The sequence below is a fragment of the Muntiacus reevesi genome, chromosome 18 (genome assembly GCF_963930625.1).
Source record: "Muntiacus reevesi chromosome 18, mMunRee1.1, whole genome shotgun sequence".
In the NCBI taxonomy this organism is placed as follows: Eukaryota; Metazoa; Chordata; class Mammalia; order Artiodactyla; family Cervidae; genus Muntiacus; species Muntiacus reevesi.
This window is the reverse complement of record NC_089266.1, coordinates 50,110,403-50,620,542: the sequence shown is the minus strand read 5'-3', so window position 1 is coordinate 50,620,542 and position 510,140 is coordinate 50,110,403. Positions and strand designations below refer to the sequence as shown.

The 510,140-nt window shown below is 37.3% G+C and overlaps 4 protein-coding genes, 3 non-coding genes and 2 pseudogenes across 9 annotated transcripts; 4 read left to right on the top strand and 5 right to left on the bottom strand.

Annotated features, from left to right (window-relative positions):
- The first annotated feature begins 80,856 nt into the window (after nucleotides 1–80,856).
- On the top strand, nucleotides 80,857–173,791 carry MED13 (mediator complex subunit 13). Its single transcript, XM_065911002.1, has 30 exons — nucleotides 80,857–81,008; nucleotides 82,832–83,066; nucleotides 90,911–91,079; nucleotides 108,165–108,310; nucleotides 109,167–109,364; nucleotides 110,808–111,002; nucleotides 111,568–111,730; nucleotides 111,916–112,026; nucleotides 120,927–121,610; nucleotides 133,326–133,539; nucleotides 134,801–134,882; nucleotides 136,551–136,672; nucleotides 138,641–138,731; nucleotides 138,866–139,080; nucleotides 139,303–139,499; nucleotides 140,249–141,165; nucleotides 148,361–148,522; nucleotides 152,650–152,873; nucleotides 154,453–154,642; nucleotides 155,476–155,917; nucleotides 157,085–157,304; nucleotides 157,957–158,148; nucleotides 158,328–158,551; nucleotides 160,382–160,524; nucleotides 161,011–161,169; nucleotides 161,287–161,472; nucleotides 163,557–163,705; nucleotides 165,575–165,748; nucleotides 169,346–169,446; nucleotides 169,786–173,791. Exons 1-30 carry the CDS (start codon nucleotides 80,943–80,945, stop codon nucleotides 169,916–169,918), a joined length of 6,504 nt encoding a protein of 2,167 aa, XP_065767074.1. The 5' UTR covers nucleotides 80,857–80,942; the 3' UTR covers nucleotides 169,919–173,791.
- LOC136150363 (U6 spliceosomal RNA) lies at nucleotides 115,187–115,293 on the bottom strand. The gene has a single exon (XR_010659797.1). It is a non-coding gene; the product is annotated as a U6 spliceosomal RNA (small nuclear RNA).
- A 17,833-nt stretch (nucleotides 173,792–191,624) lies between the features above and the next one.
- Nucleotides 191,625–244,108, top strand: INTS2 (integrator complex subunit 2). 3 transcript variants are annotated; one of them, XM_065909765.1, is made up of 25 exons: nucleotides 191,625–191,967; nucleotides 193,061–193,367; nucleotides 194,246–194,384; nucleotides 196,070–196,172; nucleotides 197,180–197,293; nucleotides 198,919–199,049; nucleotides 199,286–199,459; nucleotides 202,098–202,324; nucleotides 203,988–204,113; nucleotides 207,909–207,980; nucleotides 208,068–208,182; nucleotides 210,457–210,525; nucleotides 211,831–211,965; nucleotides 213,098–213,274; nucleotides 214,271–214,379; nucleotides 224,115–224,219; nucleotides 226,357–226,521; nucleotides 227,662–227,863; nucleotides 233,066–233,191; nucleotides 236,961–237,159; nucleotides 239,393–239,644; nucleotides 239,996–240,103; nucleotides 240,466–240,571; nucleotides 241,552–241,728; nucleotides 241,832–244,108. In XM_065909765.1, exons 2-25 carry the CDS (start codon nucleotides 193,075–193,077, stop codon nucleotides 241,999–242,001), a joined length of 3,594 nt encoding a protein of 1,197 aa, XP_065765837.1. In that variant the 5' UTR covers nucleotides 191,625–191,967; nucleotides 193,061–193,074; the 3' UTR covers nucleotides 242,002–244,108. The 3 variants fall into 3 exon arrangements, with proteins under 3 accessions (XP_065765837.1, XP_065765835.1, XP_065765838.1); XM_065909763.1 differs by having other exon boundaries at nucleotides 191,635–191,680; XM_065909766.1 differs by lacking the exon at nucleotides 191,625–191,967 and adding an exon at nucleotides 192,310–192,465.
- LOC136149847 (large ribosomal subunit protein eL39-like) lies at nucleotides 208,273–208,737 on the top strand. Its single transcript, XM_065910446.1, has one exon. It carries the CDS (start codon nucleotides 208,361–208,363, stop codon nucleotides 208,565–208,567), a length of 207 nt encoding a protein of 68 aa, XP_065766518.1. The 5' UTR covers nucleotides 208,273–208,360; the 3' UTR covers nucleotides 208,568–208,737.
- A 1,864-nt stretch (nucleotides 244,109–245,972) lies between the features above and the next one.
- On the top strand, nucleotides 245,973–437,415 carry BRIP1 (BRCA1 interacting helicase 1). The gene is made up of 20 exons (XM_065909282.1): nucleotides 245,973–246,028; nucleotides 248,052–248,165; nucleotides 250,233–250,344; nucleotides 252,155–252,328; nucleotides 258,706–258,833; nucleotides 260,989–261,108; nucleotides 296,516–296,803; nucleotides 302,308–302,529; nucleotides 304,701–304,900; nucleotides 308,300–308,432; nucleotides 329,851–330,005; nucleotides 335,709–335,874; nucleotides 335,988–336,128; nucleotides 341,188–341,349; nucleotides 376,385–376,544; nucleotides 377,535–377,656; nucleotides 411,615–411,727; nucleotides 429,940–430,022; nucleotides 433,556–433,783; nucleotides 435,338–437,415. The coding sequence occupies exons 2-20, from the start codon at nucleotides 248,076–248,078 to the stop codon at nucleotides 435,973–435,975; spliced, it is 3,435 nt and encodes a 1,144-aa protein (XP_065765354.1). The 5' UTR covers nucleotides 245,973–246,028; nucleotides 248,052–248,075; the 3' UTR covers nucleotides 435,976–437,415.
- LOC136149411 (LYR motif-containing protein 4 pseudogene) lies at nucleotides 283,093–283,368 on the bottom strand (annotated as a pseudogene).
- Nucleotides 310,602–311,154, bottom strand: LOC136149410 (small ribosomal subunit protein uS15-like; annotated as a pseudogene).
- Nucleotides 357,318–357,423, bottom strand: LOC136150368 (U6 spliceosomal RNA). The gene has a single exon (XR_010659802.1). It is a non-coding gene; the product is annotated as a U6 spliceosomal RNA (small nuclear RNA).
- A 35,938-nt stretch (nucleotides 437,416–473,353) lies between the features above and the next one.
- On the bottom strand, nucleotides 473,354–473,456 carry LOC136150388 (U6 spliceosomal RNA). Its single transcript, XR_010659821.1, has one exon. It is a non-coding gene; the product is annotated as a U6 spliceosomal RNA (small nuclear RNA).
- Nucleotides 473,457–510,140: the final 36,684 nt, after the last annotated feature.

Sequence of the window (510,140 nt, the reverse complement as noted above, 5' to 3'; positions counted from 1 at the left end):
CAGAGATTGAGGCCAGGTCACGGTGGTGAAGGCACCAGATCCTAGCCACTAGACCCAGTGGTCAGTGACAAGGATCCTGGCCCTTCAGTTCAGTTCAGTTGGTCAGTCGTGCCTGACTCTTTGAGAACCCATGGACTGCAGCATGCCAGGCCTCCCTGTCCATCACCAACTCCAGGAGTTTATTCAAACTCATGTCCATTGAGTTGGTGATGCCATCCAACCATGTCATCCTCTGTTGTCCCCTTCTCCTTCCACCTTCAATCTTTCCCGGCATCCGGGTCTTTTCAAATGAGTCAGTTCTTCGCATCAGGTGGCCAAAGTATTGAGAGTTTCAGCTTCAGCATCAGTCCTTCCAATGAATATTCAGGACTGATCTCCTTTAGGATGGACTGGTTGGATCTCCAAACACCACAGTTCAAAAGCATCAATTCTTTGGTGCTCAGCTTTTTTTATAGTCCAACTCTCACATCCATACATGACTACTCAAAAAACCATAGCTTTGACTAGACAGATCTTTGTTGGCAAAGTAATGTCTCAGCTTTCTAATATGCTGTCTAGGTTGGTCATAACTTTTCTTCCAAGGAGCAAGCATCTTTTAATTTCTTCAGTCACCATGGCTGCAATCACATGGCTGCAGTCACCATCTGAAAAAGCCCCTGGCCCTTTGGCTTTGCAGAAAAGAATTTCCACAAAGACGGAAAGTAGTAAAGCATGTAAAGTATTTATTAGAAGGAAAAAGAGTACAGTACTTGTGGATAGACACACAGGCAGCCTCTGAGTTGCTGAGTTGTGCTCTCATGGTAGCTTGAATTAGTTTTATGTGGTGTTTGTTCCAGGATTCCTTTGGCCATTCATTCTGATTTGCCTGGTTCACAATCTGTATTTGTTATATCTCAGGATCCTCTCATGTGTGCACACGCATCTCTTAGCCAAGATGGATCTTACTGAAAAGGCATCTGGACAGAGCATCCCTTGACATGACTCCCCTTTTGCCCCCAAGGAAACTTTTCTGCGCATGTATGGTCAGAGAGGTCTCCTGACTTTGGGAACCAGAAATATGTGGTCTGTGCAGGGTCCAGCCTCCTCCTTTAATTGTCCTGCTATTCCTGTCTTGGAGTTTTAGTCAATAGAGAATGAATCTCCAGTTGCTTTACCCTGGAGGATGGTCCATGTGCCTCCTGCCTCAGGTTCACTATTCAAGTTGACATTAATTTGTTCAGTTCAGCCGCTCAGTCGTGTCCGACTCTTTGTGACCCCATAAACCACAGTACGCCAGGCCTCCCTGTCCATCACCAACTCCCGGAGTTCACCCAAATCCATGTCCATTGAGTCGGTGATGCCATCCAATCATCTCATCCTCTGTCGTCCCCTTCTCCTCCTGCCCTCAATCTTTCCCAGCATCAGGGTCTTTTCAAAGGAGTCAGTTCTTCGCATCAAGTGGCCAACATTGGAGTTTCAGCTTCAGCATCAGTTCTTCCAATGAATATTCAGGACTGATTTCCTTTAAGATGGACTGGTTGGATCTCCTTGCAGTTCAAGGGACACTCAAGAGTCTTCTCCAACACCACAGTTCAAAAGCATCAATTCTTCGGCGCTCAGTTTTCTTTATAGTCCAACACTCATATCCATACAATGACCACTGGAAAAACCATAGCCTTGACTAGACAGACCTTTGTTGACAAAGTAATGTCTCTGCTTTTTAATATGCTGTCTAGGTTGGTCATAACTTTCCTTCCAAGGAGTAAGCATCTTTTAATTTCATGACTGCAATCATCATCTGCAGTGATACGGGAGCCCAGAAAAATAAAGTCAACCACTGTTTCCCCATCTGTTTGCCATGAAGTGATGGGACCAGATGCCATGATCTTAGTTTTCTGAATGTTGAGCTTTAAGCCAACTTTTTCACTGTCCTCTTTCACTTTCATCAAGAGGTTCTTTAGTTCTTCACTTTCTGCCATAAGGGTGGTGTCATCGGCATATTTGAGGATATTGATATTTCTCCCAGCAATCTTCATTCCAGCTTGTGCTTCCTCCAGCCCAGCATTTCTTATGAAGCACTCTGCATATAAGATAAATAAGGGTGACAATATACAGCCTTGACATACTCCTTTTCCTATTTGGACCCAGTCTGTTGTTCCATGTCCAGTTCTAACTGTTGCTTCCTGACCTGCGTACAGGTTTCTCAAGAGGCAGGTCAGGTGGTCTGGTATGCCTATCTCTTTCAGAATTTTCCACAGTTCATTGTGATCCACACAGTCAAAGGCTTTGGCGTAGTCAATAAAGCAGAAATAGATGTTTTTCTGGAACTCTCTTGCTTTTTCAATGATCCAGCGGATGTTGGCAATTTGATCTCTGGTCCCTCTGCCTTTTCTAAAACCAGCTAGTAATTCTCTATTTGTATATGTACAATAATGTGTAATAGTTAACAGTAACAGCTCTCCATAAATTATATTTTCAGGTTGAAAAACAACATTTGAAATTGACATTGTGTGTTTAGTCACTTCAGTCATGTCTGACTCTTTACAACCCTATGGACTGTGGCCCTCAGGCTCCTCCGTCCATAGGATTCTCCAGGCAAGAATACTGGAGGGGGTTGCTGTGGCTACTCCAGGGATCTTCTCTACCCAGGGATCAAACCCGAGTCTCCTGCATTGCAGGCAGATTCTTTACTGCTGAGCCACTAGGGAAGCCCCAAGATTGACATTAGTAACTTGTTATTGTTGTTCAGTTGCTCAGTCGTGTTGGACTCTTTGCAACCCCATGGACTGCAGCACATCAGGCTTCCCTGTCCTTCACTGTCTCCCGGAGCTTGCTCAAACTCATGTCCATTGAGTCAGTGATGCCATCTCACCATCTCATCCTCTGTTGCCTGCTTCTCTTCCTGCCCTCAATCTTTCCCAGCCTCAAAGTCTTTTCCAATGAGTCAGCTCTTCATATCAGGTTGCCAAAGTATTGGAGCTTCAGCTTCAGCATCAGTCCTTCCAATGAATATCCAGGAATGATTTCCTTTAGGATTGACTAGCTTGATCTCCTTGCTACCCAAGGGAATCTCAAGAGTCTTCTCCAGCACCAGAGTTCAAAAGCATTAATACTTTGGTGCTCAGACTTTTTTGGTAATTTGAAGAAGTAGTAATTCTTTTCTAACAATGACTTGACACTTTGAAGTTGAATAAGGTTTAGAGAAAGATTTTATTTCTATGTATCACTGCATTTTCTTGTTGACCTGATTTATTATATCTGTTCTGTTTACATAAGAACATATTTTAGAGTAAAACTCAATTTAATAAATAAACAAACATTATTTTTTTTCCATTTATTTTTATTAGAGGCTAATTACTTTACAATATTGTAGTGGTTTTTGCCATACATTGACATGAATCAGCCATGGATTTACATGTGTTCCCCATCCCGATCCCCCCTCCCACCTCCCTCCCCATCCCATCCCTCTGGGTCTTCCCAGTGCACCAGCCCCGAGCACTTGTCTCATGCATCCAACCTGGACTGGGGATCAGTTTCACACTTGACAGTATACTTGTTTCGATGCTGTTCTCTCAGATCATCCCACCCTCGCCTTCTCCCACAGAGTCCAAAAGTCTGTTCTATACATCTGTGTCTCTTTTTCTGTCTTGCATATAGGGTTATCATTACCATCTTTCTAAATTCTATATATATGCATTATTATACTGTATTGGTGTTTATCTTTCTGGCTTACTTCACTCTGTATAATGGGCTCCAGTTTTATCCATCTCATTAGAACTGATTCAAATGTATTCTTTTTAATGGCTGAGTAATAGTCCATTGTGTATATGTACCACAGGTTTCTAACAAACTTATTATGATGTAATTACCTTTGTAAGTTGCATGTTTTAAAAGTCAAAAATTAGAATGTGGGTTGCAAACTATTCTACTTGTAGCCTCGGGGAGGTTTGGCTTATAGTTCTGTAATTTTGTTTGGTTTAAAGCTAAACATGCATTAATATGGAGTGCAAGATTTACAATTGGAGTCATTTCATGTGAATAAAGCAAAGTTTTATTAAACAAAGTTTTGTTTAAGATGGGAAAAGGGGAAAGAAAAGCATCTCTAAGTGAAAGGAATTTCTGATTAGGCTTCATATTTCCCCACACATAAACATTATATATATTATTTATGGACATAAGGTGTGGATGTAAATATGGATAGTATGAATACAAGTAGAAATAGTACAGAAGTATGCATGGAAGTAATATAAATTAACTTTAGGATTGTGATTATCTCTGGAGAAATGGGAAAGACGAAGGGAGAATTTAGAGCTTTAGTTTTGGCTGTAGTATTTCACTTCTAAGAAGAGTGAGAAAGAGGGTGGGTTTCTCTTTTTATTTTCTTTGTTTGAAATATTTCACTAATTGAAAATTTGAAAATGAAAAAGAGAAAAGCTGCTTAATTCTGATTACTTTTCTAAAGGATCAAAGTGTTTACCTCCTGTTGATTTGAAAATATGGTTAAAAAAGGTTTAAAGGGTACCTCGGGGTTTGATTTTTATAATCTTAGTATATACTAAAAAACAACAGCTCCCATTGTTAAGCACATGCAGTGAGCCAGGCACTATGCAGGATGCTTTAAGTGGGCTCTCTACTGCTCTGACAGTAACTGTGTGAAGAAGCTATTTCTTTCATTCCCATTTAACAGATGGCAAGGTGAACTATAGTTCCAATCCATTACTGGTGATAAAATATGCTAAGTGAAAATTCAGACTCCCAAATGTCAAGTTAAATATCCCAAAGATCATATCTCATGTAATAATTTTATTTTTCCCAAGAGGTATCTCTGCATTTTAGCATGTTTACTTGAGAAAAACTTAAAAAAATATATGGACATGGAAAAAGAAGATAAAAATTGCCTGTAATTTCAGTATCACCTATAGAAAATTACTGCTAGATCTTGATAAATGCCCTTTCATGTGTTTTCCAGGAATAAATTTGTGTGAACTTTCAAATGTTTTGAGAAAGAACTGTATCAGAAATTTCTCTATTAGTATTGCTTCATGCCATATTACATAGAATAAAATTTTAAATTTCCTTTTATTCCATATATGTCTATATTTTTAAAAGCAGAGTTTAAAACTGAAAAAATTTATTTACAAAATTTACACAACATATATAAAAAGAAATTAGATAGGCTGCTTTTAGAAACAATCCTGGCATTTATTATAATGATATTTCTAATTCAAAGACAAAGCGGATGATTACTATATTATAAAAGGCCAGTAAATTGTGGGATCAATAATCAGGATGTTACCTATTGTGGATAACTTATTTCAAAGGACAGATGGCTCTTCATTTTAAGAAAAAAAGGAAAATGGTTATACAAAATATGAAAACCAATACTTCTAAATTTTAGATTTCTGTCATGCAGTTATAATCTAGAATGCTCAGAAAGGGAAGCAAAAGTTAAATTGAGAAAAGGTACAACTTATATATTGTTTCTAAATCCTTTTAGGTATTTTAGGTTTTCCCAAATTATTTGATTAATTCAAGAAATATAACATGAAGCTTATCGTGACATCTTTCTGCTCTTCATTCCTGGAGAATATTCTCATGGGAAATGAAAGTTTTATTCAGTTCAGTTCAGTCGCTCAGTTGTGTCCGACTCTTTGCAACCCCTATGGACTGCAGCACGCCAGGCTTCCCTGTCCTTCACCAACTCCTGGAACTTGCTCAAACTCATGTCCATCGAGTCAGTGATGCCATCCAACCATCTCATCCTCTGTCATCCCCTTCTCGTCCTGCCTTCAATCTTTCCCAGCATCAGGGTCGTTTCCAATGAGTCAGTTCTTCACATCAGGTGGCCAAAGTATTGGAGTTTCAGCTTCAACATCAGTCCTTCCAATGAATATTCAAGACTGATTTCCTTTAGGATGGACTGGTTGGATCCCCTTGTAATCCAGCGGACTCTGAAGAGTCTTCTTCAGCACCACTCAGACATTATTTGTGTTATGTTTCATGGAAGGAAACATTGATTTCTATTTTATTTCCCATTTTTTTTAATCATGGGAAAATAGATATAACAAAATTTACTATCATAACTGTTTTTAAGTGTATAGTGCTGAGGCATTAAATGCAGTGATATTGTTGTGTGGCCATCACCACCATCCATCTCCAGAACTCTTTCATCTCAAAGGCACAACTTCAACAATAGCTCTCCATGCCCTCCTCCCCTGCTGCCGCTGCTGCTAAGTCGCTTCAGTCGTGTCCGACTCTGTGCGACCCCATAGACAGCAGCCCACCAGGCTCCTCTGTCCCTGGGACTCTCCAGGTAAGAACACTGGAGTGGGTTGCCATTTCCTTCTCCAATGCATGAAAGTGAAAAATGAAAGTGAAGTCCCTCAGTCGTGTCTGAGTCTTAGTGACCCCGTGAACTGTAGCCCACCAGGCTCCTCCATCCATGGGATTCTCCAGGCAAGACCACCGGAGTGGGGTGCCATTGCCTTCTCCACCTCCTCCCCTGAGCCCCTAGTAACTGCCACTCTATTTTCCGACTGTATGAATTTGACTAGGCTAGGTATCTCACATAAGTGGAAGCATACAGATTACAGTATTTGTCTTTTGTGACTGGCATATTTTACTTAGCAAAATGTCGTCAAGGTTCACCCATGTTATAGCATATGTCAGAATTTCCTTCCTTTTAAAGGCTGAAGACATACCATATAGCACATTTTGCTCATCCACTCATCTGTTGATAGACACTTGGGTTGCTTTTATGTGTTAGCTATTGTGAATAATGCTGCTGCGAACATGGGTGTACAGATACCTCTTTAAGACCTTGCTTTCGATTCTTTCGGTTATATACTCTGAACTGGAATGGTAAGTCACGTGGTAATTCTATTTTCCTTTTTTTGAAGAACTTCCATACCATTTTCCATAGCGGCTATACCATTTAATATCCCCATCAACAATGCATGAATGTTCCAGTTTCCCCATATCCTCGCCAGCACTTTTTTTTTTTAATTGTAGTCACTCTAATAGGTAGGATCTTCCCTGTAACTTAGACGGTAAAGAATCTGCCTGCAACGCAGGAGACCTGGGTTCAACCCCTGGGTCTGGAAGATCCTCTGGAGAAGGGAATGGCAATCCACATGACTGAGCAAGTAACACTACGCTATTCTAATAGGTATGAGGTAACTCTCTGTAGTTTTGACCTATATCTCCTCAATGATTAGTAATTTTGAATATTTTTTCATGTCCCTATTAGCTATTTATATATCTTCTTTAGAGAAATATCCACTGAAATCCTTTGCCCATTTCTTGTTGTTAGTGATGACTTTTAGGAATTCTCTATATATTCTGGATATTCAGACATGATTTACAAATATTTTCTCTCATTCTTTGGGTTGATTTTGTACTGTCTTAATTGTATATTTTCAATTAAAAGATAAATGTAAAACACTTTTAATTTTTATGAAGTTGAATTTGTCTATTTTTCCTTTGTTCCCCATGCCTTTAGTGTCATATCTAAGAAACCACTGTCAAGTGTTGTGAAGATTTTATCCCATGTTTTCTTCTGTTTTACAGTTTTACTTCTTGCATTTAGGTCACATATCCATTTGAGGTTAGGTTTTTGTACATGGTGATGGATAAGGATCCAACTTTATTTTTACACGTGGATATCCAGTTGTTCTACCCATTATTAAGAGTGATATACTGAACTTCAACGATTATTGTAGAACTATCGATTTCGTCTTTCAATTCTGTCAGTCTTTGCTTCATATATTTTGATGGTCTGTTATTAGGTGCATGAATCTCTATAATTGTTATATATTCTTGTTATGTTAATATAATGTTCTTCTTTATCTCTTTTAAGTTTTTTGGTTTAAAATCTGTTTTATCTCATATAAGTATAGCCATTTTACTATTACATGAATTTTCTTTTCCATCTTGTCACTTTCAACCTGATTATGTCTTTGGACCTAAGGTGAGTCTTTTAGACAGCATATGGTTGGATCATGTGTTTTTATCCATTTTGCCAATCTGTCTTTTGACTGGAGAATTTAATCTATTTACATTTAAAGTAACTACTGATAAGGAGGGATTTACTTAGGTCATTTTGCTATTTGTAATTTTTATGTCTTATAGTTTTTTGCCCCTCATTTCTTACATTACTGTCTTCTTTTGTGTTTAGTTTGACTTTTTTGTGGTGAAATATTTAAATTTATTTATCATTTCCTTTTTTGTAAACTCTTTGTGGTTACCATGGGGATTACATTTAACATCCTTGAACTATAGTTATAGCACTCTAATTTGAATTTATACCAGCTTATCTTCAATAACATACAAAATTTCTTCTCCTTTAACAGCTCCATCATTACCTCATTCAGTATTGATGTCACAAAATCACACCTTTATATATTGTATGTCTAAAAAATAAGTTAATATTTAAATGTATCAGTCTCTTAAATTGTGTAGAAAACAAAAAGTGAAGTTACGCAATAATACCAACCTTCATAATTGCCCACGTGCTCACTCCCTTTACTGAGATCTTTATTTACATACTTAGTTTGGCTCCACTGCTGCCTGGGCTTTCTCTGGTTGCAGTGAGCGGGGGCTACCCTGTAGTTGTGGGGTGTGGCCTTCTCGTTGCGGTGGCTTCTGTTGGGGCAGATCAGGGACTCTAGGCACACAGGATTCAGTAGCTGTGGCATGTGGGCTGAGGTGCTCCACAACATGTGGAATCTCCTCGGAGCAGGGATCCAACCCATGTCCTATGCATTGGCAGGCAGATTCTTAGCCACTCAACCACCAAGAAGTTTGAGATCTTTATTTCTTCATACAGCTTTGAGTCACTGTCTAGTGTCTTTGTTTCAACCTGCAGGATACCTTTTATTATTTTTTGCAAGATGGTCTAATGGTCATAAATTCCCCCTAGTTTTTGCTTACTTAGAAACGTCTTCATTTTCCCCTCACTTTTGAAGGTCAGTTTTGCCAAATATAAGCTATTTGGTTGGCAGTTTCTTCTTCTAGCACTTTGAATATATCACCCCACTGCTTTCTGGCTTCCAAAATTTCTGATGAGAAATCTGCTAGTTATCTTACTGATCCCTGCTAGTTATCTTTCAAGAATCCCTTGTATGTGACAAGTTGCTTCCTCACTGCTTTCAGAATTCCCTCTTTGGCTTTGGACAGGTTGATTATAATATATCCTGGTGTTTGTCTCTCTGAGCTCATCTGGGGGTTCAGTGAGCTGCTTGGATGTTTATATTCATGTATCTCATGAAATTTGAGAAGGTTATATCCATTATTTTTTCAAATATTCTCTCTGCCTTTTAAATCTTTCTCTTCCCTTTTTGGACTCCCATGATGTGTTATGTCAGTCCCCTTGATGGTATCCCACAGTTCCCTTAGACTCTCTTCACTTCAACCTTTTTTCTTTCTGTTTCTCAGATTCAGTAATTTCCATTGTCCTTCTTAAAGTCTGCTGGTTCTTTCTTCTGCCTGCTCAAATCTACCTTTGAATCTTTGTAGTGAACTTTTAATTTCAATTATGGTACTTTCAGCTCCAGAATTTCTTTATGGTTTCTTTTGATGTTTCTAATATCTTTTCTGATGTTTATATTTTGTTTGTACATTGTTTTATTTTTTATTGAAGTATAATTAACATATAATATTATATTAGTTTCAGGAGCAGCATAATGATTTGATATTTGTATATACTGAGAGATGTTCCCGATGTTAAATCTAGGTACCGTTTAGTTACCATAGAAAATTACAAAAAATTTCTTTTTCTTGTGCTGTGAATTTTAAAATTCTGGCTTTTAGTTTTTGATTATTGTTGACTCTCTTTGTGCCAAATTGAGGTATAAACTTAAGGTCTTCTCAGGTCTCCTCTGAGCCTGGGCCTTCTCTTGGCCATGCAAGGTGACTTTCTAATTTTTCCTACTTATGTGGTTGCTTTTGAATATTCTAGTCTGGCCCTTTAGATCTCTTGAAAATCAATTCACTTCCGGTGTGGGGCTTACAACAAGGAATGCGGGGTATGCAACAACAATGGCTGCCGCTTCTTTATCTGCACCTATGTGACTCTTGCTCAGTCGCTCAGTTGTGTCTGACTCTTTGCATCCCCATGGACTGCAGGACACCAGTCCTGCCTGTCCACTCCCACCTCCTGGAGCCCAACCAAACCCATGTCCACCGAATTGATGATGCCATCCAACCAACTCATCCTCTGTTGCCCCCTTCTTCTCCTGCCCTCAATCTTTCCCAGCATCAGCTGATTGCATCCAGTGGGCAAAGTATTGGAGCTTCAGCATCAGTCCTTCCAATGAATATTCGGGGTTGATTTCTCTTAGGATTGGTTTAATCTCTTTGCTGTCCAAGAGACTCTCAAGAGTCTTCTCCTGCGCCACAGTTCGAAAGCATCGATTCTCAGCACTCACCCTTCTTTATGGCACAACTCTCACATCCATACGTAACTACTGGAAGAACCATAGCTTTGACTAGACAGACCTTTGTCGGCAAACTAATGTCTCTGCTTTTTAATATGCTGTCTAGAAGCAGCAATCAAGTGAGTAAAGCACAGATCCCTGGTATTTGGAAGTCAGGGTTCTTTTTGCCCACTCTAGCTTCTGCAAGCTATGTGCAGGCTGCTTCAGGAACACATGCATATTTGCCTACAGTGGGGCTGAGGTGTGAGGATGCTTAGCTACTACTGTGATAAGAGCTGAAATTGACTGAAATTAAGCACAATTTACCATTCAGCTTTCCTCTGGAAATTGTGAGCCTTTGATAGACTCCAGAGTTCCAAAATTACATCAGACTGGTTCTGCTAGTTATTATTGTTGTCTAGGTGGGGAGACAGATTTCTGGTGCTTTCTCTACTCTGCCATCTTCCCAGAATCCTTTTTCTTTATTTTTTAAAGCTACTGAGTGCTTACTATATATCAGGCACTGTTCTAAACATCTAGTAAGGGCTTCCTTGGTGGCTCAGTGGTAAAGAATCCATCTGCAGTGCAGGAGACATGGGTTTGATCCCTGGTTTAGGACAATCCCCTGGAGAAGGAAATGGCAACCCACTCCGGTATTATTGCCCGGAAAACTCCAAGGACAGAGGAGCCTGGTGTGCCACAGTCCATGGGGTTGCAAAAGTCGCACATGACTTAGCAACTAAACAGTAGTTTACTGTTGGAGCTTCCCTAGTGGCTCTGATGGTAAAGAATTGCCTGCAGTGCCAGAAGCTGCCTGCAGTACAGGAGATGTGGGTTAGATCCCTGGGTCAGGCAGATTCCCTAGAGAAGAAAATGGCAACTCACTCCAGTGTTCTTGCTGAGAAATCCCATGGACCGAGCAGTCTGGCAGGCTACCCACCATGGGGTTGCAAGAGTTGGACATAGCTCAGTGACTAAACCACCAACCAGTTTACTATAGCTTTTTTTCTCATTTGAATAAATATATTCTTTTACACCTAATTTTGTATTTGTAACTCTCCATTATTTTTCTTAAAGAGGATTCCCAAAATTTTATGGATTTCAGGATACACAAAGATTGAATCTTCCCCTTCTGTGGCATCAAGAAAATAACATGATTTAGGGCTTCCCTCGTGGCTCAGTGGTGAAGGATCTGCATGCCGATGCAGGAGACACAAGTTTGATTCCTGGTCAGGGAAGATTCTACATACTTCATAGCAACTCAGTCTGTGTTGCACCTAGAGGTGCACCCATGCACCCTAGAGCCTGTGCTCCACAAGAGAATGTACCACGATGAGAATCCAACACACTGCAGCTAGAAAGTAACCCCTGCTCACTGCAATCGGAGAAAAGCCCGCGCAGCAATTAAGTCCCAGCACAGCCAGAAATAAAAATAATTAAAAATTATTTTTTAAAAAAGAAAGTGACATGCTTTAATTCAAAATGATGCCTAAATTGTCTGATCTTCAATGTGGCCCCTGATTTTCATTTTTGTTTCTTGGACACATTATTATCCCTATCCCACCCTTTGCCAGTAGGAAAGTGTTACAACAAGATCTGGAAGGCAAGCTCACTGAAACACATCACCTTTTGCCTGCTTTATGCTTTGCTGAGTTACTTCAGTCGTGTCTGACTCTTTGCGACCCTACGGACTGTAGCCTGCGAGGCTCCTCTGTCCGTGGGATTCTCCAGGCAAGAATACTGGAGTGAGTTGCCATGCCTTTCTCCAGGGGATCTTCCTGACCCAGGGATCAAACCCACATCTCTTACATCTCCTGCACTGGAGGGCAGGTTTTTTTTTACCACTAGCACCACCTAGGAAACCCTAGAGTAAATCTCTAGGGTTGCCAGAAGTAACAAATAAAAATACAGAATTCCCAGTTAAATTTGAATTTCAGATAAATGTTACATGGGACATACTAAAAAAAAAAATGTTTATCTGAAAATTTGGTTTAAGTGTCAACCTTTATTTTATCTGGCAACTCTGAATGTCTCAAAAATAGTCCCTCCAGGACAAAAATTAAATTTTGTTCATCTTTTTGTAGAACAAGAAGAGTTTCTCAGATCAATGTTAGTGGTGTAGAATACTAACATCAGTGGCTTCTCTTAACCTTTTCTGGGAAAGAAAAATCTAGTGCAATTTGTGGATCCTCTTCCCAGAAAAATGCACAGGAACAAAACACTTTGCACACAATTTCAGAGCCCTGAGGCCCACCTTGTAAACTATCTCTGCCCTCCCTGCAACCCGACTCCTTATATAGAGCTCCTTGTTTGTCAATTTTATGATTTAGGAAGTACTTTTATCTTCACAACAGTCTTATAATAAAACTATCCCATTTTGTAGATGAAGAAACTGAGATGTGGGTTCAAAAACACTGCATGCCCAGTAATTATGATGAGTTCATGATTAAATGGACTTAGTGGACTTCAGTGCAATCTTTCCTATTTCAATTCATGGGCTCTTTGCACTGTGCTAACCTGCCTCACAAGTCTTCCTTCTTAAAATATTCTGATTTCTACCAGTATGTTGTTTTGTTTTTTGTTTTTGGCCGTGCCACACAGCTTGCAGGATATTAGTTCCCTGACGAGGGAATGAACCCGGGCCCACAGCAGTGAAAAGTGCTCTGGGTTCTAACCACTGAACCACCACGACATCCCCTCTCCCAGGGTTTTTGTGTGAGAGTCAGAGTGGAAGATTGAGAAGGGCATTTGGATGAGGAGTCCTAGGTACTAGCCTTAGTGCCTTCTCTAAGAAGCTGTTTGACTGGCTCTGGTTTCCAGGCAGCCCACTCTCATCCTTTCTAGGGAACGTACTTCCTTTTTGCTTAATAAAACTCTTGCTACTTAAAACTGCAGAAAAAACAAACAAAAAAAGAAGCCATAGAACTTTGACTAAACACTTTACCTTTCTGGGCCTTAGCTTATCTATCTGTACAATGAAGAATCTGGACAATATTCTCTGAAAAGCACTAGTATTCTGTGATTCTAAAGGGCCCTTCTAATTGTCCAAATTTTCCTAGTAGCCAAAATAAAAACTACTTTTTATTATTTTTTTATTTACTCCAACCCTCTAAGGTATAGGGATTACAGATGTAGGAATTTGAAGTTGAAAGTTTTAGGAGACATATGAACTTGCTCTACTTGGGTGGGGGGTGTTCCAGGAACTATGGTTTAAAGTATTCTGTCTCAAAAAAAAAAAAAAAAATAAAGTATTCTGTCTCAACCCAGTCAAGGCATGAAGGGAGTCTCTAGGCACGGAAGAATGAGATGAACCCCGTTGTGCAGATCCTGGGTTTGCAGGGGGAGAAGAGCATTGCTTGAAGTAAGTTCCAGGCTTTGCCTGAAGTAAGTATCATCACACTTTGGTTCAGCTTGAGGGAGAAACAGCCTAAGTGCTGGGAGACCCCACTCTGGTCATCAGCCCTGCCCAGCTGTCATCAGCTACTTTACATGGAGCAAAGGACTTGGAGCCACTTGTACTTGGAAGTACTTTCCCCACTTCTGGATTTAAAGGGAAGCTCTTTCTTTGAAGATCAAGGGAGGAGAGTCCTGGATTCTATTCCCTGGTACCTAAAAGAGCAACTAACTAAATTCCTGTGCCAATGGCTGTATTTTCTTCCCTTATATGGGTTCAACATGCCTGAGCCTAATAAACATTTGCTATCTCATGGGATCCTAACTAATGTGTGTGTGCTCAGTTGCACAGTCATACCCAATTCTTTGCAATCCCATGGACTAGAGCCTGCCAGGCTCCCCTGTCCATGGAATTTTCCAGGCAAGAATATCCCCTGGAGTGCCATTTCCTACTCCAGGGGATATTCCTGACCCAGGGATTGAACCCATGTCTCTTGCGTCTCCTGCACTGACAGGCGGATTCTTTACCACTGTGCCACCTGGGAAGCCTCCTAACTATTAATAATAACTTTATGTCAAAATAATGTGTCAGGGACGTTCCTAGTGGTCCAGTGGTTAAGATGCCATACTTCCACTGCAGGAGGTGAGAGTTCAATCCCTGGCTGGGGAAGTTTCACATGCTCTATGGTACGGCTAATAATAATAATAATATGTCAAGAAATATCTTGGCCGTTACCTTAGTGGGTTTTCCAATTTGGGAATACTTCTAAGAAATTCTTAAAAACCAAATTGCTTTGCCTCACCTTCATGATGGTGAAATTGTCAAAATCAGAAGATGCCATTCCAAAGAAAGAACACAGCATATGTAAGAAATCAGAAACCTTAGCAGGGTGAATCTAAGGGAAGAAGTAGCCTTCCTTTTTCTTCTCTTCCTCCTCCCAGACAAACTTCATCCCTGCAGGTACCCACAAGTCACCTCCTCTGTGATGCCTTACCCATTCCATTCCTATTTCAGGGAAAGTTTGAGACATAGAGTATTCCTGACAGACTAATATTAATAATTTGCTGCCTCTTCAAAACACTTCACTTAAAAATATTTATTCAATGTCTATTAGGTGGGGTTAGGGAGAAACCAATATTTTTTATTTTTATATTAAAAAAGAGGTTCTACTACTCCAACTGTGTGAAGTAGAGCCAACATTCTGGAAAAAAAGAAATCTCATTTTTCTGTGATTCTTGTTCTCATTTCTATTTTCTTTTGCAATTTACTGAATCAGACTACTTGGGAGACATACCAAAGAATTTAAAATTTAGGCTTTGTTCAACAATTTAAAATTCATTCCAGAAAAAACAGCTTGGTGCTATGCATGACTTGATTTCAGAATTTCAGTTGACTTCATCTGCAGCTGCTCATGGCAAAACTCATCAACAGACATAGGTCAGCTCTAGAGAGGAGATCTTTGGTTTTTAATTTCCATGTGAAAGTATTATCTTTGGTGGAAGCAAAACCAAATTATCTTTCACCAGGATGTTAAGGAGTTCTGCACAGAAACCTGAGTTAATTAGCACATTTCTGGTTTTTGTGGCATCCTGTACTGTGCCTAGTACCTGGATCTCTCATTCCTCCGTCCAGCCCTGTCCCTCAGCAGAATGGAACTATGTGCTCCCTCTGGCTTTCCACAGCCCTCTACCTTGCCTTGATTAGAGATAATGTTCATCACGTGATTTGTGATTGTTTTTGCATCTTTGTCCTCTGTTAGACTGTGAGCTTGCTTAGGTCAGAGACTGTGTCATCTTCATGACACCTTAGTGAGTCCTCAACAAATGAATGAGTAAATGCCATAACCAACTAAGATAGAAGAACAGGCACCAGGACTACGAGTGGGACATCGATGCAAGATCTGAAGTCTCACTGGGCAGAGCCTTCTGTATGATAGTCAGAAACCCTGAGCAGGCTTATGTTGCCAAACGTTCAAAGGTTTTAGTCACCCACTGGCTCTTTTGTGTGTGTTCAGAGTCCACCCTAAGCAGTCACCATCTCTAATTTGATACAAAACAAAATTGATTGTAATCCAGATACTGACTAATCCATACAGACTAATATCCAGACAGACAGATCTTTACACATATTTCTTATTAAATTATCATAACACCCCTATGAGATAGATGTTATTAGTCTCTAATTTATAGGTTAAATAACTAAATTCAGAAAGACTTGATAAGCTCATAATCTCCAAACCAGGAAGAGTTGTTACAGGCCTTTGAATCCACCTCTGCCTTCTGGTTCCACTATAACTCCTGTTACAGTTACACATTACATATCTCACTATGAATCTGAAAGGAACAAGGAACACTCAAGCATTACGTTAATTAGAATATCACAATATGATATTCAAGAAATCAGAGACCAATTGTTTCCAGCCTCAGCCCCGAAACTGAAATACAGTAATGCTAGACATAAAAATCTATTTTGATTTTCCTTCAAGGAATCTTCCTCTCTTATCCACATAGTGAGCATTAACAATTAATGGGAAGTGCTTTCCAAACCATCTAACATCATTCTTAATATTTATGATGCCCACGAAACACACAAACATCTGTTCTGTAGAGTGATAGCTATTGAAGGATACTTAAGTGCCAAGTACTCTCATTCATGTAGATGAGTCAAAGCTTTAAGCGGTTGCCCCTCTGGAGATATCTAAATAGCAAGGATTCCAAGAAGATGGGAAGAAGATTATTTTAGACTCCACTTATCTTAAGGAGTATTAGTTCATTTCATTATGGACAAAAACATACAGTAATTTTAAATGGAATAAAGTTATGCTTAAATGGTTGACATGATCTTTCATATTGAGGATGACCGAAATGCACTCTAAAGCTGAAGTAAAGATTTCTCTTTGAAAAATAAAATTAGAAGACTCAAAAAGTTCTTTTGATGGGTGCAATCATTCTTCAGCAGGAATGACGTATCTAAGAAATCCTCTGTTAAAGTAAGACTGAAGAGTTGGGCACACCCCAGATCCAACCAAGGTGGCTCAGAGAGCAGGGCTGGCCAAGTAATTACTAAGAAAGAAAGTCTTGTACTCTGCTTGTAAAGAGAAAATGTTTATGGAAGGCAGTGGTCAGCTTGGATTTCTGATAGCAGAATTGATCAGTGGAGCTCATACCTTCACAGGAACTTCCTATTTGACACTAAATAAATAACTATTTGTGATTTCATGTACATATATATATATGTGCATGTGTTAAGTCACTTCAGTTGTGGCTGACTCTTTGTGACCCCATGGACTGTAGCCCACCAGGCTCCTCTGTCTATGGGATTCTCCAGGCAAGAATACTGGAGGAGGTTGCCATGCCGTCCTCCAGGGGATCTTCCAGACTCAGGGATCGAACCTGCATCTCTTATGTCTCCTGCATTGGCAGGCGGGTTCTTTACCACTAGCACCACATGTATACAACACACACACACACACACACACACACACACACACACACACTTGTACAAACAAGTACTGCTACCTAGCCTTTCCCAGCTGACAATTCTTAAAATTGCAACAAACACAAGATTAACCTAGCAGCAACAACAATATTAGCAACCAACAATTGTTGAGTTAGTTATCAAATGTCAGGCATACCTCTAAAGCTCTACTTTTTGTCAAAAAGACAAGTTTATCTGAAAAGATTGTGGGCTGGGTGTGTGTGCACCCCTAAAATAGGTCTCCTGCAAAGGTCAATCTGATATTTCTTTTGTTTTGAAATGTAGACAGTTTTTAAAACCATCAAGGAGTATATTCTAAATTGCAAAGAAAATTTATAGTCATACATTGACTGTATTTTAATGGAATTTCTATGGGCTGCCGGCTGCCATTTTCCAGTTGCTCACATTTTCATTTTTGTTCTTTGAGTGCTTAAGAAACACAGATGTATTTTCTTTCTTGCCTTGCAATGAAAATGTTCTATTTTGATATGGTATGTGTTAGTCATAGTGTTTGCATTTTCTTTATGATATCAAGAAGTTAATCTGTTCCACTTTTTCTAGCTAGTGTAGTTAAGAGCTTTTGATGGTTGCTTGTGATAATTGCATTATGATTTTCACCCTCTTCTGTTTTTGACTACATAATTTCTGAAGCATTAAGAGAATTGCCTGAAATTTTACTCGTAGTTCTTGATTTAATACCCGTGCTGAAGAGCCCTAGATTGCCCTTAATTTACAAATGAATTCCAAAAGATCACTTCTAAGTCAGTTTGAAACTGAAACACATTCTCCTAGTGTTCCACAAGAGGTTACTTAACCTATAATATATTCACTCAGTTATTCATTCCCTTAGGAGTCACCATTTTCCTGGCACTGTGTTAAACAACCATGGGTGCAAAAGGAAAGAAACAGATATGGTCCCTGTCCCCATGAAGCTTATAATCTGTGGGAGGAGCACAAATTGACAGACAATTACACCAAGGCTAATAGTAACAGCTAACCCTGTTTGTCTGGTGTATAAGAGTTCTCCAAAAACATTCATGGATGTGTGATTCAATAGGTTAAAACTGACTAATTTATAGTCATCATATCATTTAATCATCACAATTCTCTGAAGACTTAACCTTTTGAAATCTCTAATCATAACTAAACTGGTTAGTAATTCCTACTCAAAAAGACAAATTTACAGTGGATATATTTTTCAACCTTTATTGATATAGAATATATATAGAGAGAAGTGTGTATATTGCAAATACAGCTCGGTGCATGTTCACAAACTGAACACACTGATCAAGAAAATGACTTTTTCAGCAAACCAGAACCTTCCTTGTGCCTCATTACAGCCACTACACCCTCAGAGATAAAGGATATTATTTAAAAATTAAAATAGTCATTTAATAATGCTGGTAGTCATTTAATAATGCATTTGAGAAGAAAGAAAAATTTAAGTAAATCCTAATTTGTCCATTTGGAGTTCAATAAAATGTGTTACTAAACTCATTTATCTTATTAGTTATGATTAGATTTATCTGTACAGATTAAAAATTCAAAATAACAATGGCTTAAGCAAGGCCATTCATTTATTTTTCATTTAAAAGAGGTTTAGAAGGAGATATTTAGGGCTAATTTGGCAGCCCAACAGTTTTCAGACCCCAGGTTTCTTCTTTTTTTAACATTGATTTTTATTTATTTATTTGGCTATGCCAGGTCTTCGCTCCTGAATGCAGGACCTTTTAGTTGCAGCATGCAGGTTCTTTAGTTGCAGGCATGTGAACTCTTAGTTGCAGCTTGTGAGATCTAGTTCCTTGACCAGAGATTGCTCTCAGGCCCTCTGCATTGGGAGCATGGAGTCTCAGCCCCTGGACCACCAGGGAAGTTCCAATGCCAGGTTTCTTCTATTTTACAGGTCAGCTATTCTACTACATAGCTAGTGATGGTCCAAGATGGCTATTGGAAATCTGACTATCATGTCTACAATCCAGACAGGAAAAGGAAGAAGGGCAAAAGGACTCTACCTCCCAGCTGATTAAGTTTGCCTTTAAGGAGTCTGTCCCTAAGTCCCACATCATATTTCTGCTTTTACCTAATTGTCCAGAATTTAGTCATGAGGTCACATGGTTTTAAGGGAAGTTGAGTTTTTAGCTGGGTAGATCGTACCTCCAACAATATAAGGGTTCTGTTAGTAAAGAAGGAGAGAGCATATTTGGGGTAGACAACCACTAGTGTCTCCTATAGTTATGTTAGTTTTCATTATAATTACTTATCATACATCAGATGGTCTAGCAAAAATTTTCCTCCTGGGAAGGAAAAAAATGGAAACTTAAGGGTCATGTTTAAGAAAATGAGAGATGAGAGTTCAAAGAAAGTTCATTTACTATATAACACGATCTTTTAGCCAGATTTAATTTCTTGCTGGAGGCTCTGGAAGCCTCTCTGGGCCTGAGTCTCACCGGTAGAATGTAGAGATATACCTTTCCTCTAATTACAGCACAGAGTCATGGTAAGAAAATTTCTCTAAAACACTGTGTATGTGTCTGTGTGTGTGTGGTGTGTGTGTGTGGTTTAGGCACTGGCTAGAAAAATTCAAACTGATAATTTTCAGTTCTCACAGGCATACTTTCTTTTTCAAGTTTAGTATTTGGAGATCAGGAAATTGATAAGTGTTACAGTAGAACCTGGCTTATTATATGGATTTGTAACTAGAACATGTTAGGTCTTGCTTCCCACAAGAAAAACTACTTACATAAAATTGCTAATGCACCATGATTAGAAGGCAGGTGCCACTCTCATCTCCCCCCCACCTTTTTTTTTACCATGTTATTTTATTTTTTACCATGTTATTAATGTTGGGCTCAGTTCCACGAAGAGTCCTCCCCAGGGCTGGGTGAGACTGAAAGCAAGTTGTACTTTGAGACTTTCTTGTGTATCAGTTTTATTTATTTATTGGCTGCATGTGCAGCATGCAAGATCTTAGTTCCCCGACCAGGGATCGAGCCTGTGCTTCCTGCATTGGGAGCTTGGTCTCTTAGCCACTGGACTACCAGGGACGTCCCCTTGTGTACCACTTTTGAACAAGTGAAATCTGGTTAGAGTAAGCCTCATGGGCACTCTGTGCTAGTAGAGTTAAGGATGTAAATAAGCATCAGGAGGATCAAGAGGTAGAAAGGGAAATGAGCAGCTGCCAAAAGAGCATGTCTCTAAAGAAATGTTGTCCGGGATTAACTAGGAGATGGCACCGGGAAGTGAGAGTGAGAGATGAGAATTTCTACAGAGAGAGAGAATGGAGAAGGGGAGGGGAGGGCTAGAGGGAGGTTCCCAAGTGGGCAAGAGAGTTGCAGTGAGCACATGCAGGGCCCCAAACTTCAGGAGATCGGCAGGGTACTGGAGCAAGGGCCAAGTGGCTGATTCAGTGGACATGATGGAGTACCTGCTGTATCAAAGACACCATACTAGGAGCCATGGGGGACACAGATCTATTTATTTTTCTTAATATATGTATATATATTGTACTGAAGTATAGTTGACTTAATGTTTTAGGTACACAGCAAGGTGACTCAGTTATACATATATACATATTTATTTTTGAAGGGGACACAGATTTAAATTAGACATGGATCCAGCTCAAAGAGTGCTGTTGGTCACCATCCTCTGTCAAGAGATATAAGGTATTTGCTTAAAGTATGCCACAAAGTTCAAGGTGATCAACACTATAAAAGAGGAGTAAATGATGTGTTCGAGAAGTTCAGAGGAGGGGGGTAACTGAAAGGATGACAAAGTGAAGTAGGGAAGGGAGAGGGGACTGTAGAGATTTGAGGAGACATGTCTCGAGTTGAATCTTGAAGGCTGAGCAAGAAGAATAGGGTTTTGTTTGTTTGTTTGTTTTTAGACAAAGCAGACAAAATCTATTTTGCAAGTTGCCATTACTGTTTTTTGGCATGTGGGATCTTTTTTTTTTTTTTTTAATTTAAAAATTTATTTATTTGGCTCTGCCAGGTCTTAGCTGCAACATGTGAACTGTTAGTTGCAGCATTTGGGATCTTAGTTCCCTGACCAGGAATCAAAGCTGCACACCCTGCATTGGAAGGGTAGAGTCTTATCTGTTGGACCACCAGGGAAGCCCTAGGGGGATAGGGTTCTTAAATGTAGGAAGAATAGAGTTCTTGGCAATGGGAAGATGGATCTAAGAGATACAGGGGAGCTGTGAAGAAGGTGGGGCTAAGAGGCTTGGCAAAATTCTCTTGTCCTACAGAGCATAGGTGGGCACCCAGGACCTTATAATGGAGAATCCATTCTGTGGAATAGTCTCTGATATGAGAGCAAGGAAAATACATGCTCTTTCCCTCAGTCTAGAGTTTCTAATTTTCTCCTCTTCCTGCCATACCTCAACTTAGCCTTCTGCGTCTGCTGCCATCATCACAAAGAGACTTAGGGACACTCTGTTCTTTGACCTTTCAACCTAGATGGAGTAGCTGCAGACACAGCTGGAGAAGGTGGAGCAAATTAGAGAGAGACATGGGTGAAAAGAAAGGGGGAGAAAAGAAAGGATGATGATTACAACAGTGGTTCCTTTATAATAAACTTGGTGGATTTTCTAGATTCTCTTGCTTTATACCTTTGAAACCCTTCCTGAGGAATAATTTCTTCTAAGGTGCAGCAGAAAATACATTCTTCTCAGTTCAGTTCAGTTCATTTCATTCCCTCAGTCGTGTCCGACCCTGCGACCCCATGGACTGTAGCTTGTCAGGCTTCCCTGTCCATCACCAACTCCCAGAGCTTACTCAAACTCATGTCCGTCGAGTCAGTGATGCCATTCTTCTCAAGTGCACATGAAACATTTTTCATCATATATTGGGCCACAAAACAGTCTTAATAAGTTTAAGAAGACTGAAATCATATTAAGTATATTATCTGTAATCACGCTATTATGGTATAAAACTAAAAATCAGTAACAGGAAAATTTACAAGTACGCGGAAATTAAACAGCATACTCCTGAACAACCAATGGGTCAAAGAAGAAATAAAGAGGGAAATAAATATTGAGACAAACAAAAATGAAAACACAATATATCAAAACTTATGGGATACAGCAAAAGCATTCTAGGGGGGGAGTTCATAGCAATAAGTGCCTACACTTTTTAAAAAACATCTCAAATAAACAACCTACCTTATCCCTCAGTAAACCAGAAAAAGAACAAGCTAATCTCAAAATTAGCAGAAGGAGGGGAAAAATAAAGATTAGAGTAAATATAAATGAAATAGATAGTTATGACCAACCTAGACAGCATGTTAAAAAGCAGAGACATTACTTTGCCAACAAAAGTCCATCTAGTCAAAGCTATGGTTTTTCCAGTGGTCATGTATGGATGTGAGTGTTGGACTATAAAGAAAGCTGAGTGCCAGAGAATTGATGCTTTTGAACTGTGGTGTTGGAGAAGACTCTTGAGAGTCCCTTGGACTGCAAGGAGATCCAACCAGTCCATCCTAAAGGAGATCAGTCCTTGGTGTTCATTGGAAGGACTAATGTTGAAGTTGAAACTCCAATACTTTGACCACCTGGTGCAAAGAGCTGACTCATTGGAAAAGACCCTGATGCTGGGAAAGATTGAGGGCAGGAGAAGGGGACGACAGAGGATGAGATGGCTGGATGGCATCACTGACTCGATGGACGTGGGTTTGGGTGGACTCCAGAAGCTGGTGATGGACAGGAAGGCCTGGCGTGCTGCAGTTCATGGGGTTGCAAGGAGTTGGAAACAACCGAGTGACTGAACTGAACTGACATGAAATAGAGACTATAAGGACAATAGAAAAGATCTATGAAACTGAGTTGGTTTTTGAAAAGATAAACAAAATTGACAAATCTTGGTTAGCCAGCCTAACCAAGATAAAAAAGAGGAATCAAATAGATAAAATTATAAATGAAAGGGGGAACTTTGAACTGATACCACAGAAATAAAAAGGATCATGGGACCCTACCAACAATTGCATGCTGACAAATTGGACAACTTTGAAGAAGTGGATAAATTCCTAGAAACATAAAACTGCCAAGATTGAGTCAGTTTAGAAAATCTGAACAGATCTTTAATGAGTAAGGAGATTGACGTGGTAATCAAAAATCTCTAACGAAAACCCGTGACCAGATGGCTTCACAGGTGAAATTCACCAGCCATTTAAAAAAGAAGTAATACCAATTCTTCTCAAACTCTTCCCCAAAATTGAAAACTCACTTGATGAGGCCAGCATTACCCTGATACCAAAGCCAGATAAGGGCACTTTTCTAAGTGAAAAGAAAATTACAGGCCAAAATCTCTGGTGAACATAGATGAAAATATCCTCAACAAAATACTTGGCAAAGCAAATTGAACAGTACATTAAAAGCATCATTCTCCAGGATCAAGTGGGACTTCTGAGGATCCAATTTTAAATTCTTCTCCATGTGATTATCTAGTGTCCCCGGTACCATTTATTATAGGAGAAATAAGCGAAGCAACAACTTTCACCAAACTCCTCTGTTAACAGCCTTGTCAGGGAGATTTGGAAGGTAGAAGGGAAGCAGAAGCTGTTATTGTTTCCTCCAGCATCAAAGGCTTGTGGGCTTTGGGACTTCCCTGGTGGTGCAGTGGTTAAGATTTGGCCTTCCAATGCAGGGGGTGTGTATTCAATCCCTGTTTGGGGACCTAAGATCCCATATCCTTGTGGTCCAAAATCCAAAACAGAAAATGAAAGTAATACTGTAGCCAATTCAATAAAGATTTTTAAAAATTTTGTTAAAGGCGCATGGATCTCAAGAGATAGCTAAATGAAGTTTTATAGTGGCCTCTGGGTGTCTACCTGAATTCCCTCTTCCTTGGCTATGCAGGCAGCTGAGATAACTTTTGAGAGTTCCTTATTTCCTCAGATTATTGGTGGTTTTTCCCTGAACTTTGTTCCCCCAACCCTTTCCAACAAGTTATAAGCCTTCTATTCCCCGCATTAAATCTCCTCCTACCTGAAACACCTACAGTGGTTTCTGTCTTCTCAGTATATCCCGATTGATACACCTAATGAAATGGAAACTTTCAGTAGAACCTAAGTATTTTAGGAAAAGAGATTTATATTCTCTGCACACCTGAATTTGTGGTCGAGATACATACACACATACTCACTTCACCACAAGCAGTTGAATGATGGATCTTTAATTAACAGCAATGCCTCCTCTTCTATCTCCCCACTCTTTTGATTCACTGACTAAATCCAATCAAATCCTGAAATCCAAAAGAACGGGGTTTAGGAAAAGTGCCATTTCTGAATCCTAGATATAACTGTATTTCAGGATGAGCAAAATTTTGTTTCATACTTGCTTTCATTTCTTTTTCATGTTTTCTTTATCCTAGGTCTTTACCCATTTGCTAAGTCTGTACCACATTCTTGCCATGTTTCATCTTTTCTCTTCTGGCCCAGCTCTCCATTTATTGCTACTAATCCAACTCTACAAATGACTAAACAACTCTCCAATCACCCCAGCATGCAGATGCTAGGAGTAAAAAATAGGAAAGACATAGTCTCTGTTCCAAGGAACTTACAGGGTATTTTGAAACATTATATGTGATTTCAATCCTGATGTTACTAGAATGTTATTAATAGCTACAAAATGTACACTCTTTAAAAGACTCTTTCAAAACATAGAATTAGATATGGCAAGGCTGTAATCCATAGATTTACAACTCCACTGAACTCTTGCACATCAGGTTAACTTAAAGCATGCCCACTTGGCTATTAAGGAGCAGTTCTTAATGGAAAGGAGTTGCATCAATTGATTTATTATACAGAGGGCAAGATCCAAGCTATCACTGCTTTGTATCTAAATTTGATTCCCAAAGGGTATCCAGGTGAAATAATCACTTTTCAGATGAAAGAGGACAATTTTAAAGAACACATCATGGAGTCATAAGTACTTATGTTAGCCTGAGGCAAGCAAAGTTTATGTACTACTCTTTTTGAATATTTATTCATTCTATGAGTGGTTTAAATTAGTACTTTCACTCAAAGCCCCAAAGGCATTATGTTTTCAGCAAAACTAATAATCACTTCCTGATAACACTAACTGACTTATGTATGTTTTTCTTCTTATCTTGCTGTTGAGAGAAGGAAGTCATAATGCTAAGCATCTGGTTTCAGTATTAGACTTCAAAGAAAGAGTTATAACCTATCTTGCAGAGAACTGGTATACTGAAATCCTTTTACTCTTTTAATTTACCTTCTAAATCTAGTTGCACAGTGTAACCTGTGGACCACCCAGATAAGAAGGGGCCGCCTTCAGTAATGGATGCTCTTTACTTGGTATGCTTATTGAGCCCCAAAATCTTGTTTTCAAAAGTCAGCCAGAATTCGGCTGGTTCAGGTACCATTTTTTAACAAAAAGATTCTTAACTTCTTGACATCAGTAACTTATCAGAAGGATTAGATAGATTTTGTTGTTGTTGTTTAGCCTCTCTCGTATCGGACTCTTTTTTGATCCCATGGATTGTAGTTTGCCAGGCTCCTCTGTCCATGAGCGTACTGGAGTGGGTTGCCATTTCATTCTCCAGGGGATCTTCCTGACCCAGGGATCGAACCCTCATCTCCTCGTCTCCTGCATTGCAGGCAGATTCTTCACCACTGAGTCACCTGGAAAGAACAGGTAGGTAGATAGGGAAGCATAAATATGTGTATTAGCACTCTTGATGAAGGTAACTGAAACCAACTTAAAGTAGCTTGATGCTGAAGAGGGAATTTATTATATTTGTTAAAGGTCATCTCAAGCTGGAAGACAGCCAGGTTTCAGGAAGCAAGTGGCATTGGACACAGGGGAATTGTTAAGATTCTGGCTCTCTTGTAATCTGCTCTCTGCACAATTTGATTTTTCTCTTCATAGATCAAATTTTATGCTATAGAGTTACTTTTGTTGTTGTTTTGTTTGATTGTTTTAAACTTGGGGAATCATAAAGGCCTCTGGACAGATGCCTTGCAAGTGTCAAAGTCTACTTTATGTTCACAAACATTTAAAAAATAAATTTATATTGTTTGTTTACCTATTTATTCTTGGCTGCACTGGGTCTTCATTTAGGGCTGTGAGCTCTGTGTGAGGATTGCTTTCTAGCTGTCCTGTGTGGGCTTCTCTTGTTGTGGAGCAGAGGGCGTGGGTGTGCAGGCTTCAGCAGTTGTGGTGCACAGGTGGAGTTGTCCCACTTACACGGCTTCATCCTGGACCAGGGATCGAACCCATGTCCCCTGCACCGGCAGGCAGATTCTTAAGCACTGGACCACCAGGGAAGTCCTCACAAACATTTAGACCAATGAATATCACTTTTAAAAACTTAAAAAAAAGTATAAGGAGTGCTTGAGACCTGGCATGTTAGTAAATACAGATTTCAATAGGGATGCATTTTAAGAGCTTATCTTAATTACGTATGGGAAAAATCCTTTTTACTTTTTCAGGAAATTATAGTATTAATTTCAGATTGTATTCCTAATCAAATGACTGAAAAATTATACAAAAATCTTTTAAATTATGCCTTCCAATTCATAACACATTAAACCTATTAAACCACTAAGCTGGCTTACCTATATTAAAGCAAATTAATCTTCATTTTTCATGAAAAAAAATTGCATGTGTTATGTGTACTAGAGCCTTTTCTGTACTGAGAGAGTGTGAGGTGTTAAGATTTTTTGGGTGCAATTCTTAAAGGTAGACCAAGTTTATGGACTTTGATTAGGGAAAGACAGTACAGTCCTTTATTGTTGCATTAAACACAAGTTTATGCAAAACAAGTAAAACAATGTTAGTGACAACTCAAAGATACTTCAATGATAATCATAAATTATTAAGATATGCAGGAAATATAGAGAATAGGAGAAATAATTTTAAAATTAATCTAGTGATTTTGAATTTATATAAGGGCTGAAAAATAAAACAATATCATGAATCATTTCAAAGAGTTCTTTCTCTTAAGATATAGTATGAAAATATCAATCAATTTTGATTTTGCTTTCTTATTGTTATTTAGTGTTTTTGACTTGGGCACTTTCCAAACATTCTGAAAAATGTTTAAATAGCAGCAAACATATTTGCATAAAGTTGGCTAAAAAAAACAATTAGAACTTGATTAATACGTAAATTTAGTCTCATATAAATACATCTATATCGAGTTTCTTGAGTAAATCTCTCTTGCTGCAATAGAAACCCAGGTGCATTTATTTACTTTAAAATTGAATCCTCCAACTAATAAAAAAAAAATTGAGCAAACCGATTCATAAAAATTTTGATCTGAGAAAGTGAATTTGCAATCCGACTACCGTAAAAAAGTTTTTCATTTGTTATTGACTTAATTCCATGACATCAAACACAAAATGAAACTACCTTCTTATGATACAGTTATCTTAAAAACATATTTTTCCCATGAGAAATCTTTCCTTACTATCTGGAATACAAAGTTAAAGATACCCATATAAATAATGTGAATAAAACACCTCTTATTAGAGCTGTGTGAAGAGACTGCTCCATTTGGAGAGAACACACAAGACCAGGAATTTAAAATCCCATACCAGGAATGACGTCCATCATTGTCTTCCACTAATTATGTAGGAAGCCTTTTTGAGATTCACTACAGAAATTTGGCAGTTAAACTCTAGAGGCTAATTATATTGCTCAACCATCAGTCAGAAGGATTAACCAGTGGCTTTCAAATCTACATTGTAAAAATCCAGTTAAAAATTAGTCCTTTGGCAATTTACTTTATTTTATTGATATTTTTAATATTATGTGACATTTGGTGCATACCAAAGAGTAGAAGTAATGGAAGCTGGATGTCAAAAAATCAGGGGGCCCACATGGTTAGCTTCCATGTCTGGTGAAAGCCTAATTCCCAGTTCATAATCAACCATCTCTTCACAGTAACCTCACATGGGGGAAGAGGCTAGGGAGCTCTGTCAGGCTTCTTTTGTTGTCGTTTAGTTGCTCAGTTGTGTCCAGTTCCTTGCACCCCCATGAACTGCAGATTGCCAGGCTTCCTTGTCCTTCACTGTCTCCTGGAATTTGCTCAAACTCACAATCATTGAGTCGATGACTCATGGCCATCCAACAGTCTCATCCTCTGTTGCCCCCTTCTCCTCCTGCCCTCAATATTTCCCTACATCGGGGTCTTTTCCAATGAATCGGCTCCTTGTGTCAGGTGGCCAAAGTACTGGAGCTTCAGCATCAGTCCTTCCAATGAATATTCAGGGTTGATTTCCTTTAGGATTGACTGGTTTGATCTTCTTACAGTCCAAGGGACTCTAAAGAGTCTTCTGCACCACAGTTAGAAAGCATCAATTCTTTGGTGCTCAGCCTTCTTTATGGTCCAACTTTCACATCCACACATGGCTACTGGAAAAACCATAGCTTCAACCATATGGACCTTTGTCGGCATAGTGATGTCTTTGCTTTTTAATACAATGTCTAGGTTTGTCATAGCTTTTCTTCCAAGGAGCAAGCATCTTTTAATTTCATGGCTGCAGTCACTGTCCGCAGTGATTTTGGAGCCCAAGAAAATGCAGTCTGTCACTGTTTTCATTTTCCCCTCATATATTTTCCATGAATTGATGGGACTAGATGCCATGATCTTCTTTTTTTGAATGTTGAGTTTCAAGCCAGCTTTTTCACTCTCCTCTTTCACCTTCATCAAGAGGCTCTTTAGTTCCTCTTCACTTTCTGTCATAGGGTAGTGTCATCTGCATATCTGAGGTTATTGATATTTCTTCTGGCAATCTTTATTCCCACTTGAGCTTCATCCAGCCCAACATTTCTCATGATGTACTCTGCAATAAGTTAACCTGCCAGGCTCCTCTGTCCATGGGGATTCTCCAGGCAGGAATACTGGAGTACGTTGCCAGTTCCTCCTCCAGGGAATCCTCCCAACCCAGGGATCGAACACGTCTCTCTTGTGTCTCCTGCACTGGCAAGTGGGTTCTTTACCACTAGGGCCCTTTACCACTGGCAGGCCCCTCTCACAATCTAGTCACCTTCCAAAGACCCCACCTCATGACACCATCATATTAGGCATTGGATTTTAACGTAGGAGTTGGGAGGTGGGCAAAAACATTCAGACTATAGCAATTACTCGCTTGCTTTTAATCATGTATATGTATTCCTAAGCAATGTATTACTTAGCTTTCTTTGTGAACCTTATAAAAGTGATATTCTGTATATAGCTTTCTGCCACCTGCTTTTTTTACCCAGTGTTATGTTTCTGATTCATCCTAAGATTATGTTCTAAGATTCATATGCTGTTGCATATGGCTGAAGCAGGGCTTTATGACCTACTTTTTCCACTCATTCTTGTGTTTCTAAGCTACATGCTTGTTGCTATGTATCTGAGTGACCTTGGGCTTTCTCCCTGAGCCAGAGTTTTATTACCTTAAAATATAAACAATAATAGTAACAACTACGCAGGGTCGTTGTGAGAACCAATAAATTATTGTTTTACCTCCTTCTAAAAACAAAGTCTTCTGATAGTTTACTGTTTTCTCCTTGTAGGAGCCCTGCCTTATTTTCCTCTGTGATTTTTAAGGTCTTCACTATCAGTATCACACCAGTTCATTATCCCAGTATGTCTAGGTGTGGATTTCTCTTTATTTTTTTCTAAAGCTTTATTTTCAGAAATATTTATTGATTTATTTGGTTGTGTTGGTCTTAGCTGCGTCATGGGGGTGTTTCCTTGCAAGGGCTCAATGGCTCAGTAGTTGCCATGTGTGGGCTCGGTTGCCCCAGGGCATGTGGAATCTTAGGTCCCCGACCAGGGTTCAAACCTGCGTCCTCTGATTTGAAAGGTGGATTCTTAACCACTGGACCACCAGGGAAGTCCCAGATTTATCTTTATTTATCATGCTTGATCTATGTTGTGATTTATCTACAGATTTGTTTTTAATCAGTTCAGGAAAATTCTTGGCCATTATCTTTTTCAATATTGGGCCTTTCTCCTAGTCTCTCTATTCTTTTCTTCTAGAACTTTGATTAGACATATATTGAACCTTGTTCTATCCTCTCTTTTAAGTCCTCTCATATCTTCTGTCTCCTCTGATCTCTGTGCTGTATTCTAAGTAGTTTACTCAGATATGGTTTCCAGGTTATTAATACTGTATTTAGCTGTTTTTGTTCTGTTTTTAACACATTCACCGAGTTGTTAATTTCTCCTATTGGCCAAAAAGTTCTGTTTTTTAACTAATCATTCTGGTCATTTTAATAGTCTCTTGTCTCTTAATCTGTTTAATTCCATATTTGATTTCTTTAAATGGCTCGTAAGCTTTATTTGTAAATGACAATTTCAGTTCCAGCTCTTCAGTTCTTATCAGTTTATTTTTTGTTGTTTTCTGTTGATCCTAACTCATGGTAGTTTATGCATTGGTGATTTTTTTTGACAACTCATATTTTATTGAACTTAATTTATGGAAACCCAAGGACCCAAATTGGGAGGGAATTTCCTCCAGAGAGTATTTGCATTTGATTCTGAGGGATGGTGTGGGAAGCAATTGATCAGGGATCTCTGAAGCTCCTCTTGCAGAACCAGGCTCAAAGGAGGAATCTCAGGTGTAATTCCGACACGTTGCAGTGTGCCCTCACGTGTCGTCTTCTCATCCTGGACTGCTGTCGGCATTTGACCATGGCAGCTCTGGCTCTTATGTTCGATTATCGCCTCCTGTTCTTATTTGAGCTCACTTTTGTTTTTCCCTCTTTGACCTCTTTCATGAACCCCAGAAAAACTTACTTTCAAATGCTTTGTAGTTTTGATTCAAATCAGGTTTAATTCTCTCATAACTAATGGCCCTTCAGCTTATTTAGCTTTCCCGGTTGCCAGAAATAGATGTCTATATACAACATTTCTAACTGAGTAACAATTCTTGGATGAAAGATGTGGAGGATTCTCCCATTAGTATAATATTAAGCCCCTCCTTTCACTAAAGTCCCTGTCACAGAACTGAAGTTCTGTGCAGAAGGAATACTCAGTTGAAAGACTTCCTTGGTGATCCAGTGGTTAAGAATTTGCCTTACCAATGCAGGGGACACGGGATCAGTCCCTGGTCCAGGACGATTCCGTATGCCGTGGGGCAAATAAGCCTATGAGCCACAAATACTGAGCCCGAGTGCTCTAGACCCCATGCAGTGCAAGAGACACCGTCACAATGAGAAGCCTGTGCACCCCAATTGGAGAGTAGCCCCCACCCGCCACCACTGGAGAAAGTCCATGAGCAGCAGTGAAGACCCAGTGCAGCCAAAAATAAAAACAAAGACAGCACACATGTGAATTATTGTCTGTGTTGAGAAAAATCACTTATCCTGGATGCATTATTTAACCCCTCTGTTTCCACTCGTTGTACTATCAAATGGGGACATACTAACTACCGTGTGTGTGTACTCATTTGTGTCCAGCTCTCTGCGATCCCGTGGACTGTAGCCCGCCAGGCTCCTCTGTCCTCGGGATTTCCTAGGCAAGAATACTGGAGTGGGCTGCCATTTCCTCCTCCAGGGCATCTTCCTGACCCAGGGATCGAACCCGTGTCTCTTGGGCCTCCTGCACTGGTAGACGGGTTCCTTACCCCTAGTGCCAGCTAGGAAGCCCCAAGAATGGGAATAGTATTTACCAGCGCATGGTCTGTTGGTCGCTCAGTCGTGTCTGACTCTTGGCAACCCCATGGACTGAGGCCCACCAGGGTCCTCAGCCCATGAAATTCAACAGGCAAGAATACTGGAGTGTGTTGCTGTTCCCTTCTCCAGGGGATTTTCCCGACCCAGGGATCAAACCCAGGTCTTCTGCATCGCAGGCAGATTTTTTACCATCTGAGCCATCAGGGAAGCCACTTGCCACCATATCTTCCCACAAGTGGTAAGGAGAAAATGAGAATCTGTGCTGAAAAACAAACAAGCAAACAAACAAACCTTGAAAAATAATGAAGTAAGAAACAAAATACAATGTTAATAATAGTAGCTACCATTTATTGAGCACTTCCTGTGTTTAGCAATTTGCTAAGCTCTTTATAACACTCATTGGCTCCTTACAGCAACCCAATAAAATAAATGCTAATATCCTGACATAAGAGTTGAGGACATTAAGACTCAGAAAAACTAGAGGTATATGATGATGGTACTGTTATTTAGGAGCTCCTTACTTTCATCATGAAATGATCCAGTTCAAAAAGAGAGCAGATAATTCCTCAAGGTAAATTAAGCACTGCCATATCTCAATTTTCTGGACTGTTTTCCTTTCACTTAATGAGAAGTATTTTGCAAGGATGTATGCCCATCGAGATGCCTGCAATGTTAAAACTTCCAGCCTGAAGAAGTGATGTATTTTTGATAAAAGCAACTTAAGCTATGAAGACTCCATTGCAATTTGTACAGCTGTGTAATCGACACTACTAAGAGGCAAGTTAATATATTATTCTACTCACAGAACAGCAGTTTGATTCCTATGACTTCTTGGCACATCTGTTTGGGATATAAATCCTAAGCAGACTGAGCAGTCACTTTCTAAATCTTCAAAATGCTTTACTAAGCAAAGTCTTTAGTGTGGTTAAGGGGAAAAAAAATTAATGGTCTCCCAAGTGAATGGAGTAGTCTCGCTCACAGCAGAGTGTTCAGGGTAGGTGCGGGCAGACTGGGAACTTGAAGAAGGTGCAGTCCGAGGTAGGGGATGGCACACAAGCCTAAAAGCACCAGAAGGTGAACTCTCTTGCCAGCTTGAGATAATTAATGGAAATGGGTTGCCCATGTTTGCAACATGTTTAATTTTTCTTATTGGCAAGAGTTCAAATTATATGTAAGTGGGCTTGATTAGAGATGCCAGTTATTACTGGCCTTCTCAGATCAGTTTCTAATAGAATCCCTACCCACTGCCCTTACCGAGTGGTCAGTGGACCACATGACCGTGACCATGGCTACTTGGGCACCTGACCAGAAACTATATCCAGTGACATATGCCTCATGTACTTTGGGTTAAAAGGAGAGAAAAAGTGAAATCCTCTCTCTCAGGAACCTACAATAAGAGGCACAGAGGAGAGCTGCAGTTTGGTATATCCTGGAACTGGAAGGCCATCAGAGTACGGAGCCTAGAGTGGCCACTTCTGTAGACAGGTACAAGACGAGTCAGTGAAGAAGGCTGGTCCAGGGAGACTGTGCTGATTCAGAGAGGTCAGAGAGCCCTGAGAGATGACGGAGTGTCCGTTGCTCACTGTAGTTATGCTGCACTTCCACTGTACAGGCCTCTTCCTGAGGCCTGGTGGTTCAATTTACTTAAATTTTAGTGCATATATATGTTTTTTCTATTGTTATTCAGTTGCTAAGTTGTATTTGACTCTTTCCAACCCTATGAACTGCAGCACGCCAGACTTCCCTGTTCTTCACTATTTCCTAGAGTTTGCTGAAACTCATGTCCATTGAGTAGGTGATGCCATCCAACCATCTCCTCTTCTGTCACCCCCTTATCCTTCTGCCCTCTATCTTCCCCAGCATCAGGGTCTTTTCCAGTGAGTCAGCTCTTTGCATCAGGTGACCAAAGTATTAGAGCTTCTATAATCCCTCCTTTCGACCTGTGTCTTAGTGATGACTAATTTATCTCTAGTAACTTGACTCAATCTCTGTTTCTTGTAACCAAACCAAGCCAGCGTGGATCAGACATCACTATTCTGTTTAATGCTACTCTGGGTGTTAATACCTAGACGATCTTCAAAAGTACACTACTTGTTTCCTGTTTAAATAAGACTCCTGCATTGCAAGTGGCAAAATGTCACATCAAACTGGGTGAAAAGGGGGGATTTTTATGGGAAGAACTGAAGTATCTGGTGAAACAACCTAAGTCTGGAGAAGAACAAGGATACTCCTGAGCCTCAGAGACAACAGGCACCGAGGACTCAATCCCTGTTGGAACTCTAGCTCTGCTTCTTATCTCTGCCTCTTGCCTTTTTAAAGTTCTTTCTCCTTGCTGCAGACTAAGGTCCCCTACATGAGAGAAAACATATCTCTGAGCATCCCAGTTGTGTACAGAGCTGTATGGTTTAGTGGTTAAGGAGCATGGGCCCCAAGTCAGGTGTGATCGTTTTGAATCCAAACTTAGCCATCAACTAGCAGGGAGTGTTTTTTTTTTTTTTTTTTTTTTAACTTTTATGGCTTTTTAAAGTTATTTATTTATTTATTTTGGCTGTGCTGGGTCTTCGTTGCAGCACATGGGCTTTCTCTAGGTGCAGTGAGCAGGGCTACTCTCTAGTTGTGGTGCTCAGACACCTCATTGCGGTGCTCAGACATCTCATTGCGGTGGCCCCTCTTGTTCCAGAGCACAGGCCCCGCACGCAGGCTCTGCAGTTTTGGCCCGTGGGCTCTAGAGCATGGGCTTGGTAGTTGTGGCTCACAGGCTTAGTTGCTCCACGGCATGTGGGATCTTAGTTCCTGGACTAAGGACTGAACCCATATTCCCCTCATTGACAGGTGGATTTTTCCACCAGGGAAGTCCCTAGCAGGGAGATCTTGACCTTTAAGCTTAACCTTGACTTCTGCATAACCTCTCTAAGCCTCTGTTTCCTCCTCTGTAAAATGGAGATTAAAAATAGTTACCCATCTCCCGGCATTGTTGTGAAGATTATGTCTGATAATGTATGTAAAGCATTTAGCTCAGCATCTGGCAGTCAATTAACTTAGTTCTTATTATTACTTCCCTGCCAAATGCAAAACCAGAAAAGGCTTTTCCTTTGAGAAGGTAGATCTTAGCATCTGATACAAAATACATTTACAGGAAAAAGAAAGGCAAGGTCTTTGGTAAATTTCTCCATCAGCAAGTTGGAGGACATTGAATTGCAAGGGACCAGTCAGAAGTAAGCTTTGCCAAGATCTGACTGTAGAGTCTAAAAGCAGCTCTTTTTAACTGTCACTGGGGGGCCCCAACAGGCCCGGGGATTCTCAAGTAGGACCTCGCTCTGAAACTCACCACCAGCCAAGGCGCAGTCATCCATGACCACCGGAGGGTGCCAGATCGTCAGGAGAGGGAGCGGGCCCCGGCAATTTGGCTGACCTCGGAGGCTGTTCTTGGAGAATAAACTGAGAGAAGGAAAGAGGGCCAATAAAGAAGTGTGTGCCTTACTGCCTTACTGGGGGCACCATGCCAGCTGGAGACTCTGGAAACCTGGGCCGGGAAAACCCAGAGCCTCAGGAAATCTCTGCACGAGCTTGGACTGAGTTGAAGGCTCACACAACCAAGTCTCAAAGAGAGCAGGCTGGAAACCCAGGGAACTGTTGAAACATCAAGACAAGAGGATTGTGAGAGATTTAAGAGTCAGATTTGAGTTTAAGCGCCTTCACAGAAGGCAAAGACCAAAATCAAGACCAAGATGGAGCCTGAAGATATGACCTAAGGCAAAGTCAGAGGAGGGCAGGAGTATTGAGGCTGCTGAGTGGGGTCTGCGGAAACTCTCAAACCAGTTCAGGGTAAACTGTCAGAGTGATTATTTCAGTCTTAATAAACGCTGCTAATTAGTTCAATCATGCTCCAAGATTATAAATATTAAAACACAGAGTTATTTAATATATAATTATCTAATATATGGGCTTCCCAGGTGGCACTAGTGGTAAGGAACTGATCTGCCAGTGCAGCAGTGGTAAGAGACAGGAGTTCAATCCCTGGGTCAAGAAGATCCCCTGGAGGAGGGCATGGGAACCCACTCCAGTATTCTTGACTGGAGGATCTGTGGACAAAGGAGCCTGGCAAGCTACAGTCCATAGGATCGCAAAGAGTTGGACATGACTGAAGCAACTTTGTGCTCCATGAGAAAATTCATTTTAGGATACAGCTAGAAAAAAAAAGTGCTGCTAGTCAGAAGTCCAGAGGCAATTTAAAAGACAACATTTACTGGGCTTCAAAAATATGATAAAGATAGAAAGTATAAGTAAAACAAAAGTGATTTGTACTCCCTCAATTTTAGTTGGTCTTTTAGTCTTATTTTAAATATATACTTTATGAGTATATTCATTTTGATATTCTGCCTTTTATACCTACCATCAGTTTACAAGTATCTTTCTGTGTAATAAAATTATTCTTAATGACTGCATATGGGAACCATGAATTTCATGTGGATGTACCATAAATTATTTTACACACTTTCACTCTTACTGAATATTTAGATTGTTTTGAATTATAAATTATGCTATGATAGATATCTTTTGTGCATAAAACTGTGTTCACATTTCTGATTATTTCCTGAGAAGCTATTCTGGAAAATAGAGTTATTGGTTCAAAGAGTCTGAGTGTTTTAACTCTCTTTAAGTCTGTTTAACAGACATTTTGGCCAAATCTACATTATCTCTACATTCTCACCATCACTGAGTGTTATTTACTTAAGTATTGATAATATGGTCTTTGATAAACAATACTGATAGAACTGTAAATTATAAAATATTTTTAGTCACTTGAATCAATATTACATCTGTCATGAATTATCTTTTATGTCTTATATTTATTCTTCTAAATTTGGAAGGACTTCCCTGGCAGTCCAGTGGTTAAGACTCCTCTTCCACAGCAGGGGGCTTGGACTTGATCCCTGAATGGGGAACTAAGATCCCACAAGCCACATGATGCAACTGAAAAGGAAAAGAGAAACAAAAAATATTTGGATCGCAGTGTTCTTCTTATGCATTTATTTAAATAAAACATAATAAAGATTTTAAGAGACCCCCCTGGTGGTCCAGTGGTTAAGAATCTGTGCTTCCAGTGCAGTGGGTGCAGGTTCTATCTTTGGTTGGGAAACTAGGATTCCACATTCCATGCAACAAAAAAGTTGGCATAAAGTAATTGTAAAACATAAAGGCAACAAATTTTAACTGTAGAAGCAAAATCTGTATTTAAAAAATACAAATAAATAAAAATTAAAAATAACTAAATAAATAAAACTTTAAAAAAACAAATACTTTAAAGTATGTTAAGCTTTTGTCCTATTAACAAATGGCATTTATTTTTATTGTGATACCTTGCTTTATTTCTTTTATGAAATTGAATTCATTTGTTAATTTGGCATTTCATCTACTGATTTAATGATTATAAAGTTTTTCCTTATCTAAGAGATGAGGTGAATATTCTCATCTTTTCACCTTATTGTATTTTCATTTAGTATTTTAAGATTTTATCTTATATTTAACACTTGAAATTAGCAGGATTTCCTTTTGAGAAGTGATGTAAGTTGAGAATCAGTGTACCTTGTGTGGTGTGTGTGTTATTCCGTCAGTCATGTCCGATTCTGTGCAACCCCATGGACTGTAACCCACCAGGTTCCTATGTCCATGGAATTCTCCAGGCAAGAATACTGAAGTGCACTGCTATTCCCTTCTCCAGGGGATCTTCCCCACCGAAAGACTGAACCCAGGCCTCCCGCATTGCAGGCAGATTCTTTACCATCTGACCTGATAGTAAAGCAAAGTACTTGTGACAGGGCTCTCCTCTTGTGAAACACAGCCACTGGTCCTGGTGAAGGAGCTTCATGGCATTCAGGGTCTCCCTGACTTATTCCATGACTTACTCCCTTAGTCCCATGAGCATCAGACACTGAATTGCTTCTGCTAGTTTTAGCCGCAGGAAGATTTCCAAAGTTTTCTCTGCTCCCTGGTACTTTGAAGTAGGGAACCCATTTGGCCGTTTCACTCCCTAGTTTAAAAGAGGTAGTAAAATCAGAATACTCAAAGAAAGGGGTTCATTTGGATCTGTCTCAGCTGCTCCAGGCTCCAGTGGTCCAAGCAATTTTCACAGGATACTGGATACCTGTATCCAGCTTGAAGCTTTCAAACCTCTGAGGTAGCAGTGACAATACATGATTCCCACTCTTTTTTTTAATTTATTTTTTATTTTTTATTTTCAGTGGGTTTTGTCATACATTGATATGAATCAGCCATAGAGGATTCCCACTCCTAAATCAGAGAGTTGATATGAACCAGGCCAGCTTCTTCCATATTTGTAGATTGTTGCCAGAGCCATGACTCTCTTCTATTTGGGAAATATGGCCCTCACGGCATTTTTTTTTAAAAATGTATTTATTTATTTAGTCTACGGTGGGTCTTTTGTTGCTCTTGGGCTTTCTCTAGGTGTGGCGAGTGGGGCTATTCTAGCTGCGGTGTGCGGGCTTATTGCTGTGGCTTCTCTCGTTGTGGAGCACGCGCTCGGGCGCATGTGCAGACTTTGGGAGCTGTGGTTTGCGGTCTCAGTAGATGCAGCTTGCGGCTCTAGGGCTTGGGCTCAGTTGTCACTGCACTTTCAAAGGCATTCGTTTCAATGGTGTAGAGCTGCTTGGATCATGGTAAATCAAAGTTGGGAAGGAGACAAGCAAGTCTTTAGCTGCTAGAATGCTTTCTCTAACTCTGGATCCAAAGGAAACTTTTTCTTCCTTTTAGGAAGGTTAATTTTGGTCCAGGAAAGGCAGAGGCCTGTGAGAATTCCAGGAATAACTCAATACTTTGGTGAACCCAGCTGAGTAGAAAGTACAAGGCCACCGCATGGACAACCAGGGGAGCTCTAACACAATTCTTGGAGTCGGCCTGGAGTTAGTCAGCCTGCTACTGCCAATGGTCAAAGAATCTGGTTTGCGGGCTTATGTCAGATTGGGGAAGTATCTCATGAGATTGTGCAGAAAGAGCATGACCTCCAGGAAGTCATACAAGTTGCTGTTTATGAATGACTAAGACAACGCATAGGCAACATAGCAATGCCACGCATTTAAGACTTAATCGTAGGCAGTCTTTCTTTCATTTTCCTTCCAGATCAAGGAGAAGTTGCAGGTTCCTTAAAAGTTTTTATTTTCTAAAGACCTATGCCGGATGTCAGAGATCAGTAGGAGCAGTTACTGATCTCAGATAGGCGATTTGTAGAAGTTGTGGTAATTCTACCGAGGCACAATTCCCTATTTATTACAAAAGACGCTGGGACTGGGATGAAGGAGGCAAAGAGACTGATGAAACTGTCACAAAAGGGAGGTGGCCAGTTACACCTGCTGACTGAAGGTCTCTGGCTGTAACTCTGAAGGACACTGGATCTGTTGAATGGTCCCACTTACGTTACAGTAAGAAAGTTCCTATATTTCTGTATCTAAAAACCACCTTCCTGGGACTTCCCTGATGATCCAGGGGCTGAGACTGTTCTTCCAATGTAGGAGGCCTGGGGCCAATACCTATTTAGGGAGCTAGATCCCACATACCACAACCAAGAGTTCACGTGCCTCAACTAAAAGATCCAGCCTGCAGCAACTACGACAGGGCGCAGCCAAATAAATACATAAGTACTTTTAAGAATTAATAAAAACAGTAAAGCCACTTCCGTGGAAGTCCCATGCTTATCCAGAATCCTGGAAACTGAGATCATGGGTGAGATCTGACTTGGCTGGGAGCTGATGTGATGGGAGGCACAGGCTATAATGATGGCAGAAATACGACCATGGAGAGAGGGAATGGGTTTTCTGGGACGTGGTAGGCTCATAGGCTTCCAGTCAGAGCCAGAAATCCAGGGACAACGTGTACGTTGAATGTCCCCAGTTCCTCCCCATGGTGCAGTGGACTTTATCAGGCAGGAGAGAGACCAGCTAGACCAGAGGAAGCTGTCTGACCCCCGTGAATCCACCGTTGTTTCTTCTTCTTCTTCTTTTTTAATGTGGCTGGTTTTGGCTATTGATATAAGTTTTATTTATTTATTGGCCATGCTGGGTCTTCATTGCCACACTTGGGTTTTCTCTAGTTGCGGTGAGCAGAGACTACTCTTCATTTCTGAGTGCGGGCTTGTCTTTGAAATGGCTTCTCTTGTTGCGGAGCACAGGTTCCAGGTGTGCCGGCCTCAGTAGTTGCAACTTGCAGGTTCTAGAGCGTGGGCTCAGTAACTGTGGCACACGAGCTCAGTTGCCCTGCGGCATGTGGAATCTTCCTGGACCAGGGGTTGAACCCACGTCCCCCGCATTGGCAGGTGGATTCTTAAGCACTGGACTACCACGGAAGGTCTCCATCTTTGTTTCAATCCGAAGACTGTAACCCACAAGCCTGTGTTCCACTGACATGTGAAAAATCCCTCTGTGAACCTAAAGACTAGGCTACGTGTAGACTGAGGTCCAGCAGACTTGTAGTGGGATGAATGGGACCTGTTTGAACCAGGCTCAATAGGTAAAGTAGCCTGCTCTGTTTTAGACAAGCCCAACCACCCAACCTGCTAGTCATGAAACAAATAGAAAATGTCAACTAGTTGAGTTGAAACATAGACCTCACTTTATTTGGCCAACTGTTTGGTTTAATTAACAGACACACTTCCAGACACATTTTGTCTCAGTTGTTATTTTTAATTTAACGATGAATCTTAATTCAGCCCTTTTAAAGGAATGGCACTGCAACTTGCCTGTTATCCTAAACATCTTTCTATTAACGTAAATAAATATATTTATTTCTATAAATAAATGAGCTAAAAGCCATGGTTACTACTGAATACCACTATTCTGATTATTATGTCACCATGATATATAGCGTAGTGGGAAGTTGGTAATTGGTAACCTGCTCCCAGGATGATGTTTTTTTGCTTTGTTTTGTTTGGGGGGGTTTGTTTATTTTTTAGTTGCACTGGTCTTTCACGCAGCACATGAGCTCTTCACTCCTGCATGCTGGGCTAGAGCACCCAGGCTTCAGGAGCCGTGGCGCTCGGGCTCAGCTGTCCCACAGCATGTGGGACCTTCGTTCCCGGAACAAGGATTGAACCCACGTCAGTCCATGGGGTTGCGAAGAGTCAGACACAACCGAGCGACTGTCACTCCCGCTCCACTCCAGCCTTGGTAGGCAGATCCTTAACCACTGAACCACCAGGGAGGTCCCGGGACAATGTTTATGTTAGCCGTCTCTTTATCCGCTCACCTCACCTTGGCCTTCCGAGGTAAAGTAGAGCCCATTACTTCTCAATGACACGAGGCATCATTTTTGTAGGCGGGATGACACCCACCTAAGCCCCGGCAGTTCCGTTGCTCTAGTCTTGAGTGCCCCAGCTTGCTCTCCATCGGTGGCTTCTGCAGCTCTCCAGGGTCAAATTTGAATCCTCAGCACTTCTGGTTGCCAGAACCACCATGGGACGTTGTCTTCCACCACTGAGGCTGGGAGTTTTTCTTTTTTGTGGTAGGCACTTTCTTTAACAATGTATGACCATGTGTAAGGTCTCACCCAGCTCTGCCACACAAGGGGACTCACAGATGAGCCTCTGTGTTGCAGAATTTTCTGGAGGTGGGGCAAGATGCCAAGATGGCCACCATCTAAAGACAGGTGGGAAGTCCCCACAGGCCTGGCTTAGCTGATGCTCAGCTGCATGGGCCCATCCAGAAGGCACGATCGGCCTGACACAAAGACCGAGGTGGTCCAGACGATGAGGCAGGTGGGTTCAACAGCGAGGCAGCCAGCAGAGGTGCAGGTATACTGTGTGCCTGCCTAGACATAATCCTTCCTAGTGCCTTTTATCAAACCCAGTTTGATTGAATAGCAATCCCTGCTTCTCTTCTGTGGGGCTGGAACTTGAGACGTAATAAAAAGGTTTCCTACAATTACAACTTTTATAGCCAACAAGCAAGATGTTTTGCCTACAGAGAAATGATAGCTCTGTTTTTAGACCCTCAAAATACCATACGGATCCTTCAGTTTTCCGGTCTCTAAGTGAGCTCCCCAAGTGAGACTATTTGCGTGCACTCCTCTGTAGCACACTCAGGAATCTCTCACACCACTTCTCTGATGAAATGATGACTTGGGGTATCTATCCAGGGATGTGCAAGTGAGGTCCCTAGTGTGACAGAGTTTAAGTGCTGGCTTGTAATATGGTATGCAAATATGTGTTAGTCGCTCAGTCATGTCTGACTCTTTGCAACCCCATGGTCTGTAGCCCGCCAGGCTCCTCTGTCCATGGGATTCTCCAGGCAAGAATATTGGAGTAGGTCGCCATTCCCTTCTCCAGGGGATCTTCCCAACCCAGGGATCGAACCCAGGTCTTCTGCATTGCAGGCAGATTCTTTACCAGCTGAGTCACAAGAAAAACGAGTACAAATATGAGGCTCCATATTGTGCTTGGGAGGCTTCCCTGGTCCATGGGGTTGCAAAGAGTAGGATATGACTGAGTGACTAAGCATAGTACAGCAGTGTGCAGGATACGTGGTGGGGGTTGGGACTATTTCAGTAGAGATGAATTACTTGGAATTTCAGTTTGATTCCTATAGTAATAGAAAGCGACTCATCTGCCCTCCACCACATATGGGGCCATTCTGATAAGATTCAGCACTGTGGGAATAAGGTCAAGAGCCCTGAGGACTCCCAGCGCTGAGGCATATGTTACTGGTACTAGAACTCTAAAAGCACTTTCACATAGAAGTACCATTATAAATATGGTCAGAGTCTTTAGCGTTATTAGTACAATATTTAGGTACATTAGGGTTCTGTAAGTTTTTGTGGACTGGCCTTGGGGCAGAGACACAATTTGCAATATTGTTTCTATAGGAAAACTTGTTCCCAGTTCCAGACAACAACCCAACAAATAAACTAATAAGGTGGGAATTGTGTATTTTAAGGCTTTTCACTGGTAAACACAGTAGATGCGTAAGGCTTTTGTGAACTTACAGCCTGCGGTCTCAGATATTTGCTCTGAGCCCAGAAGCCCTCCTCTGCCCCTCTGTCCTCTCTCTGCTGACCATTGTGATTGAATTCCTCATAGCCTAAAGAGTCCATCAGCCAGTGTTGTCCCTGTCTTCAGATCCACCTGCAGGCATTCCACTAAGGTCAAAGCTGAGTACAGTTGGCACCCATATTGACCAGTTCTGCCTCCGAGGATACAGAGGCCAACTATGGGACTCCAGCATTCATGGATTTTGATATTGGCAGAGGGGTTTGACACCAGTTCTCCCACAAATACTGAGGGCTGACTGTACCTTTAATTCTAAATTTTTTAATGAAAATATTTCAGAATTACAAAAAGGTAAGAAGAATAATGCACCCTAATGTACCCATCTTCAGAAACAAAGTATCACCTATAGCAGGGGTCCCACTTTCTGGGATCTAATGCCTGATGATCCGAGGTGGAGCTGATGTCATAATAATAAAGTACACAATAAATGTAAGGTGCTTGAGGGCTTCCCTGGTGGCTCAGTGGTAAGGAATCCACCTGCATCCCTGATCCTGGAAGATCCCACATGCCATGGAGTAACAAAGCCCATGCACCACAAATATTGAGCCGGTGCTCATAGAATCGCCAGGGAACCACAAATACAGAGCCCATGTGCTGTAACCACTGAAGCCTGTGTGCCCTAAAGCCTGTGCTCCACAACAAGAGAAGCCACCAAATGAGAAGCCCATTCACCTCAACTAGAGGGTAGCCCCGGCTTGCCACAAATAGAGAAAAGCCCATCAGCAACAAAGACCTAGCACAGCCAAAACTATATCAATAAATAAAATAAAAGTATAAAACAATGTAATGCACTTGAATCATCCCGAAATCACCCCCCTCTGCAACCCCCGAGGTCCATGGAAAAATCGTCTTCCATAAAACCGGTCCCTGGTGACAAAAAGTTTGGGGACTGCTGACCTATACAGTTGAAGCCCCTACAGCCTGTCCCTGGTCTCATCTTATCCTGGTCCCAATCCAAGGATTTGGAAATGGGGACCCAACCCCTGTTGTAAAGGTCTCAATTTTAGGAGGTGGAGAAAACAGTCAATATATGTGAGGCTCATGTGTCAGAAGGAGGCAGGGAAGGCAGTCCAGGAAGAATCAGTATAGGGTGTCACATGAGCTAGATTTGTGTAGCCCAGCAGATGGTCTATGTCTGGAATCAAGGCCAGGAAATCAGTAACCATAGAAAAGGGTGGTCAAGAATGAAAAAGGCTCATCAGAGAGGCCACCTCTCTGAGTTCAACATTTCTAAGCTCCAGGAGCAAGGCAATGTTAGATGAAAGTCCATTCACTCACTCAGTCATTCATTCAGTTATTCATCCAATAAATCAGTCCCTGTGTCTAGGTCACAAACATTAGAGGAGAGATATATAATCAAGAACAAAAAAAGTGGCCCTGTTGTGCAGAAACTTTGATTAAAAGAGAGGACAAGGACTGCTTGGTGGTCCAGTGGTTAAGGATCTGCCTTCCAGTGCAAGGCTTGCAGGTTCCATCCCTGGTCAAGGAACTAAGATCCCACGTGTGGTAGGGCAACTAAACCCCCTTGCTGCTGCAACCAGAGAGCCCAGATGCTGCAGTTATGCGCCTGCACGCTCTAGAACCCTTGCTCTGCAACCAGAGAAGCTCACCACAACTAGGGAAAGTCCGCACACAGCAATGAAGGCCCAGTGTAACCAAAATAAAAAAGAAAGAATCCAGAATGTAGCTTCTTAGGGAGGGAGCAGATGGTTTGGTGGCACAGTGAGGGTCTAAGAGATGTTCTGGGGGCAAAGGAAGGAGATGAGAACAGCGGAGGGCGGAAATTCAGATTCAGTGGGTGAGGATGAATCAGGTGCAGACAGAGGTCTGGAATGAAGGAGTTCAGACACTGGACCAACAGGACCTCTGTCCCCTTATGCTTACAGGTCCTCCACTCTAGATACCACCTGCCTGACAGATGGACCCCAGAAACCACACTCGAATGCCCACAGTCTGCTTCTGCTTCTCTTTAGCCCCCACCAGACATTTATTTGTGTCCTTAGGACTGCTGTCTACTGGTGAACAAATGCTCTTACTTCCTCAGCTTCTTTTGGAGGACCATTCCGGCTCACCAAGACCTTCGTCCCGCCTCTCCTCCCCCATCACGGTGACTCCTCCGGCCCCGCCCGCCCTGCTCACAGAGAGCTACAGTTCATTTCTGTTCCTGCAAGAGAGACCTCGCTGATCTCCCACCACCTTCTAGCCTGAACTGAAACCTGGCTTTCCCCTGAGGTTACCACTTCCCCTGCAGTCCTTTCAAGTCGAAGCTATTTATTCCTCCTTGCCCCACACAGAGAGGCGCTAGCAACATTCTTCTAGCTCCTGAAGCTAGAAATTGAGCAACTTCTCCTCTCTTCTAGTTTGAAAACCCTGCCCCACTGAGGTCCTGCCATTCAACTAGCCACCTTCTCTGCTGTCATCTACCAGCCTGGTTACACCCTCACGTTTTGTTAAATGCCCAGCTCATTTCTTCATCCTCTGGGGAGAGATTTTGCTGACTTTGTGAAACACCCACTCACTGGCCCAGCTTCTTCTTAACTTCTCGACCTTTCAGACTCAATGTCTTCACTTCCAGTCTACTTTTGTGCCTCCTGTGGCCACACCCTGAACTTTGTCACCACCGGTACAGTGCCACCATGGAAAATGCAAACTCTATCACTATGACTGCCCATCCAGCTCTCTCCTCTAACGCAGCCTGATGAATTCAGGCCTCTACAAATGTTCAGCTATGTTTTCAGCTTATTGGGTGAACCTTTCACTTGTTTCTCATTAGCTTTTCCTTTTGTATCCAGCAATTATTAGAAACCATCACTATTCTTCCCCAGCTCTTCACGATCAGGTGAAACTTTATTTACTAATTTGCTCATTAATACTATTAAACAAATATTTATTGCGTACCTACTATGTGCTGGGCACTGTGGCTACAGTGGCACAGCTTTACCAGTGAGGAGCTCAGAGTCAAGACGGAAGCCAATCCCATAATCACACATGTAATCACAAACCAGGATAAGACACTGGGGTGGGGGAGCAGAGCCAGGGTGTAGAACAGAGAATTTCAGGAAGGAGAAACAGAATGAGGAAATTCCCCGGTGGTCCAGTGGTTAAGACTCTGTGCTTCCCTTGTAGGAGACATGGGTTTGATCCCTGGTGGGGAAATTAAGATCCGACAAGCTTCATAGTGGAAAAAAAAAAAAAGAAAATTTATTGAAGTGAATAAAAATGAAAATATATCATATCAACTTTAAAGAATTATTTAAAAAAAAAAAGAAGTTTGCCAGTTTAAAAAGAAAAAAGAAAGAAACAGAATGAGTGAAACTCTGAGACAGAATGAAGTGTGGTTTGAGGAAATGAAACAAACAAACAAAAAAACCCTATATGGTTGGAGTCGGAAAATTAGAGAGTGGTGCAAGGTGAGGCTGAGTGAGCGCAGTGACAGGGTAAGATCTGTATTTTGAAAAGACCACTGTCAAGGAGTGAATAGGTGGAGCCCAGGGGCTTTTTAAGGCAGTGACACTGTTCTCCATGATACTGTAACGGTGGATATATGACAATATGCATTTGTCGAAACCCATTGAACTGTATCATACAGTGAATCCCAATGGCTTTAATTAATAATAGTGTTTTAACATTGGGAGGCTACCCACTCCAGTATTCTTGGGCTTCCCTTGTGGCTCAGCTGGTAAAGAATCTGCCTGCAATGCGGGAGACCTAGATTTGATCCCTGGGTTGGGAAGATCCCCTGGAGAAGGGGAAGGGTTCCCACTCCAGTATTTTGGCCCAGAGAATTCCATGGACTGTAGAGTCCATGGGGTCACAAAGAGTCAGACATGACTGAGCAACTTTCACTTTCATCAATGCTAGAAGTGTATCTCCCTGTATCTTAATAACAGGGAAAACTGAGGCTAGAGTACAGAGGGGTATAAGAGAACTCTCCGCACTATGTGCTCAGGTTTTACAAACTGAAAACTGCTCTAAGAGATAAGACCTACTAAATAACAAAAAATAAACATAGGGAAGGAGGAAGACCCCTGATGGCTATGAGGAAAGTAGACTGGAGACAGAGGAGATGTGGGCAAACCCTGAGAAAGATGTCTCAGAAGTCCAGGCAAGGCAAGACGATACCTCAGACCAGAGTGGTGATAGAGAAAAAGGAAAGAAAGGGAGGGTAGTGACAAGACTTGGTGTTGAATTGAATGTAGGTTGGGTGTCAAGGGCACCTGGGATTTCTGTCTTGCCCAACTTATTGGTTGAATGGTGTCACTTGATGATTAAATGAGACTCTAGGACTATTTTATCAACACTGTTACTATTGGCTAAGAAACCATTGAACACGTAGATTCTAAGTATGCTTGTAAATGTGATTGCTCACACAAAAGTCATTTCATTGCCTGCTTTTCAGCTCTGTGATCATTCCTTGCCAGACCTTGTTTAATAGGGAAGTCATCCCATGAGTCCTGTTCTTGTTTTAACTGTTGATTGAAGTAGACAAGGTTACTTGGCTTTTTCTGGGCCTTAATATGTACAGCAGTAACACAAGAAAGCTGAACCACGTGGCCTCTGAAGCTTGGTACAGAGCTGAGTGGGGCATACCAGTGGTCTCTCACCGTCAGATTTCTTCCAGATACTGACACGGTCTTCCTGCCTGTCTCTCCCCAACCCCTGTGGCTCCACAGTGAATGCTGATAAAGTCTATTTGTTGGTCATTGTTCTGCTCCTGGCAGAGTCGCAGGTACTGGATTCTTGATTCTCTTAATTCCAGGAGTGTGACTAGGTCTGCATGAACCACCGTAACCTCGAGCAACTATGGACCAACATCAAATACTTGTCTCTAAGTCAAGTTTGGGACGCAGTCCCAGATGGTCCCAGAAGAACTTTAGTCCTCTGTGTGTTTTCATTTCAAAATCAAGCCTATCTTCTGACAGCAGAACAAATGTGCCAACATCCTGTTCCAAAAACCAGAATACACAGACTCCAAGGAACCACCAGCCCTTTAGTCAATCTGCCTTCTAGAGAATGCTCTTACCATTCAATACCCCTGGGTTTACCTTCTCTTCAGCCACAGTAACAGAGCACAGCACCTCTAACTGACTGAGTCATGCAAACTTTGTCGCTAACCCGTAATCTGCAATGTAGGGGGCTGCCCCTCAGTCTAAATTCTCCATGTAAACTCCTATCTATGGGTTCCTGCAGGGGAACTCAAGATCATACACTATAGTTGTGGCCATGATGCCTTTGCATATCATGGCTTGTCTTTAAAAAAAGCAAAAGTCACTGAAGAAATTTACTGGCAGCCCAGTGGTTGGACTCTGCACTTCCAATGCAGGGGTATGGGTTCGATCCCTGGTTGGAGAACCAAGATCTCCAAGATAAGATAAAATAAAGTACTTCATTGAAAACTGCTTAAAGTAAACACAATGACATAAGTTTGGCATGAAAACCCAGCACTCTGTTGAAACCTTTGGCTTGCATGCTCAGTCACTTCAGTCGTGTCTGACTCTTTGCAACCCCGTGGACTGTAGCCTGCCAGGCTCCTCCATCCATGGGATTCCCCAAGCAAGAATCCTGGAGTGGGTTGCCATTCCCTTCACTTAGGCTCAGACTAAGGACTGTCTCAGAGGATCCAAAGACCTCGTGCTCCTGCCACTTCTTCCCAGCAGCCCTGAGAAGCACACCTTATGGAAACTATCACTGATGTATCCCTACCTTCCTGCAAGGAATGTGGCAGTTTCCCTGTGCCTCACTCTGGTCCTGATTTGAGTGATGAACCCTGCCCTGTGTTATGTTCAGATTACTCCTGCCCTCTGCCCTGTTTCTTCCTCAGAGTCCCTGAATGAAATAAGTGCCCTCTAACTTTCCATCTCATGAATGAGAAAGCTCCCTATGGATGAAATCCTTCCACATTTAGATTACTGCTCTGGCGTGTAAGCTTATCCCCCAGTGGTAAATATGTTAATTCTATATAATGTCTGCTACACTATAATTTCTTCCTTCTGTGGAAAGCTTATTAGTTTGAGTTAAACTGTAGGTTGCTGGCCAGGCACTGTATTAATTGTCCTTGGTCAAAAGCCAACCCTGTCAGCTCTGTCTGGGGGGAAGGGGAGCGACTTAGTGATAAACATAACAGCCTCTTGCTGCTCCTGAAGGCAGCCAGTTAGCCCACAGAGTTCCCAACAACCGATCCCAAGTCCTGGTTTGAACAAAGAAGCCGAGGCAATTTGAATAGACCTGAAGCACTTCTGTGATTATCTGATTAGTGTCTCTCTTTCTGACTAAATAATAAACTGCATGGGAGTGCATAGTATGTGGTTCACAGATATTTTTCAAATGAATGAATAAAGCTGAAAGGATCCAGAGAAGTTGGGGAAGTCAGGAGGAGACTTGAATGAGTCAGTGCTTTGACTATGTCAGGTTTTGAGTAACCTAAGTTATGAGTAAGCAGAACCTATAATGCAGAAGAGACGCACAGACTAGATGGTAAGAAAACCAGGCAGTAGTGAGTGGGGAGTGTGGCAGACACGCAGGGAGTAGCTGAGTCACTTAAAAGTAAAGGTTCACAAAATCTGCAGCTGAGGTCTTAGAACTGCCTTGAATCCATAGCCACCCTCCTATTCCTGTTCTTCCTGACCTTGATGGCTCATCCTTCCCTGCGTTTCCATAAATATCTGTGTTTATAATAAGCCATCTGTTAGTAAAGGTAACTTGAGTGAATTGCCCCTTGTTGGGAGTCCCAGCTTTAGAGAGCCTAAAGATAACACATGACAGCCGAGGAATCATTATTATTTTTCCCATGAAGCACTTTATCCCTTTCTGTGACCATCACACATGAAAGTGTCCTGACATACTTGAATTCAGAGTGGAGACAGTTGAAGTTTAGTGTACAACTCCTGCCATCCTTATTTTTTTACCCCACATTTTAAGAAAACACTCTTATCATACTTGACCTAGGATAGCCAGATTTGCTTGGCCACATCAGCATTTTAAGGTTGAAGATTAGAGGAATTCCAGTTGAGCTATTTCAAATCCTAGAAGATGATATTGTTAAAGTGCTGCACTCAATATGCCACCAAATTTGGAAAACTGAGCAGTGGCCACAGGACTGGAGAAGGTCAGTTTTCATTCCAATCCCAAAGAAAGGCAATGCCAAAGAATGTTCAAACTATCATACAGTGGTGCTTATTTCACATGCTAGCAAGATAATGCTCAAAATCCTTCAAGCAAGCTTCAATAGTAGGTGAACCAAGAACTTCCAGATATATAAGCTGGATTTAGAAAAGGCAGAGAAACCAGAGATCAAATTGCCAACATTTGTTGGATCATAGAAAGAGCAAGAGAATTCCAGAAAAACATCTACTTCTGCTTCAACTATGCTAAAGCCTTTGTGTGGATCACCACAAACTGGAAAATTCTTAAAGTGATAGGAATACCAGACGAGCTTACCTGCCTCTTGAGAAACCAGTGTGTAACTCAAGGAGCAACATTTAGAACCAGACATGGAACAATAGTTCAAAATTGGGAAAGGAGTACGATAAGGCTGTATATTGTCACTCTGCTTATTTAACTTATATGCAGAGTACATTATGTATAATACTAGGTTGGATGAATCACAAGCTGGAATCAAGATTGCCGGGAGAAATATGAACAACCTCAGATATGCAGATGATACCACTAATGGCAGAAAGCAAAACGGAACTATTAATAAAGAGCCTCTTAATGAGGGTGAAAGAGGAGAGTGAAAAAGCTGGCTTGAAACTCAACTTTCAAAAAACTAAGATCATGGCATCCGGTCCCATCACTTCATGGCAAATAGAAGGGGAAAAAGTGGAAACAGATTGTATTTTCTTGGGCTCCGAAATCACTGCAGATGGTGACTGCAGCCATGAAATTAAAAGACGCTTTCTCCTTGGAAGAAAAACCTAGACAACATATTAAAAAGCAGAGACGTTACTTGGCCGACAAAGGTCCACCTAGTCAAAGCTATAGTTTTTCCTGTAGTCCTGTACAGATGTTAGAGGTGGACCATAATGAAGGCTAAGCGCTGAAGAATTGATGCTTTTGAATTGTGGTGCTGGAGAAGACTCTTGAGTCCCTTGGGCTCTAAGGAGATCAAACAAGTCAGTCCTAAAGGAAATCAATATTCATTGGAAGGATGCTGAAGCTAAAGCTCCAATACTTTGGCCATGATGCGAAGACTCAACTCATTGAAAAAGACCCTGATGCTGGGAAATATTGAAGGCAAAAGAAGGGAGTGGCAGAGGATGAAATGGTTAGGTAGCACCACTGACTCAATAGACATGAATTTGAGCAAAGTCTGGGAGATAGTGGAGGACATAACAACCTGTCATGCTACAGTCCAGGGGGTTGCAAAGAGTCAGACACAACTTAGTGACTGCACAACAACAAAAACCTTGGTGTTCCTGTGGCTAGGACTCTACTCTTCCAACGCAGGGGACCCAGGTTTGATCCCTGGTCGGGGAACTAGATCCCACACACCACAACTAAGAGTTTGCACTGCAACCAAGACTTGGCATAGCCAAATAAATAAATGCATAAATATTTTAAAAAAGAGATCAGAAGGAAATAGTAAGTATTATTTTGGAATAATATTTATGTAGGAGTTGTGAAGATCATTTTTACTATATTATTGATAATTACTGCTTGATTATTATGAGTCACCAATTGGTTAATTGGACCACCATGCTGTCAATTATCCCCATGGTCCTGAGTTTTTTTAAAGAAAATATTTATTTATTTGCACTGGATCTTAGTTGTGGCACGCAGAATCTTTAGTTGTAGCATGCAGGATCTAGTTCCCTGACCAGGGATGGAACCCAAGTCTCCTGCATTGGAGGTATGGAGTCTTAGACACTGGACCAACAGGGAAGTCCTCTGAGCCATTTCTTCTGCCTGTATATATGGGTTTTTATTGCTGCTGTAACAATTTACCACACCTACAGTGGCTTTGTTATTGTTCAGTTGCTCAGTCATGTTTGGCTCTTTGTGACCCCAGGGACTACAGCACATCAGGCTTCCCTGTCCTTCACTATCTCTGGGAATTTGCTGAAACTCATGTCCACTGAGTCGATGACGCCATCCAACCATCTCATCCTCTGTTGCCCCCTTCTCCTCCTGCCCTCAATCTTTTCCACCATCAAGGTCTTTTCCAATAAGTGTTTAGTGGTTTAAACAACAGAAATTTATTGTCTTAACAGCTCTGGACATTAGAAGTTCAACACGTGCCCCTCTGGACTAACATCAAGATATCATCAGGGTTTCTTTCCTTTCTGGAGACCGTAGGGAAGAATCTGTTTCCTAGCTTTTTCCCAATTTATAGAATGCCTGTATTCCTTGGCTCATGGTACCCTTCTTCCATTTTCAAAGCCAGTAATGGTGAGTTGAGGCCTCTTTACATCACATCTCTCTTACCCTCCAAAGGCACATATCCCTCTGACTGACCTCATGTGGAAAAGGTTTGCAGCTTTTAAGTTCTCATGTGATTATCCTGAGCCCACCTAGATAGTCCAGAATAATCTTCCTTGGAATATAATAATAATCTCAAGATTGCTAACCTCAATCATATTGTTTACCAAGTGAGGTAACCCATTCAAGATATTCACATGTTACAGGGATTAGGACATGGCCATTTAAAAAAATACTTATTTTTGTTTATTTATTTCACAGCACCAGGTCTTAGCTGTGGCACAGAGAATCTTTAGCTGTGGCATGTGCATTCCAGTTCCCTGACCAGGGGTTAAACCCTTCATTGGGAGCACAGAGTCACAGTGATGACCTCCAGGGAAGTCCCAGGACACAGACATTTTTTGTTGTTGTTGTTCTGTTGATTCTTTTTTTTTCTTTATTTTAATTGGAGGCTAATTACTTTACAAAATTGTGATGGTTTTTGTCATACATTCACATGAATTAGCCGTGGGTGTACATGCGTGTTCCCCATCCTGATCCTCCCTCCCACCTCCCTCCCCATCCCATCTCTCAGGGTCAGCCCAGTGCACCAGCCCTGAGCACCCTGTCTCATGCATTGAACTTGGACTGGCAATCTATTTCACATATGATAATATAATAGTTTCAGTGCTATTCTCTCAAATCATCCCACCCTCGCCTTCTCCTGCAGAGTCCAAAAGTCTGTTCTTTACATCTGTGTCTCTTGCTGTCTCGCATATAGGGTCATTGTTACCATCTTCCTAAATTCCATTTATATGCATTAATATACTGTATTGGTGTTTTTCTTTCTGACTTACTTTGCTCTGTATAATAGGCTCCAGTTTCATCCACCTCATTAGAACTGATTCAAATGCATTCTTTTTAATAGCTGAGTACTATTCCATTGTGTAAATGTACCACAACTTTCTTATCGATGTCTGCTGATGGACAACTAGGTTGCTACAGTTATTCTGCAGTTACACACTGTAGTTACATATTCTTTTATGCTTTATTATCTCTATTTTATAGTTGGAGAAACAGAGTGGTTAAATAATTTGTGCAATGTCACATAGCTGTTAAGTGGTAAAGCTGAAATTCAAGCTAAATTTTTCAGACATGAAAACCCATGCACTTCCACTATATCACTTGGCCTTCCAAATTTTCTGTAGAACTTAGCTTATCCGTATAAAAATTGATACACCACCACCCTGATTCTTTCAGGGACTTTAAGACTGACTTTCCTGGACTCTTTAAAGATGTACTTGGTGGTGCACATCTTTAAAAAAATGTTTCTAGACAATACCTTCTCTATTTCTCTACCGAGGTGTAAAACCAGAAAAACTATTAAACACACTAAGTATTTCCCTCAGGAAGAGATCACGGATACTTCTGCCAATAAAACAGGAAGGTTGTGGACCTGAGGACTGCCCTTGGGGATTTACTGATCAGATTCATGGTTCAATCAAGTGCTCTCTCTCTCTTTCTTTTTTTTCTAAAATATTTATTTGGCAGCTTCAGGTCTTAATTTCAGCAGTAGGATCTTCAAACTTCGTTGTGGCATGCAGGATCTTTAGTTGCAGCATGTGGAATCTATTTCCCCGAGCAGGGATCGAACCCAGGCCCCCTGCATTAGGAGTGGGGAGTCTTAGCCACTGGACCACCAGGGAAATCCCTAAGTCCTCTCTTTCCATCAGTGACACTCAGATATACCTGCCTCCAAGAAGCCAGTGAAGGCAGCACTGAAATACTTTTCCAGAGAGCGATGTCAAGCCTCAACCTCACTCTTAACCATGCAGTCACTATCACCAGCAAGATTACAGACCAGGCTCACTACAGATGCTTCTCACCAAGGTGAGAGATCTATCATGGCTGCTGAGGCTAAGGGAGCGTGTGGTCCTTCTCTGTGGACCCACGTGTATTGAGAGTCCTTCTCTGCCGGGACTGGGTACTGTATGTTCTGTTTCCAGCTCTGCCTTTTCCACATTTCCCCTGACCCACTGTGACGCACCAGCTGTTTGACTGATCAACAGCCCTCCTCCCTGCAGAGTGTTTGCATGTACTTTGGTCATCATATCTTGTTCTGCCCTCTGATATATATTTACTCACTCTTGATTTCTGTCGATTAATTGGCCTTTGTCTTATTGCTCCTCAAACCCTTGGCATTTCTTGTTTGCTGCCTTGTTCTCTCATACCCTGGGCCTGCTGCCACATTCAACATGAGGACTGTGTCCTTCAGAATTCTCTGTGGGTAGACTGACCATAGGGGCTTAGGTGGTACAGAGGTAAAGAATCCCCCTGCCAAGCAGGAGACGCAGGTTCCATCCCTGGGTTTGGAAGATCCCCTGGAGTAGGAAATGGCCACCAACTCCAGTATTCTTCCCTGGAGAATCTTGCCTGGCTTGGAAAGGTCAAGTAACTTGTCCAAAGTCTCCTCACTAGTGGATGATAGGAAGATCCAGGATCTCAACTCCATTTTGTCAGTTTCCAAAATGTAGATTTCCACTACCCTTTATTGTGGTTGTCAGTTCATATCTTAGTTTGCAACATTTTAAGAAGTGCAGTTAGTCAGTTCACTTCAGTCACTCAGTCGTGTCCGACTCTTTGTGACCCGGTATACTGCAGCACGCCAGGCCTCCCTGTCCATCACCAACTCCTGGAGTCTACCCAAACTAATGTCCATTGGGTCGGTGATGCCATCCAATCATCTCATCCTCTGTCGTCCCCTTCTCCTCCCGCCTTCAACCTTTCCCAGCATCAGGGTCTTTTCAAATGAGTCAGTTTTTCGCATCAGGTGGCCAAAGTATTGGAGTTTCAGCTTCAGCATTAGTCCTTCCAATGAACACCCAGGACTGATCTCCTTTAGGATGGACTGGTTGGATCTCCTTGCAGTCCAACAGACCCTCAAGAGTCTTCTCCAACACCACAATTCAGAAGCATCAATTCTTTGGTGCTCAGCTTTCTTTATAGTCCAACTCTCCATACATGACTACTGAAAAAACCATAGCTTTGACTAAATGGACTTTTGTTGGCAAAGTAATGTCTCTGCTTTTTAATAAGCTATCTAGGTTGGTCATAGCTTTTCTTCCAAGAAGCAAGCATCTTTTAATTTCACGACTGCAGTCATCATCTGCAGTGATTTTGGACCCCCCAAAAATAAAGTCTGTCACTGTTTCCAATGTTTCCCCATCGATTTGCCATGATGTGATCGGACCGGATGCCATGATCTTAGTTTTCTGAATGCTGAGTGTTAAGCCAACTTTTTCACTCTCCTCTTTCACTTTCATTATGAGGTTCTTTAGTATTCTTTCTGCCATAAGGGTGGTATCGTCTGCATATCTGAGGTTATTGATATTTCTCCTGGCAATCTTGATTCCAGCTTGTGCTTCATCCGGTCCAGCATTTCTCATGATGTACTCTGCAAATAAGTTAAATAAGCAGGGTAACAATATACAGCCTTGACATACTCTTTCTCAATTTGGAATCAGTCTGTTGTTCCATGTCCAGTTCTAACTGTTGCTTCCTGACCTGCATACAGATTTCTCGGGAAGCAGGTCAGGTGGTCTTGTATTCACATCTCTTTCAGAATTTTCCACAGTTTGTTGTGGTCCACACAGTCAAAGGGTGTGGCATAGGCAATAAAGCAGAAGTAGATGTTTTTCTGGAACTCTCTTGCTTTTTTGATGATCCGACCGATGTTGGCAGTTTGATTTCTGGTCCCTCTGCCTTCTCTAAATCCAGCTTGAACATCTGGAAATTCATGGTTCACGTACGGTTGAAGCCTGGCTTGGAGAATTTTGAGCATTACTTTTAGGAAAGAGAATATCAACCAGGGACTTCCCCAATGGCTCAGGAGTAAAGAATTGGCCTACAATGCAGGAGATAAAGATTTTGATCCCTGGGTCAGGAAGATCCCCTGGAGAAGGGAATGGCTGGCTACTCACTCCAGTATTTTTGCCTGGAGAATTTCATGGACAGAGAAGCCTGGCAGGCTACAGTCCATGGGGTCGCAAAGAGATGGACACAACTGAGTATGCATGCACACAATATCAAATAGAGCAAGAAATACCATAGCGGAAAAAAAAAACAACAACGGGAATTTTCATTACCCTCTGCTGATAAGATAAAACGGAACAAAGGTGGCTGAGTAGGGTAGCATCCTAGGGAGACCCAGATAGAGTGCCTGGTCCCTTCACTGTTCTAGAGGAGTACCAAGGTATGGAATCAGTGTGGATAAGAAAACAAGGGGAGCCAATGAATAAGTAGAAGCAAAGGGGAAAGAAAGGCCGATAGCCTGGAGGAATTCCCAGCATGGAAGCAGATACCAGTGGACTTTGTTACAAGGCTCCCATGTCAGCTGGCATGGATTTGCCAAGTACAATAACACAGTCTGAAAGGGAACAAACTGGAACAGGGACAGCATATGGTGGCTCCAGCAGCAAAGAAATGATTTTGAGTTCTGAAGCAACTGGCTTGCTTGGTTCTTTCTATCAAGGTTCTCCCACCTCTTAGAAGGTGATGGTCACTGAAGGATTGGGGAATGGTTGATCTGGGACAGGTCAGGAGGTCGTTGACTATGTGTATAATTTCTCACCTAAGACAGTGGGAAATGCCCATATCATAGAAGTCAGCAGAACTGAGAAATAGTCAAGGAATCAAAATCCTGGAAGCTAGAAGGAGAGTCTGGATGGAAGATGCGAATAAGGGATGTCACCCAAAGAACCCCAGAAAGGGAGGCTGGGTAGAACAGTGGAAAGACTATAGCATTTTTGTGTAGAATAGCTAAGCCCTGTTCTTTTCTAGAACAGTTATTTCCTAATCCATTGAGACTGTAAAGGCCCTGTAAAGGCCTGTGGTAGTTCATCTCCATACTAATTTTCTACCAAACCCACTTGCCCTAATGGTCTCTATTTCTATCCCATTGAACTGTACCTAGCCTCTGCTGCTCAGCATGTTTCTTTGGCCAGGTACTTCATTAAGATAATCTTCTTGGTCCTCCATTCCAGTTTCAACCCTTGACCGTGTCCAGATTTGCTATGGCTCCATGTTCTGCAGCCTGTCTTATCCTGTCAACCTGGTTGATTCATCCCAGAACACCATGCTGAAGCCTTCTTAGAGCTGCGCCTGCAGTGATGTTCCTTCCTGGGACAGATGTTCCCAGATGTTCCACCTGGGAACCTGTAGAGTATTGCCATACCGCTGACCATGTCCTGCTAAATATTGAGATGTTCAGGGACTTCGCTGGTGATCCAGTGGCTAAGACTCCACACTCCCAATACAGGAGGCTCAGTTTTGAGCACAGTCAGGGAACTAGGTCCCATATGCTGCAGCTGAGAGTTTATATGCCATGACTGAAAAAAAAAAAAAAATCCCACATGCAGCAACAAAGATTCCATGTGCCACAGCTAAGACTGGTGTAGCCAAATAAATAAATAGATACTAAAAGAAAAGAATCATGATATTCAGTTGGGGGAAATATTTCCATTATGGCAAAGGAATCCATAGATTTTTTTTTTTTTAGGTTAATAGGAATAGCTAGGTTTTCCAAAATGACAAGTAATACAAGAAAACCCATTTACCCAACCACTAACCTTGAGTATCCTTTATACTTACATTTTCAGAACAAAACAAGGAAAAATTTTCTTTCTGTCATTCACTTTATTCACAGATACCATGTATAGGAAAATACATGAATCTTAAGTGTACAGCTGGATGGATTTTTGCAAAGTGAACACACTGGTTTAATCAGTCCCCAGATTAAGAAACAAAATGTTATCAGCATCCAGTCCTCTCATATCCCCACCTGATTACCCCTCCCCATATGGTAACCACTTTTCTGACTTCTAACAACACTGATCAGTTTTTTCAGCTTTAGAATTTCATATAAGTGGAATATATGTTATGTATTCTTTTGTATGTGACTTTTTTGAGTCAACATTGTATCTGGAAGATACATCCATGTTGTTATGCATAGCAGTAGTTTGTTCTTTTTCATTATTATATAGTGTATTATATGAATATACTATTCTTTGTTCATTCTACTGCTATTGGACATTTGGATTGTTTCCAGTTTTTAGCTATTATGAATCGTCCTGCTATGAGCATCTTTGTACATATTTTTTGATAAACATATGTATTTATGTCTGTTAGGAATATTATCAAGTAGTGGAACACAATATTGTACATGTGTTCGATTTTAGTAGATATTGCTAAACATTTGTTGGAACCAAGGATTTTTTTTTTTAATCCCTCATAAATCCTTGGGAGCCAGAAGGAAAGTGGTGCAGAAGCAAGCAGATAGAAATGGGGCTGGCAGGGACTTCTGTGGTCCAGGGGCTAAGACTCCAAGCTCCCAATGCAGGGGATCCAGGTTCGACCCCTGGTGAGGGAACTAGATCCCACAAACAGCAACTAAAGAACCCACATACCACAACAAGGATCGAAGATCCCACATGTGGCAATTACTAAGACCCGGTGCAGCCAAATAAATAAGATAAATACGTACATAAACATTATTAAAAAAAAAAAAGGAAAGAAAGACATTTGACTGCAGCGCCAGCAAGTGCAAGTTAAAAGCATCTCTTCCCTCTCCTTTGTCATTGCTTTTTTGGTCAGGTAGTTTTCTTTCCAAAGGCACAGAGCTTGGAAAATGGATGCCATCCAGGTGCAGTTGGCAGGTTGAATTCTGCAATACTAGAGCTTAGTATGAAGTGTCTCAGCTAAGCTAATATAGGATGCTAAGCCAGAGGAGTTAGAACAACTGAAAACTGGGCAAGAGGTCAAAGTCCAAGCAGCCTGAAGAAGAAAGTAGAGTCCCGTGAAGAAGGGTTGACACAATATGTTGGTGTGTAGGGTCAAGAATCCAGGATGAGCAGAGAAAGAACAGCAGGGGAAGAGTTGGTCATGTGCGTTCCATGACTGACTTTTCTTCACCAGCCTGGCATTGAATGAGAATGATCAGTTGAGTTTAAAGAAGTGAAAAAGACAAAACAAGACAAAGTAATCTCATCCTACTGAAAACCAAAGCTGAGTAAGCCTTGTCTGGAAATGTCTTGTGAGGATAATTGCAAACTTCTGGGAACTTGAATGGAGATTGTGGGGGTGGAACAAGTACAGAGTTTTCTGTCAGAGATGTAGTGTTTGTGTAACACACATCTCTCCAGGCCACTCCAGTTTGACGGTACAACTGGATAATATGGAGAGAAGCAGCCTCCACGGGGGGATTGCTGGAATCGCAAGTCCCCTCCGTATCTCTCAAGGATCTACGGGGGGAGGGGACATCTCACATGCATTTCTGAGTGGCCATTCACTGACTCATGTCACTAACCATGGCTGGCGTGTAGCCACCTCTCTGCTGAAGCAGAGAGAGATGCCTTCCTCCCACCTGGTTCCATAATTAGGCCACAAGAAAGGGTGATTGGGGGCCCTGTTTCCTTGGGTGCCTTTAACGGTACAGCACTTTCATTTGACTTTGTTTTTCACTTGAATGAAGAACTGAGATGGCGAAGTGAGTAACTTCACAATGTGCCCTACTCAGAAGTCATCTCTCCTCATTGACCTCCCCAACCCACTCCTATAATTCCTAATATTATATAATAATGCTGACATATGTGTAATAATCTTAATATATAAGAATTCCTAATAATACTTACTAGCTGTGTAACCTGAAGCAAGTTGCTCAACCTCTCTAATATTTAACTTTCTCGTGGGTAATATAGCAAGAAAAATACCTACCTTTCAGAGTTACTGTGAGAATTACATGAGATAATGTGCAAAGAGCCCAGGGAAGGGGACACTTCCACAACGTCTTTCTTATCACCCTTGGTGTTCCCCTGCCCCCACGAGAGGAGTGGCCAGTCTGGTGGGTTAGATTCCTAACCAGGCCGTTTTCCCCAGCAGTTAAGGTCATGCACGATGTGTTGGATCGTGCACGGGGTATGGTGCCCTCCGGGTTCTTCTCCCATTGCCCCCCTGGGACTGAGTGACACTCCAACCCAGGCGTGCTCTCAGGCTCAGAGAGAGAAGACAGCTAGTCTGCAGTAAAACTGTGCAGTCTGGCTCAGCCAGTGTCCATTTCGATTAGGCAGGATCCTAGCCGTCCTGGGGGTCACATAGTTTTAATTTTGCCTACGGAAAAGGCCCTGTAAGCACCCAGTTCTAGGCACGTGACCTCAGATTACCTTATCAGATTGTGCAAGCTTAGCTAAAATTCAGCTGTTGGTCTTCTTCTGCAACTGTCTCCTGTGAATAGTTCTCTCTCCAGATCAAAAGGGTAGGGGCAGGCATGGCTGCAGTCTAAGGTAAGATTTTGGCATTCTTAAGCCTCTTTAAGAACACCAGAACCCTACCTTGATTCTGGTGTTCTTAACCAATGGGACTCGAATCCGACCATAACCTTTAACAGTAATAATATTAGTAGTGTTTGGGTTATCTATGACTGCTTACTAAACCACTGCAAAGTGTGGTGGCTTAAAACAAGTCTTTTTTTATTTTTTAATTTCTCATGATTATGTGAGTTGACAGGTTGGGGCTCTGCTGGTCAGTTCTGCTGTTCTCATTTGGGTCTCTCACATGGCTGTAGTCAGTTGGTAGCTAGGGCTGAAACCTCCAGGATGGCTTCACTCCTGGGTCTGACACCTTGTCAGGGGTGTCTGGAAGGCCAGACCCAACAATGGATGTTGGCAAGGCAAGACCTCACTTTCTCACCATGTAAACCCAGGGCTTCTCTGTCTCCATGTGGACTTATCAAATGGTGCTCAGGGCTTCTGAAAGAAGGAAAGTAGAAGCTACCAGACATTCTTAAAGCTGAGAGCTGACTCATTGGGAAAGACCCTGATGCTGGGAAAGATTGAGGGCAGGAAGAGAAGGGAGAGACAGAGGATGAGATGGTTGGAAGGCATCAGCGACTCAATGGACATGAGTTTGAGCAAATTCCAGGAGACAGGGTAGGACAGGAAAGTCTGGCGTGCAGCAATCCATGGAATCACAAAGAGTCAGACACGACTTAGCGACTGAACAACAACAACGGCTTGAGAAAGACACAATGTCACTTCTGCCATTACTATTCTTTAAAACAGGTCACAGGGACTTCCCTGGTGTTCCAGTGGTTAAGACTTCGCTTTCCAATGCAGGGGGTGCAGGTTCAATCCCTGGTCAGGAAGCTGAGATTCCCACATGCCTGGAGGCCTCCCCCAAAAAAAAAAATATATATATATATATATATATATATATATATGTATATAAAACAGAAGCAATGCTATAACAACAAATTCAATAAAGACTTTAAATATGATCCACACATTAAAAAAAAAAAAAAGTCCCCTGATTCAAGGGGAAGGGCTAAATAAAGGTATAAACATTAGTAAGTATGGTTGATTGGGGGTCATCAATATAACTGACTTTCATAAGAAATATTAGTATCAATTCCATTTGCAGTCTCTGAATTCAGTAAATCTACTCTAGGATTTACCTCTCTTTTGATTCAGGATAAGTCTTTTCTTTGTGGTACGTTCTCCACAAAGTGTCTCCTGAGAGATGGAGGTATTAGTGTATGTATGCATACTAAGTCCTTCAGTTGTGTCCGACTCTTTCCAACCCTTTGGACTGTATCCCTCCAGGCTTCTCTATCCATGGGATTCTCCAGGCAAGAACACTGGAGTGGGTTGCCATGCCAGGCTCCAGGGGACTTCCTGACCCAGGGATCGATCCCACATCTGTTGCATTTCATGCACTGGCACGTGGGTTCTTTACCACTAACACCACCTGGGATGCCCTGTAGGACTGGTTATATACCCCAACATAGCCAGACACTATCCTTTGTACATGGTTTAATTTACAGTCATGCAAATAAAGCCTCTGTTGACACATCCTCTCAAATTTGACCTCATAGGGTTGTGTAGAGGATTAAATAATATCACTTATGTAAATTGCTTGGCACTGTGTGTCAGTGAGAACTCAATGATGATAATTATTATTTTATTACTACCAGGCTCCCTAGTGTATTAGGCTGGCCTTGGTGAAAAATGTAATGAGATGACTTTGAGAAGTCACAATTTACCAGGGCATCCAAGTGATGAATACCCAAGAAATCAGGTAAAATCGTTAACCTGAGAAAACGGGGACAGAACAGGTTATCAGCTGCCCACATGGAAGATGAAAAGAGATTCCACAAGTGCAGGAAGTGCCAGAAAAACAACAACAACAAGAAAAAATAGAAATAGTCTGAGGTCAGATGAATGGGAGGAAGCAATTTAGAGGAGAGATATCAGAACAAAAGGAAGAACCATATATAAACCACATTTATTTCTTAGTCAGCAATAGGCCCCTAACAGGCGATGAGAGTGAAAAGTGAAAGTCGCTCAGTCTTGTCTGACTCTTTGAGACCACATGGACTATGTCCATGGAATTCTCCAGGCCTGAATATTGGAGTGGGTAGCCTTTCCCTTCTGCAGGGGATCTTCCCAGCCCAGGAGTCAAACCAGGGTCTACCTGCACTGCAGACAGATTCTTTACCAACTGAGCTATCATAAGGACAAGCTAATAGAGATTGCCTGGAGAGGGGAATGAGATGAGGAGCTGCCAGGAGCCAGCTTGCAAGAAAGATAGAGCCAGGTACTGATTAGACCGAGAGACCAGTGGGACCCACGTTCCCTTTGGAGTGGTATCAAGTTTTCAACACAACCAATTATGGAGGACCCAGACAGTGAAAGGCAAAGGGGAAAAACAGTCCTTGGAAGGTAATAAATCAGTTCTGTCCAGAGTGAGGAACCTGAGCCAGTCAAAACAGCTTTGGTCTCATCGTGATTACATTGTTAGCATTTAGTCAGTTTATAACTCACTATCTAGAAATTTCCTTTTCCCACATCTGTTACTCTAGTTTTCCTCTTAGTTCTCCTAGAAAAACAAAAACAAGAGCTAATAATCCATTTGAGAACAAAGAGATTAAGTAAGATTTAAGTCAAGTCATAGGGGTAGAGAGCATTTTATAGACTTATAAGTACACTACAAATGTGAAATGCTATTATTTTTAAGGGAAGTAGATTCAAGTGTCACTCAGAGAGGGAGTGTATTAGAGCCCCATGACTGAGGTGAGCAGTTCTTAAGCTGAAGACAGTGGGGGGTTGTAAAAACCACAGAGAGACGGGAGTAAAACCTTTGCTAATTATAGACCTTCTGATCCCCACTCCAACACTCACCCCCCAAACTCACCTCTGTCCCTTCTCTCAACAGCTTTGAGAGAGAAAGTGCTTGGTATTATTTACATTCAACTAAGTTTGTGAACTGAAGTTGCAAGGAAAAAGACAGTGAGTACTTAACCACTGAATTAAGTTAATAGACAAATATCTAGACATAGGTAATTCAGAAAGAAGTGCTAAGAGTAAAGCGTAAATAATCATCGCTCCTAGTTTCATTTGTACCAGAGAAAGAAGAATTTCTGAACAGAAGGGTAGCAAAATTTATGGGGAAATACCCATATTTTCAGTATATTTTCATATATTCAGTAAGTGGGCTGAAAGGAGGGCAGTCATAGCGATGGTTAGATAGGAGGGTCTTGTTGGGGCTTTTGGTGCTAAGTTAGCCTGAAGCTGCAAAGCCACAGAAATATATCAGGAAAGATGTTTGACTTTGTCTATAAGATTCAATATAAATTTCACATATTCTTTAATTCAGCAAGTATTTGTTGAGTATTTATACAGATGGTACTATCTGTCCTCATGGAGGACAGATTATTATGGAGGGTGAGGCAGAAAATGAAATAAAACATAAACAAATATTTAAATAAATTTTCAGGGAATGATAAATTCTATGAAGATAATTAATCTGGGAAAGGGGATGGAGAATAATCGTGTACTCACAGCATATTTGTTTCCTCTACACTTAGCACAGGAAGGCACATTCTGCCTTCATACGCCCTCCCTTGTTTTCATGTGTGACTCACACCATTGCCTGATTTTATTTACTTACTTAACTTTGGCTGCACTGGGTCTTCCTTGCTTGGGCCTCTCGTTGAGGTGATTTCTCTCTTGCAGAGCATCAGGCTCTAGGGCGCTCAGGCTTCAGTAGTTGTAACACCAGGCTTAGAAGCTCTGCAGCATGTGATGTGGGATCTTCTCTGCCCAGGGGTCAAACCGTGCCCCCTTCATTGGCAGCTGAATTCTTAACCACTTGACCACCAGGGAAGTCCCATTGCCTGATTCAAAATGCTACTTTTATCTTGACACTTTTCTACTCCAAAACCTTCAGTGACTTCCTATTGCCTTTTTTAAGAAACAAAGTTTAAAATAGTGTATCTATCTATAGCTGAATCTTCTTTATTGATTAATATTATTTTTTCTCCTAGGCCTTACTAAAGACATGTGGTATCCTTTTAATGTTATTATTAACCTCAGCAACCTTACAGGAAAGAAGGTAGTAAATAGTAAACTACATTTATGACACTCCAAATCACCAAATGCCAGCAAATGAATGGCCTGGAAGTCAGTTGAGATCAACTCCTTCATTTCACAGGTGACAAAACAAGCAAATAAATTGCTCACACCTGGATGCCCAGCCACGTGAGGCCCTGTTAGAACTAAAACTCAGCCCTTCTTTTTATTTTATTTATTTCTTTTTGGCTGTGTCGGATCTTCGTTGCAGCATCCAGGCAACAAGCGATTGAACCCATGTCCCTTGCTTTAGAAGGCAGATTCTTAACCAGGAAAGTCCTGAACCCACCTCTTCTGATTCCCACTTTCCTTTCCATTACACTACATCATACATACAAACATACATTTCTACATGGTCTGATCAGAGCACATATGCTATATTGTGTCTCCTCTGTTTATATGGGCTTCCCTTGTGGCTCAGATGGTAAAGAATCTGCCTGCAATGTGGGAGACCTGGTTTTTACTCCGTGTCCACATTTTCATGTATGGTCATTAAGCTAGGTTCTTGTCATCTGGGAGAGCTACGTGGCGTTCTATCATATCCATATAGGCTATGGTCCTTGAAGAATCATTTTGAGTTGCCCCCCCAAAAGAAAATTAGCCTCTACTAATACTTTGTATAAATTGTTTTTAATAATATAATATCTGTAGCTTCTTCACAAATTAAGTTTTTAAAAATTCATGTATTCTTAATCTGATTTACTTTTTTTTTCTAAAAGTGGGAATGCTAATTTTGTGTTTTTTCTAAGTGCCATTTGTATTTAAGTTTTTTACAGTATATAAAAAGGTCAAAGTGTAAATATATACAAAGTACAAAATTGTTTTGCATTGAAAAGTATCAAACTTATTTACTAAGGATTCAAAATGTGTACATATTTATATTCCTGATTATTCTTTGTAATTCATCTCTTTGATCATGGCTATTCTGCCTTTGAATATACAAAAACGGATTTTAGAACATATTATCCTTCTGCACCTTCCATCTGGAAAAGAGAAGAAAAGAGTCTTACAAAGGTGAATACCTCCAAATTTCATTCAGTACTTCTCAAAATGTCTCCAGACTTATGTCTTTGGGAAAATTAAGCTGATTGATAAGCTAATGACCATTCTGTGGTGTTGCAGTATCCTATTTTTCTTGAAAGTCATTACTGTAAGAAAACACAAATTTTAAAAATTTCTAGTCCATATTTAAATTGGATATTGAATGGGCTGCTTTTCATCCAGAGAAAACTTTAAAGAGCAACACACTCATAAATTGAGCTTTTTAATTATTGTTGTTTTTACAGTTCTTTCATTTCAATATTTGAAAATCACTAGTCACAGATGCTGCATAGTTGGCCAAGACTGAGTGATTAACACTTTACATTCATAGATGCTATGGAGTAGGTAGCTAGGAGCAGGTAAGAGCTGAAGACTAGAAAGAACTCTTGGGTAGCATTGCTTGCCCAAATTGTCTTGTTGTTCTTTGGTTGTGTTTGTTTTTTTTAATATAATTTCTGGCTGCCCTGGGTCTTTCTTGAAGCATGCAGGCTTTCTCTAGTTGTAGTGCACAGGCTTCTCTATTTCCAGCATGTGGGCTTAGTTGCCCCGCATGTGAGGTCTTAGTTTCCCTGACCAGGAATCAAACCTGCATCCCCTGCATTGCAAGGCAGATTCTTAACCACTGGACCACCAGGGAAGTCCCCCGAATTGTTAATAATAACCATCATTCATTGAGCCCTTACTCTAATTGACATTGTGCTAAACATTATAACTACATTATATCAAAAGCTATGGTTTTTCCAGTGGTCATGTATGAATGTGAGAGTTGGACCATAAAGAAGGCTGAGTGCCAAAGAACTGATGCTTTCAAACTGTGGTGCTGGAGAAGATTCTTGGGAGTCCCTTGAACTGCAAGGAGATCAAACCAGTGAGTCCTAAAGGAAATTAGTCCTGAATATTCATTGGAAGGACTGATGCTGACACTGAAGCTCCAATACTTTGGCCACCTGATTTGAAACACCGCCTCTTTGGAAAAGACCCTGAGGATGGGAAAGATTGAAGGCAGGAAGAGAAGGGGATGATAGAGGAGGAGATGGATGGCATCACCAACTCTGTGGACATGAATTTGAGGAAACTCCCGAGATAGTGAAGGACAGGGAAGCCTGGCATGCTGCAGTCCATGGGGTTGCAAAGAGTCAGACAGGACTGAGCGACTGAATAGCAACATTCCTGTGTAACATATTATCCTGAAACTTAGCAGTTTAAAACTGCCACCAGGGCTTCCCTGGTGGTCCAGTGGTCAAGAGTCCATCTTGCAATGCTGGGGATACTGGTTCGGTCCCTGGACTGGGAAGATCCCACATGCCTCAAGGCAACTAAGCCTGTGCAGCGCAACTACTGAGCCGGTAATTAGGAAGAGAATAGGCATCTTTGCTGAAAAGCAATATTTAAATGGTAGTGTATTTAAGTTACCTATTTGGGCAAACCAAATTATCTTTAAACCAAAAACTTTAGGTAACTAATAGAGATGTTGCTACCTGAAAGTGAGATTCAGCCATAACAAAATCCTTAGATACATAAGTAACTTTGGAACAGACAATAAACTTTGGGGAGAGTGTTAGTGAAAGGCTATGGTACCTTGAAGAAACTGTTAATATAACCATCACAATTTTTGATATGCTGCAGGTGAAGACTTGCAAAAAATGAGGTAACTGTTATTGAAAACTGGAGGGAAGGCAATCCTTAATATATAGTGCAAAAAGTTAAGTTACACTGTTGCCTTGCAGTAACCAAAATGCAGAAAATGTGACTAATGAACTGGGTGGTCTAGCTAAGGAGATCTGCAAGCAAAGGTTTCCTTTTGTTGCTTATAGCAAATGTGAGAGCAGAGAGGTAAACTAAAGGACAAAGTGTTAACAGTTTAAACAAAAGGCAAACAGAATTTGATGTTTTTGAGAATTCTCAGCCTCTCTCAACAGTGTGTGTTCAGTCACTAAGTTGTGTCCGACTCTTTGCGACCCTATAAACTGCAGCACATCAGGCTTCCCTATCCTTCACTATCTCTCAGAGTTTGCTCAAACTCATGTCCATTGAGTTGGTGATGCTATCTAACCATCTCACCCTCTGCTGCCCCCTTCTCATTTTGCCTTCAATCTTTCCCAGAATCAGGGTATTTTCCAATGAGTTGGCTCTTCTCATCAAGTGGTCAAAGTACTGGAACTTCAGCTTCAGCATCAATCCTTCCAAGGAATATTCGGGACTGATTTCTTTTAGGATTGACTGATTTGATCTCTTTGCAGTCCAAAGGACTTTCAAGAGTTCTCTATCACCACAGTTTGAAAACATCAATGCTTCAGCACTTAGCCTTCTTTATGGCCCAACTCTCACATCCATACATGACTACTGGAAAAACCATAGCTTTGACTATATGGACCTTTGCCAGTAAAGTGATGTCTTTGCTTTTTAATATGCTGTCTAGGGTTGCCATAGTTTTCCTTCCAAGGAGCAAGCGTCTTTTAATTTTATATGGTAAACAATGCTAAAATTAAGATGTAACTTCTGAGCTACAAATCCAGGGCATTGTTAGTAAAACAAGGTCTTAAGACAAAGCAAAGAGTGTGACTGTAAAATCTTTTCCTAAACTCTCAGAAAGATTGAAGGCTGTGCATCAGAATACTGCTTGGTCCTCTAAGAAGATTAAAGGTGTCTCACACAGTCTCTTAGTAAAATGATTAAGGACCTAAGAAGTATAAGGGCATTGTCTGTCAGTCATCTCATCAGAAGCCCAAGGTAGAGAATAACTTATCTGAAAGATATTTGTAGGTGTGACTTTTATCTAATGGAGTGGGCCCTAATAACATTCATGTAAGACTCATAGCATTTAAAAAATAAATACTTATGCAGAAATATTGCCACCTTGGGCTGAAAGGGATATAGAAAGCAAAGTGAGAAGAACCCTTTGGACCCTCAAGGTTCCACTGGCAAGAAGTAGGCTGAGAAAACTTCTCAGCAGTAAACATGGGCTATCTTTCATTATAAAAGGGTGTGTCGGGGGATGACTCAGGGGTCAGAACCAAGACTCCAGAACATGGATCTGAGAGCCAGGGAGAATTACTCCCAGGTTTTGAGACTCAATTAAGGTTTGTTCAACATTTGTTCAGCTGGATTTCAGAACAATAATGGGCCAGTGACTCCTATGTGCCTGCCATCTTCCCTCACTTTGAATAGGAATGTCGGTGACGGTTACCCTGTTACACCTGACTCACCGCTGTGCGTTGGGTGTATGGAGGAGCACATAAGTTGTCATTTAGTTTCACAGGGGGAAAGGAACTATATTCAAGGAGCTATATTTAAGGAACTACACTCAAGGAGCCTCAAGGAGTGATGAGGAGATGTTGGATTTCAAGCTGACACTATGATGACATGAGACTTTTGATGACTTGGGGAGGAAGTGAGTGTATTTTGCATGTGGGAGGAACATGAATCACGGGACCGGAGGATGGACTGTGGTAGCCAGCCTCCAAGGTAGCTCTCAATTATCCTTGCCTCCTGGTATTCGCACCCATGTGTAGCCCCTCCCGCAAACACACACACACTGTATCACAGTTGGTCTATGTGAGCAACATCATGTGCCAGAAATGATGTATGTTAATTCTGAGATTAGGTTATTAAAAAGACTTCGGCTTCCATCCTGGTCTCTCTCTCTCTCCATCTCCATTTCTTGGATAACTCCCTATTGGAGAAGCAAGCTGCCACGTTGTATATAGCTCTAAGGAGATGGCCACCTGGAAGAATACTCAAGCCTCTGGCCAATGGCCAGCTAGAAGCTATGTTCTGCCAACAACCATGTGAGTCAACTAGGAAATCAATCCTCCAGCCGTACGCTAGCCTTGAGATGACTGCAGCTCCAGCCACTATCTTAACTGCAAGCTCATGAGAGACCATGAGCCAGAACCACCTGGTTAAGTCACTCTCAGATTATTAAACTTCAGGAACTGGGTAAGATAACGAAATGTTTGTTGTTTTAAGCTGTGAAGTTTCAAGGTAATTTATTATACAGCAGTGGATAACACACACCAGCCCAAGAGCCAGGACTTCCCAGCACAAGCTGAGACCACCAAGGGAGGGGCTGTCTATCTGCAGTTGGAGTCACAAAAAAAGATGCTGGAGACACTGCCTGAAGCACCAGGAGAAGGAAAGACCTACTCTCTCCACGGCCCCTACGTCTCACCTCTGCCTCCATTGGCCAAACCAAACCACAAGGAAATCGATAAGGGAGCCTGAAAAGTGTCATTTGCAAGCAGCAACCTCTTGCAATACAGAACAGGGCAGAGGGAGAAAAGGAAATTAATCTGAAAACAAATAGGCGAATTTCCAGCACAGCCAAGGACCTTTTTCACGTGGAATTCTCAATACACTCTTCAGAAACATGACCTCAAACTCCAGTTTGGGAAATAATGGCCTAAATGGGTCTTCCCCAAATCTCTGCAAGCTCAAATCTTAGACATCAATTATTATCCACTTTATTTGATTTACTTATTTATTTTTGGCTGCACTGGGTCTTCATTGCTGCGTGAGGGCTTTCTCTAGTTATGGCAAGCAGGGGTTGATCTCTGGTTGCAGTGGTTGGGGTTATTGCGGTGGTTGCGCAGGCTCTAGGGCGTGTAGGCTTAAGTGGTTGTGGCTTAGTTGGGGTTTAGTTTCTTCTTCACATGTGGAATCTTCCCGGACCAGGGATCAAACCTGTGTCCCCTGCCTTGGCAGGAGGATTCTTAACCATTGAACCACCAGGTTAGCCCTTATCCACCTGAATGCAGAGTCTTTCTCTGCTAACCTTTTGTTCCTTATTACCTGGGGTAGCTTCATCTGCTTTCAATTCTGCAACATTTAATCTATACCGATTTTAGGTATTTTCAAACACAACTTATGGATATTTAGTGCATGTCTTATTGTCTGAGATTAATAAGCTTCTTGAGGATCGGATCTGTTTCTAATATACTCTTGCATCTTGCCCCAACATCATAACACGTAGTACAGAAGAACCTTGCTCATAGTAAATATCAGTAGGTATTAAGTGAATGAATAAGTGAATGTCAAAGTCAGTGGTAGAAATGGTATAAAACTGTTACCTTCTTCTGTATTACTAGCAATATTAAATCCCTCTTGGTTCTTAGAACCAAGAGATTCTAGAATAAGCTTTCTATTTTCTTGGCTGGTTACATCCTTTGAACTCCTTTGAACCCTTTCTTGGGTGAAGAGAACAATAATATTGCAAACCGGTTTGTAACTTGCCAGGAATAATTATCCTGTGAGACCAAAGTCCTGCCTGGAACCTTTTAACAGGAGGAGCAGGTTCAGTAAACTGCACTTGTTTCCTCTCTCAACTTTGAGAGAAATCATCTGCTCAGTAAGAAGAGCGTGCTCAGCATTTTGCAAAAGTGATTTCCTCTACTTCCCTGTTTCCTTGCCGATGCCTTAATAGAGGGAATAAATGTGAAACAGAAAGCATGTTTTCAGATAAACTCCTTTTAATTAGTTCAGGCCTCTTCGCTTCCTGCCTGGATTACCACCACGCCCCCCCACAAGTCTCTTGGCATCTTCTTTCTAAAAACAAATCTAGCTCGGCACTCTCATGTTTAAAGTTTTCAATCATTACTAGTTCTCTTCTGGACTAAATCCAAACTCTTCATGATTTGGCCTTGGGGGTTCCTTTTTTAGCCAAATCTTTTCTTACCAACACCAGGCTTTCCAGTCTTCCCCTGCGCCTTCTGTCTCTCTCCATCCCCTCTCACCTGCATTTCTAGTTCAACCCACTCAGCCTTTAAGATTTACTTTCAACTGTCCCTGCTGGAGGTTCCTCCTGAGCCCCTCATGGTAGATTAGCATACGTTACAGACCTCTTTGGGTTTCCCAGGTGGCTCAGTGGTAAAGAATCCACCTGCCAAGCAGTAGACGCAGGTTCGATCCCTGGGTCAGGAAGATCTCTTGGAGCAGGAAATGGCAACCCACTCCAGTATTCTTGCCTGGAAAATTCCATGCACGGAGGAGCCTGCAGACTACAGTTCATGTAGGTCACAAAAGAGTTGGACCCAACTTAACGACTAAACAACACAGACCTCTTTGGCCTTAGGCAATTTGCTCTTTAAATCTCAGCATCACAATCTAGGGATCCCTGGAGCAGGAAATGGCAATCCACTCCAGTATCCTTGCCTGGAAAATCTCATGGACAGAGGCACCTGGTGGGCTGCAGTCCATGGGGCCGCAAAGAGTCGGGCATTACTGAGTGACTAACACTTATTTATCCCAACCTAGAAAACTGGAATAATATATCAGTAGTGTGTACTTACCTCAGAAGCTTGTGGCGAGGATTAAATAGATAATTAATGCAAAATTAATGTGACAAAATGACAAAATGTGGTCCACTGGAGATGGGAATGGGAAACCACTGCAGTATTCTTGCCTTGAGAACCCCATGAACACTATGAAAGGGAAAATGATAGGACCCTGAAAGATGAACTCCCCAGGTCGGTAGGTGCCCAATATGCTACTGGAGATCCATGGAGAAATAACTCTAGAAAGAATGAAAGACGGAGACAAACCAAAAACAACACCCAGTTGTGGATGTGACTGGTGATGGAAACAAAGTCCGATGCTGTAAAGAGAAATATTGCATAGGAACCTGGAGTGTCAGGTCCATGAATCAAGGCAAACTGGAAGTGGTCAAATAGGAGATGACAAGAGTGAACGTCGACATTTTAGGAATCAGCGAACTAAAATGGGCTGTAATGGGTGAATTTAACTTAGATGACCAGTATATCTACTACTGTGGGCAAGAATCCCTTAGAAGAAATGGAGTAGCCATCATAGTCAACAAAAGAGTCCGAAATGTAGTACTTGGATGCAATCTCAAAAACAACGGAATGATCTCTGTTCGTTTCCAAGGCAAATCATTCAATATCATGGTAATCCAAGTCTATGTCCTAACCAGTAATGCTAAAGAAGCTGAAGTTGAACAGTTCTATGAAGACCTACAAGACCTTCTAGAACTAACACCCAAAAAAGATGTCCTTTTCATTATAGGGGACTAGAATGCAAAAGTAGGAAGTCAAGAAACACCTGGAGTAACAGGCAAATTTGGCCTTGGAGGACAGAATGAAGCAGGGCAAAATGAATAGAGTTTTTATCAAGAGAACACACTGGTCATAGCAAACACCCTCTTCCAACAACACAAGAGAGGACTCTACACATGGACATCACCAGATGGTCAATGCTGAAATCAGATTGATTATATTCTTTGCAGCCAAAGATGGAAAAGCTCCATACAGGCAGCAAAAACAAGAACAGGAGTTGACTGTGGCTCAGATCATGAACTCCTTATTGCCAAATTCAGACTTAATTTGAAGAAAGTAGGGAAAACCACTAGACCATTCAGGTATGACCTAAATCAAATCCCTTATGACTATACAGTGGAAGTGAGAAATAGATTCAAGGGATTAGCTCTGATAGACAGAGTGCCTGATGAACTATGGATGGAAGTTTGTGACACTGTATAGGAGGCAGGGATCAATACCATTCCCAAGAAAAAGAAATGCGAAAAAGTAAAATGGCTGTCTGAGGAGGCCTTACAAACAGCTGTGAAAAGAAGGGAAGCAAAAAGCAAAGGAGAAAAGGAAGGATTTGAATGCAGAGTTCCAAAGGATAGCAAGGGGAGAAAAGAAAGCCTTCCTCAGTGATCAATACAAAAAAATAGAGGAAAACAATAGAATGGGGAAGACTAGAGATCTCTTCAAGAGAATTGGAGATACCAAGGGAGCATTTCATGCAAAAATGGGTTCAATAAAGGACAGAAACACTTTGGATCTAACAGAAGCAGAAGATATTAAGAGGTGGCAAGAATACACAGAAAAACTACACAAAAAAGATGTAAATGAGCCAGATAATCATGATGGTGTGATCACTCACCTAGAGCCAGACATCCTTGTATGCGAAATCAAGTGGGCCTTAGGCAGCATCAATATGAACAAAGCCTGTGGAGGTGATGGAATCCCAGTTGAGCTATTTCCAATCCTAAAAGATGATGCTGTGAAAGTGCTGCACTCAATATGTCAGCAAATTTGGAAAACTCAGCAGTGGCCACAGGACTGGAAAAGGTCATTTTCATTCCAACCCCAAAGAAAGGCAATGCCAAAGAACGCTCAAACTATCGCACAATTGCATTCATCTCACACACTAGTAAAGCAGTGCTCAAAATTCTCCAAGCCAGGCTTCAACAGTATGTGAACTGTGAACTTCCTGATGTTCAAGCTGGTTTTAGAAAAGGCAGAGGAACCAGAGATCAAATTACCAACATCCATTGGATCATATAAAAAGGAAGAGAGTTCCAGAAAAGCGTCTACTTCTGCTTTATTGACTATGCCAAAGCCTTTGACTGTGTGGATCACAACAAACTGTGGAAAATTCTTCAAGAGATGGGAATACCTGACCACCTGACCTGCCTCCTGAGAAATATGTATGCAGGTCAGGAAGCAACAGTTAGAACTGGACATGGAACAACAGACGTGTTCCAAATAGGGGAAGGAGTACGTCAAGGCCATATATTGTCACCCTGCTTATTTAACTTATATGCAGAGTACATCATGCAAAACGCTGGGCTGGATGAAGAACAAGCTGGAATGAAGACTGCTGGGAGAAATATCAATAACTTCAGATATGCAGATGACATCACCCTTATGGCAGAAAGTGAAAAAGAACTAAAGAGCCTCGTGATGAAAGTGAAAGAGGAGAATGAAAAAGTTGGCTTAAAACTCAACATTCAGAAAACTAAGATCATGGCATCTGGTGCCATCACTTCGTGCCAAATAGATGGGGAAACAGTGGAAACAGTGACAGACCTTATTTTTGTTTTGGGCTCCAAAATCACTGCAGATGGTGACTGCAGCCATGAAATTAAAAGACACTTGCTCCTTGGAAGAGAAGTTATGACCAACCTAGACAGCGTATTAAAAAGCAGAGACATTACTTTGCCAACAAAGGTCTGTCTAGTCAAGGCTTTGGTTTTTCCAGCAGTCATGTATGGATGTGAGAGTTGGACTATGAAGAAAGCTGACTGCTGAAGAATTGATGCTTTTGAACTGTGGTGTTAGAGAAGACTCTTGAGAGTCCCTTAGACTGCATGGAAATCCAACCAGTCCATCCTAAAGGAAATCAGTTCTGAATATTCATTGGAAGGAGTGATATTGAAGCTGTGACTCCAATACTTTGGCCACCTGATGCGAAGAACTGACTCATTGGAAAAGACCCTGATGCTGGGAAAGATTGAAGGTGGGAGGAGAAGGGGACGACAGAGGATGAGATGGTTGGATGGCATCACTGACTCAATGGACATGAATTTAAGTAAACTCCGGGAATTGGTGATGGACAGGGAGGCCTGGCAGGCTGAAGTCCATGGGGTCTCAGAGTCAGACACAACTGAGCGACTGAACTGAACTGAATGCAAAATACTTACCACAGTACCTGACATATATTAAGTATTGCATATTAGGTGATAAATCATACCAGTTATTTAATCTGATCTATTTCATGAGGTTTGAGGAAACAGACATCCAGAGGAGTCAAAGACTATCTCAAGTGGAATAAAGATCTGGGAGCGGCATATCTGATTTGCTTACGAAGGCTTACAAGTCTCATTTCAAAGTAGGGAAATCGGAGGGAACTGACTTCAAATTTAATATTAAAATAAAACATTTATCCAGAAATAGACGAGGTTGAGAGAATGTTCAGTTCAGTTCAGTTCAGTCACTCAGTCGTGTCTGACTCTTTGCAACCCCATGAACCACAGCACACCAGGCCTCCCTGTCCATCACCAACTCCCGGAGTCCACCCAAACCCGTGTCCATTGAGTCAGTGATGCCATCCAGCCATCTCATCCTCTGTCGTCCCCTTCAGGGCAACTTCAAAATAATTCAGGATATTTGAGACCTGGAACTAATAAGTGTTCTTATTGTCTCAACTTGCTAATTTACTATTGTTGTTTGGTTGCTCAGTCCTGTGGACTCTTTGTGACCCCATGGACAGCAGCACGCCAGGCTTCCCTGTCCTTCACTATCTCCTGGAGGTTGTGCAAACTCTTGTCCCTTGAGTCAGTGATGCCATCCAATTGTCTCATCCTCTGTTGCCCCCTTCTCCTCCTGCCCTCAATCTTTCCCAACATCAAGGTCTTTTCCCACGGGTTGGTTCTTCGCATCAGGTGACCTGAGTATTCGAGCTTCAGTTTCAGCATCAGTCCTTCCAATGTATATTCAGGGTTGATTTCTTTTAGGATTGTCTGGTTTGATCTTCTTGCAGTCCAAGGATATCTGTTTATTTCTATCTTCAACTAATTAGTGTCTGTGCATTCACTAAATAAAATAGTTTGTGATGCCTCAGCGTTTTGTTTTCTATTGAATTAAGTACAACCTTAAACCATTAACATGACCTTAAGAAAATCAATATTGTCCCCAGGCTGAAGACCGTTCATTCCACAGCTTAACTGGTCCTTAGCTTTAGCTTTTGACTGTAAACTTGTATTGTCCACCACACTAGCACTAGCTATATGTGGCTATAAGGCACTTGAAATGCAACTAGACTAAACTGAAATGTGCTATAAGTGAAAATATAATACATAAAGATTTTAATGTTTTGATTGAAAAACAATATCCCAATGATAAATTTTTATGTTGACTACATGTGAAATAATATTATTTATGTTATATTAGGGTAAATAGAGTGTGTGCATGTTAAGCCGCTTTAGTCGTGTCCTACTCCTTGCGACTCTATAGGCTGTAGCCCGCCAGGCTCCTCTGTCCATGGGATTCTCCACTGGAGAAGGTTGCCATGCTCTTCTCCAGGGGATCTTCCCAACCCAGGGACTGAACCTGCATCTCCTGTGACTGCTGCATTGAAGGCGAATTCTTTCCTGCTGAGCCGTTGGGGAAACACAAATATAGTACAAAAGTAAAATTAATTTCACTTATTTCGTTTTTTCTCTTTGTGGCTACGAAAAACATTTAATTACTTCTTTAGCTGTTAGTATTGCTACTGCTTGAGACCCTGGCTTTTTTCAGAACCAGGAGGGGAGCACTATCCTAAGGACAAACACTGCCCTTTCCTGGACTTTCTCAGCCTCAGGTGATGTGACTGTCACCCTTCCTGGAGGCTTGGCATCTCCATTTTCTCACTCAGGATGGAGCCCATAAAAGGATGAAGAAGTTAAAGAACAGTTTTAAATGTAGATCATTGAATTCACAATTCAGAGTAGAAGACAACCCAAGGCACCTCTAGATTCATCCTGAGATTTCTGGTTGGCTCTGCTCTTTTACTTGAATGACCTCTTGTCATCACAACAGTAAAATGTAGGTGCTATTATGACATAGTAAGACATTTTACAAATGAGTAAATAGAAGTCAGGGGACTAGCAAGCATTTTGTGGAGTTTTGATACTACTTTGTTCAACTGTCTAAATGCCGTATCTAGCAAGATTATGAATGAGTTCCTTGTATATCCTGTACCTTATCCTTTCATGACCTGACTGACATTCTAGATGCCAAGTATGTGTAGTAAAATGTATTATGGTATGACTTCAACCATGTAGGGAATGTATATATATATATATTCCCTATATATACACATTTGACAGTTAATTGTGAATGGTGATGTGCTCATGGCATTTACAGGGGGAGGAGGTAGCATTTGCATTTAAAATGTTTTCACCTTTACACTTTCCTGTGTCTTCCAAATTTTTGACAATGTACACATACTGTTTTTATTTCTTAGTCTTTACATCACACAAAATGCCATTTTAAGAGAACGTGGATGGCTATGATATATTGCTCTTTTATCTCCTCCCCAAGATCTCAAGATGTTTCCATTCCTCTCACTGTTGGTGTCTCTTTCTTCCACTTTGCTTCTCCTTTCTTTCTGTCTCAATTTTTCTTTACTTTTTCACCTCTTCCTTCCATTCTTGGCCACCCCCCCATCCCTGTCTTTAGGGGAAGATTGATACTCAAATGAAATGCCAGTCAATATGTGGGTTTCAGGCAGATCCTGTCTGCCTCTGGAGTCCTAAGGAGGGTGCTCAAGTTGGGGGCAGGACAGTGGAGGGCGAGACTTCTAAAAAGATTGGTTTTAGATAAAAGAAATGATGGGGGAGAACTTTTCAGAGTGACAAAAGCAGTAGGAGCAAGGGCCTGAGGATTCTCTCTGGGAAAGAGAGATGAGCAGAGGGTCTCTTACCTTGTTGGGTCTGGAGATTGCAGTCTCCCAGTGCAGGAACTTGGTTAGAAAGGATGTGAACTTTAGTTGATTTGAGCTCCTGGATTGAATTAGTCCTGGTTGCATAATTGACTTTGATATGTGGCCTTTGGATCTGAATTGGGTTTAATAAGATTTAACTGCTTCAAAGGGCTTTATAAGAATTCATTTTATCCTTCAAATCTGATTTCAAATGCTACCTACTTTGAGCCGCCTTCTCTGACTTTGGTGCTCCTCCAGCACTCCTATTGTGCCAGTTGATACATACCTTATTCAAGCAATTACCTACATTGTATTTTATCTTATCCTGTGGGAAATGGTTCCTTTGTTGCCTTGCTTCAGGAATCTTTCAGTTCAGTTCAGTCAGTTCAGTTGCTCAGTCCTGTCCAACTCTTTGCAACCCCATGGACTGCAGCATACCAGGCTTCCCTGTCCTCCCCCAACTCCCAGAGCTTGCTCGGTGATGCCATTCAACCATCTCATCCTCTGTCGTCCCCTTCTCCTCCTACCTTCAATCTTTCCCAGCATCAAGGTCTTTTCTAATGAGTCAGTTTGCATCAGGTGGCCAAAGTATTTAGGGTTATGCATATATCTTATTCATATTTGTATCCCAGGCCTAGCACAGACCAGGAACACATTCATACGAGTAGCAGGTGCTCAATAATGATTTTTTAAAGTATATTAATGTCTAAGATTTAGCAAGCACTGTGCAAACCCTATGTCTGCAATGTTTCATCCACCAGACACTTTAGGAGGAAAGTACTTTTATTATCCCTGTTTTACAATGAGGAAATTGAAAGCAGGAGAAATCAATTTGATCTAAAGTCAAATTTGATCCAAGATCAACTAGTAAGTGGCAGAACTTCTCCTGTAGGTTTTTGGCTTTAAGATCTGGGCTCTTCACTACCATATATGAATCAATACAGGAAGAAGGCTTTTCAATCTGTGGCTGAATAAGGAACAGAGAAGAATCCACCATCATTTTAGAGGCACCTAAGATGAAAAATTATGGTAAAGTCCTAACTCGATGAAGTCTCCAATTTTTTGAATCACCTTTACTTCTTCCTTCCTCCCTTCTTCCCTCTTTCCTTCTTTTCCCCTCACCCCTCTCTTTCCTTTCCCTCTCTCTCCCCTTATCTCCCTTCTAAAACTTAGGAAAAATGTCTTGAGTTCCTTCGTTGGAGTATGATCCAATCAAGAACTGAAAAGTTTTGTGGGAACGGGAACGAACGTTTAATTTGGCTCCCACTTCTTTCCATTCAGTCGCAAATTCACAAATATCAAGCACCTACTGTGTGCTAGGAACCCTTTTCAGACACTGGAGATACGGCAGTAAAGCAAAGTGCGTGCCGGTTCTCACGGAGATGACTGTCAGTGGGCATTTTACAAACACTGGGTCCCTTACTCCTCACAATAACCACATGAGGTAATGATGACAACAGTAACAGATAGTCTAAGCAGTGTTTATCTGTGCCGGGCACGGGGCTTACCTATGTGTTTTCTTTGTATTAACTCATTTACCACAACAACCGGTGAAGGAGACGGTATGCCCTCCTCATTTCACAGATGAGTAAACTGGGACGCAGGTAAGGGATCTGCTCCAAGTTCGAACCCAGGCAGTGTAACTCTAACTCCCCGGCTGTGAACCACAAGGCTATATGGTTTCCTGTATGTTTCTTTCTTAATATCCCGACTTTCGAGCGGCCGGGTCCGGTCTCAGAGGATCTGACGCCCGAGCCCGGGGGTTTGTACTGCACCCCAAAGGCCTCGAGGAATAAGTGAGAATGGCTTGGAATTTTTGCAGTACTTTTCTCTTCCAAAGAATTCAAACTGATTTCAACGTAATTCTCAGATCTGTGATGTGAACCCTCTGGTACTGTCAATTGCCCGGCAAGGAGAGAGAGAGAGAGAGAGGCCCGGGGCCCGGGTCACCGCACGCTGGCCGGGGCACCCAGCAGATGGCGCTGTCTCGGTGGCCACCAGCCGGCTGCCCCGTCCCCCGGGGCTGAGCGCCTCCGCTGAAAGCTTCCCGGCCCTCCCTCACTCCCTTCTCTCTCCCCCTCCCCACGGAGCCTGGGCCCACGTGACCTCCCGGCGGCCAATGGGCGAGCAGAGAGGGCGAGCTGGTCCCTGTGGCCGCCATTAAAGCGAAGGGAAAACCCGTGAATTCGGATTAAAGGGGGAAAAACACCGCCCGCTGGGCCCACAAAATGGGGGAGACTACGGCGTCCCGGCGGTGAGGCCGCAGGAGAGCGGGCGTTAGGCCGGTCTGGCTCAGGGACGACACGAAGACACAGCCAGAGAATGGTCTGAGCCCGTAGACGCCGCCACCAACCTCCGCCACTGAGGAGACTCTGGGCTTAAGGACATCGCCGCCGCCGGGCCGGGGGCCTGGGCTTCTCTCTCCGGGTTCTCCCCCTTCCCGCCCCTCTGCGGGCGCTTCTCCGCCCCGGGAGCACCCTCCGGGGCTCGGGCTCTGCCCTCTCGGACTCGGTTTTCATTATTTATTCTGTAATTTATTATTTTTTCTGGTGGCAGGGGCACACATCCCCTCCGTCCCCCGAAGAGGGACGAGCGTCCGCGGGCTCCGCGGCGGCCGCAGCCCGGCCGGCGGGGCGAGCGCGGCGCGGCCCTCCCGCCTCCGGCCCTCGGCCCCGGGCGGCTGGGTGCCGGCCGGGCGGCGGGGGCTGCTCGCGGCGGCGGGGGGGTGGGTGGGGAGGGCGGGCGGCCCGGCGGCCTCCTCTTCCACCGCCCCCCCAACCACCACCCCCCCGCCCTCCCCGGTGTCTGTTTCTCTCTCTGGTCGGAGGCGGCGGTAATGGCGGATGGTGGGTTGTGGCGCCGGCGGCGGCTGCTGTGAGGGACGATGAGTTCCTCCTTCGTGCCGAACGGGGCCAGCCTGGAAGATTGTCACTGTAACCTCTTCTGCCTGGTGAGTGCGGGCGGGGGCCGCGGCGGGCGGGCGGTGGGGGAGGGGCGCGAGGTGCGCCCTTGGGCCGTGGGGGAGGGGGTCCGGGTCGGATCCAGATGCCCGAGTCCCCGGGCGAGGCCCGGCCCGAGCCGGCGCCGCGGGAGCCCCGCACCGGCCCGGAGCTGCCGTCCTCGCCCGCCGTCCCGGGCTGCCCGAGGAGCGTCGGCCTTTTCTCCCGTTTCCGACACTTTTCTCACCCGCAGTCCTGTCTCCCAACTTGGGCTCCTTTCCTGGCAGGACAGCGGCATTTTCATCTTGTGTTGCTGGCTTAACTGTTGCTGGCCTCCTTACTGACCGTGTATCCCTTTTCTGCCACTTTCTATTATTGCCCATTCGCCCACTGCCTGGCTCTGCTCCTCTGTTTTCCCCAATAAACGGGACCCCGGAACTTAGCACTCCTTTAATTTTACGTGGTTTTTTTTTTTTTTTTTTTTTTAATCAAGATGAGTCAAACTGTAGGGGGCTCGTTTGTTCCTTGGGTGACTTCAGACTCTTAAAAAAAAAAAACAACAGTGAATGCCATTCCGTAGTTTTTCTTTTAAACTTTGAAAACAGTTTGCTGTTTTGACAGTCTCTAGCCGACCTGCTTTTATTAGAACATTGGGTTTGTGGGAGTGAAGCGAACTTATGAAAGAGATCCTATGGTTCTGGACTAAATATTTTTATACAGAAGGCTGCTCCTCCTCTTATTTAAAAGTAAGGGGAAACTGCCTCTACGGATGGCAGTTGTGTTGGTTGGCCCCGGTCTGGGAACATCTGAATAAAGACTTTGAAAAGTACCAACTGTTGCAAATATTCAGTCTGCAGTTGGATAGGAGCTTAGCGTCATCAATGATTTGAAGTTTCGGTAACTTTCTTTTTTTCATTTTCCCTGTCCTATGAGAAATATTAAGAGAGCGTGTGATAGGTAAGTGAATTGAGTGGGCGGAGCACAACTAGTTGGCAAGTGTAAACTGCCAGTCATGTATCAGCAGTTTCATTTTTGGCACCTTAAGCTTGCACTTTTAAGTTAGATTAAAGAATTACTGAATTCACGCTGATAATTTCTTTCATGATACTAAATTGAGATCTTTAATGCCCTTCCCCCTTATAAAATGTTTCTTGTACAATATCCATTAATCAGCATCTCTTTAGATATAGTAGACAAACAGCAGGTTTTACATTTCTGTCTTCTCCAACTCAGTCTATTTTTGGTACTTTTAGGATCAGGTTCTTTGAAGATAAGACTAGCAAATCTGACGGTTCTTTGTGAGCAGCTATTTGACTTTTCCTTAAAGGGATGTGTAAAGATTTAACAAGAATGTTTTCAATTGTAGTTGAGATTTCTTTTCGTTAGAGCTGTGACTTCTATAAACATGGAGTGATGAATCTTTAAAAGTTAATTTTGTAGCAAGTTTGACACCAAGAAACAAATGCAACCAATAAGAACAGAAGTTAAGACTGAGAATGAATTGTCTACTCTGTGCAGTATTAAAGTCTGTGTTTATATTTAACATTATTAAAGTTTTTTCATTTATCCTTGGGACACATTTATTGACTTGTATTCAGTGACATGTCAGTGTTAATTTTTTCATTGTCTTTATTCTTTTCCTTTAATTTTTGGTTGTTGAATTATCAGAATAAGCTTTTTTTCCCCCTTTCTTTTCTGGTCAGTCTGTTTTCAGTATCCGAAGGATATGTTGAAAAATTGTAATGTCTTAATGAAATAGGGGAATTTAATAGTGAGGACTTTTGATTTTGAGTGAATATGCAATAATAAAAATATCATCCTTTCTTTTCCTCAGGCTGACTTGACGGGAATTAAATGGAAACGATACGTGTGGCAAGGCCCGACTTCTGCCCCCATTCTGTTTCCGGTGACGGAGGAAGACCCCATTTTGAGCAGTTTTAGTCGCTGCCTTAAGGCAGATGTACTTGGTGTTTGGCGGCGTGATCAGAGACCTGGAAGAAGAGAATTGTGGATATTTTGGTGGGGTGAAGACCCCAATTTTGCTGACCTTATTCACCATGACTTATCAGGTGAAAGCAGCTTATCATTTCTAACTTAAAGATATAGCAGTGTTGTATACTTTCCCTAAAAACATTTATATTACAAATTAAGATTTTTTTGGTGGAACATTGTTTACTGTGGAACCAGACAAAAATTCAGCTTCATGTTGTATTTCACTGCGGTTATTTTATTTTACTGAAAATGATGCATTTTATGGCAGGTTTTTTGAGCCTCGAATAACTTTATCCTTTCACCTCCCAGTATTCTCATGAATTTCTGGCAGACAGAGCCCAAGGAAAGCATGTTAGTAAATTAATTAAAATTAAGAAAAATGGAATCAGGGACCATTTCCTAACAAAATCAAAAAATACTTTTGAAACCAAGTGTAACTCATGTTTGAGTCAGTTCTGCTATGCTCTCTTCTGTGTAAATATGCACACAGTTGTAGAAGTATCTGGAAACATTGTAACTTTCTCATTTTTTTTTCCCCACAGGCATATAGTTATTTCAGTATTTTTATTTGTGGTTGTTACATTATTAACAAATGAAAGCATATGTTAATTTTCTTATTCTTGGAATGTGATTCTTTTATTTTAGGTACTGTTGCATCAAAGACTGTCTTTGATATGAAACAGTGCCAACTTGTTTAGCTTTTATAGTGGGACATGTGTCATAATCTGAAAAGTTCAGGAAGTAATTTTATTATGAGCAAATTGATAAGATTACTTCTCTCTTATTTTCTTGATATTTAGGACCAAATGTTACTTTCAAAAGAGAAACTAACTTTTCATGTAATACTGAAGCTTGTGTTTAGAGTCCATGTTAACTGAATCTTTGATGATAGGAATGTAAATGATTAGTTGTTTGCTGCAATGTACCAAAGATTTCAGTAAGATGTAACATAATGATTCTTGAGGAGAAAATTTGGGATATTTGGATAACTGAAAAAGTTTCCTTATTGGAATCAGGTACTCTGGAGTTTCTATTATTGTCTATTTGATCTATAGAACTTATTTTATCTTTGGATGTATGTAATCCAGGTGACTATCTCAAACAAGCACTTAAGACCAGTGCTTGTGCAGGAATGTGTGTGTCACATTTTTTATCTTCAAATGAACAAACTCTTCAGTCTTAATATTTATTTTTGAGAGTGGTTGCAATTCTTTTATGATCAGTGCTTTCCAGCTTTTCTAATAAGATCCTGCTGGAGAGTCTAGCCCTTAGTTTTAAGTATGTAGTGTGGTTCTAAATATATTAAATGATGAGTTTGTATATATGTATGTGTATATGATGCATGCATATACGTCAGAGTATAATATTCTTTTACAGCATCAGCAAGGTGATGCTTTGTAATTGTCATGCCAAAAACTAAGCCTGCCAGCTTCCTTTTTCTTTCATTGGCTTTAGGTATGCTTGAGTTATTTTAATCTTGACGTGATTATAAAAGCCACCTTACTAAAATATTTGAAGACTGTTTTAACATTATTGATAATATAGATAAACTATTATGCTGACTTGAAAGTTTCAGACTTGTTAATAAAGTTAGAACATCTGAACAGACCATTTCCCTCTCCACACCCCCTCTCGCCCAGATTCCATGAAGTACATTTTGTGGACTCAAACATAATCTTAACAGTTACGTAGTATTAGCCTTAACATTAGTAGGACTAACATTTTGAAATTAAAAGTCTATTGAAGTTAATTGTGAACTGGCGTGATGTATATTAAAATACTGTGTGGGTACTTTTTTTTTCTATTTTAAATAGGTTTTCTCCTGAAACTTCACAGCTATTAAATTTTTTTCTCTAGTTTGCTTGTAAGCATAATTATTTAAAATAGTGCTGCCTATACTTTAAAATATTTATTTGAACATAATGAAAGTAATTTTGGAAGTTTAGGCTTTACTTATCAGATTTTGCTGAATGCCAATTAAGAATTTATCAGTGAAAGCAATTAAAATAGTAAAGCTAAATATATTAATGGTTATATGTAATCATACTTTCTGTTCCAAAGTCTGTCTGGTACTATTTTAAACAGTTTGTGTAGCCAATGGTATTTTTATAATGTTTTAGCTTTTTTTTTTAGCCTGTCATTTACTTGAAATGTTTTTACTTAAATCAAACATATCTTAAAGAATAATAAGGTCTTTTTAGATGGAGTATATTTGTCTCGCCCTTTTCTTTGCTCCAGGGACACCGTCTGCCTCCCTTTTGGGGTAATTAGTCTGCCGCTGTCTCTCGAGCTAACCCCTTTTTCATTTCTCCCCATCTGTGGCACTCCGTCCCTTCTTTGAAGCTCCCCTGAGAAGAGAGCAGCTGGGCAGTGGGGTGGCCTCAGCTGCTGGAGGCAGCGCCGAGTCCAAGTGGAGGTGTGGCAGCAAGGGGACGGGAACCGGAAGGGCCCAGGTGGCGACTGAGAGCTGCTTAATGCAGCTGGGCCTGCTGTTTGCGGGCAGTGTCTTTCTGTCTGCTTCAGCAGCTACCACATCTTGTTGCTGAAATATTTGTATTGTGGCAGTAACGTTGCCGTTCTTGGTGAAAGAAGGCAGGAGCCATTCCTTTTTGCAGATGAGAATTCTCAGTTTTTCATATTAAGTCAGTAATAAAAGTACAAAATTGCTTTTGCTTCACCCCCTTAATTTCATTTGTGTCATTCATAGTGTATTTTTTTAAAGTAACTTCTTGTTTTAAAATAGGTATAGATTTACATAAAATTTAACAGATAATATAGAGTTCCCTGAGTTACCCTCACCTAGTTTCTTTTATTGTTAATATCTTCCATCAAAATGGTACATTTTTCACAGCTAATGAAACAATATGATATGTTGGTATTACATAAAATCAATAGTTTCTTTGGTTATCCTTTATTTTTATTTAATGTCATTTTTAAATCCTATGATCTCATCAAGGATACCATATTACATTTAGTTGTCATGTTTCCTTTGACTGTTCTAGACTGTGACAGTTTCTCAGACTTGCTTTATTTTTAATGATCTTGATAGTTCTGAAGAGTCTGGTCAGGTTCCATAGTGCATTTTTAATTTCTGCCTGCCTCTTACATGTAGCACATGTTTGGGTCACCTTCCTTTCAAGTTTTGCTAATGTGTAGAAATAGAATGTAAACTAGTTTTACTGCTAATTGGTAAAAGTCTTTCACAGCAAGCCAGATCTGATTTGATATATACTTTAACCCTCAGTTTGAAGGTTATTGTCACTATTGGCTTTTAGTTTTTCCCTTGAAACAAGAATAAAAACAACTACCCCCTCTCTGAGGTTTGCGTCTTAAAAAAATTATAGTAGCTAGAATGTGATGAGACTCTGAGAAAACTGATACCCTGAGAATTGAAAACCCAGAATCAGTCAGGGCTAAAAATATTTCTTTTTCCTGGCTCCTGTGGTATTTATGCAGGATTTTAGTGACATATTCAAATACTTTTATTCTAACAATTTCATTGTAGATACTGTCAAATAGGTCATTGTTTAGTCTTAGAATTTAATTTTGGATGCTTTTACTGAAGGATATTAATTACAGTGGAATTTAACCTTAAGTGACAGCTTTAACAAGATTGACAAATTGATAAATAGCAGCCAAGTAAAGCAGTCTAGTGTTAGTCAACTAAAAATTATTTTATGCCCAGGTAGCCTGCAGAGAGTTAATTCATTTCTGTCTTCTGTTGCATAATTTACTTGTGATCCAATTTTTTATGTTTGCTAGGGACAACATTTATGTCTTCTAGGGACAACATTGCCATGCTTTTCTGTGTACTATCAAGCAAGAAAAGTATTTTTTTAAATCTTCAAATCAAAGATAAACATAAGAGGCTGCTTTTAAACCAATGTTTTTTAGGTTTTGCTGATCAATAATGCTGCTAATTTAAGGCTCTCGGCAATTTGTTGAAAGAACAGCTTATGAATGGGCAATTATTATTCAAGACAGGTGCTAAACTAGACACTTAAACACTTCTCTTTATTTTTTCAAGAAATACATAGTATTTTCAACGATGATCAATTTTGACCCATTTATTATTTTTTAGTATATGCTGCATTTTAGTAGCTTAGCAGACTTACTTAAGTAGATTCCTTTTTTACTGGCTTACCGCTATGAGGATATGTAAAGATGTTAGTTTTGAGAAAATTGAGTACAAATACTTAGGTATATCAAAAATCTTTTTGTTTTTATTTTTTCCCCCTACTCATAAAGAATTATTTTGATGAGCTGTCACATCCTTTTGTATCACTATAATCTGTATCCTCAAAAAATTATGGAAATCAAATTTAGCATTTGAACTTACTCATTGTTCAAGTATTTTGTAAAAATTTTTCAAGTGACAATAGCGGTTAAGAGTGCTAATGCTAAGGGTAACAGAAAAGTACTAGAAACACAGAATTGAAACTGTTTTCTCTGGGGATACAGATAGAAGAGGAGGGAAACATTTATTTAAATACATTAAGCAGACTTCTCCATTAGGCTGTGGTTAATTAAATTCAAAAGAGTAAAGATTTGCCTTGTGTTCCCCCTCCCACCCTTTTCTTTTATGCTGGTGTTGAGATACAAGGACTTATTTTAATTAATGTAAGGGGTGTATGCCACTATGTCTTTGGTGGCTTGGTTGTACCATTTTGTTTTTATATCTATGAATACAAGATGTGGAGAAGTACTTTTATTATGGTTACTATAATATCAAGATAGAAGCTTGGCTTAGTAGGCTTCTTTCTAAGTGACTCTCCCCCCGCCCCCCCCCAAAACCTTCCGACTTTTCACTGAATGTTATTAGGAATTATTTCCTCAGCAATGAAAAATCAAATTGTTATTTAGTGTAATGGTTGCTTAGTTACCTACCATATAGGTGAAGATGTGCTTAAGAGATTTGTTGGCCTTAGAAAATCCTCTAACAGGTGATCAGATAGATCGTTGTATTATGCATAACTCTCATTTAGTGTTAATGAGCATTGTGGGCATTTGAGGGTTTAATGTAAAATGAGGATTAAGTTCACCTGAGTTTTTCTAGACACAATTAGAGCAATGAGAGAGAAATGCTTGAATATTAATACTGATTAATTTTCTAAGCTATATTTAGTTTTCTTAAACTATTTAACTACATACATGTTTAACTGAAATAGATTTTTAAAAATAAAATCTTAATATGTGAAAATTTATAAAAATTATTGTATTACAGCTTTTACTATTTTAAAGATTTTTTAACTTTTGGGTAAGAAGGTGAATTCAGTCTCAAGTTTTTAGTGAAATAATTTTCTGATAGTTGAAGTTTATATTGACTGTAGATGTTTGAAATGAAATAGTATCTGTGTTTTGGTTCTTTGTTGCTTTAAAACTTAGAAGTAGTTTGAGAAAAGATTTTGGTAGGGGCTTCTTGTGTATGACTCCATTGCACTTCCTTAGAAGGAAAGGATTTTTGAGGTAAAAGGCTATAAAAAGTACACTAGTTTATAAAGAAGTGAAGAATTCCAGCATAATTCTTTTGAAATTAAGAATATGTGTACTTTTAGTAATCATAAATCACATAATTGTAGGTAAAACTTTTAATGTAACTTTCATTTTGAAATGATAGAAGCTGATTAAACTAAGCAGATTGAGAAAGGTTTGATTTCCCCCCCCCAACAACTCACAGATATGCTTGTGATCTAGACTTTTTAAATAAAGTGAAGCCACTGTGTGCCACTTCCCTTTTCTTCTAGCCTCCTGTTTTCTTTAATAAACTGAAATTTGTGAAATTTTGGCTTTAATTGGAAGTAAATAAGGATGTCTATAATAAATACAGCCAAGTATGAAGAACTTTCTCTGTTTATTATTAATAATTTAAAAATTATCTCAACTCTCAAATATGGTCATTTTATAAAGCTTTTCTCATTTTTAAAAAGCTTATCTTTTGGAAAAACCAGTTGATTTGAAAGACTGACTATAATTTAGGGAACATTTTAATGAGCAACATAAAATCGACATTAACTTTTGTAGTGGCACAAATTTCTAGTGAAGTTAAAGTCCACTGTTATTGTGCTTATTGTGCTTTTGAGTTAATGTCTATTCTACTCATTTGTTGTGTAAGTTATGAATGTTTGCCATCTGTCACTCTTAATATGTGTCTCTGCTTTTATTCTAAAGCATCATGGTTTATTATTTTTCTATTGGAATGGGATATGCATTTTTAGTGTTGAATTAAGAAAGATTTTATTTTTTTACTTAAATTGAAAGAAGGCCTATACTTAAGAAATGTTTTATAAAGTTAAATAAACTATAGGAGTATGCCACACTATTTTATATTTGAAATAGCAAATTAAAATATTCCAAAAGTTAAAATGTTGATGGCAGTAGCTCCTATTTATAGTAGGATTCCTTGGATGCTTTCTTATAGGTATAAATGGATAGAGAGTAAAAAGCTTTTTTTCTGAAGCACAAGTATATTTATCTCAAAATGACTATGTTATTATTATTATTATTTTGTAACTTCACTTGGAGTGGTTAATAGATTTGCTGGCAAATCTATAGGTTGCAAAAGCCAAGATCATGGCATCCGGTCCCATCACTTCATGCCAAATAGAAGGGGAAAAGTAGAAGCAGTGACAGGTCTTATTTTCTTGGGCTCCAGAATCACTGTGGATGGTAACTGCAGCCATGAAATTAAAAGACGCTTGCTCCTTGGAAGAAAAGATCTGGCAAACCTAGACAGCATATTAAAAAGCAAAGACACCACTTTGCCTACAAAGGTCTGTATGGTCAAAGCTACAGTTTTCCAGTAGTCATGTCCAGATGTGTGAGTTGGACCATAAGGAAGACTGAGCACCAAAGAAATAGTGTTTTTGAACTGTGGTGCTGGAGAAGACTCTTGAGAGTCCCTTGGACATCAAGGAGATCAAACCAGTCAATCCTAAAGGAAATCAACCCTGAATATTCATTGGAAGGACTGATGCTGAAGCTAGAGCTCTAAAACTTAGGTCACCTGATGCGAAGAGCCGACTCATTGGAGAATACCCTGATGCTGGGGAAGATTGAAGGCAAAAGGATACAGGGGCGGCAGAGGATAAGATGGGTTGGATGGCATCACTGACTCAATGGACATGAATTTGAGCAAACTCCAGGAGATTTTGAGAAGGACAGGGAAGCCTGGCGTGCTACAGTCCGTGAGGTCACAGAGAGTTGGACACGACTTGGCGACTAAACTACCAATATAACTTTCTATCAGAAGTGCCATTTAAAATTTGTCTTTAAATTTTCTAATTTCTCCCCCATGTAGAGAATCTTATACTAAATAGTAAGCATGGGAATCATTTGGTTGAAATGAGACCTAAGGTGGCTGATAATGCACTACTTCTTAGGCTCTGTGCCAGAAACTTCCTTTTTTTCCATCACTTATTTTTATAGTTGAGTCATGGATTAGAATGCTGATGGACATAAAATGTTTTGAGTTTAATTATTAACTGTCTAGTTTCTTTTTTTTTTTGGCAGGGTGAATGACTGGAAGAGTTAGGACAAAGTAACTAACAAGTGAGTCAACTTAGAAATTGGCACTTTAGGTATAGAGTGTGTGGTATTTCCCTTGGTTATACAAATGTCCTGTTCATTTATGCAGAAACCAAATCAGTATGTTTGTGATATATCATTGCCTTTTTATATGATGGGAAAATAATTTTCAGGTAATTTGATAGAGTACATGGCACTTTGGCCTTTTATTCTCTATGGATTAGCTTTGAAACCTGATGTTCTAGTGTCTAGAGAGATAGCAAAGTGGTCGTAGCTCAATATTCTGAGATGAAGTAGGGTTTATGAATTTAGGGATTAAACTGTAATACTTTCAGTTTAGCTCTGAGTAGATATAGTGCCTCTATGTTACTTTTTGTCTCTTTCATTTCTTTTATAGAAGAGGAAGATGGAGTGTGGGAGAATGGACTTTCCTATGAATGCCGAACTTTGCTTTTCAAAGCAGTTCACAATCTGTTGGAGCGGTGTTTAATGAACCGGAACTTTGTACGTATTGGCAAGTGGTTTGTAAAGCCTTATGAAAAAGATGAAAAACCTATAAATAAAAGGTAAGCTATTTTTAAACTCTTACTTGATATTTCTTTAGGCTTGTTAATGACCATAGAATGTGTGATAAAACTAATATCTCACAGACATTCAAAAGGTTAACTTTGGCAAAGTATTATAAGTATTCAGTTTTCTTTGACTCCTTCTTTCTCTGGTTTTACACATTTTAAGAATTTTCTTGTAGTACGGATAGGCTGTGTGTCAGTACAGTGGCTTAAGTTTTGATTTGGGATAATAGGAAAAATGTGAGATGAAAGCAGAGACTTACGCATTGAAGTATATATATTTTTTAGTACTAGTGGAAATACATTCATGGTACTCTGTTAAAATTAAGCAGTATTAATATCTGTTTTTAGATGGTGATCTATAGTCATGTTTGGGTTGAGGTGTCCTCATTGTCCGCATCTTTTTGCTTTAATTAAAGTTATTTAAATTTGTTTGCTTCTATGTAAGACATGTTTGCTTTTGGGGTGCTTATGATTTTCTTTAGCTTTGAATTGAGCAAATTCATGATGCTAATGTGTAGGATAGTTGCAGTTAGAGGCACAGAAGACTTTTAAGATGTATTCACATAAAAGCTTTAGGTTACTACAGTCCTCTGGTTTAAATAATATGAGGCATAATCTGTTAGAAGATATAGTCGCAAGCAGTTGTTGAATTAGTTAAGACTTCGAGAGAAATGAAACAATGGTATGTAAGATGGGATATGGGAAAAGAAAAAATGAAGGAAATTTATTAGTTTCCCTGAAAGATGGATGGTTGTAATCATTGTTGAGATGTCATTTTATGTCAGGTGCACATCTTTTTTCATGCACACACGAAATTTTTTGTAAACTTCCCTTTCTAGTTTCATTATAATTGATGAGTAGGTAAGACATATCAAGGCTTTCATTTTTTTCTCTCTGAAAATTAAAATAAACCTTTGTTGTCAAAAGAATAGTTGTACAAGGTAGGAGTGCATTCAATTGTCAATGACAAAAAAGTCCTAACTAGCTTATGTAGGAATTGATCTTAATAACAGTCTGGAGGAAGATACGTTCAATGATGTCATCAAAACTTAGGTTCCCTGGAGTTTTCTGCTCTTTTATCTCTAGTCTTTGGCTTTTATCGTCATGGTTCCAGTAAGTGTTGCATCTCCAGACTTCACTCACAGTGGATTCCAGGCAGGAAGAGGAAGGGAGGGAGGAGATGAGAAGGGGTGACTGTTGGATCAGAAATTAGATTCTTTTCTGGAAATTTTAGCTGATATATCATTGGCTATATTGAGGTAAATACTCTTTATATGGGAACATTGCCACTCTGAGCAAAATAAACCTTGGTTAGTAAGAAGAAATGGAGAATAGATAGTAGGTAGGCAGTTTTAAGAATTCAAGCTGATTACCAGGAATGAAAAAGAAAACCTGTAATCCTGAGCTCCAACTACTAGATGTGCTCCTCAGAGGCAATCCCTCTAAATTCTTCTAACTTAACTTTAATTTACCTGTTTAAAAACTTTCAAGCAAATACTAATTATTGAGTTTTTTTGTTACTTCAGTTATTCAGGATTTAATCTTCTATTAATAATTTAGCTATCTTACCATCCCCTCCACCCCAGCCATCTCCCAACTCCCATCCCTACCACCTGGAGATTGGCATACTGAGATACTCAATTTTCCTGTCCCTTCTTTTTTTTCCCTTATCTTACCAATATAGTTATGAGATTTGTTTAAAAAAAAAGTACCTGTTTCTATTATTATAATTTTATAAATATTTAGTGAGTCATATAGCATGTAGGATTACAATCCATTTCCTCTATATAATTTTGTTTTTCCCAGTGTTAATGTGATTACCTCTTTTTTCCCATAATTACCTATGTCAAGGGTTGGTAAACTACCTCCTCACAGGACAGATAGAGCCTGCCCCCTGTTTTTGTAAATTTCATTGTAACACAGCCTTGTTCCTTCATTTTTTAATTACTTTATGCCTGCTTTCATACTCCAGCAGAGTTGAATAGTTGTGATAAGAGACTGATGATCCCACAATGTCTAAAATATTTCTTTGGCTCTTTACAGATAAAGTTTGCTCATCCCCAACCTGTATACTTACTGGTAATTCACCCCTAGGCTATCTACAGGAAGTATAAGTCTCCCCTCTACCTTTAAGGAGTTTCTGTAATCTTTTAGTTTCTTCTTAACTCTCTCTCAGTATCCCTATTTGAGCCCTTCATTGTTCTGTTCTGGTTTGGACTTGTTCTTTTAGGCCTGTTTCACAGTAGTCATCTTGGGAATTTGCTTTGCCTTCTTGTCTGTGTTGGGTCGCATATTCCCTGGATCTCATGTTTTGTTTTTTTGTCTTACTATTTTGGTAATGCCCATCTACCTGTAGTTTCCTGAGAAGAGAGTACATAAGAAGTAATATTTCTGAGATCCTGGATGTCTGAATTATCTCCTTTTCTACTCTTTAAGACTTCTGGGCACTAAAATGCTGATTGGAAGTTCTGTATATGTAAATAGCTATGGAGCAAGCTGCAGGCTTTAGTAAGGTGATTGGACAGGACTTGGCCATTTTTATTTAGAACTGTGCTGTTGTTACAGTAGCCACCAATCAGTTGTAGCTATTTAAATTTCAGTGAATTGAAAAATAAAAATTGAGTTCCTCAGTTGTCTAAACCGCATTTCAAATACTCTTATGAGTGCTGGTTATTGTATTGCATAGTATAGATACAGAATATTTCTATCATTGTAGAAAGTTCTTTTGGATGATATTGCTTACACTAGAGCCTTTACACTTAAAATAATGCCTTAGCATCACTAAAGAAGTCAGTTAAGGTTTTTTGTGTTTTTGGGTTTTTTTGTGGGGTTGGGCAGTAACTGAAAGACTACTTTAAACTTCATTGGTAAAGCTTTGTTTTCTTTCATACCCCTGTGGCTTTTACACAGTCCCTTCAACTCCATCTTATTTAAATATAAGCACCACGAGATTTAAGGTGGCGTATTAGTAGCCATTTTATATAGCTGTGGGATATCCTTTGGTTGGGTTCCTTAATATCTTTGAAAATAACTTCTAGGGAAGCTATTATGTTTTCTAAGGACTCAATTCCTTTCTTCTTGTCTTCTAAGATGGCACTAATAGAAATATAGTATGAGTCACATTTGTATTTTAAAATCTTGCAGTAGGCACTTTAAAGAAAATTTTTTGAAAAGTGAAATTGATTTTCATATATTTAACCCAATATATCTAAAATATTTCAGTATGTAATTACATATGCAAATGATATGAATGAGGTAGTTTACTTCTTTTAAACTAGGTCTTTGAAATCTAATATGCATTCTGTACTTTAGAATACATCTCAACATGGTCTGGCCACATTTACAAGTGCTTGATAGTCATGTGTATATTGGTTTGCATCAACAGTGATGAACCCTCTTGGAATTGTATGCTAAACTGGGAGTGTACTTGAGACTCAAAAATAGGGAAACTTTCATCTTCTGTCAAGATGTCCATTATTTGCTAAGTTGGGCATGGTTACTGTCTTATATTTCCTCCTTTTAGCTTAGTCTATCATTAATGTCAATCATCAAGATTATTCTGAAGTCCTCAGTGATGATATTATAGTACTTACGACCTAATGAAATTTCTCTGTGATGTTTGAGTCATTAGGATTTCCATGGTCAGTTTTCCCCATTTTCATACTTTCTAGAAACATTTTTGAGAAAAATTGAGTGTGAGGAAAGACTTTTCTCTCTCTTTTTTTCCTTCCCATTAAGCTTTTCTTACTGTCATTTCTTACTGTGATTCTTAGAGATTCATACAAATCTGTCTTTTTGAACTGTTGATTTTAGATATGAATGATAATAGAGAAATTTTTTTTTTCCTGAAGGGGAGAAGGGAATGAGAAACCTTTTCATAAGCATAACTGACCAGGCCGTGTTTGAAATCAGGGTTTAATAAGTGTTAAATCAGTTTTCAAAACAGACTTGTTAGTCCATTTTACAGTTGTTAAATCTGAAGAATAGGGAGGTTAAGGAACTTCTTGGAATTCATACATCTTGCAGGTATTGGAGCTGGATTATAGGGCATGAAAAAATGAGACAGATTGTGCCCTGTAGATTGCTGTATCTCCTGTACCTACGTGTTATTTTATTTATTTTTTATTATTTTAAAAAATCTTTTGGCTGTGTCACACAGCATTGTGGGATCTTAGTTCCCTGACCAGAGATCGAACCCACATCATGTGATCTGCATTGGGCCACCAGGGAGGTCTCACCTACATCTTTTTAAAGTTATAGAAAATAGTAGAACAGAAGACTTAAAAATACTAGGGAGATGCTGTATTTGCTGAGCACTTGAAGTTGTAAACCAAAATAATGTCATTGCTTTCTGAGTATTCTTAACTATATATAATGTAAGTAATGTGTTCACTAAGGGAGCTGAAGTATATAAAGTTCACAGAGAAAGGTGTTATATTCTGGATTTTAATATACATCTTTTGTTCATTGAGATATGGTAAGGATATTTGATACTGAAATTGTACCTATAAATTTAAGGAATTTAAAGAATCACTCTGAGGGCTGCAGAAATATAGATTAATGCAGTGGTTCCCAAACTTGTCTGGATATGGAATCACCTTGAGAGATTTAAAAAATAATCTGTGTATTAACCTGGGAATGTGGTCTAGGCTTTGGAATTTTTAAAAGATCTCTGTGCGATTCTAATAAAAGATAGGCAGGTTTGAAAACTATTTAAATCAATGGAATAAAAATCTTGAATTAGGATGACTAGGATTCTTTTGTGTGTGTGTGGTATATTATAGACAACCCAATTTACCATTTTAGCCATTTTTTAAGTGTATGGTACAGTGACATTAATTACATTCATACTGTTGGGCAGCCATCACACTATCCAGAAATTTTGCATCTTTCCAGGCTGAAAATTTGCCCATTGAATAATGACTCCCTATTTTCTCCCCCTCACAGCCCCAGGTAACCACCATTCTACATTTTGTCTCTATGAATTTGACTCTTGTAGGTACCTTACATAAGTGAAATCAAAAGGTATTTGTCCTTTAGTGTCTGGCTTATTTCACTTAGCAGCATGTTCTCAAGGTTCTTATCCAAGTTGTAGCTTGCACTTTCATTTCTTTTTAGAAAAATATTTGCATATTTCTTTATTTGATTGTTCTGGGTCTTAGTCGCAGCATTCTGGATCTTTAGAGGCAGCCTGCGAACTCTTTAGTTGTGGCTTGTTGGATCTGGTTCCCCAACCAGGGATCGAACCTAGGCCCTGAATTGGGAGCATGGAGGCAGCCACTGGACCATCAGGGAAGTCCCCATTTCTTTTTCAGACTGAATGATAATCCACTGTACTTTTATACCACATCTTGTTTATCCGCTCATCTGTCAGTTAACATTTGGGGTGTTTCTACTTTTTGTCTATTGTGAATAATGCTGCTATAAATATTAGTATACAGATAACTATTCAAGTCCCTGCTTTCAGTTCTTTTGGGAACATACTAGAAGTAGATTGGCTAGGGCATACAGTAATTCTATTTTTATTTATTTTTTGAGGAATAGCTAAAGTCTTTTCCACTATGGCTGGCCCATTTTATATTCCTGTGAGCAGTGTAGGAGGATTGCAATTTCTACACATCCTCATCAACACTTCATTTTTTAAAAAATAGCAGCCATCCTTATGGATGGGAAGTAGTTATCTCATTGTCATTTTAATTTGCATTTTCTAAATGACTAGTGATGTTGAGCATCTTTTCACCTGTTGGGTGGCTGTGTATCTTCTTTAAATGTCTGTTCAAGTCCTTTGCCCATTTTTAATTGATTGTTAGGATGACTAGAACTTGTAAGTCAACACTCCCTTTATAAATAGGCTTATGATTTTAAGACAAGTCAGTTAACTTCTTTGTGCCTTGAATTTCCTACCAGCAATTGGGGTATCATCTTTCTGTGCCTGCCCAACAGAAGTGCTGATAATACAGCACTTCCTAAAGCAGTATACTTAACTGTTAGAGGATTAGAACAGCTGACTGTAATCTGTAAGCATATTTCCATTTTATGTCTTAGAAATAAAAAGAATCTTTTGTTTAATTTCAGTACTTAAGGAACATTTTCCTACAACAGATGATCTGTTCAGGTTTCATCTGTAAAATTATGCCTTATTCTTACCTTTTTGCTTTGCTTATTATAGTAAAAGCTCCTGGAGAGCAGTTTTAGTCTCTATAATACTTTATGGTAGCTTAACAGTACCTTGGATTCTTACTGTAGTTGCACATGTTTGTTTTAACCCCACTTTTCTAAGTGCTGAGTACTAAAAATAAAGTGGTGTTGTAAAATGATCTCTCTCCTCGAAAGACAAGCCATTGTGAATTTAGTATGGTGGTATTACCTAACCTTCACTTTGGCCTATAATATTTTCTGACTAGCTTACCTTTAGTATAGGTATACCTTGGAGATAATTGCTTCCCTGGTAGCTGGTAAAGAACCCGCCTGCAAAGCAGGAGACCCTGGTTCCATTCCTGGATTGGGAAGACGAAGATCCTCTGGAGAAGGGATAGGCTACCCACTCCACTATTCTTGGGCTTCCCTGGTGGCTCAGACGCTAAAGAATCGCCTGCAATGTGGGAGACCTGGGTTTGATCCCTGGGTTGGGCACATCCCCTGGAGGAGGGCATGGCAACCCACTCCAGTATTCTTGCCTGGAGAATCCCCATGGACAGAGGAGTCTGGTGGTCTACAGTCCATGGTGTCGCCAAGAGTCGGACACAACAAAGCTCAGCGCAGCACATAAACCTTAGAGTCATTTTGTCAGTATCTGCAAAATAACTGCTCAATTTTTATTGTGATGGTGTTGAATCTTATTATTCTGTAGCTCCACAGTAAAGCACACATCATAATAAATTGGGTCACAGGAAATTATTCGGTTTCCAGTGCATGTAAAAGTTAAGTTTACACTAACTGTAGTCTCTTAAGTGTGTAGTAGCAGTATTTCCAGAAAACAGTGTACATAACTTACTTTATTGCTAAAAAATGCTAGCCATTCTCTGAACCTTCAGCAAGTCATAATCTTTTTGCAGTAGTAACATCAAAGATCACTTACCATGGATCGCCATACCAAGTATAATAATTATGAAAAAGTTTGAAATGTGAAAATTGCCAAAATGTGACACACAGACACGATGTGAACATGTGCTGCTGAAAACATGGCGCCAGCAGGCTTTCTCAGTGCCGGGCTGTCACACACCTTCAGTCTGTAAAGCCCGCAGTGTCTGTGAGGCGCAGTAAAGCAGGCTGTGCTTGTGGAAGAATTTCAGGGAATTCATCCCATGTTGAGAATGTTTAGTTTTTTTTCCTCCTATACATGCACAAACTGGGTTTATTTTAAATCATTTTCTATTACAATTAAATCAGTCTGTATAGGAAACATGCTAGCAGTATATGTTGTGATGCTTTTCCTAAAATAGGCAACTGGAATTGAGAGCTTGCTGCTAAGTAGGGTAGTATAGAGAGTAGGAGCGGAGAGTTTCTTTTCTTTTATTTATTTATTTATTTTATTTTATTTTAATATTTTATGTATGAAATGAAACGGTTGAAAGCTGTAGTTTTAAGAACTATAGTTCATTGATTAAATATGAGGATATAAAATACAGGTCTCCAAGCCTCTTTGTCGTTCAAGATAAAGACTGTGAACTTCCCTGGTGGCCCACTGGTTAAGAACCTGCCTTGCAGTGCAGGGGACACAGGTTTGAACTCTGGTCTCAAAGATCCCACATGCCACGGGGCCGCTGAGCCTGGGCCCCACCGCTGCTGAGCCCCATGTGCCACGACCAAGGATCCCAGATGTCAGCAAAGATCCTGCGTGCTGCCACTGAGACCCAGGCAGCCAAATAAACATTAAAAATAAAGAACAATAGACTGTTTTAGGTTGTTGCTTAAACTTGCAGACGTTCTTGAAAGTGTTTGCAGTTTAGATTTTGGAATCTGCTGTTGAATTACTGATTAAGCACACAGCATTTGTGATGATCTGTATAGCATATTTACCTTAAACTTTATCAAACTGCAGTTTACCTATGTGTAGATTATTATTACTTGAGTCACTTCCTTAGTAAATGTTTCCCTTGACATAGAGTGTTTTTATTTATTTTTATTTTTTATTTTTTTGGCAATGATTAGCATTTATTTTTATTTTTTCATTTTTTCATTTATTTTTATTACTTGGAGGCTAATTACTTTACAATATTATAGTGGTACATAGAGTGTTTTTAGTTATTCCCCTTTAAATTCTTAGTTTTTTGTTGGCAAAATTTATCTTTTAATCTTTTCTGAAAAAATTTTAAAGAGTTACAATGTTAAAAATATATATATATTCATTCTAACTAGTTTAATATGAAATTTTCTTAATTTTTTTTTCACCTCGTGTTTTCTCTTATCCACTCTTTGGAGGAGATAGATGCTTTGAAAGTTGATTTCTGCTTGTTTTATGTCAGTACGTATAATTGGGGTCCCAGATCGCTCAGTGGTAAAGAATCCACTTGCCATTTAGGAGAGGCAGATTCGATCCCTGGGTTGGAAAGATCCCTTTGTGAAGGAGATGCAACCCAGTCCAGTATTCTTGCCTGGGAAATCCCACAGACAGAGGAGCCTGGAGGGCTACAGTCCACAGCATTGTAAGAGTCAGACACGGCTTAGTACCTAAACAACAAGCGATGGATAATGGGCATAACCCTCTCAGAACACTGTTGGCTTGCTAACATAAAAATACTATTTAAAAATGATGTTGTGTATATATACTTTCTGTACCTTAGCCTTAAAAGTTATAGAATAATTCTGTCAAAGAAGAGGTCACTCAAAAGAAAAGTGTAAATATGGCTTCATAAGCATTCCCACATCTAGTAATGAGATTGGTTGCATATATTTGTTTAGATACATTCTTTGAGGAAATTGTATGGCAGCTTGTGAGTAATTTTTAAAAAATCTTATGTTCCCTGGAAAAGGACATGGCTACCCACTCCAGTATTCTTGCCTGGAGAATCCCATGGACAGAGGAACCTGGTGGGCTACACTCCCTGAGGTCACAAAGGGTTGGACAGGACTAAAGCAAATGAGCAGGCACACATGCACAAGCGTATACCCCAGCTGTACAAGAATGGGCCTAATTCTTACTGAAACGCTTTTTGCTTTCACAACACCCGTTCTCCTCACTGTCTTCTTCTGACACTCAGGCTGTTCTTTCTTGGTCCCTTCTGTGAGTGTCTTCTATTGTACTAAAGCTGCAGTTTTTAGAGCTCCCTAGGGCCAGTTCCTTGGAGAAGGCAATGGCAACCCACTCCAGTATTCTTGCCTGGAAAATCCCATGGATGGAGGAGCCTGGTAGGCTGCAGTCCATGGGGTTCCGAAGAGTCGGACACAGCTGAACGACTTCACTTCCACTTTTCACTTTCATACATTGGAAAAGGAAATGGCAACCCACTCCAGTGTTCTTGCCTAAAGAATCCCAGGGACGACGGAGCATGGTGGGCTGCCGTCTATGGGGTCGCACAGAGTCGGACACAACTGAAGCGACGCAGCAGCAGCAGCAGGGCCAGTTCCTGGGCCCTGTTCAACATTCCCTTTCTAGATAATCACATTCATTCACAAAAATGTAAATACCATCCACACCCTGATAATCCCCAGATATATAATATAAACCCAAGCCTCCACCACATCATAAAATCTACTTTGTCCAAAAACTGATTTCTTTTTTTTTTTTCCATTTATTTTTATTAGTTGGAGGCTAATTACTTCACAACATTTCAGTAGGTTTTGTCATACATTGACATGAATCAGCCATGGAGTTACATGTATTCTCCATCCCAATCCCCCCTCCCACCTCCCTCTCCACCCGATTCCTCAGGGTCCTCCCAGTGCACCAGGCCCGAGCACTTGACTCATGCATCCCACCTGGGCTGTTGATCTGTTTCACTATAGATAATATACATGCTGTTCTTTCGAAACATCCCACCCTCTCCTTCTCCCACAGAGTCCAAAAATCTGTTCTGTACATCTATCTCTTTTTCTGAAAAACTGATTTCTTGATCTTTACCCCAAACCTGTTCCTTCTCTAGACTTCTGTATGCTCTACCCTGAGGCTCATGTTCATCAGATAATTGCTTTAATTCTAGGGACCTCCTGGTTCCCGTATATAATCTGTCACCAAATTCCCAAACACATTCCAGATGTTCTTTCCATTTCTACTGTCACTACCCTATTCCAGGTCACCACTGTCTCTCACCTGGGCCATTATTGCTGTAGGTCCTGGTGGTGCAGTGGTAAAGAATCCGCCTGCCAATGCAGGAGACACAAGAGAGACAGGTTCAGCCCCTGGGTTGGGAAGATCCCTTAGAGGAGGAAATGGCAACCCATTCCAGTTCTTGCTAGGAAAATTCTGTGGACAGAGGAGCCTCAAGGGCTACAGTACATGGCATTGCAAGGAGTTGGACTTAGTGACTGAGCATGTACGCATGCACACTTATCCTATGGATTCTCCTCTCTAATAATTAATGAGGTCTTCAAGTAAAAACAAAAAAAATCAGATATATCATTCCTCTGATTGAAAATCCTTCAATAATTTCCCCTTGCACTTTAGAACAAAATTCAGACTGCCTTGTTGTGTATATTCTGACCTGCTTGTTCCTCTCCATCTTAATCCCAGTTTTTTGCTTCTATCTGTACTCCAGTTGCTACTGGTCTTCCTTCAGTTCTTCCAATAAGCCAAAATCCTTCCTGCCCCAGGGCTTTTGCGCTGCTGGCTCCTCTACCTGGAATGCTTTCCTCTACTTCTTGCCCTGTAAACTGATGCATCTTTCAAATTTCAGCACAAACATCACTCTCCCTAAACTGCCTTCAATCCAAATTAAATTAATTCCCTCTAGTGAATTCTGTCTTAACATCCTTTTCTTTTGTATCATTCATTACAGTCTTTTAAGTAAATAAATATGTATGTGTATGAACACATGTATATGTATGTGTGTTTATGTATGTGCACATACATAACCTGCCTCTTCCACTAGGTTGTAGCATCCTTTTCTTTTGTATCATTCATTACAGTCTTTTAAGTAAATAAATATGTATGTGTATGAACACATGTATATGTATGTGTGTTTATGTATGTGCACATACAGAACCTGCCTCTTCCACTAGGTTGTAAAATTCCTGAAGACAGGGACTCTGTCTGTCTTGGTCACCTCTGCATAGCCAACACTTTGCATGGTGTCTGACACATAATGTGAGCTTTATAAATATTTACTGAATTAATTAATTAGTAAAAGTCTCCTTTTCCACCAATACTCTGTTCCAGAAAGCAACCCTTCTAAGAGTTTGTTTTTTATCTTTCCAGATATGAAAACATATGATTAAAGAGAAAAGAGTTCCAACATGATCTCATTTCAGTATGTTTTCCTAGTACAAATTTTTACATTTGAATTAAATCTAATAAAAATAGCTTTAGAAAGATAATTAAAGAGAAGTAGGGCATAGATAATAATTAAAAGATATTAAGAAAGAAAAAGTTGAGATTTGACTACAACAAAGTACATAGAAAGAAGCCATTACCATGTAGACCTTCAACACAGTAAGTTTTGCTGAGCATTTATTATCATACACCAGGTCATGTGGCTCGTGTCCTTAATGGTTTGCCAGCACCTTTTTATCACTTTTTTAAAAATTTTAAATTTATTTTCTTAATTGAAGGATAATTGCTTTACAAATATCACTGAGTTTTAAAAGGAAGGTGGTAAATATTTCTTCAATAAAACTGTTAAAGTGGTTAATTGTGTTACAAAGAAATATTTTATTTAGGAGTAGGAAAAATAATTTTGTTATTTCACAAAGGTGTTGAATTTTTAATAAGTTGATTTTAGTAGTCCCACTTTCAGAAGAAGAGATGCACATTTTGCTCAGTCCTTATATCAATGATAATTAACTAAAAAAGCCAAAATTATTTTTTAGCAAGCCAGTAGTTTCACATTTGTTTTAGCCTTGTCTCCATAGGCATAGTGGACCTGAACTGTCATTCTAATGTGTTTTTTTTAAATTGAAGTATATTCTAATTGTGTTTCAATTCATTGCATTAAAAAATCTGTTTAAAAAAAATCCTAATGTTTCAGCTGGTATTAAGAGTAATGTTTGGTATTACCAAGGGGATCTGAGGTTTTACACACTTTTTAAACTATGCTGGGCCTTCTTTGCGACACAAGGGCTTCTCTTGTGGCACAGGGACCCTCAAGTTGTGGTGCACAGGATTAGTGCCCTGTGGCACATGGGATTTATTTCCCCGACCAAGGATTGAACCCTCATTCCCTGTATTGGAAGACAGATTCTTAACCACTGAGATTCACACTCTTGATTTGGTATTTTTCTTGAGCTGTGCTATAATGTAGTCCACACTATTGCTTTGTTGAGAAACTTATTTTCCAGCCCTGCAGTGAGTTCACTTAGGCATGTTTTCTGCATTCCAGATTATTTCAGGCAAAGGTTCTATGAAGTATTTTTCTGTTATGTTAACATAGGTTACCATTTTCTTGACTGCTTTTCAGTGTTTGTATTCTTTGCTACCAATTCTGTGATCCCAAAACTGAATGCCACATGTTTAGGTTTTTGTTATGGTGGTGCCTCACCTTTGGTGCCAGTTTTTATATCAGATATGGCTGTGTAATAAACCACCCCAAAACATAGGGATTTAAAACAGTTACGTGTTCTCACTAATGTACCTACAGGTCAGCTAGGGATTAGTCAGTCTAGTCACTGTAAACCGTAGTGTGGGTAGAGGTGTATTTTGTATGATTCTCATCCCTCTTTAGGCCAGTGAACCAGTCAGGGCATATTCTTGTGATGACAGAAGTACCAGAGGGCAAGCTAAATTATATGTGAAATATATAAGTATTCTTCAACCTTCTGCTTGGCCAAAGCAAGTCACAAAGCGAGCCTGATTCAAGGGTTGGAGAAGTATATTTCACCTCTAATAGGAAGAACTACAAAGTCTGGATAAAGGGAAGAATGAGCAAAACATTACAGAGCTACAGTAATCAAAACAGTATGGTACTGGCATAAAGACAGACAGGTAAACCAATGGGAGAGAATAGAAAGTTCAGAGACAAATTCTTGTGAATATGTTCAGTTGACCTTTGACAAGTGTGCCAGGACCACTCAGTGGGGAAAGGACATTCTCTTCAAAAAATGGTGTTGGGAAAACAAGTATCCACATATAAAAGAATGAACTTGGACCCTTATCTTATACTGTATACAAAAAATAACTTAAAACAGATTAAAAACCTAAATGTAAGACCTAAAACTATAAAGCTCCAAGGAAAAAAATGTAGTGGAAAAGCTTCATGTCACTGGATTTGGCAGTGATTTTATGGTTATGGCGCAAAAACATAGGCAACAAAAGCAAAAATAGACAAATGGGACTATATCCAACCTAAATTTCTTTGTGCATTAAGGATTGGAAGAGAATATTTGCAATCATGTATCTGCTAAGGTGTTAATAGCCAGCATTATAAAGAACTACTACAACTCTACAAAATATCAAATAACCCAATTAAAAAATGGGAAAAATACTTCAATAGATATTTCTTCAAAGAATATATACAAATGGTCAATAAGCATAAGACAAGATGTTCGGGACTTTCCTGGTGATCCAGAGTCCGCCTGCCAATGCAGAGGGCATGGTTCTGTCCCTGCTCTGAGAGGAACCCACATGCTGTGAGGCAGCTAAGTCCGTGAGCTGCAACTACTGAAATTTGCACACTTAGAGTCCGTGCTACGCAACAAGGGAAGCCACTGCAATAAAAAGCCTATACACCACAACTAGAGAGAAGCCTCCTTTTGCTGAAACTAGAAAAAGCCCATGTGCAGCAACAAAGACCCAGGACAGCCAAAAATATAATAAATAAATCTTAAAAAAAAAAAAGTGACTCGGTATCGCTAAGCAGAGAAATATAAATAAAAATGTGAAAGTGAAAGTCACTCAGTTGTGTCCGACTCTTTGTGACCCCATGGACTATCGTCCATGGAATTCTCCAGGCCAGAATATTGGAGTGGGTAGCCTTTCTCTTCTCCAGGGGATCTTCCCAACCTAGGGATCGAGCCCAGGTCTCCCACATTGCAGGAAGATTCTTTACGAGCTGAGCCACAAGGAAAACCCAAAAACATATCAGGGTGGCTGCTATTGAAATAAAGAATAGCAAATGTTACTAAGGATAGAGAAATTAGAACCCTTGTGCATGGTTAGTGAGATTGTAAAATAGTACAGTCACCATGGAAAATGTTACGGAGATTGCTCCAAAAATTGAAAACAAAATACCATATGATCCAGCAGACCTTTTTTTGAGTGTGTATGCAGAATAATTGAAAGCAGAATTTTGAAGACATTTTGCACATCCATGTTCATAGCAGCATTATTCTTAATAGCCAAGAGGTATACCAACCCAAATATCTTTTGATGGATGATGGCTAAGCAAAATATGTTATATACATACAATGAATTATTGTTTATCCTGGAAGAAATCCTGTCATGTGCTACACTATGGATGAACCTTGAGGACATTATGCTAAGTGAAAGAAGCCAGTCACAAAAAGGCAAATATCATATAATTCTCCCTATGTGAGGTATCTAAACAAAGGGGTAATTCTTGGTGGATTAAGTGATCTCTGTCTAGAGAGTTTAGTGCAAGGGTCAGATTGTGGAAGGATCTAAAGTGCTGTGCTAAGGTTTTAGGAGTTTTTTGACAGTCCTGAAGGCATTGAGAAACAATTGATTTTGAGCCTCCCAGTTGCATGATTAGAATTAATTTTTAGATCGCTGGGCAGTGTTGTAAAGAAAGGTAAATTAACAACTACTCAGACCTTAAAAAGACAAAGAACAAAAAAAATTATCTAAGAACTAGAATCAGTAGGAATTAGTGATGGACTAGTTGAAAGTAGGAAGTTTGGGGAAAATGAAAAATTTGAGAGGATTTATATATCTGGCTTGAACAACTCTAGATTTGATAAGAAAAGGAGTATGGTTAGGGGAAAAAAAGATCAAATGTGGATTTTATTCTACAGTATTTAGTACTATGTGCCAAGGACCTATTCTATCAATACAGGGATACAACATTGTACAAAGGAAACAGATTCCTTCTCCAGTAGAACTTACATTCTTGGTGACTATAAGAAATAAACTGTGTAATAAGTTAGATTTTGATTATTTCTTAAACCAAAACAAATCCCAGAAGAACAATTTAAAGGAGGGTGATCAGTGAAGACCTCGCTTAGAAGGTGTTTAAAAACCTGAGAAAGGTTGATGAAGGTGAATATAGCTATCTAGAGTGTTCCAGATGGAATAACAGTAGGTACAAAGACCTGATGTGTTTAAGGAACAGCAGAGAGGTCAATTGAGGGAGAAAGGGGAAGTATTTGAGAAGGATAAGTAAGAAATGAAATTGGAGAAATAAGAGGTATGGGGGGCATAGGCTGATGAAGACTATCATAGGACGTAATAACTTTAATGGCGTTATCAAGTGTGATTCTTTTTCCCTTAGGAATTATTTTCATTATTTAGGTCTTGCTAAGACAGTCTGTTAGTATCCTGTACGTGATTTTTGTTACAGCACTTAGCATAGCTGTAATTAAATGATTGAGATTAACATGGTGTCATGTGCTTTGCTACAGAACACTTTTTGAATAAAAGGAGTAACACTTGTCTTCACTTGGTTGTGTAATATATAGTGCATTTATGTCTGAATATAAGGAGATGTCTATAGTCTTTGTAATTACTCAACCATAGTTACTCCAAAGGACTTAGGTTTTTAATCAGAAGAAATGAGCTTAATTTATTTTTAAATAATGTAAGTAATTTTATTTCCTATAGAAAGTTATCACTTATGTCTCAATACAACTGAAGCAAAAAAAAATAATTGGGTAAATGCATTGTGATATCTTGGATTTGATTCTGGAACAGAAAAAGAACATTAGTGGAAAATTCTGGTGAACAAATGAAAAACTGGAGTTTGTTGTAGTGATGTGCCAGTGTTAATTACTTGTTTGACCAACGAAGCATGGTTATATAAGATGTTAGGGATAACTGAGTGAAGGGTATATGGGGGCTTTCTATGTTTGTAACTTTTCTGTAAATTCAAAATTACTCTGGAAATAATTTAACAGCAAAAGCTACTGGGATGGGGAAAATACAGTAATTAATTTTACTGTAACTTAAATTATGCCCATGTCTCATCCAGAAAAAATTTAAGGGGTTTATAGATGTATGCAATAGATTTCAAGCTTATTAATGGTTATAACTTAAAGAATTGGTTCTTTAAGATTTTTAGGATAAATGTTTGGAGAAGGAATAAGGTGAGTAGATTCTTCTTAGTGTATAATCTCATTCTTTTCTGGGCCACTCGACTTCTCTAAATTTTATCTTAAGGATATATCTGCTTTCCTCTTGGGAACTTTTATTTTCCAATCTGTATACCCAGTCATATGTAAATTTCCTAGGATGTTCTATTTTGCTTGTAACTTTGATTCTAGAATACCTTCAATTATAACACTCACCATTGCTTTAAAATAACTATTCTTTGGGGATGGGGGAGGGCAGTACATTAGCTGCCTGATTAATTGTGTTCAGCCCAGTTTCAGAAATAATATGATAAAATATGTTTGTATTTATTTTTTACTAGACGGGAAATAAAACATTAGATCATTTTTAATTCTGTTGTACACATAGATTTTTTTTGAAACTATACTAAACTGTACTATTACCTTTCCCATCAAACCCACTCCCCCTCCTTTATTTATTTTGGTGGCTGTATCATCATTATGTGTGGGTGTACCTAACTTGTTTAACTGGTTCCTTTCTTTGCAGCTTTTCCTATTATAAACAGTGCTGTGAAGAACATTTTTTATAGCTAAATCTTTGCTTATATCTGTGATTTCTTTTTTTCCCTTTAGATGATAAGGTAGAATTTCTGGGTTAAAGAGAATGTACATTTTTGTGGTGTAACTTCTTAAAAAAGAAAAGCAAATTGACTTTGTTTTTGGCTATAAATCATTACTAAAATACTACTTTTTCTTCTTTATTAGTGAACACTTGTCCTGCTCTTTCACCTTTTTCTTGCATGGAGACAGCAATGTTTGTACCAGTGTGGAAATTAATCAACATCAACCTGTATACCTTCTTAGTGAAGAACATATCACCCTTGCTCAACAGTCTAATAGCCCATTTCAAGGTAGATTATTTTATTGGCATAGTTGCTTGATTTTTTATTGTTGTTTCAAGAAACAAATCTAATTGGTAGAGATTAATGAGATTTCCCCCAATCTTTAGCCTAATGATGATTCTGATGTAGTTTACTTCTTTCCCATTAAGAGTATTAAGTCAATTAAATAAATTCTTAATGCAAATATTATTTTTAAAAGTTCTTGTACATGAATGTTAGCATATTTTAAAGTGTTCTTTTAAATAGGCTATAGATGGTATACATGTTATAAATATTCAAGGTTATCTTTTTTATCAGTTCACATTTTTAAGCCATTTTTAATGTAGGTACATAGGACTTTTGATATAATTCATACCATGAAAGTGGTTGAACTCTAGAGGAAATAATTTTGTAAGATTGATGATTTTAAAGGAAAAAAAATATGTTTGTAAGGACTGTGAGTTCTTACAAGTGTGTTCTTTGTAAGGCATTGTGTTCTTGTTTTAGTTCTAAGCTTACTATTTGCTCTTTTAAAATTTATATGGCAGTATATAATAAGGACTTATATGTTGTTTTTCCTTAAATTGTTTTTTCTTAGTGGAAAGGCCAAGAGAAATCGAAGGATATACAAATATTCACAGTTTATGTTGAAACTATCCATCTGAGATTTTTGGGTAGACAGAATCTTAAGTTTTTATGATAAACTCAGTGTTATACTTTATCTTCACTTAATGAAATACAGTAAATTCATTTTCTCTGGAATTGATCATTATGGGCTTACTTTTCTTTGTTTGAATTGCATGATTATTTGCCATACTATTCAGTGTCATCTTATTTGGTATAATTGTCTTTAGTTACTTACTTAATGTCTGTTTTGGGTTTCTAGTTATCTTAAGCCCATTTGGACTAAATGGCACTCTCACAGGACAGGCATTCAAGATGTCCGATTCAGCTACAAAAAAATTGATTGGTGAATGGAAACAGTTCTATCCAATCTCATCTTGTTTGAAGGAGATGTCTGAAGAAAAACAGGAAGATATGGATTGGGAAGATGATTCTTTAGCTGCAGTAGAAGTTCTTGTTGGTAGGGATTCTGAGCATTAATCCTAAGTGGGAAATGTGTGACTATATATATTAGTTAGATTTAGCTGAATAATATAACTCTTTAATACCTTAGTGGCTTTTAACATCAAACATTTGGTTTTGCTTTCTTGTACCTTTTCATTCTACAACCTAGGTTCAAGGAATATCCAGTATCTGGGACATAATATTCTTAAAAGAACAGAGGAATAATAGGAACTGAGCCTAAGCATATTAAGTATATTTAATCTTCTGCTAGGATATGATGTATGTTGCATCTGCTCACATTTCATTAGGTAAAAACTAGTCATATGGCCAAGTCAGTCATTGGGGAAGGGAACTATAACCCACCTAGAGGGAAGCATGCTAAAGGTGAGAGGAAAATAACTGTGACTGAGTAATATTTGGAGGTGAGAAAGTTGACAGCCTGTGTGATGCAGTATCTTAACGTTTGGTAAAACTGTAGCCTCTGATGACTTGAAAGGTCATCAGAGCCTAATGTATACCTAAAGACCTTGTGGCTGATTAGCTCTGTCCAGGTCAGTTCTGCCTAGGTAGGCTGTATTACATGCATCTTCCTCCTCAGGTACCTAAGTTATAACAAGGTAAACTATATTTGAGACATGCTAATCTGAAGGCAGAGGACGTAAAGTAGGAGAGGCTGCAGTGATCCTGCAAGTGCATCTAAAGTTCTTGTTGGATTGTGGCATTTGTCACATGCATGGAGATTCCAGAGCAAGTTGCACATCCAATCTAACAATGAGTGCAAATGTATACTCCACCTTAGAGAGATGTGGAAAGTGTGAGGAATATATGGTTGAGCAGATGATTGGGATTAGAGTTTGCAACACTGTATTTAATGGATTCATAATGGTAATGTTATATGAAGATTACCTTCTTTATTTTTTTAATCAAAGGAGTATCATTATTCAGTTTCAGTAAATATATCACCAGAGTAGTTGCATCAGAAATAGGAAGAAAACACAATAACATGTATTAGACTTTTCAGATAGAGATATATAAAGAAGAAAATATAAGGTCCATAATTCTAGTGCCAGTTACCTTTGTTAAAGTTTTAAAATAAATTTGATCAAATTTGCAAATAAAGTTTTTTTTTAAGTAATACACATTCATGGTTAGAAAATCCAAAAGTGAAACGAGAAAGCTGCTTTCTTCTAAGTCTCTCTCTCGAAAGGTGACCACTACCACCAGCTTCTTGTGGTTTCTTTCAGAAAAACATTTTACCAGAAAGAGTGTATATTTATAAAAACACACTAAATGTAATTTTATTTTATATTTAATGTATTTTTATTTTATATTTAATGTATTTTTATTTTAACAAATGTGATCATTTAGTATCTGCTTTTCCATTTTTGCACTTTTGAGTGAAACAAATCCTACTACAAACCCAAAGGTAATTGATTTTCCTCTTTTCTCCCCCTTTTAGCTGGTGTCCGAATGATCTACCCAGCATGCTTTGTTCTAGTCCCTCAGTCAGACATTCCTACTCCTAGCTCTGTGGGATCCTCTCACTGTTCAGCTTCTTGCTTGGGTGTCCACCAAGTGCCTGCTTCCACAAGAGATCCTGCTATGTCTTCGGTTACTCTTACACCACCTACATCTCCTGAGGAAGTCCAAACAGGTGTTGTACTAATCTGTTTCATTAGCTCTAGTGGTAAATCTGTTCTCTTAAATATAATAAACACTGAAAAATAATTATTTTGAAATAATTTCACACTTACTGAAGTGTTTGCCAAGTACAGTATAAAAAGCTCTACTCATTCAGATTCCCAAATTGTTAATACTTGCTCCATCACCCTCTCTCTATGCTTACATTATCTTACATTCCTTATCATGGGTCTTTTTCTGAACCATTTGAGAACAAGCTACAGACATGATGCCTCATTACGCCTAAGCACTAAGTCTGTTTCCCCAAATTAAGGACTCTCTTCTATATAACAGCCATTTAGTCTTCCAAGTCAGGAAATTAACATTAATATGATACTACTATCAGTTCCCATCTCCTGTTCAAATTTTTTTGCTTTCTGTATTTTAAGTAAAGTGACCTGCTTTTTTACTTAAAATGTAAGTAGGCTTACCAGATAGCTGGAACAAGTTGTATGAGAAATCAAAGAAACAGGAAGCAAAGTAATACTCTTTTAAACCTGCCTTTATTCTCCTACAATCAATTTGTTTTTTGTTTTCAGTTGATCCTCAGTCTGCCCAGAAGTGGATCAAATTTTCTTCAGTATCTGATGGCTTCAGCTCAGATAGTACTAGCCATCATGGTGGGAAGATACCCAGAAAATTAGCAAATCATGTGGTGGATAGAGTTTGGCAAGAATGTAATATGAACAGAGCACAGAACAAGTATGTATTTTCATCTTCAAGTTTAAAAATTGCATGTTGGTAGTTACTTGTAGATAAGAGATTTGAAAGTGTAAGTGCTCATTCATAAGATTTTAATACAAAAAAATTGATTTAAAACTTCAATGTTAATTCAAGTTTACAAAAATTTTTATGAATTCTAAAGATTATATAATTTCAAATCTTAGGAGGAAGTATTCAGCTTCATCAGGTGGTCTGTGTGAAGAAGAGACAGCTGATAAAGTAGCATCCTGGGATTTTGTTGAAGCCACACAAAGAACAAATTGCAGCTGTTTGAGGTAAGTATTTTTTCCCCCCGGTTGAATGATGTTAGATAGAACATATATGTGTGTGGTAGTTTCTTATGCCATTGCATACTTACACCCCACTTTGTTTGAGTTAAAAATATATAAACACAGTGTCAGGATTTTTCCCAAAAGAAAAAAAATTGAGGAAAATAAAAATTCAGTAATATGGAGCTAATTATAGAAGTACATACAAATGTATGTCATAGATTCTTACAGTTACCAGAACTGGACTGCGAAAGCTTGAATTCACAGCCTAAAAGAATTTTATACTGAATTATGGAATATACAGTATCTATAAGCTAAGAGGAACACAAGTCTCTTGAGAAGAGTGTTCATAAATGGCACTGTGCTTGAGAAATTTCTCCCAAGGGTCGTCATAAAAAGATGATGCATGATATACTAGATAAAATTTTTCTCTATCTTTTTTATAGTAAATACAATATTGGGGTTTGTGCAGCAGTTTCTTACAACATCCCTTTGGTCAAGCTGTAGGTGAAATGCTGAACTAAAATTCAGAAAATAAGATTCTACAAGGGACCAAAGCTGTAAAATGCAAACTTTTTAATAGACTGTATTGATTGAAAGGTCAGTAGAAGAATGAATGTACTTGGAATTCTTTAGGGACTTTGATGAGGTTTGTTTATCACAGGCATGCAGATTGTATTGCCGAGAGTTTATTATTTTAGTCTACAGATTAAAGGTAGATCATATGCTTTTGCAGATGAGTAAACAAATAATGGCACTGACACCTCTAACCAGGACTTGTGAATGAATAGTTGACCAGCCACCTCTTCTTGTCATGGTTGTGAGCCGGAGGGAAGGAGGCATGCAGGTTAAGGTCAGGGTTTTTCTTATATTAGCTTTGAGTACAGTGACACCCCCTCAAGTGTTCTGATGTGTTTTTGCATAGATTAAATTTATATTTATATAGATTTCTTTGGGTTAAAGACAACACTTTTAAAATATTTGTCAACCTTGTTAAAAACTTGCCTCTGGCCAGAATGGGGGGAGTTCTCACAATCACAGAGCACAACAGAAAGAAGAAACACACTTCTCCTTTCCTAGCAAGGACGAGGCCAATGAAAAAACATGGCCTCTGTTTACTATAACCCTCCCATCTTCTTTTATTCGTCTATCAAAAGTGTTGGCCTTCCCTTGCCATGCAGGGAACTCACTCTTTGCTCACCATGTTTGTAGACCCCATATTGCCGTTCTCTGCTTACCCTGAATAAATCCGTCTATGCTGGAGGTGGGCTGTGTGCTCAGTCCTGTCTGACTCTTTTGCAATCCCATGGACTATGAGTCTGCCAGGTTCCTCTATGAAATTTTCCAGGAAAGAATACTAGAGTGGGTTGTCATTTCCTCCTCCAGGGGATCTTTCCGACCCAGGGACGGTTGGAACCTGTGTCTCCTGCACTGCATGCAGGTAGATTCTTTACCCCCTGAGCCATCAAGGAAGCCCCAGGTTGGAAGGGCAGGTTGGGATGGGGGCAAACAACAAAAAAATTGCGCCTCTGTTGTCGACAGATTGGATTAAAAATATAGATAGATTAGTTCCTGTTTAACAGTTTAAAATAGTTAAAAGACATACTCACCTTGGAAGGAAAAATCAAACTTAGTTTTGAAATGTAGGGATTCAGTGCATTATTTTTCTGAGACCAGGGGTTGGCAAACTGATCTCTTGGCCAGATCTGGCTCATGTGTTTGGTATGGCCTGTGAGCTGAAATGATTTCAGTTTTAAATATTTGAAAAAGAAATAGAAAATACTTTGTGAAAGTTATGTGAAATTCAAATTTTTGTATCCATAAATAAGAATTTATTGGGACAGAACCACATCTGTTCATCCATGTACTATCTGTGGCTGCTTTTACAGAGTTGATTAGTTACAGGAGAGACTGTAAAACTCCTAGAGCCTAAAGTATTTACTGTCTGGTCCTTTACGGAAAAAGTTAGCTAATCCCTGGTCTAGGACCAATAGAATGCTTAAATGAAATTAGGCTTTTCTTTCCCTGTATTGGCATGTTTTGATAGCAGCTCTTCTGTTTTAGTTTCTAACCTAGGCTTTGCTTTATTCTTTTTGAAAGATTGACACTCAAACTGCACATTGGTAAACATAAGTTTTAATTCTTGGTCTCTAACTTAAACTTTTATTTTTAAAGACACACTTTGTCTCAGATTTCCAGAAATTCCTCCGGAATACAGAGATTTCATATGGTGAAATTTCATATAATCTGTGTGTTTAGCTAACTTTGGTAATTTTACCCCTCTAGTAAATAGTGTTTCTAATCATTTACTTTTTTGCTATTGCATTTTGTACTTTAGATTCCTGCTCTATCCCTGCCCCTCCCCCTGCTCTGTTCTTTTTCACTTAAGTAAGGCTTGAAGCAGACTTTGAGTCACCATACGTGAGTCCTCTCCTGCCGTAGAATGTAGGAAGTAGGGCATACACTGATAACTGACTGTGCCAGTCAGCCAGCTTATTATCACATCTATCCGTATCTTTTCCCTGCTCTATTTTGTATTGCAGGGAATTACATTTTGTAGGCTTCCTTGCTTTCAACATGTTTTGTTGGTTTCCCCTCCCAATTTTATTGTGATAGAATTGACAGTGATACTGTATGATTTTAAGATGTACAGCATGACGATTGGCTAGGCTCACTTGTTTTTTGGAGTTGACTAATTGGAGGCACTAACAGAAGATTAGTTATAATCTTAAGCTTGGAAGAAACCAGGGTATTTCCCCACCCCTTTTTTGAGCCAGCTCCAGCAATAGCTGTGTCCCTTTATCAGCTGGTTCTTCCCTGGTCCCAGTTACCGTTAGGTAACTGCTGCTGTGGTTCTAGCATCTTCCCAGACTATTATGATCTGATGGGACTACATCATCTTATTGTCCTTTCAGTCATAGAAGTGATTGAAGCTCCCTGCTGTTACTACTTTCTCTGTTACCTCATTTTCCTAAGTGTTTCTCTTTTTTTTGTAAATGACTCTTTGTAGTAAGTTAACTCTGTGTGAAAGATAGGACTGGGTCCTTCTCTTGGAAATTGATTTGAAAAACAAGTTGCATAGTTATATAAGCCGTTTGCATGAGTATATGTGATTTTATTTTATTTATTTATTTTTTTTGAAAAACAAGAGCTCAGTTTATTTCATAAAAATATGGAACGCTTCACGAATTTGCGTGTCATCCTTGCGCAGGGTCCATGCTAATTTTCTCTGTATCGTTCCAATTTTAGTACATGTGCTGCCGAAGCGAGCACTATATGTGATTTTAAAAAATTTAAATTATACAAATAAAGCTGAAGTACCCCTTGACCGCTCCCTCTTTCCATATCCTACTCTTTTCTCACTAGAAATAATTACTTGCCAGTTAGGTACTATTCTTTTGTGTGTGTGTGTAATTTTGTGTGTATATGTGTTTTTCCTCCCAACACAGAAACATAATACAGATGTATTTAGCAATTTATTTTTTCACTTAATGTGCCTTCAATCTCTTCATTCTAGTTTCTTGTGAATCTGCTTTATTTTAAAAAACTTCTTGATATTCTACTGAATACAGCTATCATAGTGTTTTTAATCATTCTGGGATTGATGGGCAAATAGGTTGTTTCCAAAAGTTTTTATCTTGTGTTTAACTTTTTAAAAATAAAATAACACTTTTGTGACTATCAGTTACTTGCTAGGTCTTTTTTTTTTTTTTTTTTTTTTAAAACACTCACTTAATGATAGATGATGTTCAGGGCTCAGGATACATTAGTGAACCAGGGCTTCTCTTACGAAGCCTGAATGCTAAGGGGAGTGGGGCAGATAATTAATTTTTCAAAAATAATTCTTGATCTTTTAAAATTATTTAGTGATGAGTGCTAAGAAGGAAATAAAATTAGGTGGCTGATGTGATAGACAGTTGTGGATGAGGGGACCTTTTAAATACTTTTATTTTGACTTCAGAAAGACTCTACCAGTTTTACTTCCACTTTTTACATACAAAGGTATTGGGGTTTTTTTGTGCTTTCACTGATCTGAGAACTGCCCTTAAAATTATTTTTTTTCCCATTCTACTAAAACATAAAACATATGAGAAACATAAAATTGTTTTAGTTGGCATTTTTTTCGGTTATTAGTGAGATTAAAAATTGCACATTTATGGTTATTAGGCTTTAGTCTGGTGGAATGTTAATAAGAAAGTTAGAATTTAGCAAGCTATGTAAGTAGAAAATGATGCAATTATTTTAGATATTAACACTGAAATACTAGGAACTTCAGTTAATAGGAATAGTCTAAAGGAGTCATTTTGCTGGATTGTACTTTCAGGACAGCTTCTTTTTTAGAAAGATTTCCCCTTGTTGACTTCTAGTGTGATCTTCACTTGTCTCTAAAGATTAGACTTTTTAGGCGAAGGTCTATATAGAAGAAAGGGACTATGATTTGATGTTTCCAAAGTTTTGGAGAGCCACTGCTGTTCTTACATAACTCAGATTAATAATTTCTTAGACTTACAGAAGGATATTTTTTGTATCCCTTGTATACTTGGAACACCTTAGATTATTAGAGATTGTTTCTCTCCTTAGTGCCTTGCATAACTTGATGAATTCTTAAACTTTTGGTTTCAGAACTCATTTATACTCTTAAAAGTTAAAGAGGCTCTGTATGTACTTTTATTTATATGAGTTATGTCTGTTTATGGAGCTTTCCCCGTGGCTTAGTGGTAAAGAGTCCACCTCCCAATACAGGAGATGGGAGTTCAGTCCCTGAATTGGGAAGATCTCCTGGAGAAGGAAATGGCAACACGTTCCAGGATTCTTGCCTGGGAAATTTCATGAACAGAGGAACCTAGTGGGTTATTTAGTTTATGGGGTTGCAAAAGAGTAAACAACATGTCTGTTTATATAATTTTAGAGAAATTTTAAAACACTGCTTAGTTTATTAAAAAAATAATAAGTCCAGTACAAATTAACACGAGTAAAATACTTTATAGAAATCAACTGTATTTTGGAAAGCAAAAAAAAATTTAGATAGTTGACATTCTTTCATAAATGTCTTTAAAAATTAAAGTATGTTTTACATTACAAGCCACGTGTGGCTTTGGATACCATTCTTGGGCAGGACAGCTTTAGAAATAGAGCTCAATGTATGACAAAACCCACTGAAAAATAAAAAAATAAATTAAAAAAAAAAAAAGAAATAGAGCTCAATATAAGGCTAATACCTCGGTATAGGAAAAATGCATATATATACACACACACACACACATATATATGAATGTCTGACATAGAAAAGACAAGTTTCTATTTCAGTATAATTTTCTAACAACTAGAGCTATTTGATGATGGAATGCATTTCCTCATAAGGTAATATGGTCTTTGTTGTTGAAAATATTCAAAGAGGGGATGGGTAGAGAAGGGGTTATTCTTAACATTGGATAGGAACTATTGTTTAGTTTTTAATAGCCAATAATTTTATTAAAAATTGTAAATGCTATTTAAAAAATTAAATAATGCACATGCGTATAAAAATTAAAATGACAAGTTCTCCCTCTTATGTATGTATGTAGATCTGCCTGCTTGCTTTCATTTCCACAAAAGGAATCATGCTCTGTATACTGTTTTCTAACTTGCTTTTTAGAAAAACAGTTATCCTAGGTATCTTTCCTTGTCAGCATATATAGTTTCCACTCTGTTTTTTCAAGTTCATAGTACTCTATAATACTGTTGATATAATGCTTTATTTGTCTAGTCCTCAAAGCTGCACTCTTACTGAAGGTTTTTAAAGCATGTCTTAAGTATCTTCATTTCACTCCTACTTTAGCATGCAACTCTTAAAAAAAGTCAATATTTTCTTACATAATTCCATTATCATATCTGATAAAAGAAACAGCATTTTATTGGTATCATCTGATACTTTATACAGATTTGTATCATAAATATTTTTTGTGTGTTTGGTTTGACTTCCAGGATTCAAACAAGAAATGTAGAATTGATTATTAAGTTTTCCAGGTCTCTCTTTTAGTTCTCTTCCCCCTTTTACGACATTGACTTGGTTGGAGAAACTAGATAAGCTGTTCTGTAGAATGTCCCACATTACAAATTTTCTCAATTTGTTGTGTATTTTAACTTGTTCTTTATTCCTTGTATTTCTGAAAATGGAAGGTAGCTCTAGAGCCATGCCCTCCAATACTAGCTAGCTATGTTTGTAACCATGAGTAGCTATTTAAATTTAAGGTACTGGTTTTAAATAAAATTAAAAAGTTTAACCCCTCCATTGCATAAGTATCATTTCAAATCAGCAGCCACATAAAGAACATTTCTGTCATCACAGAAAATTATTTTGGGCACTACTGATTTAGAGGCTTAGTTAGATTCAGATTTAATATTTTTGGTGAGAATATCTCATAGGTAGTGTTGTGTTGCTTTGTATGGTGTCACATCAGAAGAGACATGTGCCTGGTTGTCCCACTTTTAATAATGCTAAGACTGAGAAGGTGGTGATCAGCCTGATGCCTTCATTGTAAAGTTCTAATCATGTGTTCTGTGAATAAAGACAGTTTTCCTTCTTTTGAAATCTTTTTTTTTTCTTGACTTACTGAGTTGGCTAAAACTTTCAATAAAATTGTTGAAATGTTGAGAGCTAATATTCTTGTTTTGTTCCTAGTCTTAGGGAGAAATATTTAGTCTTTCATCATTAAGTATGATATTGTTATTTTTTTTAACAGTAGTTGTAGTTTAGTCACTAAGTCATGTCTGAGTCTTACGACCTCATGGTCACATGGTCACATGTGGGGTTCTCCAGGCACGAATACTGGAGTGCCATTTCCTTCTCCAGGAGTTTTTTAATAGATTTTTTAAAATTGGATTAGAGAGTTCTGACAAAACATGGTCCACTGGAGAAGGGAATGGCAAACCACTTCAGTATTCTTGCCTTGAGAATCCCATGAACAGCATGAAAAGGCAAAAAGATAGGACACTGAAAGATGAACTCTCCAGGTCAGTAGGTACCTAACATACTACTAGAGATCAATGGAGAAATAACTCTAGAAAGAATGAAGAGACAGAGCCAAAGCAAAAACAACACCCAGTTGTGGATGTGACTGGTGATGGGAGTAAAGTTCGGTGCTGTGAAGAGCAGTATTGCATAGGAACCTGGAATGTCAGGTCCATGAATCAAGGCAAACTGGAAGTGGTCAAGCAGGAGATGGCAAGAGTGAACGTCGACATTTTAGGAATCAGCGAACTAAAATGGGCTGGAATGGGTGAATTTAACTCAGATGACCATTATATCTACTACTGTGGGCAAGAATCCCTTAGAAGAAATGGAGTAGCCCTCATAGTCAACAAAAGAGTCTGAAATGTAGTACTTGGATGCAGTCTCAAAAACGACGGAATGATCTCTGTTTCCAAGGCAAACCATTCAATATCACAGTAATCCAAGTCTATGCCCCAACCAGTAACGCTGAAGAAGCTGTCCTTTTCATTATAGGGGACTCTTAAGTCGAGAAACACCTGGAGTAACAGGCAAATTTGGCCCTGGAGTACAGAATGAAGCAGGGCAAAGGCTAGTAGAGTTTTGCCAAGAGAACACACTGGTCATAGCAAACACCCTCTTCCAACAACACAAGAGACGACTCTACACATGGACATCACCATATGGTCAATACCGAAATTAGATTGATTATGTTCTTTGCACCCAATGATGGAGAAGCTCTATACGGTCAGCAAAAACAAGACCGGGAGCTGACTGTGGCCACCTGATGTGAAGAACTGACTCACTGGAAAAGACCCTGATTCTGGGACAGATTGACGGCGGGAGGAGAAGGGGACGACAGAGGATGAGATGGTTGGATGGCATCACTGACTCAATGGACATGAGTTTGAGTAAACTCCGTAAGTTGGTGATTAACAGGGAGGCCTGGCGTGCTGCAGTCCATGGGGTCGCAAAGTGTTGGACACAACTGAGTGACTGAACTGAACTTTATTGGATTAAGTCCTAGTACTTGCTAGTTGAATCTTTTTATATAAATAAGTATTGAATTTTGTCATGTTTTTTTCTGTATTTATTGAGATAATCATAGTTTTCTGTTTTACTCTGTTAATATGATGAACAGTACTTTTTTTTTTCTTGTGAATGTTACAGCTTACATTCATGGTGCAAATCCCATTTGATTATGATGTGTTCTTAATTTATGAATTTCTCAATTGCTTATCTTTTGTTACTGATTTACATCTGTGTTCTTGGTTTTGTTTTTTTTTTTTTACATTTTTAAAGTGAAATTTATTGAGGTATAATTTTAATAGAGTAACACTTACCCTTCTCAGGTGGGCAGTTTTGAGTTCTGACAAATATTTACAACCATGTGATCACCAAGTACATGTGTTTCCTTAAAGAATTTTGTTCTGTGATTTCCTTTTCGTACAGTGTCTTTGGTTTTGGTGTCATGATAACAATGGGTTTCTCTTGTGTCATTTCGGCATAACTGCAGTTTTAACTTTTCATGCTTTTTTGCCCTCCTGTACACAGGTCCTAGACTGCAGAGAAGTGTATCTCAGTATGTTCCCTCAGTGGAGAGGGTTAAATGGATACATTTGAGTACATTTTATACCTTTTTATCTTAACTAGAATCTTATCTCTATATTCAGATACAGAGATACTTACATTATGTAAGGCAAATCATCTTTGCCTATCTGATCACATATTAAATGAGCATGAGAGAATTGACTTTTATGAAGCTTTCTTCATGGTCTTAGTTTTAGGCCACTAAACAGAATTTTCCTATGTAAACTTAAATAATTTTAGGATTATGTGTGAAAAACAAATGACATCTGAAATTTCTAATACTGTTAACTTATATACTTTGATACAATAGTTATGCTATAAATACACCTTTCTTCTAACTTTCCAGGCACAAAAGTCTCAAACCTAGAAATCCTGGACAGCAAGGACAGGCGCCATCTCTGAGTCAGCAGCAACAAGTACTTCCGAAGCACAAGACCAGTGAGAAGCAAGAGAAGAGTGAAAAGCCGCAGAAACGCCCCTTGACTCCTTTTCATCATCGTGTGTCTGTTAGCGATGACACTGGCATGGACACAGATTCAGCCAGTCAAAGACTTGTGATATCTGCTCCAGATAGTCAAGTGAGATTTTCAAGTATCCGAACTAATGATGTAGCAAAGACTCCTCAAATGCATGGCACTGAAATGGCAAATTCACCTCAACCACCCCCACTTAGTCCTCACCCCTGTGATGTGGTTGATGAAGGAGTGACTAAAACACCCTCAACTCCGCAAAGTCAACATTTTTATCAAATGCCAACACCGGATCCCTTGATTCCTTCTAAACCAGTGGAAGATGGGATAGACAGTTTATCCCAGTCTTTCCCAGCTCAATTCCAGGAAGCTGTAGAACCTACAATATATGTTGGTACAGCAGTAAACTTGGAAGAAGATGAAGCTACTATAGCCTGGAAGTATTACAAGGTCCCAAAGAAAAAAGATTTAGAGTTTTTACCACCTCAACTTCCAAGTGATAAATTCAAGGATGATCCAGTTGGACCTTTTGGACAGGAAAGTGTAACATCAGTTACAGAGTATGTATTTTTTTTAATAGTCAATTAAAATTTAAGGGTGGAAATGATGTAAGTTCTTAATAGGCGCCAGAATGGTTTCAGGGTTGGATTTACAATAATAAATCCTTTCAGTAGTTGAGTATTAATTTTGGATAATTTCTCTACTGTATTTTTTCCTCAGGGGACCTCTTTATTATGAAATATTTTAGTCACATAAAAGTGGAGAAAATAATAACATTTATCCATCAACTAAGTTGGTCCATCAGCCAACTTAAGAATTTTACATACAATTAGCACTACTGTATACTATTATTTTTCCTCTATTCTTCCTTCCACTGTCCTGAATTTGGTATTTATCACTTCTATACATGTTTTTATACTTGTGGCTCTAGTTAATTAATTTCACTTGCTTTCTGGTATTTCTTTGTTATGACTATATTAGCCAAAATTTACACAGTTATCTTCTTTCTTGAGATGGCATGTTGATTATTTTCAGTTTTTCACAAAAGATGTAGCAGTGAATTTTTTTGTACACATTTCCTTTTACACGTGTAAGAATTCCTCTAGGGAATATAGCAAAAAGTGGAATTGCTGTGCCATGGGGTATATTGATATTCAGCATTAAAGGTTGTTGCCAAATTACTTTCTAAACTATACTAGTTTATACCCTCATCAAACAGCAGAGTATGAGAATAGCTATTCTACATTTTCCTCCGTACTTGGTATTAAGAGACTTTTAATTTTCTATTCTGCTTCATGCAGAATGGCATATTATTGTCTTACTATATGTTTACAGTTTCCTAGTCATGTTAAGCAGCACTTAAAGTGTTTATGGGCCTATACTATATATCATATTTTAGTCTATTTTCTTTTTCCCCCCCAATTTATTCCTTTCATATTCTGGTTATTAATCTCATATTAGTTATTATGCTTTGGATATAATTTTTAGTCCATTTTTAGTCTTTCACCTCCCCCCAACTCCGATTTATTCTTTGTATCTTCTGGCTATTAATCTTGTGTTAGTTAGATGTACTACAGATATCTTCCTCTGTTCTGTGGTCTCCCTTCTTTGTCCACAAAGTATGTCATACGTATACATTGTGTATGATGTACTTTGGGGCAAATATAGTCTTATTTTCAGGTCTCCCTTTACTTTCTCTGTTGTTCTGATTATCGTCTGTCCCAAAGTTTCTTGCATTTTTATCCATAGTGGGGTTTCCCCCTAGTGTCTGATCGGAGTGTGGTCGATTACAGTGCCGTGTTAGTTTCAGGTGTGCAGCAGAGTGACTCAGTTAGTGTGTTTTTTTTAAAGGTGAAAACCAACCATTATATTCGTTTTACTATTATAGTCATTAAAGCTATCTACCTATTTATCAATACAAGGCCAAGTAGTGTGCAGAGATTACACTTCCTTCTCTGTCTGTTGTCAGTGAAAATTTTTAGGGTCTTTTGCTTAGAATGTTAAAATTTCACAAGAGTGTGTGTGTGTGTGTATACACACATGCATGCACACATATATGTAGTGATCTTATTCATGCCTTGTACTGAACTTTTGAGGAGAGCTGGTTTAGTTTGAAGTCTTTTTTTTTTTTTTTTGTCCCATCACTGAAACTTTTTTCTTGGATAATGTCTCTATTTTTCCCTCCATTCTCTGTGGAATTTCTAGAATTCAGACATTGAACGTTTATATTTTCTCTCATTTTGTTTTTCTGAGGGGATTCGTCAACTTCTAGCTCTTTTCTTAGAGTTTTAATATTATTCATGTGTTTTTAATTTTTAAATTAAAAAAAAAATAGCACCCCGTTGTTAAATGTCCTGTTAACTTTTTTTTCCCTTTAGAAGTACTGTGTTTTGGTCTTTTTCTTTACTATACTGATTCTCATCATATTATTGTTTCATCTTACACATTTTATTATTTATTTGTTTTGGCTCTGCAGCATATGGGATCCTAGTTCCCTGATCAGGGATCAAACCCATGCCCCCTGCATTGGAAGTGCAGAGTCTTAGCCTCTGGATTACCAGGGAAGCTCCTCATCTTACACATTTTAGAAGAGGGAATAGAGGAGCTGAGTAGAAATTTGTGTGTGAGGAGAGGAGCTTGTCAACTGGCAGGACTTACTCATTCAAATACTTCAGTATCAGTTGTGTATCAGTTCCAGACACTTTGCTTTATGGTAATGGGGTAGGGGATGTTTTGGCGGGGAGGCCTTATACCTAAACTTTCAGGATAAAAAGAATGACAGGTCTTGTGCCTTCAGCAGGTTATCTATTCATTTTTCTTAGAAAAGGAACCTTTTCAGGACTGGGATGGGTGTAGAGGAGGGGGATGAACTAGGAGTTTGAAATTAACATATCCATACTAGTATATATAAAATAAACAACAGAGACCTACGGTACAGCACAGAGAACTATCTTACAGTATCTTGTAATAACCTGTGATAGAAAAGGATCTGAGAAAGAATGTATACACACACACACAGAGCAGAATCCCTATACACCTGAAAGCCGTAGAACATTGTGAATTAACTGTGCTTCAGTTCAAAAATGGGTATTTTTAAAAAGGAACACTGCTTCTCCATTTTCAGCTTTTTCATTTCTTTTTTTTTTTTTTTTCCATTTAGCTTTTTCATTTCTTTCCAGAGATAAAAGTCGTTTTCTTTGATTTTTAGGCAGTTTGGCTCTCCTGTTGTTTATGTAGTTTGCCTTTAGCCCCCTCTTACATATTCTAAGCTATGAACTTTCTCTAGTGTTTCGTTGGTTTTTTTTTCTTTTGTTTTTTCATTTTGCTTGTGTTTCATTAATTTTTGAGCTTCCCGAGATAAAGTAAAATGCCCGATCCATTTATAGCCTCTCATTTTCCCACAGAGATGTATTTTCTTTTAAAGTTCCCTGATTATTATTTTAATAGATGTATCTGTGTGCTTTGTCTAGCAGTTTGAATTATAAAAGCATTCTAGTATGACTTTTTTAAAAATTAAAATTAATTTGAAATTGAGGGACTTTAGGATATCCTTATGATCATGGAAGACAACTAACTTAGTTACTAAATTAGTCGGCAGATCTCTTGGAACCAAGTAGTTCCCCTTTACATGAGAATAAAATCCATACTCTTTTCCTCATCTGTAAGGTTTCTACACAGTCTCCTGCATAGCTGGTTCTTCATTTGTATTTACTACTCCTATTTGCTTCCTGACTTAACCACATCAGCTTTCTTGCTGTTCTGTCAGAAAGTTAAGGTCATTCCTCAAGGCCTTTTAAGTTCAGTTCGGTTCAGTTGCTCAGTCATGTCCGACTCTTTGCGACCCCATGAATCGCAGCATGCCAGGCCTCCCTGTCCATCACCAACTCCCGGAGTCTACCCAAACCCATGCGCATCTAGTCAGTGATGCCATCCAGCCATCTCATCCTCTGTCGTCCCCTTCTCCTGCTGCCCCCAATCCCTCCCAGCATCAGGGTCTTTGAAACTGCATTATGGGGCTGCCGGGGAGGGGGGACAGCTCACTCCTTTTTGTTCCATCGAACTCGAAATTTACCTTCTCAGGAAGTATTTCCTTGACCACCGTAACGAAACTGTGGTTTCTCTTTAGTCCCCAAGTGACTGCCTATCCTGTGAACTGTTTTCCATATACACACATATATATAATCATCTGAAATTGCACATCTGTTAATGGTCTCTTCCACATTAGAATGTAAACTCTATGAGGGTAAGAATTTTGTCTTGTGTACTACTGTGTTCTTCCAGCATAAACACATACACAGGCCTGTGTGCAGACGTGCACACACCCACACCCCTAGAATAATCCTAGGCATTTAGTAGACACTCAGCAAATGTTGGTTGACTGAAATGACAGTCATCATGGCCCTAAATTACTTTGTGATTTTACAACTTATTTCTTTCTAGATGTCATATTTTCTTATTTAATAAATGTATGTTAAAAAAATAGTGATGTAAATATTTTCAGTTTTAAGAACGTTAAGAGTGAGTTTTTATGGCTATAGTCATTAGATCTAAGAATTCTAGCTGTAACTTATAAGTGTATTGGCTGCTTGTGTGCATGAGTTATCTGTAAGTGAAATGAAGGTCTCTTAGAAATTAATACAGCTTAACCTTAAGAGTCTGTTCTCAAATTACTTTGACATTTTTCTCATTGAATAAGAATGAGAAACATAGTGTAGAAAGGTAGCATGCAGAGTAGAATGGTTCTGGATCATGTTTATGTAAATGAAGGAAATAACATGCCTCTCTCTGTTACTGGTCACCATTTTTTCTACCTCATAAAAAGCAAACAGCACAAAGAATAGAGGTTTTTAAAAAATGTCTCATGAATGCTGTTTAACAGGTTATGCTAGTTACTGAAATGTGTTGTATCATAAATTACTTGTAGATAGAATCCTTGTTTTTGTAATACTAGATAAGAATAGGGTAGGTACCACAGAAAGTCAGCCTTTAGAGACTTCGCTACTATATGAACTACAAAACATTTCTGGAGTATAACTTTTATACTTGGTAGGTTAGAAGTCTTGATCTTTTATGTTTTAATCATCTGGGTGATTTTTTTTTCCCCTGGAGTTACTGTTCTATGGCAGTAGTTCTTAATTGGAACAGTTTCTGGCCTCCTTTCGCACACAAACCCCTCCCAGGTGACATTTGGCAGTGTCTAGAGATGCATTGTTTGTCACGACCAGAAGTGTCCTACTGACATCTGATACACACACACATGCACGCACACCCTTCCTAGGTGACATTTGGCAGTGTCTAGAGATGCATTGTTTGTTACGACCAGAAGTGTGCTACTGACATCTGAGAGGTAGAGGCCAGGAATGCTGCTAAATGTGTTACAAGGTATAGGATTATCCTGTACAACAAGGAATTCTCCAGCCTGAAACGTTAGTCATGTTGAGGTCCTTTAATGTCACGAATAACCTTTAACAGAAATAGAAATCTAGAATAAGTTATTATATTAGATACACTAAACATGTTTAATGATTAGTTTCACGTGAGAGCTGTCCCATACTCTCTCTCCAAACCACAGTAAAATACCTGGATGGTCTTCTGTGTTTGTATTATGCTGAAACAAAAGTTATTTTTTCTCATAGTTAAGGAGATCTTGTTGAAATAACTTACTAATTCAAGTGCCTGCTCTTAATATTACTTGAGATGGGAAATCATGAGGATTGGTCATCTCCTTACAACAAGTGGCAGAGCCTGTTGAGACAGTCAGATGATGTCCCTTGTCATTAAAAATAAATTCTCTAAAAAGAATTATAAATACCCTAAATTACTATTATACTTCCTTAATGGAATTTAAACAGTCTTCTTAAATTCTTTATAGAGGTATTCTATATTTTTAAAGATGTAATATGTCAAACACATTTCTGGCCATATAGTAATCCATTCAAAAGCCTAGTTTGTTTTATATTTTAAAAGTTTGTCAATGTATGACAAAAACCTCTACAATATTGTAATTAGCCTCCAACTAATAAAAATAAATGGAAAAAAAATAAAAACATTACAGGTCCCCACAAAAAAAAAAAAGTTTGTGAATTCCTATTACCCAGTCACAGTAAATTTCTGTTATCCTTTTTAATACTTTGAGTTTTGAATGTCTTAAAGTGTATAACACTTAATTTTAATGAGGTTAATTAATTAGAAGGTTGTTGCAACTCCTACATTATTCTTTCTCCTTTTGTAGGAAGATTATCTTGTTTAAATTCATATTCCTCAAAGATACATTATCAATTTTAATAAAACTGAAGTTTCTGTAATATACAAGATGCTGTAAGATGTTGCAGTATAAGATAAATTTGGTCCTGGCCCTAAATGAAATTGTAATCTAATGGAAAATAATATTCAATTCTCTGATACAGATACATATAAAATATAGTAGGAACACAGAGCCAGAGTGGAAAATAATTCCATTTATAGAGATCAGAGGCTTTAGGTAGCTTAGTATGGAAAGATTATAGGGTGCTGCTTAGTGGTTTGGTATGTCATGATGAGAAATGAAATCTCAAGAGTAGGGTGGGGCTGTATAATAGAGTAGCAAAATATTGCTTATAAGGTGATACAGGGACCTCCCTAGGAAATTAGAAGGATGCAGTAGGGATGGATGGATTTTATAGATGTGGAGTAGACTAAAGAACCTTATGGCCAATTAGAATAGATTCCATAATACAAAGCAGAGAAGACAATGGCACCCCACTCCAGTACTCTTGCCTGGAAAATCCCGTGGATGGAGGAGCCTGGTAGGCTGCAGTCCATGGGGTCGCTAAGAGTCGGACACGACTGAGTGACTTCACTTTCACTTTTCACTTTCATGCGTTGGAGAAGGAAATGGCAACCCACTCCAGTGTTCTTGCCTGGAGAGTCCGAGAGATGGGGGAGCCTGGTGGGCTGACGTCTGTGGGGTCGCATGGAGTCGGACATGACTGAAGTGACTTATCAGCAGCATAATACAAAGAGTGGCAAGAATGCATCAGTAGAAATAAAAAAATAGTTTATACTAGTTGACTTTTACAGATGTGTGCCTTTTTAGGAAATAATGAAGGAGAAATTTAGACCTTTATTTTTGTTAGTGGCAATTCAGTTTACATTTGGCATAAATAAATGAAGTTTTCCACTGATTGGTATTAAAGGGTTGTAATAGGTGTTAATAATAAGTAGATGAAAGACATACTGTTTATTTTGCTAATCAGTTTTAGTTGGTGATGGCCACTTGACTTGTGAAGAGTAATTACTTCATCATTTCTAAGCATTTCCTTTATTCTTAGGCTTCATGTGCAGGAGTTGATGCCAAATTTTTTATTTTTTTATTATTTTTTAATTTTTATTTTTTTGATGCCAAATTTTTTAGTAGCTCAGTTCAGTTCAGTTGCTCAGTTGTGTTCAAGTCTTTGTGACCCCACTGACTGCAGCATGCCAGGCTTCCCTGTCCATCACCAACTCCCAGAGCTTGCTCAAACTCATTTCCATCAAGTCGGTGACGCCATCCAACCATCTCATCCTCTGTCATCCCCTTCTCCTCCTGTCTTCAGTCTTTCCCAGCATCAGGGTCTTTTCCAGTGAGTCAGCTCTTCACATCAGGTGGCCAAAGTATTGGAGTTTCAGCTTCAACATCAGTCCTTCCAGTGAACACCCAGGACTAATTTCCTTTAGAATGGACTGGTTGTATCTCCTTGCAGTCCAAGGGATTCTCAAGAATCCTCTCCAACACCACAGTTCAGAAGCATCAATTCTTAGACACTCAGCTTTCTTTATGGTCCAACTCTCACATCCATACATGACTACTGGAAAAACCATAGCTTTGACTAGATGGACCTTTGTTGGCAAAGAAACGTCTCTGCTTTTTAATACGCCGTCTAGGTTGATCATAGCTTTTCTTCCACAGAGCAAGCATCTTTTGATTTCATGGCTGCAGTCATCATCTGCCATGATTTTGGCGCCCAGGAAAATAAAGTCTGTCACTGTTTCATTGTTTTCCTGTCTATTTACCATGAAGTGATGGGACAGGATGCCATGATCTTAGTTTTTTGAATGTTGCTTTCTAAGCCACCTTTTTTCACTCTCCTCTTTCACCTTCATCAACAGGCTCTTTAGTTCCTTTTCACTTTCTGCCGTAAGGGTGGTACCATCTGCATATCTGAGGTTACAGATTTTTTCTCCCAGCAAACTTGATTCCAGCTTGTGCTTCATCCAGCCTGGCACTTTTTAGTAGCCACTTTAAAGCAAAATTCCTTTTCTAATTTGTTAGAATTTAATTGGAGGAGAGAGAGGTTGGGTGGAGCTTAGCGTATCTCCCACATAAGATATACACATCTGTGACAATTATCTTTATTTTCTTTTTGTGTCTAATTAATTTTAGTCTCTTTGTTAATGATAACATCCATTTTAGAATAGTGACTTAAGACCTTGTAAATTTTTTTAAAAAGCAAGATTTCTGCCAAGAAACATTACAGTTGCTTTTTGACATTTTTTCAGGAGTTTAGTTTTAGTAGAATTTGTGACAGTTTAAAATAATCTGCTATTCTGATTCACAAGGAATCTTTCTAAACCCTGAACAAAGAACTGTACTTGAGCATAGTTCTTGTCATGATGTCTTGGTTGGTATAAAGGATACTTCAGGATATCTTAACCATAATGTCCATTAGTAGAATTAGCTTTTATACTATATCAGTGATATATCAGATTTTTATTGTATGTATATAGTTGTTATAATGCATTATTTGATCTCTAAAAGATAGATTTTAATTACTTTGTTTCATAGAACGATGTCTATGATGAAATAAACTTGCTTTGATTTACTGTATTCTAAATCTTATAAGTTTTTTTCTCTTTAAGATTTTTTTCTAAGTCTTCCTTATTTGATATCTTACTTTAATGCAATATAGCTATACTTTTGACAGCTAGCTTGACTCAGTTTAAGGATTGGTTCTGAATATTGGAGATGGTATTAGAAAAGGTACTGTTAATTTTTTGAGATTTATTAAATTCATTTCTTCATTAACAGTTCTTGAATTATAGCTTACCTCCTTTTATAATTGCTAGTTCTAAAATATTGTCACATCTTGTCTGAAAGAGTTTCTTTTGAATAAAGACACAAAAGCATAAGCTGTAAGCCATGTTAAATTCTCTACAAGTACTTTTCAGGGTCGTGTGCTGCTTCGTCGTAGTGAAAAGAAGGAGATACAGTTAATTAATGAAAGTAATTTTGGTTTGCTTTGGGCATTACAAAGATTCCTGTTCATGGCTGTACCTAATCATTCTTTTCCAGTTTGTCTGTATTTGCTTTTATATCTGACTGAAATTATCTCTGTAGTTAACAATTTGGCTTTATGTGAAAGTTCCTTTTAGAAAAGGAGAGGTGTGTTGTTCCTGTTCACAAAAGTGTCTGTATACTTTATGATTGGATAGTGATGAAATGCTAACTTGAGTTTTTAATCTGACATCTCTTTAAAGAAAAAAAGCAGTTTTTATTTCTATTAGTTTTAAATATAGAAGGATGTATAATGTAAATAATTTATATTTTTAATTTATTGTGACTTGATACTCTTGATATCATTGACTTCATTTCAGTTCTTTGCTGTGAGATCCATTCAATAAAATAACAAAAAGTTGTCTTTAGGTATTGCATTTGGTTTACTCATTTTTATTCCTAAAAGAGCCCTGCGCAGTAGGATTTTTCTTTTTACTGTTACTGCCCACTAGCTTAACAACTAGTTATGTGAACAGTGTGGCAGTTTTTATGCTTCTGCCAGAGGACAACTTAATATGAAAATAGATGTTTTATTCACCTCAACACAGAGTAGTCTTTCAGGTTAGTGACTGGGAGTGGAGGGGTAGGTTCTTATACTTTCCCCCTATGAATAATTATATGTATTTGCATATTTATTTAAAATCTTCCCTGCCCTAACCCTGCCACTATTTGACCATTTCTTCCAACATAATTTTCACATCCAAGTCAGAGAGCACACCCTCTGTTTCCTGTTTCATGACTTTTAAGTATTAAATAAGAAAATAGATGTCAAAGTAGATACAAATACTATTTTAATGATTTATGTTGGTATCTGATAGACATTTCAGGAAACATTTAGCATCTAGTATGGTGAGATAGAAAACTTATCAAGAAATAAATGCTTATTTATAGAACAGAACCATTCTAACAGATAACTGTAAAACATATGCCCCATTGACAGTTGGGTTAGCACTATGTTCCTATGGAAAAAAGGTTTTGTATATTTGAGATTTCAGTTTGAGGATAAATCTGAGGCACATTGAGATAATAGTGACATATATCATATTTGATAGCATTGTGAGAAAATGTCAGTTATTCTTTTGATTACCTCTATTTCAAACCTTAGTTTATAGGGTATAGAGTGCTTCTAGTGCTGGACATTGGTGAATAGATTAGCTAGCTATGATAGCTCTGTCATTCATAGTTTATAAACTAGCAAATACCTTCATTGATTCCAAACCTTATTTCTCGTATGATTTTTTTGTCTTGATACCCAGGAAAGGCAAGTCGCAGCAGTAGTATCACTTTCTAACAAATAAAGGTGATTTACTTCAAAGTACAACATACTGTATCTTAGAATTATTAATGCAAACACAGTATCTCAATCCTCTGTGGCTTTTAGATTTCATATATTAATTTAGCAAGTATTTATTGAGCACTTAGTATGTGCCAGGCACTACTCGGCATTCGGGATAGTTCAGTAAATAGAGACAAAATTCCTAACATTTAGAGGCTTATAGATAGTCTAGTGGAGTGACAGACAGCCATGAGCATAAGCAAATTACATAGTATGTTAAAAGAGAAATACTGTGGAGGGAAAAGTGAAGCCAGATAAGGGGGATCAGTGTTGAGATAGTGGGTTTATCTTAAATAAAGTCTCATAAATATGTGACATTTAAAGACTGAAGGAAGTGAGGGAGTTGACCATGCAGCTATTTGGGGGAACAATGTTCCAGATAAAAAGAACAGTCACGAGTGTGGCTGACCTGTTGAGGAATATCAAGGAAGCCCTTGAAAGAACAGTGAGAGAGGGAGGAATAGAATAGTAGAAGATGAAGTTGAAGGGGAAAAGGGGAGACAGATCATGGAAAACTTTGATAGGATATTATAAGGACTTTGTTTTTTACTCAGGGTAAAATAGTCATTGCAGGATTTTAAGCATTATTTGACTAGAAGCTGGGCTGTCATCGTTTTCGGTAGTGCGAGAATCTCAGCTTTGCAAACCATAGAGAAAATGAGTTTAGGAGTCTAAAAGTGTCATGCAAACCGAAAATGAATCATCCTCTCTTCACACTCACCAAGCACCTTGGTCTTCAGAGATGTAAGGGTCCTGATGCCTTCCAGGGTTTGGTGATCCTGTCAGTTTGTTGTGACTTCCTTGGATTTCACTTTTTTCTGGTGTCTCTTCCTAGTAGTTCATCTTTCTAACTTCAGTGTTGTCTTCTTGCCTGTTCTGTTGTTCTTTGTCATTTTATTGGATATTTTAGGAGAGTACAGAGATACGTTTATCATTCATGAAGTAGAACCAGAAGACTAATAACTTATTTTCCAATGTGAGTAGTAAAAGCCTCTGAGATAACTTGTGCTGAAACTCCACTTGACATTCTAAAGGTTTTGCTAGAATTATTTACAGTTGATAAATAATACAGTAGAAAATTGTTATTTTCATGAAGCACAAGTCAGCCTCTTAAACTTTTTAAACTTAAAAGTATATCCACTCATGGCAGTAGGAAAAGGATAATCACTTTAATTGTATAAAGGTGTAAAGGTATAAATTGTATAGAAGTAGATATAAATTTTATAAAGGTATATAAAGGTATAACTTGTATAAAAGTACAGTAGTCTCACTGTTTAGCACAAATTTTGAGAGTTCCTGTGTTGAAGCAGTTTAGATATGAATCCCTTTCAAGTGAATGAATTTGTACAGGTTAATGCACTTGAGTATTTGGAAATGGAGTTGGTTACCAAAAGACAACACGTTTTGGTGAAAGACTGTGAGACCAGGATTTTAGCTCCATTTCTTTGTTGCTGAATTTGAGACTTCAGTAAATCACATAATCTTTCTATGCCTCAGTTTCTTCATTTGTCAAATGGAGGATTGCAAGTTAGATCATCTCTAAATAATTTTTTTTAAGAAAATAATTCTGAAAACTTTATGATGCTTAGTCACTTTAGAAATTTTTATGGAGAATATAATTAATTTTTCTAATTTTTTTTTATGCAGGTTAATGGTGCAATGTAAGAAACCTTTAAAAGTTTCTGATGAATTAGTGCAGCAATATCAAATTAAAAATCAGTATCTTTCAGCAATAGCATCTGATTCAGAACAAGAACCTAAAATTGATCCATATGCATTCGTTGAAGGAGATGAGGAATTCCTTTTTCCTGATAAGAAAGATAGACAAAATAATGAAAGAGAAGCTGGGAAAAAACACAAGGTGAGTAAGAGAAAGTACACCAAAGCATCACTGATGTTTTGTAGCTCTGCATATGATACTACAATTCTCATTTTAAAAAAAGATTCTTCATTTTAACTTAGAAAAAAATGTCTTAAAAATAGATTAATCAGGCACATTGTACAAAATTTAAGAGCTTATATGGCTTTGAAATTATTACTGGTCTCTGATGATAGTGAATATATCTTTATTATAAAAGTTTTGAGATTAGAGAAAAAGGACATTAGTTTGTTATATTGAAATCAGAACACTTAGGTAGATGAACTGCTTTGATTCTAAGTTAAACTATGCTCTAAGTGAATTAACAGTTTTCAAAAATGCAGTAAAATATACATCACTCTGTTTATAAAATATGTAATATTTTGAATATGTGACTCAAGAAGTAAAGTCTTATATTAATAATGTGTCTTAAAAAATTTTTTAAATAAAATATTTGGGGATCTATTAAGCACAAGATAACTGCTAGAGAAGAGTTTTGCCTTAAACACAAAATTGAAAATTGAAGGCTATAAAATTACAAAAAGGACCCAGTAATATGTTTAATTCAAATAATTCATTTCACAAAGTTTTGCTTAGCCTTTTTGTGTGCCAGGTACTTGACATTTTGTTCTTTTCTAAATATGAAAACAAGTAGCTGGGAATGTAATAGATTTTGTAGAAAGAACATGGACTTTGAAATTTGACAGATTTAGTTTGAAATCCCAGCTCCACTACTTAATAGTTTATTTCCTGGATTATCTATAGAAGTATTTTTTGTCTGTAACTTAAGATGAACATACTTACTTATCCTGTAGGTTAGTTGTGAGAGTTATTGATAATGTCTGTAGAACACCCAGCAGAATGATCAATATATCAGTTCAGTCGCTCAGTCTTGTCTGATTCTTTCTGACCCCATGAATTGCAGCATGCCAGGCCTCCCTGTCCATCACCAACTCCCGGAGTTTAGTCAGACTCATGTCCATCGAGTTGGTGATGCCATCCAGCCATCTTATCCTCTGTCGTCCCCTTCTCCTCCCACCTTCAATCTCTGCCGGCACCAGGGTCTTTTAAATGAGTCAGTTCTTTGCATCAGGTGGCCAAAGTATTGGGAGTTTCAGGTTCAGCATCAGTGCTTCCTTTGAATATTCAGAACTGATTTCCTTTAGGATGGACTGTTTGGATCAATACATAGCTACTCAATAATTGGTATATTTTATTATTGGGAAAATACGTATTTCAATCTAATATGTGATATTGTATGCAGGTAGAAGATGGGCCATCTAGTGTTACAGTGTTATCACATGAAGAAGATGCTATGTCATTATTTAGTCCATCTATCAAGCAAGGTAAAACTTATTTTCCAGTCAAAGTACTGCATTCCAGGATTGTTACTTTAAAGTAATCTGATATTGTTGGACTTTTAGTATTCCTTTTTGCATAGTTCATGTTTCATAAAAAGGGACTAATCTTAAAATGATGGATTTTAAGGAGACGGAGCCTCAGGTGATAGAAATACTGTTTTGAATTGTGGAGCTTCTTTCCTTTGTTTAACAAATAAAAATAACTCCCTTATCTGTAAAAGAAGGAGATAGGATAAGATCATTACCTAAGATCCCTCTCAGTTATAAAAACTCAGTTTATGAATTAGACTTTACTGTAATTTGGTTGTCCTTTTCTCCCCCTCCCCCCAAGTTAGAACAATTATTGCTGAGCTCCTTATATTAACGTAGTTTTCTAGCACTGTTCTCAGCACTGGAGGTACACTGAAGACTCAACTTTGAAAGCATCTGATTTGTCCTCCTTGTAAGTAGAAAAGAGAGACAGGTTGTATTGTTTCTTTTACAAGATCTGTTTAACTTCTGATGGAGGCAAAAGAAATTGTTCTTTGGTATGTGTCTATTAGGGACAAAGTTTTGTTTTAGCATTTGGAATAAATAGGGAGGATCCATTAGCCTCTTTGTAGTCAAAAACGAAATAAGAAAAAAACGTCCATCTGAATAAGAAAGAGATGATGGTCTTTCATGAAATAAATTTAATGGTCATTGGTTGTAAGTATCTTGGTAAGTTAACTGTTTAAGTTTTTTAGTCTGTTTACCTGCCTTAGGATAAAGGAACTGTGCCTGTGGTGTGACTTTCTCAAAATGTGGACCATCTGACACTGAGCATCTTTTGAAGTGAAACTTGGGAATCTTGGTGTATTCCAGATGACTTTTACACACTAAAATTTTAGAACTTCTACTTTAGTAAATCTTTAGGATGGGTTTGCAAAGGCACTTGGAAAGTGACTTTAATCTTTCTGAAAGGGAGGGTGGTTTCAAGTCATTTAACCATCCTGAGGATGCTTTGGAAGGTTTATACACCAACTGCTTTTTTTTCCTTGTGTGGGAATGCAAGTGGAATATAACTTTCCTTTGTATTTTTATTTTTTCTATAGTAGTCATGTATTTTTCACTAAGACTGGGGAGAAAAGCAAAAAGGAAAATAAAATTTTAGAACTGAAATGAAACTTAACTAAGAGGTAATTAAGTGCGTACTTAAGTTCCTGGCACTGGGCAGAAGTGGTTTATCCATTAATGCGCTCTCTCACATTTAATTCTTGTCATATTGTCAGTGCTGGCATTGGAACTCAAATTAAGATAGTCTGTCTGACATAACTAGAGAACTTAATTATTCTGTGCTTCCTTTATATTTCAGAAAGATTAAAAAAACTAAAAATGTCTGTGTTTAATTCTGTTGTCCTTACAGTTTTATTTGATGCATTATTAATGTAGATTACTTAGTTATATTATGGATTATATAACCTGAGCTTCCTATATATGGTGAGCTTCCTTGGAAAGGTGTCACCATATATTTACAATTTTTATTTCTATTAAAAAAATCTATGGATTTTAAGCAAATCACAATTTCTTATTGCATAATACACTTACAAATGTAAATGTACATGTCTAGGTTAAATAAATTTATTTGGTCAGTAGTGGAATTTTTTATTTTGTTTTTCTAATGGCCATCTGTAGATGCTCCCCGCCCTGCTGGTCATGCCCGACCTCCATCAACCAGTTTGATTCATGACTCAGACCTGACTGTCTCTTATACTGACCTTGATAATATTTTTAATTCTGATGAAGATGAACTGACAGTAAGTATCCTTACTGATGATTACAATTATAATTTATTTTCCTCAGTTTTATAAAAGTTTTTCTTTAGAAGTGATATGTGACTTGAATACTATGTTTTATCACTGAACGATAGGAAATACTTTGAAATAAAATTTCTGTAATTGATGTCCTTTTTTTAACCTCCCTCATGTTTGAGGTGGTGGTTTTTTTTTTTTTTTGTTTGTTTGTTTTTTTGCTTCACTGTGCTGCTTGCCGGATCTTGGTTCCTTGACCAGGGATTGAACCCAGGCCCTTGGAAGTGAAAGTGCAGAGTCCTAACCACTGGACCACCAGAGTTCCCTAAGCATTCCATATATAATGTAACCTATAAACTTTAAGGGTTTTTTTCCCTTTCCTTTTTATGTTTGAAGGACATGTATAATTAAGCTTAATTTGTTCTTGGCCATATGTTCCTTTTCTGCAGACCTTAGAAAGCAGAATATTTACCTAATCCTTGAACCTATAATTTTAGAAATGACCCGAGAATTGACTCAATCAGAGAATAAATAATTGACATTGAAATTATATACCTTCTCAGTTTATTCAGGAATTTGTTTGGTACCACAGTCATTGTTATAAGACATCTATATACTATAATAGTGAAAGAGGAAGAAAAAGTGATATTTAATCTTTAGCACCCATTTTCAGAGAAAGCTGAAGATAAATGAAAGCTTAAAATGAGAGTCCCTAGAATGTGAAATGGCAACCCACTCCATTATTCTTGCCTGGAGAATTCCATAGACAAAGGAGCCTGGCAGGCTACAGTCCATGGGGTCGCCAAGAGTCAGACGTGACTGAGCGACTATCACTCAGAATGTGAAATCTCTGGGAAATTAATGAATTGAGTGTTGCATTATAAAAGGGAATTCCTTTTTCATCTGTGTAAAGGTAACTTGGAAACTTCTGTCGTACATTTGGTCTCTTCAATTAAGTGATATAATGCAGATATCACTATACATAAACTTCTACTCCACATCCCGTAATATAGTGTAGTTTAGATAACTGTATGCCTGAAAACAGGGCTTCCCTGCTGGCTCAGCAGCAAAGAATCTGCCTGCCAATTCAGGAGATGTGGGGTTGATCCCTGGGTCGGGAACATCCCCTAGAGAAGGAAATGACAGCCCCCTCCAGTATTCCTGCCTGGGAAACACTATGAATAGAGAACCTGGCAGGCTGCAGTCTATGGAGTCACGAAGAGGCGGACATGATTTAGCGACTAAACAACAGTCCCTGAATACGGTGGTACTTTTGTGCTTTCTCCCTGCTGCTGTTCATGTGTCAGTGTTAGAGCTGACAGCTTGGTTTCCTTGTATCCTGCTACCCACTTTGTTTTAGGAACCAAATTGTCAGCTCTAACAACACTGAGGACAGATTGGAGATTTTAAGACCTGTTTTGTTCAATGTATTAAAACTTGCCTTTAGTTAGGGATCCTATTGTTTTGTCGTACAAGATCTTTCTGAAGTTTTGCTTAGTTTAACCTTTCGTAGCATATTTGTAGGGGCTAGAAGATTATTAAGAAAGATAAAAATGTAAAAGGAATTTGGAGAGGTTATTGATTATAAAGTAATATTTAATGTCTTTTCTTTAAAGAGACAAATGCTTTATAAGTATCTTTTACTAAGAGGGAGTTCCCAAATTCTGCAAGTTTTCTTATTATTTTTTTGTTATTTTAATAGGTTTTAATGTATTTTGAAAGTAATGGTTGTTTTCATGAAGGAACTTTTTCCTCTCTCTGTTAATTTGGAGTATTATTATAATCATCAGATAAACTAATCTGGTTTATTGATACATAAAAATTTTTTATGTCTTCAACTTGCATCTAGTAGATACTTGGCTATGGCACCAATGGGCTCTACTTTCAAATTACATCCAAATGATTACTATCTTGTTCACAATGAATTTAAATTTCAGAGAAATATGTATGTGTGTGTGTGTTTTTTTTTAATAGCCTGGATCTAAAAAATCAGCGAATGGATCAGATGATAAATCCAGCTGCAGGGAATCAAAGACAGGAAATCTGGACCCATTATCTTGCATAAGTAAGCTTACCAAATCTGTATTCCAGATAAATCTGCAAACTTTTAATCTCAATGATATCTCCCATCCCTTTGTTTTATACACAAAATAACTTCTTTTTAGTCTTATGTTAAAATGTGTGTTTTATTAACTATAGGCACTGCAGATCTTCATAAAATGTATCCTACACCACCATCACTGGAACAACATATTATGGGATTTTCCCCAATGAATATGAATAATAAAGAATATGGTAGTATGGATACAACACCTGGAGGAACTGTTCTAGAAGGAAATAGTTCTAGTATAGGAGCACAGTTCAAAATTGAGGTTGATGAAGGATTTTGTAGCCCAAAACCTTCTGAAATTAAAGTAAGTATTTTATTTTTCTAGAAAAATAATTCACTTCTACATTTTTATATAGAATTGGTTTACTGCCATATTCAAAAATCCTCTCATAATGAAAGAGTAGAATTATATTTACATTTTATTATTCTGTTTAAAAAAGGAAAAAAATGTTAGAGTTACTTTGTTTTGTGTTTTTTTTTTCCCTTGAAAGACAAGATACTGAAAATCGTGTTGTTTATATTATAGGATTTTTCTTATGTGTATAAGCCTGAAAATTGTCAAGTTCTAGTGGGATGTTCCATGTTTGCACCTCTAAAAACTCTACCAAGCCAGTGTCTGCCTCCTATCAAATTACCAGAAGAGTGTATTTACCGTCAGAGCTGGACTGTTGGAAAGTTAGAATTGCTTTCTTCAGGGCCTACAATGCCATTCATCAAAGAGGGGTATGATTTAAATTTATATTATTGGTATAGTATATGAATACTTGTGTAGCTTTAATTTTTTTTTCATAATTAACACCTAGTATGTAGGTATCTGGGAAAAGATACTGGTTTTTGATAATTTTTTAAAATTATTTTCTGATTAATAGTTTATAATGGTGTTTGTTATGGTTAAAGTAAAGTATTAGAACACTAAAGACCAGAAAACATTACATTTGGAAGCATCTTTTGTTTTGGTCTAAAATTCTAATCACACTTATTTTTATATTTGCCATATTTCACACACTTTTTTTCCCACACTTTTTATATTTAAAATATCTCTGAAATTGGGGTGTCTTATAATTGGTAGCATCTTAAAATTGCCACTGTCCTTTTCTACCCATAAACATCTCTAAAATCAGGTGTTTTTTTTCAAACAGTTAGTGGCATCTTAGAATCAATGAAGTGTGAGTATTCCTAGTATAAGAGCTATAGAGATAGTAGTCATGGGTATATAGATGTGGAACAGTGTATACAAATTTTATTTATTTATAATAGAACTAATTAGTTGGATTTTACCACACAACAATCACCTGGAGTGGATATATTAACCAAACATATATTTTAATTGTACTTAAATTTTTGGACCAATTGTGTTTTCATAATTTTCAGTGTTACTTAGAAATATTTGGGAAATCTTTAGTTGTATTTCACCTTACTAATATGTTCCTTTATGTATGTTTTTTTATTTTCTTTTCCCCTGATGACGCTAGTGATGGAAGTACTATGGATCAAGAATATGGCCCTGCTTATACACCTCAAACTCATACTTCCTTTGGGATGCCTCCTAGCAGTGCACCTCCTAGTAACAGTGGAGCAGGAATTCTTCCTTCTCCGTCTACCCCTAGGTTTCCAACTCCAAGGACCCCAAGGACTCCAAGGACTCCTCGTGGAGCTGGTGGACCAGCTAGTGCTCAAGGTTCAGTCAAATATGAAAATTCAGACTTATATTCACCAGCCTCCACCCCATCCACCTGCAGACCCCTTAATTCTGTTGAACCTGCAACTGTTCCTTCCATCCCTGAAGCACACAGTCTTTATGTAAACCTCATTCTTTCAGAATCAGTTATGAATTTGTTTAAAGACTGTAACTTTGATAGTTGCTGTATCTGTGTTTGCAACATGAATATCAAGGGTGCCGATGTTGGAGTTTACATTCCAGATCCAACACAGGAAGCACAGTATAGGTGTACTTGTGGCTTCAGTGCTGTCATGAACAGGAAATTCGGAAACAATTCAGGATTATTTCTAGAAGATGAACTAGATATCATAGGACGCAACACAGAATGTGGCAAAGAAGCAGAAAAACGTTTTGAAGCTCTCAGGGCTACTTCTGCTGAACATGTTAATGGAGGACTAAAGGAATCCGAAAAATTGCCTGATGAATTGATACTATTGCTACAAGATCAGTGCACTAATTTATTTTCACCTTTTGGAGCTGCAGACCAAGATCCCTTTCCCAAAATTGGTGTAACTAACAATTGGGTACGTGTTGAAGAGCGGGACTGTTGCAATGACTGCTACCTTGCATTGGAACATGGGCGTCAGTTCATGGATAACATGTCAGGAGGCAAAGTTGATGAAGCACTTGTGAAAAGTTCATGCTTACACCCCTGGTCCAAAAGAAATGGTAAGTATGCTAATGAAGTAATTTTTCCATTTTGTTTTAGTTGTATGAGTTTTTCTTCTTAAGTAAAGGTAATAAAGACAGTTTCCCATTTAGCTGATAGAGACACTTAAATGTGCACTTAAAACTCCTTCAAGAATGACACTTTTAAAGGAAGAACTTCCGAGTAGTTTAGTTTAATTTCAGCAACAAAAGTATGGTTATTATAAGTCTGTAATTATGTACTTGTGTAGGAGTATAAAAGGTACTTTGCACATGTTAATTAGCAGAAAATTGCTGGTTGTCTGCTTTGTTCAGGATTCTTTCACTCATTAAATATTTATTGAGCAACTAGTATGTGCCAGGGACTGTTCTTTTATAAACTACAGTATTAAAGCAAACGTATTTCCTGCCCTTTCTGAGTCTGTAAGACTCAAAATAACAAATTTAAATGAAAGTAATTATATGGTATCAGATGGTGACAACTGCTTTGAGGGAAAAGCAAGGAAAGGAGTGGAAAAAGACAGGACAGAAATGTGTTACTTTAGAGGTATGTTTAGAGAAGATATTACTGAGGGACAGCATTTGAGCAAAGACCTACATAGAGACGGGGAATGTAAGCTCTGTGGCTAAACGAAAGAAGTGTTTTCAGAGAGTGCAGAGACCGTGAGTAATGTGCTTAATGTTTGAGAAACAGTAAAGAGGCAGTGTTGGAATGAGTTGGGCGATGGGGGGACTGGTAGCAGTTGGAAGTCTAAGAGACGGCTGAGCACCAATGTCATGTGGAATCTGATGCACCATGTTTAACTGTGGCCTTTATAGTTTATTCCGAGATGGCTAGGACAGTTTTGAGCAAAGAAGTAAGATGATCCTTACTTATCCAGGTGCATATTTGGAAATACAAGTTTTAAATTGAGAAGAGTGGTTGGGGATAGAGATTAAAAAATGTGTGTGTGTGTTATCAGTGTTTTGAGGCTTCCCAGTGATAGCTCAGTGGGTAAAGAATCCACCTGCAATGCAGGAGTCATAAGAGACGTGGGTTCAATCCCTGGATTGGGAAGATCCCTTGGAGGAGGAAATTGCAAGCCACTCTAGTATTCATGCCTGGAAAATTTCATGGACAGAGGAGCCTGTTAGGGGGTCACAACCTCTCCTCCATGGGATCGCAAAGAGTTGGACATGACTGAGCACATGACACCTACATGGCACCTATCAGTGTTTTAAACTGTGGAGCTGAATGGAAAAGCAATGTCTTTGCTTTTCAATGTGCTTTGCTTTTCAATGTGCTGTCTAGGTTGGTCATAACTTTCCTTCCAAGGAGTAAGCGTCTTTTAATTTCACGGCTGCAGTCATCATCTGCAGTGATTTTGGAGCCCAGAAAAATAAAGTCAGCCACTGTTTCCCCATGTATTTGCCATGAAGTGATGGGACCAGATGTCATGATCTTAGTTTTCTGAATATTGAGCTTTAAGTCAACTTTTTCACTCTCCTCTTTCACCTTCATCAAGAGGCTCTTTAGTTCCTCTTCACTTTCTGCCATAAGGGTGGTGTCATCTGCATATCTGAGGTTATTGATATTTCTCCTGGCAATCTTGATTGCACCCTCTGCTTCCTCCAGCCCAGTGTTTCTCATGATGTACTCTGCATATAAGTTAAATAAGCAGGGTGACAATATACAGACTTGACGTACTCCTTTTCCTATTTGGCACCACTCTGTTGTTCCATGTCCAGTTCTAACTGTTGCTTCCTGACCTGCATACAGGTTTCTCAAGAGGCAGGTCAGGTGGTCTGGTATTCCCATCTCTTTTAGAATTTTCCACAGTTTATTGTGATCCACACAGTCAAAGGCTTTGGCATAGTCAATAAAGCAGAAACAGAAATATATGCAGAGTACATCATGCAAAATCCCAGTCTGGATGAAATGCAAGCTGAAATCAAGATTGCTGGGAGAAATATCAACAACCTCAGATACACAGATGACATCACCCTATGGCAGAAAGTGAAGAGGAACTAAAGAGCCTCTTGATGGAGGTGATAGAGGACTTTGCTGGTTTAAAACTCAGCATTCAAAAAACAAAGATTATGGCATTTGGTCCCATCACTTCATGGCAAATAGATGGGGAAACAGTGACAGACTATTTTCTTGGGCTCCAAAATCACTGCAGATGATGACTGCAGCCATGGAATTAAAAGACGCTTGGTCCTTGGAAGACAAGCTATGACCAACCTAGACAGCATAGTAAAAAGCAGAATACCAGTTTGCTGACAAAAGTCCATATAGTCAAAGCTACGGTTTTTTCCACTAGTCATGTATGGATGTGAAAGTTTAACAGTAAAGAAGGCTGAGTGCCAAAGAACTGATGTTTTTGAATTGTGGTGCTGGAGAAAACTGTTGAGAGCCCCTTGAACAGCAAGGAGATCTGATCAGTCGGTCCTGAAGGAAATTAACCCTAAGTATTCATTGGAAGGACTGATGCTGAAGCTGAAGCTCCAGTACTTTGGCCACCTGTTGCAAAGAGCTGACTGACTAGAGAAGACCCTGATGCTGAGAAAGATTGAGGGCAGGAGGAGAAGGGGATGACAGAGGATGAGATGGCTGGATGACATCATTTACTCAATGGACATGAGTTTGAGCAAACACTGGGAGATGGTGAAGGACAGGGAAGCCTGGTGTGCTGCAGTCCGTGCGGCTACAGAGTCAGACAGACTGAGCAGCAGAACAACAGCAACAATGGGAATACTGGGTGGTTTACCTAGGGAGCACTGTGTTTATCACAACAAAGACTGATAACTCTGCAGCCATGAAGATGTGTTTTATCCTAAGGACTTACATTGAGAAAATAATTCAAAACAAGAAATATCTTTATATTTCAGTTTAAAGTAGCAATACAAAGACATGCTGTAAAGCCTAAATTTGCAATCTTGGAGTACTTTTCCATTAAATTATAACAGCTTCATTAAATAGTAGCAAGCTCCTATTTAATACATTAGTACCTTTGCTCCGATTGTTTCCTCTGCTTTGGACAGAATACCTGTTCTTCCAGGTATTTACATGAAAACACTCCTCTCTCTACTTTTGTCAGAAGTCATCTTAGTGTAAAATGGCAAACCACTCTTTATCTCCACCATCCTGCTCCTTTTGTTTTCTCCCCCTCAGTTCAGTTCAGTTCAGTCGCTCAGTCATGTCCGACTCTGCAACCCCATGAATCGCAGCACGCCAGGCCTCCCTGTCCACCACCAACTCCCGGAGCTTACTCAAACCCATGTCCATGGAGTCGGCGATGTCATCCAGCCATCTCACCCTCTGTCGCCCCCTTCTCCTCCCGCCTCTAATCCCTCCCAGCATCAGGGGCTTTTCCAGTGAGTCAGCTCTTCGCATGAGGTGGCCTCCTCCTCCTAGCGTTTCTCCCCCTAGTGTTTGCTTATTACCTTCTTAAGCATATTGCGTAATGTATTAATTATTATCTCTCACCCCATTAAGTTCACTCTGTGCAAGTTCTGTGTACAAGAAAGGATTTTTGTCTGTTTTGTTTGTTATGTCCAAATACCTAAAATAGTACCTGGTAGTAGATGGCATGTAGTAGATGGCCAGAAGTCCAAGGTGTTGAAATATTTGTTAGAATTAAGAGTTCGTAATTTAACGGTAATGTTTATTTTTCTCAAAATAGGAAAAGCTTTGTTCTAATTATAAAAAATACATACTTTCTGAAAAGAAAGTTAAGAATCTGATATAGATGAATAGACATAAAAATTGCCCCAGCCCCATCATTACACCACTGCATGATCACTCATCTCTAAGCAACTTTGGCATATCATACAATTCATCCTTTTGTCGTGAACAACTGAATGGTTTTTAGTTAGCACAGACTTGTGTAGCCATCACCACAATCAATTTTAGGACATTTTCATCATCCCCAAAATCTGTATTTATTAGTGATCACTCCTGTTTTCCTCCAACCACCCCCTCCTCGCACTGGGCAACTACCAGTCTACTTTCTGTCTTTATAGATTTGCCTCTTTTATATACTCCATGTAAATAATATTATACGCTATATGGTCTTTTGTGATTGACTTCTTTTTCTTAGTGTAGTTTTTCAGGGTTCATCCAGGTTTTAGTATGGGTTAGTACTTAATTGATTTTTATTGCCAAATAAGATTCTATTTATGCATATACCACATTTTATTTACTCATTCATCTGTTGATGGGCATTTGGATTGTTTCCCCTCTTTGGCTGATATGAATAATGATACACTGAACATTTGTGTACAAGTTTTTGTGCAAACATATATTTTTTTTAGTCTTGAGTGAACTTGATAACTCTGTTTTACTTTCTGAGAAATTGCCAGACTCTTCTCTAAAGCAGCTGCTCCATTTTACATTCCCATTGCAGTGTGTGAGGGTTCCACTTTTTCTACATTCTCATTAACATTTGTCATCATGTGTTTGTAATTATTACCATCATCATCATCATACTGGATTGTGAAGTATTATCTCATTATCGTTTTGATTTGCATTTCCCTAATGACTAATGATGCTGAGTGTCTTTTCATGTGTTTATTGCCTGTTTGTATTTTTTCTTTGGAGAAATGTCTTCTTTTCAGATCCTTTGCCCATTTTTAAGTTAGGTTTTTTGGTCTTTTCATTATTGAGTTGTGAGTGTTCTTTATATCTTTTAGATATAAGTTTCTTAATATCTGCACATATTTTCTTCTTTTCTCTGGTTTGTCTTTTCTCTTTCTTGATGGTGTCATTTGAAGCAGAAGAGTTTTTAATTTTGATGAAGTTCAGTGTATTACTTTCTTTTGTACTTTTTGGTTTGTACTTTTGGTTTGTACTTTTGGTGCCATATCTAAAAAGACTTTAATCCTAAGTCATGAAAATTTACTTCTGTTTTTTTTCTATGAGTTTTACTGTTTTATCACATATTTACATCTATGATCCATTCTGAATTAACTTTGGTATATCATGTAAAGAAGAGTTTCAGTTTTATTCTTTTGCACATGAATATCCAATTGCCCTAGAACCGTTTGTTGAAAAGATTATCTTTTCACATTAAATTGTGTTGGCACGTTTGTCAAAAATCAATTGACTATAAATACGAAGTTTTATTTCTGGATGCTTATTTCTCTTCTACTCAACAGAATATCTAGTCCTCATGATCACTCTTAAAAATTAATATATTCTAAAACCATTGCTTTCCAACCAGATTTCAGCTTTGAGACCTTGCTCTTGTCATAATATGCAGTTATATTCTTTTTCATGCATTCCTCCCCACAAGATGATAAGATCCCTGAAGACGTGAATAAGAATGTATTTCACAGTATTCCCAGCAGCTAGCATAATTCCTGAACCATAGTAGGTCTTTGTTATATGTTTTTTATAATGAAAGATTGTGAATGAGAATCTCTCTGAATTAATATCAAACTGTAAATTCCTGAACTTTACTCAGATCACAATTTCTCAGGGTAAGCTCTGAATATGTGTTTTATAAAAGTTCCCCATTTGATTATGATAAACAACCTTAGCCAGTGACAGCTTTTTCTAGATTTGATGTAAACACATATCAATACACAGTTCTATTTGTGTAAAATATCTTCCAGTTTTAAAACCTATTTTTATTTACTAGTGTATTATCAGTCCACTTTAAATAGCTCTTATCATTTTAAATAGTATTTTTGTTATGTATATACTAGTTTATTAAGTATAATAATTGTTCAACAGTATATCTGAAATTAAATTATTTCTGATTCTGTACACTATTTATAGATATAGGGAATTAAAGCAAGAAATTATAAATTAGGCAATAATAATAATGAATTAAAGTTGAATGATTTAATGTAACAGAGTGTTCAGAGAAGATGTAATGATACAACTGAACCATGCTCAAGGGACAGATTAATTATATTAGGAAGATTTCATGGTTTTTTAAAAAGTCATTTGATGTTTAAGAGCATCACCTTTCATATCCATTCTGATAGTTGGTCAGAAATGTGGATCATAATAATTTGATAATCTGTAAATCTGTTAAGTCTAGGTTTATAAAAATATGTGTGGGTATTTAAGTCTAGGTTTATAAAGTATGTGTGGGCATTATGACACTATCTAGCAGTGTGAACAAGTTTATCTGTTACTGTGCAAATTGTATACTTTAGAATTGTTACAGTTTACTATTTTTCACAAATTAAACTTTAATCATTGTAACCAGTGTTATTTATCTGATCTTTTTACCAAAGTAGAGGTATATAAAGTGGATAATTAATAACCCATTTCTGTATGAGGTAGTGTTCTTTATACTAAGGTACCTATGAGCACCAAAGACAATCAAAATAAATGCAAAAAGGAAGAAATTGATTTGATTTATAAATCGGTTAATGAGCTAATGAATGACTTTATAAAGTTACGATAAGTTTTTAGTTATGTTTCTTCTTGGTTTTAAATACCTAGAAAAATCATCTCTATAGGTGATTCTAGTGATAAAGAACCTGCCTGTGAATACAGGAGACATAAGAGACATGGGTTCAATCCCTGGTTCAGGAAGATCCACTGGAGGAGGGCACAGCAACCCACTCCAGTATTCTCCCCTGGAGAATCCCATGGATAGGATCCTGGCAGGCTACAGTCTTTAGGGTTGCAAAGAGTCAGACACAACTGAAGTGACTTAGCATGCACACACAGATCATTTTAGATAGAACTTAATATAGTTCTGTATACAAGCAGATGCTTATATATATGGAATTTAAAAAGATGGTAACGATAACCCTATATGCAGGACAGAAAAAGAGACACAGATGTATAGAACAGACTTTTGGACTCTGGGAGAAGGCGAGGGTGGGATGATCTGAGAGAATAGCGTTGAAACATGTATATTATCAAGTGTGAAACAGATCGCCAGCCCATGTTGGATGCATGAGAGAAGTGCTCAGGGCTGGTGCACTGGGATGACCTAGAGGGATGGGATGGGGAGGGAGGTGGGAGGGGGGTTCAGGATGGGGAACACATGTAAATCCATGGCTGATTCATGTCAGTGTATGGCAAAAACCACTATAATATTGTAAAGTAATTAACCTCCAACTAAAAATAAATGGAAAAAAAAAAAACCACAAGCAGATGCTTAATCTTGGTGATGTAGAGCTGAACTTACTTTCCTAGATGGATTTCTTTGTTATCTTAAAATTGTTTGTGTGTTGACAATAGCAATTCTTTTTTTAATGGTTGTAGATGTGAGTGTACAGTGCTCACAGGATATACTTCGAATGCTCCTATCGCTTCAGCCAGTTCTTCAGGATGCTATTCAGAAGAAAAGAACAGTAAGGCCTTGGGGGGTTCAAGGTCCTCTCACTTGGCAACAGTTTCATAAAATGGCTGGCCGAGGCTCTTATGGTAAGTGATTTACAGTCATACGTATTGACTTATTTCATATCAGTTCTCAGTATCTTTACTCAACTTTAATAAGCACGTTTATCTTCCTTATTTCTGTGGCTTATGCTTGACTTAAGGCCATTGTGGTCAATCTCAGCCTTCCTCACTTGAAACATTTTCAGCATTCAGTTTGCTGAATTTTCCAACCTCACTTTAGAAAGAACAGCTTGCTCTTACATGTTACACTGACCAGTAAGATTCTATGCTAAGAAAGAATCATAATGCCAAATTTTTTAAAAGGATTGATATACTACTTTTCTTGTAAGTTACCATTTTACATACAAAATTGAATGAAAAATGAGATAAAAAGAAAAGGATAATACTAGTGATAAGAGGCCCAAAGGTCTTCCTTTAGGAAACAAAACATGAAATTTGCCAGTTATGACAAGAGTAACTCCCACATAGTACGCAGTAGATTTGTGATCAACTGTAATGGAAGGAACACTCAAAATACTTAAATTACCTGTTGAACATTGTCTCTAGAGGGGAAAAAACTGTCTGTGAAAGATGAGATGTAATTGGAACTTTAAAATATATTTGGAATAACAGTTTTTAGCATTGAAATCCTTGACTTTTTTGCATGGTTTTAGAATGCATCATGTACAGAAGTAGTAGATTTGCTCATATTTTCCTTTTCCTCCTTTTATTAATGGGTAAATAATTTAAATTTCATTTAAAAAAAAAGATATTCAGGGCTTCCCTGGTGACTCAGTGGTTAAGAATCTGCCTGCCAATGCAGAGGACACAGGTTCTATCCCTGGTCCTTGAAGATCCCACAAGCCGCAGAGCAACTAAGCACATAAGCTAGCACTCTAGAGCCTGTGACCTGCAACTGTTGAAGTCCAGGTGCCTAGAGTCCGTGCTCTGCAACAAGAGAAACCATTGCAGTGAGAATCCTATGCACTACAACTAGAGAGTGACCCCCGCTCGCTGCAATTAGAGAAAGCCTGTGTGCAACAACAAAGACGCAATTATTAAAAAAAAAAAAAACCTTGATACTCAGTGAAAGTTGCAGTTTAATGATAGTACTTTTAGTTTCTTTTTATTATTTTTATTATTATTATTTTTTTAGTTTCTTTTTATTTTTTTCTGTTTTTTTAAAAATAATTTTATTGGCATATAGTTGGTTTACAATGTGTTAGTTTCAGGTGTGCAACAAAATGATTCAGTTAAACATATATTTATTCTTTTTTAGATTCTTTTCTCATATAGATCATCACAGAATCTTGAGTAGGGTTATATAGTAGGTCCTTGTTGATTATGTGTAGTAGTGTGTATATCACAAGCTTCCGATTTATCCCTCCCCCCTCCATTTCCCCTTTAGTAATAGTAAGTTTGTTTTCAATATATGTAAGTATGTTTCTGTTTTTGCAAATAAGTTGATTTGTATCTTTTTTTAAGTATGCCACAGCTGAGTAATATCATATATTTGTCTTTCTCTGTCTGACTTATTTAGTATAATAATTTCTAGGTCCATGCATGTTGCTGCAAATGGGATTCTTTCATTCTTTTTTATTGCTGAGTAATATTCCATTGTAGGGCTTCCCAGGTGGCGTTAGAGGTAAAGAACCCACTTGCCAGTGCAGGAGACATAAGAGATCTGGTTTCAATCCCTGGGTTGGAAAGGTCCCCTGGAGAAGGGCATGGCAACCTACTCCAGTATTCTTACCTGGAGAATCCTGTGGACAGAAGAGCCTGGCGGGCTACGGTCCATAGGGTTGCACAGAGTCAGACATGACTGAAGCGACTTAGCACACAGCACACACACATTCCATTGGATATATATGTACTGAGCTTCCCAGGTAGGTCAGTGGTAGAGAATCTGCCTGCCACACAGGAGACCCAGGTTCGACCCCTGGTCAGGAAGATCCTCTGGAGAAGGAAATGGCAATCCACTCGCCTATTCTTTTTTTTTTTCTTTTTAACGCCAGTATTCTTGCCTGAGAATCTCATGGACAGAGGAGCCTGGTGGGCTACAGTCCATAGGGTTGCAAAGAGTCAGACACGACTTAGCAGCTAAACAACAGTATTTGTACCATGTCTTCTTTGTCCATTTCTTTTTCAGTGGACATTTAGATTGCTTCCATGCCTCGGCTGTTGTAAATAGTGCTGCAATGAACACTGGGGTGCATGTATCCTTTGGGATTATGATTTTCTCCAGATACATGCTCAGGAGTGGGATTGCTGGATCATATGGTATTTCTAAGTTTTTTGAGGACCTTTCATATTGTTCTCCATAATGGTTATACCAATTTGCATTCCCACATACAGTGTAGCAGGGTTCCCTTTTCTCCATACTCTCTCCAGCATTTGTTGTTTTAGTATTTTTACATTGTTTTTAAAAGTCAAAATGGTAGACACAGAGTTCTGCACCTTACTGATCAGTAACATAAGGAGCTGTCTTTTTTTTTTTTTAAGGGCTGCATATATTGCATTATTCTTTACACATGATGTAATTTTTACCAGCCTACTGTTTATGGATATATATTGATTACATCATTATCATTACAACTATTTTTCTATAATGTACACAATCCCTGGCTTAAAGCATGTGTGTATTTCTTTTAAAAAAATATTGCCAAATTGCTCCTTGCCATACCAGTCTAAGCTCCCACCAATAAAATACCTGTTTCCCCAAACCTTTGCCAGTAAGGTGCTGAGTAGATCGGAGAAAACGGTGTGTTTCTTTATAGTTTGAATGGTAGAATGGTACAGACTGTAAGGGTAGATTTCCTGAATTCTAATCCCATCTGTGCCACTTCTTGTGTGACACTGGACAAGTTATTAACTCTTCAATTCCTGCTTTCTCACCTCTAAAATCAAGTTAATATTAGTATCTGCCTCATGGTTTTCATGGGGTTAAGTTACTTAGTATATGTAAAGATCTTTAAACATTATCTGGCATGTAGCACTTGCTATTAATTATTTTAAATTCCTTGCTCTTAATGAGATTGAGCATCTTTTTATGTGTAAGAGGTATTTCTGGGTTTTGTGAACTTTGATATTTCTGGATTTTGTGAACTTTGTTCATATCCTTTGCCCATTTTTCTGTTATGATGTTGATCATTTTCTGATGGATTTATAGGTTCCCTTTCTATGGGAAGGGAATTAACCTTTTGTTATATGTGTTGCAAATCTTTTCTTCCATTTTGTTTTTAATTGTTTGACTTTGTTAGTAGTGTTTTTTCATGCCACAATTTAAAATTTATATTGTCAGATTAATCATTTTTATTATTTATTTTTTAGTTTTAAATTTTATGTTTATTATTAATTTTTGCCCTTGCTGTTTCTTCATTGCTGCGTGTGGACTTTAGTTGCAGTGAGTGGGATTACTCTCTAGGTGTGGTGTGCAGGCTTCCCATTGCTGTGGTTTCTCTTGTTACAGAGCATGGGCTCTAGGTGCGTGGGCTTCAGTAGTTGTAACACGTGGGCTTGTTGCCCCCTGGCATGTGCAATATTCTCAGACCAGGGATTGATGTCCCCCGCACTGGCAGGTGGATTCTTGACTACTGGACCACCAGAGAAGTCCAGATTGATCGGTTTATAAATGTACAGGTTTTACATTATGCCTGCAAAGATTTTCTCTAGTCTAAATTTATTCAAAATAAAATGATGATGATATTGGTTGAAAGGGATTAACAGGTACAAACTTCCAACTATAAAATAAATAAATCATGGGGATGTAATGTACACATGGGGAATTCAGTCAGTAAAATTATAACAACTTTCTGTGATGACGAATAATAACAGATCTTATTTTGGTGATGATTTTATAACATATAAAAATGTCAAATCACTATATTATACACCTGAAACTAATATTTTAAAAAACTCTGCCTCCCATATTTTCTTTTGTACTGATAAGTTTTTCACCCAAATTAATTTTTTTCATTTAAGTGAAGGTATAAGTCACATGTTTCATACAGATTGTTTAGTAAATTTCCAACTGTAAAAGTCTCAGTCACTGACTTTTAGGCATTTTTGTCTTTAACTAAATATTTTTACTGCTAATAATAACTTCACTAACTCTTGACATTTAAATGTTCGTCTTTTAGATCTTTTCTTAAAATACATCTTTTCTTATTTAGGAACTGATGAATCCCCAGAACCACTGCCAATCCCCACGTTTTTGTTGGGTTATGATTTTGATTTTCTGGTGCTTTCTCCATTTGCTCTCCCTTACTGGGAGAGACTTATGCTGGAACCCTATGGATCTCAAAGAGATATAGCCTATGTTGTACTCTGTCCAGAAAATGAAGCCTTGTTAAATGGAGCCAAAAGCTTTTTTAGAGATCTTACTGCAATATATGAGGTAGGTGCTTTAAAAGGTCGTTTTAAAACACCTTATGATTTGTATGTTTATATATAAAATATACTGAATATTTCAGTTGATTGATAAAGAAGAATAATGATGTCAGGCTAGATGTTTAGTTCTTGTACCAGCAGGTTACATTCTTTACAGTTTTGACCCAGATCCTTTGTTAGATGTGTGTGCCATGACTCACAGTGGAAGTTGCTATACTGAGGGGAAAACATTGGGTGCATATACATCACATTTAAGATAATCTTTTTCTGAAGGAAAGGGTAATGTTGTTAAATGGCTAGGAAAAAAATTACGTTTTAAAAAATTCTAGTCTTAAAAAAAAAGAATTATTGTCTTAATTCTCCAGGACCTCAGGTTCTTACTTTGCTCATTGTAAAATACATCTATGATAGGCCTCTCTAAGAATCATTTTCTTTCTGAAATTCTTGGCTGGTCTTTTAAGTTATAATTCTTATGTTGTATCGATCATTGAGAGCAATGATTATAAATTTTAAGTACTCTGGAACATAAAGTCTTCATTTTGTAGTCATTCCTGAGTATCCTGAGGGTATTGATTCTAGGATCCCTTGCAGATACCAAAATCTATGGATGCCCAATCTCTTATATTAAATGTCATAGTATTTGCATATAATCTACACACATCCTCACTTATACTTTAAATCTTCTCTAGATTACTTACAGTATCTAATGCTATGTAAGTAGTTGCAGATGTGGGAATTCAAGTTTTGCTTTTTGGAACTTTTTTGATTTTTTTTTTTTAAATATTTTTGATCCATGGTTGATTGAATCTGTGATTGCGGAACCTAAGGATATGAAGGACCGATGGTATTTTCCTTTTCCTACAAATACTTGGAAGTCTAGTCTTTAAAATTTCTTTTACAACCTGAATCATTATTTTGTGCCAGTTTCGTTCCTCATTAATGTTCTACTTAATAATTGCAAGGTATCTGTAATGTGTCTTGTAAAAGTAAGTATTTCCAAAGTGTGTTATTTAGAATGCTAGTCCTGCAAAATCTTCTGAGAAAAAAATTCCATAGTTAGATAGGTTTGGGGAGACATTGTGTTTCTGTTTACCTTTTAGAGGTTCATTATACATGTTAGATTATTAAAGCCTTTGAAATTCTTACAGTAAAGAAATTCTTTGTCATAAATTTTCATAACCCAGTGTTGCAAACCTATTTGAAATTGGACTTACTATAACAAACCATAGTGGCCAACAGAATTTGAGGGAGAGCTGGATATTTGTAGTTATATACATGATTTGAAATAGTTATACAACTTAAAATGGCTGCAAATTTTTGTTATTCAAAGTACGTGGTTTTAGTGCTATTATTATTATCTGGGTGTTTTATTTCATTGGAGATAACTTGGATAGAAATTTAATGGATTTCTAATGTAAAAAGCATAAAGACCTATGGCACTTTTTCTCCTTTGATATTTTTGTTCCAAATGTTAATTATAAATGATAAAGCTTATTTTTTAAATAGCTTCAATGCTTTAGTTTATGATACGTACTAAAAAAATATAGCAAATTCACTAATTCTGATTTCTGTGTGTATATTTATAGTCTTGTCGATTGGGTCAGCATAGACCTATTTCTCGATTATTGACGGATGGGATCATGAGAGTTGGATCTACTGCATCAAAGAAACTATCAGAAAAGTTGGTAGCAGAATGGTTTTCTCAGGCAGCTGATGGTAACAGTGAAGCATTTTCTAAACTCAAGCTTTATGCACAAGTCTGCAGATATGACCTAGGTATTGAATTTATATTTGTTGTATAAGGCCAATTTTAGCAAAGTATGACCCAGTCAACCAACTTTTTGTAAATAATATTTTAATGAAACACAGCCATTCATTTATTTACAGGTTGTCTGGGCCTCCTTTTGTGCTATTAAAATCAGAGCTAAGTAACTTGCAAAGCCAAAAGTATTTACTATCTGATCCTTTACAGAAAAAAATTTGATCACTGCAATAGGGCTCCTATCAAGTAGGAGGATATGTGTTTTTTGTGTAAGTTTATTAACATAAAGATTCTTGATTTGTTAATGGTTTAGAGATAAAAACAACTTGTAGTTTCCTCTATAATATCAAAAGATAGTTCTTTGTTGGAATTAAGAAAATGACAGTTATTGAGACTTGTTTTTAAAACCCTTAATTAAATATCAATGGACTTACTTTAGACTTAATCCAAAGAGACACAGAACTAAAACATTGAACCTCATTAGACATTCCTGTCATTTGAACCCCTCTGTTTTATATTTAATTAGCCCCCAGTATAGTCACTTGTCAGCTTGTGACCAGGGAACTCTTCAATGGTTTAATGAAATTTTGGTGGATATTTCATGGAAATCATTTTTTTTAATTTTGTATCTGTTGGTTTTTAGTTGAAAGTGGTTTTCAATTCCACTCAGAATTCACTTTTTTCACTTTCTAGGGGAAATAGTAAGCTAGTGTGTGCTACACTGTTAGCGGGCAACTTAGGGAGAGGGTAATTACTGAAAAAGTGTCCACTAGTTATTATTCACATAGTAAATAACCAATTAGTGAAATAAAGAATTAAATATCCTGCTTGTTTTTATTATCTTTAGGTCCTTATCTTGCTTCCCAGCCATTGGACAGCTCTCTACTTTCCCAGCCAAATTTAGTTGCCCCTACGAGTCAGTCTTTGATCCCACCACCTCAGATGTCGAGCACTGGAAGTGCTAATACTGCGTCTGCCACCCCAGCACCTGCAGTGAGCAGCACTGTGACAGCGACTCCCGGTGTTGCCACAGCTAGCTCAACCTTAACCGCAGCTTCGGCCTCCTCTGCGCTGCCCTCCGGCCTGAACGGTGGGGTGCCATCCAGTAGACTGCCTTTTCCAGCTTTCGGCACTGTGAGCAGCAGTGCTGCGGGATCCGTGTCTGTACAAGCAAGTACAGTTCCGAGCAGCCAGCTAGGAGGGCAGCCTCCCTCAGCTCTGCAGACGGCTGGCCTTTCTGGGGAGTCCTCTTCGGTTCCCACTCAGCCACATCCTGATGTGTCTGAAAGGTATCTTTAAATATACTAATTTCGCAAAAATATAAATATATGCCGCTTCTGTCTGAATAAGAATATAGAAGAGCCTTTGTTCTTACCCTTGAAATTTTAGTTTTTAATGTTGAATATTTTGCCTATAAAATTATGATGAAGACTCTTCATAAAGTCTTTATTGTATTATCTCAGAGTGGGAATGAAGACCTTGAAAACTGTCTAGTCCAGTTGTCCTGTGATGTTTGAGTCTATTCTGTGACATAATTGTCAATTATGTGCAGATCACTGCAGTGATCTATGAGTCACTATTGAATGACCCTGTTCAGAGGCATAAGAGTTATACCAGGGTTTGAATCTTCGCTCTGTTGTTTACTGGCTATATCACTTCAGGAAAGTCACCTAACCTTTTTGAGCCAGTGTTTTCTTATCTGTAAAGTGGGAGCAGAAGGATATAATGTACATTGTGTGCCTCAGAAGATGCTTCCAATCACATTAGTTATTCTTAACAACAGCAATGATGATGGCAGCTCTGTTCCTTTTATGAAGAAGGTGTTCCCTTTTGATTTATAGGTTAAGTTAACCTGAGCCTGATTATGTCTTTCAGCTCCCACTTGCAGTTTTCCCCAAAGTTATAAATGTGATTAAAAACAAACTCTTAATTACCCAGCTAGATCCTTCCATCTTTAATATCTATAGATTTGGAGTTTTAAAAACTCATACCGCCATCAAAGAATGAAGCTTAATCACCAGTGAAGTTAATGAAGTATGAAATGAATGTGTATTTTCTAAAAATGTAGTAGACCACTGACTAAGTCTGGAAAACTGGTTTTTTTTTGGTCTAGCTCTGCCTCTAGACAGCTTTGTGATCTTGGGCAGCTGATTTAACTTAACTTTTGTCTCAGTTTTAGCACATAAGCACTACGCTGTCTGACATTTCTTATCCTCTGTGGTTTTAAGAATTCTCTTTCTTTTAATTGCAAACCTCTTAATGACAAGGGTCTTTGTACACCATGAAATTGTGAACATTTATGATTCTGTTTGGAACGATGTCCCTCATTTCTAGAGAGGCTCTCGATGGCACCCCACCCCCAAATGGGGAGAGGATAAGAACCTGCTTTGATGCTATTTTAAGAAGGTGGAGTACAGCTTTTTCCCTAACTGTCTTATTTCTACTTCAAATTTTAGCACAATGGATCGGGACAAAGTGGGCATCCCCACAGATGGTGATTCACATGCAATCACTTATCCACCTGCAATTGTTGTTTATATAATTGACCCTTTTACATATGAAAATAAAGATGAGAGCACTAATTCTTCTAATGTATGGACTTTGGGGTTACTTCGTTGTTTTCTGGAAATGGTCCAGACTCTTCCTCCTCATATTAAGAATACTGTTTCTGTACAGGTGAGAATGATAAATGTTACAAGCTTTTTTAAAACAGTTTGGTCCTGATAGACATTTCACAGCTACTATTCTATATCTAGATTGATTTTCTAAAACCCAGAGTCTGTCTTATTGACTTCAGTTTAAATGATATTAGAAATCTTAGACAGTTTATAAAAGATAAACTTGCAGTCATACCACAGTAATTATGGAGGGTAAAAAGATTGCATTAAGCAGGGTAAATGTTTCTCCTGTGTTACTTTTATATAAACTAATTTTTAAATTCTTTGGCTTAAATAAGAAAATCAAGAATGGACTGATATAAGCTAGAGTTCTAAATAAGACTGGTTATAAAGTAAAAGTAGAGAAAAATCACATTAAGTTGTATGCAGAGAATTTGAATTATTTCTTTATAGACTACAATAGGATTATGGCAGTCAGTGGCAGTATTAATCAATATAGCTGCTATGTAGAAATGTTTAAAGATTTTTACATAACTCATTAGTATAATTGAGTATTATAATCTATATACTAGATAAGAAAATACAATTCTTTATTTTACTTAGGTTCTGTTTAAATTTTCTAATAAAATTTTTAGACTTTTAAACCTACTATCCTTTTTTTGTCTCTTGTTAAAAATTTAACATTTGTAATATTTGCCTTTAATTCTTAGATTGTTCCCTGTCAGTACCTGTTGCAACCTGTGAAGCATGAAGATAGACAAATCTATACCCAGCATTTAAAATCTCTGGCTTTTTCGGCCTTTACCCAGTGTCGGAGACCACTTCCAACATCAACCAATGTGAAGACATTGACTGGTTTTGGTCCAGGTTTAGCCATGGAAACAGCTCTTAAAAGTCCTGATGTAAGTATGTTTTCCATAACCAAAGTTATTAAATGACTACTTTGGATGTTATGCAAAACTAAGTGCAGGTTTCTTTTTAGTTTTTATTTTCCACTTATCTTGTAATGGGTTTTTATTTTCAATAAAAAATTTTTCTGCGCTTGTATGGTGCCATAGTAACTTACTGTTTTATTCTACAGAGACCAGAGTGTATTCGACTTTACACACCTCCTTTTATCCTGGCTCCAGTGAAGGATAAACAAACAGAGCTAGGAGAAACCTTTGGGGAAGCTGGACAGAAATACCATGTTCTTTTCGTGGGCTACTGTTTATCACATGATCAAAGATGGATTCTTGCATCTTGCACAGATCTATATGGAGAACTTTTAGAAACTTGTATCATTAACATTGATGTTCCAAACAGGTATTTTTATTTTCTTAAATGTATCATTACATTAAGTCTTGGGATTATAGGTACTTTTCATTTCTTTATTTATAGTGAATATTTATATTGTATTATGTAAGGGAATTAATAATTTTGATTAATCTATTAAATAGACAAAAGAGATTAAAGCCCCTAAATTGTATATAGTAAACCTTGAGTTAATGATTTTAGGCTAACAGATTTTGAAACATGGGACTAGAAGGTCATTTGCAATTTAAAATCCAGTAAAGCTTTCTAGAACATTTATTTTTCTCGTGTACCATCTAAGATACAGTCCCTAATAAATGAAATTAACTTTATTCACTGAAAATTTTGGGCTTCTCTGGTGGCTCAGTGGTAAAGAACCCACCTGTCAGTGCAGGAGACGTGGGTTTGATCCCTGGGTGAGGAAGATCCCCTGGGAAATGAAATAGCAACCAACTCCAGTATCGTTGCCTGGGAAATCCCTGGAATGGAGGAACCTGGCAGGCTACAGTCCAGAAGGATACAAAAAGAGTCAGATATGACTTAGTGACTAAACAACAATGAAAAATTTTACTATTTAAATATTGGAGTGTCTTCTGAAAATGGTGTCCCTCTTTAGAATTCTTCTTGATAGTAATTAGGTATCATGACTAGTTATTCATGAAGGCTGTAACTAAGAGTTTACAACAGATGAACCTTGTATTGAGTTGTCACTTAACAGACACACTGATACCATATTTCAAAGCTAGTGAACATTGCCTAAGAGAACATGAAAAGTCCATGAAGTAACTTGACTTTTCAGTTTTGGTTCTCTCCTTTATTTTCTTCTTTCTTTTATAAACATTCTGTAGTTTTAAGGTCAGAAATTGGTTATATGCCAAAAAAAAAATTTGCTTATTTGGCTATGGTGGCACTGAAGAAGCAGATATAGAAACATTGATCTGTGAAGGATGCGAATGAGAACAGAGAGGCGAATGAGAACAGAGAGACTAATGCTGCCTTCCCGATACGGAGATAGTGTGCTGCCATTTTTCTGAAAGTAAAAGTGAGGTGATGGTTAAGAGGGCCAGTGCTAGAGTCATAGCGATCTGGATTAAAATCCCAATCCTGGTTTATTGGCTGTGTGATCTTGAGAAAATTACTTTACCCAACTGAGCTATAGCTTACTTTTCTGTAAAATCAGGAGGATAATTTTATCTGCCTTATAAGGGTTCTTAGGATGAAATGAAGTGTTACATTTAAGCTAATTGGGCATGCTGCTTGATACATAGTAAGTACTCAACAAATGATAGCCACTATTGCTCAGCCAGAGAGTGCTTATGTACTTGCCTAACAAAGGACATGCATGCAGAAAATAGCATTGTTTGTTCTGAGAAGTATGGGGGGGATTTGTTCGATATTTTTCAATTTTAAGTATGAAGCAGGGGTTGGCAAACTCCAGTTTGGGGGCCATATCTGGCCACACCTATTTGTGTAACTATTGCCCGTTTCATGCTGCAGCAGCAGAGTTGAGTTGTTGTAGAAGAGTTTTGATGGCCTGCAAAGCTTAAAATATTGGCCCTTTAAAGAAAAAGCTTGCCAGTCTCTGGTGTAGAGCACTGTTTCTGATGAATTTTGATAATTTGTGAATGGTTTTTAATTTTAAGTATATGTTTTAGCATGTATTAAACAAAATGTAAACTAGCATACCAAACCTTTAATTTTGTATGTATTCTTATTTAGGAGTTGTGAAAAAATGTCAAGCACTAAAATGAAGGAACCAATTTTTCACAAATTTGAGCTCTTTTGAAATGTCATCATAGGAATTTTAGAAATATTTATGACTGTCTCTATTCCATACAACAGAGCTCGTCGGAAAAAAGGATCTGCTAGAAGATTTGGTCTACAGAAACTTTGGGAATGGTGCTTAGGACTTGTACAGATGAGTTCATTGCCATGGAGAGTTGTAATTGGCCGTCTAGGAAGGATTGGTCATGGAGAATTAAAAGGTAAAATTGTGTTTTTATTATTTAATACTTAAATTTCTGTTTTATGTTAATTCATATACTATTCAGATCATATCTAGGAATAGGTACTGAATAAAATGCAAAAGGTAATAAAAACCTAGTTTTCTGTCTTGCTCTTTAAAGAGGAACCACATATGTCTAGCTCCCAAATGGCCTAACTCAAATTTTAAGAGAACTTATTCTAATTTTAAATAAGTGCTATTACTACTATTCTTGCCCATCTCCCAGTTTTATCCCCTTTCTGCTTATTAGTCAATTCATCCTATGTTCAATAGATACTCTTACCAGCATATACTGAAGTTAGGGGGTAAAAGATGTTGAGACATATCAGTAATAGATTTTTGACTTGATGACTCTTGAGGAATACATTAATTTCAAAACCATTATGTTTTAACTTTTGTTCTCTAGGTTGTTAACAGTGCTTTTATTTTGGGTATTACTATTATTATTTACTGTTGATACCCACAGATTGGAGCTGTTTGCTGAGTCGTCGAAACCTGCAGTCTCTAAGTAAAAGGCTGAAAGACATGTGTAGAATGTGTGGTATATCTGCTGCAGACTCTCCTAGCATTCTCAGTGCTTGCTTGGTAGCAATGGAACCCCAAGGCTCTTTTGTTATTATGCCAGGTTAGTTATCTTTAGTTTATATAAGATTTAATTCTTTATGTACTTAAGTTTCTAAGTGTTATGTAAAATTGATTCTTCATTAATTAAAAGAAAAAATACCTTTCATTTTCTTTTCAGATTCTGTGTCAACTGGTTCTGTATTCGGAAGAAGCACCACTCTAAACATGCAGGCGTCTCAGCTTAATACCCCACAGGATATATCATGTACTCATATACTTGTGTTTCCAACTTCTGCTTCTGTGCAAGTAGCTTCAGCTACTTATACCACTGAAAATTTAGACTTAGCTTTCAATCCCAACAATGGTAAGTGAATTGTTCTCTAAAAAGTGAAAGTGAAGTCTCTCAGTGGTGTCTGACTCTTTGCAACCCCGTGGACTGCAGCCCACCAGGCTCCTCCATCCATGGGATTCTCCAGGCAAGAGTACTGGAGTGGATTGTCATTTCCTTCTCCAGGGAATCTTCCCGACCCAGGGATCGAACCTGGATCTCCCGCATTGTAGGCAGACGCTTTAGCATCTGAGCCACCAGGGAAGTCAAATTGTTCTCTAGAGGTTTGCAAATATAAAATAAATCTGGCTGACTGATTATAGACTGGATAATGCCTCTCAAAACATCTGTGTCCTGTGTTTATTCCTGAAACCTGTGACTGTTAACATTATATGCATGCTCTTGCAGATCTGAGAAAAGATCTAAGATGGAGAAATTGCTCTGGCTTATGCAGGTGGGCCCGAAATGCAATCTTATATATCCATAGAAGAGGGAGACAGAGAGAAATTTGACTGTGCACAAAAGAGGAGAGGACCGTGTAGTGGCACCAGAGGAAATCAGAGAGAAATGACTATGCTGCTGACTTTGAAGATGGAGGAAAGAGCTTGAGCCAAGGAAAAGAGGAATAGATGTTAGAAAAGACAAGGAAACAGATTTTTCCCCTGGAGCCTTGAGGGAGAGCATACCCCTGCCTGTACCTAGATTTCTGGCCTAATGACTAGCATTTTGATTTCAACCCAGTAAAACTGATTTTAGACTTCTGACCTCCAGAACTAGAAGAAAATAATGTTTGTTGTTTCAACAAGTTTGTGGAAATTTGTTAAACTGCTACAGGAGACTAATACGATTCTTCTACTTTATTGATATCAGAACTAATGCTGTTAATTATCCCATAAATATTTACTTATTTTTTGAATTGATTAATTAATTTGGCTACACTGAGTCTTGCTTATGGCATGCGGACTCTTCGTTGTGGCTTGTGGGTTCTAGTTTCCTGGATAAGAATCAGACTCAGACTCCTGCATTGGGAGTTCAGAGTCATAGTCACTGGACCACCAGGGAAGTCCCTGATGTTTGCTTACGTTAAAAGGCAACATTGATCATAAAATATTTGTACAGTTTATGTACATACTGTTGAGTTACCTGTATGTAAACTTTGCAGGTCATTTTATATTCTTTTCTATTTTGATTTACTAAAATTATAGAGTAATTTATAACTTTTCTAGATGTACTTACATAGATTGCATTTTAGTACAAGAGAAAATAAGTGATATCCCATTGTTTCTCTGAGAAAATGACACATCTCTAAAGTCAAAAGTATGGGTAATAATTATTCTCCTCTTTTAATGTGTATGCAGTAACTTGAATATTTTAATAATAAAGAGTTAAGGAATTTGTGAAGCGACTTACCAGCAGTAGCAGCAGCAGTCTCATTTTAAATACATTTTCATTCCCAGCATTTGTGTTAATTTCCTGTTGCAATTTGTAACAAATTACCACATGCTTATTGGCCTAACACAACACACATTTATTTTCCTACAGTTCTGGAAATCAGAAGTCCAAAATTATTCTTACTGGGCTATAAATACAAAGTCAAGGCATCTGCAGGATTGATTCTTTCTAGAGGCTCTAAGGGAGAATTTGTTTCCTTGTCTTTGACAGCTTCTAGAGACCATGTACATCTCTTGCTCATGGTCCCTTTTTTCATCTTCAGTGCCAACAAGTTAATACAGTCACATCTTCAGTGACTCTAAGCATTCTTTAACCCTCTTGTTAGGACCGCTTTGGTTACATTGAACCCACCTGGATAATCCAGAATAATTTCCCCATCTCAAGACCTTTGTTTTGATCACATCTGTAAAGTTTTTTATCGTAACATATTCACAGGTTTCTGTAATTAGGGTGTGGGCATTTTAGGGAGGGACCATTATTCAAAGCAGTCTCATGTTTATTTATGCATAATTGATTATTTGTATCTTATCACAATACTTGGACATGGTATACATTCAGTAGATGTTGATTAACTTATTTTGGCTAAGATCCATTGTTTTAACCCTTTCTTGTAAATGTCCGTGGGATATGAAAAATGGAGTATTTAATTTTTTCTTCCTTCTTCATAGATGGAGCAGATGGAATGGGTATCTTTGATTTATTAGACACAGGAGATGATCTTGACCCTGATATCATTAATATTCTTCCTGCATCTCCAACGGGTTCTCCTGTTCATTCTCCAGGATCTCATTACCCCCATGGAGGTGACACTGGCAAGGTAACCCTGTTATAAAAGTTCAGTTTATCTAAATGTCATTCATTATCTTAGTAATGGACTATATCAATGAGAAAGAACACTTTTTTCCCTTGAAAATTAGCAAGAAAATTAAAACAGTCCATTCATGTACTTCTACCACAGAGACATCAATAAGTTGAGTTGTACATTATTAAGAGGGTCTCTAAGGTTCTGCTTTCTCTGACTTTGTATTTTCTAGACTACTTGGCATTAATCGTTCTTTAAGTTTTCCTGCCACTTCACCACAGCTTCTACTTAGAAATAGAGTTAGATTATCTGTAAAACAGGATATGACTAAGAGCTGCCACTCATCAGAGCTGTGGACAAGGAACATAAAGGAAATAACTGATTTTCCCATAAAAATAGAGCACAGACTCCTCCCCTTTTTATTTTTACCACTTACGGAAACATTCTGTCTTGTCCTTCTATTTGAACTCAAAATTATTTGAGCTTCATTTGAATAACATCATTATTTGAATGAAATTTTATATATAGTGGTTATTTGATTATCATAACATGCATATGTTTACATATGTTCAAAGAAGGATCTTCATCTGACCTTACTTTGCATCCTTTCCTTTTTCTTTTTTAACTGGAAAAGAATTAAATGATGGGAAAAAAGAAACAAATAAGGAAAAGCACCAATAATCATACCACTTTAATAGAACCAATTTTGTGGTGTCTTAGTTCCCAGATCAGGACTGAAACTGCATCCTTGGCAGAGAAAGCGTTGAGTCCTAGCCACTGGACCATCAGGGAATTCCCTCAGCAGCTTTTTAATTACGTTAATCCCTTACCATAGTTTGTTTCCATTGCTCTTCAGTTCCTAAGTTGTGTCCAGTTCTTCACCGCCCCCTGGACTGCGACACGCCGGGCTCCTGTGTCCTTCAGTATCTCCTGGAGTTGGTTCAGATTTGTGTCCATTGAGTCAGTGATACTGTCTGGTTTGTTATATCATTCCCCAAATATTGGACACTTAAATCTTTTATTTTTTTTCTGTTGTAAGTAATAATTGCAGTGAACATTTCTGTGTTGATATAACATTTTTCTTTTTACCTATTTCCTTAACATAAATAGCAAAGAATGCATTAACTAGTCTAAAGGCTATCCTTGCCATAATGCCTTCCAAATAACTCTTAACTGCATTTTATAGATAGTGCTACATGAACAAAGGTAAATTCAGTCCACCTTTTGGATTGGGATACAATCATGAATTAATTGAGAGGGTATTCGGAAATAAGTTAGAAAGTTCATTGAATGTTTTGTACTTTTGAGTCAGCTACAAAGATTTATAGACACAGTCACACACTGAACATGGGCTTGACCTAATAATACAAACTTGTTAAAATAGTATATTTTCTTAAAACTCTTAAAATTCATTTATTTAATGCTATTACTAATTAAGATACATAGCAAATTGACTTTTTAAAATGTCCTTCAATGGAGAAGGAAATGGCAACCCACTCCAGTATTCTTGCCCTGAGAAGCCCATGAACGGAGGAGTGTGGCGGGCTGCAGTCCACGGGTCACGAGAGTCGAACACAACTTAGCAACCAAGCCACAGGCATTTTAACACATTTTCCCAAATTTTCTATCTTTTTATTTTGAAATGATATTTATCGTAGAGTTTGGAATGGAAATTATTGTTGAAAATAATTCAGATGACACTGGACCATTGCTGATGAATTTTATTAAATAAACAGATCTTATCTATAAAAGAAAATAAAATGTCCTTCAGTATTTTTTGAATTGAAGTAATTAGATAATGAGACTGATAGTAATAAACCATTCTGTATTTATAGCTATTATATAGCAAATGAACTAACGTATTTTTAATTTTCTCTTTTTAAGGGTCAAGGTACTGATCGACTACTTTCAACAGAATCTCATGATGAAGTAACTAATATTCTTCAGCAACCATTGGCCCTTGGTTACTTTGTATCAACTGCCAAAGCGGGTCCCTTACCTGACTGGTTCTGGTCAGCATGTCCTCAAGCACAATATCAGTGTCCCCTTTTTCTTAAGGTATTGCTCTTTTTTTTGTTTTCTGGTCAGTTCCTGAGTGATGCTGATTGACCGCTTAAGTCCTAAGAAGTATGGAAGTGAAGTCTTTAGCTTTTGTCTGAGGTCTTAAATGCATTGCCATATATAACTCTCTAGATAAAACAACAAAGAGAATAATTATGAAGCAACTCTAATTCTTAAATTTATATTGTTTAAACTTTTAAATAGCTTTAAATGGACTATCTGAGACCTTTGCTCTTAATTAGTTTTAGCTGCACATTTAGAGTTTAGAGCTAGAAGAAACCTTATATTAAAATACCTTTAATCTAACCTTTTCATTTTCTTGGCATATTAACAGTTCAGAAAAACTCATTTGTCCAGTGTCATAAATTGGTAGTAGACTTGATTAAAACCTGAATTGTTTAATGATTATTTAATGTTATTCTTTGAATTATATCATAGTACACTCCTATTATGCCTCGTTATTTTGAGAACTGAAGAAGGATTCATAATCTTTATAAAAATGTTTGCTATTTAGGTGCATTTCCCTACCTCCTTAAAAAAGGTTGCTAGCTTTGTATAAATTGCTGTGTTAAAACTATTGAGTGGTTTTCAAGCAATGATATTCTCAGACCCATAGTGACTTATTTTATCAAATTCATTATCAAGTGATATAACAAGGTGGAGATAAATCATAAAATGGTAAAATGAAATGTGAAAGCCCTGGCTAGAGTTTGTTCCTGCTGCTACTACTACTTTTCCAAAATAACAAATGAAGATCTGATTTCACTTATTCTTGTATAAACCTACCAGAAGTTGACTGGTTTATTCCATAAATTGTGCTAACTTAACTACTTGCCAAATGGTTTTTATTTGTAGGGTAAAAGTTGAATAGTATGTACTTTAGTTTTTTAGGATTATATTTAGTGGGTACTTGAACCAATAAGCTTGTTGCTGTCTTTTAAGCCTGTTACTATTAAATCTGATTCTCTTGGCTCACATATCATTGAGTCAGTGACCTTTTGATTAAACAGTGAATTTCTGTAGCACATTAATGAAGAATACAAGAGCTTTTGATCTGAATTGACTGTTAGTGAGATAATATATTTAGAGAGTGTTGGCCAAGGTAATAGTTTTAGCACAAGACTTTTCTGCCCCTCCCAGTGTACGTGTGATGGTCTTGTATCTCATTACAAGCACGTATTCCCAGGGGGATTTCTGCACTTAGTAGTCCTTGGAGTTTCTACAAAGCAGAAGGTTCTTTGGTCCTTTAGGAAGTGCTCCATGTGCTTTCTGCTCTCTCTTTTGTTATTACCATACACATTAAAAGCTCTGAAAAATGGCAGCAAATAATAGTGTTTCACAGAACATGTTTTTAAGAAACACCACTTTATAAGAAGTCCAAGGGACTATCCAGATTCTTTTCTACTCAATATTTATTTGCAGAGAGGATAGTGTAAAGTGGGCATTCACCCTCAGATACAGTGTAACAAGATTAGGACTTCTGGTCTGAATTACCAGGTAAGGCATAACTTACCATAATTTTGTTCACCTTTTTTTTTTCATACATTCCATTTTATTTCTATATCATAGGCAATAAAATCATTTGGTGTGTTTCTCTTGGCTTGGGAAAAAAGGTTGTTACTGAGATGATTAAAAAAATCTTTTTATCATTGAAATTAGAGCACTACTACTAATTACATTCATTTATTTGTTGTAATCTGCCATATGAGAGACTTTTGCTTATAACTCATAAATCTAGGGCCCGTGGGCAGTTGAAACATATTTTTGGTTATATTTCTAAATACACAACACAAAATTTTATACATATTATTGCAGTTGTAGAGGAGAGCACATCTCAATATAAAATAATACCTTTTATAGTCATACAGAGAATGAGATCTGTCAAGAGTTTCTGCAGTCACTACTATGTCTTTTCATAGCTTAACACTGTTATATATTTTGACTTACAAACTATAAACAGTTCACTTTCTTTGAAATGTGAAGAAGAGTACCATATTCCTTTCTTTTACTCTTCATTGCCATACCTAAGTGAGTGTATGAGTTGTTACTAAACCTCCATTATGAAACTGAATGGACAAAAGAATGCATCTGTGCACTGTATTACTTAAGTTGCTCAGTCAGTTCAGTCACTCAGTTGTGACTCTTTGCGACCCCATGGACTGCAGCACGCCAGGCCTCCCTGTCCATCACCAACTCCAGGAGCTTGCTCAAACTCAGGTCCATCAAGTTGGGAGATGCCATCCAACCATCTCATCCTCTGTCGTCCCCTTCTCCTTCTGCCTTCAATCTTTCCCAGCATCAGGGTCTTTTCAAATGAGTCAGTTCTTCACATCAGGTGGCCAAAGTACTGGAGTTTCAGCTTCAGCATCAGCCCTTCCAATGAATATTCAGGACTGATTTCCTTTAGGATGGACTGGTTGGATCTCCTTGCAGTCCAAGGGACTCTCCAGAGTCTTCTCCAACACCACCGTTCAAAAGCATCAATTATTCGGCACTCAGCTTTCTTTATGCTCCAACTCTCGCATCCATACATGACTACTAGAAAAACCATAGCTTTGACTAGACGGACCTTTGGCAGCAAAGTAATGTTTCTTCTCTTTAATATGCTGTCTATGTTGGTCATAACTTTTCTTCCAAGGAGCATGCGTCTTTTAATTTCATGGCTGCAGTCACCATCTACAATGATTTTGGAGCCCAAGAAAGTAAAGTCTGTCACAGTTTCCTGTTTCCCCATCTATTTGCCATGAGGTGATGGGACGGGATGCCGTGAATTTCATTTTTTGAGCGTTGAGTTTTAATCCAACTTTTTCACTCTCCTCTTTCACTTTTATCAAGAGGCTCTTCATTTCTTTTGTGCTTTCTGCCATAAGGGTGGTGTCATCTGCATATCTGAGGTTATTGATATTTCTCCTGGCAGTCTTGATTTCCTGCTTGTGCTTCATCCAGCCACTGAAAGTAGCTCTGCGTAAGATTTATAGCTTTATAGGTAAAATATGTGCATATGCTTACTTCTGGTACTTTTTTCAGGCTTCCCAGGTGGCTCTAGTTGTAAAGAACCCCCCCTGCCAGTGCAGCAGACATAAGAGATGTGGGTTCGATCCTTGAATTGGGGAGATCCCCTGAAGGAGGGCATGGCAATCCACTCCAGTATCCTTGCCTTGAAAATTCGCTGTGGACAGAGGAGCCTGGTGGGCTATGGTCTACAGGGTCGCAAGGAGTCAGACACACTGAAGCTTCTTAGCACAGTACTTTTTCAGCCCTGGACCTAGGTTAATTTGCATAGTCTGTTACACACAGACTGTGCTCAGGTTATCAGTTTTGTGCTTTCTTAAACATTTACTTCACACGTCTGGGCAAGTTACACATAGAAAATAATTAGAAATCCTTTCTGTGGCCTCAAAAGCCATGAAACTGAACAAGTTTTGTTATGCACTTAAAAATTACGTAATGGATTACACAGGAAGAATAGCCATGTTTATAGTGGCTCCCATTCACTACGTGAGTCTAAACGTATCTCGTCAAGGACGAGACCGTGGGCGGACGAGGCGACAGCAGCAGGTTTCCCGCTGGCTGACCGGCCCTCTTCCTTTCCAGGCCTCTCTGCACCTCCACGTGCCTTCAGTGCAATCTGACGAGCTGCTTCACAGTAAACACTCCCACCCCCTCGACTCAAACCAGACTTCAGATGTCCTCAGGTACCGTGCTGCTTACTGCTGAGCTTGGAAGGAATGGCATGTTCATCCGCACAGATTTTTCTCATGTTTGGCAGTAGTTTACAGTTGTGTTACCTTTGGATCTCTATTTGAATTATTTATCATTCAGAATGAGTGCTTTCCTTTCTAACACATGTAATCTACCTCTGAGAACAATTTTAATGAAAATCAGTTTTCTTTTAATCTCCCCAAGACCCTCTATTTCATACTTTAACTTTTTGTGTGTGTGTGACTTTTAATCTTATATGCCATCTTTGAATTTGCGTCCAAAATTTACAATGTAGGTACATACATGACTTACTTAGTTTACTTGCTTTTCAGGTTTGTTTTGGAACAGTACAATGCACTCTCCTGGCTAACCTGTGACCCTGCAATCCAGGACAGACGCTCATGTCTCCCAATTCATTTTGTGGTGCTGAATCAGTTATATAACTTTATCATGAATATGCTGTGATCTTCATTTGATGGAACTGTGCAAGAAAAGAACAAGGAAAAAGATTTTGCTGCAAGATTAAGTTACAGTTATCTTCTCAGTGAAAGTCATTTGTGATGGGGTCTAATTCTTATTACTTCAACAAATATTGTTTTGACTTGGAGGGAGGGGCGATAACCCTGTTATTTTTCATTGACTATACTGAACTCTTTAGGATGATGACTGATCATACACAACGTATTATAACATTTTCGTAGCAAAATTAACCTTTTTTTTCCAGTCACAGTATTTGTGAAAAGTAATGAGCCATAGTACCCAGTCATGTTAAATGAATATTAAAAGCATGGAGAAGGAAACATGAGGAACAATGAATTTCCACATATGGCTTCAGAACATCAAGATGTTCTTGTATTGGATTATAGTATCTAGTATTCAAAAATGCCTGCATCTCTTATTTATTGTAAGTTTTTAAATGTATAAATTGTCTTATATTTCTTAACCTCTTTTATAAAAATTTTCCTAGAAGGTTTATACTGCCTTCTTGCTTTAAAGCAATTGGTCTAAAATATATGTAATCGTCTTAATTAAAAAGTTGCAGTAGGGTTGCTTTTAGAGTATTATTTTTTTGTAAGGGGGTGGGTGGGACAGTAAATTTGTATTGTCTTGATGTACAGTTTAATGGGGATAGAGGGGAAATAATGTCCATACCATTGTGTGTGGAGGATTTACAGCTAAGCTGTAGTTGCAGAGTACATGTACAGTAATGAAGTTCACTGTGTTTATAAATTGAAAAGGTACCGGGTCTTACAACATTTTATATATCAACCACACCTTTACAGAATAACATGATGGCAATATACAAGTGATATTGTTAGGTGGTTTAACTTAGAATAAAAATGAGAATTCTTCAGTTATATTTTGTACTATGGTTTAGGGCTATGACTAATATTTCAGGCCATTTCCAGTGAAAGAAACTTAGTTTTACAAGAAAAACATTTGCTACTGAATGCTTAAACTAATTTTGGTGTTTAATGTTACATGCTTAAAATTTTTTGTTTGTTTTAACAGTGGCACATCTAGGCATGGTAGTATTATTAATTATGAAAATTATCTTCAGGATCTGCTATAGGTTGAAATTTAGCCCAGCTCTAGGCATTTTACAAATTATTTTAAGAGCAGTCACTCTTGATTGTTTGACTTTTTTTTTTTTTAATTAAAGATTGGGAATGTGTATGAGAGTATGCATATGTATGGGTGTGTGTGTGCAATCAAACTGTGGTGTAAATAGATTCTCAGTGAATTCTGGTATTCAGACTATTCCACTAGTTAAAGAACCATTTTCTAAACTTAACCTGTTTCCTTTTGCCTTTTTTATTTATTTAATTTTCTTGGTTTGGAGATGACAGTCCCAAACACCAGAGTCTGTACTTTTCTATAACACAGCTCAGAAAAGGCAGGGCATATGCCAAGGAGGTTCTCACCTCCCTAAAGAAGGGACTTGAATTTTAGGGACTTTAATTCACCCCTTCCTTCAATACAGCTTTCCCTCTTCTTGTTTGCACATGCCAAGATAACTGCTTTTATGCAGCCTTTATCCCCTTTAAGAATCCTTTCTACAGTGCTGCTCACAAGAGAGTCCAAGTTAGCCTCCTACCTGTGTAGCTGACTTAAATTCACAGTCGCCAAGTCTACCTGTCTTTCTTGGAAGCAGTCTAGCTAAATTCTGAATTTGTATGTTCACTAATTCTCTACAAGGACAAAATGGATTGTATTTACAAAACTGTAATTTGGTATGTTTTGTTATTTTTTTTTTAACTGAAACTTGTTTTGTAAATACTATATGCTTAGCTTAAATATCACTTTCTTATGAAAAATATAACTTCTTCAAATTGTGTATATTAAAACATTAGCAAGTCTTGTTTTTCCTATAGAGAAAACACAATTGGTAACAAAGGTTTTCAATCATTTGTTCAAAATTATAATGCAATCCCAGTGGTCAGCCTATTTTGAAGTGAAAATTTAAAGGTCACATCTGTGCATTTGTTCTTAAATTATGCTAACACACTACAGATTATGTTGGCATGTTTTGTTCTGTACTTAAAAAAATACTTGTCTGAGATTTGAGGGGAAAGATGCTTATTTGAAATTTGTATTAAAATGGTATTCTTTTTTTATATATTTTATTATCTCAATAGTGACTCTTTAAAAAGTGTACTCTTCGGTTGTTTAAAATCACTAATCTATAGTAACCACACCTCAGTTTGAAAACAGATTTTTAAAAAATTATTCCCTGACAGTTTCTTTTTATATGGAGCCATAAGAAAGGAACCCATTACATGATTCCTTTTTATCTGGGAATCAAGGAATAGTTCCCAAATATATAGGATTTACTGATAAGATTTTTTTCTTCCCTTCATATATAAATTCACACTCAAATGGAAAATTATTAAATAGCCATTCGAAAAGGTCAGGAAACTTGTTTCCAAAAAAAAAAAAAACAAAAAATTAAGCCTTTCGTTCAGGATGATGGATCTGACTTACTAATGTAGTCACAGACAAGTATGGGTAGTTTTGTTTAAATAGGTAAGCAAAGTGATATACTTTATACCAGTTGATCACCAACACCATGACTTCTTTGTTACAGTGTTAATGTCTGTTTTTTGTGCAGTTATCCATTACAAAGCAGGGTGGGAGTTGAGTATTTTGGCATTTTAAAGGATTAGTTATATAATGTCTGCTTCCAGCCAGTGAGAAACATCTAGCCATACCTTTCTTATGCAAGCCATTCAGTTATCAGGACTGTGAATTAACACTGTATGAATAAATTTCTGTACACCTTATTGTTTGGCCAGAAGGCCACCAAGTGTACTTATATGTAATCCTTAAATTTTAAAGTAGCTGTAATTTTTAAATCTTTCTAACTTTTCTTAAACCACTAAAAATTAAGCTCTTACTACTTAGTCAACTATCCTCAGCTGTATTCGTACTCAATTGTCAGTATGGCACAGATTACTGTATTAAAATATTCTCCTTTCGTCTTCATATTTACCTTCTGAGGTAATTTTTTAACTTAATGTGTTACTACAAAGATTTGCAGATCTTTAATCAAGCACTATGTTAATACTGTAATATCAAAATACTATGTTGCGTTATTTAAAATGTTCAAATTGAATACATTAAAACGAAGTTTTTAAATGCTGTTGCATCATATAATTTGCTACTCATCCACTATGGCTCACATATCAGTCTATTAATACATTTAATGTTGCATGAGTGATGTTTTGGTCTGGGTTTCCTCTTTGTCTAAATTAAGGGAAAATGTTTTTGACATAAAATTCTTTTGCTTCCCTGCACCCCTCAAAAAAATCTGCTAGAAAATCTTAACCATTCAGTTTTTCTTGATGTTTTAATGGGCCCAGAACTGTGGTTTAAATTTATATATATATATATATATGTTTTCTTTTTTGTGGAGTATTAATTTAAAACTGGATTTGGGACCTAAAATACTCCTCAGGTTGTTGTATTCATGAAGTTTTAAATAGCTTTAGTTTTCAGAGTAAACTGGATTTGTGGACCTTAAAGTTACTGAGTTTAAACTATAAATTGTAATGTCATTACTGGACATGTCAGCATCAGCTCTCTCAAAATAGCTTGGTCACTTTATGAAGGGGCGTTTTAAAGTTGTTTAGCAGTGACATTTGATATGGTCCAATTGCTTTTTTTTTTTTTTTTTTTAACGTGACAAAAAAAGAATAAGGAACAAACACTATTGCTGCCGAATGCCATAACACTGAGTTGTACAAATTGTGATTGAGGAAATGAAAAGGTTTATACTTTTTAAAAAAAACAAAAACAAAAAAAACTTCAAATGGAATAAATTATTCATGAAGCCTTCATTGTGGTGTCTCATTCTCTTGAAAATATTTCCACCTTAAATTCATGTAAAAAGTAGTAGTGGTATTTTTATGTCACTTATAAATGAAAAGGGGCAATCTAAAAACTGATGAGCTTTTCTTTGAAGTATTTTACTTTGTAAAAGATTTTAATCATACGTCAGTGTATAGTGTACAGGAAAATTGTATTTATATGTATAAATTCCTTTTAGGCTGATCAGTTTCATATCAGTTTTCTAGTCTAAACAAGCTACCTTGAAATATTTTTTAAAATTGTACTATAAAAAATTGCATAAGTGTTATTGAAACATAAGCAAAGTAGGTGGGTGGGAGGTCCATTGGTTTGTTTTTGGTTTTTTTTTGCAACACAGAATGGCTTGTGGGATCTTAGTTCCCAGACCAGGGATTGAACCTAGGCTTTCAGTAGTGAAAACGTGAGTCCCCACCACAGGACTACCAGAGAATTTCCAGACAAGTGTTGTTCACATATAAACGACCAATTGAAAAATAGCTCTTGCCGATTTTGTTTAAGCAGCTGTTCAAAATACTTTTGTCCAAACTTAAGCTGAGTAAGGACAAATCCCAAAATTATTGTGCTCATTTTAAAATTGGTGGTCATTTCTGAAAGCAGAAGTAAAAAAAGAATCCTTTAAAAAGGTGTGAATGTCATTGGAATTTCTATCTTAATTTTTTTCTGTCAAGAGAAGACAGAAAAAACTATAAATATGTATATATATTACATCTGATCATTCTCTACCTTTTAAAACAATTTAGCACTCAGTTCAGTTCAGTCACTTAGTCGTGTCTGACTCTGCGACCCCATGAATTGCGGGACACAAGGCCTCCCTGTCCATCACCAACTCCAGGAGCTTGCTCAAACTCATACCATCGAGTTCGAGATGTCAGCCAATCATCTCATCCTCTTGTCGACCCCTTCTCCTGCCTTCAATGTTTCCAGCATCAGGGTCTTTTCCAGTGAGTCAGTTCTTCACATCAGGTGGCCAAAGTACTGGAGTTTCAGCTTCTGTATCTGTCCTTCCAATGAATATTCAGGACTGATTTCCTTTAGGATGGACTAGTTTGATCTTGCAGTCCAGGGGACTCTCAAGAGTCCTCTCCAACACCACAGTTCAAAAGCATCAATTCTTCAGTGCACAGCTTTCTTTATAGTCTAACTCTCACATCCAAACATGACTACTGGAAAAAACCACAGCCTTGACTCGATGGACCTTTGTTGGCAAACTAATGTCTCTGCTTTTTAATATATTGTCTAGCCTGGTCACAGCTTTTCTTCCAAGGAGCAAGTGTCTTTTAATCTCATGGATGGAGTTAGCATCTGCAGTGATTTTGGAGCCCCCCAAAATAAAGTCTCTCACTGTTTCCATTGCTTCCCCATCTATTTTCCATAAAGTGATGGCCCCAGATGCCATGATCTTAGTTTTCTGAATGTTGAGTATTAAGCCAGCTTTTTCTCTCTCCTTTTTCACTTTCATCAAGAGATTCTTTAGTTGTTCTTCACATTCTGCCATAAGAATGGTGTCATCTGCATATCTGAGGTTATTGATATTTCTCTTGGCAATCTTGATTCCAGGTTGTGCTTCATCCAGCCCCAGCATTTCACATAATGTACTCAATATAAGTTAAATAAACAGAGTGACAATATATAGCCTGTTGCACTCCTTCCCTGATTTGGAACCAGTCTGTTGATCCTTGTCAAGCTCTAACTGTTGCTCCTTCACCTGCATACAGATTTCTCAGAAGCGGGTAAGCTGGTCTGGTATTCCCATCTCTTGAAGAATTTCCCACAGTTTTGTGATCCACAATAGTTAAAAACTTGGGTGTAGCCAATAAAGCAGAAGTAGAGGTCTTTCTGGAATTATCTTGCTTTCTCAATGATCCAGTTGATGTTGGCAATTTGATCTCTGGTTCCTCTGCCTTTTCTAAATCCAGCTTGAACATCTGGAAGGTAACGGTTCACAAACTTTGAAGCCTGGCTTGGAGAAGTTTGAGCATTGCTTTGCTAGCATGTGAGATAAGTGCAATTGTGCAGTAGTTTGTACATTCTTTGGAATTGCCTTTCTTTGGGATTGGAATGAAAAGTGACCTTTTCCAGTCCTGTAGCCGCTGCTGAATTTTCCAAATTTGCTGACATATAGAGTGCAGCACTTTCACAGCATCGTCTGTTAGGATTTGAAATAGCTCAACTGGAATTCCATCACGTCCACCAGCGTTATTCCAATTGATGCTTCCTAAGGCCCACTTGACTTCGCATTCCAGTATTTCTGGCTCTAGGTGCGTGATCACGCCATCGTGGTTATCTGGGCCATGAAGATCTTTTTTTGTATAGCTCTTCTGTGTATTCTTGCCACCTCTTCTTAATACTTTCTGCTTCTCTTAGGGCCATAGCATTTCTGTCCTTTATTGTGCCCATCTTTACATGAAATGTTGCCTTGATATCTCTGATTTTCTTGAAGTGATCTCTAGTCTTTCCCCTTCTATTGTTTTCCTCTATTTCTCTGCACTGATCACTGAGGAAGGCTTTCTTCTCTCTCCTTGCTATTCTTTGGAATTCTGCATTCAAATGGGCATATCTTTCCTCTTCTCCTTTGCCTTTCACTTCTCTTCTTTTCACAGCTATTTATAAGGCCTCCTCAGACAACAATTTTGCCTTTTTGCATTTTTTTCCTTGGGGATGGTCTTGATCACTGCCTCCTGTACAATGTCATGAACCTCTGTCCATGGTTCTTCAGGCACTCTGTCAGATCTAATCCCTTGAATCTATTTCTCACTTCCACTGTATAATCATAAGGGATTTGGTTTAGGTCATACCTACATGGCCTAGTGGTTTTCCCTACTTTCTTCAATTTAAGTCCGAATTTTGTGATAAGGAGTTCATGATCTGAGCCACAGTCAACTCCAGGTAACATAGTCTTATTGACTGTGTAGAGCTTCTCCATCTTTGGCTGCAAAGAATATAATCAGTCTGATTTCGGTATTGACCATGTAGTGATTTCCCTTTGTGGAGTCATCTTTAGTGTTGTTGGAAGAGGGTGTTTGCTATGACCAGTCCGTAGTCTTGGCAAAACTCTGTTAGCCTTTGCCCTGCTTCATTCTGTACTCCAAGGTCAAATTTCCCTGTTACTTCAGCTATCTTGACTGCCTACTTTTGCATTCCTGTCCCCTATAATGAAAAGAACTTTTTGGATGTTAGTTCTAGAAGGTCTTGTAGGTCTTCATAGAACCGTTCAGCATCTTCAGCATTACTGGTTGGAGCATATACTTGGATTACTGTGATATTGAATAGTTTGCCTTGGAAACAATCAGAGATCATTCTGTCATTTTTGAGAGTGCACCCAAGTACTGCATTTCAGATGCTTTTGTTGACTATGAGGGCTAAACCATTTCTTCTAAGGGATTCTTGCCCACAGTAGTAGATACAGTGGTCTTCTGAATTAAATTCACCCATTTCAGTCCCTTTGAGTTCACTGATTCCTAAAATGTCAATGTTGACTCTTGCCAAATCTTGTTTGACCATTTCCAATTTACCTTGATTCATGGACCTACCATTTCAGGTTTTTATGCAGTATTGTTCTTTATAGCATCAGACTTGACTTCCATCACCAGTCATGTCCACATTTGGGTGTTTTCATTTTGGCTCTGCCTCTTCATGCTTTCTGGAGTTATTTCTCCACTCTTCTCAAGTAGCGTATTGGGCACCTACAGACCTGGGGAGTTCATCTTTCAGTGTCCTATCTTTTGCTTTTTCATGCTGTTCATGGGGTTCTCAAGGCAAGAATACTGCAGTGGTTTGCCATTCCCTTCTCCAGTGGACCATACTTTGTCAGAACGCTCCACCGTGACCCATCTGTCTTGGGTGGCCATACATGTCATGGCTCATAGTTTCATTGAGTTAGGCAAGGCTGTGGTCCATGTAATCAGTTTGATTAGTTCTGTGATTGTGGTTTTTGTTCTGTCTGCCTTCTCACTGATAAGGATAAGGGGCTTATGGAAGCTTCCTGATGGGGGGACTGCCTGTGGGGGAAACTAAGCCATACGTATGACTAAAAAACTGCAAATCAAGTTTCTTTTTGGGAGATAGGGAAGGGTACTCACTTGTTAGTCAACTACATGCAAGCTTTCTTTACCGTTTGTGGTTTTCACTTGAAAACCAGTCTAAAAAATCCTATTTTGTGTGGCTTACTGAAAGAAATTATTTTTTTTCTTCAGTACTTGTGAAGAATTCAAACTGCTTAGAAACAGATATGTTTCTTACCTTAGGCAAATGTACTTTTTACATTGTGACCCACGGCATTCTACATCATGGCGAATTCCAAGACTTGAAAGCTCAAGATGCTAGTGAATCCCTGGGAATCTTTTCTTGTAAAACTTACTGCCACATTCTCCATGTGAATTAAGATTGAGAAGTAAAACTGTGGAATATGGTGAGCATTTTGAGATGTTCTACAAGTAATATATTGCACATGCAAACAAACGATCTTGATCTCTTAATGGTAGCACATTATTTACATCAGTGTACAGGTATACCTCATTTTACTGCACTTCGCTTTTTGCACTTAGCAGATTTTTACAAACTGCGTTTTTTTTGCAAATAAAAGGTTTGTGGAAACTCTGCATTAAGCAAGTCTTATCAGCAGTATTTTTCTAACAATGTTTACTCACTCCATGTCTCTCACATTTTGGTAATTCTCACAATATTTTAAAGTTTGTTATTTATATTTGTTATGGTGATCTATGATATTTGATGCTTCTGTTACTATTCACTGAAGACTCAGATGATAGCGTTTTTTTAGCAATAATGTATTTTTTCATTAAGGTATGTACATTGCTTTTTTAGACATAATACTTTTGCACACTTAATAGACTACAGTATAGTGTAAATATAACTTCTATGTACACTAAGGAACCAAAAATTTCACATAACTTGCTTTATGACAATATTTGCTAATTGTAGTGGCATGAAACCACACCCAAAATATTTCTCAGGTATACTTGTATTTGCTAATGGATTTGATGAGATGACTTGAAATAATGGCTTATTACCAAAGTTATAAAAACTTTTAGCACACTTCTGGAATCAAAATTACAGCATGTTGTAACAAACTTTTTGTTTAATGAGTTACCAAAATATGCCTGAGACAGAATTGTTACTACAAAATTGTGAAATATTTGGAGCCTATAGGGTCACTGTAGGTTTTCAGGAAATCTAGAGGCAGAACATCTACATCAGGATAAAGTTAGAAGTGTTGTTTGAGCCCTCTTAAAATAATCTGTAGTAAATAGCCTTTGAAATGTTACAGTTTCTAGGGAAATGGGCATTTAATGGAAGACCGTTATATCTCAAGTATGTTGAATGAAATGTCCAGGCTTTGCTTAACAAGATATTCAGGGTGTATTGCTCTACTAACAACTAGTTCAGATAAGTCAATTCCCCTTGCCCCCAAGAACATAATTAAGAGTATCAAAGTCCAAAGGGCACACTGAGTTATTTGAAAGATCCAGAGAAGTAAAGGGGCTTCCCTGGCGGCTCAGATGGTAAAGAATCTGCCTGCAATCCAGGAGACCTGGGTTTGATCCCTGGGTTGAGAAGATCCCCTGGAAAAGGGAATGGCAACCCATTCTACTATTCTTCCATGGAGAATCCCATGCACAGAGGAGCCTGGCGGGCTACAGTCCACGGGTCACAGAGTCAGACAGGATTGAACAACTAACAGTTTTCACAGAAGCAAAAACAAAAGAGAGAATCTTTGATTTCAGCTCATTGTAATAGATAACTGTTGTGAATGTATTCCTGAGTCATCTATACTGATAATTCTGTAGTTTTCAATGTCTTCTGTGTATACTCTCAGAGATATCACACCTGGGTTGAAAAATAAAGAACCCTCATTCTCAGAGTCACTTCAGTTCAGTCGCTCAGTCATGTCCGACTCTTTGTGAATCGCAGCAAGCCAGGCCTTCCTGTCCATCACCAACTCTGGGATCCATCCAAACCCATGTCCATCGAGTCAATGATACCAACCAGCCATCTTTTCCTCTGTCATCCCCTTCTCCTCCTGCCCTCAATCTTTCCCAGCATCAGGGTCTTTTGCAATGAGTCAACTCTTCGCTTGAGGTGGCCAAATTACTGGAGTGTCAGCTTCAGCATCAGTCCTTCCAATGAACACCCAGGACTGATCTCCTTTAGGATGGACTGGTTGGATCTCCTTGCAGTCCAAGGGACTCTCAAGAGTCTTCTCCAACACCACAGTTCAAAAGCATCAATTCTTCGGTGCTCAGCTTTCTTTATAGTCCAACTCTCACATCCATACATGACCACTGGAAAAACCATAGCCTTGACTAGACGAACCTTTGTTGGCAAAGTAATGTCTCTGCTTTTAAATATGCCATCTAGGTTGGTCATAACTTTCCTTCCAAGGAGCAAGCGTCTTTTAATTTCATGGCTGCAATCACCATCGGCAGTGATTTTGGAGCCCAAAAAATAAAGTCAGCCACTGTTTCCACTGTTTCCCTATCTATTTCCCATGAAGTCATCGGATCAGATGCCATGATCTTCGTTTTCTGAATGTTGAGCTTTAAGCGAACTTTTTCACTCTCCTCTTTCACCTTCATCAAGAGGCTTTTTAGTTCCTCTTCATTTTCTGCCATAAGGGTGCTGTCATCTGCATATCTGAGGTTATTGATAATTCTCCTGGCAATCTTGATTCCAGCTTGTGCTTCCTCCAGCCTAGCATTTCTCATGATGTACTCTGCATGTAAGTTAAATAAGCAGGGTGACAATATACACCCTTGACATTCTCCTTTTCCTATTTGGAACCAGTCTGTTGTTCCACGTCCAGTTCTAACTGTTGCTTCCTGACCTGCATACAGGTTTCTCATGAGGCAGGTCAGATGGTCTTGTATGCCCATCTCTTTCAGAATTTTCCACAGTTTATTGTGATCCACACAGTCAAAGGCTTTGGTGTAGTCAATAAATTTGCTGGCATTCTCAGAGTACTATAGCTATAACCAGAAATTCTGTTTAAAATTGTATGAAGAATTTCTTGATTTTTCTTTCAGAGTGACCCACCAGATTGTTTCAGGAGTGGCCTTTTGTGGAGTTAAAGTTTGATGTTTTAAAGACTACTTTACTCTGTCAGTCCCTACTACAGGGGAAGAAAATTCTTGCTGAATGATACATTTCGACAGTTCCCAGTCTATGTAGTGTCTTATAGGCTTGCATTCAGAATGCCAGAGTTTGTCTTGTTTCTGTTTTGTTTTTCTTGAATAAATCTACTTTTAACTAAAACCAACAATCTTCCTCCACAGAAGCCAGCTGGTTCTTAATAGTGTTCCTCGTCACTGTGAATTGCACTGCCGTCCTTGCAAGGTGTGCAAACCACAAACTCTCGTAACCAGTCATCAAAAACTTGGTCTAAAAACAACAACAACAACAAAACTGTTGGTCTTATCTTTTTACTATCAAACATGTCCATGTCTATCTCTGTTGGCCTGACCTTAGTCTAAATTAGCACTGTGCAACTCCATACAGGTATTAGGTAAAAGAGTCTTATGTGGGTGGACCTCTGCAATATCCTCCCAACTTGGTCTCTACACTTTCAGTACATTTTCAATTTTTATTTATGTGTTTATTTTTGGCTTCCCTGGATCTTGTTGCTTCTTGCAGCCTTTCTCTGGTTGCGGTGTGAGGGCCATTGCGGTGGCCTCTGCTATTGCAGAGTATGGGCTCTAGGGCTTGCAGGCTTCAGTTAGTTGTGACTTACTGGCTCCAGAGCATGGCTCAGTAGGTACAGCACACGGGCTTACTTGCCCTGCAGCATGTGGAATCTTTCCAGGCCAGGGATCAAACCCATATCCCCTGCATTGGCAGGCAGCTTCTCCACCACTGGACCACCAAGGTAGTCCTCAGTATGTTCCTTACTTGGTAGCGTAACACCCTTTATGGCTGCTTCTTGCTCAAAAGCTAGATATAAAAAGTCTTAGATGATCTGTCCTCTGCCTCCTTCTCTATAAGCTTCAAAATGGGCCTTTCTCTTGTGTTCTCCTAGCTTCCTAGGCATTTGAGTTCTCTGAAAGCCCCATGGTTATTCTCATCTTAAAGCCTCATCCTAATTACCACATATACCCTAGCCTCAGATCAGGGTCTCTTGTTATATACTCTTATTGTAATACGCTATGTTTTATGGTGTTTCATAGTGTTTTTGCAGTTTATGATTTGTCTTGCTACCAAACAACTTCATGAGGGTAGAAACTTCCATCTATTTTGCACACGGTTTGAATGCAACACCTGGCATGCAGTAAGGCACCAAAATATTTTTTGAATAGATTTCTTGTAACAAATACCAGAAACTACAGAACTTAGCATTAGTGTGAGTTTTGCACATAATTAAAATGAATTTATACAATTTTAATTACTTGGAACATTTACTTTCCTATTAGTAGAAATAGTTTAGGGTCACTGGATTAGGATTTTTGCCTAGTTTAGCACTTCCTTTCTTGTGACTTCAGACAAATCATTGAAACACTCGAAATCTCAATTTGCTCATTTGTACATGTACTCAACAGTAACTATGTCTTCCTAACCAGCTTTGTGAACCTCAAAGGAAATTGCAAAAAAGACTGAACTTTGTAAAATACAAATACAACGGATGATTAATATAAGAAATTCAAGCTTGTTTTAGAAAAGGCAGAGGAACCAGAGATCAAATTGCCAACATCCGCTGAATCATTGAAAAAGCAATAGAGTTCCAGAAAAACATCTATTTCTGCTTTTTTGACTCTGCCAAAGCATTTGACTGTGTGGATCACAGTAAACTGTAGAAAATTCTGAAAGAGATGAGCATACCAGACCACCTGACCTGCCTCTTGAGAAACCTGTATGCAGGTCAGGAAGTAACAGTTAGAACTGGACGTGGAACAACAGACTGGTTCCAAATAGGAAAAGGAGAATGTCAAGGGTGTATATTGTCACCCTGCTTATTTAACTTACATGCAGAGTACATTGTGAGAAACGGTGGGCTGGAAGAAGCAGAAACTGGAATCAAGATTGCCAGGAGAATTATCAATAACCTCAGATATGCAGATGACAGCACCCTTATGGCAGAAAATGAACTAAAAAGCCTCTTGGTGAAGGTGAAAGAGGAGTGTGAAAAAGTTCGCTTAAAGCTCAACATTCAGAAAACGAAGATCATGGCATCTGATCCGATGACTTCATGGGAAATAGATAGGGAAACAGTGGAAACAGTGGCTGACTTTATTTTTTGGGCTCCAAAATCACTGCCGATGGTGATTGCAGCCATGAAATTAAAAGACGCTTGCTCCTTGGAAGGAAAGTTATGACCAACCTAGATAGCATATTTAAAAGCAGAGACATTACTTTGCCAAGAAAAGGTCCTTTGCCAACAAAGGTCAAGGCTATGGTTTTTCCAATGGTCATGTATGGATGTGAGAGTTTGACTATAAAGAAAGCTGAGCACCGAAGAATTGATGCTTTTGAACTGTGGTGTTGGAGAAGACTCTTGAGAGTCCCTTGGACTGCAAGGAGATCCAACCAGTCCATCCTAAAGGAGATCAGTCCTGGGTGTTCATTGGAAGGACTGATGCTGAAGCTGACACTCCAGTAATTTGGCCACCTCAAGCGAAGAGTTGACTCATTGCAAAAGACCCTGATGCTGGGAAAGATTGAGGGCAGCCGGAGAAGGGGATGATAGAGGATGAGATGGCTGGATGGCATCACTGACTCGATGGGCATTAGTTGAGTAAACTCCGGGAGTTGGTGCTGGACAGGGAGGTCTGGCATGCTGCAATTCACGGGGTCACAGGGAGTCGGACACGACTGAGAGACTGAACTGAACTGAACTGATGTTCTCTAGAAGAGTTAAGTCCAGAATGAGCTAAAGCTTGCAAGAGAAAAAAAAGATGTTTAATGGCAAACTCAAATATGTTTCTAGCAAGAGCAAAGATGGAAAAGATGCAGAGTATTTAGTACACAAACTTTAGCTCCCTTTTGTCCCAAACTACTCTGACTAAAAATAAATCAGTTTGAAGTGTCTTCAGGCTCTAAAATGTAAAGTAATGTGATGGAGTTAAAATCTGATACAGTTAACTGCTTTAAAGTAGTTGCTCAGTTCACCACACCCAAACGAATTACATCCTGGGTGCTGAAAAAACTTGCAGATATGAGTTCAGAAACACTGTGGGAAAATGAAGGGTTCTGAAAGACAGGAAATGTACAACTTTCCTAGTTTTTAATGTTTTTCTAAAAAAACTTAATGTAAGCATACATTATTGCTAGAAACCTGTAATAAATATAATTGACTCTATGAACAAGATCAATAGAAGCCAGGATAAAGCATTATTCACTAAAGCACTATTTGTTCAATAAACTGATTATTTACACTAGTAATGAGATATAAATCTTTGACCTTAAGCCCTCAGTCTACTGAGAAACATACTTGTATAAACATAGCTTGATAAGCCCTTTAAAGTGATATGAATGACAGTGCAGTGCATATATAAGAGGGAATCTGTGAAATCAAATTCATTATACTTTATTTTCATAGCACTGATAAAATATGGAAATTCACATTCAGCAGCTTATTTAATAAGGTTTCATAATTCATATTTGAATTAATTTTAATAGCCAATAGTAGTTGTCATACTGTATGTCAAAGGCAAAGAAATTGAATCCTGCCCTCAAATGACTTACTTTCTGGAGAGAAGGACAAACAAAATCCTAATGATTAGTGTAATATGTGAAGCCCTATGAGGAAAACAAGCAAAGTGTGTCTTGAGAGCCCTAAAGAAGGATACTTAAATCTAAGAAGAGATAAATGATTTGTCAGGAAAAGTTTCTGACAAGATGAGGAAAGGATTTCTTACTAGAGGTGAGATTTAAAGGACACTTGAGAGTTACTATATAAAACACATGAAAAGAATAAAAGGCATTACAGATAGAAGAATAGCAGGGGAGAACATGACAGATTTGGGAAACAAACAGTTCAAGCTGACTAAAATGGAGGTACAATTGTGGGTTATGGCAGGAGTCCAGGCTAGAGAGAAGTCAGACCATGACAGACTCTTTTGAGTGCCACCTTAAAGAAAGTGAGCTTTATCCCTAAGCAGAAAATTGCATTAGTAGTTGGGATGATTCATAATTGGTTGAACAATCATACCCAGAAAGGCTTGATTGGTGGAGCTATGTCAACCTAGAGAGATGTCTCTAATGTTACACTATACAGCCTTGGTTAGATCCAATTCTACTCAACATTTTACTTATAAAATTAATGTAGATGTGTTTAGTCAAAGCAAATGTGTACTAAGTCACTTCAGTCACATCTGACCCTTTGCAACCCTATGGAGTGTAGCCCTCCGGGCTCCTCTGTCCATGGGATTTTCCAGGCAAGAATGCTGGAGTGGATTGCTATGCCCTCCTCCATGCGATCTTCTCAATCCATGGATCAAACCCTTGTCTCTTACTTCTATCTGCATTGGCAAGCTGATTCTTTACCACTGGTGCCACCCGTGAGCCCTTAGCTAAAGCAGATAGCCAGTATAAAAGAAGAGTCCAAAAGATCTCAACAGGCAGAAACAATTGAAGAAACCTTATAAAATAGACACACTGTTTAGGATAATTATTTACAAATTTCATGTGGAAAAAACTGGAGCTAGATGTATCCTAAGATCCCTTTATTTTTGAAATTCTGTGATTCTATGTCCAAAGAACATTGGTGCCCTGTAAAATATTTTACTTAAGTATTCTAATTTCTTGAAGCTCACTTACAGGGCAATAATTTACGTAAAAGTATCTAGTATGGAGTAGGTTGCCATTTCCTCCTCCAGGGGGCTGGGAAGATCCCCTGGAGGAGGAAATAACAACCCACTTGAGTATTCTTGCTGGAATAATCCCATGGACAGAGAAGCCTGGTGGGCTTTTCAGTGGGGTCACAGAGTTGGACACAACTGAGCACTCACACATTGTAGGCTTCAGAGGAAGCAGATCTAAAACTTGAAAGCTCATGAATAAATATTTTTTCACTAGGATGTCTGAGATCTATATAATTATTACAAAAATTATTTCATTGGCAAACATTACAATGTTTTCCCCCATTATCTTCATTATCCCCACCATAGTTTGGCCCCAGGTAAATAGTGTGTTCCCAGGAGGGAACACAGCTCCACCCATCAGCAGAAAGTTGGAATGAAGATTTACTGAGCCTGGCCCCACCCATCAGAACAAGACCCAGTTTTTCCCTCAGTCAGTCTTTCCCATCAGGAAGCTTTCATAAGCCTCTTATCCGTCTCCATCAGAGAACAGACAGACTGAAAACCACAATCACAGAAAACTAACCAATCTGATCACAAGAGCCTTGTCTAGCTCAATGAAACTATGAGCCATGCTGTGTAGGGCCACCCAAGATGGATGGATGGGTCATGGTGGAGAGTTCTGACAAAATGTGGTCCACTGTAGAAGGGAATAGGAAACCACTTCAGTATTCTTGCCTTGAGAACCCCATGAACAGTATGAAAAGGCAAAAAGATAGGACACTGAAAGATGAACTCCCCAGGTCTGTAGGTGCCCAATATGCTACTGGAGATCCACGGAGAAATAATTACAGAAAGAATGAAGAGAAGGAGTCAAAGAAAAAACAACCCCAGTTGTGGATGTGACTGGTGATGGGAGTAAAGTCCGATGCTGTAAAGACCAATATTGCATAGGAACATGAAATGCTAGGTCCATGAATCAAGGCAAATTGGAAGTGGTCAAACAGGAGATGGCAAGAGTGAATGTCGACAGTCTAGGAATCAGTGAACTAAAATGGACTGGCGTGGGTGAATTTAACTCAGATGACCACTGTATCTACTACAAGATATCCCTTGGGCAAAAATCCCTTAGAAGAAATGGAGTAGCCATCAGAGTCAAGAGTCTGAAATGCAGTACTTGGATGCAATCTAAAAAACTACAGAATGCTCTCTGCTTGTTTCCAAGGAAAACTAGTATCACAGTAATCCAAGTCTATGCCCCAACCAGTAATGCTGAAGAAGCTGAAGTTGAATGGTTCTATGAAAACCTACAAGACCTTCTAGAACTACACCAAAAAAGATGTCCTTTTCACTATAGGGAACCTAAATGCAAAAGTAGGAAGTCAACAGATACCCGGAGTAACAGGCAAATTTGGCCTTGGAGTACAGAATGAAGCAGGGCAAAGGCTAATAGAATTTTGCCAAGAGAACACATTGGTCATAGCAAACACCCGCTTCTAACAAAACAAAAGAAGACTCCACACATGGACATCACCAGATGGTCAATATCAAAATCAGATTGATCATATTCTTTGCAGCCAATGATGGAGAGGCTCTATACAATCAGCAAAAACAAGACTGGGAGCTGACTCTGGCTCAGATCATGAATTCCTTCTTGCCAAATTCAGACTTAAATGAAGAAAGGAGGGAAAACCACTAGACCATACAGGTATGACCTAAATCAAACCCCTTATGATTATACAGTGGAGGAGAAGGGGACAAAAGAGGAAGAGATGGTTCGATGGCATCACTGACTCAATGGACATGAGTTTGAGTAAACTCTGGGAGTTGGTGATGTACGGGGAGGCCTGGCATGCTGCGGTCCATGGGGTTCTCAAACAGTCGGACACGACTGAGCGACTGAACTGAAACACTGTAATGTAGATTTGAAAGATTTTTGCTGATTAAGTGGATATAAGGGGGAGAGGTTGGAGGCTAGGATGACTTCCAAGTTTCTGGTCTGAGCACCTTTGGGTGTTGGTGATATTTACCGAGATAAAAATTGGAAGAGAATTGGAGGAGAATAAGTATCAATATTCATCACCGTTATACTCTAGATGTCTCATTCAGGTTGGATGTGATTTGCCGGTCTCTGTAGATCAAGATGGATCTACGTGCTGTTCCTCCATTTGTGATTACAGGATCATAAGCAGAATTGGAAGAGATCCTAAAAATCACTTAGTTCAGAGGCTTCCGTGGTGGGTCCAGTGGTTAAGAATCTGCCTCCCAATGCACGGGACCTGGGTTCAATCCCTGGTTAGGGAGCTAAGATTCCACATGTGGTGGGGCAAATAAGCCTGAGCTCCAGCTGCTGAGCCTGCCTGCCACAAAGTACTGAACCTAAATGCCGCAACTAGAGAACCTGCATGACAGAATCTACAAAGTCCCTGTGTTGCAATTAGAGACAGATCTCTGTATCACAAGGAAAGATACCTGCAACATAGCCAAAACAAAAAAGAAAGAAGGCACTTAGTTACATCCACTTCCTCCTCTCATTTAATCACCAAAACCATGTTCAAATTCCCTTCACTCTTCTTATAAAATGATCATCCAGGAAGATGAAATTGCTTAACTTCTAATTTTCAATTCCCATAATTATAAAATGGAGAATAATATGACTTACATCAGAAAATTAAATCACATTATAGATATAAAGCACTAGTACCTAGCAAGAGTTCAGTAAATGTCTTTTAATAGATATCAACTTAAAAATGATAGTGTTGTACAGTTTGTAACCCATTAGTAGATTGTGAAATCAATTTTAGTGTTCAATGACCATCAATTTAAAGAAGTGAAATAGAATATATACATGTAATTTGTATTATTTCATAAGATGTTTGCTTCCATATAAATGTGGATATATATGTATATCTGTGTCTTGGGTCACAATGTGAAATGTATTACTGCGGGTCAGATGGAAAAAGGTTTGAAAAGCACTGCAACACAACACACATTAATTCTTTTGTTCCTTTGCTTATTTTTCATGTTGAAGGCAAGACTTTATTTTTAAACAGATTATCTGATTGTCAAAGTTTTGGAAACTATTAGGTTGGCGCAAACATAATTTTGGTTTTTGCATTGTTGAAATGTGCCATTTGATAATAGAATACAACCTTTAAAAAATGTGATTATGTTAGCATCATTTTAATGCCCATTTCTTGCTTTATTTTTTTTGCTAATCATTTATTACTTGCTGTTTATTTTATATTTATTTTCGACTAGGAAAATGGTATCAGACAAAAAGCAAATTTGAATGATTTTCTTATCTAAGTTAAACATGGGTCGTAAAGCAGCGGAGACAACTTGCAACATCAACAGCGCATTTGGCCCAGGAACTGCTAACGAATGTACTGTGCAGTGGTGGGTCAAGAAGTTTTGCAAAGGAGGTGAGAGCCTTGAAGATGAGCAGCGTAGTGGCCAGGCATGGGAAGTTGACAGCGACCAATTGGGACGATCATCAAAAGTGATCCTCTTACAACTGCAGATGTTGCTGAAGAACTCAATCAGTCACTTAAGTCTCTCAGTCGTGTCCGACTCTTTATGACCCCATGAATCATAGCACGCCAGGCCTCCCTGTCCATTACCAACTCCCGGAGTCTACCCAAACCCATGCCCATCGAGTTGGTGATGCCATCTAGCCATCTCATCCTCTGTTGTCCCATTCTCCTCCTGCCCCCAATTGCTCCCAGCATCAGGGTCTTTTCCAATGAGTCTCTGAAGAACTCAACGTCGACCATCCTATGGTTGTTCGGCATTTATAGCAAAGTGGAAGTGTGAAAGAGCTTGATAAGTGTGTGCCTCATGAGCTGTGAGTGTGTTAGTCTTTCAGTTTTGTCCAACTCTTTGCAACCCCATGGACTGTAGCCCAACAAGCTCTTCTGTCCATGGGATTCTCCAGGCAAGAATATGCTGACTGTAGATCACCAGCCCAGGTGGGAGGCATGAGACAAGTGCTCAGGCCTGGTGCACTGGGAGGACCCAGAGGAATCGGGTGGAGAGGGAGGTGGGAGGGGGGATCGGGATGGGGAATACGTGTAACTCTATGGCTGATTCATATCAATGTATGACAAAACCCACTGAAATGTTGTGAAGTAATTAGCCTCCAACTAATTAAAAGAAAAAAAAAACTAAAAAAAAATAGTGTTGTTTTGAAGCTTCATCTTCTCTTATTCTATGCAACAACAACAAACCATTTCTTGATCGGATTGTATATTAACCCAACAACTAGTGACAACCAGCTCAGTCCCTGGACAGAGAAGAAGCTCCAGAGCCCTTCCCCAAGCCAAACTTGCACCAAAAAAAAAAAAAAAAAAAAAGGTCATGGTCACTGTCCGGTGGTTTGCTGCAGTCTGCTCCACTACAGCTTTCTGAATCCCGGTGAAACCATGACATCTGAGAAGTATGCTCAGCAAATTGATGAGCTGCACCAAAAACTGCAACTCCTGCAGCCAGCATTGGTCAACAGAAAGATTCCAGTTCTTCTCCACGACAACCCCTGACAACATGTAGCACAACCAGTGCTTCAAAAGTGGAGAGAATTGGGCTACAAAGTTTTGCCTTATCCGCCATATTCACCTGACGTTTTGGCACCTGACTACCACTTCTTCAAGCATTTTGACAACTTTTTGCAGGGAAAACACTTCGACAATCAGCAGGAGGCAGAAAATGCTTTCCAAGAGTTCCTCAAATCCTAAGGCGTGGGTTTTTATTCTACAGGAATAAACAAATTTATTTCTCTTTGGCAATAATGTTTATTTTATTTTTTAAAATAATGTTTATTATAATGATTCCTATCTTCATTAATCAAGATGTATCTGAGCCTAGTTATAATGATTTAAAATTCATGGTCAGAAACCTCTACTTCTGCACCAACCTAATATAAAGTGAAGAAAGCTGAGTGTCGAAGACTTGATGCTTTTGAACTGTGGTGTTGGAAAAGACTCTTGAGAGTCCCTTGGACTGCAAGGAGATCCAACCAATCCATCCTGAAGGAGATCAGTCCTGGGTGTTCATTGGAAGGACTGATGCTGAAGCTGACACTCCAGGAATTTGGCCACCTCATGCGAAGAGTTGACTGATTGGAAAAGACTCTGATGCTGGGAGGGATTGGGGACAGGAGGAGAAGGGGATGATAGAGGATGAGATGGCTGGATGGCATCACCAACTCGATGGACATAAGCTCGAGTAAACTCCGGGAGTTGGTGATGGATAGGGAGGCCTGGCTTGCTGCAATTCCTGGGGGCGCAGAGTGGGACACGACAGAGCGACTGAACTGAATATAAAGTATGAAGTATTTTATCTCTGTAAAATATTTTTGTTTCAGTACCTCGCATAATATCTGGTGAATAGAAGGTGTTAAATACTCATGGATTGAACCAGAAACCAGAAGTAATATGCAAATATATAAAGGCTAGACGTTCTTGGTCTTCTGGGTGGTCCGAACTCCTTTGAGAAGTTGTTGAAAGTTTTGGGCCCTCTTTCCAGAAGAAGCTCAAGAATTCACAATTCGGCAGGGATTCTAGAGAACTCCTGAAATGCCATCCATCGCCCACAAAAGATCTATGCTTCCTGAGAACCCAAAATAACGATTTTAATTCATGACTGTGTTTTGAGATGAAGAGCAGAATAATGCTTCAGAATTAGATTACTTTTAAATTCTGCAAACCCCAGGATTCTAGAACTGCGGTGCTGGAAAGGCAGAAGCAGAGAAGGAAAGGTGTAACTGGGTCCATTTGGTGTTCTGGCAAACTGAACAGTGGGCCAACTTGAACATTTTACATAACGCTGTCATTTGAATGGCACAGTAATCCGGTGATGATGACAAGGCAGTGCGGAGACGCTTAATGATTTAGTTAAAGGGATTCAGCTGGTATGCTCTGGAAAGGACACTGGAAAGAGTACGACCCAGCGCCTTCCAGGGTGAAGCAGCGCGAACAGAGGCGGAGGAAGGGGCGGGGCCGCGCACGCGCGCCGCTGCGTCACCGCTGACGCCTCCGGGTGTCCTCTCGCAGCCAGCCTTCCTCTCAGTCCAGTACGGTGGCCGACCGGAGCCAGACGCTGGGGATGAATGAAGGTGCTGCGAGCGGGTGGAAACAGTCTCCTCAGCTTTCCCGTCCCTGCAGTCCAGGCTCTGCCTTTGCCCGGTGTCCCCATCCAGCCCCCGTCGCACCGCCGGCCTGACTGATCCCGACGTGTGGGGTTTTTGGTGCCCAGGTCGACTCAAGGCAGAGCTATAGGGCTGGGGAAGCCGGGTTCTCGCCTAGGCCCAACCTCGGACCGCGCTCTCGATTTCTACCGCGCCTCGCCTGTAGGGCGCGGAATCCGGGTGGGGTCCCGGGAGGCCGGAGGGTAGACCTGAAGGTATGAGGCTCCCGCTTCTAAGGCCTCGGAGCGTTTCGGGGTCCGTGTCCGCCACCGGCCCGACTTTTCTCCAGCGGAGGGACTGGTTGGTTCACGTTACGCCCGGGGGCGAGACCTATGAGCGCTCAGGTCTCCTCGCCTCTGCTCTCTCAGCCCGCCCCTCTATTAAAAGGCCAGCTCCTCTTGCTGAAAAGCAGAACGTTTCTGCCCACGGCTCTTGTTACGCATGATTCTGCTAGTCTATGGGTCTCAGAGGGGATGGCTTTGGCTACTAACTTTTTTGTTTTTGATTACTCTTGAGAAGTGCTCAAGTGGGATTCAGGATTTCTCCTTTCTGCTAGGAGCTAATTGCACCTCCGCAGCTGTTTTCTTTTCTCTTTTTTAAAAATCTGGTAACATAGGGGAAATTGGATAGAGTTCTGGTCTCCAGAGCTTTGAAGCTGGCATAGCTTCTGGCTGGTGAGGCAGTTTACCAGTGCTTCTACCAACTCGTGGAAGGTGGGAAAGAGAAACCTAACAGTTCTTTACATGTGCTGGGTAGGCATGCGAAACTAAAGAGGTATAGCATTGTTAGTTATGCTGTTCTTTTACTTTGGATTATGGCCCTCAGATGACTGCTATAGTGGAGAAGGTGTTGCACAGGGATTTAGTAGAGGAGTGTTCAGCTTTAGATTCTGCCGCCGACTAGTAATACTCCTCTGGGCCTGTTACTTAATCTGTCTGGCTTTCCTATTCTTTTCTCTGCAAAATGAGAATATTAGAACAGAAGATCCCCGAGGCTGGAAGAGGTTAATATACTGTTTTCTTTCTCATTTTCCAGATGGCAGTAGAAGCATAGGGAGTTAGTAATTGTGCCAGGAATATTGCCAACATATAAGATAAACTACATTTTTCAGAGTTTTTAAAAAGAGGGGCGTTCGTATATGTGCAGTTACACCCCTACTTTGCTTTTAAAAAAAAATCCTTCTAAATATTTTTTATTTATTTTTAATTGAAGGATTTATAAGTATTGCATTTACTGTAAGACTTTACAGTATTGCATTGGTTTCTACCAGACATCATCGTTTTTTCTTTTTCTTTCTTTAACCACTAGGATCAACAGTGATCATGACCGAGTGTACAAGCCTTCAATTTGTCAGTCCTTTTGCTTTTGAGGCAATGCAGAAGGTGGATGTTGTTCGGTTGGCATCTTTAAGTGATCCAGAATTGCGACTTCTCCTGCCCTGCTTGGTGCGGATGGCCCTTTGTGCACCTGCTGATCAGAGCCAGAGCTGGGCTCAGGATAAGAAACTTATCCTTCGTCTTCTCTCTGGGGTGGAAGCTGTCAATTCTATTGTTGCATTGCTGTCTGTGGACTTTCATGCTTTAGAACAGGATGCCAGCAAAGAGCAGCAGCTTAGGTAATGAATATTGTATAATATGTGGGTTGGTATTTACTTGGATATGCTAAAAAAAAAAAAAGGGAGGAAATCAGTTTTTTTTGGAGCTTTTAGGGCTTCTTATTGCAGTGCATTCTTCCAGAAAAGAGAAGATTGGGACTCTAAACTTTGTAGAGCATTTTTTTAAAGTTATTTTTTATTTATAATTAAAATTCTAGGATCATTTGAATTCTGTATTGTGAAATGTGCTGAGAACCTTGGCTGTATATACATTTGTATTCAGGCCTTCCCTGGTGGCTCAGATGGTAGAGTCTGCCTGCCAATGGAGGAGATGCCGGTTCAACCCCTGGGTCGAGAAGATCCCCTAGAATCAGAGATGGCAACCCACTCCAGTATTCTTGCTTGGAAAATCCCATGGACAGAGGAGCCTGGCGGGCTGCAGTCCATGAAGTTGCAAAAACAGTCTGAGCTGACTTAGCGACTAAACAAATGTTGCATGCAGGCTAAAATCATTAGGCCAATTACTCTCAGTGGGAAGCGGATAGAGTAAGTTCCCCTAGAGCAAAAGGATTTATTGGAGTCCCCTGGGAGGCTTGTTAAGCTTACATTGAGTTCCCCAAATTCGAGGCATACTTTGTCCCTCCTTGCCCATTGTGGATGGTTGTGAGCCACTGTTATTGATGGAAGTGGATGTTAACCTGTCAGTTATGATTGGAGTCTTTACACAGGTTGTGACTCTCTGAAATAGACAAAATAGTATTCAGAAGTAATACATTCATGAAATATATAAAAAGAATTCATGCATTCTTTTGTAGATTATTTCTACAAAAGATAGTTTTTATGCTTTTATTTCTGTGCCAGTGTCTTCATAATTGTTTTACACGTGTGTATTTTATTAGGCATAAACTTGGAGGAGGCAGTGGAGAGAGCATCCTGGTCTCACAGCTTCAGCATGGACTGACTTTAGAGTTTGAACACAGTGATTCACCTCGTCGATTGCGTCTTGTGCTTAGTGAACTGTTGGCAATTATGAACAAGGTGCATTTATTTTAATCACAGATCAAAATATGCATGATTTGATGTCTACACATAAGAGATAGAAACAGGCTCGACTTCACTGGTGGTCCAGTGGTTAGGAATCTGCCTTCCAGTGCAGGGGAAGTTTGATTCCAGGTCAGGGAACTGAGATCCCAAATGCCAGGGGCAACTAAGCCCATGTACTGCAACTGTGACCTGATGCAGCCAAAAAAAGAAAAGAAAAGGTAGAAACAGGCAGGAAGGCAGGCAGCTTGCATCCTCTTGGACACATATTCTCTTTGTTAATCAAGTGTCTTCCTTTCAATGGCTTGAACAGATATTAAATGCCTCCTTTTGAAGGCTGTTTTATAATTACTGTTTTCGCTCATTTTTGCCTGCTCTGCATTCTCTATTATAAATTGTTTTTTTTTTTTTTGTCTGTATGGAATCCATACGATGATTTCTTAATAGATACATAGCTCAAGACTTGTAAATCACCAAAGTTGATAATAACTCTATACGATATGATTTCCCCCAGAAAATATGTGAAGTATGTACATGATTCTTAAAAATGTGTGTGCTTCCTTTAGATACTGAGTGAATTACATACATCATACATAACTGAGTGGGGAATATTGAGGCTGAATTGGATGTGGGATATTTGGCTAGCCTCACTCACTAGATGACTAAATAGTTTCTGTGTACTAATGAAGGTTATTCAGCCTTTTGTTTCAGCAAAAAGATGTTACTTTATTTTTATTGAAGATTTGCAGTGTTTTATTTCAGGTGTACATAGATTAGGTCGAGGACTTTGGGTGATGATGGTTAATTGAAACTCTGAATTTTAAATTTGTAAATGTCAGGAGTTATCATACAAATTGGATTTTCATATTACGATGTCTTATATGAGATGGGGCTCAGAATTTGAGAAACAGATGTTTTTTACTTTGAGAATCTCAAGGTCAGTTACTTTATAATAAAGTTTAATTTTATAAATTGTGGACCAATAAAACCTAAATTCTGTTTCCAAAGAAAATACTGATAAGGGAGAGATTTGTTTAGTTCTAGATAGTTTTTAAGATATGCTATAAATCTTTTTTTATTTTATTTTTTCAAGATATGTTATAAATCTTAATTTTTTTTCCTATTACAAAGTTAATTTACCTCAACTCTTTTCCCTATGTACTCATACTCTTTAATTTTTTCTTTTTCATTTTCTTTTTCTTATTTTTCACTGTGCCATGTGGCTTGTGTGATCTTAGTTCCCTGAATAGGGGTTGAACCTGGGTCCTTGATAGTGAAAGCATGAAATCCTTACCACTGGACTTCCAGGAAATTCCTGATAATCTTTAATTTTAACTAATATTTTCTTATATCTTTTTCTTAATGGCTCTAATGAAATAAGAGACCTAGGTAGCATTCCTAGTTCATTTCTTTGGCTTGTCTTTAACTTCAGATGTCTCCAAATATTTATGTAGAAATAAATTAGTCAGACTTATACTGCATGTCTGGAATAGTAGTGTGACTGACTAATTGTGGTTAAATTGGTACAAATTCATCCAGTCCTGCATATTCTTCTATAGTATATTAATGGCTATTAAGAGACATGGTCTGTAAGCTCAGCAAATAATTGCAAACATAGTAAGGGATCCAATTCATTACCTGAAATTAAGAGAGCTCATCATTTTTCTTTCTTTCTTTTTAAGGTATCTGAGTCCAGTGGAGAATTTTTTTTTAAATCATCTGAGCTATTTGAGAGTCCAGTCTACTTGGAGGAAGCTGCAGATGTACTTTGTATTTTACAAGCAGGTACTGTAATGAATGCTAAGACATATTTCAGATGCAGTTAAATGTTCCTGTTAAACGATAACTGTGTAACTTCTTAACCTGAAATATTGTGTTATTTGAAAGTTCACCTAATTAAGTATATACCTTAAAAGTTTAGGTCAAAATGACTAATAGTAGCACAATGATTAAATAAATTATATTATTTCCATAGTAGAGTGCACTCTGCTGCCATTAAAATGGTGTGTAATTTGAAGAACTTTAATCATTTTGGAAAATGTTCACAATATATGTTAAATGAAAAAAGCAGGTGGCAAAATGGTAAGTAGAATAAAATCCCAGAGTCAAGTGCTCGGGCCTGTTGGGCTGGGGGGATCCAGAGGAATCGGGTGGAGAGGGAGGTGGGATGGGAGACCGGGATGGGGAATTCGTGTAGCTCTATGGCTGATTCATATCAATGTATGACAAAACCCACTGAAAAATAAAAAAATAAATTAAAAAAAAAAAAAAAAAAAGTACAGTGATGCCCATAGGGGGATTAAAATCAGATCTTGCAAATTACTAACTTTGAGTGATGGGATTAGAGCTGATTTTATTTTTATTCTTTGTGCTTTTTGTATTTTTTGGGTTCTTTATAAAAAGTGTGCATGATCAGAATGAGAAGATAGAAGATATAGAAATGCAGAGAAACTTTTCATGAAAGTAACTTCTTTGACTAACACCGTCCACCACAGCAGGGATGATAGTGTTCTCTATAGTGTGTTCAGTACAGTAGCCACTAGCCACATGTAGTTATGGAGTACTTGAAATGTGGGAAGTGTGACTGAGGAGCTGATCTATTTTTAACTTAATTTAAATAATCACATGTGGCTAGTGGCTGTCCTACTGGACAAGTCAGCTCGAGACTGTGAAAAGAAAGTACCTTGATTTAATTGCTTTTAAATAACTTTGGTGAAATGTCAAAGATGTTTAATGTATAATACAATGAAATATCACTCCTTAGTAATAACACTGATTTTGGTTTCTTCTAGAGCTCCCTTCCCTGCTTCCTATAGTTGATGTAGCTGAAGCCTTGCTCCATGTTAGAAACGGCGCCTGGTTCTTGTGTCTGTTGGTGGCCAATGTTCCTGATAGTTTTAATGAAGGTAAATGCAATTTTAAAGTGGAATACTGGGGACTTCCCTGGTGGTCCAGTGGTTAAGACTCCATGCTTCCAGTGGAGAGGGTGTGGGTTCGATCCCTGGTCAGGGAACCACGATCCCATTTGCTGTGCAGCATGGCCAAAAACAAAACAAAAGAAAACAACAGCAACAACAAAAAGGGATATTGAAGAGATTTGTTTGGGCATGTGTGAGACCTATTTTTTGAGCTAAGAGGAAACATTTATAAGGTTTTATCTGAGATTTTATTTTTTGAAAATTTATTAGTGAATGCTGTAGAAATGGGCTTCCCAAGTGGCTCAGTGGTAAAGAATCTGCCTGCCAGTGCGGGTTTGATCCCTGGATTGGGAAAATCCCCTGGAGAATGAAATGGCACCCCACTCCAGTACTCTTGCCTGGAAAATCCCATGGACAGAGGAGCCTGGCAGTACACGGGGTTGCAAAGAGTAGGACATAACTTAGTGACTAAACAGTAAACAGTTGTAGAAATACTGAGTTTAGAGAATTCAAAATTGTTTAGAAATTGCAAATGTAAGTACAATGAGTATGCAGCATTTTTTTTTTTTTGCATTTGTCACCAGTGCTATAATAGGGAAGTAAAAAATATTAAAGACATAGAGGCTATAATTTCTGTGCTCATTGAACAAAAAGGAGAGGACATTTATCTGTGAAATAGCCAGAGGGTAACATGAGATATATGGATTAGGAATACCAACAATCAGACTTCCGTGTTTTAGCCTTATTGCTGTCATTTTGCAGAAAAATATAGGGTAGAAATTGCGAAAAATCAACTAAAATTTTCACCTGTGTTTCAAACTGCTAGTGACTGAAGATTGTGGTTTGGGTCTGAGTGATATAAAAATTATATTTATTGAGCAAGATGTTTTATGAATTGAGAATCAAGGAGAAAAAAGCGCTAGATCTGGGGTTCATAATTTCTGACTTTGTGGCTCACTCTTTGTGTGATCTCCATCAAGGTACTTAACTTGTTACTTGTGAAATGGAAGTATTAATATTATTTTCTTTTTGTTTCTAAGAGATTTACTTGCTATTCCATGAAGGTTAAGGTTGACTTTTTCTCTTAGCTCTTTAAAGATGTTATTCTCTTGGTTGTGGTCATTTTTATCTCTGTTCCTCTGTATGTTTCTTTTTTCCCTCTGGCTACTTTTATTTATTTATTTATTTATCCTTTCTGGCAACTTTTAAGATTTTTTCTTCATCACTGGTTTTCAGAGATTGGATTATGATGTATCTTGTTATGATTTTGTGTTTCTCCTGCTTGGGTTTCACCGATTTTCTAGGTTTATAGTTTTCATCAAGTTTGGAAAAGTTTCTTCAAATATATGTTTGTCTTTCATTCTCTTTCTCTTTCTGAGACTCTAATTACAAGTATGTTGAACTACTTGATGTTCCATGGATCACTTCATTTTTTGAGGCTCTTTTCACTCTGCTGGATTTTAACCAGTTTCTATTGCTATGCTTTCAAGTTTCCTGATCCTTTTCTTTTGTAATATCTAATCTGTGTAAATGAATGATTCTCAAGGCTGAAAACATTGATTCTGCCATCTTACTTACAAAACTTAAAGTAACAGAGGCTACTAAATGTTCAGTTTGTAGGGGCCTGATCAAAAATGGAGAAAGACAAGATGAAGAGAGTCTTGGAGGAAGGCGGAGGACGGATGCTTTACGCTTCTTATGTAAAATGAATCCTTCTCAGGCCCTGAAGGTCCGAGGCATGGTGGTAAGAGATCTTACTATTTTTATGAGACCAAAGCCTTTATTTTAGGACCAGGAACTTTTTTTTGAATCTTGCAGAGATTTGGAATTATAGTTATATACCAGATATAGTACCTTCCTCTCTAGGTTTTTGTGCTTTGTGCTATGTCTTCCCCTAAACTTTAGATGCTTCAGATTCTGGATCATCCTGGCCCTTTTCTTTATGATACTGAGTTCAGTTTGTTTTCTTTGCTTTGTTAGGTGGAAGAATGTCACTTGCCAGGTCTTGGAGTGGCTTTGACATTGGATCATACTAAAAATGAAGCTAGTGAAGATGGAGTGAGTGACTTGGTTTGTTTTGTTAGTGGTTTGCTTCTTGGAACAAATGCAAAAGTCCGGACCTGGTTTGGAACTTTTATCCGAAATGGACAGCAGGTGAGGGAGAAATGTGTGTTTAGGTCAAGGATCAAGCTATGTTAGTAGTTAGTAAAGGAGGAAGAAACACTTTTAGAAAGATGTCATTAGGCCAGTGGCTCTCAGACTTCTTAGTCTCAGGACTTCCTGAGATTTTACAGTAAATCATTGAGGACACAAAGAGCTTTTATGTTGGTCTTTATCTGTTGATATTTACCATACTAGAAATGAAAACTAAAATTTTTGAAATATTTATTTAATTCATTAAAAAATAATCCTAATCTTATTAAATGTGACAACATTTTTTTAATAGAAAATTAATTTTTTTGCAAAAGAAAAATTTACCGAGTGATATCATTGTGCATTTTTGCAAATCTCTTTAACATCTGGCTTAATAGAAGTCTTTGGAAAAGCTACACTATATACTTGTGGGAAAATGAGTAAAAAAAGTCTGTAATGTTGAGAGATTTCTGACTTTCTGGACCCCCTGGAAGTATATTGGTCATCTCCAGATTTCTGGGTCAGACACATGAGAATTGCAATATTAGGTCATCACCATAAGTTGTTATTGTAGTCTATGATTCATATATGTATACACACATGTGTAAATTATTGTGGTAAAATATATATAACAGAAAACTTACCATTTGAATCCTTGTCTGAATGCATGGTTCAATGGCATTAATTACTTTTACTGTGTTCTGCAGCCATCACCACTGTTCATTTTCAGAACTCTTTCATCATCTGATAGAAACTCTCTACCAATTAAGCAATAATTTCCCATTCACCCTTCCTCTCAGTGTTGGGTAATCTCTCTTCTACTTTCTCTATCTATGAATTTGCCCATGCTAGGTACCTCGTGTAAGTGCAATCATACAATATTTCTCATTTTACGTTTGGCTTATTTTTACTAGGCACAATGTTTTCAAGGTTCGTGCATGTTATGGCAAGTGTAAGAGTTTCCTTCCTTTCTAAGCCTAATATTTTATTGTATGTATCTACTACATGTATCCCTTTATTGATGAATATATATTATATTTTACAAGAGTTTTTAACTTGCAAAATATTGTACTTTTTCAAAAAACATCTCATGATAACTATGAACAGAGTTCTGTCCCTACACAGGAGCTAATAATGCAGAATGGTTTTTAACTTGTTGAAGTCTGTGAACTTGACATAACAGGTGTACTGCTTAGATCCTTCTAGAGTCTGTTTTTTAATGCCATTAATTCACCATACTTTTCTTTATCCAAGTTCTTCTTATAATCCATTTGAAAACTAATTTAATTAATTAATTAATTAATTTAAAACTAATTTGGAAGTTTGCAAGAGGTTGACATTTTTTGTGTACCTTGCATATTTCAGGCACTGTGGTAAGCTCTTGGTATAAGCCTCTTGTTTGTAATTGTTCTTTGTGTCTAATATTGGTTTTAAAACAACATTTGCCATATTTTACTCTGAAACACTCTAAAAATAACAACTTTTCCCAAGCCCTTTGTAGTTTAGAAATGCTTTCATATTTATCATCTTTGTTAGTTCATTCATCTAACAGATACTGAGTGCTGGATATATGTCAGGCATGATATATCAGGCCCTCCTGAGCATAGTAGATGTTGTCACTGCCTGAAGAGCTGTGGAGGTGACAGGCGTATAAACTCCTAGCTCCAGCAGTCCTGGGAATTAAATATTGTTAATCCAATATTAGTTTTTTTTCTCATTTAAGGAAATTGGGGCTCAGAGAGGTTAACTTATGTATCTAAACATACATAGTTAATTAATAGTAGGGCTGTTGTTTACATCCAAGCCCCAAATCTGAGCACTTTGTACTTAAGACTCCACTAGTCTTTATGTGTTTGAAATCATTTACATGATATTTTGCATTTCAGATCATCATTCATTTAGTATTTTCTGTACAACCTGCCCAAATTAGGGTGAGCAGTGTTAGTGTTAGTTAATCAGTCGTGTCTGACTGTTTGCAACCCCATGGACTGTAACCTGCCAGGCTCCTCTCTCTAAGGGTTTCCCAGGCAAGAACACTGGAGTGGGTAGCCATTCCCTTCTCCAGGGGATCTTCCCGACCCAGGGATTGAACCCAGGTCTCCTGCATTGCAGGCAGATTCTTCATTGTCTGAGCCACCAGGGAAACTCAGGGTGAGTAGAGTATTTGTCAAATGATCCAGTGAGTTTGCTTGATGGATTAAAATGATATTCTGCAGTTATGACAGTCTCCTTAAATTATCAGGGCTTTCCTGATAGCTCAGTTGGTCAGGAATCCACCTGCAATGCAAGAGACCCTGGTTCAATTTCTGGGTTGGGAATATATACTGGTGAAAGGATAGGCTACCCACTCCAGGATTCTTGGGCTTCGCTTGTGGCTCAGCTGGTAAAGAATCCGCCTGCAGTGCAGGAGACCTGGGTTTGATCCCTGGGTTGGGAAGATCCCATGGAGAAGGGAAAGGCTATCCACTCCAGTATTCTGGCCTGGAGAATTCCATGGGCTGTAAAGTCCATGGAGTCGCAAAGAATTGGACATGACTGAGCGACTTTCCTTTTCAAATGGATCATTTACAGGTGTCTAACCGAGAGCTTTGTTTGAACTTCCTTTTGACTTAGTAAGTGCTCCATGCTTTCTTCCTTTTGTGGTCCTTATTTCCTGCAGAGAAAAAGAGAGACCAGTAGTTCTGTCCTTTGGCAAATGAGAAGGCAGCTTCTTCTGGAGTTGATGGGCATTCTTCCCACAGTAAGAAGTACCCGCGTTGTGGAAGAAGCTGATGTGGAGATGGAGCCCAGTGTGTCTGTGTATTCGGGGCTGAAGGAAGAGCATGTTGTGAAAGCCAGTGCGCTCTTACGTCTGTACTGTGCTTTGATGGGGATCGCTGGACTCAAGTATTCAAAAATTTGATCTTTTACCTTTTTGTCATTGTACTTTCTTGTTTCTAATCCCAAGAAAGTGAGCCATGGGCCTTTTATTCAGAGGATTTGGGTTTTCTGTTGGGCTCAGCTAGTAAGTTGACCTATGTCAAGAAGAAAGTCCCAAGGGAGAACTTTCCTAGTCGGGATGTATGCATCTATTTTAGTCTGATCGTAAATAGAATTATATAAATATGGGAGGAGCCAGAGCAGTTTTAGAAACCTGTGACTTGCCCACAGCTTGACATGACTGTATGAATGATCTGAGAGGGATCCTTTATGTAACCTATACAGCTAGCTGAAGTCAGTCTGCCCTGTGTCCTTTTACAACTGAGATCATAGATTCTTCAAAGTTGATCTGTAATTATTAAGCATAAGATTTCTTAGATGCAGTACTGTATCTTTTTGCTTAATGTCCTCAACTGTTATACATATAGTCCTCACTTTTCATGACTCCAGTACATAGGAGTTTCAGTTAACATACTTTAGTCAAATAACACTGCTCCCTCAACAACTAATGTTTCAGTTGCTGTGATTCATTTACCAAATTCTTATTTATTATCATTAATCAAAGTACAAAGTTTACTGAAAACTTCAAGCCACATGTCATTGTGTGGAGGCACATTGTGATCAATGACCAATCACAGGGTTTCTTTTAAAGTCTTTTGGCAACTGTTCCATATACAACTATCACTCAGTTCATGAGCAGACAGCAAAGTTGGATAGGAGTGCCGCCTCCTTGTCTCTCCATGAATAAACCCATGTGATATTTTGCATAAGTGAATAACTGAAAGAGGGAATTGGCCAATAAAAATGAAAGTGTAGCAAAGAAAGAGGAAGTGGTTAACAGCAGAAGTGACATTTAAACCAAATATAGAAGAAAGAGTTGACTGAGAATGTTCACATTTGAGAGACCCTAGGTATTATAGCCAGATGAATTTGGTGAAGGCGAACTTGAGGGAAGTCATTGTGACCAAAAGGATGAAGACCTCCAGAAGACTGATGGTAGCAAAAATCTTTGCATTATAGGAACTCAGGTATTTCATGACTGAGAGTACACAGGATGAAATGTTGGAAGCTGACCCAAACTTAGAAAGGAAGGGTATGATAATTCATCAAGGCCTAGAGAAGATAAGTTACACAATGAGAAAATGGCAAGGGCTGTTTAAAATACTCTTGATAAATCTTATAAAGACAACACTTGAATTCCTGATGTTTCTAATATAATCAATTGTAGAATGCTATAAGTATTAGTTTTACTGTTTTAAAAAGTTTCCTTAGGCATTATAACCGACAGAGTTTGTAATGTCTTGACAAATTTTAAAGGTAATGGAGCGGTTGTAATTTTCCCCACTGATTATTAAGATCATGATGCAGTTTTAGCTTGCATGGTTATTTTTATGGTCCCATACTACCATGCAAAGTGAGGACTACCTGTATTTGTGTCTGAGGAAGAGCACTGGTTGCAAACTCAGCAGTTTTGCTTTTGACATCTTAAGATGTTATAGATTTTGTAAATAGTGAGATATCATTCCAGAGCTCAGGATTTGTATCTGAAAGGTTGAACTGTTGAGAAGTCCCCTCTTCTTCCTTTTCTCAACTGAAAAAACTAAAACCTAATAGTGTATTCATTTTTTAGACCAACTGAGGAAGAAGCTGAGCAATTACTGCAGTTGATGACAAGCCGTCCTCCTGCGACACCAGCTGGGGTTCGCTTTGTTTCACTCTCCTTTTGTATGCTGCTGGCCTTTTCTACTCTTGTCAGGTACCCAACTGTATAGTTGTTCTATTTTCCCAAGGTCTGCTTTTGTTTATTTATTAAAACAATGTATAGAATTAGTTAACTTACTGCAAAAATGGTCTAGGTATGGACATTGGTATTATTATTTAATAAAAGGGTATCACTAGCATCTCCTGTATGCCAGTTCTTTTGTTTGTCTTTACCAAAGTTTCATATACATATATTTAAGGGATTCAAAGTAGCTCTTCAAGATTTGAGACAAATGGTAGTCCTGATTCCCTTTTGTCCTGTTTTCCACTTCCCTAGAGGCAGCTTCTTTTGGTTCTTTTAGGTGATTCTTTTGGTTTTGACTCCCACATCTTTATTACTATGTTTGTGTTTGCTACATCCTGATTTTTTTGTTTTAGGAGTATTCGTTGATGTCCCACTATGAGAATGAGGAGTTAGTTCTCCTTCTCTCTGTCCTCAACCTTCTCCGTATCCTTCGTATCTCTCCATTCTCCCTGTACATAGTTATTATTATTTTGCTTTGATCAGTACATTATTGTTTATGTTACACTCTTGGGAGCTCAGCCAAGCGGTAGATGATGATTTTTCTTATGCAAAACATGTTTTTCCATTAAGAATTGTCCTGTTTGCTTTTGTTCTTTGTTTTTCATTTGCTTGGTGTTTTATGTACTTAGATTAATGCAGTTTCAAACTCTCTGCCAATCTAACCCTCCTCTCAAGATGTACAGGCTCATTAGTTATTCTGTTCATTTCGTTTTCTTGAGGCAATCTGTCCTGAAGTGTTTTGACTCCCTCGCGTCTGAACTGGTTGCCTCTGCACCAGATACACAGGTCTCATCCTGGAATTGCGTTTCACTATTATTTTGGGGACTAGCTTTAACTCTTCTTTGTTGGGTCTCCTATTTCCTGCATCTTATGTCTCCATCTTTCTTCATTTGCTCCCTCATTTTGCTTCTTTAGAGTGGGTATGTAGGAGGTAAATTAATTAGGGATGGGCTATTTCTGAAAATGTCTTTATTCTGCTTTAACACTTGGTTGATAGTTTGATGGGGTATAGAATTCTAAGTTGGCAATAATTTCCTTTGAGAATTTTGAAAGTCTTGCTGTATTGTCTTCTAACTTCCAGTGTTACCGTTGAGGAAACTGGTAACATTCTGATTTCTGGTCCTTTTTTTGTGACTTGTTTTTTTAAAATATGGGAACATGAAGGATTAGCTTTTTGTTTCTAGGGTTTTGAAATTTCTGGGTGATGTGCTTTTGTATGGGTCTGTTTTTGTCCTTTCTCCTAGGTATTTAGTTAACCTTTTCAACCTGGGAACTCACATTGGTCAGTTGTAGGAAATGTCTTGAACTAATTTGTCTTTCACATGGATTTCTCTGTTTGAAATCTCCTCTTGTTTTGATATTGGGCTTCCTGAAGTGATCATCTTATTTTCTTATCCTTTCTTACTTTCCTTATCTTTGTTTTGTTCTGCTTTTTAAAAAACAGCATTATTGAGACACAGTTTACATACCGTAAAATTCACCCAGTTTAAAGTGTACAATTTAATAGGTTTTAGTATATTTACAAGGTTGTACAGCTATTACCACAATCTAATTTTAGAACATTTCAATCACTTCAAAATGATATTGCTCATATTACCTTTTAGGATTTTTTTCCCAATCTTGTCTTCCATCTAGTTTTTAATACCTAAGAGCTCATTTTTATTCTTCTTATTTCTTCTTTATAGTGTCTGCTGCTTCATGGTGGCATGGTTTCTCTGATATTACCCATAATGATTGAAGGGGTCTTATTTGTACTGTTTCTTTAAGTTTCTTTTTTTCTGCCTTTTTTTTTTTTTTGGTCTCTATTTTTCTCAGAGGTTTAATAATGCTTGATTGTTCATATTTAAGAGAGGAGACTAAAAGGCAAGTTAGAACTTCTGAACGCATAAATGAGAAGCTCTTGGACTTTTCAGAGTCTTGGAAAAGACTGTTTTCTTGCCTGAGAGCGAAGGCCTGACAGGAAATCCATAAGCGAAGTTAAAAAGTGAGGATTAAGGACTGGGAGATCTCAGCCTGCATGTAGTTTTTCAGTTAATTCTTCTACTTTCCAAAAGGCGCTCCAGAAAGCCCTGGTTGTCCATCAGTTCAGCGATACCCTCTTTTACCTTTTCCAGAGAATCGGCCTTGTTTCCTCTCTGCTGGGGGATGGCAGAATGGAGGGTTGGTTTGGAGGGCCACTGCTTGTACAGACTGTCTGTATTTAGCCTCTGTCTTCATTCTCACTCCCAAAACTGCCTGGAGGTGCCAGTTCCTGAGCCCTTTGGGGATTCTGTGGTGTAAGTGGTAGGTTGGTTTTCCTCCCTGCCAGTTTAGTGTTCTGCTTTCTTGTCTGCTTAGTCAGTTACCCCTCCTCCTCCTTACTGGCTCCAGCTTTCCAGTATTTTGTGGTATTGTCCTTCATTATCATCCTGTGCATTTTATGTGTTTTAAGAAAATCCCTTTAATGTAATTTGAGTGGTGTGTTTTAGGAATATGTGAAACTAAGTACATGAAATGAAGTGTTTTCTCTTTACCTGAAGTAATTTCTTGTTTTAAAAAGTTTATTTTGGGGACTTCCCTTGTGATCCAGTGGCTAGACTCTGAGCTCCCAATGGAGGGGGCCCAGGTTTGCTCCCTGGTCGGGGAACTAGATCCCACATGCCACAACTAAGATCCTGTGTGGCCAAATAAATAAGTAAATAAAATTTTTAAAAAAGTTTATTTTACTGAAGTATAGTCAGTTTATTGTGTTGTGTTAGTTGCTGGTATATAGCAGAGTGATTCAGTTATATACTTATATATTACCTAAAGTAATTTCTAAGCGTTATCTCTAATCTTCATTATGTCTGTAAGGTGGGTGTATATTTATTTATATTTTATAGGTAGGAGAGCTAAAGTACAAGAAGACTATTTAAATTTCTTGTTCAAGGTCACACTAACAGTAATTGGCAGAGATGAGATTCCCACTCAGGTCTGGTAGACTTTAAAGGCTGTAATCTTTCTACCACATAACATTGTCTTTTATAAGTAGAGTAATTTATGTATGGTTGAGCATAACCTTTTTAATTTTTTTAGTTTTGGGTATCAGGCTTTGTGGTTGATTTTTATTTTTCCTGTTTACACTGCGGTGAAGTAGAAGAGGATCAATGAAAATTACTATTACAGATCAAAATTGACCTGTGCATTTCAACCTAAACCTAGGAATTTGCTTTAAACAAGTCAGTGTTCATGTATTTCTATTACCATTCTTCATATATGGTTAGCCCCTGGCTGTCTATTTTTACTTTTTCGAATAGTGATCACTTATTTCCCTCTAATATTGAGTTCTGCTCAAAATACCTCTGCAAACTAAATTTCATTTCCCAGGTAAAAGATGGTCTGACTTTTGTCCTCGTACTCAGTTTGTGAGTTTTTAATGACTAAGTTTCAACACTATAGATTTTTTTCTATAGGAAATGAGTATCAGCTGTTAGTTCTAACATTTTAATCCCAGAGAACCGTTGTTTTTCTAAGGAATGTGAGGAAGTTTATTCTCTCCAACCTGCAAAAGTAGTAACTGAGACTTTGAGAGGGTTTGGCTGTTTATATTAATGGAAAAAGTTATGGTCCTCTGTTCTTCTCTAGAACTACTACATATCTCATTGATAATTAATGGCCAATTCAACAAGCAAGTAATTTGAGGAAAAAATAATTTCCACCAAAGATAATTCCAGAATGCTTTTTTATTCTTATGTTAGTATATCTGATTTAGACCAGTGACTTCTGATATTTTTTCTGTATTAACAGTACTCCTGAACAGGAGCAGCTGATGGTAGTGTGGCTAAGCTGGATGATCAAAGAAGAAGCTTACTTTGAAAGGTAAGATGACTTCATTTGTATCAGATAGCTGAGTAAGTTTTCTTAACCTTCTTTTGGAAATTCACGTTTTCTTTTCTGTTTCAACAGTACTTCAGGCGTCTCTGCTTCTTTTGGGGAGATGTTATTATTGGTCGCTATGTACTTTCATAGCAACCAGCTCAGTGCTATCATTGATTTGGTCTGTTCCACTTTGGGAATGAAGGTAATTTCCTCTTATCGTCTTTCTAAAGAAGATGTTTCTAAGCTGGACATTTTCTTGTAATGTTAAGTAAATAGGTTGTTTTCATTTTGAAGTAATTTTAGTTGTTTAATAGTTTGAAACTTTATCAGGAGCTCTCTAAAAAAATACATTATGTAAACGTTATTTACGAGAATAATAGATGGTCTATGTAGAAAACTTAGAAAACACAGTAAAGAGATCTGTCTGCACCATGTCTTCTCACAAGACTTTGAGGATCAAGCGATTCCTGGCCAAGAAGCAAAAGCAGAATCGTCCCATTCCTCAATGGATTCGAATGAAAACTGGCAATAAAATTAGGTACAACTCCAAGAGAAGACATTGGAGAAGAACCAAGCTGGGTCTGTAAGAAGCCTCACATAAAAAGTGGCACACATGTTAAGATCACTTATTTAAGCAGCCATATCACAGTGAGAACATCACTACTATAATGCTTGGCTCTTGATGTTTCTTATTTCCTCACTATCAGTCTGAGACCAGTAATAAATATGATATGTTACGTTGGGAAAAAAAAAAAGAAAACACAGTAAAGAAGGGAAAGCTATAATTCCATGTTCAGAGATGTCAAGTACTGTTAATAGTTTGGTATCTGTTCTTTCTTTATATTGATATATATATATAGTGGTTTTAATGAACTTACCAATATATAATGAGCACTTCTTCATATCAATAAATATTCTAATACAACATAATTTTCAGTGGCTGCATTGCAGTTATTGTGTGGACTGATCATGACATTTTTAATGGTTGCTTTACTTGCCATGTAGATTTTCTTATTTCTGAATAATGCTTAGGTGAATATCCTATGTATGTAAATATACACACAGGCATCCATACATGTATATTTTCAAACACTTTTTGGATTACTTCCTTAGGATAAAGTTATAGAAAGCAGTGCTAAGTAAAAGTATGATGATGTTAAGATGTTTAATGAATATTGCCAGATTATTTTCCAGAAAGGTTATACCAGTTTAACTGTTCTTGTTAGTGAATGAGAGTGCATATTTCCCTAACTTCTCGCCATCACTGGGCATTACCATTCTTTTTAATCTTTGCAAATTTGATGAAAAATGGTCTTATTTTGCATCTCTTTGATTACTAGTTATTATTATTTTTTATTGTTATAGTTTATATAGAGATTTTTTTGGTTACTTTTAAACAATATATGTGTTTTAGTTGGTCTATTTCTTTTATAAAAGGTTTATTGATGTCCCAGTTTTTCTATGGGGATTTTTATTGATTTATTTTTCCTTTTACTGATTCAGAAATGCTCTTTATATATAAATGATATGCTGTTATGCCTTGTATATCATATTTCATTGATTCAAGACACATATTTTACCATATATTGAAACTTGGATTCATTTTATAGTTGATGCATAATGTTAGTGTGATAGTGTTTGCCCTTCTTTATTTACTTGAAAAACTACTATTAAATCAGTGGTGCATATTATAATCCTTATTGTCTTAAAGATGGAAAAGTGTAAGATGGAAAAGTATAATATGTTGCAGATGATTTTTCCCAGTCTTTTCTGCCATGTGAAAATTATTATTTTCTATGTGTGTTATATATTAAGTATTTCTTTTGTGGTTCTTATTTTGTTATTATGCTTAGAAGTGCTTTTCTTTCCTCAGGTTAAAGGAAATGATCACCTATATTTTCTTCTAGTGTTTTTGTGGCTTCATGTTTTACATTTAAATCTTTAATACATTTGGAGTTAATATGGGGTTTGATGTCATATGCAAATCTTTATTTGTATTATCCAGAAAGAGAGCTATCCCACCTCCATTTATTAAATAATCCACTTCTTCCCACTGACTTAAAATGTAGTAAAGATATGTTTACTGAGTACTTTAAAAATTCTTTTATTTATTTGGCTGTACCATATCTTGTGGTATGCGAGCTCTAGTTTTCTGATGAGAGATTGAACCTGGGCCCCTTGCATTGGGAGCTCAGAGTCTAGCCACTGGATCTCAAGGGAAATCCCACTAAGTACTTTCATATTTGGTTCCTGAGGAAAAACACATTTTAGTGTTAGATTTGAGAAGCTACTTCTGAAATAGAGTATTTTAACGTTAAGTCAAATTGTGCTTCATATATTTTATTTTCACCTGGTATTGAAATCTTTTGGTTGCTTTATTTTGTATTTTTTTTTTTTTTGTAAAAAGGAGCCTTTCTTTTCTTTGTTTTTTATTGGAATATAATCGCTTTACAGTGTTGTGCTTTGGTTGTTTTAGATTGTAATTAAGCCAAGCTCCTTGAGCAGGATGAAGACTGTCTTCACACAGGAAATTTTTACTGAGCAGGTACTTCTTTTAACTGTTACCTTAGGTACTTCTTTAGCTTTATTTTATAACATTCCTTGTGAGAAAACTTGTGTATGTTTCAGTTTGAGAGACTAATATAGTCTTTATATTCCTTTTTAGTTTCCAGTGATGATTTATTTAATCTTTGAAACTTCTGTAAAGAAAAATCGTATCTCAAATTTTTTTCAAAGCTATTTACTACATAGAAAAGCATGTGCTAAGTAAATTTGCTTAGTTTGGAGACTTTGAGTAGATGCTTAAGAATGTAGTCTTAGACACTGTTGACAGGGATCTCACCTAGGGTGAAAGTGTTAGTGGCTGAGCCATGTCCAACTCTTTGCCAACCCATGCACTGTAGCCTATCAGGCTTCTCTGCCCATGGAATTCTCCAGGCCAGATACTAAAGTGGGTAGCCGTTCTCTTCTCCAGGGGAGTCTTCCTGATCCAGGGATCAAACCTGATCTCCTGCATTGCAGGCAGATTCTTTATCTGAACTACCGGGGAAGTTCACTGACAGGATTGTCAGGAGAATCTGTTTAAACCTTTCAGCTGCAAGGTGCCGTGTCTAACTAAGTTGTAAGCTAGAGTCTAAATTCCTTATTCTTGTATTGACTTGTTCTTATTTGGTCTCAGCACTTTTGGATAATCCTAATGATATTTTATTTTTTCAATGATGGAAACTATTCTTTTTTTTCCTTTTTTTAAAAAAAAATTAAACCATAGATGATCTACAGTATTATTTTAGTTTCAGATATACAAAAAGTGATTTGGTTATACATATATATGTATATATATATATATATATTTGTATTCTTATTTATTTTTTAATTGAAGGATATTTACAGAATTGTGTTGGTTTCTGCCAAACATCAGCGTGAATCAGCCATACGTATACATATGTCCTCTCCCTCTTTTAAGATTCTTTTCTATTACAGTTTATTATATTAAATGTAGTTCTCTGTTCTATATGGTAAATCCTTGTTGTTTATCTGTTTTAATATATTATAGTCATTGAGCCCAGATTTTATGATTCCAAATTTTACATATTTTTTAACTTTACTCTAACCCCTGGGAATATATCTGTGTTTAGAAGTAAATTTTTAAAAAGTAGAGAACTTTACAAATTCCCAGATGTGTGATGGTACCTCATTACTCAAAATAATTAAATCATGTCATGATTGGTTTTTGTCACCCCCGCCAAAGGACACCATTAGTATTGACAGTCCACTTGGCTAATTCTCCCTCTTTCAGAATAATTTTGTATCTGGTTCTGTCATATGTATTGCTACTATTTTTTCCTTTTAGGTTGTCACAGCTCATGCAGTTCGAGTCCCTGTCACCAGCAACCTGAGTGCCAACATTACTGGATTTTTGCCTATTCATTGCATTTACCAGCTTCTGAGGAGTCGTTCCTTCACCAAACACAAAGTATCAATAAAAGTATGATCTTACATTTATTCTTCAAGCTAAAATCTGAGTTAATGCTTTTTTCCCAGTTCTATTTGAGTTTGCAGACCTTTACTGTGGATTTTGTATGTGAAATGTTTTTAGTTATATAGTTATAGTAATTAGGCTGTTAATTTCAGATTTTTAAAACAGCATAACTTCAGTTAATTTACAAAATGTACAGTAGTACTAATTCCTTTTAAATTCTCAATGATATTTAGCAATTTCATTAAACTTTAGTAAGAAATTTCCATTCTTTATACTTGATTTTGTTTACCAAACTCAGAAGGTTGCTGGTTAGCCATGACTGGTATTTGTAGTCCATTTGTCACAAGGACTTCTGACATTAAACTTGCACATATTTTGATATGTTTTCAATTTGTTATATAGTTGGCTATAGCAAATAGGTTCTCTAGAGAAAAGGCTGAATCCACAGGAGGTTAAAGAAAAAAATTTGTTTGAACCCTTTCTAAGAGGCTATTTTATTTGTAAAGAACCCTGAGCAACATATGCATTGCTATATCACATTTGATTGTCCTTGTTTTTATGATGTAGTGAAGTTGTTTTCCATCTTGATTGTATCTTCTGCTTTTTATATTTTCTGCAAGTGAAGTAGAGAAGAATTAAGAATCCAAATGCACCCCCACTGTTTCTTCTTGGCCTGTATTTGTGCAGATAGTTAATCTCCCATATGTGGTTGTCAAAGCCACTTTCTTAACCTGTCTGAGGTTTGTTGTGAGAAACTGTTCCTCTCCCTAAATGCCTTTCTGCTGTGGGAGCAGCATATATGGTGCTCTAAATACAGATACAGAAGGGACTTACAGTGTTTTTCCCACTACTTAAAAACCAATAGATTAAAAACCCAAAGTCCAAACTCTTAACTCAAGCTGTCATTTTTAGGTTTATCTTCCATGGAACAATATTCTCAATTTTAGGAAAGAAAAATTGTTTCCATTTTTAAATCAAAGGCAATTATGAAACTGGATGATATTATTTAGCAACTGCTAAAAGTTAATAGTGAGTTTTACTTTTTCATAAATCATGTAAAATTATATGTGCTTGTAAAATTTTGCTTGCTTTTTCTTATTGCCATAATTAATTTAGTGCCTGTCACTTTCTTTTCTAGGACTGGATTTATAGACAGCTCTGTGAAACCTCCATTCCACTCCATCCTCAATTACTTCCTCTGATTGATGTGTACATAAATTCTATACTTACTCCTGCATCTAAATCTAATCCAGAAGCCACAAATCAGCCGGTCACAGAACAGGAGATACTCAATATTTTTCAAGGAGTCATTGGGGTAAAATAGTGTTGTTTTTTTTTTTTTAACATTTATTAGTTCATTTTTCTTTTGTTCTTCCCACTCCACATTTTTTTCCCAGATTATTATTTAAAATGGTATTCAGTTCTTTAGATCACTTATGAATATTAAAAGAATGGCATTAGTTCTATGTAGTTTGTTGATTAGGCACTTTTTGAAGAATTCTTTCAAAAGCTCCATTTTAAAGTTTAAGGAGTGCCCTGGAGGTTGTGTGTTTAAAAAGGATTATGTGACATTTCAACACATTTTACCAGCTTCCTGAGAATTTAAGATATACCTAGATTATTTATGGAAAATTTGGAGTAAATCTTTTTTTCTCCAAAAGAGTTATCTTTTTTTAGGAATTATTTTCTTCATGGTAATTTCAGATAATACTTGAGATTCCTGTAAATGTAAACTTTTTTCAGAAGCAGCCCTATCTTAACAACTGTGAAGTTGCTCAGTCGTGTCCGACTCTTTGCGACCCCATGGGACTATAGCCTACAAGGCTCCTCCGTTCATGGGATTTTTCAGGCAAGAATACTAGAGTGGGCTGCCATTTCCTTCTCCAGGGGATCTTCCCCGCCCAGGAATTGAAACCAGGTCTCCCTCATTGCAGGCAGACACTTTACGGTCTGAGCCACCAGGGAAGTTTAAAAACTGTTCAGCGTGTTGCTTTTATCTCTCAAGCCATCTCAAATTTAACTTAAACTTCACATTGTCGATTTGAGTTTAATGTGAACACAGCAACATTTCTCCCAATTTCTTTAAGCTTGGGAGCAGCAACACCAAATAATCTATTTTGAGTGCTTTTACTATCAAAAAGTACTCATTGGAACTTCCCTGGTGGTCCAGTGGTTTAGACTGTGCTGGGCAGGGGTTTTATTCCTGGTTGGAGAACTAAGATCCCACATACTGCCTGTTGTGGCCAAAGGGGAAAAAAAAGCACTCATGAAATTTAACAGTATTTTAAAGTGTTTATAATATTACCTCCAGGGTGACAACGTCCGCCTCAATCAGCATTTCAGTATCACAGCACAGCTCTTGGTGCTTTATTATATTCTGTCTTACGAAGAAGCTCTCCTAGCAAATACTAAGACTTTAGGTAAGTTGTGCAGAGGCTCGTGTTTCTGGTGATAGTTCATCTTATTTGCTTATATTTTGTTACTTTCCAGGCTGCTATTGGAGAAAATAAGATCAGATATTCCAACAAGCTCCAGCATCTTTCTGCAGTCTTTGCAGTGTTAAGTTTTCATACTTTGGTGCATAAGTACATGTATGTGTGGGCTTATAATCACTCCTTAAGGCTCAGTGCTCCTTTTAGCAGGCTGAATTAATGATTAACTGAATTGTTTGTATTTTAACAATTTTAGTGACCTTATTGACTAAAGGTAAATTAAGACATAAACTTGTAGGTACTGAAATAGAAGATTTTTTTGCTTGATTTCAGCCTTTTTCCTACTTTTCCTTCCATTAGTATGAAGAGTAACAGTCTAATCAAAGTAGTAGGAAAAAAAAAACCAACAGAAGGATTTCCTTTGCCATTAACGTTATAATTGAACTAGGCTTTCAAACTTAGGTGCTTTGTATAATATCAGAAGGTCAGATTTAGTATAGATAATATTAGTATAAAGTAGTATGTTTTCCTCTATGTGAAAAAGAAAATTCACCTGTATTTTGGCTTGCTAAATGTAAGACTGAAGGCAGACAGAGAAGGGGGCTGCAGAGGATGAGATGGTTAGATAGCATCACCGTCTCAATGGACGTGAATTTGAGCAAACTCCGGGAGGTAGTAGAGAAGAGAGGAGCCTGGTGTTCTGCAGTCCGTGGAGTTGCAAAGAGTCAGACATGATTTAGTGACTAAACAGCAAATGTATGTAGTTCCATATTCAAATAAAAAGTGTCATTAAAAAGTAATAGGCGTGGTATAGATGATCTTATTTGCAAAACAGAAACAGAGACACAGACGTCGAGAACAAGCATATGGACACCAAGCGGGTAGAGAAGGGTGTTGGGAAGAACTGGGAGATAGGGAATGATGTAGTCACACTGCTGATACTGTGTATGAAACAGGTGACTAATGAGAACCTACTGTATTGCACAGGGAACCCTACTCCGTGCTCTTTGGCGACCTAAATGGGGAAGAAATCCAAAAAAGAGGAGATACACGTATACAAGTAGTTGATTCACTTTGAACAGTAGAAACTAACATGACATTGTAAGGCAACTATACTCCAAGAAAAATTAAATTTAAAAATGTCACAGGCATTGAGTATTATAATGCAGAGAGAATTCTTTTAAGGGACTGTATTTTGTCATGGCTGAGTGATTTTACTTTTTGAAAGCTATAAATTAAAGTTACTTTTCAGTGTGTAGCAGATGAGTTTCTTTCATTTATATGGACTATTGTGTTTTAAATATACTGTGAATTTCTCAGCAACTTTCTTTCCTGCCTACAGTTGTTAGGAATATACAGATGATATCCCACAACTATAATTATAGTCTTTGTCATTTGAGGGACAAGATGGGCTAATAATAAGCATTAAGTAATAGTCTCCCACTTTTATCCACATGTAATGAATTCTGTTAAGGGATATGACACTCATGATTTAATAGATACCAGAGGAATGAGTTACAAGGAGATATTCTGGGGAGAACTAAGACCATGAATGCTGTAGTAGGGGACCAAGATACACTCTTTGTTTTTATTTAAAGTAATGTCTAGCAAAAAAAATAATATAGGAAAGTTTAGAGACTAGTGTAGCCCACTTTCATGTATACACCATGCAGAATTAACAAATCACTCAGAGTTTTTAAGATTGGAAGAATCTTTAAAGATTATGCATCCCAGTCCCCAGTGACCTGCTCAGCTCAACCCTGTGTCCGGGTGAAGCTGCTGTTCTTTATGCAATAGTCTGATGGATCTTAATTGGAAAGTTAAGAATTTCAGGTTTAGTGTACAATTTAGCCTGGACTGAGTCTTCGAAAAGGAACTGGGAGACTATAGAAAAGTTACTAGGTTTTTCTTGGTCTTCCCTGGTGGCTCTGCAGTAAAGAATCTGCCTGCAGTGTAGGAGTCCACCTGCAATGCAGGAGAGGTGGGTTTGATCCCTGGGTCAGAAAGATCCCCTGGAGAAGGAAATGGCAACCCACTGCAGTATTCTTGCTTGAGAAATCCCATGGACAGAGGAACCTGGCGGGCTCTAGTCCATGGCATTGCAAGAGTCGGACACGGCTTAGCGACTGAACAACAAAACGATTAGGTTTTTCCAAGCTTATAGGCAAAAGATGGCGGCTTGGACTGGTAGCAGTGTATATATATTTTGAAGGTAGAGCTGAGAAGTTTTGCTGATGAATTAATTAGAATTGAGAGACAGGAGCCAAGGTTGATGTGGAGGCCTTTGGCCTGAGCTATACAATGGCTATCTACTGAAATAAATAGCAGGTTTGTGGGCAATCAGCTGGTTTGGGACATACTAAGTTTGAGATATCTGATGAAGTGGGGATGTCTTGAAAACAGTTGTAAATGCTGGACTGGAATTTAGATGAGATAAACCTGGACTGAAGCATTGAGATTCTTCAGCATATGTATGATATTTATAATCATGATATTAAGTAGGATTACCAAGAGAGAAGGTGTGGAAGGAGACTCGGGGGGCTGTGATGTTTTGCATGCCAAGAGAAGAATGTTTTAAAAAGGAGAGTGAGATCACTTGTGTCAAATGATGGTGATGGATCAAGTAAGGTTAGGATTTAGGCTCAGCTGATGATCGGGTTTAGCTTGCTAGAGGTCCTTTGACCTTTACAGGTTTTTTTTTTTTTTTTTCAGAATTCAAGCCTGATTTAGTAAATTCAAAAGCAAATTAGAGGAGATAATACTGAACACAATGAGTACAGACAGTTCTTTTGAAAAGTTGTAAAGAGAAGGAGGGAAATGAATGTGGTAATTGGAGAGGAAAATGAGGTCAAGAGAGGACTTTTTATTTTTTTTAAGGTGAAAGAGTTAAGAGGATGTTGTATGCTGTTGGAAGTAATCTAGTAGAGAGGGACGCTTTACAGGAGAATCCCTAGAGGGATGTCCTTGATAGGTGAGAGGAGACCGGGTGTGGAAGACAAATGGGAATTGAGCTTTCGTTGGAGAACTTTTTTCCAATAGTTGAAGAAATTTTTTTTTCTAGCCTAGTGTCTTAGTCCAAAGCAATAAGTTAACTGCAGAATATGTCATAACATGACAGAAGTTTTCTCTTCCACATCCAAAAATGATGAATATTCTGCTTCAAATTTATTCCTGCCCACGAAGTTGTGTTGTTACCTTGTTACCTGGTCTGTGGTTTTGAGCTTTATAATAAACATTATTAGCAGGCACCAAGTAGCTGTTGAAGCTCAAATACAGAATTTCAACATCTGAGATAGAGCCAAGTGTAAGAATATCATAGTCATTAAAAAAAGGTGTATACATACATATTTTTTCACATATGCATATTTTTTATTTGTTTAAAAATATTTGTAATACAAGTGCATATATTGTGTGTTTAGTCACTCAGTCGTGTCCGACTCTTTGCAACACCACAGACTGTAGCCCGCCAGGCTCCTCTCTTCATGGGATTCTCCAGGCAAGGATACTGGAGTGGGTAGTTGTTCCCTTTTCCAGGGGATCTTCCCGACCCAGGGATCAAACCTGGGTCTTCTGCATTGCAGTTAAATACTGTGTTGATCTAAAAGAACGTGTGTAAGAAATAGCATAATAAATCCCTTGTACTATCCCTTTATTAATATCCCATTAAAATATGCACATTGCCATCGTGTTTTCAGTTTTTATACTTAAAAAATGTTTCCTGTTTATTATATCTGAAAATTTTATTACTAGGTAAAGGTTTATTTTTATGTACTTTACAAAAGTTTTGATTTTATGTTGGAGTATAGTTGATTAAACTAAAAGGCTTCCCAGGTGGTTCAGACGGTAAAGAATCCGCCTGCAATGCCGGAGACACGGGTTTGATCCCTGGGTTGAGAGGCTCCCCTGGAGAAGGGAATGGCTACCCACTCCAGTATTCTTCCCTGGAGAATTCCATGGACTGACTAGCCTGATGGGCTACAGTCCATGGGGTCACAAAGACTTGAATGTGACGGAAAGACTAACATTTTCACTGTCTTTTCATAGTTGATTGAAAATGAGATGCTAGTTTCCGGTGTACAGCCAAGTGAGTCAGTTGTGCCCTTCCAAGTATTACAGAATATTGAGCTGAGTTCCCTCTGCTATACAATAGGTCCTTGTTGGTTATTTATTTTAAATATTTATTGAACAGTTTAAATATAGAAGTTATATTTACATATTTTTGAGGTAAAAACAGTACTAATGAATAGTGAACATGTTTTATCAGCTTTACCTGTTTATCTGCTCCTAAAGCAGCCAATGGAATGCTAAACACAGTCTCACACTTAAGTAGCTTACTTGTTTAACTCTGTCCCTTAACATCATTTATTTTATTAAAAAAATATATTTATTTATTTTATTTTTGACTGTGCTGGGTCTTCATTGCTGCGCACCAGCTTTCTCTAGCTGTGGCAAGCAGGGACTGCTCTTTGTTGCAGTCCATGGAATTCTCCAGGCCAGAACACTGGAGTGGGTAGTCTTTCCCTTCTCCAGGGGATCTTCCCGACCCAGGGATCGAACCCAGGTCTCCTGCGTTGCAGGTGGGTTCTTTAGCAGCCGACTATCAGGGAAGCCTATTTAAAGTATATATTTGTGGACTGCTGCGCGCCCACTTTCTCTAGCTGGGCAGCGGGGACTGCTCTTTGTTCCGGTGCATGGGCTTCTCATTGCTGCGGCTTCTCGTGTGGCGGAGCACGGATTCCAGGCTTGTGGCCTCAGTCACCGTGGCTCCCGGGCTCTGGAGCACAGGCTCAGTAGGTTGTGGTTCATGGGCTTAGTTGCCCCGTGGCCTGTGGGATCTTCCTGGAGCAGGGATTGAACCCATGCCTCCTGCATTGTCGGCTGGATTCTTCACCACTCAGCCACCAGGGAAGCCCCTTATCTTCATTTAAAAACAAGCTCTGGCTGCTTTTTCTGCTTCTATCCTGTTTCATATGAAATTTCCTTCTTTGTCATCAGTAGAACAAGACCTGTCCTGTGATACTTGGGAAACTGTAATGTTTTCAATGGCTCTAAATTCCTGCACTTGAAGTTTTTCTTTGCACTTGATAGTTAATTATTGTCTTCCCAGAAGAAAGTTAACTCCACCTGCCTCTTTCAAAATGTAGAAACCTTTAAGCAGACACTGACAGATGTTATTTCTTGGCAGCTTGAAGTTTCAGTACTATAAAATCGAGTTTGACCAAAAAAAGCTTCTCACAGTCATATGATCATCCTGTGGAGTAAAAGTATAAGAATTTTAAATGTATTTCATTATTTATCTAATTGCTTACCTAATCGCTTACCTGTCTTACTTAATGCAAAAGAACTGTTTTTTAAGAGAAAAATATTTATTAAAAGAGTGTTTTACTGAAGAAAATTGAGGAAGTGAGAAAAGTACAAAGACCAGAGTATAAACCACCCATAATTCTACTGCCCAGAGATAATCACCACAGAATTTTGCTAGGAAAAAAAACCCTTCAGTCTTTGCACGTGTGGTAACTTTCATAAAGTTTGGAATCATAAGTTTTTAATCTACCCTTTTTACTTAAGACTACACTTTAAGCATTTGGCCTATTATAGTACATTTTTTTAAACATGATTTTTAATAGCTGTATAATATTTCTTCATAAATGTGTACCATTACTTAAAAAATACTTTATTGTTGGAGATTGTTTCTACATTTTGCCATTATAGAGACTGGCAGAATGAATATCCTTAGAGCTAACTATACAGATATACTTATTTATTTCTTTAGGACAGAACTACTAAATCAAAGATTTTTGAATTCCAATATTTAAAAAATGAATTGTCACACTGTTTTCCAGATAGTTTTTACCATTATAGACATTTTATAGAAGACATATGTATAAGACATTTGTATACGATGTGAGTATCAATTTTTTTTGCATTCACAATGATAACAGTTGAGTGTTATCATTTATTTATGGTGTATTTTGAGTATAGAATTCTGTGGAGAGGAGACTCTTTGAAAGTAAGGTACTAAATTATATGACTAATCACTTACACTTTCTTTTAGGACATTATTTCATTTTTAAAATTTACATATGCCTTTAATTAATTTATGTATGCCCACCTCCCCAGCAGTAAAGGCCCTGAGTTCTAACTACTGGACCACCAGGGAATTCCCTGAAATATTTTTTTCTTTTAAAGTTATTAAAATGTAGGATTCATGAAGTTATTAAGTATGGCATACAGACTGGCTTCCCAGGTGGCCCAGTTGTAAAGACTCTGCCTGACCATACAGGGGACGTGGGTTCAGTCCCTGGGTGGGAAGGATCCCCTGGGGGGAGGGCACAGCAACCCTCTCCAGTACTCTTGCCTGGAGAAGCCCATAAGCAGGAGCCGGGCAGGCTACAGTCCATGGGGTCGCAAAGAGTTGGACACGACTGAGCACACATACGTGGGATACAGATTCAGTTTAAAAATTTTTTTTCTCTTTTCTTTTTTAAAAATTTTTTATTTATTTATTTATTTTTAATTTTTTTCATTTTATGTATTTCTTTATTTATATTTGGTTGTGCTGGGTCTTCATTGCTGCATGGGCTTTTTCTCTTGTTGTGATGAGCAGGGGCTACTCTAGTTGCAGTGTGAGGGTTTCTCATTGTTACAGCTTGTCTTATTGCAGAGCATGGGGCTCTAGGGGAATTGGGTTCAGCAGTCATGCATGCACAGGCTTAGTTACTCCGTGGCCTGTGTGATCTTCCTGGATCAGGGATCAAACCCTCGTCTCCTGCATTGGCAGGTCGATTCTTTACCACTGAGCCACCAGGGCAGCCCCTAGTTGTTGTCGTTGTTTTTAAATAATTGGCTATTTGTCAACATCACAGAACGAATAACCTGTCATTTTCCTATTAATTTGGAAAGTTGCTCTGATGTATATTGAAGTTTTATTACAAACCTATGTCTGGTTTTTTTTTTTTTTTTTGGTGTTAGGCATTTCCAGTCCCTTTCACAATTATTGTTCTTGCTCAGTATTTCTGTCCATTTTCACGTATATAATCTTGCACATAAACTCTATAAGATTTTGTCAAATTCTGTAGAAGACAATTATATATGATTTTGGTTAGAATTATGTTATGCTAGAAATTAATTTGGAGAGAATTTACATCTTTACAATATAAGTCTTTCCAGCTAGGAATATGAAATAATTTTTTTAAAGACTTATTTTTGGTCAGCTGTGCAGCTTACAAGATCTTAGTTCCCTAACCCGGGGCCAAACCCATCTTCCCAGCAGTAAAAGCCCTGAGTCCTAACCACTGGACTGCCAGGGAATTCCCTGAATTTTTCCTTTAAATTATTAAAATGTAAGATTCATGAAGGCCAATTTTTATCTTTTTTTGCTACTGTGTCATTGAGTCAGACATGACTGAGTGACTTTCACTTACTCATTTAGAATATTACTTGATACAGAGTAATCACTTAATACATGCTTTTGAATGTGTGAATTTATTCAAATTATTTTTTTATGTCAATTAAACTTTACTTTGTATAGACTTTGTATAATTTTTTCTTAAGTTATTGCTAGTTACAAGGAAGGTATAGACATTTACTTTGGGTTAGTCAGACTGAATTTCTTAGAGTACCATTTAAAAAAAATTTATCAAGGGAATACTTTTTCAGCAGTTACTGAGATAATTTGGTCTATTTATATAATTTATTGTATAATTGATATCTATATTTCTGGAGTGGGCCCTACTTGCTTTGGGTATATTATTCTTTTAACATGATTTGTCTTTTTTTTTAAATATGATTTTTTTCCATCTGTGTTTAAGCAAGTGGAATAGGCCTTTTTTCTCTTCACTTCTTTTTTTCCTGGCTTTAGTATTAGTTTACACTAATTTCATAAGTGAATTAGTTTTTCATAGGAATGTTTTAAGGATTAAAATGTTACAAAAGCTAGGGGCAATGTAATTTTTCTTTCTGATTGTTATTGGTCTATAGAAATGCAAGAGATTTTTGTGTATTTAATTTGGTATCTTGCAACCCTACTGAATTTGTTTATTAGTTTTCACAGTATTTTTTCCTTTTTTCTTTTCTTTTCTTAATTCTTGTTACCTTGATGGAACTTTGATCTCCAGAAAAGGCTCCTCAGCTGCTCTTTTACCAGCCAACTCTACTTCATTCTTTAGGAAATTATTTGGAGAAGGAAATGGCAACCCACTCTGGTAGTCTTGCCTGGAAGATCCCACGGACGGAGGAGCCTGGCAGGCTACAGTCCATGGGGTCGCAAAGAGTCGGACACGACTGAGTGACTTTACTTTTTCACTTCGGTTGAGGCACAAAGCCATATACCATAAGGTGCTCCTTGAATGTTGACCCCTCATCTTACTATGGAAGCCCCAAGTGTTCATTCACCTCAGCATTTGCATGAGAGTCATTTACACATTTGTGGACTGAGATATTTGTCATTTTTACCACTTTTTTTTTTTTTAAGTTCTAACAGTTTTTTGATAGAATCTTTAAGATTTTTCTATATAATGCCATATCTGCAAATAGTGGCAGTTTTACTTCTTCCTTTCCATTTTGGATAGTGTTGGAACCGGAATTTGATTGTACTAGAAGCTATGTTTTTTAAACTGTGTTTTGAGATACATTCTTACCCAGTTCATAAAAGATTGGTGTGGAAAACTGGGATGCTAATTCACTGACCTGCAAGGGATATCATGTCTAACCAAGAGGTGTACCGTCTATTTAGGCAACGATTCTCAACCTGTATTCTAACACTTGCACTTATATACTTCTTAACTTCAATCAATAAAATTTTGTTGAGCTTTACATTATGTGGTTTGTGTTTGGAAAAGAATAAGTATATAGGATATAGTTTTTCAAACTGTGGATAGCCTGGTTGAGATGCTCATAAGTTCTGTTGTACCTGCAAAGCAGCTTGGAATAAGTAAGATGAGGGTGTCAGGCATATAGCATATGGTGGAGATGAGACAGAAAGCGTTGATTGGCAAGGACCTTTACCCTGGGGATCTGGAAATCCATGGATCCAGATATTTGAACATGGATCCAGAGACACATGATCCGGCCAAATCTGAATTTAAATAAGAAGACTGTGTCACCAGTGTGAAGGATAGTTCAAAAAGAAGAGGAATTGGAATCTGGAAAATTGAACCATAATAGTTATTTAAATAAATAATGAGTAGGTATTGAATTAGGATAGCAGAAAAAGAATAGAAATTAAAATGGATTTGTTTAAAAAAAATGGATTTGTTAGTTGAAGGTAGAAGTTGTAGGAGAAGAAAGTCATTCATATTTCCCAACTTTCTTCAGAAAGAGTCAGTCACCACTAATAGATAATATGATTAAGGCTGTTGGCATCATGAAGTTTTAAGCCACGTGGTCATGACTGCATTTGTCTTCCTAATTAGGTTTGGGGGAGTTTCTTTTCTTTTTTTTTTTAAGAGTTGGGCACTTCTGCAGGTGGCTTCTCTCACTCATGATTTTTCTTCCCACTGGTTTCAGTTTCAGGGCATTTTCCAGATCTTGCCCTGAAGTATGTTCTTGCTCGTCATATGTATTCACTACTTTGATAGTGATTCTTTATCTTTTATGAGCTATATTCACAGATTAAGTGAATTAAGAGTAATTTGACATTGTGTTTGTTCCTATTTGTGTTGAAGGTTAAGATTCATGTTGTTTCTGATGTTATATCTTATATTTCTTATTTTTGACTGACAGCTGCCATGCAAAGAAAACCCAAATCATATTCATCTTCTTTAATGGATCAAATTCCTATCAAATTCCTTATTCGACAGGCTCAAGGACTTCAGCAGGAGTTGGGAGGTATTTGTTTTGTTTGCTTTTTACTGGTAATGTTTATTGGTAAAAAATACCTACTTTTTTTTTTTAATTTAATTTTTATTTTTTTTTAGCACCAAAAACATTTTGTATTGGGGTATAGCCAATTAGCAATGTGATAGTTTCAGGCGAACAGTGAAGGGGCTCAGCCATACATACACATGTGTCCATTCTCCCCCGAACGCCCCTCCCATCCAGGCTGGCACATAACACTGAGCAGAGATCCATGTGCTATACAATAGGTAAGAAATACCTACTATATGTAAGATGATAGTTTAATAGGTGCTCAAAGCTAAACATTCGATTTAAGAGCGAGTTTCTCTTTACTTGCCTCGATATCTTACTCCCTGAAAACTACTTCCCACTCCCGAGGCCCTAGCTGTTTCCTTTTGGTATGCAGTTTCACATGTTCTTTTCTACAGATTGAACGATATGAGATTACAGGTATTCAACTATTTTTGACCTCTGAAAATGCAGTTTCATGTGGTTGACACTAATAGAAACACACACGTAAAAAAATCTTTTTTTAAGCTCTAAATGGTATCATACTGTATTTCTTCTGAGACTTGCTTTCTTCTCTTGAAGTCTTGGAGATCTTATCATAATCATATTACTACATGTAGATCTACATTATTGTTTTTAATTGCTACATAACATGCCATAGCATGAAATTACTAGAATACTTTTACTGTAATACTGTCAAGTGGAGATATAGTAATATTTTTGAAATTCAATTTTTTTCTTAATTTAACAGCTTTTAATAATGTATGGATTTTTTTTTCTCTTTGATTTTGTTTCTTTGAAGCTCAGATTTTCTTTTTCTGTCTTTATTATGGTTGATTTCAAGGGTAAACATGAACTTTCTTTGGTCTTCTTTAGCCAGATGTCTGCATTTATTTATATCTTTGCTTAATCTCTTTTCAGAGAAGTGATGTTATATTTTGCAGCACTTGGTAACTAATGTTGCCACTAATAAAGGGATTATGTAATGCAGACTAATTTGTACTATTTTAAGCAGTCATTTTTGTGACCGTCCTGACTATACATATATTTGTGCATTTAAACTTAAATAATACTACTTGTGATTGTGACAGTATCTTTTTCACAGAAACATTTATTTTAAGCAGTTTCTATGGGAAAGGCAGTAAATACTTAGCCCTTTTGGGACTAAGCAGTGGTTTGATTTGATCTAAGTTGCATAGTAAGTGGGTAATCAAATCTAAAGTACTTTTATTACTGCTGGTACTCATTGCCGGCGCTCGCATCTGGGAGATGATGCTAATTGTATGGTAACAACAACATTTATTAGGTAAATAGCATAGTACTTCATCTATCTAAATAGACATTATCATCATTTGTTTTTTCATTGCTGAAGTTATACAGTATTAATAATGAGTAGTCAAGCTATGCTATAAGCAGGTTTAGAACTAAGACTTAGATTTAGTCAAAGGAGGTCCCAATGCTCCTGAGCTTCCTAACTCTTCTTAAAAGAAGACAATTGCACCCTCTTGTGGGTAGCATCAGTACTGCTTGGGTTGTATAAATATTTTTCCGCCTATTTCCTTAGAGTAGAACAGAGACGATGCTGTTTACCTTGTAGGAATGTTAGCGTGAAATGAGAAAATGTACATAAAGTGTACATTTAGGCACTCAAGTTGGGCAACTTTAATTTTACCCATGTATAGCAATGATTCTCAGCTGGGTTGGAGGAGCGGATGTGTTCTCTTGTAGAAGTCTATCAGAATTTCTGAGTGAGGCCTTTTTCAAACCATATGTGATCTCTCCCAAATGAACCTTTTTTCCCCTTCTCTTTTTTTCCTCCCCACTCAACTCTTGAGCCACTGCTACTTTTATGCTGGAATAGGATGGAAGAGAGCTGGAGAACTTTTGATAAGTAGTGGTTTCCAGCTGCTTTTGTATCAGTTCAACTGCGGATCTTGCTTTAAGCAAAGTCCCTGACTGAAGTACTGAATAGAAGTTTTCAAACTGTAGTGTGCATGTATAAAAAGTGCGGATTCCTTTGGCTGGTGGAAAATGAAAGGGAGAAGGGAAAGGGGAAAGAGAAAAGAGATTTTGATGTTTAAGAATGAGGAATCCAATTGACGTCTTGTACATTTTCAAGGGTTGCATTCTGCTTTACTTCGTCTCCTTGCAACCAATTACCCACATTTATGCATCGTGGATGACTGGATCTGTGAAGAGGAAATCACAGGGACAGATGCCCTGTTAAGGAGAATGCTTCTGACTAATAATGCCAAAAACCACTCTCCTAAACAACTTCAAGAAGGTATAGTAAACTGATAACTCCTTTTACCCCTTCAGTAGTACAGAGAGGTGTTAGCCCCACTGAAATCTTAGAGTCATGCAGAATTTTCCTGGAGATAGAGCAGTGTTTTGGTGACTATATAAAGTAATTCTCTTTGAGTGTAAAGATTTTTAACCTTTTTTCTTTTTTCTGACATGCTTGCATCTGTTTCCTCATAGGGTCTACATTGTATCAATAAACAGGTCATATGGTTTAGGAAGGTCTTAAAACCGGTCAGAAATAAGTGCCATGATGTGGATATATGACAGAAACCAAACCAGTATTGCAAACAATCATCAATCAATTAAAAATGAATAAATACATATAAAAAAAGAAATAAGTGCCACGGAATAGAAAACAATGTATTTGCTGTTCATGGATAATGGTCTAGGTCAGCACTGTCAAATAGAAATAGGATGTGAGCTACGCATACAATTGTAAACTTTCTATATAATTTGCCACATTCAAAGAGTAAAAAAAAAAGCAAAATTAATTTAAATAATTATTCATATAACCCAGTATATCTCATGTATTATCATTTCATCATGTAATCAATATAAAAACTGTTAGATATTTTACTGGTTTTCCATACTAAGTCTGTGTGTTTTAAACTTACAGCACATCTCATTTTATACCAGCCACGTTTCAAATGCTCAGTAGCCAAAAGTGCTTAGTGACTATTCTATTGAAGGATTGCAGTTCTAGGTATTTTTTTATTAACAGCTGCTTACCGTCCATAAAGGGCTACCTGAAGGAAGGTGTCAAGAAATTTGAATTTTTCGAATGAATGTTAATACCAAAAGCAATACTTGGGTATATTTTTGTGGTCAGCCAATTTTTAAAATCAGTGCAAATCATTGTCTTTCTGTCACTGTCACTACTGTGATTTTTAGGATGAGATTTGTTGTTGTTCTTTATGAAATAACTGCACTTTAACATGAATTTTTCTTAAGGGCCTAGTTTTAAGCGTCCCCACAACTATGGCTAGGATTGAAAGTTTTACTTTCCTTAAAGCAACATTGTTTTCTTGGTTTGTTTGGCCTATAGTGTGACAGAGCAATGTTTGCTTTCCATTTGGTAAGCTGCGTAGTGCTGAGATTGTGACGGCAGTTTTCCTTTTAGCGTTTTCAGCTGTCCCAGTAAGCCACACGCAAGTGATGCAGATTCTGGAGCACTTGACTCTGCTTTCTGCCAGTGAGCTTATACCATATGCAGAAGTATTAACATCCAGCATGCATCGGCTGTTGAATTCAGGGGTTCCACGGCGAATTCTTCAAACAGTCAATAAACTCTGGATGGTTCTGAATACTGTGATGCCTCGGAGGTAATTTCAACGCCCTGTTACATGTAATAGATAAGTGTATAGCAGTGACACAGTAACCTAAGTTGAAATGTTGAAAAAAGTTGTTAAAAAAACCTTTTTGACAATATAAATCCTTTCTGACGACTACTGATTAAAGGGCTGTTACATCTCTTAAGGAAAATAGTACATTTTATCTTAACACAGAAACCTTCGAGTATTTCCAACTTGAGAAAGTTCTTTGAAAGGGAGTTGTAGTCATCTGTGCCTAATTGTGATGTAGATTACCATTGTGTCTTGCATCAATGCAGTGGTTCCAGAGTTTGGTGTACATTGAAATCTCCCAGAGAGCTTTCTAAACTCCTGATCCCCAAGTTGTATGCCATGCTAATTAAATCAGAGTGGAATGCTGGGTTCATTATTTTGTCTTTAGTCACATAGGTCTCTGGTGGTCCATAGATTGCATCAGAAACACTTGGTCAGGTCTAAAAAAAAGTATTGGGCTGGATTTACCTGAGATTTTGATTCAGTAGGTCTGAGAATATCTATACATTTTAAATTTGATTTTTACTCATACCAAATTAATAACCGGAGAAGGCAATGGCACCCCACTCCAGTACTCTTGCCTGGAAAATCCCAAGGACGGAGGAGCCTGTTAGGCTGCAGTTCATGGGGTCACTAAGAGTCGGACACCACTGAAAGACTTGATTTTCACTTTTCACTTTCATGCATTGGAGAAGGAAATGGCAGCCCACTCTAGTGTTCTTGCCTGGAGAATCCTGGGGACGGCAGAGCCTGGTGGGCTGCCGTCAATGGGGTCGCACAGAGTCGGACACGACTGAAGCGACTTAGCAGCAGCAGCAAATTAATTACTGCACATAAGTTAGATAGTGTATAAGGCCTGTCCCTACCTTCTCATTTTAGACTACTGCTCCTCAGAGACACCTATTCTCAGCTCTTTTAATTCTGACATTTATATCCAACCATATATCTTAGTCATATGCTTATAATTACCATGATTATCTGACATTCCAATTTAGAAATTATCTTTGAATTCCTACTGTACAAGGTAAAGCTTGAGCACTCTTACCTGCTTCCCTATGAGTCCTTCTCACCCAACACATATCCTCCCTTCCTCCATTTCTCTCAACCCAGTTATATCAAAATTTTTGGTTAAAGAAATATTCAGTGTATATATAATTATGAGTTGTTGTTCAGTTGCTAAGTCATGTCCAACTCTTTGAGAGCCCATGGACTGCAGCACTCCAGTCTTCCATGTCTGTCACTATCTCCTGAAGTTTGCTCAGATTCATGTCCATTGAGTTGGTGATGCTATCTAACCATTTCATCCTCTGCTGCCCTTTTCTCCTTTTGCATTCAGTCTTTCCCAGCATCAGTTCAGTTGAGTTGTTCAGTTGTGTCGATTCTTTGCGACCCCATGGACTGCAGCATGCCAGGCTTCACTGTTCATCACCCAACCCGGAGCTTGCTCAAACTCATGTCCAGTTGAGTCGGTGATGCCATCCAGTCATCTCATCCTCTGCCATCCCCTTCTCCTCCTGCCTTCAATCTTTTCCAGCATCAGGGTCTTTTCCAGTGAGTCAGTTCTTTGCATCAGGTGGCCAAAGTATTGGAGTTTTAGCTTCAGCATCAGTCCTTCTAATGAATTTTCAGGACTGATTTTCTTTAGCATTAACTGGTTTGATCTCCTTGCTGTCCAAGGGATTCTCAAGAGTCTTCTCCAACACAACAGTTCGAAAGCATCAATTCTTTGGTGCTCAGCTTTCTTTATGGTCCAAATCTCACATCCATACATGACTAATGGAAAAACCATAGCTTTGACTGTACATACCTTTGTCAGCAAAGCAATGTCTCTTCTTTTTAATTTGCTGTCTAGGTTGGTCAGCTTTTCTTCCAAAGAGCAAGCATCTTTTAATTTCATGGCTGCAGTCACCATCTGTAGTGATTTTGGAGCCCAAGAAATAAAATCTCTCACTGTTACCATAAATTTCTTCATCTATTCACCATGAAGTGATGAGACCAGATGACATGATCTTAGTTTTTTGAATGTTGAGCTTTAAGCCAGTTTTTTCACTCTCCTCTTTCACTTTCATCAAGAAGCTCTTTAATTCCTCTTCACTTTCTGCCATAAGGGTGGTGTCATCTGCATATCTGAGGTTATTGATATTTCTCCCGGCAATCTTGATTCCCTCTTGTGCTTCATTCAGCCCAGTGCTTCTCACGATGTACTCTGCATATAAGTTAAATAAGCAAGGTGACAATATACAGCCTTGACGGACTCCCTTCCCAATTTGGACCCAGCCTGTCATTCCATGTCCGGTTCTAACTGTTATTTCTTGACCTGCATACAGATTTCTCAGAGGCAGGTCAGGTGGTCTGGTATTCCCATCTCTTTCAGAATTTCGCACAGTTTGTTGTGATTCACACAGTCAAAGTCTTTAGCATAGTCAATGAAGCAGAAGTAGATGTTTTTCTGGAATTCTGTTGCTTTTTCTATGATCCAGTGGATGTTGGCAATTTGATCTCTGGTTCCTCTGCCTTTTCTAAATCCAGCTTGAACATCTGAAAGTTGTTGGTTCGTGTACTGTTGAGGAGAATTTTGAGCATTACTTTGCTAGCATGTGAGGAGAGTGCAGTTGTGTGGTAGTTTGAACTTTATTTGAAATTGCCTTTCTTTGGAATTGGAATAAAAACTGACTTTTTCCAGTCTTATGGCCACAACTGAGTTTTCCAAATTTGTTGGCATATTGAGTGCAGCACTCTAATAAGAGTTTAGGATGTGAAATAGCTCACCTGGAATTCCATCACTTCCACTAGCTTTTTCCATAGGTAGTGCTTCCTAAGGCCTATTTTATTTCACACTCCAGGATGTCTGGCTCTAGGTGAATGACCAAACCATCATGGTTATCTGGGTCATTAAGATGTTTTTTTGTATAGTTTGTTCTGTGTATTCTTGCCATCTCTTCTTAATCTCTTCTGCTTCTGTTAGGTCCTTACCCATTCTGTCCTGTTTTGTACTCATCCAGACATGAAATGTTTCTTTGGTATCTCCAATTTTCTTGAAGAGACCTCTAGTCTTTCCCATTCTATTGTTTTCCTCTTCTTTGCATTGTTAATTGAGGAATGCCTTCTTATGAGTACCTAAGTGTTACTTTAGTTGATGTATATGATAACCTGTGATTATAATCTCTCTCTTATACAACTGTCTTCCTCTGCACCCCACATACAAACCTTGAGTTGTTTGCCTCTTGTCTGTTTAGGGTTTTTTTTTTTTCTGTATTAATAGCGCATTCACTTTCAAACTATATTGTTGAGTAGAAATTTACATAACAGTTAACATCAGATAGCATATCTGTAACATTTTTCCTTGGAAACCTTCCTTTCAGAGCTTTCAATCCATATGCTTCAATCTGAGACATCCACAGTAGCCATCTGGAATGCTTTGTCTTTGGTTCAATTCCATGTTTTTCTCTTTCTTGGTTTAGTTCCTTATGAGTGGAACTCATACTCAAGTGACTTCCTGAGAAAGGTTGTTTGGGAAACTTTTTTTTTTCTTTGAGGTTTTCATGTGTGAGAAGGTATTTATTCTTCCTCTCACATATGATTGATATTTAGCCTTGGTGTAGAATTCTAACTTATTTTTCCTCTTAGCAACTTGAAGGCTTTATTCTGTTGAAGTAAGTAGAGCTTTCCTGATTGCTATTGATTAACCTCATTTACTACCTCCCAGTCCTTTGTATGTGACCCTTGTTTTTTCTCTCTTAAAGGTTTTAGGTTCTTTTTCACTGTTTCTGCAGTTTCATGATGATACCTTTTGATGTGGTTCTTCTTTAATTTGTGGGCTTCCCTGGTGGCTCAGCGGTAAAGAATCCACCTGCCAATGCAGGAGACATGGGTTAAATCCTGGGTCAGGAAGATCCGCTGAAGAAGGAAATGACAACCCACTGCAGTATTCTTGGCTGGGAAATCCCATGGACAGAGGAATCTGGTGGGCTTTAGGTCACAAGGTTGCAGAAGAATCGGACATGACTTAGCAGCTAAACAGCATCAGCAACTTTTAAAATTTGTGGTCCTGGGCACTTGGTTGGCCTTTTCTTTTACATCTGGGGACTAATGCTGATACTTTCACTTCTAGGACATTTTCATATATATGTGTGTATGTGTGTGTGTATATATATATATATATATTCCTCCCCCCCCCCCCCCAATAATTTTTCTCTGTCTGTTTTCTGGAATTTTTTGCAGTTTGGGTTTTAAACCTCTTTGACCTACTCTGATTTTTCTCCTCTTTTTCCTCTATTTTTAAATTTATCTTTTGAATACATTTTCTAGATGTTTTCTGTATGTTGTCTTCTGCTCTTTCCTTTGAATTTAAAATATTCCCATTATAGTTTTAATTTCTAAGAACTCTAATTTGAAAATCTCTAATTGTTTTCTGTTCTTGTCTCATATATGAAATATTCCATCCTTTAAGGAAATTATACATTTAAGAATTTTTTTCTTCTTATCCCTACATTCTCTGTTTCTTTGGCATTCCCTCTTTCTGTTTGTATATTTTACTCTTTTTCAAATTAGGAGCTTTCTTTGATGTCTGATGACCATTGGCTACCCACTCGTGTTTAAGAGTGGGCAAGCTCTGTGTGCGAGGGCTGGTGGACTCCTGGCCTTCACTATAAGAAATCAGATACCCTCCATATTGCATATCTCTCAGTAACTCTGTTGGCGTAGTTAGGTTAGTAACCACTTTTATGGATGTTAATGTCTAATCTCATAGTGGCATCTCACATTGAGATTCTATGGTGATAAACATAGAACAGTGACAATTTATGGGGCCAGTTACAGCTTCAAAGTGCTTTGGTGGATATCGTTTCATTTATAGGTATTTTCATATCTTACAGAGGAGAAATAAGTTCAGGGATCTCCATGACTTATACAGTCATATAGCAAGTATGGTATAACCGAGGTTTTAATTCAAATGTTCATTTTATATGTGGTGATTATTCCATTAGAACTGGGAAGATTTTTGAAATTACTTTCATTTGTTTTAGAAACATAATGATAGATTAGATTTTTTAATAGTTTTTAATTTTCCCAAGTTCATTTATACCTGTTCTGTATTTTTTCCCTGAATGTAGCTTTCTAACCTGGCTACAGGTTTCAATTATGATATAGCTGTTTTTGAACATGTGATTATTTTCTCATCAGGCTGTGGGTAATGACAGTTAACGCACTTCAACCATCAATAAAGTTTGTACGACAGCAAAAGTATACTCAGAATGACCTGATGATAGATCCTCTCATTGTGCTAAGATGTGATCAGAGGGTATACAGGTATGTGTTCAGTTTCATTTCTACTATAGAATTTATGCTTTGGAGAGTCAAAGGAAATTGAAAACATTCAGTTTAAACTTATATCTTAGTGTGCTTGCAGATAACCTGGCAGTATGACCTGTGAGGTTTTTGCTTTTGGTTGTTTTTTTTTGTTGTTGTCTATATTCATGAACTTCACTTTAATATTTAATATGTGATTAACAATACTAGCTTTAAGAAAATGTCATCCTTGGTTTTCGCGGCCCTCAATAGTGACTATTCTTTCAGAGTCAAGATAGTGAAAAATAATATTGTTTCTGCTAGCATTGTTGAAAAAACCTTTTAAAAAATTGGTTTATTGTGAACTATTGCATGCATTAAAATTGTGATCTTTTTGGAATCTTCAGTTGTGAGGTTATGTTCATTTATTACATGTTTGTGTATAAGTCCTTGCCAGTGGCTGAACTTAATCAGTTTCTTTGAAGTAACTTCACCTCAAGAGGTGGAATTAATTAGTCCTCATCATTAATATTTGAATTTCTAATTGCTCAGTTTTAATATTATTTAGCAAAATATTATTTTGCTAAATAATAGCAAAGATATACAAGTTGAGGGGTCTTCCTTTAAAGTGATTATCACCTGTATGGGGAAATAAAACCCATACCTGAAAAGTGAAATAGTATGGTCACATGCAGATGAGTGGTATAGTAAACGAATGCTGTTAAAAGTTTTAGGAGGAAATCAAAGTTCTGTTTTGAAGAATAGAAATAGAGTTTAGATGAACAGAAACTGTAACAATGGGGTGTAAACAGTCAAAAAAGGTATCTTGAGAAAAAGAATAGTGTGAGCAAAAGTATAAAAGCCACTGAGAAAAAGGCTTGAGTGGATGGCTGAATTTTTGAGCACACACTTCAGAGCTGCATGTTAGGTTAAGGTCAGACTCTTGAGGGCCTTGAGTGTTAGCCTTAGGAGATCATTTAGGTGGTAACTTGAGAAGAGAAAGTTCATGCTAGATGACTTAGAGGGGAAAGAAGCTGGAGTAAAGAAGACTAACTAGGGTACAGTCTAACATACTCATCTGTCTTTAATCCTGGGGATGACATTCTTTTTTTTTGGGGGGGGGGATGACATTCTTGAAGTGACAACATCTGCAGATTAATCAGATACAGTTTGGTAAGATCAAGGTCTCAGAGGGATGAGGAGTCAGAAGAGTAAACAATATAAATGATATTAAGTATCTATATATGGATACTTAAAAAGGAAACAAGAGTAAAGAACACTTCTAAAGAAGAGCCACTTCTAAAACAATTTACCATTGTTAAAAATCCACTTAACTTTTCACCTAAATCACCTCCAGTTGTTCAGGAAGTTGTTAATTTATGCTACCATAACATATGACATGTTTTTGTAGTCTGGATCTTTCACTCAGTAACTTGTTTAACTTTTTCTCATGTTAATAGATATTCTTATATTAGTTGGCTAGGTAGTATTCCACATAGGTACACTAAAGCTTAACCCAGTTCCCTGTTGTTGGATATTTTATTTCCATTTTTTTGTTAATTATTTTTAGTGCTGTGGTAATTGATGTGTACTATTTCCTAAGAATTGATTCTTAAAAATGGAATTATTGAGGCAAAGGGAACATGCTCATTTTCAAGTCTTTTGATTCATGTTTTCATTCCGCCGTCCAGAAAGGCTGAAACAGTTTACATTGTCATAGTGGGTGTTTGCTATTGTATACTTTGCTATACTGTTTCATGTAATATTTTCCAATTTGATAAGTGAAAAATGAATTCCTATTTTAATTTATATTTTGTTAGATTGGATATTTTAATATGTTTATTATTTTATACTTTAGCCTAGTTTTCTATTGGAATGCTTACCTTTTTTGATTTAAAGAGCTCTTTATGTGTAAAGGATATCAGCTATTTGTATACAGAATGCAATTTTTTCTTTTATTCTATTGTTTTGTCTTTTAATTTTGTTCATTTTTTTAAAATTTAATTTTTCCCATGTGGTCATTCAGATGGTTTTTAAGCATAAACAATATAAAGAGATATGACATTTTGGATTTTCTTTGAACTAACCAGTGGTGAGGGTAGGTAAAATGGATGGGGGGGGGGCGGTCTGAGTAAGCCATGTGATGTGTAGATAACTGTTGCTGGCTGGCTGATGGGTTCTTAGGTTCATTAAAATATTCCCTTTTTTTAATGTATACATGAAAGTTTTCACAATATATATTAAAAAGTACAAAAACAAGTAGATTAATAAGAAGAGAAAGGTGTACAGTGAAAAGTTGTGTTCTCTCCTGTCTATCATGACATTTTTAGAGGAGAATTCTTCTCTGTTCTCTTGACCAATCCCAATTCCATCTCCAGAAGGAATTTTATTGTCATAATGATGTGTTAGGAGCTTCACTTTCCAAGCATTTGCGAATTTATAAATAGAAGTATTAACTTTTTTGTTTTGGGTGGTTTTAAAAAATTAAATGGTTTTTAGTAGGCTTTATTTATTTATTTTTATAAAACCTACCATTTTCAACATATTTTCCATGTGAGTTTGCATAGCTCCTTCTTCTCATTGTTTTAAGTGCTGCATAGTATTCCGTATATAGATTAGTATTCCATATATATATGCCTGTCCTCCAGAAACTCTGATCAGAATGGCTGGTGGAGTTTAGGACTTTTTAAAAAATAAATAGTTCAGTTTTGGGAACATTGCCATGGCTTATTTAACTATTGACATTATTTTTTCACTGTTAATATGTGCATTTTTATTATAGAAAATTTGAACATTTCAGAAAAACTGTTGACCTGTTGATGGACATTTAAGCTGTTTGCGGTGTTTCAGGTTTTTAAAAACACAGCCGCACTGCCTCTGCGCACATGCTCAGTTTGTGACAGGCTGGGAGTGGCGTTCTCGAGTGTTTCTAAGGGTTTGACTCTTTCATATTTTAGTGGTTACTGATGTATCTTTTGGTTTCTTTTTTCACATGTAATTGTTACATCTATTCTTATCTCATTTAACCTTAATTTGTAACAGTTTTTGAGGAATGAATATTTTTTAGTTGGGGAAACTAGGGCTCGGTAAATAACGTACCCTCCAGTGGTTGAAGTGTTCTTGAAATACAGAGTTGTCTTGCTCCAAAGAATAAACAGTAGTAGAAGGAATGAATATCTAATCTCCTTCATCTTATCAATAATTGACTATTCCTCTCTTTGTAAAACATTTTTATTTTATTTTGGAGCATAGTTGATTAACAATGTTGTGTTAGTTTCAGGTGTATAGCAAAGTGATTCAGTTATACATGTATCTATTCTTTTTCAAATTCTTTTCTCATTTAGGTTATTACAGATTATTGAGCAGCATTCCCTGTGCTATACAGTAGGTCCTTGTTGGTTATCTATTTTAAATATAAAATTAGGTACATTAGATTGTTGGCCTTTGAGGACTATTGCCTTGCCGACTCATAGCTAAGAGATTTATTGGTAGTGCCATTATTTTATAAAAAAGAATGCCTTTTTTTCTAGGTCATACATTATATTTGGTTTTAGCTGATGAAATGAAATAGATAATACTTTTCATACAAAAGCATAGAGAATTACATGTGTTAAGCTTTCATTTTGAGAATGAATATTTCAGTAGGAAAAGTGTAACTTTCCTGCTCTTTAGGGTTTCAGGTACTGTTCAGGTTTTTCTAATTATATAAGCTAATTCGTCATGTTCTGGCTAATTTAAAAATTTATATTTGTTCTCATGTATTTTTTTCTTTTCTTCTTCCTTTGTGTAGATGCCCCCCACTGATGGATATTACTCTGCACATGTTGAATGGGTATCTTCTGGCATCCAAAGCCTACCTTAGTGCTCATCTGAAGGAAACAGCAGAGCAAGACAGGCCTTCTCAGAATAATACGATAGGTTTAATTGGACAAACTGATGGCCCAGAAGTTACCAGAGAAGAACTGAAAAATGCATTACTGGCTGCTCAGGTAATAAAGTAAAATCTAATCAAAAAGGGCAAAGGCTTCCCTGTTAAATAGATGGCTTTCTAAATACGTGGTAACATATTGTATATCTCTTTTATTACTGAACTTACAATGGGGTTACCTTTGCTTCTAAATATCAGATGGACTTTATTATTAAAATCAGGAATAATCTTCATGATATTTATTTAATAGCCATTTTAGTGAGATTTATATTTTAATAAAATATAAGACTTTTGTTTCTTAAAATCAAATGATGGAAAAAAAACAAATGGTAGAGACAGACAAGAAGTATATATATGTAATAAAATGTCAGGCAGTGATAAATACTATGACAGCATAAGTTAATGTTCTATTTAGAAAAGGTTTTTAACAAAGTAGAATTTATTAAAGCCTTAGGTAGTAATTTTTGCAGGACATGTGAGATGGTTGAATGTTAAGCAGTTAGAGGTTTTCATAGTAGTAATGTTTTCTTAGTTTGAAATATTTTCTGAAAATTTTTCATTGACAATAAGGAGAATTAGAGTAATAATATAGATCCACAATCCCTTATCTGTGATACGGAAATCCAAAAAAGCTATGAAAACTGAAGCATTTTTTCTGGTAATCAGTTGGCAGAAAAACCTGACCTGATATGACCTCGCTTGTGACAAAACTTGACCTGAATTAATGTGAAGCTATTTGTGGCCCTTATCCCACTTACTATGAAAATTGGTATGTTTTGCTGCAGAAATATTAATATATTTGATTACAGTATACTGTTTTAGTCTCTGCTGTGGGTATTATATAACATTACAGAAAAAAAATCTGAGTTCTAAAATAAATCTGACACTCAGAGTTTCAGAGAAGTGATTGAGGATGGTAATAGCTACCATTTATATAATGCTTATTTTATGGTGGATGCTATTTTGAGTTTGTGTATTAACTCATTTAATCTTTACAACCAACCTATAAGTTAATGGAGTATTATCTCCACTTTTGCAGAGTAGGAAAATGAGATTCAAAGAGGTTATACGACATGCTCAAGGTTATATATTTAGTAAGTAGGGAAGCTATTAATAGGATTCGAGCTTGGGCAGGCTGGCTCCAGAGTGTATAAACAAAAATAATGCAGAGCAGTAATAACCCAAACCCCCTCAAGAATGATTATAAAGTATACTTTATAAATGATTATAATGTAAGGCTAACCTTAGTTTATAATCAGGTTCTTACTCAGTTAGATGGAGTAATTGTCTTCTTCTATCCCAGACAGTAGCTGTGTTTCAGAGATGCATGTTATGTATTCATTTTCTTTTTCTTCCTTGCTTCTAGGTGAGAGTGATTATAGCTCTCCCTTATAGGTAGGGCCATTAAATAGATCGCCCCTCAAGAAACTACTTTTCTGTGAAATGACACACAAGCTTGTGGACTGAGCAATAGTGAGTTGTGCAGATGGAATGGATGGTGAGGCAGAGTCTTTCCTGAGCCTTAAAAAGTCCATCTTCAAATTAAAAGGGAGAAGAGCTTAGGGGAGTGGCTTTTAGACATTTATTATTAACCACCATCTTCAGAGGTGAGGAAGAAAAGAGGAATACAAGACATCCTGGGTGAAGTAAGAATTTAAGAGGAAGGAAAAGAGATTCTGGTAGAAGTCACTTTTTGTCTAGGGTCCATTTTGGATGATACTGAATTAGAATACTATTGTAGTAGTAAACTGGAGTCCATGGATCGTCATTGGAGATGTGTGAGCACTTTGAAATTATGCCATATATTAATTTTTTATACTAAGAGGGTGACATGTAGCTTCCTTCAGATTTTTTAAAATTTAATTTTGTTTATTTACTCATTTTTAGCTGCACTGGATCTTCATTGCTATGTACGAGATTTCTCTAGTTGTGGTGATGGGCTACTGTTCGTGGTGGTGGCTTCTCTTGCTGTGCAGCACAGGCTCTAGGCACGGCGGGCCCAGGAGCGGGGGCTCAGGGGCTTAGTTTCTCTGTTGCATGTGGCATCTTCCTGGACCCGTGTCCCCTGCATTGACAGATTCTTATCCACTGTGCCACCAGGGAAGTCCTCCTTCAGATTCTTAAAAGGGTTCATGGCCCTAAAAAAGCTGAGAACCACTGGCGTACAGATTGTTCACTTTTGCTGTTTGTTTTTTAAAGAAAGAGTTATTTGTTTTTTATCACATCAGTTTATGCGAAAACAAATCAGACTTCTCAGAAACTTCTTCACTTCTCTGTGTTTTATTTGTTTGTAGGATAGTGCAGCAGTCCAGATTCTCTTGGAGATCTGCTTACCTACTGAAGAGGAGAAGGCAAAGGGGGTCAATCCAGACAGCTTGCTAAGGAATGTTCAAAGTGTTATTACCGCCAGCACTCCAAATAAGGGAATGGAGGAAGGAGAAGACAATTTGCTCTGTAACCTTCGAGAAGTTCAGTGCCTTATCTGTTGCCTGTTGCACCAAATGTACATCGCAGATCCCAACATTGCTAAGCTTGTTCACTTTCAGGTCTGGTTTCGAAGAATGATACCTTTTGGTTGAACTTTGTTTTGGGAGGTAGTTGTGGATTGCTGAATTAATAGGATCATTTAGAAGCTGGAAGTCATGCAAGTGATCATGGTTCTTTGCAATATGGAGAAAAATCAAGATTTTTAAAAATTTGATTTTAGCCTGATAAAGTGTTGGATAATTTATCTCTATTTTAGTGCATCAGAGAGGTGAAATGCCAGGAAACGTGGAGGGCATTGTAGCCTTCTGAGCAGCTACAAAGTTACATCAAGGAAGTGAAACCTTCCTTTGTATTTGTATCTGTCTTGACTTATTTTATTTCTAACTTTCCCCCCTTCCTTGTTGAGATAGGGTTACCCATGTGAACTCTTGCCTCTGACGGTCGCTGGTATTCCGTCTATGCACATCTGTCTGGATTTCATACCTGAGCTAATTGCACAGCCAGAACTTGAAAAACAGGTAATGAGCATTTTGGAACTTTAGGACAATTTTGACCGTCCTTTAATCTTCCTGGTTATATAAACCATTTTACAGTTTTTAATACTTAAAAGACTTTCTTTAGGCTTCCCAGGTGGTGCTAGTGGTAAAGAAACCACCTGTTAATGCAGGAAACATAAAGATGTGGGTTTGATCCTTGGGTTGGGAAGATCCGCTAGAAAAGGGCATGGCAACCCACTCCAGTATTCTTATCTGGAAAATCCCATGGATAGAGGACCTGGCAGGGTTTCAAAGAGTCAGACATGACTGAAGCAACTTAGCATGCACATACGCACGCAAAGACCTGCTTCAGAAACTTGTAATCTTTGGATTTTGTGTTACAGATATTTGCTATCCAGTTGCTTTCTCACTTGTGTATCCAGTATGCATTACCAAAGTCATTGAGTGTGGCTCGCTTAGCTGTCAATGTCATGGGAACTTTGCTAACAGGTGTGTATCTAATGGGCATCAATAACAAAAATGTCTAACATAAAGTAGTGCATATTTTTTCTGAATTTACTCACACCATGTTTTCTGCATCACTGGTAGTTTAATTTATGCAATAATTTTGAGTTACTCTTTTTGAAAACTTCTCTGTGACAAATGTGATGTATAGTATAGAGGGGATGACTAGGTAGGCAAGTTGTATCTTTCGTTTTTGAGAATGACTATATATAGATTTACAGTAAATATACTAAGCATTACAAATTTTGTAAGTGGAAATCAGGTCTGCTTTCTGAATGTAATTATGTCATTAGAAAACAAGTTATAATTTGTTGCAAATGCTTAGAGTTCCAGAAAAATATAATCATCTGTTTAAATAAGAGATTAATATATTAATTGTTTCCTTAAGTTCTAAAACATACCCCAGCATTTTAACCATCTTCCAGGTTGTTAAGTAAAATGGAATGAAAATACACTGTTTTAAAAGATATGAACTATAATTCAATCTTTAAAAGTTATGTCTCAGTCAGTTTCATATTCTTTCTCAGTGCTCTCATAATAATTTATTCATTTTTCTTTCCGTCATATCCACTTCATGTTATACTATTTATAGTGGTTAAGAACTTAAACTGCCTGAGTTGTCTTTCAACCCCACTGCTAACTGGAGTTGAACAGCTTCTTAATGTAAGGTTTATTTAAGAGTTTTCTTATATATTAAATAGGTATCATAAAGATACTTTTTCATTTATAATATTGTGAGATTTAGATGAAACAGTGTATGTCATGCACCTATAACAGCGCTTGGACATAAGCATTTATGTGGTAGATAATGGTTGACTGCTAGATTGTGAGCTCCCTGAAGGCAGGGGCTGGCTGTGTCTCAGAAAACTTAGTGTTCTCAGCATAGAGCATGGTGCTTAGTATACTATATAGGCCATGTATGTTGAATTTATATCTGAAAATTCTGTTTCATTTCTTTCCAACAGTTTTAACACAGGCTAAGCGATATGCTTTTTTCATGCCAACTCTGCCAAGTTTGGTCTCTTTTTGTCGAGCGTTTCCTCCACTGTATGAGGATATTATGTCTTTGCTGATCCAAATAGGGCAAGTTTGTGCCTCTGATGTTGCCACTCAGACAAGAGACATTGATCCAATTATTACACGTAAGTAGTAACTTCTTTTCAAGGGTTATTTAAATACTTCAGGCAGAAAGGCCCAAATCCTTTCCAGATTTCTTCCCTTAATTATTCTTCCTTATGTTTTTAGGTCTTCAGCAAATAAAGGAGAAACCAGGTGGATGGTCTGGACTCAGTAAAGATCCGTCTCATAAAAATGGACCTAGGGACAATGGAAGCATGGATCCTGATGTACAGCTCTGTCATTGTATTGAAAGCACAGTAATCGAAATAATAAACATGAGTGTTAGTGGAATTTAACAAAGAACAGATGTAAAACTAAAAAATGAAGCTGTTTGCTGCATATACCCAACATGAACATGCATCTTATAACAACTAAACTGAATGGGAACAGAAACATCTTGGAATCACTAAAATGATTAAATTCAACATGAATACACTTTAGAACTCTCTTGAGAATTATGCTTGCTTGTATTTGATTGGCAGTTCTTTGGATCTACTTTGCTGGTATGTTTTTTTGTAGCAACTGAGCTTTTCTTTTTCTGTTGGCAGCACATTTAAGAAACTCATTACTGAAAAAGTGAATATGGTCTTGTATTAAGCTTTTGAAGTGAAGAAAAACTGCCATGCCTTTAATTTAATATCTTATTAATAAGTCTGTGGATAGCCCCAGTGTTTAACCATCAGCTAGTAACAGTATAGTGATGCAGTGATGAGAGAGAGAAAAAGGGAAGGGGGAATTGAGGGAAAATTAGGAGTTTTAAACAATAGGAATCTCCAAAACTTGCAATGCAAGTAATAATAGTAATGAATGGAATAGTAATAGCAAGATGAAATTCCAGTTCTCAAGAAACAGTATTGAGAAGGGCTTTAAAAAAGGCAAACAGCTTTTTGTAAATGACTTCCATGGACTTACAGATAAGGATTTAAAGATTTTACATATTTGCTTCAATTTTTACTAATATATGAAGCCATATGTTTAAAGAGATACTTGAATAATTTGGAATTTTAAGATACTGGCTTAGAAGAGTTTACAGAAACATCTTTGTGCAGAGACTAACCTGAAAAGAGGTCTCATTTAGTTTTTTTTTAAAGTTTATTTTTATAGTGGTCAGAGGGGGTAAATCCATTGGAATCTCTTTGAAGTTTAGAGCAATAAAACGCACTGGATTGAAGAACTCGGTTTGTCAACAGGACTATGATTCACATCATAATTTGAGAAGATTTTGAACTAATCTGTAGTATTTGGACCTCAGGAAAAATTAAAATGGGGAAGATTCTGTGTTGTGGAAGGATTTTGCAGTCCTCTGTTAGTAATGTCCATTGATTAGGTAGATGCATTCAGTTAACCCATAATCTGCATTTTTTTCCTTAATGAAGTATCCAGTGCAGAAGGTACTTCTCTTTGCTTTCTGAGAAATACCTGAATGAACCCCTGTTTCCTACCCCACTTGAAACAGACCTCTTCACTTGTAAAAGAAATAAGGAAGGCTAACAAGAAAGAGTGGTTTTTAAGAAAAGAAATTTAATTTTAGCCTTTTCACTAGGAAATAGTCACATTTCATTTTCCTTGTTTGTAAAATGAAATTACTACTGGCCCTACCTCATAAGGGTATTACATAAAAACTAATTTGTATCTGTTTCAAATCTCATGCACGGTATCATAGATGACAATATTTATAACTTTTATTAGATGCTTAAAGTTCAATTAAATAATTTTGATGCAAAAAACAAAAGCATACACTTAAAAACAAAGAACTTGCATATTTTTAAACAAGGCAGTTTTATAGTCTTTTAAGATTCAATACAACTGCTCCTGTTTGCTTCCTTTTGTTTAAACTGAGGTTTTGGAATATTTTGTGTGAGTAGGTAACCTCTAGGAGTCAGAAAAGATTGAAATGTTTTCTAATTAAATGCAGTGCACATTCCTGGATCAATTTTCAAAGACTGGTCAAAACCTGCTGTGTTAAAAATAATAACATATGCTGTTTTTCATCAGGTTTGTTGATGATGTAAATAAAATATGTAAATATTAGTAAATGTTAATATTCATGTATTTTAAGTTAAGGTTATAAAATTTGTCACAATGTGATTTTTTTTTTAAATTCAAGTGAAGAAAAGATGTGTGCAGCTATTTTGAATATTGGTTTATAAACATTCATATTCTTTATCAAATGAACTTGTAGTTTTTTGTGTTTCATTTCACTGCTGTTAACCTGAAAGGAACCATTCAAGGGACTGGAATCCAGGACTCTGTGGTTCCAGAGCTTGTGTACCCCGTTCTGTTATGCTGCGAACATCAAAGGGTAATACAAGGTGAGAGTCAGTTGACAGCCTTAGGAACTTACGAGAGGAAAATCATACTAGTTACTCTGGGAGTAATTATCAGTACTTAGAAGATTTTAATATTTTAAAAATTTTGTAAAAGCAGACATAATTTGAAGGTATTTTTAAGGATTTATTTTATAAATTATCCTCCTTACTGCTGACTTAATAAATGACATCTTTGTGGTACTTGCCCTTCATCTTTGCTTATGCACATGTATTTTTACATAGTGGAACCCATAATACCCAGTTTGGCATTTGTCTTCTTTCATTTAACTTTATATGGAAACTTTTTGCTAGTTGTTTGGTTTTTATAATTATTTTATTGACTCCACAATGATTGAATTGATATAACCGTCCCCCTATCAGTACTGGAACTTCCCAGGTGGCACTAGCGGTAGAGACCTTGGGTGCCAGTGCAGGAGATGTAAGAGATGCGGGTTCTATCTCTGGGTTGGGAAGATTCCCCTGGAGGAGGAAATGGCAACCCACTCCCGTATATTCGTGCCTGGAAAATTCCACGGACAGAGGAACCTGGGGACTACAGTCCATGGGGTCACAGAGTCGGACATGACTGAAATGACTTAGCACATTAGTACTAGACTGGGGCGTATATGGTTATTTTTCAGTATTAGAATAGGCACTATTATCAATTGAGGTTTTATTACTTTTCTTTTAGATTACTTTAAAAAAAAATATTTATTTTTGGCTCCCTCACGTCTTAGTTGAAGCCAGGGCTCAGTTACTGTGGCTTGCCCGCTTAGTTCCTCCCTTGTATGTGGGATCAGAGTTCCCTGGACCAGGGATCTAACCCATGTCTCCTGCGTTGGCAGTGCTTTGTCAAAAGTTTTTCAATTTCTCTAACAGGCAGGCAGATTCTTAACCACTGGATCACCACTGAAGTCCTCGATAACTTTTTAAGGATAAATTTCTGAGCCTGAATTTGCAAAGGGTAGAATTTAGTCTTATGACTAAGTTTTGTCATTTGGGGAAGATGTATTAAGACAAAGGAAGGCAAACGAATCAACTCGCCTTTCACTGCTCCTTCCTGCAAAATACTCTTGTCGGGGGGAGTCCCATGGACAGATGAGCCTGGCGGGCTACAGACCATGGGGTTGCAAATCGTCAGCACAACTGAAGCGTCTTAGCATGCATGCATACATGCTTGCCTGCAGCAAACCTCTCTCCCAAATTGGTTTCATGGGATGTGAGAAACTGTCTCTGGTTTTGCTTTTTGAAACACGTTATTTTAAGCCAAGTTTACGCTAGAGTTAAAAAATTTGGCGAGATGGTGTTTAACTCTCCCTAAGTGTGCTTTCTTAGCAATTTTCCTAATTGGTCTTAGGAGGGATAGGAGGCTGATAAGCCTTAAATGAGGTACTGGAGACCTGGAGAGCATATTTCTGGTTGAATGTGTACCCAGGAAAGCCTTGATTATCAGCAGGTTTTGTAGCCAGCTGTCATCCAACCTTCTCGCCTAGTTTGGCTCAGCAGTCTGGCAATTCCCGCCTGGGTCTTTACTCTGGCTTCCGGAAAGTTCGGAAATTTAAACTGGGGGGTGGGGGCGGGCGGATGAATACTGAAAGAAGAGGGGCTTAACAGTGTTTCCTCTCCGTTAGTCTACGTACTTTAAATACGAGACGTGGAGTTTCCAAGGAAACTGAGGCACAAGTTAAGTCGCCGGTTTCAAAAAAGTACATCGAAGCGGATGGAATATTTTCCCTTAAGTCCCTGAGATTCTTCGCAGTGCTTCACGCTTCTGGCGTTTCCTATCCGGTGCCGCCGCGAACCTTGGGTTCGTTCTTACTGCGGAGGCTTTCATTGGGTGCCAGAGTGCGCGCCCCCTGACCTCGAGCTACGATTGGTTGCTTGGTTTTGGTCTTGGCGAGTGATTGGTTGTCTGAGCTCGCCCGGCGATTGGGTGCTGGGAGTTGCGGGGCGGGAGGCGGGAATTCGTCCGGGTGTTGCGGAGAGGGCTGCTGAGAGCTGGAGTGGAGAAAAGGTGAAGCGGTTCTAGAACCTTTCTTCTCTGCCAGGGCTCCGTTGTGTTTGCTCGTCGGTTTCGGCTTCCTTTTCTCCGGTGAAATCGGAACCCATTCTGCGTTGTTTGGGTTTTCCTCAGGGCGGGCAAGTCTGTGTCAGGGGAAGGGCGCGGCGTCTGCCAGGAGGAGGGTCCCCTCTGCTCTCGTCCACCCGCCTTGCGGGCCCTTCGGTGTTGAGTGGATCCGCCCGGTCTCGGGGGTCCCAGGTTGCTGAGGGAGGAAGGAATATGAGGAAGAAAACCTGCGCTTAGGGCAGAGGCCTATTTTTAGCTCCGGAGACAGCGTTCCCTCCGGGTGGGAGGGGACGACCGCTGGAGCCAGATCGGTTGGTTTCCTCTTTGTTTGGGGTGGGCGAAGCATCCTTATTTTGAGATACCTGTTACCACAACTGGGGCGGGCGGGGAGGTTGGTTTTTGGGTTCTATGTGAGAAACCGGGCCAGTCTTGAGTTGTTGATTTAGTTTAAGGGATCCGTGCCTGCTTAGTCGCTTCAGTTGTGTCCGACTTGTTTGCGACTCCGCGGACAGCAGCCCACCAGCTCCTCTGTCCACGGGGATTCTGTCAGTCAGATATTGGAATGGGTGGCCATACGCTCCTCCAGGGGATCTTCCCAAGCCCAGGGATGGAACTGAGTGTCTTTTGTCTCCTGCATTGGCAGGCAGTTCTTTACCCTTAGCGCCACCTGGGAAGCCCTAGATGAAAGGATGAGATTGCACCAAATTTCATTCTCAGAGCTTCACAGAAACACCAAATGTTAGAACTGAAAAATACCTTAGAATAGTGGTTCTGAACTTTTAGGGGGACACATAAACTACGGTAAAGTTTGTTATTGGCTTCCTAATCTGTTGAATTGGTATTTTAACCATTTCTCTGTCCTCAGATCGAATTTTTTTCACTACTGCAAATAATTTCTCAGTTGATAACAGTGTATATAATTTTCTCCTCAACTTTCCATTATTTCCTTAGGATATATTTCTGGGAATGAGAGATTTATGGACTTTCTCTTTAAAAAAAATACAATCATGCACAGAAACTGTTGCATGCAATATCAAAAGATCACAATCTTTGAATTACGACTATGGATCCCAGGTTAAGAGAATATGGTTTACAAGAAGTGGGTATTAAACAAGATCACTTCCTGTGTATCAGATACTGAAGTTTAGGCACATTCTATACATTATTTTATTTAATTCTTAACTCAGTGCCTGGCTGATATTCATAAAAACCCTATCAGGCAGATAGCTCCATTTCACAGATGAAGAAATAGGCTCCGTGAGATTAAGTGATTCACAGTGGAATTCAGATTTAGGCTTTTCCTTCTTCAAAACCCATCTTTCCATTATACCCTACTGACCTTTAAAGTAAGAACTACTGAGTGCCTATTATGTGCCCGAGGTGCTTTCTTCCTTACAACAATTTTTAAATTAGAGATTATTACTTGTAAGAGGGGCTTTCCAGGTGGCTCAGTGGTAAAGAACCTGCCTACCAATGCAGGAGACACCAGAGAGCCAGGTTCAATCCCTGGTTGGGGAAGATTCCATGGAGGAGGAAATGGCAACTCCCTCCAGTATTCTTGCTTGGAAAATCCCGTGGACAGAGGAGCCTGGCAGGCTGCAGTCCATAGGGTTGCAAAGATTTAAACACAACTGAGCATATAGCACACACAGATAAGAATCTTTGTCTAGAAAAGCGAAGAGACATGATCAGGTTAAAATATCTGAGTTGTCAGAACCTGATCTAGCACCTATACTTCCTAACTCTTGGTCCACAGCTTTGGCAGAATAGGGATGCAAATCCAGATTTGTTAGATTCCAAGACGTGCTTTTGACCACTGTCATTTGTCAGGGTAGGAAATTCTTTTACTTTCATTTGTTTTGTTTATACATTTATTCCAATTTTTATTTCTAGGCTTCTGCCCTAGATTTAGGTATCTATTTTTCTTTGAATAGCTTTATTTCAATATTGACTTTCATTTCTGTTGCAGTTAGGAATCTGAAGTAAACAAAGCATGATGTCTTCAGCTGAATATACAATTGGTGGGGTGAAGATTAACTTTCCTTATAAAGCTTATCCATCACAGCTTGCTATGATGAATTCTGTAAGTATTTTTCAGCAGTTAAGTTTTAAGATACAGGTGCTTATAATTCATAACATACATTGAATCTGTGACTACATATTTTTTGCAGGTAGTAGATGGATTTGCTGGGTTCATTGAAGAACCTCTGACCTTTGGAAAAGTAATACTGATTGCTGCTAAACTATATATATATATATATATATATATATATATAATTAGGAGGCAAAGGAGAACATTCTAAAAAATGTTCTCAGCTCATCTGAAACTTCTATTTACTGAATTACTGCTCAGCCTTTGTCGTGTCCCGAGACTGATGGGGGTGGGTAAGAGTCCATGCAGCTTTGGGAACCGAATTCTTTCCGTGTTGGGGAGTCCCTGCGGGTTTGGGAGGGAGAACACATCAATGACTAGCTGTGACGCAGGAATGGTGGGTGGAAGAACCTACCAGGAAGTGTGTGGAATAAATTATTTTTGGAAGGAATGAATTACTTTGAAATACAGAGTATTTACTATCTTTTATATAGAGTACTATATTTTTCACCATAATTTTTTTGAGATATTTCAATCATATAGAAAATTAATATACAAACTTGAGTAAAACCAACATACCAGCTTTGTTGAATCTTAGCGTTTTGCCATATTTTACCTTGTTTACAAGTAAGAAGATAACTAATATCCCGAATTTGTTCTTTTTCTCTTCTAGCCATGTTTTTATACTTATATTGCATATACATGTATGCATAAATAATATTGAATATACTTTACGTATTTTTAAGCTTTGCACAGTGGTATGATATTGTACTCAGCTTTCTGGAGAACTTGATTTTGTGTTTTTTTTCTTAAGATTAATATTATTATTATTACTTTTTAAGGATTTCTGCTATAAGTTTTTTTACAGACATATCTAGTATATTGAGTTCAAGAACTGGTGTTTTTTTTTAAATGCTCCTTTTCATGTTTGTTTCTTGGATTACTTTTTAAGCAGTTGGTGTCTTACTATAAAGAAAGGAGAAACAAACAGAGGTCCAAAGTACAAAGTCATCATAACTAGTATTTGCCACTTGTTTTCCACTGAAAATGATGGATTCCTCCCTGGACCCTTGTCACAGTGGCTCCTGTGAACCACAGAGGTTGTGAACCTTGCTGCTCTGTCCCAGCATAGCACTGTTGGAAGCTCTGTGGCCGACGCAGAGTCTGAGGGCAGAAGAAAGGGCGGCAGCATACCAGGCCCTCCCTTCCTCATGACCTTGTTCCCTTGTCTAACCTTATTTCTGAGATGTAGCCCTATTGATTGATAACTCCTTTTCATTGCTTATACTATTCCATTGTATTAATATACTAGAATTTTATTTGCCTATTTTCCTCTTGATAGACATTTAGATTGTTTACGTTATTTTGCAATTTCAAACAGTGCTGCCATGAACTTATACGTGTTGCCTTATATTCATTTGGGAAAGGTTTTAGGTATTTACTTAGGACTGGATTGATTAAATTGGGTATCTTCAACTTTACTAGAAATTTTTAATTTCTGCACAAAGTGGTTGTAACATTCTCAGCAGTGTCCTCTATTAAGTTTTCACTGAAGATGTTAGTGTATTCTAGTTTTATAGAAATGGTGGTGTTTGCATAAGTAAGGCACCAATTGCTTTTGTTTCTTTTGTGCTTGATATTCTTTAAGTCTAACATAATTTTAGGGAGCGATATGAAGGAATCAGGGGCTTCCCTGGTAGCTCCATGGTAAAGAACCCGCCTGCCAGTGCAGGAAACATGGGTTTGAAACATGGTTTGGGAAGATCCCTGGAGAAGGGAAATGACAACTCACTCTAGTATCCTTGCCTGGAAAATCCCATGGACAGAGGAGCCTGGCAGGCTGCAGTCCCTAGTGTCGCAAAAGAGTCAGACACGACTCAGTGACTAAACAACAAAAAATAAAGGAATAAAGTCCAGATTTAATTAAATTCTAGTTCTTGCTGCTGTTGCCATGTTCCCTGAACTACGTGCAACTTAGACTTCTGGTGGTTGTAAAGAAGAGAGACTTTAATGAAGTGTGTTGTTTATTGATTAAGAAAATTGTTTTTGTGTTCATAGATTGTCAGAGGATTAAACAGCAAGCAGCATTGTTTACTGGAGAGCCCCACAGGGAGTGGGAAAAGCTTAGCCTTGCTTTGTTCTGCTTTAGCGTGGCAGCAGTCTCTTAGTGGTAAGTAGCTGGTTGGTATTTTTAGGTTGCCTATTGGGTCCTGAAAAAAATCTGATGAAGTACTTTTTACCCAGAATGATTCAACCATGTCCTAGCTAATTTAAGTATTCTCTTTTAAGGTATTTCTTTATAATCAGTTCTGTGTCTTCTAAAAGAGTTTGAGTTTAGCACAATGTATTCACTTAATCCTAAAATAATTTTGAATGTAAGATAGCCCTTTATTTGATGATTCAGAGTATACTATACATAAGAACCTTGGAATACTTAAAGAATGATTATAAAAATAGAGGATAATTTGTATGTAAAAGATTCAAGAGATGGGGCTGACATGATTATATAGCATATACAAATAATTGCTTTTTTTGAATAAATCCTTTAATAGTATTGCTTATCTCATAACATTAGAAAATGGGATACAGAAAAAGAAAAATCTTTTTATTTGTTTGGATGCCAAAGCAAAATTCTGTCATAAGCAGAAGTTTATTGTAATATTGTTTTTATGGATTTGTATTATTTCCCATTGCTTTATTTGCTAACACCTGTCACATTTACTAACAAAAAGTAGCACTTAAACTTTTGTGAAAGACTATTTTATATGATGGGCTTCCCTGGTGGCTCAGAGGTTAAAGCGTCTGCCTCCAATGCGGGAGACCTGGGTTTGATCCCTGGGTTGGGAAGATACCCTGGAGAAGGAAATGGCAACCCGCTCCAGTATTCTTGCCTGGAGAATCCCATGGACAGAGGAGCCCAGTAGGCTACAATCCACGGGGTCGCAAAGAGTCAGACACGACTGAGCGACTTCACTCACTCACTCATTTTATATGATAAATCTGAAATACAATATTGGATACATTTTAGTTACATAATTAGATGGCTTTGACCTAAAGTATTAGGAGAATTTTAAATTAACTATGGATATGTATGTGTATATATATGTGTGTATATACACACATACATGTTTTTAAAAAAAAAATTTTGCTACTGGTAAGACTATTAAAGATTAAAAGTAAACATTTTATAAGCTTTCAGTTGTCCACTTTGTTTCTTACTGATGTTTATCTTTGGTGAAAATGAGATTATCTGTTAATGAAATTTTAATGGGAGACTCTGGAAAATGTATTTATGTAGTGCAGATGGGAAACTAATATCAGTACTGTATATAGAAAATAAAATAAATTATTCAGATTTTTTAATATCCGAATTATATTCTTATACACTGTAGGCACACATGCAGAACTATTGCAATTTTGTATTGTACTTAAGTATTAAAAATTACCTGTTTAATTTGAATATTGACTTTAAACTGTATTTTGATACAGGTATCAAAAATGATATTATGAAACATGATTTTTGAAATAGAAGTATAAGTGGGAATGATGTAACCCTTTTTTGTTTACATTATTATTTACCATACTGAACTTTCAAGTTCTGCAGTTAGGAAAATAACAGTAATTAAGAATGTAAGTAATTAAGAATAGACTTTAGGTATACTTAGTATTTTAATATATCTCAGTAGTGGTTGTACCTTTGTTGCATTATTAATCTTTGACTATTATTAGATTTTTCTAAATCATGTAAATTTGTTGTTAGCTTCTCTATATATGTTTCTGGCATAAGTGTTTCTCTCCTGTCCTCATTCGATGCTGCAGATTGAGTGATCAGCTTGTCCAGATTTGCAGCTTTCTGACTTTAGCCCTGAGATTCTTAATCCTGGGAAACCTCCTAACCTTGGGCAAAAAAAGGGTGGTTGTGTACCCTAGCTGTGAAGAAAACTTAATGTTTTTCTAATTAGAGATTCTTTCATTTTTAGGGAAGCCAGAGGATGAAAGCTTAAGAAAGAAAACTGAAGTACCATTGTCATGTTGTTGTTCGTGCCATTCAAAGAGTTTTGCAAACAGTGATGTGCACCAGCGAACTTCGTATCATTTCAGCCCTCCAAGTACACCACCTTCTGAAAGAAATGGCACTTTGTCAGGTGCTCAAGGTAGTTTATATTGTGCCTGGGTCTGTTGGTGTCTGTGATAAGTGTTAATTATTACTGTTTTGATACCTAATGTAGATAAATTTGGTTAGCATAATTGGTTATGTATTTCCACCTGGTTTTTCTTGAATTATTTTAAATAATGCATAGAATGGTCAGAAGTCCTTGGACTGTTTTCTTCTTGGCCTCACTTTTAATTGATTCAAACATGTTGCTAACGTAAACCATTTTTAAAGGAGGCAAGGCAAAATTAATTATACTCAGAAACTGATGTTATTTGTAGGTATTATTATATGATAGAATTTTATAAACCATTTTGATCTGTAAGCATAAGACAAAATCTGATTAACCTCACTTATTCTTGGTAAGTTTGCCTGACCTGCTAAGACCAGTCTCCTCTCTGAGAATCAGCTATGTTTCAAGTATGATCCTTAAATGTGTGTGTGTTAGTTGCTCAGTCATGTCCTACTCTTTACGACCCCATGGACTGTAGCCCACCAGACTCCTCTGTCCATGGAATTCTCCAGGCAAGAATATTGGAGTGGGTTGCCATGCCCTTCTCTAGATCTTTCTGACCCAGGGATCAAACCCAGGTCTCCTGCATTGCAGGCAGATTCTTTACCACTTGAGGTACTTAGGGAGTTCTTACTAGATTTATTTGAGAGAAATACATTATCAATAAGATTAGATTATTAATTTAAAGATATTTCTTGTGCTTTGACTGTATGGAGAAGATTGATCATTATTTGCCTAAGTCAGAAACCTAGGACACATCCTATATACTTTGCTCTTCCTTATTCCCCCATATAGATTTCTATTTATATCTCCTAGTCCAAACTGTCGTCTCTTGTTTAGAACATGTAATAACTCCTTTCCTGCTTTCACTCATGCCGTTCCTTAACTAATGGCAATCAATGGCTGGGAGAAAAGAGGTTACTATGGTTGACTCATGTCTAAACAGTATCCACTTTCTAAAATCAAGGATAGATTCATCTTCCGCTAAAGCACTTGACTGTAGAGGATGTTAGCTGCTTGAAGTGAAGTGTGATTCTGTTGGGAATGAGGACGAGGAAGTGGAATAGATGCTGGAGAGGTGACCCCTTGTGTTGTCTACATGGTTTTGACTATTAACTCTCTTGGCTTTCTTTCTGTTCCTTCAGAGGGTCGTGCTTTCTCCTTTGCATGTGTTAATGTCTCTTCCGAGTCAGGTTCCATCTTTAACTTGTTAACTTGCTCTTCCTTTAGCTCTCAGCTTAAATATCACTCTTTAAGGCAGCCATTCTGATCTTTCCATCAGATTAGATTTGGTTTCCTTGTTATATTCTGTCATTTCACTGTGTACCTCTCCTTCATAGCACTTGCTACAGCTTATACCATCCATGTGTTTGGGCGCATCTTTTATTAATCTCAGCTTTCCCTAGCAGACTGTATAGTCCATGAGATCAGGAACTGTCGTCCGTTTGCTCATCATTGCATAACTAGCAGAGTGCCTGGCATGTAGGTAGTAGTTAGTTAAATACCTGTTGTATGAAAGAATGGAATTGATTTTGAGCTAATTATAAGAACTCTGGCTTGTTTTATGTACAACCTGAATTTTTTTAAAAAAAGATAGCTTTATTGAAATATACTTGACATAACAAACTATATATTTAAATAGTACATTTGTTTTTTTTTTTTTTAAATAGTACATTTGGATGAGCTTTAGTGTAAGAGTATTTCCCTGAAACTTTCACCAACATTAAAGTAATGAATATATCTATCACCTTCAAAAGTTTACTCATGCTCTTTTGTTATTCCTCCTTCCCATCTCTTAATTCTACCTCCCCAAACAACCTCTAATTCTTCCTCCCCAAACTTGGGTCTCCCTCATTGCAGGTGGATTCTTTTACCATCTGAGCCACGAGGGAAGCCCTGCAAACTGTTTATCCAGTCACCTGTTGTTGTATATCTGAGTTGTTGCTAGTTTTGGGGCTGTTACTACAAATAAAGCTGTTAGGAACATTTGTTTATAAGTCATTGTTATGGACATATGTTTTTACTTTCCTGGGTAGTTATCTAGGAATGTAATGACTGGATCACTTATGGTTAACTTTTTAAGAAACTTCAAAACTGTTTCCCAGAGTAGTTATGCCGTTTTACATTCCTACCACCAGTGTATGAGACTTCTCATTTCTCTACGTCCTTGCCGACAGTGGTGTGGTAATCTTTTTAGCCATTCTGATAAGCTTATTGTGTTGTTCAGTCACTGTCATGTCCACCTCTTTGTGACACCATGGACTGCAGCATACCAGGCTCCTGTGTCCTCCACTCTCTCCTGGAGTTTGCTCAAATTCGTGTCTGTTGAGTGGGTGATGCCATCCAACCATCTCATCCTCTGCCGCCCCTTCTCCTTTCGCCTGCAGTCTTTCCCGGCATCACTCTTAGCAGCTTATAGTGGTGTCTTACTGTGGTTTTATTTTGCATTTCCCTAATGATGTGATGTTGAGCATCTTTTCATGTGCTTATTAGCCATTTGTATATCTTCTTTCATGAACTGTGTTGAAATCCTTTGCTTGTCTATTGTTTTTTCCTTATTGTTAAGTTTTAAGAGTTCTTTATTTATTTTTGAGTACAATTTTCTTTTTTTAATCAAATTTAGTTTTAGGTTTTACTTTTAGGTCTAAGGGTTAAATTTTTTTTTTTTTAGGGTTAAATTTTTTTATATGGTGTGACTGTGGATTCAAGTTCATTTATTTGGCATATGAATATCTAATTGTTCAGCACCATTTATCAAAAAGGCTGTTCTTTATCTGCTGCATTGCTTTTTTAACTTTGTAAAAAATCAATTTTCACTATTTACGCAACTTGAGTTTTAATATAGTTGTGAGTTAGAGTTATTTAGAATAATCTTTTCAAGGATCAGATGGGGTAAATCTGGGTTATATTCTGATACTTTCTTTATATTTTTAAGTAAATTCTTTAAAAATATGTAACTTAAATATAGAAAAACACACAAAATTCGAAGTGTATAGCTTGATGAATTTTCATAGAGTAATTACACTCAAGTAACTACCACCTAGATGAAAAATAGGACATAGCCAACACTCCAGTGGCACTTCTCATGTTCTTTTCCAGTTGGTATTCTTTCTCATTATAGGTAGTTGCTATTTTTCCTGTGTCATCATTGATGAGTTTTGCTTCTTCATAGAAATGGAATTATATTTGTACTCTTGTGTCTGTCAACTTTTGCCTAAAATATTTTCTGAGATTCATTTGGGTTGTTGCATAAAGTAGTGGTTCTCCCATCCAAGTACTAACCAGGCCCGACCCTGCTTAGCTTCCGAGATCAGACGAGATCGGGCGCGTTCAGGGTGGTAATGGCCGTAGACAAAGTAGTGGTTCTTATAGCTTTATTTTATGGTATGTAATAGATTATATGCCATAATGTATTAATCCATTCTACAATTGTTAGACATTTGGGTGGGTTCTTATTTTGGTTGTTGATCTTTTATAAGTATTCTTTCTGGTACAGATAGGTAAATATTTTCTATTAGATATATAACTTGGAATAGAATTGCTAGTTTTTGTGTATATGTTTATGTTGAGCTATAGTAGCTAATGCCAACGTTTTCCAAATGATTGAACAAATTTTGCACCCCTTTGCCCTACATCTAGTAGTATGTGGAAGTTATGTTGTTCAGCATTCTTATTAGCACTGGATATTTGAGTCTTTTTAAATTTTAGCCATTCTGGTTCCTTTGTGGTGGTGTTGTGAGTTTTAATTGGTATTTCTCTGGTAACTAATGAGATTGAGTGTCTTTTAATGTATTTATTGGTCATTTGAATATCCCCTTTAGTGAACTACCCCTTCAAGTGTTTGCCGATTTTTCTTTTGGGTTGTCTCTTACTGATTTCCAGGATTTGTTGTTTTAAGTATATGCTGAATATACTTAATTTCTTTATAACCTTTTATCTTAAAGATTTAACACCTTTGGTAAGCTTCTTGCAAACTCCCCTACTATAAAGACTAGGAAGATAAGCCTTTTTGTGTATGCATATGATATAATTTTTTTCATGAATTGGAGTTAATTGTGTTTGGCACATGGCAGTTTAGTTTTTCTAAAACTGGATTATTGTTTTTGGTAGATGTTCCATACCCTTTAATGAGTCCTACCAATTTGCCCCTTGGTTTATTTGGGGAAGGGAGTGGCAACCTACTCTAGTCTTCTTGCCTGGAAAATTCCATGGACAGAGGCGCCTGGAGGGCTACAGTCCACGGGGTTGCAAAAAATTGGACACGGACTGAGCGGCTAACACTTTCTCGGCATTGGCACCAATACCATTTTGAATGGGATAATTGTGTTGTGGGTAATTCTGTCCTGCACATCGTGGAATGTTCAGAAGCATCTCTCAGGCCTCAGCCCACTAGATGCCAGTAGTGCACACCCTCCTCCCAGCTTGTGACCACCGAGCACGTCTCCAGATATTGCCTGGTGTCCTACTGGCCCCACGGTCTAGGCTGGGATGCTTAACACTAGCCCAGTTAAGAATCATCGGTCTAGATTTGTTTGTGCTTATTTTACTAGTTAGCCAGGAAATTGTAGGGCTCAAAATTACATGTGTTTTCTAAAATATGTATGGGAATGCAAAGGGCTAAGAATAGCCAAGACAGTTTTCAGGAAGCAGGTTGAGGTGAGAGGACGTGATCTGTGAGATATCCTGATTCGTTATATGTATATAGCTATAATAATTAAAACAGCATGGCATTAGCATAGTGGAAAATTGTAGAGAACCCAGATTCCATTCTACATGTATGCTGAAACTTGATTTTTTTAATAGAAGAGCTTGTGTAGAGCAGAGGGCACAGAGGGGGTTTTTCCGTAAGTAGTGAAGCCTCTCAATCATGTCCGACTCTGCGACCCCATGGATCGCAGCCTGCCAGGTTTCTCCATCCATGGGATTTTCCAGGCAAGAATACTGGAGTGGGTTGCCATTTGACTATTAAATATCTGTAAGAAAAAAATTAAAATTGGAGCCCTACTTTATACACAAAAACTCATACCAGGTAGATTAAAGACCTAGGTATGAAAGGCAGAACTATTAAGATTTTAGAATATAATGGGTTTCAAACGATGTTCCTAAGAGCCTAAGGAAGAAACATAGCTTATAGGGAGAAGGGGACAATAGATCAGCGAAATTCTAGGCCTTTCATTGTATTTTAGAAATCCTAAGCAATATTTCTTTAAAAAATATAGTCCTCCTCAGAAAAAGCTTGAAAACCAATGCTGTGTGGGATAGATTCACTTCTGTGTTTGTGCAAACTCAAACTTCTTTTTTTGAAAATGGATTGGACCTGCTGCTCACAGGGCTTTCTCCCCTTAGTAGTCTGTAAATCTTTTAAGGCCAGGAACTTTTTTCTTCATTGTTTTCCATGGTGTCTAGAATTATATGGACTCAATGTAATAAATACTTGAATAAATGAATTGAAACTCTGGGAGTGGAGGGAATGTGTAGAGAAGAGCAGAGAGCAAGGAAGGTACTTTTAAGAACGCTCACGTTTTAGGGAAAGGGAGAACCACTGTATAGGAACAGTTAAGAACGGTGTTACAGAAATTAAGGAGAAAGGAAATGTGTTTGTTATGTTCCAAGAAGACGAAGTGTTATGTTTGGCTGTATGCCTAGAGGTTATGCGTATGGATTTTGGAGTCAGAGAGCAGGAGTCAAGTCACATGCAGGCCTTGCCTTTTACTTGCCATATGATATGAGCATGTTACTTGACTTCTTTTAAAACCTAGTGCTCACATATATAAAATTGGGATAATATTTGGTGATTAAGAGGTCACTGATAAACGAGATTGAGCTTTCAGGATTGTGAAATTAAAAAACAGATTTTAGGAGCTTGATTCTACTGTGTTTTTAGCCTGAAGATCATAGAGAATTTTAGTAGAAAAGAAACATTAAGGCACTGTAAAGAAAGATTTTTATACAGATGAAAAGTTTTTGAGAGACTCTTACAGTTACATTTTTTAAGCCACATTATTGGAAGTGGTCTACAAAAGCATAAACCTATTAAAAATCAAGGCTGGACTTTTCCTCTTGAAAACATTTCTTACAATGTTTGCTCTGTTTTTGTTAAGTAAATTGAGTGATAAATAAGTGATTTTAAAGATGTTTAGCATTTCATATTTTAAAGTATGTTTTGAAGTTATTAGAAGTGTCAACATCTTTTTAAAGATTGAAGTGTACTTTATTTACAATATTATATTAGTTTCAGATGTACAGCATAGTGATTCAGTATTCTTACAGATTAAAATCTTACATCCTAACTCCAGTTTTTTTTCCTGGAAAAATTGACTAAATGTAATTTACTTACACTAATTTTTTATGACTTCTTACATAAGACTCTCCTGAAAAAACTACACTGGCTGCAAAGCTATCTGCTAAGAAGCAGGCATCTATGTACAGAGACGAAAAGGATGATTTTCAAGTAGAAAAGAAAAGAATTCGACCCTTGGAAACTGCACAGCAGGTAAACAGTCTTTTGGCAGTGTAATAATCCCTTTAGTTATGGCTGAACAAGGTAGTCAAGTATCAATCAAGTTTTCAGTGGCATTTGTAGAGATTAGTTGGATAGTGTCAGATATAAATTTAACGACCAGTTACTGTAATTTCATTTTATATATTTATTCATTACAATGGAGCTTGTTATAGTAGATTATTCATAGTAGCATATCATTAAAGTGAAACTGAATGATGCTTATTTATATTTAAGAAATTTGATAGTAAATCATTTACTTATGGCATGTTATAGTAATAGAGTTACTTTGTACTTTTAACTGTTCTGTTTTTTTTATCTAATAATGGTGTTTTCTTTTGGCCAAAATACCTCTGATACGAGTATTTAGGTCAGATATTTTTGATGTTGATAGTTTTAATGTAATGATAAGGATTACTCTTATTTATTGAGTTTTTATTATGAATAATTATAAAATATGTTTATTTCTAAAGACCAAAATTACTAGAAGTTTTAAATGAAATATACTTTTAATAGGTGAGTAGAGTTCATGGCATTGAACTCTTATATTTTCTGATAGAGTTCGTAGCATTGAAGTAGGGAGACTGGACTTTAATAGATTTAGTTACAAATAAAGATTGTTAATTAATTAGCATGTCATTGTAGATAACTGTATATTTTTAATTCAATATAATCAAAAAATGTTTGCATTTTTATGTAGTTTGTTCCGTGTACAATCTTAACTTCTGTAATTAAACCTTGTTTTTAGAAATAGGATAAATCCATTTTCTAGTTTTATATTTGTAAAAGTTCTAATTACAAATGAAGTGTGAATCTTTAAAAATTTTTACCAGCAAAATGTGTACTTACAGTTGGATGTTGTGAAGTAGGGTTCAGAGTAAAACATTTATTCCCTGATTTCATTGGCTTTCATTTCTTTTTTGATAGTAATAAATTATCAGTAGAAATGCTTTTTTTTCCCCTTCATAGTTTGAGTACATAGGTTTTTGGCAAGTAAGAAAAAGCACATGTAGTTTGGAAATTTCAGGAAGCATTTAACAAGAGGCTTCTTGTGTACTGTTTTGGATCTGTCAGGAACCCTCTGGCCCTTATTAATTCCTGAATATTCAGGAATTAAGAGGAGAGGCATGCCTTACCTTGGGCTGAGGAATCCAGGCATTTCTCATTACGGTGATAAGTACCCTCTTCCTTTTTATGAGCCATACAGTAAAAGGTGATTGTTTGCAACTCTCTCTTTGATAGGGATCCCGTTACAGTATACATGCCCAGGCCATGTTGATTAAAACACCTTTGCTCCATCAGAGCTTGGGTCCCCGTGTCTTTCTTTCTTTCTATTCTTTCTGTCTTTCTCTCTCTCTCTATTTCTGGCTAATTCCTTGGAGCGCGGAGGCCCGCTGAGCTCACTTTCTTGCCCGGGCTTCTAAGACCCTCTGGAGAAGGCTCACTGTGCCTTCACCCACTCGAGAGGGCGCCTGGTGCCTACGTGCAGCAGCGCGAGCCCTAAGAATAGGGCTTTATTAGCTTTCCGCCTGAACCAGGGGATATCAGCCTCTTTCTCTCTCTTACTTTCTTATCGTCGACTCCGGACTACCAGGTTCCGGTCCATTAAAGGACCGACATGGAAAGAAAACAGTGGTATTTATAAAAGAAACCTAGTCAAATACAGTTTGGATTATTAGATATCTAACAAGTAATATAATAATAGTAATCAAATAATTTATTCTATCATATAGGAAATAATGAATATTTACATTCAAATTTTTTATTCTTTGTTTTTTTTTTTTAATTTAGAATAATCTTTTCATGTTTATTTACTTTTCCAATTGGATATGTAACTTGACTTGGTATTATGCTATTCTTGGTGTCCATATGGTGGGACTATTTTATGGGAAGATCATTTTACAATGCAAAGTTTTGACACATCTCTAAAGCTATTTTGGTTGGAATTTGAGAGGTATTACTGTATTCTGTTTTATTTAGGTCTTGTAATAAAGTGCCTATTTGTTAGAAACTTGATTGTTACTAGTTAGAAATAGTAATTTTTTTTAATGCTAAAAGTGCACACTCTAGCTATTTTGATCTTTGAGAACAACTAGCCTCATCAAACTTTTAGTTTACAATAAACTTCAATTTGGTTCTGTATTTACAGATCAGAAAACGTCATTGTTTTGAGAAGGAGGTACACCATTTGGATGCAAAAGTTGCTTCAGGAAAGGCCACAAAACTCAACTCTCTGTTAGGAAAGATAAACTCCATGTCTCCACAGAATGTATGTATTTATGACATTGTTCAGTTTAAAGAAGGCAAATGTGGTATTTGTTAATGCAGTTTTGAAAAAGAGAAAGACTAGTATAATCAAGAATAGAGAAAAACTCAGAAGTCTTAAGTTCTATTGCATGTCTGCTGCTGTAGAAATGGGAAACCTGTGCTGTTTGTGCCGGTTTCTTCACTTATAAAATAAGAAAATTGGACTGCAATGAGATCTGAAGGTTTTTTTTTTTTCCCTTCTTGTACATTCTGATGTTTGTGAATTCCATATCCTAAAGTTCTTTTTTTTTTCTTCCCTAAAGGTCTTTCAGTATTCGTGGGGCATCAGTTCTTAAGGATTAGGCCAGGGAACTCTGGAGATTCCTGAGATTTTTTTTTTAGGCAGTCTTTGGGGTCAGAAGTACTTTCATACTGATGTTAAGATGTTACTTACCTTTTTTTTTTTTTTAAACTGTCTTCAAGTTTTGCATTGATGGTGCAAAAGCGAAGAGTGGTAAAACTCTTGATGCTTTAGCACAATCAAGATAGTGCCACCAATGTGTATTAATAGTAATTTTCTTCTCTGTCTTTAATGCATAATTAAGAAAAGCCAGTTTCACTTAAGAATGTCCTTGATGAAGCAGTAAAAGTTACTAATTTTATTAAATTTTTCACCCTTAAGACTTTAATTCTGGGTGAAGAATAGTTTTTGTAAAACACTTTCACATTCGGGAATAGAATGGTTATCTTAAAGAAAAACACTTGTAGGATAGTTTGAATTGTGAGCTAAACTAGTCACATTTTTCACAGAACATTGTTTTTACTTCAAAAAATAACTGACAGACTACAGTGATTCTTGAAAATAAAGTGAGCCTGATAAAATTTGACCTTTCAAGTGAAAAATCAGAATCTGAAAAATTGTATATACTACTGTGAGATTAGCAGTTTTCTGATACCTAAAAGACTTTTCTGATGATATTTATTGGTGGTGATGTTATATATGTGACTTTTTGATATTATGAAATGTATTAACATTTATTTGTAAGATCTGTAAAATCAGTATACCAAATGTTTTCAAAATGACCTGTTTATGATATTACAAAATGATACCTGGAAAAGATTCATCCAAATGCAAGACAGACCAGTGGACATTTTTCTCCTCACCATCCTTAGGCAATCACAGATTTTTTTTTTTCAGTCACTATTGACTAGTTTTCATTGCCATAGTTTTATATGAGTGGAATCATTCCTGGTAATTTTTTTTATTGAATTCCAAATATTGTGAATTTTCCCTTGCCAAACACTGGATATTGCATTTCTACAAACCCTCTTGACTTTTGTTCTGGGATGCAGTTATTACTTGGAATCGTCTTGATCCTTTTGGGTCTTGCTTTTAAGATTTGTTAGGGAGGACTTGATCAGGGTTTAGTTTTGGGCTACCTCAGTAGAGGCTAGCTCTTTTTGAATCCTCTACCTAATCATGCTTCATGAATTAAGACGTTTTCTAGCCTAGCAGTGGGAACAGGCACTGTTCCACGCTCTACGTGTCTCATTTCAGGTGGTTCTTGCCGCTCTCTTAGATTGTCTCCTCATTGGCGTGTGCTGATCAGTACTCTACTAGATACTTGAGAGGTCCTTCTGCAAACCTCTGGAGTTCATTCTCTGTGCAGCTCTCTCCTTTCTGGTATTCTTGCCTGAGAACTTTAATCTTCTTGATCTCCCTGAACTCTCAGTGACGTCTCTTCAGCTTGAGTTTGCTGGGCTGTGTCTAGGTTTCCCTTTCTCATGCCACAGCCTGGAGACGCTCAGCACAACAAGCTGAAACAATCCTAAGGCTTAATCCTTTGTTTCCCATCCCTCAGGGATAACTCTTCCTTACCCGATGTCCTGTATCTTAAAACTATTGTTTCATATTGCCTATATATATATTTTTTTTTCGAGTAAAGGATGAAACAACTCTCATTGGCAAATTCCAAAAGTGTTTAGATGGCTTATAAGGCTCCTGTTTACTTGTATGGACTTTAAGCCTTTATAAACTTTTTGTATTCTTTTGCTCTTTCTCCTCCTTCCCACTCTGTTTTGACTGACTTCTCCTAATTCTTCAGGAAACCTTCCTTGATGTTTCCAGTTTTGAGTTAGATTTCTCATCTGGAATGTTCCTTGCATTTCTCAGTTTTTGACACTTAGCTTATTACTCTTCATATCTTCTCCACTGGCTCTGGGTTCAGTTACAGACAACACCAGGTTCTCTAGTAGATTGAGACCTCCTTGAAGACTATGAGTGCTTTATTCACTTCTGTTTCAAGCACCTAACCTAGTGCCAGGACCCTAGTTGTAGACTGAGTGAATCAATAGCATAATCCCTGCCCTCAAAGGGCCTTCTTTTAAATTCTTGAAAATACTAAGTTGTGGTGGGGGGAAGTTGTCAATTATCTTCACTAAGCCTTGTTGGGAGAAGTTGTCTCAGTTTTTAATATTGTCAATAATAATATATGCTTTACGTTTGTCTCTGCCAATGCTTCCTTGTTCATTTTCTTTCCCAGTGCCTTATTGTCTTCATAGCCCTTACTGTTTGAATTTATTAGTCTACTTGTTTATTATCTGTTTGCCTTGTTAGAATGTAATGTCAATCTTTTTCACAAGTAATTCTGGTACCGAGGATTAGCATGTGGTATATATTAGTTATCCATTAAGTATTTGTTGGTAGAATCTTATTGAATTCTTATGATGACTGTGAAGCAGGTACTATTGTTAGTCTCATCTTATAGATAAGGAAACTCTGAGAAGTAATTTGTCTGAGATCACAAAGCAGAAAATTGTGGAGTTATTATATCCTACCTAAGCAATCTGATGCTCTGGCAGATGCTCTAATTGCTTTATTATATATTCTCTAAAATGCCTCTCAGAAGTTCTGGAGCTATCTAAACAGTATTCTAACATCAAGATAATGAAACAATTATGTAGAAGCCTAAAGTCGAAAGAAATCAAGTCTAGAGTAAGCTATGATTGGATAATAGCTAAAATAAGATAGAGAGTGATTTTACTTTTAATTTCATTTTGGTTTTTACTGGTAAAGAGAGTGGACTCAAATCAGACAGCCTGGGTTTTAATCACAGTTCTGCTCTTTACTACTTTTGTAACCTTGATTAAGTTTTTAAACTATTGCTACTTCAGTTTCTCATTTGTTAATTGGGTATAGTTAAATGGGTATAGTATCTGCCTTACAAAGCTGCTAGAGGATTAAACAATTTAATACTTTTACAAGGTGCTTAGACTGTACCTGGCATATCTTGATGCTTAAGTGGTAGGTGGTAGTAAAAGTAGCTGCAGGAGCAGCAGTAGTAGCAGCGTCATAGTTGTATATTTTTATGCTGCTTATAAAAGCTATTATATTATATTGGTTAATAATGTAAAATTTTAAAGTTAGGTTTATAATTAATTATTTTAATTTGTGTTAATGATGTTTATGACTCAACCTGTTTAGAATTTAGGTTGCTTGACCAAGAAGAGCTACCATGCTCCTGGCTGAGTAATTTTAAACTTAATTTTAAACTAAGTTCTTTGATGGATTTCTTGTTTTGGTTGTGTACTATGTTGATCATTATGATCTCATTGGCAAAGTATAATTGTATCAATTCATGTGTATCTGTATTTTTATATCAGCTTTTTTTTTTAAACCAGAAATTACAGATTTTCTTTATTGGTTTTAGCTGGTATAACTGTATTACCTTAGAAATGGAGTATTTTTCATAAGTAGGTGATTTATTATCCATACTGTTAAAGATACGGGTTTCTGGCAATCAATCTTCTTTTAAGTTTGAAGATTTATTGAACAAGCTAAATCTCAACTAACTCTAGTAACTCAAATGATAACGTTTCACTAGTGACTTTTTACTTGTAAGAAGACATACAGGATACTTGCCATACTAATTAAGCATGCATACAGTAAATTTATCAAATACCAGAGTACTTTTGCATTGACAGAAAAGACCATATGGCTAAGCTCTAATATTTGTTCTCTTTTTTGCTAGTCTATACTGAAAAGCATGAATATATAAAGTAACTTTATGGAAAATCCCACAAATACTTACGCAAAATGATCTGTTATTTTCAATGTTTTTTTTCCTAGCAAAGATAGAGTAAGCAGTTGCAGTAGAAGCATAATTAGTACAAAATGTAAAGTTTTAGCTAATGTGAATGTTTCTTTCTTTTATACTTTAGTAAATTGTTAGTAAATTTAGTAAATTTTAGTAAATTGTTAAGAAAACCTCTAGTACTTTGTATTTTGACTGTCGTCTTAATTTTAAAAGCTTATGGTAGCATTTGTGGTAAATCTTACATGGATATTTAGCACTAAAACTTCTCATTTTTCAGAGAACCAGGGCTAAACCTTTCCATGGATATAATATATTAAAGAATAATAGGGATGTACGTAAAGGTCATTTATTTAAAGAAAGGAGTCTTTGAGTATAGTAATACAAAAATAAAAAAATTTTCCCCTGCTAGAAATTTACTTTGGTTTCTAGTTCAACTCTTTTTTCTCCTTCTCTTTTTTAATGGAGGTATAATTGACATTTAATATGTTAATGTCAGGTGTATAGGATAATGCTTCATTATTTGTATACATTGGGAAGTGATCACCATAAATCTGGTTAATATCTGTCACCTTACATAGTTGCAAGGTTTTTCTTCTTATGAGAGCTTTTAATATTTACTCTCTTAGTTTCTGTCAGGTATGTAATACAGTATTATTAACTGTAGTTGCCATACTCTACGTTACATCCCCATGACTTATTTTATAAATGAAAGTTTATACCTTTTAACCTCTCTCATCCATTTCTTTTGCTCTTCACCCCTCTCTCTGGCTGCCACTTATCTGTTCTCTGCATCTGTGAGCTTGTTTTGTTTGTTTGTGTCTGCTTTTAGATTTTACATATAAATTTGTCTTTCTCAGTTTAACTTATCCTCCTTGTTCATCCATGTTGTCCCAGACGGCAGTATTTCTTTTTTTTTTTATGGATGAATAATGTTCCATTTTGTGGGTGTGTGTGTGTGTGTGCATGCACGACTGAGCATGCATGCAACTTAAAGGGAGCATTTATTTTTTAGAAGAATAGTTATTTGGATTTGTAAATTAATGGTTTAGTTCTTTTATCTCTTGTTGTTGTTCAGTCGCTAAATCGTGTCTAACTCTTTGCGACCCCACGGACTGTAGCCTGCCAGGCTCCTCTGTCCATGGGATTTCCCAGGCAAGAATACTGGAGTGGGTAGCTGGTTCCTTCTCCAAGGGATCTTCCCCACCCAAGGATCGAACTCACGTCTCCTGCATTGGTAGATAGGTACCTTTCCACTGAACCACCTGGGAACCCCTTCTCTTATCCCTACAGAGATAAAATGTTATCGTTTTCATACATTTAAAGTCTGCAGTTGTATTATTTTCTGGATAACTTTCCCCTATAAAGTAAGTGATAAATTAGTTTAATGATTTCTGTTTATTTCTAAACTTGGCATTAAATTTTTTATGTTTTTATTTTAAATTTTCTTAGTTTTTTGAAAATAATTTAGCTTCCAACCTGTGAATTAAATTGGGTAGTTGTCTTTTTACCTTCCTATTATCTCTAGTCAGCTTCCTTACTCTTCAAGTCAGAAAATGTCAATACTTCCTCTCTTGAATGAGTTAACCTTCCAGTGTCCCTTGCTTTTTCCCATTCCTTACATTTTTAGATTCATGTTTACAAAGTTAATTCATGTGTCAAAGATCTAGTGAGGCATCAGGCTCCATGTGGTCAAAACATGGTTAAGAAAAAATATTATATTTTAGAATAGAATATTACCATTCTGATGGAAAAAGCAAGAGAGTTCCAGAAAAACATCTGCTTTATTGACTGTGCCAAAGCCTTTGACTGTGTGGATCACAACAAACTGTGGAAAATTCTTAAAAAGATAGGAATACCAGAGAACCTTACCTGCCTCTTGAGAAATCTCTATACAGGTCAGGAAGCAATAGTTAGAACTGGACATGGAACAACAGACTGGTTCCAAGTCAGGATAGGAGTACATCAAGGCTGTATATTGTCACCCTGCTTATTTAACTTCTATGCAGAGTACATCATGAGAAACGCTGGACTGGATGAAACACAAGCTGGAATCAGGATTGCCAGGAGAAATATCAATAACCTAGATATGCAGATGACACCACTCTTACAGCAGAAAGCAAAGAACTAAAGAGCCTCTTGATGAAGGTGAAAGAGGAGAGTAAAAAAGTTGGTTTAAAACTCACCATTCAGAAAACTAATATCATGGCATCTGGTCCCATCACTTCATGGCAAATAGATGGGGAAACAGTGGAAACAGAGACTATTTTGGGGGGCTCCAAAATCACTGCAGATGGTGACTGCAGCCATGAAATTAAAAGACGCTTGCTCCTTGGAAGAAAAGCTATGACTAACCTAGACAGCATATTAAAAAGCAGAGACATTACTTTGCCAACAAAGGTCCATCTAGTCAAAGCTGTGGTTTTTCCAGTTGTCATGTATGGTGGTGAGAGTTGGAGCATAAAGAAAGGTGAGTTCTGAAGAACTGATGCTTTTGATCTGTGGTGTTGGAGAAGCCCTGAACTGCAAGGAGATCCAACCAGTCCATCCTCAAGGAAATCAGTCCTGAATATTCATTGAAAGGACTGATGCTGAAGCTGAAACTCTAGTACTTGGACCACCTGATACGAAGAACTGACTCATTTGAAAATACCCTGATGCTGGGAAAGATTGAAGGCGGGAGGAGAAGGGGATGACAGAGGATGAGATGGTTGGATGGCATCACCAACTCAATGGATGTGAGTTTGAGTAAACTCCAGGAGTTGGTGATGGACAGGGAGGCCTGGCGTGCTGTAGTCCATGGGGTCGCAATGAGTCGGACACTACTGAGCCAGTGAACTGATATTACCTTGTTCCACCACTCATACTCATTTTTCTAGAATTTATAAATCCTCAAAAATCAGTGAGATATTTTCATAGACACATTTTATGCTTATTTCTGCTGTTTATTAAATAAATCCCAACATTGTATATATACTTTGACAGAAGTAATAATATTCCTTGATTTATAAGTATTCATTTTTGCCTAGTATGTAGAGAAGATTTGGGTCCAGCAGAGTGCGCTGTTGGTCTTCAGATAAAGTGTTGATGTTGTGCAAAGCCTTGGTCTGTTTTTCTTTTCCTTCTTCTTATACCACTATCTTGCTTTCTTTTCTGTCTCTCTTTTTCTCTCCCTCTCTTCACCCCCTACTGCCCTTCTCTATCTCCCTTTAATGCTTCGTATATTCTTTAGGATCTCAGGAGAAAATGACCAATTTATTTTGAAAAGTCATTGTTTTACAAGTCATTATCTCATAATTCTACATTTTATTTAAAATAACTGCTTATTTAGTGAAACAGTGCTTACCATGTTTTAGGAACTCTTCTGAGCATCCTGAAAATACTAGTTGACTTGGTAAATACAGGTTCCTGTGAGTTAGTGGTTATTGCCAGTCCTTTTAAGTTTTGTGTGAATTTGACAATTTTCGAAATAAAACAAAAGAATTTATGAATCCCTGTGATAACCTTATGTGGAAAGTATTAATATTTCATTTAATGACAGATGAGAAAATTGATTCCCAGATAGTTTAAGTTCATCTCATGAAGCTGATGAGTAGAGACTGGTTTAAAACTCAGCCATTCTGGCTTTAGAATTGATCCTCTCAACTATGTTACTGTTCTTCTGAATAGACTCTTCCAGATGACCTATAGATTAAAGACAGTTTATTTTTGTACTCTCATAGATAATATTATATAGATAATTCATTTAAGATTCGTTGCTCTTTTAGTCTCTCTCAATACCCTGTTCTTTATGATGCTTACCAAAGTTTATGATTACAGGTTTATTTGTAGGTTTCATGGTTTTATTTGCCTCATTGCCAGGCTGTCGCTAAGAACAAGTGTGATGTCTCTCTTGTTCTCTTTTTTATAACTAGCATCTGGCGCAGGACCTGTGCCTAATAGGTACTCACATATTTGTTGAATAAATGAATGGAAAAATGACTGACTTTAAGAAAGTGTATTATTTACCACTGTTTCTTACAGTATATTTAAAAAGTTACAGTTTTTTAATGTCCTAGCACAAAAAATAAAAGATCAAATAATGATTTCAGGGACCAAGAGGTAAAATTGGTATTTAATATAAACAAAAGATTAGAAACAACTTTTATTTTCTGTAGCTTCTCTAGGAACAAGTTGTTAAATAATATTATCACCTAGATGAAGTATAGTTTATACAAGGCAGCAGAATTTTAGAAAACTATTATATGCCATAAAATTAAGACAATAACTTATACTTCTGTAAGAGTTAATAATAATAACATAGTGATAGCTTTTCAGAATATATACTTGTGCCAGGCAATTTCTATGTTCTCTCATATATCCTTACATCAGCTCTGTGAATAAAATAGAGCAGATATTAGTCTCATTTTATAGGTAAGAAAATTGAAGTCCAAAGATATATTATTTGATGATGGTAATAGTTATAAGTATATGATAGAATTGTGATTTGAGCCTGCTTCTAAAATAGAGTTGAATATAGATTCATGGATTATAAATGCTGGAAAAGAGAAAAGGAATGGCTGGGAAAATGTCTTGTTGTTGACTGTTGAGGAAAACAGCAAAGTTACTTGGCAAGAAAAAGAATTTTATTCAATATGTCTGTCATTGAAATATCTTCTTTTAGTCATCCTGCAGTTAGAGAAGGTTAAGTATCTTAAACATTTTGTGTATTTTATCTAATAAAGAGTCAAAGGAAGTTTTAAATTCAGAAAGAAATAGGACTATACATTGTTTGAAAAAAACCTGTATTAGTATAAACCTGTACAGAGTAAAAATTATAATATTCTCCCTTAAACCATTACTCCCATCCCCCTTTCTGCTACCCAGAAGTAAACAAGAGCAACACCTTCATGAGAATCTTTCTGGATTGTTTTGTATAAGTTTACCACAGATATTTTTCATAGTTCTGTTATAGTTAAATTTTGTTTTTACATTTAGCTCTCTTATTTATAGTGTTTATTTTAATATATGCATGAGGCCAGCCTTTAACTGTGTGCTTTTCCAAATAGAAGATCAATTGTCCCAGTGTCTAAAGAATAATTTTTCCTGATTTGAAGGTTTGCTATTATTATATACTAAATTATTATATATACTTGGGTTGGTTTCCAGACTTTTTTTTCTATTTGCCTTTTAATTTTTTTTAAAGCATGTATGTATATAGCTAGAGTCAAAGAATTGTAGTGGCTTCAAACAAAAAGCAGTAGACCCCTGCCCTCGTTCTAGTTGCTACCACTTCCCGCTGTGTGGTCACTAATTTTTAATTATTTTGCCTGTTTATTCTGATATTTATTTATTTTTAAAATGACAAGCACTTACAGTCTTTTTCTTGAGTTTTCAGTTTTGGATAACTTCTGTTTTCTTCCTACTGTCTAATTTTTTCATTACTTCTCACCTTCAAGCTTCACAGTGTTTGCTGTTTACATTATTGTAATCATGTGAGAATCCCAGGGACGGGGGAGCCTGGTGGCCTGCCGTCTCTGGGGTCGCACAGGGTCGGACACGACTGAAGTGACTTAGCAGCAGCAATAGCAGCAGCAGCAAGTATCATTAAAACTGAGCCAAGTGTTATATTATGATTACACTTCTCTCCCCAAACCAGGTTTTATTTTTTCTAGTGCTAAATGTTAGTCTTGTCATTTGCTTAGTTTTCGATATATCTGTAACTGTTTATCTCCAAACTCTGACAGAACTTAAATTTGGTTAACTCATTTAAATGCATCAGATCAAGAATAGCCATATTTTTTAAACTCTCAATATTTAGTGAAAATAATGAAAATATATGATGTTGAATTTTAGTATCTATATTTTAATGATTTTTTTTTTGAGTACAAAAACATTATCTATTCCTTAGCAAAAATTTGGAAATGATCAAAATGTGTATTCTGGTTAGTAATATTAATCTTTAATTCAACTATCCCCTCAGTATCAAACCCTGTTATTCTGCTTGCTGTCCCCTTTTACACACACACAAAGTTAGTTACCAGTTGCTGTATAACAAACCAACCATTTATTTAGCTTACTATTCTGAGGGTCAGCTGGGTTCAGCTGTGCGTTTCTCTTGATCTCAGCTGGGTTACTCATGCCATCCATGGTCAGCTGCAGGTCAGCAAGACAACTCTGCTTCATAGGGTTGGTTGGCAGTTGGCTAGGACATGGGACCATGGGGTGAGAGTCTGTCATCATCCAGTATACTGAACTCAGCTTATATATATAGGTGGCCCCAAGGAACAGCAAGAGGGCAAACCCCAAATACCTTTTGAGCCTCTGTTTCCTAATATCCCAGTCATCAAAGCAAGTCACATGGCCAAACCCAGATTCAAGGGATGGAGTTCACCCCTTGGTGAGAAAAGGTACCAAATGACCTTGCAAAAAGCGTTTACATATAGAAATGAGAAGAATTTGTGGCCATTAATATATATGTGTGTGTGTATATGTATGTGTGTATATATATATATAATGCATTATGCATATACTTTTTAAGAACAAAATTTGGATATGATTTATTATTAAAAAAAACTTCTTGAAATTATTTGGCCTCACTGCAAGGCATGCAGGATCTTCGTTCCCTGACCATGGATCAAACCTGGGCCCAGGCGGTGAAAGTGTAGAGTCCTAATCACTGGACTGCCAAGAAATTTCCATTAAAATTTGGACTAATAGTGTATATAGCTTTTACTTTTCACCTAATGTATCATGGTTGTAGAAAAGGCTTTTAGAAATAGAAATCTTAAGTAGTCTATTTTGATGTGGTTTTGATCTAACCTTTTTTTTTCCCCCCTATGCCAGAAGTTTGCAAACTACAATCCGTGGCCCACTGCCTGTTTTTATAAATTTTGGGGATCACAGCTTACATTCATTACATATTGTTTGTGGTTACTTTTGTGCTACAGTGGTAGCATTGAATAGTTATGACAGATACCACATGGCTCACAAAACTTAAAATATTTACTCTTTGGCCCTTTAAAAACAGTTTACCAGTCATTGACCTGTGCTGTTTTAGTTGTGATAAGTGAGGCCAGAAATTGGCGGCCTTAGTGTGAACCTCTTGCTTTATCTGCAGATTTACCTAAGGGCAGGGTGATAGAATGGATGAGTAATTGCCTGAGTGAGTTTCCTTCAGCTCCAATAGTTATGATTTTTTTAAGAGCTTGTAGAAGACATAATAGTGACCTCTACAGTGGAAATAGAAAGGATTATTCTCAAAAATTTCAAATCTCCATCATGCTGAATGAACTTCATGGTGAATGTTTCAGAAAGATTTGACCGTTATTTTTGTTGATCTGTAGACACATTGAATACATACAACAATCTAGCTGATGTGTATTCACATTTAGTGATAGTAGAATCTACAGTTGCCATTTAGAAGCTTTTCACTCAATGATCATGGGTATGGAAAAATAACTTTACCTTAGAAAACTATATGTTAATTGACCAATTTTCTGACCAGTAGATAGGCAGATTGATTTCTTTATTAAAATTTTTAAAGATTTTGACATAGTCACAGCATTTTACAGAAATTAGAAATACAGTGCAAGTATATATATATTTCCCATGAGCCATTTGATAGTAAGTTATTCATGTGATATTCCAGCACCCTGGAATACTTTTAGTGTTCATTTCCTAAAGCAAAGACATTCTTTAATAAAACCATAAAAATCAGGAAATTATAATTGATTCATTGTTATCTAATACTCAGAACAAGATCAAATTTTAGCCATTGTCTCTATGAAGCTTTTATAGCAGAAAGGTCCAGATCAGAATCATACGTTGCCTGTTTAGTTGTCATTTAGTTATTTTCTTCAGTCTGGAGTAGTTCCTCAGTCTTTGCTTGTCTTTCATGACCTTGACACTTCAGAAGACTACAGCCTTTCTAGAATGTCTCTCAACTTTGGGTTTTGTTATCATAAGATTACAGTTATGTGTCTTTGGCAAGAATGTCACAAAAGTGATGCTGCATTCTATCTATTGCATCTTATGAGGTGGCAAATAATTTCATTACATTACTGATTATTACTTTGATGACTTGATAAATATGCTAGGCATCACTGTTAAGTTATCTTCCTTCTTAACTGAAGAGGACTTAGTAGGGTGGAACTCTGAAACTGTAAATAGCATGTCCTCATCAAACGTTCAGTTTATTCATTTTATATTTATCTTTATGGACTCATGATTTTCCTCTTTATTAAGTGATAATCCATTATATGATTTGTTTAAATGCTCAAGCTGGAGTTCAGTTAAGTTGCTTGTGTATTTCTGACATGTATCTGTTGTTCTTAGAACACTTATTTGCCTTCTGGCATAGTAAGATGTGCTAGGGTCATCTCTGTCTTGTTTTCCTCCCCTTGTCCTAGATTCATCCATTTTTCCTTCCATTTTCCAAAGAACCTTGGTTTCTTTTAAATATTATTTAGAAACCAGGTTTTTGATACTGATTTTACCCATTTCCTTTGGGGTTACTGTTCCAGGCTCTTTAAGCAGACAGAACTAGGCAATATGTGTCTGTAATATATGTGTGTGTATATATTTACAGATACATGTTTGTCTATTTGTATGCTAAAATTATGTGTTCATAACAATATATCCAATTTCAGTTCAACACCAGAGAATTCATTCTGTTTCTTCCTTTTTTTTTTTTTTTTTTGTTTCTTCCTTTTTATAATTTTAAATTAAAGACCTATTCCTAGTTTTTCAAAAAGTTAAAAATAGAATTACTGTATGGTAATTCGATTTCTAGGTATATATGTAACAAAGAATTGAAAGCACATATTGAAACACTTGGGCTTCCCAGGTGGCACAGTAGTAAGGAATCCGCTTGCTAATGCAGGAGACACAAGAGATGTGAGTTCAGTCCCTGGGTTGGGAAGATCCTCTGGAGGAGGAAATGGCAACCCACTGCCATATTCTTGCCTGTATACCAATGTTCATAGCAGCATTATTCACAAGAGCCAGAGGGTGAAAACAACTTATGTATCTATTGACAGGTGGATGGATAAACAAATACAGTGTATACATGGAATATTTAGCCCTAAAAGGACAGAAGTTCTGACACATGCTCCAACAAAGATTGAAGATATTATGCTAAGAGAAATAAGCCAGTTAGAAATGGGCCAATATGGTATAATTCCACTTATAGTTTACTTTGTATTTGTGTACTGATGTGAGAGTTGGGCCATAAAGAAGGCTGAGTGCAGAAGAATTGATGCTTTTGAATAGTGATGCTGTAGAAGACTCTTGAGAGTCTTTTGGACAACAAAGAAATCAAACCAGTCAGTCCTAAAGGAAATCAAACCTGAATATTCATTGGACAGACTGATGCTGAAGCTGAAACTCCAATACTTTGGCCACCTAATATGAAGAGCTGACTTATTGGAAAAGACCCTGATGCTGGGAAAGACTGAGGCAAAAGGTTAAGTGGGTGGCAAAGTATAAGAGGTTAGATAGCATCACCGACTCAATGGACACAAACCTGAGCAAACTCTGGGAGATAGTGAAGGACAGAGAATCCTGGCATGCTGCAGTCCATGGGGTCTGCAAAGGGTTGGACACAACTTAGTGACTGAACAAGAAATATGTTGCTGTTATAGAAATAGAACTCATTTTTGTATATTGACCATATGACCTGCAAACTTGCTAAATCATTTTTTGGTTCTAGTTGAAGATTGGCTCTTTTGAAGATTTTATAGGGCTTTCTAAATACAGAGCTGTATGTTTGCATTCTCTAATAAACATTATTTTACTTTTAGTATTTGGATTTAATATGTTTTCTTATTTTATCTTAGTGACTAGGATATGCAGTACAAGGTTGAATTGGAGTGATGAGAGTAGATATCTTTGTTCAAGTTTCATTGGGGGGAAAACCCATTAAGAATGATGATTGATGTAGGTGTTTTGTATATGCTCTCTATCCAGTTGAGGAAGTTTCCTTCTGTGCCTGTTTTTTTTTTTTTTTTTTCCCTTTTTGGCTGCACCTCAGGGCTTGTAGGGTCTTATAGTTCCTTCACCATAGATGGAACCCATGCCCCCTGCATTGGAAGTGTGGAGTCTTAACCTCTAGACTGCCAGGAAGTCCCTCCTTCTATTCCTAGTTTTGCTGAAAGTTTTATAATGAGTGAATGTTGAATTTTATACTTTAAATTTTATTGCATCCATTAGTAGGATCACATGGTTTTACTCCTATATCCTGTGGATGTATTGACTTACACTGTTTGCTTTTTGGATGCTGACCCAGCCTCACACTCAAGTAAAAGCTGGATAAAACCAACTTGTTTATGATGTTGTACCCTTTTTACATCTTGCTAGATTTGATTTGTTAATACTTGTTGAGAACTTCTTGCATCTATGCTTCTTAAATATACTGGTCTTTAGTGGTTTTTGTGTGTGTCTGTGTATGCATTTTATTTTGTTTTGATATCAGGGTAATGCTGACCTTATGAATTGGAAGTATTACTTAAATTTTTGATAGAATTCACCAGTTAAGCTATCTGGGCCTTGCAACTTGTTTTTGGAAAGAGTTTCACTTATACATTTAATTGCTTTAATAAATATAGGACTATTCAGATTTTCTGTTGCTTCTTGAGTCAGTTTCAGTAATTAGTGTCTTTCAAGAAATTTGTCTATTTTATTCAAGTTTTTGTTCATTGTCATAATATTCAAAATATTCTCTCTTTAAAAAAAGCTCTAGGATCTATAGTGTTATTCCCTCTTCATTTCTAAGACTCAGAATTTGTATTTTTTTCTCTTTATTTTTTGATCCATCTGGATAGAGATTTATACATTTTTATTATAGTTTAAAAGCTTTTGTTTTTGTTGATTTTTCTTTAATGTTTTTCCATTTTCTGTTTCACTGACTTCTGCTTTTATTTCTTTCATTTTAATTTTTTTTAGATTTATTTATTCTCTTTCTAACTTCTTAAGATTGAAGCTTAGATAATTGATTTTGAACCTTTTCCCCACTAAGACAACCACTGAAAACTATACATTTCCCTATGCTTTCTGTGCATCACACAGATTTTGATATTATGTTGCTTTTCTCCTCATTTTCCTATTGATTTCTTTTTTGACCCAGTTTTTTCCCCAGATATTTTTCTCTTGCTGATTTGTGATTTGTGTGGTTAGAGAGCGTGTTTTGTATGATTTCAGTTCTTTTTAATAATTTGTGAAAGCTCTGAATTTTTAGAAAGAATATGTATTCATTTATAGACTACTCCTCTGCTATTTGGTGAATTAGTCTATAAATGTCAGTTAGCTCAAGTTGTCTTGATTGTATTGTTCATGTCTTGTGTATCATATTTTTTTTGATCTACTTATAAAGCAGAGAAGAGGGCTAAAGGTTCTATAATTGTAGATTTGTTTCTGTCACATTTATCTATCTTGCTTCCTGGAATTTAAGATTTTATCTTCTGGGTGTGTTAACCTGTCTGTCATTAAGAAATGTCTTTGTTCTGAAATCTACTTTGCATAATTAATATAGTTGCTCTGACTTTCTTAGGATTAGTGTTTGAGTAGTGTATCTTCTTTCATCCTTTTAACTTATCTGTTTTTACATTTAAAATGGGTTTCTTATACATCATTGAATCTTCCGTTTTTATCCACTCTGATAAACCCTGCCTTTTAATTGGAGTGTTTACACCTTGTACATTTAATATAATAATCACTATGGTTGTTGTATATTTTTTATTTGTCTCCATTGTTCTTTATTTCCTTTTATAATTTTTTTTGCCTTCTTTTGGATTAATTGACTGTGATTTAGGATTCCATCTTTTCTCCACCATTTTCTTCTTCTATAACTCCGAGTTTATCTGTTTTGGAGTTTCTCTGAGATTTATAATTTGCATCTTAAATTTATCACTGTTACTTTCAAGTATTTTACTTCACATGCATTTTGTGAATGCATGCGTGCTCAGGTATGTCCAACTCTTTTGACCTCACAAATTGTAGCCTGCCAGGCTCCTCTGTTCATGAGACTTTCTTGGCAAGAATATTATGGTTGGTCACCATTTTCTCTTCCAGGGAATCTACCTGACCCAGGGATCGAATGCACATCTCCTGCATCTCTGGCATTGGCATACACTTAACATACAGTGTATGAAAACCTTTTCTCAGCCCCACTTGCCCTCTGTGATGGCCCATGCTCTATGGAGTGTGCGTCTCTCTGAATCTGAGTTAATCCACTTCTTACCTAAAAAAACATAGAAACCTTCTCCCACTATACTTTAATTTCCACTTTCTCCCACTATGCTTTTATTTCTACCTTCTGATATGTCATTTTGGTTGTATACTTTATTTCTGTATGTATTATGAACCATGGAGCTTTTTATTATTATTTTTCCTTGATATCATCAGTTATTTTTTTGATTTTTAATTTTTTATTGAGACTTTATACAACAGTTTAAGGGTCACTGCAGATTTGAAGGGAAAGTACAGATATGCCCTACCCAACTCATCCCATTATCAACATCCCCCACCAGAATGGCATGTTTCTTTTTTTAAAATTGTATTTATTTATTTAGCTGCACCGGCTCTTTTGTGGAATGCAGGATCTTCACTGCAGCATGTGGGCCTCTCTCTAGTTGGGGCATTCAGGCTCCAGACCATGCAGGCTCAGTAGTTGGGGTGTGCGAACTTTAGTTGCCCTGTAGCTTGTAGGATCATAGTTCCCTGACCCGGGATTGAACCCTGCACTGGAAGGTGGACGGCTAACCAGTGAACCACCGGGGAAGTCCTCAGGATGGAACATTTCTCACGGTTGATGAACCTGCATTGACAGGTCATAATCGCACAGAGACTAGTTTACATTTCCACATGCTAGCTATGGGCGCTGTACATTTAATGGGTTTGGAAAAATGGGTCATAACATGTGTCTATGGGTCATAACATGTGATATAGAGAGTATTTTCCCTGCCCTAAAACACCTCTATGTTGTGCCTATTCATACCTTCCCTCTCCTCCTGCAAACCCTTTCAATCACTAGTCTTTTTACTGTCTCCATAGTTTTGCCTTTCCCAGAATAGTAAATATTGTTGGAATCATACTGTATGTAGCCCTTCAGATGAACTTCTTTCACTTAGTAATATTAAAGATTCCTCCTTGTCTTTTCGTGACTTGATAGCTTATTTCTTTTAGTTCTAAGTACTGTTGCATTGTTGGAATGTACCATTGTGTATTTATCCATTTACCTCCTGAAGGACATCTTGATTGCTTCCAAGTTCTGGCAGTTATGAATAAATCTCTCAACATTTGTGTTAATGGATATTTGTTTTTACCTCCTTTGGATAAATACTAAGAAGCATGAATGCTTGATCATAGCATAAGAGTAGGTTTATTTTTGTAAGAGACTGCCAAGCTTTCTTTCAGAGTGGCTATACCACTTTGCATTTCACCAACAATGAATGAATTCCTTTTGTTCCACATCTTCATATCCTTGTCAGCTTTTGATGCTGATCATTGTTCCTAATTATAGCCTTTCTCATAAGTTTGTGGTATTATCTCATTGTTGTTTTAATATGCATTAGTCTAATGACATATGATGTTGAACATCTTTTCATATGCTTATTTGATACCTTTTTGTCTTGTTCTTTGATTTTGTTCATCAGAATTTTGTAGTCTTGTACATATTTTATCAGATTTATATAATTTATATTATATATATATAAATTATATATTTATATAATTATATAATAATTTAATTTTGGGGGTACTAATATAATTGGTATTGTGTTTTTAATTCCAAATATTCCAGTTGTTCATTGTTGGTATGTTAGAAAGCAATTGACTTTTTTTTTTTTATTTATGTCTGCCCTGGGTCTTTGTTGCTATGCCTGAGTTTTCTCTAGTTGCAGTGAGCTGGGGCTACTCTCTAGTTTTGGTGCATAGACTTCTCATTGTGGTGGCTTCTCTTGTCCTGGAGCACAGGCCCTAGGGAGTGTGGGTTTCAGTAGTTGTAGCAAACAGGCTCGGTAGTTGTGGCTCATGAACTCGTAAGTGCTGGCTCAACTGTAGTGGGGCAGGGGATTAATTGTCCCGTGGTAGGTAGAATCTTCCCAGATAAGGGATTGAACCCATGTGGCCTACACTGACAGATGGATTCTTAACCACTGGACCACCAGGGAAGTCCAGAAAGTAATTGACTTTTATAAATGAACTTTGTATCTTGGAACCTTGCTATAGTCACTTACTAGTTCCAAGAGGTTTCTTGTTGATTCTTTCAAAGTTTCTACATAGATACTCAGCAAACAGACAGTTTTATATCTTCCCTCTTAATTTGTATACCTTATATTTATTTTTCTTGTCTTATAACATTAGCAAGGACATAAAGTTGAAAAGGAATGGTGAGAGGGAATAGCATTGACTTGTACCTGATCTTAGAAATCTTCAACTTTCTCATCATTAAATATAATGTTAGCTGTAAGTTTTTTGTAGATAGTCTTTATCAAGTTGAGGAAGTGCTCCGCTATTTCTAGTTTACTGAGAGTTTTTATCATGTATGTGTGGATTTTATCAAATGCTTTTTCTGCATCTAAGATTTCCCTATAGCTCAGATGGTGCCTGCAGTGCAGGAGACCTGGGTTCAATCCCTGGGTCAGGAAGATCCCCTGGAGAAGGAAATGGCAACTCACTCTAGTATTCTTGCCTGGAGAATTCCATAGACAGAGGAGCCTGGCGGGCTACAGTCTTTGGGGTCACAAGGAGTTGAACATGACTAAGCGAGTATGTCATATTTCTTTTTTAGCCTACCAGTGTGTGATGGGTTACACTGACTGACTTTCAAATATTGAACCAACCTACATAGCTGGGGTAAATCACACTTGGTCATGGTTTATAATTCTTTTTACATATTATTGGATTCAGTTTGATAATATCTGATATTGTTTACTGAGGATTTTTGCATTCATGTTCATGAGAGATATTGGTGTGTAGCTTTCTTTTAATGTCTTTGCCTGACTTTGGTATTTGGGCAAATATTGGCCTAATAGAATGAGTTGGCAGCATTCCTTCTGCCTCTATACTCTGAAAGAGATTGTAGAGAATTGGTAGAATTTCTTCCTTAAATATTTGGCAGAATTCACAAGTGAATCTGTCTAGGTCTGGTGCTTTCTTTTTGGAAGATTACAAATTATTGATTTAATTCTTTACTATATCTAGGCCTATTCATATTGCTCATTTCTTGTGTCAGATTTGGCAAATTGTGTTTTTCAAGAAATTGATCTATTTCATTAGGTTATCAAGTTTGTGCACATAAAGCTCTTCATCGTAGTTTTTTATTATCCTTCATGTCCATGGGCTCTGTAGTGATGTCCCTCCTTCATTTCTGATACTAATAGTTTTTAAAAATATTTATTTGGTCATGCCAGGTCTTAGTTGTGGCATGCAGGATCTTCAATCTTCTTTGCAGCCTGTGAGTGCTGTAGCTGTGGCTTGAGGGCTGTTAGTTGTAGCATGCAGGTTCTTAGTTGTGACATGTGGGATCTAGCCCTGACCAAGGATCAAACCCAGGACTCCTGCAATGGGAGCTTGGAGTCTTAGCCAGTGGACCACCAGGGAAGTCCTAATATTAGTAATTGTTGTCTTTTCTCTTTTTTCCTTAGTAGTCTGGCTAGAGACTTATTGATTTCATTGATTTTTTTTTTTTCAGAGACGCAGGTTTGGTTTCAGTGATTTTTCTCCGTTGGTTTTCTTGTTTCAGTTACATTGATTTCTGCTCTATTGTTCTTTTCTTCTGCTTAATTCAGATTTAGTTTTTCTAGTTTCCTAAGGTAGAAACTTAGGTTACTGACTTTAGATCTTTCTTCTTTTCTAATATATGCTTTCAATTTCCTGCACAGCACTACTTTGACTGCCTACCATGTATTTTCATAGGGTGTGTTTTTATTTTCATTTAACTGAAACTATATTTAAACTTCTCTTGACTTTTTTCTTTGATCCATGTGTTATATAGTTGTATGTTGTTTGATCCTCACTTATTTTGGGGTGTTCTAGTTATCTTTGTTTTATCAATTCTAGTTTAATTCATTGTGGGAGCAGACATTGTATTTCTATTTTTTTAAACTTTTTTAAACTTTTTTTATTTTTTATTTTTTTAAACTTTTTAAAGTACATTTTGTCCCCAGAATGTGGTCTTCTTGGTTAATGTTCCATGTGAAGTTGGCGAAAATGTGTATTCTTCCACTGTTGAATGAAAGCCTGTAGACGTCAGTTCTATCCAGTTGACTGGTGTTATTGTTGGGTTCAACTATGTCCTTATTGATTGTCTGCTTGGTTTTTTAAAGTCACTTAGTCGTGTCCAACTCTTTGTGACCCCATGGACTATATAGTCCATGGAATTCTCCAGGCCAGAATACTGGACTGGGTACCCTTTCCCTTCTCCAGGGGATCTTCCCAACCCAGGGATTGAACCCAGGTCTCCCGCAGTGCAGGCGGATTCTTTACCAGCTGGAAGCCCAAAATACTGGAGTGGGTAGACTATCCCTTCTCCAGCGGATCTTCCTGAACCAGGAATCAAACTGGGGTCTCCTGCTTTGCAGGCAGATTCTTTACCAACTGAACTATCAGCTGCTGCTGCTACTGCTGCTGCTGCTACTAAGTCGCTTCAGTTGTGTCCGACTCTGTGCGACCCCATAGACAGCAGCCCACCAGGCTCCACCTTCCCTGGGATTCTTCAGGGAAGAACACTGGAGTGGGTTGCCATTTCCTTTTCCAATTAAGGAAAGTGAAAAGGGAAAGTGAAGTCGCTCAGTCATGTCTGACTCTTCGTGACCCCATGGACTGCAGCCCACCAGGCTTCTCCATCCATGGGATTTTCCTGGCAAGAGTACTGGAGTGGGGTGCCTTGCATTTTCTGGAACTGTCAGCTAGGTCTCTCCATTTCTGATAGTGACTTCAAATATTATAGTGGATTTAGCTATTTCTTTTGCATTCCTATTAGTTTTTGCCCCATATAGTTGGACACACTGATGGTAGGCACATACATGTTGAGGACTGTTTTGTTTTTTTTTCCCTTGGAGAACTGGTTCCTTTATCATTATGTAATGACCTTTAAGAAATCTCTGATAACTTTCCTTTCTTTGAGGTCTTCTGTATCTGAAATTAATATAGCTACTCTGCTTCTTTTTGATTAGTTGTAACATGGTATATTTTTCTCCATCGATTTACTTTTAATCTAGGAGTGTCTTTATATCTAAAGTAGATTTTTTATAGACATCAAATATTTGGGTCTTGTTTTATGATCCTCTCTGACAATTTCTGTCTTTTAACTGGTGTACTTAGACCATTGATGTTCAAAGTATTATTGACAAGGTTGGATTAATATTTACCATATGTATTACCATTTCCTATTTGTTGCTCTTGTTCTCTTACCATTTCCTATTTGTTGCTTTTGTTCTGTGTTCTTCTTTTTGTTTCCCACTCTTTATGCTTTTTATGGTTTTAAATAAACATTTTATTTATTTATTTTTGTTTTATTTATTTATTTTAGAAGGATTAGGGAGACAATTCTGTTTATTATCAAAGATCAAGGAACAAAATCTGGAAGTGTCTATTATAAGTGCTGAGGAGCTACAAAGGAGGGGGTAGGGTGAAGGAGACACAATAATACACAGCATTCTTTTGAAGAGCCCCAACTCTTCATTCTTCCTTTCTTTTTTTTTCCAACCTTTCATTCTAATACTTGAATTAAAGAGAGACAGCCATCCTTTGTCACTGAGACTGTAGAGGAATGGAAACCTCACTCAGTCTATCAGTTCCTATAGGGCAAACAGAGCGAGAACCTATTTGAAGCTGATGCAGAGGCTGCTCATGGTCTGCTGGGAGCCCCCTTGCCAAGCAAACTGGATGCTGAAGGTGGTCCTTGGCTGCCAGTGCTGGCTGGTCCTGGCTTCCTAGAGCCTGGACTTCTCCTGATTCTCAGTGACAAGATTGTCAGTTGAATACAGTTGGCCAGTATGACCTGTTGACAGACTTATTCTAATGTCTCTTTTGGCTTTGTTCATTAGGGCTTGAATTTTTATAGGATCCTCTACTTTCTTATTTTCTCTGAAGGCAACTCATATCCTCCTGATGATGTAAGTTCTGTAGTTGTAGATGATGAAGTGCTTGCTCTTCTTCAGCATTGCTGGGTACAGATCCAGAACTTGTGTCGGGCTGGAGGCTGCCATGTTGGGACAAAAAAACCCCCAGTGGGTCCTCTTTGCGGAGGTCCTGAGTTTAATGTGACCTGCAAAACTTATGCAGCCTTAGGGTGCCTGAGCCAGCTATATGCATGGGCTCTGCTCAGGCAGTGGCCCGGGCCTGGCCCAGGTGGGCTCAGCTGTAGGCATTGGCACATGTCCTAAATAAGTATTTTATTTGATTCCATTTTCTCTCCTTTCTAGCATAGCCATCATATTCCTTCCTTCCTCTTTCCTTCCTTCCCTCCTTTCCCGTTTTTTGCTGGTTGCCCTCGATTTTGCAGTATGTATTTATGGCAAATCCAAGTGTACTTTCCCATAACGCTATACGATTTCATGGGTAGTATGAGTACCTTATATACAGTATAATGCTAATTTTTCAGTCCATCCCTTGTATCATTGCTATCATTTGTTTCATGCCTATATAAGCATATAAATTGACCCTTGAACAATGCAGGGGTTAGGGACACCAACCCCCCTAGCAGTCAAAAATATGTGTATAATATTTGACTTCCCAAGTGGCTCAGTGGTAAATAATCTGCCTGTAATGCAGGAGACAAGAGTTTGATCCCTGGGTCGGGAAGATCCCTTGGGGCAGGAAATGGCAACCTACTCCAGTATTCTTGCCTGGAAATCCCCATGGACAGAGCAGCCTGGTCCTGGACAGAGGAGCTACAATCCATGGGATCACAAAGAGTCAGACACAACTGAGTAACGAAAGAACAACAACAACAAATTTAACTACCAATAGCCTGCTGTTGACCAGAAGCTTTACCAATAGATAACATAAAGTCAGTTAACACATGCTTTGTATGTTATTTGTATACTTACACTAAAGTGAGAGAGTAAAGAGAGAGGAAAATGTTATTAAGAAAATCGTAAAGAGAAAGTATATTTATAGTACTGCACCACTGCTGTAAGTTTGCATCATCTATAAGGTGAAGCATCAGTGTAAGTCATTAACTACAACAATGCTGTCTTAGATGCAAAACACTGTAGATGTTCTCTGCATTTCTAACACTAGATAAAATGAAAAGATAGTGTGAAAAAAAGAATTTGTATTAGTTTAGAGGTATTAAAATTTATACATTGATATTGAAAAAGCTTTATGATATGATATTTTTATGGTAATTTAGTGTAATTGATATAATTGCTTCACAGTAGCCTGACTTATACGCTAATGAATCAATCATCATTCAGTTTTTAAGGCATAAAGTATTACAGTCATGTTCATAATATGGTATTAGAAAAACATTGTTACTTTCTTTTCTAAAAAGCCACTTACCTGTGATGATATGCTGATGTGCAGTTTCTCCAATTATGAAACAGAGGAATACTATATGGAAATGTAATTCTTTGAAAGTTATAAAATGGAAAGCTAACATATTATTAATTTTATGCTGAATGTCTCTCACCTTATACCTATGTAAGGATAGACTAGCATCTACATGTATTTTATGCATTTATGACATGCCATACATTGATTTATTTGTATTTCTAGGCTCTGTGGTTCATCTGAGTTTTTTCAAATTTTTGCAAATCTTAAAATTCCAATATATTTATTGGAAAAAATTTGTGTAAGTGGAACTGTGCACTTCTAACCTGTGTTAAAGTTAAATTGTTTCTATTATTTATTATTAAATTAAATTAAAGTAATTATTAAATTAAGTATTATTATTTTCTTCTTCTTATCATTATTGACCAAACTATTCTATGTTAGGTCAAATAAGAAAAATGAAACTTTAAAATTCATATTCACTATTAATTTTTCCAGGGCTCTTGCTTACTTTATGTATATAAAAATTTTTTCTTGTCTCTGAAGAACTTCTTTTAACATTTTTTGAAAGGCAAGTCTGCTGGCAGTGAATTCCTTCAGTTTTTGTTTGTCTGAGAAGGTCTGTATTTCTCCTTCACTTTTGAGGAATAATTTCTCAGGGTACAGAATTTTAGATTGGTGCTTTTTCTGTTAACATTTTACATATTTCATTCCACTCTCTTCTTGCTGCATGGCTTCTAAGGAGAAGTTGGATATAATTATTATCTTTGTTCCTCTGTTGGTAAGGTGTTTTTCTCCTCTGAATTCTTTCTTTCAGGATTTTTTTTTTAATCTTTGATTTTCTGTGGTTTGAAGGTGATATGCTTACGCGTAGCTTTTTTTTTTTTTTTGACATTTAATCCCGTTTGGTGTTGTCTGAACTTTCCGAACCTGTGGTTTTTTTTGTGTCAGACATCAGGTAGGGGGAAATCTTGGTCAGTATTCTATCAAATGTTTCTTCTGTTACTTTTCCTATCTAGTATTCCCTCTGTGCACATGCTAACCTTCTGTGGTTGTCCCACAGTCCTTGCGTATTCTCTTCTGTTTTTCTGTCTTTGTTATCTTAGATTTGGTTTTCAAACATTCTGGTGATATATCCACTAGCTCAGAGTCTTTTGTCAGCCATGTCCAGTCTATTAAAAAGCCCATCAAAGGCTTTTTTTTGTGTCTGCTACAGTGTTTTATTTCTAGCATTAAAAAAGAACTCTTCCTTAGGTTTCCATCTCAGCTTACATTGTTGTATGTTCTTACATGCTATATGCTTTATCCAGTAGAGCCTTCAGCATATTAATCATAGGTGTTTTAAAATCCCTAATATGATAATTCCAGTATCCCTGATGTGTCTGGCTCTGATGCTTGCTCAGTCTCTTCAGATTGTATCTTCTGCCTTTTGGTATGCCTTGTAATTTTCTTCCTTGTTAGCTAGATATGACATGTTAGCTGGGTAAAAGAAGCTGCTATAAACAGATCTTTAGTAATTTGGTGGTGAGGGGTCAGGGGAAGGTAAGTGTTCTATAACTGTGTGATTGGGTCTTAGTCTTTTAGTGATAGTGAGCCTGTGCCTCTGGACTGGGACAGGATGGCTTGAGTGAATTGGAGTTTTTTCCCTTCTCCCATATGGAAGGCTAGAACTACTAGCGTTGGGTAATTCCCTTCCCCCAGGTGGTTTAGGCTCTGATAATACCCCGACTGATTAGGCTCTGGTTAACTAGTTTCTTTTTCCCCTGAGGGCAGGGTTTGCTAAGAAAACCAAAGTGTTCTGGTATATTTCAAAATTGTTCCCTTCCCCCCTCCCTTTACTGGGAGCACAAGGGTGTTTTTCTCCCATGTGATTTTCTCCCCTGATCTGGCTCCTAGACATAACTCTTACAATATTTGGGAACCCTCCATGACTAAGTACCTCTAAATTTTTAACTAAGAGAGTCATGCATATTGAGCCTGTAGCAGTTCATCATTTACAGTTCAGGCTTTGTTAGCCCAGCACTTGTTCCTGCACTGGTTTTCACTGGTATTGCTGCTCCAGTAAGCTGTTACTTCCTGTATTCACCTGTCTCCTAATCTTAAAGGCAATGGTTTGTCCTCCCCTCTCTTACTAATCCAGGAAAAGTTATTGATTTTTCCATTTTTTTCGCCTTTTTACTTGTCAGGATGGAGTGGTGACTTCCAAGATATTTATATCAAAAATGGAAACCAGAAGTCTACCTCCATTTTTTAAATAAATTTACAAATCAGGAAAATTATTTCTTCTTCATCCTTTTATTTCCTTTTTCTAGTTCCCTTTATCCCTTCATGTAGGTTCAAGTTTCTATCTTGTATAATTTCTCTTTTAGCTTAAAAAGCTTTGTTTAACATTTGTAGTGCGGCTCTGCTGCTGGTAACAGATTTTTCTGTTCATTTTTTTAAAAAATGTGATACAATATATATAACAAAATTTGCCATTTTAACCATTTTTTGTGTTCAGTTCAGTGGCTTTAAGTCTATTCACATTGCTGTGAATTCTTCTATCATCCCAACTGAAACTCTTGTACTTACTAAACAATAACTCCTGTCCTCCCTTGCCTCAGCCCCTTGATAACTACCATTCTCCTTTCTGTCTGTGAATTTAACTACTCTGGAACCTCATATAAGTGAAATTGTACAATGTGTATCCTTTTGTATCTGAGTTATTTCATGTAGCATAATATCTTCAGAGTTCATCCATGTTGTAGCATGTGTCAGAATTCCCTTGTATGATTAATATTCTGGTCAATGCCTGTATACCACGTTTTGTTTATCCATTCATACGTCAGTGGTCATTTGAGTTGTTTTCCTCTTTTGGCTATTGTGAATAATGCTGCTGTATGAATGCTGGTGTACAAATATCTTTGTGTTCATCTCTGCTTTCACTTCTTATGGATATATATCCAGAGGTGGGATTACTGGATCACATGATAATTCCGTTTAATTTTTTGAGGAATTTCCATCCTATTTTCCACAGTGACTACACTATTTTATATTCCCACTGATGATGTAGGAAGGTTCTGTTTTTTTTTTTTCTCCTGGTTGTGCCTTGAGGTGTGTGAGATCTTAGATCCCCGGCCAGGGATTGAACCTCTGCTGCCTGCACAGGATCCCTAACAGAACCCTCACCGTTGGACCACCAGGGAATTCTCAGGAAGGTTCCGGCTTCTTCACATCCTTGCCAAGCACTTGTAATTTTCTGTTCCGTATTCTGTTTTCTTTTTAAATTATAACCATCCTAATGGATGGAAAATGGTATGTCTTTGTGGTTTTGGTTTGCATTTCCTAATGATTAGTGATGTTAAACATCTTTTCATGTGTGTATTGTCCATTTATAAATCTTTTTTCCTTGTTAATTAAGTATTTATTTATTTATTTGGTTGCACTGGGTCTTCATTGCTGTGAGCATCTAGCTGCAGCGAGTGGGGGCTACTCTCTGATGCGGTACGCTGGCTTCTCTCGTTGCGAAGCACAGGGTCTCGGGAGTGTGGGTTTCAGTAGCTGCGGCTCATGTGCTCATTGATTGTGCTGCACGGCCTTGGTTGCTCTGTGGCAACTAGCGCTGCTTTAGAGGCTTGGGTACTGATAATTTGTCCACTAATTTTTAGTGGTGGTGAAAGAAGCAGAAATCTCTTTTATTTATAGCATTTTGGTCAGTAAGTAGAAGATGACATCACAGGATGGCTTTGTTTTCTCATTTTAAAAAGATTAATTGATAAAAGTTTGAAAAATGCCAAAATACTGTATGATAAAGGAGAAAATAAAAATATCAGACAATTCCAAAGGATTTTTGAAGTAAAATATACAACTGCAAATATCATAAGGGTGCAGTTGGATTTATTTTCACCAACTAAATAATATGTCGTTTACCACAGTTTCTGTATTCCTAGGTACTTTTTGACTCATGGCTTGATAGTTTAGATTTCATAATCATGTAGTTTTATTCAAGGAAACTACATAAGTATATTTTCTACTATAGCATATCAAGAGGCACGTGATGCCAGTTTGTCTCCCTACTGCTAATGTTAAAAATCGACCACTTGGTTACAGGTGGTCTCCATTATAAAGGCATATTTTTCTTTTGTAATTAAGAAGTAATCTTTGGGATGATACTTGGAGTCTTATGTATCTTGTTTCCCAACAACATTTACCCAGTGATTTTAGCATCCATTTATGTACCTTGTAGGAATCAACTATTACGTGGGAGTTGAAAAATAGTGATTTTTAAGATTTTATCATTCTATTTACAAGTTTTAGCTAGCAATGTTCTCTAAGGAAGAACTTTCCTTTTTCTCCCCCATTTCCTTTCTTTGATTCTTCTTTTTTCCTTTTTTTGTTGTTGTTGTATCAATAAATATCCCAGGTATTTCTCAGAAGTTGTTCAGTGTGACTACTCACTATACTTTTAGACTCATTGCTATAGTCACATCTGTGCTACTGTTCCAGGAGGACTGTTGCTGTGTATAGGTTGGTCATCTTTGTATTTGTTCTTTAACTGAGAAGTCTTAGAGAAATATGATTGTTCTAGTATAAATTTAGATGAAAAATTATACCACTTTGGGGTGTTCTTGGTTATAAACTCAGAAACTGAGGCAGCTGTGTTAAGGAATTCCCATTTACAGTAGGCAAGAAAGTAAACAGTAAGTGGAGAGTAGGGTAACAGACACTTACGGTATCAAAAAACAACCGTGAAAGTGATCTGTCTTAATGTGCTAGCCCATTGCAGTTTAACATATTGCTTACAACCTTCACAATAGAATTTGAGTGACTTCAGTTACACATTCCAGGAGACTGGCAGTCTGTTACAATCAGAATCTGAACTTTAGAGCAGGCTAATTTACAGCGATGGGATGAAGAAAGTTGTGGATTTGTATTACACACTCTCACCTGACACTGTATCTGATCTCTTACCTGCTGATTGACATCTTGAATGAGCTCTTTGAAGCAAGTTCCAGCTTAATTAAAACGTTTGCTTGGTTAGCAGTGATCTGTGAAAGCCTGTGATAAATATTGAATCAGGTTCACCTGCTGGTTGCTGTGAGTGGATAAACAGCTGCCTTGTGCAGTTTAATCATGAAACTGTGGCAGTAGAGTACTGCTGTTTGAATTTTTAAAAAAGAATAGTTGAAACGGTATAGTTGCGTCACTTTTGCTATCTTAACTAGAGTGTGCGCCTCCGTGAGAGTTTGCACAACAGGCAGTCAGTACGTCTTCAGATGGCAGGGACAACAGCAAATGGTTGATAAAAGATTAACAGTAAACCTTCTTTCATATGCCTCAAACTATAATTCGGTATTCACTGACTTGTTTTTACCACTAGTTCTTCATGTGCATGATGTTTGGAAATAAAAAAGGGCAGTATTTTGCTTTTTTTTTCGGGTCAAGTTAAATGGTAGATTAAAAATGATCTTGTTAATTAAAACTTTAAGATTTAAGGTTATGAATTCTAACTTCTCACAAATTTATCATGAATTTTGTGGCCACTTGAAGAGCTTCAGATTTTATTTTTTCACCTGTAAAATGGAGTTAGAAATAAACATTAGTGAACTGTTATAGAATTTTGTTAATATTGCATAATTAACAAACATTAAAAGAGAAATTAATTTACAAGTAGTAGAGGAATCTTTATAAAATTATCTTCTTTGGACTATCAACTTGTTTATTCCTTTACAGAATTAATGTGACTAAGCAAGTTCATTGTAAATAAAATGCTATTTCTATTTTATTTTCTTTGTAAAATCAGACATAAATTCTGGAGTAAAGTCCTCACCCAAATAAGTCATAGTCTTCTGTGAGCACATAATGATAACTTATGGACTCACTTTCTAAATAATGTATCCAAAATTGTGTTTCTAGTTTCTGGGTGATCCCAAACTCTCTCCTCTGTAACAATACATGGATGTAAATTAGGAGTCTGTTTCTTAATCAGTTAAGTTGAAAAGTTTGGTCACGAGAGGTTAAGATGATAGTTGTTCTGTTACGTATTAAGCTGCTGAGGAGTAACCAGTGTATTTGCTGTTTTAGGTTTCTTTTGAAGCACTTTTTAGCATTTTCCAAATGTGTACTACGTTCCTTAGCTCCAAGGATTATCTACTGTAGTGGGGATTCCTAATTTTTTACCTAACGTTTTTATAGTTTTATTCCTATCATCAGTTTGTCTGGAAGTTTATGGGGAAAATAAAATTTCATTTAAGTCACACTTAACCTGCTTAACACTTTTTTTGATCTTTATCTATGTTGATACTTAGACCTCTGGTTCTTTTTTTTTTTTCCATTATCTACAGTATTCCATTGATAGACGCCACAATTTATTTACTCATTCTTTTTTTTGACACATTTAGCTTATTTTCATCACTATTAAAACAAAGAATATCCCTATTGTATCTCTCTGAATCTGCAAATCTGTCACTAGCATGTATGACTAGCAGGCTCATGCTGGGCCCAAGGGTCTGTATGTATTTGATATCGCTATGTCACCAACTTGTTCTTCAAAGTGACTGTGTCACTTTATGCTTGGATCAGCAGTGTTTAAGAGAGTTGCTTTATATCTTTTCTGACACCTAGTCTGGTGGATGTAAATGAAATACAATTAGGGTTTTAATTGCATTTTCCTAATTAGTTTCCCTGGTGTCTCAGACGGTAAATCGTCTGCCTACAATGCAGGAGGCCCAGGTTCAATCCCTGGTCGGGAAGATCTCCTGGAGAAGGAAATGGCAGTCCACTCCTGTATTCTTGCCTGGAAAATCCCATGGACGGAGGCGCCTGGTAGGCTACAGTCCATGGGGTTGCAAAGTGTTGGACACAACTGAGCGACTTCACTTTCTTTCTTTCTAATGAACTTGAACATCAGGTTGTACAGGTTGCACATCTTTTCAGATGTTTGTTGGGTGTTTTGCTTTTCTCTCCTGTGATTTCTTGTTCTTGGATTCTTATTCTTCTATTGGGTTTTTTAAAAATTGGTTTGTTGGAATTCTTTATGTGTTATGAAGACTGATCCTCGGTTATATACAGCATATGTATCTTCTCAAGATTGTTTTCAGTCACTTGTGCTTTTGGTGTATTGTTTAAGAAATCCTTCCCTATATTAAGGTCATAAAGATATTTTTCTGTATATAGGGACAGAGATTTTATGACCCATACAACCTAGAATATTTCCTCTCTGGTCCTTTGTAGAAAAAGTGTGATGCTTGCTCTAAAGAGTCTCAACTGAAGAATTTTTGTTTTTCCCCCTTGTGCAACATAATGTCCATCTTGTTAGAAAATGTGTGACTTAAATGTCAACTAATAATAAGTTAAAATGGTTTTTATGAAGTAAATTTTATAGCTTATCCTTAAGAATATTTTGTAGTTGCATTCAGAAAATAATGCACTTAGAGTACTAAGTGAAACTGGTATTGATAATCTCCTATAACATACCTTGTAGAACAATTAAAAAGTGAAGATCTCTCTGTTGGTGGAATGAAATGATCTTTGTCATTGTCTTCTATTTGGCTTAATATGTTAGGAATTCTAATGTTTCTTGAATGAATGAATGGATGAATGGATAGATGAATGAATGAGATAGTACAAGTAGAGTGCTTAGAACAGGGACAGCCTTAATAAATGATAGTTATTAAATGAATATATCAGGATATGTGTTTGCCACTCACAACTAAAGTGGCCCAGATAGTAACATAACAAGATGATTTTTCTTATTGTTCTTGAAAGATAACAAATTGTCCTGTACTTTTTTTTAAAAGCTAACCTTTTTATTTTGAGGTAACTTTTTGATATGTGAAGAAGTAAAATTTGGGCATCAGTTAAACATCTACAGATAAATAAAATGTGGTACATGGGTACAGTATTTGGTTTAGGGACATTAGTCACAATCCATCAGTTAAAAAAATTAAGTTACAGTTATATGCAAAATACCATGCTCAATGAATGAGTATATGAAATAACATAAGACATAGTTTCTGTCCTCAGGAATTTGCAGTGTGGTTGAAAGACAATGCATGCACATATGGAAAAGTATGTTACTGTTTCATGGACCTAGTTTTCTCTTCATTTCATGCAGATAAGCTTCTTTCTGGTCTTTTTCCCCTCTCTACTTCTTTATGTGCTTATTTTTCATATTAAACATCCTTTTACGCTTACTTGTAGAATTCAGTTCATAGATTCTGTTTAGATACTCCCCTGATTTATGAATTCACAAAATAACTTTTCTGGCAATGCAGTCATTTCTAACTACTCCTTTATTATTATCCTTTTTTAGGCATATTTAGTCACCTTGCTAATTTTTATTTTTCCAAGTAAATATAGTAATTTTAACATAATAATTTTCATTGTTGTTCAAAGAAAAGGTTGGCAAGAGCTATGAAACTTTAGAGGTTGACATAGTTATCTTAATCTACTTATACTTCTGATTATAACCTTGTGAAAGGAATAGTGGCAAGGACTCAGAAGTTGCCCTTTCAAGATCAAATATTATATCCATTCTTTATCCTTTCAAAAAACATTAATGCATATCTATATAGTCTGACAAGAGAGGGAATAAATAGAAATTGTTGGACACAAAGATAATTTTCTAAAATCCCTGGTTGCTCCTAAGAACAGTTTTTGTCTATTGTAGATTTGAAATGTATTTTTAAACAGTTGACTCCTACATGTGGAACTAATACAACTGTCACATCCACATCTCTTACGATAGTAGATTTTTGGGGGGCTGTATTTGGGTTAAGTTTTCTTGCCTTTTGTTAAAGAAAAGGAACTCTAGACAGTTTCCAGCTATGGGAAAAGAAGCCATCTATTAAAGAGATTAGTTCTACCATATGATGTTGCTACAGTTCTTAGAGATTCCAGGTTTGGGGAGCCTATGTGTTTTATCTTACTTGACATTTAGATATATTAGATGAGAAAGAATACTTTTTAATTTATTCTCCAGTTTCCTGATACAATCTATATAAATTTAAAGAGCAAAAACAAAAGGAAAATATCCCTGTGGGAAGTAAACTTGATCATTTGTCAGCAGGAGAATTACTTGGTGAAAAATACTTAATTTTATTCACCTGTTGTTTTAAGATCCCTAGGTCAAAGAGTTTCAGAGAGAGGCTAGAAAATATTAGCCTAATTTGAACTAGAGGATTTTATGAGTTCTTATCATTGTTGTTTTCAGGACTCTTTCTCTGTTTTCATACAAAATTGAAAGTTGCTGATTTTGGTACAGATAATTCTCTTTTGTTCCTAAATAAGTGTGTTTTTTTTTAAGCCTCTGTTCTGTTGTTGTGTTCAGCATGTTCCATCTGCAACTATGATTATACCAAATCCTTTAAATTCAATAGAAGATCACTTCTGAAGAAGTAATTCCTCTTTAATACTGCAAATAAATAAGAATCAACTTTCTTAGTTTCTGTCTTCTACTCTACTTGTCCAGCCACTCACTGAAAACCATCATCTTGAGGAGTTACCTTTGAGTTCATAAATTGTATAATTCAGAACACTGGAAGACTTAACAAATGTAAAACGTTTTTAATATAAAAATTAGTTGTGTTTTATAATTTTTTTTCAATTATGGAGTGAAAAAAACATTTAAGGTACATAATAAAGCTACTCTAGTGAGAACTTTCTAAAACAAGTCCTATATCTTTTGCTTTTGTTAGTTATGCTGTTAGTATAACATTTTAAGATAAGCAGATCCCTTTAAAATATTAGTGCAAATACTGCTTTTAAAATTAAAACATTTGCATGCAAAGCAGAAAGTTATAAGACTGTATAATAGCATCCTTTTTTTATTGGGAAAATATGAAAGATATGGTTACATGTAGGAGGATCTGCTAGTTATATGTGGTGGTTGACTTATTTTGTATTTTTCTATAGCGATTAAATTTTTTGTTTAGAAAAATAACTGAATGAAAATAAAAGGAGTAGATCCTAAAGCTTTAAGTGGAATACGTTGAAAAGTATCATATCAAAAAGTAGGTTTTCCAAGCCATGGGAAAAAGACCACTTTATTGAATTAGTTTTAGGCTTGTATATATCCAATAGAGAATATCATAGTGCATTGGGCCCTAGCATTCTAATATTCACAAAGAATTTAACTGTATCATAAGAAAGAGATATAATTGAGTAAAAAGATTGAAAATATGAAAATAAACTAATTCTGCTACCAAGAGTTACTTTAATTCTTTTACTAAGTTAATTAATTTGATCATTGAAAAAGACTAAAAGGAATTCAGTCAGAAATACCGTGATATAATTTGCATTCCATTTTCTGTGTGACCAGAAATTGTTAGATATTGCAACATATGTAACATAAACCACATGTCAGCTGTTTCCTGCCTCACTGTTGACAAGAGCCCCATTCATAACTCTTCTTTTTATCCTTTCAGTGAATAAGTAATTATTCAATATAGAAGGCAGGATATTTGGAACTGGCTATTTAATGTGGCAGCACTCTGTAATGAAATCTGCTGTTACTGGCAACCTGAGAGGGGAATGTAACAATTCCAGCATGGCTGTAACTTTATCTGCTTTGACTGACTGTTTATTTGGCACATCAGTGAACCTTTTATCCCAGTGAGTGACAGCTCCAGAAGGGTCACATTTACATCCATTCTATCATGTATTGTAATATTTAATGGCGGACAAGGTTGAGCGAGACTGGGAGTAATTCGAACTTGCTTTTCCACTGAGTTGAGGCTAAAAGACAGCTTGATCCCCAGTATTGTGGTGTAACATGCTATGACTTAGCATTTGTTTATGAAGGCTAATCTTACTGATTATAATTAAAAAAAAAGCCCTTCAGTTAAATGGAGTGTTTGTTCTACTAAACTCAAACTCTCTGGTACAAGTGCTCTTAAGCTACTGTGCTATTTAGTATTTTTCCCAATCAGTGACCATTCCTATAAACTAACCATTTCTTAATCTTTCTCTTAAAGGAGGCTGCATTCTGTCTCATTTGTATAGTAACTAAGGTTGAGAAGAGAGTAGTTATTAAGAACCAGTGTGTTCTAATATATAGCATTAAGCTTTTTTAAAAAAAATTTTTGAGTTTGAAACTAGAGAAAAGTCAGGTAAATATTATACTGTACTCCTGATGTTCCATATGGTATATTTAAGGAGCCATTTATATGACTTTTAATTATGAAACTGAATTGAGTAAAATTGTCTAGGAAAAGCTATCTTGAATGATAATTGTGCTGATGGATTTATGTTCCATGACCGGTAATTGAATTTCAGATATACTTGTTCCACACAAGCAACCTGTCTTCATTATTAAGTATTAATAATTTGCTTTCATTTTCATACCTTTGCTAGCAAATAGTTTTCTCATTGTTTTTGAGTGATGATTTAGATTCAACTTGATGTTTCTATTCTTTTGCAAGTTATGATTAAAATGCTTTTTTAAATACTGGTTTATTATAGGATATTTGAATGGATTGTGCTGTGAAGAAAATAGCACTCTTAAATCTAAACTGTAATATCACAGTTCACTTGAAGCCTAAGCAAAAATGAAAATTGTCTTTCATTTTTTCTTAGTTTTATAATTTTATGAAAGAGGAGAATTAAAATGTACTTAGAACATTTGGAATTTGAGAGTTGGAGTAGTATGTTAGAAAACAATGTAAATATGGAAACATTTGTAACTTGAGTGAGAGAACCAATTTGAAATTGAATCTGCAGTTTTTTCTTTAAAGGCAAATTTTAGATGATGTGACATTATGGAATTTCCCTTTATTTGGCATTTGTGATTCACTACTTATAGTTTTGATTCCATGAAAAGTTTGATAAAAATTTCATGGTAGACCAGACATTAGTTATTTTTTCTTTCCTCTGTTACAGCCGCCTGGTCACTGTTGTAGGTGCTGTTCTACTAAACAAGGAAACAGTGAAGAGTCTTCAAACACCACTAAGAAGGATCATGGGGGGAAGTCCAAGATACCCAAAATATATTTTGGGACACGCACACACAAGCAGATTGCTCAGATTACTAGAGAGCTCCAGAGAACAGCGTACTCAGGGGTCCCGATGACTATTCTTTCCAGCAGGGATCATACTTGTGTCCATCCGGAAGTAATAGGTAACTTCAACAGAAATGAAAAATGCATGGAATTGCTGGATGGGAAAAATGTGAGTAAAGTTCATTTATTTTAGGCAAAAAATTAGGCTGAAAAGATAAAAATTACTCTAATGTGTTCATTTTATATGTACATTTACAATGATCACTTAAGTCAGATCGGTTGCTAGTGTTGATATTTTTTTAAAAGTAATTTTACCATAAGGAAATCTTTTATTCAAGTTTAAAGTTATGAGTTTTTGTCCTAAAACGTGGGGATATTTATTTGTTTATTTATTTTTGGGGGGATATTTATTTAATTCCTTGAAAATTAATTTCCATGTCTTAATTTCTTCTTTTAAAAACAGTCAAACATGGAGGTCAAATGAGGAGTACAAAACATTTAAATGATTTCGCCTAACTAGATCTAATTGATATATTTTACATATTTAGAAATTTCAGAAGAAGGTAATTTACATAGGACCTCTCTGGGCAAATTTTAAAATGTTTTTTAATTGAGAAACGTAATGACTGTACTGTCTCATAATTCTGATTAGTATAAACTTCTTTTAAAAATTACAGTAAATTATTAACTAAAGATGTTATTTATGGCTTTGAAATTTTCTGGGGAAATTTAGAATAATGAATTTTGGCTAGGTGGAAATAAAGAAATCTCACTAAAGTCATGATTTTGTGATAATATTTTGTCAGTATTAGTTTAGTTGTCTGTACCAGTTAGATAACTAGTTTACTCTAAAATTGAAGTTACAAGTCTGGAATTATACCCAGAAATTATTGATGAATTGATAGTATATGAAACGACCAATGATATTTTAATATATTTTGAAAGTTCTGTCTCTCTGTATTTTGTCAAACATAGTTGGTTCTACACAAAGTCTAAGAGCTAGCTATAGCCTCTTAGACTCTAGTTTCATTTAACTGTATATCATTTCCTAATGTATAATGTGAATAGATTATTTTGTATTACGTTTTTCTCTTTCAGTGCTTCCTACTATTATGTGAAATTTATTCAACCTTTATTGGGGTTATTCAAAAGAAGCCTCAATAGATACTCAAACCCGATAGATAGTATGAAATATAAGTACTAAGGGGCTTCAGTGGAAAAACTTAAGTGACTTTTTTAGAATCAAGAAGAAAATACAGAATAACTGAATCAAAACCATTGTTAAAATTGTATGATCATATTTGTTTCCATATATATTCTTTTTAACTGAGGAATTGTGCAGCCTTTTTCACTGTATATTTTAAAAGTTCTCTTCAAAGAGAGATAAAAATATTAAAAAGCTGAATGTTAAAAAAATAATAAAATAGAGAAAAGGCTCTTCATGATAAAAGCCCATAAATTTTATACTTAAGTAGACTTCTTTCCATATGTGGCTAAAATATCTACTAAATTCCTCAAATGCTTGAAATTTGTTTTTAGTCTGTGCAGGAAGTTTTGCTGGTGTTGTCATTATCTTTTGCTACTTGTTATTGAGAAACTTATCATGTGATTATGCCTTGAAAGCAAGTATTTTATGTAATCTTTTAGAATCCTGCAGTGTTGGTTATATTTTTTGATTAATCTTTATTCTTCTAAGTTTGAATCTTGTAAAAATAAAAATCACATAGACTTAAATATTCAGAACATTTCACCGGCCTTCAGGTTCTGTTTTAAAGTAAACAAATCTTTTATTTTTGAATATTAACGATATAAATAATTGAAGATATCTGCATTTGTCTTGACATAATTCTGCCTCAGAATGGCTAGCTCATAAGGCATACATGAACATTCTCTTTCTTGTTCCCAAGCCATGAGGGTAATTTGGTATTGTAATGAGGGACAATTACAAAGTCACTAAAGGTGTCTGTGTTTACTATGGCTGAATTACCAAAGAGGAATGATAAATAGATAACTGACAGTTTAAGTGAAAAAGAGTTGAGTGTGATAACACTTGAATTGACAGACTCCCCTCTGGGTTATATTACACTGCTAAAATGGATGAGCTTTTCTGGTTTTGCTATCAGCCTGCACAGCAGTGTCATTCTAAGTGCCCTTAAAGTGTAACTTTCTGATTTTTTGGCTTGATCCAAAGGCACATGTGTTTTTGTTCACTGTTTCTTTTATATTCCTATACTGGAAAAGCAATGTACATATCTGCTAAAAGTCAAATTTTGTCTCAATTAAGAAAAAATCATCTTAACTAGCTCTAGAAATCATTCTAAAAAATTGTTTTAGGTATAGAAGAATATCTTTTTTTTATTAAGATGACATTTAACAGTCCATAACCATAGACTTGAAGACACCTTAGTGATCACTTTGTTATCAATACAAATAAAAACTTTCAGAATAGTATGAAAGGTACTTGGAATGAAGAAATGGTGTGTCATTATTAAGCTCAATCTGATATCAAAGTCAGTATGAAAGATACTTGACGTATTTCCAACTGTCTCTAGACCCAAAATCATAGAATTTTAGAGCTAGAAGGAACTTTAGAAATGGCAGTCAGTGGTCGGAGAACTCTTAAAAGGCTTCTAGTTCAGCTACTTTTGATGCCCAGTCACATGAGAAAGATGGGCCCTGAAATCTGCCCAGTGAGAGAAAGGAAGAAGCAAGTTTTCTCTTAACCGTTAGAGTTTTTACTGCGTTAGAAACAAAAACAAACGGTGGCATATGGTATAGGGAAGTTGACATGGCATGGATTAAAAAGAATAATAGAGATTAGATAAAGTAAGTGAAAATAATACAAAATTGAAGCAAGTAAACACAGATGAGCCCTTTCTAATTCTTATTTTTAATACCTTGGAGGAACAATAAGTGGTATGGCTGAATTAGCAGTCCTCAGCTGATCATGCCTTGTCCTTGAATTTGCAGACATTCTTTTCTAAGTTATAACCTTTTTATAAGTTACTCCATTTCTAGCAGTGTCTAGATATTTTTGTATATGTAATAATGTATGAATATTTTAAAAACAGATTTTCATTTTTGATAGTTTGTAGATAAAAATACACACACACACACACACACACATGCACATATATCTCCCCAGTGGTTAAGGATAGCAAACTGGGAAAGATAAATATTAGTTTTCAAAATCACATTAATTTTTTTATTGATATATAAAATTAAAATGGCCCATTATTTCACCACCTAGTAGCAAATGGCAGTTGAAAAAGAAAACTAACATACATGGTTAGAGACTCAAAATTATGGAAAGGTATTAAATGGAAGGAGAAGATCTCTCTTTTTAGTTCTTTCCATCCCTTTAAGGGACATACTATAAAATTTTTTGTGTATTCTTCTAAAACATTTATAATATGTGTTTTGTATAATGTATGTGTATAGATTATCTTTAAAGCCTAAAAATCAGCACAAAGGCAAACCAACCTCATTTTTTAAGGACCGTACTTGGGTTCAATCCCTGGGTTGGGAAGATCCTCTGGAGGAGAACATGGCAACCCAGTCCAGTATTCTTGCTTGGAGAATCCCCATGGACCGAGGAGCCTGGTGTTCTATAGTCTGTGGGTGGGGTTGCGAAGTTGAACACGACTAAGTGACTAAGCATTGCACATACCATTTATATGAATTTGTCAGAATTTATTTAACATATCCCCTGTTGGCAGATATTTAGTTTCTTTCCAATTTGGTGGGAGCTGTTAAACAGTGCACTATATATATAATTACATTAATGATGAAATTTTATTTGATAGTTAAATTTCCTTTGTACTTCTAATAGAAGTTTATACTTCTAATTTTATACACCTTTTAGTAGGATATGGTGCCTTTGCCAGGACTGCATTTTATCAAACATCTTTTTTGATTAGTGTACATATGTTAATAAAATTTTTTTACTTCCAGTAATAGAATGGCAAAGGACATTAGTAGATAGTACCTGAAAGAAGATTCTGTTTTTGCCTTTAAAATAGGCAAAAATAAAAAAAGATAATGTTGATAAAGATGTGGAAAAAGGGTAATATAAAATGTTCATAAACATTTTCTGGAGGATAATTTGACGATATGGTTTTCAAGAAACTTAAAATATACTCTCTGATCTCATAATGCCATTTCTAAAAATGTATGATAAGAAAATATTTAGAAATGGGCATAAAATTGCTTATTGCAGCATTATTTATAAAGCAGAAATTGAAACCAGTCTAAATGTCCAGTGATCAACTGGTTCATCAGATGTGGCACATTAACCCAATATATATAAGCAACAATGAAAAAAGAGTGATAGAGGAGTCGGGTGGAGAGGGAGGTGGGAGGGGGGATCGGGATGGGGAATACGTGTAACTCAATGGCTGATTCGTGTCAATATATGACAAAACCCACTGAAATGTTGTGAAGTAATTGGCCTCCAACTAATAAAAAAAAAAAAAAAAAAAAAAAGATATATTTGATAAGATTTTCAATAAAATAGGCTATGAGAAAAAAGGCAGTACCAGTTTTGTAAAAAATACTTAGTGACTAGATTGTTAGTAATACTCAGTGCATGCACCTGGGGAAAATTTGATTTGTTCTCATTTTAATATTGGTTCACATTACAGAGATATATTGATATATAGAGAAGAAATCTGAAATGAGATACATCAAAATATTAATAGTACATTTTTTATATAATGGGGTTTTAGGTAATTTATAGATTTTTGGTATGCTTGTATTTTCCAATTTTATATGATGAATACTTTTGTCCCTTGGAACATTTCTTCTTCTCTCTTTCCCACTTTGCATTCTTTTTTCCTTCCTTTGTTTTTATTAATATTTGTATTTGATTAAGTAGTACTGTCTCATGGCTCAAATTGAAAAGATACAGAAATGTCTATAGAGAAAAACCTCTCTCAGTCCTATCCCTAAGTCACTTGGCTCTCATCTTTGAAAGCAACTAGTGATACTATTGCTTTTATGTATCTTTCCAGTAATATTTTTGCCTAATATCACTTTAATCAGAACATGAGTCACAACAAATATACTTTAAAAATATGTTTCTACATATACACTACCATATGTAAACTAGAGAGCCAATGGGAATTTGCTCTGTGACTCAGGGAACTCAAACTGGGGCTCTGTAAAAACCTGGAGGGGAAGTGTGGGAGGTGAGAGGGAGGCTCAAGAGGGAGGGGACATGTGTGTACATGTATACATCACTAAGGACATTTTATTGATACATAAAATTAATGATATATAAAATACATGATATATAAAATTAATGTAAACATATGTATACATGTTTCAGGACATGTATACACATGTATACATATGTATACATTGGCTGATACATGTTGATGTATGGCATAAACCAACACAATATTGTAAAGCAGTTATCCTTCAGTTAAAGATAAATTAACTTAATAAAAATGTTTCTCAAGTTAATCTGGAGTGTCTAGAGCTGTACTGATCTGGAGCACTATCTGAGTTAACTAATGTAGTTCTTTAAAATGGTTATCTTATAGACCTGGTGCACTCTGTCTCCTCTGTTAAATTTTTATATTGTGGCTTTAATTATGTTTTAAAAATTCTGAGATAAACTTGTTTTAGTTCTTCTGTTCTAGTGTTTTAACTGTACATATTTGTTTTCAGGGAAAATCCTGCTATTTTTATCATGGTGTTCATAAAATTAGTGATCAACACACATTACAGACTTTCCAAGGGATGCACAAGGCCTGGGATATAGAAGAACTTGTCAGCTTGGGAAAAAAACTAAAGGCATGTCCATATTACACAGCACGAGAACTAATGCAAAATGCTGACATAATATTTTGTCCTTACAACTATCTTCTAGATGCACAAATAAGAGAAACTGTGAGTAGATATGTAAAAATTAAAATAATTTTTTTCTGTTTATTGGGATGTAAGTGATGGATATAAAAACTTTTAGATGTTTTAATGCCTTTTGCTTTATATTTAATTTATGAAAAATGTATAAACAGATTAGAATGTTCAAAGTGTGTTCTAGGGGATATTAAAAAATGAATATTAGACATTGTCATTTTAATTATCAAGGTAATAAGTACTTTTAAGGACCTAGTACTGAAGTGGAATTACAGAAGAATTTTTCAGCCTTGACAGTAATGATGTTTTGGGCTAGATACTTCATTGTGGTGGGCTGTCCTGTGCATTATAGGATGTTTATTAGCATCTCTGGTTTTGTACATTAGGTGCTAACAGTACACTCACAGTTGTCACAGTCAAACATGTCTCCAGACATTGCGAAATATCCCCTCAGCTGCAAAATTATCCCCATTTGAGACTCATTTATAGCTATCACTTTATGAATAGCCAGAATTATTATAAAATATTTATCTAAAGAATCTATGTTTTGAAGAACTTACGTTGGGAGAATATGCATAGTATGCAAATTATTCTTTGTGAGCTTTGAATAAGTGAACTTTGGATACAGCATTTGTGTTTATTTGCCTGGTTCTTAGAGACATCCAGTTGTTACGACATAACACAAAGAATGAATAACGGTATATTATTACTCCTCTTTTTAGAACTGACTGTACAACTCTCTTTAGCTTTCTATTTCTGGAAGTTCAAAATGAATGGGCATTATATTTAATACCCCTACGATTGAGCCCGCACACAGCCTATCACAAGGACTTCTCAGGCCCTTCTGCCTCCTTGCCTTCAGCTCATCCAACTATACATCCTTTTGTTTGGTTACCTTTCAACTAGGTCTCTTTCCTTTGACCAACTGTATATATCAATGCCAAGTCAGTCTTCTTAATATTACTTTTATAACATCTTTCCTCTGCTTAAAAATCTCATATGGATAAAGTCCGTATTTCTCAAGCTTTCTCTCAAAATGATCAATGGTCTGACCTGAATCTGCCTTTTCAGCCTTTTCTGCTACAGATTTCCAACTTAAGCACTTGAAAAATTACCTCAAGATCTCCTGAGGATACCTTGTTCTTTCCTGTATCTCTGCTTTTGATTACACCTCTGTGTGTTGAATTGCCCTGCTCTCTGTCTATCCAAATCCAAATTCCACTCATCTAAACCCCAGTATATTTCCTACTCTTTCATATTTTTTTTCCTCAGCCATCTTCAGCCCTCTGTATATTATTATTCCTCAGAATAACTCTGACAATTGCTTTGTTTCATTTTGTATTAGAACTCTTTCAGTTGCCATTGACACAACCCCAGCTTTGGTAAAACTTATGAAAAAAATACTTGACTATTGTGGTGGCTTTATAACCAGGCAAGTTCTTCCCAGTGGAAACAGTGATAACTATAGTCAGCTAGCTTTCTTTGCCAGCTAGGTAACCTGGAAAAAAAGATAGTCACCTATAATTACTCTGGATGGCCTAGATTGGATCTCATACCCATTCTTGAACTAGTGTGACTAGACAGGAATGGAATACTTTATTTAACTATGGGCCTGAGTTCTGAGTCTACCCACATTATGAGAGTGGTACCTTGATTAACGGATTAACAGTCCTGCCAGCATCACATTTGTGTTGGGGAAGAGTAGTTCTCTAAAGGATTGCAGAAAAGACTGAAATGAAACAGATACATAATACATTATATTAATATTTTGAGAGTCTTTTGAATCTTGTGCTGTTATTTTAAAAAAAAATTTTTTTTTAATCAGATTTTTAAAAATTCTCCTTTTTAAGTTATGTTGAAGATCCTTAACAATCCTTTGTGTAACCAGCTATACCTTGATCCTGGGTCACTTACGATGTATTATTTTGGAAGGCAGCTATGCTCACCACTATACCACCAACGCTACGATGTATTATTTTGGTTGATAGGTTTACAAGTATTTTGAGGGTGAAAAATGGAAAACTCTATAGATATTTGCTTGGCCTAAGTGCTTTAAAAGTTTTAAGACTGAGAATCAGTTATTTCTGTAGTTGGACTTGTGATATTGGCCTGTGGTGTGAATTTTTGAATGAAGTGACCTGCCTATTGCTGTTAAATCCATTTTGCTGAATGTTTTACAAGAAACCTCTTTTATCTTATAGATGGAGATCAATCTGAAAGAACAGGTTGTCATTTTAGATGAAGCTCATAACATTGAGGACTGTGCTCGGGAATCAGCAAGTTACAGTGTAACGGAAGTTCAGCTTCGGTTTGCTCGGGATGAACTAGATAGTATGATTAACTATAATATAAGGAAGAAAGATCATGAACCCCTACGAGCTGTGTGCTGCAGCCTCATTAAGTAAGAGCATTTGTCTGTCAGTGTCATCCGTGCTGCCTTTGTATTCAAAACATGTTCTGTTATGCCAAGTATTTTATTTTATTTTATTTATTTATTTTTTATACCAAGTATTTTAAAATCAGTAAACTTGGACCAGACTCCTTGGGAAATGGATTGTTCCTTGCCAGTTAAACATAAAGCCCAAACTTTGCTCTTGATTAAGTCTTTCCTTGAGGTGTTTTTGCCATGTAGAAGTTTGTCGTTTCTGTTTCACAACATAGTTGTTGAAAGAGTTGTCTGTAGTTGCTGATTCTATCTTCTCACTTCCCATTCTTTCTTCATCCATCCTAATAGTGATTCTGTATGCTTAATTTTACTGAGATTGTTCTTATCAAGGTCACCAGTGGTCCACAGATGGCCCAATGCAAAGGTTATTTCTGTTATTTTACTTAGCCTCTCAGCAGTGTAGGTTGTTGTTGAATACCGCCTTTATGAAAAGTGTTTTTGTCTTTTGTGGAATAACAGAAATATATGTGTGTGTGTGTGTGTGTGTGTGTCTTTATTGATCTCTGTCCTCTGTTTCTGGCACAGAGTTCGTAAAACCTTCATAGTTTCCTAAGTGATAAGAACACTAAGAGCATCTTCGGTTTTGTTGTTTGATTTTTGACCCCAGTTCCTGACAGAACTCCTAAATCCCCTGGGATTTCCTGGGTGATAGGACTGTCTTTTATTCTAATGAGGTGATGGTTGAAGGGCTCCTGAATGGATCCAGTCACTAGAAAAACCAAGCCACATTTAGAAGGTTGGAACTTTGAGCTCCACCTCCCCCTGGAAAGAGGAGAGGGGCTGGATATTGAGTTAATGTTCCATCATGCCTTTGTAATGAAGTCTTCATAAAAATACCAAAAATACAGTCTTCAGAGAGATTCTACATTGGTGAACACATATATATACTTGGAGTGTGGTTTATTTCACTTCCAAAGGGACAGAAGTTTCTGTGCCCGCCCGCCTTCCTGACTTCACCCTATATATTGCTTCATCTGACTTTTTATCTATATCCTTTATTACATAAAAAACCAGTAAATGTGTTTCCCTGATTTCTGTGAGCTGTTCTAGTAAATGCCCAACCTGGGGAGGGGGTCATGGGAAGCTCTGACTTACAGGTATTTGGTCAGAAGCACAGATGACAACCTGGATGTTTACAACTGGTGTCTGAGGCTGGGGAGGGAGGAGGGACAGTCTAATGAGACTGAGTACTTAATCTGTGGAGTCTCTGCAAACTCATTGTCAAAACTGAATTGAATGATAGGACACCCGTCTGATGTCTCAGAGAATTGCTTGTGTGGGGAAAAAACTGACATACATGTGGAGACCAGAGGTATCAGAAGTGAAGCAGTGAGAACAAGCAGACACACAGGAATGTGCTTTCTTTAGACAGCTTCTGTGACATCTCCTGGTTTTCTTCCTCCTCACAGTCAGTTCTTTCTCAGTTTCTTTTGATAGTTCTTAATTTGTTTGATGTTTACGTATTGAAGTGTGTCAGGGCTTGGTCTTGGATACTCATTTCTTTTCTAGTTCTGCATTTTCCTTAAGTTAAATAACTAAAGCTGATGAGACTGATGAGGCCTGAATCTGTGTTTGTCCCAATCTCTCCCTGGAATGCTGTTTTTATCTACTCAACTATACTTTCTCTGTTTGGATATAAAATTTCAACTTTCCAAAATACTCCTTTCTTTCCCTACTTCCCCCGCCTGCTCTCTCTTTCTTATCTAAGCAGGTACCACCAACCAGTTCCTCAAATCAAAAATCTAAGTATTATCCTTGATGACTGTCTCACCTCATCCAATTCATCAGTAAGTTTTAAAAATGCCACCTACACAGTATATCCCACATCCTTCAATCTCATATCTGTCATCCCAGAATCATCTCTCAACTTAAACACTGTGTGTGCGTGTGCTGAGTCACTTCAGTTGTTCTGACTCTTTGCAACTCTACGGACCATACTCTGCCAGGCTCCTCTGTCCATGGGATTCTCCAGGAAAGGATACTGGAGTGTGTAGTCATTTCCTTCTTCAGGGTGTCTTCCTGACCCAGGGATCAAATCTGTGTCTCTTATGTCTCCTGCATTTGCAGTGGGTTCTTAACTACTAGCACCACCGGGAAACCCTAGAACATTGCTGAAGTGAAGTGAAAGTCGCTCAGTCGTGTCGAACTCTTTGCGACGCCGTGGACTATACAGTCCATGGAATTCTCCAGGCCAGAATACTGGAGTGGATAGCCTTTCTCTTCTCCAGGGGATCTTCCTGACCCAGGGATCAAACCCAGGTCTCCCGCATTGCAGGCAGATTCTGTACCAGCTGAACCACAAGGGCAGTCTCCTAATAAGTCTCTCATTTCATTTTTGCTTTTCTCCTATAATGCATTCTGCCTTATAAACTGGAATCATCTTTTAAATGCTTAAAGTAGATTATCTCTCTTACTTAAAATCCTCCATTTTTAAAATCTTCCCATTACACTCTGAATTATCCTGGCCCAATATGATCTGATTCCTGCCTATCACACTAACATTGCTCATACTATTATTCTTTCTGCCTGTTGTGTTGCAATTACATTGACTTTGAGGTTTTTAAGTAAGCAAAATTTGTTAATTACCCCCAGATATTCCTTCTTCTTGGAGTACTCAGTTTATTTTATTTTTTTCCCTGATTCTCACATGACTAAGTGCTTTCTGCATTCAGTTGTTAGAATAAATGTCACCTCTAGGGGAGCTTCCTTGACACTTCAAATGAAAGTAGCAATTAGATTGCATTAATTCAATTTATTTTCATAATATCACTATCACTACCTAATGTTTTCATGTTACTGGATTTGTTTCTAAGTTTATTTCTACCTCTCTTAAGTAGAATCTCTTTTCCATAAGAATAAGGACCTTACATATTTTATTTACTGCTGTATTTCCACTACCCAGTGTAGTGTCTGGCATAATACATTTAAATACTCACTGAATGTACAAATGTCTCTCTGTATGTTTATAAGTGAATATATTATTTATTTGCTAGTAATTCCATTTTAATGTTAATATTTAGCACTATAATTTCTTTATTAGCTTTCTTGTATTTTTATGTGCAGACCAAATTTGTCAGTTGGAGAGACAGACAAGTTAAGCAGTGTAAATTCACAAAACACAAATTGGGGATCACATACATCTTTCTCTTTTCTGAATAAAAGCTTGCTTTTTAGCTGTATGATTACTTTGTAATATGAAGCATACATGCTATTTAAAATATGTCTTAATCTACATTTATGTGCTAAGAGCATCAAGGAATACAGATCAGTGTATCACATTTCTGTTTGTTCTGTCGAAATAGTAGTGCACATAAGGATGATATTGGTTAATGGAATTGTTTTATTTTATTCCAGTTGGTTAGAAGCAAGCTCTGAACATCTTGTGGAAAGGGATTATGAATCATCCTGTAAAGTATGGAGTGGAAGTGAAATGCTCTTAAATTTACACAAAATGGGCATCACCACTGCTACTTTTCCCATTTTGCAGGTAAGATTTTTTTTCTGCCTGTAAAATTTATTTAGTGAATTAGAAATGACTTAATAGTGAATAATTAATCCAGAGTAAAAAAAAAGTAGCAATTGTTTTAAAATTTTATTGGATCAGTTTGATAATCTAAGTGGTGGCATAAATTATAGATAAATAAATTATAGAAAAAGTAGCATTGTTAGTTTGAAGGAAATATAGATTAACATGGAGTTAATTACTTTGCTTAAAGCTAAAAGAAGTCAATAATTTTAAGTTGTAAATATTTTGTCAATTATAAATTTTAAAATTTGGAAAATAATAAGATAAATTCATATTTCATTCTCCTTAACTTAGAGGTTATAAACCTGGGTGTAGAGAGATCATGAGTGGGCTACAGGATACTGGGAACCTTATGAAATCGCATTCCAAATTTTATGAGTGTGTACTTTTGTACATCTTCCTGGATAGAGGCTTCATGACTGAACACTGTCCTCAGAAGAATGTTTGTTTTCAGTTCTTTGTTTTTTTTTTTTTTGCAGATGAAAATGTTTTTCATTTCTCTCTTTGTTCTTATTTATTTATATTAATTGACTTTTATTTTGGTGTGTCTAGGTAATTTTAAGTAGTTTATTCCATAATTTCATATGTAGAAATAGATACATTGTTGGGCTAGAAAAATCTACAGAGAAAAGGATAAATATATGAAAGGGTATACAGCAAAACTATTAAAAGGGGATTACTCCTAGGACATCAAAGCAGATGTGAAGAGTGGAAGGTTGCAAACTTATTTTTCATTTTACTTTTGACAGTACTTTTTTTTAAAAGAGATAAAAATGCATGATTAAAAAAAAAATAACCTGCAGAAAAGAATAATCATTAAACAGTTTCTTACTCTGATGTTCCTATTCCCATATCCAGAGGGAACATCTAAGTTTCTTGAATGTCCTTCACAACACAGTTTATGCAAGCAGGCATTTATAGCTTTCTTACTAGCTCTAGGGGGCCCTCAAAGACAATGCCTCTGTATTGAAAAAGTGGAGATGACTTCCCAGATCACCTTTCAGTGACAGACTTGCTCAAGTCCAGTTGAGGGGAATATAGCTTGACTTTACTTTTTAAAGTGGTTGTTTTATGTTAAATTGAGCAAAAAGGACAGAATTCTCATATACCACCCCCCCAGCCACAGATGCTATAGATTCTCTTATCATTAACATCTTGCAGTACTGGTGCATTAATTACAGTTGAACCAATATTGTTACATTGCTTTTAACCAAAGTGTCCATGATTTATGTTAGGGTACACTTTTTGTGTTGTACAAGTCTGTGAGTTTTGATGAAAGCATAAAGTCATGTATCTACCATTACAATATCATACAGAATACTTTGCCTTAAAAATCTTCTGTGCTGCACTTACTCATCCCTTCAACACACCTATGTCCTCTGCTGAGCCTTTAGTAACTATTGATTTTTATTTCTGACTCCATAGTGTTGCCTTTTCCAGAATGTCATATAGTTGTAATCACATGGCATGTGGCATTTATAGACTGGCTTCTTCCACTTAACAGTATACATTTAATGTCTTCTTGTGACTTGACAGCTCATTCCTTTCTATTTCTGAACTAAATTCATTGTATGTATGCACCACAGTTTGTGTATCTGTTTACTTACTGAAGGACATATTGGTGGTTTCTAAGTTTGGGAAATTATGAATAAAACTGCTGTAAACATTTGTGTACATGTTTTTGTATGGACATACTTTCTTCTCATTTGGATAAATTCTTAGGAACACAATTGCTGGATTGTATGGTAAGACTGTGTTTAGCTTGCAAGAAACTGCTAAACTAGCTTCCAAAGTGATTGTACCATTTTACATTCCCACCAAAAGTTAATAAGAGTTCCTCTTGTTTCACATCCTTGCCAGCAATTGGTGTTTTGAATGTTAGCCATTCCAATAGATAGGTAGTAGTATCTCATTGTTGTTTGAATTTATGTTTCCCTCATGATACATGTTGCCATCATTTCACATGCTTATTTTCCGTTTACATATTTCATTTGGTGAGATATTAATATCTCTTCAGATATTTTGCCTGTTGTTTGTTTTCTTATGGTTGAGTTTTAAGAGTTCTTTGGTTTTTTTTTTTTTTTTTCCCTGTTAAACAATGGTTTTATGGCTTGAGTACAATAGACAAATTTATGCAACCAGGGCAGAGGCTGTGCATGACTCGTATTTCCAATTAGTGGGGAGGACTCCTTTGGTATTATAATGTGAATATGGCTCTCAATCAGAGTCAGATGGAATTTAGCATCTTTATCCTTTCTGTTCCTCTCAAGATGCTTTCGAACAGCAGCAGCTTTCTTAATTAAATGATAGAGATCCTCGGGAAGATCAGGAGCAAGTCCTTTGGACTTAAGAATTCTCAAGATTTTATTGCCTTCACAAAACATACTTGTGTAACACCATGTGAATCTCTCAGATTGCACAGATTTGTGAGGAAGTCAGGCTCTTCAAGTTGGCCAGTTTGTAGATCTCCTCCTTCACGTCATCAGCTGTCAGCTTCAGCCAGATGGGGGCGCTCTGGCAGTAGGGCCGAACCCAACTGGGACAGGCCCTTCCTGGGCGTGTGCATGCAACCCGTGAGGGCGGGGGTATGGTAGCATAAGGTCCTTGGGTATTTCATATACAAGACCTTCATCTGATGTGTGTTTGCAAATATATTCTCCCAGCCTGTGGCTTGTTTTTTCATCCTGTTAATGGAGTCTTTCACAGAACATAACGCTTTTAGTATTAATAAATGGATTCTGTTTTTGTTGTTCGATCTAAAAATTTATTACTGAACCCAGAGTCACCTAGATTTTCTCCTGTCTTGTCTTCTAGAAGTTTTATAGTTTTGTACTTTACATTTAGGTCTGTGTCCCATTTTCAGTTAATTTTTGTGAAGTGTGTTAGTTCAGTGTCTTGTCATCTCTTTGGATCTAGATGTTACTGTATAGATGTTACTGTATCACTATTGAAAAGACCATCCTTTCTCCATTGGGTTATCTTTGTTTCTTTGTCAAGAGATCAGCTGACTGTATTGTGTTGGCCCATTTTTGGTTTCTCTATTCTTTTTCACTGATACACTGTCTATTCCTTTATCAGTATCACACCTGTTTTTAGAGTAAGTCTTTAAGTCATGTAGTATCCGTTCTCTGAATTTGTTTTTCAGCATTGTGTTTGCTATTCTGGGTCTTTCAGTGTTCCATATAAGCTTAAAATTAAACTGAGCAGGACCCTGTGGGGTCTTGGGCATGGAAGCCTTTCTGTCCTCCATTTCTTGTTTATAAGGAACAGACTCCAGTCTCCATGACCTTCCCTGAGTTTCAAGGGCAAATTCGAACAGCTGCTAATTGAGAAAGCGGGGAGATGCAGAGACTAGGGAGGAGAAGCCAAGAAACCATCTGAGGCCAGATTAGAGGAACCAGGGAAGCTCATCAAAATTAGGAGACCACTTGAGACAAGATTTAAAGCATATAGATCCTGCACACATTCTAATCTTGTTCAGGTCAGTTCAGTTGCTCAGTCTTGTCCGACTCTTTGCGACCCCATGGACTACAGCACACCAGGCCTCCATGTCCTTCACCAACTCCCAGAGCTTCCTCAAATTGATGTCCATCAATTCGGTGATGCTATCCATCCATCTCATCCTCTGTCGTCACCTTCTCCTCCAACCGTCAATCTTTGGCAGCATCAGAATCTTTTCAAATGAGTCAGTTCTTCGCATCAGATGGCCAAAGTATTGAAGTTTCAGTTTCAGCATGAGTCCTTCCAATGAATGTTCAGGACTGATTTCCTTGAGGATGGACTAGTTTGATCATCTTCTCCAACACTCCAGTTCAAAAGCATCAATTCTTCAGCACTCAGCTTTCCTCATAGTCCACTCTCACATCCATACATGACTACTGGAAAGACCATAGCTTTGACTAGATGGACCTTTGTTGGCAAAGCAGTATCTCTGCTTTTTAATATGCTGTCTAGGTTGGTCATAGCTTTTCTTCCAAGGAGCAAGCATTTTTTTAATTTCATGGCTGCAGTCACCATCTGCAGTGATTTTGGACCCCCAAAAAATAAAGTCTCTCACTGTTTCCCCATCTATTTGCCATGAAGTGATGGGACTAGGTGCCATGATCTTAGTTTTCTGAATGTGTTGAGCTTTAAGCCAACTTTTTCACTCTCCTCTTTCACTTTCATCAAGAGACTCTAGCTCTTCTTTGATTTCTACCATAAGGGTGGTGTCATCTGCATATCTGAGGTTATTGATATTTCTCCCAGCAGTCTTGATTCTAGCTTGTACTTCATCCAGAGCAGCATTTCTCATGATGTACTGTGCATATAAGTTAAATAAGCAGGGTGACAATATACAGCCTTGATGTACTCCTTTCCTGATTTGGAACCAGTCTGTTGTTCCATGTCCAGTTCTAACCGTTGCTTCCTGACCTGCATACAGATTTCTCAAGAGGCAGGTCCGGTGGTCTGGAATTCCTGTCTCTTTCAGAATTTTCCACAGTTTGTTGTGATCCACACAGTCAGAAGCTTTGGCGTAGTCAATAAAGCAGAAGTAGATGTTTTTCTGGAACTCTCTTGCTTTTCTGATGATCTAGCAGAGGTTGGCAATTTGATCTCTGGTTTCTCTGTCTTTTCTAAATCAAGCTTGAACATCTGGAAGTTCACGGTTCGCGTATTGTTGAAGCCTGGAAGTTCCTGCTTCATGTACTGTTGAAGCTAATCTTGTTAGCAACCAAGAACTTGAATTATTGCTATTAAACTCCTCACCAAATCCTCCCAAGTTGGGACACACAGTTTTTCGGGGTTTAAAGCCTACTCTCTCTCCCTTTGCCTGCAAAGCAATTAAACTATTTTTCCTACTTTACCTAAAACTGTCTCCAAGGTTCAATTTGGCATCAGTGCACAGAGGCTGATCTTTTGGCATGAGAATCAGTTTGTCAGTATTCATGAAGTATCTTGGTGGGATTTTTATTGGACTACATTGAATCTGTTGATCAATCTGGGAAGAACTGACATTTGAACAATATTGAGTTTCTTATCCACTAACATGGAGCATCTCCATTTATTTAGATCATCTTTGATTTCTTTTATCAGAGTTTTATAGTTTTTCTCTTTGTTTTCTCTCTCTCTCTCTCTTTTTTAAGGCAGTGTAACTTTTTAAAAATGTATTTTTGACTGCATTGAGTCTTTGTTGCTGCAGATGGGCTTTCTCTAGTCGGGAGGAATGGAGGCTGCTCTCCAGGTGAGGTGTGTGGGCTTCTCACTATGGGGGCTTGTCTTGTGGAGCTCAGGCTGTAGGGCGCGTGGGCTAGTAGCTGGCACTCAGGCTCAATAGTTGTGATGCAGGGGCTTAGTTCGCCCACAGCGTGTAGTTACAGACCAGGGATTGTACCTGTGTCCCCTGCACTGGCAGGCAGATTCTTAACCACTGGACCACCAGGGAAGTGCCCTCATGGTTTTTTTTTTTTTTTTAATTTGGCTGTGTCGGGTCTTGCTTGCGGCACACGGGATCTTCCTTTCTTGCATCATGCAGGATCTTTTGTTGCAGCATGAGGACTCTCTAGTTGTAGAGCATGGGCTCTGGAGCGCTTGGGCTTAGTAGTTGGCAGCAGGTGGTCTTAGTTGCTCAGCAACTGTGGGACCTCAGTTTCTTGACCAGGGATCAAACCAGTGTCCCTTGTGTTGCAAGGCAGGTTCTTAACTACTGGACCACCATGTAGTGAGGGAAGTCCCTCTTTATATAGTTTTAAAAGATGTTTGAACGAAAAACAGTTAAAAACTATTGCTAACAGAAGTAGCATTCTGGACTTGAGTATTTTTTTAAATTTATTTTTATTGAAGTGAAGTTGCTTTACTATGGTATATGAGTATTCCAAATATATTTTAATCTGATTGTATTTATAATTTTTGCTCTGAACTTTTAAAGTGCAGCATACCATAAGTATTTTTTCATATGATACTTTTTCATTTTTTTGCACAAGCTTTTTGCATTCTACAGATTTTTCATATCAATAGTAAAATAGATTTAATAAATTGTGAGATATTCATATAGTAGACTACTATACAGCAGTTTTTTAAAAAATGAACCACTGCCGCCACAACTGTGTGAATGAATCTTAGAGACATTATGTTGTATAAGAGAAACCAGCACAAAAGAGTACAAACTGTATGATTTCATTTTTATGAAATTTAAGGACAAACATAATTTTGCTAGTAGAAATCAGAATACTGGTTACTTCTGTGCAGGGATAAGGAGTAGTTTGGACTGAGAAGGGACACAGGGGAACTTTCTGGAATTTGAGGAATTTTTTTTTTTTTTTGAGGAATATTTTGAATCCTGATTTAGTTTTAGTTACACAAGTGTGTGTATGTGTGTGTGTGCTTGTGTTTAATGACCAGTACACTTAAGATTAGTGTACTCTGTAAAAAAAAAATCAAATAAAACATATGTCAAAGGAAAAAACTTGAAAAATACAGAAAGGTACAAAGAAAGAAAAGACTTGTAAACATAAAAATGTTTAATTAGTAGCATTTAGGTCTGTCTGTACCTTGTCTTCCATGCGTGTATTTGTTTAACATAAATTAATTTTTGAGATGTAATTTTTTAACCTCCTTATTTAGTAGTATGTTATGAGTACTTTCCTATTTTATTTTATTTATTTATTTATTTATTTATTTTTATTAGTTGGAGGCTAATTACTTCACAACATTGCAGTGGGTTTTGACATACATTGACATGAATCAGCCATGGAGTTACACGTATTCCCCATCCCGATCCCCCCTCCCACTTCCCTCTCCACCTGATTCCTCTGGGTCTTCCCAGTGCACCAGGCTTGAGCACTTGTCTCACGCATCCCACCTGGGCTGGTGATCTGTTTCACTATAGATAATATACATGCTATTCTCCCTCGCCTTCTCCCACAGAGTCCAAAAGTCTGTTCTGTACATCTGTGTCTCTTCTTCTGTTTTGCATATAGGGTTATCATTACCATCTTTCTAAATTCTATATATGTGTGTTAGTATGCTGTAATGTTCTTTATCTTTCTGGCTTACTTCACTCTGTATAATAGGCTCCAGTTTCATCCATCTCATTAGAACTGGTTCAAATGAATTCTTTTTAACAGCTGAATAATATTCCATGGTGTATACTTTCCTATTTTAATAAAATTTTCTTCACATGATTTTTAGTTGCACTGTAGCATTTTTGTGAGTGCACATATTGTAAATTATTTTTAATCTGGCATTGACATATAAGTTGTTGCCAGTTTCCCTCCAATAAGAAAAGGTTCTAATATCAACATCCTTGAAAATACATCTTTGTATATATTTCTGACTGTTTCATTTATATATTCTAAATATTAATTCTTTGTTGCTTATTGTGTTGCATGTATTATTCTTATGTCTATGGTTGGTTTATGGTGTCTTTTTTGGAGAAGAAAATGGCATTAAAAAATTTATATGTTTTTTAATATAAAGTTATTTATTTTAATTGGAGGCTAATTACTTTACAATATTATAGTGGTTTTGCCATACATTGACATGAATCCACCATGGGTGTACATGTGTTCCCGATCCTGAACCCCCCTCCCACCTCCCTCCCCATCCCATCCCCCTGGGTCATCCCAGTGCACAAGCCCCAAGCACCCTGTCTCATGCATTGAACCTGAACTGGCGATTCGTTTCACATATGATAATATACATGTTTCATTCAGTGCCATTCTACCAAATCATCCCACCTTCGCCCTCTCCCACAGAGTCCAAAAGACTGTTCTATACCTCTGTGTCTCTTTTGCTGTCTTGCATATAGGGTTATCATTAGCATCTTTCTAAATTACATATATATGCGTTAGTATACTGTATTGGTGTTTTTCTTTCTGGCTTACTTCACTCTGTATAATAGGCTCCAGTTTCATCCAATATAATAGGCTCCAGTTTCATCCACCTCGTTAAAACTGATTCAGATGTATTTTTTTTAATGGCTGAGTAATACTTCATTGTGTGTATATACCAAGCTTTCTTATCCATTCATCTACTGATGGACATCTAGGTTGCTTCCATGTCCTGGCTAGTATAAACAGTGCTGCGATGAATATTGGGGTACACGTGTCTCTTTCAATTCTGGTTTCCTTGGTGTGTATGCCCAGAAGTGGGATTGCTGGGTCGTATGGCAGTTCTATTTCCAGTTTTTTAAGGAATCTCCATACTGTTCTCCATAGTGGCTGTACTAGTTTGATTCCCAACAGTGTAAAAGGGTTCCCTTTTCTTGACACCCTCTCCAGCCTTTATTGCTTGTAGACTTTTGGATAGCAGCCATTCTGACTGGTGTGAAATGGTATCTCATTGTGGTTTTAATTTGCATTTCTCTGATAATGAATGATGTTGAGCATCTTTTCTTGTGTTTGTTAGCCATCTGTGTGTCTTTTTTGGAGAAATGTCTGTTTAGTTCTTGGCCCATTTTTTGATTGGGTCATTTATTTTTCTGGAATTGAGCTGCAGGAGTTGCTTGTGTATTTTTGAGATTAATTCTTTGTCAGTTTCTTCATTTGCTGTTATTTTCTCCCATTCTCAAGGCTGTCTTTTCACCTTGCTTATAGTTTCATTTGTTGTGCAAAAGCTTTGACGTTTAATTAGGTCCCATTTGTTTATTTTTGCTTTTATTTCCAATGTTCTGGGAGGTGGGTCGTAGAGGATCCTGCTGTGGTTTATGTTGGAAAGTGTTTTGCCTGTGTTTTCCTCTAGGAGTTTTATAGTTTCTGGTCTTACATTTAGATCTTTAGTCCATTCTGAGTTTATTTTTGTGTATGGTGTTAGAAAGTGTTCTAGTTTCATTCTTTTACAAGCGGTTGACCAGTTTTCCCAGCACCACTTGTTAAAGAGTTTGTCGTTTCTCTATTGTATATCCTTGCCTCCTTTGTCAAAGATAAGGTGTTCATAGGTGCGTGGATTTATCTTTGGGCTTTCTATTTTGTCCCATTGATCTATATTTCTGTCTTTGTGCCAGTACCATACTGTCTTGATGACTGTGGCTTTATAGTAGAGTCTGAAGTCAGGCAGGTTGATTCCTCCAGTTCCATTCTTCTTTCTCAAGATTACTTTGGCTATTCAAGGTTTTTTTGTATTTCCATGCAAATTGTGAAGTTATTTGTTCTAGTCCTGTGAAAAACATCGTTGGTACCTTGATAGGGATTGCATTGAATCTATAGATTGCTTTGGGTAGTATACTCATTTTCACTATATTGATTCTTCCAATCCATGAACATGGTATGTTTCTCCATCTGTTTGTGTCCTCTTTTATTTCTTTCACCAGTGTTTTATAGCTTTCAATATATAGGTCTTTTGTTTCTTTAGGTAGATATATTCCTAAGTATTTTATTCTTTTCATTGCAATGGTGAATGGAATCATTTCCTTAATTTCTCTTTCTGTTTTCTCATTGTTAGTGTATAGGAATGCAAGGGATTTCTGTGTGTTAATTTTATATCCTGCAACTTTACTATATTCATTGATTAGCTCTAGTAATTTTCCAGTGGAGTCTTTAAGGTTTTCTATGTAGAGGATCATGTCATCTGCAAACAGTGAGAGTTTTACTTCTTCTTTTCCAATCTGGATTCCTTTTATTTCTTTTTCTGCTCTGATTGCTGTGTCCAAAACTTCTAAAACTATGTTGAATAGTAGTGGTGAGAGTGGGCACCCTTGCTTGTTCCTGACTTTAGGGGAAATGCTTTCAATTTTTCACCATTGAGGATAATGTTTGCTGTGGGTTTGTCATATATAGCTTTTATTATGTTGAGGTATGTTCCTTCTGTTCCTGCTTTCTGGAGGGTTTTTATCATAAATGGATGTTGAATTTTGTCAAAGGCTTTCTCTGTATCTATTGAGATAATCGTATGGTTTTTATCTTTCAATTTGTTAATGTGGTGTATTACATTGATTGATTTGAGGATATTGAAGAATCCTTGCATCCCTGGGATAAAGCCCACTCAGTCATGATGTATGATCTTTTTAATATGTTGTTGGATTCTGTTTGCTAGAATTTTGTTAAGGATTTTTGCATCTATGTTCATCAGTGATATTGGTGTGTAGTTTTCTTTTTTTGCGGCATCTTTGTCTGGTTTTGGTATTAGGGTGATGGTGGTTTCATAGAATGAGTTTGAAAGTTTACCTTCCTCTGCAATTTTCTGGAAGAGTTTGAGTAGGATATGTATGTGTTAGCTCTTCCCTAAATTTTTGGTAGAATTCAGCTGTGAAGCTGTCTGGTCCTGGACTTTTGTTTGCTGGAAAATTTCTGATTACAGTTTCAATTTCCATGCTTGTGATGGGTATGTTAAGATTTTCTGTTTCTTCCTGGTTCAGTTTTGGAAAGTTGTACTTTTCTAAGAATTTGTCCATTTCTTCCAAGTTGTCCATTTTATTGGCATATAGTTGCTGATAGTAGTCTCTTATGATCCTTTGCATTTCTGTGTTGTCTGTTGTGATCTCTCCATTTTTATTTCTAATTTTGTTGATTTGATTCTTCTTCCTTTGTTTCTTGATGAGCCTGGCTAATGGTTTGTCAATTTTATTTATCTTCTCAAAGAACCAGATTTTTGCTATTGTCTCTTTTGTTTCTTTTGCTTTTATTTCTGCCCTAATTTTTAAGATTTCTTTCCTTGTGCTAACCCTGGGGATCTTCATTTATTCCTTTTCAAGTTGCTTTATGTGTAGAGTTAGGTTATTTATTTGACCTTTTTCATGTTTCTTGAGGTAAGCCTGTATTGCTATGAACCTTCCCCTTGGCACTCCTTTTACAGTGTCCCATAGTTTTGGGGTTGTTGTGTTTTCATTTTCATTCGTTTCTATGCAGATTTTGATTTTTTTCATTTCTCCTGTGACTTATTGGTTATTCAGCAGCGTGTTGTTTAGCCTCCATATGTTGGAATTTTTAATAGTTTTTCTCCTGTAATTTAGACCTAATCTTACTGCATTATAGTCATAAAAGATGCTTGGAATGATGTCAATTGTTTTGAAGTTGCCAAGGCTAGATTTATGGCCCAGGATGTGATCTATCCTGGAGAAGGTTCCATGTGCACTTGAGAAAAAGGTGAAATTGATTGTTTTGGGTTGAAATGTCCTATAGATATCAATTAGGTCTAACTGGTCTATTGTATCATTTAAAGTTTGTGTTTCCTTGTTAATTTTCTGTTTAGTTGATCTATCCATAGGTGTGAGTGGGGTATTAAATTCTCCCACTATTATTGTGTTATTGTTAATTTCACCTTTCATGCTTGTTAGCATTTGTCTTACATATTGCAGTGCTCCTGTGTTGGGTGCATATATATTTATGATTGTTATTTCTACTTCTTGGATTGATCCTTTGATCATTATGTAGTGTCCTTTTTTGTCTCTTTTCACAGCCTTTGTTTTAAAGTCTACTTTATCTGATATAAGTATTGCTACTTCTGATTTCTTTTGGTGTCTGTTTGTGTGGAATATCTTTTCCAGCCCTTCACTTTCAGTTTGTATGTGTCCCTTGTTTCAAAGTGGGTCTCTTGTAGACAACATATATAGAGGTCTTGTTTATGTATCCATTCAGCCAGTCTTTGTCTTTTTTGGTTGGGGCATTCAACCCACTTACATTTAGGGCAATTATTGATAAGTATGATCCCGTTGCCATTTACTTTGTTGTTCTGGGTTCAAGTTTATATACCTTTTCTGTGTTTCCTGTCTAGAGAAGATCCTTTAGCATTTGTTGAAGAGCTGGTTTGGTGGTGCTGAATTCTCTCAGCTTTTGCTTCTCTGTAAAGCTTTTGATTTCTGCTTCATATTTGAATGAGATCCTTGCTGTGTACAGTAATCTGGGCTGTAGCTTTTTTTCTTTCATTACTTTAAGTATGTCCTGCCATTCCCTTCTGGCCTTAAGAGTTTCTATTGAAAGATCAGCTGTTATCCTTATGGGAATCCCCTTGTGTGTTATTTGTTGTTTTTCCCTTGCTTCTTTTAATATTTGTTCTTTGTGTTTGATATTTGTTAATTTTGATTAATATGTGTCTTGGGGTGTTTTGCCTTGGGTGTATCCTGTTTGGGACTCTCTGGGTTTTTTGGACTTGGGTGATTATTTCCTTCCCCATTTTAGGGAAGTTTTCAACTATTACCTCCTCAAGTATTTTCTCATGGTCTTTCTTTTTGTCTTCTTCTGAGACTCCTATGATTCAAATGTTGGGGCATTTCACACTGTCCCAGAGGTCTCTGAGGTTGTGCTCATTTCTTTTCATTATTTTTTCTTTTTTCCTCTCTGTTTCATTTATTTCTACCATTCTATCTTCTACCTCACTAATCCTATCATCTGCCTCTGTTATTCTACTGATGGTTCCCTCCAGAGTGTTTTTGATCTCATTTATTGCATTATTCATTATATATTGACTCTTTTTTATTCTAGGTCATTGTTAAACATTTCTTGCATCTTCTCAATCCTTGTCTCCAGGCTATTTATCTGTAACTCCATTTTGTTTTCAAGATTTTGGATCATTTTCACTATCATTATTCGGAATTCTTTATCAGGTAGATTCCCTATCTCTTCTTGTTTTGTTTGGTTTGGTGGGCATTTATCCTGTTCCGTTACCTGCTGGGTATTTCTCTGCCTTTTCATCTTGTTTGTATTGCTGTGTTTGGGGTGGCCTTTCTGTATGCTGGCAGTTTGTGGTTCTTCTTTATTATGGAGGTTCCTTGCTGTGGGTGGGGTTGGACGGGTGGCTTGTCAAGGATTTCTGGTTAGGGAAGTTTGTGTCTGTGTTCTGGTGGATGGAGCTGGATTTCTTCTCTCTGGAGTGTAGTGGAGTGTCCAGTAGTGAGTTTTGAGATGTCAGTGGGTTTGGTGTGACTTTGGGCAGCCTGTATATTGAAGCTCAGGGCCATGTTCCTGTGTTGCTGGAGAATTTGCGTGGTATGTCTTGCTCTGGAACTTGTTGGCCCTTGGGTGGTGCTTGGTTTCAGTGTAGGTATGGAGGCGTTTGATGAGCTCCTATCGATTAATGTTCCCTGGAGTCAGGAGTTCTCTGGTGTTTTCAGGATTTGGAATTAAGCCTCCTGCCTCTGGTTTTCAGTCTTATTCTTACAGTAGCCTCAAGACTTCTCCATCTATACAGCACCAATGATAAAACATCTAGGCTAATGATGAAAAGTTTCTCCACAGTGAGGGACACCTGGAGAGGTACACAGAGTTACATGTAGAAGAGAAGAGGGAGGAGGGAGATAGAGGTGACCAGAAGGAGAAGAGGGGGAATCAAAAAGGGCGAGAGAAAGCTAACCAGTCATCACTTCCCTATGTGCTCTCCACAGTCTGGATCCCTCAGAGATGTTCACAGAGTTACACAGAGGTGAGAAGAGGGAGGAAGGAGACCGAGGTGGCCAGGAGGATAAAAGGGGGAATCAAAAGGAGAGAGACAGATTCAGCCAGTAATCAGTTCCCTAAGTGTTCTCCACAGCCTTGAACACACAAAGAGATTCACAGATTTGGGTAGAGAAGAGAAGGGGGAGGGAGGGAGATAGAGGCAACCTGGTGGAAAAAAAGGAGAGTCAAAAGGGGGAGAGAGCAATTAGGCCAGTGACCCTACTCCCAAGTAAAAATGGGTACTGAAGATTGGGTTCTTAAAGGTACAAAATTGATAACAAATATCAAAAAGCAAAGATTAAAAATCTAGAGTAGAGGTTAGATTCTCAAAAATACAATATTAAACAAAGGAAAGTCACAAAGATTATAAAGTGTATATATGAAGTTTGCTTTAAAACTAGGGTCTTTTTTTTTTTTGCAAGGCAATAGTAGTTTTAAAAATGAAAATTAAAGGAGTAATAGAGGACTTAAAAGTAGAAAAAGTTTAAAAAAGGATAATTGTAAAAATATATCTAGGACTTTCTCTGGAGCTGTTGCGGCCAGTTTGGGGTCAGTTCATTTTCAGAGTTCCCTGATTGGGCTTTTACTTCTCAAGGTCTGTAGGCCCCTTCCTGTGTAGTCGGTGCTGACTGCAGGGTTTTAATCTGTTGCACCTGTCACTTCCAAAGCGATTCCCTCTGTTTATTTTAGCTTCCTCTGTTTGCTGGTCTCTTCAGTGTCTAATTTCCGCCCTGACACAGGGGGGCAAAGGTGGTCACTGTTTTAGGCTCAGTTGTACAGTGGTGCTGTGGGGAGGGAGGACCACTGCAAACAAACACCCCTGGCATGTGTGGGGAGTGCTCGCAGTGTCTCGGGCCACACTGGGCTTGCCCCCCGCTCATGGCACGTGCGCTTTCCCAGTTTACACTGCTCAGGCTCCAGGTTGCTCTGCCAGGGAGCTGCATGAGGCGGGCCCTGGGTTGGGTGCACTTCCCAGGTCTAAGCTGCTCAGGTTCAGGTTCTTGGGTACTCCACAAAGGCACAGACTTGATTGGGCCTGCGTTTTGTGCCCTTCCCAGGTCCAAGCCGCTCAGGTGACCAGGTGCTTGGCGAGCACAGTCACCCCCAGTTGGAGGTTGCATCTTACCGCCTCCCCCGTCCCAGCCGCTCTGTTTTCTCGATGTACAACCCGCGCGCCTTCTCAGGTGTACCGTGTGTCTCTTCTGGGGAGCTGATCTCTGGCTGCGACCCTCGCAGCGGATGTCGACTGTTCAGAATCCCAAGAAGTCTTGGTTAGCAACGAAGCCTGCTCGCAGTTTGGTAGAGGATGCCTCTCTCGGGCCGCGATGGCCCCCTTCCAGCTGGCTGCCCTCACCTGCCTGTCTCCTGCAGGGGATGGGCTGGTCCGCAACCGCTAGCTCTGCTCAGTCCTTTGTTCTGTGAGCCGGTCTGGCGGTGTCTTAGCTTAGGGCTTTCTGCGGGATAGTTAATCCACAGTTGGGTTGCTATCTCTAGTTAGTTCCATCAGATTGCCCTCGGGGGCCGGTCCTTACCCTAAGCAATGCAGCCTGCGCCTCCCTGTCCAGTCCCTATGTGAGCGTCTGGGCTGCTGCTCTGCTGGGAGTTACTGTTAGGCACGTAATCTGTGGGTTTTACTTATTTATTTATTTATTTTTCCTCCCAGTTATGTTGCTCTCTGAGATTCCAAGACTCGCCAGAGACCCACTGGTGAGAGTGTTTCCTGGTGTTTGGAAACTTCTCTCTTTTTTAAGACTCCCTTCCCAGGACGGATCTCCGTCCCTACCTCTTTTGCCTCTCTTTTTATCTTTTATATTTTGTCCTCCCGCCTTTCGAAGACAATGGGCTGCCTTTCTGGGTGCCTGATGTCCTCTGCTAGCATCCAGAAGTTGTTTTGTGGAATTTGCTCAGCGATCAGATGTTCTTTCCATGAATTTGTTGGGGAGAAAGTGGTTTCCCTGTCCTATTCCTCTGCCATCTTAGGTCCGCTCCCCCACTCCAGTGTTCTTGCCTGGAGAATCCTGTGGACAGAGGAGCCTGGTGGGCTGCTGTCCATGGGGTCGCACAGAGTCGGACATGTCTGAAGCGACTTAACATGCATGCATGCATGCGTTGGAGAAGGAAATGGCAACCCACGCCAGTATTCTTGCCTGGAGAATCCCAGGGACAGAGAAGCCTGGTTGGCTGCCTTCTATGGGGTCTCATAGAGTCAGACACAACTGAAGCAACTTAGCAGCAGCAGCAGCTAATTTTAGTGCATTCAAATGTATCCATGTTTTTTCTTTTATGAGTTGTAATATTTGAGTTTAGTTTTAGTTCTTGCCTTCCATGACATTTTTCTTCTAAGAGTGTCAAAGTTTTCTTTTTTTAAGAAATGTTTTCAACCACCTGGGAGTCATATTTGTTTATGTTGTGTGGTACAGAATCCATTTTATTTTGTATGAATTTTCTCAGCATCATTTACTAAATAATCCATCTATTTCACTCTGATTGTAATGCCACTTTTTTTCATGTATGAGTAAGCTTATTTCTGAACTCTGTTGTGTTCTTTGACTCTGTTTGTCTAAGTTATGTAATTTGTTAGTTACTGTAGCATTAGAAAAATGCTGATGCATGGTAATAAGGCATATCTCCTCATTTTATTTTCCTTTGGAATGATCCTGGCTATACGTTGCCTTACTCTGCCATTTGAATTTTAGAATGAGCTTATAAATGTCAATGAACAAATCTGTTGGAAGTTTGACTGAAATTGCATTAAATTTATATTTTAATTTAGAAAGAATTGACATATTACAATATGCAGTTTTTCATTCATGAACAGGATATAGTTTTAATCATTTATTATCTCTATATATCTTTCAATAGAATTTTGTAATTTTTAAAAGTCTTATTTGCTTTTGGTTAGATTTATTCCTGAGAAGTTATAAAGTTTCTATTTCTTTTTCAAATGGTATAATTAAAAAATTGTTCTTTCTGATTCTTATCAGTATATAAAAATGGTAATTGATTTGAGATATAATTCACATACCATAAAATTTACCCTTCAGAATATACAATTCAGTGGTTTGTCTTTAGTCACAGAATTATGCAAGTATCAATGCTGCCTCATTTCAGAATATTTTTGTCACCTCAGAAAGAAATCTTATACCCGTTAGCAGTCATTCCCATTTGTTCTTACCCCAGATCCTGAAAATCTCTAATGCACTTTCTGCTTCTGTGAATCTACCTGTTATTGTGACTGCCTTCTTTCACTTTGCATAATGTTCTCAGGGTTCATCTATGTTGTAGGATGTATCAATACTTCATTCCTTTTTATTTCCAAATAATTTTACATTTTATGAAGGTACTATACTTTGTTTATCCATTATCAGTTGTTTCTACTTTTTGGCTGTTATAAACAACGCAACTATGACCATTCATACACAGATTTTTGTGCAACATATATTTTCAGTTCTGTTTGGTATGTACTTAAGAGTAAAATTCCTGGTCCACAAAGTAACTCTGTGTTTAACTTTTTAAGGAACTGCCAAACTTTTCCATAGGGGCTGTACCATTTTACAATCCCATCAGCCATGTACAAGAATTCTGATTTTTTCCGCATTCTCACGAACACTTGTTTTCATATCTCTTTTATTATAATCTTCATAGGAAGAATGCAGTGATATCTCAAGATGATTTTCTTTTCTTTTCCTGAATGACTCATAACGGCAAACAGTTTTTCAGCTGCTTACAGTGCATTAATATATATTTGGAGAAATCTATTCAAATCCTTTGCCCATTCTGAAATTGAGTTGTCTTTTATTGTTGATTGTTTAAGCTCTTTCTGTATTCTGGGTATGAACAACATATTGGATATATGATTTGCAAATATTTTTTCTCATTTCATAGGTGCAGTAGTAGTTTTACTTATTTTAAAATTAGGTTAGGGAGATTTCCTTTGATCCTAAAAAATTCATTATTGTGATTATTGAATTATTTAGAAGTTAACTTTTACCACAGTAATGTAGCAAAATGGCTGTCTGAGGATGCTTTACAAATAGCTGTGAAAAGAAGGGAAGCAAAAAGCAAAGGAGAAAAGGAAAGATATACTCATTCAAATGCAGTGTTCCAAAGAATAGCAAGGAGAGATAAGAAAGCCTTCCTCAGCGATCAATGCAAAGAAATAGAGGAAAACAATAGAATTGGAAAGACTAGAGATCTCTTCAAGAAAATTAGAGATACCAAGGGAACATTTCATGCAAAGATGAGCTTGATAAAGAACAGAAATGGTATGGACCTAACAGAAGCAGAAGATAATAAGAAGAGGTGGCAAGAATACTCAGAAGAACTGTACAAAACAGATCTTCATGACTCAGATAATCACAGTGGTGTGATCACCTCACCTAAGGCAGACATCCTGCAATGTGAAGTCAACTGGGCCTTAGGAAGCATCACTATGAACAAAGCTAGTGGAGGTGATAGAATTCCAGTTGAGCTATTTCAAATCCTGAAAGATGATGCTGTGAACGTGCTGCGCTCAATATGCCAGCAAATTTGGAAAACTCAGCAGTGGCCACAGGACTGGAAAAGGTCCGTTTTCATTCCAATCCCAAAGAAAGGCAATGCCAAAGAATGCTCAAACTACCACACAGTTGCACTCATCTCACACGCTAGTAAAGTCATGCTCAAAATTCTCCAAGCCAGGCTTCAGCAGTACGTGAACTGTGAGCTTCCAGATGTTCAAGCTGGTTTTAGAAAAGGCAGAGGAACCAGAGATCAAATTGCCAACATCCGCTGGATCATCGAAAAAGCAAGAGAGTTCCAGGAAAACATCTATTTCTGCTGTATTGACTATGCCAAAGCCTTTGACTGTGTGAATCACAATAAACTGGAAAATTCTGAAAGAGATGGGCATACCAGACCACCTGACCTGCCTCTTGAGAAACCTGTATGCAGGTCAGGAAGCAACAGTTAGAACTGGACATGGAACAACAGACTGATTCCAAACAGGAAAATGAGTACGTCAAAGCTGTATATTGTTACCCTGCTAATTTAACTTACATGCAGAGTACATCATGAGAAATGCTGGGCTGGAGGAAGCACAAACTGGAATCAAGATTGCCAGGAGAAATATCAATAACCTCAGATATGCTGATGACACCACCCTTATGGCAGAAAGTGAAGAAGAACTACAAAGCCTCTTGATGAAAGTGAAAGAGGAGAGTGAAAAAGTTGGCTTAAAGCTCAACATTCAGAAAACTAAGATCATAGCATGAAATAGATGGGGAAACCTTGGAAACAGTGTCAGACTTTATTTTTTGGGGGCTCCAAAATCACTGCCGATGGTGATTGCAGCCATGAAATTAAAAGACGCTTACTCCTTGGAAGGAAAGTTATGACCAACCTAGACAGCATATTAAAAAGCGGAGACATTGCTTTGCCAACAGTGATCCATCTAGTCAAGGCTATGGTTTTTCCAGTGTTCATGTATGGATGTGAGAGTTGTACTATAAAGAAAGCTGAGCGCCAAAGAATTGATGCTTTTGAACTGTAGTGTTGGAGAAGACTCTTGAGAGTCCCTTGGACTGCAAGAAGATCCAACCAGTCCATCCTAAAGGAGATCAGTCCTGGGTGTTCATTGGAAGGACTGATGTTGAAGCTGAAACTCCAGTACTTTGGCCACCTTATGTGAAGAGCTGGCTCATTTCAAAAGACCCTGATGCTGGGAGGTATTGAGGTCAGGAGGAGAAGGGGACAATAGAGGATGAAATGGTTGGATGGCATCACCGACACAATGGACATGGGTTTAGATGGACTTTGGGAGTTGGTGAGGGGCAGGGAGGCCTGGCGTGTTGCAGTTCATTGGGTCGCAAAGAGTTGGACACGACTGAGTGACTGAACCGAAGTGATTGAATGTATGAACATAGTTTAAAAGTCAGTGTTGTGGAGTGATTGTCCTCCAATTAAATAAAATAAATAAAATTTTTAAAAAGTCAAGAAAAGCATCATCTGCCCTACTTTAAATTTTTACTTTTCAGTGACTCTTTTAACTCTTGTAATGGTTTCTCTGATAATTAACCCCAATTTTCTAAATAACATGTAGATTCAGCTACTTTTTAGTTTTCAGTTTTTTATATTCTCTATTGAATTCCAGTTAAGTATGGTGAAGATTCAGCTCCTTTATACACGCACTTTCTCTCTTTCACAAACACACACACACACACACACACACACACACACTCCCTCTCTTTTCCTCTCTGTCCCTCCCTCTCTGTTTTGTTTTCCTCCTGTCTTCTTTCCCTTTCTTCACGCTCCATTTTTTCAGCATAATTATATTAATATTCACTGTGCATGTCATCATATTATATGTTATCATAGTCCATAATAGTAAAATCATGTAAGTTGCTTTATTAAATTTTAATATGATCCTAGTTTTACTATGAAGTAATAATTACTTGTATGTGTGTGTGTTTCCCCATTTGGTTAGTTTTCTATTTATCTATAAACCTAGCTATCATTGTTTAGGTACCCTAGCCAGAGGTAACCTTGGAGTTGTCTTATGGTTCAGTAGATAGAATTTCATTCAGTCCTTTTTTTTTTTTTAACTACAGTACCTTATCGTCAATAGTTCAGAAATTACGTAGCTTATGAAGTAAATTGCCAGTTGTCTGCCAGTGTTGGAGAGGAATAGTAGCTTTCATGTAAGGTGTTTCTCAGGGAAGTTGATTTTTTTTTTTTAAAGAACAATTTAGTACTTGTCTTTTGTTAATAATTTGTACTGTTGAATTATTCAAGTTCATGTTATCTTTTTTTGTTGTTTTTTATTTTTGAAAAATATTTTTGCAAGGATGTATAGCACATGGAACTCTGCTCAATTTTATGTGCCAGCCTGGATGGGAGGGGAATTTGGGGGGAGAATGGAGACACGTGTATGTATGGCTGAGTCCCTTTGCTGGTCACCTGAAACTGCTACGATGTTGTTAATCAGCTATACCCCAATACAAAATAAAAAGTTTAAAGTTTGGAAAAATAAAAGTAAAAAAAAAAAATTTTTATCATTTAATGTTTTGTTCAGTGGAGACTAATTTTACTTTTATAAATGTGTATTATTTCACAATATATCTGGATATTGAAATTTTGTCTTATTTATCCCATTTCCCAATTTTATTTTCATTGATTATATTGCATCGCTCAATTGCTTAGACTTGTCCAACTCTTTGCAACCCCAGGGATTGTAGCCCACCAGGCTTCTCTGCCCATGGAATTTTCTAGGCAAGAACACTTCAGTGGGATGCCATTTCCTACTCCAGGGAATCTTCCTGACTCAGGGATCAAACCTGAGTCTCTTGTGTGTCCTATATTAGCAGGCGGGTCTTTACTGCTAGGCTCACTGGAATGTCTTATTTATCCTATTTCCCCATTTTATTTTCATTGAACACAGATTTTATTGTCAGACATCAGAGTTGTCACCAGTATCTTTTACTGCTTCAATTGAAGCGACTTAGCAGCAGCAGCATTCGGAGTTTTCTCTTTCACAGTTGTGGAAAATTTATCTTAACGTCCACACTTCTTCTTTTTTTAAACTTATAAGCCATATAAAAATTAATGAGCCAGTTAGCATACATTTTGTATTTAGCATGTATTCTTTTTTTGATCTTTTTTTAAAAATTTTACGTAGTCATGATTCTTAGCATAGGCATAGTCCCTGGAGGTAATTCAGGGATTTAGGTGGCAGATCAGATTTTTAAGCTTTTTAGAAACCATTTTGTACATTTTTATTTAGCTCGTTGCTTTTGAAGGGCACTGAATAAAACTCTAATTGCCTGAATAAGTAATGAACCTTCTAAATGTGTTACTTCTTATTTAAATGTCTTTGAAGAGGATTTGAGAATATATGGGAATTCAGAATACGTTGTTACCACTTGCATATTAATGTTTGACTAAAATTTCAATTATATTTCATTTGGGTTTTATTAACAGTTTTAAGAATTTTCCTTTTCCTCTCTTTTCCCTCCCCCACCCCTAACCAGTACACTTAATATGGTAATTTCTTACAGGGACATTTTTCTTCTGTCCTTCAAAGAGAAGAAAAAGTCCCATCAATTCATGGTAAAGAGGAGGCAAGAGTAATACCTGTTATTAGTGCTTCAACTCAAATAATGCTCAAAGGACTTTTTATGGTGCTTGACTATCTTTTTAGGCAAAATAGCAGGTAAGTAAAGATATCTGGTCTGTATTCTTCCTCTTAAAAATATTAATGTTACTGGGTGCTAGCTACTAATTTTATGTGAGTACATGGGATAATGATAAACAAGTGGTATAAATATTGCTCTTACTGGCACAGACTCAGTCAACTGATGTTAGTTTTTGTTAATGAAAGTGAGTATTGAAACGAGTAAATAAATACATTTAATTAATTCAGCATTAAATTTACAATCCTCTAAGACTAAATTTAAGTCTTCTTTTAAGTGTAATTTTAAGTGTAATTTCTTCCAGTGTTAGAAAGTCTTATTGCGTAAATCCTCTGTTTAATAAAATGTGAAAGCAGTCAACTTCCCACACACTACTCCTTAAGTTATAGTACAACCTGACTCCAATTTTTTTTTAAGTGTTTTTTTTTTTTTTTTTTTTTTAAATGGCAAAATATGCTGGAGGCTGAGACGGTGAAGAATCTGCCTTCAATGTGGGAGACCTGGGTTCTGTCTCTGGGTCGGGGAGATCCCCTGAAGGGCATGGCAACCCACTCTAGTATTCTTGCCTGGAGAATTCCATGGACAGAGGCACCTGGTGGACTAGAGTCAATGGGGTCGCAAAGAGTCAGACTCAACTGAGCGACTGACACAGACACAGACACAGACACACACACACACACACACGACTGAGCGACTAACACACACACACACACACACACATGACTGAGTGACTAACACACACACATACACACACACATACACACACACATGACTGAGCGACTGACACACACACATACACACACACACACGTAATTTAGGGCTTCCCAGGTGGTGCTAGTGGTAAGAACCCGCCTGCCAATGCAGGAAATATAAGAGACATAAGTTCAATCCCTGGGTCGGGAAGATCCCCTGGAGGAGTGCATGGCAACCTACTCCAGTATTCTTGCCTGGAGAGTCCCATGGACAGAGTAGCCTTGTGGGCTACAGACCATGGGGTTGGACATGACTGAGGCAACTTAGTATGCATCCACATATACATAATGTAAAACTGAACAGTTTAAACATTCTAAGTGTACATTTTAATAGCATTAACTGTGGTCACATGGTTGTGCAGCTATCACCACTGTCAATTTCCAGAACTTTTTCATAATCCCAAACAGGAACTCTATACCCATGAAACAGTCAGTATCTTCCATTACTCTACCACCATAACCTTTGGTAACCTCTCTCCTACTTTCACCTCTATGGCTTTGCCCTTTTTGGTGTCTCCTATACATGGAATCATGTAGTATAATGTTTTTAAAGTTAATACATGTTATAACATACATCATTCTTTTTATGGCTGAATGATATTCTATTAGGGAAACCATTCAATATCACAGTAATCCAAGACTGTGCCCCAACCAGTAATGCTGAAGAAGCTGAATGGTTCTGTGAAGACCTATAAGACGTTTTAGAACTAACACCCAAAGAAGATGTCCTTTTCATTATAGGGGACTGGAATGCAAAAGTAGGAAGTCAAGAAACACCTGGAGTAACAGGCAAATTTGGCCTTGGAATACGGAATGAAGCAGGGCAAAGGCTAATAGAGTTTTGCCAAGAGAACACACTGTCATACCAAACACCCTCTTCCAACAACACAAGAGAAGACTCTACACATGGACATCACCAGATGATCAACACCAAAATCAGATTGATTATATTCTTTGCAGCCAAAGTTGGAGAAGCTGTATTCAGTCAGCAAAAAACAAGACTGGGAGCTGACTGTGGCTCAGATCATGAACTCCTTATTGCCAAATTCAGACTTAAATTGAAGAAAGTAGGGAAAACCACTAGACCACTGAGGTATGACCTAAATCAAATCCCTTATGATTATACACTGAAAGTGAGAAATAGATTTAAGGGACTAGATCTGATAGAGTGCCTGATGAACTATGGATGGAGGTTTGTGACACTGTACAGGAGACAGGGATCAAGACCATCCCCAAGAAAAAGAAATGCAAAAAGCAAAATGGCTGTCTGAGGATGCTTTACAAATAGCTGTGAAAAGAAGGGAAGCAAAAAGCAAAGGAGAAAAGGAAAGATATTCCTGTTTGAATGCAGAGTTCCAAAGAACAGCAAAGAGAGATAAGAAAGCCTTCCTCAGCGATCAATGCAAAGAAATAGAGGAAAACAATAGAATGGGAAAGACTAGAGATCTCTTCAAGAAAATTAGAGATACCAAGGGAACATTTCATGCAAAGATGAGCTTGATAAAGAACAGAAATGGTATGGGCCTAACAGAAGCAGAAGATAATAAGAAGAGGTGGCAAGAATACTCAGAACTATACAAAAAAGATCTTCACAACTTAGATAATCACGATGGTGTGATCACTCACCTAGAGCCAGACATCCTGGAATGTGAAGTCAACTGGGCCTTAGGAAGCATCACTATGAACAAAGCTAGTGGAGGTGATAGAATTCCAGTTGAGCTATTTCAAATCCTGAAAGATGATGCTGTGAACGTGTTGCACTCAATATGCCAGCAAATTTGGAAAACTCAGCAGTGGCCACAGGACTGGAAAAGGTCCGTTTTCATTCCAATCCCAAAGAAAGGCAATGCCAAAGAATGCTCTAACTACCACACAATTGCACTCATCTCACACGCTAGTAAAGTCATGCTCAAAATTCTCCAAGCCAGGCTTCAGCAGTACGTGAACTGTGAGCTTCCAGTTGTTCAAGCTGGTTTTAGAAAAGGCAGAGGAACCAGAGATCAAATTGCCAACATCCGCTGGATCATCGAAAAAGCAAGAGAGTTCCAGGAAAACATCTATTTCTGCTGTATTGACTATGCCAAAGCCTTTGACTGTGTGAATCACAATAAACTGGAAAATTCTGAAAGAGATGGGCATACCAGACCACCTGACCTGCCTCTTGAGAAACCTGTATGCAGGTCAGGAAGCAACAGTTAGAACTGGACATGGAGCAATAGACTGGTTCCAAATAGTAGGAGTATGTCAAGGCTGTATATTGTTACCCTGCTTATTTAACTTCTATGCAAAGTACATCATGAGAAACGCTGGGCTGGAGGAAGCACAAGCTGGAATCAAGATTGCCAGGAGAAATATCAATAACCTCAGATATACTGATGACACCACCCTTATGGCAGAAAGTGAAGAACTACAAAGCCTCTTGATGAAAGTGAAAGAGGAGAGTGAAAAAGTTGGCTTAAGCTCAACATTCAGAAAACTAAGGTCATGTTATCTGGCCCCATCACTTCATGGGAAATAGATGGGGAAACCTTGGAAACAGTGTCAGACTTTATGTTTTTGGGCTTCAAAATCACCACAATGGTGATTGCAGCCATGAAACTAAAAGACGCTTACTCCTGGAAGGAAAGTTATGACCAACCTAGATAGCATATTTAAAAGCAGAGACATTACTTTGCCAACAATGATCCATCTAGTCAAGGCTATCTATGGTTTTTCCAGTGGTCATGTATGGATGTGAGAATTGGACTGTGATGAAAGCTGAGTGCTGAAGAATTGATGCTTTTGAACTGTGGTGTTGAAGAAGACTCTTGAGAGTTCCTTGGACTGCAAGGAGATCCACCCAGTCCATCCTAAAGGAGATCAGTCCTGGGTGTTCATTGGAAGGACTGATGCTGAAGCTGAAGCTCCAATACTTTGGCCACCTGATGCAAAGAATTGACTCATTGGAAAAGACCCTGATGCTAGGAGGGATTGGGAGAAGGAGGAGAAGGGACAGAGAATGAGATGGTTGGATGGCATCACCAACTCGATGGACATGGGTTTGAGTAAACTCTGGGAGCTGGTGATAGAGAGGGAGGCCTGGCGTGCTGCCATTCATGGAGTCTCAAAGAGTCGGACACGGCTGAGCGACTGAACTGAACTGAACTGAATATTCTATTGTGTGTGTACACCATATTTTGCTTATCCATTTTTATATTGAGGGACATTTGTATTGTTTCCACTTTTTACCTATTGTGAGTCATGCTGCAATGAACATTGATGTACTAGTATCTGTTTTGAGTCCCTGTTTTCCTTTCTGGGTACATACCTAGCAGTAGAATTGCCGGATATATGGTAATTCTGATTTAAGTTTTTTGAGAACCACTGTACTATTTTTCATAGCAGCTGCACTTTCTAGATTCACATAATTATGCACAGGAGTTCCCAATTTCTCTAAACCCTTGCCAGTACTTGTTATTTTCTGTTTTTTTTTTTCTTTTTTTTTTTTGGATAATAGCTGTCTTAATGAGTATAAAGGGTTTTGATTTACACTTCGCTAATGACTAGAGATGTTGATCATCTTTTCATGAGCTTATTGTCCATTTCTGTATCTTCATTGGAGAAGTGTCTGCTCAGGTCCTTCGTCCATTTTTGAATGGGGATTTTTTTGTTTTTTTAGTTGTAAGAACTATTCTGCATATTAATTCTGTTTCAGATATATACTTTACTAATATTTTTCCTATTCTCTGTGTTGTCTTTTCATTCTCTTGATAGTATTCTTTGATGCACAAAAGTGTTTAAATATTAATGAAATACAATCTATTGACTTCTTTTTCTTTTTTTGCTTATGCTTTTTGTATCCAGTTAGCAATGGCCAAATATGATGTCATCAAGATTTCTGCTATGTTTTCTTCTAAGAGAGTTGTGTAATTTTTAGCTCCCAGGAATTTTTTTTTTGACCACGCCCCCATGGCATGTAGGATTCGTGTTCCCTGACCAGGGAACAAACTCATGTCCCCTGCATTGGAAGCTCAGAATCTTAATCACTGGACCACCAGGGAAGTCCCCCCGCCCCCGCCCCTGCTAGTATTTTTATAAAATTCTCTCCACCTAGTGCAAGATTCCTGACTTGGACTTTCTCTCTGAAGGTAAAATTAACAGTCAGTATTACTCTGAGGACATGGTAGAGAATACCAAATTTTATTCTGTTTAAGCTTAGATTTATAGCCTCTTATGGAGAGAATTTATAAGCTGTATCAGATTACAGAGATCATATAGTTTAGTACTTTCATTAAGAATAGATGAAAGGGCTGTTCAAGTGGGAGGGGACATAGGTAAACCTATAGCTGATCCATGTTGATGTTTGGTAGAAGCCAACACAATATTGTAAAGCTGTTATCTTTCAATTAAAAATAAATAAATTTTAAAAAATAGATGAAGACTGAGATCACATTTTATTTTTTATTTTTTATTTTTTTTGGTTGTCAAATGATCCTTTATTTTTCTTTTTCCTTTGCAGTTCTTAACTAGCTGGGCACTCCACTGCACCACTGTTGATATCATGAGATCACATTTTAAAGGCACTTAAAACTCAGTTTCCTAAACTTTCAGTAAAAATTGTCTTTCTGTTTTCTAATGCAATAAAAAAGTTTAACCCACTGTTTAGTTTGGTTTTTTTTTTAAACAATAATACTGTTAACTAATTTATAACTAATGATGTAACATAGAATGCAAAGAAGTATGAAGTAGGAGTTAGGAGGCTTGGATTTTAATCCTGGCTTTGCTGTGATTTATGTAATGTCTGAACATAGGGATGAGCAGTGATAAAGGGTAGATGGTTAGATGATGCATCAACTCTGTAAGGGTGGATTCACCCTAAGGTTTAACGATTTACTTTCTGTCAGAATTGCTGAGTTTAGTGGTACGAGTTGTTGGTGTGGGACAGTGTTATCTAAAGTTTTGCCATTTAAATGCCATTTTATTTTCATTTAGATTTGCAGATGATTATAAAGTCGCTATTCAACAGACTTACTCTTGGATAAATCAGAGTGATACTACAGATAAAAATGGAATCTTGATTCTATCAAAAAATAAGAAACGTTCACGGCAGAAAGCAGCAGTTCATGTGCTAAATTTTTGGTGCTTAAATCCAGCTGTGGTAAGCTTATCATGCTGTAAAAAAGAATTCTTCTTGCTCAATACCAACAATTAAGTAAATTTGTTTGACTTTTTAAAAAATGATTTTATGTATTTAATGTTGTTTCCTTGTAGGCCTTTTCAGATATTAATGGCAAGGTTTGGACAATTGTTTTGACATCTGGGACATTATCACCAATGAAATCCTTTTCATCAGAACTTGGTGTTACATTTACTATTCAATTAGAGGCTAATCATGTCATTAATAACTCACAGGTTAGTTTCTTTTTTTTTTTTTTAATCTCTCTTAGTCTTTTTACCTCAGTGTAATTGTCTATAAACAAGTTAAAGGGTAATTGAAGGACTAGCAAACAAATCCTGATAGGAAAGTCAACATTTCAGTTTTAGAATAAAAGAAAATTTGTCAGCTACTTAGTAGTGGCAGAAAAGGAACTACTGATAAATAGTATTCCTTCAACTCAGTGAGTAAAAATATATACTTTGCTTGCAAGGACTGTATTGCAGTTTCCTTATTTAATTAAGTTTAAAATTTTTTAATAAAAATTAAAAAGGAAACTAATTCACCCCCCCTTTTTTTTAACTGTAATTTCTAATTGTGTAATTATTTGTGATTCTTTTTTCCATTGGACTATGGTGTATCTATATTCTAATTTTTATGTCTTTATCTTTACATTGTACCTAGATTAATAGCTGGTATTAGTTAATAAGTGTTCAGCACATGTTTGAATATCTAAAATGAATTGAAAGTATTCTTGTGAGTCCTGTGACATAGATTTTAATTTTTTATAACAATACCCTGTAAAAAAAAACAAACAATACCCTATAAATGTTACTTAAATTTTCCTAAGGATATTTCAATTTTCATTTGTCAGTCTGCCCTCTATTTCTTTTTATTAAGTAATTGAAAGTAGTTAGCTACATGCATAATGGTATGGCCATAACAGAAGCAGAACATATTAAGAGAAGAGATGGCATGAATACACAGAAGAACTGTACAAAAAAAGATCCTAATGACTTGGATAACCATGATGGTGTGATCACTCACTTAGAGCCAGACATCCTGGAATGTGAAGTCAAGTGGGCCTTAGAAAGCATCACTGTGACCAAAGCTAGTGGAGGTGATGGAATTCCAGCTGAGCTATTTCAGCTCCTAAAAGATGATGCTATTAAAGTGCTGCCCTCAAAATGCCAGCAAATTTGGAAAACTCAGCAGTGGCCATAGGACTGGAAAAGATCAGTTTTTATTCCAATCCCAAAGAAGGGCAATACCAAAGAATGTTAAGCTACCACACAGTTGCACTCATCTCACATGCTAACAAGGTAATGCTCAAAATCTTTCAAGCTAGGCTTCACCAGTACATGAACTGAGAACTTCCAGATGCTCAAGCTTGATTTAGAAAAGGCAGAGGAACCAGAGATCAAATTGCTAACATCCACTGGATCATAGAAAAAGCAAGAGTATTCCAGAAAACATCTGCTTCATTGACTACGTTGAAGCCTTTGTTTGGATCACAACAAACTGTGGAAAATTCTGAAAGATATGGGAATACCAGGCCGCTTTATCTGCCTCCTGAGAAATCTGTATACAGGTCAAGGAGCAACACTTAGAACCAGATGTGGAACAACAGACTGGTTCAGAATTGGGAAAGAGAGTATGTCAAGACTGTATATTGTCACCATGCTTATTTAACTTATATGCAGGGTACATCATGCGAAATCCCAGGCTGGATGAATCACAAGCTGAAATCAAGTTTGCTGGGAGAAGTATCAGTAGCTTCAGATATGCAGATGACACCACCCTTATGGCAGAAAGCAGAGAAACTAAAGAGTCTCTTGATGAAGGTGAAAGAGGAGAGTGAAAAAGCTGGGTTAAAACTCAACATTCAGAAAATGAAGACCATGGCATCCGGCCCCATTACTTTATGGCAAATAGATGGGAAAACAATGGAAACAGTGAGAGACTTTGTTTTCTTGGGCTCCAAAATCACTGCAAATGGTAACTGCTGCCATGAAATTTAAAGACGCCTGCTCCTTGGAAGAAAAACAATGACAATCCTAGACAGCATATTAAAGAGCAGAGACATTACTTTGCCCACAAAGTTCCCTATAGTCACAGCTATGATTTTTTCAGTAATCATGTATGGATGGATACATGTATGGATATGAGAGTTGGACCATAAAGAAGGCTGAGGGCCTTCAAAGAATTGATGCTTTTGAACTGTGATGTTGGAGAAGACTCTTGAGATTCCTTGAACTGCAAGGAGATCAAACCAGTCCATCCTAAAGGAAATCAGTCCTGAATATTCATTGGGAAGACTGATGCTGAAGCTCCAATACTTTGGCGATCTGATATGAAGAGCTAACTCATTTGAAAAGACCCTGATGCTGGGAAAGATTGAAGGTGGGAGAAGAAGGGGATGACAGAAGATGAGGTGGTTGAATGTCATCACCGACTCAATGGACATGAGTTTGAGTAAACTCTGGGATATGATGAAGGACAGGGAACCCTGGCGTGCAGTAGTCCATGGGGTCACAAAGAATCAGACACAACCAAGCAACTGAATAGCAACAACAGCAGTATGTTTATTAGTACTTGAGCACCTGATTCAATTCTAGTTCTTTAAAAGAGCTATAAAACAGCTATAGCTTCCAACCAAGGATTATTTGTGGGAATTACTGGCATTTAGTAGGTGAGGGTCTTGAATGCTAGACTCCTATGTAACAATGAATTGTGGTTTCCAAAATGCTAGAGTGCTCTTGTTTAGGAACATTGCTATTAGCAGTAGCAAAAGAAAAATATATGATCCACACTTTCAAATTGTTTTCTTTGGAGGCTCACATAAATATGGGAAGTTATTAATAAATTGAACATATTTTTCCGCAAGAATGTTATTATAGGGTCTTTGTTTTCAATCGTGTGCACAAAAGTCCATTTAACTTATAATATTACTAGGTAATGATAATTAGTAAGAATAATGCTAGTTCAGCTGGATTCGGTTATAATATTTCCCCCAGCTTTTAAAAACTTTAATTTTAATTGTAGTAGAAAACACATTGTAAAGTTTACCATGTTAACTGTTTTTAAGTGTACAGTTCGGTTTTATAAGGATATTCATGTTGTTATGTAACCAATATCTAGAGTTTTTTCATCTAACAGCACTGAAATTCTATTATAAAATAACAATTCTCAATTCCCCCCTTCTCCCAGCCCCTGGTGACCTCCATTCTACTTTTTGTTTTTATGAATTTGACTATTCTAAATAAATCATCTAAATGGAATTACAGAACTTTGTGATTAGTTTGTTTTGCTTAGAATGATATCTTCAGAGTTCATCTTTGTTGTAACATGAATCAGAATTTCTTCCTTATTAAGGCTGAATAATATTTGAATTGTTTGTGTGTATCACATTTTGTTTGTCCATTTGTTTGTTGATTTCCCCAACTCTTTATTTACAAAAGTATAGCTTAAAAAAAAAAGTATAGCTTGAAAAAAGTGGAAAAAATAGTATTAACATAGTGAATATCTTTATACCCTTAATCTAGATCCATCAGTTGTATAACTTTGCATCTTTGTATATATACATATGAGAGAAAAGAAGAGTAATTCTGCAAAATATTGATGATTACATTAACTGGATATGTTATTAGAAAGTAATTTGTAGACATTGTGATTCTTTGCCCTTAATTAGTTTAGAATGTTTATCCTGAGAACAGGTACATAATCTTGTGTAATCACAATATCATGATCATACCCAAGCAATTTAATATTACTACAAATAGAATCTATATTCTTCCAGTTATTTCCAGTATGACTTTAATAGTGTACCTGTTTATTTTTTTTTATTCTTGATCCAGGATCCAGTTAAGTATTATATATTGCATGTGGTTTTCATGTTTCTTTAGTTTTGTTTTTCTCTTTTTTTTCTTTCTTATTTTAAATTGAATTATAATTGATTTACAATATTAGTTTCTGGTGTCCGACATAATGATTCAAAATTTTTATAGATACTCCATTTGGTGTTATTATGAAATATTAGCTGTTATCCTTGTGCTGTACAATATATCCTTGTAGCTTATTTATTTTTATACACAGTAGTTTATACCTCTTAATCTCTGACCCCTATCTTGGATTTCTCCCCTCTGGAGTAACCACTAGTATGTCCTCTCTGTTTGTGAGCCTTTCTGTTTTGTTATATTGATTCATTTGTTTTAGTTTCCACATGTAAGTAGTAACATACCTTATTTTTCCGTCTCTGTCTGACTTATTTCACTTAGGTTAATACCTTGTAAGTCCATCTGTGTTGTTGCAGTTGGCCACATGTCATTCTTTTTTTATGTATCTGTATAAATGTAGAGAAATTGTATATAACTAAAATTTGATGGGTCTGACTTTCCATGACTGTAGATCTTTGAGCATCAGGGAATTTGTGAAACAGTAGTTTCTGTCATAAGTGGATCTTAGAGACTTACCTATAGCAGATGGTGTGTGCATGCTCAGTTGCTCAATCGTGCCGAACTGTTTGTGTTTCAGTGGACGATAGCCCGCAAGGCTCCTCTGTCCATTGTATTCTTCAGGCAAGAATACTGGAGTGGGTTGCCGTTTCCTCCTCCAGGGGATCTTGCTGACTCAGGGATTGAGTCTGCACCTCCTGCATCTTCTGCATTGACACTCAGATTCTTTACCTCTGAGCCACCTGGGGAGCCTGTAGCAGATGGTACCATCCCTGATGTCTTATTTTGGATTCATTCTAACTTACTCATTTCCTTTGTTCCCATGATCCAACAAAATTCTGTTACATGGTTAATTTTATAAAGGTATTGAGGAAATAAGTAAAACCTAATTTCTGTCATTCTAAGAGAATTCAATCTGCCTGAAGAACTTTAGGCAGACTTCAGGTCTACCTAAAGTAAAACTTCTATAAATTAAATCTGGGCTTCACAGGTGGTGCAGTGGTAAAGAATCCACCTGCCAATGCAGGAGATGCAAATTTGATCTGTAAGTTGGGAAGACCTCCTAGAGGAGAAAATGGCAACCCACTCCAGCATTCTTGCCTAGAAAATTCCATGGACAGAGAAGCCTGGCAGACTACAGTTCATAGGGTCGTGAAGAATTGGACATGACTGAGTGACCGAGCACCCTTGCATACATAACTAATTAAAGATAATAGGAAAAAGCCCAACAATTTAAAAATAAATTTTCTCTAAAGTCGTTGCTTGATCTCTTTTTCACATACACAATTAAGGCTCCCAACTAAATGCTAATTTGCCTGCCTTATTTAGGTATAACTCTAATTCTGACGTACTCATATTCTAGGTTTGGGTTGGCACCATTGGGTCAGGGCCCAAGGGTCGCAATCTCTGTGCTACCTTCCAGCACACGGAAACATTTGAATTCCAGGATGAAGTGGGAGCACTTTTGTTATCTGTGTGCCAGACTGTTAGCCAAGGAATTTTGTGTTTCCTGCCATCTTACAAGGTAAGGGAATATTTTTGTTTACTTTTGCCTTTGAATAATCATATGGCGTTACCATGATAAGCTTCCTAGGATCAGATGCAACAGAGTAATTACAGTTTTTTAAGCATCATATATTATTTTACTTTTTATTGGTTAAGATATTACCTGCTTATTCTGTCACTGTTTTACTTGGAAGTCCAAAAGACTGAAGGTATTCAAGCATTTTAGTGGGCTATTTCGTATACGTGATTTTTATTCTTGGGGCAAGTTGATATTTTCTGATTAAAGGAAAAAGGATCATTATTTTTCACTTTGATAGACTAGACTATTGAAAATTTCAAAATATGAATTTAAAATATGATTTTCATTAATGCCCATCTTTTTGCTTCATGTATTTGGCTAGGAAAAAACTTTTTCTTGTTTTTAGAGTCGTTCTGAGTTTTAATATTTTCAGGAGTTAAATTGAGTTATATAGTATATTTTAGTCCTCCTAATACTCAAAGCATTAAAACCACATATAATTCCTGAGAGTAGTATCATATTTTATGAAAATCTAAGTCAAATTTCAGTGTAGAGGTGGTATTCCCTTTTCTTTTTTCATAGGAAGTTATTGTATATATAAGGATCATAGTGTAATGTATTTGAATGACAGTATTGATACCTTTGGCTCTTGTGTTGTCTTTCCCTCTGTATACATACTGCTATGGTCTGATGTGTCCCCCCAGATTTTATATGTTGAAATCCTAGCCCCCAGAGATAATGGCATTTGGAAGTGGAGTCTTCGAGAGATGCTTAAGGCATGGTGATGTAGTCCTCATGAATAGAATTAATGTCTTAAAAAGAAGCTCCAGAGAGATTTCTTGTCCTTTCTACCATGTGAGGTCACAGTGAGAAGGTGCCACTGTGAACCAGGAAGAGGGTCTTCGCCAAACATGACTGTGCTGGCGCCTTGATTTTGTGCTTTACACCAGTCAGATCTGTGAAATTCTGTTGTTTATAAGTCACTCAGTTCCTGGCGTTTTGTTACAGTAGCTGGAATGGGACCAAGACACATACTTTGTGTACAAAGGTCCTGTAAATACTGTAGATAAACTGAAGGAATTACTCTCAGGAGAAATTTAGTCAGATAGGTTTCTTTCTTTTTTTTCAAGAATATCTAAAAATGAAACGGACATAAACATATTGAAAATTCTTATTACAAAACAATATTTATTACAGAGTGAACATCTATCTCAGAAGTTATGTGAGAGAAAACTAATAATTAAGCCTGGAACTAAGGAGAAGCAAGCACATTAAGAAACCTTTTAAATTAACACAACAATGTAAATCAACTATACTTTAATAAAATTTTAGAGAAATAAAACTTTTTTATATTTTCCAGTCACAATCACAAAAAATGAGCCTGGAAATCCCCAGTTAAGTAAATGAACAATTTCACTTTTTGTTAGTCTTCAACAAAGTTTTTAATTACTGATTCAATTTTACTAGCTTTTAACGTCTTCAGATTTTCTATTTCTTCTTGATTAAGTTTGTAGATTGTTTGTTTCTTGGAATTCATCTATTTTATCTAGGTTATCCAATTTCTTACCTTATGTTAGTTTTAGGTTGTTTGCTTTCCTTTTTCTCATTCCTTAAGGTGTAATATTAGGTTTACTGGTTTAAAATCTTTATTTTTTTCAAGCATGTGATTATAGCTATAAATTTTCCTCTTAGCAGTGCTTTCTTTGTGTCCTGTATGTTTTGTGTTTTCATGTTCATATTTGTAAGATATTTTCTAATTTCTCCTGTGAGTTCTTCTTTGACCTATTGATTGTTTAAAAATTGTGTTGTTTGAGTTCCTTATATTTGTGAATTTTCTACCTTTCTTTTGATTATTTATTACTATTTTTAGTCCATTGTGGTCAGAAAAAATATTTTATATGATTTCAGTCTTTTAAATTTTATTATGACTTGTTTTGTGGACTAGTATGTGGTCTTTCCTGGAAAATATACCATGTGCGTTTGGAAAAAATGTGTATTCTGTTGTTGGGTGGTGTTCTATATATGTCTGTTAGGTCCAGTTGATTTACAGTGTTCATATTCTCTATTTCATTATTTATCTCTGTCCAGTTCATATTCATTATTGGAAGTGAGATATTGAAATCTCTGTTATTGTAGAATTATCAGTTTCTCCCTTCAACTCTGTCATTGTTTGCTTCATATGTTTTGGGAGCTCTGGGTTTGGTTTTTGTTTACAATTGTTATATGTTCTTCATGAATTGACCCTTTTATCGATATGTAATATTCTCTGTCTCATAACAACTTTTGATTTATTTGTCTCATACTAGTAATGGCATCCTAACTTTCTTTTGGTTATTATTTGTATGGAATCTCTCTTTCCATCCTTTTATTTTTGACCTTCACATCTTTAAAGTGAATCACTCTCTGTTTTGAAGTATAATTTATAGTATTATGTTAGTTTCAGGTATATAGCACAGTGGGTTTTTTGCAAATTATATTCCATTATAAGTTATTACAAGATGCTGGGTATAATTCCTGGTTCTATGTAGTAAATTCTTGTTGCTTATCCATTTTATTTATAGTGGTGTGAACCTGTCAATAAACTCAATTTATTGTTATCAACATATAGCTGGATCATCTATTTTTATAATACATTCTGCTATATCTGCTTTTTGATTGGAGAGTTTAATTCACTTACTTTTAAATTAATAAATGATAAGAAAAGACGTTTTTTTCTGACTGTGGAGCTGACTGGCTCAGATCATGAATTCGTTGTTGACAAATTCAGACATAAATTGAAAGTAGGGAAAACCACTAGATATTAATGTATGACCTAAATCAAATCCCTTACAATTATACAGTGGAAGTAACAAATAGATTCAAGGGATTAGATCTGAGAGAGTGCCTGAAGAACTATGAACAGAGGTTCGTGACATTGTACAAGAGGCAGTGATCAAGACCATCCCCATGAAAAAGAAATGCAAAAACAAAATGGTTGTCGGAGGAGGCCTTACAAATAGCTATGAAGAGAAACTGAAAGGCAAAGGACAAAAGAAAAGATATACTCATTTGAATGCAGAGTTCCAAAGAATAGCAAGGAGAGATAAGAAAGCCTTCCTCAGTGATCAGTGCAAAGAAATAGAGGAGAACAATAGATGGGGAAAGACTAGCGATCTCTTCAAGAAAATTAGAGATACCAAGAGAACTTTTCTTGCAAAGATCGGCACAATAATGGAGAGAAACGGTATGGACCTAACAGAAGCAGAAGATATTAAGAAGAGGTGGCAAGAATACTCAGAAGAACTATACAAAAAAGATCTTCACGACTTAGGTAATCACGATGGTGTGATCACTTACCTAGAACCAGACATCCTGCAGTGTGAAGTCAACTGGGCCTTAGGAAGCATCACTATGAACAAAGCTAGTGGAGGTGATAGAATTCCAGTTGAGCTATTTCAAATCCTGAAAGATGATGCTGTGAAAGTGTTGCACTCAATATGCCAGCAAATTTGGAAAACCCAGCAGTGGCCACAGGACTGGAAAAGGTAAGTTTTCATTCCAATCCCAAAGAAAGGCAATGCCAAAGAATGTTCAAACTACTGCACAGTTACACTCATCTCACACGCTAGTGAAGTAATGCTCAAAATTCTCCAGGCCAGGCTTCAACAACACATGAACCATGAACTTCTCAATGTTCAAGCTGGATTTAGAAAAGGCAGAGGAACCACAGATCAAATTGCCAACATCCTCTGGATCATCGAAAAAGCAAGAGAGTTCCTGAAAAACATCTATTTCTGCTGTATTGACTATGCCAAAGCCTTTGACTGTGTGGATCACAGCAAACTGTGGAAAATTCTGAAAGAGATGGAAATACCAGACCACCTGACCTGCCTCCTAAGAAATCTGTATGCAGGTCAGGAAGCAACGGTTAGAATTGGACATGAAACAACAGACTGGTTCCAAATGGGGAAAGGAAAACGTCAAGACTGTATATTGTCATCCTGCTTATTTAATTTATATGCAGAGTACATCATGAGAAACGCTGGACTGGATGAAACACAAGCTGGAATCACGATTGCCAGGAGAAATATCAATAACTTCAGATATGCAGAGGACACCACCCTTTATCTTTTTGCCATTCTCTGAGTTTTTATTTTTAGTTATTGTTTTTACAGTCCTTCGTGGCCAGATTTGCTACAGGGGATCGACAGCAAAACCCCAGTTGGCTTGGCCTCTGACAGTAAAGATGAGGACTCAATCCATCAATGAGGAAACCTCCGCCTTGGAGGCAGGTGGGACTGTGGTCCCAGGCTGATGGGAGCCTCAGGGGCTCGGTTTTCAGAGCAGATGACACCACCCTTATGGCAGAAAGCGAGGAAGAACTAAAGAGCCTCTTGATGAAAGTGAAAGAGGAGAGTGAAAAAGTTGGCTTAAAATTCAATAGTCAAAAAACTAAGATCATGGCACCTGGTCCCATCTCTTCATGGCAAATAGATGGGGAAACCATGGAAACAGTGAGAGACTATTTTTTCGGGCTCCAAAATCACTGCAGATGGTGACTACAGCCATGACATTAAAAGACGCTTGTTCCTTGGCAGAAAAGCTATCACCAGCCTAGACAGTATATTAGAAAGCAGAGACGTTACTTTGCCAACAAATGGCCCTCTAGTCAAAGCTATGGTTTTTCCAATAGTCATGTATGGATGTGAGAGTTGGACTATAAAGAAAGCTGAAAGCCAAAGAATTGATGCTTTTGAATTGATGGTGCTGGAGAAGACTCTTGAGAGTCGTTTGGACTGCCAGGTGATCCAACCAGTCCATCCTAAAGAAAATCAGTCCTGAATATTCATTGGACGGACTGACGCTGAAGCTGAAACTCCAATACTTTGAACACCTGATGCGAAGAACTGACTCATTTGAAAAGACCCTGTTGCTGGGAAAGATTGAAGGCAGGAGGAGAAGGGGATGACAGAGAATGAGATGGTTGGATGTCATCACCGACTCGATGGGCATGAGTTTGAGTAAACTCCGGGAGTTGGTGATGGACAGGGAGGCCTGGGGTGCTGCAGTCCATGGGGTCACAGAGTCCAATATGACTGAGCAGCTGAACTGAACTGAAGAAAAGACTTCAGTCATTTTATTATTTATTTTCTATATGTTTTGCAACTATTATGTCCTTTACATTTCCTCCATCATTACCTTCTTTTTTGCTTGATATTTTTGTAGTTACACATTTTTATTCTTTTCTCATATTCTTTCATATGTATCTAATAAGTATTTTCTTTGTGATTACCATGGGATTTGCCTATAAAACTTAAAGTTATAACACTAATTTTTTTAAAAACTTATTTAATTATAGTTTGTTTACAATGTGGTGCTAATTTCTGCTGTACAGCAAAGTGATTCAGTTATACATGTGTGTGTGTATACACAGATATATATTTTCATATATATATATATAATTTCTCTCAGGATATTGAATGTAGTTACCTGTGCTAGACAATAGGACCTTGTTGTTTATCCATTCTGTGTATCATAATATGCCCCTGCTCATTCCAAACTCCTGCTCTTTCCCTCTCCCCTTTCATAATCACAAGTCTGTTCTCTATGTCTGTGAATCTGTTTCTGTTCATAGGTAAGTGTCATATTTTGATTCCACATATAAGTGATATCATATAGTAATATGTCTTTCTCTTTCTGACTAACTTCACTTAGTATGATAATCTCTAGGTCCATCTGTGTTGCTGCAAATGAAATTATTTCATCCCCTTTTGTGGCTGAGTATATTCCGTTGTCTATATGTACCACATCTTCTTCACCCATTGGTCTGTCAGTGGACATTGAGGTTCCATGTCTTGGTTATTGTGAATAGTTCTGCCATGAACATAGGGGTGCAGGTCTCTTTTTTAATTACAGTGTTGTGTGGGTATATGTCCAGGAGTGAGATTGTTGGATCATGTGGCAACTCGATTTTTAGTTTTTTGAGGAGCCACCGTATTGTTTTCCAGAGTGGCTGTACCAGTTTACATTCCCACCAATAGTATGGGAAGATCTCCTTTTCTCCACACCCTCTCATTTTTTATTTGATGGCTAAATTATTATTATATAAATTGACATGTCATGAGTTTTTAGTTTGTCAGTTTTTCAAAAACAGTTTTATGTTGTAGTTTACAGTCTCAACAAGCTTTTTCTTCACCTTCACGAAATCTAGGATATTTATAATGTATGTGCAAGAGGCTGGCAAGAGTTCAACTAAAACAAATGATCAACCAAGGAAAGAAGAAAAGAAGGGAAATATGTGACAAGATTTTTAAGTGTTAAACAAAATAATGAAATTCTATTTTTAACTAATGAATAACATGCCTGTATATACAGCATTACGATCAGAATGCTGTTAACATATAATATTATGGCATAATGGACATAATGGATAAAATATTGTTTTGTTTTATAGATGTATAACTCAGTTTTAAAACATATCTAAATATAATGACATTGTAAACAACTTCTATGAAAGCATCAATAGCTATGAAGATAAATCAACTGAAGTTCATAGGCATTAGCGCTTTTTATTTTTTTGATACTTTATCTTTGATAAGCTGCTAGGGTCAGGGCTTCCCCAGTGACTCAGTGGTAAAGAATTCGCCTGCAATGCAGGAGATGTAGGTTTGGTTCCTGGGTCGGGAAGGTCCCTTGGAGTTGGAAATGGGAACCCACTCCAGTATTCTTGCCTGGAGAATTCCATGGACATAGGAGCCTGCTAGGGTACAGTCCATGGGGTCACAAAGAGCAGGACATGACTGAGCACGCACATATGCTATTGATTTTTCTGAGATACTTTGTTTAGTATATATTTACCTTGTCTTATAACAATAAAAAAAATTTAAAAAGTGACGATTGTAACCTGGTTTCCTAGTCAAAGTACATTTTCTAAATAAGTGAAAATTTAAGTAAAATTTTAAAAGTGTTGGCTTTATTGTAATAAACATTGCATAATTAAATGTTACTTTGATAGAGTTTTAACACCATATAATTATAGCATATGGTTGTAAAAAGATCCACGATCTATGGATTGTTGGGGTTTTTTTTCTGTGTGATTAACATACTAAAAATGTATTTATCATGAGGTATGAGACTAAAGACATAAAAATTTTGAAAGTTTAATGTGTTACTGGAAATAATTCAGTTCAGTTCATTTGCTCTGTCGTGTCCAACTCTTTGTGACCCCATGGACTGCAGCACGCCAGGCTTCCGTGTCCATCACCAACTCCCGGAGCTTGCTCAAACTCACGTCCATCAAGTTGGTGATGCCATCCAACCATCTCATCCTCTATCATCCTCTTATCTTCCTGTCTTCAATCTTTCCCAGCATCAGAATCTTTTCCAATGAGTCAGTTCTTCGCATCAGGTGGCCAAAGTATTGGAGTTTCAGCTTCAGCATCAGTCCTTCCAATGAATATTCAGGACTGATTTCCTTGAGGATGGACTGGTTTGACCTCCTTGCTGTCCAAGGGACTGTTACTTCTTTACAAATAATAAATATGTTAAAAACAAAGCCAGTGAAGAATCAATATTCTGGCACAGAGGAGAAAAGTTTTATTAATTTATAATATTTAGATAGTTTCTACTATCTAATTACTCATTTTGAGTCCTGTTGCATTTTATTAAATCTTGAATTTTTGAAAATTCAGAAACCTTCAGCTTGTTTTTCCTTTATTAAAATTTTTTCTTAGTCTCAAATGGGGCTTCCTTTCTATTTTTATGTAGAAACCTTTTGTTTGAGATATAATTCCCATACCCTTTTACAGTGTACAATTCTGTGGGTTTTAGTACATTTACAAAGTTATACAATCATCACCACTGTAATTTCAGAACAATTTCTTCACCCCCAGAAGAAACCTCTTATCCAGTAGCAGCTACTTCCCATTCCTACCTCCTCATAACCCGTGGCAACCACTAATCTACTTTCTGTTTCTATTGATTTTCCTTTTCCAGATGTTTTGTGTAAATAAATCATTCATTATGTGGCTTTTATGTGTGACTTAGCATAATATTTTCATAGTTCATCTGTGTTGTAAGAGGAGTCTACTTTATTCATTTTTATGGATGAATGATATTCCTTTTACTTTCAGTCTATTTGTATCTTTAAAGTGTGTCCTTTGTAGATAGCATGTAGTCGGATCATTCTGCTAATCTCTGCCTTCTATTGAGTGTTTTCTCCATTTAAATTTAATGTAGTTATGGGGCTTCCCTGGGTAAAGATTCTGGTAAAGAATCTGCCTGCATTGCAGGAGACCTGGGTCTGATCCCTGGGTCAGGAAGATCCCCTGGAGAAGGAAATGGCAAACCATTCCAGTATTCTTGCCTGGAGAATTTCATGGACAGAGGAGCCTGGTGGGCTATAATCCATGGGATCTCAAAGAGTCGGACATGACTAAGCTACTAACACACACACGTTGATAAGATAGTTTTTACATTTGCCACTTTACTGTTTGTTTTCTGTATGTTACGTTTCCCTCCTCCTATTCCTCCACTGGGACTGCCCCTGTGGCTCAGGGGTAAAGAATCCTCCTGCAACATAGGAGCTGCAGGAGACACGGGTTCAATTTCTGGGTTGGGAAGATTCCTCTGGAGAGTTCCTTGTACAGAGGAGCCTGGCAGGCTACAATCCATGGGGTTGCAAAGAGTTGGACATGACTGAAGCGACTTGGCATGCACTCATTTCTCCATTACTACCTTCTTTTCTGGTAAATATATATCTTCTAATGTGCCATTTAAATTTTTCTAGTATGACCTTTTAATTCCCTTAGTGTGTTAGTTGCTCAGTTGTGTCTGACTTTTTGCAACCTCACGGACTGTAGCCCACCAGGCTCCTATGTCCTAGGAATTTCCCAGGCAAGAGTACCGGAGTGAGTAAACACTCCCAACCCAGGGATTAAACCCAGGTCTCCTGCATGGCAGGCAGATTATTTACCATCTGAGCCATCAGTGTTAACTGATTTTAATGGTGGTCTCTTGCCTGCCATGCAAGAGACCCGGGTTTGATTACTGGGTCAGGAAGACCCCCTGGAGAAGCGAATGGCTACCCACTCCAGTATTATTGCCTGGAGAATTATATGGACAGAGGAGCTTGGTTGACTACTGTCCATGGGGTCACAAAGAGTTGGACACAACTGAGTGACCAACCCTTTATTCCCTAGCATTTCTTTTACTATATATTTTTGAGTTGTCTTAATGGTTGTCCTGGGAATTAAACAGCTTATAAAATGTAGTTTGAATTGGTACTAATATAATTTCAATAGCATGTAAAAAGTTTGATCTTTTATAGTTATATTACGTTCTACTTTGTTTGTGGTATTATTGTCATAAGATTATGTATTTATACATTGTTGCCTATCAAAACAGATTTATAATTATTGCTTTATACATTTGTCTTTTAAATGAGACAAGAGACAAAAATTTACAGTCTATTTATACTGCCTTTTTATATTTACCTCTGTTATTATCTTCACCAGTACTCTTTAATTCTTTGTGTAGATTTTAGTTACTGTCTGGTGTCCCTGGACACTCATTCTTTTATTAATTAATTAATTTTTGGTTGCCCTGGGTGTTCATTACTTCACATGGACTTTTCTCTCGTTGCAGAGAACTGGGGCTACTCTAGCTGTGGTGTGCGGGCATCTCATTGCGGTGGCTTCTCTTGGGGAGCACAGGCTTCGCTCCCCAAAGGGCACCCAGGCTTCAGTGGTTGCAGCATGGAGGCTCAGTAGTTGTGTAGTGTGGGCTTCATTGCTCTGCAGCATGTGGGATCTTCCTGGACCAGGGGTCAAACCTGTGTCCCCTGCATTGACAGGTGGATTCTTATCCACTGTACTACCTGGAAAGTCACCTAAACACTCATTCTTAAATAGAGTCTCCCCTGCAGCTCTCTCAGTTGTAATCGATTGTCACTATCCTAGAGCCCTGTTGATGTGATGGTAAGGTGTTGGGAATGGGGAAGCCTTGTCTAACTTTTTAATTAAGTCTCAGTATTTTAGTGGGCCTGTGTCCCTGGACTATCTCCTTCCCATATGTTTCTCAGCTCTTTATTCATTTCCTTAGATGAGATAGGAAGTCTAGAGGGAGCTGAAGTTTGGGTAAATTTCCTTTCCGCCAGTTTGGGTAAGGCTCTGGCAGTCTTTTCCCTTTACTGGGAGACTGGCCTGAGTTATGGAGAATGCTTTGAGTGTATTCGAAATGGCTGTTTTTTCCCTCTCTCTGTCAGAAAGAAGAGGGTTTTTCTTGACTCTTTACTGTGGAAACCTTGGTAGGGGATTGTTTCTGGAGATAATATCTATAAAAATTTGGGGACTCCCTAAGGATGTGGCCTCTAGGAGTTTGTCACTATTACACTGGTACACACTACGCCTCCAGCAATTTGTCAAAATTATCTTTCAAGCATTCCTACCAATTTATGGTTTTAGTGTCTTCCTCTTCCAGTAAGCAGTTCTCAATCTATGATTCTCAGTACTTACTGTCTCTCCAGTTTTTAGGATAGCAATTTGTCTTATGACCTTAGTTCTCTGATGTGTCCAAGTCGTTGATTTTCAGTTTGTTTAGCTTTTTTCTTAGTGTAAGATGGGTATGATGACTTGTGAGGTCTTTACATTGGAGCTGAAAGTAGAACTCCTAATTTTATCTTTGAAAATGTATTTTCAACTGAATTTCAGAATGGAGATATAATTTACCTAAAAGACAAACCCAACAAGTTGTAATGGTTGTTGCATCTTTGTCAGCTGTTACACATTATAGTGGCTAAAGTCATTGAATGTCCTCTCTTTTGCATTTTGAAGGGGTTTGACATTGCAGAAGACATGAGAGCTCACATTTGAATTTTTTTGAGGGGAAATTTGGCACATACAAACTTAAGTTTTCAGATCACATTGCAGTGGTAAATAATTTTTTCCTGTATGTCTAGATAATTGCAATCCATGGTTTATTTAAAACTTTAGTGGGAATGCAAACTAGTACAGCCACTATGGAGAACAGTGTGGGGATTCCTTAAAAAACTGGAAATAGAACTGCCATATGACCCAGCAATACCACTTCTGGGCATACACACCGAGGAAACCAGAACTGAAAGAGACACATGCACTGCAGTGTTCATCGCAGCACTGTTTATAATAGCGAGGACATGGAAGCAACCTAGATGCCCATCAGCAGACGAATGGATAAGGAAGCTGTGGTACATATACACAATGGAATGTTACTCAGCCATTAAAAAGAATTCATTTGAATCAGTTCTAATGAGATGAATGAAACTGGAGCCCATTATACAGAGTGAAGTAAGCCAGAAAGATAAAGACCAGTACCCTATACTAACGCATATATATGGAATTTCTAAAGATGGTAATGATAACCCTATATGCAAAACAAAAGAAGAGACACAGATGTACAGAACAGACTTTTAGACTCTGTGGGAGAAGGCAAGAGTGGGATGTTCTGAGAGAACAGTATTGAAACAAGTATACTATCAAGGATGAAACAGATCACCAGCCCAGGTTGGATGCATGAGACAAGTGCTCAGGGCTGGTGCACTGGGAAGACCCAGAGGGATGGGATGGGGAGGGAGGCAGGAGCGGGGATGGGGATGGGGAACACATGTAAATCCATGGCTGATTCATGTCAATGTATGGCAAAAACCACTACAATATTGTAAAGTAATTAGCCTCCAACTAATAAAAATGAATGGAGAAAAAAAAAAACTTTTTCACTGAAAAAAAAGAATTTCCTTTTATTACAAACTACAATATTTGTGTAAGGGTAAAAGTGGAAAAGTTGTCATTCTAGATCCACCCCCCTTTCTTTCAGAGCCTTCTGAAGTAACTAATTATTGTAATAGATTCATGAAGAGTACCATTCCTCCATTAAGATCAATTTGATTTTGACTCTCTATTCATTTAATTGGTGGTACCACTTCCTTAGAACTCTCCGAGAGATTATTTTTATGGGTAGAAGAGTTTTTAAACTCTTTATGGATAGAAAAGTTTCCATTAATTTTGAAAAGTGACTCTTGTGCCAAAGTAGCAACTTGGATCTTCATATTTGTACATTGCAGAGTCTGATTTTCTTTTACATTTTTATGAGTAAAAACCGTTTTCCCTGAGGGAACATTTTGCATTCACCACTGAATGTCAGATAAGGAATAAAACGCAAAATGTTTCAGTCTCTAGTTACAATTTTTGTCAATATTATTTAGTAGTAAATGTGTATGTTGAGAAGTTTGTAATGCTACTAGTTTGATGTTTCTGATTTTTAAGCTGTACTACTTTTAATTTAAAGAAGAAACCAAATTGTTCTATGTAAAACATTTTTCTGTTTTCTTATTTAGACCCTTGAAATTTCAGTAGATTATGGACTTGCCTTATTGTGAGTGATCAACTGAGCCTTTTTAAGGAATGTTTTTTCCCACTGTGTTAAATAAAAGAAATTTTGAAGGTGTTGAAGCTTTTAGGGTGTTTTAGGGAGGTTGTACATCTCTGAGAAGTGAGGAGTAGTTTTTAAGAACTTCTGGGTTTTTTTTGTTCATTCATTTGTTTATTTCATTATTGTGTTCATTTAACAAACATTTATTGGGCACATAATTACATTCTGGGTAGAAAATTCAAATAACTTGGACAAGATCATACATTTAGTTAGTAAAGGGACTTGCCTGAGAACTCTTGATTTTCTAGTCCAATGCGATCTTCATAATAGTATTTTTAGAGTTTGCTATTTGAAATATAGTTGATCTGGTAAGTATTAATTTGATCCAGTTTTTATTTAGAGCAATATATACATGTATTCAAATACCTACATATTGGTATATTTCAGTATTTATATTTACTTTGCACATTTGGCTTTGCTTGTGAGCTAAACTATTATTGTTAGGGAGATACTATAAGAGGAGTAGGTTGAAAAACTGCTTTAATGAGTAAGTGATCTGGTATTCTGAAAAATAAAGTAATTAGAAAGTAGTTATTTAAATAACAATTTTTTTTGCTTTGTTTTGTCTTATATGCATGTATAGAGTGATTTATCAGTTCATTTCAGTCGCTTAGTTGTGTGTGATTCTTTGTGACCCTATGGACTACAGCACACCAGGCTTCCCTGTCCATCACAAACTCCCAGAGCTTGCCAAAACTCATGTCATTTATACCCTTTGTCTATAAATACCATGCGTACATATAGTTCCAAAAAAGCCTTATGAAAATATTTGCTTATATCTATATCTGATTCATTTTGCTATACACTAGAAACTGGCAGAAGATTGTAAGCAATTATACTTCAATAAAAATTGAAAAAAATATATATACAGGTTATAATTTTTTAAGTGAAAGATCTAGGGAGAAAAAGACTGAGAAGTTAAGATTAAGCTAGGGTCAAGGATGGCCAAGTAACCTATTTGGCAGAGGATCAACTAATAGATGTAGAAACTGCATTCATTCCAACTACTTTTGCTTCCCTCACTCCCCAACATTGGTTCTATATTTTCCATGGATAAAAGCATAGTTAAAGAAAGCATTTTGGGAGAAATAATAGGCAAATTGGTTAAATTTAACTTATTAATTTATTGCATGTTTCCATATTAAAGCAATTTATTTGAACTTAGTATGGACTAGACAAAGTTCCAGCAAATTTGGAAAACTAAGCAGTGGCCACAGGGCTGGAAAAGGTCAGTTTTCATTCATCCCTAAGAAAGGTAATGCCAAAGAATGTTCATACTACCATACAATCACACTCATCTCACATGCTAGCAAAGTAATGCTCAAAATTTTCCAAGCCAGGCTTCAGCAGTACGTGAACCGTGAACTTCCAGATGTTCAAGCTGGTTTTAGAAAAGGCAGAGGAACCAGAGATCAAATTGCTAACATCCAATGGATCATCGAAAAAGCAAGAGAATTCCAGAAAAACATCTGCTTCATTGATTACATTAAAGCCTTTGACTATGTGGATCACAACAAACTGTGGAAAATTCAAGAGATGGGAATACCAGCCGCCTGAGAAATCTATATGCAGGTCAAGAAGCAACATTTAGAACCAGACATGGAACAACAGACTGGTTCTAAATTGAGAAAGGAATATGTCAGGCTGTATATTGTCACCCTGCTTATTTAACTTATATGTAGAGTACATCATGCAAAATGCCAGGCTGGATGAAGCACAAGCTGGAATCAAGATTGCCAGGAGAAATATCAGTAACCTCAGATATGCAGGTGACACCACCCTTATGGCAGAAAGCAAAGAGGACCTAAAGAGCGAGCCTCTTGATGAAAGTGAAAGAGGAGAGTGAAAAAGCTGCCTTAAAACTCAACATTCAGAAAATGAAGATCATGGCATTCGGTCCCATCACTTCATGGCAAATAGAAGGAGGAACAATGGAAACAGTGAGAGGCTTTATTTTTGGGGGGCTCCAAAATCACTGAAATGGTGACTGCAGCCATATAATTAAAAGACGCTTACTCCTTGGAAAAAAAGCTATGACCAACCTAGACATCATATTAAAAAGCAGAGATATTACTTTGCTGACAAAGGTCTGTCTAGTGGAAGCTGTGATTTTTCCAGTACTCATATATGGATGTGAGAGCTGGACCATTAAGAAAGCTGAGGGTGAAAGAGCTGATGCTTTTGAACTGTGGTGTTGAGGAAGACTATTGAGGGTATCTTAGACTGCAGGGAGATCCATCAAGTTCATCCTCAAGGAAATCAGTCCTGACTATTCATTGGAAGGACTGATGCTGAAGCTAAAACTGCAATACTTTGGCCACCTGATGCGAAGAGCTGACTCATTAGAAAAGACCCTGATGCTGGGAAAGATTGAAGGCAGGAGGAGAAGGGGATGACAGAATGAGATGGTTGGATGGTATCACCGACTTGATGGACATGAGTTTGGGCAAGCTCCAGGAGTTGGTGATGGATAGGGAAGTCTGGTGTGTTGCAGTCCATGGGATCACAAAGAGTTGGACACAACTGAGCGACTGAACTGAACTGAACTGAGACAAAGTTTGGAGGCTCCAGACATTCATCTCTGTTGCAGTCTTACACCCAGCTAATCTTTGTAATAGAGACCTATGAATTTTTTCCTGTTGGCTGACAATTTCAGATCGGCAGCTTTTGAATTTAGGTGATTTGGGTGTTGTCAGATGGGAAATTACCTTGATGCAATGGTTACCACCAGATAACACTCATCAGGTAGGCTATCCCAAAGGTAATGGGACAGAGAAGCTAACAGACACCTTAAGTTGCTTCAATTGCAAAGTTTATTTAAGTGAGTTTAAAACATATGCTTAGAAGTAGAAGGAAAGAGTGAAGGGTAAGCTAACACATAAGGGGTACAAGTGGGTGGAATTGAGCATATTACCTAAATCCTGGGTTGTGCAGTATTCATGTGTCTTGTGTTTCGTTTTCTGCCACACCAGCTTTCCTTGCTGGTACTATTGCTACACAGACTAGAAATGAGTTTGAGCCACCTGACCCAATAGATGGAAAGTGCTCAAGGCTATCGACACAGTCTTACTTTATTAAAGAAAAGCAGGGGCAAGTATACTTGGCCACAGTTATAGCCTACTGATTAGCCTGCTGAGCAGCTTGCTGAGCAGCTATGGCCTTTATTTTTTTTTTTCCTAGAAAATACTTTATTCAGAAAAACACCAGATATGCTTTATATCAAAAGATTGTCAAATACATCATCTAGTTGTCTTTACATATTTGTAAAACCAACTGAAGTAGTATCTCTGAGAAAAGGCAACTTTAGTTAATTACTTTACAATATTGTAGTGGGTTTTGTCATACATTGACATGAATCAGCCATGGATTTACATGTATTCCCCATCCCGATCCCTCCTCTCACCTCCCTCTGTACCCGATCCCTCTGGGTCTTCCCAGTGCACCAGGCCCGAGCACTTGTCTCATGCATCTAACCTGGGCTGGTGATCTGTTTCACCCTAGATAATATACATGTTTTGATGCTGAAAAATATGGAATGCTTCAGAATTTGCGTGTCATCCTTGCTCAGGGGCTATGCTAATCTTCTCTGTATCGTTCCAATTTTAGTATATGTGCTGCCAAAGCGAGCACAGATATGGCCTTTACTTGCCTTTCTTGGGAAGGGGATATATGGGGCCAGGATGGGTGTCAACAGTGCGTGACTGAGTTAAGATTTCATGAATTTAAAAAAAAAAAGATTTCATGAATTATTGAGTGTTTCATATGCCTCAGATATATTTAGTGTATCTTGACTGTTTGGTGCTTTATGTATATACAGCGTATCTTGAACACTTAGCATCTTCTTGATCCAGCTATCCCTTTCTGTTTATATTCATACATATATATTTTACTTATTATATCTGTTTAACATGTCCTATAGGTTTTCGACTTCTGTGTATGGTTTAAACATCTTAGGAGTTTCGTATATCTGTTTGGTTTCTTGTTTTTATAATAGAATTGAATATTCTCAAATAATACAACAAACGGGAAGTCCAGATGTGAATTCTCTCAATATCTTGTCTTCACTTCTTTTGTATAATTATATTTATTTATTTTTTGGCTGTGCTGGGTCTTTGTTTTTGCGTGGGCTTTTCTCTAGGTCTGGTGAGTGGGGGTTACTCTTTAGTTGTGGTATGCAGGCTTCTCATGGGGTGGCTTCTCTGATTGCTGAGAACAGGATCTAGGGCTCAGACTTCAGTAGTTGGGGCACGTATGTTCAGTAGTTGCAGTTCCCAAGCTCTAGAGCGCAGGCTCAACAGCTGTGGCACGTGAATTTAGTTGCTTCATGGCGTGTGGGATCTTCCTGTACCAAGGATACAACACGTGTCTCCTGCATTGCAGGCATGTCACTGCTGGGCCACCAGGGAAGCCCCTTGCCTTCACTTTTAAGGTGCCAGATTCTCAAGGGTTATCACATTTTAAAACTCTTCCAAAAGATGTGACATTTTCTATAGGACGTAGTGAGTGAATGCTTAAAGTCCATAACAATGCATTGGTATTTGCCTTGGTAGAAAGTACTATTTCTGAAGAGTTTTTAGATATAGCATTTGCCTCAGTTACCTGGCTCAGGGAATGTTAGCTTGAAGATGGTATAACTAGGAAATCGTGGTAACATTACAGATCATGAAGGAAAATACATCAAGGAAAAGATTCTATGGACAGCAGTTTAATGTTGAAAATCTATTGATTATGTAATATTTTTGAAAGTCTTTTGGTGCAGTTTTAGGTTCACAGAAGGATTGAGTGGCCAGCGCAGAGGACTTATGTCCTAGCCTCACACATGCATGACCTCTGACATTATGGATGTACTGTGTTCAGTTACTCAGTCGTGTCCAACTCTCTGCAGCCCCACAGACTGTGGTCTGCCAGACTCCTCTGTCCATGGAATTTTCCAGGCAAGCATACTGGGACAGGTTGCCATTTCCTACTGCAGTGGCTCTTCCCGACCCAGGGATCCAACCCCCGTCTCTTACGTCTCCTGCATTGACGTGTGGATTATGTACCACTGTGCCCCATTATCAGTATTCCTCACTAAAATGGTACATTTATTATACTGATGGCCTTACATTGACACATCATTACCATTTGAAGCCCACAGTTTAGAGTTGCCCTTGTTATTATATATTTAATAACACTTAGAGAATTAGTTTTTATAAATGTGTAGTGACTTGTTTCCACCATTATAGTATCATGCAGAGTAGTTTCACTGTCTTTGAAATGTTCTGTGCCCTGCCTCTTCATTCCTCCCTCCTCCCAACCCATAGCAACCTCAGATCTTTTTACTAATTTCAAAGTTTTGCGTTTTCAGAATGTGATGTAGTTGGAATCATATAATATGTAGCCTTCTCAGGTTAGTGTCTTCACTTAGTAATATGCACTTAAGTTTCGTCCATGTCTTTTCATGGTTTGAACAGCTCATTTCTTTTTAGTGTGAATTACTATTGTTTGGACCACAGTTTATCCGTTTACCTACTGAAGGTTTTGGCAATTATGAATAAAGCTACTGTAAACATCTGTATGTAGGTTTTTAAGTGGATGTAAGTTTTCAGTTTATCTGGGTAAATATCAAGGAGCATAATTGCTGGATTGTTTGGTAGCTCAGCTGGTAAAGAACCTGCCAGCAATGCAGGAGACCCCAGTTCAATTCCTGGGTCAGGAAGATCCGCTGGAGAAGAGATAGGTTACCCAATCCAGTATTCTTAGGCTTCCCTTGTGCCTCAGCTGGTCAAGAATCCGCCAGTGAACTAGAACAAATAATTTCACAATTTGTATGGGAATACAAAAAACCTCGAATAGCCAAAGTAATCTTGAGAAAGAAGAATGGAACTGGAGGAATCAACCTGCCTGACTTCAGACTCTACTACAAAGCCACAGCCATCAAGACAGTATGGTACTGGCACAAAGACAGAAATATAGATCAATGGAACAGAATAGAAAGCCCAGAGATAAATCCACGAACCTATGGACACCTTATCTTTGACAAAGGAGGCAAGGATATGCAACGGAAAAAAGACAAACTCTTTAACAAGTGGTGCTGGGAAAACTGGTCAACCACTTGTAAAAGAATGAAACTAGAACACTTTCTAACACCATACACAAAAATAAACTCAAAATGGATTAAAGATCTAAATGTAAGACCAGAAACTATAAAACTCCTAGAGGAGAACATAGGCAAAACACTCTCTGACATAAATCACAGCAAGATCCTCTATGACCCACCTCCCAGAATATTGGAAATAAAACCAAAAATAAACAAATGGGACCTAATGAAACTTAAAAGCTTTTGCACAACAAAGGAAACTATAAGCAAGGTGAAAAGACAGCCCTCAGATTGGGAGAAAATAATAGCAAATGAGGAAACAGACCAAGGATTAATCTCAAAAATATACAAGCAATTCCTGCAGCTCAATTCCAGAAAAATAAATGACCCAATCAAAAAATGGGCCAAGAACTAAACAGACATTTCTCCAAAGAAGACATACAGATGGCTAACAAACACATGAAAAGATGCTCAACATCACTCATTATCAGAGAAATGCAAATCAAAACCTCAATGAGGTACCATGACACGCCAGTCAGGATGGCTGCTATCCAAAAGTCTACAACCAATAAATGCTGGAGAGGGTGTGGAGAAAAGGAAACCCACTGTTGGTGGGAATGCAAACTAGTACAGCCACTATGGAGAACAGTGTGGATATTTCTTAAAAAACTGGAAATAGAACTGCCATACGACCCAGCAATCCCACTTCTGGGCATACACACTGAGGAAACCAGATCTGAAAGAGACATGTGCACCCCAATGTTCATCGCAGCACTGTTTATAATAGCCAGGACATGGAAGCAACCTAGATGCTCATCAGCAGATGAATGGATAAGGAAGCTGTGGTACATAAACACCATGGAATATTACTCAGCCATTAAAAAGAATTCGTTTGAATCAGTTCTAATGAGATGGATGAAACTGGAGCCCATTATACAGAGTGAAGTAAGCCAGAAAGATAAAGAACATTACAGCATACTAACACATATATATGGAATTTAGAAAGATGGTAACGATAACGATAACCCTATATGCAAAACAGAAAAAGAGACTCAGAAGTACAGAACAGACTTTTGGACTCTGTGGGAGAAGGTGAGGGTGGGATGTTTCGAAAGAACAGCATGTATATTATCTATGGTGAAACAGATCACCAGCCCAGGTGGGATGCATGAGACAAGTGCTCGGGCCTAGTGCACTGGGAAGATCCAGAGGAATCGGGTGGAGAGGGAGGTCGGAAGGGGGATCGGGATGGGGAATATGTGTAACTCTATGGCTGATTCATATCAATGTATGACAAAACCCACTGAAATGTTGTGAAGTAATTAGCCTCCAACTTAAAAAAAAAAAAGAAAAGAATCCGCCTGTGATGTGGGACACCTGGGTTCGATCCCTGGGTTGGGAAGATCCCCTGGAGAAGGGAATGGCTGCCCACTCCAGTATTCTGGCCTGGAGAATTGGGGTTGCAGAGACTCAAACACAACTGGGCATCTTTCACTTTAATTGTTAACTTTTATGGTAAGTGTTGGGGCTTCCCTGGTGCCTCAGTTGGTAAAGAATCTGCCTGCAGTGCAGGAGACTTGCCTGCAGCACAGGAGATGTGAGTTCTATCCCTGGGTCAGGAAGATCCCCTGGAGAAGGGAATGGCAACCCACTCCAGTATTCTTGCCTGGAGAATCCCAGGGTTAGAGGAGCCTGGTTGGCCACAGTCCATGGGGTTGCAAGAGTCAGATAAAACTTAGCGCCTAAACCACAACCACCAATCATGGTAGGTGTATGTTTGCCAAATTGTCTTTCAGTGTCTGTACTATTTGGTATTCCTACCAGATACCTTGGTTTTGTCATTGGTTTAGATTTTGGTCATTCTAATAAGTATGTTGTGCTATCTCGTTTTGATTTGCAATTCCCTGATGACCTAAGATGTGGAACGTCTTTTCATATGCTTATTGGCCATCTGTATATTTTCTTTAGGGTGGTGACTGTTCAGATCTTTGACTCATTTATCAATCAGGTTGTTTTCTTATCATTAAATTTTAGAAGTTTTTTTGTATATTTTGGATTGTTGTTGTTCAGTAGCGCAGTCGTGTCTGACTTTTTGTGATCCCATGGACTGTGGCATGCCAGGTTTCCCTGTCCTTCACCATCTCCCAGAGGTTGCTTAAACTCATGCCCATTGAGTTGGTAGTTCTTCATCAGATGTGACTTTTGCCCAGAACTATATTTTCTCCCAATCTGTGGCTTGTTCTCTCATCCATTTATTTAATGCTACTTCTGTTAACTTTGGTTTGGTCCTCATCTTTAAATTATTTTTTATTTTGACTGTGCTGCGTCTTCGTTGCTGTGCAGGCCTTTCTCTTGCTGCGGTGTGCAGGCTTCCCGTCATGTGGCTTCTCTTGCTGTGGCGCTCAGCCTCTGGGACGTGCGGGCTGCAGGAGCTGCGGCTCCTGGGCTCTGGAGCACAGGCTCAAGACCTGAGAGTCAGCTTAGCTGCTCCACAGTGTGTGGGATCTTCTTGGACCAGGAATCGAGCCCATATCTTCTACACTGGTAGACAGATTCTTTACCACTGAGCCACCAGGGAAGCCTCATTCTTAACTGGTCTTTCTCCCTTCAGTCTTCCCTTCACCAGTTTTTCCTCCATATTGATCATGTCACTCTCCTGTTTAACCCTCAGTAAACCAGTAAAAAACAGTCATAACCATTTGTCATTTTTCTTTTTTATAAGTCATGGGGATGATTCATAGAATTAAGAATTTAAAGGAATAGTTTAAAAATCAACATTATTCAATTTTAAACTTTAAAAAGAGGTTAGACATAACAACACCTCTTTGTAACAAGTAAATTTTGGTGTACTGATATAAAAAAATCAGAGACTAATGTCACATGTCTTTTTTGCAACAATGAAATGGGAAGAGATGGTCAATGTTGCTGTCACAAAATATTGTGTGATAACGTCCTTCCTGCTGAATAATTAACTAAATGAGACTACGGTTATTTCTTGTCCTTGGACATGTTCTGATCACATATCACTTCTTGAATTTGATAAATTTTGTGCAGTATATTGTTATCTGACGATTTATAGTCTGAGATTTCACTTACACCATCCAGTTTCACCATTGTCACTAGAATTGGAATGTTCCTCAGACTTTTGTCTTTTGTCTTCTTATTCATCTAATATTATACATCTTTCTCTGTTCATTTCCTTTTCCTTGCTATTTTGGACATAAGTGCAAGTATTTGGTGTTCTCAGTTTTCTAATTTCTGGGAAGATGATGCAATACTTTGAACAATACTATGAGAAAAAAGAGTGGCAGCCCATTATTGCATCCTCCTAGGTTATTCCATCATTCTTCTCTTTCTTATTATTTTAGATTTTTTTTGAATTATTAGGAATAATGTGATGAGTGATAATGGATAATGATGGAATTATTTGTAGGATATTAAAACAACTGAATGTTTCAAGATGTAGGAAAAGTAATGTCAGTGAGATCCCGTAATATTTCTTAGAATTATAGAAGAGTTCAGTTAACACCTGTGGTAATTACAACAAAGGTTTTACACTATTTTAATAAAGTAAATTTTCTCTTGGCTTTTTTTTTTGGAGGGGGGACATGTGGTAAGAAAAAGTGATGAAATATCTTTATAAATAGTTAGAAATGTTCAAAAATGGAAAATGGATACATTGGACTCTAATGGTATACCAGGAGTTAAAAACCTTTAGTAATTCCCAGTTTTCTGAAAGATAAAGCTTAAAATCGTTTGCATTTCCTGGAAGCCTTGGTTATTTTTCAGCCTTATGCCAGCAACCCCCATCCTATATATACCCTTTTTAAAGGCATATTTTATTACTGTGAGTGCTTTGAGCTGCCATATGTTTTCATACCTGCATAAAAGTGGTAGGGAGAGTTCTCAGATGGCCCCCACAATTCCTGGCCCTATTATGCTAAGGGAAGGTATATACACACCTTCCCTCATTTGTTCAGTCAAATACTAATCTAGGTACTCTGAAGGGATTTTGCAGTTAGTTGACTTTAAAATCAGTCAGTTCAGTCGCTCAGTCATGTCCAACTCTTTGTGACCCCATGGACTGCAACACACTAGGCCTCCCTGTCCATCACCAACTTCCGGAGCTTACCCAAACTCATGTCCATTGAGTTGGTGATGCCATCCAACCATCTCGTCCTCTGTTGTTCCCTTCTCTTCCTGTCGTCAATCTTTCCCAGCATCCGAATCTTTTCCAATGAGTCAGTTCTTCGAATCAGGTGGCCAAAGTATTGGAGTTTCAGCTTTACCATCAGTTCTTCCAGTGAATATTCAGGACTGATTTCCTTCAGGGTTGATCTCCTTGCAGTCTAAGGGACTCTCAAGAGTCTTCTCCAACACCATAGTTCAAAAGCATCAATTCTTTGGCGCTCAGCTTTACATAATCACTTGAACCCTTTAAAAGCAGAGACTTTTCTGAAGCTGGTTGCAGAAGAAAGTCAGAGGTATGTGATATCTGGCTAGACTGGAAGAAAGCCGAATCCATGTTAAAGTGGCTGGTGGGAGGGTGGGGCATGTAGCAAGGAATTGCAGGTAGCCTCTGAACTGAGAGCAGTCCTGATTAATGACTAGTAGAAAAATGGAAGCAATTGTCCTACAGCCAATAGGAAGTAAGTTTTGTCAATAACCAGTGACTTTGGAAGAGAACCCGAAGTCCCAGGTGACAGCTGCAGCCCTGGGAAACAGCTTACCCACTTTAGACCCTGAACAGAGAATCCAGTCTGTTTTGTTATGCCTGGACTTCAGACCTCCAGAAACTGAGGTAATAAAATGGGTATTGTTTTTATGCCGCAGCCTGGATGAACCTGAAGGTTATTATGCTAAGTGAAATTAGCCAATCAGAAAAAGACATGCAGTGTATGATTCCGTTTGTGTGAGAGATCTAGAGTAGTCAAATTCATAGAGACAGAAAATATAGAAGGGAAGTTGTCAGGGGCTCGGGAAAGAGGAGAGTGAGCTGTTTAATGGATACAGTTTCAGTTTTGCAAGATTGAGTTTTGGAGATTGGTTGTACAATAAAGGGAATATACTTAACACTATGACCTATACACTTAAAAATGATTAAGATGGTAAATTTTATGTTACGTGTATTTTACCACAATTTTAAAAATTATTTGAAAAAGTGAGTTTTATTTTAAGTCACTGGATTTGCAGATAATTTGTTATGCAGCAGTAGTGTTCATGGTGTTGTGTCTGCTTGAAATCCACTCTCTGACTCTTCTATTATCCAGAAATTTTACTCTCCATCCAGCTCAAAGGTTTACTCTATTAAACCATCCTTAACCCTGAGGCAAAGTTAGTCACTCTTTCCTCTGGCTAGCCATATACATCTATAATAGCACTTACCACATTGTATTTTATGCATTTTTCATTTAGGTCATCTCCACTAGACTGTGAAGTGATGTTTTTCCCAAAGCATTTCACCTTCAAGTTTTATAGTAACTTTACAGGAGATTCAGTCTGGCAATACCTGAAGGTAGTAGCTTTTAGGAAACAATGCAGGGGTTGCTTCTTATTAATTTTCTTTTCTCAGTCTAGTTTATACCTTAGATTCTAATAGTGCAGATGCACTGACCTTGTTCAGTTTACGCTAATTATTTGTCTTTTAACAGAGGGATAGAAAATAAGCACCCCCCCCTACTTTTTTAAAACTATAATCAGTCTACTCAGATAAAAAATGAGATGTATAAATGAATTTATTCATTCTGGTTTCAGCCAGCATTTACTAAGCCAATACTTCTTGACTCTAAAGTAGCAAAATTGGTTGAATACATACTTTTTAACCAAATGGTTACTTCAGACATTAATGAACCAAACCAAATGGTTACTTCGGACATTAATGAACCAATTATGTTGATCAATCAACAAATTTGAAATTCATATTTTAAAGAGTTAAGAATTTGTTTGTGCTTAAATATCAATTGCGTTCTTATTATTTTCTTTTCAAGAGATTTCAGCAAAGTAGGTGAAGAAATGTATGTTATTTTTCAAAGTGTTTTCTTTGAAAAATGTTTCACTGTAAGTATTGTGGATTTTTATTAAAATATATCAATAAATGGCTGTAAATAAGTATATCAGTTTGAGTAATTACTGCAGCTCTGACATTTTCATTGTCTTCATTCTTTTAATAAATTTATGAGAAAGACTACTCCTTGTCTGAGACTATAGGACCTTTCATTTCCATATAGATAGCCAACTACAGCGATGTTCCTTTCACTTCAGGACAGTATTCCTCCGTATTATTCTTCCTAATATATTACTGACTGCATGCATATTCACTGATAGTTTGATCCTGAACTATAACTCAGCCTCTTGAGATAACACTAAAAAGCTAGAGTATAGGAAGTTGTTTCAATAGAAATGAATATTTTTGGCTTTCTCATATTTTATATTTTGATGCAGCAAGAATTAAGGATATGCCCTTTTTTCCTTTCAAGTGTTGTAAAAATATACTACTACTAATTTCTCATTTCTGTTTTCAAGAAAGTGTATATTATTCCTAACATATGCCAACTATCAGTACATAGCAACTGAACCAAAGAAAGTAGGTATTTCTTAAATATTAGAACCCTGTGAAATGAATATGACAGATCATCTTCAGATGGAAAGATATGACAGGTTTTACCCAAGAAATAAATTATGTGAAAAAGATTACAAAAGATGGTAGTCTGTTTAGGCAGGCCTATTAAAAGCATTAAGACTTGAGTACTGGCTATTAAAGTGAGTAAATGGCAATATTATAAAGTTAAACACATGCCAAAAAACATTTTCCAGAGGACCAGGATTGTAACAATACCATTAATGAGGGCAAGGAGGTCTTAATGCAATTTACACTTTCTAAAGTTTCAAAAAGAGGCTTTGAGTTAGTGCATTATTAATGTACTGAACATCTGGAACTGTGTAAAAGCTATAGACATTGAGCAAATGCAGGATTTCCCCACTAGGTTGCATTCTAACTTACTGCCTCCCTAGTGAGATACCAGTTTTAAGAAGTTTGAAAAAGTAAAATGACAATATCCAGATAAGGCATAAACATTCAAAAATGTCTTTTAATTTGTGAGGTCCTACACAAAAATGTTTTTTCTGAACTTATCAAATCTAAGTGTTGTGAATGTCAGTGAGTAGATTAAATCATCTGTATCACTGTACATAGACTAGACTCTCTATATGTGAATAGCATTTGCTCTTTATGAGCTAAGTAAACTATTTTGTAACAGATTCTTCACATTTTTTTATACATGTATGTCAAAACCTGAGAGGTGATTCTTTGTCAGTGTACTTTACTCCAGGTTTCTTGATTTTTTAGGTGTTTTGTTGGGATACTTAAAATTTTAAAAATTGAGAGTAGTGGGCATATAATTTTGTATGAATTTTCTGGCAAGGGGCAAGTAATTAAGATGTATAGATGGCTATTTGAGTGTCACCTGTAATGAGAATAGAAAAACTATAGACCTATTTTTTTTTAACTTAAAACCAAAAATTTGTCACAAACCATTTTCTCCAAGTAATCAGTATGTTTTTTTGCTATAGAGCTACACTCTAGATTTGCATGTAGCCCCTGTATAATCCTGAAAAGAAGGCTTTTAAAATACTTAAAAGAATCTTCATGGGAGAGGTTACAATAAACACATTGTGTTCTGTGGAAATATTGTCTCATAGTCACCAAATCCCCTGATCCCTTTTTTACAGTGTTCCCAGTACCTCCTTACCTGAGCTAGAATCTGGATATACACAGAGGGCATGTCTTTTTCTTATCAGCCCTTTCACGTTGTGATTGCTTTTTTCTCTGTAGTACCTCAGGATTGGTATCCTATTTATTTTCCATTGCTCTTTCTACACCATAACCTCTCCATCTTTTTTTGGAAGGAGGGGAAAAAAGAAAGGAAAAAGAGAAACTCACCAACAGAAAACTCTAGTCTCTGGGTTCATGTCTTTTAATCATGTCATCCTTTCTGCTTCATCTTTATTGATGTGTTACAGATCACATGAATACTCTTATCAAGGACTTTGACACCTGACTTTATAGGGAGTTTTTTTCCTCCTTCTTTACTACCTTCTCTGGTCTTCCAATTTTTTGAACCTTCCTTTTTTATTCATTTGTTAAATTCATTCAACAAATATGTATTGCCCACTTTCTAGGTACTGGACAGTTAGCAGTGAGCAAGACAGACAAAAGTCATTTCAGGGGTAAGAGACAGAAAATAAACCAGATATATAGAAAGATTTTTATATATTAGATGATGCCGTGGACCAAATGTTTATACCTTCTCTGTGCTCAAATTCTTATGTTGAAACCCTGACCCCTCAGTGTGGCTGTATTTAGAAATGAAAACTCCCAGGAAGTAATTAAGGGTGAGACCCTGATCTGATAGCATTAGTGTCTGTACTAGGAGAGATACTAGAAATCTTGCTGTCTCCCCCACGGCATGAGCAAAGAGGAAAAAGTGTGTGAGGACTCTGTAAGGTGGCCATCTGCAAGCCTGGAAGAGAATCTCACCAGGAAATGACTCAGCCAGCACCTTGATCTTCAACCTCCCAGTGTCAAGAACTGCAAAAATAAATTTCTATTTAAGTTACCCCATCTGTGGTATGTTTTCTCCAGATTTATTGAAGTATTATTGAATATATAAGTTTAACATATACAGTATGATGATTTATATGTATATTTATTATGAAATGACTGGAGTTGTTTGTTTGTTTGTTTTAATGGTAACCTGGGTAGACTAAGGGCTTCCCTGGTGGCTCAGATGGTGAAGACTCTGCCTGCAATGAGGAGGACCCAGGTTTGATCCCTCGATTGGGAAGATCCCCTGGAGAAGGGAGTGGCTGCCCACACGAGTATTCTTCAGTCTAACGCTCTCCCAACTGAGCTATTCTGGCCCCCTTCACATGAGTATTCTTGCCTGGAGAATTCCATGGACAGAGGAGCCTGGCGCGCTACAGTCCCTAGGGTTTCAAAGAGTCAGACATGACTGAGTGACTAACAGTTCACTTTCACTGAGTCGACTAGTACAGAGAGATAATGGTAAGCTCTGTGTAGAAAAATAATGCCAAGAAAAGGGAAATGGGATTCTTAGGGGAGTGGATAAAAGTACTTTAGAATTTTAGTTGGATGGTCCTGGAAGGTCTGTCAGAGAAGGTGACTTTGAGTAAAGGCCTAAAAGAAGTGGGGAAGCAAGCTATTCTGATATGGGGGAAGAATATTCAGACAGAAGGAACCTTGTGGAAGAAGAGTACTGTTGATCAATAAGAAGATTGTGTGTGTGTGTGTGTTCATCCCTCAGTCATGTCCAACTATTTGTGACCCCACTAGCCTGCCAGTCTCCTCTGTCCATGAAATTTTCCAGGCAAAATACTGGAATGGGTTGCTATTTCCTTCTCCAGGGGATCTTCCTAACCTAGGAATCAAACCCAGGTCTCCTGCATTGCAGGCAGATTCTTTGCCTTGTTTGATCAACAGGAGGACTGCCTGGGTTGAAGTAGGGGAGAGGTGAGAGGTGTAACAGAATCTTAGGTCAGAGAAGTAGCTGTGATAAAATCAAGCCACAGCAGGGACTGGATTTTATTCTGAAACGGGAGGAAGCCATTGGAGGCTTTAGACTTAATTTTAAAAGGATTGTGCTGGCTGCTGTATGGAAGCAGACTGTAGAGAGCATAAGAAGCATGGTGACTGTATCAGAGTCAGCGCTAATAACTCATGTGAGAGATGGTAGTCACACGGACCACTATGGTAGGAGTCTAGACAATATTTGAAAGCAGTGGTGGTAGGAATTGCTGATGGATTAGATGTGCATTGTGATAGAGAAGGAGTAAGATTGTCTTCCTGCATTCTTTTCTTTATTTGGACTCTGCTGCTGACCAGTCTCATCTGTATTCTTTCTTCTTGTTACGTCTGTTTGTCTTGGTTTCCCAATTTATAATTCAGTTCTGAATTTCCTGTAAGTACCACACTCAAGAGAAAAAACACCTCTTCTGTCTCTGCTCTATGATTAATAACCTACTACAACACAGCTTCACTTCTGACACCTGATATATAGGTTTCCATGCGTTAAACAATTGTGTGACGCCAGCTGAGAGTCCTACGGCTTAACTCAGCTATAACAGTATCTGTCTAGAACAGAGCGTCAGATACCAGAGGTTAAGGCCTCCATTCCACAAGAATGTTCCCGCTTCAGACAGCAATCTCATGTCCAGGTTACCTGCGTGTCTGACTGACCGACTATAAACTGAAGGTTCCCACAGCTCCCTTCTCAAGTTTGATTAATTCACTAGAGTGGTTCACAGAACTCAGAGAAACACTGACTTACATTTCAGTTCAATTCAGTTCAGTTGCTCAGTCATGTCCGGCTCTTTGCTACCCCATGGACTGCAGCACCCCAGGCCTCCCTGTCCATCACCAACTCTCGGAGTTTACCCAAACTCATGTCTATTGAGTCGGTGATGCTATCCAACCATCTCATCCTCTGTCGTCCCCTTCTTCTCCAGCCCTCAATCTTTCCCAGCATCAGGGTCTTTTCCTTGGTCAGGGAACTAGATCCCACATGCTGCAACTAAGAGTTTGCATGTCCAGCTAGAAATTCCCACATGCCACAATGAAGATTGAAGATCCTGCATGCTGCAACTAAGACCTGGTGCAGCCAAATTAATTAATATTTAAAAGTAAACAAATAAATAAAATATACCTTCAGCACTAAAAAAATCATGTGTAATACATATATGAGTTATGAAGCATAATAAAATGAAAATATCAAAACTAGCACTAAAGAACTAAATGTTACTGCTAACTGGATGCTACTTCACATTCCCATCACTTTGTTCATTCCCTCAGGGTTAATAATTGTCCTAAAGTTTACAATTTAATTTTTTTGAAGTGATTTTACCACATAATGTGGGTTTCCCTGGTGGCTCAGGCAGTAAAGAATCTGCCTGCAATGCAGGAGACCTAGGTTCAATCCCTGGGTCAGGAAGATCCCCTGGAGAAAGGAATGCTAACCTACTCCAGTATTCTTGACAGAGGAGCCTGGTGGGTTACATTGCTTGGGATCACAAAGAATGGGACATGGCTGAGTGACTAACATGCACACATACATACCACATATATGTGTATTCCACAGTGTATACATATTCCTAAGCAGTATGTTAGGTTTGCTTTTTGTTTTTGAGTTTTTAAAGAATATGATATTGTACATAATTTTCACCGTTTTGCTTTTGTAAGTCCATGACAGAAGTTCATTTATTTTTCTTACTTATTATATACTTACTGTGTTTCTGTAGCACAGCTCACACATTGCCGTTAGTATGTGCTTTTGGCTGCCCTGGGTCTTAAGTTGTAGCACACAGACTTAGTTGCCCTGTGCCGTGTGGGGTCTTAGTTCCCAGACCAGGGATGGAAGGCAGATTCTTAACCACTGGAGAATCCCAATAAATATTTTTAAGACCTTTCTAGTCTTATTTATTTTTATATTCTGCTGTTTAAATCACATTTCCTATTGACATATTGTAGAAAATGACAAGCTGGTTGGAGCCCTAGAAAAATCACATTGTTTCTAAGTAATTTTTTTCCATTTTGTTTTCCTCCTGAACCTAGAACTTTATGGCAGCTTTTTCAGATTTTTATGTAGATAAATATATTTTGTTTTGAAATGAATGACTCTTCTGTTAATGTCTGTTTCCAGGGAATCTGTATATGATTCCAGATTTTTAAAATTTATTAATATGTCCTTTGTGGATTTATGTGTATTGTTTTACATTTAAAAGAATTATTATTTTCCATTCAGCACCAAGTTTCCTACATACATTAGGGTAAGGTTGATGATTCTCATAAGTTTCAATCTATATTTATATTAATTTCATCTAATTCATCTGTAGATATCTTAGAGAGGTGTGTTAAAGTCCTCTGTATATTTAGGGACTATAGTATTTATAGTATTTATCATTGTGTTTCTTGCTAGTTTTTTTTCTTTCCATATTGTCAGACTGTGTCTTAAGTACGTAAAGATTCATGAGTGCTGTATCTTTTTGGTGGGTGTACTTTTTATATATGTGGATGTATTGTATATCTATGTTTCTCTTAAAGCTTTTTATTTATAAGTCTACTTTTTTATGGCTGTGATACACCTGATAAATATATGTCTCATATATTTTTCCATGTCTTCATTTTTAAGATATCTTTATGGTTTAAGTATTTCTGTTGATAAACAACATATAGTTGATTTTCTTTTTCCTCTCCCCACTACTTCCCTTCTCCCCTCCCTTCTTCTAAATGAACTGATTGTCTCATTTTTCATAAATGAATTAATTTGTGTTTTCTTTGATTCTTTGCCATATTTGGACTTATTTTCTACCATCTTATTTTGTGGTTTCTTTTACCTCTTTTCCTCTCTTGTTTACCTTATTCTGTTGATGTGGTTTTTTTGTCCTCTGTTCGTGCTTTTAGTGGTTTGGAAGTATCCTATTTATCATTGTTTTAATAAAATATCTTTACTGTGATATACTTTGCATACCTTACAGTTTACTCACCTGAAGTGTATAATTCAGTAAGTTTTATTATGTTTACAAAGTTCACCAATTTTAGAACATTTTCAGGCAAGAATACGGGAATGGGGCTCCTTGAGGGGATCCTTCCCATCCAGGGATCACACTTACATCTTCTGCATTGGCAGGCAGATTGTTTCCCACTGAGCTACCAGGGAAGCCCATAATATCCAGTGTCTGGACTTGGTGGTAAATATTGATAGTGTGGCACTTTGGAAAGGCTAATAGATGTCAGATTGCTTGAAAAGTTTCTTGAAAAGTATTTGGTTAATCACTTCTTAGCTATTTTTATGTATTTCAAATAGTTCTTTTTCATTAAGGCAAGTTTGAATGATTTATCCATAGGGGAAAATTTTGTTCAAGTTATAAAATTTGCATTAGCAGTAGTTTTTCAGATCTACCTTTTTGTTCTCTCCTGTTCGCCAAATTATAATCTTACATATCAGGATTATACCCTGACAATTTAGTTTTCAAAATTTAATAGGATCAAAGAACTTTATTTTTTTTAAATCTGTTTTATTTGTGAATATCACATTTTATTTCAGATAAAAATTTATGGTTAATAGCATCTTCAGTGTGCAAATATCACCCTGACAATATTTCTCTTTTCTAACAATGCAAGTCCTGATCTCTCTTTCTCACAGTGAAGAGCTTTCATTCTCAGTGTATAACATCACAATGGAGAAAAGATAAACATTTATGAGGTAGCAAGTGTTGCAGCTTGTGAAGATGTGACTTCTTTTGTTTAATCATTGAAAAAAAACCTTACACATTTTACATTGATAGAGATCTAACAGAAATAGAACTTTTAAAATGTGAAGTACTAGGATCAAAGAACTTTAAAAGTTCCTTTAGATATATCAACAAAGCTTAGCAGTTTTATTTTGTAGATAATTTTTTTAAAGACCCAGCAACGTGACAATTTGTTGTGTAAGTTTTCTGAAGTAATTGATAGTACTTATTGTACTTTTTAATTGTGATATTCACAATTTATTTATAAGCTTGTGGTCATTTTCATTTACCATAAATTTCTGAAGTTCTTAGAATCCCAAATCAGTGGATAGAATGTCTTTTATAGTTATCCATTGTAGTAAATTTTGAAATATTGCGTGTCACACCTGCTTTAAAATTTTTCTAAGCTTTTGTAAACAAATATTTAACTCTTTGATATTCTGGGTTTTTTTTTCATTTATTTTTATTAGTTGGAGGCTAATTACTTTACAATATTGTAGTGGTTTTTGTCATACATTGACGTGAATCAGCCATGGATTTACATGTATTCCCCATCCCGATCCCCCCTCCCACCTCCCTCTCCACCCGATTCCTCTGGGTCTTCCCAGTGCACCAGGCCCGAGCACTTGTCTCATGCATCCAACCTGGGCTGGTGATCTGTTTCACCATAGATAATATACATGTTTCGATGCTGTTCTCTCGAAACATCCCACCCTTGCCTTCTCCCACGGAGTCCAAAAGTCTGTTCTGTACATCTGTGTCTCTTTTTCTGTTTTGCATATAGGGTTATCATTACCATCTTTAATTCTGAATTCTGTTCTGCATAATGGGGGAAAAAATCCTTGCTGGATTTTGGGGGAAATTTTCTACTTTGATCCAATTTCCTTTTTATTTCTCAGATTTTCCTTCGTAAAGAGATGTTAATCTATTAAAATGGAATCTATTTTGAAATCCTCAACTTAAGTCTTCCTTAAGTAAAGTAAAAGTGAAAGTGAAGTCAGTCAGTAAAATGCTGTGTATTTCTCCAGATTTTGAATGTTCAAAACACTGGAGTTGTTATTCTCTTGGATTCAAGGAATCAGAGATGAAACATTATCTGTGTTTTCAGAAAACAGTATAGCACCATTGAATTTAATTCTATTAAGAATCGATAATTATGCAGATTCATGATATATTTCATCTGGTTTTACATCCTTGGGATATTTTTATGCTCTTCTAACTGAATTACAGCAGCTAGAAGAGACTAAGAGTTTACATGGTGAGAAACTTTGATTCAGAATGTGTATATTCAAAAAGTAAATTCTAATAGTCAAAGAAGTTTTTTAAATTAATAATATCCCTGTTGTTTTTTACCTGTTAACATGGTGTTATGGGAAATTTTTATTCTTATTGATCAGAATACCCTGATCAATGTATAATATGCAATGAATTGTTTTACCAATTAGTGATTTTCTTAGTGTGTTCTTGTTTTTGGAACAAAATACTCCAGACCTGGTAGCTTATAAACAATGGAATCGTATTTCTCATAGCCCTGGAGGCTGGAAGACTAGGGTGCCAGCATGGCTGGGTGAGGACTGTCTTCCTGTGAGGAGCCAGTTCTCTCTTGCTATGCCCTCGTGGCAGAAGGGGCAAAGGAACTCTGTGAGGTCTCAAAAATAAGAGCACTGTCCCGTTTGTGAAAGCTCCATGCTCATGACCAAATCACTTTTAAAGACCGCACTTCTGGATACCTTTATCTTTAGAGATTAGGATTTCAACATATGATTTTGGAGGGATACAAACATTTAGACCATAGCAGTGACTTTTAAAAAATTTGTTTTGTTGTATTATTATTATTTCCAAAAATAGATACATTAAAATTCTGTGGAAATAAATCATCTTATAAAAATTAGTTTTTGTATGCTGGAGGACTTGAAGTAATTTCTTGATGCTTGCCTATATTGTGACTTCCCTGGTAGCTTAGACGGTAAAGCATCTGCCTACAATGTGGGAGACCCGGGTTTGATTCCTGGGTCGGAAAGATCCCTTGGAGAAGGAAGTGGCAACCAAGTTCAATACTCTTGCCTGGAAAATCCCATGGATGGAGGAGCCTGGTAGGCTACAGTCCATGAGGTCACAAAGAGTTAGACACGACTAAGAACCTTCACTTCACTCACTGCCTATATTGTAATAATTGGCCCATATTACATAGAACTCATTGCATAAAACAAGTAAAATAGTTCAACCTAAGTCATAATAATCTCTACTGCTTTTTTTTTTTAAATTTATTTCAACTCTTATCTTTATTAACTTCTGCTTTCTTATTACCTTTATTCCATACCACATGTTTTGGATTGTGAGTGCGTTTTTTAGTCATTCAGATCTAAAGATGTCATGAATTCTGTTGATTTCTTCTGTGTGTGTTCTTTTGTTGTTATTTATTTTCTTTTTGCAGCTTTATTGAAATATAATTGGCATATAACCCATATGCTCTTTAAGAATATAATCTTTAGTGTTGGGCTTGTATGATTGTTTTTTCTCACTAACTTTATGTTATTGACTTTTAATCTAAGTTTGTATTGTTAGAATATGTGGTTAATCTGATATTCTTTGAAATTTGTTGAAAGTCCTTTTGTAATCTGTCACACGGTTGTTTTTGTAAATGTTCCATTTGTGCTTTTATGTTTTTTACTTGTTGGCTGCCTGAGGTTCTGTTTATACATTTACTCAATTCAGTTTATCAGTGATGATCAAATTTTCAAGCAGCATGGCTGCCTATGTACTATGTAAAATGATCTTTAAAAGTCTTCATTTAATTAAAGATACTAAGAACTTAACCTTAGATTTAGAGATAACTTAAAATTTATGAACTTCAAAGTAACTTTTTTCCTGCTTTTGAAACCCCCAAGATAGCAGTCATAGATGTAGTAGCAGTAGCAGCAGTAATGTTAGAAGTAATGATGATGGTAACAGCAGCCATAGCAGCTAACATTCATGGAGCTCTTACTGTGTGCAGGGCCTCTTTCAAAGCTTTCTAAATTGGTTACTGAATTTACCCAATAACAGCTCTATGATGTATAATTGTTTTCCTCATTTTCTAGACTAAAACACAGAAGTGTTAATACTCTTGCCATAGTCAGATTGTAATCAGATTGTCTTTCAACAGGTAAATATAAGTTTGTTCAGTTGGACACACAAGAAACTCAATGTTTTCTTTCCCCTTTTCAGTTATTAGAAAAGTTAAAAGAACGTTGGCTCTCTACTGGTTTATGGCATAATCTGGAGTTGGTGAAGACAGTCGTTGTAGAACCACAGGGAGGAGAAAAAATTGATTTTGATGAATTACTGCAGGTGTACTACGATGCAATTAAGTTCAAAGGAGAAAAAGGTAATTGGAAATTATTTGATAGTGAAACAGTTTTTTACCATAAAGTGAGAAGTTGGTGCTGTTAGAATTGTATTTGTATTGCCTTTTTTCAAAAATTGTTTGTATTTGTATTGCCTTTTTTCAAAAATTATTTCTATAATCCTGAGTGAAAAGGAAAGTAAGTTAAAGACATTCCTCTATTTGGAGTTGTTCTCCTATGAGTACTTTCACTTGAAGATACCAGTTCAGTTTTAAGAAATGGGATGCCTTCAGGTATTATCCTATAAACTTCCTTACACTACCTAAAATATTTTATCAAAGAAGATGGTAGGGTATGCATTAATATCTTCCTTACTAGCGGAAGGAGGTTCCATTTTCATGGAAAAGTATACTTTGTGCTTCTACCTAATTGCATAAGGTAAACATAACTGAAGGCTAAATTTCAAAGTTAGAAAATGCCCATAGAACGTTTCATAGAAAGGGCTAATAATAATAACTTATGAACAGTGCCACATCACAAAGATGCTATAACATGATTGTCAATATCCTTGTATGATAAAATTATACACAGAGTATTGTGTGTGTGTATGTTTTAAATACTTGTCAGTATAATATTGATCCAGTATGATACAGAGTCCTTTAAATCCTTCTGATAACTTTACATTCTGGTGGTAAAGTTAGTGATGTCAAATTCAGTATTTTAAAGATAAAACAGTTGATTCACAATTGCTCAGTTCACATGCAGGTTATTACTCTGACACGGTTTTTCTATATAGTTTAACTGGGAGATACACAGTTTGTAAATTGGTCCTCCCATGTTGTGTCAACATGTAATTTTGTTTTATTTGAAGACATTGAGCTTTAAAAAGTTTATCTTATAGTAGTTTTTAATTTTGATTCTTTTTAGTTTGATATTATAGTTAATAATCAGATCTTTTCAAAATGACAAGAATCAGACGTTTTCTGGGGATCTTGATTACGCTTTAAAATGTTGATTTTCTGTTGCTTAAGACGGAGCCCTCCTGGTGGCAGTTTGTCGTGGTAAAGTGAGTGAGGGCCTGGACTTCTCAGACGATAATGCCCGTGCTGTCGTAACAATAGGAATTCCTTTTCCCAATGTGAAAGATCTTCAGGTAGGCCACCAATGCCTTAGAAGTTGTGTTTATCACAGAAGTTGTTCGTTTTGTGTAAAGTTAACTATATATTTTTCTTGTATCCTCAGACATTCTATGTTAATGCTGTAGTGACTCAGAATGAGTGAGAAAGGTTTAGTCGATATGGTTTATTTTATTTTTAACCTGCACTGTCTTTTACTTAAAAAGAATGATTTTCAAAGTATGGGACTGGATCAGGAGCATCAATACCACCTGTGTCATCAGCATCAAGTAATAGAACTACATATTTGCAGGCTCCACCTACTCCTCCTGAATCAGAAACTCTGGAGATAGAGCCCAGCAATCTGTTTTATCAGACTCTGAGCCACAGACTGACAGAGAACCCCCCCAGGGAATTCTAGGGCCCTTATTCGATCTTCTTTCTCTCCAATGCCATGTCTTGCCCTGCAGATTTCAGTGATTTTTGCTGCTACAAATTCTGTCTTCCACTTCAGCTCAGCAGGACCACCGTACTCTGCTTGTACTTCTGTGTTCTGTACTATTGTTGAAAAGTTATACCTGGAGGAGCACTGAGAGTCATGGAGTTCACCTAATGGATTTCCCTTGTCTCTGAGATTACAGTCTTATGCTGCCCTGTGTCTGCCCCCACTGAAAGCAGTTGCTTTATTTATTTTGTCCAATTTACAGTTACTTACAGTGGGAGGAATATTCCTAAAACAGTTATTCTGCCTTGGCCAGAAACAGGAGTTTTGTTTCACTATCACTGATTGTTTACTAAAAATTTTTGAAAATTATTTGTAGTAATAATTTGAAGCCTAGGGTGATGTTATCTTTATTGGGAAGAATTTTCTTTTATTCCTATAGGAATTTGAAGGTGCTTAGGAATCTGAGACCAAGACTTAAGGTTTTCTGACTCTTGAGTATAATCTGTATCCCTTTCAGGATGCAACCTGTTAGGAGCTCATATTAAAGCAAGAATTCTTTCCCTCGGTAATTATCTTTTTCATTGTTAATATTTTACTAGACATTTGTAATGATATAGTATTAACAATGTTAATATTTCTCAAGTTAGCTCCTACACTCTCCTAACCTCTGGTCCTCCTCAATATTTCTGAAAGTCCTCAAGGGATATTTATTTATTTATTTATTTATTTTTTCTCAAGGGATATTTAATCCTTTCAGTCTTCAGTAACTTTGTTGGCTTCCATTGCTTTTCTCCAGCCACCAGTGTTAGTACTGAGAGCTTTGATGACCATTCATTAGGGCTCCTTTTCTAAAATAGCTAATGCTGCCTCTGACTAGTACTACGATGAAACAGTAGACATCTACTCAAGAAAACTGTTGGGTTCACCCTCAATGGTATTAATGCTCATTCCACTGAAGCTAAGTGCTGTTGATGGCACTGCTATTATCTTTTCTGAATGTTTTAACATTTTATCTTGAGTATATTTACAGTACTTTATTACTGTATAGATGCTGCTTTGTTTAAGCAGAGAGAATCCCACACTTTCTACCATGCGTTCTTCCCATGTCTTAAATATAAATTTTTTCCCTGAAACTAGCACTTTCACCTTTTGCTTGTATCATCTTTCACTCTCAGACCTATGTATGAGTCCTTGAGAGCTGGAAAAGGAGATAGCTTTATGGCTAAAAACTGGGTTCTATTAAATATCACACTCACAAAGTAACAAGCCCTGAAAGGATTCCATCAAACTCATAATAGTGATTATGTATGAGAAGAGAAAGGAATGATTTTGAAGGTAGTTATCAGGGACTTTATTAACTAGTTAATATTAACTACTAACTAGCTTAGCTAGTTATAAGGGACTTTCCTGTTCACAGTGACTTTAGCTTTTCCTATAATGTTTGTTTTACTAAAAAACAAGCTGAAAGAAAATATAGTGAGAATATAATTGTTTATTTTGTTATTCTTTGAGAAAATCTTTAAAATTAAATAGTGTTTACTTGTGAAGAAAAAAAATACATTTACCTTCTATTTTCTCTATCCTCTCACAACAGCTGTGATTCTGAGTGTTGTTTATTGCACCAGTCTTGGGCTTCTTAATGCTTTCTTTCCTCAGGATAAGTTCTTCCCAGGCAACATCTCAGTCTGTCATTTAAAAATAAAAAAAAACAACAAAGATACCGGTGACATGCTCTGACATTCCTCAGTCGTGGTCCTGCTTGTCATTTGTGCTTATTTGAAATCCAGTGGCTCTAGTTATATAAAACAGCAAAATCACAGAAGCTTCAGTGAGGTCTGCACAGAGAGGAGGAAGGTGATTCTAAAGGAGTTTCCCTAGTGGTTCCTAAAGGGGGCAAGTAGGTGGACCCAAGAATAGTCTAAGCTGCAGGATCAAGGGACAGATGAAGAGGAAAAGTCTTTACTGGAAAGACTTGTAAGGGAAAGTGTATTTCTTGATGCCGTATTTCTGGGTCAGTTCTTCCTAACAAACAATTCTAAAATTCAGGAGCTCGAAACACTGGTCATTCACTGTGGGTCAACATCTATGAGGGTGTGGGGTGGGCAATAGATGATTTCAGCTGGACTTAGTCACCTTGCTATGGTTTGACTAGCATAGGTTGAATTCAACTGGATCAGCTCTGCTGTACATGTATCTCATCCTTTGTGAACCAACAGACCAGCCAAAACATGTTATCATTGCAATGGCAGAGGTGCAGGAGGCCAACTTGACTGTCTAAGCAATTATCAAACACCTGCCTCTGTCACATTAGCTAACATGCTGCCTAAAGCATGTCACATGCCCAAGCCCTAAGTCAATAGTGGTGGTGGGGGGATATTTTCCACTACATATGATAAAGGGCTAAGAATAAAGATTCCAAAAAGGAGCCTTGGCCTTTAAAAATAATAATAATAATAATAATAATTAAAGCATGTTTATGGCTTCCCTGGTGGCTCAGATAGTAAAGAATCTGCCTGCAGTGCAGATTGTCATCCTGTCATCACCTTCTTCTCCTGCCTTCAATCTTTCCCAGGATCAGGGTCTTTTCCAGTGAGTCAATTAGGATATAAAAAATACAAAAGTTTGAAATTTTGATAGAGTCCACATTATGTTTTGCTGTTTTTGCCTGTGCTTTTGGTATCATATTTAGTAAGCTGTTGCCAAATCCATGGTCATGAAGCTTTACCCCTTATGTTTTTTTCAAAGAGTTTCATAGTTTTAGCTCTTAAATTTAAATATTTGATCTATTTTGAGTAAATTTTTATATATATTATAAGATGAATCTAGCTTCCTTATGGAGAAGGCAATGGCAATCTACTCCAGTACTCTTGCCTGGCAAATCCCATGGATAGAGGAGCCTTGTAGGCTGCAGTCCATGGGGTCGCTAAGAGTCAGATGACTGAGCGACTTCACTTTCTTTTCACTTCCATGCATTGGAGAAGGAAATGGCAACCCACTCCAGTGTTCTTGCCTGGAGAATCCCAGGGACGGGGGAGCTTGGTGGGCTGCCATCTATGGGGTCGCACAGAGTCGGACACGACTGAAGCAACTTAGCAGCAGCAGCTTCCTTATATCTAAAATGAGTCTCTTGTAGACATCATATTATTGGATTATGTTTTTTAATTCATTCTGCCATCTCTGCCTTTCTATTGGAGAGTTTAATCCAGTTAAAGTAATCATTGTTAAGGAAGGGCTTAGTTTTACCATTTAACTGTTTTCTGCCTGTCTTATGTGCCTTTTCCTCAATTCCTTTTTGTTTAGCCTTTTTAAAAAATTTGTTGTGTAGTATTTTGATTCCCTTCTCTCCTTTTGTATATATTTTTTAGTTATTTTCTTACTGTCACCCTAGCAGTTAGAAGTAACATCTTAATCTCTGTCTTTCCCTTTCTCTGTTACATAGATTACACCTTTATGTAGTGTATGCCATTAGTTTAATTTATAATTATTCTTTTATGTATTTTTCTTTTAAAAAGTTATAAAAATTCAATAATATTTGCTTTTATATTTACCCGCTTAGTAAGTTTTGCCACTGTTTTCATTTATACTTCCTAAAGCACATACTTAGGGCTTCCCTGATAGCTCAACTGGTAAAGAATATGCCTGCAATGATGCAGGAGACCCCAGTTCGATTGCTGGGTTGAGAAGTTCCCCTGGAGAAGGGAGAGGCTACCCACTCCAATATTCTTGGACTTCCCTGGTGGCTCAGATGGTAAAGAATCTGCCTGCAATATAGGATACCTGGGTTCAATCCCTGGGTTATGAACAGCAGAGGCATTACTTTGTGGACAAAGGTCCATCTAGTCAAACCTATGGTTTTTCCAGTAGTTATATATGGATGTGACAGTTGGACCATAAAGAAAGCTGCGTGCTGAAGAATTGATGCTTTTGAACTGTGGTGTTGGAGAAAACTCTTGAGAGTTCCTTGGACTGTCAGGAGATCCAACCAGTCAGTCCTCAAGGAAATCAGTTCTGAATATTCCTTGGAAGAACTGATACTGAAGCTGAAACTCCAATCCTTTGGCCACCTGATGTAAACAACTGACTCATTGGAAAAGACCCTGATGCTGGGAAAGATTGAAGGCAGGAAAAGAAGGGGATGACAAAAGATGAGATGTTGGACATGAGTTTGAGCAAGCTCCAGGAGTTGGTGATGGACAGGGACGCCTGGTGTGCTACAGTCCATGGGGTTGCAGAGTGTAGGACACAACTGAGCTTCTGAACTGAACTGAACTGAAAACACATATTTACACTGCCTTCATTATAGTGTATTTTGTATGTGTGTTAGTCACTCAGTTGTGTCTGATTATTTGCAACCCTATGGACTGTAGCCCACCAGGCTGCTCTGTCCCTGGAATTCTCTAGGCAAGAATACTGGAGTAATAGTCATTTCCTTCTCCATTATATTTTAGTGTTTATAAATATGATTTATAGTCTATTTGATGGTGGACCTCAAAGATAAGGACAATTTCTTAACTATCGACAATTTCTTAACTATCTTTGTCTCCACACATAAATATTGCCTTGGAATATAGTGAGTGTTCAGTAAATTAGTTTAATTAAGGATTAGATATAAAACCATTTACCTCAGGCTGGGACTTGGCATGTGCCAGGACTCAATCCCATCCAAAACCCTGCTTGGGATTTGAACCCACAAAACTGGGACTCAAACCAAGCTAAAACCCAGTTTGGTACTCTAATCCACGTGGCTTGAGATTTGAACCCGGCCACGACCCACACTCTTCCAAGTGAGTTCACAGACCTGGTTTCAGGACCTGATGAATCTCAGGTTCTTGATGTCTCATTGCAGAAAGAATTCAGTGAGAGACAAAGTGATAGTTAAGAAGTGGATTAATTCAGAGAGAAATACTCCACAGACAGAGTGTGATGCCATTGCAGAGGGTGACTGTGACCTTGAAATGTGGTGTGGTTAGCTTTCATGAGCTGGATAATTGCGTAGGCTAATGAATGAGAGGATTATTCCAATCATTTAGGAGAAGAAACGGGGATTTCCAGGAATTGGCCCACTGCTCGCTTTTTTGGTCTTTGATGGTCAGCCTTGGAACTGTCATGGCGCCTCATGGAATGTCATGGTATGTCATTTTGCTTGCTGATTTGTTACATTGAGCATATACTAAGGATCACGGTCTAGTTGAAATTGACTTGTCTGCCATCTTGGAGATAGTTGGTTTTAATCATCATTTTATGTTGGGCCCTCAGGCTATGTCATTCTTGCAAAGCTTGTGCCCTGCCCTCTTTCCTCCTGTTTCAGATGTTTATTGTTTAATATATTTATATTTAGTTTAAGTCTTAAATATGTAATTTTATATTTAAATATATTTATTATAACTATTAAATATATATTAAAGTAAAATTAATTAAAACTAAATTTGTGTCTTTTTAGTCACTCAGTTGTGTCCAACTCTTTGAAACCCCATGGAGTGTAACCCTCCAGGCTCCTTTGTACTTGGGATTCTCCAGGCAAGAATACTGGAATAGGTTGCCACGCCCTCCTCCAGGGGATCTTTCTGACCCACAGATCAAACCCAGATCTCCTGCACTACAGGCAGATTCTTTACCATCTGAGCCACTAGGGAAGCCCAGGAATACTGAGTAGGTACCCTATCCCTTCTCCAAGGGATCTTCCTGATCCAGATATCGAACCAGTGTCTCCTGCATTGCAGACAGATTCTTTACCAACCGAACTATCAGGGAAGCCCAAAACTAAATTTAAATACATTTTAAATAAGTTATCAAAATAGTATTTGATTTTGTTGTTTATTTTACTTAACACTAAAAAAAGAAAAACAAAAAAAAAAAAAAAAGAAAGAAAAACAGTCCTTCATTCCTAGACTCTTTAATTAAGGCATGATAATGATAGTGATCATTATTAGATGATGAGTAGGACAGTAGTAGACATTCATATATATCATAATAAGGCAGTACAGTGTGTTGTTACAATCATGAATCATAAAGGTGTTATGAAGGGAGTACTCAATTCCAATAGTATTTTACACCCTATCTAATACATAGTAGAGTATGTTAATAGAGAGGGTATATTGATTATAGTGGCTCTATTTGTATTAGTGTTCTATTGCCCTGTTACAAGTTACCACAAACATAGTGACTTAAAACAGCACACATTCTTATGTCACAGTTTCCATGGTCAGGAGTCTGGGCATGGCTTGGCTGGGTCCTCTGCTCATGGTTCCACAGAACAGCATCAGTGTGCCAGCTGGGCTGCTTTCTCATCTGGATCTTGGGATCTTCTTCCAAGCTCATTTACAATGTTGGCAGAATTCGTTTGCTTATAGGGTAGTGGTAGGACTGATCCAGCCAAGAGCTGCTCTCATGCCCTGCAGGCTGCTTGGAATTCCTTGTTGTGTGGTCGCCTTACAAGCCCTCTCACAGCATGTCAGGTTCCTTCTTAAAGGCCGACAAGATACTGTCTAGCTCCAGCCTCTTAAGATGGAATCATATAACAGCATAAGAGGAATAACTTCCACACCTTTCCCTTATAGCATGGTCTAATCAAGGGATGACTTCCCCATCGCTCTTGCCATATTCTTTTGGCCAGAAGCAAGTCACAGGTTCTGCTCACACTCAAGGTCAAAGGGTTATACTCTCTGGGAATTACCCCAGGCTCCGCCTGCCATATTCTTATTTTCTATAAAATGAGATGATGAATTAAATGATTTCCATAAATGGTTCTTCCAAACCTAAAGCAATACTTCAAATTATTGGACCATCAGTTCAGTTCAGTTCAGTTGCTCAGTCATGTCCAACTCTTTGCAACCCAATGAATCGCAGCACGCCAGGCCTCACTGTCCCTCACCAACTCCCTGAGTTTACTCAAACTCATGCCCATTGAGTTGGTGATGCCATCCAGCCATCTCATCCTCTGTCGTACCCATCTCCTCCTGCCCCCAATCCCTCCCAGCATCAGGGTCTTTTCCAGTGAGTCAACTCTTCGCATGAGGTGGCCAAAGTACTAGAGTTTCAGCTTCAGCATCAGTCCTTCCAATGAACACCCAGGACTGATCTCCTGTAGGGTGGACAGGTTGTATTTCCTTGCAGTCCAAGGGACTCTCAAGAGTCTTCTCCAACACCACAGTTCAAAAGCATCAATTCTTTGGCACTCAGCTTTCTTCACAATCCAACTCTCATATCCATACATGACCACTGGAAAAACCATAGCCTTGACTAGACGGACCTTTGTTGGCAAAGTAATGTCTCTGCTTTTTAATACGCTGTCTAGGTTGGTCATAACTTTCCTTCCATGGAGTAAGCGTCTTTTAATTTCATGGCTGCAATCACCATCTGCAGTGATGGTGCAATAATAAAGTCAGCCACTGTTTCCACTGTTTCCTCATCTGTTTGCCATGAAGTGATGGGATGTTCTGAATGTTGAGCTTTAAGCTAACTTTTTCACTCTCCTTTTTCACTTTCATCAAGAGGCTCTTTAGTTCTTCTTCATTTTCTGCCATAAGGGTGGTGTCATCTGCATATCTGGACCATAAATTAGGACTCTTCAGTTTTCTTTTACATTAATACTTAATCTACCATGCAAAATAAGTAGAAATTATTTATAAATGAGCATCTGAAATATTTTATATTATGGAAATGAAACAGTCTATTTCTGCCTTATTTTCTCTATTGTTTCATTTGAATTCATATTTTAAAGAGTTAAGGTTAGTGTCTAAATTACAAAGGTGATCTGAGTGGAAAAAAGAAGGCAATGACATTAATTTTATGATACTAAAATTTTTTTTCTTAAATTTGAGACAGATTATGGAAGTAAAAATTAAAATATAGTTTAAAATACTAACTTAAGACTCTTGTAGTCTCAATTGCAGAGTTTGGCTTTTAGAGAAGCAGGAAAATGTATGTTGGAGCCAAAAATATGACTTCTTTGGCTGTGACCAGGATTTCCTCTTCCCACCTTGGGGACTAGAAAGTAGAGGTAGGAAAATTTCATTTTGGAGCCAAGTGTGACTTGTTTAGTTCAAGTCATAATTTATGACACGTACCTTGGGGACCTGAAAATAAAGAAACCCACTATGAAATGTTGATAATGGGCCACTCTGAAGGGCACGCATTAAGCTAACTTTCCCAGTGAGGATTTTTTTCACTTCCACCTTTCCCAGATGCTTCTGATCATTCTATAAGGACATACTTAATCGTGTAATAGCTGGAAAGAAAACTCTGCCCTAAAGCGAAGTATTTGAGGGGCAGGAGAGGGAACCAAGGCCTTTATATGATTAGATGGTGGTGGAAAAACATAACTGAAAGAAAAGTTGTTTTCTTTTAATGCAATTAAGTCACAGTATAACAGCACTGCTCTTTTAGTGGGTATCTAAAGCAAATCCTTTGGCCAATTAGTATGATCTAAAAACTTACAACAGCCTTCAACTTTATAATTCAGGCATCCACATCTCAGATTGGTGGCATGGTCATAATTTGTGAGATGTTATAAGGTACAGTATTTAGATTTTAAAGTTCCATTTTATTTGCATTTATTTACATTTTTATCCATAACACAGTTTAATAGTGTAAAAAATATTCTCCCTTCATGGGTATTGTGCCTTTTTCCTATGAAGAAAAATTCATGAAGCCATGGCATGTACCTAAAAAATTTTATGCTTTATAAATGTTCAAGTTTGTATCTTAGATTTCTACAGTAGGTTTAATAAAATTTGATAATAATATGCAGTATCAGAAAAGCAGTATCAGAACAATGATGAGAATAACTGAGATAATAAATTTTATATTTGTGTATTATTTTGCTTTAGTAATATAGTATGTTGAGCTAACAAGCTAGATTTCACTTGAAGACTATTTAAAATTCAGATAGTGATCTTAGTATTGGCGTATGATAATCATTATGAATTCCTTTTTTCATTTAGGAAACTTCTTTTAGTCCTGAAGGTAACTGAACTGAATTATTTAAGTATTTTATTTTTTAATCAATTTTGAAAAATTACATTAATGATTGAAAAATACCAGCATCTATTTTAATTTTGTTAAATTATTGACTCTATAACAAACACACATAAATTTATAAGCTTCCATGCATTCTTGGCAGTTTTATAAACCTCAGAAAAGGGCTGTTATACATTGCTTGCCCTAAAGGATAACGGCATTAATGAAATTGAATACACAGTAAACCAGTGCTTTCAAGTGTCAAAATATTATGAGACGATGGCAGTATTAGAATTCTTTAGTCTGATATTTCTTTTTGAGTAGATTGATGTTGTTCCTTCATTATTCTTGTTGCTTTGGCAGCAGTGTGAATATTCCCAAGTAGATGAATGAAGGCAGGAATGCAAGGGATATCAAGACAAACTTGATTTCAGAAACAAAAACTTTTCCTAATAATTTTGAGTAGGTTCATATATTCCTTTTGAATCACTTTCATCATTGTGTTAATGATCTTGAGTGTTTTAGCATTCACTTATTCATTTATTAACAAACTGTCACAATTTGTACTAAGTATAGTCAGTGCAAAAATGAACAAGATGCCATTTTTAATGATGTCTGTAATTTAGTAAAGGACTTGAATGTGTAGCAGGATGTTTTGGTTGGATAGAATCTGGGTGTTCTGATGCTTAGGGAAGGTGAAGTTGAGTAACACCTTTCACCTCCCAGCTAGATATCCATTTACTTTGGCTTATTTGGGTAAAGTAGGTGGAGGAGCCAGAGAAAGGAGATTTGAATCTTGTCTACGTTGAAAAATACATACATTTGATAAAATGGAATGGCCTCATCAAAGCCAGTTTATAAAACTATTCAAATTATTAAGACTATTCAGAATAGTGAAACAGTTATTTTTTTAATATCTGGCTAGAGTATCAGGTACTTTATAGACTGGTGACACGGTGATACACTCACAGATCATAGCCCCTTGTCTCATGGAACTTACAGTTTAGTGAGGAATGCTGAAATTAAAATAATAAAGAAACACTTAATTACAGTTGTGATGAAGGCTGTAAGAAAAAAGTCACAGGAACTATGAGAATGTATAACAGGATCCTGACCTAGTCTGTAAGGGTAAAAGAAAGACTTCCTGAGAAAGTGATATTTAATCTGACATAGGAAAGAAGGCTAGGAGTTATGTAGCTCAACAGAATGGATAAGAGTATTCTCAGCAGATAGAACAGCATATGCTAAGGCCCTCAGGTGGGAAAGACGATAGCTATTCCCAGGAAGTGAAAGAAGTGGAGGTAGAGAGTGATTTGGGGAGAACGGCATGTGAATAGAGGCTGGGAGATTTATTCAGAGAGCCAAATCATTTAGAGCCCTGTGTGGCATTTTAAGGATTGGAGACTTTATTTTAAGCTATGGGAAACCAGATCCAGGAATAGTCTGAAGTCAGAATGCAGTGGAGTTGTATAATATAGCATCTGATACAGAAACCCACCTGGATCTAACCCTGATAATAATACGTGGTTACCCAGGGGAAGTGACTGTATAGAAACTTAAAGGGCTTAAACTCTAACATTTAGGAGTCCAGCAGCTTGCTGTTGGAATTGTTGGAAACATTTAGGCCAAATCACAGATATGGAAGAAAAACCTAGTCACCTCTGAATGTCTAGAATAAGTTTATCCTCATTACTGAAACTGTTTTTTCCTACTCAGAAAACTTTTTTTCCAGCTTCTTTTTTTTTCTTTCTTTTAAGATAGTTTGGCCAAAAGTATTAAAGCAGATTGTAAGTAAACCTTGAAATCAAAAATTAAAACCTAGTTTAAGCCTAATTATTTCACCTACATTGACAACTTATAAGTTGTCTTGCACAGAGAAAAATGAGATAACCAAACTTTGTTTCCATCCCTCCTGAAAAACAAAAATTAAGACATAAAATAAATGGATGAACTACTGAGGTATTTTTAATTTTAAAAAAGTGTCCCGTATTTCTTAAAAGAATATTTTGGGTTTGGGGGAGGAATCATTTAAAAAGCACAAAATTTTCAGTAAGTCCGGTTGATAGCCTTTTCTTCCAGTACTCATATCATTGTATTTTCTTCAGAAAAAAAGCCGTGATCTGCCCTCAGCGCAGTAGGCAGCACGTCAGTCTCATAATCAGAAAAAAAGCCATGCCTGAATATCACTAGAAGTTAAACATTTGGATAATTAATAAAGTTTTTAAAAAGCTTTGTTTTTTGAAAAATTCTAAAGTGCTTTTCCTGTGTTTATCTTGTTCTTTGGTGAGAACAAGCTATTTAAAACCTTTATATTTTACTTTTGCTTTCATGGCAGGTTGAAAGTTTTAAAAGTAAATTTATCACCCTGGGGACTTGTAAGGTTGATTGACTCAACTTTTGTTGACACAGAGCATAGTCAGCAGACTACCTCAAGGGAAGTGGTGGAATTAACTTCTGAATATAATTTTAATTTTTTTCCTTCAGAGCGGTAATTTCGTTGTAGTGGATTTTCTTTTTTTTTTTTCATTTATTTTTATTAGTTGGAGGCTAATTACTTTACAGTATTGTAGTGGTTTTTGTCATACATTGACGTGAATCAGCCATGGATTTACATGTATTCCCCATCCCGATCCCTCATCCCACCTCCCTCTCTACCCACTCCCTCTGAGTCTTCCCAGTGCACCAGGCCCGAGCACTTGTCTCATGCATCCCACCTGGGCTGGTGATCTGTTTCACTATAGTTAATATACATGTTTCGATGCTGTTCTCTCAAAACATCCCACCCTCGCCTTCTCCCACAGAGTCCAAAAGTCTGTTCTGTACATCTGTGTCTCTTCTTCTGTTTTGCATATAGGGTTATCATTACCATCTTTCTAAATTCCATATATATGTGTTAGTATGCTGTAATGTTCTTTATCTTTCTGGCTTACTTCACTCTGTATAATAGGCTCCAGTTTCATTCATCTCATTAGAACTGATTCAAATGAATTCTTTTTAATGGCTGAGTAATATTCCATGGTGTATATGTACCACAGCTTCCTTATCCATTCGTCTGCTGATGGGCATCTAGGTTGCTTCCATGTCCTGGCTATTATAAACAGTGCTGCAATGAACATTGGGGTACACGTGTCTCTTTCAGATCTGGTTTCCTTGGTGTGTATGCCCAGAAGTGGGATTGCTGGGTCATATGGCAGTTCTATTTTCAGTTTTTTAAGAAATCTCCACACTGTTCTCTGTTGTAGTGGATTTTAAATTTACTTAGTTAGATTCTCTTGAACCCTACAGGGTGCAGATATGAGATGGACTTTAGATGAGTGTATCACTTGTTTGTTTTTTTCCCAATTATAAAACCTCCTAGTTTGACTCAGTGATAAAGAATTTGCCTGTCAATGGAGGAGGCACAGGAGACGCAGGTTCAATCCCTGGGTTGGAAAGATCCCCTGGGGAAGGAGATGGCAACCCACTCCAGTGTTCTTGCCTGGAGAATCCCATGGACAGAGGAGCCTAACGGGCTATAGTCCGTAGGGTTGCAGAGTCGGACATGACTGAAGTGACTTGGCATGCATACACTTAAGGTCAAAGATAATATAAACTGTAGAAGACATCACTGTTCAGTGTTGTAACACCAGTCTTTCCTGTTTTTCACTGAGGTTAAGGTTTGATATCTTGGGAATGAGTTCAGTATATGCTTTCTAATTTGGGGATGAATAGCCCCAGTGTGCTAGGGAGTATAGTAAAATATATATTAAGTCATAGTATAATTTTCTATTGCATCAAGAAAATCAGATTTGTTCTCGGCTTAATAGAGTCTCTGAAGCTTGGCACTGTTGACATTTGGGGCAGGATAATTCTTTGTTGTGAGCGATGCCCTGTGCATTGTAGGATGTTTAACTGCATCTCTGGACTACATGCCAGCAGCAAGCCCTTCTCCCCCACCAGTTATGACAACCAAAAATGTCTTCAGTACTGCCAGTATCTTCTGGTAGACAAAATCACTCTCAGTTGAACACCATTGCTTTATATAGTGAAATATACAAGTGTATGCCATGAATTAAATGATCAATCTGCATTTGTTTTTTAATTACTTTTTTTAAAAGTTGAAAAAAAGTCCAGTCAAGCTTTTACTAAGAGCCTGATTTATATTAGGTTGGTACAAAAGTAATTGTGGCTTTGAACCATGAATTTTAAATCTTAACTAGGCTCAGATCAGTTCAGTTCAGTTCAGTCGCTCAGTCGTGTCCGACTCTTTGTGACCCCATGAACTGCAGCATGCCAGGCCTTACTGTCCATCACCAACTCCCAGAGTCCACCCAAACCCATGTCCATTGAGTCGGTGATGCCATCCAACCATCCCATCCTCTGTCATCCCCTTCTCTTCCTGCTGTCAATCTTTCCCAGCATCAGGGTCCTTTCAAATGAGTCAGCTCTTCACATCAGGTGGCCAAAGTATTGGAGTTTTAGCTTCATCATCAGTCCTTCCAATGAACACACAGGACTGATCTCCTTTAGGATGGACTGGTTGGATCTCCTTGCAGTCCCAGGGACTCTCAAGAGTCTTCTCCAACACCACAGTTCAAAAGCCTCAATTCTTTGGCGCTCAGCTTTCTTCACAATCCAACTCTCATATCCATACATGACCACTGGAAAAACCATAGCCTTGACTAGACGGACCTTTGTTGGCAAAGTAATGTCTCTGCTTTTTAATACACTGTCTAGGTTGGTCATAACTTTCCTTCCATGGAGTAAGCGTCTTTTAATTTCATGGCTGCAATCACCATCTGCAGTGATTTTGGAGCCCCCAAAAATAAACTCAGCCACTGTTTCCACTGATTCCCCATCTATTTGCCATTGACGTGATGGGACTGGATTCCATGATCTTAGTTTTCTGAATGTTGAGCCTTAAGCCAGCTTTTTCACTCTCCTCTTTCACTTTCATCAAGAGGCTCTTTAGTTCTTTTTCACTTTCTGCCATAAGAGTGATATCATCTGCATGTCTGAGGTTATTGATATTTCTCACCGGCAATCTTGAATCTAGCTTGTGCTTTCTCCAGCTCAGAGTTTCTCATGATGTACTCTGCATATAAGTTAAATTAGCAGGGTGACAATATACAGTCTTGACGTACTCCTTTCCCAATTTGGAACCAGTCTGGTATTCCATGTCCAGTTCTAACTGTTGCTTCCTGACCTGCATACAGGTTTCTTAAGAGGAGGTCAGGTGGTCTGGTATGCCCATATCTTTCAGAATTTTCCACAGTTTATTGTGATCCACACAGTCAAAGGCTTTGGCTTAGTCAATACAGCAGAAATAGATGTTTTTCTGGAACTCTCTTGCTTTTTCAATGATCCAGCGGATGTTGGCAATTGGATCTCTGGTTCCTCTGCCTTTTCTAAATCCAGTTTGAACATGTTGGAAGTTCATGGTTCATGTATTGCTGAAGCCTGGCTTGGAGAATTTTGAGCATGACTTTACTAGCGTGTGAGATGAGTGCAATTGTGTGGTAGTTTGAGCATTCTGTGGGATTGCCTTTCTTTGGGATTGGAATGAAAATACATCTTTATTAATCAAAGCAGGAACCATTACAATCAACACATTTTGTAAAGAGAAATAAGTTTGTTTGTTCCTGTAGCATCAAAATCCACGCCTCAGGATTCAGTAAACTTTTGGGTAGCATTTTCTGCCTTCTGCTGGTTGTGGAAGTGTTTCCCCTACAAAAAGTTGTTGAGATGCTTGAAGAAACGGTAGTGGATTGGCAAGAGGTTAGGTGAATATGGCGGATGATGCCAAACTTTGTAGCCCATTTCTTTCAACTTTTGAAGTGCTGGTTGTGTGCAGTGAGTTGGGCATTGTCATGGAGAAGAATGGGCCTATTCTGTTGACCAATGCTAGCTGCAGGCATTGCAGTTTTTGGTGCATCTCATCAGTTTGCTGAGCATACTTCTCAGATGTAATGTTTTGCTGGGCTCCAGAAAGCTGTAGTGGATCAGACCAGCAGCAGACCACCAAACAGTGACCATGACCTGTTTTGGTGCATGTTTCACTTTGGGAAGTGCTTTGGAGCTTCTTCTCAGTCCAGCCACTGATGTTGCTGGTTGTCATAAAATCCACTTTTTGTCACAGGTCACAATCTGAGAAATTGCTTGTTGTTGTGTAGAATAAGAGAAGACAGCACTTCAAAACAACGATTTTTTAAAATTTTCAGTCAGCTCATGAGGCACCCACTTATCAAGCCTTTTCACCTTTCCAATTTGCTTCAAATGCCGAATGACCTTAGAATGATCAACATTGAGTTTGTCAGCAGTTTCTCATATAGTTGTAAGAGAATCAGCTTCGGTGATTGCTCTCAGTTGGTTGTTGTCAACTTCCAATGACTGGCCACTATGCTCCTCATCTTCAAGACTCTTATCTCCTTTGCAAAACTTCTGGAACCACCATTGCACCGTACGTTCATCAGTCATTCATGGGCCTAATGCATTGTTGATGTTGTGAGTTGTTGCCTCTGCTTTACGACCCATTTTGAACTTGAATAAAAAATTGTTCGAATTTGCTTTTTGTCTAAAATCGTTTCTGTAGTCTAAATAAAAATAAACAGCAAATAATGTCATTATCAAAACAACTTAAAGCGAGAAATGTGTATTAAAATGATGTTTAACAAAACCACATTTAAGAATGTATACTAGTATCAAGTGGCAAAGTTCAATAATGCAAAACTGTAATTACTTTTGCACTAGTATGATAAAAAGCAGTAGATAGTTTCTTATATTAATAGCCTCTTGTCTTTTACCCCTTTACCAGCCCCTACTTCTGAGAAGCAGTGACTTTCCACTTCTTTTATCTATTTCATGTGATATTTACCTCCATGTTTTATCTTTATTTGATCAGTTTCAGACAGTAGCTGCTTACTTCCTATATGAGAGAAGATTTTAGCTCACTTACTCCACCTTTCCCTTCCTTACATCCTCCCAATATCATTATATCACAATTTTTTAATTAAATACATAATCAATATTCACTTTATCATGACTATGAAAATATTGTTCACAGTAGTAAAATGATTTCCTTCCTTCAGCTTTTTTATTTTTTTAAAAAAGTTCTTTAAAGAGATCTTCAATAAATCTGTGTAGCACCACTCAATACAATTTTGCTATGAAACCTGCCAGGTGATAGGTCAATTCTTTTCTTCCTCCGAAGATATCAGTTCTGGAGCCTTCCAGTCTCCTCCTTCAATCAAGACTTAAACTGCTCTTTAAACTCTCTTAAACTGCCAAGATCCTGAGACTTCCTTTCCTGTCATCCTAGGAGTTTGATTTGCTTGTCTTCTGTGTTGGTCTCAAGTTTCCAGGGTCTCAGATCGTCCTCCTGTTTTTTTTTTTTTTTTCCTTCTTTCATCTTTGTGGTTACATGTCCTCCAGTAGTTCCCATTTTCATCCATTTCCTCAGCCTCTCTGGACTCCTGCTGGCCTAACTGCCTTCTTCCCATCAGTAGCTCTGTGGGTACTTTGGTTTGAACTTTCACCTCTCTGCTTAGTCATTTACAATTTGTCCATATATATGCTTTTCACAGTCATGTATTTGGGTTTAATTTAGCAGTTGTCTTAGTTTAATTGAAAATGAAACTATTTCTCTTTCTTATTTATCTTTTAATTTGGGCTCAGTTTTTAAGAGGCAGAGAAAAAATTCTTTGCCTTCCTGAAACCAGAGTCTTTATTACTCTCTAAGATAAAATATGAGATTTTGAGGTACTCTGAACCCACATGCTTTCTTTCACACTCACACATTCACATTTGAGAAGCTCTGAGTCAAACATTCCGAACAATAATATTGCAAATGTAGAAATAATAAATGTTTTTTCAAACTCTAACTTTGAAAGGTATGTTTGAAAGGTATGTTTGGATTTAATAATAAAAATCCCAAAGAAAGGCAATACCAAAGAATGTTCAAACTTCCGCACAATCACACTCATCTCACACGCTAGCAAAGCAATGCTCAAAATTCTCCAAGCGAGGCTTCAATAGTACATGAACCAAGAACTTCCAGATGTTCAAGTGGGATTTAGAAAAGGCAAAGGAATCAGAGATCAAATTGCCAACATCTGTTGTATCATCAAAAAAGCACAAGAGTTCCAGAAAAACATCTGCTTCTGCTTTATTGACTTCTGCTTTATATGCCAAAGCCTTTGACTGTGTGGATCACAACAAACTGTGGGAAATTCTTTAAAGAGATGGGAATACCAGACCACCTGAGAAATCTGTATGCAGGTCAGGAAGCAACAGTTAGAACTAGACATGGAACAACAGACTGGTTCCAAATTGGGAAAGGAGTGCGTCAAGGCTGTATATTGTCACCCTGTTTATTTAACTTATATGCAGTGTACATCACGCGCAATGTCTACTGGATGAAGCACAAGCTGGAATCAAGATTTCTGGTATAAATATCAATAACCTCAGATATGCAGATGATACCACCCTTATGGCAGAAAGTAACGAGGAACTAAAGAGCCTCTTGATGAAAGTGAAAGAGGAGAGTGAAAAAAGGTGGCTTAAAACTCAACATTCAAAAAACAAAGATCGTGGCATCCGGTCCCATCACTTTGTGGCAAGTAGATGGGGAAACCATGGAAACAGTGAGAGACCATTTTCTTGGGCTCCAAAATCACTGCAAATGGTGAATACAGCTATGAAATTAAAAGACACTTTTTCCTTGGAAGAAAAACTATGACCAATATAGACAGCATGTTAAAAAGTAGAGACATTAGTTTGTCGACAAAGGTCATCTCGTCAAAGCTATGATTTTTCTAGTAGTCATGTATGGATGTGAGAGTTGGACCATAAAGAAGCTGTGCACCGAAGAATTGATCCTTTTGGACTGTGATGTTGGAGAAGACTATTGAAACTCCCTTGGACTGCAAGGAGATCAAATCAGTCAATCCTCAAGGTAATCAATCCTGAATATCCATTGGAAGGACTGATGCTGAAGCTGAAATGCCAATATTTTGGCCATCTGATATGAAGAACTGATTCATTAGAAAAGACCCTGATGCTGGGAAAGATTGAAGGCAGGAGGAGAAGGGGACAACAGAGGATGAGATGGTTGGATGGCATCACTGACTCAATGGACATGAGTTTGAGCAAGCTCAGGGAGTTGTTGATGAACAGGGAAGCTTGGGTGTGCTGCAGTGTATGGAGTTGCAAAGAGTCAGACACGACTGAGTGACTGAACTGAATAATAAAAGTCTAAGATGGCAAAAGTATCAACACTCATTTGGTGGGCTGTGGAGATAATAAAAAGAGTTTTAAATATATTTTCAGTGTTTTCTAATGTTCATGTAATCTTTTTCTTACGTGCACATTTTGTCTTGCTTGTGCTCATCTTTAAAGATCACAGCATTTAATTATCTGAATCTGAGCCTCCTCTCACTGGCATTAGCTTCTAGCTTCTATGCCTGCCATTGCCACTAAACTTTTGTGCCATCCTCCCACGGTCTCAGTGCTTAGTTTTGCATCCACAAGCCTCTTCCATGAGAGACCTCTTTATCTTAGAATGTTGTTTAGGAATAGGTGCAGGTCGCTGATACTTGCTGAATGCAGCACTACTCATCCCTCTTAACAAAACCTCTAAATGTTGGCACTTTCCTTTAAGAGCCCAGGGTTCCACTTACAGTCTCATATTGCTCTCTTATGTAAGACAATATTTCATTTTGTTGGTTGTTAATGCTAGGAGGGTTTTATTCATAGTATTTGGCTCACGTATGTGACTTTAACAAGGGAAGCTCTAGATTGTAAGATATATGTAAGAAATAATATTTATACTAATAGAGGACAATCATGTACTCATTCTGTACATGAGTAGTAGATTACACCACTAACCTGTTTTGTATAGTTCTCTTCAAATACAGCACATAGGTTGCAAAGTGATCAAAAAGAATTTTGAAGGATATTAAGGAGTGCTAATGTTAGTTGTGATTTTTCAGAAAAATTAAGATCAATTGCAGAAGTCATTTAGAAAAACGATGGTATATTTCAAAACTGAACACTGCTCTCTATGTGTCTGCTGCCAATGTACATATTTTCATTGATATTTAACGAAAAAATGGTCACTCCATAAGCTGAAGAAACTTTTGAGTCACCTAAAATAATGTGTCCTTACATTGAGCAGTATAGGTTAAGTGCCTTCAGAGAGAGTTGACCCAAGTGTCAAAACTCTGATTTGAGATGAACAGCCTAAGGTAGATGACCTCCCCTGTCTGTCAGTACTATGACTTATTTTCATTTACATGCAACTGTATGTTGCAACAGCCTGTAATGCCCACCCAAGCCTATATTGTTTTTTAGATATATGGGATTATTAATGACTCTTCCAACCCACTTCTTTCTTTTTTTTTTAACTTATTTCTAGTATATAATGCTTTACTGTTTCATGTCCATTGTTATTTCTTGATCCAGCGCTATGAGGTAGGGTGGGCAGGAATTATTTTCCTCCATTTACAGAGGAGAAAACTGAGAAGGGAAGCTAGATAGGATAGTGTAATTTACCCAAGGTCAGAAAGAAAGTGAAACTGAAAGTTGCTCAGTCCTGTCCGACTCTTTGTGACCCCATGGACTATATAGTCCGTGAAATACTCCAGGCCAGAATACTGGAGTGGGTAGCCTTTCCCTTCTTCAGGGGATCTTTCCAATCCAGGGATCAAAGCCAGGTCTTGTGCACTGCAGATGGATTCTTTACCAGCTGAGCCACAAGGGAAGCCCAAGAATACTGGAGTGGGTAGCCTATCCCTTTTCCAGCGGATAAGGTCAAACAACTAATAAATGTCAAAGCTTTAACCCTAAGACATGTGCTTTTTCCATTATATTGCCTTGCTTCAGAAAAAATATATGTATGGTTTTTCTAGAGATGATAATTTAAGCATTTTCAGGTTTATCTGGATAATATTTTGTTATGGATAGCCTAACTCGATTGCTTTGACAAAGCATACTTTTTTAAGGAAAAAATTTTTTAACTTAGCCCTTTACAGAATTTGTTGTCATTGTTTAGTCACTAACTAAGTCATGTCTGACTGTTTGTGGTCTCATGGACTATAGCCCACCAGGCTCCTCTGTCCATGGGATTTCTCAGGCAAGAATACTGGAGTGGGTTGCCATTTCCTTCTCCAGGAGATCTTCCTAACCTAGGGAATAAACCTGTGTCTCCTACATTGGCAGGAGGATTCTTTTTTTGTGTGTGTGTGAGAGAGAAAGAAGTGCTTTTTATTATAGAATACCTTGTTCTGTGTTCACTGTTTCAATGATGAAGGGACTCTGAACTTGTAAGCAAATCATGCCATAACAATTTTTATGTAGAGAAATTGGTTAAAACACAAAATCATATTCTGATAAATTCACTTTAAAATGTTTTTCGCATCAAAGGCTTAAATAGTTACACCAGCTATACATCCTCAGGAACACAAGGATGATTTTGGACTAGATGAGAAACATTGAAAACAAGCACGCAGAACCACCAGCGTCCAACTGTGTAGTCTAGAGAAAAGCTTCCTGAGTGTGTCTCAGGGGATGGGCTGACCCTCGGCTGTACCTGAATTCACCAGCAGCTGCAGCGTAGTTCTTTAGCAGATTCATTCTGTGAACTTAGGTCTTTGAATTTAACCCTTTGGGAAGATTTGTGCAGTGTGAGTCTTTGATATCTTGAAAATTTCACAGGGGAGAGGAAGAAAGTTCCAGTTATTCCAGAAGCCACTGGTATAAATCATGCTGCTTCTGTGAGGTCAGCTGATCAAGAGTTGTAAGGTGTGTGATAATCACTGAGTGAGCAAGGGAGCCAGCCTAGTGTGGGTGATGCTCGATGGCATAGCAAGAGTTAGGGCCAAGGAAAGCTGGGTAAAAGTGAAAGTCACTCAGTCATGTCCGACCCTTTGCAACCCCATGGACTGTACCGCCCATGGAACTCTCCAGGCCGGAATGCTGGAGTGGGTAGCCATTGCCTTTTCTAGGGGACCTTCCCAACCCAGGGATCAAACCGAAGTCTCCCATATTGCAGGCAGGTTCTTTACTAGCGGAGCCACCGGGGAAGCCCCCTTTAGAGAATAAGTGTGTAGCATTCGTGCTGAGCTCAAGCTTATCAAGAGTCAGGACTTGCCTGGTGGCTCAGTTGCTAAAAAACCAGCAGGTGGATTTTCTGCTGCCAAGACACCAGGAAAACCCCCTTTAGAGAATAAACGTATAGTTGTACATACAAAAATTTTCATGTCTTAAAGGATTAGCTATCATTTTTTTTCTTTTAATAGAAAAATATTCATTTCTGCTTTTTACCTGGGCTCCTGTCTCTCTTTTTTAAAATTTTATTTATTTATTTAATTTCGGCTGCACTGGGTCTTCATTTCTTTGCACAGGCTTTTTCTGGTTGCAGCGAGCAGGGCTACTCTAGTTGCAGTGCTCAGGCTTCTTATTGTGGTGGCCTCTCTTGCTGCAGAGCCCAGGCTCTACTGCACGGTCTTCAGTAGCTGCAGCACATGGGCTCGCTAGTTGTGGTCCACAGGCTTAGCTGCTCCATGGGCATGTGGAATCCTCCTGGTCAGGTATCGAGCCTGTGTCTCCTGCATTGGCAGACACATTCCTTACAACTGAGCTGTCAGGGAAGCTCTGTTCTTTTTTATATTTTGAATTTTTAGGCTATTTGTTGCAACACTGACAATTTATGGCACAAGGTTTAATATAGTTTTTCTGAAAAGGTGAATTATTCAAAACAGCCTTAAAGCCTATGTCAGATAAGTTATATTACTGTTACTATGTCTTGATTCTTATTCTTGATAGATTATTGTGGTCAATTCCTAGTGTAGTGTAACAAGGAGAGAAAGTAACAGTTGGAAACCATGTCTCGTGTGTGTGTGTGTGTGTGTGTGTGTGTGTCTGTGGTGTATTTAAGTCTGAAAGGAAGCCTGGCTTCTTAATTCTTGGCAGAAACCCATTTTCCCCATTTAAAAAAAACACATATACTATATTTGGTTAACTTGGTGTTTCAGAAATTTTGAAAATATGCCAGATGAAATAAAACCAGCTATATTCCTTTTATCTAGCTAAATTATTTCACATACAAGATCTTACGCTGAGTTTAGGACTCTAACCATTGGAATTTATATTGTGATATCCTGATAAAAGTGTTTACACTGTGAAGATCTGGAGCAATAAGTGTCTCTAATGCACAGTGTCTGTCTTCCAGATTTGGTTTGCTATAAATGTTTATATTTTAGGTTCTGTACATTGACTAAAGATAAAACTATTCTTCTTAAGTGTTTGCTAGACAAATGTGTTTATTTTTCTGAGGCAACGTTTTCTTAATATTTTTAATCAGTAAGTTTAGCTGACTATTTACTCTTAGTCTTATTTCCAGGCTTGAACTTTTGTCATAAAGCTTACATACAAGAAAATAAAAGTATATTCTGCCTATATTGTTTGCTTTTAGGAAGGCATTTATTACTAAAATAATAATATATATATGAATTTGGACAAATTTCATCATCTTTCATATGAGGCAGTGGTAAAGTGAAAGAATGCATTTATAGTTTCAACTTGTATTTATCACACCATTTATTTCTTCACAACCTAGTTATAAAGCTTGTAGGAGTGTACTCTTGTACAGACATGTTTAAGGCACTGTTGGGTTTAGCTAAATTGAAAAAATAATGTTCAAAATTGTGACTTAAATTTCTTATTGACATATAAAGTATAATCCTTTTATTTATTTCCTATATACTACTATTATCAGTATTATACTACTTATACGGTCTCCAGTAAATCTGAGTCATTAGTGAACTTAAGGAACTTACTATTTGATCTCAAGTATTTTGTGATGGTAAAATCAGAATCCAAATCCATGTGAAACTTTCGCTTGTATGCTAAATGGGTATTTTTACATCATTTCCCCGCGTGCCACTTCAGTCTTGATTATCTATCTTTGTTATTCAGGATTTCATCTGTACTTATATTGGGTTAGCCTGTGATGCAGGGATATTTTCAGTTGTCTAGAAACTACCATGTTAAGAGTGTTTTTCATTTTGTGTGAATGTTGAACTTCAGTTATGAGAAAAATGTTTTGTGAGTCAGTGTGACATCTGAACCAATGGGCTACAAGCACAAGCTGTTACAGGAGTTAAATAGATTATTTAAATGAGTGAGCTAGTTGAGAGCTGGCAATTAGTTCATATTGTTTTAAGCTACAGATGGGAATATTAGACCACCTGACTTACCTCCTGAGAAATCTGTAGCAGGTGAAGAAGCAACAGTCAGAACTGTACATGAAACAACAGACTGGTTCCAAATTGGGAAAGGAGTATGTCAAGGCTGTATATTGTCACCCTACTTATTTAACTTATATGCAGAGTACATCATGTGAAATGCCAGGCTGGATGAAGCACAAGCTGGCATAAAGATTGCTGGAAGAAATATCAATAACCTCAGATATGCAGATAATGCCACCCTTATGGCAGAAAGTGAAGAACTAAAGAGCCTCTTGATGAAAGTGAAAGAGGAGAGTGAAAAAGTTGGCTTAAAACTCAGCATTCAGAAAACTAAGATCATGGCATCCAGTCCCATCACTTCATGGCAAGTAGATGGGGAAACAATGGAAACTGTGAGAGACTTTATTTTTCTGGGCTCCAAAATCACTGACGATGGTGACTGCAGCCATGAAATTAAAAGACGCTTGCTCCTTGGAAGAAAAGCTATGACCAATATAGACAGCATATTAAACAGCAGAGACATTACTTTGCCAACAAAGGTCCATCTAGTCAAAGCTATGGTTTTTCCAGTAGTCACGTACGGATGTAAGGTTGGACTATAAAGAAAGCTGAGCACCGAAAAATTGATGCTTTTGGAGAAGACTCTTGAGAGTCTCTTGGACTGCAAGGAGGTCCAACCAGTCCATCCTGAAGTAAATCAGTTCTGAATATTCATTGGAAGGACTGATGCTGAAGCTGAAACTCCAATACTCTGGCTATATGATGCGAAGGACTGTGGACTGACTCATTTGAAAAGACCCTGATGCTGGGAAAGATTGAAAGCAGGAGGAGAAGGGGACAACAGAGGATGAGATGGTTGGATGGCATCACTGACTCGATGGACGTGAGTTTGAATAAGCTCCGGGAATTGGTGATGGACAGGGATGCCTGATGTGTTGCAGTTCATGGGGTCGCAAAGAGTTGGACACACCTGAGCAACTGAATTGAACTGAACTGAACTGACAGGCCACACAAAAACAACTTTGGGCCTCCAGTTTGCAGTCTCTGATAAAATAGTTTGCCTTCTCTCTGCTGTTCACACATCCCTCCAAAATTACACATATACTAATTTATTGGGGATGGGGAACAAGTGGTTTAAACTCCTTCCAGAGTGTACGATTAAATATAGCTTTCTATTTTGGGAAAGCCTTGTAAAATGTATTTGAAAAGCAATATTAACTGGTCTAAAAGATCATCTTTCCAAACCACACTTGAGCTCACTTTATGGTGTTTACTTTCTGTCAAAACTTAGAAAAAACATTCACAGTTAACTTCCATAATATAAAATGTCTGTCTCATTAGGCATTAAAGAAGCATTGGTCAACAGGTATAATGCTGTTAGACTGTATAGCTAATGTGAATGTGACATGACCTCCCAAATAGATCAAAGACTAATCTCTTTGACAGTTACAAGATGGCAGAACTTGCCACAGGCCTTTTGCTGCTGCACATTGAAACTGTTTGTTTGGAAAGCATGCCTGAAGGTTGAGAATGTATTTATAAGGATGAGCAGGTAAAAGTAAAAGGTTGTCTTCTGACATTTCAACTAATCCCTTCCAGCCTTTGGTTTACTTAACATTTAGGCTATTTGCTGGCAGGAGAAACTGGCTTTTTCACATATGCTTTATGTCATTTTAAATTGGGCATTGATTTTTGTGCCTGATAATTCCTAAGTGTACAATGAAATAGATTCTGATGTCATTAAAATGAGGTGTACTAGCTTTCTACCTTTTCCAAACTCTTACTTTTGCTTTCCCTAATTAAGTGTGTTCACCCAAAGACAATTTTTAAATTTATTTTTAAAACTCTCCTTCTTTATATAATAAAAAATATTTCAGAGTTAGCCTTTATATATATTTACTTTCAAAAGTTTTTTTTTCTTTACTTTTTACCTAAAATAATTTCCCTAGGTAAAATATTGGCAGTATTTTAAAGGCCATTTGGATTGTAAGAACTTAAAAATTCTCAACAAGTTGAAATAATGTACTCATACATAAAAGTTAATTCATTTTAAAGAAAAATAAAAGACTGAGGAGATAAATTTTGTTTATTTAACCTAATATTTGCTATATTGGGCTTCCCAGGTGACGCTAGTGGTAAAGAAACCACCTGCCAGTGCAAATAAATGTAAGAGACGTGGGTTCGATCCCTGGGTTAGGAAGATCCCCTGGAGTAGGAAATGGCAACCCACTCCAGTATTCTTGCCTGGAAAATTCCACGGACAGAGGGACCTGGTGGGCTATAGGCCATCAGTCACAAAGAGTCAGACATGACTGAGCACACATGCACACATTTGCTGTATTGCCTCTAAATATTTAACTTATAACTCAGTTAAGTTCAGTTCAGTTCAATCGCTCAGTCGTGTCAGACTCTTTGTGACCCCATGAACCACAACACGCCAGGTCTCCCTGCCATCACCAACTTCCGTAGTCCACCCAAACCCATGTCCGTTGAGTCGGTGATGCCATCCAACCATCCCATCCTCTGTCATCCCCTTCTCTTCCTGCTGTCAATCTTTCCCAGCATCAGGGTCTTTTCAAATGAGTCAGCTCTCTGCATCAGGTGGCCGAAGTATTGGAGTTTCAGCTTCAACATCAGTCCTTCCAATGAACACCCAGGACTGATCTCCTTCAGGATTGACTGGTTGGATCTCCTTGCAGTCCAAGGGACTCTCAAGAGTCTTCTCCAACATCACAGTTCAAAAGCATCAATTCTTCGGTGCTCAACTTTCTTTATAGTCCAACTCTCATGTCCCTACACGACCACTGGAAAAACCATAGCATTGACTAGACATACCTTTGTCCACAAAGTAATGTCTCTGCTTTTTAATTTGCTGCCTAGGTTGGTCATGGGGTAGCAGTAAAAATCTCAAAAATCTTTTTAAGATTGTTGTAGGAATTAAATGAGATAATGATGCATATTAAGCACTGCACTGCATGGAACATTATGGCAGTTTGATAGATATTGTTATCATTTATTAATAAGATCTTTGATTCCCCACTTTTCCAATTTTGACTTTCTAATTAGCTAACTCATTATCAATTTCTGTTCTTGATTTAGAAGTTATTTATTTAACAAGACGTAAGCCAAGTTTATCTTCTTCCTTAAATGTACTTTTTCTCTTCTCTCGGTGGGTTACTGGATTCTGTCAGTGACTGGCAACTGTTGAGTCATTTTTGACTTTTCCCTCTCTAATGTGCCCCATCCCCATATCTTCTTTGTCACTTAAGTTCTGTGTGTTATGAACTGGGCCTCCTTTCCATTCTCTTTGCCTTTCCAAGTAAGGCCCTCATTACCCTTGTACCAAATACAGAGGCTGGTTTTGTTTCTTAACTTCTGTACACTGTAATCAGAGTTACCTTTGTATTTACTTGATGGCCATTTGTACTCACTTGTTTCTATTCTTGTAAGCTCTTGCTAGGCAGAAAGTGTTTTTCACTTACCTTTGTATTCTTACTGCCTATCACAGATACCTTGCACACAGCCAAAATTATAAATATTGAATAGAATTTAGTGGGGTTTTTTTGTTACCAAAATTTTCTTTTCATTATATCAATTTTTATACTTTAGATGCATATTTTTAATGTTTCCACAGCATTCTTGAAAACAGCTTAAAGCATAACTCCCCTTTTTCATTCAGTGTATGGAAACTGTAAAATCATAATACATAATTTCCTTTCACTCAGAACTTGCATTTTATAATACAACATTGTAAATTAACTATGAAAAGTGAAACTGAAAGTAGCTCAATCGTGTCCAGCTTTGCGACCCTATGGACTGTAGCCTGCCAGGCTCCTCTATCAGTGAACTTTTCTAGGCCACAGTACTGGAGTGGGTGGCTGTTCCCTTCTCCAGGGGATCCTCCCACCCCACGTATTGAACTCAGGTCTCCTGCATTGTAGGCAGATTCTTTACTGCCTGAGCCACCAGGAAAGCCCAAAAAATTAGCTATATTTCAGTTTTAAACAATAACTTGCGTTTTACTTTTTACAGGAAAAAGTTCTTTAACTTATATATTTGAATAGGTCAGTCTGATGTGTGTATGCCGTATTTTCGGATCTTGTATATGTTCATCTCTTTTGAAATGATATAATTTTAAAGATTCTTACTGGGTATGTGGTACCCTTTGGTGTGACACTTCTACTACTAGGAATATATTTTTATGCCCTGTAATTAATTGAGTCTCTTTGCAAAATTATATGGTTATAATATCAACCTCAAGGACTAGATAGTCCAGAAAAACACAGAAGTTGAATTTAACACAGTCTCTGTGTTATTGTCTAGATAGAAAATGAATGCAGATGCAGTCACTTGGAAAAGTGAGAAATTCTTGATATCCTTTAATAGTGGAGCCTTTGAGGCAGTGAATATTGTATCAAATGCATTAGTATTGTTTCAACCTTGATTTTTAAATTTGTTTAGATCATCATCCAACTTTTATATGCTTTGATTTTTTTACACTAACCAGTGTCTTTGGTGTGTATAAAGTTATTTTGCTCTAATTGATGTTTCGTTATTTCTATTGATCTGTCTTAAGATTTGCTGGGTAAATTCTTCTGCCTTCTCCATTATGTTGTTAAACCGATTCAGTGAATTTTTTTCAGCTATTCTATTTTTTTTTAATTTCTATTTGGATCTTTTTTACATTTCCATTTTTCTGCTGAGATTCTCTAAAGTCCAGTCATTAAACCATATGTTTTAAGGTTATTTAAATATATTTATAACAGTTAAAGTCTTTGCTAATTCTAACGGCTGAGCCCTTTTTCAGTTGGTTTCTATTGACTGCTTGCTTTTTCCTTGATTACTGATATCTTTCTAGTAATTCCTTTTGTAGAGTGGACACTGTGAATGGTACATAGTAGAGATTCTGGATTCTGTTATCAGTCTCTGGAGAATATTGATTTTTACTTTTTAGGCAGATCAGTTAGTAACTGATCATTTTGAGCTTACATAGACACGATTTGACAATATATTTGGGGAGATGTGGGAAAAACTCAAGGTACAATCTTTAAATTGTTTCCCTGTGGTTCTTGTTAGCTGCTGCTGCTGCTGCTGCCGCCAAGTCGCTTCAGTCGTGTCCGACTCTGTGCAATCCCATAAACAGCAGCCCACCAGGCTGCCCTGTCCACGGAATTCTCCAGGCAAGAGTACTGGAGTGGGTTGCCATTTCCTTCTCCAGGTTCTTGTTAGGGCTTGGTTTAAATATTTTGGGGGTAGTTTAAAACTGACATTGCTCTAAATTGTGGTCCTTATTCCTAACATGACACCTGGCCATTTGTATGTATGCATTGTGTGTGTTTTACTTTATTTTTTATTTAAAATAAATATCTTGGCTAAATTTCCATGTCAGAACATACAGATCTATTTCTTTTGTATTGTAACCCAATATTTATCTCAGAATAAATGTAATATATTTCATTGATCCACTTGATGTCCATTTGTATTATTTTTTAATTTTCTTCAATACAAGGATGTAATGAAGTTTTATCTATAGTTATTGGAAAATATAAACACATTTGGTAAATGTTTTTCAGTATTCTACAAATGAAAACAATGGAAATGTTAAATTTGCATTTCTTGGTTTATTAATAAGGTTAAATATCTTTTCATGTCAGTTACCATTTATCATTACCAGTTAGCCATTTATCATTCATCTTTGATGACTTGCTTTCTCACAGATTATTCACTTTTAGTAGTGAAATTTTGTTATTAATTATGTATGAGCTCATTGTGTATTAGGTAACAGAACTTCTCCAGTTTTTCGTTTAACTTTCATTGTTATTTATGGTCTGTTTTGAGGCCAGGAAAGATTTTTACTGCAGAAATAAGGGATCCATCTTTTCAAAACCAAGATCAAAGCCAGCAGAAAGTTTGTCACCACACCGTATGGACCTCTTTTTTCCCCATTTTCTTTGAGATGTAATTGACAAATAAAAATTGTATATGTTTAAGGTGTAAAATGTGGTAACTTAATTTATATTGTAAAATTACCATTATCAGGGTAATTAACATAAACATTGCCTCACATAGTTGCTATTTTTTCAGTGTATGGTGAGAACACTTAAGGCCTTAGCATATTTCAAGTGTACAATACATTACTATTGAGTATAGTCACCATGCTGTACATTCAGATCCCAGAACTTACTTATCTTGTAACTGAAAGTAACTGATAATTTATACTCTTTTACCTAGTATCTCCCAATTTCCTCTACCCCTCACCTACTACCTAACCACATACTTTTGAGTTCAATATGTTTAGCATTTTTAGATGCCATGTATAAGTGAGGTCATGGCTGTGTTTCTGTGTTTCTCTCTCTGTCTGGCTTATTTCACTAGTATAACATCCTCCAGGTTCATCCATGTTGTTATAAACGACAGACTTTCCTTTTTATGGCTGAATAATGTTCCAGTGTATGTACACGTGTGTGTGTATAGTTTACACTTTCTTTATCCATTCAGTCATTCATCAGTGACACCTGGGTTGTTTCCATATCTTGCATATGTTAAAAATGTTGCAGTGAACGTAGGATTGCACACATCTCTTCAAGACAGTGGTTTTATTTCTTTTAGATATATACCCAATAGTGGGATTGCTGGATTATATGGTAATTCTATTTTTAATTCTTTGGGGGAGTAACCATTCTATTTTTCATAATGGCTATACCAATCTATGTTCCCACCAGCAGTGTATAAGTGTTCCTTTTACTTCATACCCTTGCTCACACTTGTCATCTTTTGTCATTTTGGTAATGATTAGTGATGTTAAACACCTTTTCATATACCCACTGACCATTTGTGAGTCTTCTTTGGAAAAAATGCCTGTTTGGGACTTCTGCTCATTTTTAAATCAGGTTTTCTTTTGATTTTTACTTTTTTTTTGGTTGTTGGTTGCATGAGTTCCTTTTATTTTCTGGATATAAACCTCTTATCAGATGTATGGTTCTCCTGTTCCATAGGTTGTCTTTTCATCTTGTCACTTATTTCTTGTGTACAATGCTTATGTATGAGCATCTTAGTTTAATGTGGTCCCACTTATTTCATTTGCCTTTGTGCTTATGCTTTTGGTGTCATATCCAAAAAATCATTGCTGAGACTAAGGAACTTTTTCCTGTTTTCTTCTGGGAGTGTTATGGTCTCAGATCATACATTTAAGTCTTTAATTCATTTTGAATTGATTTTTATATATGGTATAAGATAAGGATCCAGTTTCATTCTTTGGCATGTGGATGTCCAGTTCTCCCAGCGCCATTTCTAAAGAGACTATCCTTTCTCCATTCTCTGTTCCTGTTGCCCTTGTCAAAGATTAATTAACCGTATATGTGTGGATTTACTTCTGAACTCTCTCTCCTGTTCCATTGGCCTGAGTGATTTTATGCCTATACCATATTGTTTTTATTACTAAAGTTTTTAATATAAATCAAATTTATAAATTGATGTAAATCAAACTTTTGATTACCAAAGTTTGAAATTAGGAAATGTGTTGCCTTCAGCTTTGTTCTTTCTTCTTAATATTGTTCTGACTATTGAGGGTCTTTTGTGGTTCCATACAAATTTTAGAATTGTTTTTTGTATTTCTGTAAAAAAAATGTCACTTTGATTTTGGTGGAGATTTTATTAAACCTGTAGATCACTTTGAGTAATAAGGACATTTTAACAATACTAATTGTTTCTTTCCATAAACACAGGATCTTTCCATTTATTTGTATTTCTTCAGTTTCTTTCATCAGTGTTTTATAGTTTTTAGTGTAAAGGTTTTTCACCTTCTTGACTAAATTTATTCCAAAGAATGTTATTCTTTTTGATGCTATTGTAAATGGGGTAGTTTTCCTAATTTCTTCTTTTTCTTTTTTGGATGGTTTGTTGTTAGTGTATAGAAACACTATTTAGTATGTTTATTTTGATTTTTGTATGTTGATTGTTGTATCTTGCAACCTTACAAATTCATTTATTGGTTTTAAGAGTTTTTTGGTAGATCTTTAGGATTTTCTACATACAAAATCATGTCATCTGCAAACAAACAGTTTTACTTCTTCCTCTCTGATTTGGATGCCTTTTATTACTTTTTATTGTCTAATTCTCTGGCTAAGACTTAGTACTTTGTTAAATAGAAGTGGTAAGAGAGGGCACCTCTCATTCCTGACTTCAGAGGAAAAACATTTAACTCTTCACGTTTAAGTAGGATGTTATCTATGGGCTTGTCTCTATGGCCTTTACTGTGTTGAGTTTACATTTCGCTATGCCTCATTTTTTAAAACTTTTATCTGAAAGGATGTTTAATTTTGTCAAATTCTTTTACTGCATCTACTGAGATAATATTTTTATCCTTCATTTTGTGGTAGTGGTGTGTCACATTTATTGATTTATGTATGTTGAGCCAATTTGTGTTTCAGGGATAAATCCCACTTGATTATGATGTATGATCCTTTTACTGTTCTGTCAGGAGTTTTTTTTGCCACTCAGAATACTGGCCTATAATTTTCTTTTTTTATAGTGTCCCTACATGCTTTGGTATGAGAGAAACGGGGATCTCTTAAAGTAAGTTTGGAAATGTTCCCCTCTCTTCAGTATTTATGGAATCATTTGAGAAGAATTGGTGTCAATGCTTAGTAGAACTTCACTAATGAAGTTATCTGGTCCTGAGCCTACCTTTGTTTGAGAGGTTTTTGACTATTGTTTTAATGTCCTTTTTTATAGGTCTGTTCAGATTTTCTGTGTCTTTATGATTTAATCGTGTTAGGTTGATTGTTTCTAGGAATTTATCCATTTCTTCTGGGTTATCCACTTTTTAGCAAATAGTTATTTATAGTTGTCTCTTACAGTTCTTTGTATTTCTGTAATACCAGTTGTAATCTTTGCTTTCATTTGTAACATTGCTTGACTCCTTTTTTTCTGCTTAATTATTTGGCAAAAGTTTATCAGTTTTATTTATCTTTAAAATCAACTTAGTTTTATTGATTTTTTTTTTCTGTTTTTTTCCTGGTCTGTTTCATTTATTTTTGCTCTTATCTTAGTAGTTTCCCTCCTTCTGCTGAGATTAGCTTGTTCTTTTTCTCTCATTCCTTAAGATGTAAAGTTATGTTGTTTATTTGAAATCTTTATTTTTTCTTAATGTAGGCCTTTTTTTTGCTATAGACTTCTCTCAGAACTGTTTTTGCTACATCCCATAGTTTGGTTTCTTGTGTTTCCATTTTTGTTTGTGTCAAGATACTGTTTGATTTTACTTTTGATTTCTTTGGCTCATTGATTGTTCAGGTATATATTCTTTAATTTCCACATATTTGTGACTATTTCAGTTTTCCTAATGTTATTAATTTCTAATTTCTTACCATTATAGTTGGAAAAGATACTTGATGTAATTTCAGTCTTACATTTTTTAAGACTTATTTTGTGGCTCATCTGTCTTATAGAATGTTTGATGTGTACTTGAGAAGAATGTGTTTTCTATACTGTAGATTTAAACCAAATCATGACAGTAATTGGGGCTTCCCAGGTGGCGATAGCAATAAAGAATCTGCCTGCCAATGCAGGAGACGTAAGAGACTCAGGTTGGATCCCTGTGTTGGGAAGATCCCCTGGAAGAGGAAATGGCAACCCATTCCAGGATTCTTTCCTGGAGAATCCCATGAACAGAGAAGCCTGGCAGGCTGAAGTCTGTAGGGTCACAAAGAGTCAGACATGACTGAAGCAGCTTAGCACACTTTTTCTTGTTGAAAACAGAGCGTGACAGTAATTACATTGAATATAAATAGTCTAAACCTCCCAATTAGAAAACAGAGATTATCAAGCAGATAAACATGAAATAATGAACTACTGATGTATGTTTCAACATGAATGAATTCCAAACTCATTATGCTAGATGAAAAAAGACACCAATGGTTACATACAGTGTAATAACATTTACATAGAATTCTAGACAAAGCAAAACAGAAAACAGATCATTGGTTGACCAGGTCAGCAATAAAGGCAATTGCTTGAAGAAGGATAGAAAAAATTTTTTAGGAAGTGAAAATATTTTAAATTATGATTGTGATGGTGGTTACTTTTATTAAAATTTATCTACATGTACATTGAAAGTTTGAGAATTTTGTTGTACATAAATTATGTCTAAAACTAATTGATATTATCACAGAGCTGATTAATTATGTTCATGTATGAATTTAGGTAGTGTTAAGGTGAATGGAAATGTTTTAAATGACCAAAAAAAAAGTTTAGTATTGAAAAAAAAAATCTTTCTACCCTAATTAAATGATAGTCAAAATGTTAGAAGTTAATATGATTTTAAAATGAGCTTTAGTTATCTACTGTATTCTTTATATTTTAAAATTATAGGTTGAACTAAAGAAACAGTATAATGATCAGCATTCAAAATTAAGAGGTCTTTTACCAGGTCGTCAGTGGTATGAAATTCAAGCATACAGGGCCTTAAACCAGGCCCTTGGTAGGTAAGTGGAGTGAAATTTAATGTAACACTACTGTAATATTATCTCCAACCTTGACTATGTGTACAGCTAGTCTTGCTGCTTTATTCCTTATAAGTAAATTTGATGGAATTTTATTTTACTGGAACACTCGGTACTGGTATATTCTCAGTGATAGATGTCAGAAGTGAAAGTTGAAAGAGTCAATGAAATAAATGAAACTCAATATTTGCTTAAGTTCAAAGATTTATGATTGGTCAGTGAGTATACAACAGAAGTGCTCAGTAGATGTTTATAGAAGCTCACCACCAAACAATAAAATTTTATCTTGTGAACATCAGAACCCAAATGATGATAAAAAGCAAACTAAGAACGGTTAAAAACAAGTTGTGTTCATGGTACTGGAGAATTCAAGGCCCTGACAGTAAAATTTAATTATAATACTCCTTTTTCCAAAGATTGTGGTCTGTTAAGATTTGTGTTTTGTGGAACTAGTTTTTTTTTTTTTTTTTTTTTTTTTTTTTTTTGGAACTAGTTTTTAAAACACCATTTTATACCATAATTTCACATGAGGTCCTACAGCGGGGTTCCCCAATTCATTCTCATCTGTGGCCTGTTAGGAACTGGGCTACACACTGTGGAGAAATTGTCTTCCATGAAACGTGTCCCTGATGCCAAAGGGTTGGGGACTGCTGTCTGACAAGACATCAACACTTTAAATTTATGAAACTATAATTATTAGATTATTTATAATCTAATTTAGCATTATATTGTTCTCTATTTCTGAAATTATAATTAGTTTACGCATATAATAGTTTTTTCCTGTGAAGCTCTACAAATAAAATTCAGAAAATTCAAATAGAAGAACACAGGTTAAGGGCAAAATCACAAAAACATGGCCGTATGACACGTTTTCAGTTTAGCCAGAAGACCTGCAGCTAACCATTACCTACACTAACCAATCTAGAAATTATATTTTTCTTGCGTCTTGTTTATTCACCTTAGCTCATTTAACCTGAGCAGACCAGAATGCATTTGTGTTCAGATTTACATATGCTGATGACATAGGACTGCAATAGCTAAAGTAAGTCCTAAAACACATCACCTACTCCCTTCCCCATCATTTCAGAATGATATTCTGTAGTTATTTCTGTTCAAACTGAATTATTCAGTTCTATGTTTAACCTACTGATATGTTAAGCTGCTGCCCTTCTCTTCCTAGAAATCCCACTTGTACTTGACATCAAGTTGCACTGGAAATTGTCCTTGATGCATTCCATCTACTTACTTTGTCTCTCCCTGTTTGGTTGACTTGTTGGTTGTATTAGAATTTTAATATTCAACAAATAATTTCTAGGGGAACCTGAATATTTGTTTTAAAATTCTTGACTTTTAGTTATTATGCTGAATTTCAGGAAAATAAATATTTTTACCTCAGTTGATTATTTTGTTTCTCAGTATGAGCAATGCCTTGAATTTTCAGAAACCATCTGAAGCTAAAGTATATTTGTATCTTATTTTGTCACTTATAAACTTTTTCTACATATATTAAGCAGGTTGTGAAGATGAAATTACTTGCCTAATGTCACATAGCTGCTAAATGCACCTTCACGGCTTGACCCCACCTACATTTAAAACCTTAATACTTGCTTTTTCATCCTTATACCCTACCTGTATCCACTAAAGTTCTATTAAATATAAACATCTCGTTATTAAACTATAAATATACCATATCCTTTCATTACTCTTCGCCTTCACATTCAAGTTACCATACAATTCATCTGGGAAGTTTACCAGTTAAAACCTAGTTGAAGAGGTCATGTCCTTTATGAAGACTTTTAAAAATTTCTCCAACTAGAGTTATTTACTCTGTGGGAAACCCATAGCATTTTATACTTATCTCTATTATAACATATATCTCAGTATATTGAAATAGCCTGTTTATATGTCTGTCTCCTTCCCTAAACATGTATTAGACATTTTTACATTCTTAGCAACTGTGTCTCATCTTGGGGCATAGATGCAAAGTATGTACTTGTTGAATTAGTGAAAAATGCCAGGTTCAGTGCTTTTCCAGCTATACCATATTGACCAGAGAATTTCTAGAGCTTTGAAACATACTTTTCAAGAATTTCAGAAAAGCTTGTGTTTATAATATTGATACATAATACTATAGTTTCATTGTTTCATTAATTAAAAAGTGACAGACTGTTATTTTACTGATATTTAGAGAAATAGAATCAACAAGTAGCAACTTACTACAAAGAAACATCCACCAGAAAATCAAGTGAATGTTTTACATCATATGGTAAAATTCATAATGTATATTGATTGACATAAAAGGTGCTTATACTAAGGCGCTGTTCTTATAAGAGATTTGTCTAGAAGGACTAAAATAAGCAGAAACAAATTGAGTTTAAAAAATGTTATCTTTTTTTTAAGCCCACATGGGACTCTTAGCATATTTGAAGTAATATAAGCCCATGAAATGTAATAACAGCTTTCAGGAATGTACCAGATGGTTTTGTGACCAGGTTACAACTGCACTATAAGTTTCCTAATGGTTCTGCTTTACTGAAGTATAATCTTTGTCTCAAGTGGGCATAATTCATTTGAGCAAGGCAGTATGAAAACAATGGGAAAAAGAAAAGGTGAAACCTTTTTCTCTGAACTATTTTGTTAACTTAATGCCTTTTTGTTATAGAACACTTTAAACTTAAACCAAAGTGGGACCACGATAGAATGGCACCCTGACTTTACATTGATTTTCAACACTGTTTTATAAAATGGCGTAGGTGTTATGTAACAATTGACAGTATCCATCTTCCTATCCTGCCCTTTCAATTTTTTGGTTGGTCTGATGCCTCGGAACCTGTGGACTACTTTAAAATATCACAAAAGAGTATCATATAAAATTTAGATTTTTAAAGTCCCTATGGAGAAATCAAACATTTGTATCAATTTTCACCCCCTCTCAAAATCCCATGATGGTATAAGGAATAAAAATGTCAAATCTATAGACATGAAAAGAGTGGGAGAAGAGACAGTAACAGATGAACTATCAATAAGTTTTGAACACAGAAAAACAGATGAATGATTAAATGACTTAACAGGTAAGAGAAAGCTGAAATTTAAATCTATAGTCATGAAAGCTAATAAGATCTTCCAGATTCAAGCATAGAAAAACTTAGGACTTGGAGCTATTCTAGAATGGGTTACATGTTAGTATAGGAAGTAGTTAGACAGCCTGCTCCATCCAGGTTTACTCTCTGGATATAATGAACTAGAGAGTCTATATATTCTTTAGCTATGGGTACAGCTAAGAAGGGGTTAAAGATGGGGGTAAGAAAAGTCTACCTACTGAATGTGAGAACTCTATTCTCTTTTTCTCCCTCAGCTGAAAATCTTATATCTTCAAGGCAGGAAAGTGCAGTATTCTTCTCTAAGACAGGTGACAACCCTATCTTATGTTGGTCTGATGCCTTGGAACCTATGGATTGCTTTAAAATATCACGAGACTATCAGAAGGTGGAAGTCCTTGTAGCTGGAAGAACTTGTAGAAAACAGAAACAGTGTAATAGAACAGGGATTGGCAAACTGTAACAGGCCAGACAAGAATGTTTTATGTTTTTCAGGCTACATATAGTCTGCATCCGTATTCTTTTTTGTTTTTTTTTTTTAACCTTTAAAATGTAAATACCATTCCTAGATTGTAGGCTATACACAAATATGATGTGGGCCAGATTTCCTCTGTGGACTGTAGTTTGCCAACCCTGGGACAAAAGGAAACTTTATAAATTTCTATTAGTAATATCCAAAGAGAGGTAAGACAGCGCCTCCATAAAACAAGAATAGAAAATAAGAAAAAGTTCCTAGACATTAATATGGTAGCAACAGATTTTAAATGTAGAATTGGATTTAGGAGGGAAAAATTAGAATTTCCCACATCCAAAAATCAAAGAGAAATAGGAAAGAACTAGAAAATTAGAGGAGCAGTATGCAAGAACCAACTTCTGATAAATAGGAGCTCCATATGAAGAGACTGGAGAAAATAGAGAAATATGTCAAAGAAATAATTCAAGAAAAATGCTCAGAATTGAAGAACGTAGTTTCCTGATGAAAAGACACACTCAAGCACCGGTAAAGGGGAAGAGCTACAAAGCACCTCACTATGCAGTTTCAAAGTACCTAAGGTAAAGAAAAGGTCCTAAAACCATCCAGAGAGAAAGAGGCAACTCTCATACAAAAGATATGGAGTCTAAATTGAAATAGACTTCTTAAAAGCAACACCAGAAGCCAGAAGACTGTTGAAAATTATCTTCAACTATCTGAGGAAAATTTTTGATTTGCAATTTATGTTCTAAGCAACCCCCAAATGATCAATAAACTGTAAGACAAAATAAAGCCTTCAGTGTTAAAGGACCTGACACTTTTGCTTCAAATGCACAGTTTCTCAGTATTCTACTGAAAGATATGCTTTATCAAAGAAGAGAAAATTCAGAAAGAGGAATACCAAAGATTCAGGAAACTGGAGTTCCAACCCAGAAAAGTGGAATTCCCAAAACAAGAAAGAAGGTTCTGGGATGCATCTGTGTGGCAGTCCCATAGTAGGTAGTCTAGATTGGTTTTTGAGGATGGAAGGTTTGCCCATATTGAAAAAAATTCTTATAGCTGTGACAAAGTGGGAATTAATTAATGATAGAAAACAGAAAATTAAGCAAGAACGGGGAGAAGGAGAGTTAGTAACTCTAAGACAGACAAAAACATACGAGAAAGGGAATATAATCATAGTCCATCATGTAATTTCATCTATACATGATAAGCCACTGAATATTGATTTACAAAAGAATTGTGATATAACTCTACTAGAAGATTGGAGAGGAGTGAAGTTATCAGTAATAATGAAATAAGCATCTTCTATAGGAAGAATCTGTACATAATTTTAGTGGTTAAAATCCAAGACAAATGACCACAAGAACTATCTAAGGTATTTTAAATTAATTGTTTATGAGATTGGGAACTGAAGATGTGGTATGAGTAGGCAAAAGAGAATTCTGTTTTTATTGAAACTATTATAATATTATAAAACTTTGACTTTTATGCTGTGCTTATGTATTTCATTAAAAATTAAAATTTACAAGCTAAAATTAACTTTTTACAATGTCTGGAGGTTTCAATTCTAGATAAAATGGAATAAGTGCATTCTATACTGCTTTTAAAACCTGGATAAAATATGTAGAGCTGCTATTTGAGTACTATGAAGAGTAAATCATACTAGAAATTTGAATTCTGATCTTCTTCCCCAGTGAACTGGTTGGAATAACTATATTAATATCAGGACAAAGTAGAATTCAGAACAAAGAAAATTACAGGGGTGCTGAAAGGAAAATAGCATAACGGTAAAAGGGTCACTTATCAAAAAAGACATAACAATCCTAATTGTGTATTCACCTAAAAATAGAACTTCAAAATAAATGACACAAAAGCTGACATCTGAATAGAGAAATAGACAAATCCACAAGTAAAGTTGGAGACTTTAAAATTCCTCTTTCAATAATACTGGGTTGGTCAAAAATTTCATAAGATGTGTTGGAAAAACCTGAATGAACTTTTTGGCCAACCCAATAGCTAGCAGTAAGAAACAGAAAACCAGTAAGGAGATAAAAGATTTAAACAATGTTGTTAACCAACTAGATCAAATTGACATTATAGAGTACTCCACCCAACAATAGAATAAACAACCCAAAGAACATGTACCAATGTAGACAATGTCCTGGGTGACAAAGTTAAAAGTTGTTTTGAAGATTTGAAAGCAATCAATAGAATTATCTCTAAGGGAGTTGAAGAGGTTGAAGTTGGTATATAAAGCCATTTTAAATATGACCAAAGAACTAAGAAAATTATGTCTAAAGAACTATAAGAAACTATGGGAATGATGTTTCACCAAGTGAAGAATATCAATAATTAGAATTTTTTTTTTAAAAAAGAACCTAATGGAAATTCTGGAGTTCAAATGTACAATAAGTGAAATTAAAATTTTATTAGAGGGGCTCGCCAGCAGTTTTGAGCAGAGAGAAGAAAGAATTGATTTCTAGTATGAGGAAGAAATAGAAGAAGAGTGAAGATTAATTAAGATAGCCTCAGAAACCTGTACAACCACATCAAGAATATCAACATACACATAAAAAGAGTCTTAGGGGGAGAAAAGAGAGAGAAGTGAATGGAAAGATTTTTTTGAAGAAATAATGGCTGGAAACTTCGCAAATTTGTTGAAAAACACTGATCTCCACATCTCAGAAAAGCAGAAAACTCCAAGTGGTTTGAACTCAAAAGAGATCCATACATCAGAATGTTGTGATCAAACTATCAGAAGACAAAAAGAGAATCTAGAAAACAGCAAAAGAAAAACCATATACAGGATCTCTTAAATTAGCAGATCTTTTACTGAACACTATGGAAAGGAGACAGTAAATTGAAATATTTAAAGTGCTGAAAGAAAAAGACCATCAATGGAATCTCTAACTGGCAAAATTATACTTCAAAGTTTAAGGAGGAAGTAGAACGCTTACTCCTTGGAAGGAAAGTTATGATTAACCTAGACAGCATATTAAAAAGCAGAGACATTACTTTGCCAACAAAGGTCTGTCTAGTCAAGGCTATGGTTTTTCCAGTGGTCATGTATGGATGTGAGAGTTAGACTATAAAGAAAGCTAAGCACCGAAGAATTGATGCTTTTGAACAGTGGTGTTAGAAAAGACTCTTGAGAGTCCCTTGGACTGCAAAGAGATCCAACCAGTCCATCCGAAAGGAGATCAGTCCTGGGTGTTCATTGGAAGGACTGATGTTGAAGCTGAAACTCCAATACTTTGGCCACCTGATGTGAAGAGCTGACTCACTGGAAAAGACCCTGATGCTGGGAAAGATTGAAGACAGGAGGAGAAGGGAATGACAGAGGATGAGATGGTTGGATGGCATCACTGACTCAACGGACATGGGTTGGTGGACTCCGGGAGTTGGTGATGGCAGGGAGACCTGGCATGCTGCGGTTCATGGGGTCGCAAAGAGTCAGACACGACTGACTGAACTGAACTGAACGGAACTGAGAACATTTCTAAACAAAAACCAAGAGAATTAATCTTTGGAAATCTTAATTGTACAAGAAGCACTAAAAAGAGTCTCTTTCTTGCTACATGAAAGGACACTAATCTGTAACTTATATCCACATGAAGAAATAAGGATCTGTTATTTCATAGGTAAATATAAAAAACAATATAAGTATATTTTGGTAGCTATTTTTCTCCTATTTGATTTTGAGAACAACTGCATAAAGCAGTAATTTTATGTCTGTGGTAATAAGCATGGGTCTTGGGGTTCCCCAAAACCACCCTTCGGTTTAGTTATTCACCAGGAGCAGTGATAGATTCAGCAAATAGCTGTATGCACACCTAAGATTTGTCACAGTGAAAGGATACAAAGCAAAAACAGCAAAGAGAAGGAACACAGGCAAAGCTCCAGGGGAAGTCAGGCACAATCTTCCAAGTGTCTTCTCTCAGTGGAGTCATACAGGGCACTCTTAGATTCCCAGCAATGAATTGGGGTAACCTGTGTGAAATAATTGCCAACCAGGAGAGCTTGTTAAAGACTCAGCACCCAGTGTTTTTGTTTGGACTGATCATATAGGCAGTCTCTGGCTAACACTTTACCAAAGTCTAGACTCTCAGAAGAAAAGCACATGTTTGGCGTTAACCTTATTTTTGCACAAACCTTTTAGACACAGTGAGACTTTCTTATCAGTTTGTGATTGGAACCTTCCTAAAATCTAAAAGCCAACCAAGGGCTGCTTTTGTATGCAGACATTTTTAGAGATAAGCAACTTGGCCTGCTGTACTCACTTTTCTGCACAGGTGTAATGTTTAAAGATAAAATTTAAATTAAAGTAATAACACAGGGTGAGGGGGGAAGAAACTTATTACAGGAGCAGTGTTTTTGTATACTATTGAAATTAAGTTCATATCAATCCAAATTAGATTTTTATAAATTAAGGTGTTTATTAAAATTCTCAAGAATTATACGAAAAAGATCATAATGACATGGATAACCACAGTGGTGTGATCATTCACCTTGGGTCAGACATCCTGGAGTGTGAAGTCAAGTGGGCCCTAGGAAGCATTACTGCAAAGCTAGTGGAGGTGATGGAATTCCAGCTGAGCTATTTCAAATCCCAAAAGATGATGCTGTTAAAATGCTGCACTCAGTATGTCAGCAAATTTGGAAAACTGAGCAAGTGGCAACAGGACTGGAAAAGGTCAGTTTTCATTACAATCCCAAAGAAGGAAGGTGCCAAAGAATGTTCAGATTACTACTCAGTTGTGCTCATTTTGCATGCTAATAAGGTAATGCTCAAAATCCTTCAAGCTAGGTTTTAGCAGTATGTGAGCTGAGAGCTACAAGCCGGGTTTAGAACAGGTAAAGGAACCAGAAATCAAATTGCCAACATTTGTTGGATCACAGAGAAGCAAGGGAATTCCAGAAAAACTTCTGCTTCATTGACTATGTGAAAGCCTTTGACTATGTGGATCACAACAAACTGGAAAATTCTTAAAGAGGTAAGTACCAGACCACCTTACCTATCTCCTGGGAACCTGTATACAGGTCAAGAAGCCACAATTAGAACCTAACATGGAACAACTCACTGGTTCAAAATTAGGAAAGGAGTATAACAAGGCTTTCTATTGTTGGCATGTTTATTTAACTCTGTGCAGAGTACATCATGCGAAATCTTGGCCTGGATGAATAAAAAGATGGAATCAGGATTGCTGGGAGAAATATCAACAACCTCAGATAATACAAATGATACTACTCTAATGGAAGAAAGGGAAGAGGAATTGAAGAGCCTCTTGATGAGGGTGAGATTGAAAAAGCTGGCTTAAAACTCAACTTTCAAAAAACTTAGATCAAAAAAATTTCAAAAAACTAAGATCATGGCGTCCTGTCCCACCACTTCATGGCAAATAAAAGAGGAAAAAGTAGAAGCAATGACAGATTTTATTTTCTTGGGCTCCAAAATCACTGTGGATGGTAACTGCAGCCATAAAACTAAAAGATGTTTGCTCCTTGGAAGGAACCCTATGACCAACCTAGACATTGTATTAAAAAGCAGAGACAGGGACCCATGGACCATGGGGAGTGCATCTGTCCTCTGCAGGGGCCACGGGCTAGGAAAAGTGTCTCAGCTGCTCCTGCAGAGAGTGTTTCCAGGAGACCAAGGAGAACCATCAGGAACCGAAAATGCCAAAACTGAGATCAAGCCCTGAGACTTTGGAGTGGGAGCACTGACTCCAAGACCCTAGACTACCAGAGAAAACTAACCCTAGAGAGTAACAAGTAGTTAGAACCCACACTAAGGAAACCACTTGCATACAAGATCCGGCATCACCCAACCACCAGTAGCACTCTGCAGGACACCTTATGTAAACAACAAACAAAACAAAAATACAAACCCAATCATCAGCAAACAGGATTACCGCCCACTCAGCCTTGACCATCAGAGGAAAAACAAACAAGCAAAAAAAAAAAAAAAAAAAAACCAGCACAAATCTCACCCTATGCACAGCTTACACAAACCACTGGACCAACCTTAGAAGGGCAGAAACCAAAAAGAAGAAAGAATTCAACCTTGAAGCCTGGGAAAAGGAGACCTCAAACACAATAAGTTAAAAAAAAAAAAAATAAGGAAAAGGCAGAGAAATACTATACAAATGAAGGAACAAATTAGAAACACAGAAGTTCAAATAAATGAAGGTAAAATAGGCAAACTACCTGTAAAAGAATTCAGAATCATAATATTAAAGATGATCAAAAACCTTGAAAACAAAATGGAGAAAATGCAAGAATCAATTAACAAAGACCTAGAAGAATTAAAGAATAAATATACAAACAACACAATTACTGAAATTAAAAATACTCTGGAAGGAATCAATAGCAGAATATCTGAAGCAGAAGGATGATTCAGTGAGCTGGAAGATAAAATGGTGAACATAACTTTTGAAGAGCCGAATAAAGTAAAAAGAATGAAAAGAACTGAGGATAGTCTCAGAGACCTCTGGGACAATATCAAACACACCAACATCAAATTATAAGGGTCCCAGAAGAAGAAAAGAAAAAGGGTATGAGAAAATTTTTGAAGAGATTATAGTTGAAAATTTCTCAAACATGGAAAAGGAAATAGTCAGTCAAGTATAAGAGGCACAAAGAGTCCCATACAGGATAAACCTAAGGAGAAACATGCCAGTTCAGTTCAGTTCAGTTGCTCACTCATGTCTGACTCTGTGTCCCCATGGACTGCAAGATACCAGGCTTCCCTGTCCATCACCAACTTCCAGAGCCTACTCAAACTCAGGTCCATCATGTTGGTGATGCCATCCAACCATCTCATCCTCTGTCATCCCCTTCTCCTCCCCTTCCATCTTTCCCAGCACCAGGGCCTTATCAAATGAGTCAGTTCTTTCCATCAGGTGGTCAAAGTATTGGAGTTTCAGCTTCAGCATCAGTCCTTCCAATGAATATTCAAGACTGATTTCCTTTAGGATGGATTGGTTTGATATCCTTGCAGTCCAAGGAACTCTCAAGAATCTTTTCCAACACCACAGTTCAAAAGCATTCAATTCTTCGGCACTCAGCTTTCTTTGTAGTCCAACTCTCATGTCCATACATGACTACTGGAAAAACCATAGCTTTGACTAGATGGACCTTTGTTGGCAAAACAATGTCTCTGCTTTTTAATATGCTGTCTAGGTTGGTCATAGCTTTTCTTCCAAGGAGCAGGTGTCTTTTAATTTCGTGGCTGCAGTCACCATCTGCAGTGATTTTGGAGCCCAAAAAAATAGTCTCTCACTGTTTCCACCATTCCCCCATCTATTTGCCATGAAATGATGGGACCAGATGCTATGATCTTAGTTTTCTGAATGTTGAGTTTTAAGCCAACTTTTTCACTCTCCTCTTTCACTTTCTTCAAGAGGCTCTTTAATGCTTTGCTTTCTGCCATAAGGGTGGTATCATCTGTGTATCATACTAACAAAGACTAAATACAAAGAAAAAATATTAAAAACAGCAAGAGAAAAGCAACAAGTAACATACAAGGGAAAACCCCAAACATTTAACAACTTATCTTTCAGCAGAAACTCTGCAGGCAGGAAGGGGGTGGCAGGATATATTTAAAGTACTGAAAGGGAAAAATTCTACAATGAAGAATCCCTAGCCAGCAAGGATCTCATTCAAAATTGATGGAGAAATAAAAATTTTTTCAAACAAGTGAAAGTTAAGAGAATTCACTACCACCAAACCAGCTTTACAACAAATGTTAAAGGGATTTATGTAGTCAAGAAATATAAGAGACGGAAAAAGATCTACAAAATCAACCCCAAACAATTAAGAAAATGGCAATAGGAACATACATATCAATAATTACTTTAAATGGATTAAAAGCTCCAACCAAAAGATACAGACTGGCTGAATGGATACAAAAACAAGACCCATATATATGCTGTCTACAGGAAATCCACTTCAGACCTAAAGGCACATGTAGACTGAAAATGAGATGATGGAAAAATACTTTCCATGCAAATGGGAAGCAAATGAAAACTGGAGTAGCAATCCTCATATCAGACAAAATAGACCTTAAGATAAAGAATATTGCAAGAGATATGGAAGGACACTACATAATGATCAAGGGATCAATTCAAGAGGAAGATATAACAATTGTAAATGCCTACACACCCAACATGCTGCTGCTGCTGCTGCTAAGTCGCTTCAGTCATGTCCGACTCTGTGCGACCCCATAGAAGAGAGCCCACCAGACTCTGCCGTCCCTGGGATTCTCCAGGCAAGAACACTGGAGTGGGTTGCCATTTCCTTCTCCATGCATGAAAGTGAAAGTGAAGTCACTCAGTCATGTCTGACTCTTCGCGACCCCATGGACTGCAGCCTACCAGGCCCCTCCTTCCATGGGATTTTCCAGGCAAGAGTACTGGAGTGGGTTGCTATTGCCTTCTCCAACATAGGAGCACCTCAATACATAAGACAAACAGCAACAGACATAAAAGGAGAAATTGACAGTAGCACAATAATAGTAGCATACTTTAGCACTCTGCTCATACCAATGGACAGATCATCAAAACAAAATTAATAAGGAAACACAAATCTTAAATGATACATTAGATGAGATGGATCTCATTGATATCTTCAGGATATTCCATCCAAATGCAGAAGAATACACCTTCTTCTCAAGTGCACATGGAACATTCTCCAGGATAGACCACATCTTGGGTCACAAATCAAACGTTAGTAAATTTAAGAAAATTGAAATGGTATCAAACATCCTCTACCACAACACTATGAGATAGGTATCAATTACAAGAAAAAAGCTGTAAGAAGCACAAACACATGGAGATTAAACAACATGTTCCTAAATAACCAACAGGTTACTGAAGAAATCAAAAGGAAAATCAGAAAATTTCTAGAAAGAAATGACCATGAAAACACAACAACTCAAAACCTATGGGATGGAGGAAAAGCAGTTCTAAGAGGGATGTTTACAGCAATACAATCCTACCTCAAGAAACAACAGAAACATCACATAGATGATCTAACTTTACACCTAAAACAGCTGGAGAAAGAAGAACCAAAAACCCCCAAAATTAGTAGAAGCAAAGAAATCATAAAGATCTGAGCAGAGATAAATGAAAAATGAAAGAAACAGAGGTAAAGATTAATAAAACTAAAAGCTGGCTGTTTGAGAAGATAAACAAAATTGGCAAACGTTTGGCTAGACTTATCAAGAAAAAGAAGAATCAAATCAACAGAATCAGAAATGAAAAAGGAGAGGTTACAACAGACAATGCAGAGATACAGAAAATTTTAAGAGACTACTAGGAACAACTATATGGCAATAAAATGGATAACCTGGAAGAAATGGACAGATTCTTTGAAAAGTATAACATTCCAAGACTGAACCAGGAAGAAATAGAAATTATGAACAACCCAATTACAAGCAGTTAAATTGAAGCTGTGATCAAAAATCTCCCAAAAAAACAAAAGCCCAGGACCAGATGGCTTCACAGCGGAATTCTATCAACATTTAGAGAAGAGCTAATGCCTATCCTTCTAAAACTCTTTTGAAAAATTACAGAGGAAGGAACACTTCCAAACTCATTCTACGAGGCCACCATCATCCTGATACCAAAACCAGATAAAGACAATACAAAAAAAGAAAACTACAGGCCAATATCACTGATAAACATAGATGCAAAAGTCCTCAACAAAATTTTAGCAAACAGAATTCAGCAGCACATCATAAAGTTCATACACCATGATCAAGTGGGGTTTATTCCAGGAATGCAAGGATTCTTCAATGGTCACAAATCAATCAATGTGATATACCATATTAACAAATTGAAAGATAAAAACCATATGATCATCTCAATAGATGCAGAAAAAGCCTTTGACAAAATTCAACACCCATTTATGATTAAAACTCTTCAAAAAGTGGGCACAGAAGGAACCTACCTCAACATAGTAAAGGCCATATATGATAAGCCTACAGCAAACATTATTCTCAATGGTGAAAAACTGAAAGCATTCTCTCTAAGATCAGGAACAAGACCAGGGTGTCCACTTTCACCACTATTATTCAACATAGTTCTGGAAGTCCTAGCTACAGCAATTCGAGAAGAAAAATAAAGGAATCCAGATCGGAAAAGAAAGAGTAAAGCTCTCACTGTTTGCAGATGACATGATACTGTACATAGGAAACCCTAAAGATAGAATCAGAAAATTACTATAGCTAGTCAGTGAATTTAGCAAAGTTGCAGGGTACAAAATCAATACACAGAAATCACTTGAATTTCTATATTACTAACAATGAAAAATCAGAAAGAAGAATTAAGGAATCAGTCCCATTCATTGCAACAAAAAGAATCAAATAAATAGAAAACAACTTACCTAAGGAGACAAAAGAACTGTGCACAGAAAATTTTAAGACCCTAATGAAAGAAGTCAAAGATGACATAAACAGATGGAGAGATCTTCCATGTTCCTGGGTAGGAAGAATCAATATTGTGAAAATGACTTTACTACCAAATGCAGTCTACAGATTCAGCGTGATTCTATCAAAGTACCAATGACATTTTTCACAGAACTAGAACAAAAAATTTCACAATTCATATGGAAACACAAGACCCCAAATAGCCAAGGCAGTCTTAAGAAAGAAAAATGGAGCTGGAGGAATCAACCTTCCTGATTTCAGATTATACTACAAAGCTACAGTCATCAAGACAGTATGGTCCTGGCACAAAAACAGAAATATAGACCAATGGAACAAGATAGAAAGCCCAGAAATAAACCCATGCACCTATGGGTACCTTATTTTTGACAAAGGAGCCAAGAATATACAATGGGGCAAAGACAGTGTCTTCAATGAATGGTGTTGGAAAAACTGGGACAACTACACGTAAAAGAATGAAATTAGAACACTTCCTAACACCATACACAAAGATTAAACTCAAAATGAATTAAAGACCTAAATGTAAGACCAGAAACTACAAACTTCTTAGAGGAAAACATAGGCAGAACAGTTGATGACATAAATCAAAGCAAAATCCTCTATGATCCACTTCCTAGAGTAACAGAAATAAAACAAAAGTAAGCAAGTGGGACTTGATTAAATTTAAAAAGCTTTGGCATAGCAAAGGAAACTAAGTGTGGTGAAAAGACAACCCTCAGAATGGGAGAAAATAATAGCAAATGAAACAACTGACAGGATTAATTTCCAAAATATACAAGCAACTCATACAACTCAATACCAGAAAAACAAACAACCCAATCAAAAAGTGAAAGGAAAAGACTGTTAGGAAAAGACCTAAACAGACATTTCTCCAAAGAAGACGTACAGATGGCTAACAAACATGTGGAAAGATGCTCAACATCGCTCATTATTAGGGAAATGCAAATCAAAACTACAGTGAGATATCAGCTCACACCAGTCAGAATGGCCATCATCAAAAAGTCTACAAACAGTAAATGCTGGGGAGGGTGTGGAGAAAAGGGAACGCTCTTGCACTTTTGGTGGGAATGTAAATTGATACAGCTACTATGGAAGATGGTATGGAGATTCCTTAAAAAACTAGGAATAAAGCCACCATATGACCCAGCAATCCCACTCCTAGGTATATCCCCTGAGGAAACCAAAATTGAAGAAGACACATTATTCATTGCAGCACTATTTATAATAACTAGAACATGGAAGCAACCTAAATGTCCATCAACAGATGAATGGATAAAGAAGTTGTACGTATACACAATGGAATATTACTCAGCCATAAAAAGGAATGCCTTTGAGTCAATTCAAATGAGGGGGATGAACCTAGAGTGAAGTAAGAGTACAGAGTGAAGTAAGTCAGAAAGAGAAAGATAAATATCGTGTTCTAATGCATATATACATAATCTAGAAAAATGGTACTGAAGAACTTTCTTACAGGGCAGCAATTCCGAAATAGACATAGAGAATAGACTTGTGGACATGGGGAGAGGGGATGAGATGGTGAGATGTATGGAAAGAGTAACATGGAAGCTTACATTACCATATATAAAATAGATAGCCAACAGGGAATTTGCTCTGTGGCTCAGGAAACTCAAACAGGGGCTCTGTATCAACCTAGAGGGGTGGGACGGGGAGGGAGGTTCAAAAGGGAGGGGATGTGTGTATACCTATGGCTGATTCATGTTGAGGTTTGACAGAAAACAACAAAATTCTGTAAAGCAATTCTTCAATTAAAAAAAAAAAAAGGCAGAGACATCGCTTTGCCAACAAAAATCCATATAGTCAAAACTACATTTTTTCCAGTAGTCATGTATTGATATGAGAGTTGGACCATAAAGAAGGCTGAGCGCTAAAGAATTGATGCTTTTGAGTTGTGGTGCTGGAGAAGACTCTTGAGAGTCCCTTGAGCTTCAAGGAGATCAAACCAGTCAACCCTGAAGGAAATCAGCCCTGAATACTCATTAGAAAGACTGATACTGAAGCTGAAGCTCTGATACATGGGCCATCTGATGGGAAGAACAAACTCACTGGAAAAGACCCTGCTGCTGGCAAAGATCGAGGACAGGAGGAGAAGGGGCCGACGGAGAATAAGATTATTAGATAGCTTCTCTGACTCAGTGGACATGAATTTGAGCAAACTCCGGGATATACTAAAGGACAGGGAAGCCTGGCATGCTACATCCATGGGGTCGTAACTAGTTGGACCAACTTAGCGCCTGAACAGTAACAAATGCAAGAAAATGAAGTTAGACCCCTACCTCACACTGTATAGAAAAGTTAACTCAAAATGGATCAAGGGCTAACAAGATGTAGATTTTCTTCACCTTGGATTAGGCAAAGGTTTTTAAAATATTTCAGATCATGTGTCTGATCAGAATCTAGTTCCAGAATATATAAAGAACTCTTACAGAGTTCAACAATAAAAAGACAGTGCAATTTTAATTTTGACCAATAATTTAAATACATATTTCTCAAAAAAAAAATATACACATGACCAGTATGCACATGAAAAGATGTGCAACATCGTTAGTCATTCAGTTCAGTTCAGTCGCTCAGTTGTGTCCGACTCTTTGCAACCCCATGAACTGCAGCACGCCAGGCCTCCCTGTCCATCACCAACTCCCAGAGCCTGCCCAAGCTCATTAGTCATTAAGGAAATGTAAATCAAAACCAGAGTGAAGTACCACTTCATGCCTTTTAAGGTAAATATATTGAAAAAGAGGGACAATAACAAGTATTAACGAAGCTATGGAGAAATTGGAAGTCTCATGCATGGCTAATGGAAATGTAAAATTATGTGACTGCATTGGAAAAAAAAATGTGGCAGTTCCTCAAAATTTAAACAGAGTTTCCATATGAACTAGCAATTCTGTTCCTAAGTTTATACTCAAGTTTTTTTAAATGTATTTACATAAAAGCTTGTACACAAATGTATATAGCAGCATTATTCACAATAGACAGAAGTGGAAACAATGCAAAATGGTCATTATGTATAGATAAACAAATGTGGTATATCCATGCAATGTACTATTATTCAGGAATAATATATGATACAAGGACCTTGAAAACAGCATGCTAAGTGAGAGAAGCCAGACACAAAATGCCATATATTATAAGATTCTAGTTTATGAAGTGTCCAAAACAGATAAATCCAGGGCTTCCCAGGGTGGCACTAGTGGTAAAGAACCCACCTGCCAATGCAGGAGATGAGAGACACAGGTTTGATCCCTGGGTCAGGAAAATCCCCTGGAGGAGGGCATGGCAGTCCACTCCGGTATTCCTGCCTGGAGCATACATTGAACAGAGGAGCCTTGTGGGCTACACTTCATGGTGTCACAGAGAGTTGGACGTGACTGAAGCCACTTTGCATGTGCACACATGCATATGAACAGAAAGTGGATTACTGGTTGTCGGGTTAGGGGGAATAATCCCAGTAATTTGGGGAGACTAATGGGCGTGGGGTTTCTTTTTTGGTGAGATTAAAATATTCTGTAATAGATTGTGTTATAGGCTGCAGAACCTTGTAAATGTGCTAAAGAACTATTGAATTTTAAAATGTTTAATAATTTTTAAAATAAAACAATTAGCAATTTGAGCCCCACAATCCATAAAAAGAATAACGCACCATAGCCATAGTGGTTATTTTAGGAATGAAAGAAAGGCAAGCTCAATATCTGACATTTTGCTAGTGTAATCCACCATATTAGCAGTTTAAAAAGAACAACTGCATGATTATATCAATTGGTGCAAAAATTTTTTTTACTTTTTACAAACATTCATTTATGATAAAAACTTGTTAAATCAGAATAAAAGTTATCTACATAAAATCTACAGCTAATATAAGGTAGAAAATATTCTGTGTATGTAAGGAAGATTTGGAGGAAATAATTTTTATAATTTTCTTGATTTTTGAAATGGAATGCATGTAGCATTTTTGGGTATAGTAGTTGGCAAAAGTAGGGTGTTTTTAAATACACCTACTCTGGTACATTGTAGTGAGTAGTTTCTATAAACCTTATTCCTAATCATGACTTTGATTAAAGGACACATCATTAATTTCTCAATCTTCTCTCTGTCCCATTAGCAGTTTAACTGTTTTGCAATGTTGTATTTATCTTACTTTCTCCCTATTTTTTAACAGGTGTATTCGACACAAGAATGATTGGGGGGCTCTTATTCTAGTCGATGACCGCTTCAGGAGTAACCCTAGTCGATACATATCTGGTAAGAGTCTCAGCTGGGCTTAGAGTAAGAGTTGGTAGCAAGCTTTATTATTTAATGACTTCTATTTTTAAAGACAAAGAATTGGATAGAGAATTTGAATTACTAGATCTAACATGAAAAAATTCACATTGCCTGGAAATCTAGCCTTTTAATGCCTCTATGTTTACAAAAGATCTTTAGAGAGAAGAATCTGGTTAGTTCTAATGTAGTATTAATCAATTAAGATCCTTCAGTTTCATCAGAATGTGGTTTTGATTCAATAGCATAGGAGTAATTTATTTAGCATTGTCTGGGAAAACAACTGTTCCACAGAAATTAATTTTTCAAGAAATATTAAGTTTTTACATTTAAGCACACAAGCAATTCATTGGCTGCATAGGATTCTTCTTTCATTTTGAATTATTTGAGTTTTATTGTTGTTTTATTGTTTTTATTTGTTGTTTTTATTGTTTTATTGTTGTTTGTTTGTTTAGAAATGCTTCTGTTGTTACAGAGTTTATATTAATCAGAGTTAGTATCTTCTAAAAAGAAAAAAATGCACCACTGCATACTGCAAGATGAAGTAGATGGTCATTTTTCCCCACTCAAATGAACAAATACTGTGTGCCTATTGTTTTCATCCAGCTGTAGCACAATCCCTTTGAAATCAATATCAGGAATCTATGTTATTAAAGAACTGTTAGCAGTACTTGCATTTTTATTGTTAGCTTTAGAGCTAAACATTTCGTACCATACTATAATATAATGAAATGACGCTAATTTTTTGTTTCAGATTAGCTATCTATGTATATTTACTCTACTTTTTATATTTCAGAACCTAATCATTATATCTGATTCAATATTAAAACATATCCACCTGGATTGAAGCAGGAAATGCTGCTTTATTAATCTTTTCCCCTCTTTCCCTGTAGAGCAAGCCATTGAGCTTAGGCCAAGTCATAACCAAAAGCAAATGTTAAGCGCTTATGTTTAGTCAGCAGGTGGAGCTCAGATTCTTTCAAGTTTTCAAAAGCAAACTGACATTTTATACTGAAAAGGCTTTTTTTTAATCACAAAAAGGTCAAAATGAAAGGGATAATTATAATGCTAAAATTTTTAAATTGGAAAATTTTTCATATTTTTATTTGGTATAATTATTTTCCCCAGGCAAACAAAAATTAAGAACTTTAAAGAAATACATATTTTAAATTTCTTTTCTTTTCAAATCTAGAACTGAAATTTTTACCTCAGATTCATTGAGAGATTTTTTTTGAATTAAACATTTTTTATTATTTCCTGTAAGATTTTTATTTTTTTCTGAGATTCATGAATAAGACTGAAATCTTATGTAGGCAGTAACAGTACAACATACAGATTCCTTTAGATGACTAATTTTTGTTTAAATTCAATTTGCATAAGAATAGATTGATAGAAAGTCTTCATTAAACAGAAAAACTAAAGGAATGTATTTGTAATGAAAGTCTAATTGTTCAAGTTGCTTGATGCCCTGTCTTGTCTTCCTCTCAACTGAAAACGCCATAATGAATTTTTAAACTACTCCAAAAGATGATTATGGTTTTAGCAGCATCAGCAGAGAATATTTATTTTCTAAAGTCCAAATTTTTGAATTTCATTCTGAAGTGGGTCATTGTCCAAAACACCTTATACTGTTAATATGGCTTATTTTTATGCAGTTTTCATATGTCACAGGGTCAAATCTTATCCCTTATAACTTGATTATTTATATATTAAATATATATATATTCATATAGGACATGATTTACCCATAAAATGGTGTTATTCCTTTTACCCAGAATAGTTTAATATATTTGGAATTGGGAGAAGGGAGACCAAAAAAAAACCTTTGAGACTGTGAAAGTGATAAAGGGTAAGTGATTCAGTTGTGTCCGACTTTTTGTGACCCCAAGTACTATAGCTTGCCAGGCTCCCCTGTTCATGTAATTCTCCAGGCAAGAATACTGGAGTGGATAGTCATTCCCTTCTCCAGGAGATCTTCCTGACCCAGGGATCAAACCTGTCTCTCCTGCATTGCAGGCACATTCTTTTACCATATGAGTCACCAGGGAAGTCCAAGAATAGCAGAGGGGGTTGCCATTCCCTTCTCCAGGGGATTTTCCCCACCCAGGGATTGAACGTGGGTCTTCTGCATTGCAGGCAGATTCTTTACCATTTGAGTACCAGGGAAGCCCAAAGTGAAAGCGTTAGTCACTCAGTTGTGTACAACTTTTTGCAACCAGATGGACTGTAGCCTCCCAGGCCCCTCTGTCCATGGAATTCTCCAGGCAAGAATACTGGAGTGGGTAGTCATTCCCTTCTCCAGGGGATCTTCCCAACCCAGGGATCAAACTCCAATTTATTTTTGCTCAAGGAATCAAATTTAAAAGTTGTAATAAGAGATTGTGTTGTTTACAACTTCTGTTTTCTCTGCAATTAAAAGATAGGCAGTTTTTGTGGGGAATTGTAATAAAATTCCCCTTCATGGATCACAGCCGGTTGTGGCAAAGGGGCTTGCGTAACTCAAGCTGTGAGCCGTGCTGTGCAGGGCCACCCAAGACAGATGGGTCACATGGAGAGTTCTGACACAGCGTAGGTGCACCGGAGGAGGGAAGAGCAAACCGCTCCAGTATTCTTGCCGCGAGAACCCCATGAACAGTATGATAAGGCAAAAAGATAGGAGCCCCAGGGACATGAAAGACACTTGCTCCTGGGAAGGAAAACTATGACAAACCTAGATAGTGTATTAAAAAGCAAAGACATCACTTGGCCAACAAAGATCCATATAGTCAAGGGTGTGGTTTTTCCAGTAGTCATGTATGAATTTGAGACTTGGACTATCAAAAAGGCTAATCGCCAGAGAATTGATGCCTACGAATTGTGGTGCTGGAGAAGACTCTTGAGAGTTTCTTGGACTACACAGAGATCAAACGAGTCAATCCTAAAGGAAGTCAATCCTGAATGTTCATTGGAAGGACTGATGCTGAAACTGAAGCTCCAGTACTTTGGCCACCTGATGAGAAGAGCCGACGCTTTGGAAAAGACCCTGATTGAGGGCAGGAGAAGAAGGGGTGACAGAGGATGAGATGATTGGATGGCATCACCAACTCAATAGACATGAGTTGGGGCAAACTCTGGGTGATGGTGAAGGACAGGGAAGCCTGGGATGCTGCAGTCCGTGGGGTCACAAAGAGTCAGACACAACTTCGTGACTGAACAATAGCAACAATGATAAAATTAAATTTGCCTTATTCCTCTGTTATTCAGATTAACGAATAATGCATTTCCCTATCTCCATTCTACTTCTACTGCCTCTTCCTTCCATCCAGTTGACAATCACTGCATGTAAAGAGAAATGCTACTGATACAAGAGCATATTGTGCTTACGAAAGTAAAAAGGCAGGAAAATGGTTGAGAACGATTCTATATACTCTAAATTCAAAGTAGATTACTTCACCAGAGAAGTTACCTAATTGTTTTTCTTAGTATATCATCACGAATAACCCAAGTTTCTTTGCTGGCTTTACTTTTTGCCTTAGGACTTTCTAAATGGGTTCGACAGTTGATTCAGCACCATTCAACCTTTGAGAGTGCACTGGAGTCCTTGGCTGAATTTTCCAAAAAGCACCAAAAGGCCATTGCTATGTCCAAAGAAGACAGAAAACCTATACAGGACAATGAGTCTACACTTGGAGTGGCTTGTTCGAAGGATAGTACCTATTTTTTAGAAGCAGCAAGCCATTTATCACCAGAATATGCTATGGAAGGTAAAGCAAAAATGTGTTTAAAACTACCATATCCTAAAATGATAAATGAAAGTCCCATCTTTACCAAGAGGCATCGTCTCCAAAAAGGAGAAAAGTATGAAAAGTTCTACCCATTTACATTTAGTAGAGAAATCTCATTATATTCAGTGAAATGATACTTGTTATGCTACAGATTAATGTCCTTAGATATGTTGGTTTGTCATATAAGATGTTATCATAAAATAATGAAATAGTATAGTGTATTGGAATGGGAACAAACTTTTGTCAGAGGCCTATACATATTTTCTGGTTTTCCACTAAGAAGCTTTGCCGCTAGCTGTGACCCTCTGAGCAAGTCACTTAACATTTTGAATCTTAATAGAAGAAGGAATATCTGCCTACCTGTCCCTCCAGGTTGGGTTGTAAAGATCTAATAAGATGATATATACCACAACATTGTAAAGAACTGTACAAGTGATAATTTTTTCTAAAGGTGATATTAAAAACTGACCTAATTTATAGATACTTGTCTTACATGAATTATTTATTTAGAGACGTGAAAGTCATTTATTCCAAATGATAAAAAAATAACATTTTAAAATATCAGAATATGCTAGATTAGAATATAATTTGAAAAGTTAGAATATAGTTTAAATAGAGTATAATATATCAGGAGTTAGCGAATTATGGCCTATGGACCAAATTTGGCCTCTCTCTGATTTTGTTCATAAAGTTTACTGGCATGCAGTCACAGTCACTTACATATAGTACACAAGAGCAGAGTTAAGTGGTTGTATATGTTACACTAGAACAGCATAATTGAGTAGTTGCAACAGATACTATATGACCCACAAAGTCTAAAATATTTATTGTCTGGCCTATTACAGAAAAAGTTTGCTAAACTGTGTTCTAGATCATTGGATATCATTTTAATTGTTTTATTTAATATATAATAGTTGTTTAATATATCAGTTTTTAAATATTTATTTTATAGTATATGCTTGTATCCTAACTAAATGTTATAGTGAATTCTAGGCCATTATACTGGTAATCAGGAAACCTAGTTTCTAGTCCAGGTCTGATTACCAACCAACCAATTTTATAACCTCAAGCAAATATCAAGTATCTTAGTCTTTGTGGTTGTCAGGTTCCTTTTTTTTTGTTGTTGTTGTCAGCTACCTTAAGGGAATTAATCTGGGTCACTTTTTCTCAATCACTGGTTAATGGATTTTTAAGGCATTTTTACAGTCTCTTTCCTCCTTTACTCAGCCTTCTTTCTTTTCCTTTTTACCCTTCCTTTTCTTGTTCACTTCTGAGGTCCCTGGTGTGGAATTTGATAGTTTACCAGACAGCATTATAACTTGGGCTAGGTATCACCGGAGACCTAAGATTCCTTTCAGAGTTAACATGTTGTACTCTACATTCTAAAATGGAAGTCCTACTACTGCTTGTTAGGGGCTCTGAATTATGTATCCTATACAGTTATTTCAGTATTTCTAACAAAAATCACTTTTAATGTAACAATTATGATGTTAGGAGCAGAAGGTTAACACTCTTACGCTCTTATATTTGTAGATGATCCAGAATTATTAGAAGAGTCTGCCCAGGCAATAGGAGCAGAAAGAATTGTGATTTCCAGATCCACAAGCCCAACCTTCAGCAAACAAACAGACCGAGTTAGCTGGTCTGGCAGTTATTTGGGGGGACAGTATCTCCCTGGTAAAATTCTGACTGGAACCCCTGTGGTTAGGTCATCAGAGGACTGTGCCTCTACTTCTTCCACTTTCAAAACAGAAAAGAAATGTGAAACAGTTTTGCCACTCACTGATCAATATGAGTCCTCATCTCCGACAGTAGACACATCATTTGGAGCATGCTCTCAATCAGAAACCATTGTTCCATCTGCAAGCGTTGATGCTACTAATCTGAATTCAGAAGATCCAGCAATTCAGTTTTCTGTAGTAAGTGAAGAAGCTGAACCTTCTGCTTCAGATACAACTTCTGAAACAGAAGCAGATGAGTCTATCTACTTTACACCTGAACTTTATGACCCTGTAGATACAAGTGAAGAGAAGAATGAACTAGCTGGAGCTGAGAGAGACAATAGATTGACTAATAGTTCAAACTGCATTTTAATTGAAGATCTTTTTGAAATTAAAACTACAAAAGGAGTGGATTCAGTCAGAGAAATGGAAGCTGAGGACCAAAGTTGAAAAGACTCATGCCTATTTGAGAAAGTAAAGTTGATGATCTTGGTAGTAATGTAAAAACAACTCATAAATGAATTGGAACTGGGACAATACTCAGGAAATGGATATAAAGAACTTTAAACAGTCTCCTTCCAAAAATAAAGATGTGTTCCCTGGTGTCAGGTAATAATACTTAGCTGTCAAGCTATAAAAACATAGCCTCATGCATATATTCAATTATATTGTAAATGATAATTTATATATTGGATAAGTAGCATGGTTTTTGGGGACTTTTTTAGTTTGAGATATATTTTTCACTTTAATCCAAAGACTATATTATGTTTAAAAATACAAGTTTTACTACTCTTGAGTTTTAATAAATTTTTTCTTAAAAGATAATTTCCTTCAAGAAGTTTTCCTCTGCTAAATGCTATATTGAATTAATCAGTTTGGAAGATATGTAGTTTCCTAGTGCACTTTAAATTTCACATGAATATTTGTTTTTATAGTCCTCTTCATCCATTTGTTTTCATATTGATATGTAAAAATTAATAGCAATCTAATCCAGTCACCCATGGATCATGTTTCTCTAGATTTTACCTCAGATCAGTCTGAGATTTTTTTTTTTTAGAAGTCACAGTCTTCTTGAAAAGTATATTCCTATATTAAACTGCCTATTATAAGTAATTAAGAATTAAGAAAACTACATGCATTTCTGATTGAAATTGTTTTTTGCTCATTAAACCCTAGTTTTAAACAAATTTATATAAAATCATAAGATAGCAAATTAAGGACTCCAAATTTTCAATTCTGATTAGCTTCATTACCATTGTGGAAAATATGATCTTTTCTAGCTGAAAGGTTTCAATTATGCAGCCAAGATAGGAAACTTCAAATATAAATTTAATAAGTAAACCCAAACATGTAACAGTAGCTGAAAAATGTTCTGTGGTATCTCAGTAATAAGTCTTTCTGTAAATTTTGACTCTGCGTTTTTATGAATGAAGTTGTACTTCTGATTAAAAATGGTTATAAAAGAAGCTCTTCTCTGACATCGTTCCAAAAATACATTCACTGATCTTTTCCAAGAAACATCTGTTATTCAGTAGACATTTAGGTTTCTTGTGAGTGATTTGAATTGAAATTTTATGAGTTGTTCAAGTTGTGGATGTGTTTCATTATTTTCAAGTCAAAATTCTCTGAAGTCAGGTATCTTTTTATTTGGGACAGTGATTTATTATATATGAATATATTTACTTTCATTTCAATGGCATTTAGATTGCATACAGCTTAATTGTTTCTATAGCATTGGATGTTACAACTCTGAGCATAATTCAAAGAAATTTAAATGGATAATTTACCAGTTAAAGATCATATCTGTAGATTGGGGTATCTTCAGTCCCATCTAGTATTAGATCTTTTTCTTAGGTGATCAGTAAAAAGTTTCAAACACTGGATTAGAAGGTAATTTATAAATTGTTTTGAATGGATGAAATCATTTGTCCTCTTTGGCGTAGTTTTTAATCCACAGATAAAGGGTAGGGTGATAGTAGGAAAAGTGCCAGGTGGAAGGCAAGAGACTTGGGCTCCATTCTTGGCTCTGCCACTAAAATGTGCCAAGTCATGCCTTTTGGGGAATTAGTTTCATCTGTGAAATGTGTAGTTTGATACTATAAAATCATGCAAATCCCTTTCAACCTTAAAAATCCATAATTTAAAGGAGTATGTGTTGATATTTTATTCTGAGTCAATTTTCATTTGCTTTTGTTGCAAAATGCTTAAAGCAAACCATTTGTATAAAAATAACATGAATAATTGTATGAATATGTGCATAATAACTTAAGAAGGAAAATATTTTAACATTGCTATGATTAATATATTCCTGAATGCTTAAAATTGTCTTTAGAAGAATTGGTAAACTACTGGAGAAGAACCAAGTACAGCATTTTTTACTCATATCTTAGTGTGATTATCCAAAGGAAAGAAAGTGAAGATGTTAGTCACCCAGTCGTGTCTGACTCTTTGCGACCCCATGGCCTGTGGCCCACCAGGCTCCTCTGCCCATGGAGTTCTCCAGGCAAAAACACTGGAGTGGGTAGCCATTCCCTTCTCCAGGGAATCTTCCCAACTGAGGGATCAAACCCAGGTCACCTGGATTGCAGGCAGATTCTTTACCATCTGAGCCACCAGTGTTATCATCCAACTCAATCTCAAAATACCATCCCTTTCCTTAGATATAATTTATTCTTGCCAAAATCTAATTTTCTCCAAGGCTAAAAATTTCAGTTACTGAGAATGTACATAGAGATGTGGCACAAGCTTATAGTAATCCCAAGTGGTGTTTCAAAAATTTTGTACAATGATTCCACAGTTGAAACAGGTATATCTTCTCCTCAGATCACAGCTTTGACCAGGATGGTTTTGCAAGAAGTAAAGTACTAGGTCTTTATAAAGAGTATGAGGTAGGACATTTTCATTAGTGATAAAATACTTTTCAAAGAGATGTTTTAGAAAGTTCAAGTTAAAACATATAAAAGCATTTAAAAGAGTATCTGACTTATGGCAAATCCTGTTATTACTTGGTAAATCAATCATATATGTGGAGCACACTTTTGCTTTATATGGAGTCTTCCCTAATGATGATAGATAGATTAGATAGATAGATAGATAGGTGATAAACTGACAATAAAGAATCATTGTATAGTAGCTCAGTTCTGTCGCTCAGTTGTGTCTAACTCTCTTTGCAACCCCAAGGACTGCAGCACGCCAGGCCTCCCTGTCCATCACCAACTCACGTTCCTCAAGTCGGTGATGCCATCTAACTGTCTCATCCTCTGTCGTTCCCTTCTCTTCCTGCCTTCAGTCTTTCCCAGCATCAGGGTCTTTTCCAGTGAATCAGTTCTTCGCATCAGGTGGCCGAAGTACTGGCCACCAATGAATATTTACGACTGATTTCCTTCAGGATTGACTGGTTGGATCTCCTTGCAGTCCAAGGGACTCTCAAGAGTCTTCTCCAGCACCACAGTTCAAAAGCATCAATGCTTTGGTGCTCAGCTTTCTTTATGGTCCAACTCTCACATCCATACGTAACTACTGGAAAAACCATAGCTTTGACTAAACAGATCTTTACATAGTAATAAAGAGAAGTCATTTGGCTAGTTTATTTTTTAAGGCTTTTGAGATATTTAAGAAGTTTTTTCATCATGTAATTTTCCTTACCCATTCAATGCAAATTAGATAATTATCTAATAATTTATTTAAGGACTAAAAATACATAGAGCATACAGGCCACGTATCAGCAAAATGACCAGTTGGAGAAAGGGCTTGATTCATGGAAGAAAGGTACGTTGTAAAGAGCAGATGTTTCATGACTTTCAATATTTACATGAATCATTTAAAACTTTTAATAATTATGTTAGAAATTAATGATAATTCTTTATGCTACTACTGTGCATTTAATTATTACGTGGTTTTTAATTTGATACTGTTTCCAAGTTCACGTAAGACTTTGTGCTTTATTCTTTCTTGTCTTCTTTCTATGGCATTAATTTTTTGAAGGCTTTTCCATGTTGTGTTTCTACAGTATGACCTTGTGCTATGTTCTTATAGTTAAACACATTCAAGCTACTTAATTCTTTGGAATTGCTTATAAAACTTCATGAAATCAAAATGCCTATTGTAAAATCAGTTGGAAGATTGGTTATTGTCATTTAATCTCTGATGACGTTTTTTGGATAGTTGCTTACTACATAGTTCTTGATCGTGATCTTTTTAGCCTCAGATTTATCAGCATGCTGCACAAGATTTTAGTTTAATCCTTATGAATTTGTGGTAGATTCTTGTCTATTTCCATAGACAAATGCAGTCGATTTTTTGTAAATAGAAAGGCAGTATTAAAACTGAACTTTTTCATAATAAAAAATAAATTTAAGACCACATCAGACAGCGAATGTCTAAGAAAGCTAAAACTAATATAAAGTAGCTATGTAGCAATTAAACATAAAGACATCACTTCAGGAAATGGAAATTTAAATAGATGACCTAGGCTTATGATTTTCTAGGCTTAAATGATTTTCATGTCTACTAAAAAAAAAGCATTTTGTTTCTTAAGGTTTCATTTGATAGACCATTAGCTGCCTGGCTTCCTGTACTTTACAATGGGGCCTTGTTATAATATCCATGTGATCTGAGCCAGTGGATCACCTTATTGGTGAAACCATCTTATAATGAAGTAAGTGACTTCATTGTCCAGTAACTAAACTCCTGGACAAGATCCAAAACAACCCATCTTATACCAAATTCCACTCTGTAATAAACAAGTTTCAACATATTGCAAGGAAAACAAAAATTATATGAAACTTACTATTCCCATAAATTTAACCTTTGAAAATCTAACAGTAAATTCTGATTAAAAGGAATGTTTGTTAACAAGGCACAAAGAGGTAGGTATTTTAGTACACTTTAAAACTTTATTTTTTTATTTTGGTCTTCCTTTTAAAAGCAACTTTTATGATTTTGATTCTCTTGTGCTTGTCCCAAAAATGTCATCAATTTACATTAAATTATTTATATCAGTATTTACAAAGCTAAATTCAAAATGTTTCCTTTGTCTCCTTGCTATTACAAAGTACTAATTATACCAGTACCATGTCATTTATGTAAACTAAGTTAGATGCCATCATCTTTTATATATGATACATATATAGTTGAAAAGATTTAGAGATATATTAAATACTGGTTGTTATTATTTTGGATCAAGTATTATCTTGGTACATTTTCCCTTTTTTTCAGACTTTTCAGACTTTCCCTTTTTTTCAGTGTTATGATATTCCTATTTAAATACTAACTATTCTTTCAAACATTGATCTCTTTTATTGTATCTGTTGTAAAAGGACCCAAGTAATCCACCTTGCCACTCAGGATTTTATCGCTTGTGAAGTTTAACTATTACCTAAGGCAGAAGGCAGTAGGAAATATAAAAAAACACTTTGTGCCACCCTTCGTATGTGCTGGGCTATGCTTAGTCGCTCAGTCATGTCTGACTCTCGGCGACCCCATGGACTGTAGCCCACCAGGCTCCTCTGTCCGTGGGGTTTCTCCAGGCAAAAATACTGGAGTGAGTTGCCATGCTCTTCTCCAGGGGATCTTCCTGACCCAGTGATCAAACCCAGGTCTCCCACATTGCAGGTGTTTTCTTTACCATCTGAGCCACCAAGGAAGCCCCATCCTTAGTATGGGCTTACCTAAATTACAGTAAGGTGGATTGATGTATTAATATTCTGTATTTCAGTCTTTAAAGTTGATCGGCAATATACATGGGTGTTACCATTAGACATGGAAACATTCCTTTCATCTGTTGACTTACTTTGAGCAAGTTATTTACCTTCTCTGAACTTCTGTATTTTCACCTTTAAATGTTAATAATTTCATAAAAAATATAGATCAAACATGGGTATCAGATACATAAAAGCTTTTTTTTTAATGTCAGACAAGGAAAAGGTAACAATTTGGAGTCAAAAGTATGAGTTTGAGTTTTGGCCCTACTGAGTGGCCTTGGTCATATAATTTTAACTCATTGAGCCTCAGCTTTATTTTCTGGGAGTGAAAAAAGTGAGCAATATCTACCTAAGAAAAGTATTGTGGTGATTAAATGAGATGATATACAATATGTGAAAGTACTTTATAAATTTTGAACCACTGTCCAAGTAGTAGTTGTTAGGAAATTTCAACAATAGTATAACTGTTACCTCAGGATCCTGAAATTGCACTTTCAAAAGGACTAATAAACCTGTTAGAATTTGGTCCAAGTGCTGAAAGGCACAATTGAGCTTCGTTAAAGATTCTATGTGGTTATTCTTTGACTAGCAAGACTTAAGTATTGTGAAAATATTTTCTATTTTTTCCATTTCATTTTTATCTTAAAATATATGCACTTTTCAGAAAAAAAAAAAAGAAGAAGTCATCAATAGAACACTGAAATCTGTAAGTTGCACTGAGGACATTCTATGTAAGATCCGTAGAGCAGGGAGTTCTGTTGGGGGCAGGGGGTGGTCTGTGTTGTTTATTGCTGTACTCCCAACATTGTATTTACTGACTAAATTAATTGATACATTCTATTAGTCGTGTATTTCTGTTAGGACTTTATATGTGCTACTTGGCTCTCATAAATGCTTATTTCATTTGACTAATTTCTAGACTCTAGTGACCCTTCTCTTTCCAAATTTATTCTCATTGCCCTAACAGATTAAATCCCTCTTACTTGTTCTAATCCTTTAGCTGTGGGCTACAGATTGTCTTTTCTCTTTCTTTTTTTCCCAAAGTGTGTGATTTTACCAATTTTAACCTAAAGAATGTTGGATCTTTGTACATTCTGTTTGAGATGTCCATAAACAGCACTGTCCTTCACAATTGGATTCTAAAATAGGAATTGAATTTCATGTTAACTAATTGATTAGCCAGCGTGATAGCTATCTTGTAAACCTTTTAAGCCCATTGTCACCCTGGGACAAAGTTAGTTTTTCCTGCCTTTGTCCCAGTGTAATATTGATTGTATGGTATTGCAGTTGTTGAGAAGTCTGTCTCTCTGGCCCATTGTAACCCCTGAGGATCCAGACACTTTTCATCCTACCTGGCATTTAATCATTCATGTACTTACTCCCCTAACACATTTTGAGACCCTACTTTGTATTAAGAGCTATGCTAATACTCTGGGCATACCAATGTTAAGTGTGATAAGGATATATCCGCTAGGAATTCACAACCTAATTCATATGTAAGTAAACGCTCATGCCACAGGGTGATAAGAGCCGTAGCACAGGCAAAGCAGTGTTGAGTATCTGCGAACTGTAATGCACAGTTATGATTATAGAGGAGCTGCAAGTTAGCATAATCTCTTTAACACAGGAAACATCTTAACAGATTTTTTAAAATATCTTAATGGAAAAATGCCTACAATTTTAAAATATATTCTTGAGGAATTGTAGAATATGCTTCGTTTCCTGAAGTTCCCATATTCAGATCTCTTAACCTCTCTGCTCTGGATTATGGAATGTTAACTTACCCAAAGGGAGCAAAGCAAGAACTATAACAAATACATCTGTAATGCCTTTGAGTATAGCAGGTAGTGTAGTGTAGCGTAGAGCTTTCAGAACTGTTAGCTCGTTTGGTTCTCAGAATAGCCTGCCAAAGTCAGCAACACAGTGGTGTTATCCTTCTTCTTATAAATGAGGAAAATAAAGCATTGTAATGAGACCACAATCAAGGTCATGGTGTCCTTTTCCACTCTTTTGTCATATTTCTGTGCTTTTCTATAAATTTTAGTCCACCTTTGTTTTCCAGACCCTCTCTGTGATAGGTATGGTCTTGGAATTCTGAAAGCAAGGCTCGCAATTTCATTTTTTATCTGAAGGGGTACTTTCCAGAATGTTTTTACAGCATTTTTATAATATTAAATGAAGATGCATTAATATTAAGGAGTATTAGCTTTTTAAATACAGAAACCATCCTTGAGCATAGTATACTGCTTGATACATAGTAGGTGCCTCGTAAATATCTTTTAATGAAAAGAGGGGAAAAAAATGAAATCTCAAAACAACTCCAAAAGCTGAGCATTACCTAAGATAACATAGATAACTAATGATACTGGAGTCGGAACTAGAACCAAAGTGCCATAACTTCCTATTCCAGTTTCGTAACACCTTTCAAGCATATCTAATACCAAAGCCTCAGTTTCTGACTTCCACTCCTGTGATTTCACCTCCATTTCATTTCCTCACGTCCGCTGACTAAACCCTACTCCAGTCTTTCTCCTACACCTACTTCCTCAGTCTTCTCCTAGCTTGTCAGCCGACGTCCTGAACTTCTGTCCACCTTTGTAATTCTATTCCAGTCCTGCCAAATCCCCAAACCTAGTTTAATATGTTTGTCTTTGCTGTTACTGCACTGGAAAGTTGAGGACTGCTGAAATTTATGTAGAATAGTGTGGATTGGTGCCATTACAGAATTATGGCTTCCAGCCTTGATTAGATTCTCAGCACTGCTTTTCAGCTCATGTATTTTCCCTGACTATTAATAGTTCCCCCCTCTCCCCTTATCCACCAATAACTGGACTAAATTACATGTTGCTTCTTTTCTCAGCCCAGCTCCCTTTCCCAGTTATATGCTTCCTCTGGATAATTGTGTTCTCTTGTGAACTCTGTGCTAACTGCTTCCTGACGCATCATCCAGCTGACTGCTCCACATCTTGGATATCCCATAGCATCTTAGAGTCAATTTGTGTAAAACAGTTCTTTTCTGAGACCTGCTCTTCCTGTTGCAGCTGGCAGCCCCACCATCCATCTAGTTCTCCAGATATGAAACTATTAATATCAAGTCATCCAAACTGTTGAGTTGAGCAAACTTGATCACTTTCCATCTTCATAGTGATTGCATTAATTCAGATCCTCAGAGTCTCTTTTCTAGACTAGCATTAATAGTTCTTCCACCAGTTCCACTGGTCCTTTCCCAGAAGTCCCCCCTTCTACTTTGTTGCTATTTAGCTAGTCTAAAAAGCAAATCATTTCACTCACCTGTTTAAAATCCTTTTATATACACGATCAGGTCAAAACTCTACATGAAGACATAGCAGATTTTTTTTTTCCATTCTGTTGAAGTGTAGTTGATTTACAGTGTCATGTTAGTTTCAGGTGTATAGCATAGTGATTCAGTCATGTTTTTTTCCCTTATAGATGATTGCAAAGTGTTGAGTACAGTTCCCCGTGCTATACAATAGGTCCTTGTTGGTTATCTGTTTTATATATAATAGTGTTGTTTTATATATAATAGTGTGTATGTGTTAATCCAAACCTCCTAGTTCATCTCCCCTTCCTTTCCCCTTTGGTAACCGAAATTTGTTTTCCAAGATATATCAGACTTTTTTGTGATCTGGTCTTTGCCAGCATCTCAACCTCATCTCTTGCCACCCTGTGCTAACTTTATACTTAAGAATAGTATTTAAAACAAACCATGAAAAAAATAAATAAGTAAAACAAACCATGCTGTTTCACATCCACTGCCCATGCGGTGCTCTTCCATCTATGCAGAGTTCCCCTCCCCTTTACGGAACAAACTCATACTCACCTTGAGAAGTTCAGCTAAGGCGTTAGTCTCTGAAAACTTACCCTGTCCTCCCAACTGCACTAAGTGTACTTCATCTAACTCTCCTGCTGCCCTTCTGCAGTGCGTAACTTCAACATATTAACAGTATTTTCAGCATTGTTATTTTTGCTTCTGCCTTTTGTACCAGACTTAAGTTTGTACAAACTAAGACCTTGTTTGTCTCTGTCACCCTTGCGTGTGGTACATGCTTTACAATAGTAAGTACCTGATTTATGGCACTGTTTTAGTTCCATAAACTGAACTGAACCATGTTATCTTGAGACTGGCAACTGTTAGTTAGGTATTGCTTTTATTTGTTTATTATATTTTTGCTACTGTTTTAGCATTTTAGATAGGCCAGAAGTTTAGAAATCATCTCCTTCCCTTGTGTTAAACAAGAGGCCCAGAGAGATTTAGTACCTAAACCAAGGTCACTGTTAACAACACACCACACTCTTTTTAGTGTAGTTTAGTTCGTATTAACTTAGCCTCTTCCTCATGGCACTCTATGAGAAAGGTACAATTTTAGATTACTAAAATTGAAAAATTAAGATACTAATTACGAAGCCATTCAATCACATTCTTCGGATTTCATCTAACTATAGAGTTTTTATGAGAAGCAGTGTATCTTGGTGATAATAGGCTTTAATGATAATATACTTGTTTTACTGTTACACTATGTGCAATAATTCTCTATTGAGTTATTTTCTGATTGACTAGCATATGTATACAAACATACCTTAATAAATTACTGCATCCAGTTGTCTGTATTTTTTGGAAACCATTATCATTGTTAGTGTGCTATGCCTTTCCCAAATATTTTTCACCTTTTTCTTTTCTCAGGAATTTTTTTGAAATGCTTTTTCAAAGAATACTGTGCTGCTAAATATCCAAATAATCTTTCTGAACGTTAACTGGTACAAAATCCTTTTGCCATTGCTTAACTGAGTTGAGTACAAATGAGAAGTAAAAAAATTGATTTTATTCCACTCATGACATTGCTGCCCTTAAACATTTAAAAACCACTTAAATGGTTTATCAGACTTAAGTAAACAATGAAGGTAAACTTACTTAATGACTGCATTGCTTCCTGGTCTTTTTCTAAAGTCTTCAAGTGTAAATAAGGCACTTTTTTTTTTTTTCATTTTCATGTGACTTCTGAAACAAAAAGCAATTTCCACTGTCTCAAGAATTGCAAAGGGAGAAGAAATAGAATCTCAAACTCTATTCAAAACAAAAGTGTATAAATAAGAAATACCACTTTGGGACAGATGAGGCATTGATCTCTCTGTGTCTAATAATGACTCCCTCCCCCCAAATATTCCCAAGGCATACAAATCCAGATCTCATGCATGCTTTGACAGGCTTGACCTGGGAAAAGGATGGGCAATAACTCATGGAAACAACCTTCAGGATAAAAGGTACTCAATTCCACAGCTCTTCCTAAAAGCAATGGGATGGATGCTTATATACAAACAAATGACACATAAACCCAAGTCCTTTTTCTTTTGTATAAATAAGTCACAGGTTGCCTACTGCCCTTTTACAATTTCCCAGCCACTTTCAAAGCTATTCATCATATTCATTTTCTTCTGCCTATACCTGTTTTTAATGTTAGATAGAAGGGACTAGGCCACACATTATGATTTATCCCAGGCCCTGCACTCAACCAGAAATAATCCTAAATTCCACTCATTGCTCGAAGCAATATGACCAAGGCAAAACATACTACTTTTATTCCAAAATCCTGGCTTAAAATAACCAAGAATCTTATTTACCCATTTTCAACATCAGTGGATTCATCTAAACTCTCTTTTCTACCCATTTAAAAACTGAGAGTCTTACGTTCTATGATAATGTCAGTTCATTCAATACTTAAGCCTAAAAGACACTTAAAACTATGACGGGATTTTCCCTGCTGCTTCTCCCTCAGAGGTGGACCATTCATGACAAGTCTGAATGTTTACTTTGGTTACAAATGTCTGCAGAAACATATGGTCAGATCATATGGTTCTAATAACGTTCCCTTTAGTACTTTGCAGCTTTGACCAATTTCAATATTTTTTCTGGAATTGGAAATTCTTTCTTGTGGGAATGTACTCATTTATCAAAAAATGAATATGTGGTTGTTAAGAACTTTTAGGCTTAGTGCAATATGGAAGACTGTAAGAAGTTTTTTTGAGAACTACAACTCTGCATAGATTCATAGTCTTTATTATTACACAGGTCCTTCCCATTTCATCTGTATACCCTTGAGCTTGAAGTGAAAGGCTATGTTGTTAATTTTTTTCTTAACTACATCATGCAATGTCTCCTCATTCTTAGTTTCCATTCCCGCTTTTTCAGTGACTTCCAGGCACAAATACAATTCAATCCCAAAAAAGGTTGGGAGGGTGGAGTGTGTAGTAGAGGGTCTTGATCTATTATCTTCTCTCTGATGTTACTGTTGCAGAGATCCATTAATTCCTACCAAAGATAGCAAGTGCTCATTGAATCCCTGGAGCTCTCACTTTCTTCATGAAAATCTGGAGTTTTACTCACTTCATTAAAAGGCCAGTCCAACATAAAGATTGTCTTTACATATTAGAGATTTGTTTGGTGAGTTATTCAATTGAACAATATGGAGAAACTTTTTGTCCTAAAAGCAGATATATAATGATGATACCTACTACTGTTACAAATGTGTACTGTAAAAGGAAGAATGTTGCTCCCACAGACATATTTCAGGGTAGAAGTTTGGACAGAATTACTTTAGTTTCTCTAATTGCTGAGGAACTATTTGCATTTAAAGTAGTATTCTTTTAAAATAGTCTTCTCTTAGGTGATCAATTTTCATGTATTTTCTATCACAGCTTCTGTTATAAGAAAGATTACATTCTCATATTTTTATGTGATAATCAAATTTCTGTTTTAAAACTAACTGGTGTTAAAATTTTTAAGGGTACCATTCCACATTTAATTAATATGAGCAAGTTTTTCTTACTGTAGAATACAGAAATTTGTTCATAGTGTTCTCAATTATACACGGTTTTATTTGAAAACAAGGAATTACATTTTTCTCTTGAAAAACAGTTTTGATTCTTAGGAGGGCACTAAGCCAAATGGATTGGAGCATGAGTTTTGGATCTGGACATTTTAAATCCCAGTCTACTGTTTTTAAATTCCAATTTATACTCCCTGAAACCCATTTTCCTTATCCGGAAAATGATGACAATAATTCATACTTCAGTGTTGCCGTGAGAGCAAACTTATTTGAATTTACACAATAGACATTGGCAGATGTCAGCTGTGCCTTTTTTAAAGCTTATTTTCTGTACTTGTCCATGTTAGACTAAAGATTATTGTTAAAATTTTCCCTTTTTAAAATAAATATGTTAAACTAATGGTTTTCAAAAACATTATCCAAGTCTTAATGTACAGTTCACTTTCTATTAGACCTTTATAAGTGAAATTGAGATGTTGAATCTGGTAGTTCAGCGTTTATGAAAGGCCTTTTTAAATTTTTTGTAGGCATGGAGAAAGGTTTATCTTTAAATGCCATCTGGAATATGAAAGAATGTTCTTTAACCAGCTACTTACAGTGTAGAAATTGTATCAACCAGTCTCTATTCCCATGTCTTTTAATTGGTGCTGAAATAAGTGACCCTAGAAACCTTGCTGAATCAAGGGTAAGTTTACATTTGTTCTTGAAATTTAATATGGAGCTACTTATACATAACTATACTGTTGTGCTGAGGATGACTATAATTAATAAGGCTTATTCTCTCTTTTAATTAAAAAATACAAAGTATGATATGCTATTAAAGATGAACTATTCCTAGCATAACTTAGCATTTGGCATTAAACCATAAGTATCAAAGCTAAAACTAAAAAGTCTTTTAGCGTGGCAGCATAGAAAAATCAGACACAGTGTGCTTCCACATTGCAGTGAAATTCCACTTTAAAAGTTTGCATTGTTAAAGTAATTCTCTCTTATCTCTGTGTGTTTTTTAATCTGTTCATTTATGCTTAATCAGACATGGTGCAACAATTAGCCTTGTAAAATAGGGATCGGGTTTCCAACTCAAGGTACACTACCAGTGCACATCCTAAACCAAGCAGACTCAAAGTTATAATAGTAATGTAAACAATTTGGTTACAGACTTTACAGTTCCATCAGAGGATGGAAGTGCTTTCACCAAATATATTCTTTGAATAAGACTAGGTATGTTCTTAAAGAACTATGAATAACATCACTTAAATAAAATGAAATCCCACGTAACCAGATGTAGTATGATTTTTAAAGATATTTTCTTAGTGTAATATAGTAGGGCAGGTTAAAATGTGAACTCTGCAATGAGACTGGTTGGATATCAAATTCTACTTCTGCCTCTTTATTGGCTCTATGACCTAGAGCAAGTTGCTTATATTCTCTGTGCTTTATTTTTGTGCAAACTGGGAAAATAATAATACTTAACTAATATGGTTGTTACAAGGATTAAATTAGCTAATTCCTATAAACCACTTAGAATGTTACCTGGAATGATGATGCAAGAGCCCATGCAACAATAATCATAATGATAATAATGCTGTATTATTAATAATATTACTTTAGAAGTTTAGTTATTAAAAAGAACAGGATCATTCGTTATCCCAGCATTTACAAAATTAGAGACTAGAACATTTACCGTTTTAGTTTTTAAATCATCTGATGATAGCTAGGCATATGAACAATTTAAACTATCATATTTCTGTTTTAGCATCATGAAATGGTAACCTCGTCCCTTAGCAACAAGAAATGTTCCACTGCTGTGGATTTTATAAGGTGAGTTTCAATACACATTCAGAGGAAATACCATTTATAAGCATAGAGTTAATTGAATGCTCACAGGAAGAGCATAGTTAAGTACTATTCCTTGGTGGGCTGGTGAATTATGCCTTACAATTAATACTTCGTTGTGGGAAAAAAACAGAGCTTGTCTTTCTTCCAAGGAAGGTAAAATTGGCAGTATGGGAACACTGAAAAGTTCTGGCAGGTTTATATATTTTATTTTTTTTAATTCACTCTTCCCAATTGAAAATATAATAAAAATTTTCTAACAAGGTTTTGTTCCATTGTCTTGTCTGATAAGAAGTTTAGACAGGAGGGTAAACATGACCTTATTTTGGTTGGAACCACTGGGGATTATCTTTCAAATATGACTCTGTCTTGTATAATTATGCCTCTATATCATATCTATCCATATTACACAATTTATTAATGAGTTAGGAAATTGTATTATTTATCACGTGTTAACCAAACATTCCCATCACCTGTGTTACTGAGATGTTACTTTTTATTCTCTTGTTTAATCTTACCTAATAGTAACACAGTAAAGTTCAGATATTATTTTTTTGCTTCTTTTAATATAGCTATTCTTTTTAAGTATTGAAGATATTTGGAGATCTGAAATCTGAAATGACTACATGCAAATGAAAGATTAGTTCTGCTGTTTCTGGCTTTACTGAAGGTGGGTTTTACAGCTGTAGTTGGCATCTTACTGATGAAAATAAGATGTGCTCTAGAGATGCTAATATTTTTAACCCATATATATCATATGTAACTTAATAGCTTATGGAAGATATATTTTCATTATCATACAAGGTAAACAAACTATATTTTCTCTGATTTATGATTTTTAACATCTCCCTTTTTTCTTTTACCTTTATTTTTTTCCCCTTTTTCCTTTTATCTTTAAAACATTGAATATTAGTCTTGTAGAAAGTTCTGTAAGTCTGTTTTTTCTTATTGACTTATTTCTCTCACTTATTCCTGTTTATAACCCTTCTTTCTTTTTTGGCTTCTATTTATACTAAATTAGGACTTGCATACTAGTACTCTTAAATGGGTCTTCCCTGGTGACTTAGAAGGTAAAGAATCTGCCTGCAATGCAGGAGACATGAATTCAGTCCCTGGGTCAGGAAGATCCCCTGGAGAAGAGAATGGCAACCCACTCCAGTATTCTTCCCTGGGAAATCCCATGGACAGAGGAGCCTGGCGTGCTATAGCCCACAGGGTCGCAAAGAGTCGGACGTGACTGAGCAACTAACATACTTTTCACTGAAAATAAATGTATCCAGCATGCCAATTGATCAGAAGACACAGAATGTTAACTATCCCCAAATTGATAGACAGGTTTAATGAAATACCTGTCAGAATCCCAGCAAGAATTTTGCAGATATAGACAAAGTTTTTAAAATTTTTTTGAAAAGGCAAAGGCACTGGAATAGCTAAACCAATTTTGAAAAAGAATAAAGTGGAAGTCTACTTGATTTCAAGACTTGGTATATACCTACAGTAATCAAGAGTGTGTGACAGCTTTGGCGTATCTACACTACCATGTCTAAAATAGTCAGCTAGTGGGAAGCTGCTATATAAAATAGGGAGCCCATCTTGGTGCTCTGTGATGACCTAGAGGGGTAGGATGTGGGGAGGGGAGAGTCGGAGGAGGCTTACGGGAGACGAATATATATACACACCAGACCACCTTACCTGCCTCCTGAGAAATCTGTATGCAGGTCAAGAAGCGATAGTTAGAACCGGACATGGAACAACAAACTGATTTAAAACTGGGAAAGGAGTATGTCAAGGCTATATATTGTCACCCTGCTTATTTAACTTATATGCAGAGTACATCTTGTGAAATGTGGGGCTGGATGAAGCTCAAGCTGGAATCAAGATTGCCAGGAGAAATATCAGTAACCTAAGATATGCAGATGACACCACCCTAATGGCAGAAAGAAGAGGAACTAAAGAGCTTCTTGATGAAGGTGAAAGAAGAGAGTGAAAAAGCTGGCTTAAAACTCAACATTCAAAAAACTATGATCATGGCATCTGGTCCCATTACTTCATGACAAATAGAAGAGGAAAAAGGGGGAAAAGTGACAGATTTTTATTTTCTTGAGCTTCAAAATAACTGCAGATGATGACTGCAGCCATGAAATTAAAAGACACTTGCTCCTTGGAAGGAAAGCTCTTACCAACTGAGACAGTATATTAAAAAAGCAGAGACATCACTTTGCTGACAAAGGTCTGTATAGTCAAAGCTATGGTTTTTCCAATAGTTATGTACGGATGTGAGAGGGATTGTAAAGAAGGCTAAGCACCAAAGTGTTGCAGGAAGGGGGACCCCTTCCAGGGCCCGAAACTGGGCTCTTGTCTAACACTCGGAAATGAATTGTCCAAGGAGACACATGCTGACAAAGCAAGAGATTTTATTGGGAAAGGGCACCCGGGTGGAGAGCAGGAGGGTAAGGGAACCCAGGAGAACTGCTCTGCCGCGTGGCTCACAGTCTTGGGTTTTATGGTGATGGGATTCGTTTCCGGGTGGTCTTTGGCCAATCATTCTAATTCAGAGTCTTTCCTGGTGGCGCACGCATCGCTCAGCCAAGATGGATGCTAGCAAGAGGGATTCTGGGAAGTGGACAGACAGGTTGTGTCTCCTCTCGATCTTTCCCGAACTCTTCCGGCTGGTGGTGGCTTATTAGTTCCGTATTCCTTATCAGGATCTCCTGCCATAAAACAACTCATGCAAATGGTTACTATGGTGCCTGGCCAGGGTGGGCGGTTTCAGTCAGTGTGCTTCCCCTAACAAAAGAATTGATGCTTTTGAAATGTGGTGCTAGAGAAGACTCTTGAGAGTCCCTTTGACAGCAAGGAGAACATACCAGTCAATCCTACAGGAAATCAACCCTGAATATTCATTGGAAGGACTGATGCTAAAGCTGAAACTCCAATACTTTGGCCACCTGATGCAAAGAGCTGAGTCATTGGAAAAGACCCTGATGCTGGGAAAGATTGAGGGCAGGAGTAGAAGGGAATGACAGAGGATGAGATGGTTGGATGGCATTGCTGACTAAGTGGACATGAGTTTGAGCAACCTCTGGAGATGGTGAAGGCCAGGGAAGCCTGGTGTGCTGCAGTCCACAGGGTCACAAAGACTCAGACCTGACTGAGCACCTGAACAACAACAGGAACAACATAGTTATGACTGATTCTCATTGTTGTATGGCAGAAACCAACACAGCATTGTAAAGCAAGTATCCTCCAATTAAAAATAAATTAATTTTAAAAATGACTGTGGTATTTGTGGAGGAGTAGACATGTACATCAATGGAATGTCATAGAAAATTCATAAATTTATCCATGCAAATACACCCAGTTAAGTTTTGACAAAGATGCAAAAAAAGTTCAATGGAAGAAAGATTACCTTTTCAACAAGTGGGGCCACAACAGTTGCACATCCATAGGCAAAATAATGAATGGATGCCATCGCTGAGTCAATGGACATGAATTTGAGGAAACTCAGGGAGATAGTGATGGACAGAGAAGTCTGGTGTGCTGCAGTTCACGGGGTCTCAAAGAGTCGGACACGACTTGGCAACTGAACAACAGCAAGGCAAAATAAAACAAACTTTGACAGAAACCTCACGCCTTACACAACATGTAGCTCAAAATTGATCCAGAATTTAAATGTAAAGTTATTCAACTTTTATGTATTTAAAAAATTATTTATTTATTTATATTTGGCTGTAACAGGTCTTCATTGCCGCACACAGGCTTTCTCTAGTTGTGGTGCGTGGGCTTCTCACTGCAGTGACTTCTCTTGTTGCACCGCACATGCTCTGGGGCTCACACGCTTCAGTAGCTGCAGCACACCAGCTCATAGTGGCGGTGCCCAGGCTCTAGAGCAATGAATTCAGTGCTCAGTAGCAACAAATGAGCGGGCTCAATAGTTGTGGCCCACGGACTTAGTTGGCCTGTGGTGTGTGGAATCTTAGTTCTCGGACCTGGCAGCAAACTTATGTCCCCTGCGTTAGCAGGCAGATTCTTAACCACTGGACCACCAGGGCAGTCCCTACTGAACTTTTAGAAAACTGTCACAGGAGAAAAGTCTTTGAGATTCAGAGCTGGGAAAAGAGTTTTTTAGACTTTACCCCCAAAGCATGATTCATAAAAGGAAAGAATAATAAAGTGGACTGAATTAAAAACTTTTGGTCTGCAAAAGATGCTAGAATGAAAATTCAAGTGGGAGAGTGGGAGAAAATATCTGAAACCACTTTTCTGACCAAGGACTGTCAAATAGGTGAACTCTCAACACTAATCAGTAAAAAGAAACAATCCAATTAGAAAATGAGCAAAAGACGTGAAGAGACATTTCACCAAGGAAGATACAAAAATGACGAAGAAGCACATGGAAAGACATCTGACAGCCATTAGAGAGAGGCAGATTAAACTAGAATCAGATATCATTACACACCTAACACAATGATTAAAATTTTTAAGTTGTGACAATACCAAATGATGGTGAGAATACAAAAAAACCTGCATCATTTATACATTACTATGTATTATATATACATAGTATATATATAATATATATACTATACTATATATATAATATTATACATACAGTATATATATGTTACTATGTAGTATAAAATAGTACAACCATTCTCAAAAACAGTTTGGAATATTCTTTACAAACCAAGAATGACAGATTCCCTGGTGGCTCAGTGGTAATAATCCACCTGCCAATGCAGGAGACACAGGTTTGATCGCTGATCCAGGAGGATCCCACGTGCTATGGAGCACAACTAGTGCTTGTGACAACTAGAGAAAAGCCCAGGCAGCAACAGAAACCCGGCACCACCAAAAAATAAATAAAATTATGTGAAAAAGCAACAAACCCAGGATGAACACTCACCAAAATGGACTACATTTATTAATAAAAGAATAGAAATCACACAATATCTGCTCTCAGACCACAGTAGAATTAAAATAGCAGTGATAGTGCTCAGTCTCGTCCAGCTCTTTCCGACCCTATGAACTGTAGCCCACCAGGCTCCACTGTCTGTGGAATTTCCCAGGCGAGAATACTGGAGCGTGTTGCCATGTCTTACTCCAGGGGATCTTCCCAACCAGGGATTGAACCCGTGTCTCTTACATCTCCTGCACTGACAGATGGGTTCTTTACTACATGCATCACCTGGGAGCCCCAGATATAACACAAAGATAACTGTAAAAATCCTCAGGAACATGGAGATTAAGCAACATGCTTCTAAATAACACATGAGTCAAAGCAGAAATCTCAAGAGAAATTTTAAAATATTTTCAACTAAGTGAAAGAAACATCAAACTTTGTGGGATACATTGAAGTCAGTGCTTAGAAAAAATGTACCATTGAATTTATTTAACAAAGATCTAAAATTTTAAATCTAAGTTTTGATCTTAGGAAAGTAGAGAAAAGGGCAGGAGAAAAATAATAGAGTAGAAATCAATGAACTTAGAAAATAGAAAATAAGTAGAAAAAGTCAATGAAACCAAAAGCTGCTTCTGTGAAAATAAAAATTGCTGTCTGTAGCAAAAAGGACAAGAATTACTAGTATTCAAATGAAAGAGGAGACATCAGTATAGAACCTAAAACTTTAAAGAATAATAAAGAAATACTACAAGCAATCTCGGTCCACAAATTTGACAGCCTAGATGAAATAGATCCCATTCCTTGAAAGACATAATCTGCCAAACTCACACAAGGAAATAAACAATCTTAACAGGCTTTCATCTATCAAAGAAATTGAATTGATAAATAATAACCTTCCAAAACAGAATGTACCCAACCCAAATGGGTTCACTGGTGAATTATACCAAACACTTAAGGAAAGCATTATACTAATCCTTCACAATCTCTTTCAGAGATAAGAAGCAGAAGGAATAGTGCCTCACTCAATCTATGAGGCCAGAATTACCTTAATACCAAAATCATACATTAACACTCCTTTTCAACATTGTACTGTAAGTCCTTGCTAAAGCAATAAGACAATAAGATATAAAAGATATATGGATTGGAAAGGGAGACACAAAACTGTCTCTGTAGACCACATGGTAGTCTATGAAGAAGTCTGAAAGAATCAACAAAAAATCCTCCAGGAACTAATAAGCCATTCAGAGCAAGATTGTGGGATACAAAGTTAATCTAGAAGAGTCAAATGCCTTCCCTGTTATAAGCAATGAACAAGTAGAGTTTGACATTAAAAGCACAATACCACTTACATTAACACCCCTCAAAGTGAAGTCCTAAAGGTATAAATCTAAATCTGAGTAGATCTATATAAGGAAAACTGTAAAGCTAATAAATGAAATCAGAGAAGAAATAGATATTCCATGATTATAGTTAAGAAGACTCAATACGAGGTCATTTCTTCCCGAATTGATATATAGATTCAGTGCAGTGCCAATCTCAATCCCAGCCAATTATTTTCTGGATAGTCTGTGGGAAGAGCTTCCGCTGCGGCAGCCACGGAAGAGCAGCAGCCGTGGGCCTCATCAGGGGCCACGAGGGGACCCCCAAGAAGCAAGCTGAGGCACCGCTGCTGCGGGGGCATGTCCTGAAGCCAGTTTCATGGAAAACATGATTCAAGAGGTGTGCAACTTTGCTTCTTATGAACAGTAGGCCACAGACCGCTCAAGGTCTCCAAGGGCAAGCAGGCCCTCAAGTTCATCAGAAAAAGGTGGGGACACACATCCATGCCAAGGGGAAGGGAGGCGGGCTGAGCAATGTCCTGGGAGTTATGAGGAAAGCAGCAGTCAAGGAGCATGGAGCCTGTATGCCTCTGTACATAATGAAACCTTTAATATATATATGTAGTTTATTGGAAGAGCCCAAGGCCACAGAAAGGCCAACACAACATTGGAGAACAATGTTACAGGACTGAGACCACCCAGCTTCAAGACTTACTGTAAAGTCATGGTAATCAGGACAGTGTGTTATTGATGAAATAACAGACAAATAGATCAATGTCACAGAATAAGAGCCTGGAAGTAGACCCCCATATAGTCAACTGATATTGGGCAGTGGAGCAAAATCAGTACAATGGAGAAAAGGTAGTCTCTTCAAGAAATGGCTCTGGAACAACTAGACAACCACATGTGGAAAAAATTTTTCACAAAAATTAACACACTCTTCACAAAAATTAACTCAAAATTGGTCACAGACTTAAAACACAAAGGTATAAAACTTCTAGAAGATAGCACAGGAGAAAACCTGGATGACCTCAGGCGTGACAATGACTTTTTAGATACAATACCAAAGGCACAATTCATGAAAGAAAGAATTGATATTCTAGACTTAATTAAAATTAAAAATTTCTGCTGCATGAAAGACAATGTCAAAGAGAATGAGAAGACAAGCCACAGTCTGGGAGAAAATACTGGCAAAAGACACATCTGATAAAGAACCATTATTCAAAACATATGAAGCCTTCTTAAAACTCAAGATGAAAACAAACAACCCAGTGTAAAAATGGGACAAAGACCTTAACAGATCCATCTTCAAAGATGATATACAGGCAGCAAATAGGCATATGAAAAAACATTCAACATCCTATATCATCAGGAAAATGCATATTTAAACAGCACCGAGATAACCATATACCTATTAAAATGGCCAAAATCAGGAATACTTACAACACCAAGTCCTGATGAAGAGCAAGGAATTCATTCGTTGCTGGTGGAATGTAAAATTGTACAGCCAGTTTGGAAGATAGTTTGACCGTCTATTACAAAACTAAACATATTTTTACCATACTATCCGGTGATTACACTGCTTGGTATTTACTCAAAGAAGCTGAAAACTCACACATGAATGTTTATAGCAGCTTTATCCATAATTACCAAAACTTAGGAGCAACAAAGATGTCCTTCAATAGGTGAATGCATAAATAAATTGTGGTATATCTTGTCAATGGAACATTCAGCAATGGAACATTATTCAGCACTAAAAAGAAATTAACTATTAAACCATTAAAAGACAGTGAGGAACTTTAAATACATATTACTAAGTGAAAAGAGTCAATCTGAAAAGGCTACACACTGTGTGATTCCAACTATATGACGTTTTGGATAAGGCAAAACTCTAGAGACAGTAAAAAGATCAGTAGTTGCCAGGGTTTGGGAATGGTTGGAAAGGATGAATAAGGAGCACAGAGAAATTTTATGACAATGACAGTATAGTATAATTGTTGTTCTTGTTTAGTCTCTATGTTGTGGCTGAATTTTGTGACCCCATCAACTGTAGCCCACCAGGGTCCTCTTTCCATGAGATTTCCTAGGCAAGATTACTGGAGTGGGTTGCCATTTCCTTCTTTGGAGGCTCTTCCTGACCCAGGGATCGCCCAGGTCTTCTTACACTGTCAGGTGGATCCTTTGCTACTGAGCCACCAGGGAAGCCTTTAGTATAATAGGGTACTATAATGATGAATGTGAAAAAAGGGAAAGTGCCAGTTGCTCCGTGTGTCTGACTCTTTGCGACCCTACGGGATGTAGCCCACCAGGCTCCTCTGTTCATGGAATCTCCAGGCAAGAATACTAGAGTGGGTAGCCTTTCCCTTTTCCAAGGGATCTTTCTGGCCCAGGTATCAAACCCAGGTCTGCTGTGCTGCAGGCAGATTCTTTACCATCTGAGATGGTAAAGAATAATGATAAACTATAATCATAAACTATATAGACGGATGCTGTGCTGTCTCGTCAATTGTGTCCGACTCTTTGTAATCCTATGGTCCACAGTCCGCCAAGCTCCTCTGTCCATGGGATTCTCCAGGCAGCAATACTGGAGTATTGCCATGCTCTCCTCCAGGGGATCTTCCCAAACCAAGGATTGAACCCACATCAGTTATGTCTCCTTCACTGGGAGGTGGGTTCTTTACCACTAGCGCCACTTGGGAAGCCCCAGTGATGGATACATGTAATTAATACAGTGAAAAGTGAAAGTGAAAGATGGTCAGTTGTGTCTGACTCTTTGTGACCCCATGGACTATACAGTCCATGGAATTCTCCAGGTCAGAATACTGGAGTGGGCAGCCATTCCCTTCTCCAGGGGATCTTCCCAACCCAGGGATCAAACCCAGGTCTTCCACACTGCAGGTGGATTCTTTACCAGTTGAACCACTAGGGAAGCCCAATTATTACAGTATCGTTATCCATTTGTCCATAAATACAACACCAAGAGTAAGCCATAATGTAAACTGTAGACTTTGTGTGATTATGATGTGTCAATGTAAGCTCATCACTTACAACAAATGTATCACTCTGGTGGGGAATGTTAAAATTGAAGGAGGCTATGCATGCCTGGGGTCAGGTGATCTATGTGAAATCTCTGTACCTTCCTGTCAATTTTTCTGTGACCATAAAATTGTTCTGTCTTAATTATTAGATGAAATCCCTTATGATTATACAGTGGAAGTGAGAAAGATTCAAGGGATTAGATCTGATAAACAGAGTACCTCAAGAACTATGGACGGAGGTTAATGACATTGTACAGGAGACAGGGATCAAGACCATCTCCAAGAAAAAGAAATACAAAAAAGCAAAATGGTTGGCTGAGGAGACTTTACAAATAGCTGTGAATAGAAGAGAAGTGAAAGGCAAAGGAGAAAAGGAAAGATATACCCATTTGAATGCAGAGTTTCAAAGAAGAGCAAGGAGGGATAAGAAAGCCTTCCTCAGTGATCAATGCAGAGAAATAGAGGAAGACAATAGAATGGGAAAGACTAGCGATCTCTTCAAGAAAATTAGAGATATCAAGGGAAAATTTCATGCAAAAGTCGGTACAATAAAGGACAGAAATGATATGGACCTAACAGAAGCAGAAGGTATTAAGAAGTGGCAAGAATACACAGAAGAACTATACAAAAAAGATCTTCATGACCCAGATAATCATGATAGTGTGATCACTCACCTAGAGCCAAACATCCTGGAATGTGAAGTCAAGTGGGTCTTAGGAAGCGAAACTACTGACAAAGCTAGAGGAGGTGATGGAATTGCAGTTGAGCTATTTCAAATCCTAAAAGAGGATGCTGTGAATGTGCTGCCCTCAATATGCCAGCAAATTTAGAAAACTCAGCAGTGGCCACAGGACTGGAAAAGTTCAATATTCATTCCAATACCAAGGAAAGGCAATGCCAAAGAACGCTCAAACTACCGCACTATTGCACTGTCTCACACACTAGCAAAGTAATGCTCAAAATTCTCCAAGCCAGGCTTCAACAGTATGTGAACCATGAACTTCCAGATGTTTAAGCTGGATTTAGAAAAGGCAGAGGAACCAGAGATCAAATTGTCAACATCTGTTGGATCATCAAAAAAGCAAGAGAGTTCCAGAAAAACGTCTACTTCTGATTTATTGACTATACCAAAGCCTTTGACTGTGTGGACCACAACAAAGTCTGGAAAATTCTTAAAGAGCTGGGAATACCAGACCACCTTACCTAACTCTTAAGAAATCTTTATGCAGGTCAGGAAGCAACAGTTAGCACTGGACATGGAACAACAGACTGGTTCCAAATAGGGAAAGGAGTATGTCAAGGCTGTTTATTGTCACTGTGCTTATTTAACTTATATGCAGAGTACATCATGAGAAATGCTGGACTGGATGAAGCACAAGCTGGAATCAAGACGGCAGGGAGAAATATCAATAGCTTCAGATATGCAGATGACACCACTCTTATGGCAGAAAGTGAAGAAGAACTAAAGAGCCTCTTCATGAAAGTGAAAGATGAGAGTGAAAAAGTTGGCTTAAAACTCAGCATTCAGAAAACTAAGATCATGGCCCCTGGTCCCATCACTTCATGGCAAATAGATGGGGAAACAGTGGAAACAGTGGCAGACTTTATTTTGGGGGGCTCCAAAATCACTGCAAATGGTGACTATAGCCATGAAATTAAAAGATGCTTGCTCCTTGGAAGAAAAGTTATGACCAACCTAGACAGCATATTAAAAAGCAGACATTACTTTGCCAACAAAGGTCCATCTAGTCAAAGCTATAGTTTTTCCAGTAGTCATGTATGGATGTGAGTGTTGGACTATAAAGAAAGCTGAGTACTGGAGAATTGATGCTTTTGAACTGTGGTGTTGGAGAAGACTCTTGAGATAGTCCCTTGGACAGCAAGGAGATCCAACCAGTCTATCCTAAAGGAGATCAGTCCTGGGTGTTCAATGGAAGGACTGATACTGAAGCTGAAACTCCAGTACTTTGGCCACCTGATGCAAAGAGGTGACTCATTGGAAAAGACCTTGATGCTGGGAAAGATTGAAGGCAGGAGGAGAAGGGGACAACAGAAGATGAGACGGTTGGATGTCATCATCGACTCAGAGGAGATGAGTTTGAGTAAACTCTGGGAGTTGGTATTGGACAGGGAGGCCTGCCGTGCTGTAGTCCATGGGGTTGCAAATAGTCGGACGCAACTGAGTGACTGACCTGACTGAATTATTTTTTTAAGAAATCTAATAGTGCAAACCCATATAATAGCAGTTGTACTCCTAGGTATGTATCCCAGAGAAACGAAGACTATGTTGATCCAGAAATCTACACAGAAATGTTTATAGGAGCTTTATTCATATTAGCCAAAAGATGAAAGCTACGCAAAAGTTCTTCAGTGGGTGAGTAAACAAACAGTATATATATATACTATGAAATACTACCCAGCAACAAAATGAATGAGTTACTAGTACACAAAACAACCTGGGCAAATCTCCAGAAAATTATGTAGAGTAAAATGTCAATCTCAAAAGATTGCATACTGTTTGATTCCATTTATAAAAAATTCTTGAAATGACTAAATTTTTCAAATGATGAATGAACTACTGGGGAACTAAAGAGAGATTAAGGAGGAAGTATGGATGAGAGCCCGTGGGTGTGGCTGTAACAGGCCAACACAAGAGATCCTTGTCACGTTGAAAATATTGCAGATGACAAATATTTCACTCCACTCTCTTCTTGCTTGCATATTTCTTGAAGAGAAGCCCGATGTATTTATTCTCTTTGCTTCTCTATAGGTAATGTGTTTTCCTTCTCCAGCTTCTTTAAAGATTTTTCATTTGTCTTTGATTTTCTGAAATTTGAATATGATATGATTTGGTGCAGGTTTTCTGGAGATTTCCTCTTTAGTAGTGGATGAGCTTCCTGGATATTGACAGTCTTTCAACGTCAACATCTTGGTTGTGATATCATGTTCACGTTCTGTAAGATATTACACTTGATGAAACTGAGTAAAAAGTCATAGGATCTCACCACTGTATATTACATATCAGTCTATAATTATCTCAAAATAAAAGGTTAATTTTTTTAAATAAAGGAGAGATTCTGACAGTCTCAAGTGAACAAAAACAGAGAATTCATCACTAGCAAACTTTCCTGACGAGGAATGCTAACCAGAGTCCTTTAGGCTAAATGAAAACACAATGAATGGTAACTCAGATCATCATGAAGGTGTAAGCAGCACTGGTAAAAGTAACTACAGAAATAAATGTTTATGACTGTAAATTTATGGTTCTCAGTAGACCTTTTTGTCTAACCTCTTTTCAATGACAACAACATGAATTAACAATTATAAAACTATCAATGAGCTTATAGTAAAGACGTAAATTGAGTGGAAATAATAGTACAAAGGAGGGGAGAATGGAAATATCAGAGAAAAGATGGTGTATACTCTTAAAATTAAGATACTGTTCATCTGAAATAGATTGTTTTAAGTTAAGATGGTAATTGTAATCTCCGGAGCAGCCACTAAGCAAATAGCTCAAAAAATATGGGAAAATATGAATTTTGAGAAGAATACAATTTAACCAATAACACTGAGCAAAATTTTTTCCTTTTTTTCTGAAGAATTTCTTCTAATATTTCTTGCAAAGCATGAAAGTTGTCTACTGGCAACAAATTCTCTCCATTAAAAATGTTTTTTTTTTGACACACACCCACTGCTAGATTTATTTATTTATGGCTGCTCTGGGTCTTTGTAGCTGAATGCAGGCTCTCTCTGGCTGTGGTGCTCAGACTGCTCATTGTGGTGGTTTCTCTTGCGGAGCACAGGCTGTAGGCATGGCCTTCAGTAGTTGCGACACAGGGCCTCATTAGTGGTAACTTAAGGATGCTAGAGCATACAGACTTTAGTAGTTGTGGTCTCAGTAGTTGTGGCTTGGGAGCACAGACAGTAATTGTGGCAGATGGGCTTAGTTGCTCCACGGCATGTGGAATCTTCCTGGATCAGAGATCAAACCCATGTCCCCTACATTGACAGATGAATTCTTACCCACTGGGGCCACCAGAGAAGTCCAGATTCCCTCAATTTTTGTTTGTGTGAAAAGATATTTTTTTACTTCACTTTTGAAGAATTCTAGGTTGGTTGCCTTTTTCTTTTAATACTAAATATTTCACTCCACTCTCTTCTTGCCTGCATATTTCTTGAAGAGAAGCCCAATGTATCTATTCTCTTTGCTTCTCTATAGATACTATGTTTTCTTTCTCCGGCTTCTTTAAAGATTTTTCATTTGTCTTTGATTTTCTGAAATTTGAATATGATATGATTTGGTACAGGTTTTATGGAGATTTCCTCTTTAGTAGTGGATGAGCTTCCTGGATCTGTGGTTTGATGTTTATCATTGACTTTGGGACATTGTCAGTCATTGTTTCAAGTATTTCTTCTGTTCCTTTTTTCTCTTTTTCTCCCCCTTGTGCTATTCTCATTTCCCATATGTTACACCCTTTGTAGTTGTTAATTGCACATTTCTGAAGTATTCTGTTCTCTTTCATTCTTTTTTTCTCTTTGCATTTTACTTTTGGATGCTTCTGTTGACATTTCTTTGAGCTCAATGATTCTTTCCTGACCTGTGTCTCCAATCTATTGATGACTCTGTGAAGACATTCTTTATTTTTATTATTGTGTTCTTAATTTCTAGCATTTCCTTTAGATTACATTTAGAATTTCCATTTTTCATATTATTCATCCATTCTTGATGCTGTCCACTCTTTCAGCTAGAAACTTTAGCATATTTATCATATATGTTTTGAGTTACCAGTATGATAATTTCAACATCTCTGCAATATCTGAGTCTGCTTTTGATGCTCTGTCTCTTCAAAAATATGTGTTTGTCTTGTAGTATACCTCTGTTGTTGTTGTTGTTCAGTGGCTCAGTTGTGTCCGACTCTGTGTGACCCCGTGGACTGCAGTGTGCCAGGCTTCCCTGTCCTTCACCATCTCCCAGAGCTTGCTCAAACTCATGTCCATTGAGTCGGTGATGCCATCCAGCCATCTCATTCTCTGTCATCCCCTTCTCCTCCCACCTTCAGTCTTTCCCAGCATCAGGGTTTTTCTAACAAGTCAGCTCTTGGCATCAGGTGGCCGAAGTATTGGAACTTGAGCTTCAGCATCAGTCCTTCCAATGAAAATTCAGGACTGATCTCCTTTAGGATTGACTGGTTGGATCTCCTTGCAGTCCAAGGGACTCTCAAGAATCTTCTCCAACACCACAGTTCAAAAGCATCAATTCTTCCAGCACTCAGCTTTTTTTGTGGTCCAACTCTCACATCCATACATGACCTCTGGAAAAACTATAGCTTTGACTATACAGACCTCTGTCAGCAAAGTGATGTCTCTGCTTTTTAATATGCTGCCTAGCTTTATCATAGCTTTCCTTCCAAGGAGCAAATATCTTTTAAATTCATGGCTGAAGTCACCATCTGCACTGATTCTGGAGCCCAAGAAAATAAAGTCTGTCACTGTTTCCATTGTTTCCCCATCTGTTTGCCATGAAATGATTGGAACAGATGCCATGATCATAATTTTTTGAATGTTGAATTTTAAGCCAGCTTTTTCACTCTCCTCTTTTACTTTCATCAAGAAGCTCTTTAGTTCCTCTTCACTCTCTGCCATTAGAGTGATATCACCCACGTATCTGAGGTTGGTGGTATTTCTGCCAGCAATCTTGAGTCAGCCTGTGCTTCATCCAGCCTAGCATTTCTCATGATGCACTCCATATATAAGTTAAATAAGCAGGGTGACAATGTACAGCCTTGACATACTCCTTTCCCAGTTTTGAACCAGTTCTTTGTTTCATGTCTGGTTCTAAGTGTTGCTTCTTAACCTACATACCGGTTTCTCAGGAGACAGGTCAGGTGGTCTGGTATTCCTATCTCTTTAATAATTTTTCACAGTTTGTTAATTAGTATTTATTTAGATAAGAAACAATTATCAAACTCCACTGGATCCAAGGTATTTTAGAAATTATAAATCTGAGTGAAACAATCCTTTCAATTTTTTAGAAAAGACCATTGGTAGAAAAAATTCATCAATGAGACTGCTAAATCTCCTATGACATGATTTTTCTGTTTTCAGTGTTTGGAGATCAAAACAAATTGATTTAAAACTTCTCTAGAAAATGGAATACATACAACTTATAGAGAAGTTTGGTCTACTATATTCCTAACTGATCGGACAAGTGAGCAGTTAAAAAGGTACCCTTTGTCTAGTAGGGATTTTGTGTTTTTCCTTTTTAGGGAAATCCATGCTAACACATTTGATAAACTTTTATCTTAATGTGCCGTCCTGGAATACCAGTCTGACCTCAATCTGAACAAAGCTTTAGTTGATGTTTATAGGTGGTAGGTTGGTGATTTTCTCAGCCTGTACATTTATTATTGACTGTTAATCAGATTCATCATTAAAGATGTCATCTGTCACACAAATACATAATTGGCTATGTCTGAGTGGCCCCTTTTGTCTCAAGCAGATTGTTAAAACTGCATTAAGCATAATTAGTCCAAAACGATGACCTTCTTAATTTGTCCTTTCTTGTTTTCTAACAGATTGGGTCTTACTATTATTGCAAACACACTATAAATAACAGTCTTAGGGAAAGCTCATATGAATTCTTCTTAGTTTGTAACAGGACTTTTTATTAAGGATGTATGAAATAATTGCTAATTATGTTTACTAAACTGTTTCCTTTTGTATGTATTATACTGCACCATTCAGAATCCTTGGGTTAAAAGTTGTATGACAGTGAGAAATTTGTAAGCATTACTCTTCCACTCTTGTATCTTATTATCCAACTTATTAATGAAATACTATAGAGGTTAAAAGGATTAAGTATATTATTTGAACTTACAGGTTTTCTCTTAAAATCAATCAATAAGATAGAAGTAAGCAAAAAATAATCACGAAAGTATAATTTTAAATAATATGTCTATATATGTACATTTTCCTACAACGTATTTTTCTTAAAATCTTATTTGCTAAAAAAAAAAGAAAAGTCTTATTTGCTGATCCACAGAATTTTATTTGGAAAATATCTATCTCATTTCCCAAATGAGTTATATGTAGTGACATCTTTCTTGTTTAATTTCTATTACTATTGTGATTACATAAATCCAGTGGCTATGAAAATGCATGAAATTGGCTGTCATCTGTGTTCTGACAATTTCTTCATAATTGGTTTATGCAGAATGTGCTTCATACTGATCTCAGAAAATCTTTTGTAATCCATCTGCTTCTGGAGCTGAGACTTGGCCACAAATGAAATTATTACAGCCTTAGAAATGAAATCCTCACTGGTGAAGGGTTCAGGTGGACTTAGCTTTATAACCTGGTTTAAAAGTTTTGAGTAGATGGAAGTAGATGATTGTCTTCTGTATTTTCTGTCAGTGAGTTTTTAGGGAAGAATATTTATTATTTTATATTTTATCAAGGAACTGAATTCTCTCAAATTCATAAATTGCAAATTATACAAGGAATGAGTTATTGTCAAGCATAAGTAAAGCAATTATTATAGGCTGTAAAATTTATTTCTGTAGTATCTATTTGAGTGAAAATATTCACTTTAAAACTTGTCTAGTACCTTTGCATTTTTACTATTCTCATTTAGATTTATCATGCATCTAAGTTTTTTCCAGCTTCTCTGAAATGTAATTGGCAAATATATAAAGCTGTATATATTTGAAATGTACAATGTGATATTTTGATATTTGATATTGTGAAGTAATTACTGACATCAACCTAATTAATATAACTATCACTTCTCATTGTTACCTTTGTGTGTGTGGTGAGACAATTAATACCTACCCTGTTAGAAAATTTTGAGTATACAATACATGGCATCTGGTCACATCACTTCATGGCAAATAGATTGGGAAACAGTAGAAACAGTGACAGGTTATTTTGGGGGGCTTCAAAATCACTGCAGATGGTGACTATAGCCATGAAATTAAAAGATGCTTGCTCCTTGGAAGAAAAGCTATGACCAACCTAGATAGCATATTAAAAAGCAGAGACATGATTTTGCCAACAAAGGTCCATCTAGTCAAAGCTATGATTTTTCCAGTGGTCATGTATAAATGTGAGAGTTGGACCATAAAGAAAGCTGAGCGCCGAAGAATTGATGCTTTTGAACTGTGATGTTGGAGAAGACTCTTGAGAGTCCCTTGGACAACAAGGAGATCCAACCAGTCCATCCTAAGGGAGATCAGTCCTGGGTGTTCATTGGAAGGACTGATGCTGAAGCTGAAACTCCAATCTTTTGGCCACCTGATGCGAAGAACTAACTCATTTGAAAAGACCCAGATGCAGGGAAAGATTGAAGGCGAGAGGAGAAGGGGATGATGGAGGATGAGATGGTTGGATGGCATCACCGACTCAATGGACATGAGTTTGAGTAAACTCTGGGAACTGGTGATGGACAGGGAGGCCTGGTATGCTGCAGTCCATGGGGTCGCAAAGAATTGGACACAACTGAGAGACTGAACTGAACTGAACTGATACAATACATTATTATTAATCATAGTTACTATGTTGTACATTGGGTCTCTAGAATTTTTAGCTGAAAATATGTACCCTTTGGCCAACGTCTCTCCATTTTCTCACTTCCCCCTGCCCTACCCTTGATAACCAATTTTTTATTCTCTGACTCAAGGAATTAGGCTTTTTTAGATTCCACATATAAGTGAGATCATGCAATATTTGTATTTCGTGTCTGACTCATTTCACTCAGTCCCTTGATGCCCTCTAGTTTCATCCATGACATGCAAATGGCAGGATTTCTTTCTCTTTTTTTTTAGGCTAAGTAATATTTTATACTACACTTGAATATATATGCGTATAACATATATACATAAACACATGTACATACACACCACATTCATTTTCTTTATCCATTCATTCATTGACAACACTTAGGTTGTTTTCATATCTTAGTTATTGTGAATAATGCTGCAGTTAACTTGGGAGTACTCACATCTCTTCAAAACAGTGATTTCATTTCCTTTAGCCCTATACCCAGAAACGGGATTGCTGGATCACATGATAGTTCTATTTTTAATTTTTAAGGGAACTTCCTTACTGTTTTCCATATTGGCTATTCCAGTTTGCATTTTCACCATAGTGTACAAGGGTTTCCTTCTCTCCACACCCTCTCCAACACTTATCTCTTGTTTTCTAAATAATAACTGCCCTAACAGATGTGAGATGATATCTCATTGTTGTTTTGCATTTACCTGGTGGTAAATGAAGTTTGCTGCTGCTGCAAGCACCTTGTAATTTACCCACTGTCTGCTCATGTATCTTTTTTGGAAAAATGTCTACTCAGTTCCTCTGATCTTTTAAAATTGGATTGTTTTTTCTTTTGCTGTTAGTAGTACAAATTCCTTATACACACAAACGCACACACACACACACACACACGTATATATCTGGATATTTATTTTCCAAATATTTTCTTCCATTCCATTGGTTGTCTCTTCACTCTGATGATTGTTTCTTTTGCTGTGCAGGATCTCTTTAGTTTGATGCATACCCACTTATTTATTTTTGATTTTTGGCTTGATGCAGTCCCATTTATTTATTTTGCTTTTGCTATGCTTTTGCTGTCATATCCAAAAAATTATTGCCAAGACTAGTGTCAAAGGTCGTGAAGATCTTTTTTGTACAGTTCTTCTGTGTATTCTTGCCAACTCTTCTTAATATCTTCTGCTTCTGTTGGGTCCATACCATTTCTGTCCTTTATTGAGCCCATCTTTGCATGAAATGTTCCCTTCGTATCTCTCATTTTCTTGAAGAGATCTCTAATCTTTCCCATTCTATTGTTTTCCTCTATTTCTTTGCACTGATCACTGAGGAAAGCTTTCTATTTCAAATCCTAAAAGATGATGCTGTAAAAGTGCTGCTCTCAGTATGCCAGCAAATTTGGAAAACTCAGCAGTGGCCACAGGACTGGAAAAGGTCACTTTTCATTCAAATCCCTAAGAAAGGTAATACCAAAGAATGCTCAAACTACTCCACAATTGCACTCATCTCACATGCTAGCAAAGTAATGCTCAAAATTCTCCAAGCCAGGCTTCAATAATACGTGAACCATGAACTTCCAGATGTTCAAGCTGGATTTAGAAAAGGCAGAGGAATCAGAGATCAAATTGCCAACATCTGCTGGATCAATGAAAAAGCAAGAGAGTTCCAGAAAAACATCTATTTCTGCTTTCTTGACTATGTCAAGCCTTTGACTGTGTGGATCACAATAAACTGTGGAAAATTCTGAAAGAGATGGGCATACCAGACCACCTGACCTGCCTCTTGAGAAACCTGTATGCAGGTCAGGAAGCAACAGTTAGAACTGGACATGGAACTACAGACTGGTTCCAAATAGGAAAAGGAATACGTCAACGCTGTATATTGTCACCCTGCTTATTTAACTTCTATGCAAAGTACATCATGAGAAATGCTGGGCTGGATGAAACACAAGCTGGAATCAAGATTGCTGGGAGAAATATCAGTAACCTCAGATATGCAGATGACACCACCCTTATGGCAGAAAGTGAAGAAGAACTGAAGAGCCTCTTGATGAAAGTGAAAGAGGAGAGTGAAAAAGTTGGCTTAAAGCTCAACATTCAGGAAACTAAGATCATGGCCCCTGGTCCCATCACTTCATGAAAAATAGATGGAGAAACAGTGGCAGACTTTCTTTTTCTGGGCTCCAAAATCACTGCAGATGGTGACTGCATTCATGAAATAAAAAGACACTTGCTCCTTGGAAGTAAAGTTACGACCAACCTTAAAAAGCAGAGACATTACTTTGCCAACAAAGGTCCGTCTAGTCAAAGCTATGGTTTTTCCAGTAGTCATGTATGGATGTGAGAGTTGGACCATAAAGAAAGCTGAGCATCAAAGAATTGATGCTTTTGAACTGTGGTGTTGGAGAAGACTCTTGAGAGTCCCTTGGACTGCAAGAGATCCAACTAGTCCATCCTAAAGGAGATCAGTCCTGAATATTCATTGAAAGGACTGATGCTGAAGCTGAAACTCTAATATTTTGGCCACCTGATGGGAAGAGCTAACTCATTTGAAAAAACCCTGATGCTGGGAAAGATTGAAAGCGGGAGCAGAAGGGGATGACAGAGAATGAGATGGTTGGATGGCATCACCGACTCAATGGACATGAGTTTGAGTAAACTCTGGGAGTTGGTAATGAACAGGGAGGTCTGACGTGCTGCAGTCCATGGGGTCACAAAGAGTTGGACATGACTGAGTGACTGTACTGAACTGAATGCCAAGGGGATTTCCCCTTATGTTTTCTTCTAGGAGTTTTACAGTTTCAGATCATATATTTGAGCCTTTATTCCATTTTGAGTTGATTTTCATGTATGCTGTAAAATAAGGATGCAGTTTTATTCTTTTGCATGTGGATATCCAGTTTTCTCACCATCATTTCCTAAAGAGGCTATCCTTTCTCCATTGTGCATTCTTGGATCCTTTGTCAAGGAATTATTTGACTGTATATTCTTGGGTTTATTTGGAGGATCTTTATTCTGATCCACTTGCCTGTGTGTCTGAGTTTATGCCAGTACTATACTGTTTTGATTACTATAGATTTATAATATAGTTTAAAATCAGGAAGTGTAATGCCTCCAGATTTGTTCTTCTTTCTCAATATTTCTTTAGCTATTTGGGGTCTTTGGTAGTTTTGTGTGAAATTTAGGATTTTTTAAATATTTCTGTTAAAAATGCCATTAGAGTTTTTATGGGGATAACATGATTTTATGGATCACTTTGTATAGTATGGAATTTTAACAATAATAATTCTCCCAATCCAGTACAGATATCTTTCCATTAATTTGTGTCTTGTTCGATTTCACTCATTAATGTTTTGTAACTTTCAGTTTAAAGATTTTTTTGTGTCCTTGGTTAAATTTGTTCTTAAGTATTTTATCTTTTTGATGCTGTTATAAATGGGATTGGTTTCTTTTTTGGATAGCTTGTTGTTCATGTGTAGAAATATAACTGATTTTTGTATGTTGATTTTGTGCCTTTTAACTTTACTTAATTTATATATTAGTTCTAAAAGATTTTTTGATGGAGTCTTTAGGGTTTTTATAAAGATCATGTCTGCAAACAGAATAATTTTACTTATTCACTTCCAATTTGAATGACTTTTATGTCTTTTCCCTGCCAGATTGTTTGGGCTAGGACTTCCAGTACTGTGTTGAATAGTAGAGGTGAGAGCAGATATCTCTGTCTTTCTCCTGACCTTAGAAAAATTTTTTTCAGATTTTCACCATTGGGTATGATATTAGCTATATGCTTATCATAAGTGGCCATCATTATGCTGAGGTATAGTTCTTCTACACCAAATTTGTTGAGTTTATATCATAAAGAATGTTGAATTTTGTCAAATGTTTTTTTCTGCTTCTATCAAGAAGATCATATGATTTTTACCCTTTTATCTATTAATGTTATGTATCACATTTACTAATATTCATATGTTGAATCATTCTTGTATTCCAGAGATAAATGCCACTTGATCATGGTATATGATCCTTTTAATGTGCTGTTGAATTCAGCTTGCTGATATTTTTTGAGGGTTTTTGCATCTATGTTCATCAGGGATTTAGCCTGTAACTCTTTTTCTTGAAATATCATTGTCTGGCTTTTTTAGTAGGGTAGTGCTGACCCCATAAAATGAGTTTGGACATGTTCCCTCCACTTCAATTATTATGAGTTTGAGAAGAATTGATATTAATTCTTCTTTAAATATTGAGTGTATTTCACTCATGAAGCATCTGGTCCTAGAATTTTGTTGTGGTTGTCGTTGGGCAGTTTTTTATTATTGCTTCAATCTCTAGGCTTCTGTGGTGGCTCAGATGGTCAAGAAACTACCCGCAAAGCGAGAGACCCAGGTTCAATCCCTGGGTCAGGAATGTCCCCTGGAAAACAAAATGGCAAACCACTCCAGTATTCTTACCTGGAGAACTCCGTGGACAGAGGAGCCTGGTGGGCTACAGTCCATTGGGTTCGTAGAGTTGGACATGACTGAATGACTAACACACTTTCAATCTCCTTAATAGTAATTCATCTGTTTGGGTTTTTTATTCTTCATGATTTAGTACTGGTAGATTGAATGTTTCTAGAGATTTATCCATTTCTTCTAGGTTACCCAATTTGTTCATAATAATCTTTTATGAGGGCTTCCCTGATAGCTCAGTTGATAAAGAATCTTTCTGCAATGCAGGAGACCCTGGTTCGATTCCTGAGTCGGGAAGATCCACTGGTGAAGGGATAGGCTACCCATTCCAGTATTCTGGCCTGGAGAATTCCATGGACTGTGTGGTCCACTTTCAATCTTTTATGATCCTCTCTGCTTCTGTGGTATCAGTAGTAAGTAATGTTCCCATTTCCATTTCTTCTTTTTTTTTTTCCATTTATTTTTTTTTCATTTATTTTTATTAGTTGGAGGCTAATTACTTTACAATATTGTAGGTTTTTTGTCATACATTGACATGAATCAGCTATGGATGTACATGTGTTCCCCATCCTGAACTCCCCTCCCACCTCCCTCCCCATCCCATCCCTCTGGGTCATCCCAGTGCACCAGCCCCGAGCACTTGTCTCATGCATCCAGCCTGGACTGGTGATCTGTTTCACACTTGATAATATACATGTTTCAATGCTGTTCTCTCAGATCATCCCACCCTCGCCTTCTCCCACAGAGTCCAAAAGTCTGTTCTGTACATCTGTGTCTCTTTTTCTGTCTTGCATATAGGGTTATCATTATCATCTTTCTAAATTACATATATATGCGTTAGTATACTGTATTGGTGTTTTTCTTTCTGACTTACTTCACTCTGTATAATGGGCTCCAGTTTTATCCATCTCATTAGAACTGATTCAAATGAATTCTTTTCAATGGCTGAGTAATATTCCATGGTGTATATGCACCACAGCTTTCTTATCCATTCGTCTGCTGATGGGCATCTAGGTTGCTTCCATGTCCTGGCTATCATAAACAGTGCTGCGATGAACATTGGGGTGCACGTGTCTCTTTCAGATCTGGTTTCCTCAGTGTGTATGCCCAGGAGTGGGATTGCTGGGTCATATGGCAGTTCTATTTCCAGTTTTTTAAGGAATCTCCACACTGTTCTCCATAGTGGCTGTACTAAAAAATATGGAACGCTTCAGAATTTGCGTGTCATCCTTGCGCAGGGACCATGTTAATCTCTCTATCGTTTCAATTTTAGTATATGTGCTGCCGAAGTGAGCACCCCACATTTCTGATTGTATTTTCCTTTCTCTTTTTTTCCCCTTAGTCCAGCTAAAGACTTGTCAATATAATTTACTTTTTTTAAAAAAACCAACACTGTCTTTGATCTTTTCTGTTCTTTTTCTAATTTCAAGTTCATTTGTTTCTGCTCTGATCTTTGTTATTTCCTTCCTTTTGCTAACTTTAAGTTTAGTTTGCTTCCCCCTCCACCCCTAGTTCTGTGAGGTGTGAAATTAGATTGTCTAGTCAAGGTCATTTTACTTTTTTTTTGGCCACACCACCTGGCATGTGGAATCTTAGTTCCACAAAGAGAGGTGGAATCTGTGTCCCCTATAGTGGAAGCTCAGAGTCTTTTTTCTTTTTTTTTTTTTTTTTGTTCATTTATTTATTTATTTATTTATTTATTTATTTTTATTTTTATTTTTTTTTAATTTTATTTTATTAGTTGGAGGCCAATTACTTCACAACATTTCAGTGGGTTTTGTCATACATTGACACGAATCAGCCATTGAGTTACACGTATTCCCCATCCCGATCCCCCCTCCCACCTCCCTCTCCACCCGACTCCTCTGGATCCTCACAGTGCACCAGGCCCGAGCACTCGTCTCATGCATCCCACCTGGGCTAGTGATCTGATTCACCATAGATAATATACATGCTGTTCTTTTGAAACATCCCACCCTCACCTTCTCCCACAGAGTTCAAAAGACTGTTCTGTACTTCTGTGTTTCTTTTTCTGTTTTGCATATAGGGTTATCGTTACCATCTTTCTAAATTCCGTATATATGTGTTAGTATGCTGTAATGTTCTTTATCTTTCTGGCTTACTTCACTCTGTATAATGGGCTCCAGTTTCGTCCATCTCATTAGAACTGATTCAAATGAATTCTTCTTAACGGCTGAGTAATATTCCATTGTGTATATGTACCACAGCTTCCTTATCCATTCATCTGCGGATGGGCATCTAGGCTGCTTCCATGTCCTGGCTATTATAAACAGTGCTGCGATGAACATTGCGGTGCACGTGTCTCTTTCAGATCTGGTTTCCTCGGTGTGTATGCCCAGAAGTAGTATTGCTGGGTCATATGGCAGTTCTATTTCCAGTTTTTTAAGAAATCTCCACACTGTTTTCCATAGTGCCTGTATTAGTTTGCATTCCCACCAACAGTGTAAGAGGGTTCCCTTTTCTCCACACCCTCTCCAGCATTTATTGCTTGTAGACTTTTGGATAGCAGCCATCCTGACTGGCGTGTAATGGTATCTCATTGTGGTTTTGATTTGCATTTCTCTATTAATGAGTGATGTTGAGCATCTTTTTGTGTGTTTGTTAGCCATCTGTATGTCTTCTTTGGAGAAATGTCTGTTTAGTTCTTTGGCCCATTTTTTGATTGGGTCATTTATTTTTCTGGAATTGAGCTTCAGGAGTTGCTTGTATATTTTTGAGATTAATCCTTTGTCTGTTTCTTCATTTGCTATTATTTTCTCCCAATCTGATGGCTGTCTTTTCACCTTACTTATAGTTTCCTTTGTAGTGCAAAAGCTTTTAAGTTTCATTAGGTCCCATTTGTTTAGTTTTGCTTTTATTTCCAATATTCTGGGATATCTACCTAAAGAAACAAAAGACCTGTACATAGAAAACTATAAAACACTGATGAAAGAAATCAAAGAGGACACAAACAGATGGAGAAACATACCGTGTTCATGGATTGGAAGAATCAATATTGTCAAAATGGCTATTCTACCCAAAGCAATCTATAGATTCAATGCAATCCCTATCAAGCTACCAACGGTATTTTTCACAGAACTAGAACAAATAATTTCACAATTTGTATGGAAATACAGAAAACCACGAATAGCCAAAGTAATCTTGAGAAAGAAGAATGGAACTGGAGGAATCACCCTCCCTGACTTCAGACTCTACTACAAAGCCACAGTCATCAAGACAGTATGGTACTGGCACAAAGACAGAAATATAGATCAATGGAACAGAATAGAAAGCCCAGAGATAAATCCACGAACCTATGGACACCTTATCTTTGACAAAGGAGGCAAGGATATACAGTGGAAAAAAGACAACCTCTTTAACAAGTGGTGCTGGGAAAACTGGTCAACCACTTGTAAAAGAATGAAACTAGAACACTTTCTAACACCATACACAAAAATAAACTCAAAATGGATTCAAGATCTAAATGTAAGACCAGAAACTATAAAACTCCTAGAGGAGAACATAGGCAAAACACTCTCTGACATAAATCTCAGCAGGATCCTCTATGACCCACCTCCCAGAATATTGGAAATAGAAGCTCAGAGTCTTAACCACTGAATCACCAGGAAAATCCCACATTTTATTTTTTACTGTAGATGTTTATTGCTTTCATTTCCCTCTTAGAACTGCTTTTACTTTCTCTCTCAAGATTTACATTATGCTTCCATTTTTGCTTGTCTCAAGATAGTTTATTTCTCTTCTGATTTCATTTCTAACCCACTGGTTATTTAGGAATATGTGGTTTAATTTTCACCTACTTTTGGATTTTCCAGTTTTTCTCCAGTTAACTGATTTCTGGTTTCATATCATTTGGGTCAGAAAAGGTATTTGATAAGATTTCAGGATTCTTCAATTTCTTAATGCTTTTTTTTTGTGACCTTACAATTTATCTCGGGAAAATTCTGAGGGCCCTTGCACTTCAAAAGAATGTATACTCTGCTGCTATTGGATGGATTGTTTTGTTAGGTCTATTTGGTCTAAGGTATAGTTCAAGTTCAACATTTCCTTATTGATTTTCTGTCTGGAGGATGTATAGCTATTGAAAGTGAATAATGAAGTCTCCTACTATTATTGTATTGTTATCTACTCCTCCCAGACAGTGTGTTAATATTTGATTTATGTATTTAAGTATAGTAATGTTAAGTGCATATATATTTACAATTGCTATATCCTCTTAGTTAATTTACCTCTTTATCATTATGTGGTGATCTTCTTTGTCTCTTGTGACAGTTTTTGACTTGAAGATCATTCTGTCTGACTTAAAAATTGCTGACCCCTGGTCTCTTTTTGTTTCCACTTATATGAAATATCTCTTTCCATTTCTTCACTTTTCGTCAGTGTGTGTCTTTAAAGCTGAAATGAATCTCCTGTAGACAGTATATAGTTGGATCTTGCGTTTAAAAAAAATCCATTCAGTCATTCTGTGTCTTTTGTTTGGAAAATTTAATCCATTTACATTTATGTTTTATCTATTTCTACCTTATTAACTGTTTTCTGAATGTTTTTGTAGCTTCTTTCTTCCCTTCTCTATTGCTACTTGCCTTTGTAAATTATTGATTATTCCTTAGTGGTATGTTTTTATTCCTTTTTCTATATCCTTGTGTATTTACAATAGGTTTTTGGTTTGTGGCTACCACAAGTCTTACCTAAAATATCTTATAGTTGTAACAGTCTATTTTAAGGTGATGACTTCAACTGCAAAGAAAAACCCTACACTTTTCCTGCCCCCCAATATTTTATTCTTTTAATGTTACAATTTACATCTTTTGAAATTGAGTATTAATTAATAATTTTAGCTATAGGTATTTTTAGTACTTTTGTCTTTCATCTTTCATACTGGAGTTAAAAGTGATGAACACACTACCATTGCAGTATTAGAGTAGTCTGAAACCAATGAGTTTTATTGTTGGTCGGTTGGTTGGTTTTGATTGTGTTGCATGAATTTTGGTATTTTAGTTCCCCAACCAGGGACTGAACCTGGGCCCTTGGCAGTGAGAGCACAGAGTCCTAATCATTGGATCTCCAGAGAATTACCCCTCCATATGGTTTTTTATGTTGCTAATTATCATCCTTTTGTTTCAACCTTGAGAACTCCCTTTAGCATTTCTTGTGAGGCAAATTTAATGATGGTAAATTTACTCAGTTTTTGTTTGTCTATAAGAGACTTTATCTCTCCTTATTTCTGAAGGACAGCATTGATGGGCAAATTTTTTGGTCGGTAGGGTGTCTTTTTGTTTCAGCACTTTGAATAATATATGCATGCCTGCTCAGTCACTTCATTGTGACCCTGTGGACTGTAGCCTGCCAAGGCCCTCTGTCCATAGGATGTTCCCAAACAAGAATGCTAGAGTGGGTTGCCATGCCCTCCTCCAGGGGTTCTTCTCAACCCAGGAGTCAAACCCGCACCTCCTGTGACTCCAGCATTGCAGGTGGGTTCTTTGCCACTGAGCCTGAATATACACGTAAACACATCAGTATTGTCTCCTACAAGTTTTCTATTGAAAAACCTCAGAGTCTTGTGAAGATTCCCTTATATGTGATGAGTCGCTTCTTTTACCACTTTAATAATTCTCTCATTGATTTTTGACAGTTTGATTATAATGTGACCTCATGAAGCCGTCTTGGGTTAAACTTGTTTGGGGATCTTTGAATCTCATGTACCTGGGTGTTTATCTACCTCCCAAGATTTGGGAAGTTTCCAACCATTATTTTTTTATCTTTTATGAAAAAACGTTCAATTTAATTTGTCGGTGTGCACTTCTAACAATAGAAACCTTGACATTATATTAGATTTCCAAATCATTTGAAGATTAGTTAAAAAGTGATCTCACAGTTCATCATCAGTGAGTGAAAAGGAATTCCATTCATTATTATTTCAATATAAGTATACTTTTTAAAAAAGAAGTTGCTTGCCATTTCTTATTGTTCTATCTTTTCCATTTCTATGCTTCTCTCATATGTATTTGTTTTACTTTTACTCCCTTGATATGTCTTCAATATCCTGAGATACTTAGTTTAGCATCCCAATAAAGTATTTAGCCATTATTTGTTTAAATAAGCTTTTGGCCCCTTTTCTCTCTCTTTTCCTTCTGAAATTCTCATAATGCATGTATGAGTATTTTATGGTTTCCCATATATCCCATAGTTCTTCTTCATTCTTTTTTATTCTTTTCTCCACGCCCCCTCTGATTTTATCATTTCAATGACTTATTTTGAGTTTATAGATTATTTTTTCTGTCTTATCAACTATGATGTTAATGCTCTCAGTTGCGTTTTTCACTTTATTTATTGTGTTCTTTAACTCCAGAATTTCTGTCTGGTTGGTTTTTATGACTTGTGTCTCTGTTGAACTTATAATTTTGTTCATGTATGTTTTCCCTGGTTTTGTTGAGTGGTCTGTGTTTGTTTATTGCTTATTGATCTTCCTTAAACAAATTGTTTGAATTCTTTTCTCCATATTCTCATCAATACTTGCTATTTTTTGTCTTTTTGATAGTAGCCATTCTGACAGGTGTGAGGGGATATCTCATTATGGTCTTGGGTCTCATTTCTCTGATAATTAGTGATGCTGAGCATCTTTTCAAGTGTCTGTTGGCTATCTGTATGTATCCTTTGGAAAACCGTCTATTCAGATTTTCTGCCCATTGTTTAATCAGGTTGTTTTTTTTTTAATGTTGAATTGTATATATAATTTGTTTATTTTGGATGCTAACTTCTCTCTCTTTCTCAGTCTTTCTCTTTCTCTCTCTATATATAATTTGCAAATATTTTCTCTTAAAAAATATATGTATTTGACAAATATTTTCTCTTAATCTGTAGGTTGCCTTTTCTTGATAGTTTCCTTCACTGTGCAAAAGCTTTATACTTGGATATAGTTCTCTTTGTTTATTTTTGCTTTTGATTCCCTTGCCTGAGGAGACAAATCCCCCCCTCCCCAATATTACTAAAATCTATATTGCCTATGTTTTTTCTAAGAGTTGTATGGCTTCAGGTCTTACACTAAAGTCTCTAAACAAGTTTCAGTTTATTTTTGTATATGGTGTGACAAATTAGTCCAATTTGATTCTTTTGCATGTAACTGTCCAATTTACCCAATACCATTTATTGAAAATAGTGTCTATTCCCCATTGTATATTCTTGCCTCCGTTTTTGTAGACTAATTGAACATAGAAGTATGGGTTTCCTTCTGGATTTTCTATTCTCTTCCACTGATCTATGTGCTTATTTTGGAGCCAGGACCATACTGTTTTTGATTACTGTAGATATGTAGTATAGTTTGAAATCAGAGCACAATATCTTCACCTTTGTTCTTCTTTCTCAAGACTGATGTGGCTGTTCAATGTTTTTTGTAGTTCCATACAGATTTTAGAGTTATTTGTTCTAGTTCTGTGAAAAATGCCATTGGTATTTTGATAAGAACTGCATTGAATCTGTAGATTGCCTCAGGGAGTATGGTCATTTTAACAATATCGATTCTTTTAACTTATGAATATGGTATATTTTTCCATTTGTTTGTTTCATCTTCAATTTCTTTCATCCATATATTAGCAGTTTCTGATTTGTTGTTGTTTAGTTGCTAAGTCATGTCCACTCTTTTGCGACCCTATGGACTGTAGCCATCAGGCTCCTCTGTCCACAGGATTCTCCAGGCAAGATACTGGAGTGGGTTGCCATTTCATTCTCCAGGGAATCTTCCCAACCCATAGATCAAACCCATGTCTCCAGCATTGCAGGCAGATTCTTTACCACTGAACCACCTGGAAAGTCCAATAACAACAAATTTTATTCTTTTTGATGTAACTGTAAATGAAATTGTTTCCCTAATTTATCTTTTTGATAGTTCATTCTTAGTGTAGAGATATGTAACAGATTTTTGTATATTTATTTTGTATTCTGAATTCATTTTATATTACTGAATTAATCTATTAGTTCTAGTAGTTTTTAAGCTTTTTTGTGTGTCTTAAAGATCACACTCACACACACACATATACATAATCATACCGTCTGCAAACAGTGAGTTTTACTTCTTCATTTTCAGTCTTGATTCCATTTGTTTCTTTTCCTTGTCAAATTGCTGTGGCTAGGGCTTCTGATACAATGTTGAAGAAAGGTGGTGAGAGTGGGCATCCTTGTCCTGTCCATGATCTTACAGAAGATGCTTTCAGCTTTTCACCATTGAGTATGATGTTAGCCACGTGCTTGTCATGTATGGACTTTTAATTTTGAGGTGTATTCCGTCTCTACCCATGTTATTGAGAAATCTTACCATAAATGAATGTTGAATTTTGTCAAAACATTTTTCTGCATTTATTAAGATCATCATTTGAGTTTTTATTCTTCCTTGTTAATGTGGTGTATCACATTGATTGGTTTTTGAATATTGAACCACACTTGTATCCTTGGGCTAAATCCCACTTGATCTTGGTATGTGATCCTTTTTTTTTCATTTATTTTTATTAGTTGGAGGCTAATTACTTTACAATATTGTAGTGATTTCTGTCATACACTGACATGAGTCAGCAATGGATTTACATGTATTCCCCATCCTGATCCCCCCTCCCACCTCCCTCACCACCCGATTCCTCTGGGTCTTCCCAGTGCACTAGGCCTGAGCACTTGTCTCATGCATCCAGCCTGGGCTGGCAATCTGTTTCACTCTAGATAATATACATGTTTCGATGCTGTTCTCTCGAAACATCCCACCCTCGCCTTCTCCCACAGAGTCCAAAAGTCTATTCTGTACATCTGTGTCTCTTTTTCTGTTTTGCATATAGGGTTACTGTTACCATCTTTCTAAATTCTTCACTCTGTATAATGGGCTCCAGTTTCATCCATCTCATTATAACTGATTCAAATGAATTCTTTTTAATGGCTGAGTAATATTCCATGGTGTATATGTACCACAGCTTCCTTATCCATTCATCTGCTGATGGGCATTTAGGTTGCTTCCATGTCCTGGCTATTATAAACAGTGCTGCGCTGAGCATTGGGGTGCACGTGTCTCTTTCAGATCTGGTTTCCTCAGTGTGTATGCCCAGGAGTGGGATTGCTGGGTCATATGGCAGTTCTATTTCCAGTTTTTTAAGAAATCTCCACACTGTTCTCCATAGCGGCTGTACTAGTTTGCATTCCCACCAACAGTGTAAGAGGGTTCCCTTTTCTCTACACCCTCTCCAGCATTTATTGCTTGTAGACTTTTGGATAGCAGCCATTCTGACTGGCGTGTAATGGTACCTCATTGTGGTTTTGATTTGCATTTCTCTGATAATGAATGATATTGAGCATCTTTTCATGTGTTTGTTAGCCATCTGTATGTCTTCTTTGGAGAAATGTCTGTTTAGTTCTTTGGCCCATTTTTTGATTGGGTCATTTATTTTTCTGGAATTGAGCTGAGACAGTATGGTACTGGCACAAAGACAGAAATATAGATCAATGGAACAAAATAGAAAGCCCAGAGATAAATCCACGAACCTATGGACACCTTATCTTCAACAAAGGAGGCAGGAATATACAATGGAAAAAAGACAACCTCTTTAACAAGTGATGCTGGGAAAACTGGTCAACCACTTGTAAAAGAATGAAACTAGAACACTTTCTAACACCATACACAAAAATAAACTCAAAATGGATTCAAGATCTAAATGTAAGACCAGAAACTATAAAACTCCTAGAGGAGAACATAGGCAAAACACTCTCTGACATAAATCACAGCAGGATCCTCTATGACCCACCTCCCAGAATATTGGAAATAAAAGCAAAAATAAACAAATGGAACCTAATGAAACTTAAAAGCTTTTGCACAACAAAGGAAACTATAAGCAAGGTGGAAAGACAGCCCTCAGATTGGAAGAAAATAATAGCAAATGAAGCAACAGACCAAGGATTAATCTCAAAAGTATAGGATCCTTTTAATGGGTTGTTGTGTTCAGTTTGCTGACATTTTGTTGAGGATTTTTTTTTTTTTTTTTTTTTTGTTGAGGATTTTTGAGTCTATGTTTATCAGTGATATTGGCCTTTCTGTGTGTGTGTGTGGTTTCTTTGTCTGGTTTTAGTATCATGACTTTTGTCTTGTAGAATGAGCTTGAAAGTGTTCCTTCCTTTTTTTTGGAATACATTGATAACAGCAGGTGTTAACTCTTTTTTAAATATTTGGCAGAATTCACCTGTGAAGCCATCTGGTCCTAGACTTTTGTTGTTTAGAGTTGCTTTTTGTTTGTTTGTTTATTACTGATTCCATTTCATTATTGTTAATTGGCCTGTTTATACTTTCTATTTCTTCCTGATTTAGACTTGGGAGTTTGCAGATTTCTAGGAATTTATTCATTTCTTCTAGGTTGTCCCTTTTATTGGTATATAATTGTTTGTACTAATCTCTTATGATACTTTGTATTTCTGTGGTGTCAGTTGTAACTTTTTTTTCATTTCTGATTTTATTTATTTGGGCTCTCTCTCTTTTTTACCTGATGAGTCTGGCTAAAGGTTGATCAGTTTTTTTTTTTTAATCTTTTCAAAGAAATAGCTCTTAATTTCACTGATCTTTTTTTTTTCTGTTTCTATTTTATTGATTTCTGCTCTGAACTTTATTATTTCTTTCTTTGTACTAATGTTGAGTTCTGTTTGTACTTCTTTTTCTAGTTCATTTAAATAGAGTCAAGTTGCAATTTTCTTGCTTCCTGTATTAAGCTTGGGTCACCCCAAACTTTCTTAGAACTGCTTTTGCTGTGTTTCATAAATTTTTCTATCATGTCATTTCTATTTTCATTTCTCTACAGAGTATTATTTTTTATTTCTTCTTTCATTTCTTCAGTGACATATTTGAAGTTTAGTAGCATAACTGTTTAGCCTCCACATGTGTGTTTCTTGCAGGATATTTTTGTTGTTATTTTTCCTTTCATAATTTTCATATTTCTAGTTGTGGTCTTTCTTCTTCTTTTTTTTATTTAGAAAAGTCTGTTTAACATTTCTTGTAAAGCCAGTTTGGTGGTGCTGAACTCTCATAACTTTTGCTTGTTTGTAAAACTACCTTTCCTTCAAATCTCAATGATAGCTTTGCTATGTTGAATTATCTTGGTTGTAGATTTTCTCCTTTCTTCGCTTTATATATATTATGTCATCCCCTTCTGTCCTGCAAAATTTCTCAAGAAAAGTCGTATGGGTGTTCCCCATATGATATATCCCATACAATATGTAACTAGTTGAAATTTTTTCTTTCTGCTTGTAAGATTCTCTCTTATCTTTAATTTTTGTCATTTTAATCACAGTATGTCTTGGTGTGGATCCATTTGAGTTTATCTTGTTTGGGACTCTCTGCTTCCCCCAAATGAGTGTCAACTTTTTCCCCCAAGTTAGGGAAGTTTTCAATTATTATCTCTTCAAATTAGATCTCTGCCTTTCTCTCTCTCTTCCTTCATTCTGGGACCCCTATAATGCGAATGTTAGTATGCTGAATGTTGTAGAACTCTCATGAACTAGCCTCATTTTTTGCAATTCTTTTTTTGTTGTTGTTCACTTTGGGGGATTTCCACTAGTCTGTCTTCCAGGTTGCTGATGCATTCTTCTATATCATTAAATCTACTGTTAATTACTTCTTGTGCATTTTTAAAAATTTCAGTTATTGTGTTTTTCAGCTCTGTTTCATTCTTCTGTATATTTTCTAACTGTATATTTTACTGTGGATATCAATAAACTGATTCTTAAGTTTATCTGACGAGGTCAGAGATCCAGCATAGCTAACACAGCACTGCATGCATACATGCGTGTGTGCTCAGTCACTTCAGTCATGCCTGACTCTTTGCTACCCTATGAACGGTAGCCTGCCACGCTCCTCTGTCCATGGGATTCTCCAGGCAAGAATACTGAAATGGGTTGCCATACCCTCCTCCAGGGCATCTTCCAGAACCAGAGATTGAACCTGTGTCTCTTGAAGAATAATATGGTAGACTCAGACTACCCAAGTTCAAGACTAACTAAGCTATAGTAACCAAGACAGTGTGGTATTCACAAATAACAGACATAGAGATCAACAGAACAGAAAGAAAAGCCCAGAAATAGACCTCTGTAAATATACTCAACTGGTATTTGACAAAGGAGCAAAAGCAGTATAATGGAGCAAAGATAATTTCTTCAACAAATGGTGCTGGTCATTCGCATGCAAAATCATCATTATACAAAAACTGACCCAAATGGATTACAGATCTAAATGTAAAAGGAGCATAAAATTTCTAGAAGGTAACATAAAAGAAAACTTAGATTACCTTGGAGTATTGATGATGTTTTGGATAAGGACCATAAAGAAATGAGAAGGTGAGCTTCATTAAAATATAAACTTATGTTCTGTGAAAGATAATATCAAGAGAATGAGAAGATAGTTCACAGCTTCAGAGAAAATAGTCACAAAAGATTCATATGGTAAAGGGCCATTATCCAAAATATACAAGGAACTTTTAAAACTCAAGAAAAAAACAACTCAATTTTGAAATGGGCCAAAGACCTTAGCAGACACCTCATCGTGGAAGATATACAGATGGCAAATAAGCATATGAAAAGATACTCAACATCCTATGCCATCAGAGAAATGCATGTTAAAATGATGAGATACCACACACATCTATAAAGTGGAACACTGACAACACCAAATGCTGACGAGGATGTGGAGTAACAGGAAATTTCTCATTGCTGGTGGAATGCAAAATTTTCAAGTCACTTTAAAACACAGTTTGACAGTGTTTAGGAGATAACGAAGGACAGGGAGGCCTGGCATGCTGCAGTCCATGGTGTCACAAGGAGTCGGACATGACTTGGTGACTGAACAGCAATAATATTAGTAATAACTTCAGCCAGGAATAAACTTGATTATGGTGAAAGATTGAGTACTTTTCCCTAAGAGCAGGAACAAAAAAGGATATCTGCTCTTACCATTTCTGTTCAGCATTGTACTGGAGGCCCAAGCCAGTGCAATGGGTGGGGAGTTGGTGGGGGAAGTAAAGCATACAGATTGTAAAGGAATACATAAAACTGTTTTTATCCACAGACATCATGATCACCTGTGTATAAAATCATAAAGAATATATCACAAAAAGTTACTGGAGTGAATCAGTGTGCTTAATGAGGTCTTATAATACAAAATCATTACAAAAATAAATTATATTTTTATATAGTAGTATTTCTTTCAGTATTTGTCTGCCAGTGATAAATTTTTTCAGTATCAGTTGTCTGAAAATTCACTTCTTTCACATTTATTTTTGAAGGATATTTTTGCTAAATGTAGATTTCTAGCTTGTAATTATTGTCTACAACCATTTTGAAAATAGCAATCTATTGTCTTCTGACTTCCATCGTTTTCATTGGAATGTCATATGTCCTTTGTTTCCCCTGGCTACTTCAAAGATTTTTTATTTGCCTTTGGTGTTCAACACTTTGACTATGATATTCCCAGTCCACTTTTCTTTATTAGCATTGGGATATTAGCACTTCTTGAATGTGTGCCTTGACATATTTTGTGAGTTTTGGAAAATTCCCAGGAATTTTCAAATCTCTTCAATATTTCAATATTCAATATTTCACATCTCTTCAAGTACTTCTCTGTCCCATTCTTCCTCTCCGCTCCTTCAAAAAAGTCTCAGAATTTTTGTACCCAACTTATTCCATGTTTACTGGAAGAAATACCCTCATCTCTCTGTGTTCATGTTTTTAGACAATCATGCTATAATTTTGTTGCATAGTATAACAGAAATTATTCATTACTTAAGATGAGTACCAAAGCTCTTGAATAGCTTTCCAAAGGGCAAGTATAATCTTTCTTTATTTGATTTATACCTTCCTGTGAATTAAATGGATGTTTCGGCTTTAACAAAAGAAGCATCAATCTCAAATACTGTTTTGGTACTTTGTATTTTATAAGCATTAACTTCTATTCACCCACACTTATGGAAAAAGTCTGTATCCTTCATTTATTGCTACCAGCCAGGGATATATGATTGTGGATGCATATTTCTGTTTCAACTTTTGTTTGAGCAGCTTCCAAAACATCATCCTATAGGTTTTTAGAATCTGTGCCAAGTTCTGCTCAGATTAAGTTTCTTTGTTAGAATTGCTTTTTAAAGCATCTGGATCAGAAATCATATACCTCTGCTGCATAGCAAAGAAACATTTGGAAATCATCATAGACATCACAATAGAGGATAATAGTATTGTATGTTTTTTCTCAGTGTAGGTAAAGGCTACAACAAAAAAAATTATTAAGAATTTTAAAAATGTTGGGTTGATATTGTTAAAACATGTTAAGCAGCCAATAGCTTGCTTTGAAAATAGTAATATTGTTCCTAAAGCTATCATGGAATATTTCTGAGTAAAAATAGAGATTTCTGCTTTTGCCTATTTTTAGTGCTACACATACATGTATGCATGTTAAGAAGGCATGAAAGATTAAAGTTTTTAGTTTAATCATAATTTTATTTTTGTTTCTTGCTCAAAAGACCTAAATTATTCTCATATCATTTCAACAAATAGCATCCATTTCCTTGGGATGGTTTAGATTTCATTAGATGACAATAATCCATATGCTCTCCTAAAAAGAAAGAACTTCCTTTATTAAAAAAAAAAACAAACAAAAGCAAACTAATAAACAAGAATCTCTAAGGGAAGCCTTCCATTTCTATCAATAATATAATATATTGTGTCATTTTCATAAATAAGCTAGAATTTAAGAAATGGTCTCAGTACTTTTGTGCCTATGAAACAAATCTATTGGTTTTAGACTCTCCAATAGTTTCCAAAATGATTAATGGGTTTGGGGGAGGTCATTTAATTATCCCATATATAGCCATAAGAAGGTACATTTAGGTTGTGGTCTGGAAATCCAAATGATTTAGTGGATAAGCTCCTGACTGGAGAACCAGAAGAAAAAGAATTCTTTTTCTGGCTGGAGTGTGACCTTTGTCATGCTTCCTTCTGTGCTTTTCTTAAATTTAGAAATAACTTCCTCCTCAAATTATCTAGGTATGTCACAACCTAAATGTACTGTTTCATGACTACACGTGGTCTAATCAAATCTTACCAATTATGAAGTCATACTAATTATTAGTGTAACCGTTTTGGTGCCAAATAAATGTCTGTAGTTCTAATGTTTGTGAGTCAGATCCTTCATATTGGTAGACGTATTTTTCTGAAATCCCTGATACATATTTCTTTTTCTTCATCTTATTAGCTAAGGAAGATATTAGAGGAAAGGACATTCTTCAGGGAGTAAAGAAATATACTTTTGCTTCTTTATAGCCTACCTTATCTCCACCTAAAAGACAGCTAGAATGTGATGTCTGAAATATGTGTAGCAATGAAGTTTTTATTGATTGATATAAATATGGATAGCTTTGTTCAGTTGAATACTGCTGGTAGGAGTTAGTGGCGTATGTAATACATTATCTTATTACACTCAGTTTATGGAAGCTGGTCCTGTAGGGACAGTGGAAAGAGAGCTTACTCTGGATTTCTGGAAAAGCAATTAATCCTACTGCTTATGTAGCAACCATGTCTTGGATCGCATTGGTGTGCTGGCACTTTTTCTCCTTTTATTAAAACAAAAATGCAGCTGCTGACCAGAAGTACAGCTCTACAAGTGGGGCTTTCATCGTTTTGGTAAGAGATTCATATCCAGGGTTGACATCATTTCAGCTATGGCATTTTCATTATTAAAGCTTGGAATTTCAAGTTTGTTTATTAAAGATTTAAAGCTATAGGTTAAATCACCAAATTGAAATCCACTTATTTTCCTATACTATGATAAGTGGATAGGTGTGCTGGAAAATATATTTTTTCAGATTTTCCCACCAGAAGAATTATTTTAATTGTGAAATGCATTGTATCATACAGAAACTGACATTGTCCCCTTGAATGTTTAGCATTCTTCTTTGTAAGTAACTCTCCACATACTTTAGTTTCTAGTAAATTTAGCAAATAAATTTAGCTCTAAGAAGAGCTATTGATTATTAAGTGTTGACAAAAATAGTGGCCGGGACTTTTACTTAGCCCTTGTGGCCACTTGACTGTGTACATCATCTGTTTCTCATCAGTCTCTAAAATTGATAATTCTATAAAACATGTGGCATTTACCAATGTTTACAAAGGTTTTTAACTCAGTGTAGTCTTGTATATAGGGTTCTCTTAATTTGTAATCCTATCTTTTTCATAGCAGTGCATCTTTCATTGTAAAGCAAAAATTAGCAGAATGCTTGTAATCTAAGGTTTAATGTAAATTCTATTTTAAATAGTAGAATTAACATTGTATAGTTAACAATGACACTTTTACAAAAATATTAATGAAACAAAGTTCCAGATACCTTGAGAAAAGGCTGAAAGTGCCCGTAGTTCAGGGCTTTTGTCCCCGTGGAGTCAGGGTGTGCCACCAGTAAACCTGTATGTTACCAGCCAGGACGCTCCCGGGCCTGGATGTCCAGATAGTTTCATTACATCGGGAAGATTGATCAAATCGTAGAACATGGATTGAATGTTTGAGCCTGTCTTTTCCTAAAGGATGGGCTGGCCCCAAATCTCAACCCTCAAGTCGTGTGGTTGGTCTTTCTGATGACTAGCCTTATCCTGAAGCTTTTATGGGCCCCATCTTGAGTTACCTCCTTAGCATAACAAAGACATTTCTATCACTCGGGAAATTTCCAGAGTTTTTGAAGCTCTGTGCCAAAAACTAGGGACAAAGGTCAGATATAGGTTTTAATTACATCATAGTTCTATATTATAATGACTATTAAATATAAATAGTTACTGCAATAAAACCCGAAGAGATATTTAAAAATATCATAGTTCTGATGAAATTTCACTTGCAGAGATGATCAGTACATTAATATCAATCACAAAGGGTAAATCTCTTCTTGTGTGTGCTTCCTAAGTCTCTTCAGTTGCGTCTGACTCTGTGAGACACTATGAACTGTAGCCCGCCAGGCTCCTCTGCCCATGGGATTCTCCAGGCAAGAATACTGGAGTGGGTTGCCATGCCCTCCTCCAGGGGGTCTTCCTTAGGGACAAACTCTCCTCTCCTGCCCTGGCGGGTGGGTTCTTTACCACTGGCGCCATCTTGTGGGAGTTGCAAATAAATTTCTACATCTACATTTAAAGTAGATTTAAAGATCCATTATAATTGGTAACTTATTTGATGCAGAATCGTGAGAATAATATTCTGATTACAATTTTAATATCTAATAAATGCATCTAGTTTTTTTTAAAACAGATAAACATTGCTAGAATTTCACAGTCAAGTGTTTGCTGAGTATGTTTCTTACATACTCAACACTGTGCTAATGGAATGATGGGGAAGTTTAAGACATGGTCTCTGCTTTCAAAGAATGTAAAATCCAGTGGGAGTTGGATTGAATTAGAATTCATAGCACAACTAGAGAAGTTATATGGTAGTGGTGTGGAATAAGTTAGCTTCACCAAGGAGGTAGAATTTGCAAGTTTTAAACAAAAAACATGTAAATTCCTTCCTGAAGTTTTATACAAACATTCCTGAAATCAGGTCTTCTTTGTTTTCATTAGGAGATTATAACGTCTTTGCTAAAAAGTATCGTTACCACAGTTCCTTTTATAGAGAAGTAGGTCTATTTTAATGCTTAAAACATCACAATTTTATGTTTCTCTAAAACGTAGCTGCTAAAGATTTAAAGTCACATTTTTGCAACCTTTCCTGTTCCTGCTTCAAGAACCAGATAGAGTTAAGTTGACGTTTTTATTCAGTCCTGATATTAGGCTGCAAGTTCTACTTTCTTTTTGCCCCTCCCCTTTGTAGAATAGATCAAGAAAAAAATATTAACAGAAAGTGTCCACAAAAACACTTACACTTAAATTATCAATGGGGATACATTTGCAGGAAATAATTCCTCATCTTATTCCAATACTATTAAAATTATTTCAGAAAACATAAATTTTTAGTATGAAAACTTTAAACTAAAATTAACATCCATTTGGTGAATGTTGTTGTTAACTAGAATTGTACAGATCAAGACTGTTTTACAATAGAGGAGTCATTTGTGGTCAGTGGGGCATAAAATGTGGTTTTAGATGCCAAAGTGTAATGAAATTAAATTTATGTCACTCTTTTTGCTTTCTTTTCTGTGGACTAATCATGAATCTACTATGTCACTCAAGTTTGTTTAACAGCTGGTGTTGATGAAAAGACACTGGTCTTAAAATATAGTAAGGGTGGTTATAATGAACCTAGTACAATATGCTGAAAATTTTTATGAGTCAATTCATAATGTACATATGAACTTGTAAAAAGAAAATCAATACCTTAGTGAAGGATAAAGTTGGGAGGGATGGATAACATCAGAGCTTTTCAATTATTCTACCATTTAAAAAAAATTTTTGAAAGCTATTTAAAAATTATATATGGATTACATTTGCATATTTTAGCTGGCTATTTTGTCTTATTAGATTAGTAAGCAAATCAAAGATACCTTACTAGAGAACTTTTCCCAATCTGATAGCTTCTAGATGTTAAGAAAAATTGGGTATGATGATATTAATTTGCTGTTAACTAATGTCGTACAACATTGCTAAATGACAGTCCATCTGTCAAATTAACGTCATGACATCCTACTTGTTATTTTAATATGTTATGAGGATGAAATGTGTTTTTTAGATATGTTTTACATTTGCACTAAGTAATGGAAAGTACAATATATTATGTGCCTGTGCCCTGAGGAGAGTTTTTAACAAAAATAATTGAAGGTAATAAATCTTACCGTTCCCCTCTCTGTTGCCCCTGCGCCAGCATACATACCTTCTGTATTATTCTATCTTCTGTGCATAGGAATCTTGCTAGATAGTTACAAAGGCTGAACACGATTGTATGTACTATAGAATAAACTCCATAATACTTGCCAAAAATTTGCTTTGCCCTAAAATGTCACTTTAATAAACCTCTCTATGATCACTTTTATAATGATTTGATCCCCTCTACTAAGACTGAAATGTGCTCTTGAATGATGTTGCTATTGAACATAAGACAAGTTTTTCAAATAATTAGAAATGTCTATAAGCTAATAAATCTCTCCAATGTTTAATTTGTATACCTGGTAGGTGTTTTTGCTTAAAAGAGTGTGTATAAGGGTGATTGATTTATAATGTGTTTAAATTTTTTTTTGTTTGTTTTGTTTAAATTGTCATAGGTAGCAGCGATAAAATTTGGTGCAAAGAAGTAATGCAATTTATATCTGATATATGACTTAACATTATCTTTAATCATGCCTTTATCTTGCCAACATTTCTTAATGTGAATTTTTAAAATTTGAAGATAGTTCGTTTTAAGCACATTATTCTAATATGTGCTGGTATTCCCAGCTGGTATTCCTCATGCTTTATTTTCATGTGTAAAGATACAGCATATATAATTATTTTTAACAATGATTACAGAGTTTCATAGCTTTTGTGTAACAATGCCCAGAGCATTTTCAGTGTATATTTAAATGTGACAATGTATTGTGAAAAGTGAATTTTTTAACTATTTAAATAGAATACTTTTCAACAAGAAGTAATGATGTGAATGAAAACTAATCCAATATATATGAATGTAGCCCAGGCTTGCAATATTGGTTTATCCATTAATTTTCTTACCCCAGGTGTTTGTTTAGTGGGAAGTCATCTCACAAGTGATGATAGATGTATTTTACTCAGAACTAGTTATACAAGTCCAACATCTTGTACTTTTCATGCTTAAAACTGTTTGCTTAGAAACAATTGCTTATAAATGTTTTAAAGTCACAATTCAAAAAAATTATTCATGATTTTTTGATAGAAAGAACACTTTCTAAAAGCTTTCAGTGAACAAATTAGAACATAGAAAAACCTAGGTAGAAGTGAATTTTATTCATAATTTCATTATAAAATTCTTATTGAATAACATTAGAACAGAAGTTTTTCTAAAATGGAAATACTTTACTGATTTTTCACACTTTTACATTATCATTTTTAAATAACAGATTTCTGTTGTAAAAATGAAGCAATAAAAAAAATCAAGATTGCAATTTTACATATAATCTCACCTTTCAGAGAAAACTATTGTTAACACTCTGTTGTATATCCTTCCAGGATATTTTTTAACAAAATATTTTAAAAATATATCTATGCATAGTACTTTGCAAGCTGCTGTTTTCACTTCATATATCATGGGTATCTTTCCATGTCAATGTAGGTAGTGATGATAATTTTTAATGATGACATAGTATTCTGGTCATCATTAACTCCCTCTAGGTAAACCACAGTTCATTTGTTTTTATTTTATTTCATTTGGCAGATAATTGCTTTACATTATCGTGTTGGTTTCTCCCATACAACAACATGAGTCAGCCATTAGTATATATATGTCCCCCCGCGTTGAACCTCCCTCCCACCCCCCACCACATCCCACCCCTCTAGGTTGTCACAGAGCACTGGGTTGAGCTCCCTGAGTTTTCCAGCCCTTCCTACTAGCTGTTTCACATATGATAATATACGTATCTCAGTGCTATTCTCTAGATTCATCCCACCCTCCCCAGCCCCACTGTCTGTTCTCTGCGTCTCTGTCTCTATTCCTGCCCTTTAGATCCCATATATATGCGTTAGTATGTGATATTTGTTTTTCTCTTTCTGACTTACTTCACTCTGTATAACACACTCTAGATTAGTCCAGCTCACTAGAACGGACTCAAATTCATTCCTTTTTATGGCTAAGTAATATTCCATTGCATATATGTACCACAATTTCTTTATTCATTCATCTCTTGATGGGCATCTAGTTTGCTTCTACATCCTAGCTATTGTAAGTAGTGCTACAGTGAACATGGGGGTATATATATGTTTTTTTTGAATTGTGATTTCTTCATGTCACAATTTATTTAATGAATCTATTGACAGACATTTAGGTTGTGTCCAATTTGAGGCTATTATAAACAGTGTTGTATTGTTTAATGATTTTCTTGGAGTAAATTTATAAAAATTGAAATTACTGGATTAAGTGTTTAGATGCTTCAAAGTTTTACATAGCTCATCAAATTGCTCTCTGAGAGTTATGCTGATCAATAGATAAATCTACAGTGTCACCAACAGTTGTATAGTGCTCTATATCCTCCTCTACCCTGTGTAGAGTCCATGTTCTTAATATTTGCTAATTAGATGTGATGGAGTAGCACATCTTACACATTTATTGATGATTTTAGATTTCTTCTTTTGTGGAGCACCAGGAAGTGCATGCTTTTCCCCTAGTCTTCTGAGTACTTTTTCTTTTTCTTATTGATTAGTAGGAGGTTTGTAGTGATGATATTAACCCTCTGTATATCATATATTAAAGTTTATCCTTTAACGTGATTGATGTTATATGTCAACTTGTGGTCAATTATATTTTGTTAATCTTTTTACTGATAGTTTTTAGCTGCAGTGCATGCTAAGAAAGGTCTTTAATCTCTGGTTCCTCTGCCTTTCCTAAGTCCAACTTGAACATCTGGAAGTTCTTGGTTCACATACTGTTGAAACCTAGCTTGGAGAATTTTGAGCATGACTTTGCTGTCATGTGAAATGAGTGCAATTATGCAGTAGTTTGTACATTCTTTGGCATTGCCCTTGTTTGGGATCAGAATGAAAACTGACTTTTTCCAGTCCTGTGGCCACTGCTGAGTTTTCCAAATTTGCTGGTATATTGAGGGCAGCTCTTTCACAGCATCATCTTCTAGGATTTGAAATAACTCAGCTGGAATTCCATCACCTCCACCAGTTTTGTTCATAGTGATGCTTCCTAAGGCCCACTTGACTTCACATTACAGGATGTCTGGCTCTAGGTGAGTGATCACACCATCGTGGTTATCTGGGTCATGAAGATCTTTTTTGTATAGTTCTTCTGTGTTTTCTTTCCACATCTTCTTAATATCTTCTGTTTTTGTTAAATCCACAGTGTTTCTGTCCTTTATTGTGCCCATTTTTGCATGAAATGTTCCCTTGGTATCTCCAATTTTCTTGAAGAATTCTCTAGTCTTTCCTAGTCTGTTATTTTCCTCCATTTCTTTGCACTGTTCATTTTGGAAGGCTGTTTTTAATCTCTCCTTGCTATTCTTTGGAACTGTGCATTCAGATGGATATATCTTTCCTCTTCTCTCTTTCCCTTCACTTCTCTTCTTTCCTCAGCTATTTGTAAGGCCTCCTCAGACAACCATTTCTTTTTCTTGGGGATGGTTTTGATCACTGCCTCCTGTATAATGTTATGAAGCTCTGTCCATAGTTCTTCAGGCACTCCATCTATCAGATCTAATCCCTTGAATCTATTTGTCAAATCCACTGTATAATCATAGTGATTTGATTGAGGTTATACTTGTATGGCCTAGTGGTCTTCCCTACTTTCTTCAATTTAAGTCTGAATTTTGCAATAAGGAGTTCATGGTCTGTGCCACACAGTCAGCTCCCGGTCTTGTTTTTGTTGACTGTATAGAGCTTCTCCATCTTCAGCTGCAAAGAATATAATCAGTCTGTTTTCAGTATTGACTATCTGGTGATGTCCATGTGTAGAGTCGTCTCTTATGTTGTTGGAAGAGGGTGTTTGCTATGACCAGGGTGTTCTTTTGGCAAAACTCTTAGCCTTTGCCCTGCTTCATTTGATGTTAGACATAGATTTTTTTGGTAAATACCTTTTAACAACTTGAAAAAAGTTTTCTTTATTTCAATTTGCTGAGCATATTTATCAGGAATAATTGTTGGACTTTGTTAAATGTTTTTTCTGTGTCTGAGATGATCATATAGTTCTTTTTTCATGAGTTAATAAAATGATTCATATTGATTTATTTTTGAATGTTAATCCTACCTTTCACTCCTGGGAGAAATCCAACTTTACTATCATGTATTATCCTTTTTATATATTGATTGATTATATTTGCTAAAATTTTATGTATAGTTTTTATGTCTATGTTTGTTAGTAGTATTGGTTTACTTTTCTAGTTTGGTCTAGTTTTCTTTTCTTCTAATATTTTTGATGTCTTTGATATTAAAGTGATGAACTCATAGGATGAGTTGAGAAATTTTACCTACTATTCGCTCTCTGGAAGTTTGTGTAGAATTGATATTATTTCTTCCTTAAATGTTAGGTAGAGGAATCAAAGTATTTTTCCTTAAATGTTAGGTAGGAATTCCAAAGTAGAGTGGGATTGCTTTTTTAAAAAACTTGTTGTTTTATATTGCAGTTTAGCCGATCGACAATGTTGTGGTCATTTCAGATGGACAGCAAAACGTGGGATTGTTTTTTCTTTTTGTTGTTGTTCAGTCACTAAGTTGTGTCTGACTCTTTGTAACCTCATGGACTATAGCGCACCAGGCTCTTTTGTCCTCCACTATCTCTCAGAGTTTGCTCAGATTGATGTCCATTGAGTTGGTGATGCTATCTAACCATCTCATTCTCTGCCTCTCCCTTCTCCTCCTGCCCTCAATCTTTCCCAGCATCAGGGATTTTTCCAATGAGTCGGCTCTTCGCATCAGGTAGCCAAAGTATTGGAGCTTCACCTTCAGCAACAGACCTTCCAATGAATATTTGGGATTGATTTCCTTTAGGATTGACTGGTTTGATCTCCTTGCAGTCCAAGGGACTCTCAAGAGTCTTCTCCAGCACCACAATTTGAAAGCATTAATTCTTCAGTACTCAGCCTTCTTTATGGTCCAACTCTCACATCTGTACATGACTCCTGGAAAAACCACATAGCTTTGTTTTATAGACTTTTGTTGGAGAAGTGATGTCTCTGCTTTTTAATATGCTGCCTAGATTTGTAATAGCTTTTCTTTCAAGGAGCAAACATCTTTTAATCCCATGACTCCAGTCACTGTCCACAGTGATTTTGGAACACAAGAAAATAAGAATCTGTCACTGCTTCTACTTTTTTCACTTCTATTTGCCATGAAGTGATAGAATCAGATGCCATGATCTTAGTTTTTTGAATGGTGAGTTTCAAGGCAACTTTTTCATTCTCCTCTTTCACCTTCATCAAGAGGCTCTTTAGTTCCTCCTCACTTTCTGCTATTAGAGTGGTATCATCTGCATGTCTGACATGGCTGATATTTCTCCTGGCAATCTTGATTTCAGCTTGTGATTCATTCAGCCCAGCATTTTGCTTGATATACTCTGCATAGATAACTTCATTTGGGAAATAAAGCTAGAGACAGATGGGGCTTTGTAGGAGAAATTTAATCTTTATCCTGCAGGTTATGGGAAACTATCAAAGAATGGTAATTAGAGAGTTAATGTGATATGTTGGTATTTTGGGGAGATCACTCTGGCTGCAGTGTAGAAGATAGTTTAGGGAGGGACAAGACTAGAGACAAGAAGACTAGTTAGGAAGTCATTGCAAAGGCTCAGGTAAGTGAACTAAACCAGTAGCGGTGATAAAGGAGGTGTATTTTATTTTATTTTAAGAGTTTATTTATTTATTTGGCTGCCTCTAGTCTTAGTTGTGGCATGTGGGCTCTGGAGCTTGACAGCTCAGTAGTTGCCACATGCAAGCTTAGTTGCTCCGTAGCATGTGGGATCTTAGTTCCCTGACCAAGGATCGAACCTGTGCCCCTTGCATTGCAAGGCAGATTTTTAACCACTGAACCAACAGGGAAGTCCCCAGAGGCATATTTTAGAGATTAATTAAAACGAATTAATGATTTAGTTATTGAATTTAGGTTGGAAATGATGGTGAAGATAAGAGAAGAGAATGTGGTGTGATGTTTCTCATCCATTCATTTAACCATTGGTTCTGAAGATAATTCTTAAGGATCTTCTGCAGGTCAGGTACCCCAATGGGTTCTGGTGATCCACTGGTGAGAAAAATAGATATGGCTCCTACCCTCATGAAACTTACAGGCACTGGGGAGAGCAGATATTATGCAAATAATTGGATAAATAAAGACATAAAAATTCTGGTAACAGCTATGAAAGAAAGAAACAAAATACCTTGAAAGAGGAGAGCAAAAACTAGTTTAGAGTAGGAGATAAGGAAAGGCCAGCCAGGCACATAATTGAGAGGGAAAAGTAGTCTTGGTGGAGGGAGCCCCGAGTTTGAAGTTCCTGAGATAATAAAGATCATAGTGTACTTGAGAAACCAAAGGAAGCCAGAGTTTCTGGGGCTCTGTGAACAATTCTATAAAACAAGATTGGTGAAGTCATCAGGGTCCAGATTATAAAAGGTCATATGAGCTCTCTTAAGGATTATTAATTTTATCCTATGGAAAAAAGGAGGAAACAATTGAAAAGTTAGACTGAGGATCAATATGATCAGATTGGAGTTTTAAAAGATCACTGTGGGGTAATTCCCTTGTGGTTCAGTGGCTAGGACTCCAGCACTTTCACTGCCAAGGGCACAGGTTCAATCCCTGGTCAAGGAACTAAGGTCCTGTGAGTCACCAGCATGGCAAAAAAAAACAAAAAAACAAAAAAACAAACACCACTGTTGTCACAATATGAAGAATAGAGTAGATTTGAGAATGACCATAGTGGAGGTGTGAAAGCTGTTGCAGTGATCTGGGTAAGGAAAAAAGAGATTGTCGGTTGGATTAGGGGTGATGTCAGAATAGCTGTATAGATATGCATGTAGAACCATCTTCGAAGTAGAATTAACAGGACTGAGTGATGAATAAAGCATGTGGAAAAAGGGATATTGAACTAAAGTCTTTTTTAAGGTGACCTTTTTTCCTTTATTTCATTTTCAACACAATTTTAGCTCAGACAGCAATTCAGAGAGGGTTTCCCAGTAAATGATCTAAGTGGTCTTTTTTTATATTGAAGTACAGTTGATTTACAACATTGTGTTCATTTCTATTGTACAGCAAAGTGATTCAGTTTTATATTCTTTTCCATTATGGCTTATCACAGGATATTGAATATAGCTCCGTATATAGTAGGACCTTGTTTTTTATCCATTCTATGTATAATGGTTTGTATCTCCTAATCTCAAATTCCCAATCAATCCTTCCCCTACTCCCCCTCAAGAAAGGCAACCACAAATCTGTTCTTTGTCTGTGAGTCTGTTTTGTAGATAAGTTCATTTGCATCATATTTTAGATTCTACGTATAAGTGATATGATATGGCATTTTGTCTTTCTCTGATTTACTTCACTTAGCATGATAATCTTTAAGTCCATCCATGATGCTTCAAATGGCATGACTGCACTCTTTTATGTCTGAATAGTATTCCATGGTATATCTGTACCACATCTTCTTTATCCATTTACCTGAGTGGACATTTACCCTGTTTCCATGTCTTGGCTATTGTCAGTAGTGCTGCTATGAACACTGGGGTCCATGTATCTTTTCAAATTAGAGTTTTCTCCAGACATATGCCCAGAATGGGATTGTAGGATCGTATGGCTAGTTATAGTTCTTGGTTGCAAGATGTAAAAACCAACTCTGGCTGACTTAAACAAAAAGGGAAGTTTAAAAATAAGGATTATGGACAACTCACAGAATTGATTGAAAGGTTAGAGAACTAGGATTAGGAATGATGGAGTAGGGTCAGCAGGAAAAAATTGACAGTCTTATCAGGATACCACCCCAGAATGAAAGAGGTCTAACTGATTTTTCTATCTTTATATCACTCCACCTGTGACTCAGAGTCCCAGAAAAGGCACTCAAACCAGCTGAGCATTAGCTATATGCCTGGCTTTTGATATAAGACAATAAAAGAGGAAGAAAGCATTAATTGCATCTGGGAACTTCAGTTTTCATACAGGGAAGGCACATTATCTTGATTTACAGTCTTCAAAATTGCACAAAATTTAGTGAAGGATATACCTACTCCCCACCCACAAAATTAAGGTGTGGTTAGAAAGGAAAATTGAATTTGGGTTAGCCAAAAAAAAAATCAGATACCCACCACAGAGAGGGAGGTATCGAGGATAACCTCTTTTCTCAGACTTAAAAAACACAAATGTCTGATTAATTCAGTTAAAGAGAAGGACCATGGGCACAAAATGATGTTACTTGTGCTAAAACTCATGATATCAAACCTAGATTTAATACCTAACCTAATTGCAGTTTTGACCTTCCCCAGAAATGTAATCTTAATCAGTTTGAAATTTTCTGGTCAGCATCAACCAGGTTAGTCTGTCATGTGGACCCTCTCCATCACCCCCTCAAGGGGAAGAAGATGTAGTCTACAGGATAAAAACCCTTGTCAGTTCTCGCGCAAAGAAGACCTCTGGCCCCAAATAATCTTTTATTTTCTTTCCTAATTACTTCCTTGCTCCACCTTCCTTTCTACCAAAGCTTTCCATTTTGTATCATTTCTCTGAGTGCCTTCTAGTCGCTTGATGGGATGCTGCTTGACTCATGAATTAATTGTTGAATAAAGCCAATTAGATCTTTAGATTTACTCAGCTGAATTTTGTTTTTTGACAATCTTCTTTGAAGTATTAAGAGGGTCTAAATGAAAGAAACATAGAAGACCTCTTCACCCAAGGACATGACCTTTTTGCAGACTCTCTACCCTTTAAAAAAAATGGTGAGAAGCACCCTACTATAAATGGAAAAATGAGCAAATTTGGAAATAAACCTGCAGTCCCCAGGGTTTATTAATGATTGGAAGCCATTTAGGTCCTTATAGCTCTCTTTAATAGGCTTCCCAGGTGGCTCAGTGGTAAAGGATCTGACTGCCAAGCAAGAGACACAGAAGACTTGGGTTTGATCCCTGGATTGGGAAGATCTCCTGGGGAAGGAAATGACAACCCACTCCAGCATTCTTGCCTAGGAAATCCCATGGACAGAGAAACCTGCTGGGCTACAGTCCTTGGGGTGGCAAAGAGTCGGACACGACTCAGCAACTAAACCACCACCGCCTGTCTTCTTTAACACTCTTAAAGACTGGAAGACATTGTCTTTAGTTCTCCTATTTTCAAAACAATTAACTTCAGATTCCTAGTTACCCTTATACCTACACAGTTTTCCTATTTTCTCTGCCACACCAAACTAAATGTTAAATGTCCTTCCTTCCTATACAATGTCTTCCCTCTCTCGTTTTCTTCCTTCACTGATGGAAATAAGCACTGCTGTGGGATTTGAGGTTTGAACAATTCAGTATTTCTTAGGAGTACTCTTTTGAGAGGGATAACTTTTCGATTTGGGGACCTTCTACTTGCAACCAAACAGCATCCAGAAATTTATGCATCTAATATTTCACTTGGTGAGCATGATGGGGGAACAGTATTAGTACTTTGATCAAAAGCCCAGGCATTAGGAGTTCTAGAGAACAAGTTCCATATGGAAATTCCTGGAGTCTTTAGAAAATTAGTGCGAGTGAGTGTATGCTCAGTCATGTCTGACTGTCTGCAACACCACGGACTATAACCATCCAGGCTACTCTGTCCATGGGATTTCCCAGGTCAGAATACTGGAAAGGTTTGCTCTTCTCTCATCCAGGGGATCTTCCCAACCTAGGGATCAAACTCATGTCTCTTGGATCTCCTGCATTGGCAGGCAGATTCTTTACCATTACACTACCTGGGAAGCCTTAGAAAATTAGAATTGGTCTCTAAGTCATGATTGTATCTCTGGTCCTGTTTGAAGAATTGACACTACCATCTGGACATGACTATTGACGGTACTGTCATGAAGATGAACCTGGGTAAATGGGAACCACTCTAATAAACTGAGATCCTTTAACAAACATTTTGTAGGCTGAACTGGTGATGACAGACTTACCCTTTGTAGTTATGAGACTATAGTCTTTTTATCTCTCATCCCACAGTCACCTATTGATGCAACGCTTAGAAGCTATTTGGGATGCTTTCTTAAGATTGCAGCTTTTCTTTCCTACCTGTAAGTGGGGTCTGAACCAAGCTTCAGCTTGCCCTATTCACTTCCCTAAATCTATCCTTGTCCCTAATCTTGTCTCAACCTGTCTGTTGCTTTAGTGAGTTCCAGTCTAAATTAATCCCATTGTTAATCCTGTTGTTTGTGCATTTTGCTATTATTTTGCAATCACTTTTTCCTGGTTCCTGCCATCTGACTGTGCACTCACTTAATATTATTGCAACTCCAACTTGTCTGCATAAAGAAACTAATGTGGTATCTATTGGTATCTGTTGACAGATCTATGGGTCAGATGCCTGCAATGCAGGAAACCCAGGTTCAATCCCTGAGTCAGGAAGATCCCCTGAAAAAGGAAATGGTTACCCACTCCAGTATTCTTGCCTGGAGAATTCCACAGACAGAGGAGCCTGGCGGGCTACAGTCCATGGTGTCACAAAGAGTCGGATACATGACTGAGCAACTAACACTTTCACATTTCTCACTTTCACCATTATAGTATCCTGGTAGCTCAGTGGTTATGAATCCACCTGCTTGTAGGAGATGTGGGTTCGATCCCTGGGTCGGTAAGATCCCCTGGAGAAGGAAATGGCAACCCACTCCAGTATTCTTGCCTGGGAAATCCTACGGACAGAGGACCCTGATGGGCTACAGTCCATGGGGTTGCAAAGAGTCAGACATAACTGAGCGACTAACACTTTCTTTTTTTTTTTTTTTTTTGTGACTAACACTTTCAACAAGCCCACAGTGGTTGAAAACGTCCTACTGCTTTTGAAGGTCATCATTGCAATTAAATCAGTGGACACTTCTTTAAAGATGTAATGCCTGATTCAAATGTATTCTTTTTAATGGCTGAGTAATATTCCATGGTGTATATGTACCACAGCTTTCTTATCCATTTGTCTGCTAATGGGCATCTAGGTTGCTTCCATGTCCTGGGAGGGGGGATCAGGATGGGCAACACATGTAAATCCATGGCTGATTCATGTCAGTGTATGGCAAAAACCACTACAATATTGTAAAATAATTAGCCTCCAACTAATAAAAATAAATGAAAAAAAAAGATGTAATGCTTGAAAAGTAATACACTAGTGTAAAACTTAGTAAACAGAAATCTCAATTAAAATAGAATCAGGTATTATAAATCAACTATACTTCATATATATATATAAAACTATACTTCATATATATATATGTATACATATATATATATATTTATATTTATATAAAATTACTTGCACATACACACACACACGAAAGAGTAGGGAGGCCAGAGGGGGTGCTCTCATGCCCTACAACAATAGCAGAGCCCAAGAGGAGAAAGAACGACCTCCTCTTCTCGCCTGGAAAGAGCGTAGGTAATGACAGACTGCCACAACTCAGCCAATGAAAAGCCACTACAAACTGTCAAACCCCCAATGGACTCTCTTTGCTATAGACTGCCCCACTTCCCTTTCCCCTCTTTAAAAGAATTCTTCTCTCCTCGCTGTGTGGGGACTTGCAGGTGTCTTACCACAGCTGCAGACCCTGCATTTAATTCTTTGTTGATCCTAAGTGAATCCATTTTCTTCTGGAGAAATAAATGGCAGCGTATTTGTTTTATGTCAGGGCTAAGGACTGGGGAGGAGGATAATTCAAAGAGAATTCATGGTTCTTGCCTCAAATAACTTACTGTCTCGTGAGGGAGAGGGAAAAATAAAGAATTAAGTTCAATATAAGTATAAACAGGAAGACAAGCCCAAGGAACTCAGGGCCGTACAGAGATGAGGATGAGGAAGATTTCTCAAAGAAGTTAGAATAAAACTATTAAAGGTTTTTACAGTACTTTGTATGTTCTAAGTGCTTTACATATATTTTATTCATGTAAAATAATATTTTTAAAGATATAGGTAAGATTTTAGTATATCACTACAGAGAGATGAGCATAAGTCAAAACCCGAAAGCCTGACTCCCAAGTTCTTTCTTATCTGTAAAAAAGAAAGGTTGGACTAATATTATCTCTTTCTCAAGACCAGTAAAGGATCTGATTAGACTGATTGGAGAAGTAGACTACGTGGCTGACGAGAAGCCCCCAGAAGTAAGATCTTTTACTAGGTTTAGTCCCTGTGCTACAAAAAGCTAGATTATGGAGCTACTTTACCTACTATAATGTCAGCCTATACTTATTTTTCTTTTTATAAATCTCATCTAAGTAGTAAAGAATTTTTTTCCCATTCAGAGATGATAAGCATTTTGAGAGTGTGTTGTTACAGACAACTTGAAACAAGATGTACAAGAGAAAACAGGGCTACCTTCCTAAGCTGTGAACACAGGAAGAAGCCTTAAGCCTTTGGGTGGTGGCAACAAAAGCCGGAATTTAGTATTTCATCACAGGATGCGAGAGAGTAATCTCCATTGATATGTGTAGAGAAGACAGGCATTTAAACAATTTGTCTTTTGCTACATAAGGAATTGGTATTGGACAATGAATTAAATCTAATTCAGCTAGAATATGTGATCAGATGCAGTTTAAGTTACCTTTCAGGTAGTTGAATAAGCAGGAGGTAGAATATATAGCTCTGTTAATTTTGGCTAATGTCAAACTACAGTCTGCCTGTAACCAAGCAGGCTGTCATTTTAAGACCAGGGCCAGCCCTCTATTTATAGTGCTGTAAATCCCAAAGGTCTATAAGTTAAAGCTGGCCACTTATGGAGATCTCTTTGAGACCACGTATATGAAATGAATAATAGGATTAAAATTAAAAAAATTAAACCCAGAGAGGTTTCCCAGCAGCTATGTATAAACCTTCATTAGGTACATTTTCCATTTTGAATTCTGATGGATGGGAGCCAATAGTTGGTGAAGCCAGCATCACATACTTCAATATACTTGATACTTAAATGCTTGGTATTTTTGGCTGAGCATAAACCAACATTTTCAAATCAAGTGAGCATAATGAAAGAGAAAATATTCATAAGTAAAAAAATTCCCACCAATTTTAATAAGACACTAGAATCCCATGATGCTTTGACACCTAACCCCAATATTTAAAAAAATATTTTTATTTATACATATTTCAATTTTATGTATTTATTTAATTTTGGCTGTGTTGGGTCTTCGTTGCTGTGCGTGAGCTCTCTGGCTGCAGAGAGTGGGGGCTACTCATTGCTGTTGTGCATGGACTTCTCATTGCAGTGGCTTCTCTAGATGTGGAGCGCGGGCTCTGGGCTTGTGAGCTTCAGCGGTTGCAGCACGTGGGGTCAGCAGTTGTGGCTCATGGGCTTAGTTGCTCCGAGGCATGTGGAATCTTCCCAGACCAGGACTCAAACCTGTCCCCTACATTGGCAGGCAGATTCCTATCCACTGTACCACCAGGGGAGTCCCCTAACCCCCATTTTTAAGTGCATAAGAAAAAAATGTATTTATTTATTTATTTTTTCCACTACCTAGGAATCTCCTCTGTTAACTTTTTTTTCCATTTATTTTTATTAGTTGGAGGCTAATTACTTTATAATACTGTAGTGGTTTTTGTCACACATTGACATGAATCAGCCATGGATTTACATGTGTTCCCCATCCCGATCCCCCCTCCCACCTCCCTCTCCACCCGATCCCTCTGGGTCATCCCAGTGCACCAGCCCCGAGCACTTGTCTCATGCATCCAGCCTGGGTTGGTGATCTGTTTTTGATGGCTTTGGAGATGAATCCTTTGAGAATCAAAATAAATATACATATATTAATTTTTGTTTTTATCTTTAAATCTTTAGACTTAAGCAATATATATACATATATGTATACAAATATATATAAAACAAACAAAATTATCTTTTTATTTTTAAATTTTCAGACTTAAGCAGTTTGGCAAGGAGAAATAATATCAATGCAAACTTATACTCACTAAAAAACCAATATACAAATTGGAAGGGACAGAAGCTGTATATGGCATTTTCCATATTTCTTTGCTCTGGCTCCCTCTGGGAAAGTGAGGCATTCATAATGTCCTTGGAAGGGTGATGAGTTGAGAAAAATTGTCTTCTGGTGAGACTCTGACCTTAAGTGTAATCCTTCTTAGGAAGCTTCACATCAGTAGTCCCTTTACAGACCCACCAAGGTACCAGGACAGAAACGGTGACATTTTCTCAGACAGAGATCCAGATGGCAACAAGCAAAAATAAGAGTAAAGGTGCAGTTTCTTTGGATGTCGGTGACCTTTGTTCAGCCCTTGTTGATATTCTGTTCTTCCTCACTGGTAACATTAAAGGGAAAAACTTGATAGTATTGGGGGCAACAGAGGATGAGATGGTTGGATGGCATCACTGACTCAATGGATATGAGTTTGAGCAAACTCCGGGAGATAGTGAAGGGCAGGGAAGCCTGGCGTGATGCAGCTCATGGGGTCGCAAAGGGTCGGACGTGAATTAGGGACTGAACAACAACAAACATTGGAAAGCAAAACCTTTGGGACCTTCATAAATTCAGACTTTATAAACTGAGGAGATTTCAGAGCAATGACTGACAAGAGTTTCAATAAAGGAAATAAGAATTCCAAACCAGGGATTTGAAAATTGAGAAAATTCTCAACGTTGATGAAAGATATGGATATGGAGATTTAAGGAAAAGGAACTGATTTCCCTTGGAGAGTCTGAGAACTCCCTGGAAACATTTTTCCCCTGGCATTCAGGTTGGATACAATTTCTTTTTTTTTTTTTCCTGTTCTTGAAATTCCTGGCACAGTGTCCATTTGGCAGTTAAGACTAATTTCCATTCCCTCGTTTGGTGAAATTAGAAAATTTTATTTGATTTTGAGGCACAGAATTTATGTTTGTCCAGAATTACTATATTCCCACTATGAACCAATTTGCTGCCATTATATTTAAATCAAAATATATCTATGAGTCATGTAATTTTAAATCAAATAGAAATTCCATGACTAAAATTTAATTTCTTAAAAGATGATGATGCCAATCAGCTCTGAGCTCTTCAGTTTAGTTCAGTTGCTCAGTCATGTCCAACTCTTTGCAACCCCATGGACTGCATCATGCCAGGCTTCCCTGTCCATCACCAACTCCTGGAGCCTGCTCAAACTCATGTCCATCAAGTCGGTGATGCCATCCCAACCATCTCATCCTCTGTTGCCCAGTTCTCCTACTGCCTTCAATCTTTCCCAGCATCAGGTCATTTCCAGGGAGTCACTTCTTCTCATCAGGTGGCCAAAGTATTGGAGTTTCAGCTTCAGCATCAGTAGTTCTAATGAATATTCAGGACTGATTTCCTTCAGGATGGACTGGTTGGATCTCCTTGAAGTATAGGGACTCTCAAGAGTCTTCTCCAACACCACAGTTTAAAACATCAATTCTTCAGTGCTCAGCTTTCTTTATTTTCCAACTCTCACATCCATACATGACTACTGGAAAAACCACAGCTTTGACTAGATGAACCTTTGTTGGCAAAGCAATGTCTCTACTTTTTAATATGCTGTCTAGGTTGGTCATAGCTTTTCTTCCAAGGAGCAAGCGTCTTTTAATTTCATGGCTGCAGTCACCATTTGCAGTGATGTTGGAGCCCAGGAAAATAAAGTCTCTCACTATTTCCATTGTTTTCCCATCTATTTGCCAGGAAGTGATGAGACTGGAAGCTATGATCTTAGTTTTCTGAATGTTGAACTTTAAGCCAGCTTTTTCACTCTCCTCTTTCACTTCCATCAAGAGGCTCTTTAGTTCTTCACTTTCTGCCGTAAGGGTGGTGTCATCTGCATAACTGAGCTTATTGATATTTCTCTCGGCATTCTTGATTCAGCTCTTAGAATACAGGAAATAGAAAATTCACTAGATCTGGCTACAGCTCACTGGAAAATACCTGGGGATTGAGATTCATTTTGTTGACCTAATTTGCCTGGGTCAACTTAGGCAATACAATGGAGGAAGAAGAAAAAACAAGGAGTCAAAGAAACCTGGCTTCTCATCCAGAGTGTCACTTATTAGCTAAGTGACATTGGACAAATTATTTAACCTTACTGAGACTCAACTTTAAAATCTGTGTAATGGGGATAATAATACCTTTTCTGCATTCCTCATAGGCTGGTCAGTTGTGAGAATCAAAAGAAGTAATGTGATTAACAGTTCTGTATAGGACATCCCTGGTGGTCTAGTGTTTAAGAATTTGTCTGCCAATGCAGGAGACATAGGTTCAATCCCTGGTCCAGGAATATCCCACATGTCACAGGGTAACTAAGTCTGCAAGCCACAACTACTGAAGACCGTGTGCTTAGAGTCCATGCTCTGCAACAAAAGAAGCTACTTCAAGAAGCCTGTGCACCGCAGCTAAAGTAGCCCCAGTGCATAACAACAAAGATTCAGTGCAGCCATTAAAAAAAAATTTCTGTGTAGTTAAGAAGTGTCCAAATATACTATGCATTCACATATACAAAGGGATATATAACTACTAAGTAATTACTGCCAGAATTATAAAACATAAATCTGATTGTGCTATTTTCCCACTAATAAAATGCCAGTGGTTTCCTGTTGACTGAAAGATAAGTTCAGAATACTTTATCATACCATAAATAAACCTTTAGCAAATATTGCAGCGTTACCTTTCCCCTCTCACCATTCCCCACGTCGACATTCATCAGCTGCACCAACCTTAGTGTTCTACAAGCAAAGACACCCCTTCACATTGCCAATTCTTTGCTCATGCCATTCCCTCTGCTTGCCATGTTCTGTTTACTTGTCAAGATTCAGATGGAAGATTATAGAGTACAGTGGTTAAGAGTGATTGGACTGAACCAGAAGTGAGTTCAAATTACTGCTCTGTATCTTGTTAGCTCATGTGGCATTGGCCAAGTTAATTTATTCTCTTTACCTCAGCTTCTTTATCTGCAAAATGGGAAGTATAATGCTTCCCTCAAAGGACTGTTGTGAAAATTATTTTAAATAAGAGCACATGGTAAATGGCCAATGAATGGTAACTAATTCTTTTTATTACTATTTTAAAATATTTCCTTTTCTGCAAAACCATTCCTGATGCTGTCAGACAGGGTTATTCCTTTAACTTCATAGCACTTTTATACATACTCTGATAGCACTATGGAACACATCATATGTAACATTTGAAATGATACTCTTTTTAAAAATATTTTATTTATTATTTATTTGGCTGTGCTGAGTCTTAGTTGTGGCATATGAACTCTTAGTTGCGACTTGTGGGAGCTAGTTCCCCGACCCCGGACCCTGCATTGCCTGGAATCTTAGGGGCTGAACCACCAGGAAGGTCTCTGAAATGACACTCCTGTTCCTTTATTTGCTTAATTGATTACTTGATGGTCTTCCCATTGTGAACTATAATACCTTCTAAATGATGTTTAACCATAAATGTATTAATATATTATAACAGATAATTGCTCCTTGAAAGAAAAGCTTTGAACAACCTAGACAGCATATTAAAAAGTAGAGACATTGCTTTGCTGATGAAGGTCTGTCTAATGAAAGCTATGGTTTTTCCAGTAGTCATGTATGGATATGAGAGTTGGACCATAAAGAAACCTGAGTGCCACTACAATATTGTAAAGTAATTAGCCTCCAACTAATAAAAATAAATGAAAAAGAAAAATAAAAAGAAGCCTGAGTGCTGAAGAATTGATGCTTTTGAACTGTGGTGTTGGAGAAGACTCTTGAGAGTCCCTTGGACTGCAAGGAGATCAAACCAGCAATCCTCAAGGAAATAAGTCCTGAATATTCATTGGAACTACTGATGCTGAAGCTGAAACTCCAATACTTTGGCCACCTGATGTGAGGAACTGAATCGTTTGAAAAGACCCTGATGCTGGGAAAGATTGAAGGCAGGAGAACTGGGCGACAGAGGATGAGATGGTTGGATGGCATCACTGACTCGATGGACATGAGTTTGAGTAAGCTCCGGGAGTTGGTGAAGGACAGGGAGGCCTGACATGCTGCAGTCTATAGGGTCTTAAAGAGCTGGAGTGACTGAACTGAACTAAACTGAACTGAACTGAACAGATAATTATAAAGGGAAACTCATGTACCCACCTGAGCGGGACCATTTTATTTTCAAATTGATAACCTGGGAACTGTATTTCCCAGAATCCCCTTCCCTGAATGGCTCTGGTTTAGTGTTGGCTGGAAGAGCATACTGTGTGAGTTTTGGGAGATGGAGGTGAAGCAGCGTCGGTTCCTCTCTGAAGGCCTTTGGTTCTAACTTGTCCTCAATCTCCTCTGCCCCTCATGCAACTCTTCTTCCCAACAGTGGTACCAGGCTGATTACCAAATGTTTGGCTGCAGACTCACAGAGGCAGTAGCTTCTCACAGACTTCTCCACTAGCTATTCCTTTGCTGGCACAGTTGGACAGCTGGGTGAGCTGGGCTTCAAACTCTTCCATCCTCCAAATCCCTCTTGAAGAACGTCACTTCTCCAGCTCCTCCTACAAGTACTTATGGTCTAATTTCTGTAATAAATTCCTCTCTCTAACCCAAAGTGGATTTGCTTCCCTGATTAAACTATGACTAAATACACCATTATTCAAGTCAAGAAACAGAATATCACTAGCACCTGGGAAGTCCCCTATATGTCCCTTCCTGATCACACTTGTTTCCTTTCTCCCAGAAGTAACCATGACCTGACTTACAGTAATCATTCTTTTGCTTTTCCTCATATTTTATCACATCTATGTGTATGCACTCTTAAAATATATAGTTTAATCTGTTTTTGAACTTTATATAAATGGAATTTTACTATATGTATTTTTTGTGCATGCCTTTTGCACTCAACATGAAGTTTTTAAGATTTGTTCCCATTACTCTGTGAATCATATGCCAATTTATTTCACAGTATACCAAAATTTATACATTCTTTTCTTTTAAAGCTGTTTGTTTATATGTCCCTCTTCCCCATTTGGCTAACAGGAATGATGTTTTATCTATTTTTGCATCCTCCTTCCATTCCAACTCTATTTAACCCAACATATAACCTAGTGTTTACCTGTCTCAACTAGGACCTCAACACTGAGTCACAATCCTACATATTTCTTTAGTCATCATTGTCCTCCCTTCTACACAATTTTATTTTAAATATTTTACATTGTCCATAAACCTTTAACTGTCTTGCATTCCCCTCATTTTCAGTAG

Coding starts and splice junctions, on each gene's coding strand:
- MED13 (XM_065911002.1), top strand. CDS start 80,943: ATGAGTTCCTCCTTCGTGCCGAACGGGGCCAGCCTGGAAGATTGTCAC. Junction 81,009..82,831: donor ACTGTAACCTCTTCTGCCTG/GTGAGTGCGGGC, acceptor TCTTTTCCTCAG/GCTGACTTGACGGGAATTAA. Junction 83,067..90,910: donor TATTCACCATGACTTATCAG/GTGAAAGCAGCT, acceptor TTTCTTTTATAG/AAGAGGAAGATGGAGTGTGG.
- INTS2 (XM_065909763.1), top strand. Junction 210,526..211,830: donor AGGAAATTTTTACTGAGCAG/GTACTTCTTTTA, acceptor TTTTCCTTTTAG/GTTGTCACAGCTCATGCAGT. Junction 227,864..233,065: donor AATACTGTGATGCCTCGGAG/GTAATTTCAACG, acceptor TTTTCTCATCAG/GCTGTGGGTAATGACAGTTA.
- LOC136149847 (XM_065910446.1), top strand. CDS start 208,361: ATGGTCTATGTAGAAAACTTAGAAAACACAGTAAAGAGATCTGTCTGC.
- BRIP1 (XM_065909282.1), top strand. CDS start 248,076: ATGATGTCTTCAGCTGAATATACAATTGGTGGGGTGAAGATTAACTTT. Junction 258,834..260,988: donor CCTTGGAAACTGCACAGCAG/GTAAACAGTCTT, acceptor CTGTATTTACAG/ATCAGAAAACGTCATTGTTT. Junction 430,023..433,555: donor CCCTAGTCGATACATATCTG/GTAAGAGTCTCA, acceptor TTTTTGCCTTAG/GACTTTCTAAATGGGTTCGA.